At 42.5% G+C, this 571082-nt stretch overlaps 5 protein-coding genes across 16 annotated transcripts; 1 reads left to right on the top strand and 4 right to left on the bottom strand.

The window, feature by feature from the left end:
- Positions 1 to 93307: 93307 nt before the first annotated feature.
- Positions 93308 to 93976, bottom strand: LOC140905379 (claudin-8). The gene has a single exon (XM_073328608.2). The coding sequence runs from the start codon at positions 93974 to 93976 to the stop codon at positions 93308 to 93310; it is 669 nt and encodes a 222-aa protein (XP_073184709.2).
- Positions 93977 to 104214: 10238 nt separating this feature from the next.
- LOC140905376 (claudin-8-like) lies at positions 104215 to 104892 on the bottom strand. The gene has a single exon (XM_073328593.2). It carries the CDS (start codon positions 104890 to 104892, stop codon positions 104215 to 104217), a length of 678 nt encoding a protein of 225 aa, XP_073184694.1.
- Positions 104893 to 164317: 59425 nt separating this feature from the next.
- TIAM1 (TIAM Rac1 associated GEF 1) lies at positions 164318 to 427262 on the bottom strand. 11 transcript variants are annotated; one of them, XM_073362431.2, is made up of 29 exons: positions 427149 to 427262; positions 383498 to 383591; positions 361490 to 361678; positions 273014 to 273192; positions 264959 to 265938; positions 250007 to 250454; positions 245768 to 245940; positions 239350 to 239574; positions 238006 to 238191; positions 233160 to 233306; positions 230337 to 230411; positions 227928 to 228098; positions 223049 to 223153; positions 216964 to 217045; positions 211863 to 211949; positions 206584 to 206808; positions 195661 to 195764; positions 185074 to 185253; positions 184494 to 184562; positions 183754 to 183879; positions 179576 to 179684; positions 177556 to 177735; positions 177309 to 177427; positions 175598 to 175706; positions 173705 to 173763; positions 170307 to 170409; positions 169427 to 169514; positions 168345 to 168517; positions 164318 to 166518 (listed from the first exon to the last, which is right to left on the bottom strand). In XM_073362431.2, exons 5-29 carry the CDS (start codon positions 265925 to 265927, stop codon positions 166034 to 166036), a joined length of 4797 nt encoding a protein of 1598 aa, XP_073218532.2. In that variant the 5' UTR covers positions 265928 to 265938; positions 273014 to 273192; positions 361490 to 361678; positions 383498 to 383591; positions 427149 to 427262; the 3' UTR covers positions 164318 to 166033. The 11 variants fall into 11 exon arrangements, 10 of the variants coding, with proteins under 10 accessions (XP_073218532.2, XP_073218587.2, XP_073218523.2 ...); XR_012161161.2 differs by lacking the exon at positions 383498 to 383591 and adding an exon at positions 166924 to 167365 and having other exon boundaries at positions 166430 to 166518; XM_073362486.2 differs by lacking the exon at positions 361490 to 361678.
- A 60505-nt stretch (positions 427263 to 487767) lies between these two features.
- SOD1 (superoxide dismutase 1) lies at positions 487768 to 495696 on the top strand. Its single transcript, XM_073362408.2, has 5 exons — positions 487768 to 487959; positions 490740 to 490833; positions 491593 to 491662; positions 493396 to 493513; positions 495412 to 495696. The coding sequence occupies exons 1-5, from the start codon at positions 487849 to 487851 to the stop codon at positions 495520 to 495522; spliced, it is 504 nt and encodes a 167-aa protein (XP_073218509.1). The 5' UTR covers positions 487768 to 487848; the 3' UTR covers positions 495523 to 495696.
- SCAF4 (SR-related CTD associated factor 4) lies at positions 492371 to 568558 on the bottom strand. Of its 2 annotated transcripts, none has more exons than XM_073362386.2 (20): positions 568277 to 568558; positions 544453 to 544536; positions 543801 to 543845; positions 542070 to 542231; positions 541143 to 541278; positions 537574 to 537713; positions 536066 to 536242; positions 532850 to 532950; positions 531460 to 531568; positions 530699 to 530866; positions 526077 to 526162; positions 519711 to 519901; positions 516823 to 516923; positions 515559 to 515672; positions 514705 to 514861; positions 513034 to 513188; positions 511274 to 511445; positions 511051 to 511131; positions 509967 to 510155; positions 492371 to 500500 (listed from the first exon to the last, which is right to left on the bottom strand). In XM_073362386.2, exons 1-20 carry the CDS (start codon positions 568304 to 568306, stop codon positions 499665 to 499667), a joined length of 3234 nt encoding a protein of 1077 aa, XP_073218487.1. In that variant the 5' UTR covers positions 568307 to 568558; the 3' UTR covers positions 492371 to 499664. The 2 variants fall into 2 exon arrangements, with proteins under 2 accessions (XP_073218487.1, XP_073218499.1); XM_073362398.2 differs by having other exon boundaries at positions 532850 to 532947.
- Between the last annotated feature and the right edge of the window lie 2524 nt (positions 568559 to 571082).

The raw sequence follows: 571082 nt of genomic DNA, 5'->3' as shown, positions 1-571082 counted from the left end.
GAGTTGACCAAAGAGTTTGCTGGACCATAATGTTGATTTTCAGTAAGTCTTGGACCATTGGGGAAGTTCTAAAGGACTTGAAGAAAGTGAATGTTGTGCCAGTATTGAAAAAGTGTAAACGGGATGACCTGGGTAATCCCGGGCAAGGTAATGGAGTGGCTGATATGGGACTCAATTAATACAAAATTAAAAGAGAGTAATATAACTGATGCCAATCAACATGGTTTATGGAAAATAGATTTTGTCAAACCAGCTTCATATCTTCTATTTTTTATGAAATCACAAGTTTGGATGGTAAAGGTAATAGTGTTTATGTAATATACTTAGACTTCTATAAGGCTTTTGACGTGGTACTGTATAACGTTTTGATTAAGAAATTAGAATGATACAAATTAAACACGATTCACGTCAACTGGATTAAAAAACAAGTAATTGATAGGTCTCAAAATTGAATTGTAAAGGGGAAATCATCAAGTGGGTGCATTTCTGGTAGGGTCCTGCAGGGATTGGTTCTTGGCCCTACCCAGGGGTGAAAGTAATATGAAACACTTATCGGTACGGGGGCCTAGCTCTGGGCCCCTGAGCGGAAGGGGTGGGGCTGGGGAGGTCAGCCTCCCCCAGCCAGCCCATCTGCGCTGCCTGGCCCGCACCACCTGGGCCTCCGGCTGTGATTTAAAAGGGCCCGGGGCTCCAATCGCAGTAGCAGCAGTGGTAGCCAGGAGCCCCAGGCCTTTTTAAATCGCCGGCCCCTGGGCAGCTGCCCCTTTCCGCCCCCATCGGCAGCCCTGCCCATAGGGCCCCTATCAGCAGGACCACCAACAGAGAGGGGCAGAAGGGCCTCGGCAGCACTTTAATGTTGGCTGTGTACGGGCCGGTACGGGCTTCTTACCGGTACATGGTACCAGCCCATACTGGCCCACTTTCACCCTAGGCCCTACCCTATTTAACATTTCTATCAATGCACTGGAAAAAACACAAATTCATTACTGATAAAGTTTGCAGATGACCCAAAGATTGGGGAAGTGGTAAATAATGAAGAGGACAGGATACTGAATGATCTGGATCGCTTGGTAAGCTGGGTAGAAGCAAACAATATGTGTTTCAATATGGTCAAGTGTTAAGTCATACATCAAACAATGCATACCATAGTTACAGAATGGGGGACTCTAGCCTGGGAAGCAGTAATGCTGAAAAAAGACTTGGGGTCATGGTAGATAATCAGCTGACCATGAACTCCCAGGGCTAATGTGATCCTTGGATGTGTAAATGGGTGTATTGAGTAGGAACAGAGAGATTATAATACTTTTGTATTTGGCCCTGGTGCATTCACTACTGGAATACGTCTACTTCTGGTGTCTACAATTCAAGAAGAATATTGATAAATTAGAGAAGGTTCTGAGAAGAGCCACAAGAATGATTAAAGAATTAGAAAACATGCCTTGTATTGAAAGAGTCGAGTAGTTCAGTGTATTTAGTTTATCAAAGAGAAAGTTAAGGGGCGACTTGATCACAGTCTGTAAATCCCTACCAAAAATTCACTAATGGGCTCTTCAGTCTGGCAGACAAAGGTATAACGAGATCTGATTGCTGGAAGCTGAATCTAGACAAATTCAGACTGGGAATAAATTACGTGTTTTTAACAGTGAGGTTAATCAACCACTAGAACAATCTACCAGGGATCTTGGCAGATTCTCCATCACTGGATTTTTATTAAAATCAAGATTGGATGCTTTTCTAAAAGATATGCTTGAATTCAAAGAGGAATTAATTCAGAGAAGTCAGTGGTCTGTATTCTGTAGGAGGTCAGAGAAGACACACTCCTGTTTATCTGAGACGCTATTATCTGAACTGCCGTTTAATCCTAATCCCTTCCTTGCCCCCCATGTTACTTATGCTGCGGAACAAGGGAGGAATTCAAATAAAGTGAAGGTTCAGATTATAGAGCAGAAACCCTTGGCCAAGACTACGAGAAGGAGGAAGAGGACATGCCCCTGGCTGCAGGGGAAGCCACTCTGCTGCTAGATGGCTCCTCACGGGAGTGAGTGAGCAGGGCTATGACAAAGGAACTGTAGAGGGCTCCCTGCACTGCATGGCTTCCAATCCCTGTAGGCACAAGGTGCAAAGAAGGTTGCGGTCCTGACGGGGCACAGCAGAGTCCTGTCTGGGTGTCTCTGCTCCACCGCATACCTTGTTTCACGAAGAAATTTGTTTCCTTCTGAAAATGCAAACTGGTAAAGAGATATACATAATATACTCTACAGTTTAGTCCTGATATAAAGAGGATTTTCCCTTTTTAAACAGAGTATTAATGATTGAAAAATACACCATGGCCCTAATTCTGAAAAGGATCTCTATTCAGCAGAGCACTTAAGCATGTATTTAAGTCCCATTGTAGCCCATTTCTTTCTGTATTTTAAGTGTTTTCAAGCATTTAATACATGCACAGTGTTCTTTAATATATATTAATATTAGAGCTGGTTGCAGTTTTTCTAATGAAACCACTTTACATTGAAAAATGGTCCCTCTTAAAAAACTGAAATGTTGCCAAAGACTTGTTCAATTTTTAGAAAGTTTTCCATTCCACATTTTCAGTTAAAAGTTTAAATGAGGAAAAAATAATGTTTGCTCTTCTGTCAGGTTTTTTTTTTCTTTTTCTGTATTTTTTGTTGTTGGTCAGATTAGTCACATTGGTGGGACCTTTTTACAATTGGGATGTTCCATTTTCCAAATTAAAAACTGAAAATCTTCTTTAGGAATTATCTGGTTTTGACATTTAAAAAAATGAAAAAGGAGGGACCATTTTAAAACACACAAGGACAGGAAATGTTTTGAATGTGTTGACATTTCCTTGGAATCCCCGCCTCCCTCATTTTTCATTCAGCTGATCTCAGTATGGTTTTTATGGTATTCTTGCCTGTGTGGGTCAGAAACTCAACAGTTCAAGTTGTACTCCAAGATGTGGGTTAATATGAAATGCTGACACTGCAATTCACTGCAATGGGGAGAGCTTCACCTTTTGAGTTGAGGTTGTAAATCAAGGTGTCTAAACCACAATGGCTCTTGCCTGTCTCTGGTGGATGTCATAGGATCTTTAGTGTCCACCTGGGCATATTTCGGAAAAATGTAGAGGAAAACCTAGGTGTCCTGACCAACGTTCCTCCTCTCAAATGAACTGGCTCCAATGCCCAGAACTTTTGCATTTGAGCTATTGTTCAGCTCATACTGGCTGGCACATTTGCTTACTCATTCATGGCATTGCCAGTATTTTATTCAATGCATTAGTAAAATACTTTGAAATACCTTGAGAATGAAAGGCATTAATTAAACCCTGGACTAACTGTAAAACACATTCGTGTTATAAATATTAACACTGTCTCTTTAGCAAAAATCAGAGGCTGGTGTTCCTTGCCTTTCACAACACCTAGTTTTAGATGGTTGAAATGTGTAATTTGCATATTAATATTGCTATAAATTGGAACCTCTTAATGTTTCAGATGCATTCTTATTTGAATCCCAGGGTTTAAATCCTTCTCCTAAGGTTTTAGTTCCAAGTTAGTGTCAAAATTAGAACAGCTCCATTTTCATGTTTGGATGTGGCCAAAATGTCAAGACAGTTATCCTCATGAAATTTCTACCCTATATAAAGAAAATCTCGTGATAATAGCTCATACAATTTCTTCCAATGTGCTCAAATTTTGTGAAATTTTGGCACCACTGAATCCAAATCTGATACCTGGTTCATCCTTGATACCAAACTTTAACTTAAACATTGTCTGATCTAAACAGTGTCTCCTTTGTAGATTCAGGTCTTAGAAGTCATTTAATACTAATTATAGTAAGAACATTTTTTCCACATTCACATTGACCATTTCACTACACCTCTAACATCATGCAGTATAATAGTCAACATTGCATTTTAGAAAACAGTAGCAATAAAAACTCCAAATGGAAACTTAATAAATCACACTCCACTAGTTCTTTCATAACCTGCGGGCAGCACCTCATAACACGGAAATTGATATGATCATTTAAAAATAGCACACCAGATCAGCATTCTGCTCCTGAAACAAACAAACAATCCCTTGTGTCCACAAAATCTTCTACTATGAATATACCATAGAAAAAAACTGCCAGAAATTTAAAAACAGAGGAAGTAATTAATAATTCCTTTTTTGTCCTTTTTTCTTACTAAAATATGCCCTTTCTATATCACCTGCAAACAGTAGATGGCTCTAGAACTTGATAGTTCAAATAGATAGAACTTGATAGTTCAAATAATTCACTACTCACTGTATTGTAATCACACTGCGGTTCCCCAGGTTTGAAGAATGCTACAATTTCCAGAGAGATTCCCTTTCTTAAAAATGAGGGATTTCACTGGCAAGGGTGGACTCTGTGTAACTGGTGACGCTTTTTAAAGGTGCTCAGTATAGCTGAGTTACTTCTTTCTGATCATCACCTAATCTTCTTAAAAGTAACCAATTTACCAGCTGCCACACCTAACACTTCTGTAATCTCCAGTCGATCAATATACACAACTTCTCTGCCACTTTCTGCAACTATCTCCTCCCTAACATCAACTGTGGATTCATTTTGCTCAATTCCTTTGCCTCTCTGTCCCACCACAACCCTCAACCGTGGGTCATCCCCAACATCTGCTTCCTCTACTCCTAATCACATGCTTCTGAATGCCTTTGGAGAAAGTCCCATATAGCCTTTCTCAACCCAAAACTTGCACTCTCCTCCTTCAGTGTTGTCATTTACCTGGTCAAATAACACTACTTCGTCACCGTCGGTGATTCCCACACCTGCATGTTCAGCCACATGTTAGTCACCTTTGATTTTCTACTATAATCCCTCCCTCCCATCACCACTACCACCACCAGCCCAGGGCAGTACTGTTCTACTGTTTGACCACTACACATACACCAGACAAGGGACACTGACCAGCAATCTTGTGTTTAGGGTTCCTAAGGAGACCCATTCCCAAACAGAAAACATATCCCATCACCAGGAGGTTCTGCACCCCACCTGACAAATTATCCTCCACAGACAGAGTCCAAGGAACAACCCTCCTGCCAGCAGAAGACATAGAATGCTTGCCTGCCTCTGCCACCACTGTGGCTGTGAGGAACCACCTCCAAATACGGGAACCACCTAGAGGAGTGTCATTGAGGTTCTGGGTCTGAGTAAGCATGATGGGGCAAGAAGGTTGGTGCGTGTGTATGAAAGAATTCGTGGGCTTGCGGAAGGGAGTATGGAATTGGTGGATTTTGCAGGGGAGGTTAGGTGGGGAAGTAGGAGGGAGTATTCTGAGGTGGGATTTTCAAAAGCACTCAGTTCTGGCCATAGTAACGCTTGCATTGACTTCAGTCAGAACAGAATTAGGCCAATGCTGAGCGCTTCTGAAAATCCCATTTTTACAGCACTTAACACAATGGGGCTCTAATTCAGAAATGGACATCTGGGCACTACTGTAATACAAATAGGTGGTATTATTATTATTATTATTTATTATTAATGCTAATTATGTCACATGTGCCACCAAGGGTGGTAGAAACTTCAAGTGAACCTTTATTGTTTCTATTTTAGCAGTGCATCACTGACCCATCTGTAAACTGAGTATACTAATCCTTACCCATCTCACTTGGGGGTTGAGATTTAATTAATTCTCAGATGAAAAGCAATAAGATAAAATATTATTTTATTAAAACATCATATCACACAATAAGATAAATATAAATTATTCCCAATGAACGTAGTATAAAACTTAGAAGGTTTTAAATGTCACGTGAGAAGAACTCTGCTGTCTTATCCAGTTGCTCTCATTCATATTTTTAAATCCATCAATACAGTACTCTCCTTCCGAACTCTAGCAAACTCTTCACTGAAACACCTGCTGAGAAATCCTCAAGAAACTAACATTAATGCACTCCATTGAACCGGTCTAAATTTAATCTGCAAAATTTCCCCCCCCAGCAGCAGCTACTTTTCCCCGCCATAGTATTTAACTATAGGACATAAACTACAGTCTAAAATGCAACCTAGGTTCACCAAAAACCCCTCCCCTGCAAACGTATGATATATAAGAAATATTCTGAAAGAAGAAACTTCTACTATACAGAATGTTATTGGTGCCTCATATACAGAAATAGAGACTTTGAGCCAAATCTGCTTCATTTTTACATTGTTACTGCTACATTGGAGGGAAACCAGAAAATTCATTTGAAGTTAGTGGAGTTAATCTGAATGTGCACAGAGCAGAATTCGCCCCATTGAAAGACAGAATGTTGACTGACTCCTGAAAACAGCCTCTTCAAATTTCCCACATTTATACTTCTTGTGGTGAATTTTTCAGTAACACATATGTTTTTTTAAAAGTATATTGTTACTAAATTGTACTGAGCACTACATAGACCATTTTACCAGTATGCATTATAGATAAATTGGTTTGGAAAAACTAAAAATTATACCAAACCTCCACCCAGTTTAAAATAAGAATTGTCTTAACTAACTTTTCCCCTCTCCATTTTTATACACTGTTGTTTTCCTGGTTTTGGCTTAAATGCCCAGTGAGTGTGGAGGTTATTGCAGTATTCCACCATGGCTGAAATTGGGTCGTACTGCTAGAAGAGGGCCTCATTCTCCCTGATTGAACTAACCTCATTATCCCTAGCCTGATTCTTGCTTGCATATTTATACCTGCCTCTGGAAATGTCTACTACATGCATCCGACAAAGTGGGTATTCACCCACGAAAGCTTATGCTCCAATACGTCTGTTAGTCTATAAGGTGCGACAGGACTCTTTGCCACTTTTACAGATCCAAACTAACACGGCTACCCCTCTGATACTTGACACCATACTGGTATAGTGTCTAAAGGGTGCACAGGTAGATTAGATTCATACTTAAGGTCCATGGTGAACTTCATGGAGTATTCTGGTTTTTGCCCTTCCCACTCTCTCTAGGTAGCTTGTTCTATAGCTGGGACCAACTGACTGAAAGTGTGCTGTGTCTTGCTCTCACGTATTTTATTCTGGGCTTTGTCAGCTCCATTGTGCCAGAGAAGATCGTATGCCTTGGCAGATCATGAATTGCCACTTGGTGCTGACTGGAATTCAGTCTTGACCTGTTCGGGGCTTTGAACTGGCAACAGAAGTGAATTAGGAGCCAGAGGATCATAGAGGTGATGTGTTCATAGCGAGTGGTCCCACGAATGAGCCAGGTTGCCATATTCTGTGTGAGCTGGAGTTTCTCCATCGCTTCCAACTTCGGCCCCAGATATGATGACTTGTAGCAATTTGATCTGTAGGTGACAGATGCACAGGTTGCCATGGTCAGATCTTTGAGTGGGCAAAGCCTCCTAGCAAGCTGAGTGGGGGAAGAAAGCAGGACTCACTGTGGACTCACTGCTGTTGCTACTTTGTCGGCTAGTGTCAGTGGGGGGTTGAATAGTATGATGAGGGTTCTCATCACTTTGGGCAAAAAGGGATGGTCAGTGTCCTGATGTAGTACTTAATGTTCCTCCCCTTACAACCAGCATCATTTTGGTCTTGGGGGTTTGAGATTGAGATCTTCATATCCAGATATTTTCTGCTTTGGGAGCCTGATTCTTCTATAGACTTTGATGGGCTTTGGATCAAGCACTTGATATTTTCATGTCTGAAATATTTCCCTAAAATGCTATCATATATTTCCAATCACAAAAAATGAAATTACACAGGAAAATAAATGATCATTAAAATACAACCAAATTAAGGAAATAATTCCTTCAGAATTAGTTTGAAGTTCCTATATATATGAAATTATATTATATACAATACAACCCTGATATGCTTTCGTAGATCTCTTAATAACCCAAATCCTTCACAAATAACATTTTATAAGTAATTTACATGTAATTTTAATGTAGTTCTCCTCTGCAGTACACAAATTAAACCAAAACTGTACCTGTAAACCAATTCCTTTATAAATTTTGCTCTGTCTCTCTCATATGACTAATGACACTGAAACCTTGGTAGTGGTGCAAGTAATGTGGGCTGATAACAGTCCACATATTCTCCAGCACTGTCTGCATTTTTATTTTATCCTTTTACTTCAGACTAATTTGCATTCTGTCCACTCTATTGTGTTGCTGCATGAATGCTTTCTCTGCAACTAGCTGATGACTATCCAATCATTTGACCCAGCAGAAACTTGTTACTGCTTTTTCCTGTACAAAATAGGATAGGATCATATATATATCAGCCAAAATACCCCATTTTTCTATGCTGAGTGTGTCTGAAAATTAGCATCACCAGCTGCTGAAATAACCAGCTGGAAAAATACTAACGTCACTACATGTAACAAGACTCTAAATGGCTCTAACCATGGCCTTTCTCTTTTTCTCTAGCAATCATGCTTATTGCTGGTTAGGTGAATCAAAATCAGGATCAGGAGAAGCAGAACATATATGTACCAGTGATGTTGTCATTGATAAATCCACTGCCAGCCTCCCACAGCCTCTGAGTTGTTATGATTCTTAATTATCCTGACGGGCAGATAATTGAAACAATCCATTTGATATAGGGCAACCTCCATAACTGTGACTGAGACGCATAATGCAGTGTTTTTGGCAATAATAAAATGCCTTTGCAAGCTGAGAAATTAATCAGCACAGTTATTTTTAATCCTTTGGATCACTACAGACTTCCTTCATAACACTGAATATATCACTAATACCTGAGTCTTCCTACTAACGTATCCTAAATACTGTTGTTTAATGTGCTGATTCTCTGACCATGTATAAGAGAATATTGTCAGTTAATTCTGGCATTCCCTTTTTGACCTAGGAAAAGAGGAGATGGGAGGAGGGGAGAAAGAGCCTTGACCATTGTAAACAAAATATTTTGGAAAATACCAGAAAAAGGTTCATTATCCCAAGCCCAGAAGTGTTATATTTGGTAAGCCTCCTTGCTGATGGTATTAAACATAGTAGGCCAGATCCTCAGCAGTTCATGTAGACTCAGTATTTCCCAAACTTGGGATGCTGCTTGTGCAGGGAAAGCCCCTGGCGGGCCGGGCTGGTTTGTTTACCTGCCGCGTCCATAGGTTCGGCCGATCGCAGCTCCCACTGGCCGCGGTTCACCGCTTTAGGCCAGTGGGGGCTGCGGGAAGCGGCGCAGGCCGAGGGACATACTGGCCGCCGCTTCCCGCAGCCCCCATTGGCCTGGAGTGGCGAACCGTGGCCAGTGGGATCCGCGATCGGCCGAACCTGCAGATGCGACAGGGAAACAAACTGGCCCAGCCCGCCAGGGGCTTTCCCTGAACAAGTGGCGTCCCAAGTTTGGGAAACACTGGTGTAGTTCCATATAACTTAAATGGACCTATGCCAGTTAACATCGCCTGAGGATCTAGCCTGTTCTGGGGCTAGACCCCATTGCACTTCAAAATGAAATATAAATTGAATTGTATCAATGAGACATGGGAATAGTAAATCTTAAAAAATAAAGGGGGTTTCCCTATTAAAAGGAGAGTGAAATGAATTTTAATTCATTTGTTATTGACCAAAATCTACTTGAAATCCACCTGTAAATATCTAATACATATTTCAAACTCTGCTGCAATTTTCTGATGCCTGAAAATTCTACATGTCCTGCCGGATTAATTCCATTCAAGAACATTGTGTTCCTATTGAGACATCTCCTTTTTGCAGGATAGATGAGATTTATAAGTTCCAAGACTAGCTCATTTATAACAGAGTTTAGCATCAGTAGCTACAGACTAATCTGGTAATGAATAGCCTGAGTAAATTCATGTTGCACCAGTCTTCTTGCAGTATTTGCCGCCTTTGGTGTTTTGGAACTAAATTGAATGCATTGGGATCCAAAAATCTTATTCACTACAGATTAGATATAATGCAGGGAGTACCAGAGAGTCCAAAGTCTGCCCTGATGCAACCCTATTAATATTTATGGTCAGGATCTTCAGCTACTGCAAATTGGCATAGCTCCATTCAGTGTAGTTGATTTTCAGTTGAACTATGCCAATTAACAGTAGCTGAGGATCTGGCCTGTAGACTTCACTGAGATTGCTCTGTTTTGTTAAAGCCTCTAATATTGGGGTTATAAATAACTTTATGAAAACCTTGCTGAACCATAGTGGATCATCTTGACCTCTAAACATGTTATATAAAATTAGTGATTAAAAACAAGCACAAGTTGGAGTGAAAGGAATTTCATGAACTGAGTTTATTTAGGGTGAAATGTAATAGTGACACCACCTCCAGGGACTCTTATGGGGTCACAAGGCGGCATGACAGTGGGCCAGGAATTCCTTGGAACAGAAATGTTTGGAGTATCAGCAAGTGTTTTAGTAACACCTTAATATCTGTGAGCCTGATACCCCTTTAATACAAGAGGTTTAGGTTAGGGTAGCATTTGGCCCATAGTATTCTTGTTACTTTGTCAGAATTCATAAAATTATTTTTGTCTGTGTAAATTATTTACTCCCTAATATTTTGTATATCATTAGACTTAATCAGTACACGTTTGTTGTTGCTGCTGTTCTGATGGAAATGGCAGTAGGAAGTATCTACATTCAAAGACTAGACCTTGGGAAATCTGGGTTCTACTCCTGGCTACAGGCTTCCTGTGAAAACTTTACTTCTTGAGGTCTCAATTTCTCCTACTGTAAAATGAGGATAAACAAAAAATAGAAGGAACAAAATGATTCCATACTTCACTGTAGTGTTATTGTCCCAGTTCATTAGTGTTTGTAAAAGACTTTCCGATGCTATAATGGAAGTTACTATAGAAGTACAAATGATTGTCATTACCAGATTCTTCTTTTATGAAAATTGGCAAAGCTATGCTGAGTTCAGTGCAACTACACTGATTGGTACAAGCCGAAGATCTGGCCTGTACTTAAATCCATGTAAACCAGGGCACGCATATGCTTCACAATCTAAAATGCAAGAAGGCCAAACAGGACAAACAGGGTTTGAGGGGTCATCATATATTTTTAGACAAAATATAGGCATAGAAAAAGATCCCTTTGTTCCTTGAAGGGATTGTTCTGTATGTTGTATTTAAACTTGTGAACTTTGTCCTTTTAGTATATTTAATGCTGGAAAAAAATTATGAGATACAACCAGACTTCCCCCCAGCACATCATAGGCCCTGTTCTTTATCCAAATTAGTCAGCTTTTAACTGTACGAAGTATATGGTAGCTAAAGAGAAGATTTCTGTTTCAAGGACTGCTAATCTCCAGAAATATGTGTTCCAAATAAATACAGCATATTCCTAGCAAACCTAGAGGATGCTTTCATTTTACGTAGGTAAGAGAACAGATTTTAGTTAAGGTACTGCTCAAGGTGAGGAAGGGCAGCAGACTTGAGCTCTTCCACCCTCCCCATGTTGCCACATGAAAGGCTCCATGTGAAGAAGGAAAGCTGACAAACAAAGCCAAACTGGCAGACAAAACGGTGAAAATGACTTCATGCATAATGATGTGGAATGCACAAAATAAGCAATCTGAAAAAGAAAAATAGGGAGAATTTATATTCTCTAATCTTGTCTAGTTATAATTACAAGGTAATATGTGTAACAATGGTAGGTGACTTTTTTTTTCCAAACAGAAGAGTGATCTGCAAGTTGTGTTGCTTTAATTTAATGTTTTGTATCTCGAGGCCTGAGTTACTCACTCAGCAGTGTACTTTTAAAATACTTGTTTCTGTGAATTTATTAAATATTCAGGCAAAATCCTGCCATCAGGTTTTACCCCAAATTCCCAGTGACTTCTGGGGGCCATGTTAAAGAGTCGTAACAGGACACAGATAAAAATTACAGGGGATTTCTGCCCTCTTTTGCACAAGAAAATGTATTGTATTTGACTATGTACATGGTCAATAGATTTTTACATAGCTGATTTCATTCCTGGTTGAGGAATAGAGAAAGATTTAAGCCAGATTCATTGGTTGTCAAGCAGAATTTAATTTTTACTTGTCACAGTCACTCCACTAATTGCATGTACATGTATGTACATGATGCAGTGATTTCTCTGGCTCATGTAATTGTCTCCATGTCAGGGATGTTCAGGGAGCTGCTGTATATTCCCCGTCATATATGTGTAAGCAGATTCAGGATGAGCTCTACCCTGACATCTGGTGCCGAGTCATGGTGGGTTGTGGAAAAGAACTTCAGGGGCTGATCTCATTTGCATAGGCACACCCACACTGCCTAGATGGTCACTTTGGCTGCCCCAGTTTCTCTGTTATTGGGGCAGGAATAAATTGTTATTATCCTGATTATGTGAATCAAGGACAGTGGAACTGTACTTGGCCTTTTGTTATGCTGGAGGGACTCACCATCAACTAAGCAGCACTCGCTAGGCAAGGGTCATGGGTTCCAAAACCCAGTGAATAGAGAGAGGTTGGGGATAGGTATTAATACTTGGTGGTATGGGCCTCCTGGTGAGGGCCTTACATGCTAATTGCACTTCCTCCTTGCTCCACTGTGGAATATCAGAGCCAATTTTGATTCCTTTAGGAGTTGAGTTACAGGCTGCTGAGCTGAATTCACTTTGGGCCCATGGTGTACCAGTACTGAGGCTCCCCTACTACAAGCTGAAATCACAAAGGAGCTAAACTTACTAAGAGCTGAAATCACTGAGTGTTGTGTTAAGTAATGAGGGAGCCTGAAGATATATTGCAGATCAGTTTGTGGGATGGTTGGCAGAGCAGAGCGGCTCTTGAAGCAGAGCCGTTTGCAGGACGGCTGGCAGAGCAGAGCAGTTTGTCGGATGCTTGGAGCAGCTCATGGGGGCGGCTGGCAGAGCGGAGCGATTCGTGGGACCGCTGGTGGAGCGGAGAGGAGCCCCATGGAGAGGTGGGGCAATCAGCTTTGGACCATGTAAGGTGTCCCTTAACCCCCTCTCGCCCCCCCGCATCTTCACCCAGATTGACAGATAAAACTCTGCAGATAAACTTTTGAACTCTGGGGCTGCCCGGACCAGGGACAGAGACTTTTGGGACTTTGGGTGATTTTGGGTTGCTGGACTCAAGAACCAAAGGGAAAGGACACGCCCCAATTTGCTTGGGGTGGGGTTTTTGCTCATGGGTTGTGTTATGAATTCTGTTGGTGGTGATTCCCCAACATAATGTTACATTGTTTCTGTTGTTAAAAGGCTTTTGCTACACTCAGACTCTGTGCTTGTGAGAGGGGAAGTATCACCTCTTGGAGGCGCCCAGCGGGAATGGTATATATTTGTCCCAGGTCACTGGGTGGGGGCTCGAGCCGGTTTTGCACTGTGTTATTGGAATGGAACCCCTAGATACGGAACCCAGCCCTTGTTGCTGCCAACTCTGAGGACAGAAGGGTTACATATGGAACAATGCATACTGTTTCATGTACGAGCCAAGAGCATGCATTGACTCTGTTGGACTGCATTTTAACTAATGTTTTCAATCAATTGTTATATGTGCGCTTTATGAAGAGTTCTCTTTATGAAGAGTGTGTTCTTGTTTGTTCATCTTATTTGCCCCAGTTCTGGGGCTTTGGCCTGGAACAGCTTGGGAAATACTACATTAAGTATCCTATGCAACAATACTTTTCACAACCAATAAGAGCATTTATTGGATTTACCACTTTCCCATTTTCTGTCACAATTTACTGCTGCTCACAAACAGCAGCCCTTCAAAATTGTTCTGGTGGGAAACTGTCTGGCTCCAGGACTATATATGTTATTTACCCCATGCCCTTCCATGACAGATTAGTAACAGATTACTATTATTCTTTACTCCAAATTTAAGAAAGGAGACCATTTAGGTATCGTTATCTGCTTCCTACCTAACAGTCTGGCAACAAAACCAGTTGGAGAACATTTCAATCTCCCTGGTCACTCGATTACAGACATAAAAGTCGCAATATTACAACAAAGAACCTTCAAAAACAGACTCCAGCAAGAGACTGCTGAATTGGAATTAATTTGCAAACTGGACACCATTAAATTAGGCTTGAATAAAGACTGGGAATGGATGGGTCATTACACAAAGTAAAACTATTTCCCCATGCTTATTCCCCCCCCCCCGTTACTCTGACCTTCTTGTCAATGTTGGAAATGGGTGATCCCTGATTATCACTACAAAAGGGTTTTTTTCTCCTGCTGATAATAGCTTACCTTCATTGATCACTCTCATTATAGTGTGTATGGCAACACCCATTTTTCATGTTCTCTGTATATCTATCTATCTACCTACCTACCTACTGTATTTTCCACTGGATGCATCTGATGAAGTGGGTTTTAGCTCACAAACGCTTATGCTCAGATACATTTGTTAGTCTCTAAGGTGCCACAAGTACTCCTCATTCTTTTAAAAAAGATATACTGTATTTTCAAAAAATATAACAGGAGCCTGCATGTCCAGAACCCGTATTTTCTTCTCATGAATTGTTCAGGAACTACCCACACAGTGTGTTCATATTTATCCCTGAGGCGGGTACTATTTTTGACATGGCCTTATGACTAGTCAAACATTGTCTGCAGCATGACTTTTTAATGCAAGAAAGCTAAGCATGCCCTGAATTTTACTACTCATGTCAGATTTATTATACTCACAAGCAGCATTGGAGAGCTAATTTTATTGGCATGGAGGTTGGAAACTCCTAGTACAATTCATTTACAAATCCCATTTTTTTTCTCTGTTGGCCCACCCCAAGGGAAGTTAGAAGCAGCATGTCCATTCTCTGTTCTTTACTTAAAAACTACCTATTCCCTGCATCCAGAGAAAATATGTCAGGATATTACATATTTCTATTTTAATAACTTATCTTCAAAAGTAATGTCTGTTTTTAATAAGTCTATCGTAATCCAGAGCTGTATATGCAAGTGAAGTTTGCCTGGTAGACAAAAGTTCTCTAAACCTTTCCTAGGGCGCTAAGATCTTTCCCTTTGAATCTGGATGCTGTTACAATAGAGTAGCTGTCTTTTCATGGCTATAAAGGTACCCTACACAAAAAGCAACACAGAACTCATTAATTTTCCTTATAGTATTGAAAAGAACACCGGAGAAACATTTTCTTTCTTGGGGGGAGGGGAAGGTCACTAGCTACATACTGTACGAGTACTAGAGATTAGAGACTATTTCTACTTTGTCAGCTACAATTAATTCCTACTGCTGGGGAAACAGTTCCAACTGTTATTTTAAAGCTTTATGCACGTAGATGTGTCAGCTGGCATTATTCTAAGAATCTTTATCATTTACCAGTTAGCCATATTAAGATGTTGTAGTTTTCTGCATCTATTTTCCTTGCTTGAAGTTGTATGTGTATTTATTTTACATTAGTGAATTATTCTGTTTCAGTTTATATTAGCTTCTTCTGGTAAACACTTCCAGGAAGGAAGGGAATACACATTGTTTTGATAAAATTTTTCTAGAATTGGAGTTCTTTAAAAAACAGATTTTTATTCATTTGACTAAACAGATACAGGAAAATAACTATTCAATAATGACCAGATTCTGACATCCTCACTCATGTTAAACAGTGCTTTACTCTTTGAGTAACTTCACTGAAGTCAACAGGAATACCTGTGAAGTAGGGTGGTTCTCTGATGAAGGGGGTTGGAATCTGGCCTTAAGGCATTTCAACTACAGAGGCAAAGGTAATTGTGAAGAAGCAGTAGTGGTTGCATAATTAATTTAATAAATCAGGTCTCACAAACTTGGGTCCAGAGGCTGAGTTGTGGGTAAAGAGCACACTGCATAACTCAAGCTCAACGGGTGCAAAGGTAAAGCATATATGTGCTCCTCTGAACTTAAGCCCGCTGTGCACTGCTCCAGTCACCCCCTAGTGTAAGTTAGAACAACCTGAAGGCTGCTCTAACTTGTGCAGTTGCCAGGGTCCCCAGAGGAGTGATACAGCACCTAGGGATTGCCAAAATGCAGCAAGCCATGCCCCCCTTTTAGCCACGGTGCCCCTCTGCACTTGCAGGTGGGAGACCCTGTGCTGAGGTGCTCCTCCTGTGTTTGTGTTCTGGATTTAATTGCCATTTTGTGCCACCGGCGTAGCTCAAAGTAGCTGCAGCACAATAGAGAATCTGGCCCTTGTTTTAATTTGAAAAACTCATTTCCAGCCTCTGTGTATTTAAGCTTTTCAATAAACAATACTATACTTCACAGTCAAATGCCTGATCCATTGATTTACCATTATTGAGTTAGGTTTTGCTGAGAATGGAATATTATTTTGGATCAATATAGAAAAATCTGTGAAGTAACATGTTGTCAATAACGAAAATATATTGAACTCCTTTAAGTCACTAATACTTTCCATGCCCTATAACCAAAATTATGCTTTACAGCAGGGGTTCTCAACTTTTTCTCTCTGAGGCCCCCCCAGACATGCTATAAAATCTCTAGGGCCCAGCGGGGATGGGGCAAGGGCCTTGGGCATAGACATAGTTTGACTTCTATTGGGGGGGGGGGCAGGGGCCAGCGGGGCTCAAGCCACCTCTACATGGCGGGATCCAGGGAGGGAGCGCCACCTCCACTCCCGACTCACCACAGCAGGCTACCCAGTCTGTCTGAGTTGGCGGGTGGGGTGCAACCAAAAATTATAACTCAAAGGTGGGGGTTTAGCTCAAAATGTTTGAAAACAGCTTAGGGTGCAGGGAGGGGGTAGCTAGGGGCCATGTGCGGGCAGAAGGTAGCTCAAAGTGCAGGGTATCTGGGACTGTGTGCACACAGGGTGGCTATGGGTGCAGGGAGGGTGTGACTAGGGGCAGTGTGTGTGCAGAGGGGTAGCTCGGGGTTCTGGGAGGGGTAGCTGGGGCTGTGTGCAGGCAGAGGGGTAGCTCAGGGTGCAGGGAGGGGGTAGCTGGGGCTGTGTGTGGGCACGGAGGTTGCTCAGGGTGCAGGCAGGGGTACTTGGGTCTGTGTGTGGATAGTGGGGGTGGTTCAGGGAGAGGGGTATCTGGGGCTGTGTGCTGGCAGGGAGGTAGCTCAGGGTGCAGGGAGGGAGGTAGCTCAGGGTGCAGGGAGGGAGGTAGCTCAGGGTGCAGGGAGGGAGGTAGCTCAGGGTGCAGGGAGGGAGGTAGCTGGGACTGTGTGCAGGGAGGGAGGTAGCTCAGGGTGCAGGGAGGGAGGTAGCTCAGGGTGCAGGGAGGGAGGTAGCTGGGACTGTGTGCAGGGAGGGAGGTAGCTCAGGGTGCAGGGAGGGAGGTAGCGGGGGCTGTGTGCAGGGAAGGGGGTAGCTTAGGGTGCAGGGAGGGCATAGCCTCAGGGTGTAGGGAGAGGGGTATTAGGGGCTGTGTGCCAGGAGGACTCCCCTGCAGTCCCTGTTCCCCGAGGGCTCTGCCAGCCATGGAGCCAGGTCTCCCTGTCCAGGTGGCTCTTACCAGCTGCATGAGCAAAGAGGGCTGGGAGCTGAGGAGCAGCTTCAACCTGGGGCACCAGCAGGAGACAAGCGAACACTGCCACTGCCTGCTCCATGTGACATTCCAGAGTGCAGTCCAGACCAGTAAAGGGCAGTGTCACCCCTGCCCTGAAACAATGCCATGCTGGAGTTGCTCCCACCTGGGCTTCTCACAGTCTTTCAGCATGCAAGTCACACCCTGAGTGTCTGTGTGTAACTGCAACCTGCCATCTACAATTGGGTTACAGGCTGGCTTTTACCAGCCTGGGTTGCTTCTGTGGGGTGACCCCAACACACCCTCAGTCCCGGATTTCCCCCCAAAATGTGTGTTCTGTACTGTCCAGCCCTCTCAGGTCTGTTGTGCCTTTAAGAGAACAATACACAACCATTTAAATGGAGCCAAGTATCATGGGGTAGCCATGTTAGTCTGTATCCACAAAATTAATGAGGAGTCCAGTGGCACCTTAAAGACTAACAGATTTATTTGGGCATAAGTTTTTGTAGGTAAAAAACCCCACTTCTTCAGATGCATGGAGTGAAAATTACTGATATAGGCATAAATATATTGGCACATGAAGAGGAGGGAGTTACCGTACAAGTGGAGAACCAGTGTTGATAAGGCCAATTAGGTCAGGGTGGATGTAGTCCACTCCCAATAGTTGATGAGGAGGTGTCAATACCAAGAGAGGGAAAACTGCTTTTGTAATGAGCCAGCCACTCCCAGTCCCTATTCAAGCCCAAATTAATGGTGTTAAGTTTGCAAATGAATTGTAGCTCTGCAGTTTCTCTTTGAAGTCTGTTTTTGAAGTTTTTTTGTTGAAGGGTGGCTACTTTTAAATCTGTTATAGAATGTCCAAGGAGAGTGAAGTGTTCTCCTGCTGGTTTTTGTATGTTACCATTCCTGATGTCTGATTGTGTCCATTTATTCTTTTACATAGAGACTGTCCTGTTTGGCCAATGTACATGGCAGAGGGGCATTGCTGGCACATGATGACATATATCACATTAGTAGATGTGCAGGTGAATGAGCCCCTGATGGCATGGCTGATGTGGTTGGGTCCTCTGATGGTGTCGCTAGAGTAGATATGGGGACAGAGTAGGCAACGGGGATGCCATCATGTGCCAGCAATGCCCCTCTGCCATTTACGTTGGCCAAACCGGATAGGAAGCATTTTAACAGACTGTACTTGATTCAAAGTAAAGTCCTTTCATTCCAATGGTGTTACTCACCAAACTGTTCAGGTGAGGTCCTCTCCCCAAAAGTTCAACGGTGGCTGCTTTTATCATCTTAGGTACAAAGGGGGGGAATGGGAGAGAGATACTCTGAAGTGTTTGCCCCTCACTTTTGTAGGTCAGCTCCCCCCCCCCCCATAAAGTTCTGTTCAGCTGAGCAGGAGGAGACTTGTAGGCTAGCAGGAAAGATGCTTCATGCTGGGTTCTTTCATCTATGTGTGCTGAGATGCAGATTTTCTTCATCTCTTTTCTCTTCCCTCTCACTGTATGAGGACTCTGTTTACAGCTTATATGCAAACTGTGGTAACCACATATCCCTTTGTTTAAGACCTGCTTGACCAATTGTGCTGATCTGGGCTATGTGAGTTTGAACATGTCCCTTGAACTACATGAGTTTGAACTTGTGCTTTTGGCATTATACAGAGTGAATTTCAGATCTTTACACACAATGTCACTACATACATTTCACCATGATATTATTGACCAGTGAGTTATTAGTTTTCAAATGACACCCTACCAGTCATATTTTGTATAAAGACTATTACACTATTGTGTAGGGCAGAGGTAGTCAATAGATGGACCGTGGATCAAATCCAGACTGCCAGATGCTTTGAATGAATCCCAAAATCCTTTTTTTCATTTTATGATTTTCTCTGGAGTCTGGACCAAAAATAATCAACTATGCCAGTAGGATCTGACCACAGGGGAGCATTTGGTCACAATGTTGCTTATCAGTTTTTGTGTGTGTGTTAGTTTAAAGAGTCTTATGTGCATGTAGCATAACACCTATGAAAATGTAAGCCACTTATTTAAAGCCAGTGCATTGTGGTACTGCAATCGACTGACAAGTGTGTAGATACTATAGTGAGGAACACTGTGTAAATGTTTAAATAGATATTATTATTAGCCTTAAGAGGCCCCAGGCAAGATTAGGGTCCTGTTTTCCTAGGTACAAACACATAATAAAAGACCATTCCTGCCCAGAAGAGTTTCAAACTGAATACTTACTTTCTCCCTTATTTTGTCTTTCTTATTTATTTAATCAGTTTTATATGTTGGAAACAGAGGCACAGAATATTAAAGACTTGCCCAGGTTTACATAAGAAGGAAGCCTGTAGCAGAGCCAGGAGTTGAACCCCCAGATTTTCTATGTCTCAGTTCTAGTTCCTAATCACCCTTTCTTGATTTTCTGGCTTGTATCATAACACCGATGTTACTTAAATGTGGGGGTTTTATTTTATTTTGTTTTGTTTTGGACAATAGGAAACATCTTCTGGCTTCAGGATCTCATTTGTAACTTTGTATTTTTTATTCTTAAAGTATGTGACTTAAAACAATAGTCCTTTTCAAAGCCATCTTTAAAACATGTTTCAACAATATTTAAGCTTTATCAAGTATATTTAAAAGAATTTGTCTGTAGTAAAAACTGCACATCATTGTTAGCATCATCACTATGAATTCAAACACAACTTTACATATTTAAGTGTTTAAATCCTGTGCTGAAAAACCATAGTGAAATAAGAAGGGGAATGAAATCATTTCATTATGAGGATATGGCTGTATTGAATGACTCTGATGCTCACAACATTCTCATTATAATTTCTTCAGTTTTCGGCTCCTCTGAATTCTTGAAAGCTGCAAGTCTTACAACATATGTAGAAAAATCCATGAAATGTTGAATTGCTGCTGAACCATGCTGTTGTAGTGCTTTGGTGTCCTTGTTCATTACAGTTCCTTTTATTTGAAATTCGGAGAAGGTGAGCAGTACCCAGTCAGGAGTTGTTACTAGAATTCATCTTAATCAAAGGCATACATTAAAAACAAACATTGGTGGGTTCACATACATTAAAATGTGTTTTATTGGCATGTCATACATAATAACTTTTATTTCAATATTGTCCTTTTGATGTAATAAAATGGCAGCTGTGCACTGTGCTGTTATATGCTTGTGACTTTGACTTAAACCCAAATGGACTTGGAATGAAATGAGTTTGACGACTTCTTCCTAGTTCCTACTGTACTGTGTGTTATGCACCTGATACAGTTAAATGTAGCTGCTAGTCCATGATGATCATAAGGGATTTCCTAAATAATTTTGGGATTTGTAATTAAGTTGCATTAGTTAGTTGCTGATGCAATCACTCTTCCAAATGAGGAAGATATCATCAATAAACATAAAGCATATCAATATGTAATCCTTAAATAACTGCCTGGAAAAAGTGGAAGTCTTCCCCTTAATATCCCATTTGGGGTTTGAATTACACAGGGATCTATCTGTATATTTTTAGGGCTAGATCATGAATCAATTTATGCAACAGTTCAGGGACATGAGAGAGTAAAGTCCCTCCACACCTGTAGTCCTGCACAGTCTCCTTGGACTGTGGGTCCTGGTGTGTAGGTGTTGCACACCTGATTAGCTGCATCCCCACCCCCCCCCCCCCCCCGGACACCAAAAAAGGAAAGATGGTGGCCAAGGACAATGCAACAAACACCATAGCTGAGTAGATGTGGGGATAGTAATCTGAGCAGTATCCTATTACTGCTCCCAGGAGCAAGGGGGAACAGGGAAGTAATCAAGCCTTTGAGGTCCAATTCCTTGCCTATGCTGCTCCTTGGGCAGCACAGCTGTGTGCCCCTCGTTTTATGGGGCAGATTGTGTATGCCAGTCTAGCCCTTACTGATTCCCTTGTGTCCTGCAAGATACTTGATGTAAAAATGGGTTCCAGTTGGACCAGAAAATTGAAGACCTGATAGAAATGTTGCAGAATATGAATTTCTGTTGCCATTGGTCATAGGAGGCCAAGTATCAGTAACAATGTGTAATGCTTGTAGAACAGTTACCTTCAAGGCACTTTGCAAACATTAACTTATTAAAATAATCACCCTTGGGAGGTAAGTAGTAGTATCCCAAAATGGTGACCTCTACAGTGTTAATGTTTGTGCTCACATGAATCTCTCCAGGGAGATGAGAATGTGGTCCTCTTTAGTTCTCCATCTTTCAGTGATTCTTCCAAGCTCAAATAGCTGATTATATATAATTGAATGTCTGAGTCTGTGTGTGCTGTGACATGATTCTGGGAATCTTGGCAAACCTGATCTGCATATTCAGAGAATAAAAAACATTTGTACTCCTGAACATAGCCTCATCTTGTGCTGAGACAGGTAGGGAGAAGTGTGTGCAATGTGTAGCTCCCAGAATGAATAGGAATTCTTTGGGACTATCTTTTCATTAGTTTCTTCAGAATAACTGATTTCTTCTTGGTCTAGTTCCTGGTGTTTTGTACTTTAAAAGTCTTAAGGCTGCTGTTTTTAAATGCTACAAAGCAAAGGCATAGATAGCTTCTGTTAGACTAACTCCTTCAATCCCCTGATAATTTTTGGTTAAGATCATGAATGGTTTAATTGTCCAATCTTTATATTTAGACCTCTTATTTCTATGGAACGTTGATATTGAACTGTCTGTAGTGGCATAATGTATCGCCTTCCAAGAATCTTTCACCACTTCTACTAGATCTAGAGCTTCTTCTAGGGACCAGCATATTGGGGAGAAAAGGGAGAGTCAGGCTTTTATGGTGTTTGGAATTCATTTATTGTACCTTCCAGTCTAAAGCAACATGCCTAATTTGAGTAGGCACACGCTTTTTCTTTTTATGCTGACTGAGCTTGAATGCACAGTGTGATGGGTTGGTCACAGAAACCCCCTTTGGGAACTGCCACCTGATGTGCTGAGACTACCTCTGAGCCCGTTTTCCCTGGCAGCTTGGGACTTCGGAGCCCTGCCTGGTTTGAGCCAGACACTCTAGCCTGCTACAAACACAGACTCAGGTCTGAACCATGTCCCCCACAAGCTGCAGACTTAACTGAAAATAGCTTAAGAAGTGCTCCTGTCTCCAACACTCAGATGCCCAGCTCCCCAATGGAGTCCAAACCCCAAATAAATCCGTTTTACCCTAGATAAAACTTATACAGGATAAACTCATAAATTGCTTGCCCTCTATAACACTGATAGAGAGAGATGCACAGCTGCCCCCCCCCCCCGTATTAATACATACTCTGGGTTAATTAATAAGTAAAATGTGATTTTATTACCTACAAAAAGTAGGATTTAAGTGGTTCCAAGTAATAACAGATAGAACAAAGTGAATTACCAAGCAAAATAAAATAAAACACGCAAGTCTAAGCCTAATACAGTAAGAAAGTGATTACAGACGAAATCTCACCCTCAGAGATGTTCTAAGAAGTTTCTTTTACAGACTAGCCTCCTTCTAGTTTGGGTCCAATGATCACTCACACCCCTGTGGTTACTGTCCTTTCTTTCAGGTATCCTTTGGGGGCGGAGGGGCTTGAGCCAGCTGAAGACCAAATGGAGGGGTCTCCCAGGACTTTATATAGTTCCTCTCTTGTGGGTGGACACCCCTCCCTCCCCCTGTGTAGAAACCCAGCTCCAAGATGGAGTTTTGGAGTCACATGGGCAAGTTACATGTCCATGCATGACTCAGAACTTTACAGGTGGCAGCCATTGTTCACATGCTACCTTGAACATCCCCAAGTAAACTTCTTATGTGGTTTGGAGTCTTCCATGGTCCATTGTCCATTAAGTGTTTCTTGATTGGACAAATTCCTTTCTTAAGAAGCTGACCAAATGCCTTACTAAGGATACTTAAAATCAAACAAGTATACAGCCAGTATTCATAACTTCAAATACAAAAATGATACATGCATACAAATAGGATGAATATATTCAGTAGATCATAACCTTTGCAGAGACATGTTACATGGCATATGTAGCATAAAATATATTCCAGTTATGTCATATATACATTCATAAGCATATTTCCATAAAGCATTATGGGGTCCAACGTCACAGACAATGTGTTTCTCAAGCATACGTTTATGCTCACTCTCTACTATTGTCTTATATACATAAGAGTACAAGTCAACTTGAGCACATGCTTTCTATTCTTTATTCACTTTCGGCCTGAGCCAAAGCCCATTGAGGGCTACGGGTGATGTTCCAGTGACTTCAGTAGACTTTGGATCCAGGCCCTCAGTGTTCTATGATCTGTTGGCAGAGTGCATGTGCTTAATTGGAGTGGGGGACTGGAACCTAGGTGTCCTACATCCCAGGTAAGTGCCCTAGCCACCAGGCTTGTAGAGTCATTCTCTCTCTGGCCTAATAACTTTAGCAACTCGTGGGAGAGACCTGGGTTTAAATCCCTATTCCAGAGCAAGGATTTGAACATCCTAGATGAGTGTCCTAGCCATTGGGCTATTATGTTTAAGGGCATCACCACCATCTCGTACTCCTCCTTATTTTGAATCTAGCCTTTCATTTTCAAATTTCACTTGCTTTAATTTAAATGACATTTTTCCAACTTTTCAATTTGCTGAAAATTCTGAAAAAAAAGTGGTTTCAGACAAAACCCATAATGAATTTTCTTTGATTTCTCAGAACTGCCAACAAACCAAAAAAGTCAGTGATTTGCCCAGCTCTGCTAAGGAATCCAATCCTAATCTGTGGGGACTACTTATATTAGGGTAGCAACATTACTAATTTCTGCCTGGAGGAGGACATTGTCTACTCTGTGAAATGAGTTAAACAATGGACTCCCTACCTTGGAGGGTAAATGCTGTAGTCACAATGCAAGGCATATGCACTGGTGAAAAGGTCCCTGACAGCACCTGGCATAGCAGTCTGACATGAAGTTATTGACCTGTTTAAATAAAGCTTTAAAAATGTTTGTTGTTTGATAGACTATAACTTTTCCTTTTGAACTTTTATCTTGTGTTATGTAAATAAATGTATGGACAACACTGTTATTCCTGCAGGGGAATCATAAGCTGCCAAAAAGAAGGTGAGGGAAAGAGGCACTACTCCTAATTGAAGGTGAATTGTGAAGCAAAAAATGTCTGTTCCTTTATGATGAATAGATAAAGCCGCCTAACCTTAAATACGAATCAGTTGTCTTTGTTTTTTTTACACTTCACAGAGCAGGAATATAAGCTTCACACTTCCCTCTTTTGCTAGAGGAACTTCGCAGGGTCTTTGGAGGATGTGAGTAATAATGCCTCATGAAAGCTGCTGCTCTCACCCTTTTCCCAACTCTGTTGGGGGAAAGAGAGGAGGCTGACTCAGCATCTCTGCTGCATGTGTGAGAGAGTGTGAGAAAAAATTCAAAATCATAATTCAACATTTCCTCTCTGTGCAGTCCTGGGGAGAGGGAGAGCTGCAAGCTCCTCTCCTCCTAAGTTCTTGCCACAGTTCTCCGGCAAAGAGAAGGACATGAGAACCTCATTTTTTTAACGTAAATATTGTTTGATTATTTGGACCATGTTATACATAGTAAATAGCAATGACGGATAACGTTTTGTCTTTGCAGTTCATCTTCTGTTCCCATGCACTACAGTAGCTAGTTTTTGTCTCAGTTTGTATCTTTTTTTGTTTGCTATTACAAACAATGAGATAGCTGAGATATGTGTTTAGTTAACACCATATTTCAGTCCAGAGAAATGAAACACAAACTAGAGTATGATTTGTCCATGTCAGAGACATTTTTCTCCTGTAAATAATGCACACTTTTTCTCTAATTTTCTGAACCCTTCATTTTGTCTCGCCACTTGTGAATTCAGAGTTGCTCCTCTATGTGTAAAATTGACTTTATAATGTGAAGTATTCCATTTAATTTTAAAGACCCCAATTTCCAGCATATATTAAATCCATGTTTATGGTGAGCACTCTCACACTTTGATCAAAGGGAAGCTTAATATGTATTGGTAGGTAGTCACCCCTGCCACCTTAGCGTGGAGTGGAACAGCCAGTTGATTGCGTTGGCACAGGTGATTGAAATTAAATTGAATGATGTAATCTCTATGTTAGTATACACAAGATGTGGCTTCTGACCCATGATCCTAGAATACCTTCCCCAGAGACCAATAGAGACAGTAGGTGTTATGAAGGGGCCATATATTTCCCTCATTTGCACACTCAGTAGGAACTGATATCAGTGAGATGTCTACTGTAGATCAAAGACAATTCCTAAACTACAGTTATATGCAGATCCTGGGCTGTTCTGCTGCATCCCTTAACAACTATTTCTTGGGTACACCTTAATGTGAACTTTGGGGACTTTTATTTTAAAACCAACAACAACACAAATAGTTTAAATTAAATGAATAATATTCCTGCCCCCTAGATGCTTTGTTTTTAAAACTGTGGGAGTTTGCATGCACTGATCTTTGACATCTCATCCTTCCTGACCTTTCTTGTTACTATCCTCTCCTGGTTCTCCTCCTACCTTGCTGACTGCTTTTTCAGCAGGTCCTCTTCTGCCCCCTCCCATTACCTGTGGAGGTCACCAGTGTTCTGTCTTTCTTCTTCTTTTCTTCTCATTTTGCACCCTGTCTCTGGGCAATTATGTCCATTCATACTGCTTCAGTTCCATCTCCAAGGTGACAATTTGCAAATTTACCTCTTTATTCTTAACCTTCTTTCTCTGCATCTAGTCCCACATATCACTCTGCCCCTCTGACATCTCTTGAATGTCTCATCATCAGCTTAAACCTAACATGGTCAAAAAAGCTCTCTTACCTTCTCTCCCAAGCCCTCCCTGCTTCCACCCTTCTCTATCACTGCTGACAACACCACCATCCTTCCCATCATGCAGACATTCAATTTGGGGGTTATTTTTGACTCCTCCATCTCCCTTGTTCCTGGTATAAATATCATTTCCAAATCCTGCTCTGTCTTCCTTCTAAACACCTCAAAGATCCATCCCTTTCTTTCCATCCCCACAACTAAATCTCTTGTTCAAACCCTTGTTATATCCTACCTCAACTAATGCAACATCTTCATTTTTGGCCTCCTTAAAATGCAAATTCTCCCTTTCCAGTTCATATGAAATGCTGCAGCAAAAGTCACTTTCCTGGCTTCTTGTTTCTGATCACAGCACTGATTTCTCTGAATCGTTTCACTGGCTTCTCATCTGCTGTTGCATCAAATTCAAACTTGGTGTTGCCATTTACAAATGTCTATGTATCTCTCTCTCTCTCTCTACTTAGCTAAGCTTGCCCCACTGCACATTGTCTTTTCCTCCCCTGCACTATCCACTCCGCTCGCATTCTCCCTCCCCCATAAATGGCCTTGCCTCCTTCTGTTTTCCCCATTATGGATGGTTTGACCTTCGTGCGCTCGTCCCAAAGGCCCGTTATCATTTTCACATTTAAGTCCCTCTTGAAGACCCACTTCTGCTGTGCTGATTACAATGAATCTTGTTGATCTGTCCGTTAAGTAAAAAAAAAAAAGAAGAGTGTATGTTGTTTCCCATTTCCCCTCATCTTGGTCTACTTGTCTGTTGGTCTTTAAGTGGTAAGCTCCTCAGGGCAGGGACCATTCCTTCTTCTGAGTGTAGAAAGCACTCACAGTAACCCACAGTAGGCACTACCATAAACAAATAATTTTCCTTCTGGAAGACCCCAGAGAGAGAGTTCCACTGCCACATGCCAAGACCACACTGGAACATGTGACAGCTAACATAGTTATTCATAATGGCCAAAAAATTCAAATATGGCCTTTGATTTTGGGTGCCTCTTTCTTGATTTTCAAATATGCTGAGCACCCATAACACCAATTAAAGTTAATGGGAGAAGTGGGTGCTCAGAACCTCTGAAAATGAAGTCCACTGTGATTCAACCTGGGCACCCAAAATCAATGGTCAACTTTGAAAATGTTGGCCTATATCTATCTTTGAAGCATTGTTGTTGTTTTTTATTTCTACAGCACCATCGGTGTGCATGGCTCTTTGCAGACAAATAAAAAAAAACAAGCTCCTTCTCCGTACTGCTTGCCAGTTCAATCCTACATTTTCAGACAAGGCTCTAGCCCATGCAAGTGGAGAGGGAATCATGCAATGTCTTTCCCAGAGATACATAGCTGTATGTTTTGTCTCCTAGCAGTTAGCAGACCGATTTCTCTGAGGGGCTTGAAAGATATGACTTGTTAGAACTTACAAATATTGGGTGATTTAAAACAAAATTGAGGAATTAGCTAGGCATGTTGGTGATTTCATTCATCTTTCCTTAAAGGTGGGTTATCTTTTAATGAGAACAGAATGTGACAGTAGAAAATGGGTTGAGAAGCACAAAAGGGATGGATGGATAGATAGAATAGCAGAACAAGTGAAAACTGACCGTCACCTGAAACATCCCATCAAAACACCTGAATTAGGATATTTAGTTGGAGATAGGGTTGGCTCTGTTTTCCTAGATTCTCATTTAAATATAGTACCTGCAGTTTTCAGACAAAGTTGGCTGGAATACAAAGGTGGCATTTTTTTAAACAAAATGTGAGCTCAATATTAGATACTATCAAAAATATCGTCATTATATGATGTTTCTTACATAAAAACAAATAGAACAAAATGTACCAACTATTTCTCTTTTAATCACTGAACTCATTAGACAGATGCTAATACATGTATAGTCTACGTGCATTTTATGTATGCTCAGAAACATCCTGTTCCGAGTTTATTCCTCTGCAGTTGCATGTAAATTGGAGAATGGGATTGGGAGTACTTATTCCAAATGAATTAATGGTCTTTGTTAACTCATTCTTTTTAACCAGGAATCTGACTTCATTTTTCAAAAATGAGATCTGGTGACATTCATGGGGAAATTCCAGTTTTGATTTCTTTAGTAACTGCAAATGCTAATACAAGCCCCCTTGTTAACAGCTTGTTGTTCTTAAGAAGTAAAGAGTACCGGAAATTATTACCATCCATATGGTACTTAAAAGGGTTTTCATGTGGATTAGTGGCTTATATAATGGCGGGCCTAACACACATTGGGCTTAATTTAGCTTCCCCCCCTCCCACTCTGGAGGAAAAAAAATTTGTTTCCTAATTATATGTGTGGGTATTAGTGTAATTTACATTTTGTTTGCTTTCAGGCACAATCAGCATACACTGGAATAATCATTTAAAAACCCTTATGAAACACTGTTGGTTTTTGCAATTATTCTTTTAAATTTTACTGAACCTATCTTACTATTTTACTTGGTTGTATCAATATGGTTGGGTTTGATTTGGAATTACAGATAGTACTTTTTAAAAAAAAAAAAAAAAAGACTAAATAGTATGCAATCTTCATTGGGAAATAAAAACAAATTCAAGATTGCTCAGTAAGGATGGAAAGATTTTAAATTTCTAGGTCCTGGTTCACTCAATAGACCTGAGAATGGTTCCCACTATGCAAAGAATACATAACCAAAGTCGTCAACACAGGATATCACAAATAAATAGCTGCATAGAATACTTTTTGTAGCAATTTAAGTTAAGCAAAGCCATAAGAAAGAAGCCTCTGGTGCACTCTACATTTTCATTCAATTGTTCGTTGCTAAAAGCAAAACTTTTAGAAAAAGTAACATGTATTTTACTTTTCCCAATACCCATTCACATTACCACAATGTTCCATTTTGGAAAATGTAACAGATCAGATTCAGATTTTATAAAAAAAAAAAAAAAAAAAAAAAAGCCACTCATTTGTGGTGCCTCCGCTTTTTGTTCCCCAACTTGACATACCTAGGGCCAGATTTCTCACAACTCCAAATAAAGCCAATGGGAACTGTGAATGCTCAGCACCTGTGAAAATCAGTCTCACATGTGGCACTCAGAAATTGAGCTATGTCAAAATTAGCTGACAACTTAGATTGAAAATGTTGATCTTGAGAAGCCCAATCCTCAGCAGGTGTAAATCAATATAGTTTCTATTATACCAGCTGAGGATCAGGCCAAACATGTTTCACTAGTTCTTTCTACTGCTTTCTGCACACCGTGATTTTATTCTGTGAAGACAACAGTTGGAGCAGAAAACAGGTTTACTAACTGGCTATTTGGAAAAATATTTTCCATCTGGAACAGGTATGTAGCAGAAATGCTCTTGGAGTAAATCTTCCTGTTTTGACTGCTGCTGCCACAGATATAATTTGATATGACTGAACCCAGGAATTTGAGATTGTATTATATTCACAATTGGCTGCCAAATGGAGTTATCAAACACTTACTACAGATAAAGGTGGGCTTGATACACTCAAACTACTCAAGTAGACACAACTACCACCCAAATCTGTACCCTATTTTAGATGCATCATATTGTTCTGGGTGTTTAATGTGCCTACCTGTAGTATTTGAAGCAAAAGTGTCTGCTTGAAATGATTGATCCCTGACAAAAACCTAAGTCTTAATTTCTTATAATTATCAGTACAGTGAAGACAACAGACTTATTCCTATTATACTGCCAACGGTGGGGGGCAATTCTGGTAGGCACTGTGGTAAGTAACTGAGAATAGCAGGATACTTAAAACTATTCACCTCAAACTACTTGTATGCAGTGATATTTCTAGAATACAACAATAAAAAGTTATTAGATTTCAGGAAAGAAAATGCTGAGGAAATAAGAAATCGAATGAGTTATTTTTTATGGGGGGGAAGTATTAAAGTCCACCCAGATAGTGGAAGGTTGGGGAATCCTAAAAGTTGCAATACTTAAAACACAGTTATTACTATTCCCTTGAAAAAAGAAAAATGCTGGCAATATGAAATATGTAGCTTCACAAGGGAAAGCTCAAGTGTCAATTAAAAGAGCCTTGAACTACAAATGGAAAAGCAGAGAGTTCACAGTGCCAGAATATTATATCAGTTAAGACTTGCCTAAGGCCAGCGAAAAATGAGTTAATGTTAGCTAAGAGGTCAATATGATGGGGGCCGTCACTGACGAGGAAGAAGTCATCTCAGGAGAGTATCTTTTTTTCTCTGTAGATAAACTCACTCTGACTTTAGGGCCCAAAAATGAAGTTTCATGAGCGGGTATCATTGGAGCTCTGCTCAGCCCTTTCCCCTAAGGTCTGCTGTTAGGGGCTAGAGGGCATGTAAGTGCCTGTGCCCATTCAACCCTGGGCTTCTTTGATGAGAGTGTCAACTTAGTTTCCAAGTAATGTCCATTTGTAATGCTGATTATACCCTTGACTAACACTACCATCTATCTAAGGGCTAGATCGTCAGTTAGACCCTAAATTGGCAACGCTCCATTGTCTTCAGCAGAACTACATTAATTTATACCAACTCCAGATCTGGCTGGCCCTAAATGTATAGAGCTCACCAAACTGTAATAAGGTGGTAAGGATTTACAGTCACTACCAACGTGGGCCAGATTTGAAGCAGTGACCTAGAGATTCCAAGGTTCTCTATGGCAATGCAAATCCATTGAGCCAATCAGACTCCTACTCACCACCTCTAACACACGTGCATGGCACATCTCACCACTGGCTATGTGCTGCCACAGAGTCCATTGCTAATGTTTACCCTTTTATAGTTAGTGACTATTTTAGATGTGTGCATGTATAAACTTGGGATGAATATTAAAGGAATGCAAAGTTGTCCTCACACCTGTTAAAATTACACTTAAAACCTGCTAATAGTTAAAAATACGTTTTAAAGATGCCACTCATATAAGAACACGTATGCCAAATCTGCAGAAACTGTAAGTGACGAAAACAAAGGGATAGTTTTAAAATAGAGTATTATTTTTACTCTTATCTTAAAAAAAATTTACACAGATGAAAATGTCTGATGAGAACACCATTTAAAAACAGGAAAAATTAAGACACTGCAATCTCATTATCTGCTTCTTGCTGTCACAGATCTAGTTGAGCTCCCCCTATGGGACGCACACCAGACTGCTGTGAAAGGATCCAAATGCTGAATTCTTATGTGCTTTAAGCCTCCAGAGTCTTCTCCTTAACAGGTATTTGTATTCCTTTCCTCCAGTGTTCAAGCTGTGATGGGATGAGGGCTTGTCCACATACCCTCTTCACGAGTGTGGGGGAAGCAATCAACAAAGTCATTTGTCCACAACAGCTTGTCTGATGTCTGGAGACCTTCTTTTCTTGGGGAGGAATTAATACCTCTTGTGGAAAACTAGCATTTCACACTTGGTAATGCTTCTCCCCTGACTCTGGGAGATTTACAGTTTTATGGCTTGTCTACACTGGCACTTTACAGAGCTGCAACTTTGTGCTCTAAAATGGCTATGGCTCCTCAGAGCTAAGACAGCAGCAAGAGATTGCTGCACTCCAGCCATTCCTCCTTTTACTTAACCATGGCCCCAAAACACCCTCTAACACTGGACACTATATGGGAATTGGTAGCTATATTGGCTCTTTGACAGTTGGGAACATCCCAGCTCTGGGGGAGTCCTCAGCTAAATAAATCCACTGGTGAATGAGCCCAAAGGGTATGTAAAGAGAGTGGAGAATCTGGTCCTCAGGAGTCAATGTGAAGAGCAGATAAACCTTGGAACTGTAGGTGAGGAATAGTCCCCTTTCCAGAATTGTGGTCTCTTCGGGTCAGGGTATTCATTTGCAAACCTAAGTCTGCAATGCAGCTGCCAGCACAGTTTGTCTCTTGTCAATAAAGCAGTGGAGCCCCTTGGACTCTGAATGGCTTGCTAGCAATGAACCTTAAATTGATTATAACATTAGTCCTCAATTTAACAAAAAAAGAACAATAATAATAAGACGACACAAACCGCATACCAAATCTCAAATGGCAGCAAATAAACCTTTGCTCCTGCTGACAGTTACTGTCAATTGAAATGCTTTCTGTTTGGGAGGCTCATTAATATGAGCCCCTCAAGCTCATTTCTTCATGGTCTAGAGTTTTAAATCAAGATTTAAAATTCCCAATCGATGAAGCAGCTGACAAATCTCTTGGACTGGTACGAGCATGTATTTTGTGCTTTCAATTTAGATGGCACTTGGTACTGTCCTCTACTCATTTGAGCTCCTCACAGTAACGCTAGCTTTGAAAGAAATTATTCTCATCCTCTCGCCTTCATGTGGTGAGATCTGGAGTCTCTTGTGTCTATTCTATGCATTTATTAGCATGAAAAAAGAGCTTCACTGAAAACTACCATGGGTCCTGACTTGTGCAAAACTCCCATTGATTTCAATAGGAGTACTGCCTCTATAAGGACTGAAAAAGGGCTTCAGGATTTAGACCTATGGGGACAACTCTTGGCCCCATTGAAGTTTATGTGAATTTTGCTATTGACTTCAGTGGGGTCAGGATTTTATACATGGTGTTTTGCTGTTGAAAAATTCTTTTTGGGCAGATCTTCAGCTGGTATTGTTCAGCTGGAGTCAATGAAGTTACACTGATTTACCCCACCTGAGGATCTGATTCTTTCTTTGCAGCCCTCAATATAGCAGTCCATCCCCGTTAAATGCTTTGCTAAATTGGGGCTTTCAAGTGCAGAAGTTTTGTGGTGATTCCTCTCTTCCTAAGTATTTTTTTAAAAAAATTTCATTCTCAAATAATTTCATTATTTTTAAAAAATAATTTCATTCAACCATTGCCATGAAAAGCTCCAATTATCCCTTGTTAGCGATGAAAATGTTCTCCTGCTCGCACAAAAGATAAAATGAAAACGCTGTCATACTGAAATGAATGATTTTTATGCTTTATTCATGTTCTCAACAGCTGTTAGTAAACAGGCATCAGAACCAAATACTCTTAATTATATGTAGTCCCCAAATTCTTTTGGGTTATCTGGTCACTCTGCCTAAGTACCAAAACAAATTTGGTGTTAAGTACCTGCATCTTTTTGTACCAGTTACTGCCCATTGCTTTGAATGTATAATACAAATTATATTAATGTTTTGCCAAACCAGAGCGCTGACTGAATCTGTATCCAGAATAGCTTTGTAGTGTTTAGCATGTTTAACAGTCCACATTATTGTTTTCATTTTATTATTTTTAGGGTGACCAGATGTCCTGTTTTTATAGGGACAGTCCAGTTTTTTGGGAATTTTTCTTATATGGGTGCCTATTACCCCCCACCTCCTGTCCCATTTTTTCACAGTTGCTATCTGGTTATCCTAATTTTCAAACTTGTTATTGTAAGTATTATAACATTGGGAGATTATATATAATGCTTTCTCTCTGTTTGTTTCACTATTTACATCAAAGCAAGGGTGTGAAGCTCTACTTATATCAAATAGATACAAAAATCTTATGGTAGTGATCAGCTATCAGTTACAGCTTTTAAAATAATGGATTTATTATTTCCCATTTCCTTTCAAACTGCTCTGTGTTGCTCTGGCTACAGTTTGCTTCATTATAAGATTTACAATCACATTGAGTGATACACTCTTTCTGTGATCCCATAGTCCAAATTTCAACAGCTTTGTACTGGAGCTTTAATGGTTTTCGTAATGTAATTTGAGGCTAAACTTAAAAGAAGTACTTAAAGGAAGTTTGTTTATAACACTTAAGTTTTCTGCCATTATCAAGTCCTAGTCATCTCTGTCTGGAGATGAAAACCTGTATATCCCTCCTAGTTGGGAATAACATTCATGCCTTCTTTACCACATTGCCTATGCATGATTTTAATACTATTATTTTGAGTTTTGTGAAAGCAAGTCTGCTAGTAGTCCCTGAATAAGGTCATTTCCTTTAGCTGTGACTTGTTTTTATCAAAAATTGTATTAGTGTGGTCATTTATAATTTTATTTTCTTTTAGCCTACCCTGGTCTTTTAGCCTTTTCACATCATTGTTTGAGCTATTGCTTCACTAATGTACTGAATTCTTGGCAAGCTGTATTTCAACCATATCCTAGCCGTTTTTCTTATGTCTCTGCTTGCTGAATCAAACTTTCTTGGCAAAGGTGCATTCATTATTGTATTCCTTCAAGCTGACTTTAGAGATGCCTTCATTTCTTCTTAGATAATTTTAATTTGTTTTTTTCATTTGGTTCTGATTGGCTTTGGTTTCTGTTATCATCTGCAGTACCCTGTTGAGGCTGTTACCACCCAGTGACAAAGAAGTTTCTGCCATTACTTTACTTTTTGGATTCCCATTTTTAATATTAATTATTGGAAATAAATAACATTGCCCAATACATCCTTTCAGAGACTCCTAATGTAATATAGATGTTGCAGGCTGGAACTTCTCCTCCCAATTTTGGGAGGGGGGGGGAACCTCAGACAAATACAAACCACCAAAAATCAAGCCAGAAGAGTCATAACTCCAAGAGATCATAGGATCCAGGTTACTTTAAATATCCCTTGAGTATTAGTCACAAATCCAGTGTTCGTCCACTCTACAATCAATCTTCATTTCACTAGTGTAATATTCACCCACTTTTTTAAAAGTGTTTTGCAGGGAATGGTGTCTAACTTTAAAATTAAAACTTTTATCCGAAACAGAGAACAAACTTAGAAATTCAAATATAAGTTTTCAGATTTACAAATGTTGACTTGATTATTATTAAACTCAACAATGGACTATGCATTTTTCCCTTCCCTCACATATTCTTATTTGGAAATATTCAAAATTGTACATTATTATTTCTATTATGGTGGCACCTAGAGTCACTGATCAGGGACTAGGGCCCCATTGTGTTAGATGCTGCACACATATAAAATAAAAAACACATGCTTGCCCACACAGAAACTGAAGTGTCTTTCAGTTCTGTATTTTCACCAATAAGTAGGGCTAGCAATTTCTACCCTCATTACATATTATAGCATTGTGAGCACTTGTGCAAAAGACTTACAAAACTATAAAAGCAGAAAACAATTATCTGTACTAATTTAAAGAAAATGCTTGTCCCCTGTGCTGGTTAGCAAACTACTGATAGTGCTTGTAAACATCTTCTCCCTGCTAGAGGGGGGAAAATGCCTCCAAACATAAAGCAGTAATGTACTGAGTACCTTCCGTCCTATGGGAATACAATAGCTTTACTGCCCTTCAGTTACCCAGCAAGTACACTAGTTCATATAGGTTTAAGTTTGCCATGCCATTAGTGCTTGGTGTTGACAACAATCATGTGCCTGCATAGCAAATACAAAAAAGGCAGCCTCCAGAGACCAGACCTGTGTAAGAAGGAACATTGAAAACTGAAAGATAAAGTAAGTCTGGGTCACGTTTCTTCTCTGTATTATGTTACAAGAAAAGCAGTCAGTGCCCTTCTAGTTCTCTGGAGTACTGCCCCCATAGACTACGGCTGTTAACAGCGGAAGTTTTGAAACACACAAGTAGTCTATAACTGTGGGCAGACTGATAAACAAATGCATCAGCAAACATTCCGCATTATTTCAGTTTGCAAACTCCAGCTTTAAGGAATAGCCTTAGGTCCTGCCTTAGGAGCTGCTCTGTACCAGCTTTGATAAGGCAAACGGACATACAGAGATCAAACAGCACAAAATGGTGAAAAAACTCTAGTCATTTGTGAACACTGTGGAGTGATTTAATACCAGACCAACAGCCCAAATTCACTTATAGTCCCAATGACAGAAAGTCTGCTGTGGAAGAGACTGGACAGTGCCAAGAATCAACATCCTCCCCCTCTGCTGGGCTTTATGCAGTTCATCAGAGAAACCCCCAAAATGGACCACACTGGCTCGGGAGGGGAGCATGGTTGCATGACTGGATGATGTGCTGGTTCAGAGCATGCTTTTCCCATCTGCTGGGATATAAGTAGGGACATGCGGAACAGAGGTGCTCTCCTAAATCGGGGCCCAGGATTTGTGACTCCCATTCCTGTGCAATAACCATGAGACACATTTTCCTCCCACCATCATGCTGAATATACTCTGGATTTGTGACTGCATATGAGATTACTAGTTACCAATAAATATAAAAACTTAACATGTCACAGTAATGAACTTAATTTGTAAAACTTTAATATGAGGAAAATTAAATTACAATCAGAGAACATTCTGGCTACTTTCCAAGATTTTTGCACATAAATGTAATGGTTGACAACTGGAGCTTGCTTGTGCATGAAGACTATGGGAACACTTGATTTAGTAAACCACAGGATGCAATATAGTTCAGTAAACAATTTCTTAATTCAGTGTTGCATTTTAATGGTTTGATGTTTACTTTGATTTAGAGTTTTTAAAATAATTTCTATTCTTTCTTTGTTAGGTGGGTCAGATAAACCTCTCAGGCATGAAACATCCAATGTTCCTTTAATTATCTCTCAGATGGTCACATGACCATCAAAAAGAATCCTGATGACTGCTCTCAAATGAACCAGAATGATCCAATTATTTCATTGTAACTAATCAATCTGCCTAGGATACATACAGCCTGATTCTGAAAGGCGCTGAGCACCTCGTGAGGGAAGTGATCTATTCTTATTGATGTCTGAGGGAGCTCAGCGCTTCTCAGGATCAATCCCAAGCATGCTAAGGGAAGAGCTGTTCTAATCATGCAATTAGCAAATGTATGTATTTTTGACTGCAGGTAGATCACGTAGACTGATAGAACTGCTCTTTGGTTTCGTATTTCAGAATGCTGGATACCATAAGCCAATTCTGTCACACTTGTATCAGGCATGAGACAAGGAAAGGAACTTAAAGTGGTCACCCTGTCACCTGTTACTGACAATTTGTGGGGTCTTTGGTACTATACACCATAGATCAGCTCCTTCTACAGCATAAGTTCACTGCAGGAGACAATGTTGCACAATTGTGAATCAATTTAAGGATTAATTTACTTGTTTAAAGTGGCTAATGCAATCAATTCATTTTTGGCAGTAGTGCATCTTAGGCATCTAAGAATTTTTTCAAATACCGCTTTGCGATGGGGGTGTACAAACCACATACCAGGCAACAAAGGGTTAAGGAGCTGCTCTGGGCTCAGCCAGCCTCATCCCACTGCAACTGCAGAGATGCACAGGCTGGAGGAAGAGTTAAAAGGGACCAGAACAGCTCATTGATGAGCAGGGCAGGGATGAGAAAGGACCTTTACCTTGCAGCTCCTAAGGAAAGGGCAAGGGGAAGGCAGGCTCTCTCCCCCAAAATCAGCCTGAAGGTCCCATTTCTTGCCCCCCCTCATCCCCCAAGGGAAGGGAGGACCTGCTTCTGATAGACCCAAATTGGGAGGCATTTACCCCTCTTACCTATTAACCTAGTTTGTGTTGATTCCCTGTTTTTTGTTTATGGGCTAGCCCTGAAGGGGAGAGACTCGGAGCTGACCTGGCAGGCAGGCCAAGCCATGAGTGGAGGCAGCTGTCGCTCCAAGAGGGAGAGAGCTACCATGCCACGTCCGGCTGTGAAGAGCCTCCTGTGACCGATTGTGAATTTTGGACAATAGTAGTGTGATGGGAGTGGGGCAGCCTTCAGGCTTTCCTAGGTGTCAGACCCTTGGGTCACCCTCAGAGGGCCCTGGGTCAGCACCTGGTGGAGTGGGAGGTTCCGGGCTCCCCTACCAAAACTTTCCTGTGAATATCGAAGGGCCTAAGCCCTGATCACTAGGCAATGTTCCCCATGAGGAAAGACCATCACACGTTTACATTAAATGTATCCCATCTCCCCTTGAGCCCTCCAGCACCTTTTGTTTGCTTGTTTATAAAGAAAGGGTGGGGGAAAAGTCTGCCTTTTTGCATACTTTTAAAAAACTCTCTTTATTTCAAGTGTTCCTCACTGTTTAGAGAGAACGCACCAAGTTCAGAGCATAGATTTTGGATTGTTTGTGTTTATTTTACCCTGCTACCTTTTTTCCTGTATGAATAATAAAACAAACATATGAGCGCCTATAGCAAATACTATATATCAGTGGTTCTCAGACTGTAGGTTGGGACCCCAAAGTGGGTCATGACCCCATTTTAATGGGGTCACTAGGGCTGGCGTTAGACTTTCTAGGGCACGGGGCCAAAGCCCAAGCCCCACTTTCAGCCCTGGATGACGGAACTCAGGCTTCGGCTTCAGCCCTGGGCAGAGGGCCTTGGGTGGGCTCAGGCTTCGGTCCCCCCTCCTGGGGTCTTGTAGTAAATTTTGTTTTTAGAAGGGGGTCGCAGTGCAGTGAAGTTTGAGAACCCCTGCTATATATACATAGATAAAAGATGTTAAGTACATGGGGGTGGAGAAAGAAAGGCAGGGTTTTCAAAGACAGATGAGGGAGGTAGGCACCCAAATACTATTGTGCCTAGCTCTCTCAGGCTCCTTTGAAAAGATCAAGCCTCAAAGTATACGAGAAACTAAGGAAACAGAAATTAAACGGAAGCATGTGTCTTCAAGTTATGCTGCTCTCCTCCTGAAAGTGCACTGGACAGCAATCTGAGGAAATACTTCTGCACTGACTATACATTTCGATGGTGTATTTCGTTTTGATTTTTATAGAGCTAAAAGTTCCTGAGAAGAGAAATAATCCTTCTTTAAAACCACAAAAGTATGGTATGGGCTGTGTATTGCAAACTTCCCCACGTTTCCTAGTGATGCCAACATTTTCAAAAGTGGCTTCTAATTTGGGGTGCTTCTGATTCTGGGTACCAGTTTGCAACACAACAGTGTCAGATTTTTAGAAGTGCTGAGTATCCACAATGCATGTGAAGTCAGCAGGAGCTGTGGGTGCTCCATATCTCTGAAAATTAGGTATTAAATTCTTAGACTGGGACACACAAAATTGAGGAACCTAAAATGGGCAGTCATTTTAGAATATTCTGGACTAAATGTGTGTCAATCTGACTAGAGAGGGGCCTCCTCGCGTGGTGAGATGACTATCTATACTTCATGCCCATAGAAGCTGAGATTCACAAAAGCCGTTTAGCACATACCTAAGTTATTCTTCCCTATTCAGGAGAGCACATAAGCACGCATGCACATAAGTTTAAATTTAAGCATGTGCTTTGCCCCATTGACTTGAATGCTTCTTTGCTGAACATGTCACTTGTTGTGTTGGTTTTGGAGATGTACAACGTAAATGGAGTGATCTCCTGGAGGGTGGAAAGGAAGCCGTGTTTGGACATATTCAGATGTTTTGTCATCTGAGTCACATTAAAAGTCTTATATATCTAGCATATGTTTGTCACTCTATCTGTGAATGTGGCCCATTATTAAACAGTAAGGTCCCAATCCTGCAACAAGCTTTGAACATGTAGGGGAGTCTCATAGAAAGATCTGGGTCCATAATTGTAATTCTGTTGATGGGTTCTAGTAACCTCATAAACCAAAGGAATGAAACTTGTCACCAGAATCCCCAAATGGAGCTCCTGGGTCAACCCTTGAGATAATGACAGGTTTCAGAGGAACAGCCGTGTTAGTCTGTATTCGCAAAAAGAAAAGGAGTACTTGTGGCACCTTAGAGACTAACCAATTTATTTGAGCATGAGCTTTCGTGAGCTACAGCTCACTTCATCAGATGTTTACCGTGGAAACTGCAGCAGACTTTATATACACACAGAAAGATTTCTGTGTGTATATAAAGTCTGCTGCAGTTTCCACGGTAAACATCTGATGAAGTGAGCTGTAGCTCACGAAAGCTCATGCTCAAATAAATTGGTTAGTCTCTAAGGTGCCACAAGTACTCCTTTTCTCCTTGAGATAATGCAGTTGTAGTATCAAAATGAATTAAAATGGTAGATCGAGGCACTTTATTGCCCAGCAGTCCTCAACATTTCTGTTTTTACAGATTTATGCAAAAGTCAAGTTAAACTTTGTCAGTTTCACTGCAAATATGAACCAAAGTTACCAGCTTGGCATGTTTTTCTTGATTTTCTTTAGGATTCAGTGGATTGTCACAGAATTTAATCTCTCTGTGTTTTGTTGAGACCTTTTCCCAGGACCGGTGCAAGGATATTTTGCGCCCTAGACAAAACTTCCACCTTGTAGTCCCCACCCCTACCCCCCCCCGACTCACACACAATTGACACAAAGTATTAGCGAAATGATGCAGCAGCAATTGCCAGAGTCTTAGATCTGAAACAACTCAACAAAAATAGTTAGCCTCAGTCGATAACCTCCGAAAACTAGTAAACGTAGCATAAACAGCCTGTCAGAATGGGTAACGGCTGCACGTGATGAGAAAAATGGCGTCATTGCCACTTTGTACCGTAGTGAAGCGGTATGCTTGTCTCACCCACCCACCCCCGCCACTCTCCCCAGAACACAGCCCTCCACAGAGCCCCCCCGGCACACAATCCCCCTGCCTCTCCCCGGAGCCTGGCAAGGCACACAGCGTCCCCCCACCTCCCCCCAAAACCCAGAGCAGCGCATTCCACCTCGCTCCACAGCCCCCTCCCCGGCTGGCTTGGCCCACTGGTCTCCCACCTGCTCCCCAAAGCCTAGCCCAGCACACAAAGAGCCTCCCCCAGCCAGGCATTCAGCCCCCCCTTCACAGCGCACAGCCAGACATGCAGCCCACCTTGACCGCCCCCCTCTGCTTTCTCCCCACCCGACACACAGCACCTCCCCTCCCCAGCCCTGCTTGTCGCACAGCACCGCCCCACTCCGCCTTCTCTCCACTGGCACACAGCACCCCCCCAGCCCTGCCTGGCGCTTGGCTGAGTCCTGCTCCCGTCTCCAGAGCGTGGCACGCAGCCCCCCCAGCCCAGCTCGCCTGCGCCTCAGCCTGGCTGACCCACGGGACCCTGCCCCTCGCTCCAGAGCTTGGCATACAACCCCCCCACCCCACTTTCCCCTCCCCCAGCCTGGCCAGCCACACCACACCGCCCCTCCCCCAGAGTCTGGCACACAGGGTCCCCCCCACCCGAGCCCCCAGTACCAGCAGGCCCCTGCCTCCCCCCATGGGACAGAGCCCCCCTGGCAGCACATGGAGCCCCCTCCCCGGCAGCCCGAGCCTTCCCCCTCCCCCCACCCCCACAGCCCAGGCGCCACCTCACCTTCTCGGGTCTGGGGGAGCTGGAGCTGGGCACGGGGCTGGCACGTGCAGGGGGAGAGTGATCAGCACCGGGGGGGTGACCCCAAGCTGGCCCCCCTCTGCTCGGCCACCTCCCACCTGTGAGCTCGTCGTCGCTCATCCCGCCAGAGCCCTTTTTGGCACCTCCAAATCTTGGCGCCCCAGGCGGCCACCTAGTTCACCTAGTGGTTACACCAGCCCTGCCTTTTCCTTATTTGCTGAGCCAAGCTTTGGCCTGCTCTACTTAAACTGTGGATATTTAAATTAACTACTGGAGAAAATAGAATTAATGTGGGTCCATAGCTAATGCTTCTCCCCAATCTGTTGTTAGATTCCTGTAATTTTTTAAAAACACTATTCCCTTCCCCCGCAAAAAGGAAAGGATTTCAGCCTTTTTTCCAAGCTGTGGATTGACCAAACATTAGTTCCCATTTCCCACAAAGTTTCTCCTGAAATCTCTTTATCTTTTCCAACGTGATGTGGCTGCAGGGTAGCCCTCAACCAACCCGACACCAATCAATTGCATAAAAATACCCAAACTGTTGGATCTCCTTTGAAAGGAAGTTTCAGCCTGATCAGAGACTGTTCTTTGTGGAAGGTACTTGATGCTGATGATCCTTTTGTTTTATATCTTTTATTTTGGTCTGTTCAATTTTGTATCTATTTCTTTGATCCCTGGAGATCAAGTTTAAAAATAAATATTTTCTTGAACGTGATCTTCAGCAGTGTACTTGCAAACCTTTTCACACCACAGGCCCTATGTACTTAAGCTCCCCTTTGAGAGATCTTCACCCCAGCATCTGAGCCAAGACACAAAACTTGTCTTCATGGCAACTGGTTGAAGGATTATTGAACAGCTACAAATACATTGAGCCTGAATGTGCCATGTGTATGTGGAAGTTCACAACCTCTTCTTGCCCAGAAACCAAGAAGAGAAGATGAAATCTTGGCCCATTGAAGTCAGTGGCAAAACTCCAATTGATTTGAATGGGTCCACGATTTCACACACAGATTCTATTTCTATTCATAATCGTTGAGCCGCAATTAGTACTCTGCAGTCAGGAGCCTGGCTTGATCTAGATAACATTTGAAGTAGAAAAGTTACCATATTTCAATAAACTTACCACAAATCAGTTGTACTTAAATATGCAAAGTATCTGATAAATATCACAATTACAGCTTAATAGCTCTCTCCAGGGAGAGAAACACCTGGGGTTAATTTGACCAACCATTGGATGTCACTGTTGAGCTACAGAATAAAGTTGAAAAGAACAGTTACATTTATGCAACAGTAATAACTTGAGTCTTAAAGGTCTTTTACGTTATGAGTTTCAGCTGGTTTGCCACATTTCAGAAATTGTGTAGGCAAATATTCTGTGTGTGTATATTTTTAAGTTAGATATTTAAATCTTAAGTAAATAGCAAATACCTGGCCTGTTGACACATCTCAGATTCAAACTCAGCTCATGACAGCAGCCAACATAGCTCTTGAAGGTAGTAATAACTTCTTTCAAACAGAAGGGGATAGTTTAAATCCTCTGCTAATCCTGGAAACAGGAGGATTTTTCAGGCTATAATTAACACCATTTTGCCATTAATAAACAGGCATTTATTTTTCCATGTAAATGAGAGTGCAGAACTGTAGCGAATATGTGCATATTCAAGAAGGAGAAAAGACTAATGAGGCAACAAGAACCCTTTCCTTTCCTGAATTTCTTTTGTTTCTTGTGTTCTACAAGCCCCCTCAAGGACAAATCTAATATGAAAAGTTAAATAAGTAACAGGAAGTGTTGTGCAAAATTTGCACAATGAAAAGATGTCACTTTAGATATGTGGGCAGCTGGGTCAGCAAATACTGAAGCTAACACAGGCCAGAAATGCAACATTACTTGCATATAGAGTCCTGGCATGTCATTGAGAGGAATGTGATTGTTTTAATTGCTAGCCACTCCTTGCAAATGATATATGTGTAAAATACAGTGGGAGTACTCTGACATCTAACAACAATGAAAAATATGATGCACTTCTGTTACAAACATTCATTAAGTTTCACAACACCCTTGGCGGTAGATAAGGGATAGGGTGGGGCCTCACCACACCCACTATGGAAATGCAGTCATACCCAGTACGTAAATGTGGGGTTACCACACAAAAGTACTACACAGTAGTGTAGGGCAGGAAGTGAAGGACACTGAATCCAACTGACATTGAAAGGGCTGTTCAGGAAGACTGGATGCATTTTCCTAAGCTGGAAAATTCTTAAGAAATACACCCCGGGGGGAGAGGGGGCTAATGACCACAAGCGTTTGCTTTTATGTCTCATTCAAAAGACACTAAATTCACTTTCTGGCCTAAAATCTTCACTATACACTACATTGTACTGCATTTGCACTGTACATATGAGAACACAAATTTTGGATTGGGTTTAACATTGGATATTTTATTAGTATTTATTATTTCTATTACTGTAGCATTAGAGTAGGGGTTCCCAAACTTGGTTCGTGGCTTGTTCAGAGTAAGCCCCTGGTGGGCCGTGAGACACTTTGTTTACCTGAGCGTCCGCAGGTACGGCCGCTCGCAGCTCCCAGTGGCTGCGGTTCACCATTCCCGACCAATGGGAGCTGCGGGAAGCGGTGACCCAGCCCGCGCCGCTTCCTGCAGCTCCCATTGGTTGGGAATGGCGAACAGCAGCCGCTGCTCAGGTAAACAAAGAGTCTCGCGGCCCGCCAGGGGCTTACCCTGAACAAGCCACGAACCAAGTTTGGGAACCCCTGCACTAGAGTTTCTGATTGGGGACGAGAACCCCAGTGTGTTAAGCAGTGTGTGCACGCTAAACAATAGGTGGTCTTTGCCCCAAAGAGCTGCCAATCTCTACAGTCTAATTTGTTATGCGAAGAAATAAATTGTTGCCCTCTTCCATGAGAGAGACATCATAAAGGAGGGAGTCTGGTCATCCAGTTAAATGCCTGCTTGTGTTTTGCAATGCCATTAGTTACTAACTAAATTCTCAAACTTAGTCACTGCATTTACATGGGCAAGCAATTATGATTTACTAAAAAGCACTGTGCAATGCGTTGTTCCCCATTTCCATCAAATCAAATGACTGAGGGGTAAATCGGAGTCTAAAATCCATTTGAAAATGTTTTCTCTGTATTTATTTGTTCAATCTGGCTGCCTCCGCACTCATGGCATCCATACAGCAGTGCTCCCAGTGTGCCCCAGCAACAATCACTGATAGCTCTGGCTATAGCTACACTAGAGAGCTTACAGAGGCACAGCTGTGCTGCTGTAAGCTCCCTAGTGTAGCCGCCCTAAGCAGATGAGAGAGAGCTTTCCTATCAAATTAATTAATCCACTCCCAACAAGCAGCAGTAGCTATGTCAACGGAAGACGCTCTCCCACCAACACAGCACTGTCCACACCGGCATGTCGGTCAGAGTAACTTTGTCGTTCAGCGGGGTGGCTGGTTCACAGCCCTAAGTGACATAATTTATACCGACATAAGTGGTAGTGTAGGCATAGCCTCAGTCTCATGCCTCTTCTGTGAGAGACATGGAGGCACAGGGAGAAAGGGTGGGAGTGGGGACAGCAGAGTGGGATGGCAAGTACAGTATTGTGAGTGGGGGAGTGGGGAAAAACAGCCTCAGCAATGGGAGAGGACTGAAGATTTCCTAGTGAAGATGAGTATGACAGAGAGGTGAGGATTTCAATGTGGATTTTGGACGACATGGGTTTGTTTTGTTTTTTAAGGAAAAGCAGACATAGGACCCTTAAATTAAAGCTACGTTTACACTAGCACTTTCGGCGGTAAAACTTTTGTCGCCCAAGGGTGCGAAAAAAACCACCCCTGACCGACATAAGGTTTACCGACGAAAAGCACTGGTGTGGACAGCGCTTTGTTGGCAGGAGATGCTTTCCTGCCGACAAAGCCACTGCCCCTTGTTGGGGGTGGTTTTATTTTATCAACAGGAGAGCTCTGTCCTGCCAACAAAGAGTGGCTACACTGCATGCCTTAGATCGGCAAGGCTTTAGTGGCACAGCTGTGCTGCTGTAAGCTGCACAGTGTAGACATAGCCTAAATAAAAACCAGAGCAGCAAAACATGCCAGGGAGGGGGGTGGCGCAGCGGGAGAAGGTCAGAGCCCCCACAGGTAACATGGGGTGGGGAGAGTGGCAGCCTCGGGCTGGGCACAGGGTGGGGGGGGTCACTGGGCAGAGGAGACACGAAGGGCAGTCACATGTCCTCCCCTTTAGATTGTTCCCCCCAGTATGGGGAGGCACGAGTCGTCTATGCTAGAAGGTGTAAAGGCATCAGAGCTAATTTTACGACACCCATTCCTTCTATTCCAAGGTAGGAAGACTTATTGTGGGTAGCTGCTGGCAGGAAGGCATGTGGCAAAGTACACTGTGATCTCCAGCCAGGGTAACAGTGCCCAGGAGCATAACTTAATTATGCAGAGCCAAACCACCTCCCAATCAACCCTACAATTTTGGAAACAAAGTGGTGGCTTAGCGTTACCATTCCCTCTCTCTGCATGTCCCCCCAGATCCTGTGCTGAACAGAGTTCAACCAGACCGAAGGAGTCTATTTTATTTAAGAGTGTAGATTAGATGCTGTAAGAGCTAACATTCACTGTAGATCTTATCTCAGGTAATTTGCTAAAGTGTTACCTGATTTTGTAGATGTAGTTGTGTGATGTTCTATTAACAGTGTCACTCAGAAAAAACCTTATTTGACTCTTAGAGCAGCCAGATACCTTTATTTTTAAGCTGTCCCATTTTGCCTGATTGTTCTAGATTTACTATTTCTTTTTAAATGACTAGCTAGATGCACAGAATATTTAAAGAAACAGAAGGCAAAATAAAAGTATATACATCTATCTTCCATTTTTCCAACAAAATGTAGTATATTAAATAAGGTAATATCCAAACCCACAAATATTATAAAATATTTTAGTATATTCCATTTATGTTTTATATCCCTGAAAAGAAAGAAGAAAATCACACCCATATCTAGATACCCAAAATGGATATTTTGACACTTACATTCCAACACCTACCACTGCAGTTGCTTTGAATAAACTGTGTACTAATACATCCATCCCAAACATGTACCAATCAGCTTTTTATATTGCACCATCCCCTGATGTATTTATCTACATATGATGTGCATTTAATGTGGGCCAGATTTTAAAAATTAAGCCCTCCAGTTCCACCTGAAGACGCTCAGATTGGCATTTAGGTGTCAGAATACCCATATTTTAAGTGCTGACCTATCTTTTTTTTTTGGTAACTATTTAGCCCATATTACATTCACATTTGAGTGTCTCAGAGTTTTTAACATCTGTATCCTCACACACGTCTATTAGGTAGGAAAGTATGTAATCGCCATGTTACAAATGGGGACCTGCAGCCCAGAGAGACTAAGTGACTTGCCCAAGGTCATACAGGAAGTCTAGAAACTTGTGGCAGAGCAGGAAGTTAAACCCTGGTCTCTCAAGTCTGATGCTACTGTCCTAACTATCCTTCTCCTCTCAGGAAGTGTTGGACACCATGGCTTGATTTTCAGAAAAATGGATACCCTCCTATTGACTTCAGCTGGAGTCACGAGACTGCTGTAAAAATCAAACCTGAAGTCTACAATTTGGTGGCCTAGCTCAGTCAACCGATTTGGCAGACTGGACTTCCTATATGACTGTGTGTTGTTTCGCTCTCTCTCCATAAAACATGTTTGTACTTGTGAGTGCATGCAGAAACTGGTAAACGGATTAATAAAGTTTATTATAATTGTAAGCTTTTCAGCTTTTGCCACCTTGAGATGAGTTACAGTTTTTTGTTTTGAGCCAATTGGGAAACTGAATCAGTGTCAGAACCAACTAGAGAGTAAGGTCCAGATTCACAAAGCTACTTGGCTAAGGCCCAGTTTGGTGATCCATAAAACTCCTGTTGAGCCCTGTAGGTGCCTAAATTCACTCAGTGCCTAAGCTTCCAGGGTAAAAGTTATCTAGGCACCTATGCTTCTGCCTCTGAGCATGCAGACTTCTGTCTCACAGTAGGCGTCCAGATGCCTATCTCCTGCCTGCGCACCAGAGCAATTCACAACCCAGGGAAGATAGGCATTCGGCCAGCTAAATCTCATGAGGGGCCAGATAGAGTATGTGTACTCAGTGATGAGCTGCCAAAAATCTTAACAACAGGTTCCCTCCTCACCCCACGAGGGGGTCGTTGCCCACCCCCACCCCCCGGGACTCCTGCCCCATCCAACCCCCCCCCCGCCTTCCTTGACTCCCCCATGACTCCTGCCCCATCCACCCCCCTCCCCTGTCCCCTGACTGCCCCCAGAACTGGGCAGGAGGGTCTCGTGGGCCACCATAGTGGGTGCCCACCCCACCCCGAAGAGCCAGAGGCACCTGCCGGGGGGCGAGGTGGGGAGTCCTGGTGGTGCTTACCTGGGGCAGCTCCCAGGAAGCATCCAGCAGGTCCCCCTGGCTCCTAGGGCTGGGGGACCATAGCTGGGGGGGAACAGGCGGTGCGACCGCTCCCCCCCGATCACATCAAAAGTGGCACCTTAGGTGCCAACTCCCTGGGTGCTCCGGGGCTGGAGCACCCACGGGGAAAATTTGGTGGGGAGCACCCACCAGCAGCTCCTCACCCCACGCCCGGCCCCAGCTCATCTCCGCTCCGCCTCCGTCTCCTCCCCTGAACGCACCACCCCGCTCTGCTTCTCCGCACCCCCCCCGCCCCGGCTTCCTGCGAATCATCTGTTCGGCGGGAAGCCGGGGAGGACTGAGAAGCAGGCGGCGGCTTCGCACTCAGGCCAAGGGTGGTGGAGGTGAGCTGGGGCGGGGAGCAGTTCCCCTGCGTGCCCCCCCCACCGGGTTACCTGCTGCGGCACGGGCGGCCCTCCTTGCGCCCCCCCTCGCCTGAGCTCACGTCCGCCTCCCAGGGCCTGAACAGGAAGCCGCCGCTTGCTTCTCAGCCTGCCCCAGCTTCCCGCAGGAACAGCTGATTCGCGGGAAGCCTGGGGGGGGCGGAGAAGCAGAGCGCCGCATTCAGGGGAGGAGGAGGAGCGGAGGTGAGGTGAGGTGAGCTGGGGCCAGGGGTGGGGTGGGGAGCTGCCAGTGGGTGCTCTGCATCCACCAAATTTTCCCCTTAGGTGCTCCAGGGCTGGAGCACCCGTGGAGTTGGCGCCTAAGGCACCACTTTTGGCCAGTTAACTTTAGAAGCCTCGCGGAACAACCGGTTCTAAAAGGGCTTCTAAATTTAACAACCGGTTCTAGCGAACCAGTGCAAACTGGCTCCAGCTCACCACTGGGTGTGTTCTGAGATTGCCTACTGGACTGGATCCCATTCAAAATCTGGCAGGAGGAAAGGGTAGTGCCCACTTTATGACGTTTAGCCCAGTGGTTAGAGCACTCACTTGGGATGAGGTTCAATTCTCCCCTCAGATAGAGGGGGAGAAATGTATTGGAGACCCCTGTTCAACTCTTCTGAAGAGAGTGCTCTGACCGCGGAGCTATTGGATATTCTGATGTGGGGCTCCCTCAGTCGCCCTTGTTGAAGCTGTTTCAGTTTAGAAAAATAGAGTGACTGGAGAGGAGGACTGGACCCTGGGTCTCCCACCGCCCAGGTGGGAGCCCTAACCACCAGGTTATAGAGTCATTTCCTTGCTCTCTCTCTCCCTGCCCCCCTCCCCAATGACTCTTAAGCAAATATTCACAGAGAAACAGCTTCAAATATTTTGTGATCCCAGGCCTAAGAACTTTTTCTACCTGAGAATAGTGAAGCTAGAATGTTAGAATTATAATCTCTTGGATTCATATATTCTGCAGGTACAGTTTTGGAAATAGAATATTCCTTTATGCTGTGACTGATTTGCATTCTGGAGGATCCATCTTATTCCCTGGACCACAGTGATAGTTTGTTTTCCTTTTTCTACCTCAGTATATATTGACATGCTTTTTATAGGCTGTCAGCAAGAATGACATGTCAAGTTCCTGTGAGCTATTGTGCAAAATTCAAGCATTAAAGTTCACCAAGCCCTGAAGAAGAAGGAGAAGAAGATAACACCTAAACCCAGAAGGGAAAAGGAAGATTAATCGGAACCAATTCTTCATAATCACAGTACATGGTGCAGCCCCTCTCGAAATGCTACTCCTAATGTATGTGGTGGCCTGTCAGGCAGAGGGAAAGGGCAAATTCTGTTGTCCTCTTGGGTTTCTCAGGGTGTGATATACTGAATTTTAGGAAGGTCTTTACACAACATTATTCTGCAATTGTCTCTGTAATGATTCTAATAGCAGACTTGACGGTAGTTTATCCACTCACACTCTGGCTGCAGAGAATTCATGGCTGGCTTCAGAAGATTGTATTCAGGAACATCTGCTTTTAAAACTCAGATCTTTTACCCCATCAGTTAACGGAGAATTTATGTTAGCTCTCAGAATGTTTGTTATCTGCAATAGCATGTAGTTTTAATAATAATAAGGCTTACAGGCTCTATAGGTCAGCTACTGAAGGGTGATTAAGTTTTTCTCTCACACATATTTTTGATTAGGTCTTGAATAGGTCTGGAAAAGAGATATATACATACAAGCCAGTACCTGACAATCTATAAATATAGTAACATGAAGAGAATATGGCATTGGAACAGGCAATTACAGAACCCACAATCTTTAGACTTTGTAAAGATTTTTTTCTGTTGAGGACAGAGGCCAATGAGTAGAGGACTTGTGAATACCCAGGAGTTTCATTCAACCAAATGCTTGAGTACAGGGGAAAGCCCATGTGAATACAGTAGTTTCCATTGCACTTGTGGATTTTTGCAAGTCAAATAAAAATCCTTCATGTGCCAAGTCAAGATGATCACCGTTTTCAGCAAACATGTTTGTATTTTATTGTCTGTAGTCTGTTTTAATTTTTGCTTGACTAATTTCATGTTTTTAAAGGATCTTACAATCACCTTTTCAATAAAGGTATAAAAAAATCACTATACCGAATGAGTACTGTTCTTCTGTGATCATTTTCAGGGACAAGGCTTAAATGATATCTAGGTCTGATAATTAAGGAACTATAAAATTGCCCTTGTCAGACAAATATTTAATTTGCACTGATATATTTTTAGCCGATGAACCGCTTCTCAGGGCTTAGAAAGTCTCTTTAAAATTCATAAAACTCTTTTTATATGACGTGGACACAGCATTACTTATAGCATGAGACATTTTTCATCTAATTACTATTCTATCCCCCCCCTTCTCTCCTTGTCAAGTGCATTTTATTAAAAATAATAATGAATAATGAAATCCTCCATGTCAGAGGATAGGTGGAACTTACTGGTCCGTTTATGCAAATAGCCATATTGTTTACATTATTTTAGTACAAAGGAAATATGTTTGTGCTACTCATCAAGGGGCAAATGTGGAGGGTTGCAAAGGGGATATAGGAGAGGGTAAGATTAAAAAAATGGCTACACCTGCTACAGAAACAATGTTAGTGTAAAAACGTAGCTGCAAGTATGGAAGAAGAGGCCAACATTGCTAAGGATATTCCCTTGTAGCACTGTGAAATCAAGTGACAGCACTGTGTATCAGCAACTTAAGTGCCAGGCATGCACTTGACAGCTGTGTGATTTAATTGAAACCAGGAAAGGATAAGTCAGCTCCCAAAACTTACTTGGTATCAGTCTCTGGCCTTCAAGATTACTGGACAACCAATGAGAGAGTTCTAATGATGTAATGTATACTTCTGGTGTTCCACTGGGTCAGTATATTGTCACTCAGCTTCCTGTTTGGAAAGTTGTAGGGGTGGGGTTCTGTAACAACTGGTTTGAACTGTTTTCAAATTAGAGAAGGTTTCTGTCATGCTCATGTTGTTTCAATGAAGCTCAGTTGAATTTATATCTCAATATAGGTAGTATTGCAAAGTCTTGTAATTTTATTGTGAGTCTCATGATATTTGGTGTTTTTTCTTAAAGCCTCAATTCCTGGAATCATGGGATTATGTGAGAATTTTGGCTTTCAATTTGAAAAATTATGTGTCTAGCCCTCCTTGTGGCAGAGCCAATCTTCATAATGTGCCCCCTAAAGTCTCAAAACCTAGGACGCAAATAGAAGGAACACAATATGGATTTAAAAAAAACCCAACCCTCATGATTTTAAAGTCAATCTCTTGATTTTTAAATGCTTGTGGTTGGCCATGATCGGACAGACAAAATCAATGGTGAGCGTCTTGGTAGCTATATTAGTAATATTACACTTTTCCCTTGCACCTAACAATCTATGATTTGTCTTCTTCAAAGCTTGAAAAGCTCTGAGTGTTGGGTGTTGCCATGTTGGTCTATTTAACGCAGCCTTCTCAAGATCACATGTACAGTTATGGTAACTCCTGAAGTGTTAATGGAGGCATTCTGTATAGAAAGCTTATGCAAATGAAGCTCTCTCAGTAACTGTACTTCTCCCTGTTCACCAACAGATGGGAACAGATTGCTCTTTACCTTGTAGAGCTTCAGGCCGCAGGACTTACGCTGCAAAATGCTTTTGACAGCGGTTAGGCAGCTCACGTGCTGGAACGACTGCAACCACTGCTTATTATGCCGTTTATAAGTCTTTCACTGCTATCATGTGCACTCCCCGCCTCTCGGTTTGTTGTATTCACTTGTCTCTCAACTTACATTTAGATTGTAAGCTGTTTTGGGCAGGGGCTGTCTCAATATGTTTGTTTAGTGCCCAGCACAAAGGGGCCCTGACATCTAAGCATTGTTGCAAAATAAATTATTAAATATCCTCCAGCTTGTACAGTACAGGGAGAGTTCCCCCACCCAACACTCTCTGACCCATTTGGATTAATACTATTTTGGTACATGTGGTTTGTTATAGTCTATGTAAATAAATCAGAAATCTAGAAGAGGAGGAGGAGGAGGTGTGTAAATCGTTCATGAATTGGTTGCAACTGTATTTCATGTTTAATTCTTTCTGTGACCAAGAGAGAACTTTTCCAAATATGTATGCAAAGGCATCCTACAGCAGATGTAAGAGTACTGTTTACTGTGCTGCGCTAACTTTTCTTATGGTGCAGTGCTTCTACTGAGCCTCATTTTATTTCAGGTTAACAATATACATATTCAATAAAATGATACAGGAAACCAATGGGTACATTTTGATAAGGGCTAAAAATTTTGTAAGAAGTAATTTCTTCACTCTTCTTAGTATTGAGGCTGGGTCCTGACTCTTAGGAACCACAGAGGCTTGGACTGAGAACTAGCTGATATTTGGTCTTAAATTCTCTTAGAAGGTAAGTGTAAGAACAAAGACTTCACAAGCTTTAGAGAAAAACATATGGTCCTTTCAATTTTCTACAAATGTTACTGATAATTGAAGGGTGATATCTCAAAAAAAAATTGTTGTAGTTAGAGGCCTGTCAAATAATCCAGGATAATTTTTCAATACAAAAATAATTCCCATTCATTTTAATGACTTCCCCCAGTCAGATGCAATACTCTGTGAAACTGGTAAATTTTGGACTTCAGTGATTTACCACAGCTGAAGATTTGACTCAGTGTCTCTTGTCAGATATAGATTTAACTTATGAGACAAGTAGAGTTTACATTGGTTCTTGTAAGGTAATGGCTGCTTATACTCTACCCCAAAAATTCTGCTGTGGTGTTCTGGTATATAAGATTTAGTTCTCTTCTCTGCATGTGAATGAGTCTGAGTTCCCATCCAGCCTTGCCTTTCCAACTGCTAAGATGGCCTTAAAAAGATAAGAGAACCCGAATGCCATAAAAATATGTCAGTTTATGGGATACTATAGAAGATGGAAAAGCAAACAACAATATTTTTATGACTACCAGCGAAGATATGAATTTCCAAGACAAATAGCAATGTCATCCCTTAGGTCCAATCAAGGTTTAATTGTATCTGTATTGTCAGTTTGGTAAAGGACTGAAAGAAACAAAACAGTTAGGTTATTGCTCTGTTTCAGAGGATAGTGATAGAGAGCACTGTTCAGAAGTTTCCAGAGGTTGCCAGCTGATTGCTAGAAGTGTCCATGAGCTCTTTCTAAAATAAGCTGTCCTGATTGCTAATGTTACTGTTTTTTCTAATTATCTTTTCATTGTTGTTCTATAAAATTCCAAGTAGGAAATGCTAATCTAGCTATAAATACATTGATATAACAGCAGATGAGCTGGTCCCAGCATCCTTAATAATGGCTGATGTCTTGCTCTGTGCCAGCCTGGGCCCCATCTGTGACATATTGCCAGGCAGAGAACACAGCCCTTTGCTTCCCCCTTTATATGGTCCTCAGTATCTCTGGATGAGTTGAATCTGCTTGTTCTGTCCTCTTGCTCTTTTGTGTCCCAGGACATTTTGTCAATGCATATGTTCCCATATTAACAGCCAAGTCAAACTGATTGATGTGATTATCAAACCAGTGTTTATTTAAGAAAGAACAAAAGATTTAAAAAAAAAAGAAAAACAATTAAACTTACTCTCTTCTCATCATGGGCTACGGAAAATGTAGGTTGACTGTGTACTGTGTGAAAAAATACTTCCTTTTATTTGTTTTAAACCTGCTGCCTATTAATGTCATTTGTTGACCCCTAGTTCTTGTGTTATGAGGAGTAGTAAACAACACTTCCTTATCTACTTTCTCTAAACCAGTCATGATTTCATAGACCTCAATCATATCTCCCCTTAGCTGTCTCTTTTCCAAGATGAAAAGTCCCAGACTTATTAATCTCTCCTCATATGGAAGCCATTCCATATCCCTAATGATTTTTGTTGCCCTTTTCTGAACTTTTTCCAATTCCAATGTATCTTTTTTGAGATGGGGCGACCACATCTGCACACAGCATTCAAGATGTGGGAGTATCATGGATTTATATAGCGGCAACAGATATTTTCTGTCCTATTATCTATCCCTTTCTTAATTATTCCCAGCATTCTGTTCGCTTTTTTGACTGCTGCTGCACATTGAGTGGATGTTTTCAGAGAACTATCCACAATGACTCCAAGATTTCTTTCTTGAGTGGTAACAGCTAATTTAGACCCCATCATTTTATATGTATAGTTGGGATTATACTTTCCAATGTGCATCACTTTGCATTTATCAACATTAAATTTCATCTGCCATTTTGTTGCACAGTCACCCAGTTTTGAGAGATCCTTTTGTAGCTCTTCGCAGTCTGCCTGGGTCCTAACTATCTTTAGTAATTTTGTACCATCTGCAAATTTTGCCACCTCACCATTTACCCCTTTTTCCAGATCATTTATGAATATGTTGAAATGGACTGGTCCCAGAACAGACCCCTGGGAGACACCACTATTTACCTCTCTTCATTCTGAGAACTGACCATTTATACCTAACCTTTGTTTCCCATCTTTTAACCAGTTACCAATCCATGAGAGCACCTTCCCTCTTATCCCGTGGCAGCTTATTTTGCATAAGAGCCTTTGGTGAGGGACCTTGTTAAAGGCTTTCTGAAAATCTAAGTACACTATATCCACTGGATCCCCTGGGTCCACATGCTTGTTGAGCCCCTCAAAGAATTCTAGTAGATTTGTGAGGCATGATTTCCCTTTACTAAAACCATGTTGACTCTTCGTCCACAAATTATGTTCATCTATATGTCTGACAATATTGTTCTTGGGCCTCTTTTTTATTTGATTGTTTCTGATCAGACCCTGCCTGTATTTTATCATTTTCCATCCTCTCATTCTCACGAGGACATAGAGATTCTCTATTAATAGATCCTCCCGTAAGGGATGTTCAAACCATGTGCTCCTCCGCACCTGTCGGCTTTCCCTCAGCCCTTAGTTTAAAAATCGCTCTATGACCTTTTTAATGTTAAGTGCCAGCAATCTGGTCCCATTTTGGTTTAGGTGGAGCCCATCCTTCCTGTATATGCTCCCCCTTTCCCAAAAGTTTCCCCAGTTCCTAATAAATCAAAACCCCTCCTCCCTATACCATTGTCTCATCCATGCATTGAGACTCTGCAGTTCTGCCTGTCTAACTGGCCCTGCGTGTGGAACTGTGAGCATCTCAGAGAATGCTAACATGGAGGTCCTGGACTTCAATCTCTTACCTAGCAGCCTAAATTTGGCCTCCTGGACCTCTGTTCTGTCCTTCCCTATGTCACTGGTACCTACATGTACCATAACCACCGGCTCCTCCCCAGCACTACACATAAGCCTATCTAGATGTCTCGAGAGATCCGCAACCTTCCCACCAAGGATATCGATCGGTGATTAGAGAGTTCAGATTGTGTAATATGAAATGAAATATTGAGAAAAGAATGAGCTTGCATGGGGCATGAAGAGGGCCATGGGTGTCTAAAACACCTGCCATTTGGTGCAATCCAAAGGAAAACAATAGTTGTTCTTCAAATGAGCCCCGGGTACAAATCTAAAGTAGTGGTGGGCAACCTACGGCCCGTGGGCTGCATGAGGCCCATCAGGGTAATCTGCCGGCGGGCTGCGAGACAGTTTGTTTACATTGACTGTCCGCAGGCATGGCTGTCCGCAGCTCCCAATGGCTGCGATTTGACATTCCCGGCCAATGGGAGCTGCAGGAAGCGGCGCGGGCCACAGGGAGCCTGCCTTAGCCTCGCTGCACTGCCGACCGGACTTTTGCTGCCAGGGTCCCTTTTCGACCAGGCGTTCCAGTCAAAAAACAGATGCCTGGCAACCCTACTGACTGGATTGTCCAAATTCAGCATATGACTGGAGGTGCAGAAGGAGATGAGATGCAAGCAGGGGCCACACTGTGCAGTGCCTTGAAAGGTAGGATGAGCAGACTGAATTTGATGCAGAATGAAATAGGAGGCCAGTATGGAGACTTGGAAAAGTGGTGAGTGTATGTCTGGGCATAGACAACTGTGGATATTGGGGATTATAGCTCCTCCCAGAAATTAGAGATTGGATTAATAAAGAAAGAAAACACTGAGTTTGAAACAGCTCATTTATCTCCCTTTGATAAAAGTGGACAGATTTAGTCCTGGTACAAAACTGCTCACTAAAGCATTACTTTAAAACATGAGTAAAAAGAATGACTTAGAAATGTATAAAACATCTAACAATGATCTTTGTCTTGGATTTCGTGAAATGAATTCTTCTGCAACATCTGTAAGCTGGAAGTCAACAGTTTTGTCCTTGTTTATTGTAAAATCATATGTCAATTGAGCCATGATTGTCCCATTGTGGATTGAAGCAGTGTTTTAATATGGCATAGATCACTGAAACTATGCTCGCTTACAGCATTGGTTGCTAGTACCACCAAAATAATTTTTATCAGTTTCACCACTTCGGAAAACAGCTGACATTTGGTTTGGCTGAGTACAATGAGAGATTTCTGAACCAACTTCAGTGGGTTTTTCTGTAAACTGACAGTTTGCTTGCCACAGATAAAACTCACTAATCAGTTGATCATGGCTGAAATCATAACCATACACTTGATGCACATCTTGAACTTGCCTTTCTGTTACATTTGGAGTTGATATGAGAGTTTCAAGATTTTGAATATTTTTGTTGCCCTTCTGTTCAAACCTAGATTGAATACTGGACATTGTAAAATCAATTACTTCAGAGTAGATATTCTTATAAAATTCCTTTGCTGAATTTGAGTAGCTGGGTTCACCTCTCCCTATTTGCATTTTCTTGGCACATTTTCTCTTCCATTGAGGAGCGGGCATTTGACCAGCTCCTACTTTAAACTTTTCTGGTGGATTTGCTCCCTAAATAAGTTGTAGCTTTCATCTGATCAGATGGACTGAAGTGAATTAAGTTTCATTTTCATAAGAGATTGGCCTTAGGTTGTTGAAACATCTGACCCTGCATGGTTTGGGACAGACTGTGTACCAGGTTTAGGACTCATCTATCTAGTTCAGTTTTTTAAAAAGTTTTTAAAAGTTTCCATTTGAGCTGTTATGCCACCAATTTAAGCTGTCATTTCAGGATCTTTTGTTGCATCCTTTGCAACCTCCCAACTTGCATATGGTACAAGGTCATTCTCAGAAACTGAGGCCAGTGCTTCTGCATAGAGTCCATCTTTTTGGACAGGCATCACCATGGATGCCTGGTGATGTGATAACATTTTATGATATATGTCCCAAAATATAGCACCTTCTTTGGGTGATTTTTTAAAAAAAATAAATTTGTGATTTTGTAAACAGTTTCAAGAATATATCTTAAGATAATATTATTTCAGTAGTATGCTAGCATGCCAAATTCAAAGCATGGCCATAATAATGAGTATATTTACCTCATGGTTACTCCAGTTAATGTGGTTGCTACACCTGAAACTAGGCCTACCATATTAGTTGCACCATCACAGCATTGTCTCTAATGGTGGTTGATCCTCAGATTTAGATGCAATCATATATCTTTACTTACTGATACTGTTGGGAACACTGGGGCATGGCCACTAGGTAACTCGAGGGGATGGAAGACCACGAGTGTCGATGAAGCCCCCTCGCACTAGGCCCCTGTGTCCTTGCCCCTCCCCCTCCTGCCTGGAGGCACTCGCAGCAGCTCTGTGTGCTAGGCCCAAGTGTCCTTGGCCCCCCCGCCTGGAGGCACACACAGCAGTTATACTGAGAATCTGCAACAATATGTTGCAGAGTCAGACTGCCTGAAACTAAGCAAGGCCAAACAGGGGACATATGAAAGAACAATGCTGAATAAAGCAGCTTTATGTATAGTTTAACAAATGATACAGAGAATCAGGGAACTAGCTGGGAACTGGATTGGCTGGCTATATGGATACTTGGAGCAGCTTGCTATTGGATAAGTATGCTGGAAAAAAGGATGTATAAAAGCCTGTGTAACTTCCTGCTCTGTTGTGCAGGATTTGAGATTTTATTCTCCCTGTACCTTTTTGCAGCTGCAAATAAACTTTTCTGCTTCTCCACCCCGTTGTGATTATTGGGTGTAGCACACCGGGTAACGAACCACTCAAGCTGTTGTTCAGCCTCTCGGCACTGGGTGCCGGCAACAGCTTTTGGCGTCCCTGGGTGGGCGACGAGGCTGCAATTTAGCCTTGCCCGGACCCCTCCTGGAGGTCGAGGATTGCGGCGAGAACCAACGCCCAGCGTGCACCGGTGAGTTCATCGGGGGCCTCGGAGGAGACGCGATTTGATCGACCCCAGAGGGCACAACGGTGCAACGCACTCATATAGTGGAGAAGCTGTTGTGGACGGCGGTGAAAAACCGGTCCCTTAGACGTGGGGGAGGAGCAGCTGTAGGGCCACGGTGAAGAACCGGTCCCTTGGATCAGGTAGGATCCTTTAAAATCCGGATTATATGCTCTGTTGGAACCTGGGGACGCCCAGAGTTACCCTGTAGGTATGGGACAGGGACAGAGCTCAGAGGTTAGGGCACGGTGTACGCCCCTAGAGTGCATTCTAGCAAACTGGAAGGTATTTGGTGCGGATCCGATGACTAAGAGCCAATTAAAACGATTCTGTACAGTTGACTGGCCTCAATATCAACTAGAGGACCAGGAGTGGAGTGGTGGCCACCAGGAGGGTCAATTAATTACAACACGATCCTCCAATTAGTTTTGTTTTGTCAGTGAATGGGTAAATGGAATGAACATATGTATGTGCATTTGTTTCTGACTTTATGTACTCGACCAGATATTTTACAGCACTGTAATCTGACTCCGACTGGTTCGGTAGCAGCTAATGTTAGTCCCCAGACCCCCACCCCCACTGTAATGGCAGAGCCGGTGTCCCCTTCGGCCCCCACACCCCCACCGTATAAGGGTAGGATGCCTCGGGTTACGGAGATTGCCCCCTCGGTGGTACTCTATCCTTTGCTTACCGAGACTGTTGTGGCTTGCCCAGGGGCAGACGGACGTCAGGCTACCACTATGCAAGTTTAAACCCATGTGCCATTCAATCCAATAGACTTAGCAGCTTTTAAAACACAGGCTGGGGAATTCTCAACGAACGCAAGCAGGTTTATTTCAGTCTTTAAGGGGTGCCTCAGTAGTCACAAGCCGATTGAGACGACTGTAATATCCTCCCGAGAACCCTGTGGTCTGAGGTGGAGAGGGATCAGGTTACAGCTAAGGCAAGGGGAGCGTCAGCGTTCAAGCGAAAAAAAAAAAGAAAGGAATCTATCTGTCAAGTTCCTCTCCAAATAATTGTAAGCGGCTCAGGGCATTTCTGGGTATGGCAGGCTTTTGCAGGATATGGATCCCAGAGTTTGAACTGTGGGCTAAACCCCTGTACGACTGTGTAAAAGGAGCGGATCACGACCCCTTCTATTGGACCCCAGAGGCTGACAGGGCATTTAAAATTCTGAAAAGAAAATTGATGGAAGCCCCGGCTCTGGGCCTGCCAGATCTCTCTAAGCCGTTTCAGTTGTATGTACATGAACGAAGGGGGGTGGCGCTAGGAGTGCTTACACAGCTGTTAGGAGCATGGAAGCGTCCTGTGGCTTATTTTTCTAAGCAATTGGATCAGGTTGCAAAGGGTTCGCCGGCATGTTTACGGGCGGTCGCAGCTACTGCCCTATTGCTTAAGGAAGCTAAAAAGCTAACATTGGGAGGGGTTATGCAAATCTATACTCCCCATATGGTCCGAGCCTTATTGGATGCAAAGGGAGGGCTTTGGCTCACCCAGGCTCGGATTGCTCGGTACCAGGCTAAGCTGTTAGAGAACTCTGAAGTCACCCTACAGCCTTGCCCCTCCCTTAACCCAGCCACTCTCTTGCCAGAAACAGAGGAACAGAAACATGACTGTTTAGAGATCATAGATGTCCAGTACTCCAGCCGTCCGGATTTAAAGGATGTACCTCTCCCAAATGCAGATTATGAGTGGTACACTGATGGTAGCAGTACTGTAATAAATGGGCAAAGGAGGGCGGGTTATGCTGTTGTGACCCTCCATGACACTGTGGAAGCTGAAGGTTTGCCTGCTGGGACCTCTGCCCAGCTTGCCGAACTAATAGCCCTGACCCGTGCACTTGAACTGTCAAAAGGAAAGCGGGTCAACATTTTTACTGATTCAAAGTATGCTTTTGGTGTGCTGCATGCTCATGCTGGCCTATGGAAGCAAAGGGGAATGCTGACAGCCCAAGGCTCCCCAGTCAAGTACGGGCCCCAAATCCTCCGGCTCCTAGAAGCTGTACAACTCCCCTCGGAAGTGGCGGTGGTACACTGTAAAGCCCATCAAAGGGAGGATCAAGATGTGGCCAGAGGTAACGCCCAGGCAGATAGAGAGGCTAAGCATGCTGCCACCCTGCCATCCCCTCAGGCTGAGAACGCCCATATGCATGCCCTTATCCCATCAGTAGGGGAGCTTCCAACCCCTCAGTACTCTGGGGAGGAGAGACAGCTAACTGACAAACTCAGTCTCCGGGAAAAGGAGGGATGGCTCCATTCCCCAGAAGGGAAGGTCCTCTTACCAAAGGGCCTAATCCGGCCAGTGCTGCAGAAACTACATCAAACCACTCATGCTGGCAGGGAAGCACTTATCCAGCTAATGGGAAAATACTTTATCACTTCTGGACTCCGACCCCTGGCTGCCCAGGTACAAGCGGACTGCTTAGTCTGCCAAAAGAATAACCCCCGACCAGGACATCCTGTGCCACCAGCTGCCCTAGAACCCACTCCGGGCCCCGGACAAGTGTGGCAAATAGACTTTACTGAGTTTCCCCGGACTCAAGGGTTCAAATATCTCCTTGTTATAGTGGATCGGTTCAGCGGATGGCCAGAAGCCTTCCCATGCCGTAACTGCACTGCCAGAACAGTGGCCCTCAAGTTTGTTAAGGAGATCATTCCTCGCTTTGGACTCCCCCTGTGGATGGAATCTGACAATGGGACACACTTCACGTCAAAAATCATTCAAAGCATCTCACATGCCTCACAGATCCCCTGGAAACTCCATACGCCTTGGCGACCGCAAGCCAGTGGGGTAGTGGAGCGTACCAATCAGACCCTTAAACGGCATCTCTCAAAAGTGTGCCAAGAAGCCTCACTGCGATGGCCTGATGCTTTGCCCCTCGTCCTACTCCGTATCCGCGTTCTCCCAAAGGGTAGATTAGGGCTCAGTCCCTTTGAAATTATGTTTGGAAGGGCATGGCCCATGAATGGCACCCCGGTTCTGTCAGGGGAATGGGAGTTGGGTAATGGTTTTTGTCTCAGTATATGTGTTCCCTGTCTGCTGTTCTCTTGTCTCTTCACAGGTATACCAAGGATTCCCAGCCTCTCCCCTTGGACTCTCCCGTCCACTCCTTACAGCCCGGTGACTCTGTGCTTGTTCGCACCTGGAAAGACGAGCCTCTCCAGGAAAAGTGGAAAGGACCCTATACCGTCCTGCTGATCTCCCATACAGCGGCAAAGATCGAGGGACACAAGAACTGGATCCATCACTCTCGTCTGAAGGCAGTACCTGCCCCCTCGTCAGCAGAACAGTGGACCGTCCAGCCTGCTGACTCCTCATCTAGTGACGATCTCGGGCTAAAGCTACTGTTTAAAAGGCACAAATAGCGGGCACCTTAATGCTAAAATGGGCCCACCCAGGTACTGGAGACCCTGGGTTGGGAAGACTCTGGTAATAATTAATTGGGTAACATTGTTATTCTTTGTATTGGTATTTCCAAATTGTGCATATCGGGAGCATAACTCCTTTGTTTTGCTTGCGCACCATGTTGCTACTTTAACAAACCAGACTGATTGCTGGGTGTGTGCTCCAACTCCACTGTCCCCCAAAACGGGAATGCCCCTTGACATGCTGGCCTTGACCCTAGCAGAATTAGCCACCACCAAAGAGCAGGAAAGAACGGACTCACCATTCTGGAACAAGACCTCTTTACAGCAGGCCACCTATCAGGACCAGGAGTATTCAGTTGCAGTACTCACTGAGGGAGTGTTATGTTTTACCCAAAACCAATCTGATCCCTATGGGCATCCTGTGGAAAAGAGCTCCTGTGTTATTACACAGTGGGCTGATGGGTATTGAATAAAGACCAACAGGGGAGGCCAACAGTGTGGGTGTAATGGTTCCTCCCCTTTTAGAGAAACTTACAAATAATCTTACCACAAAAAAGGGGTTTGAAAATGTAACTTGCCGTCCAGTTAATATCTCCAATGTAGCAAGCCCAAGTGAGAAAACTCAGAGCCAAGGCTGTTGAGTGTTCTCAAAGGGGGGGGAGTTGTTGGGAACACTGGGGCATGGCCACTAGGTAACTCGAGGGGATGGAAGACCACGAGTGTCGATGAAGCCCCCTCGCACTAGGCCCCTGTGTCCTTGCCCCTCCCCCTCCTGCCTGGAGGCACTCGCAGCAGCTCTGTGTGCTAGGCCCAAGTGTCCTTGGCCCCCCCGCCTGGAGGCACACACAGCAGTTATGCTGAGAATCTGCAACAGTATGTTGCAGAGTCAGACTGCCTGAAACTAAGCAAGGCCAAACAGGGGACATATGAAAGAACAATGCTGAATAAAGCAGCTTTATGTATAGTTTAACAAATGATACAGAGAATCAGGGAACTAGCTGGGAACTGGATTGGCTGGCTATATGGATACTTGGAGCAGCTTGCTATTGGATAAGTATGCTGGAAAAAAGGATGTATAAAAGCCTGTGTAACTTCCTGCTCTGTTGTGCAGGATTTGAGATTTTATTCTCCCTGTACCTTTTTGCAGCTGCAAATAAACTTTTCTGCTTCTCCACCCCGTTGTGATTATTGGGTGTAGCACACCGGGTAACGAACCACTCAAGCTGTTGTTCAGCCTCTCGGCACTGGGTGCCGGCAACAATACTATTAGTGCTGCTGAGCCACAGGCTACATTGTACAATCCAGTGAACTCTTCATGAATATTCATGTTATCATCAATAAGTACTGCAGGCATAAAACCACTTGCTGTTGTTGGAGAAGTCTGTTGTTTCAACTACAAAAATTGAGCATCATGTCCTAGAAATTTTCTCAGAAATAAGCCTCATGAGTTTGAGAGATGATTTCCATGATCTCACTCTGAACAACTGGACTTGCGAATTTATCTTGACTCTTTTTCAGCCATTTTGAAATACCAGAATCATACTCTGCCTGCAAACAAAGCAGTTGAATAAAATTGTAGGTGGTCTCTCTGCTTCAGGACATATTTTAGCTTATTCAGTATAATGGCCTTTCATTGCAAGCCCTTGTCTGTCAAGATGACATATACTATTTCATATTATCATTAGGATCTTCCTGTTTTTTTCTTTCTTCTGAGCATACTGAAAACTTAGCATGTCACCAGTATTCTTTGTGGCTGTTTGAAGAATTTCAACTGCTTTGTGGTGACATGCACAAGCTTGGTGCTTCTCAAGTTTGTCTTGAGCCTTTGCCCAGTTAGAGTGTGTGAAAGCTTCATCTCTGTGTTTAGTCAAAAGTATTTTGCACCTAAAGGCCGCACAACAGAAGAAACACCGTACAATGTCACTAGCTTCAGAAAAATGAAGCCATTAAAAATCATCAAACCAGGAAGAGCAGAAAGAATGGCCTTGTTTTCCTAAGTTATGCACAGGGAAAGCTTTAATTTCTGGTTGATGAGGTGTTTCAGAAATGTGAATAGTATCAGGCAACTGACATTTAGTTTGACATGATCAGAGTGGTGGATATTTGATCCAAAGCCTATTGTCAGTGAACGGAGTATAGTAGTCTTTGGATCAAGTCTTGGGTGAGGAAAATAAATTTTAGTAGGTGTATTTCATCAGAGAAAAGATAGTATTTCTCCACAGATATCTCAAGGCCTATGCCAGGCCCTACCATTCACCCCTCCCCATACCAGCTCATTTGCCCTCAGAGTTCCAAGGTGAAATCCTAGTCCCCTTGAAGTCAGTGGGGTCAAGATTTCCCCCTTGAACCCATTCTTGTGTGTAAACAACCTTTGAGAATTTCTGAAAGATGGTTTGGATGGAAAGCTCTAGCTACCATTCATCCAGTAGTTTTAACTGTGTCAGGGACATATAAATGTGGTCCCTGAAGCAGAAGTTTGACTTTTAAGATTTTTTCAAGGTTGCTGCTATACTAGGCTGGATCTGTTATCTTTTAGAGAAAATCTGCAACTCCCTTCAGATTCAGTTTATTTCTCACCACTCAAGATAATATTTCAGATGTCCACTTTTCATAAATACAAAAAGGTTTGTCAAACCACTACTAGCTTCCTTTATAAAGCAAAAATGTGAAGTCCGGTGGCACCTTAAAGACCAACAGATTTATTTGGGCATAAGCTTTTGTGGGTAAAAAACCCCACTTCTTCAGATGCATGACCGTGAAAATTACAGATACAGGCATAAATATATATTGGCACTTGAAGAGAAGGGAGTTACCTTACCAGTTACTTTGTTACAGACTAACATGGCTACCCCTCTGATTTTTTATAAAGCAGTTTGCACGTCCATGTCTGCATGGATTTCTCTCTCCCTTCATTTTTCTCTGTCTTTGGATGCACAGTACATTCTTGCTCTGACTTCAGTGATGCATGACTTGTTCATAAACACAACTCTACTCCGTGCCTCCTTCAAAGATTCTTCACAACTAAAAAGCTCCTTTTCCAAATAGATATGCAAAAAACATGCTGAAAAGGCTCATTTAATAGATGATGAATTTGCTCTTGTAAAGGACCAGTGGTCCCACTGTGCTTCATTTTATTGCAGATTAATTATGGAAATACTAGACAAGATGATACAATTAACCAACGGGAAAAACTGTGATAAAGGCTGCTAATCTTGCTAAAGATCATTTTTGTACCTCCCTTAAGTGATGATGATAGTGCTGCACTTTAATGAGGCAATAATCCAGTTCCAAAGTGTCGAAATTATCAGGCTAAAGGCTGATGGTTTATCCCAATGAGGGAAACGAATAATTTTAGAGAGAAACAGCACATGGAGCCTGGTATAATTTGTGTTACCATGCAGCCAGTTTTAAAAGAGAGATTGGGGGCCATTTTACATTTTTGGTTCATGTAGTACTCTGAAATAGGCCAATTTAATAGCACTGGAAAGGGAAGCTCTCTCATTAGGAGTTGGTATGGTCTAATGATTAGAGCAGGAAATGACAAGTCATACCTGGATTCTGTTCCTGACTGCCACTGGTTCCCTGTGATCTTGCTCAAGTTATTTAGAGACAAAGTCTGCCTGGCCCTTAGGCAGATGTACAGAGTCGAGAGCTGAGGTAGATGGTACAAAGAACCACCACCTCTTTCAATGGATTACGTAAGGGCCAGGCTGAATTGCAGCCTCCGCACTCAAGGGAGAGCAGGGACGTTTCCCTCCATACTACCACAAGGGCACCCCAGAAGAGGTAGGGAAAGAGGCTACATCGGGTGGCTGACTGCACAGCAGGAGGAAGTGAGGTGTATTTATAAATGGGTGTAGTAGGGGCTGTGTTGCCACCTCGTGCCCATGAACTCCAGGAATCATTTCTCCTACCACTCCCCCTGCAGTTCTGCATTGCCTCTTATCTTGTGTTATGCCATAAATGGTGCACACTAGCTCTGAACATAACCCCTTTGGGAGGCTCGTCAGTGATTGCCCTCTTAAGCAGCTGGTGTTGGCCAGGCCATTGTCAGAGACAGGATACTGGGCTAGATGCACTATTGGTCTGACCCCATATGATAATTCCTATGTTTCTGACCAAACCCAAATTCTCAAACAGATGCATGCACAGCTACCATTTGTGTGCTTCAATGGAGGAATTAATATGGCTTAGCTGAATTGGCACAAAAGTACATGTGGAAATAGGAATGCATGTTTGAGAATTTGGACACCAAAATCCTTCATTCTCCCAAGATAGCTATCACTTACAAAAAACTATGTTGAGATGGAATCAAAGTTGCTGCCCCAGTTCTTCTGATCTCCACACCCTTCTGAAACACGGGACTTCAAAACCACAAATTTAAACAACAGAAAACCAGGAAATGCTCAGTTCAGATCTCTCCATGTATATCCAAAAAGCGTGTTCGCATTACAAGGGGAAAAGAATAAATCTCAAACTTATGAAAACCAGGAAAGGCAAAGCTGAACGGCTGCTTCCGACACAGCACAACATAACTTTAAATCTGCCTTCATAGGGAAATCAACATCTGGCTCTATCTTTCTTCTGGAAGTGGAAGATATTTGTCTAAAATTCAGGAAACTAATTGTACGAAACACCCTAATGTGTTGTTATCCTCCTTAGTTGTGATAGTGCAACTGCAAACAAAGAGGAGAGGCAGCTCAGTGCATCCAGTTGATCTTGGTCAATCAATGAGCAGCAATTACTTGCCTTATCAGTGCTGGTATGCCAGCCACCTTGATGGTCCCATTGGAATATATGAAGAGTCATTCCCACTCCTTAATTTTATGTGCTTTACTCTTTTGGCGCTTTCTAGATGAGACCTTAAAAACTGAGGTCTCCGCTGCTCTTAGTGGACTTTAAAGATCCCATGGTCCTTTTGAGAGCAGGGGTTTTCCCCAGTGTCCTTGGCTATAATTTCTTTTCTCCCCATTTTCACTGTTGTGTGGCTATGTGTTATGTGTCAGTTGACCACTATAGCACACGCTATGGTGTCTTTATTTCATTTATTTCACTTTCTGAAGCTTTCAGAGTAACAGCTGTGTTAGTCTGTATTCGCAAAAAGAAAAGGAGTACTTGTGGCACCTTAGAGACTAACCAATTTATTTGAGCATAAGCTTTCGTGAGCTACAGCTCACTTCATCGGATGCATCTGAAGCTTGTGAAGCACTTTGGGATCCTTCAGGATGAAATGTGCTCCATTTTGGGTTTAGTTCATGTAGTGTCCTTGGTTAGATCCTTGAAAGTTTTCTTATTTACTTGGCATATGTTGGGGTTTTTTGATAATATGTTTTGTCCATTATAAATGCAATGCATCTCTTGTCCAAGTTAATTACATGGTTGGGTTAATTACTTAAGGCCACCCAAGTGGGGAACATAGCCAATTGTTAACACATTGGTTCACTTACTGTCTCAAAAGCAGAAGTTCCCTTTCAATAAATAGATTTTAAAATGGTTGCATTTTGTCAAAACCAGATACAGCCTTGGGACATGAATTAAAGCAATTTGAAGTTAATAGGAGTCTTTCCTGTGAAATATTTGCATTGACTTCAAAGGGAATTGGATTAGGCCCCAGATCATTCATATAAGTAAATGGAATTATACTAGACTAACATCAACGTAACTGAGGGCAGAAATAAATCCAGAAACTCTGATCCCAACATGTTTTGGAATGACACATACCCTTTATCTAACGTGTGGGTGACTGTAAATGAGACCCTCAAGGCAAAGGATTCTAATATCTTTGTGGAATTGTTACAATGTAGACACATAGCCCTATCTTGACACGTTTTGAGAAACGTTGCTGAATAGGTGGAGTTTTGAAAGTTGTGCTACAACTGTGAGCAATAAGCATGAAATTTCCTTTTGTAATTTAGCACTCCTGTTCAAAATGGACATTCTTTCTAGTAAAGGAGACTAGATATACCGTATCATAAGTTTGTGTGCAGATATTTATCTACCTCCAAGTAAATAGCCCATTTCAGTGCTCTGAACCCTTTTTGACTGTATGCTTTAGTTGGACTTGAGCACATAATCTCATTGGGCCCCTTTGAAAATTCTAGTCGATAAAAATAATTTTATCTTGTCATTGGTCATTACAGGCATTTCTTCCTTGTTGTGTAATGTGTAGCTGGGGCAGAGGTTTGTTTACAAGACATTTCTATCCTGAACTGATTAGCACTTGTATCAGTTTGTCAACAGTCAAGACAATATTTTCCAAAGGTACTTTAAGAGTACCAGTGAAACTAAATACTTTCCTTAGAAAGCACTTTTTCCATGTTGCATAAGCTGTTTTTATGCAAGGTTGAATGCAGCTCCATTTTTATACAGTTTCCTGTCCCAAAGGCAAGGTTTGTTTTCTTTGTTCCAATAGACAATTGGCTTGCTAATGTTTTATTCATAAAAGTATATCTTATGAATGTGGCCTCCAATACATATTAGAGGCAAAAAATGTCACTACCAGCAATGCTGAAAAGAATCTTTACTTGTGTAACAAATGAACACATAAATTAAATTACCACTGTTAATGCGTGCCCAGCTCCATAATTGTACCCCAGTTTGGAATGCTGCTAAAGCAATTAGCTTAATTCAGAATTGCAAATCAGGAGTTCATTGTAATCAGGAAAGTAGGACATCTAATCTTAAACAAAGACGCCAGTGCAGGTCTGCCACATGTCTGACAAATTACTATCAGTTTGGTGAAAGGTTTCAGAGTAACAGCCGTGTTAGTCTGTATTCGCAAAAAGAAAAGGAGTACTTGTGGCACCTTAGAGACTAACCAATTTATTTGAGCATGAGCTTTCGTGAGCTACAGCTCACTTCATTGGATGCAGTGATGAAGTGAGCTGTAGCTCACGAAAGCTCATGCTCAAATAAATTGGTTAGTCTCTAAGGTGCCACAAGTACTCCTCTTCAGTTTGGTGAAATGTAACAAACTATTCCGTTCCGCTCACCTATTCTTAAAATGGAACTATATCTAAGTTTCCTCTTTCTTCATTCCTTCTCAATAATCATCTATGTTTCCAGTGCTACTAAAGTAAAGGATTTGCTTTATTTTCCATTCAGCCTAGATACCACCCCCATAAATAGTTATACAAAGGGTTAAAAGTAACGGTAACTGGTTATGGGGAGGATGGCACCTTATTTATTCTCATGGAGCCTTTTTCGAAACTGGGGTTTTTACCCTAGTAAGCTGCACCACTGCAAGTTACAGTTTATTCTGATGAACCTGTGTGTACTAGGGATTTACCCCAGTGCAACTAAATCAGTGTAGCTGTACTGGTTGCTATAAAAACACCAATGTGGACAAGTGGTAACGTTTTCAAAAGCACCTAAATGACTTAGGAGCCTTAATTCCATTTTTAAAAGCACCTAAATGACTTAGAAGCCTTAGTCCCATTGAAAGTCAATGGAATTAGGGTCCTAAGTGCCTATGGGGAAGACTTTCAAAGGCATAAATAACAGTTACGCACCTAACTTCCATTGACTTTCAATGAGACATAGGCTCCTAACTGCCATTTGTGCTTTTGAAAATCTCTTCCATAAATCACTTATGAAAATAGAACTCTTAAGTCATTTTTGAAAATTTTACCCAAGGCCTTGTTGCTGAATTACTGTCTCACCAAAAGTTCCAGGCATTTTATGTCACCACATTGGAACGCGGGGGGGGTGGGGTAGACAGTTTTTAAATAAAATTAAGCCCATTAGTTTAGTGTCAAAGTGCAAATGATATTTTACTTTCAAACTAAGATTAAATAATTTGATTTCAGTGAAGATTCATTTATTTCTGCATCACAGTTGTCCTCGGTCTTCATGTATAGGGAATAGTAACCAGTCATGAGGATGTATTAAACAGATCTTCTGGTTTGCAATAGCTTGATCTGTTTGGCGATCACTCCTGAAGGCAAAATTGCTCATTATATTTATTGCACTGTAAACGTGTCCCTAGCTCCAGTTTCAATCCAACCCATTCACCAAGTATTAAAATATTGCTAAAAACTAGTAAATGAATATTCCTTAAAAAAGCCTTTACCAAGCTTTTGATCCTGTGTAGCAGGATATATGCCACCCTTATATAAGAAAACTCATATGAACAATGGAAATGTTAGGGCTTGAGAACAGAAATTTCTTCTCAACTTTAAGAGTAGTGTTCACTACCAGCAAACACGATACATTCAAAAGAAATTTGCCTTGACTGAAGGGATTATTCCTCGTGAGTAGACAGAGCCATCCCTGAAAAATGCGTCACGGACTGTGAATTCTGGTTTTTTGTGTGCTGTTACCTTATACTATATAGATTTCATGGGGGGAGACCAGCATTTCTCAAATTGGGGGCCCTGACCCAAAAGGGAGTTGCAGGGGGCCTCAAAGTTATTTTAGGGGGTTGCGGTATTGCCACCTTTACTTCTGTGCTGCTGCTGGCGGGGCGCTGCCTTCAGAGCTGGGCGCCCAGCCAACAGCTGCTGCTCTCTAGCCACCCAGCTCTGAAGGCAGCGCAGAAGTAAGAGTGGCACTACCATACCAGGCCACCCTTACTTCTGCACTGCTGCCTTCAGAGCTGGGTGGCCAGAGAGCGGCGGCTGCTGACTGAGGGCCCAGCTCTGCAGGCAGCAGCGGTGCAGAAGTAAGGGTGGCAATACCATACCAGGCCATCCTTACTTCTGCGCTGCTGCTGGCGGTGGCTGTGCCTTCAGAGCTGGGCTCCCGGCCAGCAGCCACCACTCTCCAGCTGCCCAGCTCTGAAGTCGGCTCTGCCACCAGCAGCAGTGCAGAAGTAAGGGTAGCAGTTCCGCAACCCCCCCCTACAATAACCTTGAGACACTGCCATATACACAACTCCTTTTTTGAGTCAGGATCCTTACAATTACAAAACTGTGAAATTTCAGATTTAAATAGTTGAAATCATGAAATTTATTATTTTTAAAATCCTATGACTGTGAAATTGACCAAAATGGACCATAAATTTGGTAGGGCCCTACTCATGAAATTAGTTCCTTCCTTTCGACTTGTCAGCACATTGAAAATACCTTTTGGTATAAGAACTTCAAGAGTTTGATTTAAAAATTATTTCTGCAAGAAACAGTCTATGACTGAAAATTTCCAAACCTCAGTGAGATCCTCAGCACGAATTGCATTGCACAGTCCACAAGAAGAAGCTAACTACTTCCAAGCTGTGTGCTCTCCCAAATCAGAGTTGCTCATGTAGCTTAAGGTTAACAATGTGGGATTTCATCCCACTTAACAGTGAAAGAAAACTTTCCATATAGTCCCAAACCCAGCCCAAGGAGGAAACACAAGAGAAAAAATTCTTAGGCCCTGTAATAGAATATTAAACTGTATGATATTGCTCAGCCATTAGGTGGTGCTGTGTGTGTAAAATACCTTATTTAAACCAACGGTTCTCAACTGGGGGGCCACTGCCCACGGGGGCTGTGAGCCATTTCAGGGGCTCTACCAAGTAGTGCTGCTCGGAGCTCTGGTACCTGAGCCCCAGCACCGTGAGGGGCAGAAGTCCGGAGCCCAGGAGCTCTGTGGAGCAGAAGCCCCGGCACACACACGCCACACCGTGGGGCTAAAGCCTGGAGCCCTGAGTAGGGTGACCAGATGCTAAATACAAAATATTGGGACCACCGCAGGGGGAGCACCTTTTCACTTGTTACACTCACCCAGCAGAAGTACCCGCCGCCGAAGTGCCGCCAAAGACCCGTACGTGCTGGGTTAGTGTTACAATTGAAGAAGCGCTCCCCCTGCTTGTCACTGCCGCCTAAGGAAGGAGGAAAAAAAGAAAAAAAGAAGCGCCTGAAACAAAATATCGGGACAAATGGCGTCCCGACCGTACTTCGGTCGGGAAGCGGGACAAACTGCTCAATATCGGGACAGTCCCGTTTTATCGGGATGTCTGGTCACCCTAGCCCCAAGCCCCGGTACCCCATGGGGTTGGAGCCCTGAGCAGTGGCAGAAGCCCTGAGTCCCCCTGCCCTGCAGGGCAGAAGTCCCCCCATGACTGAAGACCGGAGCCCCCCAGCTGAAGCCTGGAGCGCCCTTCTCCCTCACGGGGGTGTAACATTTTTATAGCATGTTGGGAGCCTTTGAAAGAAAAAGGTTGAGAACCCCTGATTTAAACAAACCTCTGCCACACCTGGCAGAGCATTCAAGGATCTTATGGTGAACATAGAATCATAGAATATCAGGGTTGGAAGGGACCTCAGGTGGTCATCTTGTCCTACCCCCTGCTCAAAGCAGGACCAATCCCCAACTAAATCATCCCAGCCAGGGCTTTGTCAAGCCTGACCTTAAAAATATCACACAACTGGTGTGTATAACCAAACTCTGTGACCAGACCATATCTGGTACAGAGAAACATGACAGGCCCCACCTTCCTCCAAGCAACTGAGCAGCCTCGGAGCTGCTCCACAGAGGCTAATTCAGCCCCAGTGTCACACTATAATTAACCTGTATTAAACACCTTTTTCTCTAGGCCAGACATGGCGTTATGTCAAAAACACAGTTAAAGGTTTTTTTTTAAAGGACCCCTCTACCCCCCCCCCATTCCCCAAGTCTGTGTTTGACCCATGAGCTGTAGTTTCTAGTCATTAACCACAGGAAGCAAAGCTGTAGATTGTAAGTTGTTTGGGGTCAGGGACTGTCTTTTGTTATATATGTGTACAGTGCCTAGCACAAACAAGTATTGTCAACTCTTGTGCTTTCACCATGACTCTTGCCATATATGCTGTTCGTAAAGCCCCAGGTTCTCAGGTCTAGTGATTATGTGAGAATCTGTTGTTTTGTTTTTAAAGTACGTTTCTAGGCCTTGTGGTTGCAGTGGCAAACATGATCAGAATTCACCTAAAAGGCTCAAAATCCAGAAGGAAAATAAAAAAGAACCCTGTGAGAAAGGACAGAGTAGCTGCTTTCTTGGCTGTGGTCCTTTGGTTGATGAGCAACAGCTGGGATAAGAGGCTGCAGGCCAGACAGAAGGGGGTGGCTGCCAGAGAGGCTAAGGACCATACTGTGTTAGCAGTCTAGTGGCAAGGAGCAGGCTCTGAAGGACTGCGATGAGACTGCTGACGGAAGCCTCACCAATGTAAGTGTGTTTCTCTTCTCTGTGACCTAGAGAAAGACTGGACTCCCTAGAGCCCTGTTATCAAGCCTGGCAGGAATATGACATGAGTGGGAACTGAGCTAAAAGGCTAAGAGAGTAAGCTCTTAAATCCAGTGCACTTTGAAAGGGCTTGAGGACATGTGAGAAGGTTGAGCCCCTCACAAGCTCCAAATGTATTAATATTTTAAAATCTTATGATTTTAAACCCCATTTCATGATTTTTCAAGGCTTGATTAATGTGTTTTGAACATTTGGTGTTGGGCATATTGCAGTGGGGTCTGGGTCACTGATCAGGAGCTCTAGATGCTACCATAATAAGTGAAGAATAAGAACAACAATTAGTTTAATTTTGTTAGCTGCAAAGTTAGCAGCTGTGTTTTTTCCTGCTGACTTGAAGAGGAGAAAATAGAAATTTTAGGGTTCCACATCTCCCAACAGTCATTAGTAAAGTTGGACCCAAATGAAAATTACACATGTAACCCCCAAGGAGATTACATAGATTCCTGGGGCTCTGTCTGCTGGCCGCTCAGGGAGAGGTACACTGTCCCTGGTAGGGAGCGGGAGCCAAGGCAGACTCATAGTCTGCCCGGCAACCAGTAGGGAGTGAGATCAGGAAAGGGGATAAGTCAATTTTAAATCTGTCTGGAGCCAGCCAGGGCAAGGGGGAGCTGGTGAGTCCCAGGCCCGCATGCAGGGTTCCCCCTCTAGGGACCTGAAAGCAAGATCCCTCGGCTGGGCCTTTCCCTCTCCACTAATGACCCCCAGTTTGTAGAGTTTTGCTGGGAGCTCCACAGCTAGGCTGAGTTAGCCCTCCAGCTCCCTAGGTGAGACCAGTCACCACATGGTTCAGCTCAGTCCAGGGCTGCTGCCTGCTGTAAGTATGTCTGGATGCTGGGGTAGGAGATTACAGTTTGGAGTTTAGTATAACTGTGTAATCTGCTCCTTGAGCCTTGCACCCCTTTGTGGTGAGGGGAAATCTGGGACCAGAAGCAGCCTGACTCCTGCCTGAAGAGGATCCCTGCCAGCAGAGATCAGCCCCTCTGCAGTGACTGAGGAGTCCAGAATCATCTCTGAACCTAAGGATCATTCATGGAGTTTGTGAGTATACCCTCTTTTAGTTAGTTAGGTAATTGGTTTTGGGGAACCCTTACTTGCTGAACTGTGCCCTCCAGCCAGGGAGTAAGGGTTTGGGGATTTTATAACCTGCTGTGTATTAAACCTGTAGAGGAACTTACCACCTCCTCCCACTTGTAAGTCCTTGGGCTGTACTGAACCCAGTCGGCCACATTGCTGAACCACTGCAGAGAAGATATCATGGTCATAGTTTATCAAGGGCCCCAACGAAGTACATGTACCAACAGGACACTGATCTTAAATTTGCTACATCCAGTCACATGACTGGGGAAAGTCATGGGTGTTATCCGTGTGTGCACCGGTGATCCTAAGAATAGTGTTTTACCCTGTTATGTTATATTTGTCTCCTGTTTAATATAATTATTGTGTTTGTTTGTGTTGCTTCTTGGGAGTCTCCAACTATCTGGCGAGTAAGTGGGGGTTACCCTGTGGTTAGAATTTTCCTCCCAAGCTGCCCTGGTGACCTCGCCAGGAAGGAGCGAGGGGGGTAGAGGCACCGCCAAATAAATTCATAGGAAAAAATAAATAAGATACACCCTGCTGAGTGGGTGGCAGGATCTAGAAGAACCCAGAGCTGTCCATCAAACCTGTAAGCAGATTGGCGTTAAAGAAGGTAACCGGGAGGAGAGGGGGCACTACACACAGATTAGATGGTAAAAATAACTATGCAAGGAAACCTGTTTTGAAGTCACCATTCAAGGGTTGTAAAACTCCATTACCTAACGGAAGGGTGCTGCAGATTTGGAGCTGCCAGAAGCTGTTGTGTAGGCAGGACAAGAAATGTCCTGAGCAAAGGGAGGTATACTAATGTGCTCTTCTCTCTTCAAACACTTGAAGGACAATGCAAAGCAATTCATTTGAAGCCCGGCTGGGCTCCTCTCTGGGCCTGCCAAACACGAGTTTACCACAGGTCCCTGTGAGCTAGAAGGATCAAAAAGCTCAGAAAGGTTTAAAGACACAGACACTGTCTGGAAGGGAAATCACATGGCTAAGGGGGAGACAGAGACTGTTGGGAAACAGTCTGACCCCCAGACTCTGGATGTTAGAGTATCTGGGGTTAAGATACACTTACCTAAGCTTTTAGGTAAGCTAGATATGCAGATACCCTGTTTGTTGTTTTAAAAATCCTTTTCTTACACTGCGTTTCTACTGTTAAGATTAAAACAGGTTTCTTAAAAGAAAATCTTGTTTGTGTCACTGTCCTCATCACTGATCACAGCTCCTGCAGGGGGGACCCACAGGTACCAAATCAAGTACCCCCGAACAGGTCATAATCACAGTTGATACACAGGGTACCAGCACCCTGGTCTAAGTGAGAGAATTGTGGGATTGAGCCCTAGAGAGGTGGAGGCTTGAGGCCTTAGACCTGGAACAGCTGCACTAGGAAAGATCCAAAGAAGGGGTCAGAGTTACGGCCAGCCCTAAATCATGACTAAGGGTCTTCTAGCAAAGTAGGAACAAAATTGTACCCATTAATTTGTTTTCTTTTTTGGGAGGGATGCGACAGTATGGAGGAGGTCAAGGTAAGAAAGGAAGTTGTCTAATAAGGGCTCTGTCTTGTACAAGTTTCATTGTGTAACATTTAAAAAGATACATGACATTTATTTACCATAGTGAAGTGGTGGTAATACAGAGTAGGCAGCAGAGTCTCATGTATGTTATGAGCTGGGCAAAACCTTATTATAACATGAGTTAAAATCTCTTTCAAACCGATGTGTGGATATTCTTTTCATTTAAGATAGTTGTGGACCTGTAACTTTTTCTTACACTTAACACAAGGCCTAACAGAATCTGGCCAAGAACTAGCCCATGATGGTGGGGAGTTTCACTGGGTATTATAACCAGGTGTGAGGGGAGGGGAGGGGAGGGGAGGAAGGTAGAACACAAACAAACTGGGAAGAGAGGCAGAGGTAAAAAGCAAGGAAGCCAGGCAGCAGCTTGTGAGCACAGTGTGTGATTCTGCAAAAAGCTAGAGAATTTTTGAGCCTTGTGTTGGCTAAAGAAGCTTGAGGCTATAAGCTAAGAAATGGCTCCGTTTGTGCTTGGTTTCTCCTGCGTTCTGAGAACACAGGACTTTGTGCATTCCTTGTAAACAAACATGATTACCTCAAAGAAAATACCAGACTCCATCAATTTCTGCTTCCAAACAGGATATCCCCAGGGTCCTGAACTTTGGCTAGCCGCTCAGATCAAAAAGGAGTAACATATATTTAAAGAACAAGTTTATTACTTCTTATCATGTGTTTATTAAAATTAGTTCTGTATAAAATAATTTGCATAATAACTTGGGAAATTCTGTATTTCGTAGACCACACAGACTTACATTAGTAAGTCCCAAATTAGCACCCTTAAACTGAATTATGAGGAAATAGCCAATACTAGATGTGTCAATGGGTTATTCCAATCTGAATCACCTCATTCTTTCTTTCCGATGTAATTAAATACCAGACTTGTTTTATTCCTGATGAAGTGGTTTATAATCTAATTTGTGACATGACATGAAACTCAGTACAATTTATTAAAAATACTAGAAGCCAGCAAGCAGTCATGGTTGTGACAGTGACTAGAATTCAGTGACAAGGAAAATAGTAGGCGGAAAATTGATTCCAGAGAATTAGGTTTTTGCTTTTGAGCCAAAAACAAATATAGCATGGGCCAAAGGTTTTTCCTTTTTGTCATTAAATTTATTACAAATTATACCAAGGATGAGTTTGATCTGGGAACATTATATTAAGAACAAAAAAGTTACAAGTACCGGAGCTGTAGCACTTTTAATGTAGTCGTACCCTTGGTTTCTACTGGGATTTTAGCAGCAAGGGTTTGTCTAGCCTAGGAGAAAACGTGCCTTTTAAATCCTAATCATATTAGCTGATCTTCTCTTAACCTAGGCTCCCCCTTAGGGTGCTACACAACTTTTAAAATGTCAGACTGGCTACACAAGTGGCCAAGTGGTGTTTCCAGTAATTTTACCTAGCTTGAGTAACTTGACTTAATTTTAAAAACACAATTTCCCCCTAGTTAAGATACAGTCTTAATGTAAACATGATTTACAGCAGTACAACGTGAACTGCACTGGCGCATCATGTCCCCGTTTGGAACTGGTATAGACTGCACCAGTGCAAATTGTGCAGTACTGGTGTAACTGTGTCTGCAGCTGCACTTTCACAGGTGCAGAAATCCCATTGTACACAAGGCCTTTGAAAATGTATCCGAGTAGTGGCCTCATTTACCATTTCAGCATCTGCCAAAAGGAAGGCTGTGTCTTTAACACTGTTCTGTGCACACCCTTGTGTGTGGGTACCACTTTCCAGTCAGCCTTGCTCTTTTTGAAAACCCTGATGCCTGTCTGTGTTTTCATCTGGGGGGGAGAGACGATAACCTGCCTAGAGTGGGCAATGCTGTGCCTTAGCTGCCCTCTGAAAATTCCTGTCATATTGAAGGGAGGTGAGGCAATATCTTTTACTGGACCAACTTCTGTGGGTGGAAGGTACAAGCTTCAATGCTACACAGAGCTTGCCTTCTGGTCTAAGGAAGGAAATCAGAGTGTCTGAGCCAAACACAAGTTGGGACAGATTGTTAAGCATAAGGGGTAACGGATGATTTTGGCAGTCGCTTGAAATTAAGTGGGCAATTGAGGGTTAGGTTTAGATACAGAAGATCAGGGTCAGATGCCTGATTTGAATCTAATCTGTTTTTTTCTTTGTTGCAGATATGTTAGAAACCCATACACTGTATTTTCAGCAATGACTAACATGCATTTGTAAAGCAAGCTTATTTTACGAAGCGCTATTAGCCAGCTCTCACAGCAGCACCTTTTCTATGCTAATATCCAAGTCAGGTGATCCTGTTTTCTTGTACGATTCCTTTAGGATATAAATTGTTTTTTTTTCCTCTCGGGCATTCAAGGTTTCATTCCCTCTAGATCCATTCCCCTCCTACACTCACGGCTTTTATGAATGCCTCTGCTGATAACCAGTCTGCCCACTGTCAATCTTCCCTTCTGTAACTGAATCCAGTTTTTATTTGGCATTCTGTAGTGAGCCATAAGTAAAACCTATATTTTTCTCAGAGTACAAAGGGCCCACTAGTGTAAATTCAACATTAATATGAATTTAATTCTGCTCCAAGAGCAGTATGACCTGCTAGTTTGCATGTTAATAGACCTGTTACTCCCAGGAAAGTGACAAAGGCAATCTTTGGCCAAACACAGAGAGAGTTAATTAAAATAAATGGAAAGGTTCCTGTGATATATATATACACACAAAGCCAGCCTTGCATATTTAAAAAAAAAAAAGTATAGCTACTCAAATCTCTATATACAGTATATTGTCACAAGGAAAGCAGATTGTATTTTTGTGTGTTAAAAGACTTCAGAAATATCAGGGACTAAACGAATGCTCAGTGTGTATTGTACATTTGTGATACCTTAACATCAAAGCAGATGTACAATGTAAGATGGAAATCAGGCAGGCTAATAGGGCATTTTGAAGCAAATTGCCAAAGACATAACCCCCCAAGCCCCCCAAACAATAAACTTTTAAATTATATTGGAAGCAGGTATTCTGCAAGAAAGTCTATGAATCTGCTTCAGTTCCAGGGAGAAAAGGGCCCATTCAAGGACCTTGCAGTCTGAAAGAATATTGCAGAAAAGTAAATAACTTATTTGCATCTATCTTTGCCACAAAGAGTTTGGAGAGAGACCCCCCGGAGCTACTGCTTGCAAATAATATAGATAAGGTATTGTCAGAGTCAGAAGTGTCAGAAGAGGTGCTAAAATAAATTGATCATTTTAAATTGCAAGAAGTCACCAGGAGCAGATTTTTCCTGCAAGATCCTGCAGTGAATTAAGAATGAAGTGACAGAACCGCTAACACAAATATTTAATTTATCATTAAAATCAGCTACTATACCTGAGGATTGAAGATTAGTCAATATTGTACATAAACTAGGGATGATCTGGGAATTACAGGCCAATTAGTTTTACTACATTATCAGGTAAATTTGATGAATGAATTAATGTTAGAATTTCAAAACACCTATTTACCTATCCTACCAATCTAGGTTCTTATGATGGTGCCCATCACTATAGTATCTGATGAGAACATCCTTTAATGGGGACAAACCTCAGTGGTGTCTGAAAGGAAAATCATGCCTCTCCAGTTTCTGATAATTCTTTGAGCCAAAATAAATGAATTCATAAAGAAGAATCAGCTATTATTTATTTGGACCTTCCAAAGCTTTTGATAGTCACAAGGGGCTACTAGGGAAACTAGATAGTCATAGCATGAGCAAAGAATTTCCATCCTGACTTTAAAAACTGGTTGAGAGAGAAAAAACACAGAATAGGGGAATAATTTCCAATATGGAAACAGGTTCTGTGCTCCGAAGAGCCATAACAGAAGACAAAAGCCACACCCACTAAAGTCAATGGGAGTTTTTCCATTGACTTGATTGGTCATTGAATTTGGCCCTATGACGAGTGTTTAATATGTTTATTTGAATCCCAGCAATGTATATGAGTAGTTCAAATTGTTCTTTCCGATGTACATTACTTTGCTACTTGTTTACATAGAATTTCCCCTTGCTTTGTTAGGCTCCTCATATCCTATTTAGTCATAAAAATCCTAAATACTTCAATGTAATCTGCACATTTTGCTACCTTCTTGCTCACCCCTTTTTCCAGATCACTGAGAAAAATGTTAACAAATACCAGTGTTAGTAGGAATTATGGGGGCATCCCAGAGTTAACCTCCTTCCATGTTGAAAATTAACTATTTTGTTTTTATACATTTTTCTATCTCTTATCTAGTTTTTAACCCATTCCACAGCACAAATGTTTTATTAGACGAGTTTAGGCTATGTCTACATTTAAACCGCTACACTGGCACAGCTTTAGCGTTCAGTGTAGACACTCCTTACAGAAACAGGATGGGGTTCTTTCATGACTATAGTTAATTTACCTCCCAGAGGTGGTAGCTGGGTCGACAGGTGTTCTTCCATTGACCTAGTGTTGTCTATACTGGAGGTTAGGTTGTCTTAACTACATCACTCAGAGGTGTGGATTTTTCACACTCCTGAGTAACATATCTAGGTTGACCTAACTTTTTAGTGTAGACCTGGGCTGACTGTATTTTTATGTTCACAGAACACCTGAAAGCAAATTGTTTTCCTCAAAATAAGTCATTGTACAGATTTATTCAGCAAGTATCATGTTAAATCTATTTGCTCTGTAGCTTGATTATGACCATACATCTAGGAACTAGGAATTCCTGGACCGAATCCTTATCTGGGTAAATTGTCGTAGTTCCCTTGGTTTTATGGAGCCATAGTGATTTACATCAGCTGAGAATCTGGCTCCCTGAGTACTATTTGTGGTCCAGAAGGAATTTTCCCCTGGGTCAGATAGGCAGAGATCAGGGATTGCCTTCCTCTGCCATATGGCCATGGATCACTTCCAGGTTTAAACTAGTGTAAATAGTGAATTTTCTTAACTTAAAGTCTTACCATAATTTGAGGACGTCAGTAACTCAGCCAGAGGTTGGGGTCTATTGCAGGAGTGGGTGGGTGAGGTTCTGTGGCCTGCAATGTGCAGGAGGTCAGTCAGGCCTGATGATCACAGTGGTCTTTTCTAACGTTAAAGTCTAAGTCTACGAATTCCTTTCACTGCTACACTGACTAGCTGAGTAGTCTTGAGAAAGTCACGTAGGGCCAGATTTTTAAAGGCCCTAAATTGAAAATCCCACTAAGTGCCTAAATATCTTTTTGAAAATTGGCCCTTCGGCTCTAATTCAACAAAGAATTTAAGCATGTGCTTAATTTCCATTGAAATAATTAAAGTGAAGCTCATGGTTACATGCTTTGGTGAACTGGAGCCTAAACTCTATTTGTTTCCCCCATCTGTAAAACAGGCATGAAAAATCTTTCCTACATCAAAGGGGATGTTGTGCAGATTCATAAATTAATATATGTGCAGTACCAAATAAGTGCTGCATATTAGACACTCCTTGTGCTTAGCATCATTTTCTAGGCCATCCTGCTTTCCGGCAGACTCTTCTCAGTTAGGTGCTTGCAGCATTTCAGAACTTGTCTGTTATTTGCCAAACGGTGTTTGTGCTGAGGTTTCAAGTACAGAACTGTATGGCTAATACAATATTTCAAATGATGCTAGTATTGCTTTTTCTGTACTTTCTGAACATTCCAGTTTTTCTCTGCTCAATTGCTGTCCCCATAATACAGATTTTTACCCTTCTTCATCTTTGTCCCACCATACCTATTCCTGCTACCTGTATTATATATTGTAACCACCAAACTCTGCTTTTATTTTTATGTATAGATTGCAGTAAACCACAAAGCATTATCTGATACTTTTGTATAGAAGATACTTCGCAGAAATAAATGGTAGGGTGTGACTAACCCGATCACGTAGTTTGAATCACAAAAGAAAAGGTCAGAGTAGTCTAGGAACATATCCCCTTCTCCCTCCACGAATAAATAGTTTCACTGGGAATTTGAGGAACCTAAGCATTTATGGTTTTGACAACAAAGGGAGAAGAGATGTGTTCCACTAATTATTGGTAAAAATATATACATCAATAACTTTATTTAGTGCTGAAAGGGGCAGTAGATTCATTTTGTTTTACCAAGCCACCAGAAGTGATGACTTGTGTTTTTCAGTCATTATGACGGCTTATAGATTTAGACATCAATAAATGTACTTCCTGTGCTCATAATTGCTTTATTAACACAGTTTGAAAAAATAAGCAGCAATTTGAATTCATTGAAGCAGATGCATAGTCACTGATCTTGCAATGAGGTGATGAGTTTATAAGAGTTATTTTCTTTTTCAAGCTATCCTAGAAAATATAATCATTGTCTGAACCATACATGCTAAGGACCATACATAGTTTGAACTTTACGGTAACAAGGAGATTGGCTTTTCCTACTTTTGTCTAAATTAAGGATTGATGACTCATTCATCGCTAAACTGAAAAAAGAAAAATAAGCCTCATGTAGCAGTACAAAAACAGTTTTTCAGCAGTTCTAGAATAACATTAGTAAATAGTTTTTCTTTCCTCCTGATTGCATTTTAATAATTAATCAGTTAATAAGTTGACCTTTATGGTTTAACAATACTTCCAAAAATGTTTATATATTAAGCATTATTTTTCATAGATACTAAGGTCAGAAGGGGCCATTATGATCATCTAGTCCGACCTCCTGCACAACACAGGCCACAGAATCTCACCCACCCACTCCTGCGAAAAACCTCTCACTTATGTCTGAGCTATTGAAGTCCTCAAATCGTGGTTTAAAGACTTCAAGGAGCAGAGAATCCTCCAGCAAGTGACCCATGCCCCATGCTACAGAGGAAGGCGAAAAACCTCCAGGGCCTCTTCCAATCTGCCCTGGAGGAAAATTCCTTCCCGACCCCAAGTATGGCGATCAGCTAAACCCTGAGCATATGGGCAAGATTCACCAGCCAGATACCCAGGAAAGAATTTTCTGTAGTAACTCAGATCCCACCCAATCTAACATCCCATCACAGGCCACTGGGCCTATTTACCATGAATATTTAAAGATTAATTAATTACCAAAATCATGTTATCCCATCATACCATCTCCTCCATAAACTTATTGAGTTTAATCTTAAAGCCTGATAGGTCTTTTGCCCCCACTGCTTCCCTTGGAAGGCTATTCCAAAACTTCACTCCTCTGATTGTTCTTTCTGTAATGGTAAACCTTTAAGAAGTGACGTCTCATATAAATCACAGGTTTATGAAAGTCATAAAGCTAGCAACTTTTTACATGAATAGATGATGTACTTTAAACTAAGAAAACGGATCATTTTTACTTCTTACTGGTTTAAGTGATAATACGTAGATCCCCCCCCCCCAATACTATGTTAATTAAACAAATTGCACTGTAGGAACAATTTTACATTATTCCAAAGCATAGACACTATTGTTTCATTCTGCTGATAGTGACAGATGCCTCTTTATGTGGCCAACTGTGCAAAACTCAGAGGCAAAGAAAGAAAGACATAACTTCTATGATAAATGTATTGAAGTTTTTTTTTAAATGTGATGCAAAGATTAATAAAATCCTAGATCTGAGAGCTTTATACAATACTGTCAGAAGATATTCTACAATACCTTGGTATAAAAAATATCCATTCTTGCTGAGATGTTTCAGGGGGGGAATCAACAGCCAGTGTTTATCTAGGTTCCTCACAAAACTTTATTTTTTTATACTTCAGCCATGCAGCTGAAGTTAACTGACTAGCACTATTCCCATAGCTATGTTGATATCAGTGATAATTATGATGCATAAATAACCCAGGAAAACATGTCAGCATCAAGATCCGTTAGAAACCCAGGCTGGGGTGAGGGGACACTGTATCCAAAAAGAAAAATTAGGAAGGAATTTTAGCCTCCGACAAGGGAAATAAATACATAGGGAGTAAAAAAATTAAAATTTAAGTGCTTGACAGTATTGTTCTAATCTTTGAGAAACTGGTATTTTGAACCATTTTACTCCACCAGTTACACACTGAACTTGAAAGGTAACAATTTACAAATTCTGTTTGGTGCTACGAAGTTATTATGCAAAAAGGAGTACTTGTGGCACCTTAGAGACTAACCAATTTATTTGAGCATAAGTTTTCGTGAGCTACAGCTCACTTCATTGGATGCATACTGTGGAAAGTGTAGAAGATCTTTTTATACACACAAAGCATGAAAAAATACCTCCCCCCACCCCACTCTCCTGCTGGTAATAGCTTATCTAAAGTGATCACTCTCCTTACAATGTGTGTGATAATCAAGGTGGGCCATTTCCAGCACAAATCCAGGGTTTAACAAGAACGTCTGGGGTGGGGGTAGGAAAAAACAAGGGGAAATAGGTTACCTTGCATAATGACTTAGCCACTCCCAGTCTCTATTCAAGCCTAAGTTAACTGTATCCAATTTATTTATCCAAGTTATTATGAAAATTGTTATATCCTAGACTGCCTCAGTGTAAGTAGAATCCACCGTTGGCTGACAAGGACTGCATCAGGTCCCTCCTAGACCAGATATAATGGTTCAATAGAACTTAGTGGCCACCTGCTCAGGTGAAAGTGCAATGGCACAATTGGTTAGCTGAAAGCTAGGAGAACCGGTTTTTCTCCTACTTCTCTGCTGGGGCCGGTTTGTGGAGCGTGGAAAATCTTCAAATGCACTTCACACTGGGGAAAGCAAAAAAAGGGGAAGTAACTTTCGGCCATTGTAGATTCTGGTGAAAGGCTGTTGAATCAGACCCATCCTGCATCATAGACTGGTAATGCACTAAAGGTTTCAGAGCAAGATGACTTTAACACCTTAAGGTGTTGATGCTTGCCTTTAAAAACCACAGAGGCTGGGTAGACCAGAGGAAGACTCATAGAACCTCATAGGATGTTTTGGGCAGGAGAGAGGAAGAGACAGGCAGTCTTTGGAAGCAGGGCATCCTGTCTAACTGCAGGTCAGAGAAGGGTCCAAGTTTTGGAAGAGAAGTTATGAGCTGCAGGGGCCAGGTTTTTTTTCAACATCTTTATTAATGATCTGGATGATGGGATGAATTGCACCCTCAGCAAGTTTGCAGATGACACTAAGCTGCGGGGAGGGGTAGATACACTGGATGGTAGGGATAGGGTCCAAAGTGACCTAGACAAATTGGAGGATTGGGCTAAAAGAAATCTGATGAGATTTAACAAGGACAAATGCAGAGTCCTGTGCTTAGGATGGAAGAGTCCCATGCACCGCTACAGGCTGGGGACTGACTAGCTAAGCAGCAGTTCTGCAGAGAATGACCCAGGGATTACAGTGGATGAGAAGCTGGTTATGAGTCAGCAGTGTGCCCTTGTTGCCAAGAAGGCTAACGACGTATTGGGCTGCATTAGTAAGAGCATTGCCAGCAGATCGAGGGAAGTGATTATTTCCCTCTATTTGGCACTGGTGAGGCCACATCTGGAGTATTGCATCCAGTTTTGTGCCCCTCACTTACAGAAAGGATGTGGACAAATTGGAGAGAGTCCAGCGGGGGGCAATGAAAATGATGAGGGAGCTGGGGCACATGACTTATGAGGAGACACTGAGGAAACTGGGCTTGTTTAGTGTGCAGAAGAGAAGAGTAAGGGGGGATTTGATAGCAACCTTCAACTACCTGAAGGGGGGTTCCAAAGAGGTTGGAGCTCGGTTGTTCTCAGTGGTGGCAGATGACAAAACAAGGAGCAGTGGTCTCAAGTTGCAGTGGGGGAGGTCTAGATTGAATATTAGGAAACACTAAGCACTGGAATGGGTTACCTAGGGAGGTGGTGGAATCTCCCTCCTTAAAGGTTTTTAAGGCCCGGCTTGACAAAGCCCTGGGTGGGATGATTTAGTTGGTGTTGGTCCTGCTTTGAGCAGGGGGTTGGACTGGATGACCTCCTAAGGTCTCTTCCAACCCTAATCTTCTATGGTTCTGAGTAGAGGACTCTGCCTAAACCCAGAGAACTCTCCAGAGTGGTGAGGAAACTGAGGTGGGAAAATATTTATAGGTATAAAAAGAACAGGAGTACTTGTGGCACCTTAGAGACTAACAAATTTATTTGAGCATAAGCTTTCGTGAGCTACAGCTCAGATTTAGCTCACGAAAGCTTATGTTCAAATAAATTTGTTAGTCTCTAAGGTGCCACAAGTACTCCTGTTCTTTTTGCGAATACAGACTAACACGGCTGTTACTCTGAAACCTATCGTTTATAGGTGTGTTTGCTAAGTAGAGAGCAGTGGTGTTTAGAATCCTGTTCAAAATCTGTCTCTGTGCCTGTTGGTTTTCACTGTTGCATGCAGTTGAAGTAGTAAGCTGTATGTCCAGTGCACCCACATGGCTAGAGTTCTGGAAGAGGGTGTGTTTAAACTGTAGGAGAGTCTAGGCTGGGGGGGGGAGCAGGGGGAGCGAGGCATAGTCAGCATTGATTCCAGGGGCTGGACAGTTGACACCACAGGCTCTTAGCATTCAAGAATATGCTTAGAAACCCCAAACAAGGAGCAATGCCTGGACTCTGTACAGACTCTGGAGGCTTAAAGCATATCGGACCCAGTGGGCACATGGGTCTCCTCATGCACTCTGGTGGGCATCCAACTGGGGAGCTTGGCTAGATCTGTTACAAACATAATTTAAAGCCCATTTTTTGTAAATGATGTAAAATCATGATGTAATATGCACATCAGTAACTTTACCACAAGCTGAGGGGGGTGCATATCCCAGAAAGGTGATGAGGAAGGAGAAAAAGTGGGCAAAAAGCAGAGTTCAACAGGCAATTTCAATCTGTTCTCCTCTTATTATATACTGAGCTATTGACCAAACATCTGTGGTGTCAGTTAGAGCTGAACGCAAACAATTGTAAGTGGTATTAGCATGCTCAGTGCTATGAGGGCCTGATCCATTGACTTCTACAGGCTTTGGGAGTCTTTCTACTGACTTCAGTGGGCTCTGGATCCGACCCTCATTCCCAACACAAGAGAAGTAAATCATCCATAACTATTACCTTCAAACCTTATGTCCTTTACACTCTATATAATACCCTTTCACTCAGTATCAAATTCACAGGGACATTTTTCATTCCATGGTATTTATTGTGAAATCGTACCTTTTAGGAACATCATCCCAGTGTTACAGGAATGTCTGATTCATAGTATTATGCACAATGCATTGCACAGAAATGTTTGGCCTTCCTCTGATAATTTGCCATAGGCACAGCATACTCCAGAAAAGCTTAACATATAATTACTCTGTTGTGTTGTGTTTTTTTCAACACTAAGACATCAACTGGATTTTTCGGATATGCAACATGTACAGGGGCGAGTTGATGCTGGCACTGGGAAAGAATGGGGAAGTAAAGGGAAATGACACAAGCACTTCTGTTCTTGGAGGAAGTTCATTGTAATAGCAGATTTGCTTTGGCAAAATTCTTCACTGGATTGTGATAGCCTATGAGGGAGGTATAAAATCATACATGGTAGGGCTAATATTTACTCATACTAGTGTTTTAGCTGATCAACTCTTAAATACCTCCAATGAGAATGTCTTCACTACTTCTCTTGGGTAGGCTGTTCTAATGTTCTTCCTCTCACTCTCATCTTTGTGCCCGTTTTTTTAAGGGGTGTCCTGTGCTTGTTAAAATGGCTGCTTTGATCTATGGGAGATCACTAATTCTAGAAGCTGTATGTTTGTGATAGGTGTTGATATCACATGGTGAAGTGCCACTGCATCATTTTGTGTAAGGGGGCATAGTATCGGGATAAGAATGGGGACATGAGAATGAGTGTATGTGAAAGGAAGCCATGTCCCAAAATAGGCTCATCGATAGCCATACAAAAGCATGTTTGTGTGTATGCCTGCGCAGTGGGTAATTGTATGCAAATACAAATAGAACTCTGTGTGTGTTATGTACATGTACAAATGTAGAACTGTGCAGGGGAACGTCTCTCCACACTCTGGAGAGCCAGAAGTGGGGAGGTAACTGTCGGCCATTTTAGATTCTGGCAAAAGGCTGTTCGATCAGACCCATCCTGCATAATAGACTGGAAATGCACTAAAAGAGTTCAGCACCCATCTCCCTTCCAGAATCACTGTTGTGCCTCCAACATGAGCTAGCTCTCCACTTTCCTGGCTTTAAGTTTAGGATTCCCTTGGGGTCAGCAGCAAAGCAATTTTGGAGCCAATACTGTCAGTCTGTGCACACCCCAGAACCTGCATCTTGTCACAAAGCTCGCAAGCTAATTCAGGCCGCGGGAGGAAAAGAGAATCTAACTGGGGCCTTGCATAGGCAGCCATCATAATTCTTCTTTATCCTGATGGCTTCAGGGAGGGCTTTAGCACCAGCATCTGTCTTTCTTGCAGTTCCTCTTATTCCCCTTCAGGACCCAGTAACTTATAGAACTGCTCCCTGCAGAGTTCCTCTGAGCGCTGTGCATTTACAGCCTTGTAAGTCTAGCATTGTGTAATGTGAGTAAGGGCGGCAGATTGCTTTAGAGACCAGAAACCAATTTAGCCAACAAAGTCTGGGACTTTAAAAAAATATATTTTAGTTAATAATAGAATTTTCTATTTACACGTGAAGCTTTTGCTGCCAGTTTGTTAATTTCAGGATATATGTGACAGTATGCAAGCAAATGTTTGTTTGGGGTGTAGGACTATTTTTGTCTCCCAGCACCATCTGGCACTACAGTGTGAATCTTTTAATGAATAAACATTGCTTATCAGTCTGTCAGTCAGTCATCCATTTGATAGAAACTGAAACGCTAATTTACCCATCATCTTTGTCATGTGGTAATCAGGGATAACTTCACAAAACCCCAAGACAAAGACTACAAATTAAGGACACATGTCAAAAACGGGCAACACAGATTTAGAAAGCTTAATGTATCTTTCAATTAGACTAATGCAGGGAGTAATACCCACCTGACGTTTTTGCAGTTTCTATTTTTAAAATGCTGTTCGCCTCTTTCTCCCTCCCCTCCTTTTTTTTTGGCACCAAGGGATGATGTCAGATTTGTCAGTAAAATTGTAGTAGACTTTTTTAGATGAATTTAGATGTTTAAAAAGGGAATGCTGGAGGGACCAGTTTGATAAAATCATTCAATGGTGGCTTTCACATAGATATTGCTTATTCAGATACTGTCCAAATAGTCATAGTGTGTATATTTTATGATTAATTACTGCAAGTTCAGGCGTTTTGGGATTATTTTGTCACTTACCTTATCAAAGCACATCAACTGAATCTAGTTTTTGTAATTTTGCTACCTCATCGCAGCAGCAATCATCATAATGTGAGAATTGAGCCCTCTAGTATCAGAGTGCGTGAAATATCCTTGATCAAAATGGCACTTCTCCTTAAAACTTGTCTTATTAGCAGAACTTGTTCAGTTTGCAGGTCTTATTGTCTGAACCCATTAAGAAGCAAGAAAAATAAACATAGGTGGAAGTTTACTTTTCCATCACTCGTGCACCCTGAACAATACCTTAGAATTTTTCATTGTTCATATGACCGAACAAAAGCGAGCGAGAAGCCTGTTATGAGTGATGGCAAATGTAGTAAAATAAGAACCTGGAAAAATCTCAGCCTTTTCTTTGAACTAAATCCACTATTTTTAAGGACTGTAAATGTTGGGGATAAGTATTTCAATTAGCCCATTTGGGCTCCACCTTCTTAGTACAATCAGCTGAGTCCCTCACAATCCGCTGGATACATATACAAAAAAGAAATCTGTTTCCCCCTTGTTTTAATTTCTCCTCTGAAGCCCAGTAGTTTCTTTCTACTTTTACTGATGTTCCAGTTGCAAGATATCATTCTCTCAGCAGGTCTGTATCCAAACGAGCTGCAAAATTCAGACCTTTTGTGTGATCAGGCTCCTTTAGGTCAGAGGTATACTCTGAATTCAAAGCCTTGCATAATGACAGGTTTCAGAGTAACAGCCGTGTTAGTCTGTATTCGCAAAAAGAAAAGGAGTACTTGTGGCACCTTAGAGACTAACCAATTTATTTGAGCATAGGCTTTCGTGAGCTACAGCTCACTTCACTTTCCACAGTATGCATCCGATGAAGTGAGCTGTAGCTCACGAAAGCCTATGCTCAAATAAATTGGTTAGTCTTTAAGGTGCCACAAGTACTCCTTTTCTTTTTTTTCTGAATTCAAAGAGATCTCTGAACTAGGGATGCCCCTGCAAGTATGTCTTGCCCTGACACAAGCTGGAGAAACAAGGGGAAACTGATACATCAAGAAGGGACTGCAAGCAAGAGCATGGGCTTGTGGATCAGGGAGAGATTGAGAGTGAGGGAGGGGAAAATGCAGGTTAAGGTAAGGGAATGGAGAACTACATAAATCGCTGAGTCTGCACCATGGGCAAGATGATCTGTTGGAGGAAGGGAAAATAAACAGGAATTATGGAGGAAGGGAAGAATTAATATTGGATTAAAGAATTTGGATCTACTTGAATTGAGAGGAGGCAGAGACGGGAGAAGGGAAAGTGTGGCTGTGGGGGGGAAAATGTATTTTACATGGTTTACTGTGCTGAATGCAGTAAGAACTCAGCTCCTCGAAAGCTCATGAGCTGACCTCTCCTGACGTTTTATCTAAGCATATTCTTCCTAAAAGGGTGTTTCTTATTTGCTTTTACTCTACAAGCATTTATTAAAGTAGTCGTGTAATATCAATTTATTCTAGAGTTTGTACTGAGACTATCTGACCCAAGTCAGTAAACAAACTCCAATATGACAGGTTTCAGAGTAACAGTCGTGTTAGTCTATTCGCAAAAAGAAAAGGAGTATTTGTGGCACCTTAGAGACTAACCAATTTATTTGAGCATAAGCTTTCGTGAGCTACAGCTCACTTTATCGGATGGAAAGCTTATGCTCAAATAAATTGGTTAGTCTCTAAGGTGCCACAAGTACTCCTTTTCTTTTTGCAACCTCCAATATATGCACAAACTGGGGTGTTTCTGTGTGTCAGGAAAAAAGGAGGGGGATAAAAGAAATGACTCCTCTTACTCTTGGACTGCATCATTATTGATTAAGTTTAAACCACCTCCTATTGAAGTCTCTGAGAGTCTTTCCATTGACTTTAATGGGAGTTGTTACACACTTCATTGTTGCTTTCCAAAACAATTTTGTTTATGCATACCAGTAGAACATCAAAGAAAGTATGCATTAGTTTGACTTAAATCCTGACTGATCCCTCTTTTCATGATGAGCAAATATTTTGCTAAGTCATACATTTTTCCATAAATTGGTTATATCTTAATAACTGCCTTATTTTCTCCGGATTTTTTCCCCATCCTTGAAATAAATATATGTTTCAGAATCAGCTTTTGAAATTTAGTCATGTTCCAGGCAGCTTCATACAAACAAATCTTAGAAGTTGTCAGTAAATCAGTTTTGAGTGTTTTATTTCCCAAGGAATCAGAGCACCTGTGTTTATTATACAGCAAATCCTGAGACCTAATGAATAAAACAAGACTGAAGTAGGAAAGCACTGGCGATAAGGAGATTAAAGCACCCTTTCACTGGCTATAAAGAAAAATATTCATTCACTTTAAAATAAAAAAGAGCAAGAGTAAAGGAAAAAGAGCAAAATATACATATTTTTATTTTAAATATATACAAATTTCTCAGCTGTTAACTGTCATTTCCAAAGCTGTTTCTTCCTGTAATCCCAAAAATACTTAATAACTTGATGTGACCATCCATTTAAACTCAGTATTTAATATTGACATTTAAAAACCTAGTAATAACATACAGAGTTGGTCATAAGTTCACAATAGTTACAAGGTGGGAGGGAGAAGAGGACTGTGAATGTAGTATCTTAAAAGTAAATACATCCATGTGGTCGGTTCTGTTTATTCACTGACATAGTCAAAGTACAGTTCCTCGTTGATGTTCATGAAGGACCTTACCTGTTTGGGAATCATACTAAGTTATGTACAGTCAACCTTTAGAACTCTTTGCCAGGGGATATGAAGGCCAAAACTATAATGGGGTTGAAAAAAGGATTAGATGAGTTCATGGAGCATAGGTCCATCAATGGCTATTTGCCAAGATGGTCAGGGATGTACCCTATGTTCTGAGTGTCCCTAGCATCTGATTGCCAGAAGCTGGGAGTGGATGACCTAGGCTGGATTACTTGATGATTGCCTGTTCTGTTCATTCCCTCTGAAGCACCTGGCATTGGCCGCTGTCAGAAGACAGGATACAGGGCTAGACGGACCATTGGTCTGACCCAGTATAGCCATTCTTACATTTTTAAGACCTTGACACATCTACATTTGATGCTTGTTCTGTGTTTTTCTTTTTCAGAAAAGTTGAGTCATTTGTACTTTTAATCAGGTGTTGCTTGTGTTTTGTCCTTTCCGTGTAGCATATAACCTTGGGTCTCCATGTCTCTGAGAGCTGGAGTAAGAGAGTAGCATTTGCCCCTGGATTTCTTAATTTCTGAAAATGTGATTCCGTTGTAGTGCTGCCTTACGTGAGGCCATTTCTTACTAAACTGAACGTATGTCTGTTGTGTGAATTGGATTGATTTTTGCAGTTGTCTTTAGCTGGTGTGTGAAAAGCAAGTCTTTTAGAAAGGTCCTCCACAATTCATGCCAGAACCCCAGGAATCCTCCATTTCCCCTCCCCCACACTCTCTTGGCCCCATGCTGCAGTTACTATCCTTCCAGTCAAGGCAAAACTTTGAGCAGAGCAAAATATCCTTTACCACTGAGAATTGGCGCTCCCGTTTGTTATTGTGGAAATTCCTGCTGAGGCAGTCTGCAAATGTGTTCATTGCTCCCAGATGGTGCACAGCCAAAAGGGTGATCTGATGTCCGATGCACCAATTCCAGAGTTTGATTGCCTCCACACAGAGTGGGGTGGACCTTGCTCTTCCCTGTTTGTCGTACACCCCATAGCCATAACTCTGACATGCATAGTATGGATGAAAGGTAAAAATATTTTGCGGGCTTTGGGCACTGTTTAAAGTTCAAAGAGACTGGTGCACAGTTTGGACTCCAGCAGAATACAAAAGCCCTGAGCCACATGGCTATTCAGGTGCACTCCCCTGCCCAGTAGAGAGGCATTCATAATGAGTGACTTTGTGATAGATGGAGGATCAAAGAGGACCCCTACGCACAGAGTTTCTTTGGTTTCCCACCAGGTAAACGATTCTAGAATGTTCTGAGGGACTAAGATTTGCTTGTTCAAGACCTCTCTGCTCAGAACATAAACTGTCAGCAGCCATGCCTGGAGGCACCAAAGATGGTGTCGGACAATAGAGTGAGTCAGACAATAATTACTAAGGACAGTAGACACGGGGGTTCAAAAAGTTAGTTTTATAACATTAAAACAAATTGTCAATATCATATGTCAGAACATACAAAGCAAATATCTTCAAATCAAACTCTAATACATTCTCAAGTGGCATTTTTCTTTCTTTCCCTATCTGCAAATTTTGATGATTACTGATGGACATATTCTTTTCATTGGTTTGTGTGTGTGTGGTGAAATGGGCGTTTACTGACATGTACTGACAAAAATCTAGTCCTTCCAAGCCTAATGATAAAAAATAATAATAAAAAATATATAGCTAAATTACAAATGAACCAAACAGTTCCTACTTTAGCCACTTACAATTCAAAATAGGCATTAATGTCCAACAGTACAAATCAAAATGATCACAAAACAGCTAAACGTAAGCGTGCTTGGTTGGGGGTTTCATTTCCACATGCTCAAACTTGTGTGTTCTATGGCAGGAATGTGATGAATACCTCCATGTTCTGGGTTTGTCAGCACACCTATAAAAGCTACAAAATAATGCTCCTCCAATCAGGAGAAATGCTGAGCTCATCCAGCCTAAGTACAGGGCAGCTCCCAAGTCTCGTTTCAATCCTGCATGAACTGCTGGGTTATAGAAATCTCCAATGATGTTGCTGGCAGTCCAAGACACAGGTATCAAAATTAGAATCCCAGTAAGGATAAAAATGATCCCAGCTGCCAGCAGAATGTTACTCCTGACTTGCTTGTTATCCCCAACACACACAGTGCACTTCATGCCAATAATGGCTGTCAGAAAGGCAACAACGGATAGCATCACAGCAAAACACATCAGTCCTCTGGATACTTCTAAAATAGGTGGGAGTACCAGTACGGTGCCATAGAATTTACACTGCATCTTGATGTTGACTTGATAGATGCAATTCATCCATAGTCCTTCCCAAATGTTCTCAAACACCACAATGTTACCTTCAGTGAAAGCAGACACTCTCCACTGAGGCATGGCAGTGATTGCAAAAGTCCCAATCATGCCGATGCCTCCAAGTATTAGGCCTGTGATTTGCAGTGGCCAACAAGCCATATTCCTTCTGAGACAGGTGCACCAGAAAATAGTCCACAGGAAAGTGTTTCCAAAGCAGGGTTTCTTGGAGATAAAATCGAGAGCAGCAAAGACTTTTTCCTGTAATAGTTTGCTTGTGTGCCAAAGTGACTCTGAAGCAGTTTCCGTTTGTATTTCTGAAGTTCAAATAGGCAGCAGTCCATTGCTGACTGAGTAGAAGGACCTGCTATTTATCTGCTTTGATATTTGAAAGACCTCTGACTAAAGCGCTTCACGATCAGGCCCAACAGCTTTCCAGCCAATGAGAGGCTAGATAGGGTGTATCTAGGAATATCATACTTGACTTCACTGCTCCTTAGTGACGTTATTATTAAGTATGTGTCAGGGTTCCCATTATAGAAAGCTAATTACAGAGTTAATTATTCCACAGCAAAACTGCATCTGTGTTGAAACGTAGAACATGAGGTGTCAGCGCAGGACTTAATTTCTGTCATGTAAAATATTGCATAACTCAGATGAGTACAATTATCTCTATGATGAAAGCTAGAATTGCATTTAAGGTGGGGCTTACATGCTTTTTGCTCTTCCCTAGATGAAAAACATCTGATTTTAAAACAAACAAAAAAACCCAAACCCCAAAATAAAAACTAACAGGTACTTACTGTAGTTCTTTAACCATGACTCCTGGTTTTGATCAATGTAAAAGTATAATCATGGAATTAGGTACAGTAGGCTAAAATGCTGTAATCAACATCAAAGCTTTACTTAAACAGATGCATAATTTATAAGGACATCAAAACAAGTAGCTGGCATCATTTCATAGCTTTTTCATTTGAGTCTCAAAGGAAAGGCCACTGACAGGAAATAACCGCTCTGTGACTTCCTATTAGCAGGTGAGTGTATTCTGTTACAATAACTTCTTCTAGTGGACACTAGCATGGGAGAAAAGCTCTCCAACAAAATAACGAGGCACTAATTATTCATTCATATTATAGTGCTTGCCTATTCTCTAAGTGGACAACACTGACAGGATGGATTAGTGGATATGGATACCTCCTACAATATATAACTTGGACTTCTCAGAGGACTATGAGCCAGGTCTCCTGAGCTGTAATTTTGCCAGTGGACTAGTTTGCCTTGGGCATGGGGTTTAACCTCTCTTATTCTTTCATTTTCCCATCCCTGACTGGAGTTGATAATATGTAGCTACGCTTGGGTCTTGTGGCGATTAATTAGTTTGTGTTAGTTCAGCTCTTTGATATACATGGCCAGATCCTCAGCTGGTTTTAGATTAGTGTATCCACGGAAGGCAGTGGAACTATGCCAATGCACACCACCTAAGGATCTGGCCCATAAAGTGCTGTCTAAAAGCAATCTGTAATAATTGTTGAGTTGTCAGCTTTATATATGTGTGAACGATCAAATGCATTCCTTGATTTTATATTTATTTTTTAAATTTAGTTACAGCCAAAGGTGTTTATAAAGTATTTAAGGATAAAATCCATAATAAAATGATTTTGTCTTAACTGGCTTATAAGGGAAAAAACTCTCTCAGCCTACCACTTTAACAGACCAAGGAGGGGCTGGAAATAGTGCTTTGTAAAGTGAGCAGAGCATTGAAAACGGGTATTACGTACCTATGTGTTAAGTCTGTAGGGGGCACTGGCCAAATAATTTTGAGTCCAGCAGCAGGAACCACAGGGTGACCTAAAACCTCCTTGATGGAGATACAATGTTTAACACATGTATACTGCTCTTGAAGTTCTAAGCATTTTTTGAACATACTCTAATTCTCACAACAGGCCTATGAGGTAGATGAGACTTACTGTCCCTATTCTACAGATGTGGAAGGTGAGGCAGGGACATTAAAAAGCCTCAGAGAGGGGGGGGGGGTGTCAAAGCTAAGGCTAGAGGTCAGATGTAGGAGCCAGATTGCTGCTTCCCAGTCTTGTACATCGAGCATTAAACGACACCGGTTCTAATTTCAAGCACGATACTACTTTCTCAGAAATGGATTTTCTGAATAGAGGCCTAGATATGGAGCCTGCATTAATAAGCTTGGATCTTGGTTTCTTTACTGCTTCTCTGCTTATACAATAGATCTTTAGATCTTGAGTTTTATTTTATCACCAAAAAAGTCAAAAATTTACAGACTTTGAAATAGAACAATCTTTTTCTTTTTAAAAAATATCAACATTTTTCTTGACAATATCAACAATGGTATTAAAAGGCTATTTCTGGGGGGGGAAATGGTTATTCAAAAAATTTCAGCCAACCTAGTAGATACCCAACTCTATGACTTATCATGCCCAGTGCCCTGATAACATAATATCTACTGGAATTGTCCTAAAGGTAAGTGTTACAATCTTGTGATTTTGGAGGGTCAGCTGTTGAGGTCATGCATAAAACTACACTCTGGTGATCAGAATATGACTTGTGTGGGACATACATTTTTCTCAAGTTTTTCTGGGAGTAATTTATCACATGCCATTTTGTGTAGCCATTACATCCAAAACATCTTAAATATTTGAATGCTTTTTCTAGATTATTACCACCTAAAGAAGATGACATCACACTGTATGTGTGTAAAACAGATGTTACCACACCAACTATACTTACGTACTGTCCAATGATAGGATAATTATTGTTAGTTGAACCTTGTGGGAATGAAAGGAATAAAGGAAAAGCAAAAAGTGGGAGGAGAGAGACTAGGTGTTGTTCAGTGCATGCATACAAATAGCTGAACTGGAACTGAACCATAGATAGCATCCTAAGAGATGTAATAATTAATTACATGAACTCTGTGTGTCTTTTTTTCCCCCTTCTTCTTCTCTCATTAACACACCTAAAAACAAAAATGCTACCAAAAAATGGTAATGGAAATGGGATTCTCAGAATTTCCAAGGCCAGACCCATTCCGACAGTGGTGGGATGATCCCTTTGTGCCCTGGACAAAATATTCAATACCTTTGAGATCTTTCTAGTCTAATCTATTTTAGGCATTTTATGAGGCACCTGTCACCTTGGTATTTAAGTGTGGAGAGCAAAGGTCCTCGTAAAGGGAGATATGTTAGAAGACATCCCATCTTACTGCTTCAGAACAGAAGACCAAAGGATTCTGGTGATGGTCGGCACAGATAACACTTAAAGGTAGGAAAGTAACTACAGTATACATTTTGAGAATATGTTGATTGAACAATTCACATTCTGCTGTTGAAAATAAAATGAGGGAGAACCTGCATGGCAATATTGAGTGGTGTTATGAGAATTAGCAGCAATGTATACAGTCAGACTAGTACTGCATGACTAATTAACTGAAATTTTCTGTGATAAAATAAGACTGTTTTACTCATAGATCAGAACGTTACAGTACATAATGGCACGGGCTGTGCCGGTCATGTCGTGATGGCACAGGCTAAACAACTACCACAAAACACTGTGGACTTTGTGCTGGTGCTGGAACCTGAAGTAACAGCATTTCGCAGCAACGGCAAGCTAGTTCGGCTTTGGCACTGGATCTGTTAGTGCTCCCGTAATCTGTATGAACCTGTTGGACCCAAAGCTGGGTATACTATTTGTGACTAAGTGTGCTTCTGTTTGATCCTGAACCCAGTGCATCCACATTGGTTGGCTACTTGGCCCTATTTGTTCTCTAGAATGAGACACCTAATTGAGTCCTGCTTTATCTGTGGTTTCTCAAAGTGGCAAATATGGGCTCCTTCTTCCATGACCTTACACAGGTTTCCTGTATTGCATGTGATGGTTCACACTGGCAAGCCAGTCTGCTAGTAGCAAACCCTTGTACGTTGAATGGGAACAAAAGAATTAATCAGCATTGGGTACCCTGGAGTCAACAAAGAAACATTTCCATGACATTCCTGGTCCTTTAGTGGTACCAGATAGCAGCACACAGTGTACTGTGCTGGAATCTGAATCTGATATTTTATCATCCATGGCATCTGTCACAAAAACTTTGAAATTGCCTTGATTTTTGCAGACTGTACCACAGAATATAATACTTAACATCTGATATCATTATGGGGAGAAGAAAGATATGGTATCTGAGTCACAACTAATTATTAGTGTTGTGTATAGCGTTCGGAAAGTGAGAGAAAAGTAGAAAAGATTAACCAGAAAATGGAAGGAGGGTGGTCCTGGGGATTTTTATTTGTAGCAGCTTAAATATATCAGAATAGAGGGAGAGGAGTCCTCACTGGTTCTGTTACTTGTATGTTATCGTGGGTGCTGACATCATTTGGTGAAGTGCCATTGCATCGTCTTGTGTGACAGAACATGCCATGGGAATGAGAATGAGGACAAAGGAATACATGTATCTGAAAGGAGTCTATGTCCCCCAAAAGGCCCATTGTCATAAGCAAAAGTGTGTGAAAGCTTCCAGGCATACAGAGTCTGAAGTTGTGTAAGGGAACAACTCTTCTGGTCCCAACAACCCTCTTCTCCAGGGATATCTAGGAAGGAAAGGGACAGGGCCATTCTAAGGGGAACTTTGTTGCTCACATTACCTTTTACCTGCTGTGTATAACGTCATAATTCCAAGAAACTACCTTTATCTAGGAATGATTCTATATCACAGACACAAATTGGCTGGCGCAATGAAATTATCCCTATAAGTACTGACTTCCAATCAAGGCACTTACTGAAATATATCTCAGTACAGCAGCTCAAAGAGCTTAAAGGTATTATTATTTAGCCAACTCTTCTTCAATGTTAATTTAAATGATGATGATCATAGAATCATAGAATATCAGGGTTGGAAGGGACCCCAGAAGGTCATCTAGTCCAACCCCCTGCTCAAAGCAGGACCAATTCCCAGTTAAATCATCCCAGCCAGGGCTTTGTCAAGCCTGACCTTAAAAACCTCTAAGGAAGGAGATTCTACCACCTCCCTAGGTAACGCATTCCAGTGTTTCACCACCCTCTTAGTGAAAAAGTTTTTCCTAATATCCAATCTAAACCTCCCCCACTGCAACTTGAGACCATTACTCCTCGTTCTGTCATCTGCTACCATTGAGAACAGTCTAGAGCCATCCTCTTTGGAACCCCCTTTCAGGTAGTTGAAAGCAGCTATCAAATCCCCCCTCATTCTTCTCTTCTGCAGGCTAAACAATCCCAGCTCCCTCAGCCTCTCCTCATAACTCATGTGTTCCAGTCCCCTAATCATTTTTGTTGCCCTTCGCTGGACTCTCTCCAATTTATCCACATCCTTCTTGAAGTGTGGGGCCCAAAACTGGACACAGTACTCCAGATGAGGCCTCACCAATGTCGAATAGAGGGGAACGATCACGTCCCTCGATCTGCTCGCTATGCCCCTACTTATACATCCCAAAATGCCATTGGCCTTCTTGGCAACAAGGGCACACTGCTGACTCATATCCAGCTTCTCGTCCACTGTCACCCCTAGGTCCTTTTCTGCAGAACTGCTGCCTAGCCATTTGGTCCCTAGTCTGTAGCTGTGCATTGGGTTCTTCCGTCCTAAGTGCAGGACCCTGCACTTATCCTTATTGAACCTCATCAGATTCCTTTTGGCCCAATCTTCCAATTGGTCTAGGTCCTTCTGTATCCTATCCCTCCCCTCCAGCGTATCTACCACTCCTCCCAGTTTAGTATCATCCGCAAATTTGCTGAGAGTGCAATCCACACCATCCTCCAGATCATTTATGAAGATCTTGTATGTTTAATTTATTTGCACAAGCAACCTTTGTGGTCATTTCAGTTGTTGCATGACAAGCATGCTGAAACCACAAGGGAGGCTACAGATCTGAGGGTATTGCAGGAAAATATTCTTCTATATGTCCATCTGATTGAGGAGGAGCATTTAAGAGATGTCTTTAGTTTAGTTTGTTTTAGGTGAGTTATATACCACTGTGCCAGAGTAATCTGTTTTGTTTATAAAATGAAAGGGTATCCTAAATCTGTCATCACACAACAAAACATTTTGAGCGAGATTGATGTGACTGACTTTTGTATAGTCTGTGGGGAGAGGAGGAAGAGGCAAGCAATCTGTGTGTGTGTGTGTTTACACATAAATACACCTCATGCACTGAAAAGCTTGGACAGGTATTGAGCGTAGTCCAGACTGTTTTACAGCTTATCCAGCCCTTTATATACAGGTGATCTTAATAGGTTTGTAGAAAGTTGATAACTTCCCAGTAAACATTGGGTAACTTGTTCATATACAGAATTGCAAGGTACCACATGATTGAGACTCGGGTGTACAGTTGTGCCTGTGCATCTATATAAAGAGATAAAATTAAACTTATTCAATTGACTGTTAGTAACCCATTATGGTTCTGCTTCAAACATGGCTATGTGCACAAAAAGGCTTTTCTGAAACTACAGCTCTGCTGCTGGGGTTACTAGTACACACCTGTCACCAGCAATTTTACCATTTGTCATCTAGCTCTAATCTGTGTGATCTAATCTAAGAAGTGTATAATAGTGGGTGCATCAGTGGGACTTTTCCACCACTAGAGCAACAGTGGGAGCATTTTAGAAAACCCTCAGTATAGACAAGGACTTATTTATTGAATCATAAATCATTGAATTAAATCTTAAGCATTCACTCACCTGAGCCAAAAGAGGCCCTATTCTCCATCATCTGGCACTTTGTGTAGTCCTTTATACCAATGCAAAGTAGGCCTAAAGTGCTAGCCAACAGATTTGGTAATGTTCTATTCCCACTTTACACTGACATAAATAAATGTACAAGGTGCAGGGCAGAGGTGAGCCAGGAATTTTATTCATAGGTGTCAAGCATCCTATTTTCTAAATAATCTCTTCAATCTGTAAACAGTAAAGCATATGCTATTATAGGATAGAGTACCTGAAAGTTTACCAGTAAAGCTGTATGGAGTTTGTATTTCAAATCTGAAAAACAATGAAGCAAAATTATTTTAAGTGTATTTGTTATAACTTTTATCCAAATGTTTTGAGTGAGGAAAAGGGAAAGAATCCTCGTATTTTGGTGTTTCAAGTAGAGCTGGTTGGAAAATTGGGGGGGGGGGGAGGTTTCCTGCATAAAAATTAGACTTTTCTGCCAAAAAATCAGAAACCAAAACTTTTAGCTAAAAAACAAAAATTTTGATTCAGACATGGTGACCTAGTGTCTCCCAGTCTCTCAGTGTAGACTACATATCCCATGATGCAGTATGGTTCTCTCCACTTCCCAAGCCACTACGGTGCCTCATAGAAGTCCTATGGCTGTGGTGAATCATGTGAATTGTAGTCCAGCTCAAGAGTCTGGTCTGTAGAGGGGCAAGAGTCACCCAAACTACAACTCCTCTGAGTTATTGTGGCAACAATTCAGAATAAAATTTTTCACCTTTTTGCTATAAAGTTTCAGTTTTCTAGTTTTCCTTTTTCTGACAAAAAGTCAAACATTTCCACTGAAGTTTTGATGGAAAATGTTTGACTAGCCCTAGTTTTGAGACCATTATTAATTAAGACCAAGATTTTAAAAACACTGGTGCCTGAAATACATAATTAAGTTTCTAAAGAAGTCCCTGATTTTCAAAAGAGCTGAGATTAAACATGAATTTAGGCACCTCTTGTGGAAAATCTTGGCTTAAGTTTATAGGAGTATGAGCTCAGCTCACACAACTTTGTTCTGATTTTCAACTCTTTTTTGCATTTCCATACGTTAAGCTCAGGCTTTTTAACACTTAGCTACATTTACGTAAAATAAAACTTAATGTTGCATTAAGAACAGGGCAGTCAGGTTTTGCAATCTGTTGCTGTCCTCTTGGAATGTAGGGGTCTTCTGACTGAGGAAGCAGTCTCCTGTGGATGGGAGTAATTTCATTCCTAATACAGTTGGTTCACAAGTATGTCTGGATATATTCCCTTCTGTGAGGGCGTCTGGCCAGACTGCCAAAGATTTGTTTTAAATGAACAGACTTTTTTCTCTTCAGAACTGAAATGGTTTGTTTTGGTTGTCCTGAATACATGATAAATGTTGTTGTACGTGTGGTGGGGGGCAAATAGCATATAGATACTTGTATAGTAATCCGCTTTGATGTAGGGATTCTCTGGGAGAAGTTCAAAAGCATTAAAGTCCCATTGATGAGACTTGCACTCCCAAATCCTGTAAGCATTTTTGAAAATCTCTGCCTTTTTATGTCTATTTGTACAGTGCCTGGAATGTTTTGTGCTGCCACAAATAAATGTTATATACAGTACTATAAATAACTGTAATGAGCATACTAAGTATACAAACATTTTTGTATTGCAAGCAAAAAGTTACTTATCTATTTGTTGCATTTAAGATTCTTACTTTAATAGATAATTACTGTATGCACCACTTATGTCACATGATAGTGTACATGATGAACAGTACATGAATATATACACCCTATTGAGTAGGACCTTGCGTCCTAATTAAAAGGGGCGAACTCAACAAATGATTTTATTATACTCATTGGTACAACCCATGAAACAGAATGGGTGAATGTGTAAGAACAAGGTGCTAACGCAGAAAGACATAATACTTTTTTACAAAATACATGAAAGTTTGAAGCTATGCATTCTGCAGAGAACAACATTCACATAGTGCAGTAAATCAGCACAACAGCCCTTTCCCACAAATAAGAGAAGGTTTGCAAATATAAACAAAACTGTGTAATAGAAATACAGGCAAGCTGTACAGTATAACATATGCAGTGCACATATGTATTGCGCACATCATGTATGTACATAGCCAGGGATCACCTTTAAAAATAATGAGGCAAAATAGAAATATGTGTATTTAGACATAGCTTAAAAGACATAACCTAAAACTGTAAATAGACCATTCTAAACCAGTATGAGGATTTGGATTTCTTTAGCTCAATGGAAGTTGTACCTGTGTAAATTAAAGAAGAATTTGGTGCCTGATATTTTTCAGCTAGAAATATCCTAAGGGTAGAGAACGATAATACAAACAGGGTTGTATTATAACCTTTCCACAGAATATTTAAACCAATCCAAATTGTAAAACAGGGATCTCACACTCCACAGGCAAAATTCTGGTCCCACTATAGTCAAAGATAAATATCCCACTAATTTTAGTGGAGCCAGGAGATCACCCTCTCCGCTGGGTTAAAAACATCTACCATTCTCTGTTAATTTCAGTAGGGATTTTAGGGTAACTTCTATAGACCCTATCTAGTTTCTATTGGATTCATTCTTATTCCCTGATTTTCCATAAGGGGGTATACAGTCACATTATTAGAAATCTTGTTTGCATTTTGCGAATGAACAGTGAATAAAACACTGAAACATCCTTCTTTTTACCCCTTCAGGCTCTAGTTCTGCACTAAATTGCACATGAGCAGACCTCTGCATTGAAATCAGTGCGACTTCGTGCAGATGGGGTCTTCCCACACAGGAGTCACTGCAGTTTGAGGGCTGTATTAAATACCCATATTAAAAAAAGATCGTATTGTACAGTAAAGATCCAGAACATTGTTATAACCATGTTGTAAATTGTTGTGCTTAGAGGAATCATTGTAGAATACTGTCGCTTTTGAAAACAAACCAGTCTGACCTTTCACCATCTCAAAATAGATATTATTTTACAGTAAAAATATTTCTAGGTAAATATAGAGCAGTGTGTCTACCCTGAAATTTTCATTCTGAAATAAGGGACATTTTTCAAACATTTTGACCTCCCTCTCACTGCTGAGCTAATTCTTCACATTACCCTTCATTTACAATGTATTAATCCCTTCGCTATTGTTGTTCTTTTAAACAAGTACTTTATTATTCTTATTCAGCCTTATTCCCCTATGTCCAGAAAAAAATGGGTTTGCTCCATTTCTTTCCAGCAATCCATCTGTATTTTATATCACAATAGATTAATTTAAGCCCCTTTGTAATATTTGCCATATGAAACATATCCCCCAAATAAACACAAAACCTGTTCCAAATAACTATTAAAAAGAAATTAAACATTCACTTTTACATGGATGCTAAATATTTTTAAAGCAAATTGAAACTTTAAAACACCTAAAAAGATAAAGGTGTGATTTCTCCCCCCGTCCCCCCCATGATAAAACTTCATAATACATTGTCTGTCTGTGTTGCAGTATTAGCTATGATAGAGTTCATAGATTTAACCATAGTCTATGAATTTAAGGATGGCTACTATAGTTAAGGTATGAAATACAAATAAAGTTTCCTCTGACCTACTTGTAGTTCAATGTGAACACTGAAGTCCGTTCACAACGACTGACTTGCTGAGCTAAAAGACCAAGAAGCAGCTAGACATACTGACTTTTGGAATATGAGCTTTCAGTTTTCCTTTGCATATGATGAGTTTTGTAAGATGTATGATGTGAAGGCGCGGAGAACCTGTAGTTTCTGGCTTTCTCATTACAACGGCAGAAGCAACAGAATATTGCTCCCCCGGAGATGAGACAGAATGCAGATACCCAGCCTATGTAGAGGGCCTCCCCAAGTTCTCGTTTTTGTGCTACATTGACAACTGGATTGTAGAAGTCTCTGATGATGGTATTGGCAACCCAACACACTGGGATGAACACAACGATACCAGATAGGATGAAGAGGACTCCAGCTGCCAGCAGAATGTGACCCTTGGTTTGCTTGTTGTTCCCAGTGCACTGTGTGCACTTCATGCCCATAATGGCTATTATGAAAGCAAGAAATGAGAGTGCTGAAGCAGAACACATCAGTCCTCTGGATGCCTGTAGATCAGGTGAGAGTGCCAAGAGGGAGTCGTAGACTTTGCACTGCATCCTGATGTTGGCTTGTCTGATGCAGTGCATCCATAGTCCTTCCCAAATGGTCTCAAATACTATAATGTTGTTTTCAATGAAGGCAGTTACTCTCCATTGAGGCATGCCAGTGATTGCAAAAGTCCCAACTAAGCCAATGCCTCCAACTACCAGTCCAACAATCTGAAGTGCACTACTGGCCATATTTCCGTCTGAGACAAGGCAAGACAACAAGTTCCTAAAGCAGTTTTGTTTGAAGAGATGCTCCTCCAAAATAGATCTTGATTGTGCCAAGAAGCTTTTAAATAGGCAGTCTCTGCTACTTCAGACCAGCTTAAATCTGGTGTATGCTGGCTAGTACTCAGCTGCATTTCATTGTCTTTAAAATTCCACTGACTCAAACAGGTAAACTGACCGATCAGGTGTAACAGCTTTCAAAACCAATAAAAGACTAGACAGGGCTGGGTTTGTCTAAACCAGCAAAAGGCACTGAGGATAAATATGCTCTGCTTTCCTTCTAGAAAACCCCCAAACCTCAGGTTTAACCCTCACTTATTGTATAAACGTTTTTTTACATGTGTCAGGGAAATAAGCCGGTCTTTGTAATGAGAGGACACACAATATTTTTACATGCATGGCTGCAGCTACTTGTGCTGCAGATTCTATCTGCTTCAGAAATCTGCTTAGCCAAAGTGCAAGAAAGAAAGCTGAGATACATTGACTGCTACAGGGTTGCTGTAGGTTACTTGGGAGACGGTGCTTTTTTTTGTATTAATGTTTCTGAAGCTTCGAGGAAAATACTGCTATGATGGGATCAAGGAATAAACTAAATCAAAAAGAAAACCTGACACCATGAACTAAAACAGATGTCTTAGCAGAGGATAACCAGAACTGTAAAAGACAATTTAAAGTGTATAATAGAACAATAAAAGGCCCCATTCCTAGGAATACTTATATACTTGCGTAGTTTTATACATGTGGATAGTCCCATTGAGTTGAACATGTGTACTCAAGTATGTACAGGTATTCATGTACTTAAATGGTTACAGGATAAGAGGTATAGAGTGGAGTTTTTAGGTAATGCAGAAAAATAGTTCCCCACCTGAAGCTGAACTAAGAGACTATCCCTAATTTAGCCCCATAGAGAATTTCAGCTTTGAAAGTAAAACCATTTCTGAGCTATCCATATCCAAAAGAAAAATTTTCTAATAACTGGAAAGAAACATAATTTGAAGTTCATAATTGAAAAAGAACTACTAAATAGATCTTGATAAGATTTCCCCCTCCCCCCCACCGCACCTCCCCAAAAAATTACCTTTGAGCAGAAAACAATCCTAGAAAATCTCAGGATGAAAGGAATTTTTTTGGGGGGGGGGGAGTCAGAAGCAACAGAATGCATCAGTGGAAAATCCAGAGGAAACTCCCGTGAATACAATGGGATTTCTCTTGATTTATACCAGTGAAAAAATAATTTGGCCTTCTGTCTATCTTTAACACGGGCAGTGAAGCTGCCCCATATGTTGAGGAAGTGATTGCCATATAATATCTCCAAAGACAGGTTAATGATACTGCTCACTGGAGATTAATATTCTCTCATTCACCTCTTATTTTTTTTCTCACCCTTGGTTCCTTTTTTCTCCTTTAAAACATACTATAGAAATTAAATGGAAAAAATTACAATAATGCAATACTAGGTCTGAAAAACTAATTATTCAAAAACCCAAGACATTCAAAAGTCAAGGATCCTACAGGAATGTTAACTTGACAATATTGCATACAGATTGTATTTTATATTCCTGTGTGTGTGAGAGAGAGAGAGAAATTCCTTGCTGCTATACAAGTCTTTGCCTCGTTTTTGTTCAGTGTGGTTTTCTATATTCTTAAGTGGCTTGTGGCTCATCACCTACAGTGTTCTGTGCTGCCAAGGACACCTGCTCCCAAATAATGTTAGAGAGACAAGGTGGGTGAGGTAATATATTTTATTGGACCAACTTCTGTTGGAGCCATACAAAGCTCTTCATCAGGTCTGGGAAAGATGCTCCCAGCGTCACAGCAAAATGCATACACCAAATAGAGTTTATCTTTTTTATCTGCTGAAAGGCCTACCATATCTCACCCTTATCCAACCTCTCATTCCTTGAGTGCTGATTTGTTTCTAAGTTCTATATTTAGTTATTCCCTTTCCCTTATGTTCTGAAATCACAGCTGTTACCTCTGCACTTACCTAACCCAATGGCGTTGGGTACCTTTCTCTGAAAAGCCCAGTTATCCTGGTGGTGTCCCTTTTTTGCTTGCAGTTCCCAATGCCTTTTTTTTTTTTTGAGTCTGAGAGCTATTTAATCAAGCCTACTCAAATGAAACTTGCTGCAGTACTTTGCAGACATCTGCTTCACAGCAAGGCTATGCTGTACCCACAATACTCCGCTTTCCCTGCTTTTTCTCTGGCATTAGATATGTTTACAATTTTAACCTCTGTTTTTAAATATCCACCACTGCTAGTTGAACCCATTTCTGCTATCTCTGATAGCAAAACATAGGCATAATCTAGTATTCTTCATTAATTAAGGTTGTCTTTGACTACCTCAGTCCTTTTCACTTGGTCAGGCACCCTTCTCTCTCCCTAAGGGTCTTTGATTCTCTGGTATGGTACCATGAGTGCAAGAGACAGGATAGTGCCCTCCTGTTAGAAGTGGGGTATTCCTGTTCCTAGCAGGGAGTTAGTGGCCAGACTTGGGCCAGGTTTCTCTCTTTCCACCCCTTCCTCCCACCTTCCTCCCCCTCCAGAATTCACCTTTGGGCTGAGAGCAATCCTGAAAAATGTTAGCACTAAAGGAATTTTAGGAGGTGGTGGGGTGGGTGTGCGGGGGAGCCAGAAGCAAGAAGCAACAGAAAAAACCCAGAGTAATTCAGAGAAACTCCAGTGAAGTCAGTGGGGTTTCTCTAGATTTATACCAGTGTAACGAATGAAGAATTTGGCTTGACATCTGTATGTAACCTTAGCATGAGTAGTGACACTGCAGATATGAACCTAGATTTATGATGGTAAACTATAGCCATGTACAACTCCTAGCAGTCAAGGAAGCATCATTTCCAAGGAGCTGCCAAGCCAGTGACTCTCACTGGGCTAGATGCTGGTCCCATTTATAATGGTATTAATCCAGAGTAATTCCACTGAACCCTATTGTATTACTGTAGGAACCAAATGAATTACTATAATTTTAGACATCTGTCACTGAGATCATGCTTAGCAGATGGCAAGCAAGGAATGTCATATTGTCATAACTGTTTTCAAGTATGTAAAAGATATGTAAAAGGTTGTTACAAGGAGGAGGAAAAAATTGTTTTCTTAACCTCTGAGGATAGTTGAAGTAGCAATGGGTTTAAATTGCACCAAGGGAGGTTTAACTGTCATGGTGATTAAGCACTGGAATAAATTGCTTAAGGAGGTTGTGGAATCTCTATCTTTGGAGATTTTTAAGAGCAGGTTAGACAAACACCTGTCAGGAATGGTCTAGATAATTAGGCCTGGGCTACACTGGGGGGGGGGGTCCGAACTAAGGTATGCAACTTCAGCTATGCTATTCACATAGCTGAAGTCGAAGTATCTTAGTTTGACTTACCTGGTTCTCCTCACAGCAGTGAGTCGACTGCGGTGGCTCCCCCGTTGACTATGCTTACTCCTCCTGCCGAGGTGGAGTACAGGCATCGATTTGGGGATTGATTTATCGCTTCTAGATGAGACGCAATAAATCGATCCCCAATAGATCGATCACTACCCGCCAATCCGGTGGGTAGTGAAGACGTACCCTTGAGTGTCGCCACAAGTGCAGGGGATTGGAATAGGTGACCTCTCGAGGTCCCTTCCAGTTCTGTGACTCTATTATTGTGTCAAAAGTGAGGAGTATTTCAGAAAAAAGCTGTGGCAAAATTAAGTGTGTGGTTTGAAATTTTTGCGGGGCTCTCTAAAATTTATTATGGATCCAAGCCCCAACTAGTCTTAATCCACCCCTGCCTCAGGGGATAGTCAACCAATGAGAGTTTGTTCTGTTGATGCTTATCATCTTATTCAATTTTCTTGCTCAAATTTTATGAGTGTCTGTGTAAAAAACCAATGTACGAGTAAGTAAACCAAATATGATACAAGCAACAGGACTGATTTTTCTTGTAGACTACTTAAATAGTAATTTACAGAACACGGAAAAGGTTGAAATACAATTTAGTCACCTTATTGATTAACATACAGAATCATTAAAGCTTGCCAGATAAATTCATGATTAAAACTGTGTCTCCATCAGGAAACCAGATTTTGTACAATTTTAGCAGCATTAAATTTTTTTGCCTTATTTTATTTAAAACTTGTTTAGGAAGAAAGAGTTGAGCAATCTCATTTCGAGGAGTTCTGGAGTAAATCTGATTGTTTACAATCATAATATGGGAAAGGATGAAAATCATAATTCTTGGTACTTATTTTTGATGCTTATTCTTGTATTGGTATAGTCAAAGATGCAATTACAAATGAAGGATAATTTTAGGTACCAATTCAAATGTCAGGAGTACCTGTAAATATATAATCAGACTTTCTAGCTAACCACTATCCTAAATAACTTTATATATTTAATTATAACAAAAGTATATACAAATCATTTACATTTGTACACTGCAATTTTCAAAAGTATTCAGCATTTGCCTAACTCTGGTCCCATTTGAAGTCAATGGTACCCATGCCCATACTGAAAATTTCCATTTGTGATCAGCAGTTTTGAAGTATGAAAAGACACAAGGCTCAGATTTAAAGTATAGTAAGGCAAACCCCCATCTCTTACTAATAGTGGCCTGGGTAAAAACAAGGAAAAAGACTGCACGTAGCTCTTTACTCTCCACTTCCCCTAGTTTAAACACTGAAGGGACTTAGTTTTTGGTAACTTAGGGCAATATCAAAAAATGTTGAGACTGAAAACAACCCTAAACTGTAATTAAATAACTTAGATTAGTTGTACGTTTCCCATGGGGGCTCATACAACCCTAAAAGGCATAGCTCTTTAACACATAGAGGAAGTTGTGCAAACTTTGAGAGGTACTTATTGGCCATCTTGTCATATCCCTGGAGTGAGTTCCCCATTCCTATATAGTCTTCAGAATTGCTTTCCTAAATGTGCTGTCTCCATTAAGCAGAGTGTGTGGGGAGATCTCACTTTTGAGCCAGCTTGGTCTGGCAGCTGTAATAAGAAACATATCAAATGTCCTTATTTGCTTATGGGAGGGAGGTGTAGAGCAGAAAGACATTATATATAATATATATGAGAGAGAGTCCGTGTCAGTTAATGATCATCCAGATTTGTTCCTGGGTATTATGCTAGAATTCCAGCACTTTAGGACACGACAAGAATCGGTGCACTGCAATCACTGTTTCCAGCATAATGGGGGAATTAGCTATATAAGGCTGCCTAAAGATGCCATGTGTTCTATATGTATTTTTTTTTCTTGAGTTTCTCATAATATATTAAAGAATGAGCATATTTTAAAGTAATGCTCAGCTTTTCTGCCTGATGCATTAAATTGTGTCTCCCAGATCATTCTCTCATTCGCTCTTCATTCTTCATTGAAGAGGTCAATAAGTCAGTTGTGTGTGTATACGAAAGAAAAAACTATTAGCCTTCTTGTGCTCCGGCGAATGGGACTGACATGGAGCAGTACCCAAAGCAGGTCAGGTGTTGAATTTCCAGAAACTAGAATTGTTTTTGAGTGAACATTTGCACCATCTCATGATCAGAATTTTTTTGACAAATAACAGCTGTACCATTTTAGCATCACCTTTCTCCTCTAAATAAGCCAGGGGAGTCATTGATGTCTTTTTAACTTGGCAACTGTTTAATTAGATGTTTGAAGCTTGTTAGGTGTCCTTTGAGTAGTTTGGGCTTCAGTTCATTGGTGGTTTGGAGATTCTCCATTGCTGCCCATTGAGCTCATTCTTCGCCACTTAGCACCTCAATCCCTGTCATTTATTTGCTACTAATTAAAATATTTAAAATACATAGGGGAAAATTCTAATAAGTGTAATATGTTTCTTGTTCATGAACATGTAAAGATTTCTGATTTTTCAGAAACAGTAAGCACTTACAGCTCCAGCTGGTGCCAGAGGGGCAGGCAGTTGCTCAACGCCTCAGAAAATCAGGCTTCAAATCAATAGCACTTTAAAAAATTCAAATTATCTGTGTTTTTACAGAAAAGTAAAGTTCTGATATCAGACCAGTTGTTCAGCATTTTCTTTCTTGCAAGGCTATTATTACTGTGTCTGTATATGTGTACTAGTCTTGAGTTTTCCCCAGGTGCATTATAGCCGTCCATTTCTTCCTTCAAGGTATTTTACGTAATGTGCAAATCACGAAAAACCAGTTCAGCATATATACTGCAAGCAGAAACAGTCCCACTCATTCATAACCAGCTCCACTGCAGTGTCACATCTTTCCAGTCTAGGCAAGAGCTGCTTCTGTACCATGTCTCTCCACCAGTTGATAGTAACAAGGATCTAGCAGATAAAGAATGGGTCAGAGAACAGGCGTGTAGCAAATAATAACTCTTTATATTTCTGTAGCACGTTTTGACTGAGGCTCGCAATTCCCAAAGAACTTTACAAACATTAATTAATGCAGTTTAATTTCCTCCTGCTCATCACCATCTTTGCTTACGTAAAATCTGTGATTGTGTTTGACAGTTTCCTTTTGGTTTTGTGTTTTTTGTGGGGGTTTTTTTTTTTTCAGTTTTAACCTGTGTGTTGTGAAGTGCTTGTGTGATTGGGTTCATTAAATCAAGGCCAGTGTAACTGAACAGAATCTGGCTCTCTTGGGCCTGTCTACAACTAGGGGGGAAAAGGTGCTTTTTAAAAACTGAATTGGCTAACATGCTTTCAAACACCACTTAGCAGCCAGCATAGACACTTTTACAATTACATTAGAGGTCTTATTTCCCCCCTTCCTGGGAATAATAATAGTTACTAACGTACCTCACAGGGTAGGTGTTAGGATTAATTGCCATTCTCTAGGGCTTTGAAGATACTATAATATGTGCTAAGTATTATTATAAAGATGGACTCAGTCCAAACTCTCAGAACCAAACCACCTCACATTCTGGGGAATTTTGGAACCAGAGCACGTGAGTATTCCTAAGCCTCTTCATTTCACTCCTCTGTTTCCGCCTTTCCCTCTTTCCCTGAGGACTCACCTGCTTTTTCCCTTGGTGGTGCCTCCCTCCACCCATGCCCTCAATTCCTTCCACCACCCCCACAAAACTTAGGAATTTTTGTTACCTTTCTGGCCTGGTGGCTCACCTCCTCTTCTGTGCCCATTACTTCCCTCCTGGTGGCTGCCTTCTCCACCTTGACATCACCACCATACCTTCTCCCCCCCCCCAATATTTTCTATAGGTCAACAGCATACATCCTTTTAAAAAAATTGGCATGAATAGCTTTTGATTTGGCAGCACCAAGGCATACTGGATAAATGCACAATGTTTAATTCCTATTTTATATTCCTGATGGTTTTGTTGTTACTGCTTATGCTGTTTTGGTTCATGTGTCTTGCATTTAACGGTTTTCTTCAAAGTGGAATTGGCCGCCATCCTTGCTATCTTTAGGATGTTAAAAATTTCTGTGTATATCAACTCCTTAGTTCTCCACCCATGACAAACTTGCATTAGTCTCTAAAGCCAGGCCTCCTAAGTAATTGCTATCATTTTGTTTTATATGAAAGAATCCCTCATTTCCAGTCTGTGCTAGTCTTCATATGCAAGCTGGATCTTCCCATAAACCAGAACACCCCTTACCCACCTTTGATGAAAATAATGGTGATTCTCTCCCATCCTCTACCCGAACCCAACCTCCTACCATACTTTTCCTCTACCACAATATATGCCACATAATAGTGCAATCTTTCTGTGCTGAACTGCAACTTGGCAATCCATACACTTCTATAATAACGTCTGTCTGCCCTGTGGTGCCTTTATTTACCCAAAGAAAAAAGAAAACCACCAGTGAGAAACGTGTTTTACTTCTCCAGGGAGTCATGGGGTTTTCATTTCACTTTGCCTCTCTATTGTCACTTTGCAATGAATACGTGTTAAGGAACACCTTGTCTGGAGAACTACATCTAAAATTAGAGATGGGAGCAGCATATCTGTTATACCTTTTGTTTCACATTTCAGGATGTGTTAACAGGCAATGGAATTCTTTGTTTAGCAGACTGAATAATTGGGTCCATAGAAGGGTTTCACGATCTTTGACTTGCTTTATTTTAGATGCTGTGAGCTGATAAATCAGACTACGCACTGGGTGCTTTTTTGCTTTCTGCCTACAGATCACCCCAAAAAACAGTCATTAAACTCGGAGTTGTTTTTAACTTGACAGCTTAGCGCACACTATAATACGTTCAAAGTTTCTTCCGAAGGTTCAGGCACACACCTATTCCACCTTGCCATTTTTGCTGTAGTACTGAGTCTTGCTGACAGCTTTTTAGCAAACACTTAGTGCTTTTGTTGTGCCATTCAGGCATGGCCCATAGTACTGGGCATTCTCTGGCTGGACTGCCCCAGAGGGAGGCATATTCCTTTCAAGAGTTTCAGGATGTGGCACCTATGAGTGCCTGCTATGCACCTCACAAAGAAGTGTGCCCTCAATTTATTTTCTCCATTCCTGTGTGACCAACCAGCTTTGCTATTCAGTTGGGTAATTCCTCAGAATGGGGAGCAAAATTGCTGAACTTGGTCTTACACAGCCAATTAGGCCTGAACAGTGCTGAGGATGAATTTACAGATTTGAGGATAAGACCAATCATATTAATTGCACCTTGCAATGTCCTATGCAGAGATGGGTTCTTCCCTGTCCAACTGTCAGTCAGAGTGTGAAGACATTTAAAAGGCCTGAACTCTGAATGGGCCTAAGTAATGTCCTTGGCTGACAGTCTACAATGGAGCTCCACTAGGAGGAAGCCGCAGGGCTAACAGATTCCAAGGCCAGAAGGGACCATTGTGATCATCTAGCTTGAGCTCCCGCATAACACAGGCCATAAAACTTCCCCAGAATAATTTCTAGAGCGCATCTTTTAGAAAAACATCCAATCTTGATTTTAAAATTCCCGGCAATGGAGAATCCACCAAGATCCTTGATAAATCACTCCAATCATTAATTATACTCACTTTTAAAAATTTATGCCTTATTTCCAGTCTGAATTTGTCAAGCTTTAATTTCCAGACATTGGACTGTTATACTTTTTTCAGCTAGACTGAAGGGCCTATGATCAAATATTTGTTCCTCATGTAGATACTTACAGACTATAATCAAATCACCCCTTCACTTTCCCTTTGTTAAAACTAAATCAATTGAGCTCTTGAGTATCACTATAAAGCCATGTTTTCCAATACTGTAACCATTCTTGTGGCTCTGCTTTGGACGCTCTCCAATTTATCAATATCCTTCTTGAATCTCCTCCCATATGCTATAAACATGGGGTGGGGAAGAGGAAGATGCCTTACATAGTAGCTGTGCAAAGGTGGGGCCTCAAGCCCTCATACAACAATGACTGAGAGATGGGAAAGGCCCTCACCCCCATCTCAAGGTAATTTCTTTATTTTCCCACTGACAAAAATACCAGTCTTGGACCTGATCCTCTCCCCTTTCTCTAAGTCACCCTCAGAACTACTTACAAGTCTTGCTCTGAAGCAATTCTTTCAGGCTGCTTAACACCAGCAGTGGATATGGAAGACACAATAGTGAAATCATTTACATAAACTACTCATTCCCAAGCTAGGTGTAGTTCTTCCCCTCATGCAGCAGGCCAGCTTTTACTCTTGTTAATTTGACTTGCTCTGCGCTCATGGGGCTTGCCAGCCTTGCAAGGCCACATGCACTAATTTCTTCAGGAAAAGACCATCTGTGTTTAAATAAGACAATGGGGGTTTTGCCAAAGGTTTCAATGAGAACAGGAGCAGAACCACATCTCTCCTACTCCATTTAGTGCTGCAGAAATCTAACAATCAATCAATAACATGTTACTCATTGCTCTCTCTGAATCAATAAAAACTATATTGCTAATGCTAGTTTTGGCTATTGCACCTGCAGAAACAAATTGGGCATGTTTTTAAAAGCATTGATTTTTAATAGATTTTTGTTCTGTTTTCTGTTTTATTCCTCTCTTTACTACTGAAGGAATCAGGGTAATTTCTCATTACTGTACACAGCTCTGCATACTTGAAACCTGAGCAGGGGATTTGTTCTGATTTTTGTCCGTAGGCTTGTTCTGGGAGCAATGCAGACATGCATCACCCCAATGGGAGCACAAGGAGGTGCAATGCCTTTACTTACACCTCTTTTGTGCACCCGTGCAGAGCCCAGCCACAATCAGACCCCAGTGTAATGTTCCAGAAGAACACTTTATCAAACTGGACAAAGGATTACTGGGGGAAATGAAACATTCTCCCAGTTATTTATGTGAGATAAATCAGTGATATCTGGCATTAAAATCGATTTTTCAAAATGTTCTGCATGTATGTCTCATTAATGCAAACTGTGGTCATAACTGAACAGAGTGGCTTTATCTGCCTGGTTTCTAGGATAACTTTACCTTAGTTTGTTAGATACAATATCAGAGCAGTAAGAACATTTCAACATAGTTTCATTTCTGGAAGCTATTTTTTGATCATTGTTTTTGTAATATGCCCCTGAAAGTGTACCTTATAGCCTCCATTGGGCTAAATATGTTTTAATACTCTAAGTTCAATGGAAGTTCAAGCGGGAACTCTTTGACAATAGCTTTGATAATTGAAAAGGCATTTATGTTTTAAATGAATGCTTGGTATTAGGAGATCAGCAATAAATTGAGTGTAACTGGGACCTCAGAAAACAATATAATCAACACTATGAATAAGTGTAAATGCTTTTCTGCATTGTGAAAAGTCCATTCAGTAAATATTCAGTTATTTAAAAAAAGACAACACCCTCCACATCACCATAACATGAGGAGTCTGACTCAAACCTAGAAGAAAGTGGTGCTTAAAAATTCAGGCATACGCTCTTTTTTCAGGCACATCCCTTCCTCTTCTGCATCTGTAGAGCAAGCAGGCCAGGAATATGGTACTATGGGTGGTGGGAGAGGTAACAGGACACTGGCCACAACAGATATCACCCACGCTGGAAATGGCCCTTTCCAACCACTGAAGCTGCAGAGGGTCAGAACTCTGCATATATTTGGGACAGGAAAGGACCCTGGGAGCAGCTGCATATTGAGGCATGCAGGCCCTACCTGATGGTTCAGCTTGACACTTGCACTTCTCTTAGAGAAGGAGCAGGGTTTGCGCAGTTCTGGGTGGAGGCCCATGAAAACATGGCTCCTGCGGAAACAGTGCTGCCTGGGCAGGCAGGAACTAGAGCAGCAACAGTACAGGAGGGATGGCTTCACACGTCCCTGAATCTAGGGGACTTGACAGTCTTTGTCCAGGTAGAAATCAATATCCTCCTATGCTTAATTGTGGTTTATTTTTACCGGCGCCACCTCTTTGCTTTGCCCTCTGCTCTACTGGCCTTGTTTTGTGTCACCATCCATCTTTTAAGGATTCCCTATCGTGGCCCCTAGGTCGGCAAGTAATCACACCTGGGCTCTGAGGACTCCTACACTGTTGAACCCACTCTTTCTTAACATTCTCCTCAGTCCATTTCTCCTAATTGTAGGCAATTACTAATAGCGCCATTATTAATATTAAAATGATCTTCAGTCAGAAAGTGACCCTTCCTTTTCCACCCAACCCTGGTTTGTTTAGAGGTTTTCATCAGTGGCAACAACAAAGGAGGAGGGAGCATTCGTTAAAGGGGCCAGGTGAAGAGGAGAGGTAGCCACTAGAAGACTTAATGAGCAGGAGAGTCAACAAGAGTGAGGGAAGGTGCTGGGGAAGAAATGGAAAAGGGGTCACCCATCAAGTAAGTTTGTGTGATGTGGGTTTCTTGGTCAGGATGTGGATTTTATGACAGTTTGAGAGAGAGCAAGGAGAAAGCAGAGGCAACTTCTCAATTATGAAGTAAATTTTAGGGCTGTCAGGCAATTAAAAAAATTAATTGCGATTAATCACGCTGTTAAACAACAATAGAATACCATTTATTTTAAATATTTTTGGATATTTACTACATTTTCAAATATATTTCAATTATAACACAGAATACAAACTATACAGTGCTCACATTATATTTATTTTTATTACAAATATTTGCGCTGTAAAAACAAAAAAGTTGTTGTTTTTTTAATTCACCTCAGACAAGTACTGTAATGCAATCTCTTTATCATGAAAGTTGAACTTACAAATGTAGAATTATATACACAAAAAAACTGCATCCAAAAATAGAACAGTGTAAAACTTTAGAGCCTACAAGTCCACTCATCCCTACTTCTTGGTCAGCCAATCAGTCAGACAAACAAGGTTGGTTACAATTTTCAGGAGATAATGCTGCCTGCTTCTTGTTTACAATGTCACCTGAAAGTGAGAACAGGCATTCACATGGCACTGTTGTAGCTGGCGTTACAAAGATATTTACATGCCAGATGTGCTAAAGATTCATATGTCCGTTCATGCTTCCAACACCATTCCAGAGGACATGCTTCCGTGCTGATGATGGGTTCTGCTTGATAATGATCCAAAGCAGTGCGGACTGATGCATGTTAATTTTCATCATCTGAGTCAGATGCTACCAGCAGAAGGTTGATTTTCTTTTCTGGTGGTTTGGGTTCTGTAGTTTCCACGTCAGAGTGTTGCTCTTTTAAGACTTCTGAAAGCATGCTCCACACCTCGTCCCTCTCAGATTTTGGACAGCACTTCAGATTCTTAACCTTGGGTTGAGTGCTGTAGCTATCCTTAGAAATCTCACACCAGTACCTTCTTTGCATTTTGTCAAATCTGCTGTGAAAATGTTTTTAAAACGAACATGTGCTGGGACGTCAACCCGAGACTGCTGTAACATGAAATACATGGCAGATTGTGGGTAAAACAGAGCAGGAGACATACAATTCTCCCCCCAAGGAGTACAGTCACAAATTTAATTGATGCATTATTTTTTTAAAGAGCATCATCAGCATGGAAGCATGTCCTGTGGAATGGTGGCCAAAGCATGAAGGGCCATACGAATGTTTAGCATATCTGGCATGTAAATACTTTGCAACAGTAGCTACAAAAGTGCCATGTGAACGCCTGTTCTCACTTTCAGGTGACTTTGTAAATAAGAAGCAAGCAGCAGTATCTCCCGTCAATGTAAACAAACTTGTTTGTTTTAGTGATTATCAGAATAAGAAGTAGGACTGAGTGGACTTGTAGGCTCTAAAGTTTTACACTATTTTGTTATGAATGCAGTTATGTAACCAAAAAAAATATGCATTTATAAGTTCCACTTTCACGATAAAAAGATTGCTCTTCAGTACTTGTATGAGGTGAATTGAAAAATACTATTTTTTATTTATCATTTTTACAGAGCATATATTTGTAATAAAAAATAATATAAAGTGAGCACTGTGCACTTTGTATTCTGTATTGTAGTTTAAATATTTTTGGATGTTTTTTCTACATTTTCAATATTGATTTCATCAACTTCAGTTGGTATTCTATTGTTAGAAGTAGAATTAATTGCAATTAATTTTTTTTAGTCGCGATTAATTTTTTTGAGTTAATCACATGAGTTAACTGTGATTAATTGAAAGCCCTATTAAAATTGTTTCTGATTGATGGGCCATTCACCTATTTTTGTTTGAATTCCCCACTGACTATAGGAACGTGGGCAATACTGAACTTGCCCAGAAAATGTTTCAATCCCTCGTAATTTAGTTTTTGCATTGATTTGTTTTTTTCGAACATAGGTAGTGATGATTCTTCACACAGGGTCAGTTGTACAAGAACTTTGAGGGTTTTGACATTCAGTTGTGTTGGAGTCTTGTGCTAGAATTCCTTTAGGGAAACTAAAGAGAGGGACAGCAACACGTTTTCTTTGAGACCATCTGAAGAACTGTCCCCAAACCTCAAGTGTGTCATTCTGTCCCTGTTCCCCTTGGGCGTGTCTCTCTACCACTCAAGTCCCAAGGGATGTCTTCTCTTCGCCTCCAGGAAGTATGTCCTCTCCTTGCTCCACAACCCCCAATGGGTTGAAGAAGGGCCGCCTCCTCCCCTGCAGATCCAAAAGATGCACTTTCTCTCACCCCCAAATACCCGCTGGGTGTACCCAGTCACCACCTCCACCCCAGATCCAGACCTTTGCCTCCCACGTTCATTCATTCATGCTTTAAAAGCTGGCAAGGATGTGATGGGGAGAAATGTGAGGTGCATTTCCAAGATGCTACTATAAAACAGCTAGTGGAAAGAGACTGAGAAATACAATATTTTTAAGAATTATCTTTATCGCGGTGCCTGTGAAAGCTCTAGAAGCTTGACTGTAATGTGGACCCCACCACATGCAGGTGGTCAGTTTTAGTCGGAACAATTTCAAATCTGGTGCTTAAGAGAAATAATAAGGAGTACTAGTGGCACCTCAGAGACTAACCAATTTATTTGAGCATAAGCTTTTGTGAGCTACAGCTCACTTCATCTGATGCATTCAGTGGAAAATATAGTGAGGAGATTTATATACACACAGAACATGAAAAAATGGGTGTTATACACACTGTAAAGAGAGTGATCACTTAAGATGAGCTATTACCAGCAGGAGAGCGGGGGCGGGTGGTAGAAAACCTTTTGTAGCGATAATCAAGGTGGGCCATTTCCAGCAATTAACAGGAACGTCCCAGGAGTGGGAGGGGGAGGGGGGATAAACATGGGGAAATAGTTTTACTTTGTGTAATGACACATCCATTCCCAGTCTCTATTCAAGCCTAAGTTAATTGTATCCAGTTTGCAAATTAATTCCAATTCAGCAGTCTCTCGTTGGAGTCTGTTTTTGAAGTCTTTTTGTTTTAATATTGCGACCTTTAGGTCAGAGATCGAGTGACCAGAGAGATTGAGGTGTTCTCCAACTGGTTTATGAATGCTATAAATCTTGACATCTGATTTGTGTCCATTTATTCTTTTACGTAGAGACTGTACAGTTTGACCAATGTACTTGGCAGAGGGGCATTGCTGGCACATGATGGCATATGTCACATTGGTAGATGTGCAGGTGAACAAGCCTCTGATAGTGTGGCTGATGTGATTAAGCCCTATGATGGTGTCCCCTGAATAGATATGTGGACAGAGTTGGCAACGGGCTTTGTTGCAAGGATAGGTTCCTGGGTTAGTGGTTCTGTTGTGTGGTGTGTGGTTGTTGGTGAGTATTTGCTTCAGGTTGGGGGGCTGTCTGTAGGCAAGGACTGGCCTGTCTCCCAAGATTTGTGTACTGTAGTGTCCAGGAAGTGGATCTCTTGTGTGGACTGGACCAGGCTTGGTTGATGGTGGGATGGAAATTGTTGAAATCATGGTGAAATTCCTCAAGGGCTTCTTTTCCATGGGTCCAGATGATGAAGATGTCATCAATATAGCGCAAGTAGAGTAGGGGCATTAGGGGACGAGAGCTGAGGAAGCGTTGTTCTAAGTCCGCCATAAAAATGTTGGCATACTGTGGGGCCATGCGGGTACCCATAGCAGTGCCGCTGATTTGAAGGTATACATTGTCCCCAAATGTGAAATTATTAGATTATTTGAACACTGATATATACAATGACACTGATGAGAGAACAGTTGCAATGAGTATCCATGGGGAATATGCATATAACTGTGCAGGAAATGAGAGGGTTTGTATCTCTTGCTGCTTCTTTCTCTCAGTCTAGAGACTATTAACAAATGTAGTTGCTTTAAAAGAGTTCTGTGCAAGAAATTAATCTGTTGATGAGCTGAATTAATTGTCTAATTTATCTGAGACATTTAAAAAAATAATGTATTGTCCCCCTAATGTCCTCAACCACCATATTTTAAATATTTTAGTTCTTTTCCCATGCTCAGAGTAGGGAAATTTATGGATTATGCATTAGAAGAGGCAGGAAGGATCTAAAATATTGTTTTCCTGTGCTCTTGTTAAGCTCCTATCTCTCAAGCCTGATGCCCATATGGCCCATTAATAATTCAGCACCATAATTTAACAGTTTTCCTTCGAATAAATCCCAAAGTAAGTATAATGCAGGATAACACTCACTTAATGTGGGGTGTATATCCCAATGGGCACTGACAAGCAAACTGAAATATAAATTTAAAGAGGGGGAAAAATGGAGAAGCCAACACAAGCACTTTTACAGATTTTTGGGGATTCTATAGAGTTTTTATTCTGTCACCTTAACTGTGAGATGATCTTGTCATAACATATTTTCTCTTCGTGGTGAGTTTGAGGCAGGTAGGTGGTCCGTTTTAGTCAGAACAATATCAAATTTTTGGAAACAGTGTTGTAAAGCTACTGTTAGTATGGGAGCAAACACGTTTTAATGTAACCTGTGAAACAGGTGATTATTAATTCAAAATACACTCAAAATTAGGACCAGGTTCAGGAGTTCATATAGAGGCTAGCAAACCTACACTAACATTTTCTAAGCTGACCTATCACCACTTAAAAAGTAAATATCAAACCACATTTATCATACAGTGTTACTTGAGGTACACAGCAGTTATTTTGTATACTAAAAGTATAAGGGGATACATTGTGCCATAAGGATAAGAGAATTATTTAGTATCAGAAATGACTGTGGTATCTCAACTTGTGCAATAATTGTGAATAAATGATGCCCTTTAAATAGAGAAGGCTGTGAAGAATTACTATTTTTCTATCAACTATCAACTGCATGAAAAAACTTGTACAGATACAGAGAGACATCATCTTCCTTTCCAAATGCAAACAGATGGACATCGTACCAAAAGGACTGAAGGTAAAAAATCCATTACAATCTACATACCACACAGACTATGCTGACAGCTTATGCCACACGCTCTCAAAGAAACTGCGGAATCACCTGATCAACATCCTCTACAGCAAACAGGGAAAGATTAAGAATGAGCTCTCAAAAATGGATACTCTCATAAAAAACCAACCTTCCACACAAACTTCCTCGTGGCTGGATTTTACTAAAACTAGACAAGCCATTTACAACGCACACTTTGCTTCTCTACAAAAGAAAAAGGACACTAAACTTTCTAAACTACTACATGCTACAAGGGGCCACAGCAATGGTTCCCTCAACCCACCTAGCAATATTGTTAACCTATCCAACTATACTCTCAGCCCAGCAGAAGGAGCTGTTCTATCTCGGGGCCTCTCCTTCTGCCCCTCCACCCCCACGAACATGATACAGTTCTGTGGTGACCTAGAATCCTATTTTCGACGTCTCCGACTCAAGGAATATTTCCAAAATACCTCTGAACAGCATACTAATCCACAGAGGTCTCCCAACCAACACTACAGAAAGAGGGATTCTAGGTGGACTCCTCCTGAAGGTCGAAACAGCAGACTGGACTTCTACATAGAGTGCTTCCGCCGACGTGCACGGGCTGAAATTGTGGAAAAGCAGCATCACTTGCCCCATAACCTCAGCCATGCGGAACGCAATGCCATCCACAGCCTCAGAAACAACTCTGACATCATAATCAAAAAGGCTGACAAAGGAGGTGCTGTTGTCGTCATGAATAGGTCGGAATATGAACAAGAGGCTGCTCGGCAGCTCTCCAACACGAGTTTCTACAAGCCATTACCCTCTGATCCCACTGAGAGTTACCAAAAGCAACTACAGCATTTGCTCAAGAAACTTCCTGAAAAAGCACAAGATCAAATCCGCACAGACACACCCCTGGAACCCCGACCTGGGATATTCTATCTACTACCCAAGATCCATAAACCTGGAAATCCTGGGCGCCCCATCATCTCAGGCATTGGCACCCTGACAGCAGGATTGTCTGGCTATGTAGACTCCCTCCTCAGGCCCTACGCTACCAGCACTCCCAGCTACCTTCGAGACACCACTGACTTCCTGAGGAAACTACAATCCATCGGTGATCTTCCTGATAACACCATCCTGGCCACTATGGATGTAGAAGCCCTCTACACCAACATTCCACACAAAGATGGACTACAAGCCGTCAAGAACACTATCCCCGATAATGTCACGGCTAACCTGGTGGCTGAACTTTGTGACTTTGTCCTTACCCATAACTACTTCACATTTGGGGACAATGTATACCTTCAGATCAGCGGCACTGCTATGGGTACCCGCATGGCCCCACAGTATGCCAACATTTTTATGGCTGATTTAGAACAACGCTTCCTCAGCTCTCGTCCCCTAAAGCCCCTACTCTACTTGCGCTATATTGATGACATCTTCATCATCTGGACCCATGGAAAAGAAGCCCTTGAGGAATTCCACCATGATTTCAACAATTTCCATCCCACCACCAACCTCAGCCTGGTCCAGTCCACACAAGAGATCCACTTCCTGGACACTACAGTGCTAATAAACAATGGTCACATAAACACCACCCTATACCGGAAACCTACTGACCGCTATTCCTACCTGCATGCCTCCAGCTTTCACCCTGACCACACCACACGATCCATCGTCTACAGCCAAGCTCTGCGATACAACCGCATTTGCTCCAACCCCTCAGACAGAGACAAACACCTACAAGATCTCTGTCAAGCTTTCTTACAACTACAATACCCACCTGCAGAAGTAAAGAAACAGATTGATAGAGCCAGAAGAGTTCCCAGAAGTCACCTACTACAGGACAGGCCTAACAAAGAAAATAACAGAACGCCACTAGCCGTCACCTTCAGCCCCCAACTAAAACCCCTCCAACGCATTATTAAGGATCTACAACCTATCCTAAAGGATGACCCAACACTCTCACAAATCTTGGGAGACAGGCCAGTCCTTGCCTACAGACAGCCCCGCAACCTGAAGCAAATACTCACCAACAACCACATACCACACAACAGAACCACTAACCCAGGAACTTATCCTTGCAACAAAGCCCGTTGCCAACTGTGCCCACATATCTATTCAGGGGACACCATCACAGGGCCTAATAACATCAGCCACACTATCAGAGGCTCGTTCACCTGCACATCCACCAATGTGATATATGCCATCATGTGCCAGCAATGCCCCTCTGCCATGTACATTGGTCAAACTGGACAGTCTCTACGTAAAAGAATAAATGGACACAAATCAGATGTCAAGAATTATAACATTCATAAACCAGTCGGAGAACACTTCAATCTCTCTGGTCACGCGATCACAGACATGAAGGTCGCTATCTTAAAACAAAAAAACTTCAAATCCAGACTCCAGCGAGAAACTGCTGAATTGGAATTCATTTGCAAATTGGATACTATTAATTTAGGCTTAAATAGAGACTTGGAGTGGCTAAGTCATTATGCAAGGTAGCCTGTTTCCTCTTGTTTTTTCCTACCCCCCCCCCCCCCAGATGTTCTGGTTTAACTTGGATTTTAACTTGAAGAGTGGTCAGTTTGGATGAGCTATTACCAGCAGGAGAGTGAGTTTGTGTGTGTATGGGGGTGGGGGGGATGTGAGAACCTGGATTTATGCAGGAAATAGCCCAGCTTAATTGTCATGCACATTGTGTAAAGAGTTATCACTTTGGATGGGCTATCACCAGCAGGAGAGTGAATTTGTGTGGGGGGGTGGAGGGTGAGAAAACCTGGATTTGTGCTGGAAATCACTTTAGATAAGCTATTACCAGCAGGACAGTGGGGTGGGAATAGGTATTGTTTCATATTCTCTGTGTATATATAAAGCCTGCTGCAGTTTCCACGATATGCATCTGAAGAAGTGAGCTGTAGCTCACGAAAGCTTATGCTCTAATAAATTGGTTAGTCTCTAAGGTGCCACAAGTCCTCCTTTTATTTTTCTGCAGAAGTCTTGTTTAGAGAAAACAGATAAAAGGTGAATTCCCTGTTTGGCAAGTTTGCCTAAACATGATTTATTTAGGTATAGTAATGGTAATGTCAGACATGAAGGTCAAACCCCCACAGCGGTATAGATGCCCATTAAGACAAACAAAAGAATTTATTGCTCAAGTAATTAGGTTAATAATAAGTATAGACTTGGTCCAGACATACCAGTAGAGCAGGAGGGTATTATGCAAGTTTCATAATATACCTTTGTAATTGTACCTGTCTCCTTCCTTGCATTTGATCCAGCTACCATTGAAGTCAATACCAGAATTCCCATTGACTTCAGTGGGAGTTGAATCAGGCTGTTACAGCTCTAAAAATTCCCATATTTTGGGGGGGAAACAAAAAACCTCACAAGTGTGAATTGTTTGACATGAAATTCCTTTAACTTAATGTATATCCAGTGATTAGTCACCAATGATAGGCAATTTTTCACTTGATTTCACTTGCAGCATCTCAGCTAAAAGAGTGCTAAACTGTCCAGAGGGGGGAGAAATGGTTATATATTTTTTTCCAATATCAATGCGAGACTATTAATTTAACTTCACTTGTAACATAAAGCACTATAAGTTAAGAACTCCACTCCTATTACAGCTCTGGAAAACAAGGCACCTATTACTCACCTGGTATATGACTCTCTTTCAATATGCTATAATAGTTCTTCTGTCCCAAAGCATTAATAAAACATACCTTCATTGCAAATGCAGATGAGAAAGCAAGTTTTCATAAAGACTCACAAGCTAAGAAGCAGTATCCTAAGATACTTGCAGGTTAATGTTGAAATCTGTATATTTAAAACTATATTAATGTCAAAAAATGACCTCACCATTTTTATCTCAATTTCTTTTTCCAGAAAAACTTCTCCCACCTTGAACTTTGTGTGGCTCTAATCTGAAAAGCTATTTTATAAAAATATTGTGGCTTAATTATTATTACCATGACTCCAGATCAGATTTGCTCAGGTCACAAATTTTTAAAAAAAAAAATTTCCAAACTGCTAGCACTGCAAATAAAAGTCTGAATTGAAAGCCAAATTGGATTCACTCCTGCTTGTGCATCATCACAAGTAATAAATGTTCTTCTTCGGGATGTGTGATCCACTTCAGATGCACATGCGCCTCTCAAGTCCTTGATCGGAGATTTTCTATTAGCAGTGTCCATTTGGCCTGTGCACATGCTTTCTACAATCTTGTGCCGTGTATAGAGATGCATGGGTGAATCTCTTTTGGTTCCTTCCCTACTGCCTAGGCCGAGACAGAGCTCTGGCACATTCACCTCGTGCATGCCTCACCGTGTTTTGTAGTTTAGTTAGTTTAGTGTTTCTAATTAGTAGTAGTTATTTGTGAGTGGTTTCAGTTTCCCTTCCCCATTCCCCCCCTCCTCCCTGCTTTTTTTCTCTCAGCAGGAGATTTCCCTTCCTGTGTTAGATGTATGACAGGCATTGGCTTTTTATCTGGATGGGAATAAGCAATTTTTGAAATCGCCTAGACTCTGTCTCCATCACAGAAAGGTCAGAGGAGTCCATGATCTCTTCACTGAGACTATCGAGGTGGATCTCTGGCTGTACTACTGCTTGCTATCATGCAGCTGGTGCTTTGCTTCCCCAAAGTATTATAGCATGCTCTACCAAGCAGTTTCCACAGCATTACACAAGAACCTTCCAGTTTCTGAGATATGCAGAGATGCTACATGGGCTACAGTGCATACCTTTTCTAAAAACTATGCCTTGGTCCACATCATCATGTATGATGCAGTACTTGGTTTTGCTTTACTGTCTTCAGTCTTGATTTTGAAGTACCCTCCTCCCTGTGAGGATACTGCTGGGGAGTCTCTTGAAATGGAGTACCCATAGGGACACTACTTGAAGTAGTAAAGGTTACTCACCTTGTTCAGTAACTGGTTGTGACGGTGCACCCCATAAGGCTTTATGGAAATATGCTTATGAATGTATATATGACATAACTGGAATATGTTTTATGCTACCTATGCCATGTAACATATCTCTGGAAAGGTTATGATCTACTGAATCTATTCATCCTATTTGTTTGCATGTATCGTTGCATTGGAAGTTAGGAATATTGGCTGTATACTTGTTTGATTTTAAATAGCCTTAGTAAGGCATTTGGTCAGCTTCTTTAGAAAGGAATTTGCAAGTTAAGTGCCCAGTCAAGAAGCACTTAATGGACAATAGATCTTGAAAGGCTCCAATCCACATGAGGATGTTCAAGGTAGTATGTGAACAGTGGCTGCTGCGTGTAAGAACTGAGTCATGCATGGACATATGAGTTGCCCAGGTGACTCCAAAACTCCATCTTGGAGCTGGACTTTGCATAGGGGAGAGGAAGGGGTCTCCATGTACAAGAGAGAGTCTATTTAAGCCCATGGGAGACCCCTCCATTTTGTCTTCAACTGGCTCAAGAGATACCTGAAAGAAACTGGAACAAAGGACAGTAACTACAGGGGGTGTGAGTGATTGCTGGACCCAGACTAGAAGGAGACTAGTCTGTAAAAGGAAGCTAACTGGAATTCCTCTGAGGGTGAGGTTTTTATCTGCATTCAGTTTTCTTACTGTATTTGACATAGACTTGTGTGTTCTATTTTGTTTTGCTTGGTAATTCACTTTGTTCTGTCTGTTACTACTTGGAACCACGTAAATCCTACTTTCTGTATTTATTAATAAAATCACTTTTTACTTATTAACACAGAGTATGTATTAATACCTGGGGGGGCAAACAGCTGTGCATATCTCTCTATCAGTGTTATAGAGGGCAAACAATTTATGAGTTTACCCTGTATAAGCTTTATACAGGATAAAACTGATTTATTTGAGGTTTGGACCCCATTGGGAGTTGGGCATCTGAGTGTGAAAGACAGGAACACTTCTTAAGCTGCTTTCAGTTAAGCCTGCAGCTGTTAGGAGACGTGGTTCAGACCTGGGTCGGGGTTTGCAGCAGGCTAGGGGGTCTGGCTCAAACCAGGCAGGGCACTGAAGTCCCAAGCTGCCAGGGCAGGAAAGCAGGGGCAGAAGTAGTCTTGGCACATCAGTTGGCAGCCCCAAGGGGGTTTCTTTGAACCAACCCATCACACTGGTTCTTTGAGATGTGTGTCCTCCATTGACTCCTTTAAGCTTATTCCAGATGTACCTGGAGGTTTTTTTTACATTATATTAACTCTTCCTTATAATCTGGATGTGCCCTGAAGCCTTCTTTGGTGTAAATAAACTCACTATATTAACTAGACTTCTGAAAATTACCCACCTCAGTTTACGTAAGAAGTGGTGCCCCAAAACTCCAGAAACATGGGAAGAGCGACATGAAATGATTTATGCACATTTGAGTACTGTTTCCATAGCAGCAGGTATTCCTCAACTATTCAGACGAACTGTGAGGTTAGAGGCCAAGTTATCATGTAAGTGACCTGGCAACAGCTGGTTAAAGGCAAAAGTGCCGTTGCACATGTGAGCAGATAATGTGCCACAGCTAAGGGCAGTATCCAAAGCTAATTCACATCTCATCTTCTGGAAAACCCCCCCTGCTTTGTAAACTGTAAGAGTTTGTCAGTATAAATCATCTAAAATAAAAGTGTCTCACTTAGTCGTCTGAAATTCACATGTATTCCAGAATCTAGGAGCCACCTGTTTGAATCACAAACACTGATGATGATAATGCTTAATATTTATATAGTACTTTGCTTGTTCAAAGCACTGTGCAGACATTAACCAACTATCCTCAAAAGGAGTAGGTATCATCATTCTTATTTTGTAGAGGGGGATACTGGGGCGGAGGTGAAGTGAGTTGCACAAAGTCACGTACAGCAAGTCAGGGGCAAAGTCTGTATTTAAACTCAGTGACTCCTGATTCCCAAGCCTCTGCTCTATCTGCTAGTCCCTACACTGCCTCTAACATTTCTGATTGCTGCATGAGCATCATATGTCTGATTTCTAGTGAGATGCCTTAAAAGCCAACAACAGTTCTGACTGAAAATATATCATGGATCAAAGCTAGTCAGATATGGACCACAAAGGCCAGAAACAATTGACTTTTTAATTCATGAATTTTTTTAACACACTGTAGTCCACAGCTATATGTATTGTACTTCAAACAGTACAGAACTGTATTTCACTGCTGATTTCTTGATGAATCATTTACTATGTTGATATATGCAGTGTTCTTGTAGCTTTGTTGGGCCCAGGATATCCGAGACAAGATGAGTGCGGTAATATCTTTTACTGTACCATCTTCTGTTGGTGAGAGACACAAGCTTTCAAGATTACCCTGAGCCAGACCTGAGGAAGAGCTCTGTAAGCTTGTCTCTCTCACCAACAGAAGTAGGTTTAATAAAAGATATTATCTCACCCATCTATGTTGATGCATGACAGTCCATGTAAAACCTACATTAGCTATCCTTCCAAAGGTTAGATTTTGGCTGAGGATTAATTTAAGAGTTTTTATGTGATGCAGACAAATCTACTTTAGCTTTTCAGGACTATAACATTCCTAGTTTAAAGAGAATTTACTGAACAGAAAGCTGCTTTTCACCATATTTAAAGATATGCAAGAATATTATAAAGCATAATTCTTCATAATCTGTTCATTCCTATACCCTGTCCCAGTTACACCTTCTTTTGCAGAATTCAGATGTGTAGTTTCTAACATTATTAATGGACATCTATTTCTATTTCATTCTTTTTCTGAGAAAAGAAATAGCAATGCAGCATCTCGGGCCACATGACGGAAGAAGGGAAGTGATTATGAAGTCTAATACACAGGATTCTATATTTAATGTAGCCATGCATGATGACTTTAAAACCTATTTCACAATTTCCTTAGTTCATAGTTTCATTTTCCTGGAGCAGCACCCAGTTTGCAAAAGTTGGGGATACTGATTTAGATAATGAAGCTGAGAATATTTTGCAGTTTGTAAAATAAAGCTTAATTTTCATAAGCGCATACCTCCAATAAAGAAATAAAATACATAAAATCCCTTGTGCACATGTCAAGTTTGAGTATATAACATGAAGACTTCCTGTGACCCATCTACAATGTAAAGCATTGAAATAGGTCCACTATAGACTTTTATAAGACATGAATTATTACTGAAGCAGAAAAAACAAGGTATGAAACATAGTTCATGTAAGGAAATCAAGAATATTCATAGCCACAGTCTGAACATTTTTATCATTACAAGAAATAGATTAATGTCCAACATCTGTGAAATATTTGATACTATATGCCACATGGAATCCTCCACAGGGCTTTCATAGGATAAAAAACCTTAGGTGAGTTTCTGTGCTGAGTCTTTAACAAGCACAACACAGAACTTGCAGCTCAGAAGTAAAGGGTCCATGGTGGCTTTAAATAATTTTTGTGCCCTCCTAACACAAACAGCCCTGGGGGGGTCTGTCTAAATTAGGGCAGCCTTTCCCAGCTGTCTAAGTGCCACAGCACTGCTTGGAAGCTTTGCAGCTCTGCATGCTGCAGTCCCCCTCCAGCCCTACTCCTAACATTCCTCTTACACCAGGACTTGTGAGGGGATCCTCAGAATGCAGTCTTATGGCTGTCTGCCACAGTACCTGTGCTAGGAGATGCATTCCCTGGCTGGATCTAGGACTTGTAGTGTCCTTTTACAGTACTTTGACCATTTTATCCAGTGTAAAGAGGGGCTGGGGGTGGGGAGGAGGAACCTTTATGATTATCATCCTTATTTAAGTTCTTGTTTTCATCCACACTTTTCAACAAAAAGAAAAGGAGTACTTGTGGCACCTTAGAGACTAACCAATTTATTTGAGCTCAAATAAATATATAAATATATAAATAAATAAATATATAAATATTTGAGCTCAAAGGAATTGGTTAGTCTCTAAGGTGCCACAAGTACTCCTTTTCTTTTTGCGAATACAGACTAACACGGCTGTTACTCTGAAACCTGTCACTTTTCAGCAAGAGTTCTTACAGAATTTAAATGGACAACATGTTTCGTAAAACTTGTATGTGAGGCATTTTGTCTTGATTATTAGCATTACATTATTCTCAACTTGCCCAAAGCCATTCAGTGAAGCCAGATACCGACACATTGCTAATAAACCAAATATAAGTACTGTGATGGATCTGCATATTACTACCCTTATCTGCAAAACTTATACCTAACTCACATCAGTAACAACAGCAAAGCTGTGTTTTTCTAAAGCATATGGTCTAAATTAGTGGGGACCCAGGTTAGCTTCTAACCTGACAACAAGATAGAGCACTCCTTCTGTCCCTTTTGATGATTAAAAGCCATCAATTTGTCACAATTTAGTGCAGCTCTTATGCCACAGCCACTAATCTAGTAGGAAGAGAGCCCAAGACCTAAGCCCTTGTATCAGAAGCCTGGTATGAGGAAGTACCTGCTCACAGAATCTGTCAAGAACAGGGCTAATATTGCAGAAATACACATACCTAAAATGTGCTAGTCACAGAGTGCTCACGCAAATACATTCCGATATGAAGTGATACCAGAACATCCCGCTATCAAGGATGGTACAAAAACATTCCCCAAGGAGAACAGGAACACACTGACCCCTCCTAAAAGATACGGTCAGGATAACAATCCATAATAGAAATGTTTTAATCAAACCAGTATGTACAAGGTGATGGGAAATAACTAGACATGTCAGGGGGCAGTACTAACTTGTTTTTATCGGGGTATAAAGATGTATCTCAAAGGGAGTATCTTGTCTGGCCTAGGGAGAAACGGAAAGTCCCACCGTTCACTGAGCTGGTCAGTTGTTACGGGCCTACGTGTATTAGTGGTCCGGTAAAGTCTGTGGGATACTAGTACCATGCTTCGTCAACAATAAACCTGACTGGGTGCCTTCATCCCTTAACAAATCTTGTGGTCATTGGGCAGTTCGCTTGAGGTCTGCTGTGCCAGCTGTCTGTGGAGGATGAGGGCGGCACACAGGGGGAACATACACATGCAGCAATAATATTTGTTCTATTGTAAGCATTGTTCTATTTGTAACACATCTGTTCAGTTCTGTGTATCTTGCATTTAGCTTATGTCTGTGACTAACATAACATTCTGTTGTTTTGAATTCACCCACAAAAGCCATGTTTCATTATTTTGTGAGTTCTCTGATACCCTATTCTGTTGATAAAAAGGAATGTAAGATGAAGCACTGATTCTGCAGCTATGTATGTCGCAGTTGGCATCTACAATAACTAATTTAATATTATTATCATAGTGCAAAGCACCATTAAGTCACATCACAATGACTAGTAAGCACAAGACATGAGTCATTGGCCAGCAATCTTCCTACACATTTTATAATCTTCACACCGCCTTGAGAAGCACGCTATGCAGCATCCTGTCCAGTTAGCCACATCATCAAACTACACATGCCATGGGCATCTCCTGCCCTAGGCACCTGGCACCAGTCCCTGCAAAACTTGCTTCGGCAATCTTTCTGTTCATCCAACCCACCTGTCCTGCAAATAGTAACTAATGGTGTATTGTAATTCATTGAAGGAGATACTTGGTTACTTGTCAGGCAATAAATGACATGTTGCTTTGAATTAAATAAATGGAACCAAGGTACGTTAGAGCTGATGCCAACTGCTATATGCACTGCGGGAAAGTATACTGGAGAAGTGTACCAGCTTCTCAGATATGTGCCTACAAAGTATTGCTGTTCCTCCCAAATTCTGACTGTCACACAACATGAACAGTGCAGAGAGCCAATGATTCTATCTTTCTTCCCCTTCACTCCTCCAAAGTCCCAGTTAACCTTTTCTGTTACCTGGTACATGCCCTCACTGACTCCATTTATGACATTTAAAAATGTTTTTTTCGTGTTGGTTTCAATCAAATGAATTCTTGTTGGGAATTCTGGCAGCTAATTTATACTGAAGCTAAAAATGGGTATTTTGCCCTGCCCTTTTACTTCATAATAAACATCATCTCTCTTGAATGTAAAATCCTAATTCTAATTAAATTAATTGGATTTGGGAGACACCACCAACAAAAATCATAACCAGTATATCATGAGCATGTAAGGCATTCTAAAGAGATTAGAGGGCATGTAATCCATAGTTGAAAAGCAGCCTTATAGATTCCAACACATTACACCTCCTTGCAGCTTCTTACTTGTTTTCTAGTAGCAGGAGCTAGTGAGGGGCAGAGTACTTTAAAAGTCTCCATACAACATAATCACACATGCAAACATCATCCAGTGTTAATTTCTTCTTGTTCTAGGCAGAGATGAAAACAGGTGCTTATAGTGGTACATAATAGATGCTTCCATTTCCAGTGTTTTATTTCACTGAAATACCATGCTTATAGATACTCTGTATATTGCCAATCTGTTTCTAAGCCAATGTAATAATTCCATTTAAGTGTATCTTTCTTTCCTTATACTGCCAACCACTGGGAATGGGATACGTTTTCCCAGCTTCCTTTGTAACTCATCTTCCCTTCAGTTCCAGAGTCATTGTCAAGAGAGGACTGAGAGAGATCATCTCTCCCTCTCTGCCTCCACGCCCCCCCCCCCCCAATAAAAACAAAACACTGTGCCTTTATATCTGTTAAAAATGCAACGCTGTATCCACTTGAAGCTGTGAGACTTTGTAATCCCTGGGTAGGAAAAGTTTATTCTACTCCCTGTAGACTAATGCTTTCAGAACATGTTTAGGCTGTTTTGAAACTATGGATAGTGGTGGTGAATTTAAAAGCATCTGGTGAAGAGAATGACAATGGCATGTTCTGTTTTTGAAAGGCCACAAGGTCAAACTGAGAGATTTTTTTTCAGTCCTAAATACTTGCTATGGGTGAGAGTCATAAAAATCATGCTCTTGATACTTTGAAAACTCACATCAAAACACTTTCTCCCGCCAATGGCACAGGGGCATCTTAAAAATCAGATAAAGTAACAGAAGTGCCATCATATATAATACAGATAGCTGTTATTAATATGGTGAAACCTTTATTGTGGTGGTGTCCCTCTGGAAAGGATATGGAACTGTTTCCCCATTTTTGGGTGGGAAAATAGACTTTAATAATCCTCACTTTAATGACTGCAGAATAAGGTTTCACAGAAAGAATCCTATTTGGATCTCAAGAGGGGATTTTGTTAGTATTAAAACCTACTACAGTTTAAGAAGACACAGGATAATCATGTTACAAATACTATATTGTAAAAATGAACCATCAGGTATAACTGGGCCAATAGCTTAGTGGTCAGTAAGGATCCATAGCAGCTCTGGGAGACCATTAAGAAACCTGTACTCCTTTTGTCATAGATGTACTGTCACAAGAACAGACCTCTAAGGCTTAAGGTTGTACTCTGAAAATGTAAAAGGACCATAAAACAAAGGATACATCACTTGATATTAAATCAGATATCTTCAGCCAAATAACTTTAACCTCAACTCTTAAAATCTTCCTGTAAATTCTCTTCAAAGAACATGATGTAAGCATGTAGGAAGTGTACACTTGAATTAGCTGCTAGAATCTCAGATTAACCTTTGTACATCTCCTTAATTAAAGGGGAAATTGTCTCTGTGTGCATTGGTTGTAGACTTTTGTGCTTGCATAAACATGGAACTGCTCCTTAAATTTCTTGCAAATGAAAACGTTACAGTAAACTAACCTTCCAATAATTAGAATGACAATATTTTCTATTTGATGTCTGCTTTTTGCAATACTAAACACTGTAGAGTAGACTGTGCATTCACAAAATCAATGTTTATACTAGCATTTCTGAGGTATACCTCCCTTTCACTGTTTGAGTTGGTCAGCTGGTATACAATCTATCAGACAGATACACTGCATTGGATACCTCAAGAAATTGGCAATGAGTTAGGGAAGCATTTCACCTTTATATTGCTGGTTCAAATATAGCTCAGGCCAGTAGTGACCATTTGATAGCTGTCAGGGAATATGTGTGAAATAGTGATTTGTTAATGGACAAATGTCCACCTCATAAAGCTACCAACTCAGTTAATATCCTTAATAAAGAGTATTAAAAGAGAGGCTACTAAGTGGATAGATATAAAAATGAACTACCCTCAGTTGCTCTCACCCTGCCTGGGGCTGTGCTGTGGTTAGTGTACTTCAATTTCTGGGGCTGGTAAAGTGCCACCTTTTGCCAACACTACAAAGGATGGAAACTAATGCCATTCATTTTTACTATTTTCAAGAAACACTTTAGTAAACATAACAAACGAAAGTCCGGTTGTATTAACTTAACTATTCTGCACTACAGACATATGTCAGCCTAACAGTATACCGACCAAACTCCTGGTGTAGACGGCACTATGTGGACAAGAGGGCGCTCCCGTCAGTGTAGGTAGCATCTTCGCTAACTGCTACAGCGGCGCCGCTGCAATGCTGGATGTGTCAACGAGCCCTTAGTCCTCGGAGTGCCACACCCTCCAAAAAAGTTCCATTTGTCATCAGCAGATTCGGAGACGCAGGACACATTGGTAAAATCCTGGCCTCAGTTACGGGTATGCTGTAGCCCTAGGCCGGCTGGTGTACCTCGTTAATTAGGAGAGTTTGAGAATGCCATGAACTTCTCGGAGATGGCACTGAGACACAAGATGATTTGCAGATTGCTGTGAATTGGGTTTTTTTTAATTGAAACTGTTGGGGTTATTTATTCTATCAAATGCCATTTCATGCTGTTATCTTTTCTGGGCATGTCATAAAGCAGCAGCCTTTACTTTGTTGTTATGGTGGTTCTGCTTTCTTAGGGAAAAGGCAATAGATATCTTGATACAAGAAGTGAGTTACAGGCCCCAGGGCCTGCCTCTCATAGTGTGTCTACACTTCAAGTAAAAGATGTGACTGTGGCACGAGTAGGCATACCTCGGTTAGCCTTAACTTAGCTGGCGTGGGTGACTATAGCATTGTAGATGTGGTGTCCTGGGCTTTGGCACAGGCTAGCAACCAGAGTACAAGCCTTCCTGGGACCTTGGGTACATATCTAAGTTGCTAGCCATCCTGAAGCCTGTGCTACCACATCTATGCTATTATCTATTGCCACCCGCGCTGGCTAAATTAAAGCTAGCGTAGGCGGGCAGAACTGAGCTACCGGCACACCTTCATATGGGGTGTGTCTGCGCTGCAGGGTTCTTTTGGCGGTGTATAGTGCACCCGCGTGCCTAGTCCCCCTAGCGTGGGTATACAGAGCAGTGTAGATGGTGAGGCATAGATTAAGCCAGTAAAAACACACCTTAAGGATGTGGATATGTAGCCAGAGTTCACTACACGTTCACTATTGGCCACAGCTGGGCCTCCCATCTGTACTACCGTTTTTAGCCATATAGTGTCCCATTGCCTCCCGCTGCAGGAGCCTTCCCCTGCTGCAGAAAAAGACTCCAGTAGTGCGGAAATGATCCAGCAGATCCCCTCTGCTGGAGCCCTTCTCCTACAGTGATGAAAGACTCTGGCGACAGGCAGGCAGCAGGGAAAAGGCTCAGCCCTGCCCACTCTGCCTCCCCACTGCCAGAGCCTCTCCTCACTGCAGTGAAAGGCTATGGCAGCGGGAAGCAACTGAAGCCTTTCCCTTCTGCCTCCTGCTGCCAGAGCCTCCTGGCCGTGCGTCCGCATAAGAGCAGGAGGGGGCGGACATGCCTCTGTTTCTGGGAGCTGCTTGAGGTTTACGCCGCCTGGAGCCTGCCCCCCTGACCCCATCCCATGCCCCTGACCCAGCCCTGATCCCCTTCCTGCCCTCCGAATCCCTCTGTCCAGCCTTGAGCACCCTCCTGCACCCCCAGTCCCACTCAAGAGCCCGCGCCCCCAACCGGAGCACTCCCCAACCCCCAATTTTGTGAGCATTCATGGCCTGCCATACAATTTCCATACCCAGATGTGGTCCTCAGGCCAAAAAGTTTGCTCACCCCTACCATAGACTTTGGATTTTCATATGTAGGGGGAGGGATAGCTCAGTGGTTTGAGCATTGGCCTGCGAAACCCAGGGTTGTGAGTTCAATCCTTGAGGGGGCCATTTAGGGATCTGGGGCAAAAAAAAAATTGGGGATTGGTCCTGCTTTGAGCAGGGGGTTGGACTAGATGATCTCCTGAGGTCCCTTCCAACTCTGGTATTCTATCCTACTACAGGTCTGCTGGGGGGAGGGGATCTGAAAGGCCTCCAATTGGCTGCTTTCCCAACTCCCCTACCTTCCTTGGGGAAGGCAACCAATCAGAGGTGGCAGTCAAAGTTCTTCCCCACTCTGGAACTGCTAGGAGTTTTGTGGTAGGGGAAGAGCCCCTGAAGCTGCCCCTGCCTAAACCTAGGAGGACATGGTGAAGAAACTCCAGAGCAGCAGGAAAAGCAGAAGTGTACTTGAAGGCAAGATTGTGGGCTGGGTGGTGCAGGGTTGTATAAGAGTAGGCATTGGCACAGCTGTTAGAGTTAGGGGGAGCACAAAACTAATTGATTTGGGGCTGCCGGGTACAGAATTGATGGGAGGTTAGAAGAATAAAAGTAATTGATGTGAGGCTAGGTGGTGCTGCATTAATTGGTTTTGGAGTGCTAGAGGTGCATCATTAATTGATGTGGGGCTGGGGGAGAATCAGATATGGGGCTGGAGGTGCACAGAATTAATTAACTGATGTTTTGGAAGTAGCTGGAACTCTTTGTACCAGCTGTACTTCATGTGAATTTGTGGTATTTTATGCAAATGTATGCAATGTTATGCAAATGGCATCTACTGATTTTTGTCATAAGATGTTGGCAGGCATGACTCTGATGGTATAAAGCTCTATATAAAAACTGTAACCTTTTTAACAGGCACCAATAGCAACAACAAGAACCTGTTTCAATCTGTCTAGGGGTCTTTTTCTAAAATATATAAAACTATAGCTCAAAGCCTCCATCCAGAGCCATACTCCTGTTTCGGGCACTGGAAAATTAAAACAAATAATTTCTGTTACCTTATTAGGTGAGTTTATTCCCAACCACAAGCACATAGAGCCCTTGGCAACATGGAACACAAGTCTGTTTTTATTTGGGGGAAAGGGGAGGAAACAATCAAAATAAACATGATAACCATGTATACACATTTAGCAGAAAATGAGAAACCCAAATCAGGACATCAGAAATTTAGTCAACCCCACAGTTCCAAACACTAATTGTCCTAATGTTCCTCCAACCTCTGAAGTCAGCTCAGAATTGTTGCTGTCTGTCAGGGTGCTGCAGGGTCAGCGGTACATCACTGCTGATCCAGTCAGGAGTGGCTGTGAAACCAGTTCTGCTCCACCCCCAATCTGGTAGGGGCTCACTTCAAAGTCAGCTGTGCACTTTCACTTCCATTCCCCACAGGGCACAAATCTCCACGTAGAGAACCCAGACCAAAACAGAACACTTGGACAGAGGCACTGCTGCTAGTATCCAAGGACAGAGCTCTCTTGTGGCCTTTATAACTTATTCAACTTGGATTTTGTTACCAAACCAAATTCCACTACCCATATGGTTACGGTGACCCCCCGCTTGCTCCAGGGCATATTCTGCACAATTCCTGTGTCCTTTTCATGAGTACAAGTACAACAATCTATTATGCCTTTTGCAATCAAAACAAATTCCAACCAAATCAACAAAACTCAGTAGGTGGAATTATGGGTACACAACATTATAACTTATGTAAATGAAGCTAGCCAGACCTGGCTTTTCCCCTTCCCTTCTATGCAGAGAATTCCATCCCTCTAAGGGTATGTCTGTACAGCAAAAGCTGTTCACAGGCTAGCCTATCCAAGCTAGCTTGAATCCAGCTGGTAGTAACAATAGCAGTGAATGCAGTGCAGTGCAAGCTTCAGAGGGGGCTAGTGAGCCAGCAGGTAACCGGGGTCTGTGCTGGGCTTGTACTGCCTGCATTGAAGCCTTCACTGTGTAGATATATCCCAAAGTCTTTAGATACTAGGGCTTACAATACCGAAGGCCACCCTGGCCTCAGTGAAAAGGGTGCGATTCCCCTTGATGTTATTGATCCCGTTCAGTTCTTCTGAAAAGAGAGCAGTCTGGGATGTTTCAGAGCGTGGTGGGGGTGGGGGTAGGAGGAAGTTGAGGCTCAGGGATCCTGGGCTGAAAAAACGGAATTTAAAAGGGAGTTCAATCCAGTGTAAGTGCAAGGGATAGAAACCCTGCCGGCTCTTAGCTCATCTAATTTGAGCCAGGGGCCAGTCCCAAGCTCAGGGGAAGCAGAAAGGTAGCTTAGAGCCATTTTTGCCTCACACGCCTCAGCTGTGCAGAATGCAGAACTCTAACAGCTGCGCCAATGCCTACTCTGACACAACCCTGCACAACCCAAGCTCATAGTGAGCTCTTGTACCTACAGCACTGTTTCTTTATTATGGTAATAATAATACTTGTTTCACATTCCCGTTTTCACTTAATGCTTATGTCGGATTTAATTGTGGCTGCATCTTGTGGTGTTTGAAGATAGAAACCTTCATCTACATTCAACTAACTCAAGTTAATTTCTTCTAATTCATTTTATCAGCAGTTGCAATTATTTCTCCACATAGAGATTCATTGCCTTCTGTTATCAGATCTAAGACCTGGTGCAGTCAAGCATTCATCAGGCAAGAAGAGCACTGCTTACAAATGGTGTCAGCTCTTGAGCAGAGGAGAATTCATTTTAGAAGACAGGTGAATAAATAGGCTCTGTTTACTTTCTGACACTTTATTTCCCCAGGGCAATAATAGCAGCAAGTCCACCTGGAAAACACACAAGCGCACTCACTCTTTACTATAAAAGAAATTTACAGGAAAAAAACGAAGCAGATCAGAGAAGCAGAAATACAAACCAGCATAACCTCCCTCTCCACTGCAAAATGTGTTTTTCATGCTAAAATTATTGAGAATTTTCTGACTAACAAGGCTACATGTGAATAGAAAAGAAAAATGTGTCCCAACAAGCCGTCTAGTTGTACAGTTCAGTCAGTATTTGACCTTGCCTAGTTACGTATGTGACCCGCCTCACTGTATTATCTGAGCACCATCCAAGTATTCAAAAATAGAAATGTCAGAGCCCCATCTCTTTAGATTCAAGGCCTCATTTCATGCTGTTTCTAAGACACCCAGCTCTCTGTGCTTCCACGGACGTGTGTTTCTTTGGCCTGGAAGTTCTTTCTCTCTGCCGTGTCCCAACTTCATTGCTTGTTAATTACCTTCTTCAGATGCCCAGGGATTCTCTGATGCTTTCCTGTGCTGATGTTCCTCACATTTATGATACCAAGGGAGAATTTCAGGGATTGCTTGGTTTCTTAAGTTTCTATTCAAAAATTCTAAGAATGTCTGCTTTTTAGCAGAAAATTATTTTGCCTTTAACAATCTCCTTTGGAAGGAACACAATTCTTGATTTTTTTTCAAATGGAATACAAAGGGAAGGAAAGTAGCACATTTAGTTAAATTTTTGGCATTTCACCTCTCACATCCTGAACTTAGAGTCTGGGTAAGGGCCCAGGTGAAAATGAGTTTAGTGGTTTGATCCTTCCTTTCTTGTGGGCAGCCTGTACTCCAAACCCCTCATCCCTGGTTCCATCCCAGAGCCCTCACCCCCAACCCAACCCTCTGCCCCAGACCTGAACTCCTCATCCGCAGCTGGCGCCCTCCCTCTCCAGCACCACAACCCTCTGCCCCACTCCCACACTCTGAACCCCTCGACTCCACCCCCGCCACATGAATTTTGTTATGTGTACTGATATGGAGGCGATGTGTCATACATCACCTTCATATTGGTGCACATAACAAAATTCATTCTGTACATGCGTGGGAAAAATTACAGAGAACACTGGTCATCACCATAGTATCTAAGCGCATTCTGTTAGTGCATTAAGCTTATAGAATACAAGTAATTCCTGTTCTTAGAAGCAGGTAGTTCTTTCTAAACACCAGGGTCCAAACTTGTATTAGGAATAATGCATGAAAATGCACAGAATAGTATATTTTCACTTGATCCAAATACCAAATGATAAGACAGCAATCTGTACTGTTCCAGGTTTCAGTCTTTGTCACAAATTTAACTGAGAATAGAAACAATCTATTCTATTGTCTTAAATCCCTAGGTGTTAACTTTTATTTTATATAAAATTATAGAAATATAGGGCTGGAAGGGACTTCGAGAAATCATCAAGTTGAGCCCCCTACACTGAGGCAGGACCAAGTAAATTTAGATCATCCCTGACAGCTGTTTGTCCAACCTGTTCCTAAAACCCTCCAATGATGTGGATTCCACAGTGTCCCTTGGGAGCCTATTTCCGAGCTTAACAACCCTTATAGTTAGAACGTTTTTCCTACAATCCAATCTAAATCTCCCTTGCTGGTGATTAAACCCATTAATTTCTTGACCATCTTCAGTGGACGTTGAGAACAGTCCTTAACATATTCAAAGACTGTTTTCAGGTCCCCCCCCCCCCAGTTATCTTTCTCATGACCAAACATGCCCAGTTTTTTTAACCTTTCCTTAGAGGTCAGATTTTCTAAACCTTGTGTTATTCTTGTTGCTCCCCTCTGGACTTTGTCCAATTTGTTCACATTTTTCCTAAAGCATTGTGCCCTTGTTGTTAATATTAATTGTGTTGAGAATCTGGTCACCATTAAACTTTTAGTGAAGACTGAAGCAAAATAGGCATTAAACATCTCTGTCATCTTGATGTTATTAGCTTTCCTTCCCCACTAAGTGGAGGACCTACATCTTTCTTTGTATCTAGCTTTGTAAAGTTTTTATATTTTAAAAAATGGATGAGTGAAGTGCCCATGAAAGCAAAGGACATTGCTTTAGCTAGGCACATATACTGTGTTCATAGGTGGGAGAAAAGTCAGATGGATACCATCCAAAATGGTCCAGTACACATGGAAAAGGGAAAGAAGAGCCTTGAATAGCAGCATCCTCCCCATCATGGAAGTCATCCCATGTGAATATTGTCAGTTTGGGGGTAGGAGATGCCCAGGGGTTTTAAAGGTATGTGGCTCTTTTTTAATGCTGGAAACACAAGTGGGTTTTAGGTGGAGGCAGAGTTCTGACTGACCTACTGTTTGAATCATCTCTACCTTTTGCATCTTAATTTCCCACATACTATAATGTTGACCTTGTCTCTTACCTAGAGATCCAGCACTCCCACAGTTCACCATTGCTGGTTCTAGCACCATAGTTTGGCCATTGGACCTGTAGCAAGGTGTTCAGTGTTGGCAGGAAAGAAACTCCTATGCAAAGCCAAACTGAGCCTACTCTTCTTTTGCCCAACCCTTACAGACATTCAGACCTGTTCTTGGTGAGTGCTTTTCTTCCATGCAGACAAGGGTCTTCTGAGCCTGTGGCCCACTTACCTCTGCAGGGACAGAAACCCTCTGATGATAAGAACAGCTGGAAACGAAGAACATTCATGTGTTCTTTATGAAATACAACTGGCTCATACATCTCCTTAACATTAGTGCTTCTTGGCTATTGACTCCTCATTTTTCTGCATGTTCTCTTTTACACTAGTGGCGTTTAATCTGCTGGATAATTCAGTGATATGAGAATCCTCTGAATGCAGCATTAGTTTTGTCAAATCACTTATCCACTGTGAAAACAGACAGACATTTTGTTGAAACAATAAATGCGTTATGGCAACACAATTAATTCTTTTCACTAACTAAAACGTTCTGCTGAGGAACAAAAGGCATTGGTCTAATATCTTTATGTATTTGACAAAATCCAAATGAGCTTTGATGCCTTAGTGTTTAACCCATGAAGATCCTTCATGCTGACATAAACTTGTCAACGCTGAAAGATTTTTCAACAAAATGGTCCAGTCACTAGTGAATGCAGACTCTAGTGAATGCAGCACTGAACTGGGAATCTGGAGACAGGGTTTTAATTCCTCACTGTGCCAGGGAACTCCTTTGAGACCTGGGACAAGTCACTGTGCCTTTCCCCTTTGTCTGCCTCGTCTATTGTGAACTCTGTAGGGGACTGTCTCTCACTATGTCTTTGTACAGTGCCCAGCACACTCTTTGGGTCAGGGCCTGTTTTTTTGTTATGTAGTAGTACAGTGCCTAGAAAAATGGAGTCCCTTACTGGGTGCTCTAGGTGCTACCACAGTACAAATAACTATTAATCATTATAGGTCCTGATCTTGGTTGGGGCTTGTAAATACTAATGTAATACAAATAAGAAATAATTTTGTAAATATTTTGGTATAAATAAGGGGGTTGGTGGCTCAATGATTCCATATGAGGTATGCTATCCATGTCTCATTTGTCTTAAAGAAACAAGTAACACATTTTGCAGTCAATGGAATTATACTTCCTTTATTTCACATGTATATTTTCAAGACTGTTAAAAACCAGAGGTTCAAATCGTAACATAACTTCTACAGGGAAAGTGAAAATCATTCGTGTCAGGAGGCCCGATGGCCCACTTAAGCACTTAACTGTTTAAGGCAGAATGACAAAGTGAGAGATAAAACAGGAGCAAGATGTAAGGGAGAGATATTTGGAGGTACTCTCCCTCTGCCACAGCAGCATAAAGAGACCGTAAAATCCCAGACAGGGCCAAGGGAGAATGCCCCATGGCGTAGGAACTGAGTAAGACAGCTGCAGATTGTCTTACAAGGCCCACATAAGAACTGCCATACTGGGTCAGACCAAAGGTCCATCTAGCCCAGCATCCTGTCCTCCGACAGAGTGGCCAATTCCAGGTGCCCCAGAGGGAATGAACAGAACAGGTAATCATCAAGTGATCCATTCCTTGTTGCCCATTCCCAGCTTCTGGCAAACAGAAGCTAGGGACACCATCCCTCCCCATCCTGGCTAATAGCTATTGATGGACCAATACTCCATGAATTTGTCTAGTTCTTTTTTTAACACTGTTATAGTCTTGGCCTTCACAACATCCTCTGGCAAGGAGTTCCACAGGTTGGCTGTGCATTGTAGAAAAAAATACTTCCTTTTTTTGTTTTAAACCTGCTGTCTATTAATTTCATTTGGTGACCCCTCGTTCTTGTGTTATGAGAAGGAGTAAATAACACTTCCTTATTTACTTTCTCCACACCAGTCATGATTTTCTAGACCTCTGTCATATCCCTCCTTAGTCTTCTCTTTTCCAAGCTGAAAAGTCCCAGTCTTATTAATCTCTCATCAGATGGTAGCTGTTCCATACCCCTAATAATTTTTGTTGACCTTTTCTGAACTTTTTCCAATTCCAATATATCTTTTTTGAGATGGGGCGACCACATCTGCACACAGCATTCAAGATGTGAGAGTACCATGGATTTATATAGCGGCAACATGATATTTTCTGTCCTATTATCTATCCCTTTCTTAATTATTCCCAGCATTCTGTTCGCTTTTTTGACTGCCGCTGCACATTGGGTGGATGTTTTCAGAGAACTATCCACAATGACTCCAAGATTGCTTTCTTGAGTGGTAACAGTTCATTTAGACCCCATCATTTTATATATATAGTTGGGATTATGTTTTCCAATGTGCATTACTTTGCATTTATCAACATTGAATTTCATCTGCCATTTTGTTGCCCAGTCACCCAGTTTTGAGAGATCCTTTTGTAGCTCTTCGCAGTCTGCTTGGGACTTAACTATCTTCACAAGCTTCATTCTGAAGAATACTGGGGGAGGGCTGGTCCATAGCAGATGCCAGTACAGCTATCCTGTATGCCTCTACAGCCCATAGGCAGCTCAGTTTGGGCTGCTGGGAGTTAGTCATCCAAAATACCTTTTAAAATATGGGCCTTAGCTCTCAGTGTTCTGCTAAATAAGGTAATGAGGATATTATGGTCTGTAGAACGTACACATTTTGTTAGTTTTTTTTAAAATCAATTGCTTTTGGATTTTATTTTATACTTTCTTAACAGTACTGTGTGGTTGGCACCCAGTTTATAATGCCTTTTTGGCATATTTGTAAGGGCTCTGTGAGGATGAGGACAGATGGCACTTCGTGATTTTGGGGCTAGCCTGGGACTCAGGAGATGTAGGATCAATTCCCTGCTCTGGCACAGACTTCCTGTGTGACCTTGGTCATGCTGTGCAGCCTCAGCTCCCCACCCATAAAATGGAGATAATAGCATTGCTCTACCTCACAGGGGTGTTGGGAGAAAAATGACATTAAAAATGGTGAGGGGCTCAGATATTTTGGTAATGGGGCCATAAAAGAACCTAAAATATATACCTGGGTATGGATCTTGCAAGCCATGCTCATTGATTTGAGAAAGCAGTTATCTTCCAGTGTTCTCTTGGTAGTCCATGCAGGTTTGTTACCTCATCCTGAAATTTGTAGGATAGCATCAGTTTTTGAACAACTGCTGTGCTTCTTTACCCGCTTTCATGGCAGGATACAAAGCACAAGAGTGAGATTGATTAACTGATGGACTCTTACAGTTAAAATCAATTATACTGTGTGTGTAGAGTGGAAAGGATTCGATTTTTATTGGGAATTGTTAATAAATTCCCTGTATACACACAAGCCGAAGAAAAAATATTTCTATCAATAATAATATCTTTTATTGGACCAACTTCTGTTGGTGAGAGAGACAAGCTTTCAAGCTAACAGAGCTCTTCCTCGGGTCTGGGAAATTTACTCAGGCTATGGCTAACCTAGAGAGCTTACACCGGTACAGCGGCACCAATGCCATTGCACCACTGTAAGCTCTCTGGTGTAGCCTTTCTAAGCAGATGGGAGAGAGCTCTCCCACCGACATAGTGCTGTCCACACCAGCGCTTAGGTCGGTGTAACTTATGGCACTCCGGGGGGTGGCTGATTCACACCCCTGAGCGACATAAGTTATACCGAGGTAGGTGGTAGTGTAGACATAGCCTCGGAGTTTCATAGCAAAATACAAGGTAGAACAGATTATTTAGCGTAAGTAGTTAAAAAGTATTTTAAGGGACCATTCAAGGTGAAGTGGCCTGTTAACACCCCTTTAGTCATAGGGGGAAAGGAAGGGAAGGAGAGGTAAGGCTGCTATCAGGGGTGGGGGTTGTTAGTGGGTTATAGATTGTTGTAATAAGCTGTAAATCTGGTGTCTCTATTCAGTCCAATTTTCAATTTTCTGGCTGCTAATTTTTTTTTCCTTAAGTTTTCTAAAAGGCAACGGTTTAACTTCACACAATCCAGGTCTGATATTTGTGAAATGTTGGATTATTAATGGGTCTGTGATTATCAATTTTGTGTTCCATTTGTTTTTGCAATGAGTAAGGAATATTCAGCTGCTTTTTCAGTTCGTAAATAAACCTGTTCTCTTTCTCTAAGCCAAATCTTATTCCTCTGGAAGATAATCAACTTCAGTGAGACTGGGATTTGGCCCTTTGTTGAATTGCTTTAGAGCAGTTTGTAAATTACCACTTTTGCTCTACTTTTGTTTGCTGAATCTGGGACTGAGCTGGTAAATAATTTAAGCATACGCTTAACTTTTTAAGCACATGAGTAATCCCACTGAAATCAATAAGACTATACTTAAGAACATGCCGAAATGCTGGATGGGAACCAGGAACCAGCACCTGGCAGGATTGAACACCTGATGAACATATGCTATAGTATTTAGGTTTCCTATTGCTTTTATTTCACTGGCAGGAATTTTTGCAATTTATTATTTAGTGTTTGTTATTCCTTCAATATATTTGCTCTTGGTTCTTCTTTGAGTTGCCAGTGTACTGATAAAATCACACCTAATATAGTATATGTTAGCTTGCATAAAAAAACAGCCAAGATAGCCTTACTTTCTGAACACATGGGAAGACATAGGAATTATGATGTGATAGTTCACTTGGTATTTTTGCTTAATGAGCCACTTTTCTTAGACAGTTGTATGGGATTGATTGCTCTTATCTTGCTCCTTACATACCCAGAGGAACATAGAATTCTGGAAATGGAATTACACTGGTCTTGTTGCCCTTGGGAACTGTTCTATACAAAAAGAAAAGGAGTACTTGTGGCACCTTAGAGACTAACCAATTTATTGGAGCATGAGCTTTCGTGAGCTACAGCTCACTTCATCGGAGCTCACGAAAGCTCATGCTCCAATAAATTGGTTAGTCTCTAAGGTGCCACAAGTACTCCTTTTCTTTTTGCGAATACAGACTAACACGGCTGTTACTCTGAAACCTGTTCTATACAAAGCACTCGAACATGCATGTGGGAAGCCATCCCATGTTACCTAGATGCACTAGATAATATAACAGGGTTTTTCCATCTCTAATTTCATAGCTTCTTTGATGCTCTCTGGAATAGTTTGTTTCTGTCTCTAGTGCTATCCTGATTTCCTAAGAAATATTCACAGAAAGTCCTGAAAAATATAGAAATCTTAGAAAAGTATTTTCTGAAATACATGTTGATATTACTCTAATTAACATTTGAATAGTGGTGCATTTAAAAAGAATCAGTCTTAATTGTGTATTGTCTCTAAATTCTATTTTTTTCTGTTTATTTTTCATTCATCTTGTACATCAGATCTGCTGCATCTGAGCCCTGATATCATTCATCCTCAATGTAAAAACTAAATTGAATTTCTAACATATAACATTACCGTCCCAGAAACTGAAACCGTTCTTGATTGTGTAGTAAATAAAATGTTATGGCATAAAATAAAAATATGTAACTTCCCCTGCTATGGCAGAACATGGTCAAAAGATGGCAGCACTATATTGATCTAATATTAATAGATTTTGCTGAGAGTAGAAATGCACCATATTTGACACCAGAACATTTAGAATTGATTATAAAACTGCATTCAAAACATCATGTATCTAGCTGGATGTGACAGTTCCACTATGATATCATTGTAGTGCATCACCTCTGATAGCTTAGTTTAAAAATAAATGCTAATCTATTTAAATTAAAAAGTCAATACATTTTTACAGAAATCTGCTATTGCCACAATATCACACAGACACAGACACATGCCACTAATTCATGCGTTCAAGTTTGGACATTTTGGCCCGTATTGACATTTCAGATATCCACACTGCAGATCTGTGAACAGATTTTACTTTATATAGGTGCGGAGAACTTGGTATCTTCAGTTGGTCTTATGTACTGATCTTCAAGTGAGACAAAGTACTTTATACTGAGCCTAAATGTTCAGTTTCTGGCACAGTCAGTGGATAGTCCTCAAAGGTATGTTTTGGTTTTGGTTTTGGTTTTTATATGTGGGTGCACATGTACCACAAATGTCTAAATTTTTTATACTTTTTGAAAGACAAATCAAAACAAAGATGTAAAACAAAAGAAAGGTAGGAAAAAACAGGTTATTGTTTTGTTGTAACATTTTATTTTGGTAAAGTAAAGATGTATGTGTGTTGTTAAAAAAAGCACGATGTTTTCAAACCGGTATTTTCAAAGAGGGGTAGCTAAAGTTAGGCTCTGAAAACTATAGGTAGGCAACTAAGTAAACAGCCTGAGTTTCAAAGGTGCTAGTTACCCAGCAACTCCCACTGAAGAGTTTTTGGAAAATGAAACATTGCATCTTTTTAAATAAGCACTTGATGCAATTTTGAAACCATACTGAGACAGAATAGATGGGATTATTAAGACCCAAGAGTGTAAAATATGAAACTATGGGAAACACTGATTTAATATATAATACAGTTGTATGGCCTTTTACCCAACAGTCAAAACCTTTAGGCGTACATTAAGTTCTGCATTTTTTTCTGCTTTGTTGCTGTTATTAATAAGCCTTACAATGAGGCATGACAGAATTCAGTTTTTATTTTTATTTTATAATTTCAACTGATAATATTGATGTCTGTTTTTAAGTATTGCTTTCCATTTTTATCTCTTTAAATTTTCACAGTTGTGGGAAATTGTGGGGGAGACTAATTATTTAAGGACAGTAGATGTTGAAATTCAAAAAGTTAAAGCTTTATAAATGTTAAAACATAAATTTTCAACATCTATCAAAATATACAAAGTAAATATCCTTAAATCAAACTTTAATAAGTTCTCAAGCAGCATTTTTCTCATTTTGCTTACCTGCAAATTTCGATTATCATTGAGGGAAATATTTTTTCATCTGTTTGCGTGTGTATGGTGAAATCAATGTTTATCAGCTTACCAATAAAAATCTAATCCTTCCACACCTGCTTACAGCCTTGATAGTGCCCTTAACTGTTTGTTTGCTCTGCTAAGCGAATGTGTACCAAATCAGAATTTTGCTGGCACAAGAAAAATTCAAAGAATATAGTACATACTGTTACCTAGGTATGTCGGATCTGGTGTTCACCTGATGAAAAGACAATTGTCAGAACAAAATACCAACTCGGGTTCCTTTTTCCCTGAAGACACAGGCTCCCTCAATTATGTGACAGATCACCGTGGCCTTAAAGTGAGCTAGCAAGAGAATTGAGCTGTAGGTATTTTCTACACATCAGCTAAAGTTTCTGTGTAAAGAGAAAAAGGACAACAGCTGGGGATAGGGTAAAATTAATTACTTTTACTAGGAATTCCCTATTTCTATAGAAAGACAGCTCCCATATAGCTCTGAATACCCAGATTGCTTTGAAGAAAAGGGGTTGTTTGTTTAAAAAGGTAGTCTGACATTGACAGAGTGTCATGCATACATTTACCTCTTCTTTTAATAGAGGAAAGTCCACAGGTTTTCTCATTGCTTTGAAGAGACTCATGAGATTTTATCAATGTAATAGTCTCCTCTCCAATGACAATTGAATTGAGTGACACCACCACTACAGTAGGATCAGTTTATTCACATACTAAATGAAGAAATTACAATGGGAAAGATTTCCTTGAACCACAGTTATCCTAAGTGTCACCCAACTATAATTTAACAGCCATCTGTATTTTATTCACTTTTCAAATTGTGGCTGTTAGGAAGGCATTTTGAAACCGCCGCAACTGGGAACTGGACAGTTAATGTCTGTATTAGGGCCTGTCACTGCAGCGTGACAACAGTCTTCCTAGTACATTTCAAATCCAGAGGCTACGATGCCTGTCAGTGTTACCATCATACTGTATGGGAAGCTTTTGAAATAATTGTGCAGCATGCAAACTCTTATGTGGAAACACTCTAACCTAATGTACAGTAGCAACAATTCCATGCTGAAATAATTCAGCAAGCTCAGAGGGACATGGAGTTTTTGTCAAGCCAGCTCTTGGGAGTTGGAAATGCTCTCCTGTGCTCAGTATTGTTTTGTTGGCTTGTAGCTCACATTTCCGTCCAGCTATTATATTGTATAATATAAACAGCGCCCTCAGGCTCTAACTTAATTACATTAAATTATATAAACCTAGCACAGAAGTGTTGCCCCATTATGGACAAACTTCAGTACTTTTCAGAAACACACATCACGTGATACTGTCTCAAGGATATGAAAGTGATAGCTTGCAGGAGGAAATTGATCTCTTGTCCCTGGGACAGTGGGGCTGGAGTTGTGAGGAGGGAGTGCTCTTAGCCAAATGGAGGTTGGGAGCACACTGAGTTAGCCTTCACAGAACCTTCTGTAGTCAGTCGGGGAAGTCATTTTGTTCATCTCCACCCTTCCTCAAGTAAGCTCCTTGCTCATTCTTAGTTGATTCTCATTGATTTCAAAAGACCAACTAAAAGGGAGGTTACTATATTCCTAATTCAGCAAAGCACTTTCATATGGGCTTAAAGTTAAGCACATTCTTAAGTACTTTGCTAAATCAGGCCCCATATTGAGTAAATGAGAGATTTCAGTCCATTTATCTTTTTCCCTCAAGAGAGCTCTATTCTCCCATCCAGGATGTAAATAACTCCCACTAAGATTAGTGGCAGAAGATGGTGGGATTTCTCAATGTTCCATACAGATTTCCATTTTCTGCAAAAATGAAAAAACAATATTATTTTTATTATGGTACCTCTGTAAGTTCATATCATGAATTTGGGGATTAATGTATCAATGACACATGTTCTTTCTCATACTGCCCAGCCCATCAGTCACGTTTTCTCCATGTGTGGTTAACCTTTGTATGCTGACAATGTGCTCCGATGCAAAGATTAGTTAACAGCTTTTAATATTTTAGCTTCTTTGATTCATGCCAAGTACACTCCTTACATAGCATTATTGTATATTATGTGCTTATTTATTAGCATGCTGTCATATCAGACCTTTTACAATATGCTAAAATTAAATTAAACTTAAAAAAAAAGAAGCAGAGATGGGATTGTCGAGAGGGAGCCATTAGCCAGCTGATTTTACATGTTACCTCTTTAGAGCCCACTCATAAAACGAGCCAGGTGGAAGTGAGACTGAAGACCAGGGTCCCCGTAGATTGTTGATTTGAGAACTATTACAGATCTCCCTGTGCTACAGAACTGAATTAATAGATGATGAAAATGTGGGCTATAGCAATCATAAAAATTAAAGATGGAAAAGACCTATTAAAGCATAGACAGTTACCCACCCCAGATATGATTGTTCCATATGGTATATTCTTCAGCACTAGCCCAGTGGAGTTAAAACACCCCCCTGTTATGGTGCTTTCATTTAAGGTAACTACCCCACAATTGAATAGGATTGCCCTGTTTGGGTGTGTTTCCCGATACTTGCACTATGTATCTCTTTTCTCCTATTCATCCCATTTCTCCCTGTTATACTGTCTTGTCCCACCTTAAATCATAATTCTTCCCTCTTGGTGTTTATATCCTTCAATTGCTTGTAGACTGTTGTTTTTCCTCTTGCCATGCTGTTGTGGCTTATAGAAACTTCCTATTTAGGGGCAGACCCTCAGTTGATGTGAATTGTCATGGTTACATTGAGTTCAGAGCTGAGGATCTGACCCCTAGCTGTTAACTTAACTTCCAGCTCCTAATAATTTTTGTTGTTTTTCTCTGAACCACTTCCCTCTCCAATTGGTCTATATCATTCCAGGATGAAGGTTGTCACCACTGGCCACAGTATTCAAAGTGAGATTTTCATCAGAGTACTGACCTTCAAAGTATTTCGTTCTCTGCTTTTTATCAACAGCTACTAAGCCAAAGTCTTACTTTAGAATAGTTCTAATTTCTTTATTTATTAGTTCAAAGAAACACAGCTCAGTGTCTCATTTTTGAGTTATCCTTAACATCATCCCCGCCTCATAACATATGGCTTTACTCGCTCATCACTATTACTTTTGCTCCTGATATACCTTCTTATTTTCCTGACACCCATTAGGTAGCTTGAACACCATTTTCCTTTTCTGCTGCCCTTGTCTTTTCCCTTAAATAATTCAGAGTATTCTTCTCAGTTCCCTCCCCCTTCTTCATTACCAGTACAGGTCATTTTATTTTAAATCTCTCAACAGTATTCTAATGTGCCCACTGCTGTTAATTTTTAAGGATTGTGTAGCAATTCTCAAAGCGAACTTCTCCAACAATGCCAGGCTTACATACTCAGCCAAGCAGCAATCACACAGCTTGAGTCTAACACAGTGATGAGAATCCCACCAAAAATTTTCTTGAGTATCTAAAGCACATAGATTAGTAAATAATTTAGTAGAATAATGGTTTTAAAACAATGCAATGCATCAGAGAGACTTCAAAAGTAACACAATGTGTGGAGCTAATTAAGGGGCATTTTCAAGATTTTAGGTGTAAAATCTATTCCTTCTTTACGTCGTCTGTTTAAAAAAAGGCAAAAAATGATAAAATAGTTCTGATTCACCTTTCTATGAGATTTATCGGTAAGAAAGCATTGTGCACGTGCAACATATTAATATGCAAGAGAGAAAGGATGGCTAAGGTATTGGGGACTGGAAACCAGGAGCAAGTCACTTAGGCCAGATCTACCGAATTCAATGGGGCTATGCTGATATACAAAAGCTGAAGATGTGGCCCTCAGTCCCTCTCTCATCTGTAAAGTGGAAGTGATGACGATAGCTTGTCTCTCCAATCCTTTTTCTGTTTTGTCCCTTTAGATTGTAAGCTCCTTCTAATATATATCCAAGATTCTTTGTCAGGCCCCAATTATTGGAGTATCAGAGGCCAAGATCCTCGAAGGTATTTAGATGCCTAAATCCTTTGTCAAATCTGGGCCTGAATACATCATAATCTTTAATGCATTAGTCTCTATCATGTGCCACCATTTCCTGAAATCCTGGCAGGATTCTTACTTCAGTCTCCAGCAAGCTCAGCAAAAATATTAACTGATATTAGCAGCAAAATCCTCAAGTAAAATGTCCAGTGGTTTCAAGGACTGAGTAAACCCAGCAGGATCAGTCCTTTTGTGACTTGTGACTGAAAGGAGAAGATGCTGAACCCTCTAATACCCCTTTAGCCATTAATTAAAGGGTTTTAATCTCCACTGCACAGAATTGAATCTGAATCTATCCCTAGACATTACTTTTTCTCATTGAATGATGTCAAATGCAAATACCTCCCTCCCTTTCCCTTCCGGAATGCCACACTGATAGTTCTTTTGTATCTATGCATACCGCCCTCTGCCAGTAAGGAATATGGTGTTTGGCTGGCTAACAAAGCAAATAGAATATATATTTAAATTGTCATCAAAGTAGTAATCCTATTGTTTTAAAAAAACGAGGCAATTTGGAACCAAATCATTGCTCTTTCTGCATATGTATTTCTAAGGGAACAGTGACATCCTCTGGCAGTAGAAAAGAAATGTTTTCTCAATGCAGTCACCAGTATTGTTGTGTAAATACCTTTCATTCCATATGGAATGTACTGCACACCATGTGACTTTCTAATGCTGTTCCTACAGTATGTGGATTCGTAGAGATGTTGGAGCCACTACTTTTCAGTGGGTGTGTCAGTGGCTGTGCACCTGATAAAATACTTCAATATCAATCTTTGCATAGAAATGTTATGGAAGCAGGGTCTGAATGAGCTCACCCCCCAACATCTAGTGATGCATTAGGGGTGGGGGTGGGGAGTCTTCAGGAGCAGACTGTGTTTCCATAGACATTGTTACTAGATTTGCCCATTACTTTGTGGTACGCTCATTTATTAGGATTACTCTTCTGGGGGGAGTGGGGTGTTCTGTAATTCCATCAACGTACTGTTTGTGTCACTTGTGTTCTCACGCAGAGCTCTACTTCTCCCTTCTGCAAGTTCCCTCCCAGTGGCGCTATCCTCCAGGACCTAGGTTCCCCAGGACTGCGTTCCTCCAGCCCCAGAATCAGACGAACCCACACACACATTAAGAGCAGTTCTGAGCAGACTCTCACAATCAGCACTCACAAGCTGACCCGTTATATGTCCCTGGACTCAGCCGGCTGGGTCAAGCAGCACCTCCACGCTGTCACCCTCATCTGTCACGGGCACTGCACCGGAATAGAGTACACCTGAGCAGGCTGGGTCAAGCAGCACTTTCAAGCTGCCACCCTCATATGCCCCAGGTTCAGCACGTCCCTATCCCCACTTTCACGTTACAATTGTTCTGGTAGTCACCCACTTGATGAGCAAAGCCCACCGGATTTTTGGGTGCTACAGAGATCTTTATCTTAGGTACAAGGAGCATTGCTGCAGAGAGGGAAGCAACCGGCTTAACCATGAAAGTTATTTGTTGCCAGGTAATAACCATAAAAGGGGAGCCAAACAAACAAAACAGTTCTAATATTAAATCTAACTTAAATTTGATCATGAAAGTCAGGTTTAGAAAACTATACCTGATCACACAAGTCAGGGTTAGAAAGCTATACTTGGAGAGAGAGAGCTGCATTCTCACCACTCTGTAAAGCTTGAATCGATTGGGGTTCCCAGGTGGTGGTGGTAGCTGAGGGTCCGGAGTGCTGGAGACAAGCAGAGCCCACAGCACGATCAGTCAGGAGAAGATGAAGTTCCAATGGAACTGGTTCAGATTTTGGATCCAGGCATCAGAGCACTTATTTGAGCATGGGTAGGGGTTTTTGTAGGGAAAGAACAATGGTTCAAGGGAGAACACTAGATTTGTTTGTGTGTAAACTGACGGCTCAAGGGAGTATACCGAAGTTGGTTTGTTCAGACTAAACAATAGGAAATGATCATTTCTGGCTATGGGCGGTGTTCCTTCGAGGGAGGTCAATTAGGCAGCTTCAGTATTTTGGATACCAATAAAGGATTTATTACTATAATTGGTCTGATAATACTGCAGGTGTGGTTTCGTTAACATCTGGAGCAGAGAGCAGTGCTTCCCTGCTTTTCCGGTCCTAGAGTTCAGTGCAGTTCTTGCCTTGGAATCTCTGTTCTCCATTCTGTATGCTAATGGAGATGCTTCCCTGTCCCATTGTTGATGCAAATGAGGCTAGGAGAATTGCCTTAATCCTGCCACCCTTGTCCAGAGGGGTTGAGGTGTGTCTCCCACTGCCTTTTCATTGCTTTTTGTAAGTCTTTCTTCTGATCTGTTTTGGTTCAAATAGAGGCTGTGTGGGGGAGGGGAGGTCTTTTGTGAGTCAGACAGGCTGGGTACTGCACCCTGGTTCCCCAAGAACACAGAGCTGACAGGTATCAGCAAACATACTCTGCCTAGCTGCCCAGCAGATGGAGCTGCGTTGCCAAAATGATCCATTTGGGATGGTTACAAATCACTCTAGTAGTCGAATGTGGGGGGAATGAAATGTTTGTATGAGTAAAGGCCACGGAACTGTACTTAGCTTGTTCTGATTGAGAGGGTCAGCCTAACCTGAACCTCACTTGCTAAGCAGGGTGTAGGAACGCCAAGTCCTACTGAAGATGAGAGTTGGTGGGGATAGGTGCTCCTACCTTGCGGTGTGTATGCTGCCTAAAGAGCTGTAGACACCCTTTGACTTGCCCCTCGCCACTGTTTAATGGCAGAGCTGATCAGACTCAGTTAAGAGTCCTTATTTCCAGCTGGTGATTCCTAGAGTCCCCAACGCAGCAGCTGCACTGGCAGTGAGGCTCCACACGGCCTGCTGAAATCACTCAGAGTGGGGGTAAGTGGCAAAACCTCAGCACATGACGTGGCAGCAGAGAGCTGGCGGGCAGCAACGCCCGTGGGACATGGTGGCCGAGGGACAGCAGTAGCAGAGGCATAGTAGCAACTGTGAGGCAGTTGCTGTGGTGGAGGCAGCAGAGGCATTGCTCAATGCCCCACCCCCCACCCCCAAAATGGGAGGCAGCCCCCGTTTCTGTGAGTGCACCTCTGCACTCTGGGTCCTTGCCAAGCCCGGACCGCCAGCTGCGAGTGGGGAGCGCTGAGGGAGAGGGGAGCGGTGTGTTAAGTGTCATTCATTTGTCGGACTTCCCCAGCCTAAGTCAAAAAACTGAGGCAAAGGACGCTGCTCAATACATTGTGGGGTGGGTGTTTGCCTCTGGTCACGTGCTTCTGAATGATGGTTGTGGTGTTTTCCCAAATTAATGTTGGGTTCATTTTCCCTTTTAATAAAAGTTTTGTTTTATTGTACAGAGACTCAGTGCTTGTGAGACAAGTATTGCCTCTCAGTGGCACCCAAGGGTGGTGTTTAGTATTCCCAGATTACTGGGTAGAGCCTAAAACCGGCTCAATTTTCTGTTGTTAAGAGAAATCCCTGGACATTGAACCCGGCCTTTGTTGCTGTTGACTCCACCTGGCAGAAGGGTTACAGTTACAATAATCCAATATCAGAGCCAAGAGCAAAGTGGGCAAAGTATGAAACACATATTTAATTCAAGTTGGGTATGGAACATCTAATCTGAGCATTATTTTAAAACTTTTGCAATATATAAATAAATATACTTCGGCAATTTCCCCATCAATAGCCTTTCCCACAACTTAGTCAGAACAAGACACCAGCTGTATTGCTAGTTTTTGCCCAGCTATTCAGCCAAATCTTCTGGTATCTGCTTATCCTTATATGATGAATGGTTACCAGTCGTGAGGTAGGAGACAATTAGCATTAGTGATAAATTCAGAGATCTTAGAGCTGGAAAGCACCAGTTGGGTCATCTACCATCTCCATACATTGCTGTGTCTACAGCAGAGGTGGGCAAACTACGGCCCGTGGGCCACTGGACCCTCCTGCCCAGCCCCTGAGCTCTTGGCCCAGGAGGCTAGCCCCCAGCCCCTCCCCCGCAGCCTCAGCTCATTGCTGGCACAATGCTCTGGGCAGGAGGGTGGCAGAGCCGCAGCTGCCTGTCCTGGTGCTCTGGGCGGTGCGGCTGTGCCACCAGCCACCAGTGCTCCAGGCAGCGTGGTAAGGGGGCAGGGGGCGGGGGGGTTGGATAGAGGGCAGGGGAGTTCAGGGTGGTGGTCAGGGAGCGGGGGTGTGGATAGGGGTGGGGCAGTCAGAGGGCAGGAAACAGGGGGGTTGAATGGGGGCAGGGGTCGGGGGGGCAGTCAGGAAGGAGACGGGGGGGTTGGATGGGGCGGCGGGGGGCAGTCGGGGCAGGGGTTCTGGGAGCGGTCAGGCGACAGGGAGAAGGGGTGGTTGGATGGGGCAGGGATCCCAGGTAGGACAGTCAGGAATGAGAGGAGGGGTTGGATGGGGTGGCGGGGGGCAGTTGGGGCAGGGATTCTGGGAGCGGTCAGGGGACAGAGAGAAGGGGCGGTTGGATGGGGCAGGGATCCCGGGTGGGGCAGTCAGGAATGAGAGGAGGGGTTGGATGCGATGGCAGGGGGCAGTCAGGGGTGGGTTCCAGGGACTGTGTGGATGGGGCAGGAGTCCTGAGGGGGGCTGTCAGGGAACAGGGGGGATTGGACGGGGCAGGAGTCCTGGGAGGGCTGTCAGGGGGCGGGGGGAGGGGTTGTCGTCGGATATGGGGTGGGGGCTGGGCCACGCCTGGCTGTTTGGGGCAGCACAGCCTCCCCTAACCGGCCCTCCATACAATTTCAGAAACCCTATGTGGCCCTCAGGTCAAAAAGTTTGCCTGCCCCTGGTCTACAGAATTGCCTCTTTACTTGCTAGTCTTCCCTTGAATAGCTAAGTAGCTGCTGAATCCACTGTTTCTTTTAGCCGGTTATTCTGTTTGCTTGCGCTGATACTTCTTACATCAGGAGATCAAGTGTTTAAGTCCCACAATGGGAGTTGGGCTCAAAGGTGAGGCTGATGTTGCAGCGGACTACTGGGTCTGAGGGAAGGGGCTTTTGAAGAGAGTAGTTAATAAAATGAAGTACCTTCTATCTCTAAATACCACCTTGACAGAGATTAGAGAGAGCCCTTGAGCACTCCAGAGAAGTATAAAGGAATAATGCAGTTGTCATGTCTAGAAGTCAATATCAGTATCAATAAAACAGGCTCTAGCATCCAAGACTGCACATATGAGCTATTTCAGTATAATATGTACCCCAGTCACCTGCATAGTTACGGAACTGCCACTTTCTAACTCATGAGCTGTTGTTACAAAATGCTTTGAGTACCTCAGGCATGATGTGCCATAGAAAACCAAGCGCTGGTCTAAAGAACATGTGAGTGATAGCACGTTCATTCTCGGGAACAAACGAAGTTGGCTTACTGTATCACATACCTGCTAAGCTACATTGGCAAGAGTTGCAAAGCTTTCAGCATGACTGGAGAAATAAGATAGATCTTTTCCCCCTACTAGGCTGAGAGGGAGATTGCTGTGGAATGTACATATGGGCTGCATTTTTAAAATGACTTGAGTGCCTGCTTCCCCACTGTGCTACTTCAGTTTTATACTTTGATTTCAGTGGTACACTGATGGATAGCACAGTGGTAAATCTGGCCTTGAAAGACCCTGAAGGCTTTTTGTATGAAGTGCAACATGAACACTTCCTGTAAGGACTAGCTGTCAGAGTCCTGAGAAGCAGGAGAGTGAAACTGATGGACTGGAGCTGAGTGTAGCCCTTGTCCAGATTTGGGGAAACAGACTAAATTCCAGTATAGAGTGGTATCTGGGTGTTTTATTTTCAATCCAGGGTTGTGTATGCCTTTCATTTAGAGATAAATCTAAATTACAAATTATAGATCTGCATATTGAACGCTCAGCATTGAGGAATGTTTTGTTTTCCCCTCCACACTTCAATCCCACAAACAGTTTTCTGCTTGCACCCACCTCTCCTTTCAGATGCAATTTAGTTCATGTTTAATATTCTGTTCAGATATTTCTGCAGCGTTTTGATTCTCAGTTTCTGGCTTTGCTCAGGTTCTTACAGCATTAAGATTAATTAATTTCAGGCCTTCTTGCGCTTTAATTTTCATATGCTGTTTCTAATAATTTCTTATTTCCTCAAGACACCTATTTCATTCTGAACAATTTTCCCCTCTGAATAGTGTAGTTAGCTATTATAGCAACACATTGCTGTATATGGATCATCGGCTAATTGCACAGATGCAGTGCAGGGAATCAAAATCATAACCTCGGCTTTAGCACAACTTTAGCAGTTGAACTAAAGAAGACCCTCTTAACTCAGTTGTACTGGTGCTTATATCTTCAAGCCTTCAACCTCCAGAAGGCAAGACCATTGAAAACAGACAGACACTTACAATGTACTGCACATTCTGTTGGGTACCAAGTAGAGGGCAGGGTAGAGAGGACCACAAGCTAATTTAATGTGTATGGTTAGAAGTGTGTCTATCTGCAGGAGAAAATACTGTCTCTGATTCCAGGTGAGTTTCCATTCTAATGCTGCTCCACACACATACATGGTTGGGTCGCAGAAGCATTTAATTTTTACTACAGAAATTGGAAGTTGTTGCAGGTCTGGGTGCTGACATGCCACAGACGTGGGTGGGATGGAGGAGTTTTGCCACAAATGTCAGATCAAGTGTACTGAAATACACACAGTGCTAGCATCCACACAAACCCCTTTTTCACACCTTTTGTAGCTTCTTGGAGCATTCTTCTCCTCCTTTCTTCAGGTTTCTACCTGTATGCTTCTCTGGGTCCCTGACCGTACTACTGCACTGACATCCCAACCTCGCTTCAACTAGAATGTTTCAGTATTCCTCAGCTAGCACTAACCCCTGCATGGAAGTAAAGGTTATACTTGCTAAAAGAGATACCAGTTTTATTGGAGTGAACAGGCAAAGCACTGACTGTTACATCCAGTGTGTCCCATTTTGATGCAGTTCATTCATGTACCTTCTCTTGTCCTGCCTCTGGATTAACATAGAGATTTGCCAAAGTAGCCACCAGCCATATACCTTTCTCACACAGTTTCCCCTGACAGTGTTTAATCTCCAGTTACTTTTCCCATTGCCTTCCCCCTCAAGCATTTTGTCATCTTTAGGAAACGGTTTGCTGTCATAGGATTTGTCTTGAAATACAAAAATAATGGTATTGTTTGTCTCACAGTTGGTACTTACACCAGCATGTTCAAAAGTTTGTCCCTCTAATTTTCAGTGTCAAGATTAAAATAGCTAGAGATCTGGTTTTCTTCAGAGGTGCTGAGGTCAAAACCCTCCATTGACTTCATCAGGAGTTGTGTGTCCTCGGCACTTCTGAAAATCAGACTGAGACATCTGAGGTTGGACACCCGAAATTTGACACACCCAGATACGGTGGGCACGGTTGAAAATTTTGGCCACTGTACTTGATGTACAACTTTTGGGTGCACTGATATAACTCTGTGTTTATAGAATCATAGCATATCAGGGTTGGAAGGGACCTCAGGAGGTCATCTAGTCCAACCCCCTGCTCAAAGCAGGACCAATCCCCAACTAAATCATACCAGCCAGGGCTTTGTCAAGCCTGACCTTGAAAACCTCTAAAGTGTGGGATGTAGCATTGATGGGTTTGAACTTCTTTTTTCAAAGCTTGGTTACATTTTTAGTTTTTGCACTTCTTCAGAAACAGATGAGTTGAATTAGTATCCCTCTGTTCACCTTATGCTATAGGCCCTTGTCTGTAGGATTTTTCTGTCATTTGCCTCATTGAAAAAAAAAGTCTGAATTTCTGATACAATTCTGAGCTTGAACATCCTACCTAATGTTTAGAGGAAGGAGGGGGTTAATAACTAGAGTTAATAATCAGAGTTCCGCCTTGCCTTTATCTATGGGGAGCGGGGGCGATCTCACTTTGGGAAAATGCATCATGTGTTAACTAACATAATGTTAAAAATGACTAGTGCTGACAGGGACACAAGCAGTGTTTTAAAATATATTGGGAAGATTCCTAGTGTTAACCAGGATCAGTTAGGGTGTTTTTAATCATTGCTGTCCTTGTCTACACTAAAGGAATAATTGTGTTGAACATGTTTGTACCATGTTAGAAAATATTTTAACGTTTTTAGAGAAGGGCAAAAGATTATGCTGCTGCCTTCCCTTATATGCATTTCTATTTGCTGCTTTTCTGATACAGCCTAGCATGCCTTGTATCCCTGCTTTCAAATGTCTGTCAAATCCTCATATTTTTCTGCCCTTTAGTGTGCGGGGTAAGCCTGGAGCCCAGGTAAAATAGACATAGTTTACTGTGGGAACATTATCCCTGTGCTTCTGCCTCTTATTTACCTATTCATTTGATGACTGTTTGTTGTTACATTACATAAAGTTATGAATTTTTCCACTGTACACTAAGGAGCAGTGAACACTTTCTGTATTTCATTGATGGAAGAATGGTTTCCTCAGCTATTGTTTCAAAAAGAAAAACTTATTTCAGCCGGTCTCACTGTGGGTGAGATCTCCATGCAACTGCCTACAGCCACTCAAACACCTGTGAGTTGGAGGTAAACAGCTGCAAAAACAAGAGGATTTATTTTGCAGGTCAAGTGAAAGGTATTTAATTGGTTTCAATTATCCTGTGAATCAGTCCCTTCTCCTGAAATGTCATTAAGTTGATAAGAGAAAACAAATTTCCTTCATATTCCAAGCTATATGTAAAGGGACAAACAATACTAGGATTGGTAGGGAGACTTTTCTCCTGCTCTGTTTGTTATTCTGCCACAAAAATTGGCTTCATGCTGCAGTTAATTACCTCCATTACATTAATAAGGAGGAAGCATGGTCTACTGCCAGAAACAAAATAGGAGTCTTTTGTAAGAGTTGAATTCTCATCCCAGTCTACCGTAGACTTGCTGCATGAGCTTGGGCATGCTACTTAACCTCTCCCTCTCAGTCGTCTCAGGGCTGCTGTAAGATTTCATTATGTGTAAAACGTTATGCAAGCTGTGACTTAAGCCTGGTCTACACTAGAAAAGGTTTGCTGATGTAGCTATAACAGACCCTCCTTGTGTAGTTGCTTTTTGGCAATATAGTTTATACTGGTTCCCTGAGCGAAATAAGCTGTTGCAGCAAAAACACTTTGACTACATTAGGGCTTTTGCCAATATGGAAATGTCACCAAAAAAACCCTCCTCATCCCTAACTAATATCACTACGCCTACAAGTTTGTAGTGTTGCCCTGGCCTGAGTGTGCCATAGAGCTGCTGGGTATTATTCATGAAACATCCTTGGTGAAAAGGAGAACAACCAAGTTCAGAAACGTCATTTCTCAGCTGTAGTCTTCCCCAAAAGAGAGAGTAGGCTAGTCCATTTCCAAACATCTGGACAGACACACACTTTATCAGAAGTGGTAAAAACCCCTATAGTAAGGTTGCCTGATGCTTCCTGTTATAACCCCTTTTCAGACTCTTATAATTTCACCAAACTAACTGGCCTGAAAATTTACTCTGTCTCAGGCTACAGTAGTTTTTGAAAGTTTCATTGGGGCAGGAGTCAGGGCTGGGGTTGTGGGGGCGGTGCAGGGGTGCTCCCTGCCCAGAGCAGCTCACCGTGGGCTGAACGGGATATGTCCTGATTTCACCCCTCTTCCCCAGTCTCCGCCTCCTCCCCGAAGCACTGAGTGTGCTGTGGTGGCTCTGAGGGCCATCAGCTGATGGGTGGCAGCGAGGGAGAGCAGGAGGGGCAGGAACCCAGCACGCTGGGGGACCTTGCCTGCCCTGCAGCTGCTGACAGACCAAGCTTCTTCACCCTGCCCCCGGGTGGGGGGGTTGGTGGTGCAGAGAAGAGCTGGCTGGGGCAGGCAGGATTTTTGATGGCATGCTGCTGCCTGCCAGGGTCCTGGCCACTCAGCCTGCTGCTGGCCTGGGTTCAGCAGCAGGCTGAGCAGGGCTGGTGGCTGGGACCCAGCGGGCAGCAGCATGCGACCTTTGGCACAGGCGCCATAGATTGGTGTAGAAGCTCATGTGGCGGTTGGAGGAAGGAGCTCCTATGTTATGGGGGGAGAAGGCTGATTTCAGCTGTGGAGTTTACTTTATCCAGCAAATATATCCCAACACTGTTTGAAGGGCACTGAAGGCAGAACTAAGATGTAGGCTGGTCTTTCACCCAGCTGATTAAAGCAGAAACAACTTTATATCTAGACAAGGTAAGAAATGTGTATGGAGATAAATCATATATAATCATCATAGAATACCCCAGGTCCCTCAATGGCCACCTCAAGGATTGAACTCACAACCCGGGGTTTAGCCGGCCAATGCTCAAACCACTGAGCTATCCCTCCCCCCTAGTTAAGATACCTTAACTGTTCAAGAGAGCATGGTCCTTTGAACATAGCAGGGGTGATCGAGGCACAGAATGAGCTCAGCTCCTGCACAAGTGTTTCTAGTTTCAAGACATGCTTAGTGAATTTCAACATCACAGCTTCCATCTCTGCCCTTTGAACTCCACTTATGAGGTCACTCACTGGCACAGTATGCACAGCAGGAGGTAACTTCATGTGGCAAGCTAAGGACTGGTGTTTGATCCTGACAGCATACTTCCTTCTCTAAGAGCATCACCGCATTCCTGGGTCATATTAGAATTCTGAGGAGAGAGGGGGTAGCTACACTTATCCTTACCCAGAACACTACTGCAAGTTTTAAAGATTAAGCTAGAGGCATGTATGTGCTTTTATGGTGAAACATATCTACCTGCTTGCATTATTTCAAGCTCTGTAATTGATTATCTTGCACAGGCAACGTGGTTTACTGTTTAGAAAGGTATAATCTGGTCTACCAAACATAATAGCCACAAACTCAATTGGCCAAGAGTGGAGACAACAGCATCAAGTAGTAAGAGACACTAAAGTCAGTGTCCAGCCCCAGGGCTCAGAGGGTGCGACTAGACTGCCATTAAAACCTGCAGCTAGCTTGTGCCACCTGACACAGGCTACAGCCCAGGCTCTGGGACCATGTGAGGTGGGCTGCAGCCTGATCTGTGATACCCTCCACACAGCAATTAAACAGCCCTTTAGCTCAAGTCAGCTGGCACAGGCCAGCTGCAGGTTTTTAATTGCAGTTGTGGATCTACTACAGTATGCATCCGATGAAGTGAGCTGTAGCTCACGAAAGCTTATGCTCAAATAAATTGGTTAGTCTCTAAGGTGCCACAAGTCCTCCTTATCTAAAACCAACTAACCTTTTCTTTATACAAAAGGAAACTGTTTGTGAAATTGAACCAAGATCCTCAAATTGAGCACATACACCTTTGTAAGGAGCAAAGTTGGAGGATATACTATACTGGGCTTGGATGTTTATCAGCATGACACTAAATCTCAATTTCCCTGTGCACATCAATTTTGATGGAAATATTTTTTCAACAATTGAAGTTTACAGCTAGACAGTGAGTGCTGCTTGAGAACTTAGAGTGTGATGTAAGGCTAGTACCTTGTGTATTTTGACAATATGTTTAACTTAGAATCTTAAATAATTGTTGTGCAACTCATAAGTTCCCACAACTGAAAATTTAAATAAAATTTGTTAAAATAATTTTGATTGCCAAGCCAAACCATTACAGGTTGCCGGAGTAGTATTAAGCCATCCTTAACAGCTAAAATCCATTTATTGGGTTTTGGTTACAGCTTGCTCTTTTTGATCAAGGCAGAAGTGAAAGGGATGTGCTTGGTGCAGTCACACCCCACCCATCATCACCACCACCACACTGTTCAGGTGTTTTCAGTATTTTATTGTTTGACAGGCATTTACAACGTTCCATTCATAGACCTAAAAACATAAAAATAGACCTTCTTTCAGCTTATAAAAGAAATATACAAGAACCTTTGACAGAGACATGTCATGACATTATGTACAAGAACAATGGCACCCTCCCAAGCACCAGACTTTCCAGTCTTTCACAACTGACTGTATTCCAGTAGGACAGCTAAAACCTCTGCTTTTCTACTAAATTGGGACACAATGGACTTTAGATGATATAGAACAATGAAGTGATGATAAAAGAGTATAGAAATCTTTCTAAAGCTTTTAGGAAAAGAAAAATCAGAAGACAGTCTTTTGAAAGTTTTCTTGTATCAGCTTTTGGGACGGGAAGAGGGGGCAAATGCAGGCTGGGACACAAGACAGTTGATGTTTCTGGGGAACAATTTGTTGTTTCAAAATATAGTCACAGCTGATCTTATAAAATATAGTCCTAAAGCTATATATAAAATGCCAGGTTTCAAAGTATCCACTAATGTGTCAAACATCAATAGATACAAAGAAAATTTTGTTATCTTCCTCTTTTGTATGTGGAAAGTGAAAATGGGAAAGCTATATAAATCTAAAAAAATTAAAAGTGCTATATTTTCTCTTTTATATTTGGAAGTCTACTTAAAAAACTCTAGATTTTTTACCCTGTTTTAGATACTTAAATAAAAAGGTTTGAGAGGTTTTCTTATTTAGAACTTTGTTCATAGTGTATTGCAGTGGAAAAAGCCTTTACAAAGGAATTTATATATACACTAGTTTCATCCGCACTAAGAGTTGGATGAGGTCAGTTTTTTGGCCATAAATTTTCACCCCCACCCAAAAGTTGTCAGTCATAATGGACCAAATTCATCCCTGATAGGACTCCACTGAAGTCATGGATTAATTTAGCCCTCTTTGTAATTCAGTCACATTATTTGTAACGTAACTGAATTCCAGTTATCCCTAAGCAGGGCTTTCCAGTTGATATTTTAATATATAAAAACTAGCCTACTGCACCCTCTGCAAAAAGGCTAGCCTCATATCCTAAGCAACACTAACATTCTTATCCATTTGTGCCTCTGCATCTCAGATAAAAAGTACAAAAAAAAGTGTTAAATTTGGATCTCTTTCAAGAGTTTGGCAACTTTATCAAATTTTACGTAAAGCTAGAGCTTCCAGCACTGAAAATAAGTTAGACCAGACACACCAAGAGAACGCAGCACAACATAAATCCCAAACCTTTCCTCACACACTCCTAAAATACATGTATAGTCTTAAGAGGGAAAAGATTAAGAACACTGCAGCTGTACAGGTTAGAAAGGCAGTTTCCTCATTAAGGAGATGAGCCTCCGATTGACATTTCACAGATACAAAAGCCTCTTTGTTCATTGTGCTATCACTTAAGTTGCACATATGCAAGATGCCAACAGTAACTTATTCTCCAGTGATATTATGTATCCCATTTTAGAATAAATAAAATTTTAAAAGCCCTTAGTAATATACAGATAGGACTCCAACTTATTTCAAATTTTACACTCCCCGTCCCCCCTTGTAAAGTTCCTAAAATGTGTCTGCACAGCTTCAGAGCAATTCAGCTGCCAAAACTGTGTGTGCAAGCTAAGGGATCATGCTCCACAGCATTTATTGGGGGGAGGGAGCGGGGTAGATCTACACATGCCAGCTAATGAGAAAGTGACAGGTTTAGAGCTCAGTGTTCAGTTTTCTGCTAGGTACAAAGTCTTCACGCCTAACCCAGATGACTTCTTCACTATTACTTTCCACCCCGCCATTGATCCCAGACAGTGCAGCTTGCTTTTTCAACTGAGTCAGTCTGGCAGCATGCGTGCTCATTGCATGCCGTGCTCTCTCTGCCAGATGGGACTGGCTGCTTGTGATGGAAGCAGCCTGCAACTGCTCCTGAAGTTCTCTGTCAATCGTGATACCTTTCGTAGACTCACAGTACTCATCATCATCGCTGAGGATGTCAGTTTCTTTGATGTCCTCCTGCTCCTCGTACTGAGCAAGGTCAAACTGTTCCTCTACCCAGCGGTCAGTGTCCCCACTGGCTGTGGACTGCTGGGACTCTTTTTCAGGGCTGCTTTCGAAGACAGCATCCGAGTCAATGGTAAACCTGTTTCGGGCCAGCCGCCGCCTCCTCCTCCCAAGAGACTTGCTTGGGGCGGACACTGCACACACACACAAAAGATAAAATCCCACATGCTTTACACAAGGTGAAAATGTCTCTCTAAAAAACTAGTCTTTCAACTGCCCTCTCCTAACATCCCTTGGCACCAGCTATCAGAATTTCCCAGCATGACCTACTCCTCCCTATCAATATGCATGCATAAGTTATGCTTTACTTAGTTTCTCATGGAAAGAGGTGGGTTTTTTTTTTTTTGTTTTTTTTTTTGCCAGCTGTAAAAAGTTTCTGCTTCTTAGATCCACAAATTGAGATAATGGGCCACAATTACTGTTCCTCCTCAGTGGGTGGCAGGCAGCCAGCATGAGAAAGCATGAGTAGAGCTAAGCTTCTCACTAGCTGTGCCCCGGGGCTAACAGACTGCAATAACCCAGCTTGTCCCAAAACTGACCAGGAAATATTGTGGTGCCTCCATAGGAACGATGTAGAATCGTTCCAAGCAGTGAGATGGAGCTGGGCGACACCGGAGTTGCTGCCTACTCGTTACGTAGGTGCAAGTGCTCCATTGTTGCTGGGCTATTTTCTAGGATAACAGTCTTGCTTTCAGAAGTTCCATCTTCAGCATCAGACCTGTCTGCTAGTTTTGTGACTGGTTCAGATAGCATTCTGGCATCTTCCATGTTGAAATATCTTTATACGAGGCTTGTCAGACAAAGCAAAGGATGAATTCTCCTGATTAAGGATCTGCAGAAACTTCAGTGTTATGTGCACACAATATCTCCACTGTAGGCTGCTGAGATTCAGAGATTGTCGTTTGTCCCCTCACTGACGGCACCTTCAGTACACATCTATTAAATGCATTCATCTTTGGAAAAAGTATCATTATCCTGAGTCTGAAAACACAAGTAAATCAGCTGAGCATTTAGGGTTAAAAAAATTTACAAGTAAGGGCCCAGCTAGGCCTGGGAGAAGGGGCACAGGGGGGTTACCCCCACGCATCCACCATGTGAATGACTAGACAAATCCACCTAAAAGAAGATTGACGTTTCAAGCATATGGAGCCTCATGGGATGATTAAAGCACTGTGGTACAAATTAGATTCAAAGGCAGCCCAAAAGGTATCTTAAAATGTGTGAAATCCTTCCCTAGCCTCTGTGAGAAGCCACACTGTGAATGTTATTGGTGTGGCTTGCTTGTTATAGAGGAGGAACAAAAAGCCTGGTTATCTGGATTACTGGATCTAATGAGCAGGAAAAGTATATTTAGAAGCAAGTTTCTTCCCTCCTTCGATTAGTGTTTGCCAAACTCTTAAAAAAAAAATCACAGGGAAAAGCAGTTTGTGTTTTGCCAGAAGTCAACTGAAAATGAAGTCCACATTTTAAGACTGACTAATCAAATGCACCTCTGAGATCTGATGAGGACAAACAAATGCCCACTCCCAATAGAGGTGAAAAAGGAGAAATGGGGAACACATGAAGCAGAAGTCATTTCAAACCCCGCTGAAGATTTGAGATGAGCTAAAGACACTTTGGGAGCTGGTTTTGTTTTAAGCCACTACTGGTCATCTCTAGAAATCCTGTACATATTTTTGCTACAAAGCTTTATTCAACTGCAACCCAATTGGCAGATTAAAACATACAGTTGATTGAAACTGATAGGAGTCCCATTTGGGTCTCCTATACCAGAAGGATCATTGCTCAGATGTTGAACCTTGAGTGAAGAGTGGTACTTGTTAAGGCTCTCATATGAATGTGAAGGCAGGTCAGATGCAACACTAACCCTCATCTATGGGTAATAAATATTACAACTCTGATGTGACCTACAGTAGTGCTGGGGTCAGTGGGATCTTGAAAGTCTGCATCCCTACAGTACCTGCCCTGTTCATTGCTGGCCTTGCACCTTTTAGAGCACACAGTCTTTTCCCTCCAAAAGGAACATATTGTTGGGATGAGGGCAGACTTTCAGTTTTAAGAAGCTGCCTTCTGTGCTTATCACGTAGAATGGAGTGCACAGCCTTCAGAAAATCCTTTCTGTGGTCTGGGGAACTGAAAACAGGAAAAACAAACAAAAAAAAGTTAGGGCACAAGCTCACAGGAGATACATAATTCCTGCAAGTATGTGACAGAGCAAGATAAATCAACACCAGTACAGAAAGAAAATGTGAATTGCTCTGCCTGTCTTTCCCTGTCATTCTAGTATAAAGTTTTCAAATCAAAGTTTATAATGTACATCTTGCATTCTTAAATCTGTGCAAGTTTAAACCCATGTCCAAGGAAACAAGCATTCTGCATTATGGAAGTACTATCTACCTCTCTCTTCTTCCTTTTTCTCTGATGCCGGCTACTCACTTATTTGGCAAACCTATGGTAGCTAATGTAATCTCACATTTTGTGTGCTTGCATTGGACAGACTGAGAAGAAATCACGCATCTCATCTAGACAACAGGTTGAACTATTTTTAATATCAGCTCAGCAGGGACTTCTACCAGTTCAAAAAAAAAAAAAAACAACTAAAAATGGTAAACAAAATTCTGAAGTGAGGGTTAGCCCTTATTACAGATAATATTTTAACATGGCATCGTAATTTGTACTAAGCCCCTTAACAGTGGGAGTCGTGCCTTGCCAGCATGGAAAGCATTGACCAAACTGGACACTTCAGCAGCTGCCTGGCATTCTGACAAATGCTCAATTACAGTGCATGCAGCATTAAAAACAAATTTCCATACAGAATTCAATCGCTGGGAGCAAATTTGCAAAGGGAAAAAAAATTAATATTCCTGTAAAGCTTCAGTATTGGTTAAATATGGCTTTATTCTCTTTAATGAGAATCCTTCGCTGGTAGAGCTAGAAAAAGTTGTAAGCCTCCTGTGCTATCATCATGTGGCCTGTCTTTCTTTTAAGAACGACTAGCATCTAGAAATCCAGCTAGAACAGAACACATGGAAGCACGCTCACCTACAGCAGAGGTGGAATGTTCTCTCTGGTCTGCCTTCGGACTCAGATTTAACATGAACAATCTCACACACAGAATTGGTCTCTGCATCTAGAGAGATATGGAGAACATTTTGCACCACGTTAGACTACTTAATTATATATGGGGTCACATCGTGTTGTAATTTCAACTAGAATTGAGAAGTACTCTCTAACCATGAGAAACAGTTTTATTAAATTTAAAAGGTATCCCAGAACACAGATTGATCACAAATCCTAGCAGACGGACACTTGGTTATGACTCCTACACTTGGTCACACAGAGTTACATACCTGACAATAAAAATTAAACCATTAAAGGTCAAAGACTTTTCACAACCCTCCACAATTTAAAGATTTTTAAAATTCCTGAAACAACTATTATACACCTAGTTTTGTTAACTCTGAACTTATCTATCATCTTCACAGCCTATGTGGTTCTGCAGCTGCATCGACTTCCACACAGGCTTTATTGAGCTAAACAGACCCCCCCCCGAAGCACATACACCGAGCCCTAAGGATTTTCTCTGGTAGCAACAGCAAAGTGGTTACATGGACTTTGGCCAGAGTGAGTGTTTGTGTTATTTGAAACAAAGTATTTTCCACAAAAAAAATTCTAATTTTGAAAACCAAAACTCTTTTCTTGGAGAGTTTTCCCACAATTTTCAAGTACAGCTTTTGCTTTCTCTCTTCTTACAACCCCTAGAAGGCAGAAGAGGAGAGAAACAAAAGGTCAGTGTTTTTTGTATTTATTTATTGGTTATATAAACCATCACACACACCCCAACTCCCATAAAGAGCACTTGTTGGCTAGTAAGAAATGAGATGGGCACTTTAACAGACTTCTGAATACATTTCAACATTACCTGCACTTGCCAGTGCGCGAACCTGCAGAGCTTCTAAGGGAATCATGTGACGAAAACGGAATGGGTCCCAGTCTTCGTAAATTGAAGCCCTGTGTGAGCCTCCCTGGATCAAAAAATAAATCAGGAAAGTTTACACTAGGAATTCAGAGGCCTGGTATTTTTTGGTGATGGGAACCACAGAAATGCCTGTGAAGAAGTTTCATGAACATTAGGTCACAGGAAGGAAGTATAGACAAACTGTCATTATGCCACAATGATCAGTTCTCAACACCTCAAAAAAGCACTTAGCACTAATGTTACAAGAGAGCTGGACTAGACATAACCACAGCCATTTTGTGTACTCAGCCCACCATCACCTGAAAGCAAGACCACCACGTAGTCAGGAATAATTTGACGTTTGCCTAAGCAAACAAAACAGCTGCCATGTTAATAAAAAATAAATTCATAAAAAAATATAAATAGCTAACCTTGGATGTGGGTGTCTATGACCATAAGTTTCTTGCTAGAAGTTACTTTGCAAATAAGTTGTATGTTTTTTGCTAAGGCTAAAAAATTGTTAGCCCTTTGGGAGTTACTATAAATTGTGGGCTTTGTTTTAAGCAACCTCTACAAAAATTAGTCAAAATGTGCAATGAAAATTTTTTTGCCAAGCTAACCAACTGACATCCAATTCCCCAGTGGCCAAAAGGAAGGCTGGCCACTTAACACCATCTCAAACTTTAGACTACCCCAGATATAGTTACCCAGGCTATTGCTCTTTTAAATGTGTGCTTTAGACTCGAACAAAACATTTTAAATAAAAGCACTCTCGTGTACCTATCATTTATCAGAGGTGTTGTGTCCCCCATTAATTTATTTCCTAAAACCATCTAAAAAAAGTTGAGGATATTTGAACCCATAGTTTTGGGTTCAAATATCATCAGGTAACACTACCTGTAGGTAGTTTGCTTAATTGCTATCCATGAGTCAAGGAACAGCACGTTGTACAAGTCAAAGATGATCATTGTGCACAAAATAGACCTGTCCACTCTATCCTCCTTCCAAAAATTCCTGTACACTCAAAAAAAGCCTCACACCAACATTGTGTCTACACTATTATGTCTACAGTTGGGAATCAGCATTAGTAACCAATGCTACTGGACCAAAAACACTGCACTATGGCCTGAGTGCTTAAAGTTATGCATATGCAATCCCACTGATTCCAAATAAGAGACATTTGAACGTTTAGCTAGATTGAGGTCTCTGTACCTACAACCAACATTTACTCGGTGGTGGTGATGTGTGCACAAACCAAAGTCCAGAATTGAAGACCATGTTTTACATTCACTAGCCATTACAGTGACTGATGAAGGCCACACAGAAGAAAGATATTGTATGGTGCATGATTTCAGAAGGGGTAAAGTTTAGAGAGGTCAAATGTGCCTTGAATACATTAGTCACAAAGCTCCCTCTGCCCTTTAATCAAGGAAACACTCTATCCTAGCAAGGATACAGAACTGGGCTACAAGATGCACACTGGTCACCCTGCCTCTGTGCAGAGTAGGCAGCCAACAATCCATATTTTAGAGATGTTAGCTAAAGAATCTTATCACTCCAAGAATGAGAAATGCGATGTTTAAACGAGAACTATTGTCAGTCCTTACTACGCAAGAGTCTCAATGACACAGGGATGGAATTTCTCTCTCCGCCTTTAGCTATGAACACTGAGACAAGTATACAGTACCATGTTTATGCACTTCGAGTTTTTAGTTAGTATCATGCCATAGAGAAGTTACTCATGAATGAGCATCAGATATCCAACTACAATCATACCCCATAAACATCTTTTATTTAAGCACCCTCTCACACATTACCAGGGCCATTGCTATTTTAGAGCTGTATGATGCCCACCTCCCCCCACATTTAATCAAAAAGGATCACACTGCATATTTATAAGCTTTCACAGCACTAGTGTCATAGGCATGTCTGGCCTTGTCACTATTATGGACACTTTAATAAGGCAATAATGGCATTTTGTTGTTGTTACTTTTATTAACGTGCAGCACAAACATTAAAAAAACCAGTCAGGAGGCAGAACCAAATACACCTATGGCACTATGTAAGTTATACACGTACACTGTATTTGCAAAGTATTTTAAACATACGAGATAGCTGCATGGTGCAGCAGGTTATAAACCTATCTAGATTAGTTATAGAATTGATGATTTTTACTGCTCCCATCCCAAAAAAAGACCATTCACATTTCTAGAATAGTTATTCTTGGATTATGCTGCACAGCAAGTATTCCCTTCATAAGGATAATGGTTTCCAGAAGTTTTGTTCATTTTGAAGATAAAATTGTTTTAATGTAACTATTGGGGAAGGGGTTGGAATGGGGGCAAGGAAGGGGCCTCATGGAAGGGGTGGAGTGGGGGCAAAGGGGTGTCAGTGATGCAACCCTCGGGCCAATGCACTAGTCCTCATGGGGCCCTCGTGGTCATCTGAGTTTGAGACCCCTGGTTTAGGACAAGTACTTTGGCCTAGAGAGTGTTTTAAACTATGCCTTTAAAATGCTAGAAATAATTGCTTAAACTAGTCCATTTCATATCAAACATTAAAAACAGCAGGGACCATATTTCTAAGATTATCTTAAGGCAAAATGCAACTCTGTTCCTTGGGGAACTACTTCAAGTGTATTAGAGATAAAGAACGGACAATGGAGGATTATAAGTGAATGCAATTAAAAAAACCACTTTGGATATTTGTACTGTTTGTTTTCTGGTATAACTGCTTGACCTCAATACTGTTCTATGACAATTGATTGCATGTGTATTTTGTGTTCAGTACATGCCCCCGAGTATTAGTTGAATCTACTCTGGATTGATGAACTGCTGATACATACGTCTGTGGTTCTTGGTAACCAGTCAACAAGTTTATAAAGGCAAGAACATCAAATGTCCTGATTTGAGAAATTCTGTCCAAGGTAAGTGCTGTTCTGAAGAGAACCTACTGTTAAAAAGGTAGTAAACTAGTGCTCCCTCCCTGGACTCAATAAGAACGGGTTATCCTAATTAAATTCTATCCCAATATTGGCTTATCAAATTGGCAAAGCTAGTTGTTTGATTGCAGCTTTAAAATCTAACTGGCACCTCAACAAATTCATAAAATTGACTCCATTTCGCACTGACACGGGTCAAATCCCTATTTGCAAAGGGAGAAAGGTTAAACATGCAACTTCCTGACTGGTGACTACCTGCTTGTAAAATCTTTATAACCTACTTGCACAACCACATAAAAAGATTAGCTAATCAATATTTGTACATGTAAACCATTAAACAGTGGCTAAATATAATTTGAAAGTCTTGGCCTTGCTCATTTTGGATCCCCAAATATGTAGTCAAAGTAGCAACAAAACTTACAAGTTTCTTCTTCTGTTTGGAACCATCTTTATATACAAGGACAACAGCAGTTTTGAACACTAGAGAAAGATTAAAAACAAAAAACCACACAGTCAGTAATGGTCCCTGTACCCTTGCCTCCTGCAAAGCCCAAGCACACGCAGAAGTCAAACACACACCATTAATCATGACAAGATCACAAACATTCCTGGTAAGTCTTTGTTTCAATCAGGGGCCAGGAGGGGAAAGAACAAGAGGATAATTATAAAGACTCAATCTTCCTGTATTATTCCCCCCCTCTCGCCCCACCACCACCAGAAGAATTTACACAACAGTTAATTTCTCAGGTGGCTTTGATGTTACAGAATTCGTAAGTTAACTGTTCTTTAAATTATTATTCATACACAATATGTTCGCAAATTACAGGATTCCATCTAAAATAAGATATTTTGTTGTGTCTTTTAAACCCATCTGGCTAAGCCCACTGAGTGGTTTGTGTATTATTAGGACTGCAGTAGCACCTAGGAGCCCCCAATCATGGATCAGGACCCCATTGAGCTAGGCACGTTCAAAAACGGAACAAAAAAACCCCAAACAAAAAGAGATAGTCCCTGCCTAGTTGCATGCGGGAGTCAGAGGGCTGACACTACATTTAACAGATTAGTGGCCTATTTGGACTACTGATGTCTATGACAGTGGCCTATAAATAGGAGTCAATACACAGTTATAGCTGGAATGTTACATGCACATGTTATGGGAAAGTATGTTGGAATTTGGGTTTAAAGAATCAGGTGAAGGAATGAAATTGTAATTTCCACAGTGGACCAGAGAGACAACCTTCGTTTTAGAATTAAAATATTTGGATCTTGAGGTTTTATAAAGATGATTTAAAAACTCTTTGCACAATAACTGAAAATGAATACACATCCCCCAAATCATTGAGCTGACGTCAATCACTTTCATCGTGGAGGCATATTCTGTCATTTTCCTGACCACAGGACCAGTCTATACACAATAGAAAGACAAAGAGCTTGGGTAGCTCTTCACCAGTGACAACTGCAGGAACGAAAGTGGTACCTTTGTCATGCTGGTGTTGGGACATCCTCAGTGGGTAGCTGAAGGGTTTTTATTTACAATGGTAATATTGAATAATTAGCAGCCACTGGCTTTCCAAGTGCTATCAGCAAATTGCTAGATCCAGACAGCCGCTTGGCTACATGGGGGAGTTAAAACAAAAACCACGCAAAAAAGCCAACGACCAAACAACCCTAGATCATTGATACTGAGACCTCAGTGGTTCAGGAGCCAAATTAGCAATCAGTATCACCCAAAAAAGCCATAATAGTGTGAATTCATTGTTTATTATTCTCGCAGCAACATGACTGACCAAATAGTCTACAATTGGTTAACAACATAGTAAAAGCATCCTGATCCATAATTAAATCAGAGTTTTAATATGTGCTGCAAAGAGCCACATTACAGAGCCACTTAACGCTGCCAGAGCCTCAGTCTGAGTATCACTGTCCTAGGTGTAACTAAAAGCAAGGAAGTGAAGTGGCATGAATTAGGCTATTGAAATACAAATACTAATAAATCAAGGGGAGGAGGGTTGCTAACGCGTAGAGTGAGGTTTTAGCTACTCACTTCTTATGGACTTTGGGCCACATTCTACTCAGTTACAGTAGTTGCTTGAATTGAATTTCTCCAGATTTACATCACTAACAGAGCAGAATTTGGCCCTTTAAATTCAGGGGCAAATTGTTGTGCGTTTAATTTTCAAGTTTAGATGATGTAGCAGGAACACTGTTAGGTAACGGTCATTCTCTATGTACATTTGTCACAGGTCTTAGTGTCTCTGCTCAAGTAAAAATCTGCCATCCTATTTGTGTTTGAAATAATCACCAGAGTACATACCAAATGCTGCTAACTCAGGTTCCTTCTTCCATTTCCCCAGTGATGCAGGAGGGTTAAGCCAGATCACTGTATTATGCAAAAGTAAGTCTCCCATGGAAAGGTCTGCAACCTGCCAACCATAAACACATGAAAATACAAAAAGCACCAGTGTAAAGGGTTTTAAGTGCTTTAGTAGATTTAGATGAATTTTACCCTAAAAAGCAGAAAATTTTTGGAGCAAGATTTTCCGTCAGGACTAAGCAGTTGCAATTATGTGCAAAATGCTAACTGTGCCAAATGCTAACTGATCAGACATGCAATCAAATCCCTAATTTTTGTGCATAAGTTAGGTACAGCCTAGTGTTGAAAGTATGGCCATTCAAAATCCGTAGGAAGGTTTAATTTCACAAGGAAGAAGCCAAAAATCTCTCTGAACTCTTACAGTGTTTGTCTCTCTCTCCCTGTTTCAGTTCCTCTTTATATTGTTTGAGCACATTAAACGTAAAAGAATTGAACATTTCTACTAGCTGAAGCCAGCCACAGTGCTTCTCGTACACAACTTAGCCTCCTGTACACAGCTCTGCCAAGGAATATGACTAGAACCTGCAAGTCCTATGTATTTCCTGAGTAAACACGAGTAACGGTGCTAATCTTTGTGGGCAGATATACAATAAAGTAGTCAAGACAACTAGATTTTTCACTTTGATCTCCAGAGGCAACAAGTCAGTTTCATTAACACTCACCCTTTCCCACATCTAGAAGCAGTTTTCCACCTTTTCCCCGTAAACACACAAATTGAGAATTCAGCACTTGTGAGAAGTGCTAAGTTGACATCTCTGGAAATTTAAGTCCTCCATTTAGCCACAGAACAGGGTATAACATGGGTAACAGCAGTGCCTGCTTCTCCACACCGTCCCCCTGCCCTGAACTGGTGGGACCTCTAGGCCCAAGGATAACCCAGCCTCACTTGTGCTTAAATGTCAGTAAGTTTAGCACACAAGACTGCTCCTCAGTCCAGGTGTATAGCATTTCCACTCACTCCTGCCTACCAGACCCAACTCTGGTCTCCACATACCTCTTGCTATTCTCAACACCAATTGTCCAACCCTGCTTGCACCTGCAGCCTTCACAGTGCTGCTACCTCCAGGACTACCCTCCTCCATGAGCACAACTGCCTCTCCTGCTTGACCTCCACTACCTCCAAGTTGCAGCTGAAGCTCACCCCTCCCATCCCAGCCCCACTTTCTCATCAAGACTCTCCTCACCATTCCCCCAGGCTGCTGCTGTAGTCTCCCTTCTCCTCTGCTTTGTTGAATCCCCATCTCATACCTTAGTCCCACCAACCTTCCATAGTTAGGTTCCACCTTGAAAGAGTTCAAAAGAAGTGGTCTACATTTTCAATAGTAACTAGCGATTTTGGGACACCCAATTTGAAATGTGCCTTATTTTCACAGGGTAAGCATTCAGCACTTTCTGGAAATCATGCCCCTTTAAGGAGTCTTGAGATGGGCATCCAAAAATCACCAGTCACTGCTGAAGCATTTTTTCGATGTACTGGTCTCCAAGACTATACCATACCTTTAAGAAGAACTTTTAGCGTGTCCTGCCAGACACAATGCAGAAAAAGGAATTTGTAATGGCAGCTGTAACAATATGCTGTAATTCATACCAGAAGAAAGAGACTCCTGAACAACAGGCTTGTAATAAAGAAAGCAAAGAATAAAATCCTTACCTCTTTTTTTTCCACAGTCTGTTCTGCTATGAGCTGATCAAACACTGCACCATACTCTTCATGTATTTTTTGCATTTCATTAATATGGCTGGCAACTTTGTTCATTGTTTTTATGGCCACTAGAGGAAAAAGCAAGTGGAAAATAACTAGTTACGTAGTTGCTTCAGGGAAGGAGTGAGGGGAAAGAAACTTGCCCCGCCCCCCTCAGTTTAGCAGGTAAACACTGTTCCATAGTTCAGCACCTTACCATCAAGGTGATAGTGTTCTTCACTGTCTGCATCAGTCAGAGCAAAGAGTTCCCTCAGCAGAAGAGGATACTTTAGTATCCGCTGGATAGGTTTGATAAGGTAAGACTCCAGTGTTGAGGAGTGTTGCTGTCTAGGATTCTGAGCATCCAAAAATGCCTTAAAAGCAGTGTCTGTCTTAGCTAGAAGTTAAAATTAAAAATGGTTTTTAATTAGCCCAAACATCTGCCATTATGAAGTAACTTTTTAGAGGGTGAAATTCATTTGCCTAGAATAAGTGTGGTTTGTGGAGAAATACACATTTTGATCAACTATACAATACCATGTTTTATACAGTTCAGGTTTTTAGTTAGTATCACATGCCATAGTTAGCATCCCATGCATCCCATGCAGTGGGCTGTAGCTCACGAAAGCTTATGCTCAAATAAATTTGTTAGTCTCTAAGGTGCCACAAGGACTCCTTTTCTCTTTATGACATAGAGAAGTTACTCATGATTGAACATCATACCAAGATAAACATCTTTTATTTAACCATCCTCTAACATGATTTCTAGTACCATAGAGTGGTATGAAGCCCACCAAACCTTCTCCCTCCCACTAGTTTAATCAAAAAGGGTCACTGTTATTTATAAGAATTCACAGCAGTAGTGGCAGAGGTATGTCAGGCCTTGTGACTATTACGTGCATCTTTAATGGCATTCTGTTGTTACTTTCCAGACTTAGAAGTGCAGCACAAACATCAAAAATATTTGTAAGGAGGGAGAACAAAATACACCTGTGGAACTAATGTACTTTATACCTGCAATACATTTTAGACAGACTAGATAACTTACTGTGCCATGCCTCCGTTACTCTGCCCATAATAGAGAATGGATTATTTTTCTACTGCTCCCAACCCGAGAGATTGTCCAAGAATAGATACTATAAAAATGTGAGTATGCTGTACAGCAAGTATTCCCTTCATAAGAATAACTGTTTCCACGAGAAATGGGGCATTTAGTAGACCATTCTACCAATACAATAAAGTTATTACAATTTAAAATAAAAAAGGCACTGCAACTGCAATCAGAAGGTCATCAGACCACCCAAAACGTCATATGAAAATGCTGCCATTCCTATACATTCTACCAGACTTTTAAAGATTCAGATTTGGAGACCTGTTTGCTCCAAATCTGAGTCTACAATTCAAAAGATACAAGGATTTTAAAAGGCCACCAGCCAAAGATACCCAGCCTGTGTCCTTAATAAGGTCAACCTAGATGCTGCCAGGAGAGAACATAAAAAGTGGCTGGCAGCAAATAATTTATTCATGTATTCAGGGGGATTGCCAGCATCTGTCTGCATGGTAAATAGAGTTTACAATTTAAAAAAAAAACAAAAACAAAAACCACACACACCAGAAGTCTTCTGGCTTATTTATCTGCCATCAAGTGTTCCTTGAAAAATAAGAGCATATTTTTTCTAATTATGCTGTTCCTGCAACTGGAACTGCTAGTCTACCTACCATCCAAGATAAAAATATAATTATATGAAGCTTTACTGAATCCACTAATAGATTAACACTTTCAAGGTTACTTTCAAGTCACTCCCGCTGGGCAGCCACATTGAAGCTCCACAGACATTTTGGGCCCAGCAGATCTTCAGCGTGGTATGGAGCTGGAGATCTTCTGCAGCACCTCATGGAAAGGGAGGAAAAAGGGCCACACAGGCTGACCCAGATTAGAATAGTGACAGCAGAGGAAGCAACAGGAAGATTTTCCTTGTCCTCCACTCCCTTCCTGAAGGCTCCCAGCCAAGTTTCTTTGGGTTTTAACATAGGCCATTAGCCGGACTTCTGTGGTACATAGCCCTTAGTTCCTGTGGGTATCACAAGCATCACTCCAAGTGCAAAGGCACACTTATTCAACCTGCCTTCTCCAACACACACACACACGACCCAAACACTTGCTCCATCCTGCAATGGCACTTTTCCACATCAAAAGAGTGTTCGGAAAAAATACATATAACGCATGCAGATCTCACCTTTTACTAATACTTTTGGAACTTTAGTGTGGCTGGCACAGAAGGCACTGTACAGCTTGAAACGGTCAGCATAGTAAAGAAAGGATCCACCCAAGGAAAACAACACTTTCTAGGATTATAAAAAAATAAATACATAAATAAATAAAAAAGGTGCATAAAACACATTAGTTTTCCTTTTGACAAAACTATTGAAATCAGACCACTTAGAAAGAATAAGATCTTCTGTGCCATGTTTTATGGCTATTACACGTGATTACAATGTTCCTGACCCTCTACACTAGGTTCTCATCCTGTCTAGGAACAGTCAGTAATAGAAACTGATCAGAAGATTAGGTGAGGGGGAATTCCTCAGCAGGTAGCCAGGGAAGAATAGGTCAGAGATTCTTGAATAAGAGACTTCTACCTGCTCTGTATAATCTACTGTAGAACGGATGGTTTCCTGTTTAAATTGGTGTTGATCTAGAATGTGTCGTATTGTATATATAATTTTATGTTAATTTTTTTTCCATGGGCTTATTTGGAACGTAAATACTTCAATATGTTTAATGAGCAAAAAACTAATTTCTGTAATCTGTTTAGTTACTATACACCAACTATTAAATATGTATCTTTGAAAGTGATCAATATTATGTATATTGCAGTCTGTTCCCTCCACCCCCATCCTCAGACAGCTTTATTTTCAGAGCAGAGACTTGTCTTCTCCTCCCCGAATATTATTTGTATTACAGAAATGCTCAGAAGCCTAGCCAAGATCAGGGCCCAATTGTGCTGTACAAACACATAGTAAGGAAGTCCTGCCCCAATCTAAATAGACAAGTATTAGGTCCATTATACAACTAGGGAACCAGTGCAGAGAGACGTTATGTACCTTGCTTAAGGTCACCCAGGAAATATGTAGCAGAACTCAACTCTGATCTCCCAAGTCCCATTTATTTCATTATTCCCCCACAAAATCCTTCTTCTGGGGCCATATTTAGGCTTGGAAGGATTAGATTTTTAAACAGTAAATGATGAACGTGGCCTTTCATTGTATATACAAATCAATGAAAACACATTTCCATCTATGATAACTGAAATTTACAGATCAGCAAAGTCAGAAAAATGCTGCTTGAGAATTTGAGTGATGTAAAGCTAAAATTTTGAACATATAATATGGACAGTTTTTTTAATATCAAGATCTGTCATTAAATAATTATCTGACCCTCCATAATTTCCCCACAATTGTGGATGTTGAAATAAATTCAAAGTTTTTGGAAAAAACTAAAAGCTTAAAACCCATAATTCTGCACAATTGAAATTAGAAATAGAAGAAAAATTGAAAAAAAAATACTTAAAATAGATATTATCCATTAAGTTATAAAAAGTCAAATTCTGCCAACCCTAGCTATATTAGGTGTTTATAGAGTGTGCGGGATTAGTTATTTCCCCCCTTCGTCTGCAGAGTGTCAAGTGGGTGGAGGAATTATTCATCACTGCTAGATATGTTAATATTTTTTAATCATCATCTATTAAGTCTATGCCTATAATCTTGATTTCATATGCACCATTAAATTCTTATGCAGCAACATTTACAGGATTCATAATGCGTTTACTTCCATGGAGAAAGCAATGGTTACTTACTCCTGAAGTCTCATTTTATTATTAGGGAACCTGATCTGTTCAGCTACTTGAGTTACTCTTTTATAAAGGTAGATAACATAATATTGACAATTTATTCCTATCTCTGTCCAACGTAAAGAGAACAAATATGAGTCTCATGTGGTGGGGGGAAAAAACAAAACAAAAATATATAGGGCAGTCCTCTCCAAGAGGTTACACTTCTTTGTCACTTCACTTCCCCCATCAGTTCAATGCAGAAACCGATTACTGTGAGAATGTAGTTGTAGATGCTTCAGAAACAACATGCAGATGCTTCAGAAACAACATGCAGAGTCTACTACAGACCATTGCACCAATCAGGGAAACCATGGTTGATGGCATCACACCAGGCTTTGTGTAGAGCAGCTCAGATCTGGCTCAACCCTGCAAATACACAAGTCTCTGGGGCAGCTCCGCAGATGGTATCAGGTATGATTGGGATGTGCAACCCTTCACGTGTCAATGGAGGGTTTGATAGTACAGAGTGCTGGGCTATTTTTGTTCGTCTTGGAAACCTGGCCAAAGAGCATACAATGCTGCTTTTGAATATAATGATGGATGGAAGGCAGGCCAGATCTTTGTGTAAAAGTCACTATCTCACGAAGTCAAAACGCTTTATGCTCAGGATGTAGCGCTGACTATGCATATGGAATGACTAGTTGCTCCAAGTCTGCCTCGAAGAGGGTTCAGATCTCTGAGCTGTATGGCAATACGTGGAGTACACAGATTTGATAGATCCTGTAAATTTGTTTCAGTACAAAGACATTTTTGAGTCCATAAGCAAGACATGGACTGCAGGAGCCAAGACCTATTCATCAATGAAAGTCCAGTTTGCCCAGCACTACATTTCAGTATGCTTAGTTAAAGAACAAAATTATTTTCTAATGATTAACCATAGCAGTAGGTTGTATGCTCATTTTAAATTGGCAGTAGTCAATCAAGAACAAAACCAAAAAAAGAGAGACTTCTTCCACAAGCTCTTCAATTAATCCATGTTCCTGGAGGAGCAAACCCAGTGGGATTATTATTCACCAAGACATCTTGTCCTTTTATCAAGGTCAGTGCTGAAGTGAGCAAAAGGACCAGGAGGAGATGCATTGGGTTGTGTTCATTTCAACACTACATTAGTTACTTACTATAGATTGATCCAATTACAGTGGTGGTGGTATTCATTCATTTAGTAACCAACCCTTCCCCACAATGTCTTTTCCCGTTTATTTTTAATTCAGTTTGGGTTTCTTCCCTTTAATATTTCTACCTTCCCCTCAAAGTACTTGAAATTAAGATTCAAAAAACAGCATTACATTCAATAGTTTGCCATTCCTGCCTATATGTGCATTAAGAGCCTGCTGAGTACAGAATACAATTTACAGTTCAAAACCATTTCCCCAGTGGCTTCCCTGAACTGGCAATTTAGACTTGTCAGTATTAAGGTTTTATGCAATTATACTTCTGCCACTAGATTTTCCTCAGAGTTTGAAACATGAAATCTAACAAAGAGGTAAAAATCACATCTAACTCTGCATGCTTTTGCCGAGTGGCATTGATCTATGCAACATGAACTACAGCTACAGTAGGATATTCTGGTTTCAAGGAGTCATGGTGGTAGGTAACACAAGTTCATGTAAAAACCTTAAAATGTGTTCTTACGAAATAAGAGTCATGGTAGTCAAACTGGTTTGATACAAGGTTAAGAGGACTACTTCTGCAGTATGTTTTGCCAGTGTAAAAATATTGTACTGTAAGGGCTTTGCTACACTTGCGAGTTAGAGCACATTAAAGCAGCCCCGGGCGCCCTAACTCACGACCCGTCCACACTGGCAAGGCACGTAGAGCGCCCAGACTCTGCGGCTGGAGCGCGCCTGGTAATCCACCTCCACCAGAAGCATAACGCTTGGTGTGTCTCGGCTGAAACGCCCCAGCATCAGCATGAATGAGGTGTTGCATTACTGCACTCTGATCGGCCTCCAGAAATGTCCCATAATCCCCTTAAGTCAAGTGGCCACTCTTGTCATTGTTTGGAATCGCTGCAGGAATGTGGATATGCGCTTTCAAAGCTCTGTTTCTGGCAGCCGGCTGCTTATCTGCTGTGGGACAAAGCAACCATTAGTGTGGAATGTTGCTTGAGAGGCTGGGGAAGAGGGGGTCTGCTGCTGTCTGAACTTACAAGACAGCATGCTGACATGCTCTCAGACCCCAAAAACCCACTCTCCCCCCCCCACATACATACAACACACTCCCTGTCACACTCCAACCCCCGCTCCCCATTTGAAAAACATGTTGCAGCCACTTGCACGCTAGGATAGCTACCCCAAGGCACTGCTCTCTGTGGCCGTTGCAAGAGCTGCTAATGTGGCCACGCCAGTGTGCTTGAATCTGACAGTGTGAACACACTGCAGCACTTTCCCTGCTGCACTCTCTGAGGGCTGGTTTAACTCACAGTGCTCTACATCTGCAAGTGTAGACATGCCCTAAGTGTGCCATAAACCTTATTTAAGTTTGCTTTAGACACACAGCCAGACTTTAAATAAAATGTTTACCTTAAATTGGTCAACTTTTTCAAGCTTTTCCAGGTCTGGCACCAGCCTCACTCCATCTTCAAGAGTTTTCAGGAACTCCACCTGGAATGCTACCATTTCAGTCAAATTCCCAAAGAGAACATCGAGCTAATAAAAGAGAAAAGTTTAATATGCTTAAAAATCTCAGTTTAGTCGATTTTCCAGCCGGTCACAATTTACAGAACATTAGCACTTAGCTTTTCTTCAGCCTGGTCTACGCTAGAGGGTTAGGACAATGTAAGCTGCCTTGCCTCAACCTCTCGATGCCAATTTAGTAACACCACCTCCCCGAGCAGCGCAGAGTCACGGTTGAGTAATTAGGCTGACGCAGAGTCAGTGCAGACACTGCGTTGCTTATGTCCACTGTGACTGGCTTTCAGGAACCATGCTACAGTGCCCTATGCTGACAATACAATCACTCCTGGTGAGGACATGCACTGACGACATATGGAGCCAAGCATGTGCACACACAAGCGATTTAATAACTGCGGTGGCTGTATGCTGACAAGTTAGGTTGATATAGCCTTAAACTCCGACAGCCTAGTGTGGCGGTTATCAGAAGATCAGACAACACTGATCAGTATTTTTATAGTCAGTGTCAGTCCATTTAAAAATGTTCCTAAGCAAGTTTAATCCTCACAGGTCCTTCCACTCCGTCCTACATCAGACAATAAGAGTCAAACAAAAACAATCTGGCAGCACTATGGCAACAGTTCTCGTACCTCATCTTGAGTGAGGAAAGTTTCTTTTTGTAGAGGTTTCAGGTATCTTTCCATTAGACAGTTTAAGTCCTTAAAACAAACACAAAAATAAATAAAATACTCTTTAATATCATTTCCTCCAAGTATCTCTCTCACACTGCTACAGTGACAAAGATCCTCTCCTTAACACCATTGATGTAGTCTCTAGGTCTTTCATATGTCTTGTATAAGACAGGAGTATATTCTATTTTAGTGAAATTTAAGACATTAAAAAAAAAGTTGTGCAATTTTAGTTTTATAAGTAATCTAATCTAGATACGCGATTTCATCTGAAAATATTTCTCTGTATCCCAACCAAATAAAATTCATGCCACTGTTCAAAAAACTCTTTATTCAGTTGTTTCAGTTTTAAAATATCTAGTGTATTTTAGATGTTCCTATTAAAATTGAGGAGAAGCCCTACAGTAAAAGGTAACTTGCCACTAGTGTAGTCAATTAGGTTTTTTTTTATTTGTGATACAAAAAATATTGCAGAGCTTTAACTTTACAGAAGTTCAACTCTGGAAGGAAAAAGGTAAAACGTAGACAAAACATAACTTACTTTGACATAGGTGCGTTCTGTTTCAAGCAGTTCACAAATAACCTTGCGCAGTTTATCAGCATCTGTAAGTTGTCTCATGATGGACAGCTGAGGCCCTGTAAATTCTTGAGGATGCAAACTCAAATCAGAAGGATTCATCTCATGTAGACTGCGACAAAATGCAGCAACTTGTTCTGTACTCTTTAAAAAGAGAAAACATTACGCCTAGTTGTTTTCAAGTAAGAGCTATTTGAACTCTAATTACGCTACTGTATACCCCACGTCCATATTGCTTGTTCTAATGTAACTTTAAGAAGTGTGCTGTGCTTCTGTATCGGAAGTTTTATCCTCCTGGGCTGGATGTTTCAGTCTGCCAAGTTCACCGTCCACAGCATACACAGTGCAAAGTGACCTTAAAGCAGCCAGAGATTTAAACTGGAAATTTCCCCTTTTGTAGAGGAATAGTTACCTCCTACAACACCTGTGTCCCTTATCATTGGGGCCTGGAGAGCCAAGGATGAGGGACCACACCTGGCTCTGGGCAGCTGCCATTCTCTACCAGTTGAGAATCAGGACCCCCCCCCCCAGTTATGAAGAACCCCAGATGCATTGTTTTTAGAAATTCAGAGTGACATATCACATAATGACCACAGCCTGTAAAATAAGTATATTTAGAAAGTGCCACAACTGTACAGCAAGGGAATTGCATCAGACCACTAACAAGTCCCTGGCCCAAAAAGTATGAGCAAGTACAAAACAGAAGTCTCAGATCACAGAACAGAGTGGCTAAAAATGATTTAAAGTGCCTTTTTGTAATTTGTTTTTGGTAGCACTCAGAACACACTAAGCACTGTGCAAACACTAATGGAGGGACAGTCCTTGTGCTAAAGAAGTTCAACTCTAAAAGAAAAAGGGAAGAACAGGGGACAAGGGGGGAGGAATAACAACATCCAAGTAGAACACAGATGTGGTGTTTGGTCATGTCCTGAGACTCTCTCGGACTTTATTTTTAATTGAACCCTTAAGAATGTCTAAAATTTAGATTTGAAAATACCGCCATGTCATGATGCTTAAGCGGACTTATATTGTAAGCTCTTTGGGACAGAGACCGTCTTTGCACTGGGTGTGTGAAGCATCTAGTACAGTGGGGTACTGCTCCATGACTGGGAGCGTTAAATGCTTCCGCAATACCAAAAAAACAACAACAAAACCTTCAAGTCATGCAATTAGCTGCCTAACCCTGTGATTTATTGATGTTACTTGTGTCCTTTTGTTTGTCATACGGATTGTATCTAATTAGACAAAAGTTCTTTGGGCATACACATCTTTACTATTTGTAGTTACTACATACAGCATTGGGGGTGGGGGGGAGGCTGAGCCTCTAAGCACTACCGCAAGACGAATAAATAATATAATGGTAATTTAGTTCTTCAAATATTCAAGTTAACGAGGGATCAGTTTAATATGTTGGAATAGACTGGGACAGTATGAGCCTCTGAGGCACTTGAAGAAACAGTCCTAGATTTAAAGATAAGAGGGCTACAAGCAGGGCATTCTCAGTGTGGCTGCCCCTCAGCTCGTAACTTGCAATTCAGATGCCAGGTTTATTGGCCTTTTTATTGAATGCCAGGTCCGATGCTGGAGGGTCTTCGAGTGTACCCTGGGGAAATGGTGGTTTGGAGGGGTCACTCCTGTTCCTCCCTCTCTATTCCATCTCCCTTCAGCTCTACAAAAGATGGAGTGATAATTGTCTTTATAAGATTATGTATGTAAGCCCCAAGCATTGTGCAAGGGGTATTTATTTAACTAAACCTCAAATAAAAATTAAGCATTGCGTAACTGTACCATTTTCATCACTGTAGGATTCATCCCCTCTCCTGTACAGTTCACAACTTTCCCTTCCCTTCCCCTCCACCTTCAGGAAAGTGCAGTTTTATTCAAAAAATAAAAAAAACACCTAAGTCATATCTGCTCATAGTGAATTTTTTATGCTTTTTACCTCCTGTAATCACTGCAGAGACAGGAGAGCGTGTCAGTCTATTATTCTTGAGCCTCAGACTTGTTTACAAAGTTCCACTCAGTTACACCTGTGCAGAGTGATGCCCAAGAGTTGCACAAATATCTTTATGGATATCTTTATTAGCCTCTTTACTCAAATATCCCCACCATCACTACCACTAGTGTAGAGTCACCGGCAGTTGTGCTGATGTAAGTGGCCCACCATTGTTTTAAACTGCTTTTGTCCAATTCTGTGCCTGCTGACAGTGTTAAAGGAGAACACAAACCAAATGCAGGAGTGTAATAAGTGTGGCCCATGGGAGAAAGAATGGCACAATGTCTTGTAAAGTGTGGTGATCATGGCAAGGATAATACGGATGCTGTTGTCATCTAGCCTGACTATTCTAGATCTATTGTTTTTTCATTTCACCTTGGTATAAGACAGCAGGTGGGTCCTAATCAGATTATTTTCACGGGAAAGAGGTGTTGGCACTGCCTTATATTTAGTTATAGCCTATAAAAATCCCAGTAAAAGGGGGAAAAAAAGTGTTTCTAAAACATTCTGACTTGTTCTAAATTATTCAGTTTAATTCTAAGAATGCAGCTTATATTTCCAGTTGATACGTTAAGATTTACTGACCTTAAAAAACCTGTCTTTTGTTTTAATTTATTTTGGTTAATTTCCAGTCACTGCATATAGAGGGTGAAATCTGGGAGACTAACTTCCTTAGGTCCTTTTGGGAAAAATCTCTGTCATTATCAAATTGCAGTACTAGCAGGTAGTCTGTGGTGTGTTGCTCCATTACCAACCAATAAACATGCTTTATAAAGAAAAGCTCATTTATATTGCTGAAGACATCATTTGAGGAACAAAAGGAAAAAAAAAAAAAGTCAATCCACACTGCATACAGTGGGCAAATCTAGAATGCTCCCTGGGTTGTAGGAATTTTTAGAAGTCTGAGGCAAGAAATCTGGGAAGAAGTTGATGTACATTGATTCTGAGGTTGTTCCAATCATATGGGACAGAATGAGGAAACAGGAGCAAGCCTGGGTGGAACATAACAAGGAAAGGGTTTAAGAGGAGATAACAGGGAAGGAGGCAGGGTGGAATCAGGAATCCATAGTGAGACAGACGGTCTGGTATATTAGGCAGTGTCTGCTCAAGTTTCCCCACTTTACTGTTCCTTAATCCAGAGTTGGAGGAAACTCGGGGGTCAGAGTAATTCAGTCTCTGTGCCCCTTCAATCTGCATTAAGGGTTCACTGAAAATGCATTCACAGTCTCTGTAGAGAACAACCAGGGAAGCCATTTAGGAGCAGGAGCCCTGCCCTCCAGGAGGTGAAGGGATAGCATCAACTCATTTAACATAGGCCAAACAACTGGAAGGTGGGAATGAATTTCAGCTACTACTGACCGAGGCCAGATATAGACTGGTGACCTAATGGTGAAAGGGCCCCTATCATTCTACTGACGTACAGCTATTACTTCCCTCTAATTCACCTCTATAAGTGGAGTGCCACAAAATCCAAAGGAGCATTATCTCCACTTGGTAAGGTCTTTTCTAGAACAATATAGTTGCTTCATCCACAGCTACTTTATGGCTGCCAGCACCCATCTAAGCATAAAACTGCTATGTATTAGATCAGTAATTACTTATTCAGTAATTATACAAAGGTGACATTTTCTTTAATACGCACATTTAAGTGATCAACAGTTTACAGCTGACTTACAGGAAATACAAATGGCTGAAGAAACTCTTTTGATTGGAGTTTGATTATTACAGCAATAACATTCATCTTGAGTAGTTGAGATCTAAACTTAGAGCAAGTAGGTATGGAACAGAGTAGCAATTTATCTGTTCTACCAGAATTATGAGAGTAGGACTAGTTTACCTCTAATTCAGTTCCTTTTGGGTAGTCTAATCTCTCTTTCTGACCCTGCAGTATTTTACTGCTGATTAAATATAGTTGTATAAATAACTCCATTATCTTGCACCAAAATCATGCTATCGATTGTGGGCTCTCTTGTTCCTCACACCATCTATGCTCACTAAGGATTTGATCCTGCCCCACTTGGGGCAGGATCAAGCCTGACAGCCCCTATTCAGCAAAGCACTTGGGGAGAAATCCTGGCCCCAGTGAAGTCTGTGGTAAAACTTTCAGCGACTTCACTGGGGCCAGGATTTCATTCTAGGACTTTATTGGAACTTAAGCTTATGCTGAAGTGCCTTGTTGAATCAGGGCTGTCGGGAACTGGCAGCTTGAGAAGTGGTGAAGCAGGCCTAAGTTTAGACCATTCTGGGTCACTGTATTTAATAAAGTAAGTTTCTCAGAGAGGAAGGCTGGTCCAGTGATTAGGGCACTATCCTAGGACCTGGGTGGCTGCTTTGCCATATGCTTCTTGTGTGACCTTGGGAAAGTCACATAGGGCTGGTTTTCACTTCAGGATTAGCTGGAGGTATTTCTCAAAGGTCACCCCAACCTGACTTATGGGCATGCCAAAAATCTCTACCTTGAATTAAGTGGTGCTTTAAACTTAAGGTAGCTGGCCCATCAGGGGGTGTGGATTGAAGCTACAGTGCTGCTGAAGCTCAAGCAAGTAATGCAGTGAGGGCTCTGCTACTGTTGCTAATCCAAACACACTATTACTCAAGTGTTATTTTGCAGTGTGACTATTCTCACTCTAGCTCACTCCAGAGGAGTTAATTCTCAGTAGATAGCTCAAGCTAACAGTGCAGTGAAGACTGTGATATACTGTGTTATATCAGCTGTGACTTTTGCATGCAGAGTATAGGAAATGTACAGCTACAAAAAGACAATTACATTTGTAACTGTTATTACAGTTCTAGAACTTGAGGTCTCAGTGGTTTTGAAGCTTTTATAAAGTAGAGTAATTTTGTTTTTTAAAAACCCCACACATTCTGCAACATTTTAACTACGGGTTATCATGCCTTTCATAGAAGTTGTTCACATTAAGTCATTAGAAAAGATGGACTACGTAAAGAACAGGGAGAGCCTTTAATATCATGAACTACTACATAGCAATTTTAAATGCTCATTTAAGTGACATGCTCATTGTAGATTAAATGCCTGACACTATTCTAGTGAGGGTGGTGTAACAATTCCTATGTTCCAAAAGACTGGCCCACAATAAGGCATGGATTTTTTCTTGTTTCCCCCCCTTCACATATAGAAGTTGACCAGTCATAAGCTTCAGTCATGTCAGGTGTCAGCTAGCAGCACTTCTACTTTGTGATTTGGATTCCTCACATCAAGTTATATTTTAAATCTGGTAAAAATACAAGTTATTTAAAATTGCAAGAGACACATTACAAATCTGAAGGCCATTGACATTCAGGAACTTGTTCACGTTTGCTCAAGGCACAAGCATCATATCATCTTTTTGCATGCACCTTTAGAAAGGAGTTCTCTGCCCATGTCTTTTATTTAAGTAAATAGTGACAGCCCGAAAGAAGCAAACTTTATAGTCAGCTAAAATAGTGTTAGTTATGATACAGTGCAGATTTTACTTAAACTTCATAAACACTTTATTCAAATGTTGCCATTATCCATTTGCCTAGAGATTTAAAGGGAAGAGAACAGAGTAATTTGGCAGGTAAACTAACACACCCTGAACTGGTCTCTCACTACCCCAGTGATGGGTAGGGAACAGATATGGAATTGGAAGGTAAAGGGAGCTAGCTGTTTAAGTCAAGGAAACTACTGCATCATATTTAGGGCTCAATCCTGCAAACCTGCACTCACAAAAGTGATCTCAAGTAGTGACTTTGATGGAATTACTGGTGCAAACAAGGGTTTGTGGGATAGGGCACTAGGTCTGTGCAGACCAATTAAACAAAAACCAGCCCCAGCCTGCAAAGAGCTCAGCAGGTGAGCTAATCTCACATCCTTCCTGGGAAGGAGCATTTCCTCAAAAGTTGAGCATGTTGAGATCATTGAAACAGTTGGTGTTTTGCCTGATTGTCCTCTAATTGAGAGAGGAGTACAGTTTCCCCTGCCAGTCCCTATTTTAAAAAACATAGGTATGAGTGTGTAGTCAAGTGTAATCTTTCAGGGCACTCAACACCTCTACCCAATAATGGACAAATTCAGTTAAAAAAAAAATTCTCCAAAATCCAAACAAAACTTCAAGCAAATCCCAGTGAGGCTTGGCCTCGATTGTTACGGAGACTGCATATTCTAAAAAACCCCTCTGCAGGCATAAGCATTACTGTTTACTTAGTATCACATTTCTAACCCTCTTAAAAATACTACAGCATGAGGTTAAGCAATTAGCCTAATGTAATCTGGATATACTGCACAACAGTAGATCTGCTCACCAAATGCAGCATGTGATAAAGAGAATCGCAGGCTCTCTCCATGCCTTTATTCCTGGGTTTACATTTAACTCTCCAAAAAGCTGACATCAATAGAAAGATATTGTTGTGAAAATTCTGTTACTCAGCACTTTCAGTAACCAATACATTAAAAAAAAAAAATCAAAACTTCTTTCCATATTTAGCGAATATGAAATTCTTTCCTGATATTCCATGCTGCTTACTTGACACACAAGCACAGAAGACATCCTCTCCTGTATTTTCATGAGAGGCCAGCTACTGCATTTCTGTAAGACTCTGCTCCTGTGTCATTTACTGTAGGTCTCGTTCTTTCAATAGATCAATGAGAATTTAATTCTCAGCTCTAACTAGTGAGGTCACTTTTGAAGACTCCCTTTCATGAAACGGTCATATGAGAACTCCTGCAAGAAACAGCTGAAACAAGCAAAGGGGGAAGCTGACACTGGAATATAAATGTCTATTGCCTGTGGATTAGTATCAGCTGATTGGCTACAACCTGTACTGCATAAGATTATTAAACATCAGGGCAGACTGCACACACCAATTAGACAACTTTAAAAAGCCAATTATTGGTAAAGCTTAAGTTGCTTTTTAAAAAGTCCCCATTTTAATCCTTTTACATCAACTTGTACATGTGTTGAGGGATTTGTATCCATAGATAATTTTGGTTTTCATTAACACTGCAAAAGAAGATTCATCTTCACAGAACACTTTTGGTAAATGAAATGCATACAGAGTCATTAGTGCATTGTACCTTAAGCACAACTGCAAGGTAATTAGTTTTAATTTCAAGAGACATCTTAAATTAGAAAAAAGGAAATGAACATCCAGTAGCATTTCAACTCATTAGTTTTTTTAAACATATCCACAAGTGGGGAATGTGGCAGATCACTAAACAAAGCGCTACTGACCTGATCACCACTGTAAATGACATCAAGTCCTGTGTCATGATGGCTACAATGTGCAAAATACTTAAGCTTTTGTTGCTGTGATATTGAGAACCTACCTCTCACAGTTTTAACCTCCAGACCAAGTGTGTTAATTTTATGTAAATTAGCACACTAAGCAAATAAGCAGATAATTACAAAGGCTAGTTTTTGTTAAATAAAAGCTTACACTAGTGAGTCAGCTATATAGTATCCTGTTAAACTAGAGATGGATGACTGACAGAGATGTTGCTTGGAACTGGTTTAAAGTTTTATACAAATCTTGGATTAGAAATTGAGGCTAAATCTACACTACAGACCTCACAGCGGTAGCTGTGCCGCCGTAATGTTGCCTGTGTAGCTGCTCTATGCCAACAGGAGAGAGCTCTCCCTCCGGCATAAGGAGACAATCCCCAGCAAGTGGCGGTAGCCACATCAGCAAGAGAGCGGCCACCGACTAGCGCTGTCCACACCAACACTTTTGTCAGTGAAACTTAGGTCACTTGGGGGAGTTTTTTCCACATCCCTGACTGGAAAAAAAAAAGGTTTGTTGACAAAAAGTGCTCATGTAGACAGTCTATAAATGTGCACAACTCATTGAAATTCAAAGGAGTTTGGCTTAGAGGGGCTTTGGCCTTTCTCTAGTGCAAGTTTTGTTTTGTGGGTTTTTTTTTTTAAACTAAAAAATGATAAGCATAGGAGTTTACATCTTTACAATTGGGGGAATATTGAGTTGACTAAAAGTCAGCTGTACATGGTCTACCTTAACTTTTAAAAGAAAGAAGAAACATTAGAATCTCAAAAAAAAACCCTAGATGTTAAAAACACCAGATCTATCAGTCAACTCTCATAGTAGCCACGCTCATATAGCATCTCCATTGACCACTGCCTTCAAACTCTTTTCCCCACTTCCTCCAGGTGCATTTCACTGTGTACAGACAGCCAGTGCAAGTTAAGACTGATGACATAAGCATGATTCATAATCTCAGTAGGGTTGGAAGGAGGTGGCAATACCATGGAGAAGGCATCTTTTTTGCCTTACCCTGCAAATGACTTCCAGGGGATTTTAGGAGGACAACGTGTGCTGAGGGTACCTTCAGAGGAGATTAACAGACACTACCGTCAGATAATTAAATGCCCAGTGATACAGAAGATATTTTAAAGTGAAGCAAAACTATAAAAGGAATTAGGAACAAAAGTCAGAGCCCCCCTTTCCAGTGCTGCTTCTTCAGAAGCTGCACATTTACTAGCATTCTCTCTGGCTTTAACAGAACTATTTTTAAGTTTTGTTGAAATTCAAGAGCACAGGAGAATTAAAGAATACAGAGTTCTATGTATAAACAGAGAAAGCAGAGTTATCAAGTTAAAAGATATATTTGGTTGTCACTGGAAGAATATTCTGTATTGAAACACACACACACACCCCTCCCCTCCCCACCCCTCCCTTCCTGCCCCCCCCTTTTTTTAAAGGGTCTTGAATCAAAAGTTTAAGGGGAAAAAAACCAAAGACACCGAACTCAAAATTTCTCCCCCATGCATCACATAAGTTATGTATAGTAAAAGGCTCCTTCAAAGATACACATTTCCAAATATTAGAAAATGCAAACCAGGTGATAATGTTTCATTTACACAAAATTAAATTTCCACTGCATTAGAAGTGTGGACTCATTAAGTTTACAGGTTAGTTACAGTTTTTACTCTCTTATCATAAGTGTAATAACTACTAAAACACAGTTCCTTAGCACAGCCAAAGCACAGGGCTGATCATAGAATTCATATACCTTGCTTTAGGCAGCTGATGGTTCATGTAAGCAAAGTGTGAAATGGAACATCGCAGCCTCTTACATAGCTCATACATAAAACATTTAAAAGCGACAGAAAATCCAACCACAGCAAGAGTATCCATAGCCAAGTTAGCAATAGATACTGTTAATACTTGGACTGTTTTTCTGCAAAGAAACATTCATTTCAGACCTCATTACAAATCATGCAGGTATCCACACTTAAACAGAAAAAAAAAACAAAAAAAAACCACACACTAGTACTTCCCCCACTTTTGAAAAATATAATTTTATACTTACTATAAAATGATTCCCTAGGAAAATCTAGAGACGCAGTTTAAGATAATCTTCTTCTTTACAGACAAGTTCTCTGTATGTTTCATGCATGGGAATGCTTTCTCCTGTCTATCAAAGGAAAGGCTACAAGCTAGTATGACATAAGGGATCAGGAAACAAGAGGCCAGGGACTTTTTCCGTCCTTTCAGCTATGATAATCTAATAGTGGTATTTGAGGATTGGTTTATGACTCACCAAGACACATTTTCAGCTAAAACAAAATGATGGGAAACCACACACACACAGGCGCGCGAGGGTGGAGGGGGGTGGAGGAGACACAGAGAATCAATGAGATCAGTCCTACATAGTCTATACTCACTGCTCAGTGAATTCCATGAAGCTGGGGTTACTAACACAGCATCAATTATGCAGCAAGTGCTTAAAATATAACAAACAGCCAGCCCTTTTAAAGTAATCTTACCATACGTACTTGATTCAGCTTCAGAGAACACTAATCTCCACAGATCATTTTGTGCGGTATTCACTATTACCACAGCTAGAACAAACTACCAAACTATGCCAGAACTCATCCCTTAATAGACAGCAATTAGCAAGCTATTTGTGCAGCCTGTTAACTATAATTGGAGATTTCAGAGTAGCAGCCCTGTTAGTCTGTATTCACAAAAAGAAAAGGAGTACTTGTGGCACCTTAGAGACTAACCAATTTAATTTGAGCATAAGCTTTCGTGAGCTACAGCTCACTTCATCTGGAGAGTTCTGCTTTAATCAAAGGTAGATTGGCTGTAATTAGTTTTGCATTTAAGCTGCTAACATGTAAACTATACTATTGATTTAAGGCAATAGTATAATTTTGGTGCTTCACACCTTGGAAATTACTTAAGAGGACAGGAGAGGAAAATGTGATAAATCAATCTGGAAATACATTCAGCTCACCTGCCCAAGGGGAGGAAGTGACAGAGTAGCTATATTTTAATATGTGAAAGCATTATCACACACCACAGAAGATCAGAACCAGGTCTACACTTTACCCCCCATGGATCCAGAACACAGCTCTTACTCCACAAGTGTTGATGTGCTGTAATCCAGGCTATAATTTGTTACACTCTGTATCACTTGTAAACACCTTAAAAGTAAGATCAACATTTTCTTAAGGAAGATGCTCTAATCATGCACAGCTGTGAAGTCAGCACGTCAGCTGTGACTCTACTGCACTTTAGGTCTTTGTAATGTGAAAATGAAAATCTCTCACCTTGCTCATCCCATCCGTCTCATCAGAGGACTCCAAATCAGGCACTTCTGCTTCTTCTGGAGCTGCCTCAGCACAGGTGTCTTGTTCACTGCAAAGCATGTGCCCTGTCAAAATTGACATGTATGTGGAAACAAAATAGTAGGTTACACAAAATTTGAAAAGTTTAGAGCAGTGAATAATGAGTTTTCATGAACAATCAGGTTCTCATCCTGCAATGAGCTTGGCAGGCATCTGTACCAGTGGTTCCTTGGATGCCCAGGGGCCTACCAGCATTCAGCTCACTGCAGGAGCAGGGCCTAACAGGGATTTGAGCACAAAGGTTTCATGGCCACATATGAAATTTGATTAAACGATAAACACTAATCACATAATGTTATGGGCCTGATTGAAGTTAGAGGCCACAAAAATTGATGCACAGTTAAAGCCAAGCTCTATGTTGAGATTAGGTTTTATAAAGCTCCAACCCTACAAAGGCCTGTGCTTAACTTTATACTTGAGCAATTCCGCTGAGCTCATTGTAACTACTTGTGTGTAAAGTTGAGTAAGTCTTGCAGGATCAAGGCCTTAATTAATATTTCCTCCACACAGCCTTACATTGGAAGATTTTAATAAATTACAATTTATAGTTTTACATTAAGTTTCTCTTTTAATGTTAGAATCAAAAATACTTTTTACAGGGATTTTTTTAAGTTTTGCTATTAATTGACAATTGCAGCTTTCTGTATGAAATATACTAAAGTAACTGCATTAATCTGTATCTTGGCAGTCTTAGAACTACTTTTTTGATACAACAGCCCATAAAGATTCCTTTACAGGTACTGCCCAAGACCCTGAACACTTAAGCACATGCGTAGTCCCACTGAAGGACTACTTCATGTACTTAAAGCAATGTGTGCAGGAGCAGGGCCTTTGACTCATGTAGCTGTGAGTAGAAATTTAAGTAAACTTGTCTTATGCCTCTTGGAAAGCCAAATTTTACGTAAGTTAGCTTTCTAGCTATCTAACAGGGGAATGAACAGTTACGGTGTTCTAACTGGAGGGGAGAATGGAGGTCTATCAGAAGTTTCCTCCTTAAGAAAATTATTCATATATGGCATTCATGGATCTCACATAAATCTAAAGGTAACTCATTTGCTTTTCAGAAGCACCATTATGAGCCTGGGATAAAAACTATCCCTAACAGAAATAATTTAACAGTATTCAGCGAGGGAATGAACAGCACCAGAGACAGGAAAATCTTCCCTAATCCCAAGTTAATTTGAGTGCTGCTGCACTGGAATTTTGTGCCAAACTAAACAGGCAGTCCAGAGAAGCTGAGTATTTGTGTCTAGATTTTAACTTTTTTCCCATTAACTCATAACTACAAGTTCATTCAAGGTTGTCACAATCCTGCAAATCAGATTAACATGGACAGACCCGTGTTGCTTGCACGAAGCCCCATTTAACATCAGCAGTGCGCCACACAGATGCAAGAATCCACCTGCATGAATTGGGGCTACTATTTATATATAGTCTGGATTGTTCTTTATAGCATATGGGTTTTTACATTATATAAGTTACCTAAAGAATAATCTATCAATAAGCAATGAAACAACAACAAAGAATATCAACGGGAAAAAAAAACATTGTGAATATCCCATGTTACCTTTTGTGTGTGTGTGTGTGTGTGGCATTAGTAATCCACTTTTAACTTTTCAGCAGTCCAACAAAAAATTATGCTCTAGTTATATGCAACATGCTGGAAAAACCTATTATCTATTTCTTTGATCCCAAAGGGGATATGAGCAGCTCTCTTAAATTAGTAGGTATTTTCTGTAAAATGTTTCTATTTATGTAGGTCACAGTTTTCTTCTGTATAAAAGTTAAAATTTTGGTAATGTTTTCAGCCTAGACCAATATTGGCACTACTGTAGCTGTGATGTTGTAAATAAGAAAACAGAAAGCACACACTGATTACAAAACAGATTTATGCTGTGGATATTTCACAGCTGTATTCAGTGGGGGTTTGAGTGATAAGTTTATGGGTGACTGTTCGGGTGTTCTGATTCAGAGTGAATGGCAAGCCATTGTAGTGATTAGTGTGCTCAAAATCGCCCCATCAAGTCTATTTCTTTGTTCTGTGGGTGCACTGAAGTGGAATTCATTATGCTATCTGGAAATAGAGATGTATTTTAAGAAATTTACTAGACATATCAGAAAATTCAATTCTGAAGTTCACAGAAAGTTAAAAGTTAGTGCAGTTGCTACTATGAGTGTTTTGCTAAAAATTAAAGTTGGGCCAAGAAGGCATGTTAGGGCAGGCTTTCTAGTTCTCATTTGAAGACAATTCATACTTGACTTTGGGCCTGGGTTCAAGAGTGCCAAAATCTCATCAAAGCTTCTGTCAAGCTTTTAGTCACAACCGGCAAAAATTCTGCAAGATCTTGCAAGATTTTCACCATCCTGAGTTATACCTGAACCAAATTCAGAAAACATGACCCTCCTGGTTTGGCTCCAACTTGCACCAACCTGTAGAAACCAGTACGGAACTGAGTGACCTTTGAATTAAAATGTTCAAAAATAGCAGAGAGGAGGTCCATATGGGAGATTCCCATGGAGGCCTATCTCCACTGTGCTGAAAAATCTAAGATCTACATCTTGACAAGGTCTGGCTTTAATGGGTTAAGATAGATGTTAATGAAATGCATTTGTGGAAGTGTTTGGTTTCTAAGAAATTAAATCTCTGCTGAGCGTCTCATTTCTACAGCTTAGTCCAATAACTTTTATTACTTCCCAACTCCTTTACTAATATCTAACAAAACTTTTAAATCCCCTAAAATATCCATTTTAAAAAAAGGGAAATGTGTAGAATATAATGAGTTTGGCTTGAGCAGCCTGTTTATCCACTATGATTAATTATCCATTAGAAGCAGTGCGAAATGCAGCCCACAGTTATTTCTCACCATAAGCCAACGAACAGCATGCCTTTTATAGATATCAGTGCTTCTTTTCCTGTTACTAGTAAGACACCTCTTTAATCTACTTCCTGCAGTATAAACACTCCTACCCAATACAGACAGCAACCATTTACTTACATCTTAATGAACAGTCACACAATGCATGTGCATAGAGTATTTCAAAAGTCTTAGGCTGCCAAACTCAATATCTGCTGTCATAGGGTTATCTGCTGGTAGTTATACATTGCCACTGAACTCAGTATTGTTGAATGTTCTTATAATAGTTATTTAAATACATTGCAGTTACTGTCCCCTTACTGTTGGTTCACTACATTGTTTTTTTCATGTCCTGTAAATCTTTATTTAGCTATTCATGGAGCTCTATAAGGACAATGTACTAAGTTCTCTTTTGCTATAACTGGAGACAGGCTAGGCATATACAACTTGTTAATGAAAACAGCACAGTGGCTTCACTTTTTATGAAGGAATTAGTAAGACAAATCCAGAAAGCAGCAAAGGGGCAGCAAGGTAGTTAAGCACGTGCCTCACTTTAAGCACGAGTAATCCCATTGAGATCAACAGGACTGCTCTGATGCTTAAAAGTTGGGCTTAAATATCTTGCCAAAGCAGGGTAACAATGACCACAAAAATAGCTGTCCTTTTTAGGACTGTTTATGAGAGATTTCGCTCTGTTGTTTGTTTTACCCAATGCAAAAGAAGAGTTTGGTTTTAAAAAAATTAAATTAAAGGGAAACTGTCAAGGTCCAGGTCCAGCACAGAATTCTCATACCTACAGTAGAACCTCAAAGATATGAACACTAGAGTTACGGACTGACTGGTCAACTGGACATCCTCTGGAACCGGAAGCTATCAGGCAGCAGCAGAGACCCAAAAAAAAAAAAAAGGGGGGGGGGGGGTGGAACAAATATTTTACTCCCTTGGGGCTTTAGCCAGATTGGGGGTTAGGGCTGAAGTCAAAGAGTGAGGGGGGGTCGGGGCTCCGGGCAGGGGGTGGAAGTCAGGGCTTCTTACCCTTGGGAACACTGGGGGTCAGAGCTTTGGCCCTGCGGTAGGTGCCAGAGGCTCGGGGCTTTAACTATGAGGGGAGTGCTGGTTTCAGCCCCAGCACTCCCACCATACACAAAGCCCCGAGCCCTGGCGTACCTCCCACCCCGGCTGAAACCAGGATTGGAGCCGTGGACAGCCCTGAGCCCCAGTGCCCCCACAGGGCAGAAGCCAGGAATGGAGCTGCGGGGCTGAAGATCTAAAGCCTGAGCCCTGGTGCTCACAAGGGTCAGAAGCCCTGACCCTGCCCAGAGCCCCAACCCTCCCCTCTCCTCCCCCCACCCCCGTGGCAGAAGTCCATAATGTTCAGAGTTATGGAGAACCTCCATTCCTGAGGTGTCGGTAACTCTGAGGTTCTACTGTAATGCTAGCTAATAAGCATGGAGCCAGAAGGGGGAATGATAACACAACTTGCACACTCAGATTATATGTATATCCATAATAAAGCTGTTGAGATTTTACAGAAAAAAATGGTAATTTTTAAGTGGGTCCCTGAGCTTTACAATCTAAAAACTGAAGTGTTAACAATGCTGCTTTCTAACTGGTTAAAGAGCAGTACAATTGGATACAAGAACGGTTTCGGAAGACCGAGGAACAAAAATTCTAAACACAGCTGGCAGAAACAGACCAAATCACCAGAAACTTCCTCTGACATTTTATGTTCACAATGTTGAACATAATAAGGGTTGTAACAGCAATAGTGTTCTGTTCCTCTGGCTCTTCATTTCTTTACCTCGTCACTGCCTAATGGGCAAAATCTTCAGATCATCATCCAGTAAGTCCTACTGAAACTTTAAGACCATGTAAGGATATGTAAAGAACCAGTAAGGATATGTTAAACATCCAACATGACACCTCAAATTAGAAGTCTGCCTCACAAAAAGAACCCAGACAAAACTAAGGTCACTGTTACTCTTAACTTGCTCTGAAATCCAAATTTACTTGGACTGGGGGAATCCGCAAAAGAGGAAGACAGAAAAAAAATGGAGATTCTTATCATGCAGTGAACAGTTTGTTTTTACAACATATGAATCTTTCAGATCCTAGGGTAACTGTGGCTCTGGTTTCCCTGCTTGCAGAGTGACAAATCATAGACTGGTCAGGAACACTTAACTGTTTCATAATTGGAGAATCAATGTATTCATTCAGAATAGTGATATACCTGTTTTACCCCCTACACCACATTAAGTGATTTGTAAGGCTCTTGGTTGTCCCTGTATTTTGCATGGTGTGTCCTATGTCTTCTGATGCTAAAATCTCATTCAAAACAAGAATATTTAGAGCCTCGCCCCCAAAATCTAGTACGTGAAGAAGTAGCTCACATATCTCCACATGGAGGCCATATGGTTTCACTATGCAGAAGAGAAGTAGGGAATGCCTCAAGAAATTATGGATAAAAAATAACCTTTAGGGCATCCTACTAACCTAGTGGCAATGCTCTCTGCTGAGCTTTAGGACACCTACCCTTGGATTTCTAGTCATAGAATCATAGAATATCAGGGTTGGAAGGGACCCCAGAAGGTCATCTAGTCCAACCCCCTGCTCAAAGCAGGACCAATTCCCAGTTAAATCATCCCAGCCAGGGCTTTGTCAAGCCTGACCTTAAAAACCTCTAAGGAAGGAGATTCTACCACCTCCCTAGGTAACGCATTCCAGTGTTTCACCACCCTCTTAGTGAAAAAGTTTTTCCTAATATCCAATCTAAACCTCCCCCACTGCAACTTGAGACCATTACTCCTCGTTCTGTCATCTGCTACCATTGAGAACAGTCTAGAGCCATCCTCTTTGGAACCCCCTTTCAGGTAGTTGAAAGCAGCTATCAAATCCCCCCTCATTCTTCTCTTCTGCAGACTAAACAATCCCAGCTCCCTCAGCCTCTCCTCATAACTCATGTGTTCCAGTCCCCTAATCATTTTTGTTGCCCTTCGCTGGACTCTCTCCAATTTATCCACATCCTTCTTGAAGTGTGGGGCCCAAAACTGGACACAGTACTCCAGATGAGGCCTCACCAATGTCGAATAGAGGGGAACGATCACGTCCCTCGATCTGCTCGCTATGCCCCTACTTATACATCCCAAAATGCCATTGGCCTTCTTGGCAACAAGGGCACACTGCTGACTCATATCCAGCTTCTCGTCCACTGTCACCCCTAGGTCCTTTTCCGCAGAACTGCTGCCTAGCCATTCGGTCCCTAGTCTGTAGCTGTGCATTGGGTTCTTCCGTCCTAAGTGCAGGACCCTGCACTTATCCTTATTGAACCTCATCAGATTCCTTTTGGCCCAATCTTCCAATTGGTCTAGGTCCTTCTGTATCCTATCCCTCCCCTCCAGCGTATCTACCACTCCTCCCAGTTTAGTATCATCCGCAAATTTGCTGAGAGTGCAATCCACACCATCCTCCAGATCATTTATGAAGATATTGAATAAAACCGGCCCCAGGACCGACCCTTGGGGCACTCCACTTGATACCGGCTGCCAACTAGACATGGAGCCATTGATCACTACCCGTTGAGCCCGACAATCTAGCCAGCTTTCTACCCACCTTATAGTGCATTCATCCAGCCCATACTTCCTTAACTTGCTGACAAGAATACTATGGGAGACCGAGTCAAAAGCTTTGCTAAAGTCAAGACACAATACATCCACTGCTTTCCCTTCATCCACAGAACCAGTAATCTCATCGTAAAAGGCGATTAGATTAGTCAGGCATGACCTTCCCTTGGTGAATCCATGCTGGCTGTTCCTGATCACTTTCCTCTCATGCAAGTGCTTCAGGATTGATTCTTTGAGGACCTGCTCCATGATTTTTCCAGGGACTGAGGTGAGGCTGACTGGCCTGTAGTTCCCAGGATCTTCCTTCTTCCCTTTTTTAAAGATTGGCACTACATTAGCCTTTTTCCAGTCATCCGCGACTTCCCCCGTTCGCCACGAGTTTTCAAAGATAATGGCCAGTGGCTCTGCAATCACAGCCGCCAATTCCTTCAGCACTCTCGGATGCAACTCGTCCGGCCCCATGGACTTGTGCACGTCCAGCTTTTCTAAATAGTCCCTAACCGCCTCTATCTCCACGGAGGGCTGGCCATCTCTTCCGCATTTTGTGATGCCCAGCGCAGCAGTCTGGGAGCTGACCTTGTTAGTGAAAACAGAGGCAAAAAAAGCATTGAGTACATTAGCTTTTTCCACATCCTCTGTCACTAGGTTGCCTCCCTCATTCAGTAAGGGGCCCACACATTCCTTGGCTTTCTTCTTGTTGCCAACATACCTGAAGAAACCCTTCTTGTTACTCTTGACATCTCTGGCTAGCTGCAGCTCCAGGTGCGATTTGGCCCTCCTGATAACATTCCTACATGCCCGAGCAATATTTTTATACTCTTCCCTGGTCATATGTCCAACCTTCCACTTCTTGTAAGCTTCTTTTTTATGTTTAAGATCCGCTAGGATTTCACCATTAAGCCAAGCTGGTCGCCCACCATATTTACTATTCTTTCGACTCATCGGGATGGTTTGTCCCTGTAACCTCAACAGGGATTCCTTGAAATACAGCCAGCTCTCCTGGACTCCTTTCCCCTTCAAGTTAGTCCCCCAGGGGATCCTGGCCATCCGTTCCCTGAGGGAGTCGAAGTCTGCTTTCCTGAAGTCCAGGGTCCGTATCCTGCTGCTTACCTTTCTTCCCTGCGTCAGGATCCTGAACTCAACCAACTCATGGTCACTGCCTCCCAGATTCCCATCCACTTTTGCTTCCCCCACTAATTCTACCCGGTTTGTGAGCAGCAGGTCAAGAAAAGCGCCCCCCCTAGTTGGCTCCTCTAGCACTTGCGCCAGGAAATTGTCCCCTACGCTTTCCAAAAACTTCCTGGATTGTCTATGCACCGCTGTATTGCTCTCCCAGCAGATATCAGGAAAATTAAAGTCACCCATGAGAATCAGGGCATGGAGTAGCTTCCGTGAGCTGCCGGAAGAAAGCCTCATCCACCTCATCCCACTGGTCCGGTGGTCTATAGCAGACTCCCACCACTACATCACTCTTGTTGCACACACTTCTAAACTTAATCCAGAGACACTCAGGTTTTTCTGCAGTTTCGTACCGGAGCTCTGAGCAGTCATATTGCTCCCTTACATACAGGGCTACTCCCCCACCTTTTCTGCCCTGCCTGTCCTTCCTGAACAGTTTATAACCATCCATGACAGTACTCCAGTCATGTGAGTTATCCCACCAAGTCTCTGTTATTCCGATCACGTCATAGTTCCTTGACATCACCAGGACCTCCTGCTTGTTTCCAAGGCTTTGTGCATTTGTATATAAGCACTTGAGATAACCTGTTGATCGCCCCTCATTGCCAGTATGAGGCAGGAGCCCTCCCCTCACAGACATTCCTGCCTGTGCTTCCTCCCGGTATCCCGCTTTCCCACTTACCTCAGGGCTTTGGTCTCCTTCCCCCGGTGAACCTAGTTTAAAGCCCTCCTCACTAGGTTAGCCAGCCTGCTGGCAAAGATGCTCTTCCCTCTCTTCGTAAGATGGAGCCCGTCTCTGCCCAGCACTCCTCCTTCATGGAACACCATCCCATGGTCAAAGAAACCAAAGCCTTCTCTCCGACACCACCTGCGTAGCCATTCGTTGACTTCCACGATTCGACGCTCCCTACCTAGGCCTTTTCCTTCCACGGGGAGGATGGACGAGAACACCACTTGCGCCTCCAACTCCTTTATCTTTCTTCCTAGAGCCACATAGTCCGCAGTGATCCGCTCAAGGTCATTCTTGGCAGTATCATTGGTGCCCACGTGGAGAAGCAGGAAGGGGTAGCGATCCGAGGGCTTGATGAGTCCCCATTCTCTCACTCCCTGGACTGGATGAAGTTGGGTGTTGCAGAGGCAAGACACTATTCTCGGGGAAGGGAGAGGGCCTTGACTGGTCATTTTAGCTAATTACAGGGAAAATGTTGAGAGTCTCCAGAGGGAGTCCTAGCATGCAAGTGCTTCTTAAACAAAATTATAATGGCTGTGCTGTGCGAATAGAAGATTAAAACCTGGGAGAAAATTAAAAGGTGAGAGGAGGAAATCTTTGTGGTTCTGTAACAGGCACATAGAACCCCTCAGGGGAAAACATGTACCTCTTCTTCATCTTGCTATACATCAAAATCTTAGTAGTCATCCTAATTAATCACAAAAGAAACAAGAGTAGCTAAGAGCCAGTGTGTTCAATGGGGTTTAAATTGCTGGAATTTTGGTTTGGTTTTCTATTAACCCCCCACTCCCAAACATACACCAATTAAAAAATATCCAAGATCAAAATTCTTAAAGGCTTCCTAAAAGGATCAGAATCTAAAATATGGACCCAATAAACAGAATTATCTACCAAAGCACCTTTGGTAAAAGTTCCATCCCACACTCTCTGCGTGACATGCAGAAAATGGCTCCAGTGAAGAATAGCATCTAAAGCCACATAAACATAATGGTCCAGCCAGATCCTGAGCCCAATTAAACTCCAATGTTAGGTGGATTTTCTTTTAGCTCAGTACAGAAATATAAGTGTACATACTATAAATAAAGCATGTGATAGAAACCACTGAGCTGATTTATCCAGCCAGCCAAGCCGGCAATAATCAGCTCGGATACAAATAAATAGGTCAATGGGTATTTCACACTTGATTGCTTAGGACAAGAAGTCACAGAGCTGAAACCAAAAATCTGAGACACAGCTACAATCCCAGATATAATAATAAAATGTACCTCTATTTAACTTACATTTCAATCCAATTTCAGATAGTAAAAACCAAATAATGCACAGGGGCTAGAAGAGCTTTGGAAAAACATTTTATACTTTCTTCCACTGATGTCTAAAGAGATGGAAAGTGTTGAAGGAGATCTAAATGCTTGCCTCCAAGCCTCAACCTTTGAAGAAGGTCCCAAACCCTATTCCCACTTTAATGTAAAATCCTCCTAATTAGAATGTGTGTGTTGTTCAGTTTTAAACATTTTTAATGCCATGCTTTAGATGCATATGGCAATTGCAAGCACTTGAACAAGGTAAAATAGTGTTACTGAAACTTCTGTAAGCACCTCTGAACCATCTGCTGAAATGCTATTTTGTTGCTTCCGACAATTTAAATTGAGATACTCCTACTCTTCCTTCGACAACAGTGAAATAAAGGGAAAGCCATACCCACCTCCCCAGTTTTCCTACTAGGGGAAAAAAAATCTGACAACAGGGTTCTAGCCTTTCCTTTGACCTATATGCCCTGCACTGGAAGGGTAGTAACTTACTGAAACTGGGATCAAGACGCTCTTGACCTCAAGAAAGAAAATTAAGTGATTTTATATGTGTAAGAGTGACATCTTGTGGCCAAATATAAAAATCCCAGGTATGGAGCTTATGAATATCCCCACCTCATCTTCAAAACTGCTTTTTAAAAGCAATCATTCAACTACTGTTGCTGCCTGTTCGTGTTCTATCTGCTATCTAACAATTTGGAACGTGGTCAATTTTTAGGAGTCTTCTTTCATGTTTGCCTTCTTCAGAGCAAGAAAAGGAGAAAAAGAAAATAGAAAAACCACTCCATTTTACATTATTCTAACCACATTTTTACATGAACTTCTGCAAAAACAGATCAAACAAATAAATACACTTAAGAGTGTCTTATTTAAAAAGCCAAACAAAAACTCACCCATTTCTCTGACCAAATATCTACCAAATCACTACCTAGCTTGAGAATCTGTGGTTGCAATTTAGTGTAACCACAGGTCACGTCATAAATTCCTAAGTGAAGCTCCTGTTGATGATCTAACCACAATGTTTAGGGCCTGATTCTCATCTCACACAGGTGTAAATCAGGAGTAACTCCACTGTGGTCAATGGAGTTACACTGATGTATGTTGGAACCAAAGTGAACCCATCTCATGTTAATTTCGGCAATGGACATTGTTACCTTGGTTACTGCCACTATACATCAGTGCACTGTCACTCCAGTCAGACAGGTTTTCCATGCGGCGTGGGGGTGGTTGCATTAACTTCTGCCCCCCTTCGATCTCAGGATAAGTGCGCACTGTAAGGCACAGTGAAGGCTGAACAAGGGTATCTTTCAGCATGGTTGAGTCCAGGTCTTCAGCTCCTCTTTTGTTAATCTCAACAATTTCATCACCAGCTTTAAGGCCTGCAGAACAGAAAGTAACAGGTAAGTATCACACAGTAGGTTTCTGTTATCCATATACCCCAAAGACCTCAGTCTGTGTATTTATGAAGTGCTAGTAACTGTGATGTCTAGACATGACAAACATTTATGATTCCAAACATGCAGAAACTAGATGGATGTTAAGGGATCACTGATGGGTGCTGAATTTAGTGAAGAGATCTATCTCAGGGTTTTCTACGGCGTCCCATCACCATAGTATCATTGTCCTTGTTATCACCATGTGGTACGTTTACAGTGTATTCACTGAATTCCACTGTACGCCCTTTGTGAGTGAAGAAATCAACTTTTCTTTACATCATTTTCTAGGAGAAGAGCCATGCACAGCATTTACAGAACACACTGCTTATAAACAGATTCAGACTTCTAAAGCTTTCCAGATTATTGGTGAAGACAGTAGTAGTGGTGAGATGAACTCAGACAGGAATCTACTTTCCTGCTTCACATTGACCTGGGGGTTAGAATGAGAGAAAATTGATCATAGAAATAAGACACCAATTAATTCCTCAAGACCAGCTTGTCCAATGTTCTGCCATCAACACTAACAACATTTTTAACTTTAAAGTAAATTGTGCCAATAAAGTCAGACTTCCAAGCTTCAAGACATCACAATTCTCATCACTAACTGGAGTCATTTAGCAGAGTGTGTTTGTTAGAAAATGTTTAGGGCAAGACTGTGGCTTTACATTAGTGGCTGCATTGCAGGGGTGGGTAGGAGGAGAAGTCATGTAATGGTGGCCCATCTCTGCTTGTCAGTGCACAGGAAGGGATGGGAGAGAGGCAAAAATCACAACGTCATTCATCTTAGATCAGGGGATCTCATCTTTTTCAGTGCCAGGACTCCCCTCCCTTAAACACATTCCCTCCATTTAGCTGGGATGACACCCCCCTTTAGCAATACGGAAAGAGCAAGGTGACCATGACCCCTTGTATCGAGAATTCCTCTTCTAGATTTCTAGCATTCTGGTATTGTGTAGGAAGACTCCACCTGGACTCTGCAGAAGGCTTCTTGTCCGCCTGCCCTTCCTTGCCCATCAAAGGTAAGCCACCATCTAGCCCTCAGTATTTACAAACTAGTGAGTGTAATACAGAAAAGGGAGAGGAGAAGGATTACTAGCCAAAAACCTTAGGGTGAGAACTAGGGAAGTACTAGGCAGGTGTGATAAGGCTCATAGCCAAATAGGAAAAAAAGAGGGATTTGGGGCATTTCCCCAGTTCTGCCTTTGCTAGCATCCCTGTTTCTGTTTTTGCAGTAGTAAAAGCCATTTTATGACGGAAAACTGCTTTTTCCAATAGACAGAAGCTGGGAAGATTTACTGGTTGGTTTGAGCATTGTGTTGTCTCTTCCCATCAGCTATTCATAGCTCTCCTGTCTGGCAGAACTGGAGTGCCTTGTGTTCTCATGGTGCAATGCCTGCGTTAAAAGTCATCTGAACACATGTGACTGAATCACTGACACTCTCTTTATAAAGCAGGATTAGCTATATCATTTATTTAATTTTCTTCACACTGACGAGCACTTTATTGAAAGGGGCAAGCCATTATGATGGCTAAGGAAAAGAGGCAATGTCCCCCACTGAAACAGAACTGGATTTAGGACTTTATTTTGCCTCCTACCTGGTCCTGAAAACATCATATATCCTGTCATATAAATCCTCTAAAGCTAAATGTATAGCTTGGAAATTTATTCATGGTATTTATCCAATTTTGGACACTAGCTATAGTCCCAGTGTCTAAGAGAAATAAGAATCTGGAGAGAAAACAGCTGACTCCAGCTCAGCCCAGGAAAGACAAAGGTGGTGATGATAGACAAAGGGAAGCATATTGAAGATCCAGCAGAGAATGTGACCTCACTCTCAGAGGGTTTGTACATCCTGGCAGCCAGCTGCATGCTGGACCAGCTTTCATTATCAGGGGGACCTCCAGGGTCACCACAGACTGAAGCATGTCACAGTGATCTGTTCTGGAGGTACTGAGCGCATTGATTAATATAATTAGGCTAGGTCACTGCAACATGCTGTGCCTTGGACTGGCCCTGGAGGTCACCTGAAAAAGAAAGCTGTTTGGCAGAGCAGACCAACTTGAGCACATCACAATAAATAATATTCTGCACTGGCTGTCTAGCCAGCATTGGGCTGATTTCAAGATCCTGGTCCTTATCTTCATACCCCTAGCCAGGCTCCATCCTGTTCATCTGCACCATCACCTCTTGCTCCACGCCCCTGTGTGTCAGCTGCACTTGAAAGGGGTGCTCAGGCTGATAGACAGAGGAAATTGCAGGGTTAGAGGACAAGCTGTTCTTGGGGGAGGCTATTTAGACACAGAGTTCTCTCTACAGGAGACCATGCAGACCCTGAATCTTGCCATCATGAGGGCAGGATGCAAGACTCAGCTCTTTCAGCAAGACTTCCCCTAAGAATTGCATTGTGAATCCAGCTGCATCCTCCAGGAAATAAGATGCCCAGATTTGACTCTGCTTAAGTAAGTGGCTTTACGTTTGGTGCAAGGGGGAGGGATGCCAGAGGAGCATGTGGGGGCTTTGTTCTTCTTTAGGGGAGGGGGAAAAAAAGATACTTCTAAGGGGACGTCTACATTGCAGCTGCGAGTATGCTTCCCAACTCAGGTATGCAGAGCCCTAAAAATAGCAGAGTAGCCAGGGGTAGCATAGGCAGCGGTATGGGCTAGCTGCCCACACATGCACCCAGAGTGTCCAGGAGGTTTTGGACTCGGGTGGCTAGCCCAAGCTGCTGTCTGTGCTGTTTTGAGCACGCTAGCTCAAGCAAAGCTAGAGTAGAGTAGAGTAGAGTAGTCTATCAGAGCTGGGAAGCACACCCCCGCTGCAATGTAGATGTGCCCTACATGTATATAATTGTGCCCAGATACTGTAGGTGTTGGGCACCATATAGCTGTAAAAACAACAACAATAATAAGCTGGCCCAAAAGTTGCAAAATTCAAAATGTATTGATTAAAAAGGGAAAAAAATTGTCAAAAACCTCCCAGCGGTTGACCAGCCCTAATAATATTCACCACTTCCCCACCCTTTGCCATTATTTTTTTGCATGATAAAACAAATACTTGCACTGACTCATTTGCAAAACTAACAGCAGAATAAAATGAAACAAATGAGAATAGCTTCAAAATAAAAGGACCACAAAATCATAGTCTAAACAAGAACAAAACAGGTCAAGCATTTAGTATTGTTCTGGTTTTTTTTCCTGCTAACTAATGTCCTGTTACAGTGTTAACACGTTAATATGCATGTGACCATAAATGCTGCAACTGAGGCTTTAGAGTCTCTTTCTAACCTTGGTTCTTGTCAGATGGGATGAAATATCATTAGTTTATAAAGATAATCAAGTATCTTAGAATTTGTATTTTAGGGACATCATCAATTCCAAGTATTAAACATACTTCTCTCTGAATTTCTTTACCTATTATTACTTTGAGTAACACCTAAGATTACTGTAATTGAAAGAGAGTAGAGAGAAAATGTTTTTTCCAGTTTGTCAACTCACTATACAAAGTCCTATCAACTGTACAAACTGAGAAATATAATCCCTATTTCTCTCTCAGTTATAGGTATCTTAATTTTTACTTACTATAATAATAGGTACACAAATGTTCATGCAGAAGTGTGATTTTTTTTTACGTTGACCCTGTTCTTTTGAAAAGACCAATTTTCCACTGACAACTTAGTTTAGCATTCCAAATCCAGAGTAGGCACGCACCCAGTTTTCTTTGTTTGCCTGGTTTTTGTCTAGAATCTTGCTCAAATATCTTGTAAAATTCAGGAAACTGCACTTGATATTTCCAAACTTGCTGAAGGAAGACTGCCCAGACCTCCCTTCCCAACCCCTTTATATTTGCCTTGACGCACCACAGAACCCAGAGCCTTTTGTTTGCCTACCTATGTGCCTTCATTGAGTAAGGGGAAAAGGATTATGCAGGAAACTTCATACACCCTGGCCAGAAAGATGGTGGCCATTCATATGGGAAGAGAGTGGGGAGTGGAAAGTGACAGGAAAAAGGAGTGAAGGATTTTCATGGTTCTGAAACAGATGTAGAGTGCTCCAAAAACACTACTGAAATCCTCTTAGCTGATTTCACCCTTTGGGTCAGTTCACTGGCCTACTCAGCCCTGTTACATCTCTGGTTCAGAGCAGCCATGCTTCCCGAAATGGCTGAAAGCAAAACTAGGGACAGTGATCTCAGCCACTGGAGCGAAGATATGCCATTTATTTTATTTCTTCATCTCTTAGTATCAGTTCTAGAGTGGCTTTATGGACTACTTGTCTTTCTCGCTGCAGTACATGGTGATCCTGCTATGTAAGAGAAGGGATTGGCAGAAAAGCAGTTCAGAATGAAGGGTGACTGTACATATACTGTAGTCAATCCCAAATCATTCCGTAGGTTGGATGGGGAGGTAGACATGTGCTAAGGCAGCAGTTCTCAACCCACAGGCTACATGTGGCCCAATTAGCACACAGCTGTGGCCCAGCTCAGCTGCATGCTAAAGGCCGCAAGCTCTGGGCTCCCTGCTTCCCTGCTGTGCAGCTGGCTCTGGGTAGTTGGCTGCTGCTCGGCCAAGCACAATGGGGCTGGGGTCCTGGCTACCCCCCAAGCTCCACATGATTGGGGTCCCCACACAGCAGAGTCTGGAGGCAGGGTCCCTGCCCTCCACCCAGCTCTCCGCTTCTGGCCCCACTCTGTGGAGGGGCCTCTGGGCAGAAGGCACTGAGCACAGAGCTATGTGGGGGGCACTGTGGTTCTCAACCTGTGGACCAGGTAACACCATGATAAATAGGTTGAGAACCACTGTGCTAAGGTATCTGGGGACCTTCCAAACACCTCTTTGGGACAGGCACAGATTTTTCGTTCTGTGTTTGTACAGCTCCTAGCACAAATGGAGTCCTTTTATGACTGGCACTCCTAACTGCTACTGCAATACCAATAAGAAAAAAAAATAATAATAATGAGACTATTTTAACTTGGGTAGAAGTCTTCCAGTAGCTTTTACCTTTCTTGAAAGCCAGACCCGTCTCTTTTATACGGTTCACATAAAGCCGACGAAACCCTTCTTCTTCCACAGAAGAGAGAGAAAAGCCTACAAAAATACCAAGCAACACAATTAAAACATCTTCAGAATTAGTTATATAAAAACCACAAGAGACATCTCATGCGCAGTATCTGAGGGCACTGTTTTCCACAATAAGCAAAATCTTTGCTAAAGCAGTACCTGATCCTATTGTGAGCATCCTTTACTTATGCCAAGTAGTTCCACAGCAGTATTCAAGAATTCTACTCATGTGAGTAAGGATTATCCATGTGAGTAATGGGCTTTTCAGAATTGGGGCCCAATTTTTCAGGGGGCTAGGGGTAGTATTAAAACTTAAAAAAACTGAAAAGGAAAATTACTAAATAAAAAAAAAAATTACTTAAAAAGATTAACTGAATTTTTGCGTTTACATAAATCATTTAAGTTTTATTTGGGGAGACTACAGCTGTAAATTGTTGGAATGCACTTAAAACTGTCTTGCCACAAAAGGTCACTTCAAGAAGTTGAATATTTGCAGACAAAATTTATACAATGTTATGTTTTGTGTCCCAAATCAACAAAGGCCAGGAAATTCAGAGTTATGGCTGACACTCACACAAGGCATAATAGTGCCTGTTCAAGCAGAATGTCAGCTTTTACTTTTTGAATTTCCTGGGCTGGGCTGGGCTGGTTTGTAAAATGCTGCCTTTTTTTCTTTTCTCGGCTGTTGCTGCCATGACTTGTTATTCACCAAGTCCCAGTGCACATTTTTATGGCTAAGTTATAAACCTGCAAACCAGAGATTTATAATGGAAACACTGACACAGACTTAATTTTAAGAGTGCAAATGGCACAACTATATTTGATATTGGTGATTTTCTTTATCCATTACTAGGAATTAATGTAATGTCAGCTCTAATGTGTGTATAAAATAAAATGTATTTTATTACATTTGCTTTATTTATTTACTATTGAGACTTGCCTAAAAAAGGACATTTGCTTTTCTGAAACTTCCTGGCACCCTAGATGTGTATAGACCGCAGGTTTTTTTTTTTGTTTTTTTTTTTTTCTCAAATAAAACTTTTATGAATCAGTATATACTAGGGAGAGTTGCTTGTTTGATATGCAATCAGCCACCAGTCAAGAGGAAGCAGATGTACTGGGAGCCTATTCTAACCCTATGACTCCCTTCAAGTTGATGTTTATGGATGGCAAGTTATTCTTTCATTAAAAAAATAGGGACCAGCCCACAGGCCTGTGGCATATGGCCATTTATCACTTAACAGCCAATTTAGAGACTTAAAGCTGGGCTCCTCAACTTGGAATATAAATGGAATCTGTCAAGCTCACTTCATGCACCAAGGTTAGTGGGGAGAGAAATTCTGAATAAACTGAAGAACGGCCAGGCAAAAAGAAATGGTAACTATGGGCCTGTCCTCACTGCAGAGTTAATTCAAGTCCCACCCATTCACAAAACCCCTTAACTCAAGTGTAGCAGTGCATTTAACTGGACTGAACTCACCCACTCTGCTACACACGAGGTAGCAGAACACACCAGCTGCTAGTCCCATCACTCTGTGCAGCTCAGGTGTTATTTTGCAACGTGTGCTCAAGCTAGACCAACTCCAGAGGCATTAACTCAAGTGTAGATCAGCTAACACTGCAGTGAAAACATAGCCTACAACATGGCTCTGGAAAAATATAATGGGACCAAGAGACTGATGAGATACTTGTGAGCTGTTTATAAGCAATATTGTCCCCTTCCACAGAGAACCTGGTGAAAGTGGACAAGTTCAGCTGGCAACTCTGCAGAGTTTACTGTAGGCCATGTCTACGCTACAAAATTATGTCGACCTAACTTGCGTCGCATACAGCCACCGCAGTTATTAAATCGCTTGTGTGCGCACATGCCTGGCTCCTTGTGTCAGTGGTGCACATCCTTACTTGTATCGACCATATTGGCAGTGTGGGATGGCTTCTGAAAGCCAGTAATAATCGAAGTAAGCAACGCAGTGTCTACGTTGACACTTTTCAGAGTAGCAGCCGTGTTAGTCTGTATCCGCAAAAAGAAAAGGAGGACTTGTGGCACCTTAGAGACTAACAAATTTATTTGAACATAAGCTGTAGCTCACAAAAGCTTATGCTCAAATAAATTCATTAGTCTCTAAGGTGCCACAAGTACTCCTTTTCTTTTTACACTGACACTGTGTCAACTTAATTACATTGACCGTGACTCTACACTGCTCAGGGAGGTAGTGTTACTATATAGGCGTAGAGAGGCGCTTATGTTGGCAGGAGCCAAATTTAAGTGAAGACACTTCCACAGCTAGGTCAATGCAAGGCAGCTTACATTGGCCTAACTGTGTATTGTAGACCAGGCCTTAGTAGAGATTCGCTCAACCATTCTGCTTGGGGAGCTGGGTTTGTCTGCCTTGAGTCGCTTTACCTTAGCCAAGTCATTTAACCTCTCTGCCTTTGATTCTCTGGCTGTTCTGTGAAGATAACAACACTTCCCCACCTTACAAAGGCACTGTCAGGATTAATTAACAGTTTGTAAGAAGATTAAAAGTGTACAGGCATTATTATTATGATTATAGCTGGAATGCTAGCAATAGCAACAGTTAATGTTGCCTACAATTTCAGTAATGATAACACTTACTTTCTCAAGCAGGCTGCACAAGGCACGTGGAATTTTGGTACATAACGTTAAAATCTTTAAAACATGCAGTAAGTTCGCTTTGGATTGAATGAAGCACAGTAGTGAAAGCACGTGATAATTAGGAAGCAGTATTTTACAGAGCACACTGAAGATGGTAAGAGCATTGCCTCATTCAGTACACTAGTTTAAGATCCTGCATAGGTACATTCTGTTGCTGTCTAACTAACATAGGCTCCAATTCAGCACAGCATCCCTATTCATGGAAGCACTTATACAGATGCTTATATGCTGTCCTGATTTGGGGCTACAGTGTTGCCACACTACAGATTTTTTTTTAAATTATTATGGTTTTTAAAAAATTAGGAAATTAAAAAGATCTCTCTGTTAAGACAGCAAAGTTTAGGGTCCCAATGCTATAAAGGCTTACACACATGCTTAGTTTTTTTTTTTCATATTGCAAGAGGTCACTAGGACTACTCACTGCATGTAAAGTTAAGCACATGATCTTGGTAGGACTGTAAAAGTAAGCACTGTGTTAAAATTACAAAGGTTATGTTAATCTACATAAAGGCAATGTCAAGCGTTAAAAATTCAAATGCACTTGCAACCTTAACTCTTGTCTCTTGTATGCATGCATTTCAATATAGGCTTAATATTACAAGATCACTTAATATTATTTCCACAGGACCCATGCCTTATTCAGAGCTTGATCCTGCTCCCATTAAAGTCAAAAGGAGTTTTGTGATTTCTTTCAATGAGTGCAGTAAGCATTATGAGGGGGTATTATTGTCTGCAGGATCAGGCCCACCCATAAGACACATTTCCTGCCTCAAACAGCTCAACTGATCATTTTATTTTACAATAGTTTGTTTTCATTGTTTCCCACTTTTTTACGTCCCTGCTGCTAAATAAACCCAAAAGGGAATAAAGACAAGCCCTATTGAAGTCTTCCCAGACACGACATAATTATTGAACCTGGGGTCATAATTGTGCTAGTTAATATGTATGTCTTAAATCTTTAGTTTTCAAATAGCAGCCAGTATCGCTGCTTTGCACCAGAGCTCAACATTCAAAATGGCCTACAGCTGTATAATAATCAGTTTTGGGATTCAAAATTATTCTATTCATTAAAACAGAATCTTTGGATAAACATTAAAAGATGCAGATCGGCTGCCCAGGGGGTAGGCTGCAAAAGAAATGTAAAAATACTGTAATTGCCTGACCAAAGGGCAATCTTGCCAATCTAAAGGCTTGTAATTTTGAATACTAAAGAGTTGAAAGAACAGATAAGACAGAGATTTTGCTAAAATGGTATACAGAGTATTTCCCCCCTCTTTATAAATGTGTTAATATTAAAGGGCATATTCCAGCTTTTGAGATGCACTGGGCTTCTGTAGACTTCACTGGATGCCAAACTTGTGTATCTGAAGCCTGTCTATGCTGGACAAGATTGTGACCTGTCTCGGGGGCTTGGGCAGGGAAGTAAAGGGGCACAAGGCGCTTCCTTACTTCCCTGAGAGGACTACCCATGTTGTGGGTAGCAGCAGAAAAGAGAGAGCATCCTGCGAAGGGCCACTATACAACCGGCACACACAGGAAAGGAAGAGACTGGAGGAGGCCAGAAATGGGTGGGGACAAGGGGTCCATTCCCCTTGGTCCCAATGCACTGGGGGACATGTGATAAATCATGCATAGAGATAGTGCTGGATACTTTCCACTTGGAGCAACAGGATAACCAGGAGGTAGGCTGTGACTCTGGGCTTTACATTTACGTTAATGCGCACTAGGGAACTTTTAGTGCACACCAGCAAGGTTCACATGGACCAGTTAATTTGCAAAACACCGGTGTGTACTACCACCCTCTGTAGGCAAGCCCAGAGTCACAATCTGCTTCCCCATCTGTTCCTGCAGCAGTGCAACAACACACTGTCACTTGAGACTTACTGCAAAGCCACACTTTATCTTATAACAAAAACATTAACATAACACATGGCTATTGGGAGAGGGGAGTTCTGCTCTACAAGATTCTGTTTTTCACCAAAAGCACTCTGTGGCTGCATATCTCTGTGCCACATTCTTAATGGCAAGGATTTTGCACAGTATGTTCTGAGAAGCTACACAAACAAGAAAACATTTCCCTTTTCTCAAATTATAACTTTCATTAATGATCTGTACATGCTACAGTTCATGCGCCAGAGTGGGCTTTGCATTCAGTTTGTTAACAAAAAAACAAAAAAAATCCAACCAGCTTCAATGTGAGCAAGATGGCTTTTCATGGCTTCTCTTACTCTGGATGACACAGGAGTCAGATCTGCTTTTTTTATTTTGCTCAACAGTCCCTTAAGGTTAATTAATTGTAAATAAGAGCGTGTTTACACCAGGATTTGATAGGAAAAACAAAAACAAATCAGGAAGATAACTTACCATAAAAATCAGAGGCTGTGTCGGACTTCTCAATTTGAATGTGCCGTGTAATTTTTTGACAGATTTCAATCTCTTTGTATAACTGAACAGACAAAATATTTTAAAAAATCCATTATTACAAAAGGTTATACTGCTTGTCACCATTCTGAGCAGATCTTTCTTTTTAATTAATGGCGCAAAAGAGGAACCACAGTCATTTATTTACTGCAGCCTTCCCCACACCTGTAAAATGTATTCCTGGAGCCACTCTGCTTTATTTTTAGAAACACTGGATTGTGATTAAAAGAGAATGTGTTATTTCTAGCACTACCTGCATGCAAGTGGTTATATAACAATGTCCATCCTCCAATAAAGTTCTGAGTGCACAAGGAATGCAGGGTTTGGCCCCCAGGTATTTCTATTTAATAGTCTGGAAAAATTCAGGGTGTGTAAGAATTCTGATTTAAAAACAGATTTAAATCATTATTTGTATTGAAACTATTTTTTAAATTTTAAATCCGATTTCTTGTTTACATGTTGCCCGTTCTTTACTTCTTCCTCATTTTATATCCTGAAATTGCTGAAGTGGATTTTTTCAGCTCATTTCTTTAATTTATTTCCTAATTGTTAGTAGAATATCACATCTGACAGAGAGATTTCTCTACTACAAAGTTTCACACTTGAAATGCTCATCTAGGTCAGCAAGTCCAGTCTCCTGCTAGTTAGGTATTATTAATTATTATTATTATTATTTATTATCAACAACAACATCCTTACTCTGGGAACACCATAAACTCAAAACACAAAAATGACGATATGTGCAAGGAACACCACCTTCTGATGTATCAAACTTTCACAAGTAAACAAAACTGAAATGGCTTCAACCAGGCTATATTCCACCTACTAGGGGTTGCAACTTGAACTCAGTGGGACTTGTGCTTTTAAATCAGTCAGATGCTTTTCTTTCTTTCTTTCTGTCTGTCTGTCTAGGTCACTTATATCCCCCACATCCCATTACCATAGGCACTTCATGGTCTTTAATGTATTTATCTACACAACACCCTGTGAGGCAGGGTAGTGCTATTATTTCCATTTTACAGACGGGGAACTGAGGCACAGAGAGGCTAAGGGCCAGATTTACAAAGGAATTTAGATATCTCAAAATGCAGCTTGGTGCCTAATGGGATTTTCAAAAGCAAGTCGGCAGCTCACTGCCATTGAAATCAGCTTTTGACAATCCCACAAGGTCTCTAAAAACCTGTAAATCTGGCACTATAAGTGACTTAGCCAAGGTAGCTCAGGCTGTCTATGGCAGAGTAGGGAATTGCACCCGGGTCCTCCACTGCCTAGGCCTAACCGCTGGAACATCCTTTCTCTCTTTTAAGACATCCCACCCTCAGATGCCTAAATGCAGGATTAGCAGCCTAACTGTAAGCTCCTGTTTTTGTAAATGTTGGCCTGTGTGTAGAAAACATTCACAATAACTTTGCAAACGTATCAGATGTCTAAATAACTACATTGTTAATGCTGATGCAAATCTGTATGGGAGGTGACTAAGGTTTTATGCACTAAATATTTTTAATAAAAATAAAATTTTAGCCCCGGTGGTGCGATAAATGTTTAAGCACATAGACCAGGAGTTCTCAACCTTTTCCCTACTGAGGCCCCCCTCAACATGCTCTAAAAATGCCGAGTGTGTGTGTGCGGGGGGGAACGACTTAGGGCTCTGTGCTGGGGGGGCGGGGAAGGGAGGCCTTGGGGTATAGTTTTACTTCTATTTGGGGGAGAGGGGGCAAGAGCTGGTGAGGCTCAAGCCAGCTCCGCACACCGGGGTCCAGGGAGGGAGCGCCACCTCCACCCCCTGACTCACTCAGGAGGCCACCCAGCCTGTCTGGGCTATAGGTGGACGCAACCGAAAATTATAACTCCCAAGAGAGGACTCAGTTCAAAAAGTTTTAAAATTGCTCAGGGTGCAGGAAGGGGGGTAGCTAGGGGCTGTGTGCAGGCAGGGGGTAGCTCAGGGTGCTGGGAGTGGCGTAGGTGGGGCTGTGTGAAGTGAGGGGAGTAGCTCAGGGTGCAGGCAGGGGGTAGCTAGGGACTGTCTACGGGTGGAGAGCGGGGCTCCCAGTGTGGCTCTCAGCTTTGGGGCGGAGGGGTGCTGGGGCTCCAGGCTTCAGCCCCCCAGCTAGTCCTGGCTACGGGAGAGGTTTGCTGGCTTCAGCCCCACAGCTCCCGGCTTTGGGGGCTTGAGGGGGTGCTGGCATCAGTCCCAAGCTGCTCCCAGCTTGGGGATGGGGGCGGCCAGCTTTAGTCCCGTACTGCTCCCGGCTTGGGATGAGGGATGCTGGCTTTAGCCCCGTGCTGCTCCTGGCTTCGGGGTGTGGGGGGGCACCAGCTTCAGCCCCCCACGCTGCTCCCAGCTTCAGTGCTGGGGCTTGGGGCACTGGGTTTCAGCTGCGGAGCTCCACGGCCCCCCTGAAAGGGCTCTCGGACCCCTAAGGGGCTGCAGACCCCTGGAGGAGAACCGCTGACACAGAATCATATGATAGGTTTCAGAGTAACAGCTGTGTTAGTCTGTATTCGCAAAAAGAAAAGGAGTACTTGTGGCACCTTAGAGACTAACCAATTTATTGGAGCATAAGCTTTCGTGAGCTCCGATGAAGTGAGCTGTAGCTCACGAAAGCTCATGCTCAAATAAATTGGTTAGTCTCTAAGGTGCCACAAGTACTCCTTTTCTTTTTGCGAATCATATGATAGAATCAGATGCTGAACTTTAAGTATAGCTATGTATCTGCTTAAATACTTGTAGGATCTGAGACTTAATTTTCAATATTTTGATTTTTGCTTATGGCAGTTTTTTAAAAATTCAAATGAGAGACCCTACTGGACCCTTTTTTTTAAAAAAAAAAGAAGCAGCAACATTTACAAACTTGTTCACTATCATCTAAAGCTGCAATAGTAGAAAAATTCAAATCAGTTTTACAAAGCCTCAACCTGATTTAAATCAAAGGTTTTAAAAAAAAGTTATTTAAATAATTACGTAAATAACCTTCATTGAAATGATGCCATCCTAGAAACAAGTTTACTACAGATTCCTTAACTGGGATATTTTCACAACATAAAGTATTTCTAGTCCCTTTCCTCAATATGAACTGTGCCATCTGAACCAAGGAGGAAGTCCTGAGCAGCATAAAAGGCCAGAAACAAAGTGTGACTCGCATGGTTGTATGTGGGATTAGGGAAGGCTGCACCGAAAATACTCATGTGAACGCTACATTGTGCAGACGACAGAGTACTGCTCCATAGCAACTTTCTCAGCAAGGGGTTTCTCAAGACATGGAACCAGGACCTCAGCTGATGTAAAATGTCATAGCTCCATTAACTTCAACTCAGCTCCAATGATTTATACAAACTGAGAATTTGGCCCATGGAGAGGAGGTGGGGCTCGGCTAGCACGTCCAAGAGGCATGGATTCAGCACCCAAATAGCCAGCACAGGTGGGACAAATTGGGCCACAGCTGCTTCTCCAACCAAGGGTTGATGTAGCTAGTGGCTGTGTGGGTACTCCACAGATTATAAGGGAAGATTTCACCTCCTTATCCCTCCTTCATAGGTCTCCTGCACAAAGCTTGTATGCTTGGTCTTGGTCTGGATGACAAGGGTTGCACTCTAGCGGTATGTCTATGTCGAGATTAAAAAACCCACAGTTGGCCCAGGTCAGCTGACTCAGGCTCATGAGACTCGGACTCCAGGGCTGAAAATTTGCTGTGTAGACATTCAGGCTTGGGCTGGAGCCCGAGCTCTGAACCCCTCCCTCCTCACAAGGTCCCACAACTCGGGTTCCAGCCCAAACCCAAACATCTACACGGCAGTTTTTAGCCCTGCAGTCCGAGCCCAGTGAGCCTGAGTCAGCTGACCTGGGCTGGCTGTGGCCGAGCCGTAGGTCTTTTACCCCCGTGTAGTGTCCCCTCACGGACTAAATAGGAGCCCAGAGTTGTCATTCTTTAAGATGAGCATAAGCAGAGGGCATCTTAAAGAAGAGATTTAATAATCTACACTTTCATACTGCAGACAGTTCAAGAGCCTCTTACAAGATTTATTATACTCTCTTATAATACCGTGAACAACAGCATGGCACCATTTCATTATCTGGCAAGTCCAATCTCCAACTCGAGGTGGCAGTGTTTCCTCTTTGTTCCAGTCAGATTCCCTCTCAGCTCCCAGTGTTTCCAAAAGACCAAGGCATTGCTATCTCCAGTAGCTTTTTTAACTCTTTTCAAGCCTTTCATGTCCTTGCACAGATGCCATTTTCCTCTAATGCTTTGATTCTCTCTCCCCATCCCCTGCTTTCCTGTAACTCCTGATGCCTCCTCCCTAGCTCCTACCCAACACTCAGGCCTTTTCTATGCAATCCCTTGTTTCCCAATTAAAGCCATGCATTACTTTACAGAATAGTAACGCCTAAATCAGATGGAAAGGAAAGCAGTTCAGGTTCCAGCCAAAAGATTCCAGGGCTTATTTACTCTAAAAAGCACTAAAAACAAATAAAAAATTAAAAAGAACAACTACCCTGTAGCACACCTAACACTAAAAAAAAAAAAAAATCCTCAGAGTTACAGGTTTTAGCACATAACAAATGAAGCCTCCATGGGCTTTTTAAAAAAATGTTTGAATATAATTACTTCATTTACATTATCAAATAATGTTTTTGAAAATATAGATTTCTAATCTCTTTTTTCAATTAAAATATCACCTGGTTTATGATGAAAGAAAAGAGAACATCTTAGCTGCCTCAGAAATTCTATTAAACTTTTTCTAAAGGAATACATTTTAAAAGCTGTTGATCAGAAGGAAAGTAGAGAGTGAGGCAACATTAATATTAAATAACCCTGTAAATAGCTATTTGAGAGACTACAAACTGAAGGCATTAGTCAATTTTATTATGTTAATTGCAAGAGGATCTCTTCAAGAAACACTTAAAAATAATCACAAAGATTTTCTAGTAAGCATACACATATACAATATGACACATGTACTGCTGTCCTTCTGCTAATAGGTTAGGTCCTGGTCCTTCAAACACTTACGTGCATTGTGAACTTTAAGCATGTGAATAGTCCCACTGATTTCAAATTAAGATTTTTAAAGTTAAGCACTGTGCGTAAGTACTGCAGGATCAGGGCTTTATTTTTCATTGAATGTTGGATGGCTACATCAGCCCTATGCTACCCTGGCACTGGGGGGATTTCCCAGAAGGCTATTGTGATCCCTCTAAGCAGTGAAGGCCAGGATCTGGCTCCTTAACATTTGAGTTTCCTGACTTTTGAGTGCTTCATTTCTCAGTCCTAACATGCCATTAATGCTATTTCCCCTCATTTAATTTCTCTATTTTGTTTAAGGGTGATAATGGTGCTGGAGGTTGGGGGTGTTATTCCATTCCAACACATCCTTAAGTAAGGCACCATTAACAGAGGCATCCTGAACTGACAGGGGCATGGGGTTTTTTTAACCAATGTTTTTTACTTCAGCAGTTTTTGAGATATGTAAATTCATATATTCCAATTGAAACATAGGAGGAAAGCAATTTTATACCGTTTGAGTTACTCCAGAGCCTTTTTACCTCTAACTCCACCCCTGGCCCAACAGGGGGGAAAAAAATAATCTTTGAGCGGTGTCTAAGTATGGAATGTTTTGACGCAAAAGAGATTTCTTTGAGCAAACTGAAAATTAGGAACATTAGAAAAAAGGGGGATTAGAGTGGAAGTTCAAATTCAACATTAAATATAGTGATTGCCACCAGTAACTGTGATTTTATTACACACACAGAGAGTACAAATCCACTCCGTCTACAAGAAGAAATACTTGTTGAGATTATTGTATAGGATGCAAATAAGGTCGTTTATATGGCATGGCTGTTTGCTATGGACTGCAAGGCACTGTAACTACAAGGTGACTTTTGGTCTAAAAAATCAAAAAGCCTAACTCCATGTACTACAAATATTAGATAATTGCATCTGGATTTAAAATTGCCTTGATTAATGCAAGTGAATAGCTAATAGTGCCCTGTAAACAAAAGTGTCATTTAACACTGTTCAGCAATTAGCATTACCAATTCATAGATGTCCTCTTCTGGCTTTGGTACATAAAATTGCATCTGGTTTTCTATCAGGAACTTAAGACGCAGAAAGTGAGCTGAATGATCCAGCTGATATGTCTGCAACAAACAGAGGAGACACTTTAAAAGAGAAAAGACAATGACTAATAAAACAAAACCACACATGTTTAAGGAGAAATAGATGATGACACCATGGAAAAAAAAGTTCTCTATCTTTCATAAGAGGTGTGAAAATTTTGTAACCTAAATAGAGTCTGAAAGTTTCTTTCTCCTTCCCTTTCCCCTTTCCCCTCCCCCTCCAAATAAGAAATTTTCACCTAACTGCTTATCGGTATTTCATAGGTAATGCTATTACCCTAAGTACCACCTTCAATTTTGTTTTTTTTTGGCAATTCTATCCTCACCTACTCCATATTATTATAGAAATGCTGAGCACAGTATTATTAAAGCAAAGGAATTAGAGCATACTTCCTGTATGCAAGTACATTTAAAAAAAGACAAAGAAGAAAATATATTCTGGCTAACAAAGAGAAAGATACAATATGAAAGTAGTTTCTTTCTGAATCTTTTCATAGTTTAACATTCAGGCATTCTGTGATAAGTCTGCAAGAAAGATTATGCATAAAATATCCACCTCAGTTGTTTAGACTGTAAACAGGACATAGTATGCTAATTTAAAAAAGCATGAGGATGACTCTAGAGATCCACACTGGATTACTTCCCAATGGAAACACCCTATATCACTTTAAAGACGTTATGGTTAGCTGCGGGTATGGCATTTGACCTGGGAGATGGTAATGACCTTTCCTCTGCACAGTTAATAAGCTTAAATTAAACTGAGGTTAACTCCATGTGTAATCAAAATGCATTAGGGAAATGACAAACACAAAGGATGCATTCAAAAGTTACTTTGCAAAGTTAATAAGCTGTTGACTAGCACCAGATGTGATTCACAAATATAAGAGGCAAGTACATCCCTCACTGTTATTTGTGGAGTCCTATTATTCACTGTTTGTATTTAGAAAATAGTCACAAATCCCAAAAGTTCCCCAGGTTTTAGTACAATGATTGATCTGAAAATTTGTACAGGAATTGCATAATTTGCTATTTGTTATTCTAGCGTTGTAAAAATTTTAGTGAACCAATCACCAAGCAGAAGCAACACCCTAGGATTTAGGTGAAGAACAACACATCATACATAATGAATAATGCACAGCGAATAGCTAGTGTGAACAATTTAAATATCAGTCTATGGGATTTTTCATTTATGAACTCTACAGTGAATATCTAGAAAGTTTCACACACTGAAAAAGGACCACATTTGAAACAACTATTATTCACAACTAATTAAATCAGATCTATTGTTGACTTTACATCTAAATCTGTTTAATTTAAACAGATGAAATTATCTGAGTATCAAATTGGACAAACATTGTAATTTAGACTATATATCAGTTAATTAAAAACAATTTGAAGTTTACCACAAAATAGAAATAGCTAAATAAGTCATCCTCATTATACCAAAACTTTTGTTAGATCAACAATTTATCAGATTGCCATTTTATTTACAGCCTATTTAAACTACCTCTCACACACAAACGAAAAGCATGGTTGTTTTAATTGTGCAGAATAATAAATCAGCCAGACAGTAGTTTCTGGTCAGATTAATCTACTATCACCAGTTATCAGAGAAGTCAATGATGAGAAACCTGCCACATTAAACAGTGTCTGGACCTCAAATCCAATAAAAATACATTTTTGCACCTGCCTTGTATTCTGAGAGTGATCTGAAAATTTAGATTGACAATTAGGGGGCTCTCTGATGAATCTCAATATGAAACAGATAGATGCCCCATTGTGTAACACATTTAAAACAAAACTGGACAAAGCAGCACAAAAGTATACTATCGGTAAAAAATCCTGTACTGACAGAGAAATGGAATAGATGACCCAGTAGCCATCTCTCTCATTCTGCAATCTCTTGTGCCTTGTGTACATTCTGCAGCTCACTCAACATCAGAGATGTCTGCATGGCAGTTATTGACAGAATGATATGCCAACAAGATTTAGCCTGACATGTTAAATGGAATCTAATAAAGTCTAGGATCCAAAGAGAGGTATACTGCCCACACTGCTGTGTGTTTGTAGCTTCCAAACAGCAATACTAGATTTCTTCCTATTCCAAGAAATATCCTTATAATGATGTTTCAATTTGCCTGAACACTATTCAGAAATCCTATAGAAATCACTGAGTGTATACATTAATCCTTGTGGCTGCTATCATCTTACCAAAGCAACTTTCCCCATGGACAGTCTGATCCATAGCTCACTAAAGTCAATGAAAGCCTTTCTACTTATTTCAGTGGGTTCCTAATCAGGCTCAAAGAAAACTGTAGGTGTATCTATCTTAATGCAGGTCATTTTGGAAATGTTTAATTAGAAGCATAACCTTTTTGCCCACCATCTCAAAGATTAGGACTGAGGCAAATGCAGAGATTTTGAATGCAGTATTGCAACCATGAAAAAAAATCCACTAGCAGAATATTGTCTTGGAGCAGTGCAAATTCAGATTTCTCCTCCTAATTGATTTTGAGGACAGAAAACAGAACAAAATTGTTGGTCAACTTCAGTAGATGGCCTTTCAAATCCAGAAATTTCTACACCATTTTTGTATTCCATTCCTTAGTGGTGCTTATTTGTTCCCAGGAATCTCTGAGAGATCCCTGATTTTGATAATTTGCAAAAAAAAAAAAAATAGAAGGGTCAATGGAAAATCTTGATCATATATTTTGATCCAGGTGGCATTTCTTAGAAAATGTATTAGCCTTGGCAGATACATTGGGCTTATAGAATGGCACTTCATTCAATTCAGGAAATACAAGCCCCCACCTTTTGGAAACATACAGTCAGTATACCAATATCTATCTATACTTATATATAAATGTACATAGATACGTGTTAGTATGAAATACATAAATACACACACAAACTGATGTTTTTTTCTTGGCTTCCAAATGACATTACTTGTTAAATCTTAGAGAAAACCAAACTATTTTAAAAAATAAACCCAAATACTAAAAATACTTTTAAAAACCCTAAAACACGATGATTACATGCAAACAGCAGCGTTAGCAAGAAGAATGCATTATTCTGCAAATATTCTACTGCATTTTGAATTATTGGATAGAATAGTGAAGATCAATTTAATGACATGGGTAGTCTTAACTACATCTACAACATGAAGAGGTTTATATGAAATGTAGATCTTGAAATGTTTACTATACCAGAACTTGACTGTTTCGCAGATGGCAGATGGCAAACTGATGTGAAATGATGTGGATCAGATAGTAAAAGGAAAAAGAAAGAGCTGAATGCAAGAGACAGAAGAAAGAGATTGATTATTAAATGTTATAGAAAAGAATGCATCCATCAGTATTTTCCAGACTGACAACTATTATGGAAAGGAAGGAAACAGATATTAGCTCTAAATAAACCCCAAACCACAAAAATGTAACATGGACCAGATCCTTAGTTGGTGTAAACTGAAGTCAGTGGAGCTCCACCAATTTACACCAGCTGAGGATCTGACCCACTGAGTTAATCACTCTTATCCAGAAGGAAAATATCAGCCCTAAAAATAAATCATTACTAATAGTGTGTCACCCAACTTCCCTATTATGTGTCTCTCTTAAAAATGTCATCTCTCCCTGACTACAATGAGGAGCTTTCAGAAGCTGCAGCAGTCTTTAGAAGTGCACCTGGCAGTGAGCTGAGTACAGTATATAATTACCCAAAACAAATGCTTTTCTTTGCACCTTCCAGCTCTTTAGAAGCATATGCAACATATCTTTAAAACTCCCCAAAGTTAAGTTGTTAATAGATCTTGATATTTTAAGTAAAAAGAAGCCCCAGAACAGAACAGCATTTAAGTTTCTGCAAGTTAGTTTTAGTTTGCAAGTTAGCTGGTTAGTGGAATACATTATTTGGCATACTCACTGAGAGAATGGGTTAGATTCACTGAAGCTATAAACTTAATTTCCTGAGATTTGGAAGTTTAAAAACTTTGGAAGCTTTTAATAGCCAAGCTTACCCAATTTTTTATCTAAATTATTTCTTTTGAAAAGTAAATGCATGTTTCCAGTATATGGATGTAGTTCCCTTCTCTCCTCCCCTTCCCCGCACTGAATGAAACTGACTCTGCAACATGGGTAAACACAGATAATTTTTTTTTCCAGTGACTTCATATTCTTTTTGAAGTTCTTCCTTTAGCTCTCAGAACGCACCTTATGTGGCAGGTGCATGACACCTGAAAACTCGGAGCTACTTAGCAATTTGGGAAATGGGTGATGTCATTACACTTGGGCAGGGGCAGGTAACATGAGAGTTTGGCAGGAGCTAGCTCTGTCTTGGGGAAGCAGGTGGGGCTGGTAATGGGAAGGAAGAAGGCAGCAGCACTTATCATGCAGGTTTTCAGCAGCAGGAAGTTGTTTTGGGTGGCACGTCAGGGGAAGGGAACAGAGACATTGTTGGGGGAAGAGATGAATTGCATGCAGTTGTGTCATCTTGGAAAGGACTGTAGAGGGCTTGGTGGGGATGTCATGTGAAGGCAGTTTATAGATTCACTGCAGTATTTTAAGAGAAAACACAGACAAAAACACAGACTTTTCTTTAAAAAAGCTAAACGCTAAATTTAAGGATCTTGTTTCCTATTCAACGTGGTGTAATTTTACTAAACAACTCACTGTGATTGTGATTTTACAGTTAAAGTCCAACTGGTCTGTTAAACACAGTATAGTAGATTTGTTCATGAAAAGCCTAAAAATTGGAAATGAAAAACTGTCACTGAAAGGTTCATTTCAAAGTGCACCTTTACCTTACAAATCATTTCCAAAACATCTCTTGTGGTGTCACCTGGATGGATTACTGTCAAAGCGGGCTGGTTATTTGGCAGGCAGAACCAAGATGGCGTAAAATACTCATGAACCCAAATGTCACAATCAGGATTATGCTGATGGGTGCTGGTCAGTGCCACTTCTTTTTCCCTCTGAATAGAAAAATCCATTAATGGTAAAATATCATCCATCTCTTCTTCAATACCAAGTGTAAGGAAGTCAGTATGCTGTACTATACATACACCTGGGAACCCGGTTAGAGGGAAGACATTTTATTCACAAACCTAGATTAAGAGCTTGTTTATACTAGAAAGTTTTGCTGCTTTAACTATCCTGGTGTAGATTAAAATAGCAATTCCACACGCCTACCTCCTCACTCCCCCCCAGTGTGGACACAATGTTACTGATATAAATGTGCTTATACCAGTGTAGCTTACTCTAGTTTGGGAAGAAGAATAAGCTATTGTGGTATAAGGCACCTTTATACAGGTATAACTGTGTCTGTGCTAGGGCTAATATTAGTATAACTATATCTGTTAAAAAAACCAACACCCATAATCAACATAATTTTACCAGTATAACTTTTCTAGTGTAGACCAGCCCTTAGTGGATGCTCAAGTAGCAATGGAATTGCAGTTTGTATATTGCAATTTGGACCGGAAAAATTTGCGACTTTTATTGTACATCACAATAACAATATAAATGGAGTTTCACTATAGCAAAGTTCAATATGTAGGTGGTAGGAACACAGGAATTCCCATACAGAATTATACCAGTGGTCATCTAGTCCAGTATCCTGTCTCCAACAGTGGCCAGCACTAGCTGCTTCAGAGGAAGAAACTGAAGTAGGCAGTTCTGAGATAACTTGCCTCCAGGGAAAGTTTCTTCCTAACCCCCAGGAGTTCCAAGTTGGCTTCCGCCCTGATGCATGAGGGCTTCATATCCTTTCCAAAACTTTATTTTTAAATTGTATCTGTGATCACACAGCACTAATTAAAATACCCACGTAGTTTCCATTTCTTGGGACAGACAAATACAAATAGACCAGGAGATATGGAATATAACAAGCAGGAAAGGCTGATCTATGGTTAATACACGGGATAGCGAATCAGAAAATGTGGGTGCTGTTCCTGCCTCCACCACAGACTTTCTGCAGGACACTGCTCAACTCATTTAACTCTACTGTAGCCTCAGTTTCGCCATATGTAAAATACGGGTAAGATATCCACTCTATAGGGGAATTGTGAGTTAAATTCAGCAGTGAGTGTAGAGTGCTCTGAAGTCCCCAGATGAAAGGTGCTATACAAGTACAAGTGTAAAGTAATAAGCTTAAACCACAAACACTATGGGTAAAATCCTGACCCCACTTAAGTCAATGCAAAATTCCTATGGAGTTAAATGGAGCTATGCCTATGGGTATTAGCAATGTGGGGGGCATAATATAAAAAAAAAGTACTGATGTTAAAAATTAAGGCTCCAATGCATCATATCTCCCAGTTATCTAACCAAGCACAAAGAAAACAGCTGATGGTGCTAAGGTTTCTAGGTATTACAGGATAGCATATCCCAGCATTCGTTTTGAATTTTCTCTCTTCTGTACATTGAAGTTGGACCCTAGGGGTACATTTCTGATAAAGTGATAGAGCTGCACAATTCCTTTTAGCTGCAAATGGAGTCACACAGCTAAATCCCTACTCACTACATTAAAAATGTGCTCCTTAGCACTGGTTTAACAGTGTTTTATAGCTGACTTTCCTTTGGGTGCTTGGGAAGGGGATTGTGGTTGTTTTGGGAAAGCTAAAAGCCTTATGGAGCTGCATATAGTATTAAAGCTAAATGTGGAGAATACTGTACTTTACAATTGCAATAATCCTAAATTAGCAGTAGGTTCACATAAATCCTTTGCCAATTACAATTAACATTATCAAGGCCTGTTTATTGTATATTAACGTACACTGTTGCATCATCACCTCCATCTCCTGAAGTAAAAACTTAGCACAGGGCAAATGATGACATTATTATAAACAATATTAATGCCTACTCTAATTAGTTATATACTAAAACAGGTAGTTTAGGAATCCTCCTAGGGTTCATAGTCCTTATGGGTTCTGCAGGTCTAGCCACAGAATGGATTGTCCAGTGGATCCTTGTAGCTATGACTGCAATGACTCCACCCCATTCATGGCAAGATGTTAGTGTACAGAGGGTGCAGGCCCAGCATCTTGTCCCCCATGCCTGGGAGAACCTATGACAGGCAGATTTTGCTGTCATAGGATCTGCCACCCTATCGATATTCTACCTCATCTTACTAGCACTGCAAGAATGTGCTTTATTTTCAAGCAGGCAAATAAATTAATAGAACTCCTTTGTAATGTCCAGGTTTTTCTTACCTTACCATCTGGTACTGTATCGTCAAAGATTCCTTCTAAAGACTTCTTCACGGAATCAACTCCTTCACCAAAGACCTGCAGAGCAAAAAGTGCTATTTTATAACATAATGCAATAATGCACTCAAATCTAAAAACAGACTCTAACTAGGACACGTTATAGGGTCTTAAGAAAAAAATCTCTGACATCAAGCATGTAAATTAAACTGACAAAATCTATTTCAATGATAACTGCAAAAAATATAAAAGAAAAAGATCAGATTCCTAAAAAGACAGAGGGAGGCAGAATATCCTAGTGGATGGAGCGCCAGGCTAGGAGACTGGAGGCCTGAACTCTATTTCCAGTCCCATCAGTGACTTGCTGTGTGAACCTGGACAATTTTTATCCTCTCTGTGCTTCAGTTTCCCCATCTGTAAAATGAGGATAATAACGCTTACCCACTTTCACTAAGTGCTTTGAGATCTCCAGATCAAGAGTGCTGTGTAGTTATCCTTATAAGCAAGCTTATTTGTTTATTTTGTAAACACTCCTCCAACCACAACAGTCTGGGCGCAACATGACTTCTTGCTAGTGAAGTAACAGTCAATGATCTAGCACGAGGTAAGGACACTAAGACAATGGGACTGTGCAGGAGCAAGAACACAAGTAGAGAAGTATTTGCAGGATCAGGTAGTAACTTGGAATGGATCCAGACTGGCACACCTGCAAAAACTAACAATCCACTATAGACGGGCATAGGGCGTAAGCATTTATCATCTTGGTGAAGGGAAGACACACAGCTTTGATTTCATTACATCAAGCACTACAAGGAGCCTCCCAGAGTTAAGATTGGAAAACAGTTTCTATAACTCCATATATTCACTTGTTTATAATTGTGTTATTAATTATTTTTTATGTAGTGTCTAAGATGGGCCAGGAACTATGCAGGATGTGAAAGAGATATGGTCACTGCTCAATACTGAGCTTACAATCTAAAGCCCCCATTTTGCAAATCCTTAACAGTCAATAGGACTACTAGCATGCTTAAAATTAAGCATATGAGTAAATATCAGCAGGAATGGGACCTACATTTACAGAGAACATATAGGCCCAGATCCTGAAAGGTATTTAGGTACCTAACCCCCTCAGAGTTAGACATCCTGGTAACCTTCCAAAACATTCACTTTCTGAATTTTCTTTAAAGCTTGGTCTCTGTCCAGATCTAATGTTTTTAATTGGAGCAAAATTCCTTCAGCCAATTCAGGGTTGTGGAAGAGCAGGGGGGAAATACACCTCCCTCTGTTGGGGGGGAAGGTGGGAGTGGGATTTGGCAATCTGAAACTTGGCATGGACAGAATCCTAGCTGAGCACTAGGGACGTTGCTTGGTTTGGGGACATTTGTTTAAAAGCAAGCATGTTACACACAATGGAAATGTAACTTCTGAAAATGCTCATCAGGCACCAGCTAGTTGTCTAGTGAAACTCTGCCCCCTTTGTAATCACTGGGCTGAACTGACTAGAGAGAAAGACAAAGGTAAGAGTTGATGAGAATGTACATGACGTGGATATTTAATGTCTTATTAACAACACATTACATGGCATATTCCTCAGCAATAAATACTCCCCCACCCACACCACTGTCTTAACAACAGGGACAGGAGGAAATCACAGGTCTAAAACCCAAAACAAATCCTGCCCTGCCCACTTCCCAAAAAAAGAGAACAGAAGAAAAAGAAAACCCTATGATTCCTGCAATTAGATGAGACATAACTACCAATATCTGAAAGCTATAATTAGGGAAGTTGGGAGAGTAAGGCAGGGAAACACCTTCTTAATCCACTGAAATACATATGTCTGTGGAAAGTTTTGGGAGGGACAGCCAAGAGTGGCTCTACCAATTTTGCCGCCTCAAGCAGCCGCTGCTGAATTGCCGCTGCTGCAACAGAGCAGCGGGGCTGCTACCCAAAAGCCGCGGCAGCAGGAAGAGCGGAGGAGCTGCCGCCGAATTGCCGCCGCAGGACACCAACTGCCACCCCGTTCTGAGTGCCGCCCCAAGCACCTGCTTGCAAAGCTGGTGCCTGGAGCCAGCCCTGGGGACAGCATGAAAACTTGAAAGATTTTGTTCAAAAGAAGCATGGATCGTCTCTCCTAAATACAAAGAGTTGTCCATTACAGCGCTCTCTCCAAACTCAGCTGCAACATTCTACAAACTCTAAGCTTTCATTTCAAGAAAAAATAATTTTGTATTTTTCTCCTATTACAAAAATGCAGCTGTAAACAGATGTGCTGCTGCTGTCTGGCTAACCTAGATTGGCAGAAAACAGTCTCCAGACAAAGGACAGCATCGATAGGAACACAACCCATTCATCTCAAAAAAGGTATGAGCCTCAAACCTCACTCAGGACCATTTAAACATGAGCTGTTATATGCTTATCTGCAACTACAATGACTCATTTTGAAGAGAATATTAAGTGTGATGACTACACAACCATGAAGGATTAAACAGGCGAGATTAAGGTTGGGTATGCAATGCACACTAAAAGTGCTCTGCGTAAGCAACACTTTTTTTACTCAGGAATCACAGAATATCAGGGTTGGAAGGGACCTCAGGAGATCATCTAGTCCAACCCCCTGCTCAAAGCAGGACCAATCCCCAATTTTTGCGCCAGATCCCTAAATGGCCCCCTCAAGGATTGAACTCACAACCCTGGGTTTAGCAGGCCAATGCTCAAACCACTGTGCTATCCTTCTTTGCCTGAGCTGGGGTTATTTTTCAAAGCATCTTCTGCATGGTAATAAAATATACCTTGAAAATAACAATGAAGCTTAGTGTTCTATCTACCTACCTGGTTAATGCTTGGCCTCCCTTGTTTTTTCTTTGAGGTAGTATCCAGTCCCCAAAGAGAAGAAAACCTGCTTCTCCGTTTGCTGGCGGATCTGGACATGGCCTGTGTTCTTCTTCTTACTCCAGCCTCCCCAGTGCGAGCTGCCACCTGCCAGTGCCATAAGGTTTTAAATTAAAGCAGCATCCCAGTATACCATTGCTTACTGGCTTTGACAGTGAAGTCTAGTGGGCAAATGGTAAATACTCTGGAGCAACCAATGTGTATTTGCAACAAGAACGCTGATGACTCCAGATCAGCTATTTGCCTCCCACTGTAACATAACTCATTCCTGCCAACATTACATATCCAAAAACACAGTATCTAATGGTTTGGGGTGCCCAGTTTGAGCTATTTTAAAGAGTCCTGGTTTGTGAAGAGCGAGTGCTCAGCACTTTCTGAAAATCAGGCCCCTTTATAATGTTTCAGATTAGGCACCCAAAAAGGGAGGGACCCAAAATCACTAATCACTTTTGAAGAGCTTCATCTGTGTCTTTATTCCTGCATGTAAAGTGGACACTGTGCTCACCTAAACAGATTCATGATTTCTAGCAGGCCAAATGTCAGGTATTTAAATACAAGTATTTCCTTAAAGATGAACAATGTGTTTAAAAACAAGAAAAGGGAAGATGAAGAACTAAGTATATTTTTCTATCCTGAATTCCTCTAACAGCCAGAGTAAGAGAGGCCTTCAGGGCAAAATTCTTCCCCTGCCATGTCTTCATTTCTACCTCCCTATCAGGTAGGGTGACCAGATAGCAATTGTGAAAAAATGGGTCAGGGGTGGGGGGTAATAGGCGCCTATATAAGAAAAAGTCCCCAAAAGTGGGACTGTCCCTTTAAAAAAGGGACATCTGGTCACCCTACTCTCAGGAAGCTTTTGATCTGCTGTAATGCCCCAGAATGCATCACTCAGTGACATCACAGTTCCCCACGGAATTCAGCTCTAGAGGCTCAGGAAATGACAGTTTATTATTCTATAGCACAGTTTTGCAGATTTTATAGAGGGAGAGAGTACAGATTGTTACAGTAGCTATCGTATTTCCCCATGAAATCTGTGCTATATAACAAAATAACCCACCCTACCTAATCCCCTAAAATCCAGCCCCATACTCCAGTGGGGCTCCAGTGATACCTGTGATTATACATAATAATGTCATCTGGGGCCCTGCAGTTGTGCAAGAGCCACTCAGCATAATTCCGTGGGAGCTGAAATGAAGTTTCAAGCTAGATAAGTGTCGATTGCCTGGATATTTGAAACATTGACCCATAACAATCTATTTAGCTAAAACATATTTGCCTTTACATGACATGGTAATTGGGAAGGTTTCCCAACCAGGGAATCCCTCATGGGAAAAAAAGGATCATCAGTCAGAAGCAAAGCTTCTTCACAAGCTTCTTGGGTGTTCCTTCCAAGATGCAGGATACTTAAACACTTCTTTTGTGAAAGAAGGAGTGTAAGAGGTATGGCAAGTATGACTTGGGGGAAAAGTGAAAAGGACACACCCGCCTTTCAACCCTGGAGGTGAATTTCCTGAAACCTACTTGTAGGAGAGTCCCATACACAAAACTAACAATCTCTGACTGTCATTTGGCATGCAGTCATGGGTAGAACAAAGAAACCTAGGCAGATTTGTGATAAGACGCTGAGAGACTGGTTGTTTTGGTACTGTAAGCATGAATACTGTATGAGAATTGACATAACAGAATACTGGGTTGAGCATCCAGAGAACAGATATACCGAGAGTAATCGCGTTTGTCATTTGGAAAGTGGACAAGTAAGGGAAAAATAGAAGTTGAACTGTCGTTGCAGGTTTCTAGCTTCATAAAGGCAAACCTTGTGAACATTTACTTAGTTTACCTATAGTATCTGTCTTGTATCTGAAAGTCCTAACAAGCCCTCTGTCTAACACAGTGCAGAACAACCCACCTAACAATGACTTCTGAACTTGTCTGCTTGCACCATTTCTATCAGTGAAATCTTTGGGCTTTTTCATCTGAAATTGTTTTAATTTAAAAAAAAAAAGCAATTTAGTTAACAAAATTGGGCCTAATCCTCAGCTGATGTAAAACAATGTAACACTACTGAAGTTAATAGCCCTATGCTAATTTACACAAGCTCTCCTAAGAGAGTGTGCTCTCAGTGTAGTTTTCTATATTATACTCATCACCATAATAACTCAGTACACTCAATGTGAATTCAGGGTGCCTCATATCTTGTACAATTCAATTCTATATTTGAATTACAGCAATGTAACTGTACCATTGATGCATTATTAAGGGGAGAACTTTTATTTTCCAAAACAACATATTCAAAAATTGGGGCTCTAGAGAAAGCAACATGAGAAGGCAGATTTAGCTAAATTCCATGCAATGCAATAAAATTCATCACTGAAAAGCTAGAGGCAAAAGAAAATGAGCACAAATGTAAATGAAGACTCGCTTCTTTAAAAATATAAATTCACCAGCAATTATCAGGATGATGCTGCTAATCTTTTTATATAAAAGAATAAAACCGCCTCTGACTGAACTACAGCTATGTATTCACAATTGAAGGGTACAGCTGACATCTACAAGACAACAGCAGAGCTCAGCTATTTCTGTAAAGCTCCAGGAACCCAAGCCTAAACTACAGGCATGCCATTTAAATTCATAACAAAAAGCAACAGTGTGCAGTACATTTTTATGTGTTTTAAAAGAGCTGTATTGTTATGGTATTTAAATTTAAACCATTTTAACACAGCTGAAGGCTTGTTTGCCAAATGGGAAAGAGTATAGGAGAGGTTTTACATTTTCTGCTGGAGCATCAGGTGCTGATCACTGTTGGAGACAGGATACTGGACTAGATGGACCAATAATCTTATTCACGCTGTGGGAAAGTTGATCTTGCCAAACTGGGTATGATCCAACACATACTGAAGTCAATGTAAAGACTCCTATTGACTTCACTGGGGTTTAGATCAGGCCCTATGAGTTCACAGGCATTGGAGATGGGCCCAAGCTGCAAAGTTCACAGCCAGACGTAATCTTCTCAAATTTCAGAATTGGTCACACCCAGGCTTTTGGTTCAGCCCACTGGAGAGATGGGGACCAGCTGCAAAGTTTGGATCCAGACTGTCTCAAAATTTGGAACAGGAACTTTTGGATCTGGGTCATCTTTAACACCCACAGTACCACCATGTCTGTAAGGAATGTAAGCAGTGTCAGGATGAGCTCCACCCTGACATCTGGTGGTGAGGTGTGGCAAGTTGTGGAAAAGAACTTCAGGGGCCGAACTCATTTGCATAGGCACACCCACCCCGCCTAGAATGAGACCATAGCTGCCCAAATGGTCACTTTGGCTGCTGTGGGATCCCCAGCGTCTCTGTTATTGGGGCAGGAAGAATAAATTGTTATTACCCTGATTATGGGAACTGTGCTTGGAACTGTACGTGGCCTTTTGTTATGATGGAGGGATTCACCATCAACTAAGTAGCACTCGCTAGGCAAGGGTCATGGGTTCCAAAACTCTGTGAATGGAGAGAGGCTGGGGACAAGTATTAATACTTGGTGGCATGGGCCCCTTAGTGAGGGCCTTACATGCTAATTGCACTTCCTCCTCTCTCCACTGTGGAATATCAGAGCTAATTTTGATTTCATTAGAAGTCTAGTTACAGGCTGCTGAGCTCACTTTGGGCTAACAGTGCACCAGCACTGGGGCTCCCCTACTACAAGCTGAATTCACCTAAGAGCTGAAATCACTGAGTGTTGTGTTAAGTAGTGGGGGAGCCTGAAGATATACTGTGGAGCAGTTTACGGGATGGCTGGAGTGCCTTGTGGACAGGCTGGTGAAGCAGTTTGATGCGGAGCAGTTCGTGGATGGCAGGAGCTGCTTGCGGGCCGCGGAGCGGAGCGAAGGAGTTCGTGGGGCGGCTGGCGGAGCGGAGCGCCGCTTTGGAACTATGGGGCGGTCAGCTTCAGATCACGTAAGGTGCCTCTTACCCCCGTCCCATCTCCACCCAGGTTGGGAGGTAAAGCTCCGCAGATAAACTTTCGAACTCTGGGGCTGCCCTGACCAGGGACAGAGACTTTTGGGTCATTGGACTTTTGGGACTTTGGGTGATTTGGGATTGCTGGACTCAAGAACCAAAGGGAAAAGGGCATGCCCCAATTTGCTTGGGGTGGGTTTTTTTTGCTCATGGGTTGTGTTATGAATCCTGTTGGTGGTGTTTCCCCAACATAATGCCACATTGTTTCTCTCTGTTATTAAAAGGCTTTTGCTACACTCAGACTATGTGCTTGCGAGAGGGGAAGTATTGCCTCTTGGAGGCGCCCAGCGGGGGTGGTATATATTTGTCCCAGGTCACTGGGTGGGAGCTCGAGCCGGTTTGCATTGTGTTATTGGAATGGATCCCCTAGATATTGAACCCGGCCCTTGTTGCTGCCAGCTCTGACAGGCAGAAGGGTTACAGGAAGTTCTTGGGCCCCATTATGGTTTTGGTAACAACAGTGAGCAGTGTGTTTATAATGACAATATGTATAATGTATATCTGGCATGAATATTAAACATGTATAAAAGGTGTGGTTCTCCTACTGTTAAAAAGAACAGACTTGATACCAAATTTCCTTCAAGACAATCATTTCCGAGTATCCATTTTTAAATTAGATCAAAGATATGTACCCATCCCAAGATGCAGAAATCCCTGCATGCTGAAGTAAGAATTTACCCCACAGACATCAATACCAGCTTTTGTTAATTTAATCTCTCTGTGAAACCACCAAGCGATTTATAGTTTAGCAGTGCTGACCTCTGGCTTCCATTGAAACTCACCAGTGCATGAAAAGAAGATACTGAAAAGATTCCAAGACGGCCCATTGCAACTTTAGTTGGACGACTTGCGAAAGCAAGTAGCCTTTTTGGGTTTGGCAGCTCCCCTCCTTGGAGGCTAGCTAAATAACAACGATACCGAAATAGGTCCATTTGGAACTGTTCAAGGTTCTGTTCCCAAACAAAGATCTGTAAAAAGTGTGGATTGGGGAGTGGTAGGGAAGAGAAAAAGAGCACAGTAGTAAATATTTTTTTAAAAAAATAATATTGGAAAATCACATTAAATTAAATTTTCTATCAATATTGATTGCATTTCAAAGGAGGGAAAAGAAACAAAAATGATTCAAAGTTTTAAAATTAATTTAACTGATTTTTTAATTTAACAAATATTTTTGTGTCCATGGTAGAAATCTTCTCCCAAGGCAACTGCTACTTTGATTCGGTGCTAATTAACAGTATTAAAATTCCATTTTTCATTTCCTTTGTTTCCCAGGATTCTCTTCTGAATAGCTCCTAAGAGGCAGTTTTTATACATCAAGGACAATAGATATGAGAAGACCAAAAAACCCAATAAGATTCCACAAACAGAGTCCTGGCTCTTCATCATCATCAGTAGTAGTTTAAAAATCAATGAAGCTTGGTGTTGTATTTGAAAAAGAAGTGAGGTACACTGGAGATAATTAATCTTATCAGTGGAAGAGCCCTATAATCAGCCTATGTCAGGACTCATTTAAGTAATTCAAATCGCTGGTACAAAATATTTTCAGAGTGCTAAAAAGCCAGGAAGATAAAGGGACAGAAAAACTGATCTGTCCTCTGGTTGTGGATTTAAAGCCTTTGAAAAGAACCATTTGAACAGCAAGATAAGCATCCCCTCCCTCCTCTCACCTCTTCTCAAAGGTTTTTGCAGGGAGGGAAATCTCCTTAACTCAGCACATTAAAGACCCAAAAGCCCCCTCCTTCTATGGGTAGAATTCCAAACACATTTGGCAGCCTGGGTTAAGAGTGCTGCTGTCTAATGAAGCAGGGTCCATATGTTTGTTTCCTAAAATAAGGTGCCATTGTGACAGCAGGAGAGACATCTGCTCTAGGATTTCTGTTTCTCAAATGCAGCTAAACTGTCCACTTTAAGTTGGAAGTACAAGCAACAGAGGAGTCATGATGGCAATGCTAGCTATAAAGCTGATAAGAGAAAACAGAGAATTGAGCCAGTTTCTGAGTTCCATACTTAGATAGGCTAAGTACAGAAAAATCAATTTGTTCAATATTTAAGACTAACAGCAGCAGCATTTACAAGTCTCCAAGATATTTTATATTAATCTGTTTCAGATATACAAGCAAGATTACCTGATCAAGTATGGTCTTCTTCTTCTTGGAGTCCGTGACCGAGGACAGCTGCATTTCACCCATTTTCTTCATTTTCTCATCCATATCGATCTTCTGTTCCAGCTTTTTTATTTCAGTTTTCAACAGTTTGACTGTGTCCTCTTTGTGATGTTGTCTTGCTACCGCTGTTGCACAAGCAGAATGGATTGCAGTGATCCAATTCTCTAGTTCGGTCTGGCTAGAGGTCTGAAGAGACAGAAGGGAAAAAAAAGTCAGGATTCTCTTAAAATTGATTAGAGATTAACAAATGCAATTCTCAGGAGATTCCTCTTCCCTTGATCTCAGGAAACAAAGCCTTAAATCCACTTATAACAGAAGAAATAAAAAACTGTCATTCTATACTGCATGTGAAACAGGCCATTTTTAACTCAGCACCCTGCCTTCGGTATTCAGAATTACACATCTATCTATGCCTACCAGCTGTAGCATATTTGCTAGCAAGTGCTTAAAAATTACCTTCCTTGGCTTTTGTAATGCTACAATAATTTTTTAGCATTAAATGAAATTTTTTTAGACTGCAAATTCCTTGAGGCAGACAACATGTCTGTCCTAACAGCGTGGAGCACATGGTTGGCATGCAACAATTAATAATAAATCAATGAAATAATACGTGGCCATAGTATCAGCTTATAGTGTAATACAAGAGCAAAGTATAACTACTTCGAAATGAAGATCTCAAAGCATTTTATAGTTATTAATAGATTCAATCCTCACAAACACCCCGGGAAGTAGGTAAGTACTATTATCAGTATATTACAGAGAGGAATGAGGACAGATAGTAGTTATCATACTATATCAAAGAGCGAGTAATGAAAGAGCTGGAAATATTAAAAGATCTCCATAACACCAATCCTGTGCCTTAACCATTGAACAATTTGCCCTTCTTATAATAATACTAACAGGTGGCTGGGAAAAGACTCACTCAAGGTACTGCAGTGATGGGCAGCAGTATAAAACCCTAAGATAGCGCCTGTCTGCCTATGTCATCACTAAAAATTCCTTCAACTGTAAAAATGAAAGTAAATAAACCTTTCAAAAACAAAAGGCTTGTGAGCTTGATTCTCAGTCAGCCCTGTTGCACCATGATGGCAGTGTAACGGAGACTTAAGATGCCAGCAACCTGAAAATAAAATGTTACATGGTACCAGTGTTCTTTTGTTAATAGATGACCAAATTTCCTCTCCCTATTCTCTCTTTTCAGTTTTCTGTTGGTTTTATTACAAAGTATTATGATAAATCATTAGAAATGTAAGTTTCTCACACAAACAATAAAAGCTAGAGAGGTCCAGTTTACATGCACATACTTCCCCTCTTGCTTATTTTTTTCTGGTCCATTTTCTTTCTATTGATCAGAATGCATGTTTCATTGGACTTGCTACTATTCTAATCTGGAAAATATGTCACCATATATTTTCCCCTACTTGGAGGGATCAAAGAGACAAGGTAGGTGAGGCAATATCTTTTTATTGAACCAGCATCTCTTAGTGGAAGGGACAAGCTTTTGAGCTTCAGGTCTGGAGAACGTAACCAGAGTGCCTGAGCTAAACATGAGGTTGGACAGATCATTAAGCACAAGGGGTTCACACAGGCTGTAGGAGACCACTTAAAATGAAGTGGGCAATTAAGGGTTAGTAGGGTGTGTTACAAATTGTTGTAGTGAGTCATGAAACCAGTGTCTCTGTTAAGTCCACAGTTTTTAGTGTCCAGCAGAGTTAAGAATTTAAGTTCCCAGGCTTGTCTTTTGAAGGTGTTGCACACGTTTCCTTTGAGGATAATAACTGAGAGGTCAGACATGGAATGATTGCTTTGCGAAAAGTGTTTTTTGTCTTCTGTCATTTTTCTGTCATTTGAGAGCATAGTGATTGTCTGATCTCACCCACATAGTTGTTATTGGAGCATTTGATGCACTGCATGAGGTACACCACGTGTTGTGATAGGCATGTGTAGCCAAGGATCTTGAAAGGTGTGTTGGAGCTACTGATCACCACAACAGTAGAGAGATGTCTGTTGTTCTGGCAGGTCTGGTACCACTTTGAATTGTTGTGTCCTGTTCTGTGGGGAGTTTGCTTCTGATGTTGAGCTTAGTGAGGGTAGGGTTTGTTTGAAGGCCAGAAGAGGGGGTTCAGGAAATATTTTTCAGGGTCTGGTCCCCATCAAGTATGGGTTATAATTGTTTGATGATACCCCATATGGGTTCCAGTGTGGGGTGGTAGGGGAAAACTAGGGATGTGGGGTTAGTTGGGGGGAAGGGTTTCTCCCCTGTATTCTTCCAGGGCATTTGGGTGGCCCATTCCATGATGCAATCTATTTTTCCGGCGTGGTGAAGTCTCTGTCTCTTCCACCAACAGAAGTTGGTCCAATAAAAAATATTACCTCATCCACTTTGTGTCTCTCATATCCTTGGATCAACGTGGCTATAACAACACTGCAAACATATCTGGAGGAATGTCAACCTAAAGAGGTCATGAAGAAGAATTATCTTGACTTAAGGCACTGGACTGGTACTCAGGGGAGTTGGGTTCAGTTCCCAGTTCTGCCACGGACTTTCTGCGTGACCTTGGACAAGTCACTTAAGGCCTAACCAAAGGCTCCCACTGATTTCCTTGGGCTCTGAATCAGGCCCTTAGTCACTCTTTGCCTCAATTCCTCATGTGAATAGTGGAGATAATATTTCCCCACCTCACAAGGTGTTGCAGGGATAAATTTATTACTGTATGTGAAACACTCAGATATTATGGTGATGAGAGCTATTTAAAATCCTTGTTTTCCCCTCTCATGTCGGCAGCTAAAATTGCAGCATTTCCCAGACTTTGGAAAGCTAAACTCACCTTCAGGAACATGAAACTAACTATACCCACCTTTGAATCCAATCTGTATTGTTAAACCCTTCTTAATTCACATAACTTTTATACACACCCTGCTGATCCCTTGCACTTGCCTCTCTCAAAGTGTGCATATCTGGGGGTAGTTGGAGGTGTGGGGGGGAATGCTGGACAAGTGTATGTGACAGGGGTGCTGTTTCATGGAAGTCCAGCATTCTAATTTGAGATTTTTTTTTTATAGCTAAAGAAGATATTTCAAGTACTCCTTTTTCATCCTTACAAAATAAAACGTAAATCACCCTAACCCCCTTACTAAGCCCTCACTAATTTACAGCATATTGTAAAACAAAGTTTTATAGTCAACTATATGTTGTAAGAGACTCAATAGACTTCATTTGCATGTCAACCTTTAACAGTAATCAAATGAGTATTTGTCTTGTGGCTAAAGGACCTGTGAATAGCATACAACCTTGTTCTAATTAAGCCTACTTATCCATAAATATCACCACCATCTGTTTTCTTGAGCCACTAGCAATGAGGAAGAGGAAGACTTCCTCTTCCTAATCCACCAGAGGTTATCATTATTTGCTAAGGACCTTATCCAATTTTCATCAATATCAATGAAAAGATTCCCAAGGAGGCCCAGTTCAGGAAAGCAATTAAGTATATTCTGAATCCCCCTTTACTTCTGTGGGACTCAAAGGTGTGTTTAAGATTAAGCATATGCTTACATACTTTCCGGAACAGGGTTGATTTCCCGAGTTCCCAGAAGCTGGATCAGGCCCATATTGAGAGAATTAATGTTATACCTCTTTCTTCGTCCTCTATTGATACCATAGAAATTGTATTGCATTTCCATGTTAAATCTAAACAAGCTCACAGCAATCTACTCAGCTCTTATTCCCTTAGGAATTCACTAGAATCTGCCACCAATCCTGGTGATGAGTAGAGCCTAATTTGGCGAACAATGCTACTGAAATAATCAAACTGTTTGTGGAGTAAAGACTGCTAATTGAGAGTCAGGATGGCAGAAGCTAGCCCTTATTGTATAAAACCATTCTTTGTACAGATGATGGAGGAAAATCATTAAAATAAGAAAGTATGTTTTATTGTGTGATCAACTATATGGTAATCTACAGTTCAATAATAATTGTAAAGTGTCCTATTTCTCTTTTAAAATAGTATTTTAATGTCAGATTCATTTCTTGTTTGGGGTTTTTTTGTTTTGTTTTTTTGGGGGAGGGGCTGTTTTTTGTTAAGCACTTTAACTCGTTTTTTGGATACAGAACGGGCTAGTAAGCACACAGGCCAAGAGGATTGCTCTGCCTCCAGTGGAAAGGAAAAACCTTGTAAACAAGCTGCATGTATCTCAAATATATGTGGTGTTGCAAGATGCACTGAACTTCTGGTGAATGCATGCGACATCCACATGTAATGGATTTGTGTAGGCATGATAGGAACTGACTGAACAGGGAATTATAATGTAGGAGATGTCTGATGTCTCTGGACACAATGCAGTGAGAAAGGTTGTTACAAAAGGTATAATATTAAACAGTGGCTTTATGTTTTCTCTAAGCCTACAGTCTCCATTGGATAGAAATAATCTACTACAGTTCCCTAGTATTTTTTTTAAACTAAGTAATATAACATTTTGTGTTGTATGAATCTATGTGTGCGTGTTATTAGTAGCTAAGAAACACTGTTGAACAGCAATGTACATGCTCCAGCAATTCTGTGTCCATCAGATTAAGCCCTAGGGTGTCAATAACTTACAAATTATTTCCACAATTATGGCTGATTCCCCTTCCCTTTCCCCAAATCCACCACTGCATTTTCTTCTAATTCTGCTCCTTTAGAGTTACATGGATTCCATTATGTTGGAGACCAAAAAAAAAAAAGGGGGGGGGTCATAAGTCACAAGAAAACAATAATTTACTTTGAAAAGGTTCACTTTTGCTCTTTCCCATATAAAGTTACTTGAAAATCTAGTTATGACATTATGACCCAGAGCTTTTAACGAATAAGGCCTTGAGTTGCCACAAAAGACATGTATTGAATGTGACCTTTTCTGTATTTAGCCTCTACTGGTATTAATTTTACAAGAAGGAAGGTTTTCCAAAAGAAATGCAAATGAAAGATTTTATACTTATGTAAATAGATCTGATGGTGGTGGTGCTTCACAGCTTATTTAATTCATGCTGAGGCTACATACTACTGTATTTGCCCCCTGGATGGAAGCACGCCAAGATGACAAAAAACACCTCCTAAGAGAAAGCATTAGGGAGGGGGAGAGAAATCAGCGAAGAAAATCAAATATTAAGGATTTACATTCCCAAATTGTCACTAGACAAAAAAAAATTCACTGAATGAGAAAATCTGCAACAAAAAGCTAGACTTATAAAGTGACAAGAGTGTAGCTGGGAAATGACTGCTGAATGCAGGATGGCCATTCCATTTGGTAAAAAAAAGAATGTCAGATCGTAGCTAACAGGAGTTTTTGGTGTGAAAGGAATGCTGGATTGGACCCCTAAAAACCAATCAGAGTAACAAAGTCAGTTGAAAGGTAGAGCTATTTTTTAAATTAGATCAGCAACTGGCCTTTGTATAGTTTTAGGTTTTCTTTAAACGGCTAATAAACTATAAACTGTTAATAAAGCAGAAAAGTATCTGATTTTAACATCCAAAATCTGCAAGACATTTAGAAACGTGGTATGCACGGAGCTAGGAAAGTGAAATGTTCAGCCGAGTCTGTTGTGAGTGGTGTGGGATTCCACACTGTGAACTGTAATGAAAAGAACCTGTGGACCTCCAAATATTTCCTGCTAATTCACACAACTCATGCTCATGTAAATTTCTCAGATCTTTCTGTAAGGTCCCATCTTCAATTGCATATCTACTGTGACGGGAGATTGTGTTTTAGCCATGGGCATAGTTTGGGGAGTTCAGTTGGGTGTTGCCCCCCAAAACGCAAGCCTGAGGCAGGTACAGAATTTGCCACTCACCCCGCCCTCCCAAACGCGTGGCCCCAGTGGCCTGACTGGAGCTGCCCTCCCAAATACGGAAGTCAAACTACACCTATGGTTTTAGCCTTCTAGGGCACTATATACTGTAGCTTGGTCTTGCATGTGGAGGTGGGAGCAAACCGTGTTATAACCACAGCACTAAACTGTTAGAACTAATAAACTAAATAAATAGAACTAATAAAGTTCTGGTTTTCATAGGGTTGCAAAACCATTTGCTAACATGTTACCAGTTGACTTTAAACTTATCTACACAAGCAGAGAGCACAGCGTGTTATAAAATAGTAGACTTGGGAGTGCACAAGGGACCTGAATTTGATGTCAAGCCGCCTCAGGGTTGTTTTCTCTACATAATGAATGAATGCTACTGAGCAGGAACTCCAGCCTTTCTACTCGCCTAGAGTGAAGTCCTGACCCCACTGAAGTCCAGGGGAATTTTGCCATGGATTTCAATGGGATCAGAATTTCACCCTGGTCTGCAAGATGAACAAAAAAGTTAAAAAGAACAATTCTGTGTAACCCAAGAACAGAACGAACCTGAAAGAGAAATGCATCCCCAAGGGAATTACTGAGGCAGAAAACAAAGTCTTTCTTTGGGTGCTCGGGCACTGCTTGCACGATACTGTTTTCCACCCAGACAGCGTGCTTTGGGATACTGTTGTGGTCTATTCCAGATCTGCCATCACTCTCATAGAAGAATAATGTACATCCTAGGAAAAACACGAGAAAGACATTAGCAAGCAGCACATTTAAATACCATAAAACCACATCTATTCAACGCTTTGTTGCAAAAGAATGTAGCACTAATACTCTGAGTCCTCCAAAAATGAAAATTAAATCAATATATACTTGGGCAGCTATAGCAATGCCTTTTTATGGATCTTCCATACTGACTACTTAAAATCTATTGGTCTGGTAGGAGACATCAGAAGGAAGTTTTTCAGTACGTACCATCCAGTTCCAAGTAACACTGATGTCAGTCTTAAAGGTAAATCTCTTTCCCACCTACTGACAATGTACTGCTCTGCATTTGGAAACATGGGTGAAATGCTTAAAAGTGCCTTTCTACCTATATTTGCTTCCAACCATACTTTATTGCAATAGTGTTAGCACCTTTGGTACAAACTCTCACATGCCTTTTTTTGTTTCTTTAAAAACACTGTATTCACCATTTAATTTTATGTCCTATTTCTCTTTCCAGAACCTGCCCTCATTTCTGCCTTCATTCAGGACAATGAAGAGCTTCTGTCAGGCACAGCAGTGGCCTGTGAACTGACAAGCATTGTCCCAGGAAAGCTAAGCTGGGACATGCTCCTCTCTCCACCCACCAAGCAACCAGCTTGAGAAAAAAGAATGGCAGGATTCAGAAAAAGAGCCAATGCAAACCTGCTCATGAGTAAGGTTGGTGTGTATGAGCCTTTTTGGAGGAAAGAGATGGTGGAAGCAGGAATTTGCATGTGGATAGGCCTTGCGCTACATCAGTTGGACCTGACTCCTCGCATCATCAAAAGCCAGCAATACCATAGAATGAATTTAGTGAATATAGCTACCCATAAACTACAGTGACACTAAAGGATACGCTTAGACCATTGCTAAGAGAGATCATTCCATCAACATACTCTTTCTTCTTCCACCCTCAAATGTGAAGGTGCTGGACAACAGCCTTGGAGATGTGGATTATTCACAGAAGCAATACGTCACAAGCCAAAGGGTATGAGAGGATACTTCATTCACCATTCAACTCTTGGCTTCACTGCTGAGATTGCCAGCGAGGGTGCCTCTCTACCCTGCCTGCTCAGCCCCGATAGTGCACTGCCCCAATAGTGCACCCAGGGCATGCTGTGGGATGTCCATATTCTAACATCGTTTGGGTTATTATTGTTGTTGTTGGGTTTTTTTGTCTGTACCATGGATGGAAAAATACAGGTAGAGATGGAAGCTGTGAACACAATTCTCTAAGGTGGCTCTGTAACCATGTTGCCCTATCAGTGTGACAAAAATTAAAAACCCCAGTGTCAGAAGGTGGACTCCCCTCAGACTGCCAGACTACTGTGATATGGCACAGTTAGCCTTATAGAGTAGACAGGCCATCAGGGAAACCATTGCCCTGCTTAAACTGGCTTGCAACTACTAGTTACTATGTTTCCTTGAAGGCAGGGATCAAGGTTTTTTTAATGAATAAGTGAAAAAATAGATTGGACTGAGTTATCCCCACTGAAAAAAAATTAATGAACAAAAACAAAAACACCTTGTTCCCCTGCAATGTTTTAGCTATTGATCAATGTGTTATCAACATGGAGGAAAAAAACCCTGTGCATTTTAGGTGAAGACAGACTATAACTTACAGGCTTCATGCAAAAAATCTTTACAATTTTCAGGCAAAATATAGTTAGTCTGTAACTCCAGGATTTCTGCAATTTCTGCTACTATTCAATATTATGTAAACATTTTAATTTAATAATGAAATCTCTAGTCTTTTCTGTTGAAAAGTGGTCAGAATGAAAACTGATGCACGGTGAAAACTGATGCATGGTTACCCCCTTAACCCAACACTGCAGAAAACTATTTGCAGCCAAACACTAGCAGCTGTTAACTACAAAGCTTAGTTTAAATGCTACATTATTAAGCCACACCAATCTAAGACACAAACATTTGACTTGAGTCAAAGCACTTTAAAGTAATATTGCCTTTATGCTCATCCTTCCCCTTTTTCCCCCTCCCAGATGGCTCTTTGTTTAACAATTCTTCACAGCCAGCCTTTCCTGTCACACTGCCTCAGCTAGAAGGAGATTAGGGGTTCTCTCCGCTCCCTCAGCCATGGAATTTCTCTTCTTTTATTTCCCTAACCTACGTAACAATTGCAATGAAGGGCTGGCACTCACAATTTGTTTTTAAACTGCTGCTACAAACATTGGAACATGCCACCTGGCAAGAGTTGTGGAGTCAGAACCTATTCTTCATCTCTGGAGCTCAGCAGGTACCTTTCCAATGGCTAGTCTCTAAGGGCCAGTCAACATAAAAAAAGCAAAACTAGTCAGGGAACCTAGTTACAACATGGTTTTCCCCTTGACCTGGTTAAAACATGGTTCCATTTTGTACACAAGACTTGACCATGCAAAAACCTTTGGTAGTCCTACCTACATTATGAAATAGAGCTGTGTTGTTACCAGTCCCCTGACAATTCTACTCGTAGTGTACACAGGCTCTTACAGAGCTGGGAAATGGATGACTGAGTCCAAATATGAGCTTGGTTTCTCCACTTGGCTGTTTAAGATGATTGCGCAGAGATTCCCAGAAGGCTACTTTACAGATCCAATTTTAACCTAGTATGCCCGTTTCTTTATTATTGTTATTATTTATTTGTATTATAGTAGTACCTAGAGGCCCCACCCGAGATCACCACCCCATAGTACTAAGTGCTGTACAAACACACAGTGAGACAGAGCCCTGGCCCCGAAGAGCTTACAGACTGGTAAGGACAGAGAAATGGTAGTAGGAGAAAAAGACTCACAGAGGTCTTTCCAAAGGTCACAAAGCAGGTGTCTGAACCACAAATAGAACCAAGGTCTTCTGAATCCCAGTCCAGTGCCCCATCCACTAGGCCACACCTGCTGTTCCTGTTCATACTATTCAAGGCCTTGTCCGTACTATGAGCTAAAATTGTACTACAGTTATTTATATTCTTACAGCATGCAGAACCCTCCATCAGGATCAGCACCCCATTGTGCTAGGCACTATACAAACATATACGAAGACACAGTCCTTGCCGCCAAAGAGCTTACCACTGACTGACAGCTGTCACACGGTGGGTACTAGCTCAGTTCTAGCACCAACTCCATGATCACAGCAGACAGGGATTTAGTTTATAACACTTTTATAAACATGCTTTTCAGAGAAAAAGCACGCTGGTCGGGGAAGCCACGCTAGATCCAAGGGTTGCTAGCATGATTTTAAGCACAGTACAGACTCTGCCTTAGAAGCAGCACAGCAACTTGATTTTGACAAAAGCACATACCACAATTGTGAGTGAGGGAGTGGCCATTAAAAAAATCCCCAAAGAAAATCAGAAACATTCTCTGATACTTCCCTACTAATTTTACAATTTTTTCCAGTGGCTTTTGGTAAGAGGGCTACTGGCATAGATTTTTGTTTCATAATTTCTTTTTTAAACAAGCATAAAAGAAACACTCATATTGCCATTTGGTAGACGGGCCTCATCTATTAAATGTGTAATCAAAGATTTCACTCAATTTAATAAAGACATTAAGACAATAAAGACATTTAAAGAAAGACATTTCTTACGTGTTGTAATGATGCTCACTTTGCAATATGGGAGCACCCCGTTAAATAGAGATCTGATGTTTATATTCCTGTATAATGTCTCTTTAAACAAGAGCTCACTGTTGTAATGATTATTGTTTTGATTCCTATAGTTACATGGCAAGGATTTGTAACCCTGTTAATTCCACATAAATAAATAAATAAGTAGTTTAAAAACAAAAAGTCAGCATTCAGGTACTTGTTTTGGATAGAAAACACAAAGAATTACACCTTAAGGCCCCAATTTTGCAGTTAGCTGTATCTGGGCACAGAGGTGTGCCCAAGTGGTGCTCACTGAGGGATCAGAGCTGAACTTTGCATGTTGATAAAAACATTTAAAAATTAAATCAGATCAAAGCCTCTAGATTTTGATGCTATAGGCCAAATTCTGTGCTAATTTACATCCTCTATGACCCTTTGATGCCTATTTAAATGAATAATGAAAATCTGATATACCTTTTAAGGAAACCCAATAGTGTTTCCATTTCCTGCGTGTAGCTGACTCCACTTTCTTATTCTTTTTGTGCACCAGAAAATTTTTCACTGCAAGAGCCCCAGCTTTCCGTACAGTGCCCTGGCCAGCTGTAAGGAGGATGTCAGACTGCCCTGGAGAACTCAAGGTACCACTGCTTTGCTCATCACTCAGGGTTGAAGCAGCCTCTTCCAAGTTCTCGCTGTTGGTGGTGCTCATTTCCAGCTCCCTTCGGAAGTTCTCATACACTCCCTGACGGAGCCCATCTCCTGTGGAGCTGCTGCCGCTGTCACTGCCAATGAAAGCTCGACTAGTCGTTGGAGAATAGCTAGAGTTTGTAGCATTTGAACGTCTGGAGAGGAGGTCTGTATCGGTGGTTGCGCCCTCGATCCCACTGTCAGCAAATTCACTCCCTTCACCTGCATTCACATCCTGATTAAAAGAAAGGAAACAACATCGTATGAAGGTAGCTGATATATCATCCTACCCTGGCACTCTGAACAGGCTAAAAGAGCCTGAAGTTTTCCTGATTGTATCAAATTTCTTCACAGTCCTACTTTGCTTGATATTGGAGCTTCCTTAAATTTGCCTTATGAAGACAAGTGGCTAGAAGAATAGGTATTCTAGCAGGGCTTCCAGCAACAATTTAGGAAAGACCAAACAGTTTTAGAATGTGCCCCACCACCAGAGTAAGTTGCGGGGGAGAGGGGAAACGACTTAAATTGTTTACCCTAGACTAAGTTAATGGTGGTAAGAGGTTTTCAGGAAAGAAAGCATGTGACAGCAAAAGCAATGACAGTGTCTGGGGAAGTAGTCATCACCCATAAGGTTCAGAGAGGAAAACACTAATATTGTATATTCACACCTATAACTGAGACTATGTCTTAGGCATCCTATGTTTGCCACTTGACATTTATATAACTGAAGATGTACATTTCCCATAGGTGGATATGTATTAAAAATTGTGGCATTCCCACTCTTACTACTCCCAGAAAGTATGTTGGGCAGCTTGATATCTCATTCCTTAGAAGAGGAGAAGACCTTAGGAGGAACATTTAACTGGAAAGAAAACTAACTTTTCCATCTAATGAGCCAATAAGGATTTCCTACTGATATGATAGCTACCCAAGAAGATGGTCTTAGCAACCTAAGTGCCCAGAGCAGCAACTACTCCCTGCATGCTCCTGGCATAGCATGAGAACAGTATGAGGGCCTAGAGGGTGTCAGAATGTTGAGGAATTCTGAACGCTGATTGGCTGATGAGAAGTTAACTTATAATGGAAGGACTCGTTCTTTATAACTGCTGCACATCAGCAGAGACTTGTGAGTCTGTCTATGTGCACTGTTTAGAAGAATAACTACTTCCTCGCCCATTCAGTAAATCCAGTTCTTCCAGTCAGTTTTGATTTCAATACATTCATTAATAAAGTAACTTCTTAGACCCCAATCCTGCAAGCTGCTCTAGACTGTTGTACCCTTTCATCCACACAGCGCTCCACTGACTTAAATCGGACTCCATGTGGGTGCAGAGATGCTCCTGCACAGAGCAGCTTTCAGGGTCAGGATCTTATTTACTGCTGTTCCATACACCTGTTCGGAAACCATCAATCTCCCCAGTTCCTTGCAACAGAGAGAATAAGGGGATGCTTAGAGAAACATCTGAGTTAGTGCTGCTGAGAAACCACCCATTTACAATCAACTGTCACAGACTGATTTTCTCATCTCATCTCAAAATGCAGAAAGGTGCAGGGAAAATACAAATTATTAATCTAAATTCTAAAATTCTCTGTGTCAGACATCGCACGTGTGGGAGATAGTCACAGCATTTCCACCAGTTTCACATCCATGCAATTCCAACTCTCTCAGTGGACTTTAAACTAGTATAAAACTAGAACACCTCTGTGCTGAATCAGGCTGAAGGTATCTTAATGGATACAAATCAGGAGATTTATAAAAGGAACAATGAATACCTTTTGCACGTGGTTAATTTTTTTTTTTTTGAGAAGTATGTGACTCCTATAAGTAACTAATTTCTAACTTGACATTGACCGTTGTGTAGCACAAGTTAAAAAAAATCACTTGAGTTTTTAAGCATATTCTAATATTAGGAAAATGTAGTTAATTGTTTGAGTCAAGTACTGATTTAATAGACATTTAGATTTCTAGTAATATTTTTATTCATGCTATGTAGTATGTATAAAGTTAATTCTAAATGTATTGCTTCTCTAATTTTTATTTAAAACATACAAAATAGTGTGTGTTTGTTTTTAAATGATGTGTCACTAAAACAGACCCATCAAAGCAGGGGATTAATGGAAATGGGATTTGCCCTCTTGTCAACGTTTATAAAAATTGTGCTTGATATGCTGTTTACCAGACCATTAGAGTTCTCTCAAAAAGAGGCATAATCGTAGTGGTCTAAGCACAGAAGTGAAACCCAGGAACTCTAGAGTTCTAATCTTAGCTCTGACACAGATTCACTGTGTGTCATTGAGCAAGTCACATTAAGGCTGAGCCTTGGTTCCCACATCTGTAAATGGGGATAATACCACATGTCTCTCAGGAATGTTGTACCAGTTATCTGAAGTTTGTAAAACACTGACAAGATGAAAAGCTCAGCATAAATATATTATCTACACTCAAGAGTATTGTACAACAATCATTATAACCTTGTGGTGATCTATGGAATAGACTAGATGGTTCAAAAAGCTTCCTTTCAACTCAATGATTTTAGGATTCTAGCCTGTCCTCAATATCTCCTCACCAACACCCCAAGATCCTCTAAAAAACTGAGGTCTACACTACCACTTACTTTGGTATAACATACATTGCTCAGGGGTATAAATAAACCACCCCCATGAGCGACGTAATTTACATCGACCTAAGCACCGGTGTGGACAGCTACTATGTTGCTGGGAGTGCTTCTCCCGCCGACATAGCTACCACCTCTCATGGAGATAGATTTATAATGTCGACAGGAGAGCTCTCTCCCTCCGGCACACAGCGTCGTGTATTTAGTGTCGTGTACTTAGTGTAGACTAGCCTTGAGATTCTGGCCCTGAAGGGGTTTAGAATCCGAATACCTAAAAGGGAGAATAGATCAAAACTTGTTGCCAGTTGATATTCATCCAGTACTGTTCGCCTTTAGACATTACAATGTCACATTTAGCGAGACGAGTATCTTAAACGGTCTGCAGTATAAGACAATTGGTCTATAGGTCAGTAAGGTTAAGAGCATTCATCAGACAGATTTTTTGCCTTCAGGCCTTATACTGTACTGTCTGCTGGTTCCCATCAGAGGGTTATAATCAGTTTGATTGTGTCACATGAAATTTTCTAATGACACCTTGAAATGTTATAATCCCCACACTAATAGAGTCTCAATTAAAGAGTTCAGCAGAAAGTCAGAAAGTCACGGAAGGTTATTATGCATTTTCGGAGGGGGGAAGGGGGAGAGTCAGAGATTGAATGTGTTGTTCGCTGAATCAAGTGGAGGACAGATGGGTTTTGATTAAGGAATAATAGAAAAATTGTCAAACTTGGGTGATTAAAGTTAGGCACCAAACTAACTAACTGTTTTAGTGACACTTCATTTAAAAACAAACACACACTATTTTGTATGTCTTAAATAAAAATTAGAGAAGCAATACATTTAGAATTAACTTTATACATACTACATAGCATGAATAAAAATATTACTAGAAATCTAAATGTCTATTAAACCAGTACTTGAATCAAACAATTAACTACATTTTCCTAATATTAGAATATGCTTAAAAACTCAAGTGATTTTTTAAGTTAGGCTTGATTATCAAAGGTGGTTAGCACCCATGGCTCCAACTGATCAGATCATCTAATAGAGCTAATATAACTTTAGGCACCCATTTTTCAAATTTTGGCCAAGAACCTGGTGACTGCTGTGCATGACACAGATATAAGGACAGTACTGTATGCTTCTATTAAAGAATACTCACATTTATTTCACAATTGCTCAAACACCACCCTAACACCCAGGATTATGGTGACACTAATGTCCTCTTAAAGGGAGACTGTCAGAGTTCTGGATCTGTTACAGGAAAGGACAGGAAGGCATTCTAAGATCACAGGTTAGCACTTAAGGCAAAGAAGCACATTTCATTCCTTGGTAAAAGGAATTACCAGTGAACTGATTTGGAATTGACAGGTTACTACATACACTGTATAGGGATTTTATGTTCTCTCTGGAATTCATGTCTCTAGCTCATGACTACATTCTTTGTAACTGAAAAAACAAACAAACAACAAAAACAACAAACCACCACTACACTTAGGACCTAATCCAGCAAAGTGTTGACCACATTACCGAAGGTAGGAGGTGTCTGATGACAACCATGCATGTGCTTTTGGAGCCTATGGTTTTTTGCTGTTTTAACAGAGTATAATTTGCCACTGGCAAATTTATTCTAGAGCTCCACACAAATACCACTATAGGGCTTCTTTTTGTTTCTCTTGGAGTTTGTTTAGGTTCTGACTAAAATCCTTGTCTAAAATCTTCTAAAATGCAGGAATGGCACCTGATAGTTTACTCTTTGCCAGGGAAATCCCCAATTTAAGCTCCCAGTCCTGCAACTAGTTCCCTCTAAGCAGATGCAGACCTGCACCCAGGCAGAGTCCCAGGGGAACCACATGCAGGAAGTTCATTGGAAGTCTCGGGCCAAAATCTGTATTGCCATCCCACCGCCTCTCCACTTTTATTTGCCTACCTACAGACCCGGGGAAGAACATCTGCTTTGTCTCAGAGAAAGAGAGCAAGCTATCTCCTTGAAGGCAGAGAAATCAAGGAGCTCAGCAGAACGAATGTTCATGTCTTAAATCTCAGAACCAGAATAGAATATGAACCGAACAAATACAGACATAGATGAGTTTGCCCTTGTGACTAAATTTTTGCTATTTGGAGTGTGAGGAGAAGGCAGGAGAGTTATTAGCCTATAAACTGAAATCAACAGAGTCCAGCAGGAGCAGTGCAGCCATCTAGAATAAAAATAGTACTCTGCTTAGCAAGTCAATAGCTATTAACCTAACATTCCAAGGCTTTTACCAGAACTTCTATGCATCTGTAGATGCAGAGGATAACGGAAGTACTTCCTTACATTCGCATCTGAGGATGCACTGGTTTTAAACGCCAGACTTAATTAGAAGAGGCTAAGCAGACTATAGAGTTGTCTATTAAGGGGCAGGGAGAAGATGTGCATAGCCAGATAGATTCACTACAGATTTTTAAAATCTACAGTTAGATCAAATACCTTTAGCTGTCGTTACCAATGCTGACTGAAGACCAGCAAGAAGACTCCCTACTAGAGACAAGAAGAATAACCTTCATAAGAGTCCTGCATAATGAAGTGAGAGTATCACTGCTTTGTTAAAGACACAGACCAAATCACTGATAAACCAAGACTTAGTGAAAACATTAGCAATCTAGTTATATAATACAATATTATATATTATTTGATACATACAAATACAAAGGTTTCACATGAAGTAAGCTAGGAGCAGGGAGTATGATAGCGCTATTATACAATGTCAAGCAAGCAAGTAAACTAGATATTGTAGTGTCTGCACACTCATTAGATGCCAAAGATAGATTTGATCATACAGCATGGTCACATTTCTTGAAAATCCTTGATTTGTTCAGAAGACATATAAACCCTCATGTTTCAGAGGGTTACATCCCTAAACAATTCCTTCTTCACTTGGATGTGAATCACCCTTTACAAGTGAACCAAGTTCAATGGCACAAGCCAATCATTGGTGCTTGGAGGGTTTCATTCTTTGAAGAGGCTTCCACTAGAAGTGTCCACAGTCTCTACTCCTCTTTGTGTTTAGCAATACAACCATTAGCAATTAACATTCCACAGTACCCTAAAATTGTACATAACTTGTTAGAGGCATTAATTTGGCAAGCACCAGAGAAAGATATTAAAATGGAATGTGTGCACAATGAAACTGAGAGGATGCCCTTATGACCTAATGATAGTCTTCTGTCCAGCGTTAAGGTGTATCATCATATGCCACCCATGTTGCTTTGCTCAAGCCCCATTGTAGCATAATCCTGCCCTCCACATTAATAAAAAATCCATTGTCCAGGAACTTGAGGCAGGCGAGCAATCAACATTTTAGAAGATGTGTTTGCCAGGAAATGACTCAAAACCTTTCAGAAACTGCAGGTAAATTATGGATTTCATCCCTTTCAGACTTGAAAAAAATGTTTTAAAGCAGCAATAGAGAAACTTGAAGGTATCCCTGTGAGTCACCCTCACTGGGAGGAATACAATCTTGAAAGCTAATGGAAAGCAAGCTGCATCAAGCTTATGTCGTATAAATTGCTTAAGAGTGAGAGGAACACTGATATTAGTGCAATATGGGATCACAATACTGGATAGACCACCTCAACCAACAATTGGGAGTTGATACTGAAGAATGTTCAGAAGACATATGTAGATCTGTGACATCTACTAGGCTTAAAAGAATTAAATTGGCATCCACAGATCAAACTTGGCAGTGCAAGGCAAAATAAAGGTTTATTTGTATATGTTCTGTGGAAGTGCCCTATGAAGTACTATGGAATGAGGTATAATGACAAGCTAAGTTTGCTTTACACACTGATACAAAATGATTGAGTCTGTTGCCTTTGGAGATTCCAGTAGTTTACATATGCTGACATCTAAGAGAAGCTCCGGTTCTTCATTCTTGTGCATCAAATGCCATGTGCTTGTGCAGTAGTACTTCAGAAATTACAAAATTAGAAATTGCAAAATTGAAAGATGGCATTACAAATCTGATCCTATTGATGCTGTCTGAAATGGTTCAGTAGGATGGCACTTTCTTTCTTTCCTTGAAAGAATCTTTATATAACTAGATATTAGCCTACTCCTCTAGATTCTTTCCATACCAACAAACACCACTTGTATCTTGACAAGGTTGAGTCACAGTCAGGTGGTTTCTGTCCAGTCTCAGTCATAACCTGGCAGAGCAGAAAGACGGTAGGATACGGATTCAGTGTAAAGGTGTGGTAGAGCTCATCATCATTAGATTACGGCCTGACGTTACAGCTATACATGTTCCCCTCTCTCCCAGTTGCCTTGTATCACATTGAATAGAAGGGGTGACAAGATATAATCAAGGCCACGCCCAAGGACTCGGCTTGACCTAAATTCTGCAGCAAGCCACCCTGGTTTCTGTTATACGCAGGTGAGGTAAATGAAAATTCTGAGGCCAATTCTGGTGAATTAAAAAATGGAGATTTTTACTGAACTAAATGTGGAAAGTGTAACAGTCAGTACAATATTCCTTGGGATGTTTATTTTTTCAGTCAATTCAATTTATGTTTCACTGCCCCCTGCCCCCATTCTCCACTTTCAGCTTGCTGCAGAATTTTGTACTGACAATGCTTAACAGCAGGGAAAGGCTGTCAGTGGGGAAGCTGGGTGTTTGGACAGCTGGGTAAGAGACAGTGGGGATTTCTGCCCCAGGAAAGCGTAGGAAGTGGTTTGCTGTTTTGTGCACCCACAAAGCAGTTGAGAATGGCAAGCGGATGCATATCCTCTTTCCCGGCTCCCCTTGTGGGATGGATTGGCCTAGTCTATAAATTGTGGGCAGGGGGACTTGAATTCTTTTTCCTTCCTCAGCAAAAATCGTCAGCAACCAGGTGCCTATTGCCGCCACCCACTGCCTATTGCCGCTACCCATGTTAAATAAGCACACTGGCTGAATATCTCTGGTAAGATTATCAGCAGTGAAGTAGTTAATAATGCTGACATTCAAATTGCTTCCACTCCACTTCAGCACTCAAGCCCCAGTGAGACAGTTGGAGCAGCTCACATTTGCTATTGGTTAGTCTCTAAGGTGCCACAAGTACTCCTTTTCTTTTTGCGAATACAGACTAACACGGCTGTTACTCTGAACACTATTGTTTGAGGCTGTTTGCAGACTTGGGAGGACACTGCTCCATCAGGTTAGACTCTGTTCATATGCTGAAGTTTTCCTTTGCAGCTATATGGCCTACAATTTTTGTTGTTTAAAAATGAGAACATAGATTCTGGAACACACAATAACAGGACAATAGACCCTTCAATTGCAAACAGTGTGGAGCATTACCGTGGGATCTTATGTACAAGTGGCTTTTTCACGGCTTCAGCACTGATTTCAACAGGACATGAGTAAGGGTGGCAGAATAAGGCTGTAATGCAGCAAAGTCTGATTCTTGCAATGCTCTGTACATAGGACTACATTACAATGTCTTTCTATACCCTCAAAGACTCATACAGACGGTCCCCTCTTTGCTGTCAGTAGCGGCACAGAAAGTTTCCACACCCAGATTTTAAGAGTCTTGAGGGCTGTGGCTCTTAACCCTTTTGCTTGTGGATGACATACTGAACTAGCCCCTCAAAACTCACCTTTCTTACAACACAATGGTCTACCCAGATGAAGAAAATTCTAACTGGGAAATAATGCTAAGCATAAAGCTAAAGGATATTCTGACCACGCTGGAGTTAAATAAACAGTGACAAGCTTCATCAAACTCCATGAAGTAAAAAGCAGGGTTAGATTTATTTACTCTAATTAAAAGTCAATTCCTTGAAAATGTCACTGAGGGGGTGGAGGAGAGAAAAAATAAAAGTAAACAGAAAAACAAAATCAGAATCAAAGCAAGTCATTTGGGAGTTCACCTGAACAATTACATAACTGAACAAGGCAGGAAAATGTCTGCAAAGCTGGATGAAAACTAGGTCATAGGATAATACACTGAAGCATTCTGAAAAGAAAAGTTTCAATGAAGAATCACTCAAGTGGAGAGTCTTACTATTGCAAATTACATCCAGCTAAGTAAGCGCAGTCCCTCAGATGGTCAGCTGTGGCAACTGTCTGTGGTTTTTACATGGGATGCATACAATATAGCCTATAGAGATTACAATTACTGGGATGGCAAAAGTACTTCAAATGTATAAATATGCGCAGTCCTAGTGTTAAAAAAAATGACAATGGAAGTAGATCAGATCGTATGGCTGTTAATTTTCTTTCTACTAACTTTGAACAAAGGGAGAAAAAGAATCCACTAGAATTTTCAAAAGAATATTACGAGGTTTGCCCAAGGATCCAAAAAACTTTCCCCAAGACCCTTCCCCTAGCACACAGGCATATGAGCGTGTGCTGGGAAAGGCCTCTGGCTATTTGCTTTAAAACATCTAAAATGGTCGTACCCAACATATTATATAGTCCCATCCATTTTGAGAACAGTTAGAGATACATTTGAGACCTTTGTGCAATAGCATTAGGATGAACAAAGAAGCAACTCAGTGCACAATGATAATTAACCACAGAATTTTGCTTAGCCAGCATTTGAAATGGCAAGGTGCATATTAGGACAGAGAGATGAGAGAAGGCCACTAACTTATACTTCTCACATACTTCTCCCTTACTGTGTGTCATTAAATTATAACTGTTTTCTGTTCTCTCATTTGACTCCAGCTGGACTAAGAATATGTTTGGAATCTTCTTTCTAGTATTAAACTAGACTATGAAACTAGACTGAAATATACATATCCTTTGTGGAGATGTCTTACACAATTTAATAGAAAATTGTAAGCTTTCTACAGTTTTTCTTTTTAACCATGCTATAGAATGTAATGAAAAATTAGATACCCGGCACAGAATTCTAAGGGATGGTACAAAAAGCAAACAAACAAAACTGTAGAACAGATATCATTCTCTAATAAAATGTTTTTATAGTGATTTCTATACAGCCCAATTTAATTCCTATCGAACACGACTGGTTTCATCCCTATTGCATTCTCTATAACTTTTCCACAGGGAAATGCCTTAGGGTCCATTAGCAGAATCCCTGCAGAGACTTAAAAATGTAAACAAAGGTATTTTCAAATGTAACTAAAAGGTTTTTAATGTGCCAAGACCCAACAAGATTTGGGTTCAGCACTGAAATTTTCAGTGTGCAAAGGATTAAAGAGGGATATTTGTTCACTCTCTTCCTATTTAATTTTATAACAAACAATCCACTGCAGATGTTGAAAGGAGACTTCTTATTCCCCAGAGTCAAGGAATAGCTCAATGCCTACGTAAATGGCCCAGCCTGGGCCAGCAGAATGTTTGAAACCAGGACATTCAGTGCTAAAAGCATGAGTCTCTACTGCTTGAACTTAAGGACTACGCCATGAACTGGAAACAGTAGCAGATATATAAACTTCTTTGTGGAGCAGCCACAAGAGGACAAAGACCCATCCTGCTACTACATGTGGCCAATACCTCTTGGCTTACTGATTAGTTATAATTTTTAAAAATGGAAACAGTCCATACTCCACATACAGTTTTCAGACAAATGGTGATCACTTGCTGGAAAAAAAGACAGCTTAAGTTCTTACTGGGGCTTGACTATCTCTCAGGCTATGTCTACACTGGCAATTGAACAACAAAACTTTTGACTTTCAGAGGTGTTACCCTCCCACCCCATGAAAGACAAAAGTTTTTGACATGACAAGTGCCAGCGCTCTCCTGCCGACAACACACCACTTGTTGGGGATAGAAGTTTTTTGACAGCAGAAGAGCTGACAAACCGTGGCTATACTGCACGATTTTTAGCAGCACGGCTGTAGCAACACAGCGATGTCACTAAAAGCTGTGTAGTGTAGACATAGTCTCAGCCTGGAAACTGAGAGCACCGGGGGTTTCATCTGAAACCAAATACCCAACATCAGTGCAAGAAGCCCCAGGTTTACCAGAGACTTCACTGGTCACTGGCTGTCGACCACCATCCCCCACAAAATTAACATTTTCAATCTAAAGTATCACTACAAATTTTATATGGTGATCAGGTAGAGGGGACACCTTGAGATGGTACAAAAAACATATCTCAAGGTAATTGCTTCCCCTCCCTAATTATACTTCAGGAATATTTATAAGGGCTATCAATAGTGAATGAACTATTGATCACAAGATTAAGATTCTGGCTGAAAATCCACAAAAGGAAGGAGGGAGAGACCATCTGCCTAGAACAGGTCCAAAAAAGAAGTTATAATCTCAGCAGATGTTTAGATACAGGCTGGATACAACATAATTGCTCCATTAAATTTGGATTGCAGTAAACAAATGATCACTTTGGGGGTTCTCAAAAACTTCAGCTGAAACTCGGGGGGGGTGGGAAGGAGGGCAAATGGGATATAAGCTGTGTACAACAGCAATTTGCCTTCCTGTCAACAGAAATGGGTGACAATACCAACCAAGTAAGCTTTTTCCACCTACATCACATCAGTTCCAAAAGCCCAGTAGGATCCCAGCAGAGCTCTGCTGGAAGTCTTGATTTAGCAGAACTGAATCTGTAAAGTTAAGGAAAAATAGAACTGCTGTGTGGGTGCCCCAAAGCCACTTTCTGAATATTAATTGCTTGTACGTATTGAAACTAATGGTCTCTCCAGTGCTGAAAGATTCTAGCTCCCAATTAAAGAAAAGTGACTCCCACGTTTCAATTTTAAGGTTTAACCTTTTGTTTCTTTTGCTAGAAACTGAAAACATTCCATTTAATTTGTTTATTTAATTTGATAAAGAGATTCTATTCACATTTCACAAAAACATAACTATTGCCAGGCCTAGCAAAAGAACTTGTGACTTAAATGTTATCCTGAAAAATATATCGCTTTGCTTTTTAAAAAGGGATCTTAGGTGCCTCGGTTGTTTTGAGATGCCTTAAAGCAATATGATTTTCAGACAACGGTGCTCAACACTTTCAGAAAAGCAGGCTCCCTTAAGATGTCTCAGGATGAACACCCCAAAACAGAGTTTCACAAAAATCACCAGCCACTTTTGAAAACTTGGATCACGTTAAAAATTAAGAGCAAACCTTGCCAATGTACAGTAGGAGATGTGCATTCATAACAATGGCAGAATTCAGCCCTCACGTGCTCAGCATCTCCAACTCCTAGTGACCTCTTGCGGAGTTTGGGGTATTCAAGAGCTTCCTGCTAAAGTCTTTCAGGACTTTATGGGTTTGGGCACGGTTATCATAAAGGCAGGTGAGAATGGAAAACCTGCAAGTCTCTGAAAAATGATTCTCTGAAAAATGTGCCAAGATTTATGCAATTATAATGTAAAAAGCCTGACAGAAAGGAGGGTCCAGTGGTTAAGGCACACACTTAGGACTTAGGAAACCTGGGTTCAATTCCCTATTCCTCCACATGTTTCCTGTGTGACTTTGGACAAATCTCTCAGTCTTGCTGGGCTTCAGTTCCCCCACCTGTACGATAGGAATGATAGCACTACCCTACCTCCCAATGGCATTGTGAGGATAAATACATTACAGATTGTGAGGCACTCAGATACAATAGTAATGGGGGCCATAAAAGGTCCCCTGGTTCATCGATTCCTAGTGTTTCCACAATTCTCCTTTCCCTCCATCCCCCAAAAGCTATCTCATCAGACTCACCAAGGAAGTAGCTCTTTCATTCTATATACCATTACGGTTTCCTTTTTGCCGTCTTTTATAAATAAAGCAACATATTAAAACCTTTTTCCGGGTCTCACCACAGGCAAGTCTGGACTAACAAAGATTACTGCTAAAAATAAACCTTAGCTTTACTGCATGCTATTGGGGTTAGGGTTCTGGAGGGAATGTCAACCCTTTCAGATTTTTAATTTTGTTTATTGTAGTTTATTTAATGAAATAATTGTTGCTGAGTCTCTTTCGATCAATAGTCTGAAATTGGAAGAGATCTGTCTAGTGATACAAGCTACTGACGTGATGTCACAGGCTATGTCCGATGAAATGAGACTCAAATTCATTACTTTCATTAGGTGCCTCAAAGGGATATTCTAATGGCATGATGAACGTTGGGGAGAAAAAAATACTTCAGCATTTACCAACTGTGTGGCTTTCCTTTTCAAATACACTCTGAAAAGAACTGTAAGGCAGAAGTTGAACCTAACAATTTTCTTTGGATTAATAGAAAATGCTTTGTTTATTACTCCTAAATGGCAACCTGTTTTCTGTTGCCTGTTGTTGCTTTTTTATCCGTGCTATCTTTAATAGCCTTGTTGAGGATGTGAAGAGTTTCTGTGCTGATACTACAAAAAATGCCTCCAAAAATCTAGAGCTTATTTTGAAGTACAAAGCTTCTGCTGTGAGAAGCTGCAGCATCTGTTTTAGAACGTCATTTTTATATTTAGAAGCAGAACATCTTCATTGATCAAGCACAGCCAACTAAACCAACAACCCACCTCCAGTCACCTTCTGCAAGTTAGTGCCAACCAATGCCCTTCCTTCAGTCACTCAGCTGGGTTTCATTTCACGTTCTAGTGTCCCCCTCATTGACCCATCATATTAGCAGATCCCAACACCTACATTGCAGTATACCGTGACCAGCCTCGCTCATGCTGTCAGATCTAATCTCTCTTGAAGGGGTGTGCAGCCAAAAGCTCAGTTCAGCATCAGGATGCAAATCTGTCAGTCTCCCACACCCATTCAAAGTGCTTTCCCCCTCCTCCCCCCCTGAAGGTCACAAGATGTGATGAGTGCTCCCTGCTACATACCTACTAAAATTAAAACATATAGTCAAATCAGGGTAGTCACCGAAGCATGCCATCTAGTGCAAAGCTTGACCCATTTGGTCAGGCTCTTCTTGGACTGTTCTGTTTCGTCTACTGGCTCTGCTTCCGATCCAACGCCCACAGACAGCAAATAAATAGTGGGGAAGACATTATCGTCAGCCTTCTATTTTGGAGTTGTGCCACCCCTCAAAGAAGGGCCAGCGTGCCAAATGCACTCTGCATTCAAATATATTTCACCTGCAGTGGCTGCAAACGGCACATGCGTGGCATGGATGCTGCATTACTTCTATTTTTGTAAGGGATACTGTGCTATTTACCACATGCAACGTGCTGCTGTATGCAGCCCAGGCCAGTGCAATGTAACCAAGCAGATGTGTCACAGCTAATACAGTGAAACATTCAAAGAGAACAACACAACACACACAATAAAGAGCCAAACCAAAACTCTGATCCACGGGTTAGAGGAATGGGGCGTGTGTGTGTAGGGGGGAGGGGGGAGAACGACAGCTCTGTATCCTGTGCTCTCCCTGGCTTGGGGAAGCTGTGCTTCCTCCACTACCCTCTTCCTTGGTTGGTGCAGTGACTATTCCCCCTCCTTTTTCAATCCCTGATAGATGAGTACGAAGCAGACCAAGTGCCTGCAGGACTCCCAATCTCTTCCCATTGAAGAGCACTGTTTTCTGAGTGATGTTTTGCAGGACTTTGAAATTCAGACATTTAGATCAATGGAAGTAGAGAGGGAGCGTCAATCCAAGGGGCAATTTTGATGGATGGGGGTGGGGGAGGGGCAAAGGTGAATTCTCAGTACTTCCAATCGGGTTGGCGAGAGGCTTGGAAGCAGCATTGAAACATGGAAGGGTGGGATGGACCTCAGTATCCTCTTTTGCTCCTGGCCATTATAGCTAAAGTGTGACGTGGGGATGATGCACTTGAGTTCCATGACAGCAATGGTAAGAGACGAAGCTTTGACCAGATACCCTAAAAGCACTGCCAAATAAATAGAATAATCTTCCTATCTGTCTGCAAACTGCAGATTTATCCTTCCCAGGGAGAAATGACTCGAAGGAGTGGAAAAAAACCCCACTATGATTGAAATGGAGCTAAGAGTTTTGAACAGAGCATTCATGAAAGTACACCCAGTCCTGAAGGCACTTGTTCTCCTTCCCCCTTATTTAAAAAGAGGAATATGGAGGGAAACAGAACATACATCAAGCTGCCAGTATACCACAGTCTACTTAAAACATCTGTGATCGTGATCTAAATAAAGAACATTTTTTAAGTACATGAATTTGTTAAACAGAAACAAAGAGTTTCAAAAGTTTAAATGGAATAGAGTAAAACTGCATTACCTGAGCAGTTTTTGCCCTTCGGCCTTGCATGCTGTTGCTGTGGCTGATTTGTAGGTTGGTGGCACCTTCTGAAAGGCAGTGAGATTTCCTACAGGGGAGTGTATTATAATTACTATAGGTAGGAGTATCCTCTGCTGTAGCTGACGCCATCTTATGGTTCCCAATATCTGGAATATCGGACACTAAGTTCCGACAGTAAGCCCCAAAGCTGTTTCGTGGGCCTCCGTTTATCGTAGCACCTGAGTTTTTTGGTGAATACAAGTCACTCATAGAATTGGCACGTTGGCAGGCAACCAGCTGCTGGGGATTGTTGCTTGCTTCTGTGCCTCGAATCCCCTCACCATCCTTCTCCTCAGCTGAACCTAAGATTTCTTCGTTGCTTGTTAAATGTTCTTGGCTGAGGTCAGAGAGTGAAAATTCCAAGCTGTCCTCCCGCCAGATGTCTGCAGATTTTGAACGCTTTTTCTTGAAGCTTGCAGTTTCCATGAAAGTTGTCCCATTTGTTGCATATCGATGCTGTCTGCCATCTTCTTCAGCCAAAAATGTAGTCTCATCCCCGTAAAGTCTGCTTTCTTCCGTGTCTGGCATGCTCTGCACTGAGGCTGCCATGAGAACTGTGCTGCTGTCCACGCTAGGAGTAACAGAAGAATCGGTGTGGTAAGAAACAGGCCTTAATCCCATGTCCACTCTGTCCACCCAAATGGGGCTTCCAAAGTCCTCTAAATTGGCTTCTTGGTTAAAAGGCTCCAGGCCATTTTCTGCCAATGACTGGGGGATGCTAGGAGTACTGCTAGATCGGGTGCTCACTTCTGAGTTCCTGTGGATAACTTTCCCTGAAGAAGCATGCCTGGTCCGTCGAGAAGTTTTATTTGAAAGGCGAAGTGAGCGTGATGTGTGCTTCCGTCCCAGGCCGGCGTGCTTGTCTCCATACAATGCGTGCTCTACATTTTGGCTTTCCGCGTTTCCCATGGTTTTAAGGTCTGCAAGATTAAAGAATAGGAAATATTAAACTTTCAACTAATATATATACCAATATATATAATATGGCTGTTAGTAGCTCCCATGGATTGTACAAAGGAAAGAGATTGTTTCTTAAAAGGAATCTAGACCCTCTCATCCAGAAGTAGTGCTAAAAGATATATGTCATCATGTATCTATGATCCATGTACATCTGCTGAAGCATGTGTTGCAACTAAAAAGAATTATTTTAACAGTGATGAATAATAAAATATAATCAGTTTGCAACATCACTTGTTAACTCAAATACAATCCAGTGAAGTTTTCCAAGGTATGAACCCAGGGCCTCAGTTACCCCGGTTTAAATCAAGAGTAACTCACTAAATCCAAAAAGAAAAGGAGTACATGTGGCACCTTAGAGACTAACCAATTTATTTGAGCATGAGCTTTCGTGAGCTACAGGTCACTTCATCGGATGCATACCGTGGAAACTGCAGCAGACTTTATATACTCACAGAGATCATAAAACAATACGTCCTCCCACCCCACTGTCCTGCTGGTAATAGCTTATCTAAAGTGATCATCAAGTTGGGCCATTTCCAGCACAAATCCAGGTTTTCTCAGCCTCCACCCCCCCCACACACAAACTCACTCTCCTGCTGGTAATAGCCCATCCAAAGTGACAACTCTCTACACAATGTGCATGATAATCAAGTTGGGCCATTTCCAGCACAAATCCAGGTTCTCTCACCCCCTCACCCCCCTCCAAAAAACACACACACAAACTCACTCTCCTGCTGGTAATAGCTCATCCAAAGTGACCACTCTCCTTACAATGTGCATGGTAATCAAAGTGGGCCATGTCCAGCACAAATCCAGGTTTTCTCACCCCCCCCCACCCCCACCCCCATACACACACAAACTCACTCTCCTGCTGGTAATAGCTCATCCAAAGTGACCATTCTCCCTACAATGTGCATGGTAAGCAAAGTGGGCCATGTCCAGCACAAATCCAGGCTCTCTCACCCCCCCCTTCCTCCCCCCCGGGGACACACACATACAAACTCACTCTCCTGCTGGTAATAGCTCATCCAAACTGACCACTCTCCAAGTTTAAATCCAAGTTTAACCAGAATGTCTGGGGGGGGGGGGGGGGGTAGAAAAAAACAAGGGGAAATAGGCTACCTTGCATAATGACTTAGCCACTCCCAGTCTCTATTTAAGCCTAAATTAATAGTATCCAATTTGCAAATGAATTCCAATTCAGCAGTTTCTCGCTGGAGTCTGGATTTGAAGTTTTTTTGTTTTAAGATAGCGACCTTCATGTCTGTGATTGCGTGACCAGAGAGATTGAAGTGTTCTCCGACTGGTTTATGAATGTTATAATTCTTGACATCTGATTTGTGTCCATTTATTCTTTTACGTAGAGACTGTCCAGTTTGACCAATGTAAATGGCAGAGGGGCATTGCTGGCACATGATGGCATATATCACATATATCAAAAAAAAAGGGGGGGGTGTTTTTTGGAGGGGGGTGAGAGAACCTGGATTTGTGCAGGAAATGGCCCACCTTGATTATCATGCACATTGTGTAGAGAGTTGTCACTTTGGATGGGCTATTACCAGCAGGAGAGTGAGTTTGTGTGTGGGGGGGTGGAGGCTGAGAAAACCTGGATTTGTGCTGGAAATGGCCCAACTTGATGATCACTTTAGATAAGCTATTACCAGCAGGACAGTGGGGTGGGAGGACGTATTGTTTTATGATCTCTGTGTGTATATAAAGTCTGCTGCAGTTTCCACAGTATGCATCCGATGAAGTGAGCTGTAGCTCACGAAAGCTCATGCTCAAATAAATTGGTTAGTCTCTAAGGTGCCACATGTACTCCTTTTCTTTTTGCGAATACAGACTAACATGGCTGTTACTCTGAAACCTGTCACTAAATCCAGGGGTTACATCAGTGTATATCAGAGGAGAATCTGGCCCTGAATGTGGTTTTGAGTGTGAGCCAATTTATAATGAAAGTAAATTGGTAATCTCAGTTTTACACACATCAGTTAAATCTATTAAAATCAGTTAATCCTCAATGCAACACTGGCCAATAATGTAAACTGCAAAAATTAAAGTTCCATTTCCATACCAGAATCCCCTCCCACTGAAGCAGGACTCCCTTTCATTTAGCAATATGGAATTGCAGGGTGGTTGCATCCTCCTGATACCTGTTCATGACCCCCTGGGTCAGAACCTATGCTCTACACTAAAAGAACAGAGAATTATGTATATTTAGGTTCCTACCAGAGGATGGTTAAAGGGGAGAGATTCTGTATTTCTACTTTTTGAGCAACATCATACAGTATTGAAAAAAATATCTAATGATATTGATTTGTAATTCAATAAATGATATTGAATTTGTAATTATCAACACCACTACTGGCACCCAAGGCATCAAAATGCAACTCTGCAGAGCAATACATTCTACAAGCACTGTTCTAAGGAGATCCTCATTGAGGACCATAACTCATTCTAATGCTTTGTACCAATGATTGAAAAAAAATTTAAGCCAATCTTTGCACAGGAAAGAGAAAAATGATCACTAATGTTCCCAGAATCCTGCAAACTGGTGCTTCCAGGCCATCCCCACTCACAGGGGACGTGTTCTGGTGTGATGCCAGGGTGTCACACCTGGAAAGGAAGGTCAATTTCTAGGCCTAGCAACCTTGACAAGGTTACTTTATAATAACACTACAGGTGACTTTTCAAAGTCATACATGGAGTTGTAGCTACATGACTCCTGCTGACTAAGGGGAAATTTTGCAGCTAAATACCTGCACAATGCTTTAAAAAACAGGGTTTTTTAATAAAAGCCTAATAAAAGCCTCTGAAAAAGTCAGTCCTAGGTCTGTGCTTCATTACATCTAGGCAAGCTTTAGACCATTATTTTGCTTCTATACATTTTAAAGCCTCAACAATAATTAAATATACCATTGTATTTAGTTTTCTTTGGGTTTTATTTAGTATGAGAGATACTGTACCACAGTTTTTCAGTCTATGTAGAATAAGAAATAACAACAGTAACTCAGATTCCACTGTGTGGGTTACATGATCACTGTGCCAAAGTATTAAAAAAAATGATTTTTTTTTTAAATCTTCTTTTGATACTGGTAATGAGACTTGTAAAGACATTTGCTGGACATCAAAAACTGAGGTAGGAGTTGCATCCACTCAGCGTCCTCTCCAAAAGTGCTAAAAACTACTTTACCTGGGTTGGAACCAGGCTCCTTGAGACCCATGAGGACAGAACAGATGCATCTTGTATGAGGTTCTACCAATGCCTTTGTGCAAGGGCTTTTGCAAACATAATGGCTAAATTCATTCTTGGTGTACTTCAGCTGATAAGTCCAAGGAAGAATTTGCCCCACACAGCCGGATGCATTTCTCCTGTAGGCTGGTGTAACTCAGTGAAGTCAATGAAGTTATACTAGCATTACACTGACATAAGTGATACCAGACTCAAGACCAGGAAGGGACAATTATAGTGTTATTGTAACTGGATAATAGCATTATTTACAGCATAGATACAAAATAAATAATCTCTGTTTTAAATTAAAAAAGAAAAGTAGCTGCTTTGGCCAGGAGCAAAGTTACGTATGTATTAAAATACAAAATCATACAAAATTTAATATGAAAATAAAAACAAACGCAAAGAAAATGGTGCGCAACTATTTACATATAGACAAAAAACAATTCTTTAAGAGGGATCACAGGACAAAGACTTTCTGGTTTTGAGGCAGCTATATTAGACTTGAGAAAAACAGTAAATGGTGTCTAGAAAGCAGGATAATAGCGGGAGGGTTATTGCTAAGAGCAGTGGGTTTCTCCATTATAATCATGTGCCATACTTTATTGAATCAGATGCTCATAGAATGAATATCATTGTGTATATGCATTAACCAGCTGAATACACAATATCAGCTACTGCGCAGAACCTATTTAACCTCACATCGATTACACAGAAAGGACTGAATCAATTCTGATAAATGTTCACACTGCAATTCTGCTCCAGGTACTATCAAACACTTGTGGTGGGGGTGTATTTTTTTTGCAAATACTTTGGAAAATGGTCAGAATAGGAGCTAGTATGCTTTTGAGTTTCCCTATACAACTAACTAGCTCCAGTTAGGTCACTTTTTAGTTATGACTTGCTAAAAATCTGTGTGGTAGAAAGGGGTATGGGCACTACCTAAAACATTCTGACATCTCTGTATCGAAATAAATTGACCAAGTGAATTAAAACCACACAGAGTGAGATCCCAGACTCACTTAAGTAAATGGCAAAGCTCCCATTGACCTCAATGCAGCCCGAGCTCTGGGACCGCCCCACCTCACGGGGTCCTAGAGCCCAGGCTCCAACCCGAGCGTCTACACCACAATTAACCAGCCCCTTAGCCTGAGCCAGCTAGCACAGGCCAGTTGCAGGTTATTAATTGTGGTATAGATAGACCCTATGAGGCTGGAGATTTACCCATGGTTTAGAAAAACAAATGCATTCAACAAATTTTAGCCCAATATATGTTAAAATGATAGAGTTCTCAACCGCTGAAGAACAGGGTTTATTATTTAAATTGAGTCATGAGAATAAGTGTTATTCTAGATTGTTCTAGTCAGGACAGAACATGAATGTTAGTTACATTATCTTTTGTTTCCAAAACCTTTAAATGTGACTCAGGTAGCACAAAGGTGCCCTTTGTTTTTGCAGGTTGGGTCTAAAACAGATCTCACTTCTATGCCTTGTAGAAGGAAATCTCTAGGGGAAAGGTTTTTGCTGCACTGACTTTAAAACGCTTGCTAACAACAATTTCATTTAAAAGGATTTTCACTGGCTGCGGAAACAGATCTTTACACTGTCATCTTCCCCATTATCAAGAAAGATAACCACCATTTTGGTGTCATTTTGAGAAGAATTAAGGATTTTTACGTTTAAAACATGATTGAAAAGAGGCGCTCTCTCACTGAAGACACAAATCTGCAGAAAGGCAAGAAAGTTCTTAACAGCACTCAATGTATGGAGACTCAGGCCCTCAGAGACCAGGAAACGCATCACTTACTCAATGAACAGAGCAACCTGATGCACAGCACTCTGTCAGTTCAGCAAACGATCATTATGTGCCACAGTCCCAATGTAACATTAATGGACACAATCATGCAAAATTTAAAACAAACAATTTTTGCCAAGAAAAGAAACCGAGGATAAGCCTATATTCTGTGAGCAAAACAGATGCCTAGAAAATTCTTTCATGCAAAGAGTAATGCATTTTCTACACAGATAAAAGCTAAGCACCTGCAATAACGGTTTTCTTAGCACTAACATCCTTGGGAATATGAACATAGACATTCACAGGAATGTTTTCCAACCTGTTTCACATGATGAAAAAATTATGTGCTAGATACTGACAAGAAACATCATGCTCCCAAGTAAGGAGTTGACCATTGTCTGCTTAGCTGATGTACACTTGGGTTTTACTTAACAATTAGAATCTCCAAATCCTGTAAACCACTGCTTGTGCGATTAGCCCTGAGTCACTGCTCAAGTGAGTAACAATGATTTAAATAGGCCTGTTCCTAATCCCATTGAATTCAATCAGAGCAGGGGCTGATCTTAAGTAAGAGTATGCAGGACTGAGCCAAGTCAGAATAAACCGTGTTTGAAGTAGTCATAAAATAACCTGTCTCAAAATTAGAACATGAGTAATATTAATGGGAGTTATACACACACATTGAGAAGACAAGAGTTGCGATTTTTAGCTTATTAACTGAATCAAAAGGTGCCTATTTGAGTACTGTATAAGGTAGCAACAGGATGCCACATAAATCAGTGGTGACTTGTCTCAATGTTTAAAACCAGCTGTAAAGCAGAGAGTCAGGGGATGCAACATGTCAAAAATCTGTTCTGAATTTATTTTCCAAAGCTAACAAAAGATTGAGGAATACAGAATATGTCACAATAATTTTTTAAAATTATTATTATTATTTTGGAAAAATAAAACTTAAGACTGATGACACAAACAGAATATCAGTAAGGAAAAAGCATACATTCTACAATAAGCTTCTGGGAGAACAACGCTCCCTGTAAACTAACTGAATTAGATGGAGAAATAAAACTGTAATAGAATTGTTGAATTCTCCTTGAATTAGTTTAAAATAAAATATTGCTATGTAGAAAGAGGATTTTCTAGATGTACTGGCTGAAGTCCCATTTCAAATTTCAATTTTTTCTCAATACACTAATTTTCCTTTCTCTCCTCTTCTTCCTTTTCTTCAATAAAATATTCATGACAGTAATTACAGAAAATAAAGATAACTTAATAGCTCGCAAGTTTTTGACAAACTGAACTTTTAGATTGCAGAGGAAAGGATGAAATTTATTAACTTCCAAGTTAAATTTGAAGCACCTCACAAGACAACAGATTGCAAATTTAAAATTAGATTCTGGTGGGAGGTCTTGGTAACAAATCTCTATTTTTCTCCTGGAGTTTGAGTTTGGAGGCTGTGAGGACCAGAACAATGATAAAATCAACAGCAAGAACTAATTCTACAGAAATGAACTTTTAATAAATTCTGCAAACCAACAAAAAAGAGTTTTACTCAAGTCACAAAAACCACATAGAATGAGAACAATTTACAATAGTAACTAAAAAGGGATACACACATTTTTCGGCAATTAAAAGATTTTTTTTTCCAAAAGAGATTAAAGTTCCAGAGTAATCTTATACCTTTGAGTTTCTCAGAAACTGCAATGGAATATTTCATTGTTTTGAATTAAGAGCTTTTTAGCCAGACATTTCTTTTTATAATCTACTTTAAATATGTTAAATCATGGGATGTACTCCAAAAAGGCCCTGCAGGCAACCCAAAAGCAGCGGGAGGAAACGGGAGGTGAGGAGGGAGAGGGAGGAAAGGAGCTGCTTGATAGAAATTCTAATGCTCTTGTATTGCTAAATGGGGGTAACCATAAACCACATGCAGTTTCTCCAAATTTCCCCCTCCCACAAACCATACATAACATAGCAAACTCCTAAAGAAAATACATAGACACACACATACCTTACAAGGCAGTACAGGTAGCCAATGCAACTTTCCCCAAGAGAACTGTGGCATTTAGATGTATAGAATTGCAAATGATATCAAAATGAACAGTTACTGGAACCACAGAATCTGTCAGCACCTGCCACTCAGCGCCTCCATTATTGTCTCATCAGAGTCTATGAATACATGCCAAAAACCTGGTGAGGGGGGAAGGGGGAGAGAGAAATAGGCAAAGGATTAGCAAAAATGGTTAGAAAGGAGGACATTTTCTGCCAAGTCCTATTTTCATCACTTACCTAAGAAACATTATATAATACAGTGCCTAAATTCTCTATTTAAATTATATATATATATATATATAATCAGACAATAGCAGAATCACTGAAAACCTCATTCTAACACTTTATGAAGCCAAACCGACAGTATGCACTCCATTCATTTTCTTACCACTTTAAGAATCTTATAGAAATTGACAAGCGACTGCTGAGGGCAAACAGAATGATACAGAACTGGAGGGTCTCAGTGACAGGTCAGAAAAATTACATTTGTATTGGGTTTTCTGGTTTTGGTTGGTTGGTTTTTGAGGGACTGGGAGAGAGAAAAGCAATTAAACAGGGTCCCACATAAAAGATACTCAACATTCCCCTCAGAATTCTGTGCATGGCTATTTTGTATTTCTTTCTGCTTGAAGGTGGCTCACAATTAGGTTAAGGAAGAGGTCCTGCCTTCTTCTTCTTCTTCTTTTTTTTTTTTAAACACAAACAATAGTTCAATCTGTACAATTTACTAAAATGGACAGCAATGTAAACACTGGTATAATGAACATTTTAGAAAGGAGTCAGAGATTACAGAAAATGTACACATACAGACTATACTGTGAGGTAAACTATGCACACTAAAGGAACAGACTAGGAGATGATTCTGCACTCACTTACACACGTGAATAATCCTAAAGTTACTTTGTGTGTGTGCGCGCGCATGCACAAACGCACGCAGGATCAAACTCCTAGACTGTGCCTTGGCCTGATGCCATTTAAAAGTTTATTACCAAGTGTTTCTTAGACACTAGCATAGGTCTACACTGCAGCTGGGAGTAGGCCTCCCCGCTTAGGTAGACAGACTCCCACTAGCAGGGTTAGAGCTAGCATGCTAAAAATAGCAGTATGGACATTGCAGCTCCAGTGGAGACTCAGGCTAGATACCCAAGGTCAGAACCAGGAGGTTGGGTGGGTCTTGAGAGCCGGAGTTGTCGCTCGAGCCATAACGTCCATACTGCTCTTTTTAGCGCGCTAGCTCGAGCCCTGCTAGCACGAGTCCACCTACCCACATTGGAAGGCTCATTCCCAGCTGCAGTAAATATATGGTCCTTATGGTCCAATCCTGTGAGATGCTGAGAACGGTAAATTCCGTGGGAGTTTTGGGTACTCAGTGCTTTGCAGGATCAAGCTCTGAAGTCATTACATTTCCCTTTATGCAGCCAAGTTGCAAGGCGAAGAGGCAAATGAAAGAAGTGGATCGTCAAGAAGCATTGCAAACAGAATTATTACGTGGGTTTTACATATTTTCAAGAGACTACAAGAATGATGAATTCAGAATAGATCAGTGATGCCCTTCATGTTGTTAGAGCTACTTGGTAGTAAATTTTTATCCTCGCTTGGCTGGATTCTCAAAAGGAAGTGATGAGAGTTACCAACTCCTTTTTTAAATTAAAAAAATTCTAATTTTCTTCCTTCCCTTTTATGTCTCCCTCATACTCCCCACTCCCCCAAGCTGCTGGTTGTGATCTGAAAAGAAGTTCATGTATTGCTCAGGAACTGGCAGAAATTAATAAAATGAAGCTCATTTATATTGAAATGGACTCATTATCATGCCAGCTGACAATAATTTACAAGGCTGGAATCTTGATGGAAAACAAGGTCCTACAGGCAAGTGTCCTTCCACCTGAGTCTCATGTGTAGGAAATAATTATATATTTAACATGCTTTATTTTTTAAGAAAAAAAGTTTTACCTTCTGGTTTTTTTCCCTCTGCTGTATCTATATTTGCCACAGATAAGTTATTTTCAAAGAAAACTAAACTGTAGTGCAGTATTATCAGCTTTTACATTCTAAAGTTGGTTTTTTTGAAGAGTTTGTTATTCATCTGAAATAATCTGCTCCAATCTGAAATTTGGCAAAAAAAGGTCAGAACCCTGGTCACTTTTCTGAGAATTAAAATAATCGTAATAATAATGTCGACTGTTTCATATGAAGCTTTTGCTCCTAACCAAGTAATTCTCTTAGTATTTCAGTACTAGAACACTTAAAGGAAAAAAGTTGTTTTTTCAAAGGGGAAAAAATTCAAGTGGGTGTTTCCACTTAGGGAATTAGATTACCCTCACTTTGTCTCTCTAGATCTATCCACATCTATAGCAATATGTGTGTGAATGTGCACATATGCTTCCTTGAGGATGTATCATTATCTCGTGACTCTTTTCCAATAGAGTCAGCTCCTATTAGTTATTATTACTAATTCAAAGGAACTCTGCCAAATGCAAAAATCTTTTTTTTTTTTCAAAAATCAGTTTAATACTTAACTTTGTCTCTAGTACACCTTAGAAAACACCCCAACTACCATAGAATCATAGAATCATAGAATATCAGGGTTGGAAGGGACCCCAGAAGGTCATCTAGTCCAACCCCCTGCTCAAAGCAGGACCAATTCCCAGTTAAATCATCCCAGCCAGGGCTTTGTCAAGCCTGACCTTAAAAAACCTCTAAGGAAGGAGATTCTACCACCTCCCTAGGTAACGCATTCCAGTGTTTCACCACCCTCTTAGTGAAAAAGTTTTTCCTAATATCCAATCTAAACCTCCCCCACTGCAACTTGAGACCATTACTCCTCGTTCTGTCATCTGCTACCATTGAGAACAGTCTAGAGCCATCCTCTTTGGAACCCCCTTTCAGGTAGTTGAAAGCAGCTATCAAATCCCCCCTCATTCTTCTCTTCTACAGGCTAAACAATCCCAGCTCCCTCAGCCTCTCCTCATAACTCATGTGTTCCAGTCCCCTAATCATTTTTGTTGCCCTTCGCTGGACTCTCTCCAATTTATCCACATCCTTCTTGAAGTGTGGGGCCCAAAACTGGACACAGTACTCCAGATGAGGCCTCACCAATGTCGAATAGAGGGGAACGATCACGTCCCTCGATCTGCTCGCTATGCCCCTACTTATACATCCCAAAATGCCATTGGCCTTCTTGGCAACAAGGGCACACTGCTGACTCATATCCAGCTTCTCGTCCACTGTCACCCCTAGGTCCTTTTCTGCAGAACTGCTGCCTAGCCATTCGGTCCCTAGTCTGTAGCTGTGCATTGGGTTCTTCCGTCCTAAGTGCAGGACCCTGCACTTATCCTTATTGAACCTCATCAGATTCCTTTTGGCCCAATCTTCCAATTGGTCTAGGTCCTTCTGTATCCTATCCCTCCCCTCCAGCGTATCTACCACTCCTCCCAGTTTAGTATCATCCGCAAATTTGCTGAGAGTGCAATCCACACCATCCTCCAGATCATTTATTATCATCGTTTATTGTTTCATCTCATCCTTTGGTTTTCTGCAAGAGCAGAAGTTCTTCAACATTCCCAAGTCGGGTGCAGATTTTGACTTCTGGCAGAAAGGTCTTCATGGGAATAATGGGGTCTGCTCCTTCCCCAGGAGGAGTGGCACAGAAGGGACATGCCTTCCCACAGGCGAAGGAGATGGGACACACACACCCATGAGAGGGAACAGCTGGGTTCTGAACAGAGACTCGGGGCTTGTCTACACTACAAGTTATGTCGTTATAACTTGTGTTGCTCAGAGGTGTGAATAAGCCACCTCCCTAAGCAATATAACTTATAGCGACTGAAGTGCCACTGTGGGCAGCGCTCTCCTGCCAACACAGCTTACCACCTCTTGTGGAGCTGGCTTTAGCACGCCAACGTGAGAGCTCTCTCCATCAGACGCGCTACAGCAGCGCAGCTGCATTGCTGAAGTGCTTCTAGTGTGGACTAGCCCTCAGTACCGGTCACTTCATTCCCTCTGTAGGACGCTGTCTCCCGTGTACAGCACATTTGCTCAGTGCTCTGCTGGACGCTACAGAGTTACTGGAGTGTAGAACCAAGCAGGGTGTTGACGGCCTATTCATGGACATGACATAACACAGTGATGCGCATGGTATGGACTTGCTCTTACTGACCCAAAAGTACACATTTGTCAGTGACCATGTTCAATCTTTATGTCTCGGTTGTAAACAACTACAGGAAAAGTTAAAACTTAAAAAAACCCACCAAATCTGAAATGTAGTTTTTCAAACTACTGGTTTAAAAAATACCCTAAATTTGCAGTCTCAGACCTGGTTCCTGGAAACAGGAATACATGTACTTAACATTTACTCACGTGTGTAGCCCCCTTTAAATCAATGTTCTTTGCGATATTCGGGCCAAATTAACTTTTTGTGAGTATTCATTTAATGACTATGAAAAAGTATCCTGAAAAATCAGGCCACGTGATTTCTAAGAGGATGAGCACCCAAAATTCCCACTTAAGTTGTGTGCACTAAAAATCAGGCCACTGACATTGCAACCATCAACCCAGTGTGTTTGGATGTAAGGTCCCTAAAAATGAGGTTATAGTCAGAAAGGTGACAATATAAAAATAGCAGCAATTTATTCATCACATTTGCTACCTACATGTACCCAAGGTTATATCTATTGGCTTACTGACAAAAATACCATTACTTCCTGTTGGTACCGAAGAACCAATACAGATACAGGAGAATGAAACAGCTCATGAACTGTCAACAGAAATGCAGAACTTTGGAATATGGGATTACATAATAATAAATAAAATAATAAAATGTAAATATTATGTGCATCACAGAAAGCCCTGTTAGGGATGGTCTAAAGCTTCCAACGATGGGGACTCCACCACCTCCCTTGGAAGCCTATTCCAGTGCTTAACTATCCTTATACTATCCTATCCTTTTTCCTAATATTCAACCTAAATCTCTCTTGCTGCAGAATTACGCCCATTACTTCTCTAATAAACATTCAAATAGGACTATGAGAATTATAAGCTTTTTTCAATTATATTTTCACTTCCTTATTTTATAATACAAAGACAATTTTAGAAAAGTAGTAACATTTCAAAAGTACATCTACAGATGTGAGACAAACTAATAATTAGCCCAACCCATCACCCCACTCTCTGAAGCCCACAGGAATTCTATTATAAACTTCCACAGTTTATATAGACCGATGGAGGACACCACATAGCCATTTCAAATAGAAAATATTAAATATCAATAAGTAACTTTGGGCTGCATGCTCAATACCACCATGCCAGTTTTATGCCAGTGTAATACTTGTACAAAGCCAGTGTAATGATTTAGACCCTTTCAGTGTAACTATAGGCCATGTCCCTTCACTAACATGAGCAGTGACTTTAAGTCCTTGAGTCTATGCACAGCACTGAGGCTCCAAGCGTGGCCGTAAGGCACTGCATGATCTAGAGGGTTTTTAAATAAGTTCAGTTTGGTGTGTTTATGCCCTGTCTGTGTTTTCTTTTGGTAAATATTCCAGCAAACCAGCCTGCTGGTTGTGGAAACAGTGAATTTTAAACCAATATTGGCAAATATTCATTGAAAGTGATGTTTTAACTTTTATCCAATTAGCACCTGACCTGAAGGAATATGCTCCTCCGGCCAGAGAAGAGAAGTGAGACAGACGTCTAAGCAAAACTGACCAACAGAGCTGGAATTTCAAACATTTGCAACAAACTGCTCACTATCTAGCCATAAGACTCAATGTTTTCCATGGGAGCTATTTGGAAAATAAATGTTGAATAATGACTCCATTTGAAGAAAATCACGGTCCATTCATGAAGAATTCACTAACAGAAAATGAAGCTAAACTAGTCAAATAAATTATTCCTCCAGCTCAAACAACACTCCTACACAAATCCATAAATAGAAACAAAAATGGGCCCTCTCAGGAGACCTGCAATCTCAATAACAACTGACAGTTAACATCCTTGAATCACAGTTAAAGTCAACAAAACCAGAAAAATGGTGTTAACAAGGGTCCATGGGGGCATGCTGGTGAATCTGTTGAGGAGAAGAACAAGTAGCCAGTGAAGAGAAAAGCTACCTTTTCAGTGCTCTGTTATTTTTGTACTGTGGTATCTGAGTAACTCCCAGGATTTTTTTAAATTGTTTTCAGGGGTATCTTTATGTATTTTCAGTTTCCCTCCCTTCTTCCTCCTCCTCCTCCCATTATTAATGGTGGGAAAATCCCCCTCTCTCCCAGAGGGTAAATCAGCAAGGACTTATGCATTAGAAGAGAAGCAGGGCAACATAAGAAAAGGATTCTAATTTCAAATTGTAAACTATAAGTAAAACATGGGAAACTGAGTGGAATTCCCTGGAGCCCTACTACAGGTTAAAAGGCACTTGTGTGCCCCTTCCCGGGAAGTGGGGGCTTTCATAATCTGCCCTTGGAAGCAGAGACCAATGTTAAGCCACAGGAGGAGCTGCAGGAAATGAGAAAGATTGGCAGGACCTGTTCTGCCTTCTCTGATGTGGTTCGGGTAGCTATTGGCCCATCTACATGTTTACAATCAATTGGATTTCTCAAAAAATAAAAAAATACCTCAAAGTGCAGGTAAAATAAGAGTTGGCTCTAGTTCATTTAACTTAAAGTTATGTATTATTATTAAAATTAACTTGAAACATACTTTTCTTTTGTGCCAACTGAATAGAGAACAGCTGATACTTATCAGTACAGCGGTGTGCCAAACATATCAAAGACAACAACCAAAGTAGTCACATGAAAGACATTTTTTTAAAAATGTCAAATAGAAAGAGAATAGCTATTAAAGTGATAAACACGCAAATGTCCAGTACCTAATGAAGCTTAGGCTGCGACAGTATGAGAGATAGTAAGAGAGATACAGAACATAGAGTAAAAAATGGAGCGCAGACATAGATTAGACAGTGCACTATTTTAGAAACTAATATTAATAGTTGAAACCTTTTCCTTATGTGAATGGAAAGCCATTGTATAACTATACAAATAAAGGGAGGACATAAGATTTAAAAGACACAGAAAAAAATTAAGGCCAATACTGTCAGAGATGGGTATCAAAAGTATTTACTGTAAATCCATATTTAAGCACCCAAATAAGTGGCTTGATTTTCAGGAAGGGCTGAGTATTCATAGCTCATATTGGAATGGCCCAGCACCTTCAGCAATCAGGCCACTTAATGAGGTGTCTAACTATGGGTTTAGATACTTAATTTTAGGTACCCAAATTTGAATACTATGGAGGGATAAGAACCCCACATGTGGCATTTGAGAGATCTAAAGAAAGAGGAGTCAAGTTAATCCAAGGAAATGCATGATCAGAGCAACTTCAGTATTTTGGTTGCATTTGCTCAGCTATATAAAAGCTATTTACGTAAGACACAAAAAGTGCTAAAGTAGCAGCAGTTACTGAAACAAGGCCACTGAAAAGTCATGTTGTGCTAAGCGAAGTATCAAGGGTGGTGATTTACTTTATGTTTATTCCACACCTTGCAGAAGTTTTGGGGGTGTTTGGGGACCTCTCAGAGAAGATTCTGAGTTTCAATCTGATGCCCAGTAAGATTCTGCCTTCACCAAAATAAAGCAACTAATTGCCAGTGCAGATACACTGCCCAGATATGAGAGGAAGGATGTTTCAGCGGATAGGGCACTGGCTGGAAACCTGGGTTCAATTCCCTGCTCCATCACAGACTTTGTGTGCATCCTTGGCCAAATCACTTAGTCTCTCTGTGCCTTAGTTCGCCATCTATAAAATGGACATAACAGCCCCTCTCTATTGTGTGGGGTGTTGTAAGAATAAATACATTGAAGATTGTGAGGTGCTCAGATATGGGGGCTGTGGGAAGAAGTGTGTTTTCTACCCATGAAAGCTTATGCCCAAATAAATCTGTTACTCTTTAAGGTGCTGCCAGACAGCTCGTTGCTTACAGTACAGTACAGTCACACATAAGAAATGTTCAGGTGGCTATATCCAAGTGAGGATCTGGGGCTGTCTCTCTGCAAGAAGGGAAGTCAGGGTTTTCGACATCGAAGTCTCTCACATCCACAGAAATAAACTGGATAGACTGAAAGAGATATAGGCAATGGTGTCTCACAGGGAGCACCTCCATCAATGTGCACAGGAGAAAAAGTTACAATGGCATCTAACCACAAGCCTTTGGAGGCCATCATAAAAAAACTCTTGCAGCAGCACCACCGAAGCTATGAATGAAATTGCACCAGCAGAAAATATGACTGTGATTAAACACAAACATAGAAGGGATATGCCAGTCACTAGTGTCTTAAGCAGATTATTTCCGACAGGGCATGACAATATGGAGGAGACATTTGAGGCATACATTCACATTGTCATATCCAGTTTACCTGTACTGGACAAGAAAATGACAGCAATCAGGGTTGCAACAGTTTGCTGGTTGTCTACAGTGCTGGAAATTCTTTGCTGAGTAGCCAAAATAAAAATGTTTGTGTCTGTCTAAAGCAAAAGAGTTCTGGACATTCTATGAGGAATGAACAGGAGCCCATCTATGAAAGTGAAAGGCATGTGGTTCCATAATAACTGAAATTTGGAATAATAAATATAATTCATTCAGGGCACGTCGGAGCAGAATAGCTCAAGTGAAGGACCAAATATTGCTGGTTTGACCTGATATCAACACACCAATCAAAGAAGAGCACATTCACCAGTCCAGATATTACAATAACACAAAACCCCTACCTTTTTCTACCGGTAGGAGAAAGAACATACATTCACAACCCTGGTAGTCAGCAACAACCTGGCATTGTCAAAGCCAAACTACTCACACCAAGATCATATCTTGCACAGATGACAACAGAGGAGCATTGGGACATAGCTGCAGAAATTTGTTCTTATCGCACGTTTACCTTAGTTTGACTGATTCTGGTTCTGACATAGTAAGTTCTATCTCCAGGCCAGATGACAGTTTTGTTCAACTGGAGGACTTTCCCCCTGGCCACACAGCATTTTGTAACCAGAATCCACAGAGAATTTGAAAGACACTAACAATTAATGTGCTGCCCTGACTTGCCAGATGTAAAACCATGTGTGGGAATAAATCATCAATATTTATTAAGGAATTCCTATGTGAATAATGTGGGCTGTGGTAGCAATGTTTTGAAATATTGGGTTATAGCAAATTTCAAAAACCTGGTAACAATAAATTCAATGGACTAGATTCTCACTAGCACGGAGATCCGCTAATGCAAGGAAGACAGAGACCATCAGGGAACCGGTTATAGCTCCCCGATTCTGTAATTGTGATTCTCTCGCCCCAGCCCTTGCCTCAGTATTAGTCAGAAAGGCCTAGGGCTGCTCTAAGCTACTTCAGCTGTGAATGGTCCCTAAGTGACCATGTACCAGCTGAGAACTGGCTAAGCAGACCTGTGAACCATCCTGCCCAAGCATGACTCTCCCTGCCCCCAACATATCCTCTATGCTGGAGTGAGGAGGCAGCTGGTGCAGCTTTATGCCAGCAGAGACCGTTCCTACCTGCAAGGGTGGGAGGGGAGAATGACAATTATGGCATACTACAATTACAGTTATTGCCACAATCCGGCTCCTTTGCACCACTCAGATTTCCATATTGCAACATCTGGTCTGATATGTTCTTTTTATCTTCAAATAGAAGGGTGTGAAACATTACTGGGAAGTCAGCAGATGGTGCTATTACAAATACCATAATAGGTTCTGTTTGACTGAATACAGAACCAGTTAGTTAATGGAGAGATGCATAGTGTTAGCTGTGATGCAGTTCTTTTTTCGTTAAGGTCACCAGCAAAATCTGTTCTACCTGCATGTCTGTGTCAAGAATCCTTTTCTTAGGTATAGAAGCTGCTGCAGGTTACAATCCTGTAGCAAACAAAATGTTACATGGTGCCATAATATTAGTGTACTTCATGTTTGTCAAGAAATTCTAAAATTCATTTTCCATGTGCCGTCGTTCTTTACCATTTACAACCATTGTTCTAAAAATTCTTCATTTTGACTAGAAATGCCAGGGAAGTAAATTACCAGCAGTTCCATCAGGTGAGGATACTATACATCTACATAGGACTTTGTATTTTTGGCAGGGTATGTGTCATTTCATTATTTCAACGCCTCACACAGGTAAGTGACCCAAAATAAACAAAAACAGCTAGCTTTCACTTTAAATGTAAAGAGTGATACATTATTTTATTATCTGAGAAAAGCTACTGATATTCTGTGTGGCATTCTTCCCAACCCAAATGAAAACATATTTTAGGAGTAAATCTACACATACCCAAATATGGTTATGTACAAACTGCTCCTATTCACCTTTTCTCAAGTTACACACAAATTATTCAACACATCCCAAGTGGAAATAGATCCTGGATTCATACTAACTGCACACAAGCAAACAAAGGGCTGGGTTCATAAAATCGAGGCGTGACTGTTGCAGTTTTGCTGCACTTTTGTCGGTGAGGGTGTGAGTGTGTGTACGCACATGAGTGATAGTCTCCAGTTTAAAAATGGTGCTATACCATGAAGAGAGATTCCACTACATTGGTGTGAGTATTAAAGATAGCACCACAGACTTCTGTATTTATTCTTTTTCTCAAACACTTTGAAATCAAAGTTTCTTCCTTTAACATGTCAGAGCCTCCACAAAAGTATCTTACTCTACACCCTCTCTTCAGGGTTCCAGCACCACCTGCCCATAGTTGTATTTGTTTTATGGTGCTAAAAGAGAATGTAATAGTTTATTTTTGTCAGTAATCCCATATAAACTCTAAGGCAACCAGGAAGCATAGGATAGTGATGCCATTTTTCCCATAACTTTTTGGGAACATAATCACACTTTAAAAGAAAACCCTGTACAATACTTCTAATATCTCAAAAGACAGGACAAAAACCAAAAGGAGATTTTACATTTGAATGTAAAGAAAAGAAAACTTTTCAATCTTGCACGGGTCTCCTATTGACCCTCATATCCCTTTTGAAAAGATCACAGTCTTACAGGATTCCAGCTGTTACCCATGTTCATATAATTGCAATTCTCAAATCCCTATTAGAAGATCAAACACAGACATAACCATCTGGTGGCTTGTGGAGGTTCTGGGAACCTGCAATAGCCTCTGTAAACTTAAAAGTTCAGCCTGCAGCCTAGCAGAGTCTCTCTTGGGCTCTAGTGCAACCCCTCACCACTCTGCCCCTTCACATTATATGAGAGCAAGTTGAAATTTTTCAAATGCAAAATTTTTTGGGTCAAAAAAAATTTTTTTTTTTTACCAAAATGAAAATTTAATTTAAAACATTTTGTTCTGCCCCTTCTCCATCTTTTTTTCCTTCCCCAACCCCCTTTTTCAGAAGCAAAATGTAAAAAAAACGGGGGGGGAAGCAGAAAGGAGGAAAAACCAATAAAACATTTCACATTTTATTTTCTCCATTTTTCAACCAGCTTTAGATCTTGTTAAATATGGTTCAAGAAAAGCTACCTCTTGTGCATGACATCATTATACCATTAAGGCAAAGATACCTCTATGTGATGCAGAAATCTAAGGAGGGTCTCATAACACAGATCAGGGCTACCCTGCTGACTTCTGCTGCCATAGCTATGTCATTCTGGGGTGTGAAGAGGTGTGATCCCTGATGAGCATATAGTTATGCCAGCAGAACCATTCATGTAGACATGACCTCAATCTTCCTTTTTACACACCTGTGCTTGGGAAGCATTACGCTTCTTTTCACACCTGTCATAGTGCTTTCAGTTCTACAGTAGAGCAAAACTGTTCTTTTCTTCACCAGTCCCTGTTACATGGAATTTCATTGTTTGGACACTCCAGTGAAGCCCTGGGTTTAGTTGTTCAAACATGGCACAACGTGTTTATTCTCTTTTTGCTACACTATGGCTGATGCTCTAAGCCACAGCACTGCCAATTTCAGGCTACAGTGAAGAAGAACAACTCCAAAAACAACAAAGGGCTTTGTGTATCAGGCCCTTGGAGAGAGAATGCTGTTTAAAGAGTCATATATTTGGATCAACTTTGCTGATTACTTGCTTGCAACTGGAAATTCTTCAGTGAAGTAACTAGCTTTCCTCCACCCTTTCCCTCACCTATTTCCACACTAGAAACAACAAAGGAAGGGATAGCTCAGTGGTTTGAGCATTGGCCTGCTAAGCCCAGGGTTGTGAGTTCAATCCTTGAGGGGGCCATTGAGGGACCTGGGGCAAAAATTGGGGATTGGTCCTGCTTTGAGCAAGGGAGTTGGACTAGATGACCTCCTGAAGTCCCTTCCAACTGATATTCTATGACAAGAGAACCATTATTCTGGCTTCCACACATTCTTCTCAAAAGTATACCCATGTACCTTTTTGTCTTCAAACTCCTTCCCAAAAAATTAATATATGAAAAAAGTGTTATGCTTTAGACAAATCTTTAGTTATATCACTTGCTACAATTTTAATCAATCCATGTTGGCATCTCACCTAACATCTTTTGTGATCACATCAAATTCCCACAGTAATGATATGTATATAAGGCATCCAAAAAGCAACCAAACATGTTGTTCTTCTACAGAAAATTGTGTCATTGCTTTATGTTCAGAAGAGGACTCTGTTAGATCACTTCTTGGTTGGAGAAAAGTAATCTTTAATTCCAAACTATGTAATATGCCCAACACCACTATGCACCGCCCGGCTGACATATGTAAGATTGCAATTAGATACTGACATTTAGACAGTTTTTGGTATAGCAAACAATAAATCCACTAACTGTGATTTGTTGCTGAGGTTTATGATGTTTGCTTGATTTGGGGGCTTAGATTTATAATAGAGACATAGTTTATTAGCTTCCTTTCTTTGAAATGTTACACAGATTTACAGGCCATTAAGGGTTAATTATTAATCTCAAAATTAAGTCTGAAATGTGTGAGTAGCTAGAGGATACCTTGTATGATTAACCAAATTAGAAAAAAAGTCATTTGACACTTAAAATAAGAATGATATGTATCCTACAATAATCTCAAAGCCTGCTCCCTCAGTTGATATATGGGACATCATTTAGATATTTATTAGCACATTAGATCACAAGAGAGGTGATTTTAATTGGAGATTCTCCAATAATTTTAAAATACAACAAAAACCATTATAATGACAGCTGGGGAAATAATTTGGGGCCAGATTCCACCACCTTTATTCATTTATTTTACTCTCTAAGTAGTCTTATTGATTTCACTGGACAGCAAAGGGTAAATGTACAGCATTTGGCCCTTGGTTTAAAAAAAAAAAAAAAGACAAATATGGGTTTATGTCAAGATTAGCCTACAATAATAACATTAACAATCCACTAGTCCTGAATTTATACGCAATTGTTTGTATAATTCTAGAGTGCTCTTTTTCATAAAAATATTATAACGTTAAGAGAGAGAGAGAGAGAATGGGGCGAAACAAATTTGCTTCCTAGGAATAGCTAAATAACTTCATGCTGGTCTCTCAAATTCAGAGTTTGCAATTCTCACGATTTTATCATAAGCCTCATGATATTTGCTGTTTCTCTGAAAGCCCTGGGGTCAAGTGACTGGTGGAGAATCCCAGCTTTTATTATTTAAAAAATACTGTTTAAAGGAAGTTTCTAGCCTTCATGGTTGCGGAGTAAAGCTGGAAAGTGTGAACCCTACAGGCTCAGACATCAGAAGGCAAATAAAAAGACGCATTATTTGTTTGTTTTTAATTTGCATGACTTTGAGGCCTGACTCATAATTTTTGAACATTTGGAGTTGGTAATATTGCAGCTTCTCACTTATCACAAGTAGCATACAAGCTCTCCTAATAAGCCTAACTTTGAGAGTTACTCAGCACCCAAGGCTTCTTTTGCAGTCAATGGACATTGTGGGTGAGAAAGATCAGTCAGCATGAGGCCCAAGATCATTTTTAAAAGAGTCTAGGACCGGGGAGGAAATACAAAATAATTTACGTCAGGCAGAAAGATAAATGAGTGCCATGCACCCAACCCTGCAAGCACTTAAGATGTATTGTTTTTCCCCTTGCAAATAACTGAACTAATGCCACTGAATTCTTCTGTCCAAATAGGTAATTATTTGGCCCCATTCCTACAGTGTCTGAATAACTCACAATATTCATGTGAGGTAGGGAGTTTTAGCCCTAGTTCACAGATGGGGAACTGAGGAATAGAAAGATTAAGTGATTTATTCAGATTCACACAAAGTCTGCAGCAGAACTGGGAACAGGACCCAGATCGGATTCCCAGTCCTTGACCACAGAATAGCTTTTGTTATGAGGTGGGACATGTAGGAAGTCGCACGAGAGAATTCACCATATATAGAGTCTAGCTTTATTATCTTCAACTCTACCAGTGTTTTTCACCACTCCTAGGAAGTGGCCGAGGTATTTTTGTGCTCGCGGTGCCCCCTTTTGTCTCTATTGTTTCCTCATTGGCCCTGGGCATTACTTTGTACAGTTTTAAACTCTTCAATTTCTATCTTATGAGAATTTTTTTTAAAGACATCCATAGGCTCCATAACTGCAGAGTGTTGTAGATTTAATAGATGTCTTTCTTTCTTTAATTTTCCATTTTTTTCTTATTTTATTATGTTGTTTTTTCACCTATCACTTCCCTTTCAAGGAGAGCTATTTGACCTATGGGGTCCCCTGCCCACCATTGTGTTTCTGTTTTTCTATATATATAAAAATATAAAACACCCACATATACATTCACACATAAAGGAAGGGAGTGTGTGTGTATCACATATGTATAATACATATAAAATTGTATATGTGGCATTAAAAAGGTTTATGGTACAGTACTGTTTCTCAGAACTATCATACTAGAGTCGGATGTGGCAAAAACATGATTTCTTGAATAGCACAACCAAGTCATGTAAGAACAAATAATTATCCAAAAAGTTAGGCTCTTCCTAGAACAGCCTTTTGGCAGTGTATTTGAACATAGGTCACTTTTGGGGTAGGAGTGTTGCTTTAACCGCTTGCTAGCCAAACAAAAATAGCAAGATACACAGTACTGAATTAATTGAAATTCAAATTAAAAAATAAACTAAAACGTGACTGAGTATGACAAACACAACAGCAAAGCAAAATGGAGAGTATGATCTGCATGGCTGCAGGACGGTAGGATACACTCATCAAACAAATGTTAGGGGTTTCAAAATACAGAACCTGCAGCAGGCCAGTTAGGGAAAAGGTTACAAACAAAAGCATGGTGTGTCTTATCTACAGGCAGCTGTGGGAATGGAAGAGGAAATTATATCACCACTTTTTATCCAGGCTTTAACATGTCTGAACCTATTCCTCACCTTCTGAAAACATGCACAGGAATGTATATTCACTTTCGTATTCCACTCCAGTTTCTGAAGTTTGCCCCTTGTATACTTTTCCCAGCAGAACATTCGACTTTACAAAATTTATTGAAAGTAATCTTCTATTTTTAAAGAAAACAACTCCCCCTAACCAAGCCAGAAAACTAGTCAGAGAGCTTTGTTAAGTTCTTTATTAGTGCCTAGGAAAAATGTTGCATGTGACATCTAAAAAAGTGCATAGCTAACAGAGAAAAAAAATCTGTGCAATCGTTTGCTTATATATTGGAATGAAAGAAATTTTTGGCCAAATGTGTTAATGGATTTTTCATGTCCCCACTAGAAGGCCTTTTATTTGACAGGGTTTAGTAAATACCAGACTCTTCTTTATTCTTTTTTGTCAAATATCTCTTGTACCTTCTACACAAGTCCAGTGTGGGTGTATACATAACACATATTAAAATAATTTCTGTCTATCCTTCTTGCTGAAATGCAGGATAGTGATGTGTCATTCAGTGGCTCTAAGTGAGAGCATAACATGGAGACTTCTATGCTGGAATAAATTAAAACAGTGCATCCAGAAAACAATGTCTATAATCTCCAGAATAACAAAAGCACTTGTTTTGGAGCCATTTATAAAATCTGCTGCTTAATTTGATGAACAACATTATACCCAAGTATAAAATTAACTCAAACACTAAGCACCAGAAAAAAGAACTAACAGGATTTGGAACATCTGAAAGGTACAAAAAGTTACAATGATTATCATAACATTGGTAAGGAGCGCTTCAGACACTACAGAAACACAAGGGGAGATAAGACAGCTGAAGGTAGCACAGTGACGTTAATTACGTTCTGTTTTTACAGAACTGTGTATTGCTGTATAGCAAATTATTTGTTCTTAGAAAAAAATATAAATGTTACCTATGCATATCACAGCAGTCCCATTTATTTGATCCTCTTCCTTAAATCTGTCTTCAAGTGGACAGTACCTGCACCGGTGGGGTTTTTTTAGGCTCAACGTAATAGGTTTTTTTTAAAATGGCCCATAACAAGTTTCAGGAACAATGGATAAAGATATTATTCATTCATTCTTTTGCTTTCAAGAAATGTACCCTGACATTTCTCTGTCCAACAACAACAAAAATGTAGAAAATGCTAACACAGGGGTAGGGTACTTCCAAAGGAAAAGGTGTAGCTATAGTTTAGACTGTCAGTTTATTTTGATAAGAACTGCATTCTGGAATATTTTTATATTACCAAGAAACATTCTGATGAAAGTTTTAACAGGAAAAAAATGGCAGTATTAGATTGCTTGCTAAATCTACTTCAAATTTAATTAATTTGTGTAAGTTTTCTAGAATACATGTTCTTGTTTTCCTCCACAGAAATGCAAAGTGTGTATCTGTAAAGGAATGATTAAAATATACATGGTGGGGGTTTTAAAAACACTCAGCATTATTTTACCTCTGCTCCTACTAAAGTCAATGGTGAAACTCTTGTCGACTTCAATTGGATTACTCATGCAATTGACGTGCTTAACTCTATGCAGCATTGGGATCTTACCATCAGTTTTTACATTCCAATACAAGCTGATGGGTAACCTTACAAAAAACTTTGATTTAAAAAAAAAAAAAAGATTTTCATGCAAAATTCCCCATTATTTTAATGGGCAGTTCCATGCATGGATCTTTAGCATGTATATTAAACTATAGAACCATCAACAATGTTAGAATTTTCAACTGAATTTCCAGATGAGGATTAATGGAGACCCAAAGAAGAGCACTCAGTTTAACCTGTCAGCCAATAACTTGATCCAATGCTGAAATACTGATACAGTAGAAATCCACTTCCCAGCGTCCAACATTTTAAGACTAGCCATCAAAATCAACTAGCAAACAAAATGTTTTCGACTAAGAAATTTTGCCATTGAATTAATTCAACATGAGACGTAGGAAAATGTTTCAATAGAAAATACCTTGTTTACAGATACTCTATTATCTGTAAACTAGGAGTTCATGTTCATGTAAGAACAGATTTCCTAGTTTAACTCACATTTAAACCTTTTGCAATAGGATTGGACTGAATTGCAATTAACAGAAGTCAATGCTAAAATAAACTAAAATAGCATCAACACAGAGAACATCCTTGTCTGTTTCCGGTATACAAAGTTTTGATAGATCTTCATTGGCTATAATTCATGAAGGGGGATTTTGTATAACAAAAGGTATCAAAATGATGAATTCAAGAACCAAAACCAAACCAACTCAAGGCATAGCAGAGATTATCCCAATCTACATGTTCTAACATCTCTCAGCATCTAGAGAAATGTCCCTCACTAGAGTGAGCTTTGAAATTTAATTTGCAAGCAGATTAATGTCTAAAAAAAAAAATATTTACGCATTTTCAGATTCAGCCAAAACTGCTTTCAACTGAACCAAACTTAAGCAAGACTAGCTGTGGGGTAAATGCATGCATTTCACCCTAAGGGCTGACTTAAACAAGAGGAGGTTACTTACCTGGAGGTTCTTTGAGATGTGTCGTCCCTATCTGTATTCTGCTGAGGGTTATATGCATGTGCCACACATCCGGAGCCAGAGAATTTGAAAGTAGTAGTGTCTGCAGAACCGTGCATGTGCCCTTGCTCCACCTCAGTTTTCTCCAAGACGACAAAGGATGGAGTGGACTGACCACGCCTTCAGTTCCTACACCACAGCAAATTGAACAGATCCACAGCACAGGGGAGGGCGGGCGGGACCGGAATACAGCTGGGGACCACACATCTCTAAGAACCTCCAGTTACAGGTAAGTAACCTCCTCTTCTTCTTCTTCAAGTGATGGTCCCTATGGTATGCCATTGAGGATGATTTAGCAATCAATACTTATGTAGGTAGAGGGTGGGAGGAAAAATGATAGAATGGTTGAACAGAGGACAGCTGCACCGAACTGGGGACAGCTACGCCAAACAAAGCATCCATTGCGGAGTCTTGCATCAAGGCATAATGTGAAACGAAGGTATGTACCCAACTCCATGTGGCTGCCCTACATATGTCTGGAAGTGGTACGTTGTGCAGGATGGCCGTAGTTGATGCATGTGCTCTCATGGAATGGGCCCTCACTCAAGGGGTGGGGACAGTCCTGATAACCGACAGCAGAGTGTAATGCAACCTGAACCCCACTTAGAGATCTTCTGTGGGGAGATCTCCTGCCCTTTAATCTGTTCAACTACAGTGATAAGTAGTCTAGGGGACTTCCTTAATAGTCTTGTCCAGTGTAGGCAGAAGGCCGAGGTCCTGCAGATGTCAAGGGAGCAAAGGTGCTACTCCTCTACCAAGGTGTGAGGCTTTGGAAAGAAAGTAGGTTAGTGTGTAGGTTGCTTGAGATGAAAACGATATACCACCTTTGGTAGAAACTTCGGGTGCAGACACAGGGAAACGTTCTTTTTAAATATGGTGGAGGGTGGGGGGTCAGCCATCGTGGTCCCCAATTCTCCTATCCTCCTTGTGGAAGTAACAGCTACCAGGAAGGTGACTTTCATGGAAAAGAGACAGGAAGCCAGAGGTTCGAAGGGTAATTTCATTAATATTGAGAGGACAAGGCTAAGGTCCCACTGGGGAGCGGTAGATTGAACAGGTGGATGAGTTCTAAGGCCTTTCTAAAACCTGTTAGGCCATGGGTGAGTAAACACAAACACAAGGGGGTGGAAAGCAATAATAGCTGTAATGTGCATCTTAATGGAATTGAGTGTGAGCCCTGAAGTCTTCAGAGGCAGAAGGTACTCTAAGAGAAGGGAAATGTCCACAAAAATCATGGAGCAGGTCCTCAAGGAATCAATCCTGAAGCACTTACATGAGAGGAAAGTGATCAGGAACAGTCAGCATGGATTCACCAAGGGAAGGTCATGCCTGACTAATCTAATCGCCTTCTATGATGAGATTACTGGTTCTGTGGATGAAGGGAAAGCAGTGGATGTATTGTATCTTGACTTTAGCAAAGCTTTTGACACGGTCTCCCACAGTATTCTTGTCAGCAAGTTAAAGAAGTATGGGCTGGATGAATGCACTATAAGGTGGCTAGAAAGTTGGCTAGATTGTCGGGCTCAACGGGTAGTGATCAATGGTTCCATGTCTAGTTGGCAGCCGGTGTCAAGTGGAGTGCCCCAGGGGTCGGTCCTGGGGCCGGTTTTGTTCAATATCTTCATAAATGATCTGGAGGATGGTGTGGATTGCACTCTCAGCAAATTTGCGGATGATACTAAACTGGGAGGAGTGGTAGACACGCTGGAGGACAGGGATAGGATACAGAGGGACCTAGACAAATTGGAGGATTGGGCCAAAGGAAATCTGATGAGGTTCAATAAGGATAAGTGCAGGGTCCTGCACTTAGGACGGAAGAACCCAATGCACAGCTACAGACTAGGGACCGAATGGCTAGGCAGCAGTTCTGCGGAAAAGGACCTAGGGGTGACAGTGGATGAGAAGCTGGATATGAGTCAGCAGTGTGCCCTTGTTGCCAAGGCGGCTAATGGCATTTTTGGATGTATAAGTAGGGGCATAGTGAGCAGATCGAGGGACGTGATCATCCCCCTCTATTCGACATTGGTGAGGCCTCATCTGGAGTACTGTGTCCAGTTTTGGGCCCCACACTACAAGAAGGATGTGGATAAATTGGAAAGAGTCCAGCGAAGGGCAACAAAAATGATTAGGGGTCTGGAACACATGACTTATGAGGAGAGGCTGAGGGAACTGGGATTGTTTAGTCTGCAGAAGAGAAGAATGAGGGGGGATTTGATAGCTGCTTTCAACTACCTGAGAGGTGGTTCTAGAGAGGGATGGTTCTAGACTATTCTCAGTGGTGGAAGAGGACAGGACAAGGAGTAATGGTCTCAAGTTGCAGTGTGGGAGGTTTAGGTTGGATATTAGGAAAAACTTTTTCACTAGGAGGGTGGTGAAACACTGGAATGCGTTGCCTAGGGAGGTGGTGGAATCTCCTTCCTTAGGAGTTTTTACGGTCAGGCTTGACAAAGCCCTGGCTGGGATGATTTAATTGGGGATGGGTCCTGCTTTTGAGCAGGGGGTTGGACTAGATGACCTCTGGAGGTCCCTTCCAACCCTGATATTCTATGATTCTATGACATCATCAGGGGCAAGACCTCTCTGCCTAGCCTTGGAGGTGAAACACTTCCACTTTGCCTCGAGTTGCAACACTTCACCCAAGCACCAACACCAACCTCCCATAGGCGCTGACTCTGTGGGCACCCCTGGGGAAAAATTAGCAGGTGCTCCGCACCCACCAGCAGCCAAGCTTCCCCTGCCCCCAACCCTCTTTCTCCCCTGACCACGCCGCATCCCCACTCCTTCCCCTCCCTCCCAGCACTTCCCACCCACCTGCCACTTAAGAGCTGTTTGGCAGCGCTTAGGACTTTCTGGGAGGGAGTGGGAGGAACAGGGATGTGGCGCGCTCAGGAGAAGAGGCAGGGCAGGGGACTTGAGGGAAGGGGGTGGAATGGGGCCGAGAACGGGGCAGGCCTGGGGTTGGAAAAGGGAGTGTGGTGCAGGGACTTTGGGGAAGGGGTGGAATGGGGGTGGGGGGGGTCGAGCACCCACGGGCAGAGGGAAAGTCGGCACCTATGCAACCTCCCCAGTGTCAGAGGCATGCACTCTGCAGTCAGAACAAGAGCTGGAATGGACGACTGCTTCAGGACCAATGGTTCACTTGACCTAGGGGATACTGACTCGGAAGGTGTACATGACTCAGTGAATGGAACTGGTGGATCCGGTTATTTGCACGACTTCTTCTTGTGCTTGCGAGTCTTGGAACACACCGTTTCTCTGTGGAACTAATGGAAGGCTCATCGTCCTTTCTAGGCCTGGAGGAAAACTTACTGCCATGCTTATGCCCATGCTTCCTTGCTTCACGACTAGGCCCTGTGCATAGAGTCTGTAGTACAGGTACCTACATAACCGGACTTGATCTTTGTAGTCGGGGCACACTCCTGGACATCTCAGACGGATGTATGGGGATGATTCCCCAACCTGGATCAGATACCAGCCTCATGGAAACCTCCATGAGATGCTTCTTGAGGCAGAGAGCCCGGCCTTGCTAGGTATGGCTTGGGAAGGAGAGGCAGATGTTGCATCTAGATGCAGTGTGGGTTTCTCCCAAGCAGTACAGGTGGTACTTGTCACTGACCGAGAATGAACACTGGCAGGAGGTGCAGCTCTTGAACCCCAGTGTCTCTTAATTCCTAAAAACTAACACTAAGACTAAAACTACTGAAAAACAACCAAAATTAACCACGTATAATTCTAAAAACAGGTTGTTGTTTTTCTTTAAAGTGCATCAGAGAAAGACGAGAAGACACCAGCAGCTCTGACTCCGAGCAGGCAGTAGTGAGAAGGAACTGAGGGCGCGGTTGGTTTGCCCCACGCTTTATCACCCAAATGAAACCATGAGGCGGCGCACAGGTGCATGCATGGACCAATGGACACTACTACTTTCAAATTCTCCAGATGCATGGCACACAAGTATAACCCTCAGTGGAATACAATAGGGATCATCACTTGAAGAACAGAATTTTACTGAGTTTGAGCTCAGTGATGAAGAATCAAGTATGGAAACTAGATGTTGACCACAATCATATGGTTAGTGAAGACCTGGAAAAATCACAGTCAACATCATGTTAACTATTCATCACTGAATTGTAGCTGACATGATGAGGAACATGATAATGAACATGAACATGATTAGTCCCGGACTACAATAACCACGAAGTCGTGGTCAATATCATGTGAGCTAATTCAGTTCTTTACAATGACCTTCAAATGCATTAACATCTTGTCATGTAGACACGGCATAAATGAAAATCTAAAACGTCAATATCACAGAGTCTATACATACCAATGAGATCAGCATTGCAGAAGTGGCCATCAGGCTTTTTCCAATAAGTCCATCATGATTTCCATGGAAGTAATAGATTTTTTTTTTTAGACTCCAACTCAATGAATAGGAGATGCAACTTTGTGGACCAGAAATCCATAACAGCTGTATAAAAACTCAACAGGACTCCCATTTTAATTTTTGTATGTTGTACTTTAAGCTGTTTTAAGCATGGACCAATAAAAATGTTCCAACCAGAACCATTTTTGCCACACTTTTAGATAAAAACACTTACGTATATAGCATTTTTTAATTAAAAAGTAAGGAATAACCTATTTAGCTTTGAAGAAAAATGTGGAGCATCTTTAAAGATATTACACTGGCACAGAAGAACAATACAATATTAATTCCACCAGGAGCTAATAAAATATCTAAGAAGAGGTATCCGATAAGTGGAGATTGAAATATTAATCCCTTGCACTATTGCAAAATTTAAATAATGCAATTTTTTCTCCTTTCCCCACTCACTACTCTCTATTAATCTCTTTGTTTCTCAGTTTTTTCATCTGTAAAATAGGAATTATTATCCCCATTTTACAAGGGTGTTTTGAAAATTAGCTAATGCTTAAGCAGTGTTTTGAAGCGTAAAGCTCTATATAAATGCTAAGTATTGCTGTTACTACTATATCTTTTGGCGCTTGTATATATTTCTTCCAAATCCAAAATTTTTCTGGCGCTTAAAGGGAGTTTTAGGTATACAATAAATGTAGAATAGAGAATTTTAGGCCTGGGCTACACACAGTTGTTGCACTGGTATAACAATGTCAGTTAGAAGTCTGATTTTTTACGGATACAGTTTTTCCAATACAACCCCTAATGTTGGTGAAGTTATACTAATACAAAGGTGCCTTATACCACGATGGCTTATTTTCCTTCCCATATGAGGGTAAGCTACATCAGTATTAGGTGCCTTGATACCAATATAATTGTGTCCACGCTAACTGGAGTTGTACTGCTTTAACTATACTGGCATAATTAAAGCAATACAACTTTTATAGAAACGTAGAATCATAGGACTGGAAGGGACCTTGAGAGGTCATCTATTCCAGGCCCCTGCACTCATGGCAGGACTAAGTTTTATCTAGACGATCCCTGACAGGCGTTTGTTTAACCTGCTCTTAATCTCCAATGATGGAGATTCCACAACCTCCCTAGGCAATTTATTCCAGTGCTTAAACACCCTGACAGTTAGGAAGTTTTTCCTAATGTCCACCTAAACCTCCCTTGCTAAAATTTAACCCCATTGCTTCTTTTAGGTTAAAAAAAGAACAATTCTTCCTCAGAGGTTAAGAAGAACAATTCTTCTCCCTCCTCCTTGTAACAACCTTTTATATACTTGAAAACTGTTATCATATCCCCCCTCAGTCTACTCTTTTCCAGACTAAACACACCCAATTTTTTCAAGCTTCCCCCATAGGTCATGTTTTCTAGATCTTTAATAATTTTTGTTGCTCTTCTCTGGACTTTCTCCAATTTGTCCACATCTTTTCTGAAATGTGGTGCCCAGAATTGGACACAATACTCCAGTTGAGGCCTAATCAACATGGAGTAGAGCGGAAGAATTACTTCTCATGCCTTTCAGAATGGTAGCCGTGTTAGTCTGTATCAGCAAAAAAACCTAGGAGTACTTGTGGCACCTTAGAGACTAACAAATTTATTTGGACATAAGCTTTCGTGGGGCTAAAACCCACTTCATCGGATGCATGCAGTGGAAAATACAGTAGGAAGATATAATATACACACAGAACATGAAAAAATGGGTGTTGCCATACCAACTGTAACAAGCCCAATTAATTAAGATGGGCTATTACCTGCAAGAGAAAAAAAAAAACTTTTGTAGGGATAATCAAGATGGCCCATTTCAAACAGTTGACAAGAAGGTGAGAGTAACGGGAGGAGGGGGGCGGGGGGAGAATTAGCATGGGGAAATAGTTTTTACTTTGCGTAATGACCCATCCACTCCCAGTCTTTATTCAAGCCTAAGTTAATGGTGTCCAGTTTGCAAATTAATTCCAATTCTGCAGTTTCTCGTTGGAGTCTGTTTTTGAAGTTTTTTTTGTTGGAGAATTGAGACTTTTATGTCTGAAACTGAGTGACCAGGGAGGTTGAAGTGTTCTCCGACTGATTTTTGAATGTTATAATTCTTGATGTCTGATTTGTGTCCATTTATTCTTTTGTGTAGAGACTGTCCAGTCTGGCCAATGTACATGGCAGAGGGGCATTGTTGGCATATATCACATTAGTAGATGTGCAGGTGAATGAGCCTCTTATCGTGTGGCTGATGTGATTAGGTCCTATGATAGGGTCCCTTGAATATGTGGACACAGTTGGCAACGGGCTTTGTTGCAAGGATAGGTTCCGAGGTTAGGGTCTTTGTTGTATGGTGTGTGGTTGCTGGTGAGTATTTGCTTCAGGTTGGGGGGCTGTCTGTAAGCGAGGACTGGCCTGTCTCCCACGATCTGTGAGAATGAGGGATCGTCCTTCAGGATAGGTTGTAGATCCTTGATGATGTGCTGGAGTGGTTTAAGTTGAGGGCTGAAGGTGACGGCTAGTGCCATTTTGTTACTTTCTTTGTTGGGCCTGTCCTGTAGTAGGTGACTTCTGGGTATTCTTCTGGTTCTGTCAATCTGTTTCTTCACTTCAGCAGGTGGGTATTGTAGTTTTAAGAATGCTTGATAGAGATCTTGTAGGTGTTCGTCTCTGTCTGAGGGATTGGAGCAAATGCAGTTGTATCTTAGAGCTTGGCTATAGACAATGGATCGTGTGGTGTGGTCTGGATGAAAGCTGGAGGCATGTAGGTAAGTACAGCGGTCAGTAGGTTTCCGGTATAGGGTGGTGTTTATGTGACCATCGCTTATTAGCACTGTAGCATCCAGGAAGTGGATCTCTTGGGTGGACTGGTCCAGGCCGAGGTTGATGGTGGGACAGAAATTGTTGAAATCATGGTGGAATTCCTCAAGGGCTTCTTTTCTATGGGTCCAATGATGAAGATGTCATCAATGTAGCAGAAGTAAAGTAGGGGCATTAGGGGACGAGAGCTGAGGAAGCATTGTTCTAAGTCAGCCATAAAAATTTTGGGATACTGTGGGGCCATGCAGTACCCATAGCAGTGCTGCTGACTTGAAGGTATACATTTTCCCCAAATGTGAAATAGTTGTGGGTGAGGACAAAGTCAAAGTTCAGCCACCAGGTTTGCCGTAACATTATCGGGGATACTGTTCTTGACAACTTGTAGTCCATCTTTGTGTGGAATGTTGGTGTAGAGGGCTTCTACATCCATAGTGGCCAGGATGGTGTTTTCTGGAAGATCACCCATGGATTGTAGTTTCCACAGGAAGTCAGTGGTGTCTCGAAGATAGCTAGGCGTGCTGGTAGCATAGGACCTGAGGAGAGAGTTTACATAGCCAGACAATCCTGCTGTCAGGGTGCCAATGCCTGAGATGATGGGGCATCTAGGATTTCCAGATTCATGGATCATGCTTTGCTTACAATACTCCTGCTAATACATCCCAGAATGATGTCTGCTTTTTTCGCAACAGTATTACACTGATGGCTCATATTTAGCTTGTGGTCCACTATGGCCCCCAGGTCCCTTTCCGCAGTACTCCTTCCTAGGCAGTCATTTCCCATTTTGTATGTGTGCAACTGATTGTTCCTTCCTTTGCATTTGTCCTTATTGAATTTCATCCTATTTACTTCAGACCATTTCTCCAGTTTGTCCAGATAATTTTTAATTTCAATCCTAACCTCCAAAGCACTTGCAAACCCTCCCAGCTTGGTATCGTCCGCAAACTTTATATTATGTGTAGACAAGCCCTTATTTAGAAAGTCTTGGGACTTTCAGCATGGAAAAGCACTCAAAATTGGCCTAATTCTCTGAGGACCTTTGAAAATCAGGGCTTACATATGGGATTTTCAAACACAAAATGCACATTTGCATGCACAGCCCAAGGAAAATGGCTATTTGCACATGCAGAAGATGGCTAGATGCATAACTGGTTATTAATTCCATAATCACTCAAATTACACATGAAATTACAGTAACTTGGAGGGGCAAATTAAACAATTTCCATGCCTAACACACTTAAGAATCAAGCCCTTCATATATGTTTTCTTTAATCATTTAGGGTTTATAAAATGTTACAATTAAATGAAAATAATTTTTAAAATAATGGATTTGATGGACCAATTATTGGGATAAGCACTTTCAGCCTGAGGTGATTTCAGAGACTGAAATTCATGGTTTACAATGGCATGGCTAGCAACAATCTAGATCGAAGATGATTAACTATCAGAAATGTTGAATAAATTAGTCAACATTATATAGTTCTTTCCCACCAGTAATCCCACGTTGTGTCATTAGTCTAATGAAATAACTTGCAATAATCATATAGGCTTTCCCACATGTTTCTCAACTTTGTTTCAATTGTTTTTTTTTCCTCATGTTCACCAAGTTATGATGGCATTCAGAGATCAGTCAGGTCAAACAGCCAGAGGACATTTTTCAAAGATGTGCACAGACATGTTTAACTGCAGCATTGGTTTTCAAAATTTGAGATTATTAATTGTCTGAGATCTACAATGTTCTGTTAGCTGTTCTGCGGGTTTGGGAGTGCAGCTGCCATGTTCCAATCCTCCCTGTCTGTGACTCTCAAAGACCTAGAGGACTGGGTTTAGTTTATTTAGGCTGTGTCTACATTGCCACTTTCAGCGCTAAAACTTTCATCATTCAGGGGTGTGAAAAAACACCCCCACGAGCGACAAAAGTTTCAGTTCTGAAAAAAGCCAGTATAGACAGCACTTTATCGCCAGGAGCTGTACTACCCCCCTTCGTTCAAGGTGGGGAGTTTTTATTGCCGGGAGAACTCTCCCCCAGCAATAAAGCATGTCTACACTGCCCATGTCACAGCGCTGCCATGGCCACACTGTAATGTGGGCAGTGTAGACATACCCTTAGTTCTGAAGTGTAAGAGAAGGTGGGTCCTGTGATTAAAGCACTAGATGAGTATTCTCGAGACCTTAGTGCCATTCCTGGCTCTGCCACAGATTCATAGGAAAGTTACTTAATCTCTCTGTGCCTCTGTTCTCCATCTGTAAAATGGGGATAATACTTTCCTATGTCACAGGAGTAATGCGAGGATAAATTCATTAGTGTATGAGGCACTCTGACATTACAGGAACATAAATATCTAACTAGATAGAAGAGATTACATTAAATATACTGTATAATTTCATCAAAACAATATATCAAAAGTTTACACCATTTGACCTCAAATTAAAAAAAACTACAAGAATCCCTAGGAAAAACAGAAAGGGATCACACAACCTCTTTAAAAGAGATCAAATTAAAAATGTAGGACCCTCTCCAATGCAATTATTTCAAGATAATGTTGATAGACATTGGTGGGAGGCTCTGGAACACAAATCCCAGGCCTCCTGCTTTGCTCTATTAAATTTAAATGAGGTGTCTCAAGAAGATAATCCTCTTCTTGTTCTGCCTGTTTTATTAGATGAGATTTCAAATGTGAAAGTTGAACCTTCTTTAGCCACAGAAAAAGATTTTGGCTTCCCAACATCTAGAAAGTCACTGAGACACATGGAATTAGTAGATCCTGTGGAGAGGCTGGATTGACCCTTTTCAGTTGTTTTTTATTTAAATAAATAACTACATAAATTAATTAACTGATTGTGAGAGTTTGGAAACAGATTTTTTTTAAATAAATAAATAAAAGCCTGATTTGCAGAATCACCACGTTTTGATGCTTCCCGCTGGGAAAAGGGAAACACAAGGATTATTCAGGAACACAAGGAACAAGAGATTATTCAGTCTGCTCAAGGAACTTTGTGACAGCAGCCATTTTTTCTGTCCCAAATTCAGAGTAACATGAAAAGATAAATAATACCTTTGTACAGATAAGAATGGAGGCATGGATTTTTTTATTGTCATTTGTGTAATGAATTGGTGGGTTAGAAGAGTCAGAACATACTAAAAGGTTTCCCCTCTAGTGTTCAAATACACTGGTTTCTATGTGGAATTTTATAAAGGTATTAAAACTTTATGTATCTGTTGACAAGGCTCAATATCTGATTGTCAATATAATGCAGCACCAATAATTGTCTTCTGTTTGGTCAGTTTTCTTTTGTCTCTAGTTAATTTTGGGCCTCATTTCCAGATTTGCTGAGCACCCATACCTCATACTGAAATTGATGGGAGTGACCCAGGGTCAGCAGCTCTGAAGAGCTTGTCCTGTATCTCAAAACGAGCAGAGCGGCAGAAGCTATTGTCAGCAGGAGACGTTCTCCCACTGACACAGCGTTCTGCACACGAATGCTTATGTTGGTGTAACTTATGTCTTTCAGGGGGGTGAAATATTCACTCTCCTGAGCGACATATGTTTTGCCGTCATAGGCCGTAGCATACACATAGCCTAACCTGCTCAGCAAAAGGAAGGTCAGTGTCAGGGCAATTCATAGTGGAGCCAAGCCCTTTATTATGGCTCTGAAAATTATACAGTATTGCCAGAGTCAAGTGTCCAAAAAAATCATGAGATTGGCTTAAAATCATGAATTTTTTTTATAAATAATACATTGTTATTTTTATTTACCTTCTGATCTTTGAAGCATTCAGGTCATGTTTTCAAGTTTTTCCTCTAATCAATGGGGTCAAATCTTAGTTTTTATTTTCTCCCTCCCCCCCCCCAGCCCAAAAAGTGAGATTCTCTTGTATTCACATAACTCCAGGAACAAGGACGTTGAGAAACACCAAATATTGTGAGATCTGTGATTAAAAAACCCTCATCCAAGCTATCAACTATTCCATCCTTAGCTGAAATACTAAAGGTTCATGCTCCCTACAAAAATGTTCCAAAAAAACCCTACATAGACACTACAAAAACCATTAAGATTAGGTTGTTTAAAAAGAGAAAAAAGAAAGGAAAGTAGCCCACCTAGCCCTGCTTTCATCACTTTGATGTTGTGGCTTCTCTATCTATGTTCACTGCTTTATTCTGTCCCAGAGTCTTTCAACAAGGCTGTCAAGTTTTTTGGTGCACAGTGGCTATGCTTTCATCTCTGACATCTGCAACCTGTTAACTGTGCTTTAGGACACTACAAGAGTTGAGAAAAGTACAGTCCACTGTGAAGGGGCGCCCACCCCACACAGGACTGACAGGGGTTAAGATGGCCAGCTAGACCAATTAACTACACCAGCTACACCTGGAGGAGGAGCCAGGGAGCTAACTGAAAGCAGGCTCAGATGAGCAGGAACAGGCGAGGCCTATAAAACCAGGTAGCTGGCAACAGAATGGGGCTGCTGCTGAGAAAGGGCAGTCACTCTCTGGGAAGAGTGAGGAATACTTGGGGGCGGCTGGGAAAGGCTGCAAGAAGGCAGGCAGCAATCACTCCCTGGGAAGAGGGAGGAGAGTTTGGACCTGATATTCCCGGGGCGGGGGCCAGGCGGAGCCAGTCCAATGAAGGAGCAGAAAGGGCTGGGAAAGTAAAGCTCAGAACTGCTGGGCTGAGGATGGCTGAACTGGAATCTAGAGTAGAAAGTGAGCCCAGGTTCCCCTACCAGCCACTGAGAGGGTGGCACCTGAGGCAGTGAAAGAGAAGACTGCCTAGGGCTGCTGAAGGAAAGATTTTGATATACACTGGAAGGGAGGAACACTGAGTGACCTGGCCAGAGGGCTAAGTCATGAAGAGGATGCTGCAGTTCCTGGCGTGAGAAAGATGCTGCAGACCAGAGACACAAAGTGACAGCGTGCAACCGCAGGAGTGGGCATTGACCTGGTGACCTAATCCCCAGAGCAGCCAGGGGGAGGCACCAGACTAGTGGTGAGTGGTGTGCTGCGGCACATCCACCCAGAAGACAATGAAGACGGACTAGGGCTGGACGACCATTTAAGAGAGCTGGGTTTTGTTCCAGGTTCTGTCACAGACTTCCTGTGTGAACTTGGGCAAGTCACTTAAACTTTCTGTGCCTCAGTTCCCCTACATCGAATATAAGTGCATAGATTCATAGAGTCCAAGGCCAGAAGGGACCATTGTGATCATCTGGTCTGACCTCCTGAGTAACAGAGGCCATAGAACTTCCCAAAATAATTCCTAGAGCATATCTACTCCCCAAGCTCCATCCAGAAAAACCCTAAAACTATTTTTAGCACAAATAGACTTTTCAAAAATGGCATGAAAGTAACATGACACATGCCTGTCATCAGCCTGCTCACTTTGCCTTTCCTCAAGCCTTGTCTGGATTTTTATCTCAGATTTGCAAGCTCTTTAGAGCAGAGACGGTCTCTTCTGTTGTATTTGACAATGTCTAACACAGGGGTGGCCAACCTGAGCCTGAGAAGGAGCCAGAATTTAGCAGTGAACGTTGCCAAAGAGCCACAGTAATAGGTCAGCAGCCCCCACATCCGCTACCTCCCTCCAGCCCCAAGCACCTCCTGCCCACTGGCAGCCCCGCCAATCAGCGCCTCCCCCTCCTCCCGCCCACTGAAATCAGCTGTTTTGCAGCACACAGGAGACTCTGGTGGGGAGTAGTGAGGGCATAGCAGGCTCGGGAGAAGGGGTAAGGGCATTGGGGGAAGGGGTGAAGTGGTAGCAGGACCAGGGGCAGATCAGGGGGTTGAGCAGTGAGCAATCCACAGCACACTGGAAAGTTAGCATCTGTAGCTCCAGCCTCTGAATCATCGCCCATGCAAGGAGCCGCATATTAACCTTTGAAGAGCCACTCCAGAGCCACAGGTTGGCCACCCCGGTCTAAGACATTGAAGCCCTGAGCCCAACAAGAGTCTTTGTAATAATTTGGGAGGTGCTCAATTATGGCAGTGATTAATGCAGAAGGAAAACCTATAAAAAAATAAAAGTTCACCCTAAAATATATATGGAGGTAGATGTCAGCTTCTGTTTCCTTAATTATTTTGTCTATCATCTCTACAGAATGCTAGATAGGAAAAAAAAAGCAAATCAAGAAATAAAAGGCGGAAGCAAAACTAGCAACAGTGAACATTCAGAAAGTCAGAAGGGTTTTGAGAATGATAAAAAGGACTACTCAGTATGCAGGCGCTGATTATAAACCACATCAGATTCAGATCTGAAATGTGGACACACTGTCTTTCCTTGCTTGGATTACACCAAAAGTTAGACCTAGGCCTAATGGCTGCCTTACCACTAGTTGTGCAGAAGGAAAAGGACAATCTTTCGTTGCTTTTAAAAACACATTAGTAATTTTTAAACAAAGTTATCTTAGGCATGTTGTACATGTCATTTCCAATTAAAGTTATCAGCTGCTTGGCAGAACAGCCACTTTGTTCATTGCATAAATTTGCAATGAATTAGCTAATAATTTCCTGATGAGGAAACCTGGGAGCCTGGGAAACCTGGGAGCAGTTATGCTTAAAGTCTTATGCTGTTTGGTTGATCAACTCCCTGTGCGAACTACTGCAGTATCATATGTAGACAAAACAGAATGTAACGTCTTTCCTGTTCATGATACTAATACTTTGCACTTACATGCTCTTCAACAATTATCTGTTTCAAAATGCTTTACAATGACAGGCAAGTGGTGCAAGTCTACAGATGCAGCAGATGAGGTACAGAGAGGGTAAGGAAACATTTTCGAAAGTGGTTGTTAGTTTTGGGCACCTTTGTTTTTGGGGTACACACCATAAGATACATTGGGTCTGATTTTCAGAGGTGCTGGGGCTTCCACCACTCCACTTGACTTCATTGGGGGGATGTTCAGTACCTCTGAAGATCAGGCTCTTAGGGTCTAAAAGTTGAGCAATTAAATAAATGCCTCCCAAATGAGAGGTCACCTTTGAAAAAACTTTACCCTAAGTAACTTGCCACAGGTCACACAGAAACCAGGAGCAGGGATTAAAGTAGAACCCAGTGGCTGGAGAGAGCTGGGGAAGCAGCATAGCCAACACTCTCGATTCTACTACCCACAGTTCTCAAAAACATCTCAACTCTGCCATGCATCTGAACTCAAGAAGCCTGAGCACCAGAGGTCCTGAGATCTCTCTAGTGCAGCGCACGGTGTGGTCATCAGCCTGGTCCGTAACTGTAAAAACAACAAAAAAAAAAACCTGTTTCCTGCTGAAGGGTGTTTGGACAAAGATAGTAGTACTGAGATTACTGATACTGATGTCAAAAACGTGCTCCATAAATGCACTGTTAAACAGGACTAATTCAGTACTTGTTATGTAAGAAAAACTCCCACTGATCTGAATGTACAAAACTGGGTCCACTAGTTCCTAAGGGTTCGGAAAGAAAAAATAATATTGCAAAGTAACCTTCATGCTACAAATATTCCCTGACTCCTGCTTCTCTACAAACACTCTGCGCAGACATAATAGTTAGCATTCCTCACTGTTGTCATTCAGTACTGCTCAGAGCTCTCTCCCACCAGCACAGAGCAGCTATACAGGAGACCTTACAGCGGCGTAGCTGCAGCGGTACAGCTGCGCCTCTGTAAGGTCCATAGTGTAGACATAGCCTTATTTTCCTAAAAGTTACACAGTTATCATTGCTGAGGCAGCTCCACCAGTGGCAGCAAGGAAAGGAACACCAGCATATGCACAGCAATTTAAACACCCTGTCATTTGGACCTACTCTTAGTAGGACTGGACAAAGCAGTAGTTAAAATACTGGTGGTCTTCTCTACACTAGGTTCGCACGGTACACTCCCATCTCTATCGAGAGCAACCATGGGAAATTTTAGGAGGAAAATAAGGTAGTTTAGATACCCCCATACACACTATGTTACAACATTTTAGATGGCATGCATTCAAACTTTGGTAAGGATCCAGCTAGACAGAGCCTTTGAAGGACAATGGTAGCATGGTTCTGCAGCCTCTTTGGAAGACTATAAATTACACAACACTGATGACTACATGATACGCATAGTGCTATAATGCTGGTTAGAATTTGGATCACTGATTGCTTTTTAGAATTTTATTTTAAAGCTACTCATGGCACTGTATCTGGCTTTCATGTAAAGGAAAAAATACCAGAGCCTAAACGCGCTAACATTGTCTCTAATTCATGCACTATAAAGAATCTTAGTGAAAGCATAACTGGAAGTTTCTAAAAAAACAAAAAAAAATAATTACATAAAAAGCACATTGTAATGAATCAACTCAAAGTTTTCATACAAGGATTTCAAACCAACTACTATACGTATGAATAACGGGAATGTATTTTCACTACATTTGCAAAGGAGTTCTTTATGGAAGCTTCATTCACAGAAATAAAACAACAACTTCCTCCTGGTAGAAAAAGGAGATTTGTTATTTATTATAAATGCTCACTGTTCCTAAAGTCTTTTGACACCATCCCACAGGGAAACCAAACAAGCAGCAAAGAACAAGCCTGCTGAGCTAGAGAAGAAAGATATTCATGTTTGTTTAGGTGTCATGGTTCCATAAAAATTTGAGAGCTAACAACCAATGCTAGCTATTCACCAGAAAGAGACACACACAGGAAATACATTTTGGTCTAGAAACCGGTAAGTTTTAAGTGCAATTTCTTAAGAACTGTGATTCAAATATAAATATTCATATGATTACTGTAACTTTTCCTTTCCCTCTGCTTTTGCACTGTCTGCAGCACAGCTGCATTAATCCCATTTTCAATGCTCTATATTTTGACCTCCTTAACAACCCCATGGTAGGATGTTAAAACACTCTAAGCTATAAATAATTTATTCCTCTTATCTAGTAATGGATTATTGTTCCACAAAACTCACTAAAACATGCTGCACAGTCTGTAGTAAGTTTAACAAAATAATATAAAGAGAGATTTTAATAGACACAAAATTATTAACAGGTTTCAGAGTAACAGCCGTGTTAGTCTGTCTTCGCAAAAAGAAAAGGAGTACTTGTGGCACCTTAGAGACTAACCAATTTATTTGAGCATGAGCTTTCGTGAGCTACAGCTCACTTCATTGGATGCATACCGTGGAAACTGCAGAAGACATTATATACACACAGAGACCATGAAACAATACCTCCTCCCACCCCACTGTCCTGCTGGTAATAGCTTATCTAAAGTGATCATCAAGTTGGGCCATTTCCAGCACAACTCCAGGTTTTCTCACCCTCCATCCCCCCCCACACAAACTCACTCTCCTGCTGGTAATAGCCCATCCAAAGTGACCACTCTCTTCACAATGTGTATGATAATCAAGATGGGCCATTTCCAGCACAAATCCAGGGTCTCTCAATTATTAAGTGCTGCACCATTTGCTGTTAAATGTTTTACTGATGGACCCTGAGATTTATTTTTACATTTGACTTTTTACTCTTTTTTTCTTTTTTTTTTTTTTTAAATAAACTGATATTTCATTCTGAGAGTCTTACCAGAGGTCTATTTTTCTTGCATTATTATCTCATAGCACAGTAAAGAGCCAATACAGACTAATCAGCCAAAGCCTCACTTCAAGGACACTAAAAGGGCCCTCAGTTGTGAGGTGTTGAGTGTTCTCCACAAAACAGGGCACGTGGTTGCTCAGAGGAGGAAGCATTATGGGCCTGATCCTGCTCCCATCAAAGCCAATGGCAAAATTCCCATCTGACTTCACTATTGCACCATTAAGTCTTACATGCCTGATCCTGTCTACATTGAAGGCAATGGAAACTTTATGGTTGATATAAATAGGCAAAAATATCAAGTCTCATGCCCAATAGCAAGCGCTTGCAGGATCCAGCTCTAAATCAGTGGCATACCAGATTTTTTATACCAGCCATCAGAAAAATAAAGCTTTTCCTCCCCAAATCAAGATTTTCAACTTATAACAGATGTGCAGCCTTTAAAGAATACACTTTAATTAGCAACTGTAACTAAGCAAGCCACACTTTTGCCTTGGGTTTCTTAGCATGATTTACCATGATTAGCATAGCAATTGTCTATGAATTTTCATAAAGAGCTGATCAGTTTTAGTTCAAAATGGATTGAAAAAATACCTGCATAAACTGCTCCCACAGTTCAAAAATGCTAATTGCATGTGAAAGTTTAAATCAACCCTGGAATGGGAAAATAATGTCAAAAATTAATAGCTGCCTTGACAACGGGTTTCTGGTGTATTAAATGAAATGACAAAAGTGATATATTTAAAGCTGCTACAATGTGACTTATCTCCACCAAAAAATGCGTGCTTTGTCTGCATGAGGAAAATTACTCATTGCGGACAAAGAGTGCATCTGAACCAGTTCTGAATCCAGTTTAGCTGTAAGATAGTCCATGTCCATCAGCAGTTCATAAACGATAGTTGACGTTTCTGAAACGGTGCAGGACAAGGTGGTCCAGGTCTAGGCTTGTGTCGAACCCTTTTTCACACATGTTCAGTTGCACCCACTGCTGACACTCACTGTCAACAAAGGGTAGCTTTTGAATGCTTTTATAGACAACCTTGGTAAGTTTGGTTACTATTCATAATTACTCAGGGGAGCAGAGTTCTGTACTCATATTCTGCCTTCAAAAAACAGAATTAAACACTTACGTTTAAAATTAGTAACTGACATGTAAGATAACTCTAAGTAATAATGGAAATAACCAGAAAAAGGGGCATCTCAGCATGGAAGAGCTTTAAGTAGCCCTGGTTTCTGCAATATTATGAAATGTTATACAAGTGAGACCTCATCAAATCTAAGCTTTTTTGCCTCTCTTTAAAACTACTGAAGTATTGCCCTTCAAATGCTCAAGTTTTCAGTGCCGTGCAGAAACTAACAGGGCTTTATTCAAGTTGAAACCTTTCACAAGGTTCATTTTAAACAATTAAAGAGCATGGCAACCTGTAATTACTGAAAATAAAGCCAGATCACTGGGGAAGGACGCATCTCTAATAAGTAACATGATACTACATTTTCTCTGTTAGGGAATTTAGCTATCAAATACCTAACTTCCATTAAATTAATTTGGTTTTAAAGAGTCTAAAATTTTAAAAAAATGTATGTACTTCTGCTATTGCCTTAGAGAGCAACACTAAACCCTTTGAAAATGAAAAGGAAGCACTCAAAGGTTTATTTAGCATGAATTAGAAAAACATTTCTTTGCCTGTGAAAAGAGACAGACTTAAGAGATTCCAGTACACATGGCATTTTAGACAACAATGCTACACTTTGCAAACATGTTTCCATAGTCTGAATTTCACTGCTGTAATGTCTATCCCCTATCAGAAAAATTAAAGCAAGAAGTTTTTTTTAAAAGTAACTTACCATTCATCAATAGCTCAAACATTTTCTCCTGTTGTGTTTCACAAGGTCTTACAGCCCGTAACAGAAATGAGGAAGCGTCAGTGTTTCATTCCACTTCTGGCTCAGACAGTGGGTGTAACTTGTTAAGTTTCATGCCAAGATGAGATGGGACAACTGGGTGTGTTTGAAACCTTGGTTTTCACCTCCCTTCTTCCCCCTCCCACCCAAGTTTAATGCTCCATTTGGTATTCTTCACACAAACAACTCTGGCTGATGGGAATTTCTGTCATTCAATGTCTCAACCCCCTGTGGCTCCTCAGATCTAAATTCCTGCAGACACCTCTGCAGGGTGCTTTGAATTCACAAGTGTAAAACAATGTGAGAATAGCCAATAATTGAAATATCAAATCTACTGTTACAACACAGTAGACTTTCAGAGTGACTTACTAACATCTGAAATGGCAGGTTGGCTACTTCATGCCTTGTCAGAGTCTCTCCACATATAATAAACTAGGTGCAGTGCATCAAATTCATCCCTGGTGTAACCCCAATTGGTGTTTCACCAGGGCTGAATTTGACTGTCAATCGCTTTATACTGCTCAAATCAACGTTTTCTCTTTCTTTTCAGGAAAGCATGTGCTAATGACACATAAATCAAGAAGATTAGACACATTCTGACCTATTCTGCATTTCCAAATGGACTCTGTACTCTGATGGAGAATGCTATCTGACATGTAAATAGTGCTTTCCATCTTGAAAGCTCCCAAAATACTATACATTTAGGCCAGTGGTTCGCAACCTGCATCCCGTGGGCCGCCCTTGCGGCCCATCAGCACACAGCTGCGGCCCATATGACATCCTCAGGACCATACAGATAGAATTGGATGCGGGCTGTGGCCCATAATGGTAAATAGGTTGAGAACCACTGATTTAGGCCCTGATCCTAAAAACACTTTTGCACATAATTTATGAGACTACTCTGATTTGTAAAGGTTTCAGAGTAGCAGCCGTGTTAGTCTGTATTCACAAAAAGAAAAGGAGTACTTGTGGCACCTTAGAGACTAACCAATTTATTTGAGCATGAGCTTTCGTGAGCTACAGCTCACTTCATCGGATGCATGCCGTGGAAACTGCAGCAGACTTTATTTATACACAGAGAATATGAAAAAATACCTCCTCCCACCCCACTGTCCTGCTGGTAATAGCTTATCTAATTTACCTAATTTGCATGCTCTATTATCAGGAATGGGTATGCAAATTGAGTAAATATGTAAATGGTCAGTTTGGGGCAAATTCAGACATTAAATGCATGTATAATTTTGCACCTAAATACTTTAAAAATCAGATGTCAGTTATGCCTACCCACTCTCAGATGTCATCAGGCTACCACGCTTATTAGATCTTTTCAAAAAAAGAAAAGGAGTACTAGTGGCATCTTAGAAACTAACCAATTCAAATAAATTGGTTAGTCTCTAAGGTGCCACTAGTACTCCTTTTCTTTTTGCGAATACAGACTAACACGGCTGCTACTCTGAAATAGATCTTTTCAATGGTTAGGATTTGATGCCCTTTTTTGACAGGAGGAATGAATCCAAAAATCATGGCCCAATATAGAAGACACCCTTTCTAATCCATGGGGGGTGCAGCGAGAGAGAAAACAAACCTGGGCCTGAGCATCAGCTTAAGTGAAAAATAGAAAATGAGCAAGACTAATAGAGAATGTCAGTGGATCAGTCACAAGATACAAATTAGAGGAAGAATGGGACAAAGCCATCAGCTAGATCGACTGACTCCTGCAGAATTTTTAAATTTCTGTAACTAACACACTCCTAGCAAATGAGCAGGTTTGGCGAGTTGAGAGTGATTCAGGAGATGACAGGGACTGTTCTTAATTCTCTTCGGGTTCACCAGGACACAGCAAGCATTTGCAGCTAGGATTATAGGAGGAGTGTGGATATACAGGTGCTAACAGTCCAGCATGAGGCACTGAATCCAGAACTATATGTCACTTTGGGATTTAACTTACTAATGTCAGAGTAGTTTCACTAAAAAGAAGACACTAATGTTTATACACATACACACACAGGTTCACAGACACAAAGCAATTACATATTATAGTCCTAAAGCAGAAACATTTTCACTGATGACAGATTGAAAGTGATTATTTAACCTTTATCTTAAGTAGTTTTCAACTCTAAAAAGATTAAACAAGACACCTTTTCACTTGAAGTGCTCTGTTAATTTGCATTCTGTTACAACAATTTGTGACATCTTATCCTACTGGCCTGCTGTTAGCTAAGTAATTAAACCGTTGGCTTACCCAAGATTCCTATAAAAATATTAACAATCGGAAGTACCTCTATAACTGCCTCTTTCAGAAAGCTTCAGACAACAAAAAAATACAACGTAAGTCATGTCAATTTGACCTTTGGTTAAGTTTAAATTAGTGGAAAAGAAAGCAGTGATTTAACCTTTCTATGGTGACCTATGATATTAAAACAAAAGCAGCAAATAATAAAGAAAAGCCAGGCATCTGAAGAGGGAGAACTGGAAAAGCCACAGATGCAATCACATAACATAGATATATTTTATGCTGATTCAGACCTTAATCTTATTTGGCACAGGCAGAGCCCAATTGTGATTGATGAGGGGAGAAACAAAAATCTCTTTTTCCTTGGTCATGCACCTTAGGCCTGGCTGTCCCTAACCTTCCTCTTCTCTGAGATTTTTTGCTGCAAAACGCACAGATATGCCTTCAGTTAAGTCTGACTATGGTAGGTGATTCATATGGATGACATGTTATGATCTGACCACGTTCCAAGAAAATAAGTGACGCATACCAGCTGAGGAGGGCTTGCAGAAGCTGACTGACAACATCCTTGCAGTTAGCCCTTCAAGGCAAAACCATGCTTGTCAGTTCATGTCTGCCTGCTTTCAGAGAACAGGCTTTTCCAGGCTCTGGATCATGCTATTGTCAAACAGCTAAGCGGAGACACTCCGATACACACCTTGATATGGGTTTGTTATGACACACATAAGCAAGCAAGCAAGCAAGCATTTAAACTTTTACTTTTTTCTTTGCCACATAAGTACTTAGACACAGGTGATATGTGCTATGTTTTACAACCCTGGGGTATGTCTCCCTGAATAGCAGTGTATTTACACGATGTTGAGAAAAGGATGGTCTTGTAGTTAAGGCGCTGAGCAGGGACTCGGGCAATCTGGGTTTGGGTCCCCACTCAGCCACAGACTTCATATGTGACCGTGGGCACATCACTAATGGACAGATTTTCAAAACAGCTCAGCACCTAGTAGCTTCCATTAAGAACATTTGGTGTTAAGCTCATGTGAAAATCTGACCTTACTTTCTCCATAGTTCAGTCCACCATCTGTAAAATGGAGATTAATACTTCAACTGATTTCTCTATTCCAATTGTAACTTCTTAGGATCAGGGACCGTCTCTTACCACATATTTGAACACACCTAGCACAATGGGGCTCCAGCCTCGAGATGTTGCCACCATGCAAAATAAAACACTTCAGATTTTGTTTGACATTATTTAAACTCCTGCTGGTGTACTGTTTCAATCTCATAGACTATTTCCATAAAGTACACTCAGGTACCATGTTGAGGAACAGTGGATTCATATATAGTTTATTTATTTATATAATAGATTTATCCAGACCTTGCCGTGTTCAAAGCACTGTGCAGGCATTAACTAACTGAAATTTCAGTATTTTTCTACAAAGAACAACGGATATATAAGGAACTCTAGCAGGACATAACCAGCTCTTATAGTCACATCCCATGTTTCTCTTGGTCAGACTGGTGTCATGAACCCCAAATTCACAATCTGTGGCAGATAGTTTTTCTTCTAACACAAAATCATTGCAGGTCAAGACATGGTCCCCTCTAATCACCACTCCTTTGTTTTTTCGCTTTTCCCTTTCTCAGTGGCTTTGGTGTCTGTTCACCTTCACAGAATCTAGATCACATGTCTAGAGAGCAACTCTTGGGTTGTTCACAAAAGTATTATAATTCGATTAAAAAAAAAAAGATACCAAGAATACCAGGTACGGTCTGTCTCCTCATCCTCTTATGTTGCCTCTTAAATACCTGGCAAGAAGAAAAAAATGAAGAGTCTCCTTTCATCTCCTTTGGTCCAATGTGAACCAAATATCATTTATGGAATAAACCCCCTCAAGATTTTCCTTATGCATCAACAACTGGCAAAGAACCTGAGAGGAGTTGGCATACTCTCCTAAACACCCAGATACATTCAGGACTTCTAACAAGTGGATTTATCTGCAAAGGAACAAAATCTCCCAACGTGGCTTTGTCCATGACAGACTGAGGAACAAAACTACCAATAATTTCCCCATCTGTGAAAGTGGCAATGATGACCTCCACTCAGACACAAGCCAAAACTGAACACTGAGAAGATTCATTTATCAACCCTAATTAACGTCACTGGCTTGTCACACCCTGAACACCCACTAATTAACTTGCATGAGTTATCATCATCATGTTCCCATTACGCCTCTGGCATTCAGGGCAACGATGAAGCTCCTCGACTCCTGTCGGTTTCTGGCAAGTCTTTCAATGGTTTCCCAGCTATGCCCCAGGTTTTTCAGCTCAGCTTCCACAGCTCTTTGCCATCTTGTTTTCGAGCGGCCTCATTTTTGCTTGCCTTCAGGTGTCCGTCTTATTGTTACTCTTGTGATGGAATCAGTTTCTATCCAAAGCACATGGCTAATCCATCTCCAACACCTCCTGCTAATGATGGTGCTCATATCTTCTGGGCTGCACTGTGTGAATAGATCTTGGTTTGAAATTGTTCTGGGCCAAAAGATATGGAGGATTTTTCTGAGGCAGGTTGTATGGAATGAATGAGTTAACCCACTGTTAAAATTACATCACTTTGGTCAAAAATATGGCTGGGTGTAACTCTTAGTACAATAACTCATTCGGGATCAAGTCATTCTCTTCCGTACATATCAAGTTAAGATATAAAGGGTGTTAAACTTCACTTTATAGTGCTAAATAGGCTGTACATTTCCAACTCTATCAAGGGGGTGGGGTTAAGAAAGTCAAATTACTTAAGGACACCTGTTGTTCAATAACGGAAATAACTACGCCTCCCCTCAACAAAACGCTATTTACCAACTTCGTATCAATTGACCATCTGCCTTTTTTAACGAGTTCAAGAGACTAAATTTCCCCGTGGTTTAGGTTACAGAGCTGAGGCTAAGTGGTTAGGATTTTTGGTAGGGTTAGCATATGAGAATGCTGTGTACTTTGTCACTTTCTGCATTCATTAGGACAGTGTTTCCCAAACTTGGGACACCGCTTGTGCAGGGAAAGCCGCTGGCGGGCCGGGCTGGTTTGTTTACCTGCCACGTCCGCAGGTTCAGCCGATCACGGCTCCCACTGGCCGCGGTTCGCTGTGCCCGGCCAATGGGGGCTGCAGGAAGTGGCGCGGGCTGAGGGACGTACTGGCCGCAGCTTCCTGCGGCCCCCATTGACCTGGAGCAGCGAACCGTGGCCAGTGGGAGTCGCGATCGGCCGAACCTGCAGACATGGCAGGTAAACAAACCGGCCCGGCCCGCCAGGGGCTTTCCCTGCACAAGCAGCATCCCAAGTTTGGGAAACACTGCACTAGTGTATGGCTTGGAGAACTGTCTGCTTGCCGTAAGCAAAGGAAGTGTTAACGCAGTTACTCATGCAGTCTGAACCATAAGCATCTTCCCTATATTTGCTTTAAAATGGTGTTCAAGCAGGAAGAAAAAAGAGTAATGAACAGAAAACTTAATTTCTGTTATGATGGCCCCACTGTGCGTATCTTTTGCAGTTATTACCTGCATACATTTGGCTTCTAATCATGCATCTTTTAGGACATAATCCAGTGCCAGTGAAGACAATGCAAGTTTTGCCATTAGCTTAAATCGGTGCAGAAAGAGGACTGCAGTGAGCTTTGTGATTCAGCACTTCAGTTTCACAATGACCCAAAGTATATTGAAGAAATCTCAGAGGATATGTCTACACATTAAAGAAAAACCCGCGGTTGGCCTGTGCCAGCTGACTCGGGCTGGTGGGGCTTAAGCTGGGGGGCTCTTTCGCTGCTGCGTAGACTGCCAGGCTCAGGCTGGGGCCTGAGCCCGGGACCCTCCCACCTTGCAGGGTCCTAGAACCCAGGCTCCAGCCCAAGTCCAGACATCTACATAGCAATGAAACAGCCCTGCTGCCCAAGCCCAAGCCATCTGGCACGGGATATGGCACTAGTGTATAGCTGCTGTGAAGGCATACCCAGAGAAGCACAGCGTTTAAGGCCAGAAGGGACCACCAGTTCATCTAGTCTGACCTTCTGTATATCACGTCACCAACACCACCGAGCACTTGCACACCAAACCCAACAATGGAATGAGACTAGACTACTATGTGCCACAGGCACAGAACAGGAGGGACAGGGTGCACCAGTGCCCGAGGTAAGTGAGATATACCCAGATAATCCTGGCAAGCGACCCACACACTGCAGAGGAAGGCAAAAAATCCTCAAGGTCACTGCCAATCTGACCTGGGGGAAAATTCCTTTCTGATCCCACACATAGCCATCAGTTAGACCCTGAGCATGTGACAGAGAACGAGCCAGCCAAACACCTGAGAGAAAGAATGCTTGGTGCCACCTCAGCGCTCTGGCTCAGCACATCCAATGACCCATTTCCAGCCCTGGCCATCCCTGATGCGCCAGAGGAAGGAGATGAAAAAAGACCCTTCAAAAATACATTGTGGGGAACTCCTTCCTGACCCCAGATGGTGGCAGGCTGAAAACTCTGAAGCATGAGTTTTCAGGAACATAAAACAAACCAGAAGTGAGCCCCATGAATAGAGAGAGCTGCCTTTATTATCATACACAACGCTGACATACAATTCCACATAAATTTGTCCAGATCTCTCTTAAAACTAAATTAAGTTGTTTGCCCCCACAACTCATATTGGGAAGCTGCTCCAGAACCCCACTTCTTCTAATTTCCAGCCTGAATTTGTTCATGGCCAGTTTATACCCATCTGTTCTTGCGTCAACACTGTCCTTTAGTTTATAAAACTCTTCAACCTCCCTGGTATTTAAACTCCCCTCCACCCCCAATATATTTATAGGGAGCAATCATATCCTCTCACAGCCTTCTTTTCGCTAGACTAAACAAGCCAATCTCTTTTAGAAACCTCTCATAAAATAGAGTCTCCTCCACTCCCCTGAACATCCTAGCAGCTCTTCTCTGTACATGTTCCAGTTTTACTTCATTTTTATTGAACATGGCTGACCGGAATTATACGCTTTATTCCAAATGAGGTCTTACTAGTGCCGTGTACAATGGCATTAATACCTCTCTATTACTACTGAAAATGTCTGGCCTCATCCTTCCTAGGATCACATTTGCCTTTTCCACAGATGTATCATACTAGTCGCTCATAGTCATCCTGTGATGGACCCACACACCCAAATCTCTCTCCTCCCCTACCACTTCCAACTGATGAGTACTCAGCTTGTAGCAGAAATTCTTCCTATTAGACCCTAGGTGTATTGACCTTGCACATTGTACTACTGAATTTTATCTAATTTCTACCATGCCAGTCTCCAAGGTCATCCAGATCTTCCTGTGTAATATTGTGATCCTCCTCTGTATTGATGGTGCCTCCCATCTTTGTATCATCAACACATTTCATTAGTCCTCTGCCACTTTTTGTACTAAGGTCATTAATAAAAATATTGACTAAGAATGGTCCCAGGACCCATCTTTGAGCAACTCCACTAGTAGCTTCCCTCAGCTCTGATAATTCCCCTTTCAGCACCACCTGTTGCCTTCTCCCTTTTAACCAGTTCCTTATCCATTTTATAATGCTAATCCTCATCTTCCCTAATTTATCTACTAATTTCTTACATGGTACCATGACAAATGCTTTACTGAAGTCCAAGTATATTCAATCTACTGCACTTCCCTTATTTATCAAATCAGGTATTTTCTCAAAGAAGGAAATCAGGTAACCATGATACCTTTGGTAAGCCCATGTTGCATTACATCTCCTTTACCATTTACCTCTGAATTTAATTATTCTTTCCTTGCCAGTTTGGTCTAAAGCCTTGCATACTACTGAGGTCAGACTAACAGGTCTGTAGTTGCCCAGATGACATTTCCCCCCCTTTCTTAAATATAGGCCCAACGCTAGCTGTTCTCCAGTCGTATGTTACTACCCCCAAATAGAACATAATGCCCTGAATTTCCATCCCAGAATACTGAAAGAACTGGCACATGATGATGTTGATTTAGCAGCAAGGACTTTTAATAAATCTATCTAAGTTTCTGTTCCATCTCAGATGTGGTAATTTCCATCAGCCACACTTGCCTTCATGCACATGTTCCACAGCATCATCACTATTGGAAACCAAGGCGAAGTACTCATTTAATTTTGGGGCCCTACCTAGCTTATCTTTAATCTCGTCCCTCTCCACAACTGCAAAGTGGCCCACCCTCATCCTGCCTTATTCTCTTTTTATTTATATAACTAAAAAACCCTGATTGATTATTTAATTTCCTTGGCAAGAGCTAGTAATACAGCTAGGAATTCCTTAAGCCCATGTTTACTGCGTTTCACTAGTCGCAGGGTTCTTTCCTTAACTGTACATCACAGCCGGCAATAAAGTGCTGCAGGCCAAATTATGCCATCACTTACACCTGGCAAGCCATTTACCCTTCAGGTGACACCCTCCGTAACACCTGTGCAATCCTCCATGACATCTCTGCCACCTTGCTAGAGACATCACTGAAGGCAAAGAGTTTGGCCCACAGCAGCCTCATCCTCAGTGAAGATCTGAGAGAAGGAAAGAATCGGCCTCACTCTCATAGAATCACAGAAGCTCAGGGTTGGAAGGGACCTCAGGAGGTCATCTAGTCCCACCCCCTGCTCGAAGCAGGACCAATCCCCAACTAAAGCTATCAGAACCGAGGCTGAGTTTTCAGGGTTAGAAGTCTTTTGTTTTTTAAGACTCCTCTTCACTTGTAAACTAGATATATTTCATCTAAAAGCCATGGAGAAAGTACTGATGGAACCCGGTGATGCCACTTTCAGAATCACTTCCCAGAAGAGAAGTGAAATTTAGAGTCCAAAGCGACACTTTCACTTTTCTATTGTCCACAAAAACTGAAAATAGCTCTAGACAATCCAAAGGGTTTGTTTTTTTTAAAAAAAGACATTAAAAGCTATATGAGACCAAATACCTCAGACTGAAGTTTCTATTTGGGATTAGGAAGAAAACTTTAAAAGGCAGGTATTGTACAGCCACAAACAGTACCCTTTTTGCTTCTACAGTTATAAGCTCATGATCCACGGGATTTTTTTCTCAAGAAGTCATCACATATACACTAGACCAGCGGTCACCAACCAGTTGATCATGTTCGACTGGTAGATCCTGGAGCCTCTGCCAGCTGATTGCGATCTCCAGCTGCTGAAAGGTCAGCAGCGCAGCACAGCTAAGGCATGCTGCATGCCTGCTTTGGCCCCGCTCCCAGAAGTGGCTGGCATGTCCTTACAGTGGCACCAGGGGGTGGGGGGAGGAGGCGGTTCTGTGCACTGCCGCTGTCCCACCCACCCCCAGCGCCAACACCACAGGTCCCATTGGCCGGGAACTGCAGCCAATGGGAGCTGCAGGGATGGCACTTGCGGCCCCAGAGGGGTGGGGGCAGAGGGTCTCTGCGCGCTGTCCGCACCCGCAGCTCACACTGGCCACAGTTCCAGGCTAATGGGAGCTGCAGAGTCGGCGCTGGGGGGCGGGGACAGCAGCACTCAGATCTGCCTGGCCCCCCCACATGGGCTACAGAGACATGCCAGCTGCTTCTCGGAGCGGTGTGGGGCCAGGGCAGGCAATCAGCCTGCCTTAGCCCTGCTGCGCCGCCAACCAGGAGCTGCCTGTGATAAGCACCTCCTGGCCGGAGTCTGCACCTCATACCCCCTCCTGAACCGAACCCTCTGTCCCAGCCCAGAGCTCCGTCCTGCACCCAAACTCCCACCAGACTCCGTACCTCCTCATGCACCCCAACCCCCTGCCCCAGCCCTGAGCCCACACCCAAACTCCCTCCCAGAGCTTGCACCCCTCACCCCCTCCTGTACCCCACCACTCTGCTCCAGCCCAGAGCCCCCTCCTGCACCCAAACTGCCTCCCAGAGCTTGCACCCCTCCCACACTCCAAACTCCTCTCAGCCCTAGCCCAGAGCGTGCACCCCCTCCTGCACCCCAATCCCCTACCCCAGCCTGGTGAAAGTGAGTGAGGGTCAGGGAGAGTGAGTGACAGAGGGAGGGGGGAATGGAGTGAGTGGGGCGGGGCCTCAGGGAAGGGGCAGGGTAAATCCTGGGTTGATCTTAAATTCAAAAAGTGATCTTGTGCATAAAAAAGTTGGAGACTACTGTACTATACTGATACCCAGTGCTTACAACTGCACAGGGCAGCTGAAAAGTATCTGATTAGGTTTAGGGAGTGGTGTCTGGCACTGAGCTGGCATGCTTTCCTGCTTAATTGAATTTCTCCTACCAAACAAACAAGACAAATCTGTACATGCACTAGCAATGGGGTAGATCAGATTACTTTTAAAATCTGTGTTTTATTGTGCCCCTTATCTCTTATAGTGGTTTCATTTATTTTGTAATTAGAAGCCATGGAAAACTAAGGCCCCGATCCTGCAAATGCTCTGAACATTTTTAAACTTTACACATAAACAGTCCCATTGGCATCAATTAGATTACCCGCATGTACAAAGTGAAAACACATGCATAAGGGTCTGCAGGACTGAGAGCTTTCCATGTAGTCCCTTTAGTCACCAGGCTCTTAGGAAACATCCACAATAGCTAATATATCTCTCACTGTCACACACACACACACACTTTGAGTTTCTAGACTTTGGCAACAACTGCACAATAATATATATTCTCCAGGATGCACGTATCTAATGGATATGTACAGCTGTTACAATCATGTGGTCCAGCAAATGGGGAAGCTTTTTATCATTTGTGGTCAGCCACATTGCACAAGAACTACAGATGAACTGACTCACCAATAGCAACCCACAAATAGTAACAGCACCACTATCAACTATCGTGTGTTACAGTTGTATGCATACAAAACAAGTGAGAGCTTAAAAAAATAATCAAAGTTTCTACTTCTGGTTGCAAATCACCAAAGAGCATTTTATCCAAGGAATTTAAATCAAGTATCTCTGCCAACTGTCTCTGAAACAGCCAAAAAATTGTAGTCATTCTCATGCTACATTCTAGGTTATTCTGATTTGGAACCTCTGCCAATGGTTTTAATTGTAGTGCCAGGACAACATTTTAAAATCAGAGGGACAAGCTGTGCATTGGCGAAGACACTTTCAGATGACAGATATTGCAGGGTTCACATTAACAGTCAAGATTTTTGAAAAACCAAAAATAGGAATTACAACCTCTGGATCCCATTGCATCAATGTGTTAAACAAGGGGACGCAGGTCATCTAACAGGTTGAGCCCTAAGACCCAAACCTTAACAAGACCAACTTCTTAGACCGGATAGTCTCCAAGCCTTATTTCACGGGAAAGCACACTGGCCACTGTTAAATTTCACAGCATACTGCCAAACCAAAGAGAAGGTACTATAAACCAGCATGAAGTACAGCAGCATGATGTGAGGAAAACAGATACACAAAGGAAAGAAAGAAAGAAAAGGGGGAGAGATGGAATAATCAATTTTCACTGAGTCTGATCCAAAGCCCATTGAAGTCAATAACAGGAGTCTTTCTATTGACTTCAATTGACTTTGCATCAGGCTCCTACTGAGAATACCCAAACAAAATGGCTCATCACCATTTGCCTAAAAAAACAAAGTGAAAATTAAGCTAAACTCCTAAATTCCACTCTGCTTCAAACATTTATTTTCCAAAACATGACACAATGTTACTTCACCTGAGATTTCACACTTTAATAAACTTTTCATAAGGAATATTTAATAAAATGTCCTCATGAACTGGGCCCATTACATACAGGACCTTTCATTTACAGAGATTTTTGAACCTGAACAACTCCACTGATTTGAACAGAGTTTCTCCTGATTTACAACAGCGAGAAGAAAAAAAATCAGGACCACAGTCTTTTTGTAGATCCACAAATGAGCAGCCCTGACTGCTTCTGAAAAGCAGCACTTACAGGCTTTAAACTGTCCCATGCAAAGGATGTTATTTGAACCACCTGAACAGCAAAGGAAGGACTTGAGAGATTTTTACTTGAGTAACACTGAGAAGTTTCATTAACAGAACAACAAATGGTCCCATTATATCCTAGGCAGAAGGCTCTTCCATCACATAATTTAGATTTAGGGGAGGCTGGCTGCCAAGAGTGAAAGTGAGTTAGAGTTAGACTAGAGTCACCAATGGAAAACTTTGTATCTAATAGTGTCATTTTAATGGAAAACACCAGCACTAGAAAACAAAGGAGGAAAGAGATTATTTATAGGCCAAATCCTGTGCATCTAACTCCAATGTCACTAGCATGAATAACATGAACAGAACTGTCCTTGTATTTACAGGAGAAGGAAAATGAAGCACCATAATCAGATGTCATTGCAATAATCTATGTAACACTATTCATCTTTAAAGTGATTTACAAAAACTACAGTACTAACAAATTAACCCTCTCAACTCCCCAGTGAGATACGAATTATCTTCATTTTACAGATGGTTAAATGGAAGTTAAGTGACTTTCACAAAGTCAGAGTATCAGAGGGAGGATTATAACTCAGTTATAATGCTATAGACCAGTGATTCTCAACCTTTTCAGGCTCAGAACCCATTTGTAAATGTTTATGACCTGCTGTCACGACGCAGCAGATAGTCTGGGGGTGGAGGCCCTGAGGTGGTTTCGGGCGGCTCCTGCCTGGCACTCACTCCACAGTGGTGGCTCCTGCAGCTCCCATGCTCTGAGTTTGGCTAGGCTTGGCTCTCTGCTCCGGGCACTGCAATCTCTGGGGTTGCAGCACTGCTCAGGTTTGGCCCCGCCCCCCAATTGGACCAACTTTGTGTGAGTGGAGTTGTGACCTGGCTCATGGGTTGCAGTGCCATTCACTCAAATTTGGCCTACCCAGACTCCCATCGTCATGACAGCCGGGCCAAACCTGAGTGGTACTGGGACCCCAGAGGTTGCAAGTGCCTGGAAAAGAGGGCAAGCCCAGCCAGTCCTGTGGGACAGGAGAAACAGGAGCTGCCACGTGACTCTTTGAAACATTCTGGTGACCCAGTGTTGGGTCCCAACCCACGGGTTGAGAAACCCCGCTACAGACTATTGCCCCATATAATTATTTCAGCTACATATGGGTTCCTTATTTTCTGAGTAGTGGACTTGATACCCTAGGGTCTGATTTGCAGAAGTGCAGCGCATTCACAGCTTCAACTGAAGTCAATGGAAGCACTGCTTAGAACATAATAAGTGCTATATAATGCTAAATTCTCTGAAAAAAATCAGGTCCTAAGCATATCAAATTGGGCATCCAAAATTAGTTTGCAAACTGTTGACTTTAATTGTTCAGTGCCTCAAAAATGAAGATAATGCCCCAGCACCTCACAGGTGCATAGCAAAGATTAATTAACGTTCGTGAAGCACTCAGATACTAGTGATGAGTACCATAGAAAAGCCCACAATGAAATTAATAATTCTGTCTTCATAGAAGGGTTTAAATAAATAGTGTGCAGTACGTAAGGCCTAGGGCCACACATTGAACCTTGAGGATAAAAATTATCCATTCTGTGTGTGAATGAGGCAGGCTTCCCATGGAAAAATAGGATGAGGTCATGTAATTAAAGGCTGTATCTTTATTTATGTGGATATATATATCCACAAGGAGGCTAAAATAAAATTACAGGAATTATAGGAAACCTTAATACTGGCATGTCCTAACTTTTGAGTGCTTGATTTTGCGACTTTAATAATGTTTTTAACATAGTTTGGTGTATAACAGATAATACAAGGGATAAACACACATACATACAGTCTCCAAATGGCTAGCATTAACAGTGTTTATCTCCTAAGATCCTTTAGTACAGTGACTCAGCGTTTTCCATACCATGACCCCATGCTACAACAGAAAAACATCCTAAATAAGGAGAAAAGAAAGAAAAGTGGGACCGCTAAACACTGAGGATGGAGTGGAGGTTAAGGATAATCTAGACATGGCCCAATATCTTAACAAATACTTGGCCTCAGTCTTTAATGAGGATCTTAGGGATAATGATAGCATGACAAATGGGAATAAGGACATGGAGGTAGATATTACCATATTGGAGGTAGAAGCAAAACTTGAACAGCTTAATCGGACTAAATCGGGGGGCCCAGATAATCTTCATCCAAAGAATATTAAAGGAATTGGCACATGAAATTGCAAGCCCATTAGCAAGAATTTGTAATGAATCTGTAAACACAGGGGTTGTACTGTATGATTGGAGAATTGCTAACATAGTTCCTATTTTTAAGAAAGGGAAAAAATGTGATCTGGTTAACTACAGGCCTGTCAGTTTGACATCTGTAATATGCAAGGTCTTGGAAAAAATTTTGAAGGAGGAAGTAGTTAAGGACATTGAGGTCAATGGTAAATAGGACAAAATACAACATGGTTTTACAAAAGGTAGATCACGCCACACCAACCTGATCTCCTCCTTTGAGAAAGTAACAGATTTTTTTAGACAAAGGAAACGCAGTGGATCTAGTTTACCTAGATTTCAGTAAGGTGTTTGAAACGGTGCTACATGGGGAATTATTAGTTAAATTGGAAAAGATGGGGATCAATATGAAAATTGAAAGGTGGATAAGGAATTGGTAAAGGGGAGACTACAGCGGGTCATACTGAAAGGGGAACTGTCAGGCTGGAGGGAGGTTACCAGTGGAATTCCTCAGGGATTGGTTTTGGGACCAATCTTTTTATTACTGACCTCGACACAAAAAGTGGGAGTGTGCTAATAAAGTTTGCGGACGATACAAAGCTGGGAGGTATTGCCAATTTAGAGAAGGACTGGGATATCATATAGGAGGATCTGGATGACCTTGTAAACTGGAGTAATAGTAATAGGATGAAATTTAATAGTGAGAAGTGTAAGGTCATGCATTTAGGGATTAACAACAAGAATTTAGTTATAAGCTGGGGACGCATCAATTAGAAGTAACAGAGGAGGAGAAGGACCTTGGAGTATTGGTTGATCATAAGATGACTACGAGGTGCCAATGTGATATGGCCGTGAAAAAAAAGCTAATGCGGTCTTGGGATGCATCAGGCGAGGTATTTCCAGTAGAGATAAGGAGGTGTTAGTACCATTATACAAGGCACTGGGGAGATCTCATCTGGAATACTGTGTGCAGTTCTGGTCTCCCATGTTTAAGGAGGATGAATTCAAACTGGAACAGGTACAGAGAAGGGCTACTACATGATCCGAGGAATGGAAAACCTGTCTTATGAAAGGAGACTCAAGGAGCTTGGCTTGTTTAGCCTAACCAAAAGAAGGCTGAGGGGAGATAGGATTGCTCTCGATATAAATATACCGGAGGGATAAATATCAGAGAGGGAGAGGAATTATTTAATCTCAGTACCAATGTGGACACAAGAACAAATGGATAAAAACTGGCCATTGAGAAGTTTAGACTTGAAACTAGACTAAGGTTTCTAACCATCAGAGAAGTGAAGTTCTGGAACAGCCTTCCAAGGGAAGCAGTGGGGGCAAAAGACCAATCTGGCTTCAAGATTAAACTCGATAAGTTTATGGAGGAGATGGTATGATGGGTTAAAGATCAATTGCCAAAATCATGTTAACTATTCATGGTAAATAGGCCCAATGGCCTGTGTTGGGATGTTAGATGGGGTGGGATCTGAGTTACTACAGAGAATTCTTTCCTGGAAATCTGGCTGGTGAATCTTGCCTATATGCTCAGGGTTCAGCTGATCGCCGTATTTGGGGTCAGGAAGGAATTTTCCTCCAGGGCAGATTGGAAGAGGCCCTGGGGGTTTTTCACCTTCCTCTGCAGCATGAGGCACAGGTCACTTGCTGGAGGATTCTCTGCACCTTAAAGTCTTTAAACCATGATTTGAGGACTTCAATAGCTCAGACATAGGTGAGAAGTTTATTGCAGGAGTGGGTGGGTGAGATTCTGTGGCCTGCATTGTGTAGGAGGTCAGACTAGATGATCATAATGGTCCCTTCTGACCCTAATATCTATGAGTCTATCTACCCCTTTAAAAAAAAAAAAAAAAAAAAGGGTTTTGTGGCTGTGACTTCCAGGCTGAGAACCCATGCACTTGGGAAACAGATGGTTTGGTTGCTGTCATTTGCCTCTGATATCTTTCTGAAATAAATGGCAGATTACGAAAGTGCCTTAGATTACACACGAGATGTTGCTACGCTCGTATTATTACATTAGCACATTAAGCACAGAATAATTGCTCCTGCATGTGGGTTCGCATTTGAAGATATTAAACAGAGATCCCCTTCTGTCAGATTTTGCTGGCTGTCCAGGTGCAAGTTAAAGATTCAGTAGCAGATCTGAAAAAAAGCAGGAGACAATCGCAGTGCTTCAGCCAACATACACACCCTGGGCCCAATTCACTGCTGGCTTGCGGTCTGTATATTCGTCTACACCAATGTGAAACGGATATAAAATACTACTGTTCTGATCTGGTACTGTTCTGGCACTGGCATAAATTACTTTACAGGGAGCAGACCAACCTATGGCCTGAACCCGATCTCATGCTATTTTACACCAGTGTAATTTGTTTAACTCAAATGGAGTTAATCCCATTGAAACCAGAATCAACCCCTTTCTCTTTAGCCACCCTTAGGGCTCTGCATGAGCTACTCCTGAACACACAGGGCTTGACTACTACAGTATTACACCACCCTGCGGAACTGCACCGATGCTTACCAGACCCAGAATTTCTGCTCTGGTTGCCTACATAGTCACAGCAGTACTTGTATTTAACTTACTGCACTACTTTGCCAAGCCTCTAGGATACAAATTGAGTTTTGCAAGGTATTATGTAAAACCAAAAATTCCATTCTAGAGTTCCGCCATTCTTTACCTACTTGGCCTCCTTTAAAGAAAAACACCTCTCACCCAGGTAATGTAACAGGGAACAGAGGACTCATCTGTCTGAGGATCCATATGGGGAAAGGAGACTGGGACTGGAAGGGCCATGGGAGGAGTGAGTAGGCCAAGGGCTGGGCTGAGAAGGGAACAGACATTATCCCTCTCTATTCCTCCTACCATGCCCAACAGAGATTACAGCCTAGGTCTAAGTGTGCCCTTTCCCATGGAGCCTCCTCTATGCCAAGGATCCCCTAGGGCAGCCAAAGACTAGGGTCGGAGTCCCCAGGGAACAGAGATAGGCCAGATGCCCAGGGCCTCCCCTTAGATGGTTTTACCGAAAAGGGGGAGAGATCCAGCCTAATATGCGAATCAAAATTTTAATGATAAACCTGTGCTGATTTTAATAGTAGGGGCAACCTAAACCACTACATTATTTATTATTATCTGCTCTATTTATGCACTGCAATCAGCATTTCATGATTATAAATATTTAAACTCAAAGACTTTGGCTTTGCCTTCTACACAATTTTAATATACAATATAGCTTTGGCAGAAATCTCTACCTCTAAGTGGAAAATCTTACTTTATCATAAAACTCTAGCTTGCAACGATGAAAAACGTCACAGGTAAGCGGGACTAACAGTTTTTTCCTCTGTCTTCCCCTATCAACAATTTACTGAACTGGGACATTATGACGATAGTGACATCTTTTCCCTTTCCCCCTTTCTCGCCCTACCCCCCGCCCTCCTCCCTCACAGTGTGGGTGCAGCGGTCATCACAACCTAAGTCACTTTTTAGACAGCTCATAGCCAAGTGATGTGATTTTCACATCAGAGGTAAATGGATGATGTAATGGACTGAATGAGGGGGAAAGCAAACTAGCAAAGAAAAGTAGATTTACAAGCTTACCTCTCTGTGCTGCTGTTATCCTTACAAGAGTGCAGTGAGGCTTATTCCATCAATATCAGTAAAGCACTTTGAAATCTTCATTTAGAAGGCACTACAGAAATGTCAGCTATTATTAATATATTGTCTACTGTATGTGGAACAAGAAAACAGACAGGCCTACATCTAAAATTCTAGGGTCATTGTTTTTTTTGTTTTTAAATAGATAAAGAAAAAGGATGTTGATGTTTATTGTGCAACTTTATGTGGTGCATTCTCATTTTTATAGATATGAACCGCAATTCATTTTGGGTTTTCTTAATTATTGGTAGCCAGATGATAAACAAAAAGGAACCTAGATCTATTTCCAAACGGATTCTATGAAAACAATGCATAACAAGCATACCATGCACAAAGTTTACTTCCTTTGGACCCAATCCTACTATGATAGATAGAGGAGAACAGAGATGCAGTTGCCCTGAACTGACAACTATTAATATCACTCGCACTGGCATGACCCAAAGTCCTGTGAAGTTAGTGGGAGTCTCTGGATAGGCCTATAGCGTTTCATGCAAGGAGTAGCTCCACTGACTTCAGTGGATTACTCGAGATCATAAAACACACTACAACTGATAGCGTTTGTGGAACTGGGCCTTACATCTCCCAAATATCTCTCAGAGAGATTTAAAGATAAGATCTGACCATCTGTTTTATTCCTTAGTATCTTCCGTCTTTTCTCCTTTCCTAATCTCCTTGTTCCAGTTTCTTTTAAGTGGTTTTTCCCTTAAAACTTTTGGTTTTCCAAATTACTTTTCTGAAACACAAACACAATATCAGGAAGGTACAGTTTACAAACCAAAGTCTCATTTTTCTTTTTAGTATCAGCTTTCTCTCTCGCCCATGAAAATAATCCCCAAATATTAGAAGTACAGTACGAGCCTTTTGTTAACCAAAACAGTTAATTGTCACAATGTAGAGGCCTATAATTTTAGGACATAATCTGTCTTCAAACATAGGCGCTGGAGCACCCACAGGGAAAAATTGGTGGGTGCTCTGCACCCTCCGGCAGCTCCCCCCCCCCGCCCCAACTCACCTCCGCCCCCGCTCCGCCTTCTCCCCTGAGCACACCGCCGCATCCTGCTTCTCCCCCTGGCTCCCAGCCCTTGCACCGCGAAGCAGCTGTTTCGTGGTGGCAAGTGCTGGGAGGGAGTGGGGAGGAGCGGGAAAGCAGCGCACTCAAGGGAGGAGGCGGGGCCGGGGCTGGGATTTGGGCAAGGGTCCAATAGGGGCATGGAGGGGGGTGGAGTTGGGGCGGGGACATTGGGGAAGGGGTTGGAATGGGGGCGGGGCAGGGGTGGAGTCGGGGCACGAGCACCCACCGGCACCGAGAGAAGTTGGAGCCTCTGTCTTCAAATGTGCTGTTGTGAAATATTAAGCCTATACTAATGTAAAACCTTCTACCTTGCTGTAGGATCCTTATAGTCTTTGAACAGATTATGAGAGAGTTTTTTCTAGCTGAATGATTCCTTGGATACTAAGGGCCAGATCCTACATCCATCCAAGTCAATTGCAAAATGCCCCTTGACTTCAGTAGAATCATGATGAGGCCCTAAATTGACAAGGACTCCACAAAGGGAAACAAACTGTCAGAGTTTTGTATAAAAAGAAACAGTGTTGAACAGATTCTCTTAGACTATTAATTTATAGGGCCCAAAAGCATGCTAGGTACTTCATAGGAACAGAAAGACACCATCCATGCTCACAAGCGATTACAATGTAAATTTTAGATGTGACAAAATGAGTGAGGGAGAAAGAGCAGGTTCTGAATGAAGACAAGGGTTACTTCAACATCCTATGTGGTTACTCATTTTAGGTACGCACACATCTTTTTGGTTGTTAAGATTAGCTGGCCAGACCCTCAGCTGGGGAATATCAATTTAGCTCCATTAAAGTCAGTAGAATAAAGCTGATTTACTCCAGAAGAGGCTTTGGCCCTTTGTTTTTGGCTGGTTTATCTTTTAAAACAGTGACTCACAATGACTCACCTATTGAAGGCATCACAGAAAAAGTAAGTTTTGAGGAGGGATTTAAATAGCTTGATGGACATGAGCAGGGAGGGTGTTTCATGCATAAGGGACATGCATAGATCTGACATTTAGAACACTGAATACCATGAGTGCATCTTAATCAGAAAAATCCCAAGGTTACAGGAAGTCAACACTCTGAATCAGATCATTCAAATTCTATTTTTCGTTCTGTTCAGGAAAGAGAAGCTGAAAAACAAGATGGCAAAACACTGCTCTGACAATGGCTTTCTTTCATAACGTGTGGTAAACATTTACATGGACACGCACAACAAGCAAAACAAGAGCAGGAGTAGAGCCTGAAATTCTGCAGTTTGTCTATAAACCTCAGTTTAAACTTTTTTTTTTTTTTGCATTTCTGATGTCAGTAACTTTAAAAGAATAAAGTGTACACAAAATTGCAATCAGCCAGCATTTGGAAAATGCCCACATCTCCCATAGAGACCAAGTGGGTTGAAAGGATATGGTTCATTATGGCCATGCACAAATTAAAGCTCCAAACCTAAAAACAAGCACATGAATAACTGGAACTCACTGGGACTATTCATATACACATGCATAAAGTTACTCAATGTGCGTATTAGTAAGATCTAAAATTGGGCCTAGAGTTTCAGGACTTTTTTGCAACTTGATCTCCAGTGCATACTTGAATGGACACTCCTGTTTTGAATGCTGGGAGAGCACGTTTCCATAATTTCCTCTTTGTTGAGCCACTTTTGAGCTAAGATTTCCCATACAGTTTAACCATTTATGCAAGCCCATGAACAGAGAGACTCTGATTTTTATACTGGTAACTAGCCCTGAATATCATAGTAGTTTTTAAATTGCCGACCACTTTTTTCCCAGGTGGAATAATAAACTGGGGTTCCCCCCCATTTTTTAAAAACTGGATTTCTTTTTTATTTAAAAATCAGATTTCTATTTAAACTGGACTTTGGGATTTTAATTAAATACATTTTCTTTTTTTTAAAATAAATGTATTTAAAAGAGCATTTGAAATTATAACAATATATATTATGCTCTAAACTTATTACAATCCATTAAAATCATTTAAATGAAACAGAAAATAATATTCAAGGAGTACATGCTGGCTGCTGAAGTTTTAAAAAAATTAAAATCACTAAATTAGCGGAAATTACTGGCTAAGCACCTGGAACCAGAGTTTACTGAAGATCTAAAACAGCTTTTTACAGCAGCAACCTCTTCTACAGGTGCAGAGAAAATATTTTCTTAATTTAGTTTATTCAACTTCTTCCGTTCAATGACAAGTTAATTCAAATTTAAGAAATTTAATGTCAGTAGAACAAGCAAGAAAGCCACTTTCCTCTTCTAGTTCATGAATATAAGTGGGAGGATAAGATCTATTAGTTATAAAATCTTGTAGGACATGGTGCCCAGAAACAATCAGTCCAATTCACCAACTCCAGATATTTCCTTTATTTAATATATCAGTTAGTTATACACGCAAAACATGCTCTGATAAACATTTTTTTATTACCCAGCATATTTAAGATAATTTTATTTAACTGATAAAAACCATTTTAAAATGCTATGTTTTTGTACATTTTCAATGGAATTTCAATTTCCATCCAAATGCAGTCTGGCACAAATCAAATAAAAAAATGAATCTAGTAAATACAAAATGTGTCACTCACCATTTTTTAATATTAAAAAAATGTAAAATTTAAGAATCTAAACAAATGTATGTTAAGCTATATAGTTGCCTAAACAAATGCAGATATAGTTATAATCCTTCTGGTTAGCAAAAAAGGTACCAAATTTAATGCAAAGGCTGTATATATTTACAGGCAAATCAACAATGATTACCAGCCAGTGAGAATCAACCTTTAAGAAAATAACTATACAGTACATATGAAAAACACAATTAAAATCACTGATTTAAATCAAGGTTTCCTTCTTGCTGATTTAAATCATGACTAAAATCGGAGATTTAAATTGTTTTGCTTTAAATCAATCCACCCTGGTTTTTCCCCTCATTTTAGAGGTCGTCTGTTCTTTTTCTTTCTTCCTCCGTTTCCATAATTTTGTATGTTACTTGAATATTAAGTCTGATTTGAGATTAAACACAATTGGAAGTTTGACATGCTATCTGCAGTAACTGTTCCAGTTTTAGGAGGGAGGCATCGATACAGTGGATATATCAGTACAGATGCTTCCATGTATAAGTTTGTATGTTTTTCCCCTTTAAAAATGTGATGAAAATACAGACAGTGAAATAACAGCATATTATGTAGGAGTACATTTAGGTCTGAAATAATAATGTACCCTTGTAATGAGAGGAAGAACACAGAAGTACACTGCAGAGCAATAATAGGGTTTGATTTAATCAATTCCATTACTTGGACTGAAATAGCAATCAGATGCTGTAAACCTAGTTATGCTAAGAACACTATATCTCGTGACTTGAAGAAAATATTTCAGGACTAAGAACAAAAATGTTTGCTATAATCTGGTGATTTGTCAGTTGGAAGCGACAAAGGAGGTGAAAGACCTGGGTGTAGTGGTTGACCACAAAATGACTATGAGTCACCAATGTGATGTGGCTGTGAAAAAAGCTAATGCAGTCCTAGGATGCATCAGGTGAGGTATTTTCAGTAGAGACAGGGAAGTGTTAGTACCGTTATAAAAGGCACTGGTGAGACCTCATCTGGAATAGTGTGTGCAGTTCTGATCTCCCATGTTTAAGAAAGATGAATTCAAACTGGAATAGGTGCAGAGATGGGTTACAAGGATGATCACAGGAATGGAAAACCTACCTTATGAGAGAAGGCTTGAGGAACTTGCCTTGTTTAGCCTAACCTAACAAAGGCTGAGGGGAGATATGATTGCTCTCTGTAAATATCACAGAGGAAGAGGAGTTATTTAAGTTAAGCACCAATGTTGACAAAAAAACAAATGGATATAAACTGGCCATCAACAAGTTTTAGGCTTGAAATTAGGTGAAGGTTTCTAACCATCAGAGGAGTGAAGTTCTGGAACAGCCTTCCAAGGAGAGCAATGGGAGCAAAAAAAAAAAACCTAACTGGCTTCAAGACTAAGCTTGATAAGTTTATGGAGGGGATGGTATGATGAGATTGCCTACCATGGCATGTCGCCCAACTGTTACTGCTAGTAACAAATATTTCCAGTGGTTGGAGATGGGACATTAGATGATGAGGGCTCTGCGTTACTACAAAGAATTCTTTCCCAGGTGTCCGGCTGGTGGGTCTTGTTGACATGCGCAGGGTCTAACTGATCACCGTATTTGGGGTTAGGAAGGAATTTTTCCCCAGATCTGATTGGCAGAGACCCTGGGGATTTTTTCACCACCTTCTTTCAGCATGGGGCATGCGTCATTTGCTAGTTTGAACTAGAGTAAATGATCGATTCTTTGTAACTTGACATCTTTAAAATCATGATTTAAGGACTTGAATAACTCAGCCAGAAGTTATAGGTTTATTACAGGAGTGGGTTGGTGAGATTCTGTGGCCTGCAATGTGCAGGAGGTCAGACTAGATGATCATGATGGTCCCTTCTGGCCTTAAAGTCTATGAAAATACATCTAGAACCTGGGTCAATTTCTATTGTCACACCTCTGCTCAGTAGGTTAGGAAACCATTGTAATTTAAATGAGGGAGTTCCTTACGCAAGGACTGAGTGAGACAGACACTAGAGGAAAACCAGTCTGGCAATCCGGAGACAGCTCCCGATATTGTTTATGAGAGAGATCAGAGTTCAGGTACTGAGGTTGGGCCAGAGCTTCTGGGCACACAGGGCTTGATGCTGCTGTCATTAACTTCAATGGCACAGGTTCAGGCCCACAGTAGACTCAGCCACAGGAGGCTGGAGTGTCTAATGCAAGGATCAGCAACCTTTGGCATGCGGCCCACCAGGGTAAGCCCCCTGGCGGGCCGGGCCGGTTTGTTTACCTGCAGCATCTGCAGGTTCGGCCGATCACAGCTCCCACTGGCCACGGTTCGCCGCTCCAGGCCAATGGGGGCTGCGGGAAGCGGCGCAGGCCGAGGAATTTCCTTTTCCTGTAAAAGGATTTCCCTCCCCCAGGGGAGTGCTCCCAAACAACCATTGATGCAGCAACCCAATTAAAGTGCTCAAGAGATAATAAGTGAATCCTCAAAAGGAAATGCAGGTAGTTGTATTACCCATGCATCTTTAAATTCATTGCAGCCATGAAAATGCAGGAATGTGCACAAGAAGAGATGGCACTTGCAGATTGTTCAAAACGAATATTAAAATGACCTTTCTATGTAGCAGAATTTGCTTTAGGTACAGGGAGGCCTCTGACACACTTCCCTGTTATGTAAACTTATCAGATTGTGTGTCAGGTCAATGAGAGACAACGAGTAAAATGTTCAAAAGCACATAAGTAACTTAGGAGCCTACTAAAGTGACTTAGGCTCTGAAAAGCCTAAATCTCATTGGAAGTCTTTTGAAAATGAGACCAAGTCTCTAAGTGACTTAGGTGCTTTTGAAAATTTTACCCATAATCTCTCACTTCCCACATAAAAAGGAGTCTAATTTCAGGACCTAGTGCTGAGAGGGGCTAAGCATCTGCAGCTTCCATTGGCTTCAGCACCTGAGTATCATGCCATTAGTCAGTATTTGATTTAAAAAGAAAAAAAAAACAACCCTGCTAATGGCCAAAGTCTCCTATTTTCTTTCACTTTTATTTTTGAAAGCACTATCATTCTGTATCTTAAATAAATTCCTAAAGCACCCATTTATAACTACAGATGTCAGCTTTATATTGGTTGCAAGGTAATCATTCAGATTGCTGCCGCTGGCAGCATTAACATGTTCTACATGACAAACATATCATTATCCATTGTAAACTACATTCTATCTAGCACCATGGAAACCCTTTGAAAATAGCATTTAACTTCACAAATTGTTTCCCTGAAACTGATTCTTTACTTAGATGCACACATTTCAGGGGATTTATTAGGCTGGGGTAGTCAATAGGCGGACCATGGGCCAAATCTGGACAGCCAGATGCTTTTGAACAGAAAATCTTTTTATTTACTTAATATTGGGTTTTTTTATTATAATTATTTTCTCTGGAGTCTGGACCTTAACTATACCTTGACCAAGAAATTTTGACCTTGACAAAAAATTATTGACTACGCTGCATTAGGCTGAATACCAACATCTGCATTTCACAGATCTCATCCTATTTCTCTGCAACATTGCAATTTTTATTCAAATAGTTATTTGTTGTCTTTATTATTAAGTGTGACATTTTGGTTTACTGTATACTCATTAAGAAATTGATGAAACACATTAGACTTCTCTGTTTGAGAATATCTAGAGAAAGATACCATTCTGGTCTCTGAAATAAAACCAGAAGGCAACACTGAAATTTAAAACAAAACAAAACCAGCACACAACACCATAGGGAAGATTCTGGTCTCATTTATATACACTGGGCTCTACAGAATTACTCCTCATCCACTCAGGGAAGAATCCAGTCTCTTTGTGCCTTACCTTACAGTATGTTCCCTTCCTAAGAGTGGGCTGTTTGCAAACTTGTACATTTGCATAAGCCACAGCTTTTATCTGGTTCTCCGAAAGGTCAAAAATTAGAAGCACTAAAACAAACATACATGATAAATAAGCCAGCTGGCCGCAATTTAAAGTGACCACATGGAGGAAGTGTGGAGAATAATGAAAGCAGGATGGAGAGCTTTAAAAAGTGTGGGTTGTCCTAGGTACTGCAAGTTATATGATGCCTCGAAAGAATTTGTTTTTTAAGTCAGCTTTGTATCTTTGTAAAGATTAGTGACTGGCAATCCAGGTTTAGTGATGTCATCATTCTATAATATTTGTGGATATATTTGCCTTGGATAAAAGATGCATCTGCTCATGTGATTATATGCATTGAAACACTTTGTATGACAAAAGTCATAACATTTAAAACAACAGCACTCATTCCACTTCTGCACAATGTGGAGACTCATGTTCTACCATAGAAATGAAAACCATGAATAAATGGACCAGATCAAAACAAAAGCAAAAAAAAAAAAGGGGGCGCGGGGGCCTGACAAAACAGACAAAAGGAGAGGGAATGGTAAGAAGTGAAGCATTATGCAAAAAAAAGTCTAACAAGCATGTGGTGGCTGCCCCAACAGAACAATGTCTTGAAAATAAGAAGGGAGGTACAGACACATTAGTTGTCCTGTTTTGGTTTTTGGAAATAAATGGGGGAAACCTAAAAGGTCAACTTAAAATTCAAGGGCAAGATCCATAGTTGGTCTTAATCAGCATAGCTCCACTGACTTCAAAGGACTTATAACACATTATAATAGCTGAGGATCTAGACATGTATTTTAAACAACTTTCCTTATCTAGGTTTCAGAGTAACAGCCATGTCAGTCTGTATTCACAAAAAGAAAAGGAGTACTTGTGGCACCTTAGAGACTAACCAATTTATTTGAGCATAAGCTTTCGTGAGCTACAGCTCACGTCCGATGAAGTGAGCTTCATCGGACGTGAGCTGTAGCTCACGAAAGCTTATGCTCAAATAAATTGGTTAGTCTCTAAGGTGCCACAAGTACTCCTTTTCTTTTTTCCTTATCTAAATTACCAACCTCACCTCAGATTATTAAAAAAGGAACATTTTTTAAAATTCAAGTTGTTTTTCATTATTTATTGCGGTTTATATTTTGCTTGAGCAACAAAATTTAATTAAGTCAGATTCACTTTTGTTTACAGTTAGTTTCACTCCAAGTTCTCAGAACTGCCATGTTTGAGTTGCAAATATCCTCAAGGAATGTTTATTTGTTTAAGAGCAACTGTTTCTCTGGACATGCTTTTAATTAATTGAAACATTTCTATTGATCTTCAGCTTTGTCAAAGCTTCACTTTTTATCTTATGTAGTCAGCAAAAATCTAAAATTTTGGGCCAAATTTGGGTTAGACTAACTCTCAATCAACAAGTGACTATAAACAGAAGATGATGATGCAGCTCTCCAAAGATGACCACACTTAAATAAACAAAGCTTAACGTTTGACTAAGCAACAGAAGATCATTATTCCCTAGCAAATACACTATCACCCACGCATTGTCAGCAACTGGAAATGTGATTTGATGAAGACCTAGAAATAATTCTCAAAATGAGAATTACTGTGATCATTTTTTCCAGCTGTATGTCATAGCTTCATATCATAAAACTGTTTTGGGTGAATTTAATTGTCTGATGAGGACTTTTTGTTTAAAACTGTTTGTTATTCAAAACAAGCAATTTGCATAGGGAGAAGCAAAGGAAATTTTTACTCTTCTATTTAAACCGAGTGCAACAAAAGTGCTTTCAAAGCATCACTGGTCCTGACTCCTGACATTATAAATTACAGAATACTATCAAACTCCTGATAGAAAACAAAGCAGACTTAAACATGCTTCCCTCATAACCCCCAAAGCAATTTCCACCTAAGTGGAAGAACTTGCACCAATGTGGAAAGTTCCCCTTGACCTCTCCCATTACACGAAGAAAATGTGAGCCTAATGTTACAGGCACCTCTTAATTTCTGTAAGCAAATGTCAGTCTCTAGAGCTGAGAAAATGGCATTGTTCTTTATGATCAGAGAATTTAAATTCAAGAGGTTGAAATGCCCTAATGAATTTAGTAACTTAAACCCAGAAAGGAAGCACCTGCTTTCTTAATAGCCAGCCAATTAAAAATCCTACCACTGTTTTATATATTCATAATTCAATATGAACAGTCTTTTACTGGTTAATAATGCCAAATATCTAGCTATGGTCAGACCGCCATGCAACTAAAATATGTCACAGTGAAGAACAATAATGCCAAAGTCTGCAGTACTGATCAGGGCAACAGTTCTAAAAGGAAATGTTTAAAACTGTGAATTGTGCCATATGGAATGAATTCCAGAGTATATGAACCAAAGGTTCCCACAGACAAAGCACTCCAGGCTTGATCCTCAAGTGATGTAAATTGGCATAGTTTAGTTTACTTCAATGAAGCTGTGGATATGGGCCCCAAATCTACATTTAGTTACACATCTACTCAATGTGCAGCAGCAGTCAAAAAAGTGAACAGAATGTTGGGAATCATTAAGAAAGGGATAGATAAAAGACAGAAAAAATCAAATTTGCCTCTCTATAAATCCATGGTACACCCACAACTTAAATACTGCCTGCAGATGTGGTCGCCCCATCTCAAAAAAGATGCATTGGAATTGGAAAAAGGTTCAGAAAAAGGCAAAAAAAATTATTAGGCGTATGGAACGGCTTCCATATGAGGCAAGATTAATAAGACGGGGACTTTTCAACTTGAAAAAGAGAAGACGAAGGGGGGATATGATAGAGGTCTATAAAATCATGACTGGTGTAGAGAAAGTAAATAAGGAAGGGTTATTTACTCCTCATAACACAAGAACTAGGGGTCACCAAATGAGATTAATAGGCAGCAGATTTAAAACAAACAAAAGGAAGTATTTCTTCACACAACACACAGTCAACAGATGGAACTCTTTGCCAGACGATGTTGTGAAGACCAAGACTATAACAGGGTTCAAAAAAGAACTAGATAAGTTCATGGAGGATAGGTCCATCAATGGCTATTAGCCAGGATGGGCAGGGACGGTGTCCCTAGCCTCTGTTTGCCAGAAGCTGGGAATGGGCAACAGGGGATGGATCACTTGATGGTTACCTGTTCTGTTCAGTCCTTCGGGGGCACCTAGCATTGGCCACTGTCAGAAGACAGGATACTGGGCTAGATGGATCTTTGGTCTGACCCAGTATGGACCATTTTTATGTTCTAACATACCTTTTCCTCTCCCCACAACACTCTCAACAACCCACAATATTTTCCACTCGTGGAAACAGGTGCGTCTCCTCTCCTCTTGTAATTCCTAAAGCAAGGTTTCCTTCCATTTATTTGCCAGCGCTGGCTGGACAACCAGAATGAAATTCAAATCAATAAAATAAAGGATGTTTAAACAAAAAAAACACAATGAAATGATCAGTGTGTTTGTCTGCTAGATTAATAATGAAAGGTAAGAAGTTGCAGGAAATCCACTTAGTTGAACTAAAAATAAAATGGGCAGGCTTTTGAAAATTGCACTCTTGTCACCATGCCACAGAAAACAGAATGAGGTAAAGCAAATGCTGAGGTTGGAATTAACACACTGCCACATTCTGTTACTTGTGGTAGTACAGCTGAGTTCCCCACCACAGTGCAGCAGGCGTTTTGGTCATAGTCACATGGGGAGTTACCACAGTGGAATCCCAGACTCAAGAGGGAACCCCTGATATAGGAGGATTCTGTTTTTGTTTTATTAAACCATTGGCTGGCAGCTCCCCTTATTCACAATTTATGCCAGCTAAGAACCTGACCCTGCAGCTGAAATTGCAAAAATTAACCAGGAGTTAACCTGAGTGCAAGAATTTGTATCTTTCTGTGGTGTTTCCTTTCACTGCTCTTACGATGCCAAAAAAAAGTCTATATCTAACCTTAACAAGAGCACTGACCATGGTGCAATGTCCAGCTGAAGGCTTGTAACATCTCAGTCTCTGCCAATCCCACAGCTTTAAAAAGTTCTCTATAAAGTTCTTTACAAAGTGCATTTTATAACCACACACTTATTGTGCAAGGAGTGGGCATTAGCAACACCATGTGCCACTACATAAACTGCACTTATAGCTAACTTTGTAGCTGTACCCAATTCACTGCTCTCTCTGCCATTTGTATTACTCTCAATACTCGAGTGCCGTGTCCTGGAGACTTTCAGTTTTTCTCATTATTTTCTTGGTTTCCACCAACCCCTTTATTCTTCTTTAAAAGAAGGAAAGATTTGCCTATCACTCATCATTATCAAGCCCAAGGTAAGTGTTGGAGTAAGCCGGGCAAGATTTAAGCCCTGTCTACACTCTGGAGAGAGAAATGGTTGAAAATTGGGTTAAAACACAGCTTGCACTGAGCTATTTTCTACCACCATTTGGCCAGCTAGTACGGAAGAGGAGGAGCAGTGTGACAGAGTTCTAGAAAAGCGCTCAAGTTTCGTCTGGCCTTTAGTGGCCTCATTCACACCAGCCAGCCAAACGTCAGGAAACACTTCAGTGAGAGCCACATTTGAATCATGTTTTAACAAGGTCTGCAACCATGAAGATTAACGTTAGTAAATGAAGCCTGAGAAGGCCCAGCTGACATTTTTCCAGGCAACTCCTTTCTCTACCATTCAATTATAGACATTTTCAGTGCAATCACTGTAGCATCTAGGCACCAATCCTATTAGGCTGCCACTGGACTCAGTGTTGCTTTAGCTGTCAGGTTTCCTCATTATTCTTTCCTCAAAAATGACTTTGCTCTTGGCCTGGAACCACATACCTCATTAACCAATAAGCACCGTACTGCATGTTGTGTCCAGTACACAGGGGCCCAGTCACCCATTCAGTGAGCAGTAAACTGGGAGCAAACACCAGATCTGGAATTTATGATTGGTACAACATGCTTCATATACAGGGAGAATGAGCATCTGCTCCTGGCTTGCAAGCCCACACAGAACCTGCTCACTCCCCTAGACTAAAGACATTAAGTCCCAGGGTTTGTTTCACTGAGCACAAGGAGCAGGTCTAGGCATTGTTATTGCAGGTCAGGTTTTCCTCACCCATGGTAGCAAGCTCCAGGCAGTCTGGAAAATGCAGAGTCAGGGCCAGACTCCTCGACAGGGAGAGCAAGATAATTCTTTGAACCTCCTCACACTTTAAACTGCAGTTTCAAATTCTAGACCGAGGGCCAGATCAAAAATCCATTTAAGTCAAAGGAGAATTTCAGTGGACGCAAGGGCTTTGAATCAGGCCCCATGTCATTTACAAGATCCAAAATCCTCTGAATTGGTCTGCACTGGTCATTATTTTCTACTAGCGGAGCTGTGTCCAAGAAACTGATAAATTCACTGTAAAGATGTTCAACTTTAGAAACTGAATGGGTCCTATCGTATGCTTTACGAGAAGGAAGAACTTGATGGGAGCTAGTGTTGGAGGGGAGGGGGTTTTTGTTTGGCAAAAGTTGAGTTTAATTAGGGTTGATAAGTATCAGCTGCCATTTTAAAATATAAATTATTATTATTAAAATTATTTCTTTAGATTTCATATTATATATATACAAAGGCATCTCTCTCTTACTCTGGGTGCCAAGGGCAGGGAAGGAGGCAAGCAGAGCTGGTAACAACATCTATAGTTCTCTAATACTTCCCAGTAGAAGGTGGTGTTTTCAGTTTATAATGTTGCCAGACTCATAGCATTCAATCTAAGGGGTATGAGACATGCATTTTGCCAGTGGGTTTCATAGATATCTGATAAACAGCAGAGGAAGGGCGAAACTCAAGAATCTTGGGTTCCATTCCAGGCACTGGAGGAAAGCGTGTTCCAGAAGGCACAGATCTTTCTGTGCTTCTCCTTCACAACCTAACCCAGTTCTGTCTCTTTTCCCCCAATCCACCCCCTGCCAAACAGTTCCACATGTTGACTGTGTGTTCTGTGAGGAAATAGATTCTTTTGTTTGTTTTAAACCTGCTGCCTATTAATTTCATTTGGTGACCCCCACTATGTGTGTTACGAGGAGTAAACAACACTTCCTTATTCACTTTCTCCACACCAGTCATGATTTACTCTATCATATCCCCCCCTTAGTCATCTCTTTTCCAAGTTGAAAAGTCCCAGTTTTATCAATCTCTCCTCATACAGAAGCTGTTCCATACCCCTAGTCATTTTGGTTGCTCTTTTCTGAACCTTTTCCAAGATGGGGTGACAAGATCTGCATGCAGTATTCAAGATGTGGGCGTACCATGGATTTATACAGAAGCAATATGATATTTTCTATCTTATCTATCCATCCCTTTGCTAATGATTCCCAATAGTCCGTTCGCTTTTTTGACTGCAGTTGCACACTGAGTGGATGTTTTCAAAGAACTATCCTCAGTGATGCCAAGATCTCTTTCACGAGTGATAACTGCTAATTTAGACCCCATCATTTTGTGTTTTCCAATGTGAATTACTCTGCATTTATCAACATGAGCAGTGGGTATAATAGGCCGTGGGAGGCTAAGCCTCCCCAAACAGGATGCAGTGCACCTCCCTTTGGAGGCGCACCAGCCCACCGCCTTTGGAACACCACTGCTGAAAAGGTGACCAAGCCGTGGCCCCACAAACACTCCACCTGAGGCCCTGCTCCTACTTGTCCTCTTCCCCATCGCCCTGCCTATGCTGCTTCTCTTCCCGCCCCGCTCCACCTTTTCCCCTGAGGCCCCGACCTCACTCCACCTCTTCCTGTCCCCGCTCCTCCTCTTCCTCAGAGGCCCCCCACCCACGCCTCTCCACCCCCTCCCCTGAGGGCCCACCCACTGGGAATGGAGAGGTGCGAGCAACGGGTAGGGGGCATAGGCGCCGACTCCGTGGATGCTGCAGGGCTGGAGCACCCACGGGGAAAAATTAGCGGGTGCTCCACACCCACCAGCAGCCAAGCTCCTCCCACCCCCACCCCACCTCTCCCAGCGCTTCCTGCCCACCACCTAACAGCTGTTTGGCAGCGCTTAGGACTTTCCAGGAGGGAGGGGGAGGAGCAGAGATGCAGTAGAGAGGCAGGGTATGGGCAGGGACTTGGGGGAAAGGGGTGGAACTGGGGCAGGGAGAGGGTGGTGCAGGGGTGGAGAAGGGCAGGTCGAGCACCCATGGGGCAGGGGGGCCCTTAGGGAAGGTGGCAGAGAGGCACAAGCAGCAGGCGGGGAGGGCCCTCTGGGCAGGGGGCCGAGCAGGAGCGGGACCTGGACCAGAGTCGGGGTGGAGTATGGGTGGGGCCTCAGGGAAAGAAGGCCAAGCAGGGCCCGGGATGGAGAAGGAGGCAGAGGCAGAGCCAGTGTATGGGCACCAGTGGCCCCCCAACACTTCTAGGCAGCTTCCAGTGCTTGTGCCCAGCCTCCCCAAATGCAGGAGTCACACACTGCCCATATTTATCAACACTGAATTTCCTCTGCCATCTTGGTGCCCAGTCACCTGGCTTCGTGAGACCCCTTTGCAACTCTTTACAATCTGCTTTGCACATAACTATCTTGAGTAGCTTTGTATCTGCAAATTTTGCCACCTCACTGTTTCTCTCTTTTTCCAGATCATGTATGAATATGTTGAATAGGACTGGTCCCCGTACAGAGCCCTGGGGGACACCACTATTTACTCTCTCCATTCTGAGAACTGACTACTTATTCCTACCCTTTGTTTCCTATTTTTTAACCAGGTTTCAGAGTAACAGCCGTGTTAGTCTATATTCGCAAAAAGGAGTACTTGTGGCACCTTAGAGACTAACCAATTTATTTGAGCATAAGCTTTCGTGAGCTACAGCTCAAGCTCTCTCAGCTTACTTTGCTTAAGAGCTGTTGGTGAGGGACCTTGTCAAAGGTTTTTTGAAAATCTAAGTACACTATATCCAGTGGATCACCGTTATCCCATGCTAGTTGACCCCCCTCAAAGAATTCGAGTAGACTAGTGAGGCATGATTTCCTTTACAAAAAACATGTTCACTTTCCCCAACAAATCATATTCATCTATGTGTCTCATAATTCTGCTCTTTACTATAATTTCAACAAATTTGCCTGGTATTGAAGTTAGACTTACCAGCCTGTAATTACCAGGATCACAAGTTTCTGTGATGCCGATTATATCGATATCCTCATTTAATACGAGGCACTCAAGTTCAGCCATCTTAGTATTTAGAATTCTAGCATTTATATGTACATACTTTTAAAAAAAACTATCACTTTTTAGCTGTCTGCCATTGTGTGATGTAAGTTCCTCCTCCTAAACATTGCCTAGACACCCTCAGGGAAGCATTAGGAGCACAGAGGAGACTCTCTTTCAGCCAGGCCCAGATTAAGCATGGGCTATCAGGGGGACAGCCCAGGGGACGCATTGCTACAGTGGCGGTTCTGGAGCAGGGGTTTCCCTTCTCCCCTTGCTACTCTGCAGCCGCTGCTGCTCGTGCCACCTCCCCCATTTGGAGCTGCCCCTGGCCAAGCTGCTCCAGGGAGCCTCATGCCGGCTGTGCAGAGCGGAGGGATGCCCATGCTGCATTCTCAGAGGGGTGTCTCTGGAGCAAGGGTGCCCCTCCTCCCACTACTGCTGCTGTCTGCAGCCACTGCTCCTGCCCCCACCCCTGGCCAAGCTGCTCCCAGAGCCTCCTGCATCCTCTGCAGAAAGGAGGGTATCCCCAGTACCTCGGAAACTAGGGACAGGGGATGGGGACGGGGACAAGAGTTTGTGCTGCTGCTCCCTCACAGCCTCTGGGACAGAGCTGCTGAAGTCTGGACAGAACAAGTCTGAACAAATGAGTACTGTGCTTAAAATGACAGCACTCTGTCTCTCACACACACAGTCTCTCTCACGTTCTCCCAACACAGATTGCCTCACTCACACACACACACACACCTCTCAGATACACACGTAGTGCTATTAATGTGTGGTATTTCCTGTCAAAATGCACATGCTGAGCCAGGAGTGGCCAGAGGGCTGCAGGAGGGCCATGAGCTCTGGCAAGATGCAGTCACACCACCACGAGCCCCTGAAGCAGCACAGAAGTCAGGGTGGCAATACACCATATACCACACCACCCTTCCTTCTGTGCTACTGCTGGGGGTACCGTTGCCTTCAGAGGTGGGCACCCGGGAAACAGCTACCACTCTCCAGCTGCCCAGTCAGTGCTGAGCTCTGGCACCTCTTTCAATACAAATTAAGCAGCGGGGGTGCACCAAAATACAAGTTTGCCCAGGACCCCATTTTCACTAAGGCCGGCCCTGCTTGCAGCTCTCTGTTCCTGTCCCAAGCACCACAGTAGCCTGCAGCTGCCAGAAGCATGGAGCCTAGTAAAGTCCTGCTCAGCCCCCGCACCACGGATGGAGCGTGCTCAGTGCAGACCATAAGCTTTACGGAACTCAGCTACCAAAAACTAAAAAGAGTCTCTACTGATCACATGTGAACTAAAGATGCTTTTCTCCCCCCCAGAGGTTTACCAATCACATGACTGTAAGAATTTCTTTAACGTGTGCAAACTATGTATTTTCCCCTACCTTGTTCTTGGAAAAGGCTAACTCATTGTAGCTGAAATCTTCCAAAAAAAGTTAAGCCTGAGGCAGAAACTCAGTATGAGAAATTTCAGTCCAAATAGTTGAAGTTTAGCAAAGTTATAAGCAAATGAAAACAGGGTCTTATCAGGGCCCTACCAAATTCCCATTCATGAAAAAACACATCAGACTGTGAAATGTGGTCTTGTGGGCACTTTTACCCTAAACTACACAGATTTCACAGGGAAGACCAGCTTCTCTCAAATTGGGGGTTCTGACCCAAAAGAAAGTTGCAGGGGGGATCACAAGGTTATTTTAGGGGGGCTGTGGTATTGCCACCCTTACTGTATGGCTGGAGAGCAGTAGCTGGGGGCCCAGCTCTGAGGGCAGCGCCCTGCCAGCAGCAGCACAGAAGTAAGGGTGACAATACCATACCCTGCCACCCTTACTTCTTCACTGCTTCCTTCAGAGCCTGGTGGCCAGAGAGCGGCAGCTGCTGACTGAGGGCCCAGCTCTGCAGGCAGCAGCGGTGCAGAAGTAAGGGTGGCAATACCATACCAGGCCATCCTTACTTCTGCGCTGCTGCTGGCGGTGGCTGTGCCTTCAGAGCTGGGCTCCCGGCCAGCAGCCACCGCTCTCCAGCTGCCCAGCTCTGAAGTCGGCTCTGCCACCAGCAGCAGCACAGAAGTAAGGGTAGCAATACCACAACATCCCCAACACACAGACACACACAGACACACCTTTGTGATGCCCCCACAACTCCTTTTTGGGTCAGGACCCCTACAATTACAACACTGTGAAATTTCAGATTTAAATAGCTAAAATCATGAGTTTACAATTTTGAAAATCCTATCACTGTGAAATTGACCAAATGGACTGTGAATTTGGTAGGGCCCTACTTATAATGGAAAGAGTCAGGTAACCTTGGGCACAGGCAACGCTAACAGCTCCCCTATAATGACCACATACTATTGGTCCACAGGACCCTTATTTTCTTCAGTGCACAGGATGAACTTGTGCAGGGGCTGGATTAGGGGTGTGTAGTGAATGAGGCTGTTGCTATGGGACCCCTGCCTCATTTGTTGAGGAAACTGAAAGGTGTGAAGATTAAATGTGAAGGAAACTGTATCTAGGTTGCGCGCGCACGCACGCACACGTACCCCATGTGACAAAGTCAGGCTGAACAGCTGTAAGAGTGGTGGAAAGCAGGTATATTAGCCCTAGAATGATAAAGACCCCTTTCCCTATAAACTGAAAATAGGTTAAACCTCAGGTCAACAAGGATACCCGAGTCCAAATAAGGGCTGCCTGTGACCTTTAAAAACTCCTTTGCGGAGGGGGGTGGGAGCAAGCTGCTGCAGGGTTAGTGGCAGCAGGAAGAAAGGTTTCTCCAGGGTGGCTAGGTGCTTTCCTCCCTACCAGGGAATCAACCTGACTGCCTGTTTAGGGGGAAGGACTGGTACCCCAGCCCTAACAACAAGGCAACACACACACTCCCCCAGAGAGGGGGTAGGAAAAGGTATCCCCTTTTTATTTTATTTTAACAAACACCATCCGGCATGCAGCTGACTTACTCCAGGCTCTCCAACCATCAGAGGGGGAAGAATGAAGCCTGGCGAGACAGAGGAGATGCCCTGCCACAAAGAATCCATAGTAATACACAAGACACACAGTAAAAATATTCAGGAAATCTAACAATTTTCCCCATGTCACTTAATCCAAATTCTAGCAAGTCAACAAAAAACTGTTTTGCTTGCCTGTATATTATCCATATGGAAATCATTAACACATTGCAACATTCAGATTATAAAGTTTTCATATTTACTCCAGTCAGGATTCCCCAAATCAGAGTTCTAGACTTCTTAAGGGCTCTTTTGTTATGCCTACAAAAGCCTTTTTTCTTTTCTCCCAGTACTCTGGAAGTCTAATGCAAAATCCAACAATCCTCTGACTACTATTTTTAAATCCCCAGTCTTTTTTTCTGATTTAAAAATGTCTGATATGATTGTACTATCATACTGTACTTATCCTTGAAAACTTGTAACTCCAAGTCAGCAATTCTGTTACATATGCTTCCAGCATTTGTATAGAACAGATTTAGCTCTCCATTGCCAGTGGATATTTCAGGCTGTACACAAGTCACATTCAAATGCTTCTCTTATCTCACCACAGATCTGGAAAGCAGGAGCTGGTCATGCAGTTTTTTTTTAAAATATCAATAACTTCTTCTGCAGTTCAGTTTCTTAATACCACACCACACCTCTCAAGTGTGGTGAAAAGGAAAACGGAAAATGCTATTTTCCTGAGTCTATCCCAGCATGCTACCACTAAATGACACTGTCAAAAGAGCAACTCACACAACTGATGGATCCACTCCATTCCCTCATGGGAAGAAGACAGCAAAATGTGTTGCCATTTTTGCTAACAACAGGCACTTGGATACTATGGTGATGGGGTCATAATAGCCTACACAGAAAAGAGCAAAGCACCAGTGTAAAAAAAAAAAAGACTCCAAGAGATCCAAGCTTCCATTCAAGAAAGGGCTACAGAGAGACTGGACCAGGAGGAGAGGAGAACAGTACAGCGACAGAGTAAGGGAGAAAGTCAGTGACCAGTCATAACCACTCAAAGATGTGGGAGGTTGTGAGAACTGAGGGCATTCCCCCAACACTGCACTACTGGGAAGGGAGTTTATTCTATTTTGCTTTCCTTTCCAGAATCCTGCCTGCAGATTTCGTCTCTTCTGAAAAGCACCAGCTGTCCAATATTCTTTTCTTCCAAGATGGGATTCATAAACTCATTGCTTCTACCAGTAATTGTGCACACCACGTGTATGTCTCTATTTCTAGGCAAAATATCTGCATCCTCTTTAAAGTGCCCTGAGCACTTTCATGTTGTCCATTTTAAGTGTGCTGTTCCAGCAGCCATATCCCCCATTCTACATTTACATCTTCTGAATCACTCAGACTTCTAACCAGAACCTAAAACCTCTAACTCTGGTTGGACATAAACCCAATAAGTAGACCTTCTCCCTCTTACTGCTGTATCTCTGTAAAGTTACAGAATCACTGTCTCTTGCACCATCTCATTATTTCCCCCAGACTGTGGCTCCAACACACTGTTTTGAGGACTCATGCTGAAGTCATTCTTAAACCTAAAACCAGCCAAGTCTTGTCAACCTGCCCTATCCCTTTATCTCTATGAGAAAATCAACCTGTCCCTCTAAATCTGCTATTCCAGTGGTTCTCAAACTACAATTTAGGGCAGTGGTCTCCAACCTTTTTATGCCCAAGATCACTTTTTGAATCTAAGGGCAACCCAAGATCTACCCCGCCCCTTCCCCAAAGCTCTGCCCCGCTCACTCCATCCCCTACGCTCTCCCCCACCCTCACTCACTTTCACCAGGCTGGGGCAGGGGGTTGGCATTTGGAAGGGGGTAAGGGCTCTGGGCTGGGGCCAAGGGGTTTGCAGTGTGTGAGGGGGCTCTGGGCTGAGCCTGGGGCAGGGGTACAGGAGGAAGTGAGGGGTGCAAGCTCTAGGAGGAAGTTTGGGTGCAGGAGGGGGCTCTGGGCTGGGGCAGAGTGTTGGGGTGCAGGAGGGGGCTCAGGGTGCTGGCTCTAGGAAAGGAGTCCGGGCTTGGGGAGCAGGAGGGGGTTCAGGGTGCAGAAAGGGGTATGGTGCTGGCTCTAGGAGGGGGCTCAGGGATGAGGTGTGGCCTCCCAGTGGGCAGCACTTACCTCTGGCTGCTCCAGGCACAGCGAGGCTAAGGTAGGCTCCCCACCTACCCCGGCCCCACACCACTCTCAGAAGAGGCCAACACACCCCTGCAGCCCTGGGGGTAGGCAGGGAGTCTGCCTTAGCTGCAGCCACACTACACTGCCGGAGATTGCGATCAACTGGGATCAACCAGTTGGTCGCGGGTTGATGACCACTGATTTAGGGAATATTGGTGGTGCAGACAGACCTCTCTATGAGCACTGTATTATAATATTAATTTATTTGTTTTGCAGTAGTGATTACGAGCCCTAGTCAAGAGCCACCAAGCACTTCAAAATGGAAAAGAGGAGGACTGGAAGTTTAAGAGGGGTAGGATCCAAGATATATTTATATTTCTGTGTTGATTCTCTCTAAATTAAGAGATGTGAACTACTGTACTAGCCTATATCTAACATTGCACTGTATCCTTTACACAGTTAATAGCTAACAATAATGATGAACAAAGTAAAGACCATTAGAAGAGCACTCATTAAAAGACTTAATTTCTGATAATGAAAAACATTCCTTTCTGATGACTGATTAAAAAATAAAAAGAGCGAGCAAGCAATCTTGGGAATCCGCCTGAGCTGTAGCCTGCAGCTCGTTTTCCTTGTTCTCCTCTCAACAAGTGTAAAATTTGCTTGGAATAATTTTTATTTATTTGTCCAAATGTAGTAACAGATTACTCCTTGGGCTTATACAATACCCATGGAGTATAGCAAATCTTGTCATGTTAACATACTACCTAGCCACATAGTAAACCATTTCAATTAACCATGCTCTAGTTCTGCTAATACCAATATACTGCGAAGAAATGGCAATGTATGTTTAAGGATAATTCTAGCCTTTTCTTCTAAGCAGCATATTCTAACCACTCCCTTGTCGTCAGGTTAAGGATTGCTCTACCTGTTTTGCTCTTTTCCCCCTTCCTCCTGAATCCAAGTCTGACTCAAAGGTGTTCCTTTTGCAATCTCTAACTTCATCAGTTCCTGCCTCTCTCTCATCCTCGTCCTCTCTTTTGGCTCTTTTCCATCAGCCACCACACACATACTTTGTCCTCCTGTCTGGAAAAAAAAGTTTAAAAAAAAAAACAACTACTTGTTTCAGAGCAGCCATGTTAGTCTGTATCCGCCTCTCTAACCACTGTCCTATCCTCTTCCTCATCTCCAAAACCCTTGTGCACAATGTCCACACCCAATCCCTTCATTCAATCTACTCCAATTTCCTCCTGGTCTCACTTCAGGCTAGTTTCTGCCTTGTTTACTTCAACACGGCCTTGCCCAAAAGCATAATGATACCCTTGATAAGCCAAAGGGACAGTTCTCTATTTTTATCATTTTGATCTCTGCTGCCTTTATCACAGGACGCTAGACTTGATGGACCACTGGTCTGATCCAATATGGCAAGTCATATGTGCCTACAATCACTTTACTCCATCATTTCCAATCCTCCCCACATTGCCACAGCTGTGTTCTTCTGCCTCGCTGACCACTACTTTGGTGGCTCCTCTACCTATCAATCCCTCTATAGCATCTCTTTAGGCAAACGTGTCTACTCCCACCGCTTCAACTGACACACATGCCTCCAGGCAGAGGATTCCCAAATCCACCTTCTGATCCTCTGCCCTAGATTACATCTCCCACTATCCATCAGCCATCCCCTCCTAAATGTCCCACTACCACCGCCCAATTTCTCCCAAAAGAAGCTTCTCATCTTTCTTCCCAACCCTTCTCCAATTCCTTAGTTCCTAGTGATCTTATGTTCTAATATAGCATCTATAAGTATGGTACCTGAGCACTATACAATATTAAAGGAGCATAAAATCGAACAACAAGAAAAAAAAATAGCACTTCCCTCTCAATGTTCTTCCAGGGAAGACCAGCAGCACAGTGAATGGGGAGGGCTTTTGTTCATTTGCTGATAGTTATTAATTCTGGGGAAAGATTCAATGAAGATGTGTTTTATACCTTGATTTGACCACCATCAGGCTTAGGTACAGCCTCAGTTCTTACGCAGGGAGTTCCACAGCCAGGGTCCTGCCACTAGAAACACTCTGCTCCCAGTGCCTGACACCAGACCCTGGGTGTACCCAGCTGCTCCATCTCTGTGGAGCACAACTGTATTGGTGGAGGGGCAGGAGCATCATAGAGAATCAACTTTGTCCACAAGTTGATTTTTTGCCTTGATTCCTATTCATCCCTAGCCTCAGCCTCTCTTATTCTGCTGCTTTAATGAAAAACAGCACTGCTAGAGTAATCTTCCTCTCCAATTACCTTGTATTCCCCAAATCGTACCCCTCTCGCCCGTGCCCCACTAGTTCTTTGGGGCAAGGACTTTCATTTAGTATGTATTTGCACAATGTTTAGCACAATGGGGCTCAAAGCTGGCTGACTTCTAGGTGCTACCAAAACAGGTCAATATCAATCTCTTCCCTGACTTGTTAGGACATCAGATTGAGACTCCTCATCCTTATTGACAAAGCTACACATCAACACCATTGTGATAGGCATTTCCATAGATACCTAGAATTACTAAACTAAATGCAACTTTTTAAAGCATTGAAATAACTTATCTAGGAGTGTGGTGACTTCTCCATCAGTTGAAGTCTTTCAGCCAAAGATGGATTTCTTTCTAAAAGAAATGCTCTAGCAAGCTTCACCAAAAGTTATGGGCTTGATACAAGAATTATTGGGGAAGGATCCATGGCCTCTTTTATGCAGGAGGTCAAACTTGGTCATAATGGCCCCTCTTGGCCTTACAGTTCATGAATATAGTATCAGACAGACAGAATTAATCTCTGCTCCCATTTCCATCCTACTCCTCCCTATGCTGTTCCCAATTATCTCTCGTTATTGCTTCCTTTGCCTCCAGCTACTGGCCTTGGCTCCAAGCCTTCTGTCATGCTATTCCCTATATCTGTTACAGTCTCTCTCTTCCTGCCCATCACACCACCTTTCACTCCTCCCTCAAACCCACTACTTGCATGAATTTCTTTAGATCCTTCCTTTTTTAAATTGTTGTCCAGTGTTTGTCTCATCTATGGTAGACTGCTACTCAAGGCAGAGACTCTCTCAGAGTACGTGTATATCTATGGAGCTAGGTTAATGCTTCATCATTTTGTATTGCACACTGAAATAGTTAACACAAAGGAACTTCATATAATATTATTGCACTATACTACTGCCCCTATTTTATAATGATGTATTTTCAGTACTCACCATTATAAATACATTCATAAAGTTGGATACACAAATTAAAAACAAAAGAATTTTAAAAAATGGATGCAGCATGGTCAGTTGATCGGGCACTGGACTGGGAATCAGTAGATCTAAGTTCTACTCCCGGCTCTGCCACTAGTTGGCTGCATGACCTTTGGAAAGTCATTTCACCTGTGTCTCAGGTGCCCCTTAACAAAAGTCTTCCTTTGCAAAGTCTATGAGATCTACACATGAAAACCACTATGTAACAGGCAAGTGTTATACATCTTAGGGTTTTATACTGCCACTCATCAATATAGTATCTAAGCACCTTCTACATAATATCAATAGAGAAATCCCTAGTGGACTTCATGGAGTCTGATACTTCTACCTTTTTGAGGTCATAACTCAGCTTGGGGCAAGATTTTGGAGTTTGATTTTTTTGTTCTATTATACCCTTATTAAAAATGGGCTTTCACCCCTCCTCCCCCCACCACCAATTTAAACTGCATCTTCTAAAGAACTGCTAAAAAGAGAGCTATCACATGGTACTTGCTCACAGAAGGTGAAATTTCACTACTGCACAGAGCACCAGCACAAGGGCCAGGCACCTTTTAAGGGTGCATGTGCTTTGTTCTGGCCCTGTCCACATGGGTGATTTCATTAAAACCTATACAAAAAGGAGAAAAGGAGTACTTGGGGCACCTTAGAGACTCACCAATTTATTTGAGCATGAGCTTTCGTGAGCTACAGCTCACTTCATCGGATGCATACTGTGGAAACTGCAGAAGACATTATATACACAGAGACCATGAAACAATACCTCCTCCCACCCCACTCTCCTGCTGGTAATAGCTTATCTAAAGTGATCATCAGGTTGGGCCATTTCCAGCTCAAATCCAGGTTCTCACCCTCCGCCCCCTCCACACAAACTCACTCTCCTGCTGGTAATAGCTCATCCAAAGCGACCACTCTCCCTACAATGTGCATGATTGATAGAGCCAGAAGAGTTCCCAGAAGTCACCTACTACAGGACAGGCCTAACAAAGAAAATAACAGAATGCCACTAGCCGTCACCTTCAGCCCCCAACTAAAACCCCTCCAACGCATTAAGGATCTACAACCTATCCTGAAGGATGACCCAACACTCTCACAAATCTTAGGAGACAGGCCAGTCCTTGCCTACAGACAGCCCCCCAACCTGAAGCAAATACTCACCAACAACCACATACCACACAACAGAACCACTAACCCAGGAACCTATCCTTGCAACAAAGCCGTTGCCAACTGTGTCCACATATCTATTCAGGGGACACAATCAAAGGGCCTAATAACATCAGCCACACTATCAGAGGCTCGTTCACCTGCACATCCACCAATGTGATATATGCCATCATGTGCCAGCAATGCCCCTCTCCCATGTACATTGGTCAAACTGGACAATCTCTACGTAAAAGAATAAATGGACACAAATCAGATGTCAAGAATTATAACATTCATAAACCAGTCGGAGAACACTTCAATCTCTCTGGTCACGCAATCACAGACATGAAGGTCGCTATCTTACAACAAAAAATCTTCAAATCCAGACTCCAGCGAGAAACTGCTGAATTGGAATTCATTTGCAAATTGGATACTATTAATTTAGGCTTAAATAGAGACTGGGAGTGGCTAAGTCATTATACAAGGTAGCCTATTTCCCCTTGTTTTTTTCTACCCCCCCCCGATGTTCTGGTTAAACTTGGATTTATGCTGGAAATGGCCCACCTTCATTATCATGCACATTGTAAGGAGAGTGGTCAGTTTGGATGAGCTATTACCAGCAGGAGAGTGAGTTTGTGTGTGTGGTTTTTGGAGGGGGTGAGAAAACCTGGATTTGTGCTGGAAATGGCCCAACTTGATGAACACTTTAGATAAGCTATTACCAGCAGGAGAGTGGGGTGGGAGGAGGTATTGTTTCATGGTCTGTGTATATAATGTCTTCTGCAGTTTCCATAGTATGCATCCGATGAAGTGAGCTGTAGCTCACGAAAGCTCATGCTCAAATAAATTGGTTAGTCTCTAAGGTGCCACAAGTACTCCTTTTCTTTTTGCGAATACAGACTAACACGGCTGTTACTCTGAAACCTGACAAAAAGGAGAGTTATTCAGTTAGTTCCAGCATGGGAGAGATGATTTTTAACTTGATAATCCAGCTGTCAGTGGGATTCTGAAATGTCACTCCTACACCTGGCAGAACTAATTTGTTTGCATCTCATTTTAGGAAAAAAGTTAAAAAAGAGTATAAGAGTTCCTTTTCAAGTTGATGCAGAGTGCTCAAAGGAGACCGGTACATCCTCTTGCTCCTTTCTGACTTGTCCAGCCCAAAAGACCCAGATGAAGGAGAAAGATTTTTAAAATCAAAAGCTGAAGTTAAAATTTACTATTATTTCTCTTAGCTGTTTTTTAAAGCTGTATTCTTTTTTAAGTCTCTCTTTAAAGGACAAACTACCTACACAAGGAGATTTTTTTTTCAGAGTAAAGCATATTTTGGTGCAGAGTTTGGATACAAGTGCCTGACACTACATAATTTACACTTTAAAAAAAAACAAAAACAAAAAACACAACATGCAATGGCAAGAATATTGATTCTTAACCAGCCACTTTAGGCCCTGTTTCTGTAACCACTTATGTACGTGAATAACCCCATAAAATTACTCACATGCATAAATATTTCTATAATGTGGCCTTGTGTGCGTGTATGTTTGATTTTAAAACAAAACATTTCACAACTGGACTGACAAAAGAGAAGTAGTGAAGACATTAAAACTGTGGGAAACAATGGGGAAGTGAATTCGAGGGTCCTTTATTTTAAAAATGAGATTACCTAATGTTCTGATAACAAATACAAATTGTTTTTAAAATCCAATATTAAAATAGACCAGGTCCAAAAACTACAAAGCCTCCCAAACTCGGATGCGCCTCCACATCCTCCTATTCATTAAATCCTTCTCTCTCCTGCCACCCCTTACCTCAAGAGGGCCTGGAAGAATAGATAAGCCTTGCAATATGACCCAAAGATCACCAAATCTATGATTTAGCATACCAGGGAATAGTATGTATAAAGGCATTTCATTCCTGAGACAAGGACTCACTTGAGAATATCTTCCAATTAACCCTTTCCACAAGGACTAAGTATGCCTCCACTGGGAGTTCTGTGCTTGACCATTATGGGAGCAGGACTAGGTACTTAGTAATGAGCTCTTCTGAAGTATTTTAATACAGAGCCCAGATCCTGCAAACACTTGTGCATGCACTCAGCTTGATAAATCAACATACTGGATAAAAGAAAGTTGGATCAGGATAATTTTTCCTCCAAACACAAATTCATAGATCCCATGGCCAGAAGGGACCATTGTGTTCATCTAGTCTGACCTCTTGTGTAACACAGGCCATAGAACTTCCCCAAAATAATTCATAGGGCATATTTTTTAGAAAAGCATCCAATCTTGATTGACAAATGGTCACTGGTGTGACTGCTGCTGGAATACTGTGTCCAGTTCTGGGGTCCACAATTCAAAAAGGATGTTGATAAATTTGAGAGGGTTCAGAGAAAAGCCAGGAAAATGATTCAAGGATTAGAAAACATGCCTTTATAATGATAGACTCAAGTAGCTCAATCTATTTACAGTCAAGTACCTAAATGGGGAACAATATTTAATAATTTAACAGCTCTTCAGTCTAGCAGACAAAAGGTATAAACACGATCCAATTCAGACTGGAAATGAGATGTAAATTTTTAACAATGAGAGTAATTAACCATTGGAACAATTTACCAAGGGTTATGGTAGGTGGTTCTTTGGCAACTTTTAAATCAAGACTGGATGTTTTTCTAAAAGACATGCTCAAGGAATTATTTTGGAAAATAGAGCACAGTTTGAAAATTAACTTAGTTGCTTATATTAGTTCAAAAGCCAAGGAAGTGAATTTTGTAGTTCCACAGAAATCAATTTTTCTTTAGTATCAGTTACATGCCTGAGACATTCAGTTCAGCTTGGGGTTTTTTAAATTCTTTATTGTTCTCTAACATATTGTTCCACGTTTCCATAGGAGTTTGGATTCTCCCCCTACAACCCCCCCCTTTGAAACCAGCTAGAAAGGATATTCCATTATATACCTAACACAGAAGACAGTGAAACATACCATATTAAAAACTCTATATACTTAAATTATTTTACAAAGACTTGATAGGACTTTCATCACAAAATTCATGATACAATATTAGCCCTCTCAGTTACAATCAAGTATAGCAATCACATACCTATAAGGCTGAACTCATTCAAGAAAGAAGCTAAGTGCAAAAAAATATTACAGGATCAGTAGTTTCTTCATTTATTGACAGATGTATCCAAAACACTCATTTTGTATTTTGCTCATAATACCACAAGGATACCAAGTGTCAAGGGAAATGACCTCTGGTCATGAAGCCTCCTATTGTGTTGTCTAAGATGATTTCCTGTAGCTTTAGTTTAATGTGCTCTCTGTGGAAGGAAATGAGGGCAGAGTCTGCCCTGTCTTGCCATGTGTGTTATTTTACAGCTGTGCAAAGGGAGTGCAAAATAGCACCAAATCAGAATTCCTCTCACTTACAGTGGTAGCTTTTCACTCACTTCACACAGGCGTAAGTGATTGACACAAGTATGCAAGGCAGCAGCTTACAGCTCCAGAATCTTCTTCCATCTCCAATGGGCAGTCTACTCCAAATGTCCACATCAGACAGCCTCTCAGACTCATCATGTAATTGGTATAGAAGTAAGTCCACTCCTCCCCTCCCCAATCTCAACTCTTAGCTTTGCTGAACACTGATTCTATGAATTCACATCTTTGGTCTTTCACTATATTAGTCTACCAGCACTCTAATTTTTGCCTTATCAAGAATAAAAGTGAGCACTTTGAACCAAAAAAAAGTTGCTTTCTAATCAATTGTAACGAAAATAGACAATATCCTCTCATCAGGGAGATAAGCACAGTACATTTTTGTCTATCAGGTAGTGGATAAACATCCAAATTCCCTTCACCATAACCCTCATTTATTTTTATAAGATTTTGAAGTAATTACACACACACACACCTTCAAAAGACAAAATACAGGAACTGAACAATAAATCAGGGAGAAGAGAAATGGGTTTTTAAAAAAAATTTATCTAGTCCTGCTAGAAATATCCATGCAAATGAACATAGAATCATAGAATATCAGGGTTGGAAGGGACCTCAGGAGGTCATCTAGTCCAACCCCCTGCTCAAAAGCAGGACCAATCCCCAATTAAATCATCCCAGCCAGGGCTTTGTCAAGCCTGACTTTAAAAACTTCTAAGGAAGGAGATTCCACCACCTCCCTAAGCAATGCATTCCAGTGTTTCATCACCCTCCTAGTGAAAAAGTTTTTCCTAATATCCAACCTAAACCTCCCCCACTGCAACTTGAGACCATTACTCCTTGTCCTGTCCTCTTCTACCACTGAGAATAGTCTAGAACCATCCTCTCTGGAACCACCTCTCAGGTAGTTGAAAGCAGCTATCAAATCCCCCCTCATTCTTCTCTTCTGCAGACTAAACAATCCCAGTTCCCTCAGCCTCTCCTCATAAGTCATGTGTTCCAGACCCCTAATCATTTTTGTTGCCCTTCGCTGGACTCTTTCCAATTTATCCACATCCTTCTTGTAGTGTGGGGCCCAAAACTGGACACAGTACTCCAGATGAGGCCTCACCAATGTCTAATAGAGGGGGACGATCACATCACAGGAGAAAGCCAAATCAGTGTAGCAAAATAAAATACTGGTTTTGTTTTACTTCCATTTTGGTGATTAGTCCCCTCAAATGCTACTGAAATGAATGTATTACAAAAAAATTGAGTTGAAATATTCTTAATTGTGCATATTGCAAGACATGCTCCATTTCACAACTGCAATGCTTTGGGTTTTGTTGCTCCTTTTTGCTCCCACTTGCCTCCTGTTTGTATGGCACCCTTATAGAGCTGTAGCTCACGAAAGCTCATGCTCAAATAAATTGGTTAGTCTCTAAGGTGCCACAAGTACTCCTTTTCTTTTTACAGTGCTATGTGTAAGCAGTGGGAGGAACCACACCTCAGAGCATCCGATTCCTTCCTTAATTCTTCCTCAGTACTTGCTCTCTCAAGCAGATTATAACACATGTAGGGCTGGTCTACACAGGGAACTTACATCAGCATACCTATGTGTCTCAGGGGCATGAAAAATCCACCCCCCACAAGTGACATAACTAAGCCAACCTATACCACGGTGTAGACAGTGCTAGGCTGACAAAAATTCTTCCATCAACCCAGCTACCACCGCTCAGGGAGGTGGATTACTGTGCTGATGGGGGAACCCTTCCTGTCAGCATAGGTGGTATCTACACTGAAGTACTACAGCTGTAACTGCGCTGCTGTCGTGATTTAAGTGTAGACGTATCTGTAACCTCCTACTCCCTAAAATGTCTCTAGACAGTGCGCTGGGACTAGAGCCAAGATCCCATTATGTGACTGCTATTTGTCCCGCTCTGCCCCACTGTGGTAGGGAGAATAGCAGCTACACAGCATCTCTATCCTTTCTCACCCAAGATCTAGGCAGACTGCACAGGGGCATGGAAGTGAGAGTCTTAGTCCTCCTAAGATACCTGCACAGCCACATAGGCCAGGTTGCTGTCACCGAGTATGTTGCAGCATGTTTGTCCAGTCAGAAACTTTGTCTTCATATCTATCGGTAAAGTACCTAGGATACTGCTAGCCCTTCATTAACAATAGACACCCAGCACCACACAGAAGGTGCTCGGGAATGCACCCCTAAGCAGATACAGGGGTTAGCTGTTATTTATTTCTGACCATGCGTTCCCAGAGCGTGGATCTGCACACCACAACCTGACCACAGCTAGACCTTCACACTGGGTATGCAGTTATGGAACCAAAAGAAATTTAAAAAAAAAAAGTCCCAGTCATGCTTCCACATACACAATAAAACACATGCTTAGATGTAGGCAGTGAAATAGGATCTCAAAATTTACTGCTGGGGGAATTCTGCACCACTGCACAATGCAGAAATTAACAAAAATGCATGTTGTGCGCACAGAATTTCCTTTCTTCCTCCCACAGAAATGGGCTGCAGAGATGTTGTCCGCCACGAGGGGATGCTGTACCCGGCAGAGCCCAGCTCACAAATAGAACACAAGCCCAGGGAACTGGAGGGTTCCCAGCATGCCCTGAAGGAAGGAGGCGGTGGTGCATGGGAAACTCTGTGCAAGCCTAGGACCCAGCATCAGCCTCTTTCTCCCTCTGGATCCCTGGGCTCTGGAGGAGAGGGGGGTGTAAGTGTCTGGCCCCCGGGGAGAGGAGCAGAGAAACAGAAACTGGGTTGTCATAGGGGTTTCCTTAACTCTCTGCCCTGGGGGAATTTTTGTGAGTGTCCGTATTGTTACGGACATACTTGCTGGACAGGTATTTTGAAATAAGTTACCAAAGTAATTGAAACTGGCATGATTATATAGTGTTATTTTGACAAATGTGCAGAATTTTAAAATATTGCGCTCAGAATTTAATTTTTTGGTGCAGAATTCCCCAAAGAGTAAAACCTACAACGAGAAAAGATTGTGTTCTTACTAAATTACCCAGCAAAGTTTTGTAAGATGGTCCCCACTTTTAAACAATTTACAGGATTTCTGTACATGGCAGGAGGAATGGGGCAGCCAGCAAAAGAACCAAAGAAGCTAGTTGTATTCCCAAGTAGAAAAGTATTTGTAATATTCCTTGGAGATTGTAATCACAATGAATATCATTAGGACAATTAGTCACTTAAGTGTTATACAAATTCATTACCATCCTCTTTTACGCAGATGGCATATACTGTATATAGCAATGATACCATAGCAGAAATCAAAATTACAGACAGCTTTTGACTCTTTACAGAATTTTTTCCAAAACAACTTGTTCTCAATTCAGTAATAAATGTTATATTGTTTGGAACTAAAAGCAGATGATGTATACAGTCAAACTTCTGAAAACTGAACACATATGGCAGGATTGCCCTGGAGAATGAACTAACTAACTACTAGAATTTAACTATTTGACTTGATGCAAATTTTACATCTGCTTCTCATTTTTCTACCACATTTATAAAAGTGAATCAAAGTATGACATTTCATTATGTTATTAGTGGCTTCTCGTTTTCTACATTAACCAACAATCTACAACTTCTGATCCTGAAATACATACTTCTGTGATATATTTAATCGACATACAAAATTGTGTTTACTTATTTGGAGGTCACACCTCTGTTGAGGAGGAAGGGACAGATAGAGAATGTTACGTTACAGAAGAACATTTCTGGTCATGCAGGCAAAGCCAGGAATAAACAAATCTCATGCTTCAAGGTATGATATGATCACAAGTCAGAAAGGAAACCTTAAACCATGTAGAGTATTGCACATTTTTCCCCCTTCCTCTACATAACAAGTAGTGGTCATTGCTGAGTGCAGGATTTCAGCCTCAAAGGAGCAATGCTATGTATGATCCATAATGGAAAATTTTATATTTCTGTGTTTTAGATACACCAAGGAAAATTAAGGCACATATTTATTGTTCCCTTGTATCATCTGAAGACGACTCAGTGGTCAGTTTGAAATGAGTTAGTGGTCTCAGGGCTTGATACAAAGCCCACTGAAGTCAATGAAGAGATGCATATTGATTTCAGATGGCTTAGGATTAGGTTCTTGATGCAGTTCCTGCTAGGCAGCTCTCTAAATCAGGAAATCCACCCTCATAATTGGCACCAGCTGATGCTATTATCGACCATCTCAGTAAAGGGTACAGAAATTGAACTGTCCTCTTAGGCTAGGTCTACCATTGGAAACACATCATGTTACAAAACATGTTAGCCACGTGCTTTAACACAATGTTAAATAAAACTTGGTACCTACCACATCTCAGTAAGATTTTTTTAAACATAACTATTCTTGTCCACACTAAGGGCAAAATCATGTTTTAACATAATGATGCGTTTTCTCAGTGCAAACAAGTCCTTGCTGCAGGATAAAGTGTCTTACCAAAAAATAGAGTTATGGCATATAGACAAGATAGTGTGGGGAAGCTTGTATTGCGCATCCTGAATACATTCTGGAGATAAAGAAAACTTCATTTGTAGTGCTTTCATTGTCACATCTTTTAGGATAACTTTTTTAAAATGAAAATTATGGCATATTCTATTTTAATTAAATTGTTTACTGTTTCACTACAGGGCTGAAAACTACTCCTGTGGTAGGAAGTTATAAACAAACAAACTTATGATGCGATGCCAGCTAATTTAAAAGATGTTTGCTTAAATTCGTTAGTTGTATTGCAAGGAAAAACAATCCAAGGAAAAATACTGTAAAAGTATCTAAACTCCAAGGACGGAAAGGAATTGTTAAAGTGGAACAAAAGGACATAACTGAGATGAAATAAACACAGGAAAATTTAAGCTGAATATTAGGAGGAAAAAAACAGTGAAATCTATTAGACTGAAATAGCTTCCAAAGGGAAGCAATTAAAATCAACTGTAAAGGGAAATGCTGCAATGCCAAAGGATGAAATAGTGACTTAATAAAACTTTTGCATCTCTTATTTCTGCAGCTCTATGTAAAGAAAGGACTTGGGGGTTTCTTTAAATGGAGAGATGGGGAAGGGAGAATGGCCACACTCCCAAGATACCCTAAATATTCTCTATAAACCGAAGTCTGTTAATAGGCACAAAATGAACATAATGAAGACCATACATACCTATTCTGCACAAAAGGAAAGACCTTAATTGCTCATCCTGTATTGCAGCATAAAGTGTGCTGCTCCAGGAGATGCAGAGGGTCCAACAGCAACAATTATGTAGATATCAAATACAGCATGGCTTATCAAGGCAATACATGTCTCTCAAGATCAGGTGCTCATCAAGCAGATGACTCTTCAGACAGGAAGCTGTAAATGAAATCATACACATGGATACACAGAAGAAACATTTGGCTTCACAAGCATTTTTTTAATATGTAAGCATTGAAGGAATTTCTCTTATGGCTCAAACAACCATAAACTATTCACAGAATCAATTTTACTTACAGTTCAGTAAACCTTTTATTCAATTTGAAAGAAACTGTAGGCTTTAGCTTATCAGAGAGGCTGCAGTGTAACATCCTGGGGTTCAAAGATGCTCTGCCACATTTCAAGATTTTTGGCAATGATTTGGGCTATTAGAAATATCTGGTTGCTAGGGAAAACTCTTGTAATGACACACACTACCCACGAAGCAGAATTTGCTTTGCAAATTAGAAGGGGGGGAAATCAAGATGGGGAAGGATCATAATGGTATCTATCATAAGGATAATTACGTAAGATGTGCATTTTTAATATATAAAGAAAACTGCTAGTTTCACAAAAAGAAACACAGAAATATTACATAATACAGAAAATTACTTAGGACTTGACTCAAAAGCCAGATGAGCCTTTATGAAAAGTACATAGGCGTGTTTTAACTCAGTGTGCCTACATCGAGGTACTTATCCAGGCCTAATCCCCATGGAATTAGAATGCCTCACAAATATTAATGCACATATCCACACACCATTCCCCCATGCTAGTATCCCCATCTAACAGAAGAGGGTAACAGATACAGAGGCATTAAGTGACTTGCCCAAAGTCACATAGGAAGTTCGTTGCAGAGCTAGGAAGTGATACCAGATGTCCGAAATCCTAGTCCAATCCCCTAACCACAAGAGCATATCCCTTGCTTGTAGTCCCCTAGGAGCTCCATATAAGGCACCCTTTTGGCATCTGGGGAATTACTATGCCATAATTAACATCTTAAAGTATCAATTTACACACACACTCACTCTCCAGATATGTAAATGGGTATTTCATAGAGAAATCACAATTTTCTTTACATTTTTCCCCCAAATACTGCACTTTCATCTAAAATTTGCTTTTTGAGAGCGTTAATAGGACAAAGATGGGGAAGAAAGTAACTTCTGATGTGGTTTTGTCCTACTTCACTAAAAAAGTCTATTGATGCTATTAATACTTAAAAAAAATTCACCAGCTTCAGCCAAAGTGAAGGGTACAGTAGTACTATACGTCTCAGTCATTTCTTCTGGTCAGCATTGTATCTAAGAAAAAGGGGATAGTAAGAAAGCATGCATATCAAATTTAGTAAACTGTCAAGCTATTCTTTGTAGGCTGAATGCTTTGCATGGCATAAGAAAGATGCTGTAATTAAAAGAATAGCTCCCTTATGACTGAGAACTGAGAAAGTTTAATTATGCTTTCAACTATTGGGAATGAGAGACTCTGATGACAGAGATACTTCTCCATAGTCACATGAATTACACCTAGTAAGATTTAATGAAACTTAAGCAGATTCATTGCTAATAAATAAATGTCACTAAAATAAGTGTTCATAAAAACTAACTTTATATAGTCTTTTATTTTACTTATGAAATTAAAATTTTCAATCCATGAGAGAATCAAATGTTGCAGAAATCACGAACAGGGTGAAATGCATTAAATGAACAAATTTAACAATTACTGACATCAACTGGCTCCACTCCTGGCAATCCCACCAGAGGCCATGGAGACTGAATTACCCCTTTCACAGTTGAGGGTGATTAACACTGGTCAGACTGGAAGCCCACATTGGAAACATGAAACAGTTGGGAGCCCTCTTGCAAAGTAATCGCTCTCAACTGTTTTAGTCTCTTTCCCCGGCCCAATGACTACCCGTTGTCATTCACAGCATTTATTTTGACATTACCAAAACATTGATTAGTTTCAACTCAAGATTTTCCTCAGCTTTCCAATTCACTGAAAAATTCCTTCCCCCCTCCAAAAAAAATTAACCAAACCAAAAAATCCATTATTCACGTAACTCTACTTAGCCCTGGTCTACACTGGGGGGGGGGAGGGGGGGTGGCGGGGTGGCCTTACGTGAATAACGTAGCTGAAGTCGATGTACTTAGATCGACTTACCATGGTGTCTTCGCCGCGGTGAGTCAACTGCGGCCGCACCCCCATCGACTCTGCCTGCTCCTCTCGCAGCGCTAGAGTACAGGAGTTGACGGGAGAGTGCTCGGGGGTTGATTTATCGCGTCTAGATTAGATGCGATAAATCAATCCCCGCTGGATCGATCACTGCCCACCAATCTGGCAGGTAGTGAAGACATACCCTTAGGGGCAGCTTTCAGTGAGACTTAGGCACTTAGGAGCCCACACAGTATTTGCCGGATGGCAGTTTTAACTTGTTCTTTTAAATCAATTTGTTCTATTCAAATTTGAAGTGATCTATCAAATTTAAAAGAAAAAAAAGACCAGCTTGCTCTTATGACACTATTGATTTGTTTTAGGCTGTAGCCCATTCTAGCGCAGCATTTTTCAAAGTTTGGGTCGCGGCATGTAAGACACTGGGTTGCTCTGGACAGCACTGCTGACCAGGACGTTAAAAGTCCCATCGGTGGTGCTGCCCAGCTAAGGCAGGCTAGTGCCTGTTTCGACACCAAACCACCTCGGAAGCAGCGAGCAACAGGTGGGCCACGGGGCTCCATGTGCTTCCCCTGCCCCAAGCACTGGCTCTGCACTCCCACTGGACAGGAACCTGCACCCCAAACTCATCCCTGGCTCCACCCCAGAGCCTGCACCCCCTCCTGTACCACAACCCCCTGCCCCAGCCCAGAGCCCCCTCCCACATCTGGAACCCCTCATTCCTGGCCCCGCCCCATAGCCCTCACCCCCAACCTCTCCCCTAGCCTTGAGCCCCTCCCACACCCCAAACCTCTCATCCCCAGCTCCACTGGGTCACAGGCATCAATTTTCTTCAACTGCGTCCCCAGAAAGTTTGAAAACTACTGGTCTAGCAGATAAAGGGACTGGGAGTCAAGAGACAGCTGGGAATGGAACCCATATCACTGACCTGCCCAACATCACATAGCAGGTCACCTCACCAAGCCTCTGTCTCCCTTCCCACCCTTTGTCGGTCTTGTGTACCGAGATTGCAAGCTGTCTGAGGAAGGGACAATCTGTCATTCTGTGTATGTAGAGCACCTACACTACAATGGTATCTCAATTTCAATTGGGTCCTCTAAGTGTTACTGTAATATAAATAATCAATAGCTTGCTCCCTTTTCTCCAACATTCCTTGATGCAGACTAGGGGTTGATAAATGTTAAAGGAGGGCAAAGTTTCTTTTTTGTTATTTTAATACTTGACTATGTGAAAAGTTAAACCTTTATCAGTGTTGATAAATGCAAAGTAATGCACATTGGCAAACATAATCCCAACTATACATATAAAATGATGGGGTCTAAATTAGCTGTTACCACTCAAGACAGATCTTGGAGTCATTGGGGATAGTTCTCTGAAAACATCCACTCCATGTGCAGCGGCAGTCAAAAAAGCAAACAGAATGTTGGGAATCATTAAGGGATAAATAATGAGAAGAAAACATCACATTGCCTATATATAAATCTTTGGTATGACCACATCCTGAATACTGCATGCAGATGTGGTCGCCTCATCTAAAAAAAAAGATTGAAATTGGAATAGGTTCAGGAAAGGGCAACAAAAATGATCAGGGGTATGGAATGGCTGCCATATGAGGAGAGATTAATAAAACAGGGACTTTTCAGCTTGGAAAACAGATTACTAAGGGGGGATATGATAGAAGTCTATAAAATCATAACTGGTATGGAGAAAGTACATAAGGAAGTGTTATTTACTCTCTCATATAACACAAGAACTAGGGGGTCATTAAATGAAATTAATAGGCAGCAGATTTAACACAAAAGTAGTATTTCTTCATACAATGCACAGTCAACATGAGGATGTTAAGGCCAAAAATATAACCGGGCTCAAAAAAACTAGATCAGTTCATGGAAAATAGATCCATCAATGGCTATTAGTCAGGATAGGCAGAGATGGTGTCCCTAGCCCCCGTTTGCCAGAAGCCGGGAATGGGCAACAGGGCATGGATCACCTGATGATTACCTATTCTGTTCATTCCTTCTGGGGCACCCAGCACTGGCCACTGTTGGAGGACAGGATACTGGACTAGATGCACCTTTGTACTGACCCAGTACGGCCGTTATGTTCTTCTCTAACGCACAGGATTTGTAGAGTTATATTTGTCTATTTTATGGAATTTGGCTTTGTATGGTCCCCGCAAACTTCTGCTTCCCATGTGAAATATTTTTGATTACTCATAACTTCTCCAGACTTTTGACAATTACTCTAATTTAAAAGCAGCATTAATCTATCTTGGATCTATGTAAACAGAGATCCTAACAACAATTACAACACCAGCCTGGGAAATAGGAAATACAAATTTCATCTCTCACTTCACAGCTTCAATTCTGGGGGAAAGAAATAACCACAGAAGCTATCAATGCTCAGCATGAACAGACCTGTTCATTTTGTTACTTTTGGTCAGAGTAATTACACACATCAAAACAGCAACTTAATCCAGCAACACAGAAAAAGGATAACAAACAAGCCAACCTTGTTCAGTTGCATGAAAAACAAAAAAGCAGCTGTAGAAATACTCTAGCATTACTCAGTGCTTTGGACCAGACTCTGCCACTCCTACTCAGGTAGTACTTTATTGACAATAGTGCTACTCATGACTGACAGAGCTGCTTGTAGTATAAGGTACCATGTGAGTAAGAGTGGCAGGATAATGGAGCTACTCAGAGTAAAACACTCGAGTAAGTAAAAAAACACAGCAGAATCAGGGACTCTGTTCGCCAACAATGGCCTGAATCCTACAATGAGGTCTGTGGATTGACCCCAGCACTAGAACAGACCCCCATTAACTTCAGTCTGCCTGCCTAGATGCTGACCCTGCAATAAACTATGTCATTGTGCTTTAATTTTTTCATCAACAGCCATTAAAATAACTTGCATCTTTAAGTTTGTCAACTTAACCGCAGTCTTCCAAGGAAGCTCAGATTTCATATTGCAGACACAACACTGAAATCCTTAGAGAAGCTTAGTACACTCCTTTTGTAATTTGTTTTACTTATCAAAATATATTCCTCTAAATTACACCTAAAAACCACTTTATGATATTTACCATACATCAAAAAACACATTTTATAATAAAAATCCAGCTAGCTATATAACTCATATGTCAGACTGATCAGAATTACACAAGTTTGCACAGATTGCATGTGACAAGCTACACCAGTGGGGTGCAAACATTACAAATGGAAACAACAGCCTCTGTTAAATCCTGACCTCTGGGTACTCTGGGCTCCTGGACTCAGAAGCTAGGCCAGAAAGCCATGTTTTACCTCAAATGAAATTTTATTAACTCTGAAATTTCATAAAAAATCAATCCAAATCTCTGGCTAAGAGTTTTTATGACCCATGTTGAAGATAAGCTACCCTACTAAAATGAAACAAGAACTAATTGACCAATTTCAATGTATTCTATGAGACTGAATGGAAATGTACATTGGCTGTTCCCTGACCACATAACACAACACAGCTTTGCTCAAGCACAAAGAATAGTAAAACTATTCATTTTAGCTAATAATTGGAAACTTTCTATTACACTAATCATTGCACTAAATCTAAATGCTGGGTGTGGAGTTTCCACAATATTGCAGTCAGTCAAATGTAACAAATCATTGATTTCTGACAAGGACCATCTATTCAGTTGCAACAGTATGTATCTGTTAGCATGGGCACTTTACTAGTGGAAAATATTAGGGCTGACGGATTCATTGCTACAATATAAAATGTCATAGCTTTATTTTGTATTAGCGGTTTCTTGGTCAGTAAGGCCTGAAAAACCACTCACTCATGGCAAAGGGGAAGCTTCCCTTGGAGAGAGGAGGGAACATGCCACCCATTTCTACAGAACTTCAGCTTTCATTTAAAATAATGAAGCTTCCACCTTGGAAACATTCCAAATGTGAAGCAATTCAGTGATGTCTTTCCAGAGTCTGCAGACCGCTCCAGTGCTTCTGCAGCTGCTCACAGCTGCATCTGCTACCAAGCAGCAACAAGGTAGAGTTAACAAGGTTGTGGGCAGCATATAGCTACTATTCAGAACCCTGTGGACACCAGAGAAATCCTCAAAAATGTCATCTTTATGTAACCTGAGAAAGCTGCAAGCCTAGAGTTATTCATGGGGAAGATGCTTCCAACACCCACCCTTCCCCCTGCCTCCCAAAATATGGAGGCTAAATAGGGAGAGGGTTAATGTACTGGAGACCTGTTTCTTCTCCTCTTCCCATACCCAAATGCCAAAACCTTGAGTGAAGGCAAAAGACTTTATAGGGGGTGGGCAGAAAAATATAAAAAGCTCCTTTACCATTCCAGCAGCTAAAGTGGGAGGGTCATATTTATTAGACACTTGCTAATCAAATACTAATATGAAAGATACAGGATCCAGGGACAGCAACCAAAAGGAATCCCAGCATCATTCCCTTTCTGGCACTGGAGGGGCAGGAGACCTATGCTTCTCACTAAGGAGTTGCTCCTGAACCTTGGTGATGGGTCCATCCCCATCTTCATCTTTTTTAGCTTTAGATCTCCAGCTGTTAGTGAGATCTAGCAAATTTTTTAAGACTTGCTGGTGATGGTATTTGTAAATGCCCCAAATAATTCTTTAGATGAAGGTACATCTGCTTCATAAGGTAAAAAAGGAAGCAACAGCAGTTTGCTATCAAAATAAAGTGCCATATCCCAGTTTTGAAGACCCACACAAAGTGGGTTTATTTCCTACACACTTTAGTAATTCTATACCACAAAAAAAAAAAAATTCAGAACCTCATACTCTGTCATTCAGTCACTATTACTGGCAGCGGTGCATGGGTCTCAGAACAGTGGCTAATCTTACATACCATACGTGCCTAGAGCATTTAGCTATTGCAGCAAGTTGGGGGATGAAGTAACACACTTCATGAATTTCCTCAGCATGGTTTATTTTAACTATAACTCATTGCATGATGTTATGTACTCAATGGATTTTACATATTACATCTTCTAACATGCCATAAACCTTATTGAACCTATTTCCAATCAAAGTGGAAACCTATATGACCACACGGGGACAGGCTCCCACTAAGTTGCAACGAACCACCTAGATTTTTTCAGAAAACTCAGAAAGTAGACATTTTGTGTACTCAGCAACAAGTCCTCGTCTCTGAATGCTGGTTTTCTGGGAGAGTATGGAGGTTTGAGAGAGAGAGTAAGGATTTGATGAACTGATCATATCAAGACCGTGCAAACAAATTCTGGAGTAGTTCTTCATGTAGTGCAGCTAGCGCACCTCAACCGGACCTGCACTGTTCTTGTGATTAACCTCTCATGAGCAGAGGGAATCTGTTGTGATGACTCATGCAACGATTCTGTGATGAGCACAAGAGACTAGGCGGAAACCAAGTCCAGTTTTACTCAGATAACGAAAGGTATACAGCCAATGCATTAAATTAAAAATGTGCCACAGGTCTGTTGGTGCTTCTAGTAGATTTTGCTTTGGGAAAAGACCAAAGCACACAAATATGGTGCTGACAGGGGCAACCTTCAGTTTAGGTCTGGCATTTTGCTGGTTTTATGTAACCATGTTATTGTCTGTTACTCTACGATGAAAGAGCACTTACCATGGACGCTGCAAGAAGATGCTTTTACTAAGATACAGAGCACACTTTTAAAGGAAGAACTTCACTACAAAAAGCAAACATCTGTATTTCTTGCAAGGTTAACATTTTCCAAAAGCCACACATCTTGTTTGATACCTCACCATACTACCTGCTTTGAAAATTCTCCCTTTTTTTAAAAAAAAAAAAAAAGGAAAAAGGGTCAGATTGATTCTTTTATGCCACTATTGTACGCTTCTGTGAGAAATGCCACCGTCTGCTATGATTCCATGGGAGCCTCTCCAGGAGAAAGCAGCCTCTCGGGCCGTCAGCCCACGTAACCCCCCAGGCTATTAAATCTTACAGGTTGGTCTCAATTCTGAAGGGCTACCGGGTAGCTGCTAAGTGAACAAGTAGTCTGGTTAGGCAGCCACCTACAATTGCCTTCCCTAATACCAATGTATCAAAGAACTAAAACTAAAGGGAAATCTCACATCAAAAGCTATCTCACTGCACCCCTCATTACCATCCTAACATGGCATCCTAGAGCAGAAGCTTAGCCAGCCTAACTGAATGCCCACCAGCTAGGGAAGATTTCTGCAGAGGCTCAAATACATCACGTCACCCTGGATGAACACTTTTCTTCTGTCAACTAGGGAGAAGCAAGGGGCCCACTGATTCACCCTCTTCCCGAGGGTCAGAAAAATAGGACAGAAGATGTTTCACCATTGATTTCTTGTTAAAATATCCTCTAAAACAAAAGAAACCCCCTAAAAACATCCCTCCCTTGCAAATCTAGCCCATGAAAAACTATAAACAATTAATCCTCATTTGTTCTGGCTTTGCGAGTACAGCAAACCATTCTAGATGCATCACCTGGGGAACTATCTAGGTCCCCGGGGATTGGCAACAGAACATGGACTTTTTGCTCCTATATCACTGATTTAAATCCGACCCCAGCTGGTGATCAACAAGAACCACATCTGTAACCCTGCTGGCAGCTGCATTAGAGAAGCCAAGACTGAAGAGGCATGGGATCGGATCCTGCAAGGCACCAAACATCCTCAACTGCAATGGGAATAGAGAGAGTGCTCAGCACCTTGCAAGATCAGCCCCATGAACACTACTCTATCCTCTCACCCTACAGATGGGTCCCATAGGTCAAAGCTGAAGCATAGCTGCAAGGTAGTGTGGGAAATATTGCAACTGCAAAGGGAAGCTCTCTTATGGCTTGTCTACATGGGATATTAGTGCACAGCAAGCCAGGATGTGAATCTATAGGCCAAATAGCTTGCCACAGAGCACAGTCCCCTTTAACAAGCCCTCAGTTAAAACAGACCATTATTATTCACACTCCAATAGTTTTTATTTACATCAAAAGAGGACATGGTCAAGCTTAGGAAGCCAATATATTCAACTTCCTAGCTGCATTCTGGACAGAGGGATTCCAGATAAAAATAATAAAAAACCACCCAGCTAGAAAAAACTGCTCCACTAGGTGTTTTTTCAGGAGGGCACTCCAGGGTGCAAGAATAAATATCAAGTCAGTTTTGACATTGGGAGGCCAGAAGGTAGGAATTGCTGGGGTTTCATTTAAAATGAAACAAAACAATAGCTTCCATAATCCTGAAAAATAGGTATTTGTAATAGGGAGGTAAAATTGTTGGCCTATTATACTTGATAACTATCAGCATGTTCACCTTTTTATGCGGTCTTCATTATAACACTCATTATGCTATCTTCGTAGAAACTGAAGCAGTAACAAACATCCTGGGTTTTTAAAGATAACAGCATCCTAGCCATATTGTCTCTGTAGATCATTTCCCTGCCATTGATTGTTTTAGTGGATAAATTAAAAGGCAATTTTAAATCTATAGATGGTCTCAAAATTTATTGAATCACCAACAAGCTTTGTGGACTCAATACATAAGCAGAATTCATTTTTGGTGTGATAACATTGAGGAAGGACGTTTTAAGTGTAGTACAGCACAAATGCTGATTGTTTGCAAGACGCTTTGGGACAGGGGATTCTGCTTGACATCTACTGGCAGTTGCTTGCTATTGTGCTGGAACTTTAACTGGGTTAAAGTCTCTCATCTTAACCAAATTTCAGGAGATTCAGCTCTGTGCTGCTGCAGAGCTATTTTGGGGCTGCTGGGGGCCACTTCCACCCCTTAAACAAGTTAGGGAAAACCTAAGAAAAAGCTATACCCTGTACAGCATTGTACTAGCTTCTACAGACATTAGCATGGAGGTACAGCTCTCTCCTAGCCCTGCCCCTTGCCACACCTCCCTCCTATGGCATACTCCCCATTCTGCCTGCAGCACTCACAAACATGCCCTTAGTACCAGGGCAGGGAATAGCTTCATAGGCAGGACATAGGCAGCAGAACCTGCTCTGTACCTAGCATATAGCATCCCACATCACTGCTATTCACTAGGGTGAAGAGTGTTTTGCCTGTTTTATGCAACACAAAGACTGATCCAGAGTCCTCAAGGTAACGGAGAACCTCTTTCTTCATAATCTTTGTGGTTACCAAAAGCAAATGAAAATCTGGATCCAAATAAGCTAACTAGAATCCTATAGATTCATGTAAACAATTTGGCCCAATATACATGCCAAAGGCCATAGGTCTGGAGAATCACCAATTTCATAGCAAACAAAATATCACCTTCCAATTTCCATTGCCAATTAGCATTCAAGACTAAATCAAAAACTGTCTCTTAATTACTGAAGCCAGCACTAACTACTCCAGTTCTATTTCTACAGAATTCTGAAAATTAGATTCTCCATTACACATGCTGTATTTAAATTAGTTTCCTACCTCATTCCTGGCAATTGTACTTTGACAAACCAAATTAATACACAATTAAGATTTCTTTTTAAACCTACTTAAAACTGAAATGGAGCTTTAACAAAACAATTTAAAACTCTTATAAAGGGGAATTAAATTCCCCTTTACATCTTAATACAGGAATTTCTTTAAAAGACTAAAGATGCACACGGGGAGATATTATTTTTGAAATATACCACAGAAAGGCAACAAATGGCATTTTATTTTTATATTACAAGGTGTTAGTTTCCCACCAATCCAGACGAGAACAAAGTTGTGATGGTTTAATACTGCATATGTAGGTATAATGCCAGAAAGATTGTCAGCAGAAGGGAAGCACTGAAATAAGCTTCCTGCCCCATCCCTGGCCCCCTCCCAAACCTACAAACTATTTTTCAGCCCCTCAGTGACAGGTGCCACAAAGGAACTTAGAGGTCAAGGGCCTTGGGCTGCATGTTTGTCACACAATACAGCTCCTGACCGACCCACCAATAACAGCTATGCAAACACCAACACTAAGAATCTGTATGGTGGGCCTATACGTATGGCCACTGCCTCCCAGAATAGTTTTATAATACTGCTTTTGCAACATACATGCATTCCCCATTTGAAGGCACTTCCATGAGAAGGTAGACTTTGGCTCTTAAAGTTCTGGATCATAATTACTTGAATATGACAGGGGAGACAACAGCATATCTGCAAAAGGCTAAACAAGAATCAATTCATACAGAATATTCAGGAAAATCCTTTACATGTGCTTATTTCATGTTATACTAGTCAGTGGGGCATTATTTGACCTGTGATTTCTGCAGAATAGATACTATGCTACATTATATAAATAGATTAATCAGAAGAAAAAAAAAGAAAACACTAGTGGAGCCTAATCTCTCCACCCTCTCTCTAAAATTAAAAAGCCTGAACCGTAAGTTACCACCATGCAGGGGCATAGTGATAACCAAGAAGTTGTCAGGTAGCCACAATATGTTCTACTAGTAGGAAGACCAACATCTTGAGAAGGCAGCCAATCCAGATTCCCTCAAGTTAGCAGCAGCAGGAGGCAACACTAAAAAAAATTTTAAAAAAACTTCAAAAACTTTGAAGACTCAACACTCCTTGGTTGCTGAAGAGATGGTTGTAACAAAGCAATGTTAACAAATCTTCAGAATAATTCACCAGCTCCTTGCAAAAGAACAGGTAAAGTTATAATATAGTACAAAGTTGACAGCAGAGAACACTGCAGTGTGGCCTAGTGAATACACTGGCCTGTGACTCAGGAGACCTAGATGCTATTCCTGGTTCTGCCACTGGCCTGCTCGGTGAGCATCACCTTTGTGCCTCAGTTTCTCTAGCTGAGAAATGAGGATAATTATACTCTGTCAAGCACTTTGAGATCCACTGATAAAAAGAGATAGACATTTGTTTTTAATCACAAAGGCTAGAGTAACAGAAATTGGATATTCACTATTGAAAATGTACAAAAATTATACACTACAATTAAATACCATCTGTGTTGGAATATATTTAGCATTAATTAAGAATCAGATACAAACTAATGAGGCTGAATTGGTACCGCATTGTAAAACAATAAAGTGCTTAGTGTGACAACTAGCTCTGGCAATAATGTGTGTTGTTTCAGTTATATTTTTCCCCTAGTCTTTCTTGAGTATCCATTACTCAGTAACAGTTGATAGCCTCTTTAAATCGCATATGTGAGCATAAAACCTAATGTTTTATGTTCCTGTATAAATAATTACATGCTATATCCTCTGCTGTCCAAGTGAAGGATTGATTGGGTTATTAATTTTGTATAAACTGTTAAATTCTGATTTGTGTATAAATACAATTCAACACAAAATCAAGTTCTCCCTTCACTTCTATCCATGCATTTCCATTGAATTCGGAGAAAGTACACTCATACAAAAATCCAAAGATTCTGAGTGAAAGCCAATGCTTGGGGCTCAATCCTGCAGCTACTTATGCTTGTAACTTTACTTATTTGGATAGCTCCATTGGGGTCAATGGGTCTTCTCATGTGAATAAAATTATTCATGTAGGTAAGCTCCATAAACCCACACCAACAAGAACAGTTGGAACCACCTGGACAGAAGCTCAAGAATATACACTCAGATATAAGAGAAAAAAACTGTTGATTATCCATTTCTTCCTCCTTGCCAATGCATGATAGTGACCTCCAGACTCTCTCTTCCTCTGAACCTTCAGCTGTGGTCCTGTCAAGTCCCTTAAGGCAAGCAGAGTTAGGTCTAATCAGTACATTGTAAAAGATGTCCAAAGTTCTGCAAGAAGTTATGTTGGCAATTCAGAAGATGGTGCTTGAGTCCTCATGGAATTAATGCTTCAGTGATTTCTCCTAGCATCCTGCTGTATTGCTCGAGTTGCCATCTTAAGTCCTGAGTATATATGGTCATGAAGAGTGGTTTTGCAAGAAATGAGGTATCAACACCATTGTTCCTGCCAAATTCCAACAGCATTCTGTAATTACATGATGCCTACCTACAATTTTTTCCTGTAGTTTTAACTGGATAAGTTATGTTTTATTTCCCATTCTACGAACCCAAAAATTGTTGTGTAGTGTTGCTACGTGCAGATAAAGAGTTGTTACATGCAACTAGAGGTAGTTGCAATTCAGTGATGCAAAAAGTGGTCCGTATATATGCAGCTACAATTAGTAGAAGTCTTTTAATCCAGAGAGATCCCAAGATATAATATATATATTATATATATATATATATATATATATAAATAAATCACTGTTTTGTCCAGTGTTTGATAGGAACAAACCCCAAAACAACCCAGGGTTTTAAAGTGTTTAAGGCATGAAATATTACAAGGAAAGTATTTGTAAGAACTTGTATTTTTATTAAAGAAAAATTTTAGCTGATTTTCTGATTGACTGATGACTAGTGAGTGACATGACATGCCAGTAAGACATCTTAATCACTAGTACTTTTTTTCCCCCCCTGTTTTTAAAAGAAGTCTACTAGATGGGTGGAGAGAGAAATGTCAAGTACACTGAAAAAAGAGGGCTGCCCACTTGCCTATGACTTTTATTTCACAGAATGATACAGCATTAGTGCTTAGGAATATAAATTACCTTCAGTTAAGAGTCTCATAACTATTTCATATGATCTGTAAAAAGTGTTATCAATTAATTCTTACTTCACAAGTCTGTCATGAGTCTGGGGAAGGGGGAGCACTAATTAAACACAAATGAAAAGTAGGTAAAGACCTTAAACTGATTAGGCAATTAAAGTCAATGATTCTCTGAAATGAAAAACATTAGTTTTGCTAGAGTTATAAAAAAGTCTAAAAGATTTACTACCATGTTAAAGATTTATACTCCTAATGCATATTCCAGCAAAAAGAAAAATCAAACTAGTCCTTCCTTTATATAGTAAAAAAGGGGGAGAACTACTAAAGACTCCTTCATCCACATTAGGAGAACTACAAAAGGATAATGGAAGTAAATGCTGCAAAAGTAAGGCTCAGACAACAGATCCATCGAGTTCATGCTGCATTTTGTTTGTTTTCTTGTTTGGGTGAATAATAGGTTTCCATTCAAGTAGGTGATTGAGTAAAATATCCATATTCCTTTCATTATTCATATATTTGCAGAATGGGGCACTCTTCACTGAAGAAAATAGCTTTCACGCTCCTGTAGACCCAGTTACATCATCCGGGTACTTGCATAAGCATTTGAAGGATCAGGCCCTCGGAAAGAAATTTACTTAAAATATAGATCGTTCTTACTTTACTCAGCAAATTATTTGATATCTTTCCACAATATATTGATATAGAAAAGGGCATCCACCCTATCTCATGAAACTAGACTCAAATATTCATGTCCATGAGGTCAAAACTACAACTATTATAAATTTACTTACAACAACTGCCATAAATTCAGACACCATACTGCTGAAATATTCCGGTTGTCAGTGCGGTAATGTTGCAGATTGCCCTGCATGTTTAACCTTGATTGTACATAATTGTTAATCACTGACCCATTCTCCAACACTCTTAGACTGGAGTATGTTGCTAAGCAACCAATATTTGCTCCAGATACTTTTTAAAAGGTAGTGTAGCAATGGCCAAGAGTCAACAAAGTGAGTCTTGACCATTATATGGACTGGTTTTGAGGTGGAGGGAAGATAGTAGTTATATATTGGTCTGTTTTAAAATGTAATATTAAGTGTTATTCTACCATGCATCAAAAATTCTTAGAGGCACCTTTACAACATTGAAAACTACAGCAGTTTACAGTCTTTTCAGCCAAGTTATACTGCCCTCTTCATTCTAAAACTTTCAGTGTAAGTTAAGTGCCACTAGCATTATGTGATACATTCCCTGAATTTCTCATTCAATAAAGATGAATAGTAAGTTTCATACTTACCTGAGCAGGAAATCACACACTTTTCTAAGGCATAATAATTCTAAGCTAGTAGAACCTACACCAACCACCACCGTTCAGTTTGTCTGCCAATCCAATATGAATAGCAACTCTTCATATAGTAACTAGGAATTACAGATTACATCCTTAAGATCAATATAGCTATGTGCATGACAGGGGTCCATTTAACTACAGGAATGTTCAAAAACCCAGGTTTTAATAGGGAAAACAGCAGTTTTTAAAAAGCAAATTGTAATCTATTTACTCTCTGGGCCAAAAGTAGAAGACTGCTCAAAAGATAGTGAGCAAAAAAAAAATTTGGAATTTATATATTATGCCAGGTTGCTGAGATGCAAGTGTTTGTTTAGTTCTCAATGATGCAGTATTCCATCATAAACAGCTACTATCACATTTTAAGGTTAATTGTTAGAAGCTTGATCTTTCACCAGTTGAAATCAATGACAAAATACCACTGACTTCAATGGAAGTAAAATTGGGCAACTAAATTAATCATAAAATTAAGAAGCTAGGGAAGAAAATGCAGACAGCAAAGCTCCACAGTTCTGTTTTTATGTTCTACTAATAGAAATCAGTCCTTAATGGGTAGGCTCAAAGAATCTGGCCTTTTGGGGGAAAACGTACCGATGTGCTTGAATGAATATTCAAGTAGTTGAAAATGTTTAATTTTCACAATAAGGCAGTGTACCAGTTCCACACACCTGTATAAATATATTTGCTTTAGTTTAGGACTGTGAAGGAGAAACCAGACAGCAGTTGGGGCAACCACACACACACACACGTGTACATAGTTTGGACCCTAAAAATCATTCTTTCATTTAAAAGCCAAATAATCTTTCACCAAATGCAGTCATGATAACAAATTTCTTAAGATCAGCGTATTGGAGCTGATCGAAACATTTCAAACAAAAATTGCAAAAAATTTTTCCTCTCATTTTTCAATCAGCTCTAATGTGTATCTTTAAAAAAGATACATTGCATTTAGGGGAAAAAATCTTGGCTCTGTTGAGGTCTACGGCAGAACTCCCATTGACTTCAGTAGAGCCAGGATTTTCATTCTTCGTAAAAGCTCAAACCTAAAGCTGTGTATGCCCAGCATAGTAATATATACCACTGCATTTCATACACAGGTTCTGCATTAAAATCAGCATTTGGAGTACGTTTTAGTTATTTTGAGACAGATTATAAACCAAGTAAGTGCTGGCAGATTAGCAGCCATAAAAAGGCTATTAAGTGTAATGAAATTACACAAAATCGAGGACCCTGGTGTAACCTGACTGCTTCCTCTAAAACCTTTTCACTGATAGTTTTACCATAAAGGGATTTCAGAGCATGTAACCTGGGTTTGCAGTATGTTTTCACAAAGATATGCAGTATGTATCTGTCACTCCCTTGTCGGTCAATCGTTCTGATTTTTTTTAAAATTTTAACCTTTATGTATTAGTTCCCCAAAATAAACACGGCAGAACTACTAAAATTTCTCGGTCACAAAGCTGACCTGGCAAACAAAACCCTACATGCTGGGTTTCTCAGTGACCTGGCTCCGCTTGTCTATTTCATTCTTGCAAGCTAAGACATGGAAATATACAAAAATCTTGGTCCCTAAAGTTCCTGGAGTATAAGTTCCATTATGTTCTAAGACAGGCAGACAGAAAGAACATTAGGGCAGTGCAGTATGCATGAGCACATGGGCCTCAAGCATACATGCATGCTCACAATCCAACAGACAGCTGGTAGAACTAATTTTAGGCCTAGCTGCCTTTGCAGAATTATGTCAGAGTGAACCATAAAAGACTCCAAAATGCATACACTTCCAAAGGAAGACAGCAATTCTGGCAATACCATTAGCATTCTTTACTGCAACAAATGAGTGTTGCAGTCACTAACTGGCCAATCCTGCAGTCCTCATGGAAACAACTCACGAAGTCAGTATTGATTGTTGAAGTCACTGGGAATTCTGACAGCATCAGGATCCCAGGAGTGAGTCATGAAACTTTCTACTTAAGAATTAAAATAATTTTTTAAAAAAAGACCTAATTTGCTTTACACAGTAAGTTACCAGGCAGTAAACAAATCTGATCATGTCAAATTTGAAAATAAGACTTTTGAATTCAAATTCTTTGGGGGTTTTTGGGAGGGGAAATAAATACTGTGGGGGAAAAAAATGTCATTACTTAAATATTAAGGGCTGGATTTTAAGGTCAGCTGATGGCCTTAAAGCTGAAGGCGGCCAGTGGAAAAATATCCCCTGCACAGGAGAATCCTCCAGTGGCATAAAACTGGTAGAGGCAACACAACTACATCCCTAACCCAGTGTAAGGGGAAGAGGGGAAGGATGATGTGGGGGAGCTATTCAGGATCATTGGGGGGGGGGGGGATGGTGAGGGCATTGTAAAACTATATGCCTGATCCTCTCCTGGCAGTCAGCCGCCATTCATCCTCTCTACTTTATCCACCCAAGAATCAAGCCCTAAAAATAAACTTTAAAAATTCTTATGACATCCAGCCAGGATGAGCCAGTTTGGGCTTTGCCATCAGGCTCTCTCATCCTGGTATAGTCAAGTCACATTTCCAAAAAATAGACATCCCTAGCCAGAGGCTGAGAAATCACCCTTGAATTACAAGATTAACTGACAAACATCTCAGTTCTATGCAGCGAGAGAGAGTTCTCACTCTGGTCCAAAATCCTGAAGTCCTTACTCCATTTATATTCAGCTTTCCCTCTAATAAAACTGCCAGGAAAGTCAACAGCATTTTTACCTGAGCAAGAGACTTGGTAAAAGTGGTGAAGAAATGGAGTAAAAACCTCAATTTGGCACACGCTGAACTTTCAGAAGACAGACTGTGCAACCATTAGCATTCTTTACTGCAACAAAGAACAGCTCAAAGAATAATTTTTAAAGAGGAGAGTAGGAGCTGGGAGACTCAGGGGATTGGTAATGAAATCTAGGGCCCCTCGCCTCTAGGCTGTCAATTCAAATCCTGCCCAGGCCAATAGTGATTGAAAATCATTGCCATTCAATGCTCTGTGAAATAATGTTGGTCTGAGTACACTTCCAAGTGAACAAGGGCCACATTAGGAAGCCATCAGCACAATTTGCACCCTTGCTGGGAGTCTCATAAGGAGAGGTGAGGTCCAAGAAAATGTGCAGATCAATTCTTCCTCTCCCTACCCCCGACCACTTAGTTAAAAGGCTGAGTCTTATTGGCAGAGCAGCTTGCACTACTGCTGTACCCTTTCTGTGGAGAACGCACTTCAGTTTCCAGAGCTATTACTCCAGCACCCTTCAGCAATAAGATTCACACTAATGATTTAATTAAGATATCAATGCAGAAATAAATTCTCATTTACAATGTAAATTTGAGATGGTGCAGAAGAAACAGGATATTAGCAGTAGCATTCTCATCTCTACACACCAGGAGGAAATTCTGGAAAGGGTAAGGGAGAAAAATACCTAGTGGTAACTGTAAATCAATCCCTAGTATTGCACAGAAGATTAGGACTGCACTTCACTATATCTTTTCATTGTGCTCTGTGAAGCAGAGAACAGGCCAATGTAGCTGGGCTGTTTCTTGTATCTCATCACCAGTCACTTTCTATATGTAAAGTGAGAATCTTTCAGTCACTGCTTTGAATCAGGCCCAAGTTAGTGGGATCTAAACTCTTTACCACCTGAAAACTGCTCAGTTAAATACTGTTGCCTCAGTGAAGCTTAGGCTACTTCTGTACCACCACAGCAAAATCCCACAGCAGTGAGTCTCAGAGCCCGGATCAAATAACCCAGGTTTGTGCTGCAAGGCTAAAAATAGCCATGTACATGATCAGGTGTGGGCTGGAGCCCAGGCTCTGAGGTCCTCCCCCTCACCAGGCTCCAGAGCTCAGGCTCCTGCCCAAGCCCAAACATCTACACTGCTATTTTCAGCCCCGCAGAGGAAACGCTGGAAGCCAGAACCACAGGTCTTCATTGCATGTAGACTCATCTTTTTTACTGTGTAGAACAGAGGTAAGCAAACTATGGCCTACAGGCCACATCCAGCCCACAGGACTGTCCTGCCCAACCCCTGAGCCCCTGGCCAGGGAGGCTAGCCCCTGGCCCTTCCCTGCTGTCCCCCACCCCTGCAGCCATGCCACCGCACGGGCAGCACAGCGGTGTGGCTGGCTCTGGTTGAGTGGTGCGGCTGCCAGTCCTGCCACTCTGAGGGGCATGGTAAAGGTGTGGGGAGCGGTGGGGCAGGGTTGGATAAGGGGCAGGGACTCCTGGGGGGAGGTCAGGGGATGGGGAACAGGGAGGGGTTGGATAGGTGTGGGATTCCTGGGGGTCAGGCTGTTTGGGGAGGTACAGCCTTCCCTACAGTTTTACATCCCCAATGTGGCCTTTGGGCCACAAAAAAGTTTGCCCACCCCTGGTGTAGAAGTACCCTACTGGGCAGGTCTCCCTCTAACAAAAGCATAGGTGACTGAGGTATGAGGTATGGAGACTGAACAACCAACTCACTTGTAAAGGCAGCTCATTAGCAATGTAAGCTTCCCGACCTGCTAGTGTTCAGATTTTGCAAATGCTCACTACCTGGTGTTTGTCTCCTTGAATAATCCTATGGATTTCAATGGGCCACTCAGTAGTAAGCACTCATCCAGGAGGAGGCAACTGAATTACTGAGCCCCACAAGCTCATTCACATGTACAATGTTATTCTGTAAATCTGTGAAGAGCTAATGTAATCGCTTAGCCTTATAAAACAGTAACATTTGTAATACATATTGTGATGTTGAGACATCCTTTGAATTTCTATCTTCCAACTGATTGTATTTAAACAAAATTCAACTCCAATGTTTATTCCAGGGTCAGCTTGGGGGCAGACAAGAAACCTACAGGTATGAGGCAGCAACATTAACCAAAAAACAATCCAATCTGTCCATTATCTTTTAAGCACACACTGATTGACACCTGATAAACTTGCGCTCTGAGGTGTCCAATTCCTTGGATCCTTTTGCCTTCTCCTCCTGTGCCTCTGAAACATCAGGCAGTTCAGTTCTTCCATGGATTATGGTCACCCACTAGTTGTGGTGGGCAGCCTCCCATCTCTTTTTGTGAGCCACTGTCATCAGCCAAGTCTCTGTACCAAACAGGCTACTCTATGGAGCAATCACATGGTATATTCTGACTTGTAGTTTGGTGTGGAGACCCTTTGTTTGACCAGATGGGTGACATGAGGATGGATCATTTGATTACCTGGTTCTGTTCATTCCCTCTGGGGCACCTGGCATTGGCCACTGTCAGAAGACGGGATACTGGGCTAGACGGACCTTCGATCTGACCTAGTATGGCCATTCTTATGTTATTCAACCTTCCAACAGTGGTGGTTGCTTTTCCTAATCACACATGAGTATCTTCACTGCAGCCACCTTCAAATGTCAGTCTACAGATAGCAGAACTCTACCGTTCGATTTCTTTTCCATCCACATACACCTTTGCATCTGCTGTCCAAATTCCTACCTTCTGGATCCTGGTTTTCTCAGCATTTACTTTCAATCCAATTTTTTTGCTTCTTGTTCTACCTCTGCTGTAAGGGCAATCATTCTGTTCTATGTCATACTTAGTAAAGCATCAGCAGCTGCAAAGTCGAGTTAGTAGAGGTGAGTTACACAATCTTATTTTACACCAGCTATGATGCTCTTTGTTGCCCACTTCCTCACCCAGTTTATTACTAATGCAAAAAGGATTGGTGACAACACACCCTTGTCTAACTCCAGTCACAATACTGAACCACTCACGTAGACCTCTAGCCAATCTTACTATGCATCTACTTCTCTTACAAAAACCCGACTCATCTGGTATTCCATAGTTTCAGGCAATATTCTACAGGGTCTCTACCAGTGCAACATTGCTAGAAACTATGGATCTTTCGCTGAAAGCAAAATTTGCAAACACAAGAGTCAGTCACCACATGTATTTTTTCTGCATTTTGACCTGAGTGGAAAGGTGAGTTTAGAGTATATAAGGAAACAGATGGCTCTATACTGAACACAAGGCATAATTCACTTGAGGGCTGAGGACAGAGGTGGGAGGCAGGAAGACAGAGCTGCAGATCAACACCAAGCATGAATTCAGTCTTGTATTTACAGCAGGCCTATTCTATAAATAGTGTAGCACACACTATAGCAATTGGACCTCTTAAAAATGTAAAATTCCTCCAAGCTAAATTTGCTTTCTCTTTCCACAGCGCAATCTCATCTAAAGTGAATATTCAGTTTATTGGTGCTGGTCACAGATTAAAAGAATAAAAAGCAATGTGATTATATATCAGACTACTATAAATACCAAACAATTTCCCCACTATTTTCAACTATTGTTTTGCCAAATTGCAGACTGGCTCGCTGGACATTTAGGTTGCGATTATGATGTGCCAAGGTGCTCATTTTTATATGGTTATACCACGAAAAGAAAAATAGGCATGTGTCCCAAGATGTTAGCATATCCCACCAGCCAGCAAGAATTCAGAAAGAGTAAGAGCCTTGTTGAAATTAAGCAATGAAGAAAAAGCTAAATATATAGGACCTTTTATTTCTACATAGCTAAAAATATTGATACACATGCCACAGGCAAGTTTTATAGCTCTATACTGAGAGACTATGAGCACCCTCAACTGCTGAAGTCAATGGAAGTGAGGTGGCTCAGGCCCCAATCCTGCAAGACGTAGAGTGCCTCCTTTGCCATGGAGCACATCCTCAGCACCCATTTTAGCTAATGGGAACTGAGACTTCTCAGCACCTCTCAAGAGTTGCTCAGCAACTTGCAGGATCAGGACTTTCCTGAGCAGGTCAAGTACAACATTGCAATAGTTAAGGATTTTCTTTACAGGAATAGACAGCATGGATTTCTCAAGAACAAATTATACCAAACCAACCTAATTACCTTCTTTGACGATTACTGGGCTAGTGGATGGGGGGGAAGCAGTAGACATGATATATCTTGATTTCACAGCCTAACTGCTATACCTGCAAAGATACTGGAACAAAATATTAAAACAATCAATTTGAAATTTGCCATGTCATTGTAGTTGTGTTGGTCCCAAGATATGATAAACAAGTTGGGTGAGGTAATATTTTACTGGACCAACTTCTGTGGGTGACAGACAGGCTTTCAAGCTCAATGGAGCTCATCTTCAGGGAAAAAGGGAATCTTGAAATATAAATATATAGGAAGCTAGAAGAAAAAACACTGCTGCACCTGATATATACACAAACTCTATGGAAATAGATTTGTAAATGTAGCCCACTGATCAGGGTGTGTCACAGGTCCCCCTCTGGGCCTGATCAACAGAATATGTAAGTGTTACAGCCCCTGCTAGAGAACCTGGGCTCTTTACCTCATCCTATTAGCTCAGGCAGTCCCCAGGCCAGTCCCCAATGCGTCAGCCAAGACGGTGGCGGTCACAAACACCATCCTGAAATTTGCTCTTCTAAAATGCGTTTAACAGAGAGACAAGGTGAGAGAACATTTTATTGGACCAACTTTTTTGTATGTAGGAGTCAGAGGATTATTCATGAGGAGTCATTTGGGGATGAAGTTTTGTTTCTTGCAGTTGCCCAGGAAGTAGATGATGCTGTTAAGTTTGGTTTCCTTCTTCATGTTGTAGAGTTTCCATTTAGATATTACCTCACCCAGCTTGTGTCTCTCATATCCTGGAACCAGCATAGATACAACACACAAATATACACACTGTTTCATGATTTACTTTTTCAGAGCAATTTTTAAAGTGTTTACTTTGCTTAAAACAGTTCATTTCCTGCAACATACCCATCAGAAAACCAGAGGTGCCAACTTTCTAATGTGCCATGGGGTGCTTGACCCCTGCCCTGCCCAAGGCCCTGCCCCCACTCTACTCCTTCCCCTAAGGCCTTACCTCCCAACCTGCCTCTTCCCACCTTATTTATTCTGTAAATAAGCGGGCAGCATTATCTCCTGTAAATGTAAATAAACTTGTTTGTCTTAGCAATTGGCTGCTCAAGAAGTGGGAATGAGTGGACTTGTAGGCTCTAAAGTTCTATATTTTTTTTTTTGCAGTTACATAACTGCACTCAAACAAAATAATCTACATTTGTAAGTTGCACTTTCACAATAAAGAGATTGCACTTCAGTACTTGTATGAGGTGAATTGAAAAATACTATTTCTTTTGTTTTTCATTTTTACAGTGCAAATATTTGTCATAAAAATATAAAGTGAGCACTGTACACTTTGTATTGTGTTGTAATTGAAATCAATATATTCAAAAATGTAAAAAAATATCCTACAACTTTTAATAAATTTCAATTGGTATTCTATTGTTTAACAGCGTGATTAAACCTGATTAATCGTGGGGTTTTTTTTAAAATTGCAATTAATTTTTTTGATTTAATCATGTGAGTTAACTGTGATTAATCAACAGCCCTACTATTAAAGTATTTTGCCTTTTGGAGGCAAAATATCACTCTTCTTTTCACGAATAACTTTTGATGACAAGAAAAGGTTAATTTTACTCTCAGTCCTGATGCAAGAAGGATATCCATTTCTATTTTAAAGAGACTGACTGACATAAGTTTGAGGAGAGAGGGAACAGAAAAGGTGGTGGGGGGGGGGGGTGTAATACAGCTTTTGTTGTTGCTCTTGGACCTCTGGGCAGCTGGTCAGTCATGAATGGATGCTTTGTGCTAGCAGGTTGGCCTCAACACCTGTTGCTTGGACCCTGGCTCGCATCCCTGTCAGGGATGTCATCTTGTTGGGTCCTCTCTCCTTAGATAGGGAGGATCTGGATGGGCCATCTCATCTTGCTATGCTGATGTATGCAGTACAGTTGATTTCAGGATCTGATGAAAAGCCAAGAGAATGAGAGAGAGAACAGAAGGAAGAATAGTTGGGCAGAAAGGAAATGGAGACAAAACAGAATTCTACATGCCTCTGACTGGAGCCTCTGGTGCCGACAATCAGATATCCCCACTTATGGGGTGAGGACTGGAAGTCATATGACTTCAGAACTCAGTTGAAGAATAAAGTTCCTTAAATAAAAGAAAGGCCTGACAGCCTTCCTCTCAGGAAGAAAATCCTTCGGTCTGGTCTGCTCTTTCCATCTTGGGGTTGGGAAAAATGAGATGAGCTGGGACGAGACGAGTCGAGAGCAAACAATATTTTTCAAAGTTTCTTTTTTGAGATCTCCCCAAAAAACAGGGGGTGAAGAGAGGGTGGCATAGTTGATCCCTTCATTCTTTGTCTCCCAGTTAGGCCCAGCATCTGACATCAATTCTGGTTCACTAATTTCTGGATCCACATTTTCTTGTTTACCAAGTATGAAACTAACAGTCCTTGAGTTATATCAGTAGGCCTTTTTGTTTGGACCAATTTAGTTTTTCTAGTTTTCTTGCACCTGTTTATAACATTTGTTATTAAAAGTAGGCCAAATTTGTGTGTAAAAATTCTTGCCTGCTTGGGGTACTATAGACCCAATTGTCACAACAGATCCCACCCCTGCAAACACTTAAAATTTGGGTGACAGGAAGTATATGAATAAGGCCTGCTGAACTAATAGGATTGCCCATGAGTTCAGTTACTCATGTGCATACCTTTCAATCTTCAAAGCGTCTAATGTGACAAATAAAATGCAGAACAAGTGGGCTATTGTGCATCATACTATAACTGTTTAATTTTACTGGTTTTTAAATTCTACAACCTGTATTTAAGACTGTTTCCTCATTGTGCAAATTAAATAAACAGGGCTTGCAATCTGTCAAAGATGGGGCTGATCCCTAGAGTCAAGGGGGGTAGGTGAGGAAGCCCCTGCCTTGGTTTCTTGTGTCACACCAGGGGAAGGGTTGGAAAAAATGGATGGTCCCTGCCTAGGCTGCCCACACCCTATACAATTAATTCTGGTTGGCCCTTGCTCCTTGCAGGGCTCCATTATTGCTACACTCCTGTCACCCAGAGGGCCTTTGCTGCTAGTCCTCAGAGGTCTGCGGAGCTGCTCCTCTCCCTTCTTCCAAGGAACAGGAGCTTCTGACAGAGCACTTTGTCGTGGAAACAACCTTCTTTTTCCAGGGAGGCAGAGGGAGGAGTTGAAGGGCACAGGCTGGCCTACTACATTTTTCAAAAAAGGATCAGGGAAGGAGGGAGTGGAGCTCCCAGCCTGTGAAGAGCCCAGTAACTCAGAGGCTGGTCTGCTCCCTCCCCCTCTACACAAAAACAACCCAGGAACCAGCAGTTTTCTTCCTTAGATGCCTCTTTTCTTGGAGGGGAATGAGGAAAGCAGTGTTGTCAACTTCAAGAGATCAAAATTCATGAGTTCGCCCTCTCCCCCTGAAAAAAAATGAGTTGTTTTTTTTTTTTAAAAAAGGATGTGGTTTTTTAGGTCAGTCTCTTGATTGTTGAGCTCTCCCACATGTACTGGATAACACAGGCACCAGCTTCCTCCTTTCCCCTGGGATGCTCAACCCCTGCTTAGCCCTAGGCCCTGACCCCACTCCATTCCCACCCCACCCTCTTCCTGCCCAGTTCCACACCTTTCCCCAAGTGCGCCCCATCCCCACTTCTCTGGAGTGCCCAGAGTCAGCACCTATGCAGGATACAGTGATTTTGACCCCTGCTGGAGAAGCTCACCACATCTGCCCATATCCTACCCAGCAATTAATCCTGCCCCCCAGCCCCATCAGTTCTGTCCCCACCCAACCTCCCCTCAATTCAGCCCCCTACTCTGTTCAGTTGCCCAACCCCCTTCATCTGCCCATCAGTTCAATCCCCCTACCCCAATGACCCGACTGCCCTCTGTTCACCCAGCACTCACCCCATCTGCTCAGTACCCACCATTAATTCAGCCCCTCACCGCATTGGACCCCACCTCCTCACTTCAGCCCCTCTGCAGCTCCCAGGCCATAGTTCAGCCCTCCCAGCCTCACTACTGCTTCTCTTAAGATTCTTCACTCTTCCCAGGCTTGGGGGAGGGGGGGCTGCAGTGGGGTCCCATCTGCCACTTCCCTGGCAGACGGCCAGAGCCCCACCTCGTGGGGCTGGGGGAAAAAAATCCTGAGCTTTGAGAGAGTTCTCTCGCAGGATCATGAGAGGCTTAATTTTACTTAGAAATCACATATCTTGTGATAAAGAGTTAGTATGTTTGGGAAAGAGAGGGCCGGGGGTCAGAGATGCCATGGGAAGGTCTTTGCTGCTTTCCCCCACTCCCAGCAGCTGCTGTGTCCTGTGGAACACACACCTGAGAATGTGGTGCCTACAATTCAAGCTCCCTGTCCTACTGCAATACAAGAATTTTGCACAATGTGGTATTATTGAGAATTCTGCCACTGGTGAGCATTTGCAGGATAGAAGATTATGTTAGCACCAAGCTATAGTCCTAGCCACATGTACTCATGTGTACAGATACTTCTAGACTAACAGTGGGTTACCGTTTGAGTCTTCTGCCTGCAGTGATTTGCAGACCAAATCATAGGACTGGGATGTGAAGTACCTAGCATCCTATTGACTTCAACAGGCTTTGGATCTGGCCCTTGAGTGGGACAGAACAGTGCAAGAGATAAAGGGTCTACTGTTGAAAACAGAAAATGAGCTGAGCATAAAGTAAACCATCATGGAACACTGCCATTTCAGATTGTGTAATTCTGAAGCATGACAGAAGCAGACAAGTATTTTCCTCCTACCTTTGTCACCATCGGACTCAAACAAGGGAAGTGCTAAACACCTCCTACAAGAAGCTGAGCAGTGTCTTAAATGGGAGGGGAGTGGAGTGCACCCAGCTCTTCACAGCCACCATTCAGCACTTGGCAGGATCCGTCCTTTTTCTTTGAGTAAAACCTTTTCAATTAAGAATCTTTCCACACTGCAGCAGGCAGTGACCACAAAACAATGTATAATAATTTGGGGGGATGGTTCTGAACTTTTAATTAAGAGGCGTATTGTATTAAAGTGCTCTAGAAAAGAGCCAAGAATTATGTATTTTGATGGCATGTCGCATCGTATTAATTTAACTGATAAAAGTCTTGCTGGAAAGCATTGTTTGTGTTAATTCTAACTTCATGCATAAATAGATTCAGGGCAGGAAAAATATATGTAGGAGTTTTATAGAAATGTTTAAGAGTCAAGTCAAGGAGAAAGAATGTGTTAAAGTAATTGATGTTTCTTTGAAACAAGAATTTTAGTCCCAGGAAATGAGCATTGCTGCTAATTTTTATTATTGTTGTTTTGAAGTGAAATGTTGTGAAAGCCAAGACTAACAGGGTTCAAAAAAAGAACTAGTTAAGTTCTTGGTGGATAGGTCCATCAATGGCTATTAGCCAGGATGGGCAGGGATGGTGTCCCTAGCCTCTGTTTGCCTGAAGCTGGGAATGGGGGACAGATCACTTGATGATTCCCCTGTTCTGTTCATTCCCTCTGGGGCAGTGGCATGGGCTACTGTTGGAAGACAGGATACTGGGCTAGATGGACCTTTGGTCTGACCCAGTATGGCTGTTCTTATGAAATATTAACCCCCCAAAAAACATCTCTTCATCTCTGTGGAAGAGAAGTGAATGACACAAACTAGAAACCCAGTGAAAATGCCTATTTAGTCCTGATTCTGCCTCTCTTGCCCATACTAAGTAGCATCTTACTCCATGCATATTCCATATCCTGATTAGGGAGGTGTTGCTTACATAAATGAGCACTAACTCACTTAAATATTCCTGTGTGTGTCAGTGGGAACACTTGCATAAGTAACTATTCCAGTGTGAGTACAAACATTTATCTGGGCTATACAAATTAAATGCCGCTGCTCATATTGTGGGAAGACTTATTCAGAAGCTCCAAAAATTTTAGGCTATGTTGCGCACCTTACAGTGGCACGGCTGTAGCAGAACAGATGTGCCACTGTAAAGCATGCAGTGTAGCTGCTCTTTGTTGGCAGGAGAGCGTCTCCTGCCCACAAAACACTGTCCACACCAGCGCTTTTTGTCAGTAAAACTTGTCTTTCGGGAGGATCCATTTGATAGCAATCTGTTTGATTAAGCACATTATAGAATTTTGCTACTGAATCTGCAGCAAACATTGCAAAATAGTTTCACTGTTATGTATGATTAAAAACTACAGCTGATTCTTAAAGATGAAAGTCAGATAAGTACTTTCAAATTACAAGATTTTTTTAGTTTCATATTATTTGCAATTTCACTTAATTTAGTAAGTCCTTAGTAAGACCTGATCCAAAGCCCAAAACACTCAAGGGCATAAGAAAATTAGCTCTTTTTCCCCTTCCAAGGCCTGGAGTCACAATCTGAGGCCTGGTCTACACTACGAGTTTATGTTGGATTTAGCAGCATTAAATCGAATTAACCCTGCACCCGTCCACACAAAGCCATTTTTTGCCAAAGGGCTCTTAAAACAGATTTCTGTACCCCTCCCCAACAAGCGCTGAAATAGACATTGCTATTTTGAATTAGGGTTAGTGTGGACGCAATTCGAAGGTATTGGCCTCTGGGAGCTATCCCACAGTGCACCATTGTGACTGCTCTGGAGAGTGCTCTGAAATCAGATGCACTGACCAGGTGCACAGGAAAAGCCCTGGGAATTTTTGAATCTCATTTCCTGTTTGGCCAGGCGAGCTCGTCAGCACAGGTGACCATGCAGTCCCAGAATTGAAAAAGAGCTCCAGCATGGACCAAACGGGAGGTACTGGATCTGATCGCTGTATAGGGAGAGGAATCCATGCTATCAGAACTATGTTCCAAAAGACAAAATGCCAAAACATTTTTAAAAAAAAAAATGAGGCCATGAGGGTCAGAGACTACAGCAGGGATGCAACACAGTGCTGCCTGAAACTTAAGGAATTCAGACAAGCATTCCAGAAAGCCAAAGAATTAAACAGAACTCTGGGACAAAGCCCCAGACATGCCGCTTCTACACTGAGCTGCATGCAATTCTAGGGGGGGCTGCCACCACTACCCCACCCCTGTCAGTGGACTCTGATGATCGGGTACTCTCTGCCATGCCTGAGGATTTTGCGGACAGGGAACATTAGGAGGAGAAGAAGCTTGAGGAGAGCACAGCACACCATACTCCCCGACAGCCAGGATCTTTTTATCACCCTGACTGAAACACCCTCCCAACCCAACGAAGCCAGAGAAGGGACCTCTGGCGAGTGCCTTTTTAAATACAATACATGTTATAAAAGCAAGCATTTAATGATTAAGTATCCCTGAGGACTCGGGATGCATTTGTGGCCAATACAGCTACTGGAAAAGTCTGTTAACGTGTCTGGGGATGGAGCGGAAATCCTCCAGGGACATCTCCATGAAGCTCTCCTGGAAGTACTCAAAGCCTTTGCAGAAGGTTTCTGGAGAGAGCAGCCTTATTCTGTCCTCCATGGTAGGACACTTTACCATGCTAGTAGTGAGTAATCTAGCACCACTGCATGACAAAGCCTGGCAGTGTATGGTCCCAGTGTTTGTTGGCATTCAAGCAACACCTGTTCTTTATCTCTGTTCTCCTCAGGAGAGAGATATTGTTCATGGTAAACTGGTTGAAATAGGGGAATTTAATTAAGGGAACATTCAGAGGTGGCTGTTCCTACTGGACTGTTTGCCTGTTGCTGAAAAGAAATCCTTCCTGCAGTTAGCCACGCGGTTGGGGGTGTGGGCACCACCGGCGCTGAGCTGTTTGCATTTGGCTAGCAGGGATCTTCCCTGATACCAGCCATGCAGTGGGGGGAGGGGTAAAGCGATCATCCCAGAGAATTGGATGTGGTGAGGGGTAGTTTTTTTTCTGCTGCTGCACATTAACAGGAAAACCGCAGCACTAAATGGCCAACTCAATGTGCTTTGCTTTGTATGGGACAGGAGGGTGCTGCTGTTGTTATGAAGGTTGCAGAAGGCGAAAGACTATGGCTTACCATGGCCACCTGCAAGCCGAATTCTGTTGCCCGGCACTGTGTCTGATCTAACACCAAAGCCGCAGACACTCAATATAAGATGCAAAATGCGACCTTGTACCAAAATCACATGTGCTATGTAATGTGAATAGTGTTGTTCACCGTGAAAAAGAGTATAGCCATTGTTCTGTAAAATGTATCTTTTTAAATACTTCACTCCTTTTTCCCCCCTCCAGCAGCTGAAAATGTTTCAAGCCTCCCTCCTCTGTCCCAAAGTGTATCTCAGATAAGGCGGTGGAAAAAAAAAAACACGCATGATGAAGCGTTCTGAGCTCATGCAGCCATCCGGCACTGACAGAGCTCAGCAGAATGCGTGGACGGACACAATAGCAGAGTACAGGAAAAAGGCCAATGAACATGAGGAGAGGTGGCAGCAGGAAGATCAGAGGAGGCATGAAGCAATGCTTGGGCTACCGTGGGATCAAACAGACACGCTCCAGCGTCTGGTGGAGGTTCATGAACGGCAGCAGGATCAGACTGCCGCTGCAGCCTGTTTAACCACCCTCCCTCCTCCCCAAGTTCCATAGCCTCTTCACCCAGACACCCAAGAACATGGGGAGGAGGCGATAGTGACTCTGGACACCCAATCACTCCACCTCAGTGGACAGCCCAAGCAACAGAAGGCTGGCATTCAACAAGTTTTAAAGTGGCCTTTTCCTTCCCTCCTACACGGTCTGCCTTGTGAGTTATCTGCCTATTTTTATAATCAATTAATAAAGAATACATGTTTTTTAAATGAGAGAGACTTTATTTCCTTTGCAAGCAAGCTGTGATTGAAGGGAGAGGGCAGGTGGCTTACAGGGAATTTAGAGGAAACCAAGGGGGTGGGTTTTCATCAAGAAGAAACAAAAACAGAAGTGTCACACAGTACCCTGGCCAGTCATGAAACTGGTTTTCAAAGCTTCTCTGATGCACAGAGCTTCCTGCTGTGCTCTAACCGCCCTGGTGTCTGGCTGTGTGTATTCAGCAGCCAGGCTATTTGCATCAGCCTCCCCCTTTCTCTCAGATTGTGGAGCACACAGCAAGCAGCAATAACATTAGGAATATTGGTTTTGCTGAGGTCTGAATGAGTCAGTAAGCTGCACAAGCGACCCTTTAAATGTCCAAATGCACATTCTACCACCATTCTGCACTTGCTCAGCCTATAGTTGAACAGCTCCTGACTACTGTCCAGGGTGCCTGTGTATGGCTTCATGAGCCAGGGCATTAAGGGGTAGGCTAGGTCCCCAAGGATAGCTATAGGCATTTCAACATCCCCAACGGTTATTTTCTGGTCTGGGAGGTAAATCCCTTCCTGCTGCCATTTAAACAGACCAGAGTTCCTGAAGACATGACAGTCATGAACCTTTCCTGGCGATCCCACGTTGATGTTGGTGAAATGTCCCTTGTGATCCACCAGTGCTTGCAGCACCATTGAAAAGTACCCCTTGCGGTTTATGTACTGGCTGCCCTGGTGGTCCAGTCCCAAGATAGGGATATGGGTTCCGTCTGTAGCCCCATCACAGCTAGGGAATCCCATTGCAGCAAAGCCATCTAGTATGACCTGCACATTTCCCAGAGTCACTACTTTTGATAGCAGCAGCTCAATGATTGCATTGGCTACTTGCCTCACAGCAACCCCCACAGTAGATTTGCCCACTCCAAATTGATTCCCGACTGACCGGTACCTGTCTGGCATTGCAAGCTTCCACAGGGCTATTGCCACTCACTTGTGAACTGTAAGGGCTGCTCTCATCTTGGTATTCTTGTGCGTCAGGGCAGGGGAAAGCAAGTCAAAGTTCCATGAAAGTGCCCTTACGCATGCAAAAGTTTTGGAGCCACTGGGAATCATCCCAAACCTGCAACACTATGCAGTCCCACCGCTCTGTGCTTGTTTCCCGAGCCCAAAAATTGGTGTTCCAAGGCATAAGCCTGTCCCAGCAACACCATGATCTCCAAATTGCTGGGGACCGTGGTTTTAGAGAAATCTGTGTTCATGTCCTCATCACTGTGCTTCCATCGCCTCCTTGCCTGGTTTTTCAGGTGCTGGTTCTGCATAAACTGCACAATAATGAGCAAGGTGTTTACAATGGTCGTAACTGCTGCAGTGAGCTGAACGGGCTCCATGCTTGCTGTGCTATGGCGTCTGCTTGGGCAATCCAGGGAAAAGGGCGCAAAATGATTGTCTGCTGTTGCCTGCACAGAAGGAAGGCGGGAGGGTTGACTGATATTTACCCATAACCACCCACAACAAATTTTTGGTGCCATCAGGCATTGGGAGCTCAGCCCAGAATACCAGTGCGCAGTGGGGACTGCAGGAACTGTGGGATAGCTACCCACAGTGCACTGCTCGGAATGTCGACGCTTGCCACGGTACTGTGGCCACACACTGCCAAATTAATGTGCTTCGTGTTGACACATGCACTCAACTTTATACACGCTGTTCCCAAAAATTGACTTCTACACTATGAACGTACTCCGGTTTTACAGAAGTGGCCTGAGCAAAGCCGAGAAGGGGAGCTTTACTTTGTCACAGCCCTTAACGGCTGTTCTAATCTACCTCTGTTTGTGGTAGCACTCATGATACATTAGGCACTTTCCAGACATGCAAAAAAAGAGACATCTCTGCCCAACTCTAAGTGTGGATGGACCGACAGATCAGGGAAGGGAAACAGAAAAAGTGTAAACAGTATGGTTTGTATACAAAATGTAATGTCTATCATGTGCACAGGCTGATTTGAGAACTTTAGATCTACCTGATCTAGTAGCAGTTTACAATACTACAAAACAATTTCTATCAGCCTAAGATTGCTACAGGATCTTTATAATCTAACCCCTCCTTGCAGATGGAGTTATAATGCTGGGCCTGGACTCCTTCCCTTTCTCTGACACTACAGAAGCTGAAACGCTCCCTCAAGTCTACTTGGTTACACACCAGGGTGAATGGAGTAAGCTTTTAACGACAGTAAAAGGGGGTGAGGGGGAAGAGGGGAAATTGGCTAACAGTTAAAAATTCATATTTATTTCATTTAGAGAGAAGCCATTCAGCCCAAAACATTATAGCAGAATCAAAGAAAAAAGGAAATTATACCAAAAGAATAAAATAAAAAGCATTCTACATTCTGTGTTGTCATGATAAATATTTTAACACATGTAGGGATACATGACATCTTGTCTAGAAAAATAACTGGCTCCTGTATTCTCACTGCCAGTTTGCATTTCCATCAGTACAACTCCTCTCTCTAATCCCTATAATGACAACTTGAACAAGACCAAAAAAAGGGATCATTAGGATTAACCCACTTCCATCCTAAAAAGGGGAGGAGGGAGGGAGTTCATCACCCACATAGCTTGAAGGACTAAAATCTGACATACAAGCTTGGTTTTGGTTCACAGATACATGTAACAAGCACATCATATCTACTTTTCTTTTCCAGAGGCAGCATAGAGAATTTTGAAGAGCATTCTGCTCTGATTCTAGCCACTCTCAAAAGTCCAACTGCTCACAAAAACGGAGCAGGAGAGTGAGGACAAAGATACACACATGCTCACCCTCACATGCTAAGCTGGGCTGACTGCTGAAGAATACTATCATATTAGTATCCCATACATAATTCATTTGCCTGTGGAACTAAGGACTCAACACCTCTTCATCAAAAAGAAACTGGAAAGGACAGCCAAGCCTTAGATTTCAGAAAATCTCCATCCTACCTAAAGACTTAACTACAGGTCAGAGATGTACTATAAGATGTGCTAAGAACAGCTACCAGGGCAAGCAAAGAGATTATAAATAAACTCAGTGATTCAGGAGAGGGTCTACAAGAAATCAGAGTTCCAAATTAGGTTTCAAGGTAGTAATTGCCAGTTCCACCTGAAGCCCTACCTATACTAGTCTTCCCACTATTGTTTCCACCAATGGAGTGGCAACGAGGGGCAAAGCCTGCTATAGGCCTAGCCACAGAGACAGGCCAAACTGGACATTTATAGCATGGGGTACAGAGAACATTTGCTGGAGTAAGGGGACATTTTGCAGTTTAGAAAAAACAAAAACACACATATGCACAAAGCAGCTCCTTGTGACATTTCTGGTTTCACCTATCACCGGTCTGACTTTCAATTTTAGTTTGCTTTTCAGATTGATGAGGGGAAAATATTCCTAAACATATTAAGCTGCAGAACTAGACTTTCAGGCTCCACCACTGACCAGGTTATCACACTGGAAAAGCAAGAGGCAAAACAGAGCATCCAAATAGGCATTTGTTTTAAGATCTTTGGGGCAAATTCACATGTGATGTAACCATGATGATTGCAGTCCCTCCGACGATTTAAAAGCGGTTATATTAAGAATAAATTTGGCCCCTTCATTTGCCAAATTACTCTGGGCTCAAAATCCTGTAGTCCTTAGTGAATGGAGTGTTGCCTGAGAGTAAAACCACTTTGCTCCTTGGCAATGGGAAGAATAGAAAAGATGGTACAGGATTCAAAGTCAATTAGGAGCAGTGACGGATTTTTAAGTCTATGGCAGTGCCAAAAGTAAGCATGTTGAAGACAGGAGCAAGGACAGATTTTCAGCTACTCAAGCAACAGCTGGTTTGGAAAGATCATTCTATCAAGTAGAAATGCTGGTTACTGAGCTAGTCTGCTTTTTCAGTGAAGAAGCTGAAAAGATCTTAAGACGCTTTTTCTGCTAAATGGAGTACTCAGACAGGGCTCCTTTCTTTGCCACTTGATGAGAATTAGTATTGATTTCCTTACATACAGCTTTAGAATTTAAAGTTAGAACAACCACCTCTTCTCTAACCTAATGAAGAGGATTTTTTGGAAAGAAGAGGATCAGCTCTTGCTAAAAGCATTAAGCATATCCCAAATCATTCTAGCATCTAAAACTCGGATTCATACCACTTGGGAGGTTACAGAAATGACATTTCCATAAAGCCACAAGGGATATGTAAAACGGGATAGCAGAAACAAGGGTGTCTTTCTGTTCTTCTGTGGACTAATTTGGTAGGGAAAGGTTTCAAGAAACCTGTCACTTAAAATGGAACTATATAGTATAAATACATTATATATCAGGAAAAAAAAAAAACCACAAAAAGCCTATGTTGAAGGAACCATTCTGAATGAGGCAGGAATCCTATGGGCAGTGGGGAAAAGTATTGATCGTGAAATAAAAGGCTATGCCATAATGCATATGCACAGGCAACCTTAATGCAAGTATTTCCTACTTCTGAGTGCTTGACTTTGCAACAATGATGCATTTTTAATGTAGATTTTTATAATTTCATCTTCTGATCTTTTTTAAATTGAAAAAGAAAAAAACATTCCATCAAGTAGAATCATATTAGGCCCCGCCCCACTGAGTCATAAGCAGGATAGGCATCTTTGACCCACAGCACAGTCCCTTACCACTTGAGCTAGTGGAGCGACTGGTACCAGTAGAAGGCTGTTATCTTTTAGATGGACCTGCCACTAGAGGCAGATGAAACACATTTTGCCAGTACACAGAGTGGGACATGAGCAGTGTGGTCTTGTGGACAGGACACCAGAATACAATTTGGGAGGCCTGGATTCTATTCCCAGCTCTGGTCACTGACCTAATGTGTGATCTTGGGCAAGTCACTTCATCCCCTCACTTTGTCCTATTTAGATAATTTATTTGGAGCAGGGACTGTCTTTAAGTATGTTTGGTATCTAACACAATGGGGCTCTGATCTCAGTTAGGGCCTTTATTTTTATATTACAATCGTGCCTAAAGTGAAAAGTGAGGTTTTAGTTGTTTCTGGAAGGTGAAGACAGAGGGAACTTGGCATATACCAGAGGTCTATTCTAGGCATCTGGGGTGCTGCACAAAGTGGTACCAAGACAGGAGTGAGAAGGAGCCATAAAAAGGCAGCAAGGTGGCAAGCCTCTGGTAAGAAGGAGTAAGCTGAGAGCAGAACTACATGCCAGGACAAACTTATGAAGAGTTTTAAAGGAGAGGAGAGAGTTCAACTATTACTCTAAATAGAGTTTAAGTCTATATATGAATTATTTTGATGGCTCTTCAATAATCTTATGCATTTTTAAGAGAACATTCTAGTTCACTTTCAACAGTTATCCTTAATAAAAAAAACTACATACACTGGCATTTTTCTTTGGCATGTGCCATTTTCATTTCTTGAATTTTACAGTTTAAAGTTAGTTTACTGTTTAAAAGACTTTCCGGCTCTTACCTACCTGATTTAAGTGAAGCAAAATATAAACAGAAAATGTTGGCCCACGTTAGTGGAAAAAAAAATTGGCGTCTCTTCAAAAAGAGCTTAAAAAGGATAGACATGTTCATTTCCTTAATGGTTGGTAGGAGAAGAAGAGCATCCCCTGAGAAGTGACACTATTATAGACACGTTGAAAGAAAAAAAATTAGGGCTAAGTTAAGCTTTGTTGGTAAGTGACTGTAACCACACACAGATCTCAGTGAAATTTTACCCAGTTATACTAAGACTGAATTTGGGTTCTGGTCTTATATTGCAGAACATGCTTCTATTTTGAGCTTTCCTTAATCAAGAAAAGTCTGACAACTTGGAGCATTCAGGTCTATAGACTTAGCCATATCTTTATTGCCTGTACACCACGACGTTAAAAACAAAAACCAGCAACACTTGTCACAAACACTGTATGCAGAAATATATTACACAGTTACTCTGAAAAAAAAATAGACCAAATTCTGGCACTTCCTAGCTCTTAACACTCCAGTCACCTTCAGAGGGATGAGAAAGGAGATGCAATTCTGGCAGCGTTCAACTCGGTGATTGTGCAAGACAGGAAAATGCATTGCTTTTCTTACTGTCCATTTAAAGTTGGGGAAAAAAATGTCAAAAACCACTAGCAGAACATAGCAGGGTTTAATGAAAAAGGGGTAGAGAGGGTTTGAGGGCAAAAGGCCGAGATGAAAGAAAAGTATATCATCTCCTGTTAAGATGAGACTGAATTGGTTAAATATAAGTGAGGAGAGTGAGAAAATAAATCCCATAAAAAAACCTATTCTGTAAGTTTTCCCCTCATCCTTCCAAAAGTGTCCAACAATACTATAGATAAGTGTTTTAAGGAAGACCTCCTAACAAGGCCTTTCCAAATCTCCAGGTGCACTACATTGTGCAAATGTTTGCAAAAGTATTTCTCCAGTCCAACTACTGTCAACACAGCCTAGTTCGCAGAATGGGTGGGAATAAGGAGCCATGGCAGATATAATCATCCAATTTCACACTGACTGAGATTATGAGACACTATGAGACCAAATAGCCTTCACCATCCTGTCAAGTATTTGGTGGTTGGACATTGCTGCCAGCCATAAGGATTTGCTGCCCATAATACAAAAATAATTGCCTCTTTTCCTGTAGCTTGTGATATGGAAAAGCAGCTTGAAGCTTCCTGCAAACAAAAAGGAGAAAAGCTGATCTTTAAAGGGGATAAAGGAGGAAGATACAGTGTCTGCCCTTGAAGTACAAGCAGGTTCAGACACTTCCTCTTACACAGATCTAGTGTCTTGCATAACAATTCCTCCCACAATCTAAAGAAGGCTTTAAGTACTCATGGGAAGGAAGAAAGGTGTTGAGAAGATTTTACATTTGCATCAAAGCCTTTGAGGGTATAAACACTTCTGCTGTATCTACACTTATTAGAACACTTACTGCTACCTGTGCAAAAACAAAGACAAAAGACCTCAGTTTACTAAATACTGGACTTGACATAGGCAATGCATGAGAATCTGAGAAGTCTGGCAATGAAGATCTCCTAGGAATTTATACATGTATTGTTGTAACACCAGCAGAGTAGTGACCACTCCAAGATTGGGGGACGGGGGAGTGGACACATTATTTCATCTTCTCTCTAACGTTCTTGAGTCTAAGCCTGACTGTGCAGGAGTAATTTAGGTGGAACTGAGTGAGGCCTGAATACAAAGATGTATTGGAAAGGAAAATTTTGCTTAGTTATGTTTTTTCCCCCCCTCAGATAGGAGGCCTGCTGATCCTTCATAAATGGTAAGGAAATAACACTGAACTTAGAGGTTCATATAATGCCCACATTAATGCTTGTAGTACCACATTCAGATTCCATGTAGGGCAAACAAATTTCTTAGGTGTTGTTAAAATTTCTGCTGCTTTCTTCAATGACAGGAAAGTTTGTGAATCCAAAGGAACTGAAAGCATTGACTTAAGAGTACATACTTGTCCACTGTGGTGGACATTCCTGTTCTACTGGAGGCAAGGCATCCACCTATCCTCTATACATAATCTGCATCCATGCCAATAGGAGATCTGTCTTCTTTCCTCAGATTTATACCCTTTTCCTCGCACCAGCATTGGAGCTGGCCCCAGGAGTTGAAATAGAACACACGACAGAAGTTTTAGCTACTAGGAAACTGTCAAATAATCCAGCCCTCTTCAAAGACTTCCACTCAGCTACACTGCTATGCTCAGAGCTCTGGATCCTGAATTGGGCTTGAGAGAAGTCTGCTCTGTTTGGTTTACCAGGTCCAAAAAGCAAAGCATTCTTGGCCACTAAGGTGGGGGAGGAAAGCAGGATGACTTTGTCCCTCTCCAGATTTTCTGCACTGTTTGTAACAAAACATAGAAAGGTATCAAATTGGCTGGACAGACCTGTGAGAGTAGTATTCACTGCCACTGTTTTCCAGTGAAGGCCTATGGAAAACTGTTGGAATTTTGTTTGCTTACCGAAACAGGTCTGTTCTTGGCCTGCCCATGGCTTTTCCTAAGTGAGTTGCAAACTAATTGGTTTAGAGACCATTCATCCTGCTTAACCAATCCACCCTGTTGCTATCAGTTGTTAGCTGGATTGTTGTCTGGATACCTCACTGCACCCACTGGAACAGTCTGTATACATCCTGAAACAGACTGATGTCCCTTGTGGTCACTTTTCCATTTGTGCAGGCTACTGCACTTCGGTTATTTGACATAACAAGGATGTGTTGGTTTTGCAGAGCTAGCTGTAGCTCCCTTAAGACTGAGCATTTGGAGTTCCATTAGCTACTGCTCTATGGACCACAGACCTTGTGTTGTATGGGTCCCCAAGTAGGATCCTCAACCCATGAGACTTATATTCACTATGGTGTTCATTCCTGTTCCACTGGCAGAGAGATACCATGTATGAACCTCCTCTTTTGTCCTTCCCAACAAGGAATAAGCTGCCTCTATGGGACTGCAGCTTAACTATTTGTTGACTTTTGTGACCTCAGCCATTTGGAGAGGGTGAATCTCTGGAGAAATTTCATATACTGCCATCTCCACTTCTGACAATGATTCCTAGCAAGCAAAGAAGAGACTTAACTGGATTTTCAGCAAGCGATCTGAGAGAGAACCCCCCACAAGATCATGAGGACTTTCCTGACAGGGAAGCTGTACCTTTTAGCTGTATCTACCACCACTTTAAGATGTGTAACAGTCAGGATCAAAATTGCTCTTCCAGAAAATTTACTAAGAATCTATTTCTGCAGAGTGGATGGGGGAGGAAATCCATCACTATCTGCCTAGCTTTCTATGATGGGGTGGGATGAGGGAGTCTGCCATGGGGGTCTACAAAGAGTTAATGGCCAGCCCTGCCTTGACCTCTGAGTTCCATGCACCATGCAACAACTGCTCTGGTAGATGGGACAAATTCTGCTATGATTGAGAGCATCAGAATTCTGCTAAAAACAGGCTTCTATTTTCTGGTCTCTGGTGGGGGGGAAGAACAGCCATATGTGTTAAGGCCAATTTCCTTAGCCCCTACTGCCATATCCATCTTAGGCATTCTGATGATGGTTTTTTCCCTGATAGCTGTAAGATTTCACAATCTGAAGGCTATGCTTTGTGGATTCCACAAACCCCTGCTCTACAGTGTTCCTCTGACACGGTCAGAAGTAAGGGGTGGAATGGAGCAGCTGTGCAATTTGGAGGGTTGTTTCCCCACTCCACCCCACACATCCCTCCTGTGCCACACCCACAAGTCCATTTTGGCTTAACATGGGGTCCAGATTTGCCCCTTAGAGCAGATCTGAAAGTATTCAACTATTAAAAATGGGAATAGAATGAAAAGGACCCCATCACTCTGAAGAAAAAGAAAAAACCTCTTACTGATCACAGAGAATCCAGATCTCTTGGTATGGTCTGGTTAAAACAAAAATGCTGCTTGGTGATATTAAACTGGAGATTTATAATCACAGCTAGACATATACCTTGCTGGCCTAATACAGCAGCTGCTCGAGAAGATCAGCTCTCCTGGCTCCCTCCTCCCTGTCAATGAATCTATTTTGCCCACTGGGGTATAGCAATAGCCAGCCCTATGCACACACAAGAATTCAGTAAAAACCTCACTACACAACCAACGTATTTTGGGTGGTCGGGGAAGTAGGAAGCAAGTGGCATGCAGGGACCCATTGTAAGGTAGGTAAATCATTTGGTTGTTCATATGTCAGCAAAGACAAATGTTCAGGGCCTTGGGCAGTTGCCCTGTTGTCCCATCTGAAGACTGTCTGATGTACAGAGGCTGTTGACCAGGCAGTGGAATATAAAAGGAAGAGTAAATAACCTAGAGACTAATACAAACCCAGTATTAAGTCATAAAAGAAGGCGCTTGTACTGCAACAATCCAGATTAAGTGGTTTAGCAGAACAGTTCATTAAAATTACCCTGACACCACAGGTACTGTAAGCGTTCACCTCCCCGTAGTCAGGAATACAGTGGATTACAACCTAGGCCTCCAACCCTAAAGGGAAAACATCAGAACAAAGGTTGATTCCGATGCATACACAGTCTCTTCTGGTACAACTTCAAAAGCTGAATAAAGCTATTTAATGAGTGTGGATTCTCCTCCAGTAGTTCAATGGCAGTCTCAGCCCCTTAGACTCATGGCTCAGTGTTTTCACAACATCAACTTGGTTATACAGAAAGTGTGTATTATAACTTAATACACATTGAAACCAAGGTACAGCAGCTCTCGTCATTTCAGAGCACCTTTATTTACTTTACTTCCAAGAAATGTACCTACCACACAAGTCGGCTGCTGTATTCCCTCCCCCATTATCCCCTTCCCCACCACATTTAGAGTTTCCTTTACTGGAAAGGATATTGTAGAAGTTTTCCCAATTTATTAGCTGAACGTTGATCATAGCCCTGTGCTTTTCCACAGATGTAGGATGCCTTTATGTAAGAGCAGAGTTACTTCCTCACAGCTGAAAAAAATAGCAAAATCATTTCTTCTACCAATTAGACCAGAAATCAAAATACCCTAATTATAAAATGGAATCTTTATTAGCTGCTCCGATTTCCAATCTTTTCCATGCAGCCTTCCACTCTAAGAATGGCTTTTTGGAAGCTACACCTAGAAATTCTGCTGCATTTAAGGGCCTATTCACATTTCAAACAAAAAAGCCGGTCTACTCAGATTTATTTAAGTCTAGATTTTATTGTGAGTACTATTGTGGGCAGGGAGCACAAGCATAGTTTATCACAACACTGTTCAGCCAGGCACAGGCTTAATCACTAGTTTGACTGAGGGCTTGTCTACGCTTAAAATGCTACAGTGGCATAACTGCAGCACTTCAGTGTAGACACTTATGCCCTCCATTGGGTTAGGTAATCCACCTCCATGAAAGGGAATGGCTAGGTTGATGGAAGAATTCTACACTATGCCATTCAGGGGTGTGGATTTTTCACACGCCTATGCAATGTAGTTATGCTGATCTGAGAGTATACCAAGCCACAGGGGTGTTAAATTAGCCATGTTAGGTTTAAGGGCACGAGTGATGCAATCAGTGAGCTGATAAGCATCTCCACACACATGCCTCCGTGGCAGTTTGTCCCCAGCAAGTCTTGAATGGCCCACCCTAATTGTACTGAGGCTTTAAATCAGAGGTGGGCAAACTACGGTCTGCACGCCACATCCAGCCCATAGGACTGTCCTGCCTGGCCCCTGAGCTCCTGGCCCAGGCGGCTAGTCCCCAGCCCCTCCCCTGCTGTCCGCCCCTCCCCTGCAGCCTCAGCGTGCCACACTGCCAGCGCTCTGGCCTGAAGCTCCTGCCAAGCAGCATGGGTGGTGGGGTTGTGAGCTTCTGCTGCTCTGAGCAGCATGGTAAGGGGGTGGGGTCCCAGGAGGTGGTGGTCGGAGGACAAGGAGCAGAGGGGGTTGGAAGTTCTGAGGGGGGCTAGGCTGTTTGGAGAGGCACAGCCTTCCCTACCTAGCCCTCCATACAGTGTTGCACCCCGATGTGGCCTGAGGGCCCCCCCCAAAAAAAAAGAAGTTTGCCCACCCCTGCTTTAAATGGTTCAGATCATTTCATTCTTGTTGTGAGACATCCAGACTCAACCTGCAATCTTTCCTGGATGAAGCTATAGACCAGTGGTCTCCAACCTTTATGCCCAAGATCACTTTTAGAATATAAGGGCAACCCAGGATCTACCCTGCCCCGCCCCTTCCCTGAGGCCCCGCCCTATCTCCCCCACCCTCACTCACCTTTCACCTGGCTGGGGTTGCGTTTCAGGAGGGAGTGTGGGCTCTGGGCTGAGCCTGGGATAGTGGATGGGATGCAGGAGAAGATGAAGGATGCAAGATCTAGGAAGGAGTTTGGGTGTAGGAGGGGGCTCTGGGCTGGGGCAGAGGGTTGGGGTGCAGGAGGGAGGTGAGGGGTACAGGCTCTGGAAGTGGGCTCAGGGTGCAGCCTCCTGCCAGGCAGCGCTTACCTCCACCAGTTCCTGGTTGGTGGTGCAGCATGGCTGCTGTTAAGGCAGGCGCCCTGCCTACCCAGCCCCATGCCACTCCCAGAAGGGGCCAACGCACCCCTGTTGGGGGAGACTTGTCTAAGCACCACCCCCACAGCTCCCATTGGCCACAGACCCAGGAATGAGGAGCTGTGACCAATGGGACCTGTGGGGGCGGTGCTTGCAGGCAGAAGCCAAGCACAGAGGAGACCCCTCTGCCCCCAGGGCTGTGGCAGGCAGGGCACCTGACTTAGCAGCAGCCTGCTGTGCTGCCAGAGACTGCAATTGACTGGGAGATCCTCTAGGATCGACCAGTCAATTGCTATTGACTGGTTGGTGCCCACTGCTATAGATTGTTGCCCTTTCTTCATGCTAGCTCCTCTGCACATCATGTGCCTGATGACTTTGTGGTGACATCACTAGAATTACATCCAAAAAGATGAAGGGCAGTGCATGCTCTGAAATCCAGGAAAGAGGATCGGCCTGGTGTAGACACATCCAGCAGCTTCATTAAATAAGAGGTGTAAGTCAGCACTGGGTGCCAGTAATTCTCAAGGGACCCAGCCCCACCACACACTGAAGAGGAAGAAGGCTCAAAGGACAGATAAACTACTGTATCGTGAGGCTGAAAGTGGGTCCTGTTTCGGAAAACCTAGACACTGTCAAGTCAACTCCCCACATTGTGCATAAGCACTAACCCATCACTAGATCATAGGAGACTCTCCAGGGCAAGGATTTTGTCTTCCTATGTACTTGGACAGCACTTGGCATAACAGGGCCACAATTCTGACTGTACCATTGGAAGTCACCGTAATAAGCAAGGGCATAATAATGCTCACCTTGTGCAACTTAAGTTGATTAATGTTTGCATCACTGCTACCAAGGCTCTAAATAACTTCAGTCAGACATTAAACATTAGTGCATGTTTCTACTATTGCAGCCACACTCCTGGGACTTGTCTACACAGTGGGGTAGTGCTCTCTATGGGGGGCAAGGGAGATTTCTAAAGCAAACTAACTGGTTGCACATTAATTGGACAATGTAGACCCAGACCCTACTGGTGCACACTACAGGTTCCCTAGTGCGCTTTAATGTAGTGCCGTTTGAAACAGTACTGTTAAAGTGCACCACTGGGTTCTACGCAGACAAATTAGTACACAACTTATTTGCATGCTTTAGAAGTCACACCCCCATAGAGCACATTACCTCACCGTATAGATGAGCTATATATAGGCTGTTTCTCTATTCTGAGATAGCTATCTAAAAATCATTCCAAGACCCTCTGCCCAGTTGGCATGTTGGTTTCACAGTGATACCATATGTCCAGGAAGAAAATTTAATTTAAAACTAAAAAAGTGGTAATTCTGAACTTACAAAAAAGTAGAAATTAAAAAATTACTTTCAAATTCTCCAGTGATGTGGAAAAAAGGCTCATTTAAAATTACGTTTTGAAAACATTGTCCATAAAGAAAACTGAAGCCTTTAGTTAAGTTTGAAATTTAAAACTACACTAATTTCATTTATGAAAAAAGTAAACACGCAGTAAATATTTCTCTACTCAGTGATATATACATACATACTTAAAAAAAATATGAACACATGCACACTAACAATGTACTACAATGGTTTCAGAAGAATAATTACGACTAATCCACAATTTAAACCCCTAATCACTGAGTCAGGCAGCATCTCAGACAGTTGCATTCAAGTTATTTTAATGCCCACCATTAATAAGAAAATTAAACCACAAAAAATGCTCAAGTAGCATTAACGGTCTTATTACAAGACACAAGAAGTAAGAAAATTCACATCTGAGGACTTGTCTATAATATTTGCCCCAGTTAGCCATTGGTACCAGTACAAATCCCCAGGCTAGACAAGGAAAGTCTCCTACAAACCAGTTTCCACCAGTGCAGCATACCTCCATTTGAAGAACGTGCAAACAGCTTTACCTGTCCAGACTGGACATTTGCACTCATGCAGCTACACAGGTGACTGAAATCCACCTAGTAAACTGGGTTGAATAAGGGTGGCATTTGGGACCTCATGTGCCTTAGTGTAGCAGAGATTTCCAAATAGTGAGCAAGTTTAAATATCCCATGCAATGCAATACTTAGTTATAACCAGGATGCAGTGTGGATGAGCAAGAAAACTGGTGTTGAGAATGCTGTTTCAGTGAAAAATGCAACATTTCCTTGCTTTGTGTGTTTAAGTAAGACCTTCAACAGACAAAAATAAAATATGCTAGTGTGATAAGCCCTACAGCTAAAATTATAAATCTATAATTTGAATTTAACTGCAATTTGGTGAATTCATATCCCAGTCATTAATAGAAGTCTCTGATGTTGTCAACTGTCAACAATCATTACTCACTAGACAGCTTTGTTCTGAACTAGAAACCACAATTGCTACCAAAGACAAGACACTTATAAGTGTCTTGCCATACAAAATACCCTCCAAGAAGAAACAGATCAGATAGAGATTAATATGACTTTCATGTCTCTTTGCATCTTATCTCCAGCAAAGAAATAAAAGGGATCTAATGAAGACTCTTGGAAAGTATTTTAGGCTTAATGTACATTTAATTAAATATTCTGTTCATCCACTAATGAAAAATCTATAACTGTTTAAGCTACATTCAGAAGTGATGCAAAGAAATCATTTTATCCTGAACTACATAAACTGCCACATTAATTCTAGATTAGTTCATCCCAACTGATGTTAAACATAAAATCAATACTAATAGCCCACCTTATTTTTAAAAAGTGATCTTCATAGTTCAGCAAACCTCAAGAAAGAATTTATACAAAAACCAACTTTGTCTGATTTTTGTATCCACTTAGTTATTTTGGCAGGTATGTGCAACTGCTGGAGTGTCTTTACTCATAATCAATTTCTCCATCTGCTAGGTACCGCAATTAATCCACAATCTTATTTTTATAGGCTGTGAGTCTTTACACAGAAATAAGTGAGATGCCAGAGACTGAAAATTGTGGGTGAAATTCTGACACCACTGAAGTCACTGGGAGCTCTTCCATTCCCCATAGGGTTTAACTCTAACTTCAAAGTTCCAGTAGACGATAAGGAACAGGTAAGAAGAAATCCCTAAGTTAAACACCAATATATGTAATTAGTAAATGTAGCAAAATCTATGGAAGCCATGTGAGAAGTGCCTGACCAAACTGAGCAAAGTTTGCTCAAGAAACTATCATTTGGTGCGGACAATCATTTCTGAAGAAAGAAGATGATTGTGGTGACAATTTTCAGGGACCATAGGCAACTCAGAACTCCACAGCCTGTATCAATTTGGCTCCAAACCTCACTCTGCCAGTGATGATCTACTCCTGGCAACAAATAAGGATCAGGTGTCCATGCAGATATTACTGGATCGACCAACTGCCTTCAATACTACTGATCACGTGGGGACAGGGTTTGATTGGCTTATGGATCTGAGGAAGAATAGATGAGGCTGCCCTAAAGCAGCCCTAACCCTAGCCTTATTCCTTCCTCTCTGAGGAACTGCTTTCCTGTTCTAAAGGCTCTATCATCACTTATCTTGCTCAATGTGTATACAGATGGGGCTGTTAGGAGACATGAAATTAAGTGTTTTTAAGATGGAGATGATACTCAGCTCTCCCCATTTTTCCCTGCCTATGAGCAACTGGTTGATTCTCACTGCATGGTAGCAATTAGGGCCTGTTTGAGAATGAATAAGGGTGAGGTGATATTGGTAAGTTGTGGCAAAACCAATCCTTGCCAGATCTTCTATCAGCCCCTCCAATTGAGGGTATGGTCTCCTGATTGTCAACGAAATTTACAAGTGGAGGATCTGTTGGACAGTCAAATAGTGACAGTCAGGAGGAAGGCTTCCCTCCCCCGCATATCTGCACCTGTTTTCCCCCTCTGCAATACTCCATGCTTTTGTTATTTCAAGAACAGACAACAGCTCAGAAACTGAAGCTGGTGCAGAAAGTGACATCCCTTTTGTCAAGTGATGAGTCTCATTGGCAGCATGTGACAATAGTGTTCTGGTATCTCCACTGGCTGCCTAGTGGGCCTGCCCCATAAGTATCAATGTGTTCCATATGATCACTTTGTCAAAACAACAACTTTCCCGCAAGAATTATTCATGTTCCAGACCTTGCATTAAATCTCTTCACCCTGACCAACTATCTGAAAAACACTTAATCACTCCAGTCTCCTCTTCCAGCATGGTTACCCATCTGTACTCTCCTGTACTTAAGCAGCTCACCTCCTTTGTGCTCAGAAGACCATAACTTCCTCTCCCGCTGCTACAAGGATTCTGAAATCACCTCCCCAGAACTGGTGTTGGTAGCAGTGGCATCTCTAGTCTGAAGTTAAACCACAAAATTTGAAAATATCACTAGACTCTGGATAAAACCTCCCTCTGCACTACTGATGCTATATCATGTCCATAACTACTAACAGTGTGGATACCAGTCTAATGGGTCATACTGGCTGTAGAATGACCGCGCCTAATCGGGTAAAGAACGTGAGCGAGGCCAAACAGCAAAATTAAGATGTTTGTACACCAATGGGAGGAGCCTAGGTAACAAAATGGAGGAACTAGAGCTACTGGTGCAGGAAGTGAAACCAGATATTATGGGGATAACAGAAACATGGTGGAATAGTCGTCATGACTGGACTACAGGTATTGAGGGGTATGTGCTGTTTAGGAAAGACCGAAATAAAGGTAAAGGTGGTGGAGTAGCATTGTATATCAATGATGAGGTAGAATGTAAAGAAATAAGAAGCGATGGAATGGAGAAGACAGAGTCCATCTGGGCAAATATCACACTGGGGAAGAAAACTACTAGAGCCTCCCCTGGGATAGTGCTTGGGGTGTGCTATAGACCGCCGGGATCTAATCTGGATATTGATAGAGCCCTCTAATGTTTTTAATTAAGTAAATACTAATGGAAACTGCATGAACATGGGAGACTAACTTCCCAGATATAGACTGGAGGACAAGTGCAAGTAATAATAATAATAATAATAGGGCTCAGATTTTCCTAGATGCAATAGCGGATGGATTCCCTCATCAAGTAGTTGCTGAACCGACAAGAGGGGATGCCATTTTAGATTTGGTTTTGGTGAGCAGCGAGGACCTCAGAAGAAATGGTTGTAGGAGACAACCTTGGTTCAAGTGACCATGAGCTACTTCAGTTCAAACTGAACAGAACAAATAAATCTGCAACTAGGGTTTTTGATATCAAAAGGGCTGACTTTCAAAAATTAAGGAAATTAGTTAGGGAAGTGGATTGGACTGAAGAATTTATGATCTAAAGGCAGAGGTGGCCTGGGATTACTTCAAGTCAAAGCTGCAGAAGCTATCCGAAGCCTGCATCCCAAGAAGGGGGGAAAAATTCATAGGCAGGAGTTGTAGACCAAGCATCTCAGAGAAGTGATTAAGGAAAAGCAGAAAGCATACAGGGAGTGGAAGATGGCAGAGATCAGTGAGGAAAGCTACCTTATTGAGGTCAGAAGATGTAGGGATAACGTGAGAAAGGCTAAAAAAGTCAAGCAGAGTTGGACCTTGCAAAAGGAATTAAAACCAACAGTAAAAGGTTCTATAGCCATATAAATAAGAAAAGGAAGAAGTGGCACCGCTAAACACTGAGGATGGAGTGGTGGTTAAGGATAATCTAGGCATGGCCCAATATCTAAATACTTGGCCTCAGTCTTTAATGAGGACCTTAGGGATAATGGTAGCATGACAAATGGGAATGAGGATATGGAGGTAGAAGTGAAACTCAAACAGCTTAATGGGACTAAATCGGAGGGCCCAGATAATCTTCATCCAAGAATATTAAAGGAACTGGCACTGAAATTGCAAGCCCATTAGCAAGAATAGGTAATGAATCTGTAAACTCAGGTGTTGTACCATATGACTGGAGAATTGCTAACATAGTTCCTATTTTTAAGAAAGGGAAAAAAGTGATCCAGGTAACTACAGGCCTGTTAGTTTGACATCTGTAGTATGCAAGGTCTTGGAAAAAATTTTGAAGGAGAAAGTAATTAAGGACATTGAGGTAAATGGTAAATGGGACAAAATACAACATGGTTTTACAAAAGGTAGGTCGTGCCACACCAACCTGATCTCCTTCTTTGAGAAAAAAAGATTTTTTTAGACAATAGGAAACGCAGTGGATCTAATTTACCTAGATTTCAGCAAGGTGTTTGATACGGAACCGCATGGGAATTAGTTAAACTGGAAAAGATGGGGATCAATATGAAAATTGAAAGGTGGATAAGGAATTGGTTAAAGGGGAGACTACAGCGGGTGACACTGAAAGGGGAACTGTCAGGCTGGAGGGAGGTTACCAATGGAGTTCCTCAGGGATTGGTTTTGGGACCAATCGTTTTACTAAAAAAGAAAATGAGTACTTGTGGCTCCTTAGAGACTAACCAATTTATTTGAGCATGAGCTTTCGTGAGCTACAGCTCACTTCAAATAAATTGGTTAGTCTCTAAGGTGCCACAAGTACTCCTTTTCTTTTTGCGAATACAGACTAACACGGCTGTTACTCTGAAACCAATCTTTTTACTACGGACCTTGACACAAAAAGTGGGAGTGTGCTAATAAATTTTGCGGATGATACAAAGCTAGGAGGTATTGCCAATTTAGAGAAGGACTGGGATACCATACTGGAGGATCTGGATGACCTTGTAAACTGGAGTAATAGTAATAGGATGAAATTTAATAGTGAGAAGTGTAAGGTTATGCATTTAGGGATTAACAACAAGAATTTTAGTTATAAGCTGGGGACACATCAATTAGAAGTAACAGAGGAGGAGAAGGACCTTGGAGTATTGGTTGATCATAGGATGACTATGAGCTGCCAACGTGAGGCACTGGTGAGACCTCATCTGGAACAGTGTGTGCAGTTCTGGTCTCCCATATTTAAGGATGAATTCAAACTGGAACAGGTACAGAGAAGGGCTACTAAGATGATCTGAGGAATAGAAAACCTGTCTTATGAAAGGAGACTCAAGGAGCTTGGCTTGCTTAGCCTAACCAAAAGAAGGCTGAGGGGAGATAGGATTGCTCTTGATAAATATAACAGAGGGATAAATACTGGAGAGGGAGAGGAATTATTTAAGCTCAGTACCAATGTGGACACAAGAACAAATGGATATAAACTGGCCATCGGGAAGTTTAGACTTGAAATTAGACTAAGGTTTCTAACCATCAGAGAAGTGAAGTTCTGGAACAGCCTTCCAAGGGAAGCAGTGGGGGCAAAAGACCAATCTGGCTTCAAGATTAAACTCGATAAGTTTATGGAGGAGATGGTATGATGGGATAACATGATTTTGGCAATTGATCTTTAACTATTCATGGTAAATAGGCCCAATGGCCTGCGTTGGGATGTTAGATGGGGTGGGATCTGAGTTACTACAGAGAATTCTTTCCTGGAAATCTGGCTGGTGAATCTTGCCCACATGCTCAGGGTTCAGCTGATTGCCATATTTGGGGTTGGGAAGGCATTTTCCTCCAGGGCAGATTGGAAGAGGCCCTGGGGGTTTTTTAACCTTCCTCTGAAGCATGGAGCACAGGTCACTTGCTGTAGGATTCTCTGCACCTTAAAGTCTTTAAACCATGATTTGAGGACTTCAATAGCTCAGACATAGGTGAGAAGTTTATTGCAGGAGTGGGTGGGTGAGATTCTGTGGGCTGTTTTGTGCAGGAGGTCAGACTAGATGATCATAATGGTCCCTTCTGACCTTAATATCTATGAATCTATGAAACTGCACTAGCATTTACTCTGCAATGAGCCCCCTGCTCTTCTTCCATCCTGTCTCACCTCCCTGGAGAAAATTCCTATTCTTCTATTTTTTTTATTTGAGATCTCACATGAAATCATAACAATCCCCTCTGCAGTTGCAATCCTCTCAGCCCTGCACACTGATCCTTCTACAGCTTTCTACCCTCTTCTGGATATTAAGACATTCTCAAACACCAGTCTTTCAATAAATAAAAGTCTCATCTTGTCTGCCACACACTCATCCACTGTTGTGTGCCACAGTAATAACCAGATACCTACTGTGTCTGATACCTTCCCCAACTTCCTCAGAAGTCCTGCCATATCACCACCACTGTTCCCTCTAAGCTGTGCACGTGTGCACATAGATCCTAAACTCTGCATACACAGCAAAACACTGCACGCACAAAAATTTGCGCACAAGACTTGTGCACACGGCCTGTCAAAAATTAGAGGGAACACTGATCACCTCAGAAAGAAGTGCAAAGGGAATTTTTGCATTCACTTGCTGTTTTCCCCTTAAAGACTTTGCTGAGAAGAGAATGAGACAAGATCTTTGTTCCCCACCTACCCAGAAAAACCTTCCCACTTGTAACTTTTAGTCCCGAGTCTGTCCTCCTACATGTGCTTTACAATCTCAGAACCCTGGTGCACTCATCCTCCTGACCTACATATACTATAAACCATGACAGCTTTCTTGACTGCTGTCAGTTAGTCCCAATCCCACAAACCTTGCTCTTGGTTTCACATATGCCATCTAACCATTCCTTTTGGTGATGGCAAGGGACTCTCCTAATGTTGTCCAGTGCCATCTTTGCCCCTCCCCACCCCACCCCCTCAATCTATTCCAACCGATCTGCTCACAGCATGTTTTAATTCAACCTTTGGTGCTGCTTCTGTGAAAATTCTATCTAATTCTATATATGATCCAACATTTCAGCCCTCTCCTGACTGGTCTCCTTCAATCTCATCAGATCCTTCATTCACTCACTTCCCCCAGCTCCAAACATTCAAAACTTGCCTTAAAACCTGAAGTAGCAAGAAGAGTAATGAAAACTTCATTATCCCACCCAACTTACCGCCTCATTTCATATCTGCCCATGTTGTCAGGAAAACATCAACTTGACCTATAACTCTTAGCTTTCCATTCCTGAGAAATGTAAAGGCAAGAAAGTTACTTAATCCTTATTTATGCCTTCATGGCATTTTCATCTGTACTGGTGAAACTCTGTCCCTAAACTGCAACTTTCTAAGATGTAGTATGTTCCTTTATACATTTGATAAAGTAGTGCCTCAAGTTTGTGAAAAGTGTGTTGTGCTAGTCAGCAGAATAGTTCTGCATCTTCTATCCTGAGAACCCAGACCAGGTGTGTCTTATTTGCTCAAATTCAGGAGTATAAAGCAAGCATCTCCTGCAGAGCTTGTCTTCATTGCAACAGCTAGCTTGAGTTACTCCACTCAAGCTAGTCTAGCACAAGTAAGGCCCTGTCTACACTGGCAAGTTTCTGCACAGCAAAGCAGCTTTCTACGCTGTAACTCCTGAGGTGTACACTGCCAAGCCACTTTGTGCACAGAAACTACACAGCTGCAGTGCTCTTAAAAAAACACCCCGAGCAGCGTACAAGCTTTCTGTACTGGGGCTACAGCACTGCAGTGCCAGTGTAGACACCACAGCACTGTAATAGCCACAATTGACCTTCAGGAGGTGTCCCAATGCCTGTTTTCACGTCTCTGGTCATCCGTTTGAACTCTACTGCCCTGCCCTTAGGTGACCAACTGTGATCCCCTCCCATTCCTTTGGGAAATTTGAAAGTCCCCTTCCTGTTTGTTTGGTGACATAGGCAATGATCTTAGTGCATCTTTCCAGGTGGCCATGCCTGCTCCATGCACCAGGTGATCCCCTGCTTGGAGCAATGCTGAGCTGCTGAACCTCATGGTCATTTGGGGAGAGGAGGCTGTCCAGTCCCAGCTGTATCCAGCAGTAGGAATTATACATTCAAACATTTCTACAGACAGATTTCACAATGTACGATAGAAAGGGGCCATGACCGGGACACACTGCAGCGCAGGGTCAAAGTGAAGAAGCTGTGGAACACCTACTACAAGGCACGGGAGGCAAACCTCCACTCTGGTGCCATGCCCATGAGCTGCCGGTTCTACAAAGAGCTGGAAGCTATACTTGGTGGCAACCCCACCTCCACTGTGAAGGCCCCTGTGGCTACTTTGTGTGCCAACCGAGAGTGGACCGAGCCAGGAGGAGGAAATCTTGGACGAAGAGGGGGAAGGGGACCCAGAAGCAGAGGAGGACTCAGAGGCCAGAGACACATGCAGTGAGGAGCTCTTTTCTACACCAGAGGAGCCTAGCCAGTCACACAGTCAGAGCTTGGCGAGGCGCAAACAGGAGGCAGCGGCCCCTGGTAAGTGAATCTGATTTGGGGAAATCGCTGAAGCGAGTTGTTGGGGGCAGGAGAGTTGCATGAAGCAGGCTTGTCTCCCACCGCACGCCTAGTCTGAGCAGCGGAGCAGGCTGTTGATTGACTCCCTCACTTCATGGGAGCCTCCCTCAGAGATCGCCAGTAAACTCTCATACAGCTCCTGGGCAATCTGCTGCCGCAGGTTCCTCGGCAGAGCTGCTTTGTTTCTTGCCCCATTAACAGTAACTTTCCTGCACCAGTATGCCATCATGGAGGGGGAGGGACATGGGGACACCATTGCTGCACACAGGCGAGCTGTACAGGGGCCAGGACAGAAGCTGCAGGCTGGAAGAAGACCCTCCTTTGATTGGCTGCTCACCATCAACAGCAAGGTATCTTCCATAATGATCACATCCTGTGGAAAATGTGGGGACAGGAATGATTATCTGCCGCCCCCTCCACCCCCAAGTGCTGGCTCTCCCCAAGAACCATGTGCCCAGTGTGCAGCAGGGTCCAGGAAGAGTGATTTACTGTGCCCCTGGGGCTACTCACCATTTGGGGGTCTTGTAGCTCATGTGTGCTTGCCTGGGGTCAGCCAGTTAGTGACAGGTATGAGTACTGGCTGTGTTTTAAAGCACTGAATCAGTGTTGTCTGTGTTGCACACAATACTGCTTCTGTAAAATGTTGCATTTAAATTTCAGAGGTGACCTTGGAGCCCAGCCTCCCTCTTTGTTCTGTCAGCAACAGAACAGCGGTGCAGAATTAGAAAGCGGCCAAGAAGGACTCTCTCCTTGAGGTTATGATGCACTCTGCTGCTGAGAAACAGGAATCGAAGGAGTGGCAGAACAGCAAGAAGAGGGAACGAAGGAGAACATGGCACACCAGAAAGAAGCCCAGAAACAGCTCTTAAACATAACGGATTGCCAAGTGGACACACTCCAGGCGATACGAGCTCCTCAAACTGAGGAGCTCCATGCTTCCCCCCCTCCCCCCCAGCTGCTGTCACAAAACTTTCTCATGCACCCCACACTGTTATTAACCTCCTAGCTCCAGTCTCTACCCACAGCATTCCACTCCTCCCTCCTCACAGTCCAGCAGTGTGGACTTCCACTAACCACTGCACTCAACACCCAGCACTCTGCAGTTTGGCCCTGCTGAAATACAGCACCCGCTGCACTGTACTCCAAAGGAGGAAGTTGGGTCTATCCCTGGACATACACAAATCTGTAGCCATCTTAGGACCCATTCTCTGTCCCCTTCCCTGCTGATGATTTTTTTTGTTTGACTCTCTCCTCCAGTTGTCTTTTAATAAAAAGACTTGTGCTGGTTTGAAAGCACTGCAAAGCAACATATAATTATGTTAAGTCCCTTTTTGCATCATGTGCACCAATCACTTCCTAGCATTACAAGCACTGCACTCCCAAGCATAGCAACAAATATTAGTGGCTTTCAGCTTCAAATTGCTGCCTGAAGTCATCCCTGATCATTATGGCTCTGCGCTGTGCCCCTCTAATAGCCCTGGTCGCTAGCTGTTCAAACTCAGCCTCCTGGTGCTAAGCCTCTGTAGTCTAGCCCTGAGCAAAGCTTTCACCCTTCCCTTCACAAATATTATTGAGGTTACAGCATGCGGCTATAAGCATAGCAATATTGTCATCAGCAAGGTCCAGCTTCCCATATAGGCATCGCCAACGGGCTTTTAAATGGCCAAAAGCACATTCAGTCATTCTGCACTTGCTGAGCCTGTTGCTGAACCACTCCTTGCTGCTGTCAAGTTGCCCTGTGTATGGCTTCATAAGCCATGGCATTAAGAGGTAGGCAGGGCCTCCCAGGATCACAATGGGCATTTTGACTTCCCATGGTGATCTTCTGGTCCAGGAAGAAAGTCCCTGCTTGCAGCTTCTTGAACAGGCCAGTGTTCCAAAAGATGTGTGCATTATGCACCTTCCTGGACCAGCCTGCATTGATATCTGTGAAATGCCCCTGGTGATCCACAAGCGCCTGGAGAACCATTGAGAAATACCCCTTGTGATTAATGTACTCTGGGGTTAGGTGGTCTGGTGCCAGAATCAGAATGTGCATGCCATCTATTGCCCCTTGGCAGTTAGGGAAGCCCATCTGTGCAAAGCCATCCACAATATCACACATATTGCCCAGAGTCAGTCTTTTGGAGCAGGATGCAATTAATGGCCCTGCACACTTCATCAACAAGACTCCAACAGTCAACTTTCCCACTCCGAACTGGCTAGCGACCGATCAGTATCAGTCTGGAGTAGCCAGCTTCCACAGTGCAATTGTCACGTGCTTCTCCAGTGACACGGCAGCTTTCATTCTTGTGTCTTTGCGCTACAGGGCTGGGGCTAGCTCATCACACAGTCCCATGAATGTGGATTTCCTCATGTGAAAGTTCTGCAGCCACTGCTTATCATCCCAAACATGCATCACAATGTGATCCCACCATTCTGTGCTTGTTTCCCAAGCCCAAAAGTGGCGTTCCACTGTGGTCAGCACCACTGAATACCACAAGCAATCTAGTGTCATAGCTACTATGTGTGGCAAGATCAATGTTAAACTACAAAGGCAAGAGGAGTGTAAGAAATAACTCCACTGCCACTCATGACATGTTGACCAGTATGCTCTTGCTCTGACCAACAGTTCGGGATCCATTCCTGCTGTCTGAAAGAGGCAGGGTGTGCTGTACACAAACCTTTGTAAAGACAAAAGCACAGGGACTGCTGGGATGCAAAGCAATGCATCATGGGGCATTGGGACAGCACCGAGGATGCCCCACAACCCACCCCCCACCTTCCACAAGTCTTAGCAGCAAAAGACACAAAGGTGCTCTGTGGGATAGCTGCCCAGAGTCCACCACTCTGAATACCGCTGCAAGTGTGAACACGCTATTGTGCGGGTAGCTGTCAGTGTGAACACACAACAGCGGTTTCCCTTCTGTGCTCCAAGTGGTGCTGTAACTGCTGGTGCTGTAATTTAGCCACTGTAGACATGCCCTAAGTATCACCATGCTGCAAAACAGGAGCTACACTGAGCGACTGAACTCAGAGTAATTGGATTAGAATTTGATGAGTTGTAACTCAACTGCTGCATCCCCAGTGCATTACAAGCTCCAGAATCAGCAAGAGACATGCTTCAACCTACACCCTCTGACCAGCCAGCTAGCTCAAGCTGAAAGAACCACTTAAGTGGAGCTTCAAATGTTTATGTGGAGGATGGAAATCAGGTTAGGGGCAAAACTCAAATTATAGCTTGAGCTAATAATGCTGTAAAGATAGTTTCCTCACTTAACAGGGCTTAACAGGTAAGGATAAACTCTAGAAAAAGCCAAAGTATAGGCCAAGGTTTCTATTATCAGAAAAACCCTGAAGAAGGGGATAGTATCAGGATGTGTACACTATCGCATTAACAGGATGAGAGCTCCACCTACTTACCGTGTGGTTCTGGTCTGAAGAGTTAGTATTTAGAAGTATCTTTTTACCCAGCAGACCTACTTCCTGTTGATATCAGATTATATACCATTACTTTAACAAGAGATTTCGCTATGCTACTGCTGTCAGCCCTACAGAAACACTGCTCTTGGACAGTGACTGAGATTCTCTTCCAGCTTGCACATGGGCAGCATTGATAAGTTCCTTTCGTAGGACCCTGTTTTTCATTATTCACTTTATTCTACCTGTGCAATCCCACTGAACGGCTTACAGTTGCATGGCTATAATGGAGGGAAGAACTTCATCTGGAGAATATTTCTGGTGATGCTGCACAAGCCAAAATGAACACAGCTTCACATTCAGGTCTTACACTGTTTCTGCAAGGCTGGCAGTTGAAAAACAAATTTCTACTTGCAAATTGCAGTAAGGCTCCTCTGTACAATCAATGCAAAAATACATGGTTTCTAATAGGACTGTATCCCTTTAAGTTTTCTCCTAGCAGGCTGCAGCTGAATCTTCAAAAGTAAGGATGGTGCTGAACTAGAGTTTTCTATCTTGCAATAGTTTTTTAAAAAGACACAGACACCACTAGTTGCCAGTTATTTCCATTAGCCTAGAAGCTTGAATGGAAGACAGCCTGCGACACCAGATGAAAAAAGCCAGGCAATATATTAACCAAGCATCGAGGAGACTCCACAGACCAGCATTTAGAGGATGGGGATGCAGGAGAAGTATACCTAGAGAAAGGGGAGTGAGAATTAAGAAAAGATTAATGAAAACATTCCAGACCTTGAGATTCCAGTGAAATAAACCTACAAAGTGTTGTTGCAATCCAGGTAATCAATTCACTTCTAATCACTCCTAAGGCAAGTTAACCTCACAGAAAACTACTTCAATAGGAGAAAAAGCAGACTAGGGACGTGAGAAAAAGATTAAGTCTGGAGAAGTCAGACAACATTCATGCACAACATTCTGCTGAAGTAAGGGTAACATGGAGGTCTTTCTGTAAACAAAGAGATGGAGTAGCATGTACTGTGTGAACTGAGAGAGTCCTGGCTATACCCAAGACCAAGTACCATCAGTATGCAGTGAGCAGGTGAAAAAAGCAAATGGCTGAGACACAGGGAAGTGAACTGAGGGAAAGCCATGGAAACACTGGATATTCAAACTGCTATATCCAACTAGAACAGGCAGCCACCACCATGTATGAACTCCTATAGTAGATCTACAGACTCACTGCAGCTAGAAACAGGCTGTAAAGGGCACCCAGAAACTTCAGACATTAAACTCTACTTTTCAACTAATTCTTTCCACAGAATTAGTGACCCCAAAGAGAATCCGAACGCTTCTGAATTAACAGTGGAATTTATGAGAAAGTGAAACCATTTTTGGGACACTTGCTGCATTTCAGAAAGACAGTTTAGAGCTTTAGCTTTGAGTGAAGCTTCGCAGAGAATACATTTCTCAACTTATTGTTGGACATTTCCTCCAAAGCTTTATTGCTGTAATAAGATACTCCGTCAACGTGTAAGAGAACTACTTTGCATTAAATTAAGTCTAATGTTCTGAGGGGAAAAAAAATCACTGTCCTTCAATAAGTAATGTGATTACCTGATGTAAAATAGAATTGTCAATAAACCATGGCTCAAGGAGATGTCTCAAATAATGAAGGCAAAACCATCTTTCAAATTCATGATAGTATTTCAATAAGGACATTCTAATTTTACTTGAGATGATATTTCTATAACTATTTTCAGTTGCTTGGAGCTGAAACTTTTCTGGATTAAGAAAAAACTAGTGTGCATTTGTTTTGGGTTGTTTAAAATCAGTTCAGCTGATTAGATTATCCAACTATGTGGAGGAAAACTGTAATAAGGGTTGGAACAGAGAGTGAAGGAGGAAGAATTACACAGAAAGATGTACTGAATACTATGAAGCAGTAACCTTTTTGCATGATAAAATGTAATCCTTATGTTCACAGGGTAGATAGCCCTTAGTTTAAGTATCTATAGTATTCAAAGCACTGAAATTGTTACTTTTGTATTATTGCATTTGGGGCTTTAATTTTTATAAATAAAGAAGGATTTTCGGTTGAAGATAGAACTTTAAATGGTTTGGTTTTTTTAAACTTCTAAGTTGATACATATGAAGACCTCAGTGATGAATGGATATTGTGCCTTGTTTGAAGAAGTGTTTGGGGTTTTTTAAAGCTAGATTAATATATCTGAAAACTGTTCTGCATATATGCAAGAGATTACTTTCCTTGCCTATTTAGGCAAGCAGGGAAGTCGGATACTCGAACTTCTGCAGTTATCCCTGGAGATCTTTAAGAAATTTACACAACCTGTTCTCACCCTTTGTCTATCTTCATCTCTTTTAAAATCGTATTCTATTTGAGACAGGATTTGTCTGTTTAGAGTATATATCTTTATAAAAAGTTTGGACCTATTATCCTCTGACCCTTACCCAATGACTTTTTACCACCCTCTTTCAGTTTATTATTTTGGGAAGACACTAGGCATCAGGACCTCAGCTGTGTAAGTTGTCAGAGACAAACTGACATCAGAAGCGGAGGATCTGCCCCTGGGAATGTGATGAGTCCCTCTCATTCTCCTCCACTCCTCAATGGTGACATTTATGCTTAAAATAAGAGTTGAGTTTCTTTAATACTAATGGATAGGTCCCTACCACATTTGAAGTCCATTCTGGTCAATTTCACGGTGATAGGCTTTTTAAAATAGTAAATTTCATTATTTCAGCTATCTGAAATTTCATAATTTGCAATTGTAGGGTCCTGACCCAAAAAGGAGTTGGATGGGAGGGGGGATTACAAGATTATTTTAGTGTGGGGTTGCAGTACTGCTACCCTTACTTATGCGCTGCTGCTGGCAGGGCACTGCCTTCAGAGCTGGGCACCTGGCCAACAGCCGCTGCTCTCCAGCTGCCCAACTCTGCAGGCAGCGCAGAAGTAAGGATTGCAATCCACAACCCCCCTAAAATAATCTTGTGATCCCTGCAACCCCCTTTTGAGTTAGGACCCCCAATTTGAGAAATGCTGGTCTCCCCCCATGAAATCTGCATAGTACAGGGAAAAGCACACAAAAGACCAGATTTCATGTGGGGAGACCAGATTTTACAGGCCATGATGTGTTTTTCATGGCTGTGAATTTGGTAGGGTCCTACTAATGGATTAGGGATCTCATTCCAGCTCTCTCAGGCTTCAGCCCCAATAGTCTGCTCCTCATAAGGGTTGGCTTGAGGCATTTTAAAGTTAACAGAGAGAGAAGAGAAAGAGGTGTACTTGCAGACTGCAATGGAAAGAAGCAAACCTAAACGTGCTAGTGCCAAGATAGAAACACATTGTCTACCAACATCAGCACCTTCACTCAGAAAGACTACGCCAACGAAGTTGGATTGTGCCCTCTGCAATGATGGGTTCTGAATACACAAGGAAGTAAACACATGGCCCTTACTCTAGTAAAGACTATATTTAGCTCTTCTCCCAGGTGGATTATTACTACTGGCCTCTGCTATCTCACCCAACATGCAATATCCCTACTAAGCAGGGTGGACAATAGCTATTGAAGAGTAACTTGCTGCCTTGCAAATAAATTCATATTCTTAATCTGCACAATGCAGTTAAATTTGGGCCCATTGTAGTGAGACTATAATCCATATATTTTGCTCAAAGACATCTAGTTGAGAGTCAAAGGTATTTAAACTGGTCTGCCTACTTCAAGACATTACCAGCTGCTGTTTTAATCAGTGAGCAGTTGGTTTCTATAACTGGGAAGCGTATCAAAGATGATGATTTGGGTTTAAATTTCATTTAGAAAAAAATCAACTCATGGGAGAAGAATCATGCTCCCCCATTCTAGTAGCTAAAATTGTAGGCCGACGACAATCTGGAAGGGAATGAGTACACTGTAAAACAAGCCACATCAACAGAATACATATGCATAGAAAAGAAAAGATGTTGACTGACTTGGCTACCTTTTGGTTCACATCAAGCTTACTAATTTTTATTCATTCTTGCTAGAATGCACTTATTTCATTAGTTATTATAGTTATGGTTGAGATGGCACTCATTCTATGCTTTTATTTTTAAGTGGTTTATGTAACGAAAATATGAAAAAGGTCAGTCCCCAAAATGCTTGTTCTCAGCCCAGAAGTAAATTTTATTTGAAAGACTGAAAATCTGCTCACTTAAAGTTTATACATATTCAGATAAATGCAAGTGCATTTCCAATGACAAACTCTTCTTAAAGATTCTTTTTTAAAAACAGGAAAATTAAATATGCTAACATTGCATTAGAGTTAAAATGGCAAAACCATCCAAAATTCAAAGTTTAGAGGCTCTGGAAACCATCTCCCAGCCACATTGCATATATGCATTAAGCTTCACACTACACATGGGAATATTTATACAACACCATAAGTGTACATGACAAACTTTACAAAACAAGACCATAATTCCTGTTCCAAAGATTTTATAATCTAACTCAGACAAAAGGCACAAAGCAACAGTTCAGGTACAGGACAGTGTGAAGCCACCACTGGTGAGGAAGGCACCAGGTAAAGAGGAATGGGTATTACATACTCCCTGCCCTTGGCTCTGCAATGAATGATTTACAATGTAAAAATAAGACAGACTGCTGCTTCCTATACATTTGTATAGTGCCTAGCACAGTGCAAGTACAGCTAGAAACAGATACCTATAATAATGGAAGGATCTGAAGGAAGACAAAAGGCACTTGGACAAGTAGTGATTTTTCTAAGGCATACATGCAACTGCGGTATGAAGAGTAGGAGGTGGCACAAAAGAAGGCATGAAGCTCAGAGTGGGAGTAGGAGGCAGAGAGAATAAAAAGGAAGGAGGTAGAAAGGAGAGTGGGAGGAATAAGCAAAATGTGAGCAGGAAGGAGTATTTAGTTTCTTGTGCTTTTACCAGATCAAATAAGAAATGGAAAGTATTGCATATGTGCAAGGGGGCCTGAGTAATAGTTGCTGTGGAAACCATAAGTTTGAATCCTGTTGCTAAAAATCTAGTAGTTCTGTCAATCTAGTTATTTATACCATGCTCATCACTGTAGCAGGAACACCTAGTTCTCGAATAATTGATAGTGTAGTGTATCTTATCAATTAGTGAATACTGCAATGAATAGCTGTTAAATCCAGTATCAAGCAGTTTTTAACTTCCGAAAGTAGTGATCTCTTGGACCAGATATCACGTAAGGTAATGAGGGATTATTCTGCATTACTGAATGGTTATGCCACATAGCCACAACAAAGGATTCTGAACACATCAGAAAAAGTTGTGTGTCTCCCTCTTCTAAAAACGGACCCTAGAGCTAGGTCATTCAATAGATTAATCAGGATTTACAGAAATCCATTCTAACAGATTAATCAGTGAACCCTAAATGACTTCTTAAAGAGGCAGTTTGTCAGCTTATTTTAACCCAAAACATAGTCAGCATTGTTTGAATAAAAAACTACGAGTCTGGTGGCACTTTAAAGATTAACATAATCTCCATGCTTCTGAAGAAGTGGGTTTTACCCAAAAAAGCTTATGCCCAAATAAATCTGTGAATCTTTAAGATGCCACTGGACTCCTCGTTTTTGTGGATACAGTCTAACACGGCTACCCCTCTGATAATTGTTAGAATACACAGAGCCAAATTCTGAAGCCCCTAGTCATTACTCAGGTCATATTTTCATGAAAGCTAAGGTGAGTTTTACCTTTGTAATGGCTGAGTAAGGAAACCAGAATATGGCTATTAATGATACAAAGACATCAGTCAAGATCATTAATACAAAACCAGGGCAACAAAAGGCCACGAGAGTAAGAAGTTATGCTGTTGGAGAAGGCATTAAACCCCATGACCACAGATGCCTAATTCAGTAGAATTCCCTACCCTAACTTGTCCCTGAACTCTCCTTGAGCTATGCTGCCTACAAGGATTCCTACAACCTTAACAGGACTAGAGTAGCGCGTGTGTGTGTCCGTCCTCATAACAGAGAGACAAGTCCTGTATATGAAATTCCTCCTCTTCTGTACACAACTGGTGTTAAATCCTTGCTTTCCTCACAATTTACAGAGAAAGGTCCTCCTACCCAAAAAGTGCTGTAGTGGCCTTGCTCCTAGCAATGTAGAACATCATTCTTGAGAAACACATTTAGTCATTCCAATTATTTAGTAGTTCCCAAGGCCCTCACCAAGATGAGGACCCCATTATACTAGGCACAGTACAAACACATAGCAAGAGATGATCCCTGCAGGCAGGACAGACTTTACAATCTAAGTAGACAAAAAACTATCCACTAGATTACACTGCCTCCTTATGAGCCCAACTGCCATATGTAATAGGATAAGAAGAGCAATCTAGTTGAATAAACTGACTCCATCTAGGGCAGAGGTTCGGTACCCCTCAGAGGGTTGTGACGTTTCTACATGGGGGGTCACGAGCTGTCAGCCTCCACCTTAAACCCCGCTTTGTATCCAACATTTATAATGGTGTTAAATATATATTAAAAAGTGTTTTTAATTTATAAGGGGGGTCCGCACTCAGAGGTTTGCTATTTGAGGGGGTCACCAGTACAAAAGTTTGACAACTACTGCTCTAGGGAGAGGGCAGACTAGGGTTTTACATAGACACTAACAAGGAGCAAATACTCAGAACAGGGACTCCTCCTCCTCCTATTTAGCCAGAAACCAGCTTTCTGGGGGATAGGGCCTGTAAAGTTAAGATGAAACTAAGCCTCATTCGATAAATTATATCATGCTGTTGAAGTGCCACTGAAATTGGCAGAAGCTTTTCAATAATACAGGAAGAAAAATAGGTGCTCTTATCACAAGTTAGGCACCAGAAGTAATCACTCAACAGATCGAGTTTTTCCTAATTTTAAATTTACAGTTTTTGGTATTATGGATGTAAAGAACTGCTTGACAACTATTAAATATGCATTTTCCAATTTGGCTGGTGAAGATGAAAACTACTATAGAACTAGAAATATTAGTGGGAAGGGGCTTCTAAACTAAAGAAAAGTCAACTCTTCTCTAAAAGTTTTCATTCCTGAATTCTTTGTGACCTTATGCAAAACACTGCACTTCAGTTGCTCAGAGAAATTAAGGACCCTCTTGTGCAATCTCAAGATTATACTTATGCGAGCAGTTCCATTTAAGGCTGAGATTATGTGCATAAGTAAGTGCTAACTAATTTAATGGCTGAGCAAGCAGACCGTAAAAGTCATTTTCACTTATTTAGATCCTGATCTGGCAAAGACTTACACACATGCTTAGGTTTACACAGAGTGAATAGTCCCATTGACCTCAATGGAGTACTCACCATGTTTAAATTTAAGCACATTCTTAAGTGTCTGCAGCATCGGGGCCTTAATGTTGAAATATAGTTTTTTTGTTTGGTTTTTTGTTGTTTTTTTTTTTTTTTTTTTTTTTTTACACAAAAAAATAAAAAGATAAATTAGGAATAACTTTCCTAGAGCAAAACAAGTGAAGTTCAGCTTTTTTAGAACCTTGACTTTCCTAGATTTTAATTTTAAGGTGCCACAAGTACTCCTTTTCTTTTTGCGAATACAGACTAACACGGCTGTTCCTCTGAAACCTAGATTTTAATATAGTTTCTCTGATGCATTTTCTACATTCAGAGGTCTACTCCACCTTCCCCCTGCCCCCAAATCATGCACATGCATAATTCCATTTTACCACTACACATCCCTTAGAGTAATCCATTTACGGTCTCCCAAGTTTTTCATTAGAAACTAGATAAGCAAATACATCCATGTGCAGCAGCACACATTCTCTGTTCAATATCACTAAACAACTTGGTGTCAAAGTATACACTTTAACTGCAGTTTTAGCATTTCCATGTAGTAATCAGACAACGTACAGAATACTGAAGTTATGATTTTTACAATGTTTATTTTGTATGGGATTTTTCAAAGGTAAAGAGAGAAGGGGATTTAGACTGTATTCATTGACATATGACAAGTAAAAATCACAAAGGAAACCCACACAAATATGTTCACGCTTATATACAGGTCTCAAAGTAGTGCTATCCTACCTGACTGCATGGCTAGACAGACAATTTTTTTTAAAAAAAAAGCCTATAGCAAGACGACAAGTCTGACAGCTTTTTAAACAGTCATTTTGAAAGTTGGAATCCTGAAACTTGTGAGGGTGGCCTCTGGTACTACGATCCAGTGCAGACCCTGAAACAAGATGCTTTATTCTTCATGGTCCAAAATCTTTAAGATCAAGCTCACTGAAATACATATTTGCATACCTCTGCATCATCCGCTCTCAAAAGGGAGCTTAAGAAATTGACAACTAGTAAACAATCTCTTACCAACTGGTCAACCACTTTTGAGGACCGAGTTAAGGCGCTCTCACTATGAATGCTATTCACTGATTATGCCCACAGCTGAAGACTGTAAACAAAAGCAGGCCCCAGCGAGCGGGACAGGAGGACGGCGCCGGCAGCTTGCAGCAGCATAATGAATAAGTGGCATGGTGATTCGAGTGGTAAAGTCCTCCATAGGCATCCTAACGCACAATGCCCGGGGCGCGTACACCCCGCAGAACCACACACATAAAGGACGTATCCCGCCACACCAAACAGCCCCGAACAAATGTCGGCTTTGATCTTTGAGCAATTCGGATGTAAATGAGGGGAAGGGATTACGGGGTGGGGGGAGTAAAGCCATTTTCCCTTCTGCGCCGCTCACTCAGCTCCATCTGTGCCAGTCCCCCTCTGCGAACAAGGTATCCCCCGATCCCATTGTCACGGTGGCAAATATTTACCTGCCAGCTCCAGCCGTGCACAGGCACGATGCGGACAACCCCGCGGTTACGGGCAAGCCTCTCGCCCCGCAGTCCGCACCCCCTCCGAGCCCCGGGCTGGCGTCGCGGGAAGCGGCTCCGGGCTCGGCGATACACTGGAGCCGAGAACTCCCCCCTCCCGCGCCACGACCGAGCGCGCTCCCCTCCCGCTGCGGAGAGCGGGAGCAAACAGCCTCCCCTGCTGCATCCGACCCAGGCGTCCTCCAGCCTCCTCACTCGCCGCCGGGCCCCTTTCCCCGCACGCCCCGCCGCCGCCGCCGAGCCCAGCCCGGGGAAACGCACAATGCCCGGCACGGTGGCAGCCCGCTCCCGCCAGCGCTAGGACCCGGAGAGCGGCGGCGGGCAGCGGGGCAGGACAATACGGGCAGCTTCCCCCGTGCATCCCCGGCTCGCCCAGGTGCCCGGCGCCGGCCCCCCGACCTACCTGCCATGGCTCCGTCCTGCCGCCGGCCTGGCCCTGAGCCAGCTGCGAGGGGGAGGGGGCGCAGGAGAAGGGCGCGCAGGGTGAGAAGGAGCCTGAGCTGCTGCTGCGGCCGCCGCCGCCACTCACACCGCGTCCCTACCAATAGCCGCTGCTGCCATATTGTTACGGCAGGCGCTGCGAAGGGCGGGGCCAGCTGGCTCCTTGGATACCGAGCGCCATTGGCTGCCCCGCCGCTCAGTTTGAGCCAGGCGGGCCAATGGGGGGAGCCGGCGGCGAACAGCGGGGCGTTCGGAGTTGGAATGTTGGGTTGGGTGACAATAGCGCACGCGGCGCTCAGGTGGGGAGGAGGGGCGGGGCCCCTGGGAAGGGGGCAGGGGGCTCTACCGCCGACCACGTGCCGCGCGGCGTTCCGAACGCTGGGGGAACCCGTCACAAAAGCGGCCCCCCGGCCGGCAGGGCTGCGGAGCTGCCTGTCAATCTCACGTGCCCCCGCAGCCAGTCAAAGCCAAGGGAGGGGTAAGATGAAGTTCGCGCGCGCCACGCGGGGGGCCTGCGGGATTGGCTGCCTGCAGGGAGTTCTGCCCCGCCTTCTCGGCCCGTTGGGGCGGGCAGTAAACAGTCCCAGCCTGTAACACGTGGGCAGCTGCGGCAGCGCCGCCTGCAGGGGGCGCGCGCTTCGCCCCTGGGACAGGAGGGTGGCAGCCGGCGTCGCTCTGCGCTGGGCCCCCCAGCTCTGCCCCGGGCTCGCGCGCTGGCACCCTGCCAGGGAGAGCGACTCGGCGCCCAGCCCAGCCCAGCCCTTGGTACCACCGGGGCTCTGTGCCGGCGGTGGCCAGGAGACAAAGTAATATATTCCTCAGTCCCCCTCTCTTCCATCCTCCCGCTGTGTGCGGCCAGGGAGCCCATGGCTGTAGTGTGGGAGCAGCCTGAAGAGAATATTTCTGGGAACCTCTTGCTAAAAGCATCCGCAGCCTATTGGTAGGAATGACTAGACTCTAAACACTTATTTAACGTACCCCTTAAAATACATCACCTGCAACCAAAACTAAGCTTTTACCTAGGACAGCTGTTATTTGGTGTTCTAGTGGGGAACAGCCAGCCTGGCAAGGAGTTCAGTGTCACTCCTGCCTAGAAGCTCTGGGCACTATGGCAATAAAATTAAATTATAAGAACAATGTATCATTTATGGTGAAAACGAGAACATGACTGACATTTGCTTGCATGCCATGAGAAACTGGCAAATGCCTTTTTTCACTAAATTGAAAAACTTTAAGAAAAGGTTTTTCAGGGGTCTATGAAGGTTATTAATAATGGGAAAATATAGAAAACATACAAAATACACAACCAACATGCCTGTCAGAAGAAAGATGGTTTGGAAAGGATCCCTTTCTTCCCTGTGCACCAACCATGATATAAACAGACATCATTTGGATTTAATCTTGTTTGACTCTCAGTAAGAAACAGTTAAGACTGAGGCCTGGTCTATACTTAAAAGTTTTACTGGCACAGGTATGTCAGGAGTGTGATTTTTTTCCCCACCCCAGACCAACAGCTATGCTGACAAAAGCCCCAGCACAGACACAGACCAGCCAGGTCTACCTTAAAACATTAGGATGACCCAGCTATGTCACTCAGCTGCACCACTGTATGTATAGACATGGCTTTAGAAAGACTATCTTAAGCAATTTCAAGATATAGAACCATGTCTCCCTCCCGACCGCACTGCTCAATTCATTTGAAATCATCATATATAATTTAAACAAAATTAAGGGCCTGATCCTGCTGCTCATGCTCACATCTGTAATCATAGCAGTAAGATCATAAAGAAGAGTCTCGAGGTATTAGGGTCTGAAGAGCTACCAATAAATGAATGACACAAATGATCTCTAAATCCTATTTTCACATCTTTAAGACACTTTGGTCTTTTGCCCCCTCCTCCCCACCAGCTAGCACTTTAGTAAGTAATTCAATAATATTGAATAAAAATAAATTCAAATTTTAAAAATCATCCTGTTTGTTCTTAAAACCGTTACATGATAAACATTGAGAAATACCATAACATTTATGAATCTTGGAGGAAGAATGAGGAGCTAAATTAAGGTTGCAAGTTGTATGTTTAATACTTCATAGTAGTGGCATGCCTGGATGCATCAAAAGGGGTTGTGTGTATCATACTTTGTAACCATTAATTTAAGTTATATGTTTTATTGACATGTTGGATCAAATACACGTGGGCTTATTTTACTGGTTTTGCTACCCAGACTTTGACATCTAAATGGATAGTAATCAATGAAATGCCAATAAGCCCTCAGTAGTTAGGTTTGAAATCCACACTTCTTGCTCTGTTCACCCAGAGAAATGCATTGATGATGTAATGCTTCTGTCTCATGGTTTACTGGCTGAATGTGCTTCTGAAATGACCAGATCACACAACTCTGATTGGTCATGTAGCTAAAATTAGTTCTGTATGAAAGGAATTTTGTTGGGGTTATTTTTGGTTGGTTGACTAGTGGAAAAACAGAAGCCAGATTGCGTTATTCCAAGTATAACAGATAAACAAATGCCAAGGCATCTGCAATGGCTACTGTAGCAAAGTGAGACTCACCAGTGCAGCACCTCCTGCTGGTCATCCTGGGAATTAGCTCACATCCAGCTACAGAGCACCCTCTGCTGGACAGTGTCTCACCTGCCTCAGGCCCCATGTCCCTTCCAGGCCCCCGTGCCCCTTTACCTCAGGGTTCTGCCCCAGCAGTACTGCACCACACTCTGGGTCTCCCCTCCCAGAGGAACCCCCAACCCTCTACCCCTACCTTGCCTCAGTGGCTACTGCCAGTCACCATGTAGCCCCCACTCACTGGAGCAAACTGCAGTCTATCATGGTCACTCATCATTGGCAAGGAGGTTGGACCAGCTGCCTATGTCTAGGCTACACCTCTCAGCCCCAGGACCTGCATAGGCCATTGCCAGGCTAACGCTCCCCAACTCCTCTGGCCTTTCCCCAGCTCTGCCCTGCTCTATATACCCTTTTCTCCCCAGCACCTAGGTCCTTCTCCCTCTACAGCTAGAAATAGACTAGCCTAGCTCCTCCCTGAGCCCTTATAACAGGGCCAGGTGTGGCCTGATTGGGGCGTGGCCCCAGCTGTGGCTGCTTCCCCAATCAGCCTAGCCTTTTTTCTCAGAGCAGGGTAACAGCACTGCTACAGTTATCTGTACTCGTTGTGCGCAAAAATTATAAGGAAAAAGTGTACTGTGCACACAAAGCATGCTAGTTTCCCTCAGTTATCACATCTTGAAATTCTTTCCCAAACTTGGCATAGCAGATATTCTTCACTGAGGATGACATATATGCCAAGTTTCACTTTCTTAAAATTAATCTCTTTGAGTTACCCAAGCACAAATAGCAATCTGAATTATCTTTAGACACAATCCAATAATAATAATAAAAAGGGATTGAACTGATTTTCTGCAGTGACATCTCAACCATTGATTGTCTGCTGCTTTAATATTTTTTCAGCATAGTCAAACATTTTGATGGAAATTAAACCAATCCATTATCTGAATGTTAACTGGACAGCTTTTGTTTCATAAGAATTTGGGAGAACACCTAGCTGTAGACATTGGTCCAATTTGTACACTGTATGTTTTCATTAATTAATTATTGAGAGCTGGGTAGGGACATTTTAAAATCAGTCAATAAATTTTGTTTCTTAAAAGGAAGTGTTTTACAATAATAATTAAACTACATAAAGATATTTTAAAAATAAATGAAAATGAGAGTTCCCCTTTCAAACATCAAGATGGGCAATTCCAAATAAATTATTATTGTTGTTACTATTAATATTTTGAAATTTACCAAATAAAAATATTTACTTTAATATTTTAATAAATATTGTACACATATGTATATGAATATATTATTTTCTAAAACTCCATACCAATTAGGAGCATTCTATGTTTTAAAAAAATACAAAATCTCAAATACACTTTGACCAGTCAGTGTGCTGCTTTTTAATGAAATCAGAGCCTAAAACCTCATTTTTCTTCTTCAAGTCATTGATTAATGTCAGGTTTCTACATGACATTGTCACACTGTACGTTTGAAGTAAATGTTTCTTTTGGGGATCCCCTCATGGCATTGATTTTTAGGCAGAATTTCCTATTGATTTCAGTGGGGAATTCGTCTTAAAAATTGATAGAATGATAAGACCCTGGATTAGGAAAATTCAGTCAATCATGTGACCATTTCAAAACATTCATAAAAATTTAAGTAATTTTAAGTTAGCTCAAATTGAATCCTGTGTTCAGTAAAGCTTATTATTAGTTACACAATGTAAAACCAGGTCTTCAGAGTTCTGCCTGCTTATAAATTAATGGGCGATGTCTGTCCATCTATACATTTGATCATAACTGTAACCTTTATGCCTTTAAGGTCACACAAGCTTGCTTTTAGTTGTGTGACTAATAATACGTTTCACTTAGATTTGTGATTTCAGAAAATATCACATGGAAGGAAAATGAGGATTACAAGATGAAAGAGGATGACAATGGCCCAAGTTTACTATGGGACTGAGCTAGCAAAGACTGTGGGAGAAGGTCCCCAGCAACAGAAAAAGTTACGGTGGTTGAAAGCTCCATAATCTCCCCTTCCTGGCCAGGAAGGGCACATGGCCAGCACTGAGCGGTCTCCATTGACAGAACTTCTGTGGAGGCCACAGTGGAACTGACAGCTGCCCTCCCTCAGCAAAGCTACCAGGAGAGGTCAGTGGCTTAAATACTTTCTGCGCTCTTCCAGAGGTGATTCTACCTTGGGGAGCAAGGTGGGAGGGAATTTTACACAGTGTGTTTTAAACCAGTGGTTCTCAAACTGCGGGTCACAACCCAGTACTGGGTTGTGGAATATGAGGCACGGGTCGTGGCGGCTCTGGTCAGCACTGCTTACTGGGCCACTAAAAGTCCTGTCAGTGGTGCTGCATGGCTAAGGCAGGCTAGTCCCTACCATTTCTGACAATGCGCTGCGCCCTGGAAGCGGCCAGCAACAGGTCCGGCTCCTAAGTGTGTGTGGGGGGCCACGGGGCTCCGCACACTGCCCCCATCCCAAGCACTGGCTTCAAACTCCCACTGGCCAGGAACCAGCCAATGGGAGCTGGGGGGGCGGTGCCTGCGGGTGAGAGCTGTGCAGAGCCACTTGCACACCTCCGCCTTGGAGCTGGACCTGCTGCTGGCCACTTCCGGGGCACAGAGCGGTCCGTGGTGCCAGAACAGGCAGGAAGCCTGCCTTAGCACCCCCGCTGCACTGCTCACCAGGAGCCGCCCGAGGTAAGCCTGCGCCCCAATCCCCTGCCCCAGCCCTGAGCCCCCCCAAATCCAGAGCCCCTTCCTGTACCCCAAACCCCTCATCCCCAGCCCCACCCCAGAGCCTGCACCTCCAGCCCAGAGCCCTGACCCCTTCCCGCACCCCAACCCGCTGCCCCAGCCCAGAGCCCCCTTCCACACCGTGAACCCCTCATTCCTGGCCCCACCCCACAGCCCTCACCCCCGCACCCCAACCCTCTTCCCCAGCCTGGAGCCCCCCACCAAACCCGGAGCCCCTTCCTGCATCCCAAACCCCTTATCCCTGGCCCCACCCCAGAGCCTGCAACCCCAGCCCAGAGCCCTGACCCCCTTCCTCATCCCAACCCCCTGTCCCAGCCCTGAGCCCACCCCAAACCCGGAGCCCCCTCCTGCACCCCAGCCCCTCATTCCCGGCCGCACCCCAGAGTCTGCACCGCTAGCCCAGAGTCCTGACCCCCTCCCACATCCCAACCGCCTGCCCCAAACCCAGAGCCCCCTCCTGCACCCTGAAACTCATTCCCGGCCCAACCCTGCAGCCCTCACCCCTGCACCCCAACCCTCTGCCCCAGCCCTGAGCCCCTCCCATAACCCAAACCCCTCATCTCCAGCTCCTTTGGGTCTTGGGCATCAACAATTTTCTTCAACTGGATCGCCAGAAAAAAAGTTTGAAAACCACTGGTTTAAACTGCTCCAGTTTATGCTGGCTTCTCCTTTACAAGTGAGAATATTGACCCCTACCATGCACAAACAAAACAAAATGGCCCACAGACACTTTCACCAGCAATAGTTTGGGGAGGGGAAAAAACCCAGAGATTAATGTTTTAGTCATTTTAAAGAAGACAGGAGGAGGGCAATATAGGGCAGATGAATACTGGTTCTGACATGGAGCCACTACCCAGACTACCAGAATATGATATTAAATATATACACATCCAAAGAAGATCACTCAGCAGTAAACAAGATATAAGACAAAACCAAAGCAACAATTAGAATTTGGCAATCCCAAATGCCATGTGCACCCTGCCCTCCTTATCATTGTCTCGCTCTCCCACACACAGAGTCTGTCACACCACATTGCAGGTTCCTATATCATTTACTACCCATTATCACTCCTAGGGCCCTTTTGGAGATACCTGGAAGATAGAAATAGTAGAAAGAAAACACCTAACAGTGATAATGCACGTTTGATAATAGCTTGTAATACAATATATTAGCAAAAGAATCTAGTGCAGTTTAAAGTTGCATACAGAGACACGTCATGTCATACACTAGGGACATGATACCGCACGATTCTGCATATGACACTGGTGAGGCTAAGTCTTAAATACTGTGCACTGATCTCAGCACTTGAACCCAGAATGTTAGCTAATAGGAACGGATGCAGAGAACAACAACAAAAAGAATTAAAAGCCTGGAGGAGTTGACTTACTAGTAGAGCTAGTCAGGAAATGTTTTTTGTTCCTATGAAAAATTTCAACAGAAACAAAAAGGTTTCATTTTCGTCATCATTTTACTTCAAAGTTTTCAGGTTTTCTTCGAAAAAGTGAAAATTTCAGCTGCCAAAAACTTTCAGTTTAGGGTTTTCAGGGGTTTTTTTTATGAAAGCCCAAAAAATCTTGTTGAAAACAGTTTCCCACTGAAATTTCCATTTTGAGCATTTCTCTTTTCCATAGCAAAACATTTTGAATGAAAAGATATGACCAGCTCTGCTGATAAGGAAAGATTAGAACAGCTAAATATGTAATAGCACTCAGCACATACATGTCTTTAAAATATTAATTACTGCATAGTATGGTTAAATTACAGCTAAGGAGGGTGAGGTAAACTCTCAAATCATTAGAAGGATAGAGAACATCAAGAAAGGCCCGATCCTGCAAACATATTGAAGTCAGAATCAGGGCCAGTTCTAGAGGTGGGCTTGCAGGGTGGTCACCCTATGTGCCAATTTCCAGGGTGGCACCAAACTCTGCTTTTTTTTTCTTGGGGGCTTTTGGAGGTGTCTGAAAAAGTTTTCCACCCTGGCCGATAAAACATCTAGGGCCATTCTTGGCCAAGAGGATGGTGCAAAAGTGGCTACTGAAAATCTCGCTTTTGTACTCCATTGGGCTGGACCCTGGTAACAGCTGCTCTAACCAGAGTTTAGCTGCAAAGACTCAGTGGGCCAAAACTGCAACTGGAGATTTGTGTGGCAAATTGCTTCTTGGCCACACTCTCTTTATTTCAACCATACTTCCTCTCCCTTACACACACACACAAACACACCCACCTACCTGCTGACATAAGAGCTTCTGCACCACCATAGGACTCCCAATGACTTGGGATGATCTTTATAGGGCCAGTTAAACCAGTTTTACAACCAGATGGTATGTCTGAAAAAGTACTTGCACTGCACTTGACAATTTGACTCTACCTGTTCTGTGGTCCACAGGTATAACTAAGGCCATATCAATAATGCAGCTGCAGGACAGATGGGAGGGGTTTGTCACTGTAGTTAATCCACCTCTCTGAGAAGCAGTAGCTAGGTCAATGAAAGAATCTATCTACCCCAGGGTTTAGGTCAACCTAACTGTGCTGCTCAAGGCACAACATGATTCACTGGCTTGAGAGACGTAGCTAGGTTGATCTAATTTTAAAGTGTAGGCCAGGCCGAAGAGTAATGGGATATAATTGAGCAAAGACTACTAAGGGCAGTATCAAAAAGCCTAATTTTTTAATGTGGAGTAAGTAGTTTCATTGGGGAAAGCAGTTGTTAAGGGAAGCCAGCTTTTGAAAGTATGGAAATCTTTGGTGAGTGTGACAACCCAGTTGGAAAAATAGTCTTCCCCATCTCTAACAATTAAAATCCCACTGATTCCAAATCTTCAAAGCCTGTTTATTTCTGCCGCCTGAAAACCTAAAAATATAGTGCTGACAGACATGCTGGCTCTGGTCACAGTAGGAATAAAGCCTTCTAGAAGGCAGTAATACTGCTTCAGGTGCACAGGTAGCGGAAAATTGACATATCTGAACAGCTATATTTCAGCTCTCCATAGGTGTGAGAAACTTTACGTTTGAGGGTGGGAGTAAATGTCCCTGCAAATGACTGTCCTGCTTCCATTCTTACTGTAACAATATTAAGTTAGGCAATAAAAAGACGTAGTTTCAGGTATTACACCTGCCCTAGAGTCCTCCTACTAATTTTTGTGGGTTTAACATTCACATTTCCTTTCCCCCCCAATTTTTTCCTGTCCCCATTTCTGTATGAAGGACCCACAAAACAGATGGAACTGACTGGCTGTAGTGGAAATAATGAAATTGACTGCACAGAAGGTGCTGTCACGTGCAGAAAGTGAGTTGACAAAGAAATTGAGTGAAACATTTTCTCTAATGTTTTTCAGTTGTAGTCAACTTAAATGTTATTTGTTACAATAGTAAGTACAAATTTTTGTACAAAACTGTAATTTTTAAGTTGACTGCATCCCTTCAATTTTTCTACATAAAATTCTGAAGAAATTGATGTAGTTTCTCAAATCAAATACTTTTCACAGGCAACTCAGGTAACAATTTTTACTTAGTAACCATTTGAGACTAAAAGACATTAAAACATAATGCAAGGTGCTGAGTGCCCTCAACCTCTACTGATTTCATTGGGAATAGAAGGTATTCAGCACCTTATAGGCTCAAGCCCTGAGAGAAAGAATGGGCCAGTGCTAAGGATGCCAGCCTGAGACCTTGGGAATGGGTTGCAGTTCCCAGTTCTGCCACAAACATCCTGTGTATACCCTCAGGCAAGTCACATAGTCTCTCTCTGCCTTAGTCTCCAGCTATAAAATGGAGATAATAGCATCCTTCTGCATGGGGTGTTGTGAGAATAAACACACTACGGAGTGTGAGACACTCAGATACTAGAGTAGTGGGAGCTGTATAGGTATGTTAGATATATTCTTCAGTCAGATATGTGTGGTTACAGCTTTGTTTGAGCAGATATGATTGCAATAACTCATTTATACATATGTAGTAGGGCTGTCGATTAATCGCAGTTAATTCACGCGATTAATTCCAAAAAATTAATTGCAATTTAAAAAATTAATCACAATTAATTGCACTATTAAACAATAGAATACCAATTGAAAATTATTAAATATTTTGGGTGTTTTTCTACATTTTCAAATATATTCATTTCTATTAAACACAGAATACAAAATGTACAGTTCTCACTTTATATTGCTATTTTTATTACAAATATTTGCACTGTAAAAATGATAAACAAGAGAAATAGTATTTCTCCATGAACCTCATACAAGTACTGTAGTGCAATCTCTTTATCGTGAAAGTCTAACTTACAATTGTAAATTTTTTTTGTTACATAACTGCACTCAAAAACAAAACAATGTAAAACATTAGAGCCTACAAGTCCACTCAGTCCTACTTCTTGTTCAGCCAACCGCTAAGACAAACAAATTTGTTTACTTTTACGGGAAATACAGCTGCCTGCTTCTTATTTACAATGTCACCTGAAAGTGAGAACAGGCATTCACATGGGATTTTTGTAGCCATCTTTGCAAGGTGTTTACATGCCAGATATGCTAAACATTTGTATGCCCCATCATGCTTCGGCCACCATTACAGAGGACATGCTTCCATGCTGATGATGGTCGTAAAAAAAAAAAGAAGAAGAAGTATTAATTACATTTGTGACTGAACTCCTTTGGGGGAGAATTGTATGTCTACTGTTTTACCCGCGTTCTGCCATATATTTCATGTTATATGTCAGACTGTTTTGGCATGCTTGTATGTTTGTTGTACTGCGCACCTTCCTCCTGTACCTCTGTTCCACCTCCTCAATACTAATTTTTATTTTTGGCTCACAGTAATTGTGTGAATAAAAAAGTTTGTTTCCTTAAAAAAATTTTAAAAGGAAGCAGAACAAGGGAACAAACAGAAAATTCCACTTGCTCAACCCCATTTGCATGACATCAGGAAACTTATGCTCAGGTAATTTGCAAGAAGTAAACCGTCTTCCCATTAAGAAATCTACATGACCTTTCATTCAAGCTAGTTGGTGAACAGCTTATGAATTTGAAAAACCAAAGTCATTGTTGACATGTACAAAAATCAGAATCTTTTGATAGGTGTATGGGCCAGCCATAAGCAGCTGAATCAGAAAAAAAAAAAAAAAAAAGATTTTCAAAGCACAACCAGACAGATAAGAATTTATTGTGAGGACGCTAGATCAATGACTGTAAACACAAGAGATGATATTTGTTTAATGAGGCTAGTAAAAATAAAATCTGATGTACTTTCTTTTCAATCCCTCCTCTATCCATTTGTAAAATCTATTATTTATAGGTGTGGCATTTTGTTGTTTTCCCAAATGCATGCTTTGATATTCTTTTTCTGATAGAAGAAAAATCTAATATCCCTGAGCAGACCTCCAATAAACAAACAACCGCACCTCAGAGATAGAAGAGGGGAGGTCATTTCAGTAAGAAAATATGCTTCAAGTTTAACCAGGATGGTTGAAAAAATACCAAGAAAACAATTTTGGAAAACTAATTTTTAAATGTTAGCAGTGTCATTTGAAGGACATGATGTCCTATGCATATAGGGTCAAATTAAATCCTGTGGTTAACAACCCAGCATGAGGACTATGTATCACTTAAATCCCAACTAAGCCCTCAAAAATGGACTTAAGTGGGACTTGTCTTGTGCTGGTCCTTTGCACAAGCATGAATTTCGCCCACTCATATTAATTTTGCTGTCAATTCTGCCTGTGCCTTAAAAAAATAATTTTTCCCACAACCCCAAAGCTCATTGTCTTCCAGGCTTCTTATAATCCAGAAAAAAAATCTTTGAATTTTCTGCTTCTTAATTAAAAGGAACTCAGATTGGTTTCAAAACCATGAGAGCCATACATACAAGCTAGCTGCCCTTGCTGAATAGCCTGTAGCAGGGACAATCCCTATTTTTGAGTATGCAAAATATCAATCATATTCTCATATTGAATTAAAAAGAAAGTCCTATTTTTCTCTTTACAACTTTTTGATATTAGCAATAATAATAGAAGCTGATCTAGGGTTATACAAGGTGTGCATTAGATGCTGATCTAGGGAGGTGTGCATTAGATGAATTAGAGTCCACCATACTCTATGCTACTCTTTGAAAAACACAGTGCCAGTCATAAATCTGAAGTGCTATGTGTGCAAATAGGGTGCTTTGGATAAAGGCAAAGGCACAGTTTTCCTGGGGGCTTGATTGCTAATGTCATAAGTAGAGGAACAGGGACTCTATAGCCCTTGCTCCTATCCCCAGTTATGTTTCTGTGTTAGGGTATTAAAGAGATTTTGTGAACTTTATTATTAATGTGTGGATGAAGAATACATTATTTACAACAAAATTAAATATTTGCTTTTGTCCTGTTTGCTTATCCCTACGCATCTGATGCTAAGGATTAAATGGGTTAACGCATTAATCTTTTACTTCTGGAAACCTGGGTTCAGATCTGATTTAGGTCACAAGCAGAAATGCATTTATTGTTCTCAATCTCATCCCATAGGGGACATTTGCCCTTGTGGTCATATCACAAAACCACTGCAGGAAGTGGCCCAAATTCTGCATGACTGGCTTTCTCCTTTCAGAAGAGAATCATGATTAATATAGGAGGGATAGTAAAGGTCAGTATTGGGGTATAATGCATCATTTTTTAATGGAGTAAAAATAGAGTGCTGTGTATGTAAATGCTGGTTTCATATGGAGCATCAGCATGGTCTACAACATCCAAGTGGCATTTTAAGAAATAATCAGATTTCTAGAAAGCTAGATACTCTCAAGATAAACTCCTATATATGAAAGAGAAGATCTTGTTTACATGTAGAAGGGGAAATGAAAGGTGACGGATGATCTATTGGGACAGATCTGCATCTCTTGCATTTGGGAGATCAGGGTTCTAATCCTGCCTCTACCACAGACTTCTTGTGTGGATTTGGGCACGTACATTAACTGTACCTCAGTTTCCCCATACAGTATACAAAGATAGAAGTAATCATACTCACCTACCTCACAGGGGTACTGTGAAGCTTAATCCTTTAATGTGAAAGGTGCTGAGATTCTAGAGTGATAAGAACCATAAACATGGCTGCCAATTAAATACGAATTAAGTTTTATAAATCTTTTTTTTTTAAAGTCAGCATGTCAACATGGTCTTTTATGGATTTAGGCCTTGTCCACACTACAATGTTAAATCAACCTAAGTTACATCAACATACTGCCACCGCTGTAATTAAACTGCTGTTGCATGTCAGACTATGCTCTCTGTGTTGGTGGAGCACATCCACAATAGCAGCTCTTGCATCGACACACAGCAGTGCACTGTGGGTAGCTGTAGGGAGCCAGGATGGCTCCCCTCCAAACCAGAGGGTAAAGAGCCACCCTCTGAGCCTGAGTGGGTGGGGCCAGGACAAGCTTCTGCCAATCCCCGGAAGGGGAAGGGTGGGACAGGAAGTACAAAGGGCGGGGCCCTCTGCCCAGTGAAGAGAGCACCAGGGAGGGAGACAGACACAGGCTGCTCCTTTGTGATCCTGCTGCTGACCCAGACGAAGCCCTGGGCAAGGAGGAGCCTGACCGGGGGGAAGGCCTGTGGCAACCAGGGCTGCTGGCCGCTGAATACCCAGAGGACCTGGAGGGGCCTGACTACAGCCCAGGCCAGCGTGAGTCCGATACCGAGCGGGAGTGGCCTGCAGCGGAATACCCGGACGAGATGGAGGGACCGGAGCGACCCGCCTGAGAGACCGGGTAGGAAGTAGCCCGGGGGCCGAACTGCACCGTGGGGTGGGTGTGTTTGGTCAGCGGGCGCGGACTGCCCCGCTGAGCCAGCGGCGGGACCTTCACCTCCCGCCACTGTCAGGGCCCTGGGCTGGAACGCAGTGGAGTTGGGTGGGCCTGCGTTCCCCTACCCCGGCGCTCCCCTGCCTGAGGGGCGCGCCACTGACTCGTGCCGGCACACCTTCCCCGCTAATTCCCCAACGCCCGGAAGGTGTGGCTGAGGTCTGCCAGTGAGACCATAGCTTCCATCGCCCCTAGGGGCTCGGAGGACCGACCGACGCCTGTCACAGTAGCTATCCCACTGTTCAATTTGCTACCATATACCGCAAGGTGTTTTGGGAAGGTTTCGCAATGCCTCTTGAGATCAGGGTCAGCATCCCATGATGCAGATTTCTCCATCCCATCATTCAATGTGCATCCTAGTACGTTTCATGCTTCTTTTAAACATCCCCTGTAACCTGCACGCCCACCATCTCTTTCAGAAAGCATGGATCCTGGACTGCTCTCCAGTATAATGATGATCATTATGAACACAATGCACCTGATCCTGCAGTATTTCATGAGTAGTGACTCTGGTGACAATGCTTTGGTGTCTACCTTGCTGAGTGTCATAGAAAGAAGCAATTCCAGGTTGCTGTTGGCATTCATGGAGCAGCTGCACATGGTGGACCTTTGATTCTAGGCTCAAGACACAAGCACTGAGTGGTGGGATTGCATTGTTATGCAGGTGGGGGATTATGAGGAGTGGCTACAGAAATTTTGGAAGCGCAAGGCCACATTCCTGGAACTGTGTACAGAGCTCGCCCCAGCCTTCCAGCACAGAGACACTAAAATAAGAGCTGCACTCACAGTGGAGAATTGAGTGGTGTGGAAGCTGGCTATGCCAGACTGTTACCAATCAGTCGCAAATCAATTTGGAGTCGGGAAATCCACCATGGGGGTTGCTGTGATGCAAGCGTGAAGGGCTATTAATCGTCTCCTGCTACGAAGGACTGCGACTCTGGGCAATGTGTGGGAAATAGTGGGTGGCTTTGCAGCAATGGGGTTCCCTAAATGCAGTGGGGTGATAGATGGCATGCATATCCCTGTTTTGGCCCCAGACCACCTTGGCATAGAGTACATCAACAGAAAGGGCTACTTTTCTATGATATTGCAAATGCAGGTGGATCACTAGGGTCATTTCACAGACATCAACACGGCCTGATCAGGGAAGGTGCATGATGGACACACCTTCAGGAAAACAGACCTGTACAGAAAGCTGCAAGCAGGGACTTTCTTTCCAGATCAGACAATTACTATTGGGGATGTTGAAATGCCAATAGTGATCCCAGGAAACCCAGCCTACCCCTGTTCCCGTGGCTGATCAAGCCATGCACTGGCCACCTTGACAGCAGCAAGAAGAGCTTCAACAGAAGGTGCAGAATGACTGTTGAATGTGCCTTTAGTTGTTTGAAGGGTCCCAGATCTCAGTGTGGACAATATCCCCATGGTCATAGCTTCCTGCTCTGCGCTTCATATTATCTATGAAGCAAAAGGAGAGAATTTTCCCCAGGGGTGGAGGTGTCTGCTGAATTTGAGAAGCCAGATACCAGGGCTATAAGAGGTGCTCACCAGGGAACTATTCGGCTCAGGGAGCCTTTGAAGTAACATTTTACCAATGAGCCACAGTAATGTGTATGGCTGTAATGTGTTGAGCCTGGCATTGTTTTTTGGCACCTTGTAGTGATTTCTGTGTGTTTGTTACTATAACAATGCAAATCCACCTATTGCTGGATTGTCTGTGACTGATCGTGTCAGTCACCATGTTTTGGAGAACAATAACCATTTGTTCATTTTCCATAAGTATATTTTTATTCCACAGCTATGCAAACAAACCTATGTAATGCTGAGATAAACGTTATACATACATGGTAAAGTATCTTTAATGGGGAAGGAACAGGGAATTCAAAAGCACATACAACAATAAGACTCTCACAGTTGGGTGTATGTGGGGCTGTCAGTGTGCTTAATCTCCCATGGAGTGCCTTGGGTACCTCTGCAGACCCAGAAGATACATGGAATGTATGTGAGGGGAATGTAGGGAGGTTCTGGAATGCAGTTCTCTATGAGCTGTAGGGGGAGGTGAGCACAGATACATTCAGCCTAAAACTGAATCAGACATCGCAGCATGTGACAGAGTCCTAGACTAGTGCCCCAACCACTGGACCAGCCTTCCTGCCATCCTCTCTGCAAAAAACACAAATCTTGAAGGAAACAGCAAGGACAAAACCCATGCCACTGTAGAGCAATCAGAGCTGTCCCTTGGGTATGGCGAATCGGGGCAACCGCCCCGGGCCCCGCACTTTGGGGGGCCCTGTGCTTCTATAAAATCCTGAGGAGGTGGGAGGTGGACGACGTGAGGAGGCAAACAAGGAGGCGAGCCGCTAGCGGCAGGCAGGTGTGTTGGGGGGCGATGAGGATCCTCCCTACCAGAACTTCCCCCTCCCCCCAGTGCCTCCTGCCTACGGGCGAGCCCTGCCGATCCACATCTCCTCCTCCTTCTCCCCCACCTACTGCCTGCTGCAGAGCAGATGTTTCATGGTGTCAGGAGGCACTGGGGGAAGAGGGGAGAGGTGTGAGGACGCAGCGCGCTCAGAGAAGGGGGTGGAATTGGGTGGAGTAGATGGGGACGGGAAGAGGTGGGTTGGGGGCACTGTTCCCTCTAAGCTGTGCACATGCACACAGATCCTAAACCCCACGCACACGGCAAAACACCACGTGCACAAAAATTTGCACAGAAGCGCAACAATTTGCACAAAAGTTTTTTGCGCACATGGCCTGTCAAAAATTTGCACAGAAGAAATTTTTTGTGCACATGGCCTGTCAAAAATCAGAGGGAACATTGGTGAGGGGTGGGAAGAAGCAGGGCGGGGGTGGAGTCTTGAGGAAAGGGGTGGAGTGGGGGCGGGGTCTGGGCAGAGCTGAGGGGAGCACGCCCCGGCAGATTAGAAACTTGGCGCCTATGTCCTGGGCCCCGCACCCCCTAGGGATGGCTCTGATGGCAGTTTCTGCTCAGGAGTGGCCCAGGACTAGATTAGGGTGATTGTCGTATTTCAGGACTATGGTGCATTGGCACAGATGGATGGGGAGGAGATTTATGCAGTCTGAGTGAAAATCATTCCTGTGTAGAGGGCCAGCACAGGCCTATGCATCACTGAACTCCCACTTGAGGCCTCTCTTGAAGATTTCAGTGGGACCTATGCTGTGCCCACGCCTCGTGCTAGCCCTCTGCACAGTGGTGGATTTCATCCCAAAGGCCTGTGGGCAGAGGGACAGTACAAGGCCTGTGTGCCACATATGTCCTCCAAATAGGCCAAAAGTGGGATTTAAATAAGCACAGGCCTGTGCTGGCTCCACTTCACAGGGGTGAATTTCACCCTCTGAGCTCAATTGCAAGCTTCTTTATGTGCCCATGCAAGAAGGTAAGGGGTGTAAGTCTCCCCCGCTCATCTGTACAGGCTACCCATATCACCTGTCTGGGGGGAAAGTAGTCACCACAAGACCACTACTCTCCATCCTCCATATTTTGGTGCGAAATGGGCAGGCACAGATGGAGAGTGGGTAGGGTCTTGTCTCCACCTATCAATTCATTAGCAAGTGCAGCTGATCTGATGTGGAGGGGCAAGGCACAGCTTATTCCGCCCCAGAGCACATCGGAAACAGGTGCTAACCCATGACTCTGAGTCATAATATAGCCTCTGGTCTGTTCCTGGCAATGCAGCTACATACTTCCTTTTATTTGGGGTTTATGGTAACTCCTCATAGCTCTAGACCTTTGTGACTTATTTTCCAGAACATTAAAATTCATTTGCCCAGTCCTTGTCCTTACAGAAATCAATGCAATCATTTGCAGTAACTTGAGGGCTTTCTGATATCTTCTCAGAATAGAAGTGTTTAACCTCTTTACTCCTTATGAAATGGATTTTCATAAACAGCCACCCTCTCCTCTCCAGTCATACTGGATGTGGGAGAAGGGAAGATGTATTTCACAGGTTAGGCCCCTCCACTTAGAACATCATTAAACAGCCAAAGATCGCATCAAGATCTCTAAATTGCAAACCCAAATAAAGAAAAAAAATGCAAGCTCCCTGTTGTTGAGTTGAACGGGCAACATCATTGCCTCTGTTTGCTTCCTCCAGCCTGCCAGCATTACTACCATCTTATCAGGGTTGTGCGTCAGCCAACTAGCTCTCGTGCAAGCCCCAATATGAACCAGACACTTGTGTCTAGAATCTGCCTAAGCCTTATGCATGTACACATTGTGTGTGGAGTAAGGAGTCTCCTCCCTCTGTACTGATCCCATGGAACTTCAGTCCCTGCACCAAGAGGGGCCAGTTCTGATTGGGGTCTCTGGCACTACTCGAATGCAAAGTAATTGATAACTATAATAGACTTTTAATGTAGCAAGACTGCCAGAGGAAAAGGTTCTCTAAGGTTTTAGCTTGAATTCGCCTGACCTATGAAACCTCACAAGGTTGGGGTTCTGGATGTCAGCAGAAGTGGAGCTCAGCTGGGGCACATTTGCTGACAGTCCCTATATTTGAATGTCTGGGGGCTTCTGACAGAGTGCTGGGAGCTAACACCTATTGAGCATCTGGGGATGTGCAGCTAATTAGCTGATCCGTCTGGGAGAGCAGATGAACCAGATAGCCATCAGCGGAGGGGCATAAAAGAGGATACAGGAAGGCTGGGGAGGACCACCTGTGCTAGTTTTGATCAGACTGCTTGATGAGCTCAAGGAAAAGGTGACATCTGGTCCTCCCTGGCCCCATGCAAAAGGGATAGAAACACTGTAAATACTTTTCTGCACAATACTGTACTGGTGATGGGAATATAAATACATTCATGTGAAGTTGCTACCTACTGGCATGGTCAGTGATGTTTCTGGGGCATCAGAGGATGAGGACAGAGCATACCCCATTTACAGGGCTGAATGTAGTACATTATCCCCCTGTATATGGAACTCACGTCCCTGAAGGTTCACCAGAGCCTAAGGCCAACAAGTGCAGAGCAACCACAACCCTAATTCAAGTCAATGGGAGCTGCAGATACCCAGTGGCTCTGAAAATCAGGCCTGAAGTGCCTCCAGATGGGCTGGCAAAAACTGAGCCAGGACAAAGCCAATACGTTAGAAAAGTTGGCTGCTAGTCCGCTGACCTGCGGCAGAAGATTCATTTATTTTCTCAGGGTTCGTTGAGGAGGTGTGATTATAGGAATGCTGTACAGCTAAATGGTGGATGCAAGTTTTCCTTTGGGCACAGATATTTTATTTCTTGTTCAGCATCCAGGAACTGTGTGAAGGACAATCTTATAATTTAAAAGTCATTATTAACCAATGACTAGACTGAAGCTGCTCATAAGAGTAACTGAGCTGTGTGAATGAAACCTGTGCCAATGGTGCCATCTAGTGTTTGTCATATGGTAACACACTTGACCTAATTTATATAACAAAACATAGCTGTATGAACTGACCACACACTACCACTCAGACAATACCGTTTGATACAGCCTAGACAATACAACTGTATTGCCCATATAAAATCAATGGATGAAGAGCACTGCAGTTTGGGGGGCAAGATTACTGAGCATTAGATGAGGGCAGGGGTGAAAGTAACTTAAAGGACTTGTGGGTACTCTGGAGTCCTGAGGAGGGGGCAGGGCCTCAATTGGAAGAGGCGGGGCCTTTAAATCCCCAGGCCTGGGATTTAAAGGCCCGGGGCTAGGGCTGTGGTAGCAGCAGCTGGGAACCCCGGGCCCTTTAACTCACCCCCTGAGCTCCCAGCTGCAGAGATGGCTGGGAGTCCGGGGCAATTTAAAGGGGGACATTTAAAGGGCCCGGGGCTCTAGCTGCTGCTACCGCAGCAGAGCCCTGGGCCCTTTAAATTGTTGACGGAGCCCCTGGGGTCCAGCAGCAGAGCCCCTGGGGTCCAGCAGCAGGGCCCCGGGCTCCGGCTGCCGCTACCCTCCAGGGCCCTTTAAATCGCCTCTGGAGCCCTGCTGCCGGAGCCCTGGGGTAGCAGCAGCGGGGCTCCAGTGGCTATTTAAAGGGCCCGGGGGGGTAGAGGCAACAGGAGCCCTGGACCCTTTAAATAGCCACTGGAGCCCTGCCGCCACTACCCCAGGACTCTGGCAGGCTCCGGGGGCTATTTAAAGGGCCTGGGGCTCCCACTGCCTCTACCACCCCGGGCCCTTTAAATCGTCCCCAGAGCCCTGGGGTAGCGGCAGTGGGGCTACAGCGGCGATTTAAAGGGCCCAGGGCAGTAGCGGCGGCAGGAGCTGTGGGCCTTTTAAATCGCCACCCAAGCCTCGCCACTGCTACCCCAGGACTCCGGCAGCAGGGCTCTGGCGGCAATTTAAGGGACCTGGGGCTCCAGCCACTGCTGGGAGCCCCAGGCCCTTTAAATTGCCACCTGGGGAAGCCAGTCCGCCCTGGCACGGTGCACTGGCTCTTGCCGGCAGGGGTGGCAGGTTAGTAGAAATTTTGGTGGTGCCCAGAACCTGCCCCTGCCCAAACTCTGCTCCCCCCGCCCCGAACTCCACCCCGCAGAGCAGAGCGTCCCTGTCTCTCCCCTGCAGCTCCATGCTGCCTCCCTGCATCAACTGCCACCGCAGGGTCCTAGTGTCCCCCACGCACGAGTAGCAGGGCAGGCTGCCCTTCCCCTGCCCTTCCCCTCAGACCCTTTCATTTTCCAGTGGGACCCTCCACCAGTACAGCTGCCCCCCATGCCCACAGTCACCGCTCCTGCCCCACGCTGGGCAAGGGACAGCCCCACCCCTCACCCCCAGTGAGGCTACAGTGAGGGGCAGCAGCAGGGGACAAGGTGCACATGTGATGGCAGCCCCCCACCTCTATGGCACCCACCCCGGGGAAGGCGAGGGAGATTCCTGGACCTGAGAGGGGCCCTAGGAGCATGTGCAATGACAGTGCTGGGGGTGAGTGTGCTGCCAGGAGGGAAAGTGGGGGCCCTACCCCAGAGCTCGCTGCTGCCGGTGGGGAGAGGGCTGGGGGAAGTCCTTCTCTCTGGCTCCAGTCCCGGGGCAGCCTGCCTACACCCCAAACTCATCCCCAGCCCTGTCCCACCCCAGAGCCCACACCCCCAGCCAGAGCCCTCATCCCCCCCACACCCTAATCCTCTGCCTCAGCCCTGAGCCCCCTCCCACACCCCAACCCCCTCATCCCCAGCCACACCCCAAACCCATCCCCAGTGGGGGCAGCAAGGGGGGGCCAGGGGACACTCGGGGAGGCATGAGGGGGCAGCAGGTGGGACCAGGGGGGAGACCCGGCCCCGAACATTGGTGGAGCTGGGCCCCCGGGCTCTCAATATTGCTGGAGCCACAAGCCCATATAACTCACCTCTGCTGATTGCCCATAAGCTGTCCTGGGGTGTACGAGCTTACTTTCAGCTCTGGATGAGGCGGAAGTTGGATGCAAATGTCTGCAGTCCATGAGACCTGTTCCTGTGTCTCCCTCCTCCCTTGATTACTTGTCATGAACTAGAATAATAAAAATGTCATCAGAGATGTTAGTACTAATTATAATCTAGATATTCCTGTTATCCATATAGATTGGAATCCTTTTGGAATCTTGCTAAATTCTTTCAGTATTAGATTCTCTGTGAAATAGTTAGCATTTGGAAGGGGACTGCATCACCCAATCAGATTCTCCCTTTGCTCCTGAAGTAGCAAGGGATGGATTCAATTCAGTGAGCCTCCCCTGACAACTGACCCTATGGGACAGCAATGATATTAATGCCAATAGTGCAGTAGCCCCTTACTAGCCAAGCCACTTCAGTTAAAATTTTGCCTCATGTCCACACTTGTACTCTAGTATACCCATTATAATTGCACTGCTTTCTGGGTGTCTTTCAGTACCTGTCATGGCTACATGAAACGATGGCTTCTGGGAGATTTTGAAAGATCTTCTGGAACCCTAGGGAATTGTGAGAGAAGAGGTTGAAGTCCAATAATCCCTCAGTTTTTTTGCTAGGTACCAGTGCCCTTTTCTACTCTTTTTCCCAAAATTAAGCCCAGATAAACATTCAGCTGTCACTCTTTGTTTTGTAAGAAATGTTCCTGCTGCAGTTTTTGAAAAGAAGCTGCAAGAAGTATGAGGCAGCAGCTGGGGTCAGCAGGTGGAGGATGTTCCAGCAATACCTACAAAGAGCTAGAGAGTAAGATGATTAGTGCTTTTAATGCGTCATTATAAAACCTGTTGTGCACTTGCCACCCCTGGAAGGGACAGCTGAACTTCAGCGGCTAGATCTCATGCTGAAGTGCTGCCTTTGAGTTCAGACCACGATCACAGACTGACGAGACTGAAGAATTCTCAAGACCTAGGATGAACAGCAGGGGCTTCAGAATGAGGAAGGAGACTTTTCTGTACCTCTGTGGGAGGATGGCCTAACACTGTTGCATTAGACCACCAAGATGAGTTCTTCATTTGCTATGAACAGGCATGACAATTGCCTTGTGAAAGCTGGCTACCCCGGGTAGTTACTAATGGAAAAACAATTTGAAGTTGGCAAGTCCACAATGGATACTGTGGTCTTAGAAGGTTTGCATGGCAGGGGCATGTGATCAAGATGGGCAATGTGCCAGAGAACATTGGGCTATTTAAACAATTGGGATTCTGGAACTGTGCAGGAGCTTCTGATGGAATTTATGTGCCCATTCTGTATCTCGCAACCTCTGCAAACTCAGGAGTACATTGAAAGAATGGGTTCCTACTCAATGGAGAGGGAAGCCTGAGAGGATTATTGTAGTCAGTTCCAGAATATGTACGCAGGGAAGGCAAAGGGCATGATGCGAGAGTTTTCACAAGCCCTAGACATTTCAAGAGTGGACTGAAGGGGACTTTATTCCTACCCAACAGTATTGACACTAACTCTACTTCACTTTCCACTGGGAATTTGCACACCCACGTTTGCCATAGGTATGAAACCAAACCATTACCAGATTACATAGACCAGGAGAGACACTGACTCACTTATACACTCCATGGGTGATAGATTGCCTGCTTTTGGCAGATTGAAGGCATAGTGCAGACGTCTACTGATCTGCAGTGGTATAATAGCAATAATGCAACAGCAGTTACAGCCAGAATAAAAGAAAAGTGTATCTAGTTGACACTGCATGTAAAATAGTAGGGTACTACCATTCTTACAAAATATGTCAAGTTGCATAAAGAGCACATCTGCTATTTTTATGACTGAACTTGCATATCCGCAGGATCTCTATTTATGGAGAAATATTTCGCTAAAATGTAAGAACATTCACTTCACTTTTTCCTTACAGTAAATGAAGTCACATGTAAGTCTTTGTATGAAATCAGGCACAAGCTTTGTTGCACTTTACAGCTCTCATTCCATTTTACATTCTGATAGCAAATATCATCCCTCCAACTGTTTTGGTTACATTTATTTAACCGTATGAGTGCCTCCAATAACCACAATAATACCTGTAAGCACAGCTGCTTGAAAATATTCAAAATTTCAACAATTTTTGTGTGTGAAAACTTCAGAAATTCTTGATAACAGAAAAAAATCTACTGATTTTTGACCAGCTCGTGGAGTGGTCAAATATATATATCCCCCTCCCTTCCCCCCCCGCCCCGCCCCGCTCCACACACACACACACACACACACACAGTGCTGTCTCCTGTACAGACAAGCTTTACTTTATTGTAGCAAGTTCCATTGTGCCAGAAGGGTGGAGTTGTCGACCTTGATAGGGAGCTTTAGATGGTGTTTTAGATATGCTGGCCCCATGCCATTTAGTGCCTTGAAGATAAGGACCTAGATCTTGAGTTTGATTCTGTGCTCTATGGGAAACCAATGTAGAGAATGGAGGATAGATTTGATGTTCGCCACAGCCTGTATTGCTGAAGATATGCACTTCAGTATTTGGTGCCAGTTGGAGTTTCTTAATCTTTGAAGGCTTCCTGTCCTGGTATAGTGCATTACTTTAGTCCAGCTAAGAGGTGACAAAGGTGTGAATACATTAGGTGAGGTCATTGTCTGCCAGGATGGGACAAAGTCTGCTAGCCAACTGGAGATGGTAGAAAGCATTACTGATGGAGGCTGCTATGTGAGATCTTAGAGTCAGTGAGGCATCGTAGAGTTTACTGCCAGAAAGGGCCATCAGATCATCTAGTCTGACCTCCTATATACTTGCACACTAAACCCAACAACTGAAATTAGACTAAAATATTACAGTCCACAGGACAGAGTCTAGACTATTATGTGCCACAGGCAAAGAATAGGAGGGACTGAGGTGCACCAGTGCTTGAGGCCACCTACAATGACAGAAGAAATGATTAAGGGAGATATACCCAGATAAAACCTGCAAGTGACCTGCACCTACATGTTGCAGAGGAAGTTAAATCCACCCACCCCCAGGTCATTGCCAAACTGACCTGGGGTAAAATTCCTTCCTGACCCCACATATGGCAATCAGTTAGACCCTGAGCATGTGAGCAAGAACCAGCCAGCCAAGTACCTGAGAGAGAGAGAGAGAGAGAGAGAGAGAGAGAACATTTGGTGACCATCCCTGATGCTTCAGAGGAAGGAGATAAAACAACCCTGAAATACACTGTAGGGGCAGGGGAGAGAATCCCTTCCTGACTTTTGCAAGTGGCTGGCTGAAACGCTGAAGCATTAAGTTTTAGGAACATAAGATATAAACCAAAAGTGAGGCCCAGGGCTGTTGAGCCCTGCACCCTACCATCACAAGCAACCTTGTCACACAATTGCACTCCTAAATTTATCCATCTCTCCTTTAAAACTAATTAAGTTTTTTTGTCCCCCAAAATTCCTATTGGGAGGCTGTTCCAGAATCTCACCCCTCTGTTGGTTAGAAACCTTTTAATTTTCAGCCTGAATTTGTTCATAGCCAGTGAATACTCATTTGTTCTTGTGCCAATATTGTCTTTTAGCTTAAATAGCTCTTTATGCACTGTGGTATTTACCACCCGTATGTATTTAGAGAGAGAACACTCCTATCCCCTCTCAGCCTTCTTTTTGCTAGATTAAACAAGCCAAGCTCATGCACTCTTCTCTCATAAGTTAGGCCCTCCATTCCCCTGATCTTCCTAGTAGCTCTTTGCGGCACCTGTTCCAGTTTAAATTCATCTTTCTTGAACATGGGTGATCAGAATTGTATGTAGTATTTCAAAGGAGCTCTCACCGGGGCCTTATGCCGTGGCATTAATATGTCAGTCTCTAATGGAAATGCCTCACCTGATGCATCCTGGGATCACATTTGCCTTTTTCATAGTCACATCGCATTAGTGGCTCATAGTCATCCTGTGATCAACCTACATATCCAGGTCTCTCTCCTCCTCTGTCACTTCCAAGCCATGAGCCCCCAGCTATAGCAGAAATTATTTTTATTAGACCCTATGTGCATGACCTTACACTTTGTACTATTGAATTTCATCCCATTTCTGTCACTCCAGTCTTCTAGTCCAAGAGCACACCTAAACTACAGACTGAATTGACCAACTGCAGGTGTTTACCTTCAACCAAAAGAGACTGCACCGTATCTTGTAAACTCCTCTGCCCACCAGCATAATCTGTCTTTCTTGGGATCAACTTCAACCAGTTGGTCCTCATCCATGAACTGATCTCATCCAAGCACTGAGCCATATTGGTAGAAGTGGTGTCGTCATACGTGGTAAAGGTTAGGTAAGAGCTGTGCATCATCTGCATATTGCCGGCACTTGAGTTTGTGTTGTCTTATTAGTTCACCTACTGGTTGCACACAGATGTTGAATAGGTCATGAGAGAAAACTGATCCTCTTGGGACCTCACATGTGAGGGGCCTAGCAATGAAGGTGTAGTTTCTCCATCACTGCCCATTGAGTGTGTCCCTCCAGGAAGGGCTCATATCATTTTAGCACACTACCCTGGATCCCTGCTATCTAGGTGAGGCAGCAATCTCTTTTGGTACACCGTGTCAAATGCTGCAGAATGATAATGGCTGCCTGCCCTCTCTTCATTGGCAACAAGAGACCTTCATTTGGGGCTTGTCTGCACTGGGATTTTCCCTAGATACTGCCATCAGTGGTGCAGCCACCAGTGTAGCTGCACCAGTGCAAACAATTTGTGTAGACAGGACAGAATTGCTAATGTCTTACTGCCTCGGCCAAGGGATGATGCAGTTGTAGCTACCCTGATAGCTGGCCTCTGATGGCTGTCATCAGGGCAAACCATGATTGTAGAGAAGGCTTTAAAGACAGAGAGCTCAGATTAGAAGAAGAGGCAGGTGGCGGAAGATGAAAGAAATAGCAGGAAAAAGAGACAATAGGTACAGCTCAGAAACCTTAGCACATTGGTTTTCAAACTGTGGGGTGTGCCCTCTTACGGGAGCGTGGAGGAACGTTCCAAGGGTGGGGTAAGCAGCAACATCCAACAAAATGTTCTTGGGCTTCAATCAAACCAACAATCCAGTTCACCCTCCTACCAAAGGGTTCGAACAGGCTGCAGTCACCAGATAGCTCCTGCCCCCAGCCCAGCTTCTTGCCCCACACAGGAGCTGCCTGTCTACTCTTCTTCCCCATCAGTCCTTTCCCTCCTTTTAAGTCAACCTCCCAGGCCTCACAACACCCAGATGTAGTGGGGTAAGACTAAATGAGCCCATGTCTGCTATTTAACACCTTCCTTTCTGGTGTGGGGCTTTTACACCCCCCTCACAGCACCTAAATAAGAGACGGATTTTCTAAAGTGCTCAGCAGCTTCATTGCCACTTACGGCCAGATTTTCCAAAGAGTTCAGGACCCAGCATACCGAGCATTTTTGAAAATCTCAGTGCTTATTTTGATGCCTAAATTCAATGAAATTATACAGTGGCAAATTCAAAACGGATAAAAGAAAATACTTTTTCACACAATGTGTAATTAGACTGTGGAACTCATTGTCTCAGGCCTGGTCTACCCCTAAAATGTAGGTCGCCCTAGCTACCTCATTTAGGGGTGTGAAAAATTCACCCCCCTGAGAGATGTAGTTACGTCGACCTAAGCCCCCATGTAGACAGCACTAGGTTGACAAGAATTCTTCTGTCAACCTTGCTACTGCCTCTTGAGGAGGTGGATGAACTACAGCGATGGGAGAACCCCTTGTGTCGCTGTAATAAGTGTCTACAGTGGCTTTAGCTGTAGCGTTGCTGTGTAGGCATACCCTCAGGAACTCCGTGAGGACAGGTACTTAGCAGGATTGAAACAGGGACTGGACATTTATATGGATTTTAAGAATATCCAGAATTATCGTAATTAATGATAAAATTGTGGACACGGTATTAAACTTCATGTTTCAGAGCTTAAGCCAGTCGTGAACTGCTAGAGATTAGGCTGAGATCTGGTATGGTAGAGGTAGATTACTAAACAACTTCCTACAACAGGGTTCTGACACCTTCCTCTGAAGCATCTGGTACTGGCCACTGTCAGAGCCAGGACACTGGACTAGATGGACGTTGGGTCTGATCCAGCATAGCAATGCTTGTGTTCCTAAATGGGAGCTGAGCTCTTTTGAAAATCTGATTCTATGGGATTCTCCTCTCACTTACACTAGAGTACATAAGGAATACCTCCACTGAAGTCAATGGAGTGACACTAGTGTAGAACTGGAGTGAGAGGGAAATCAGATCACAGTGGTGATATTACAGCATTTGGAGTGGCTACTGTATCATTTATTTTTATAAGGATTTGCTTTTAATTCTTGTTCCTTTTCCCCAGTTTGTTCCTTTTCTTCTCCTGTGTTTCATCCCTGTTCTTTTTCTCCTGTGCTGCTCCTCTCCTTCCTGAATTCCCTCCTTACAGCTTCATCTTGAGTCTAAATTCAATGAAATCTTCTGAATCTTCTTCTTCTGAATCTTCCCCCAGCCACCATTCTCTCTCACTTCTTGAGTCTCTTTTCCTTCCATTTGCATGTCCTGTGTCTTAGTGCTGTGCTCTTGGGACACGTGCGCTGAAGCCAGCCCCTAGGCAGAGAGTTCTAGAAGCCAGCTGGGGAGGAAAGCTACAGATGGCATATGGACAGGGCCGGGGTAACCACTAGGTGAACTAGGCGGCCGCCTGGGGCGCCAAGATTTGGGGGCGCCAAAAAGGTCTCCAGCAGGATGAGCGGCGATGAGCTCACAGGTGGGAGGCGGCCGGGCGGAGGAGGGGCAGGCTTGGGGTCACACACCCCCCCACGCTGATCACTCTCCCCCGCCTCTCCCCCTGCAGGTGCCAGCTCCGTGCCCAGCCCCGGCTGCCCCGGACCTGAGGAGGTGAGGCGGGCGGTGGGGAGGGAGCGCTGGGCACCCGGGCTGCCGGGGAGGGGGCTCCATGTGCTGCCTGGGGGGCTCTGTCCCATGATGGGGAGGCAGGGGCCTGCTGGTGCTGGGGGCTCGGCGTGGGGGGGGGGACGACCCTGTGTGCCAGACTCTGGGGGGAGGGGCGGCGTGGCGTGGCTGGCCGGCCTGTGGGAGGGGAAAGCGGGGGCAGGGCTGTATGCCAAGCTCTGGAGCTGGGGGCAGGGTCCCGTGGGCCAGCCAGGCTGAGGCGTGGGCGAGCTGGGCCAGAGGGGGCTGTGTGCCACGCTCTGGAGATGGGAGCAGGACTCAGCCATGTGCCGGGCAGGGCTGGGGGGGGCGTACTGTGTGCCAGGGCAGGAGAAAGCAGAGAGGGGTCGAGGGGGGCTGCGTGTCCGGCTGGGTGCTGTGAAGGGGGGGGCTGTGTGTCTGGCTGGGGAGGCTCTCTATGTGCTACACTAGGCTTTGGGGGGTGAGGTGGGGGACCAGCAGGCCAAGCCGGCCGGGGAGGGGGCTGTGGAGCGAGGCGGAGTGCGCTGGTCCAGGTTTTGGGGGGAGGTGGGGGGGACGCTGTGTGCCTTGCCAGGCTCCGGAGGGAGGCAGGGGGTTTGTGTGCCAGGGGGACTCTGGGGAGGGCTGTGTTCTGGGGAGAGTGGCTGGGGTGGGTGGGTGAGATAAGCTTACTGCTTCGCTACAGTACAAAGTGGCATGACGCCCATTTTTCTCGTCGCGTGCAGCCGTTACCCATTCTGACAGGCTGTTTATCATGCTACGTTTACTAGTTTTCGGAGGTTATCGACTGAGGCCAACTATTTTTGTTGAGTTGTTTCAGATCTAAGACTCTGCCAATTGCTGCTGCATCATTTCGCTAATACTTTGTGTCAGTTTTGTGTGAGTCCGGGGGGAGGGGAGGGGAGGGAGAAGGGGAGGGAGGGCGCAAGGTGAAAGTTTTGCCTAGGGTGCAAAATATCCTTGCACTGGCCCTGCATATGGGGGTAACATTGTGAGAAGCTGGACAGGACTTTGGCTGTGCAGAGTGGAGGGACGAACCAGTTATGCTTTCTTGGGTTATGACTCTTTATAGTGAGCTAGCAGGGAAGCCTCATGACAAGGATAATCCACACCAAGGGAGAGAGGGAGAAAAATAAAAGCAAATTACAGAGCTAAGAATGGAGACTCAATCCCTGCATCCAATCCACAGAGAGAAAACTCAGAAATATGTGTCGTTTTCAATCTGGTTTTGCTGAGTCAAGTCCAGTGTAGTATTAACTCTCACAATTTTCTTGTGAGACTCCTGATAATATATAAGGTCTTTAGGCCCCAGCTCCTGCATTCATGTGAATATGTGAGAATCCTAGCTTTCCGTTTTAAAAAGGTAAGGTTTCAGACCCACATAGTTACAGAGAAAAGCATGAAAGTGCTTTCCAGCCCCAGTTTACCCTAAAGTCTTGAAGGCAAGTAAAAAGAATTTTAAAAATACTGTTTTTTTTAAAATCTCATGAGTTTTGAAAGTTTGGGGTTGGTAATGCAGCGATTATCAATTCTCTTTGTTGTAATGATCTTCTTTGTCTGTCACTGTTCCTTGGGAGACTTCTTGCGTCTTCCAAACTGTGTCAGTGGTAGAGGTGAGTTACAGGAAGATTCACTACAGTCACAATTAGTAGTTTGTCATGGTAAATTATACAAAAAGCCAGTGTCAGATCAGGAAGAAAAAAAGGCAAAAATCACACATTTACAGTAAAAAGAATAGCATAAAGTCAAGGCTTGCCTTATTTTAATACAAATATTCTTTATTTGGGGGATTAAAAACTCTTTAAAATAATTAAATAACATGTCATTCATAATTTAAAGGCATTTAAAACTACAGTTATGATGTCTGCCAGTGCAGCTCCATAGCAGCAGTATAAAAAAAACACTCTTTGCCAAGGAAGCAGCTCTCTTCAAAGGCCTTTTAAATTATGTTAGGACCATGACTTTTCCCACAAAATCCAGAGAAATCATAGAATCCTGACCTGTTGTGAGCATGTAATCTTAATTACAGCGTTTAGTAACAAAAGTCATAATTTGGATAACTGTTTCGTGCTCACTTTTCAATCTTTAAAATCTCTTTATGTTAGACCAATATAGAGCTTACAACAAGCACTTGTCAACATATAAATAGGTTAGATTGAGGCTTTTATGCCACAGACCTGTGAGGGAGCTGTGCAGAGCTCAAGTACCCCAGGAGGCACACCAGGGACAATCTAGTGGCAAGGGCACTGGGTTGAGATCCAGAAGAATTTGGTTCTATTTCCAGCTGTTCTACTGGACCTGCTATGTGCCCATGGGCAAGTCTTTCCACTTCTCTCTGCCTGTTTCTCCTGCCACCCTTTGTGCAGATTATAAATTATCTGGGGCAGGGGACGTCTCATACTATCTCTTTTACGTGCCTAGCACAATGCAGCTCCAATCTCAGTTGGAGCAAATGAAAATAATAGTAATCAGAGGATGGAGTAGATTACTCTGCTGGTTTGTTGACTGCACACCATGGGCTAGTGTGGCCAAGACTATGGCCCCACCTCCTCCCCACCCTTCTTGCTCCCAAAGGGAAAAGCAGGAATGGCCAGTCCCTGTACTCTACTGTAAGCAGTTCAAGGGGGATGTTACTTGTTTGCCCCAGAGTCAACATGCATGTGCCACTCTTAATCTAGCTGCAAGAGTTTTGCTACTGTGGCTAAATCCTGCTCACCTGACTCCTGCAGAAAATCCCATTGACTTCACTGGAACTACTTGCAGGAGTAAAATGAGCAGGTTTTGGCCTTACATGAAGTGTTTAAACTCCAGCTCTTTTGAATGTTAACCTGTAATGAACTCGCTCATATTGTGTATGGCAGCAGCGACCCAGGAGGGTTGTTTTATAACTTACAACTGCCACTCCCATACTGCACACTAAGATCTTCATTAAAATGTACACGATTCAAGAAGCTGAGTTTGCTCAGCTTGCAGTGTACTGAGGGGCAAGGAACTGAAAGCAGACAGATTCACTCTTTGCTCAGCTCAGTCATTAAAAGGAGAAATAAAGACATACTGCAGTGAATATTGTTTTTAGTCTGGTATTTTATTTCATGTAAAGTCTTTCAGTCTGGTATTATTTTAATTAAATGGATACATTGGTTATTATCAGCACAACCTCTTAATTAGAGTGACAGGCAGTTCACTAAGGAGTCCCAATCACTGAGTTTCTACTGTAATCACACTTAATAGATGTACAGCTCTTCGCATCTTGAAAACGCTGACAATCATGAACTGAGTTAATTACCCCTCATGGTACCCCCTGTGAGGTAAGAAAGGGTTGTTACCCACATTTAAAAGATGGGGAAGGCTGGAGTAGGGAGGGCAAATGACATGTCCAAAGCAACAAAAGGACGCAGAGGCAGAGCAGCCATTACACATGATGGAGATTCAGACGGTCCCCTGTGATCGATCACAGGACCCTGTGGGGAAAGAATCTCGATCAGAGTGTGGTGATTTATGTGCAGCGCATTGTTCTCCTTACAGATTAGCAAATGAACTAAAAAGTAAATTCTTCCTTCTCTGCATAGATGGTGGTGGCTTGCAGTGCAGGAAAATTGGTATGATTCCTCTGTGCAGCTGGAACACCCGCATAAAAAAAAATAGTGGGTGCTCAGCACCCACCGACAGCCCCGCCGATCATCCCCTCCCCCTCCCACCTGCTGGCGGCCTTGGCAATCAGCTTCTCCCCCTCCCTCCAAGCACCTCCCGCCCACTGTGGATCAGCTGTTCAGCAGTGTGCAGGAGGCGCTGGGGGGAAGGGGGGCAGCAAAGGGGGGTGAGCTCAGGGCAGGGGCGGAAAGAGGCAGGGAGGGGGTGGGGCCTTGGGGAAAGGGGTGGAGTGGGGGTGGGGGCTGGGGCAGAGTGGGGGTCGAGCACCCCCAGGGAAATGAGGAAGCCGGTGCCTGTGCTGTGGAGTCCAGCTTCCTGAGGATCTCCCTGCACAGAAGACTGAGGTGGGAAGAAGTGGGACTAGCTGATCTGACCATTGCCCCCTGCAGAACAGGGACTCTAGGTCTCCAGAGCCCACTGCAGCCCTAAGGCTGGAGCAGTGGGCATAGACTGACTCCATTCCTACACTGTGGCCTGGGAGTGGGATTCCGCTTACCTTACAGAGATCTCCTGTTATTTGAACTCAGTGCTTTGAAGAAGATTGGCCCCAAAGTGTGATTGCCTAAATTCCTGCACAGTGTAATAAGCATGCCGGTGTTCATTACAGTGATCAAACATTCAAAGAGAGATGCAGGTTTAATGAAATATGATCCTATACAAAGGATTGTTATTCACTGAGATCATTGTTTTGGTTTTTTCTTACATAATGTAAAGAATGCTATGTTAATTCAGTTTTATGGACCATAATATTGATGATGGAGAGTATATATACACAAATTCAGGAAGTTTAAAATTATGGTTCCCACAGCAGCCATTACTCAGCCACATTACACTTATATATTCAGCCAAAAGAGTTGTCACAAATAGAAAATACTATACATTTGCACTAGGGGCCAGAGTTATGGTTGCTGTGGGAACTGTCACTTTGAACTTGTTAATTTCTTGTTCTTGTCAAATCTCAACCAAAATCTCAAGTTCACGTGCTGCAGGTTTTTTATTTTTGACATATCATGTATTTTCACAGAAGTTAGAGGGCTTTTTGTTTTGCGTGACGTTTTGCACTTGTCTAGAAACTTATTAGCAAGAGTTCTGTGTATTTACATCACACGTTAACAATTTAATTTGTAGAAATTAGCCTTTCAAACAGACAAGTGAGCCAACAGCTAGGGCTAACTTGAATCCCACTCCTTCAAAGACTTACATCTGTGCTTGCCTTTATGTAGTGTGAGTAGCCCCACTGATCAACACTAAAGGCTGCCCTAACTTGAACCTCTACTGCAATAGGCACAGTATAGGCCTCTGCAGGGGCACAAAGAAGTGGGAACACAGGTCTGCCCTGGCAGTGCCTCCTCATACTCCTAATCTAATCCCTCCTACCTCTGCTTCAATCTTATCCTGCCTCTAGTTCACCCTGAAATGTTTCCTTGTGGCCAGGGTTCCTACAGAGATTGCGCAGAGCCCTCTGAGTCTAGCTGTAACAAAGAGGCTGTAGGACTCTGAAACCTATAAAAGAGTAGTTATGTTAGCCAACACTTTTGTGTTTCTTGTGTAATGCATGAAAAACAAACACTGATAGAAAATACTGTAAACAGTATCACAATGACCTTGTCTCTTACATCCTGAAATACGATTAGCACCATTGATTTTTCTTATCTGTCTTCCAGAAAGGGTCTTTTGATATTTGTGATGCGGCTTAACTACCATCACCTGCAAGGCTAGTGAATGCACCCAGTTAGTTATGCTTTGCACCTAGGGAGGTGAGAAGCTAATTGGCTCCTGGCCAGAGGGGGTAGAGCTAAGTCATAATAAGTAGACTGAAGGAACTGAGGGTATGTCTACACTACGGAATAAGGTCGAATTTATAGAAGTCGTTTTTTTAGAAATCGGTTTTATATATTCGAGTGTGTCCCCCCACAGAAAATGCTCTAAGTGCATTAACTCGGCGGAGTGCTTCCACAGTACCGAGGCTAGAGTCGACTTCCGGAGCATTGCACTGTGGATAGCTATCCCACAGTTCCCGCAGTCTCCGCTGCCCATTGGAATTCTGGGTTGAGATCCCAATGCCTGATGGGGCTAAAACATTGTTGCGGGTGGTTCTGGGTACATATCGTCAGGCCCCCGTTTCCTCCCTCCCTCCGTGAAAGCAAGGGCAGACAATCGTTTCGCGCCTTTTTTCCTGAGTTACCTGTGCAGACGCCATACCACAGCAAGCATGGAGCCCGCTCAGGTAACCGTCACCCTATGTCTCCTGGGTGCTGGCAGATGCGGTACGGCTTTGCTACACAGTAGCAGCAACCCATTGCCTTCTGGCAGCAGACGGTGCAGTACGACTGGTAGCCGTCCTCGTCCTGTCCGAGGTGCTCCTGGCCACGTCGGCTGGGAGCGCCTGGGCAGACATGGGTGCAGGGACTAAATTTGGAGTGACTTGACCAGGTCATTCTCTTTAGTCCTGCAGTCAGTCCTATTGAACCATCTTATGGTGAGCAGGCAGGCGATACGGATTGCTAGCAGTCGTACTGTACCATCTTCTGCCAGGCAGGCAAGAGATGAGGATGGCTAGCAGTCCTACTGCACCATCTTCTGCCGAGCAGCCATGAGATGTGGATGGCATGCAGTCCTTCTGCACCGTCTGCTGCCAGCCAAAGATGTAAAAGATAGATGGAGTGGGTCAGAACAAGAAATAGACCAGATTTGTTTTGTACTCATTTGCCTCCTCCCCTGTCTAGGGGACTCATTCCTCTAGGTCACACTGCAGTCACTCACAGAGAAGGTGCAGCGAGGTAAAACTAACCATGTATCAATCAGAGGCCAGGCTAACCTCCTTGTTCCAATAAGAACGATAACTTAGGTGCACCATTTCTTACTGGAACCCTCCGTGAAGTCCTGCCTGAAATACTCCTTGATGTACAGGCACCCCCTTTGTTGATTTTAGCTCCCTAAAGCCAACCCTGTAAGCCGTGTCGTCAGTCGCCCCTCACTCCGTCAGAGCAACGGCAGACAATCGTTCCGCGCCTTTTTTCTGTGCGGACGCCATACCAAGGCAAGCATGGAGGCCGCTCAGCTCACTTTGGCAATTAGGAGCACATTAAACACCACACGCATTATCCAGCAGTATATGCAGCACCAGAACCTGGCAAAGCGATACCGGGTGAGGAGGCGACGTCAGCGCGGTCACGTGAGTGATCAGAACATGGACACAGATTTCTCTGAAAGCATGGGCCCTGCCAATGCATGCATCATGGTGCTAATGGGGCAGGTTCATGCTGTGGAACGCCGATTCTGGGCTTGGGAAACAAGCACAGACTGGTGGGACCGCATAGTGTTGCAGGTCTGGGACGATTCCCAGTGGCTGCGAAACTTTCGCATGCGTAAGGGCACTTTCATGGAACTTTGTGACTTGCTTTCCCCTGCCCTGAGGCGCATGAATACCAAGATGAGAGCAGCCCTCACAGTTGAGAAGCGAGTGGCGATAGCCCTGTGGAAGCTTGCAACGCCAGACAGCTACTGGTCAGTTGGGAATCAATTTGGAGTGGGCAAATCTACTGTGGGGGCTGCTATGATGCAAGTAGCCCACGCAATCAAAGATCTGCTGATATCAAGGGTAGTGACCCTGGGAAATGTGCAGGTCATAGTGGATGGCTTTGCTGCAATGGGATTCCCTAACTGTGGTGGGGCCATAGACGGAACCCATATCCCTATCTTGGCACCGGAGCACCAAGCCGCCGAGTTCATAAACGGCAAGGGGTACTTTTCGATAGTGCTGCAAGCTCTGGTGGATCACAAGGGACGTTTCACCAACATCAACGTGCGATGGCCGGGAAAGGTACATGATGCTCGCATCTTCAGGAACTCTGGTCTGTTTCAAAAGCTGCAGGAAGGGACTTTATTCCCAGACCAGAAAATAACTGTTGGGGATGTTGAAATGCCTATATGTATCCTTGGGGACCCAGCCTACCCCTTAATGCCATGGCTCATGAAGCTGTACACAGGCAGCCTGGACAGTAGTCAGGAGCTGTTCGACTACAGGCTGAGCAAGTGCAGAATGGTGGTAGAATGTGCATTTGGACATTTAAAGGCGCGCTGGCGCAGTTTACGACCTCAGCGAAACCAATATTCCCAATGTTATTACTTCTTGCTGTGTGCTCCACAATATCTGTGAGAGTAAGGGGGAGACGTTTATGGCAGGGTGGGAGGTTGAGGCAAATCGCCTGGCTGCTGGTTACGCGCAGCCAGACACCAGGGCGGTTAGAAGAGCACAGGAGGGCGCAGTACGCATCAGAGAAGCTTTGAAAACCAGTTTCATGACTGGCCAGGCTACGGTGTGAAAGTTCTGTTTGTTTCTCCTTGATGAAACCCCCCGCCCCTTGGTTCACTCTACTTCCCTGTAAGCTAACCACCCGCCCCTCCTCCCTTCAATCACCACTTGCAGAGGCAATAAAGTCATTGTTGCTTCATATTCATGCATTCTTTATTCATTCATCACACAAATAGGGGGATGACTACCAAGGTAGCCCAGGAGGGGTGGTGGAGGAGGGAAGGAAAATGCCACACAGCACTTTAAGCACAGCACTTTAAAAGTTTACAGCTTTAAAATGTATTGAATGACAGCCTTCTTTTTTTTGGGCAATCCTCTGTGGTGGAGTGGCTGGTTGGCCGGAGGCCTCCCCACCGCGTTCTTGGGCGTCTGGGTGTGGAGGCTATGGAACTTGGGGAGGAGGGCGGTTGGTTACACAGGGGCTGTAGTGGCAGTCTGTGCTCCAGCTGCCTTTGCTGCAGCTCAACCATACACTGGAGCATACTGGTTTGTTCCTCCAGCAGCCTCAGCATTGAATCCTGCCTCCTCTCATCATGCTGCCGCCACATTTGAGCTTCAGCCCTCTCTTCAGCCCTCCACTTACTCTCTTCAGCCCGCCACCTCTCCTCCCAGTCATTTTGTGCTTTCCTGCACTCTGACATTATTTGCCTCCACCCATTCGTCTGTGCTCTGTCAGTGTAGGAGGACAGCATGAGCTCGGAGAACATTTCATCGCGAGTGCGTTTTTTTTTCTTTCTAATCTTCACTAGCCTCTGGGAAGGAGAAGATCCTGTGATCATTGAAACACATGCAGCTGGTGGAGAAAAAAAAAGGGACAGTGGTATTTAAAAAGACACATTTTATAAAACAGTGGCTACGCTCTTTCAGGGTAAACCTTGCTGTTAACATTACATACATAGCACATGTGCTTTCGTTACAAGGTCGCATTTTGCCTCCCCCACCGCGTGACTACCCCCTCAACCTTCCCCCCTCCCTGTGGCTAACAGCGGGGAACATTTCTGTTTAGCCACAGGCAAACATCCCAGCAGGAATGGGCTCCTCTGAGTGTCCCCTGAAGAAAAGCACTCTATTTCAACCAGGTGACCATGAATTATATCTCACTCTCCTGAGGATAACACAGAGAGATAAAGAATGGATGTTGTTTGAATGCCAGCAAACATACACTGCAATGCTTTGTTCTACAATGATTCCAGAGTACGTGTTACTGGCCTGGAGTGGTAAAGTGTCCTACCATGAAGGATGCAATAAGGCTGCCCTCCCCAGAAACCTTTTGCAAAGGCTTTGGGAGTACATCTAGGAGAACCGCGAATGCCAGGGCAAAGTAATCCTTTCACATGCTTGCTTTTAAACCATGTATAGTATTTTAAAAGGTACACTCACCGGAGGTCCCTTCTCCGCCTGCTGGGTCCAGGAGGCAGCCTTGGGTGGGTTCGGGGGGTACTGGCTCCAGGTCCAGGGTGAGAAACAGTTCCTGGCTGTCAGAAAAACCGGGTTCTCCGCTTGCTTGCTGTGAGCTATCTACAACCTCATCATCATCATCATCTTCTTCGTCCCCAAAACCTGCTTCCGTATTGCCTCCATCTCCATTGAAGGAGTCAAACAACATGGCTGGGGTAGTGGTGGCTGAACCCCCTAAAATGGCATGCAGCTCATCATAAAAGCGGCATGTTTGGGGCTCTGACCCGGAGCGGCCGTTCGCCTCTCTGGTTTTCTGGTAGGCTTGCCTCAACTCCTTCAGTTTCACGCGGCACTGCTTCGGGTCCCTGTTATGGCCTCTGTCCTTCATGCCCTGGGAGATTTTGACAAAGGTTTTGGCATTTCGAAAACTGGAACGGAGTTCTGATAGCACGGATTCCTCTCCCCAAACAGCGATCAGATCCCGTACCTCCCGTTCGGTCCATGCTGGAGCTCTTTTGCGATTCTGGGACTCCATCATGGTCACCTGTGCTGATGAGCTCTGCATGGTCACCTGCAGCTTGCCACGCTGGCCAAACAGGAAATGAGATTCAAAAATTCGTGGTTCTTTTCCTGTCTACCTGGCCAGTGCATCTGAGTTGAGAGTGCTGTCCAGAGCGGTCGCAATGGAGCACTCTGGGATAGCTCCCGGAGGCCAATACCGTCGAATTGTGTCCACAGTACCCCAAATTCGACCTGGCAAGGCCGATTTAAGCGCTAATCCACTTGTCAGGGGTGGAGTAAGGAAATCGATTTTAAGAGCCCTTTAAGTCGAAATAAAGGGCTTCATCGTGTGGACGGGTGCAGGTTTACATCGATTTAATGCTGCTAAATTCGACCTAAAGCCCTAGTGTAGACCAGGGCTCAGTGGAGCGAGAGATAGCAGGTGAGATCAGTCTCTCTGGCTAAAAGAAGCCATAGTTTAGAGATGGAGACAACTGGGCAGCTTAGGCTCCTGCAAGGGAAGCCCTGAGATAGGGTCTGATTATCACTACAAAAGTTTTTTTTTCCTCCTGCTGATAATAGCTCATCTTAATTAATTAGCCTCTTACAGTTTGTATGGCAACTTCCACCTTCTCTGTATGTATATATATATCTTATATTTGTATACATATATCTTCTTACTATATGTTCCATTCTATGCATCCAGTGAAGTGGGCTGTAGCCCACAAAAGCTTATGCTCTAATAAATTTGTTAGTCTCTAAGGTGCCACAAGTACTCCTGCTCTTTTTTCAGTAGAGAAGAGAAGACTTAAATAACCCAAGAGGGCAGAAGAACTATTCAGGTTCATTTAAACATTTGTTTGGAATTGTTTATGATGCCCCAGAAGGGATCTGAACTTAGGAGACTTGTCCAGAGGGCTAAGACACAGAAGACCTGGGGTCAGAGACAGGCAGCCGGAGGTGGTGCTGGAGCCAAAGATAGTGGCAACATCCCACACCAAAGGAAGGGGGTGAGAGAACCCTGCCACATATTGGTAGTAGAAGTGGGGTTGTGGGGATCCCACCTCAGAGGAAGATACCAACTATCTTAAAGGTGAGAAGCAGACAAGACCTTTTTTTTTCTTTCCCTCTGGGGAATATGGAGGATATAGTCTGCAGTCCTTCAGGGGCCAGCACATATGCTCTTTTGTTGCATCTATTACAAGGGCGGTAACAACAGCAAGAGGCTCAACAGGCTCAGCAAGAATGTTTCCAGCAATGCCTAGAAAAGTGGACCCCAGAGCCCCGGGTAGTTTCAGGAGAAGACAATTCTGCCAGAACGGTATCCGGTCTGGCAAAATTGGGTCCAGGTGATGAGCCAGAGGCATTCTTGCACATTTTGTGGAAGGTAGCAATGGCAGCGGGGTGGGGCAAATCCTCCAGGGAAGCTCAAGTGGACCCATTCCTCTCAGGAGAAGCTCAAGTGGCCTACTGAGCTTTGTCCGATGAGCAGGCACAGCCCTATAGAATTGAGAAAGAAGCCATTCTGGATAGGCTGGGATTGACCCTGGAAGCATACCAGCACCAGTTTAGGATGAAGCCTTTCCCTTGTGTGTGTGTGTGCGTGCGTGCACATGCCCTGGAGTGGCAGCACAGTGTTTATATCACCTGGCCATGCAGTGCTTACAGCCCCACATGAACTCATTAGACAAGGGTGGCGGACCTTGTAATATTAGAACAATTCCTAAAGGTTTTGCCTGTTGGTTGTATCTGGAGATTTCAGCTGACTTCCACTGATAATACTGAACCACCCAAATGAAGTTAGTTCAAGTGGCTATTCTATTCTAAGGGACACAAGGTGACTGAGAACCCCGACCCTTGGATGGCAAGGGAGACATAGAGGGGGAGAAGTTCTTGGGCTATCTAGTACCTAAGAAACGAGAAGAGGGAGTGGTCCCTCTATCGTCACTGGATACCTGAGACAGGCACCTGGGGACTGGTCAGGAAAATGTGGTGGTGTGTTTCTGGTGTGGTCAACCGGGTTGTATAAGAAAGGATTGCCCACTCACGGAGTGTGGCTATTTGGATTGTTACTACAGCCCAGGCTGCAGCTAGGGATGCTCCCTCGGTAGGGGGTGCACTCCAGCCTACAAATAACTGCTAATGTGGCTGGACACAAAATGAGAGGACCGATTGATTCTGGGTGTGGGCACACACTAATTCAAGGGAGTAGTCTCCCAACAGTGAAAATAGATTGGCAGGTGCATATCGTGTGTGCGCACAGAGTGACATGACTACAAACAGTGGAGGTAGAGATAGAAATGCAAGGTCAGAGGAACAAGCTGAAGGTTAGTTTAGTAAAAGACCTCCCCTGGCCCATAACTATAAGCAGAGACTGGCCTAATTTCCCAGCCCTATGATGAGAGAGAGAACAAGTTAACCATAAGGTGACCCTTACTCAGACATGGGCTATTGGGCCAGGCAGCCCAGAGCAGGGCTGGGGTGAATGGACTCAGCAGACTGGGGGAAGTTAGTCAAGAGAGTCGAACAAGAGATGCCAAGTTGACTACAGGCCAGGATACACAGTTACACATGATAAACCAAGAGCTGGAGGAGGTGAAATTCTCATGACAGAAAATAACAGAGGAGGCCAAAAAAAGAGCAAGACCTGATTCAGAGAAGACTAGACTTGGTGTATGAAAATAATTGTCGGCAGCAGCTTCAGCGGGTGCTAGCTAGATTGCAAGCCAGGGAAACATGTGACAAGGGAGCTCCAGCCTCTAGAAGCTGAGAACAGGCCCCTGCAGAACAGGAAGCTGATTGGGTGAGTTCATGGAGAATGAACATCCTGAATGAGGATACGGGAGAAGCTGCCTTGATTGTGGACCCTGACCCACCACCCCAAGGGCAACTGAGGGAAGCCAGACCATGCATGGAGAGATTCAGGAACTTTGAGAAAGATTAACTGTTGCAGTCGAGGCCCTACAAATGGAAGTCCAAAATAGAGAATACTGGAAAGAATGTGATGAAGATGTGCAGGAGGACAAACATTGTTTGTTTACCTAAGACATGACTTAGAGGAAGAGCTGGAGAAACTACAGGCCTAGTACAGTGAAGGGGAAAGAATACCCTGATGCATACTACCTTGGAGGGTGTGTGTGTGTGTGTGTGAGATGGAGCTTAACCCCCATCACCTACAAGGCTAGCCAATGCATCCTATTATGTATGCTTTGCCCCTGGGGAGGTGAGCAGCTAATTTGCTCTCCAACAGAGGGGGCAGAGCTAAGCCATAATAAGTAGATTGAAGGAGCTCAGCTGAGGGAGAGATGGCAGAGGAGACAGGTCTCTCTGGCTGAGAGAAGCCCAACATTAGGATATGTAGGCAGAGACAACAAAGACAGCGAAGGCTTCTGCAAGGGAAGTCCTCAGATAGGGTCTGTCAGTAAAGAAGGAAAGACTTCAGCAGTCCAAGAGGGGAAAAGAACAACTAGTCAGTTTCATTTGGAACTTTTGTTGTGACTGGTTTATGATACCCAGGAAGGGGTCTGAATTTAGGTGACTTGGCCGGAGGGCTGAGACTCAGAAGACCTGGGGCCAGAGGCAGGCAGCGGCAGGAGGAACTGGAGCCAAAGATGGCACGGGATGTTGCCTCTGATGCAAAGGGACACTCCAAGAGTGAGTGAGCCCCACTACAATATTCAATAAGTAACTGCATATTAAAAGTAAATCCTTCTGTTATTCCTAAAGCTTAGTGAGATTATATGTCCCATCCACGCTTGCCTGTGTTTCATAATCAGACCTGTTTAGGCACTTAGCTAGATTCTGAGCTCACTTATATTGGAATAAATCCAGAACAACTCCTTTCATAACATAACTCTTTTAGCCTATGGCCATTACCAAGTGAAGGGGAATAACAGCCTAAATCTGTTAGAATAGGTTTGATACTATGCTATAATAAAGCACTTATATATCTCAGTAATGAATGTGGCATAAACACCTAGATAGATTTGACAGAATATTAGCTCATGGCAGAGGTATGGTCTAGGGCTGTAAAAATGGAGTTAATGTTAGTTTTTTGCTGGAGAGGGTTGAGATATTTTAACCTGGATGTGACTAGTGGCATTCTTGTGTGCTGTTACACTGCAGAAAGTTTTTCTGGAAGGCAGCTGCCTGCAACTATGCTTGCAAACCATGGGTGGCAGGTGAACCGCTGGCTAGGGGAGGCTAGCCCATGGCCAGCGTCACCCTCCCCTGCCCCCTTCCCCTGCTAGAGCCCCCCGTCCCTGCAGCTGCCAACCCCCATCCCCACTCCCAAGCACCGGGAGGGCCAGCGGTGCATGGCCCACCACTCGAACACAGGGCGAGCAGCCACAGCACCTCCCACCTCCCCCCCACTGAGTGCCGGGCAATTACCAGACTTATCAAGCTCTGCCCTTGTTTATCCTCCAACACACGAGACAAACTGACAACATTATCAAAGATAAGAGTCAGACACACTAGGCCATTTGCCACATACTATGAAGTAATTATTGTTTAAAATGTATTGTGATAGGGTCAGGCCAGATAGCTACAGGAGAGTAATACTATTGGGATCCGGGAAGTGGGTGGGCGAAGCCTGCCCACTGCTAAAGGATCCCCCCCCAGCCTAAGAGGGGGATCCACAGGACCTGGACTCCAAATGATTACGGGGGACAACTAATGAAATAACAGGGACAGGAGTGTGGTCAAAGGGTCAAATGCAGGGAACCGGACGGTGACACTGAGCAGAGAACCCCGGATAGCGCCCACTGCTCCTCAAAGGCATCAAGGGAGCCAGTGGATGCTGCCCAGAGGAACTCTGCCTGGATACGTGAACGGACGGAGGATCGGAAATAGGCCCCACAGTCACAGGAGACTCCATCGGCCAACCTCCTCACTCTGGTTTTATAGATGGCCATTTTAGCTAGGGCCAGGAGGAGGTTGACCAGAAGATCCCGTGACTTTGTGGGGCCATGGATAGGGAGTGTATAAATAAGAGTGGGGACAGGGAAACAGCTCCTAATGGGTCTGGGCAGGAGAACACAAAGGCCGCTCCCTAGGGGTCATCAGTTGGGAAAGGGAAGGAGACAGCCCCGGTGGTGGCAAAGCATTGCAGGAGGTAAATTGGATAGGGGTAGGAGCAGGGGCAGAGGTGAGGGTCTGGGTTTTGGGAGGCAAGCAGCTGGATGGTGGCACCTCCCGATCAGACTCGAGGGTTAAGGAGTTGGGGAGGGAGCTCTCAGTGATACCGGGCGCAGGCTCTATGGTGGATTTAGTGGCCACAGCATCATGAGGTGGATTATCTTCTGTTGGGCCCCCGCCCGGGAAGGAAATCGATTACTCTGCACCAACAGGGGGTGCCCCTGGTGACTCGTGTCCCGGCCGCATGGCTCCGGCTGTCACCTGAGCAGGCTCGGTGGTCGTCAGTGGGGTGCCATCAGCGGCCGGGTCGATGGAGGAGTCCAGGGGCTCCTCAGAGGTGGGAGCAGAAGCAGCAGTTAGGGGGAGGGAGCATGGGGAAAAGAGGGGTGGAGTGAGGTCGCCCAAATCGAGGTTTGCTGGCAAAAGGTCATCCTCCCCCTGGGCGACCAGGGTCAGATCTAGGGCCTTGATCTCCTCGAACATGGAGGAGAGGACACTTTCCGTCGCCCCGAGGTTCTCCCTGCTGGCACCCGCCACGACGGTTGCCTTGGGGTTCACGGGGGCTTCGGGTAGTGTCAGGACAGAAGGGGCTCTATCGGGGGCCTCGGAGGGGAGGGTCTCCCGTGGAGGGGAGACACTACCTTCCGGTGCTACCACGTCTTTCTCGGCTGACACCGGTGGATGGGATGCACTCGTGGGCAAAGTGGAAGGTCTGGCATCGGTGCCCCCTTCCTGGTCTTCTGGGGGGCCTCTGCATCAGAAGGAAGGAGCGGAGCTCAAGCCTTCCGCTTGCCCCGCTTCCCCTGTACTCGGGCCCAGCCCTCCATGGCATCATCTGGGGGCTGGCTAGCAGGGGTCGTGTCAGGGGGTAAAGGCGATGGCTCAGGGACTTGGGGGAGGCGGTGGGGTGGCATAAGGGAGGGAGGATTCTCCCTGGGGCAGGCTCTCTCCCATGCCTGGTGGTATCTCTGCCACACCCTCCTCCATAGGCCCCGCCAGATTGTCAGCAGCGAGGGCGGGGCTCTCTCGCTTGTCTGGGCGTTGTAGGGGAGGTGCCCTTTGGGCCTGAGTGGGAGAAGTGGTGGTCTGAAAGGGGGGGTGGGTTCAGGTATCGGGCGGCCAGGGGTGTCGGCAATGATGGGGCCGATGTCCTGCCGGGTCTCAGGGATCCCAGATGCCCCTCCTTGCCGGGCTAAGGGGCAGTCCCTCCGGACATGCCCTGACGCCCGGCAGAGAGCACCGGGATTCCCCCGTGGAGAAATACACCCGGTAATGGGCCCCCTGGTGGGGGACCCGGAAGGACCCCTCGAGCGCCTCTCCGTCACACGCTGCTGATGGCAGTAGAAGCTGCACTTGCCGGCGGAAGGAAAAGATGTGACGGAGGGTGGGGTCCTTGCAGCTCAACGGGAGAGGGCTGATGACAGAAACAGGTTTCCCCAGGGTGGAAAGGGCAGGTAACAGGGCAGCATTGGGGAGAAAAGGAGGGACAAAGGTCAGGACCAGGCGGACGCCCAGGTCCTCTAGCAGCTCTAGGGGGACAAACACCCCTTCCCCCCCACCGCAAGGCCCCTCTCCACCGCCTCCTGGGCGGCAGCCTCCGATGCTAAGAAGAAGACAACCATCCCATATATTTTGGAGGCTGCCACAATGGCCAAGGGCCCCACCACCCTCGCCAACGCCTGCACGTAGGTCTCCACATGGGGTGAGGCGGGCACCAGGAGGCATCGGACACCATGCTTCCTTGTCATGGTGGGGAAGGGGCCCCGGCTGCTGTTGATGGTGGCGGAGGCGGTGGGAGGGAGAGATGACGAGGTGGCAGGTGGGGGGGCTGCTGCCACCTAGGCATACGTCCTGGGGGGTGAGCGAGGGACACCCGCAGAGCTGGTGGAGGGGGGAGCAGGGAGGGTCGCCATTGTCGTTGGCAGGGCCACAGAAGTGGGGTGGCCCCTGCCACGGAGGGCCTGGTGGTTTTAGTGGGGCCCTTCCCCTTCTTTTTGCCCTCGCCTTGCCCGCCGGTTGGGGGGCTCCCCTAGAGTCTGGGGAGGCGGTGGGCATGGCAGTGGTGGAGGTCACCCCGGTGCCCTCCATTGCTGATGCCCCAGCGGGGGCGGTGGCAGGTGGTTAACAGGAGTTGGGGTCAGGTAAAAAGGGACAGACTGTGGGATGGGCAGTTCAGGGGGGCGGGAGGGGGTACATGAACCACCGTACGCTTGTCCAGAGAGTCCTGTTTGGTTGGCTGGTGCTTCTGGCCCACACGGTGGAATCAGGGCGAGCAGCTGAGTCCAGAGGCAGATGTTAAACAGCCAGCAATGACGGTGGAGGAGGCAGTTGTGAAGATGGTAGTGTGGGGGTTGGGAGGACACAGATGGATCGGGGGGCAGCTCCGTGCCACACCCCCTGTGTCCCTACAAACACAGTCACGACACAGTCAAAGCCTCCCCCCGCACGAGAGCACAGTTCGAAAGTTACTCAGTCTTGGGCCCCCTCCATGGCGATTTGTAAGTTCCCTGGGCGGTGTTCCTCTGGTAGACGGCTGTTTCTCTTTCTCTCTGTTCCGGACTTTCTCCGCAGCTGCAAAATTCCAGGGATGCTGGAGCAGATGATAAAAATTCCTCTCGGCCAAATACGGGTCCACAAACAGCAAGCGGCTGGGTCTGGGTCCCTCCACTTCCCCCTCTCCGGGGAGTGGGTCAGCAGGCCCCCCCCCTCTCGGGGGAGGTGTTTCAGCTGGAGCAGCAGCAGCGTCTGAGGGCGGGCGGGGGGGTCTAACAGCCGGCCGGCAGCCGGCCAGCACTCTAGCAACAGCAGAGAAAGAAAAAAAACAACAAAAAGAAAAGAAAAGGGGGAGAGCGTCTGGCCCGGTCCGGGGGGGAAGCCAAAAGCAGGGGCAAAAAGCAAGGAAAGCCCAGGCCAGAGGGCAGCAGCAGGAGAGCAGGCTAAGTAGGTCCCTTTTCCCTGGGTAAGGTAACAGGGATGTTTTGGTTTTTTTGAAACAGAAAAGAAGTTTATTTGTAACACTTACAAAGAATTACCAAAGGAAACAAAACAAACTATGCAACAAAACAACGCAAACAGAAGGTATAACACAGCAGCTTTCAGGAGGGAGAAGTGTTCAGGTTAGCCTGGGCCCAGAGCGGGGGGGCTTCCTCGACACTCGTGGTCTTCCACCCCCTCGAGTTACCTAGTGCCGCGCCCAGTGTCACCGATTATCCCTCTCCTGAGAGTGCCCGGCAAGATGGGCACGGCTGCGGGGTGGGCAGTTTACGGGTGGGGGGGGGGTAGGCACCCATGTATTATAGGACCCCTCCTAGATGACAGTAATGATGGTATCCACAGCGGCAACGGCTGGGGCTGGCGTCTCTCGCTCTTCCCCTTAATCAAAGGGTCAGACGGAGGGAACCGGACGGGGTCACCGAGCAGAGAACCCCGGACAGCGCCCACCGCTCCTTGAAGGTGTAAAGGGAGTCGGTGGACGCTGCCCAGAGGAACTCTGCCCGGATACGTGAATGTACTGAGGATCGGAAAAAGGCCCTGCAATCGCAGGACACTTCATGGGCCAACCTCCCCTCTCTGGTTTTATAAATGGCAGTTTTAGCCAAGGCTAGGAGGAGGTTAACCAGGAGGTCTCGTGATTTTGTGGGGCCACGGATGGGGAGTGTATAGATAAAAAGGTGAGGGGAGAAATGAAGCCAAAAGCGCAATAGAATATTTGTGAGGAGCCGGAAAAGGGGCTGCAATCTGGCACACTCTAAATATACGTGCGCCAGGGTTTCCCTCACATTACAAAAAGGGCAAGTATCCGGGATGGGGGTAAACTGTGTCAGAAACACGCCCGTGCTCACAGCTCCGTGAAGGAGCCACCAACTGATGTCCCCAACGGGCCTAGGGACCAAGGTGGAATACAGGCTGGCCCACCGAGGTTGCTCACCTTCCAAGGGTGGCAGGAGGTCCCGCCACTTTGTATCGGGGCGGGACACCAGGGTGTGGGTGTGAAGGGTGTGAAGCGTGAGTGTGTATAAATAATTCCGTGGTGCGATTTGAAAACTGACCGGCTGCAGTTCATGCAGCCAGCTTGCAGTGAAAGGGTGAGGGGTTTGTTGGGATCGGCACAGTATGGGCCCAATGGAAAGGTCCGGCAGGCCTGGGGTAGAGGATGGGCGGGGTACGCCCTCGCGCAAGGCTCGGTTGACATAAGCCCGAGCAGCAGGGGTCAAGGCGGCCTTCACCTCCTGAAGTACGCGCCGGGGGATACAAGGGCTGGAGAGCCCCATGCGCCGAGCGAGCGTCAGGGGATCCAGCCAGTCTCTCCGGTCATAGTCCAGGAGGTCTCTGACCCTCGTGACTTCCGCCAGGACCAACCTCTGGCGCACCGAACGGGACTCCGCCACCTGCACACGGAGTTGGGGATTGTGTAGCAGGGGCTCCGTGAGGAGATCTGCTCCCACGGTAGCTGCCACGGACCTGGTCGTTAGAAACAGTTTCCAGGTCCGGAGGAGGTCCTGGTAGAAGACCGGCAGCCCGGAGAGGTCTCGCGGAAAACCTCTCGGACAAAGATAAAAGAGCTGCCGCTCGTATCGGAGCCCTTGGAAGCGGTGCAGGAAGGCATGTGCCAGTATGCTCCATGCCTAACTACTTGCACTATAAAAGAGCCTCTGCAGGGCCTGGAGGCGGAAAACGCGGACCTGAGTGTCCAGACACTTCAGGCCCTGCCCTCCTTCCTTCAGGGGTAAATGAAGAACTCCAACAGGGGCCCAGTGCATTCCTGACCAAAAGAACTGTAGAATCAATCTCCGGAGGTGGGTCAGGAAACCCGGGGCCAGGGCCAGGGTGTTGAGCCAGTACCAGAGCGTGGACAGGACTAGTTGGTTAAGCACCAGTGCTCCCCCTCAGAGGGAGAGACATCGGAGTAGCCTCGTCCATTTCCGGATCCGCTGTATCACCCCGCCCTCTAAATTTTGCCAGTTCTCCGGCGGGGAAGGGTGCGTGGCGGAAAGGTAAACGCTGAGATAGAGCAGTGGACCCACACTCCACTGGATGGTCTGAAGCGCGGGTGGGAGGGAGCTTACCTGCTGCCAGTCCCCCACCGCCAAGCCAGAGCTCTTGACCCAGTTGACTCGGGCGGAGGAGGCTGCCGAATAGACGGCCTGGCATGCCTCCACTCGCGCCAAGTTGCCCGGGTCCTGGACCACGAGGAGTACGTCATCGGTGTACGCCGACAGGACCAGCCACAGCTCCGGCTCCCGCAGCACCAACCCTGTCGTCCTCCTGCGGAGGAGACAGAGGAAAGGCTCAATCGCCAGAGCGTACAGCTGGCCCGAGAGGGGGCACCCCTGCCGCCCTCCTCGCCCAAAGCTGACCGGTTCAGTCAGGGTCCAGTTGAGCCTAACCAAACACTCCACAGAGGCATACAGCATCTGGAGAAAACTCACAAACTGAGGTTCGAATCCAAACGCCTGCAGAGTGCTCAGGAGGTACCCATGGTCTACTCTATCGAACGCCTTCTCCTGATCAAGAGACAGGAGGGCGAACGACAGACCATCTCTCCGCCCGAGTTCCAAAAGGTCTCGGACTAGAAATAGGTTGTCAAAAATGCTGCGACCCGGGGCAGTATAGGTCTGGTCTGGGTGGATCACGTCCGCCATCACGGACCCTAGCCGCAGCAAGATTGCTTTCGCTACGATTTTGTAATCCATGCTAAGGAGTGAGACGGGACGCCAGTTTCGTAAATCGCGGAGGTCCCCCTTCTTTGGCAGCAAGGCGAGCACCGCTCGCCTGCACGACAGAGGGAGGACCCTGCTCTGCAAGGACTCAGCCCAGAGAGTGACTAGGTCTGGGCCGAGGATGTCCCAGAACGCGCGGTAAAACTCCACGATCAGCCTGTCCATGCCCGGAGATTTATTGGGGGGCATGCAACGGAGGGCTTTCGAGAACTCGGCCAGGGTGAGAGGCAGTTCTAGCCGGTCTCGGTCGCCCACGCTGACTGTGGGGAGTTCCTCCCAGAGCACCCCGCAAGCGCCAGGATCGGTCGGATCCGGGGAGAAAAGGCTTGTGTAGAAGTCACGGGCCCTCCCACACATCTCCTCCGGATCCGTGAGGGGGGTGCTGTCTTCTGCAAGAAGGCAGGTGACGTGTTTCTTGGCCCCCCTCGTTTTCTCCAGGGCATAGAAGAAGCGGGAGCCGTGGTCCATCTCCCAAAGGAGGCGGATGCGGGACCGAACGAAGGCACCTCGGGCCCGGTGGTCCTCAAGGGCCCGGAGCTCCTCCCGCTTCTCCCGGCACGCTCCGCAGAGGGACGGGTCCTCGGGATCAGCGGCCAGGCGCCTCTCCATCTCTAAGACCTCCCGTTCCAACTGCTCTATCGCCGCATTTCGCCGTCGGCTGGTGCCCCGAGTGTAGTCACGGCAGAAGAGCTTGGCGCGCACCTTCCCTAGATCCCACCATCGCCGCGCCGAGGGAAAGGCACGCCACTGCTCTCGCCAGGCCAGCCAAAACTTCCGGAAAGACGTCACGAAGCTCTCATCCTCCAACAGGCTGTTGTTAAAGTGCCAATAGGCCGGCCCCGGTCTCTCTGCACGGAGGGAAACCGCTATGGTGACTAAATGATGGTCGGAGAATGGGGCCGGCCGAATGGCGGAGGAGTGGGCCTGTGAAAGATGGAAACGGGATAAGTAAATACGGTCCAATCGAGACTGGTGTGACTGAAGGGCCTCCACCCGGACAAAGGTGAACGTGGAAGTGTCATCTGGGTGATGGTGACGCCAGACGTCCACTAGGGAATGATGTTCGACTATTCCTAGAAGAATGTTCACGGCGGCTGGGCTCGGCTCGGCCCCTGAGTGGTCCCGTTCCTCGAGGGTGGTGTTAAAGTCCCCTCCCAGGACCAGGCACTCGTGCGAATCTAGGGTGCCGAGAAAGTCGGACACCCGCTGATAGAATTGTGGCCGCTTTGGGCTCGTTTGAGGGGCACAGATGATAACAAGGTTGACCACGAGCCCCTCCATACGGACTCAAAGGTGCAGCAGGTGGCCCGGCACGGCCTCAGTGACCCCTAGCACCTCGGGCCGTAGGGTGGGGGAGAACAGGGTCGCCACTCCAGCTTGCCAAGTCGTGAAGTGGCTAAAGTATACCCCGTCCCCCCACTCCAGCCGCCACCTGGCCTCGACGGTCGGGTCCGTATGGGTCTCCTGCAGGAAAGCTACAGAGTACCCCCTTCCCGAAGGTAAGAGAGCACCTGGGACCTGCGGAGAGCCATCCTACAGCCCCTGGTGTTCAAGGTTGCAATAATGAGAGGCGTCATGCAGAGGGCTGGGGGAGTGGGGGGTTCTTATAGGTGGGGGTGTTCGTGGCCCCCGGCGGGTTGCGCAGCAACCCGTGACCCATCCCGTGGATGAGTAGATCTTTTCGGAAGCCGCGGGCCCACTCGTAGGCTGCAGCACCGCGCTTTCCTTGCCCTCTGCCCTCCTGTATATGGGCCCTTGTGGCCTGGAGAATTTGATCAAAGTCCCCCCATAGCTGAAGAGCCAGCTGTACCCTATTGCGGGCGCCATGGGTGTGTTCTAGGAACTTCCGTAGTGCATGCCGCAGCTCATGGGGGGGTGGGTTTGCGATTTCTGGGGTATTCCCTAGTGGGGCTCTTAATGCAGCCTCGTGGTCCGCTAAGGTGGGTAGACAAGGTGCGGACCACCGACGGGGCGTCTGACAGGCTGGGGTTATTAAATCCATTTCACGCCTTGGGGTGGAAGGGGATGGCAGGGAAAAAATTGCAACTCCTAATGGGTCGCGACTAGAAAGTGCAAAGACTGCTCCCTGGGGGGAATCTGCAAAAGGCGGGAAAGAAATAACCCCAGGGGCGGCATTAGCATTGCAGGAGGAGGGGAATCGGGCAGGGACAGGGGTGGGGGCAGGGGCAGAGGCAAGGCTCTGGACTTTATGAGGCGAGCAGCTAAAAAAAGGTGCCTCCTGAGCAGAGTCGAGGGTTAAGGGGTAAGGGAGGGGGCTCCCAGTGACGCTAGGCGCTGGCTCCGTGGTGGTCTTGGTGGCCATGGCATCAGGTGGTGGACCACCTTTTGCGGGGCGCTCGCCTGGGAAGGCAATTAGGGGGAGAGAGCAGGGGGAAAGGGGGGCTGGGGTGAGGTTACCCAGATCGAGGCCAGCCGGCAGTAGATCATCCTCTCCCTGGGTGACCGGGGTCAAATCTAGGGCCTCAATCTCTGCATACACGGAGGAGAGGCCAACTCCTGCTACCCCGGGGGCCTCTCCTCTAGGGCCCGCCTCAACGGTCGCCTCGGGATTCGCGGGGGGTTCGGGTGGTATCCGGGCAGAAGGAACTTCCTCAGGGGTCTCGGAGGGGAGGGTCTCTCATGGAGGGGGGATTCTGCCCTCCAATGCCAGTCTGTCTTCCCCTCCCGACACCAGCGGATGGATCTCACTCGTGGCCGTAGCAGAAGGCTCGATATCAGTGCCTCCCTTCCTGGTCTTCCGGGGGGCTTCCGCATCCGATGGGTGCAGCGGAACTCGAGCCTTCCGCTTGCCTCGCTTCCCCTGGACTAGGGTCCAGCCCTCCATAGCGTCATCTGGGGGTTGGTTAGCAGGGGTCGTGTCGGGGGGCGGAGGCGATGGTTCAGAGGTTCGGGGGGGTAACGGTGAGGTAGCATGAGGGGCGGGGGGTTCTCCTTGGGGCGGGCCCTCTCCTATACCCAGTAATATCTTTGCCACACCCTCCTCCATAGGCTCTACCAGATTGGTAATAGCAAGGGTGGGACTCCCTTGCTTGCCTGGGCGTTGTAGGGAAGGTGTTTCTTGGGCCCGGACGGGAGCATCGGTGGATCGAGTAGGAGGAGGGTTGGTTTCAGGTGCCGGGCGGCCAGGGGCATCGGCAACGACAGGGCCGATGTCCTGCCGGGTCTCGGGGGTCTCGGGTGCCCCTCTCCCCTGGGCCAAAGGGCAGTCTCTGCGGACATACCCCGCTGAGCGGCAGAGGTAGCATCGGGCCTCTCCGGTGGAGTAAAAGACCCGATAGCGGGCTCCTTGGTAGGGGACTAGGAAGGACCCCTCGAGCGCCTCTCCGTTACGCACTGCTGCCTGCGGTAGAAGCTGCACTTGCCAGCGGAACGAAAGGACGTGATGGAGGGTGGGGTCCTTGCAGCCCAGCAGGAGAGGGCTGATGACAGAGACAAGTTTCCCCAGGGTGGAGAGAGCGGGTAACAGGGCAGCATTGGGTAAAAAGGGAGGAACGGAGGTGAGGACGAGGCGAATGCCCAGGTCTTCTAGCGGCTCTAGGGGGACAAACACCCGCCCCACCGCCAGGCCCTTCTCCACCGCCTCCTGGGCGGCAGCCTCCGAAGCTAAGAAAAAAACGACCTTCCCATACATTTTGGAGGCCGCCACAATAGCCGTGGGTCCTACCACCTTCACCAACGCCTGCACGTATGTCTCCACGTGGGGCGAGGCGGGCACCAGGAGGCAACGGACACCGTGCCTCCTGGTCAAGGTGGGGAAGGGGCCCCGGCCACTGGTGATGGTAGCGGAGGCAGTGGGTGGGCGAGATGACGAGGCGGCAGGCAGGGGGGAGCCTGCCACCGCCCGGGCATATGTCCTGGGGGCCGGGGGAGGGACGTTCGCAGAGCTGGTGGAGGGAACAGCGGGGGGGGGCGCCACGGTCGATGACAAGGCCACAGCGGTGGGGGCAGCCCCTGCCATGGAGGGCCTAGTGGTTTTAGCGGGGCCCTTTCCTTTCTTCCTGCCCTGGCCTTTTCGGCCAGCTGGGGGGGGGGCGTTCCTAGAATCTGGGGGGGCGGTGGACGTAGCAGTGGCAGTAATAAAGAAGGTGTTGGGAGGAGGCCATGGGGAAGTAGCCCAGGGAGTTGTAGCTGTCGCACAGCTGTTCCAGGAGGCACTCTAGACAGCTGCATTCCACAGGGCCCTGGGCTGGAACTCGGAGTAGAGGACAGGCCCGGGTTCCCCCCAAATCCTCCCAACACCTGGTCAGACACAGGAGGAGTCGACCTGGACTGTGGGTTCAGAAAAACAGCCAAGCTGAGGGCGTCCGTGAAGCTCCAAGGCGAGCAAATCTGCCAATAAGCGCAAGACCCACCAAGGTAGAGGAGGAGCTTTGTCACAGTATATAGCAAAATAGGTGTGAATGACAATTTGCATACATCTAGGAAGACAAGGCCCTTGTCCTGAGGGACTTGAAATGTAAATTAGAAAAAAGATTAAGTTGTAAGAGACAGCACTGGCAAAGTGATCATCAGTAGAAGGCTAAGGGAAAGAATTTTTGATTTTTAAGGAGGGGTATAAAAGAGGCTGGGTGACACACACTCAGAAAGAAGGCAGCAATTTTATGCAGGAGTGGGCATTAAGGGAGATGGTATTGAAACAGGCTGTAAGTCACAAGTGTGATAATGAGACATGGGAAATACTAAGGAGCATGGGTGGCAGGTATAATAGGCTAGGAGAGACTCTGCCTCCCCAGGTGCTGCTGCTGGACCCCTGGTTGCGGAGTTTTGGGGGGAATTTTTGCTTTATTATGCCCATGCAGGTTCCGGGGTGGCTGAGGAGGTGGTATGTGCTATTTAGCTTCCTGGATTCATCAGTAATCTTTCTGGACTCCAGGGAGATTACTGATGGACCTAGAAAGCTGAGTAGCAAATACCAGCTCCTCAGCGGCCCCCAGAACCTGCATGGGTATATCAAAAGCTTCTTTCGGCAAGAGTTAGAGGCTTTTTCCCTGCAGCAGCTTGGGGTCTGGGAAGGAGAGGTACACATGGCTGCGGCTGACCCAGGGCAGCTCCGGGTAGGTATGGGGGGACATCGGGGCAACTCGGGGCAGGGACAATGTAGCAGGAAAGCCAGGAACACAGTTTGAGCAGCGGAATTTTTTTAACCACAGTCACTTTACTCATAAGCACTTGAAAGTTAGGCCTTGTCTACACAACCAAGTTTGGATGACAAAAACTGCCTTATGTTGACAAAAAATGTCCATTTTTGGTGACAAAATGCAACCATCCCAACAAGAGACATACATGCTTTTCCTCTAAATTTTTCTTAACAAAGTGCCAGCATAGATAAGACACCACACTTGATTTCCATCACTTTAATTGGCCTCTTGGAGGTGTCCCACAATGCCCATTGTGACCGCTCTGGTCAGCAGTTTGAACTCCACTGCTCTGCAGCCAGGTAAACAACCATCTGCCCCTTCCCACTTGAGAAGACCCTGGAATTTTTTAAATTCCATTTCCTGTTGGCTAAGTGTGGAGGTCTCATTGCATCTTCCCAGGTGACCATGGCGGGTTATCGCACCAAACGCTCTCCCGCTTGGACCACTGCTGAGCTGTTGAATCTGATCAGTATATGGGGAGAGGAGGCTGCGCAGTCACAGCTGCGCTTGAGCCGTAGGAATTTTGAAACCTATGGGCTTGTGCGAAAAGGGCTATGATCAGGACACGCTGCAGTGCACAGTGAAGATAAAGGAGCAGAGGCCGGCGTACCATAAGGCAAGGGAGGCAAACCATTGCTCTGGTGCTTCACCTAAGATCTGCCAGTTCTATAGGGAGCTGGACGCTATCATCAGTGGCAACCCCACCTCCACCGCCCTGTAAGCTTGGAGGCCGCAGAAAGAGGACCTAACCCAGAAGATGAAGTTATTGATGAAGAGCTGGAGTTAGATGAGGATGTGCAGCTCCCGGCAGGGTGACCCAGTGAGGCAGGCAGCCAGGAACTGTTCTCCGCTCCAGAGGTGTCTAGCCAGTCTCAGCAGTTGCTCTCCGGCGAGCAGGAAGCAGGAGATGAGACTTCTGGTAAGTGGCTGTGATTTGTGTAGTGTGGGGATGGGTTCAGGGTGTAGAAATGTGGAAGGCTGGCTGTGTTTTTGTGAGAGGCACATTTCCCTGTGTAGCTAATCAGTACAGCGGAATAGAGTGTTATGCACACCGAGATCTCATGGAATCCTCCATAGAGATCTCCAGGAAAGTTTCCTGGAAATACTCAGTAATCCTCTGCTGACAGTGCCGTGGCAAGCAGCTTTGTTCCTTCCCCCATTGTAGGAAACTTTCCTGCACCATTTGGCAATGGCTTGTGCAGGGACCAAAATGGCACACAGGCAAGCAGCATAGGGAGCAGGACAGAAGCCACAAGCATGGAGTAGATGTACCCTTGTTTCCCTGCTTACCCTTAACAGTGAGATGTCTGCTAGAATTACCCCCACCTGTGGAAAAGTGTGTGAGAATTTTTTCTTAGTATGCTGCACCATGACCTTGTAAAGAGTGTGTGCTCTTTTTTCCATATGGAGCGTCCCGCTGCCCCCGCCAACACTCACCATGCTCTGGGGTTCGCAGAGATGAGTGCCTGGCAAGAGTCAGTGAGAAAGTGATTGCAATGTTGCAAAAAGTGTATTTAACTGAAATGTTTCAATGCTGTGTGTGAATTTAACAATCCTGCTTCTGTGCATTGTCCCCTGTGCTTCACCAGATGTGGCCTTCAGGAACACCCCACGCATCCCAACTGAGTGTCTCTGCCAGATAGGAAATCACCCAAGACACAGCAAAGAAGACGTGTTCCGGGAGGTCCTGCAGTGCTCCAATGCAGAGAAAAGGGAACGCACGGAGTGCTGGGAAGCCAAATGGCAGGACAGAAAAGAGAATCAGGAGTTTGTTAAGGACGCAACTGAGTGGATGATTACAGTAATGGAGGGGCAACTGCAGATGCTGAAGTCCTTGATAATGCTGCAGACTGCAGCACATTCAGAACACTTTTCTATGCCCTCCCCCACCCCACCCACCCCCAATTCTGCCTGTACATTCCTTTCCACTTTCCGGAACTTCTTGGTTTCCCCTTCACTCCACCCCCTCAGACAACTTTTACAATGATAACTGGACCTACACACAGCTGTGAAAGTCTGCCCTTCCCTGGTTCCTCCTTTCCCACCAAGCATCTTTGTGTGTGCTGTTTTTTGTACAATAAAAGCAAAGTTTTCAAAAGGTAACTCAGCTTTATTTGTTTTCTATAAACTGAGATTGCAGGCACTATCAATACAGGCACAGGCATTCTAATCATTTGCTTACTGGCATATAAGGCCCCAAATGTCACCATTGCATCCTAGGAAAACTACATGTAATGTAACATTGCAGCACCAATCACGGAGATATGCATTACTGCTTCTCATTTTCAAAGTGTTGCCTCAAAGCCTCCCTGATTCAAATTGCTCCCCTCTGGTCACTTCTGATAGCCCTGGTATCTGGCTGCTCAAAATCAGCAGCCAAGAGGTCTGCCTCAGCACTCCACCCCCAAGCAAACCTTTCACCCTTAGCTTCACAGAGATTCTGCAACGTACAGCATGAAGCTATGATCATGGGAATATTATCCTTATTAAGGTCTAACCTGCCATAAAGACATCACCAGTGAGCCTTTAATCTGCCAAAGGCACACAGTCATCTGGCACCTACTCAGGCTGTTGTTAAACCACTCCTTACTGCTGTCCAGGTGTCCCATTAAGGTTTCATGAGCCATGGCTGCAAGGGGTACGCCAGGTCTCCCAGGATCACTATGGGCATTTCAACATTCCCCACTGTAATCTTCTGGTTTGGAAAGAAAGTCCTCGATTGTAGCTTTCTGTGCAGGGTGTGTTCCTGAAGATGCATGTGACATGCACCTTCCCGGACCACCTTGCGTTGATATCAGTGAAACACCCATGGTGACCCACAGGCTCCTGAAACAGCATGGAGAAGTACCCCTTCCTATTGATGTACTCCATTGCAAGGTGCTCAATCTGGTGCCAAAATTGGAATATGTGTGCCATCTATTGCCCCTCCACAGTTAGGGAAACCCATTTCTGCAAAACTGTCTACTATTTCACGCACATTTTCCAGAGTCATGGTCCTTCGTAGCGGGATGCGATTTATTGCCCTGCACACTTGCATTAACACAGCCCCATCGGTCGACTTCCCTACTCCAAATTGATTTGCGACTGAACAGTAGCAGTAGCGGAGTTGCCAGCTTCCACACAGCTATTGCCACACACTTCTCTACAGATAAGGCAGCTGTCATTCTGGTGTCCTTGCACTGTAGTACTGGGGTGAGCTCTACACACAGTTCCAGGAAGGTGGCTTTCTGCATCCAAAAGTTTTTTAGCCACTGCTTGTCATCCTGCACCTGCATGATGATATGATCCCACCATTCAGTGCTTGTTTCCCGAGCCCAAAAGTGATGGTCTACCCTATGCAGCTGTTCTGTGAATGCCAAAAACAACCTAAAGTTTCTCCTATCCATATCACACAGAAAGTCGGGCACCTGCAAGTCTTCTTCAGTTAGGAACTTCATGATAAATTGCACTGCCCTCCATGATGTCTTCGTGTCAGTTAACAGAGCATAGAAGAGAAGTGCAGGATACATCCCTTCTCACAAAGATGCCGGGTGCACAGCAAAGAAGGGCCATTGCAAAAATGCTGTGAAAGAAAGCTGGAAGCCCATGGAATGCTGGGACAAAAAGCAATGCATCACGGGACATTGAGCCCGGTCCCAGGATGCGTTGTGATCTGTTCTGTCTTCTCAAAACACCTAGCGACAGAAGGTGTCGAGCTGGACTGTGGGATAGGTACCCACAATGCATTGCTCACACTGTTGATGATGGTGCCCCCACTGTGGATGTGCTCTGCCAACAGAGGGAGCGAGTGTGAGCATGAGATTCCTATTTTTATTGTGTCAACTTTTGGATGTCAACATCACTTTTGTCGACAAAACTTGGTAGTGTAGACATGGCCTCACAAATCTTTGAACAACAACAATCCTGAGGCTGAGATAGACTTCCCCTGGTCTGATCTCAATCTTGCCTGCATTTCAGGCTGGGCAGAATCTGTTCGGCCCGCTCTCTCCTGCATGTTTCTCTTACATGTGGCAATGGTTGACTCCCTGCACAGAGCTGACCCAGCTCTTATGTACAGCCTCTGTCTCTGGTCCATGTGCTTCAGCAGAGCTGGGAAGCCCTCATCTCTCCTTTGTCACATTTGCCTCACTTGTGGGCCCCTGTGTAGTAATAACATTATTCCATGGGGCTGGCTGGTCCAGCAGTTAGAAAACAATCAGAGTCACTGGCCTTAGATTGTGGTATTGATGGCTAATCAATGAGTTGGCAAATGCCTTTCCTGGGCAGGACAACTATCTGGAATGCAGTACAAGGCTGCCTTCAGGCAAGCTTAAACGTGTTGAACTCATAATGCAAAATGAAAATCATAATTAGATACAGATATATCCTACTCTGTCACAGAGTCATTTAAAGGTGGCTTCAAAGAGGGGAAAAAAACCCAGGCTTCTGGGTTCATGATGTAGAAATGTTTGTAAAATGAAGCAGAAACAAGTGGTTCAGCTTGTTTTTAACAGTAGAAATTCAGGTCTTATCTGCCCTGGAAGATTTTATGGCAGCATGAAATTGTGACGTTACAAAACACAAGGGAGTGAAAGCTGAGTGCTTGAGTGAGGAAGGTATTTTTAATCAGACTCTGTGTTTTTTATTTGTTCTTGTTCACGTATAGTTACCTATGTGTAAGAGGGTGTGAGATAAAGGACCTCTTTGTTAAATGAGTACCCCCATGAAACATTAAAAGCCCATGGGGTGTCTGAGTTCTGCAAAGCAAGGCCATAGGCTGTAAGAGAAGCACTTGACAAGCAACTGAACAAACTCCAAAATGAGGGGATATTAGTTCCAGTACTTTCCACTGATTGGCAAGTTCCAATGGTTTGTGTTGCCAAACATAATGGTTCTTTGACTGTATGCTCATTATAAAACACTATTAATTTGGTATTAGAGTGGTAACAGTCAGTATCTATTACCTTTCTGGCAAGAAATATTTGGAAAAATGGTAGTATGAAATCCTCACCCCTTCTAGTCAGTGGCAGTTATGCCATTGAATTCTATGGGTAAAATCCTGGTCCCAGTTTGTTGTATACCTAGGTTGCATTGGTGTAAATCAGTAGGTCTCAACCAGGGGTCTGTGGCCTCCTGTGCGGCCACAAGCAGGTTTCAGGGGGGTCTGCTAAAATAAACCAGAAAGCAGGGCCAGTGTTAGACTCGCTGGGGCCCAGGGCAGAAAACCAAAGCCTGAATCCCACCACTTAGGGCTAAAGCCAAAGCCTGAGCAACTTAGCTTTGCAGGGCCACCTGTGACATTGGGCCCCACACCATTGCCCTGCTTGCTACCCCCTAATGCCAGCCCTGGCTTTTAATCTACTGGATATGGAGAAAAACATAACATTGGTGTGGCACAGGTGGACTGGGGAATTTTTATATCATGTTGGGGGGCCTCAGAAAGAGAAAGGTTGAGAATCCCTGGTGTAAATGACTACAGAAGGTGTAGGGCAATGGAGAATCAGATCATTTCAGTGCTGTTCACACCAGGCTACCATGCAGTGGCAAGTGCCCTTGCATTCTGCTTTCTGATGGTGTTCGTAAACCCCTTTCTCTACATTTCAGAATTTCTGCCTGGATGTAGCCAGACTACTTTCAATGTCTCCTGTGAGATTGAATGCACCCTTATCACCCTCAGTGCTTGCTGACATGGGACTGTAGGATTAGACCCTATCTTCCCTGTCCTCTATCATCTTCAGGCCTTACTTGCTACCCCTCATTCAGTACAATGCCTTTTTTTTTTAAACTCAAGGAAACTTAAGATGTTGGTTTGCCTCCCTCCCAAGTTGGCTGAGTCATGTCCTCTTTGTCTCATTTCTCTTTGACAATTTTAAGGCAGTAAGAGATTTTTCAAAATAGTATGAGCAAAATTTTACATCTCATGGATATTCATGGTGAAACTGATATGGAGGAGGGCTGCTTTGACTTCAGGCTGTAATGGAATGATGGGACCAAAAGGTTCTATGAGAATTGGAGATATGTGTCAACTGGGTTATTAGCAAGCAGATAAGCCTAGAAGCTGGATGAGATGTGCCTTGCTAAAACCCTGGTCTGACTAGAAGCAGGATGAGAGGTACCCAGCTAAGAACAATAATAAAATCTATCTCCAACTAGGGATAGATGGGCCTGATGAGCTGCTGTCTAACTATCATAGAATCATAGAATATCAGGGTTGGAAGGGACCCCAGAAGGTCATCTAGTCCAACCCCCTGCTCAAAGCAGGACCAATTCCCAGTTAAATCATCCCAGCCAGGGCTTTGTCAAGCCTGACCTTAAAAACCTCTAAGGAAGGAGATTCTACCACCTCCCTAGGTAATGCATTCCAGTGTTTCACCACCCTCTTAGTGAAAAAGTTTTTCCTAATATCCAATCTAAACCTCCCCCACTGCAACTTGATATTCAAACTATGAAAGTATCAATAAACAGAGTTCTTGTTTTATTCTAATATAAATGGGATAATTGCAATTTAGCCCCATCTCCACAGGCTGAGGGGGTGTAAGAACATAAGTGTAGTGATGAGGTAATTTTTTATAAAAGACCCTGTATTCAAGCTTGTAACCTTTTTTATGTAACAAGCCCTGAAGATCTGATATTCTCTTTGTGGAAGCTTCAGAAAGCTCAGTTTGCTGTGTGCAACAAATTCCAGCCATCTGTAATGTAGGATCACAGCCTTACACCCAGCCAAAGGTAGGTAAGAAAGAGACCTGCCACCTCCCAAATGGAAGGAGGGCACCCAGGGACACACACTGAGGTAAAAGCAACAAGGAGTCCTTGTGGCACCTTAGAGACTAACAGATTTATTTGGCATAACCTTTCATGGGCTAGAACCCACTTCATCAGATGCATGGAGTGGAAAATACAGGAGCAGGCATAAATACATGAAAAGATGGGAGTTGCCTGGAGAATCTAGCCACTAATCTCCCTGAGCGCAGGACTGAGGCTGGATTACCTAGAGGTACATGCCCCCTTAGCCCTCAACCCTGCTTCCACATTGGTCTCTTATACTCCGTCTGTCATGCCCCCCCGGCCTCCCTTCAGCCTTCACCTAGAAAGGCGGCCGCAGAGTGACGGGCGGCTGCCCCTTGATTAAGAATGGGGCGGGCGACAGCGCTCCCTCTCCCGATTGGTGGGTTCGGGTAGTGGATTCTGCCGCCTGGATTGGCTGAGCCTCTCCCGAGGCGGGCAGAGCTGCGCAGGCGAGCGTTGTGATTGGCTAGGCGGCGTGGTGGGGCTGCTATAAGTGGCGCGGCAGGGGGGCGGGTGGGGACTTAGGCGCTGGCTGTGGTGCTGGTCGTCGGGCCCTGGCAGCGCGGTTGAGCAGCGGGGCCATGGCGACGGTGAAGGCCGTGTGCGTGCTGAAGGGGGAGGACCCCGTGAAGGACCCCGTGAAAGGCCCTGTGAAGGAGCCCGTGAAGGGCGTCATCTACTTCGAGCAGCAGGTCGGGCACGGGGGAGGGGGGCTGTCCGCGGCCCGGGGCGGGCTTGCGTCATCCCGGGGGCGGGGGGGAGGAGAAGGCTGCGGGGTGCCGCCGGGGTGAGCCCTGGGCAGCGCGCGGGGGCTCTGCGCGGCTCGGGGCGGGCGGGCGGGAAGTGCTGAGTCACTGCGGGCGGAGCGAGCCGCGCGGGGTTTCTCCGGGGCGGGGCGGGCCGGGCCGGAATAGGCGCCGCTGCCCCGGCGGGAACGGGGCGCTGGCCCGCGGCCAGCCGCTGCCCGCTCTGATGCAACCGGCAGTGCTCGGAAGAGGAGACTGCGCGGCTACAGAGGTCAGTGCGCGGTGGCTCGGCAGGCGTTGGCGCCCCAGGGCGGCGGCATGGAAGGGCTGCTCCACAGTACGAGCTCTTCCCCTCCCCGCCTCCTTTTAATGGCGTCCAAGATTTGATTTTTGAGAGCTGTCTCTGAGCAGCTTCGCCGCCTGGGGAGTAGGGAAGGACGCCCTGGGAGTCCGGTTGCTGAAGCGCCACCTCCACCGCGGCCCCTGTTACCGCTTGAAATGGCGTTCAGGAGCCAGTCTCCCGCCACTCGGGATCAGCGGGGACAGAGCTGAAGGGCTTCTCTGCGCTAGAGAATTGAACCACTTGTGACTGCACGGGCTAAAGCGCAAGTGCTTCAGTGTGACTACGTTGGCTCTGCTAACCCGGTTCAAGTTCTGCCCGTGTTCTCCGTCGCACTTGCCTAAATCTAGGTTGCGCTCGCCTTTGTGCGTTCTGGAAGACTTCGCAAAGCCACCAGTGCATAGGGGACAGTATTGGGAGGACTGACTGAATCGTATTCAGTTTGTCTACCTCCATATTTGTGGCAAAAAGCAGTTGAACGTAAGCTTCAAGTTCCTAAACCTGCTGAAAGGCTGTTTCCTGAACTAGTTATTACACCAGTTGTAGACCATTTAATGTACGTCTGCACTGTCCACGTTACAGTGTGGTTGTACTGTGATGTGGGCAGTGCAGACATGCTTTATCGCTGCGGGAAAGCTCTCCCAGGAATAATAAAAAAAAACCCACCCTGAATGAGAGGCAGTAGCTTTATCCCTGGGAGTGTGGCTCCTGGCAATAAAGCGCTGTCTATACTGGTGCTTTTCAGCACTAAAACTTGTTGCTGGGGGGTGTGTCTTTTCACGCCCCTGAATGATTAAAGTTTTAGCACTGAAAGTGGCTGTGTAGACATAGCCTTAGTCACTCTGGATGTGAAGTGTCTTTTGGGCTGAACTATGTAATAGTATGGAAAACTGGGAATAACTTTGCTTTGAGTCTTCTCTGCAGTTGGGCACTGACACCCCCACTACTGTGTCTGTGCTGGCACGATGCCGTTGGCACTGCCCTAAATGAGGGGCAGGGCAGCCATGACACCTTGCCGAGCCAGTGTTGCTCTGAGATCATCTTGCTCAGCGCAACCAGTACTTGGCAAGACTTGTGTGTGCTAGTGCTCCTTACTTGACCCCTAAGTGTTACTCAAATAGTAATGTGCATAACAATGGTTCCTGGTAAACAGAGCCACTAAAAACAGTGCATGGGAAACGTAGTTTTATAACTGACCTATTAAACTAAAGAGGTAAGGCGGGTGGGGTAATATCTTTGGCCCAACTGCTGTTGGTAAGAGAGAAGCTTTTGAGCCACACAGCTCTTCTGCAGGTGTGGGAAGGGTGACAGCAAAATGCAAGGTGGAACAGATTGATTAGCATAAATAGTGAGCACATATTGTAAGGCAGTGCTACTCAAAGTGGTGGTCTGTAGACCGGTGCCGGTCTGTGAGCCATCAGCTACTGATCTGCGTGCACATGGGGGAGGGGGGGGGGTGAAATAGCTTAAGAAGCTCTGTTGTAAGGGACCGTTCAAGGTAGAGTAGCCTGCAATGCCTGCACAGTCATGGGAAAAAGGGGTGGGGGGAGGTGCTTATCTGGTGTCTCTGTTTAGTCCATGATTTTTAGTTTAGCAAAGTAGTGATTTTAAACTCCCAGGCTCATCTTTTTGAAAGTGTTGTGCAGGTTTAAAGCAGTTAAGCAGTATTCAGTACCATGGAAAACCTTTCTTGTACAGCATACTGCTTAAACTCTTGTCTTCAATCATAATTATCAAAAGTAGCACCTACATGGAAATTCTGCAGATAGAAATTACTAAACTGCCTACCTAAGAGGGCTGAAAACAGAGGAGATGATCCAGAGGTTAAAATATCCTTTACATAAATTTCCAGAAAAAAATTAGGCTAATTAAGATTACTTCCAGACTAAACATAAAGGAAAATCACCATATTTATACTGCAAGCTGCAGAGTTTAAAGCATGAAAACAGGGTATTTTTAAGGTGAAGTGTATACACACCCTTGAAAAGGCACATAGCTCTTGACAAGGGTCTTAAGTTACCTTGTTGGGATCAATATTTTTCTTGAACAGCGATTGTTTTGGAATTATAATACAGAAACCAATTTTCCTACTTTACGTAAGAGGTCAGGTCAAAAGACTGCTTTATATCTTCATTTGAGGCTTGAATCAATAAGTCTTCGCTATTGCTGGATGGACTGACTATATTTCATGAAGTCAGTTGTCATAACTACTGCATCAGTTGTTCACAACTACAAAGTGCTGTACAAACTATGGGACTGCAAGGTGTAATCTCTCCATTCATTAGAAAGCCTCTGTTGCAGTTTTATCTGCTGCCTTAAAACTCTACAAGTCCTCAACTAGTTGTTATAGACTAACAGAGAAATAACTTTCCTTTTCCATTTGAAGGGTAATGGACCAGTAACGCTCTCAGGAAGTATTACAGGTTTGACTGAAGGAAAACATGGCTTCCACGTTCATGAATTTGGAGATAACACAAATGGTAGGGTTCTTGTCTGGGCTCTCTTGCTATAGCTAAACTGTATTCTGACACCTTGTAAGTTTATTTTACTGGACATGATTGTCCTTAATACCATGTCTTGTGGTCCTATAAAACTACTGTAGTGATACTCCTACTGGAATCAAACTCCTGTGTAAATTCAGTTTCTGGGTACTGAAATAAAAGGCAAGCAATATAAAATGAGGGTCTGTCCACTAGTTGCTAATAGCAGTATCTCACTTCAAGAAACTGATGGTCTATAACCGCTGCATCTGAGCTACCGATATTCTAACACAGTAGCTTTAAATCTGAAAGCAGTTGGGCAATGGAATGGAACATGAGATCAGCTAGCTCAAATTTGGATAATGTTTATCTGGTCTGCGCCCACTACTGGGTGGATAGACTTTCAAAGTATCATTTTCAGCTGAAGCTAAGATTGCCCCATGTAGATATGGAAGGTTAAATCTCCAGTGAGTCAATCTGAGGAAGCTTGTCCTGACCATACTCTAACATACCATGGATAAAGAGCTCTGGAAGTTCTCAAAGAAGCATCTCTTGTGAATAAACTCTAGTGGGTGTTTAGGGCAATAGTCATTTATCCATCTTTGGGTGGAAAGTGTCACATTATTCTTACAGGAAATAGCTACTGAGTTGTATTAAACTTATATAAGGCATCTTGCTGGGGAAACAGGTACATTTATGGATCAGAAAGAATACTCAGTTATGCAGTAACTTTGTACTGAAGACTGTAACTTGTTACAGGATGTACCAGTGCAGGTGCTCACTTCAATCCTAATGGCAAAAACCATGGTGGACCACAGGATAACGAGCGGTGAGCATCAGTGTTTAACTTTTTTTGCATTCTATGGATCTCTGCTAGAGAGGCTGGTCTCAACACCAGTTGCGCCATCACCAACTGTCCCTCTGAAACTGGTGTAAAGTTCACCCTCTGCCATTGGCCTTCCTCAGTCTTCAGCCACTGCAGTCCAGTTGTAGATTGGAAACTGCAATATCCGGCTATTATGGGAGTTGGGGAATGCCCCATACTCCTAGTAAACAGGAGTTCTAGTAGAAGTGAGTGTGATTAACTTCAGCATTTAAGTGTTGACTGTAATGGCCTGCATAAACTTTTATTGCTTATGTAGTCAGTTTTGTAAGCATCTTTGGAAAAAGATTACAAAATAGGAGTCTGAAGAACTAGACTTCTGAGCCTTCCTTCAGTATCAAGTTAACAGTGGATTTTTTTCTTTCAAGGACCATTTAAAAACCTTCTAGATGTTTTGGGGGAAAACTAGCATAGCAATTTTAAAGGAAAATTGTATGCCTCTAAACTAAAACTCTAGAGGATTCAGCAAAAAGCATTGGGGGGGAGAAATGATTGACTTAAGCATTCTCTCTAAAAGCTTCTGATATTGGCTGCTGTCAGAATACCAGACTAGACTAACAACTAGTCAGTAGTGATTCATCTGTCTCCAAATTATATCTCAGTGTGGACTTCCAGATTTTCAAATTCCTGGGTAACTAGAGCAAGCACAAAGTCTTGGTGTCTTGCCTATAGTTTATTTTGCAATTCATAAAATACAGATGTCAGAAAAGAAATAGTACAGGCAATGATGCTAGTACAAGCAATATACAGCCAAACACTAACAATCTCAAATTGATTTGGACATTGGGTATAATTTAAATGAGTAATGTACATAAATTCACCAAGAGTATTTCTTCTAGAAAATCCTGGATTTTAAAGAACAAAAGCAAATCTAACCTGTCCTGTCTGCCCCGCCCCCGCCTTGATGAATGCATGTCCCAGTTGTTGAGAATCAGATAATAATGGGAAACACAAGCTGGGGAGAATGTTCCACAGTAGGGTAGAGCCCTGGAAAATGCCAAATAAGGGCACTTCTCCTAAGAATAGAATAGCGCAAATGGTCATGAATTTTTATACTCCAGATCATTGAGGTACCTACTAATTTTTTTTCCTCTCAGCTGGCAGCTTACTTTGATTCAAATAGCTGTTCACAGCAAATATTGTGGTACTGTATCAAAAGCTTTAAAAGTGTGGCTACTTATGCCCTTGTCCGTAAGCCAGTTTACAGTTCTGCCTACTTGAGATTAATAACATTTGAGTACATAGTAAATGTTACAGTATGGTAAGTGTGGGCAGATCAACTTTACCAGCTGGTGAGTTTTGATGCATTTTGAAAAGATTTTGTAGGCTGGACTGCCACCTGTCCTAGTTCAAAATAGTAGCTATACTTTGTGGTCTCCAGAGCTCTGCCTGGGACTGAAGTTAAACATGTTGGCAGATTTCCCTTATCCTTCAATATCTGATTCTTTTAAATAGTGTGAGGACTTAAGTTGGGGAGAAGGTGGGGTTAGGTGGCATGTTTTACTCATACTTCAGTTCAAAACCTGGTACAAAAGTTGTTGTCACTTGCATTAAACAAGAAAACAGGAATCTAACACCATGTTGCTCACTACATGGAGAAGCTAATACCTTTTCTACTGGCAAATGATTCAGACTTAATGTCTCAAGACTCAAATGACTTCTATTTCTGTGCATTCTAGGCATGTTGGCGATCTTGGCAATGTGATTGCTAATAAAGAAGGTGTGGCGGAAGTGTGTATTAAAGATTCTTTAATTTCTCTTACGGGATCGCAGTCCATTATTGGACGCACCATGGTGGTAAGTGTCAGCTGACTAGTATCTGTATTAAAGTCTTGAGACTGAAATCTAGTACAGTGTACCTGTACTACAGAATCTACCATTCTTTGACTGAAAAATCTGAACCAAATAAACTGAATCAGTCACAGTTTGTAAATAGACCCTGTAGTATTAACTGAACTATTAATTGAAATTGGGTGTCTAAAGACAAGCTAAATGTCAACACTAGCATTTCTGGGTACCTTAAACTAATTAATTCTTCAATTCAAACAAATTTCTGGGGTTTCAGAATCTGTCTTCTCTATAGATTACTACTGCAACAATTCTGCTTTTGCCAGCAAGAATCTAAAAACAGGGACAGTGTCATGACTTCAGACTGCAGGTTATTGTATTTTTGTTTAATGAAATTATCTGAAGCTTTGCAGAATTTGAGTGTGAACACACCTAACAAGCAGCTGTAGCTGTGTGTAAGTCATGTTGAAGGATGACTTTAAAACATGTGCAGTTGTTCTCTTGCATGAACTGTAGCTCCAAAACTTGAAGTATCATTTTAAATGAGTCATGGCCAACTTGATGTACGAGTTGCATAATGAAGGCTTTTATGTGTGAGGGGAGAAGATACCAGTCTCAACATGGAAGGTTAAAAGCTACTTGCACATCAAAGGACTGGAAAATCTTGATCCACCTTAAAGGAAGAGGTGGGGAGAAGCTGAACATGTTGGAGACCTTGAGCTACATACATGGAGTTCTGCTGTCACCTAAAGCATTTAATGATTGATTGGTGCGACTTGTCACGCAGTTGACTCCAACTACTTGATTTCTGCAAGTGTCTTCCTGGCTTCTGGCAGGCTAGATTCTGAAGCTCAATCACTCCCTTCACTTAATTTTTGCTTCTTTCTAACTCTCTCCTGCCAAGTCTCATTCAGTGGGTGAGATACTAAAGACAGTTGGCTAGAGGAAACTGGATCTGGTGTCTTTGCTTTGCTTCCTCTAGTATTTAGGTGTGGCTTTCAGGTAACTAGTTTGACTACAGGTAATCTGATTCAGTGAAGGATTTGACAAGAGGCACTCTAGCAACAAGGGTCTATAAAGTGACTTAATAGTAAAACTGCTAACTGTGTTAGCAGCAACTTAATTAGTGCCATAACACTGACTCGATCTCTATTGTAGACTACTGTACTTTAATGCAATTTTCTTGTTCAGGAGGTATACTATGCAAGGTAACTGGTGTGATGCAGTAGCATCACTGGATTGTGAATGTGCTATAAAATCACTACTGCTCTTATTGGCCTGCATCAGTGTTTGACCAAGCAGAGAAATGACTTGTGCCATCCATTAGGTTTACAGCACAGGTACTAGCTATGAATGCTTTAACCTACTACTTGCTATTGAAATCTTCCTGTTGGCTTGGGTCCCCGTTACAGGGATGAATTTGAATCTTAAATAGCTTAACACTCCCATTTTGGGTAATGGTGCCAAGATTTTAAGGCTTGTATTTCTAAATTTGGATTTTAACTTGATGGGCACTTCAGCTTGCAAATAAGAACTGAACTGGAGTTTACTCTTATGGCCAATCTAAACTTAAGGCAATACTATGCTCATAATTACTCAGCATGAGTGTCAAGTTAGGTGCACTTTAATATTCAGCACAGAATTATTTGAACCTTGCTCACTCTAATCAAACTCTTATCTGGAAGTGCTTAACTTCTAAGACACTGTTTCCAGCCACATGAGTGAAGTAGATCTTTCCTCAGTATATTAAACTAGATGGCAAAAGCTTAACTGGTTTTGGTGATGTGAACTAGAATTCAGAGGGAGTACTGCCATTTAATCACTTAAGCCGCATGGCTAAAGGTTGAAACGTTAATATCTTGCCATTTAACATGGGGTTAATTCTTAATCCATTTTTTCCCCTTTAGGTCCACGAGAAAGAAGATGACTTGGGTAAAGGAGGAAACGATGAGAGTTTAAAAACTGGCAATGCTGGTAGTCGTCTGGCTTGTGGTGTTGTTGGAATAGCTAAACTCTAAATATTGACTACTTAGAAGCACTTAAAGTGCAAATGATAAGTAGGCTATATAGCAATGTACATTGTTCTGGCAAAAGCTTTCTTTAATCTTACTGCTATTTTCAGTATGTATTGGCTAGAACAGTATAAATGACTTAATTTTGTATGTGTACTGCAATTAAAATGTTGATGGAAATATGTAGTTTTCTGTTAATCTATTCTAAAGTAATCTCTGTATGATTAAAAAAACACCCCTAAAGATGGATAGGGTCAACAGCAACTTGCATGTATGCAGTGGTTTCCAGTTCCTGAAACCTTAAGTGCACCAGTTCCTTAAGGCCTAGAACATGGTTTTACTGTTAGTATTACCTTCTATAATGAAGGGACATGGTTATACACCAGGGTAACAGCTGCACTGGAAGTCATTCTTTCAACCCCTAGCACCATTGATCATGTAAATAGGGTTCCCTATGTGGATTCACTTCTCTATTCCATTCTGGAAGACCAGAACACTAAATCTCAATGAAATATCTGAACAAAACTGTCTTACTACTCCAATCTTTTAAAAAAAAAATTGCAGCCTCCCCTCTGAAAGGCAGTATTATTGAACCAAATGCTGGGCACACCTTTCTGACTATTCACTTGTAGCAATACTAAACTGATTAAAATTGCCATACAACATGTTCAATTCTGACAGTTTAAGGGTAAAACTTAACCCTGCCTCTGATTTAAGGGACCACACAGTTGCTCAAAACTTGAAGGAGTTGGCTTAAGTATCAAACCTGGAAAGAATATAACTTCAGTAGAAAATTTCTTTCTCCCCCAAGCTGTAGCTATGCAGCATTTTAGGGTAGGAGGGAAGTAAAGTAAAACAAACATAATGCTATCCTAGCACAGGGAGGGGCTTTATATTGCTACTTCAGTTACAGAGGTGGTAGTGAGAACAAGGGCAATCATCTATGCTGGCAGCCTTACCTGCTTAGCAGTGTAGTATTATGCAGCACTAGTCTTATGGATCTTTATCCATAAGATAATGCATTTGCTAAAAGTGTATCATACCTCTTGAACTAATTTGGTTGACTAGCTGAAATGGCTTGGGAAGATCATTCACTTATTACCAACCCAGCTGGCTTGGCCCAGGTCATTTTGGTAAAATGGCAATGCAGCACTTAAGCATATGGATGGTGCCTATAGCACCTGAAATTCATGTAAGGTTTTTCTTCCCTAGGTAGTGATTTACTTTGCTATATACAGTATATTATAGCAACTAGGCATTTCAAGGGCCCAGTAATTCCTGGTATATACTACTCTTTAAATACAATTGTTTGTCTCAATTTAAATCTTAACATTCCTCTTTTTTAAATACATGAGCTGTAGAAGTAGTTGGTGGCACTTCTAGCCCCTAGATTCCCATGTAATCAATTACAAACAGAATGGTTCTTTGAATAGCAACAAAACTGTAGAAAACATATGCTGTCATTGATTAGAGGGGGCAAATAATCATGTACAAGCTTCACACAACCCTACCATTCTGTTACTCTACATAGTGCCTTGTCTATGCCAGCAGTACTGACAAGTGAGTGGATGTTTCAGGGTTTTAGCATTACTCAACCACTGGAGGCTGAACCTTTGAACTAAGGTGTGTACCAATACTGCTATCTTCCCTAATAACCCTTTCCTTTAAAAGCAAGTTTGATTTTACTTCAGGAGGGGAGAAGATATTCTTTGTCTACATTGTAAAAATAACAAGTTGGCTTACTAAAAAAGCTAACTCTGTATTAGGCATTGTAGTGTTGCAGATGTGGATTGATCCATGGTAGCAGGGAAATTTGCCCAGCACATCTCACTACAGGCTATCCTACTTGTTATAGAGTAACTGCCTTGTACTGGGCCAGATATTTACTTTCAAAACAAAATTCTACACTATAATTAAATATTCAGGTGAAGTGACCAAACAGAATAGTATATATGGAAAGGGAGGACTAGTAGGCACAGGTTCCATTTACAATCAAAATACTCCTTTCCAGTTGCTTGAGTTCATGAAAAGAAAAAGTTCAGCACCTTCTCAGCAATGCCTGGTTGCACAGATTTAAGTGTAACCTTACATGCATCCTCAGGGGGAATTCAAAGGTTAGCTGAAAACTGGAAACAATTAAATATTAATGAAAGTAGGCTAGCCCCAACTAGGCACTATGTTAGTGCCACACAAACCATATTTACCTTTAGTATGTAAAAAAGATTGCATACAGGGCATTAAAAAATGGCATTGCAAACCATTTAAGAAGTTGACTGAAAATCTGATTTCTAAATGGAGATGGTGGAAGTGTAGGTGACTCATGTAACCTATAGTACATAAATGCTTGTTTCCATGGCTTTGAGTAGATACATTTGATCAGAAGACCTCCCTCCCTTATAGAATTGACAGTTGTTACTAAGACAGTTTTAAACTTGGACAAATACCTGTTATATATTAAAAAAAGGTGCAGTCCAGTGGCCCACCACAGAACAAACATTAGATACACAAATTTTAACACATGGAATTTGAGTTCACTGCAAGTATGTAAACAGTTTTTTTCTCTTTATTCTGCTATTGCAAGAACAAAAATATATGTCCTCTTCCCCTCCCAATCCTCCCCCTACTGTTACCTCCCTCCCAAAAAATCCCAGCTATGAAAAAGTATTGATGTAAGAAAGCAGCTGCCCTTCACTTAAGAAAAATCAACTTTAAAATGCAGAGCACATCTACCCCCAGGGGAAAAAAACATTTGAACATGGACAAGTCATACAATTTTTTCCACTACATTTTATACTGTAACAGGCTTCAGATGAACCTCTTTGTAACATAAGCCTCATTTTTTTGTGCACGGGGTAATCAAGGAGAAAGAGCTTCCAGATGCAGAATTCTTTGGGATTTGGTTCAGATTACTGTTGGCAGCCTCTAAACTGTTTGCGGCAGAAGGGCTATTAGAATTAGTACTTGCCCTGTTGTAGTTTATTTTACAAAAAATAATTTGTCAGATGGAGAAAGAACAGTTAAACTTCCACAAATACAGGAATGGGTAGTTTGATAGTTACACCACCACATGGGCAAAAAGTTTAAGCCTACCTCTTGCTAGAGTACAGGAGATAGGCAATTTTAATATAAACAAACAACAGTAATTGGCTAGACTTGTGTGAAGGAACAGACAGCATTTTAAAAAAATCCTTGAATATCCCCACCACCACTTCCCACCCCCACTTAAAAAAAATAGGTTAGCATTTTAAATTGGTGATTTGGTGTCTCTGATTTCTCTCCCACCCCCCTTTCCAAAAAGCATTAATGAATTACAAGTACAAAAGATGCTGAACTGGTGCTTCCCCAGCCCACCACACACAATCTTAATATAACATTACAAGCAGAGCAGACTTTCTGAAGTGGTCTGCTTTGTCAGTAAGTATTTTTAAAGGTTAATTAGGGCAACATTTATTATAGAACCAATTGGAGAAAAAATAAAACCTTGATTGCATTGCAAAACACTTAAACAATTACCTCTTCAAATAACATTTTAAAACCACTAACCTTTACCTAGTATGGTCAAGTAGATCATTAAAATGCAGCAATCTAAAAATCAAAATAACTATTACAAATAAAAATTTGCTTTTGTGAATAGCTACACAAACAGATGTATTTCTTTTTAACAATTATAAACAAAACAGTCTAATTTAGACTCCAGTACAGCATTAACAGTTCAAACTTTAAGATGTTGAACAATCCTTTTCCACTTCAGTGCAGTGTAGGAAGAATAGCACACGTTAAAGTTTGTTACGAAAATAGAGTTTATTAAAAACACATCCCTATTGTTTTGAGGAGCTTTCACCGTTACCTTTTCTTAAATTAAAAAAAAAAAAAATAGAAAGCACTTCTACTTCTGATTGGTAAACTTTTTAAAGTCAAAACTTTAAAAAAGTTACAGCAAAAATGGGTAATATTCATATCTTCAGTATTTTGTGTTATGTTGACGCTATTTTAAATAGAAGGGAAGCAATCAAATTGCTTACAATTCCCCACAAACTACTGAGGGGCTGTGGTATAGCAGAAGCAAATATAATACAGCAGTACTGTACAACTCTAAAGCTCTACACTCCATTAAATGTCACTGTCACGTTTTTGATAAATTCCAGTCTCTAGCGAGGAGCCTCTACAACTGAGCCGGTATCCTTTTCGGCTTGCTCAACAGATGAGGTAGCCTCAGATGTTAACTCTTCATCAGGTTTTATACCTGTAGGTTCAGACTCCCCTTTATTAAGTTCTGAAACAATGTCTGCATTTTCCACTTTGCCACTATGAGATTCATGGTTTTTGTCACCATCTGCCCTGTCTGTCAGCTCAGGTTTTTCCTTTCCTCGATTTTCTTCCTTGTCTCTACGAGACTCCCTATCTCTAGAATCTCTCTCTCTGTCTCGGTGTCCACTGGACCGTCTATTTCTCTCCTCCAAGTCTCTATGTCTATCACGTTCAGGGCTTCTTCTTCCCCATTCTCTCCTTTCGCGATTACCAAGTCGCTCATGATCTCTATCATCATTGCGGTTAGCATAGCGCTCACGCTCATTTTCTACCCGGTTTCCAAAAGACCTCCTTCCAAACCTTTCCTGGTCTCTATTAGGAGTGAATGTCTGCCTATCATTCCTAAACTGCCTTCCATCTCTATTATCTTCAGGCCCACTTGGTCCTCCAACTCCTGGTATCCCACCAGGCCTGACAAAGTGGCCAGGTGGTGGAAAAGGGTTTTTCATTCCATGTGGTGGAGGCATTCCAAAGCTCCCTGGTCCTGGAGGTGGACCTCTGTGCAACATATGGGGAGGCATATGCCGAGGTGGCATCAAGGGAAACCGTTGTAGATGAGGTGGTGGCATTCCTGGAGGTCGCTGGAGTGGTATTAAACCAGGCCGTGCACCAAGGAGGCCAGTGGATGGTGCCTGTAGCCCGATCACAGGAGCAGGTGGTGTAACCCCTGGAGTACCTGCAAACCAAAAAAAAAAGTTAATCGGTTATAAAAAGATCATAACCTCAGAATCTCTTATGAAAGTTACCCCCATAAAGCTTATGAAAAACAGTAGGGTTAGGAAGTCTGGACAAATCAGAACTGCTTTCATAGTATTTGCATTTTATTTACTCTTTGTAGTTTGTCTCATAAATACACATCTGCCATATACTGAACACTGTAAAAGAAAACACCATTTTTTAAACCGAGGTTGTGTAGATACATTTGCACTAAAATAGTTAATACTAAATAGTATTTTTGTTTTTCATACGGTCGTCTACCTTCAAAGCCTGGCAGCTGCTACTGACCAGGAGAGAGACTGAAGTGGGCTGTTTATCCCCACCGCCCTGCACTGCTCTGGCCACACCTCCAATTTCCTAGCAATTTATATTCCACAGATTTCACAACTGCTTCAGCACCTTCCCCACTAGCCAGCCTGCAAACTGTAGTTAAAGTAGCAGGAGAAAAGTTAACTTATTACCCAACTGAAAATAGGTAGGATTAGAATTTAGGTAGGAGGGAGAGTCTCTGAATGGGGGAGGGGCTGCAGGTACAGAATAACTTCCTGAGATGGGGGTGTGGCCAGAACCAGGCGGCTGGGGCAGGAGATGAGATTAGACACAATTCACTTTACTTTGTTCTTTAAGGTGGCAACTGCCAAGTGTTAGCCAAATTTTAACTTTTAAATTACTTTATAGCAGTCTTGGTCAACTGTTTTTCATTCTTAAATATGGGCTCTATTTGAATGCTGTGATCAGGTATAAGGGAAAAAGTATGAAAATTGAGAATACCCCACTCTGGCAGGCTCCGTCCTGAGCTTGTTTACACCAAAACGCTCTGTACCTGGGAGTCCAAAACTCAAAGAGCAGACTGCAAGAACAGTAACAGCCAAGTATTTAAAACATGTACTATGGGAGTTTATCTTGCACAGTTCCATTTGTTTACAGATGACAACATGGCCGGCCCGTTATTTAGCTTTTATAATATATCTAGAAACCCAGCTCTAGAACTCATTTCAGTCACTTCTGTTTTCTGCTCATTGAGAAGCTTGTCTGGAAATACTTCTTTCCAGCTAGAAACTGATACACATACAAAAAGAGTAGACATTTTACAAGAATGCTTTTACTTCAAGGGAAAGGAACCTCCAGGACTCAACTTTAACCAGAATATTGGCAGAATTTCATTCCGCATAATACATGTAAATTGATCTTAATTGGCCTCATTAACTATTTTGTTTTTAAACTTTTATCATGAAGATAATAGGTTTTATTCATAAAACTGCCACAGGAAAGTTAGAGGAAGTGAACATAAAGCTAACAACGCAACCTATAGATGGTTTGAGACTTCTCTTCCAGGGCAGGGAAATAATCAGAAACCTTACCCAAAAGCCAGGTATTACATTTTTAGAATACCACTACAGGCAGCCTGAGTTTTAAAGCCACGGTTGCGAGCAGAGGGGGAAAAGACAAATCAAGTGACCTCTTCCCCGTTTCACATCCCTCAACTCCATTTCAGCTACAGTATCTACTCAATTCAGTGTGAATCTGACTATATTTAGTCCTGTCCCCACTCCACCGGTAAACATGACATATTTAATAATCAGTAGTGTGTAATGCTCTCCCAAGAACAATCTCATCTCACAGTACCCACAGTCTTGTTTCCAGCTGTGGTAACTAAATTTAGATTACATTCCTTAGGACTAGGGTCATCCATCTCTGACACCTAGCACTATGGCATCTTCCTTGCTTATAGCATGGATATTAAAGGCTCTAGATAGCAAGAGTCTACTTGCGGGAATGATAAAGAGGCCGGCTCTTATACTGGTCCATGATACGGTCATCCATCTTCTTGCCTTCCTCTTCAACCAGATACTTTAACTACAGTTTCAAATGTGACATACTTGCTAAAGAATCCACCAGTAAAAGCTAGCTTGATTTGTTTTGTTTTTTTTGTCTCCCAAAGAAGGGTATTTTGATAACTTCTTCACCATATCATTCTTGTAGTTGTGCCTATTATGACCTGGTTTACTGTTTCTATGAACAAACTGTAAGCTCACGAGACTCCATGTTCTCATATTCGTACAATGCTCAACACATAGTCAATGTATGCTAATATATATTTTACTCTTCTTAAATGTCAAAGAATGCCTGAGAGTCAAAGTAGGTGAGGTAATATCTTTTATTGGACCAATGTCTGTTGGTGGAAGGGACAAGCTTTTGAGTTTCACTAAACTCTTCTTCAGGACCACTTAAAATGAAGTGCGCAATTAAGGGTTAGCAGGCAGTAGTGTATGCGACAAATTATTGTAATGAGCCATAAAACCAGTGTCTCTGTGTAGTCTAAGGTTGGTTGTTTATATTGTGAGGCAAAGTTACCGCATAGAGAATAAATGTGACAAATAAAAACCCGACCTAAATCGGTGACGTAATGAATTTTAAAAGGCAGGTAGATGCCTTGGGTTTATATTTGGCATAGGATAGATGAGAGTACACTGAAACAAACTTTAGAAACATTAATATGACAAGAAAAATTTTAATTCCATTGTGAAGTATTGGTTGCTCATTTATTTCTCATCCTCTGCACACGGAAAATGCAGTGGTGTCTATCCCACCCCCAGACTTCTCACGTCATAAGAACATAAAATGGTCAGCACGTTCCTTTCTTTCCAGATTGGACCAGCTCATCATCCCAGTGTAGTTGAATAGATTTCACTGTAAGTGAAGCATCTCGGATTTTTTAGCCTTGCACCATACAAGGTTAGGATATAGAATTTCTTTACTGAATTGACTCAAGCATTAGACTAATTTTACTCTAAGCCCAAAGTCTATAAATTACATATCTAAATTTACTGACAATTACTAAATAAAAACTAAAACACTACCCTGATTGTACATGCAACTTTTGGTATAATTTACTTTGTAATCCTTTAGGGTAGAAACAGGATTTCTATGTCAAACTGTTTATCATCAAATGTGAAATGAAGTACCAAAGCTCCCACTAGACATTTGACCTTCTAAGCAACATGAGAGTTAAAAAAAAACAAACACACACAAAACAAAACAAAACAAAAAACAAAACCCACCCACACTAAAAAGTGTCCACCAGTAATTGTGTAGAGTAGTCATGAAAATTTACTTGCCCTAGAATAAGATCTACTTGCCCATCCATGACTATGGACAATAGTGAAAAATCACTTCTTAACCTCACAAATTTATTGTAAATTTTTTGTTAATAATTGATTTAAGTTACATATAATCATTTGTAACTCTCCAGATGGGTTTACTACATGCTTCATCCTGCACCTCTTAGCTAGAACATGGCTTGTACTCATAACAGACATTAATTGCCGTTATTATATGAGGAATATGTGAGGAGTCAGGTGTCATTCATGCAACACATATGGACAAAAAAAAATATTAATCGCCTCCACAGCTTTTACCAGCAATATATACTAAGGTGACAGGAGCTTTTAAAAGTGTACAACACAAAGAGCTCAGCAACAAAATGTATTTGAAATATGTTCTGTAACCATTTTCAACAAGAAATATGGATGTTGCCTCTGTCAAGAAGTGTTACACGTAGTATCAAAAGCTGCTATTGTGATACTTGACTTCATTCATAGATGAGCTATGCCTCAAAATGCTGTAATTGCCTTGTTTTGTATAAGCAGCTTTAGTCCATGGTTTGTCAGGTATAATATATTAAAACAGTTAATATAGCAATTTTTAATATACTTGTAATGAATGATAAAGCTAGATTTCTAGGTCAATGTAATTCCACTTCTGTTCATCTCCTCCCAGCAGTTTGTATAAATCCACGTTTCTTTTTGGCAGGTTTAGCATTTGTAACTCTGAAGTAGCTGAAAAATATTACAATTTGTTTTAAAAACCAAATTCTGGACAATATTCAGTCCAAAATCCAGTGTAACTTTATCCATTTTTGTTCCAAAACACACCCTCTTCTGGAGATCTGTTAGGATGACATACAAATACTGAGATTCAAAATTCTGGGATGTTGGTAGGCCATCAGCAGGTCAAATGTTTAAGATGGAGGCTGCTGCTAAGATTTCAAAATGTTTAATTTCCAAAAACTATCAGATTTTGCACTGCAAATCTCTGATAAGATCTTAACACTGCTCCCCATAAAATTGGAAAGTTAAATACTGTCATGAAATCCTTGAAAATGATGCTGCATAGCAAAAATTTCTAAATGATGTAACTTAGTCATTTCCTCCCAAAGTCACTATTTCCTTCGTTATAACTGTACGCACAATTTCACTTCACATAGTTTCTTGTGTTTTCAAGATTGAGTCTACGTCTGAAATCAAGAAGTTTTGTTTTTCTCAGTTTTCTATCGCCTCCATTAACATAGGCCAAGATTAAAAGAAGGTACGTCTAAACTTAGGCTGTAAATCCATATTTCGGCACCAAAATAGCTGGCCTGATTTTCTATAGTGCCAAGCACTCAACAGCTTCCCCAGAAGCCAATGGGAGTCGCTGAATGTTCAGCACTTTTGAAAATCATGGGACTTATTTAAGTGCCCAAATACAAATTTCAGAGCCTAATTTTAGGCATCTTTTTTTCAAATCTTGGTTATTGTATCAAGCTTTGGCTACCAATACATAAATTATGTTATTGATTTTATAAAACATTTGTTAGTAAAATCAAAGCATGTCATGTGACTGATTTAAGGCAGAGTTCAATTACAGGAATGGTGTTTGAGAACTCTCCCTCCTTTACTGGAATGGGTTACCTAGGGAGGTGGTGGAATCTCCATCTTCAGAGGTTTCTAAGGTCAGGCTTGACAAAGCCCTGGCTGGGATGATTTAGTTGGTGTTGGTCCTGCTTTGAGCAGGGAATTGGACTAGATGACCTCCTGAGGTCTCTTCCAACCCTAATATTCTATGATTCTAGTATACTTCTCATTTGGTCACTTGTATTGAGAGTTGGTATTGCTACTACATTAACGGGAAAAATAAAATGTTTATTGTATTTTTGTAACAATGAGTTCTCACAAAAAAAGCCTAGCAGTACAGTTATGTCACCAGCACAGTGTAAATTTTAAAAATAGTCCACAGACTTCCTCTCCTCATTGCCACTTTGTAATACACATTCACTGCTGCTATTTAGCTCAAAATAGAGTGTCATCTTTTCTCAGAGTGTTTTACTTTATTTTTCCTCTATTAACATAGATTACACTAATAGGCAGACACCTCACTGAAGGTTGTCAGAAGGTGAGAGAAGAGATATGCACCACACATTTGATATTATCAGGAAGTTGATTATAGCAAACTCAATGGAAACAGGAGGCAATTTATTTTAGGCTAGAATGCAAGTGCCAGAGTTGGAATTTTGATAGGTCACCAGAACGTTTCTACCTGTACCAAGTGTGACACAATATCTTAATTAGCATAAAAACACCCAGCTCAGAGCCTTTTAACATCCATCTCAAAGGTATTTTCAATAGTGACATGCCTACTAAAGTTAGAGCATTTGTTCAATAATAAAGTACCACCTAGTGAGTCAAGGCCACCATTTCTTTCAGGAGGCAGATCAATGATCTCTGGCAGGATCTAAAAATCTGCTTTGCATATGAGAATTTATGACACCACAACCCAAGTTATGTTATGAACAATTTGGATGAGACCAAAGACATCAAAGTGAAGCTGTGTTTCTACAGTCTTGCTCAGATTGAGAATACTATCATGAAAGTAGATGTGATCAGGAGCATCCATTGAATTAAAGCTACCCTGACATGGTTGTAAAACTTTATTTCCCCAACATTAAGTGACCAGAGCTTCGGATATTCCATGCCAAAAAAGATCTTTTGAAAAGGTGGAAATATTTAGCCACTTTAGCAACTGTATTGGCTAAAGAGTCATGGGTGTTTTAAACTGGAGAATTTATATTAAATGTGGTTGGTTGTTAAAGTTATTAAAAACTGCTCTCAGATGTAGATATCACACCAAAAATGTATTTTTTCATTTTAAAGCTGAGTTATCAGCACTTGAACACAGCGGTACAATGACACAGTGCTACTAGAATTAGGGCTGTGTATCAATTTTTCTTCCAAGATTACTTTTTTGTATCTTCTACATGAAATAATCTGTGCATCTGAAGGTGAATTATTTGGTTAAGTATAATGTTACAGCCAAAGAGCTTCAGGTAGTTCAAATCATTATAGAGACTCTCAGTGCACAAAAGGGTCCTTTCAGGAATTAATGTTGTACAAAAAGTTCAGACACAATGCGACTATAAAGGTAATCAGAACCAAAACTGTGTCTGTTGAGAAGGGAACTACACTGCAGATTTTACATCCAAGGTGACTGGGATGACAGAACAAAACATAGCTATGACATCACTGTAAAACAGCATAAGGAAACTTACAGTAATTAATCCATTTAGAACTCTATATACAATAATACATGTTTTTTATAAACCAAACAAATAAATAAGCTTCATTTTAAGTTACAAAAATATTAGAAGACGACTCTGCCTTTATACAGATTACATTTAAAGTATTCCCAGGCAAGATTATTAGGGTTAGACTTTTATGACCATCTTGTCAGAACAATCCTCTTTCCTTAAATTCAGCTGGCTGAGATATGTTCTTTTATGTTGTCCTCATCATTGAAGATCATTTCTCCCTTCTTCCCCCCCATCCCAGATCACCCCTAGTTCCTCAGATGGACCTTCATGATGCTCTTGAAAGATCTGAAAATCTTTCCATCTATTTGCTCCCCCACTTCTCTCAATTCTGAAGGCCCACGAGAAGCTGGACAGGGCTGTGTGTGGAATTTGTCAATGTCTATCCAAATAGCTACACCCCATATTCAAGAATGAAAGGTTCTATTGTCAAACGTGGTTGATGCCCCTGGCCTGCTTCTCTCCATGGCAATGGATACCTAATTGAAGGTGACTATATACAGCCTGTTGTATTATCTTCTAATATCCTTCCCATTTCGATAATAATTCAGAAGAGTTATGCAAGGAACTCTACCTTACTATCCTAAGTGAAGGAGAACAATTTCTGCCTCCCACCCAGTCTTTTGCTGATCTAGTGAACAAGAGACCAGGTCTGGTTCTCTCACACAGCAGTACTGAACTCAACCCTCTAGGGGTAATGCACTTTGAATATTCCTTTTTTAAGGGTGCGAGAACTTCAGTTGTATTTACTAACTGAAAATCCACAGGGATGTTAATTTTCTGACTTTTCATTTGTAAAACGCATGCATCTCTTGGTATATATTTATTTCTACTGGTCCTATGATGTTTTTTGTCTCTCATCTGCATGTTCTTGCATAATTCTTTGGTATATATAATCTCCAACGTGAAAGGGACACCTATTAACTTGAAATAGTCATTTTTAATAGTGGCAAAGTAGGGACAGGTATAGCATCTGAAACAAGCCTGCTTGAAAATTTCTGCTTTTACGATCACTTTTCAAAAAATGCTTCTCCCCCTCCGCTCAGTAAATATCCAGAATGTTGGAATAAACTCATCTGACTGAAAGGTCAACATCACAGGCTTTCCTGTATGCAAAGTACTGTCAATGTATGAGGTTAAACTGATAAAAATGGAGAAAACCATTTTCAGCGTCAATTTCTCTAAGGTTTCAAAGTAGCAGCAGTCTTAGTCTATAGTCGCAAAAAGAAAAAGGAGTACTTGGGGCACCTTAGAGGCTAACAAATTTATTTGAGCATAAGCTTTTGTGAGCTATTGCTCATTTCACTGGATGCAATTTCTGTAAGCTCTTTCACATGTAAACACAGCAATTAAAAAGATTCAGGAATGTTTTGATTTTTTTTAAAAGCTGACAATGTCACTTGAATTTATTTTCCTTCATGAAGTTGGTTTTCACTTCACTAAATAAAGTCCCTTATGTACAAAGTCAAACAGCAAACTATACAACACTCTAATAAATTTAATAGTTTTGAGTAAGATCTAGGTTATAAGTTATGGTACCATTACCAAACAGATTTAAAAAAAAAAACAAAAAACCCCACACACATTTTTATATTAAGTCAGTTATTTAAAAAAAGCACAAAAAAAAATTTTTTTTTTGAGACCGCAAGATGTCCACGTGCCTTGACTGAATAACCAAGTTATCACTATAGCCACCATCCTTTCTCAAGCCACACTTTCCCTACAGTTGGTTATCCCCCACTTGTCACACTGGACAAGATTTTCACAATTGAACACTGATTTTGAATGTCCACTTTGAGGCACCTTAAAGCAGCCTGATTTTCAGAGGGTGTATGCTCAGCACTTTCTGAAAATCAAGTCTCTTCAAGTTATCTCAATTTTTGAGCTTCCAAGAGGGGGCATCCAAAAAATCACAAATCGCTTTTAAATATTTTGGCCATCATGTCCACTATGAGATATTTTCAGAGTAAGGTCCATGTCCCTTCTACTTCTGTAACGTACTCAGCAAATTTCTGGAAACTATATTAAATAATGTTATCCTTTTATATCATTCATGTCAAGCTCTTCTTTGTAAACTCCCACAACCAAATTTAAAAGATGGTTTGCTGCAATATAAGTATTTTATTTTATTTTAATCAACCTGAAAATTAGAGCAGACTTTTGAGTGTTTACGTGGTAAAATGACCCATACTGGTAGAAACAAGTAAGGGGTACATGAAAGACAGTCTTAACATACCTGTAGAAAACTAAATTCCCTTTAAAATCTGCAGGTATTCACATGTAATTTAAAAAAAAAAAAATCAAGTAAACCAACTTTGGTATATACAAATCTGATGTGTTTTCAAATCTCTTCTCCTACAATGTAAATATTTAATAAGATTTAACACTTAAGAGATCATGTACCACAGGCAGTTACTAAAGCTTTGCATACAGCAGACCTGGATCAAGACAATATATATAAAATTAGCATTTCTGTAGACAAAAATAATATACCAAGTGTTCAGATTTTTTAAAATTTATTTTCAGGAAAACAGCATTCTTTCAATGAATGTGTACAATTTCCTCCATGCACACAAAATTCAAGCTTAGAGCACAGATGTCATATGACCAAACACTAGGATGTCATAAAGGTAACTGCTAAATTAAGTCTTATTTGAATGATTGCTGGAACAGTCTAAACATTAGACTGAGTCAGTCAGTCCCAAACTTTATCCTAGATTTAGAAGTAGGTTAACAATATATGGTCTCCATTTATCAGGAAACAGAAGACAAAAACTGAAGTTTAAATGCTTGTTCTAGACCAAGCCAAATGTATAAAAAGGCCAGTGTTAGCCATACATAAACAAGACAGAATTTTCAGTATACAGTTTGCTCTGAACTGTGTTAGTTTCCCGTAAATTTTAAATAGACGGCAAGGAAAGCAGCATAAACATCCTAGTTTAAGAAACAGGGTTTTTTTTAAAAGTACACAAACTGAGCATAAATTGAAAACTATGCAAACAATATAAAATGAACTTACCAAGAAGTGGAATAGGTTGGGTGACAGGTGGAGGTATGTTAGTAGGTGCTACAGGTGGTGGAACAGTCCCAAATATTTTGGGACCATCACTACTTTCAGCATTCCCTCTTGATCCAGAAACCACAGTTGGAATGGGATTTCCAATAGATAAGTCTTTTGTAGTGTCTTCATTTATGCCAGCCACCGTAGCTGAGGAACAATTACATTAATATATGAAAAGCTAGATGTACTTTTTCCTGCATACACCTAATTCCTTCTCTCTATAGTCCAGGGGTGGGCAAACTTTTTGGCCTGAGGGCCACATCGGGGTTCCAAAACTGTATGGAGGGCCGGGTAGGAAAGGCTGTGCTGCCCCAACAGCCTGGCCCCCGTCCTCTATCTGCCCCCCTCAGAACCCCAACCCATCCAACCCCCTGCTCCTTGTCCCCTGACCACTCCCTCCCGGGATCCCCCGCCACTAACCCCCCAGGACCTCACCCCCTATCAAGCCCCTTTTGGAATGTGGCCCTGCGAACATAGGCGGAGGACTCAGGAGGAGCACGGACAGCTGCAGAGAAGCACGCTTTCCCCTTCAAAACGCCTCTTCTCTCCGACCGGCTGCGCAGCCACCCCGTGCTCCTCCTGAGTCCTCCACCCGCATTCGCTGTGCTCCCGCCACCCGCACCTCCTGCCTGCTCCCCTGAGGCTGCAGGTGAGCCTCCCTCCTTGCTCTCCCCTGCCCCCGCAGTGCAGGTCCCCCCGCACCTGCACCCCATGGGGGGTGCACCAGTGCTGAGCTGCCTGAGTGCCTGGCCCTGGGGCCCCCTGTTGTTGGGGGGCCCCGTGCCAGGGCACCCTGTGGTTACTGGTAAATCTGTCCCTGAGTTGCGCCGCCCAGCCAGAGCCAGCCATGCCACTGCGCTGTCTGGCAGGAGCTCGCACCCCTGCCACCCAGAGCGCCAGCAGCATGGGGAGCTGAGGCTGCAGGGGAGAGAGGAAAATGGGGGAGAGGCCGGGGGCTAGCTTCTCTGGCCGGGAGCTCAAGGGCCGTAGTTTGCCCACCTCTGCTATAGTCCCCTTAATCAATGTATACACACATACTTACAATTTGGGATGCTTATTCCTGGAGTGTGAGGAACAGATACTGGAGGGGTTATAGGAGGGGGCGGTCCAGGAGGAAGAAAACCTATATGAACACACACAAAAATTGACAAATTTTAACACTATGTACTCTTAGATCATATTTTATTTTTGCAGTTTTATTGCAGACACTTTTAAATGGTTACATGTTTAAATCAAAGTATATTCTCTGGAAGTACTTAATATACCTGGGGGCAAATGCATTGGATTGAATCCAGGTCGCAAAAATGGAGGTGGTGGTACACCAGGGCCAAACCCAGGAGGAGGGATCCCTAAAGGAGCCGTGAAAGTAGGTGGCTGAAGTGCACCAACTACAGGAGGACCTGATGGATGTGGTGGAACCGATGGATGTGGTGGAACCTACAGAGGAAGGAGGGAAGAGTTAGCCTCAAAACCACATGCATTTGGTGAGAAATAGTCTGCTGTGCTTACTTTGTTAGACAAGACAAAGTAACAAAATTTACTTTCAAAACAAAGTGATCACAGACGGCTGTGATTTTACTCAAAACAATGGAGAACACACAAAGCACCACTACATTAAATAGCAGTTCTGCTCTGAAAAGTGACTAGATAAAAATGTCACCTTATGAATAAGGATACGATTTGGTCATGTATTCTGTCGTATCTGAGCAGCCAAAAAAGGGTACTTTTTACTCCTAATAGCACTGGAGGCCCATGATAGCTCTTGATTTAACTGAACGGTATTCCTTAGAACCTAAGAACAACCATACTGGGTCAAACCAATGGTCCATCTAAGACAGTACCCTGTCTTCCAACAGTGGCCAATGCCAGGTGCTTCAGAGAGAATGAACAAAACAGGGCAACTGCACAAGAAGGGAAGACCCAGCTCAACTCTCAGATCCTAGGCTGAGTTTGCTGAGGCAGCTGAGAAGGAAGTGAGGTTGGTTCACCCAGGCAGCCCCCTATAGCCTTGGGGTGGGGTATGAGGTTGTGCAGGGTGGATGCACGGGCTGAACTGACACAGCTAATGGAAATCTCGGATTGAAGGTGTTTGCAGTGCATGCACACCTGAAGCAGAGCACCCATAGGGACAAACTACTCAAAGAAGCAGCATTACTGCACCGTAACAATGGATATTTCTAATCTTTTAGTGAAGTACTCAAAGACTAACTCAGTGAAGTACAGAAAACTTTTCTTTTTTCAAATTCTACAAGGGCTGTATTTGTTATTTTTAAGTAAATAGCAAGGAAAGTTATAAACTAACAGCATATGGAACTAGCTAATGCAGCCTGTGATAAACTAACAGATTGAAAGGTTACAACCCATCTGGTTAAGAAAACTCATGCAGTAACTTTTATTGGACCAAAGCTTAAGGGGATAAAAACAAGGTAGCGGAAAGAATCAAGTAAAGATTTGCCAGATATACTCAAGCACATTATCCACTAACATATTCAGGAAGTCTGCCACTGCTGGTCATTGCCCAATACTGCATTTTGAATTAATATTTTTCCAATTTTGTTTCCTCATCTTAGCTAAGCCAATGTCACAGGACCTATGGATTTGCACCTCATATTCATCTTCTGTGGTTTTTAAAAGTTCTTTTGTTACGATCATTGAGACTTAGTTCAGCAGCTAGGCTCAGACCAGTTGCTTTTTGCTAAGGTGTGCTCAGCTGGGAGGTGAGACAAGGCTGAAGCTGCACTGCCTTTTTTTGGTAAAAAAGATTCAAGCAGTTGGTACCAGGTAGAAGCTGGACGTGGAAAAAGAAGATTATTTTGTGCCACACATTGCCAGGGTTACCAGTTAGCAGACAGGCATACCAGAATAAAAAAGGCTAAACACTACCTGAGATACTCTGACTTCTGTTTCCCTCACCCTCCCATCTCTATGATTAATTCATGAACTGACGTGTTGAACTGTGATTTAAATATGTTTCTGGTTGCAGCTATCCAGCAGCAAATGGAAAGAAAAGAGTAACCAATCTTACCTGTGGAGGAGGTACTGTTATAGGTGCCGGTATGGGAACAGGAATTGGAACAGGCAATGCTTTAGGGATAGGTGACACTGGTTCATTATGTGTAGTTTCTGCACCTCCATTTTGAGCTACTTCATTTTCGGATTTCTTAGAAATTCCTTTCCACTCTACAGGAAATAAATGGAAACAGTTCAGTTGAAAGAGTATGAATATTTAGTCACTATCGATTGCTAAGTAAAGCCAATGTGAAGATTATGTTGCAAAGAATCAGCCAGCTGTCTCTATAAACAAATTCTATGTAAAGGTGTTTCTGAAAATACAAACTGAAAATCGCTGTAAATACAGACTGTACAACAAGCAGCCACTAAAGTGTGGCAAGTAAAATAAAAAAAATTTCTTCTAATAGACATTTAACAGCTGATGTGACTCAGACCTTTGCATTCAGAACTGCTGTTGCATTTCTGCAAAGGGGTCTGAAGCACATTTGGCAACAATAATAAAAACAATAGGATTGTGCTTGGAACAAGCTCTGTAGTCAGTAGGCGTAATTAGTTTTTCCAGGGCAAGGCGAAGGCAGCTTTTCCCTCTGATAATCACTACGTTTGGAGTGCTAATATTGTATTACTACCTTGCGGTACAACACACTCCTGAGCAAAACAAAAAGAGAAAACACTAGTCAAGCACCACTAGAGGAGCATTAGCTATAGCTCCAAACTCATTTTATAATGGAAAGAGGACATATGGGGGAGGGTGGTGGGGGTGTTCCCTATTGCCAATCAATGCTTTCTTAGAAACAAGCAGAGGAAAAAGCAAGAGGAAGGAGGCAAAAAACTACATGCAGAAACAGTCCAGATATTAAATACAAAAAAGAATAAAACAGCAAGAGAAAAGACAAGAGATTTAGAATGCCATTCTTGATGATGGAACACAAGTGTTGATTTACTATTAACAGAAATGCTGCACTGAGATGAGACTGAAATAGTGGCTGAGATGATACAAAATGCCTGAAATCACTCAGGTTACTGGAAATAAAAAAATTTGAGTAAAGCTGATGTGAAGTTTATCCCAGATTATCTCTGAATAAGCTTTCATATATTATCGCTCATTTTAATGTATTCTTGGCTTTTTTGCTTATTAAAGCATTTATTTGGGAGAAAAACGACCCAGAGCTAGCTAAAAATTGAATAGAACAATGAAGAATGTTGAAACAACACTGATTGGCCCCTGAAGTTTCTCTCGCACATCAATGGCTAAACTGTCAGAATCATCAAAAGTCTAGTGTTCCTATCACCAGTTCACAAAAACAGACACAATAACTTCCAACTTTGAAGTAAGTTTTGGTCACATGGCACTTCTTAAACCACAAGTTAGTAATAAAAGCTATCACAGCACTTGTGTTGAACCTTGACTTGGTAATTCCTATTAAGTGGTTTACCACAATATCTATCACTATTTTCCTATTATAAACTTAACAAAACTTGCATTTTCAGTACACGTGCACATATACAAAAGTCTATGGGTATAGTTCAGGTCAAGACAAATAAAATACTTCTATACAATCAATATTAACATGTTCGTAAGTAACAAAAGTGATTTCTATTGAAACAAACCATTCACAGCTCTACTTAAATCAACCCAAAATAATTCATTTGAAGATGATTTAAAAAAATCTGTGTATTTTACCTGGGCTAAGAGTTTCATTGTCCAGCATTCCTCCTTCACAAAAACTTTCAAGGTCTTCAGGCTTCACTTTGTCCCATGGTACGTAGGTAACACCTAATTCTACATCCCAATACTGCTTATAGTCTGGTTTAATTCCTTTATTTAAAGCCCACGCAATCTTAAGAAGAAGGGGGGAAAAAAAAAAAAAAACCACGACAGTCAGAGCCCAGCTGCATTTTAACTTTTTTGTTCAGTACTCAGAAAATATGCACTTAACATTAAACAGCATTCAGCATCACAACGTAGGTCAAGAGGCAACAGAAGGATTCTGTGTCCAACTGGAGTTGCAGGAGAAATTTAGGCCATTATAAATACTGGAATTTAACCAAATTGTCTGGGCTAATTCTCCTGTATATTTTGTAAAAGATGCTAAAAGATTTTGATATATTCTAAATGATCCCAAATGGCCAGCACTTCAATTCGGTTTCATTCAAGAAGACAGCACCTAACGCTCTAAAATGATATTGGGTCACTGATTTAATACTGATTCAGAAGAAAGAATGCCACTACTGAATCAGCTTCACTTTATTTAGTACTCTATTTTCTTTGAGGATTTCCCCACAAAGATTACAAGACAAAGGGAATTTAAGACAGGCACCCCTTTGTCAGCTTAAGAGAAACCCTTGTTAGTGACCTGGAAGAGGAGAAAGGATCCAAATTCCATCAACTTCCATGTACCAAATGCTCACCAATAACCAAACTAAGTAGGGCGTTCACCTATGTTACTGAACACCGTGCTATATATAAAATATTAAATTTAAAGATTACTGTAAGCTTTAAAACTGAATCTATTATGAAATTTTTCCAAGTAGTACCTTTATAGATTTCTGATTGACTTTGAAGTTGCCTCGGCTCAGTTTTTGTAGGGCGCGGTAAGCATCCTGTCTGTGAACCATTACAATGTAGGCACATCCTCTAGGCGGTATCATCTGTTACAACATGTATAGGAACAACATTATTTAAGCTGCTACACTTGGTAAAACAAAAGGTAACCTATGTATAATTAAACAGAAGTAGGCTGGAACAACAGTCTTGCATGTCAGGGAGTACTTTGGATGATTTAGAGGGCATAAACAGATCTAATACTTATTAATAGATATCCTTTTAAACTAGTATCAAGACAGACATTAATATTTATCCATCTAAAATTCCTGTTTAAAGAGAGTGTAGCCTGGTAAGCAAGGGGACAAGTGCTTATGCCACAATGTAGATATTTCACGTGAGGGAACATGCTGATGAAAAGTAATCCATCCTGAATATGGCTGAGAATGGCATATACATAAGTTAGCTCCAAGATCATGGCATTTTTAATGGTTGCAGGAGACGAGTTCCTCTAATACATTAGCACTTTGTTTTTGTTTTTCTAAAAACTACAAATTGCCACCAACACCTCTGCTTTCAGTTTTCTCTTCAAATGGTTGTAATCATTTTAAAAATAGTCATTTTTTAAAAGCTATTTTTGCAAAGCTTCCTCTAATTTGTTTTGAGAAGTGAGAGGTAGCAGAGAGAAGCTAAGGCCAAATTATGGATTTTTTGTTTTTTATTTTTTAAGTTTCACTGCTAGTAGGACCATAAACTAAATCAAAATAATAAAAAATTAAGAGATACTGCTGTAAGATTAAACAAAGTGGGAAGAAAAGTGTACTAGCAGAATATTACATAAACAAAGTTTCTGCAATCAAGGGGTCTCCACACAATCAAACTTAGGGCAGGAGAATGGAGGACAACAGCTGTGCAGCAAGCATCCCGCAGCTAAGCTCCTCATCCACCATCTTTCGCTTGGGTCTCCTTAGACAAAGCATGGTGCTCATGAAATTGGAGTACTCTTCCGGGTTAACCCCAAGAACAACGATGCTTTTAAAAGCAAGTCTCTTGTAGCAACCACTTCATATTTTCCACAAATTAACAGTGGCAACAGTTCAAAAATGATGATGATATAGAGAAAAAGGTAAGTGTTGATCTTGAGAATGAACACTGAAACAAAAAGTTTTAAATGAATGAGTTGTTTATATAATAAAAGGCCTCTTTATAGCAAAGGCATATCATGACCTTTGCTTGTATGTCTCTATTTATACTCACATTTATAGATTCAATCGGGCCAAACTCCTCTAAAAGACTTCCAACATCCTGCTGAGTTGTTCTTTTGTCTAGTTGTCCTACCCAGAGTGTAGTACTACATACTAGAAGAAAAATAAAGTCTGACACTTAGGACTTGACTATTAGCACTTTTAAATTGTACTTTTGCAATATAAAGGCTGTGTTAAAATGGCCATTAAAGATAAATTGAAGCTTTTTTGTTGGGTTTTTTTGTTTGTTATAATTCAAATGTTTATAATATTACAAAGTAAATATCTTTCAAAACAAAAACATCTGAAAGTTATTTCCTTTTTTCTTACCTGCCTGGAGCTGAATTCAGGGTTCTGTTTAGCCATGACTACAGCACAACCATTGTTAGAATGCATGCACAGATTTCCAAATTATAAATAAATACTTAGTTGATTTGGAATTTTAAAGAGTCATGAATTTTAAAATTTGTGATAGAAAGGGGGGAAAAATTGTTTTTACTGCTGTGTCAGTGCAGACCTGTGGATATCCCAACAAATCATGGTGAATAAACCCCAACAAGGCAAATACTGACTCCCAATGCTTCAGACTTCAATTGCAGGCCAGGGTGACAGATTCTAGATAGGTGACAATACATATATGAAAGATCTTGCTAGCAAGGTGATACCTGGCAGGCACGAGATAAGAGGCCTCCCTTCCAGCAGAAAGGACAAATCAATTAGAATGGATGACAGATCCCTCCTCTTAAGTGGTTCCCTTCTCTGGTTAGTAGATGGAAACACTTATTGATTAGAGGGTTTTGCTTTTTTTTTTTTTTAAAGTCAGGAAGGAATAGTGTCAGGGGATGTGTAGACAAGAAGTGTGTTTAAATTTATTACAATTAACTTTGTTCTTTAGGCCAAAAATGGAACAGAGGTAGTGCAAAATACAGGCTTCCATAACCACCACTCCAAAAGTAAGTATGGCAGAATTTGACTCATGGCATCTATCTTTTTCCACTCCCCTGCAAGCTGGTGTAGAATGGCTAACCCTAGACACCTTGGCTCTCCCAGCAGCAACAGACATGACAATGAAATCAGGAGTGGGGTTGGAAAAGAAGCACCTGAGGCACTTGGTAGGTCTTTTCACCTCTAATAATAAAAACATGTGAAAGTGCGCTGCCCAGATGTGTCTGGCTAGTCAAGAAGTCCCTCATTAACAGGCAAAGTAACCCTGCTTCAGCCTTTACCCACAGATATCAAAGAGGATAGGTCTTCTCCAGGTCTGACACTAAATTCAAGATCTTTTATTTTGTGTACTGACTCCAGGAACTACTTCATATCCCCAGGATAAACGTAGACAAAATCTCCATTTTTTTTTTTAAAATCTAGAACTGTAGACAACACAAGGTTCAGTATCAGCTCCCACATCCTCCATGCCAAAGTCCTTCCGATTCAGACAGATCTACAGTGCTGAAGAGTAGAGAAGAGGAACCAGGCTGCTCAACTTGGTGAGGCAGACATATTGTGAGAACTGCAGATTTCTTGGGAGAAGCCAAAGAACAAGAATGGGTGCAGACTTGGCTTTCCTCTTTACACAGCTGGAGAAATCCGAACGTACAGAGGTATCCCAATAAGCCTGCACTATCAAAGTATAACAGGACCCACAAAAGGGAGATGGCATGAATTCACTCTAACAGCTTTGGAATAGGAGGAGAGACAAATCCCATTATGGTCTGAGATTATTTCTTCCCAGGGTGCATTCAGGCACACCTCAAAGCCCAACCCAGATGGCACCAAGCTTAACCCAGGCAATCCTTAGCACTGAGACTGACATGGAGGAGACTCGTCCCTTTGTCTGGCCTTTTAGATGGCCCTTGTAGGGGAAGAGGCAACAATCCTGGCACAAGAGAGTTCCCTTGATCTTTAGGAGATCCAGTGTTCATTTGACAAATTGCCCTCAGGAGATGCAACTGCAGTTTGAGGACATTCCCCTTTCCCCCCGCCCTCCCTCAGATCCAGGTCTTTGTTTTTTCCCCTCACCTCCAAGTTCCTCCTATATTCGATGGCAGAGATCAGAGGGAACTCAAGGTCATCTGACAGCCCAGGCCTAACTGCACCGACACATGACACAGTGACACATCTCCACAATCAAAAGGGAATAGCAACCAAGTCAAATCTAGGACCACCATCAGCACTAAGAAGTCAGCCCTGGTGGTGCTGACAACATGAGAATCTCAAGCAGCATGGGATGACTTTCAAGCACTGAGAGCTCTCTGGCACCAGCACTTACTGAAAGTGCATTGTCTGAGGCTTTACATCAGTCAAAGATTTCAAGGCCAGACGAGAACCATCATGATCATCTAGTCTGACCTCCTGTATAACACAGGCCATAGAACTTCCCTAAAATAATTCCTAGAGCATCTCTTAGAAAAACATCCGATCTTGATTTTGGCATGTTTCTGTAAGAGTTATTTCATTCAAACTAAGGCAGCAACAGTTAAAGCAGCAGTCCCTCATCCCCTCTCTCCCCCTCCCACCAGTCTGTCATATTGACCACACAACATGCATTGCAAAATACTTGGGCCCTCTGAAAATGCTCAAAAGTGATTTTTCACTCATTTATAATTTGTCCACAAATCTCTCAAACCTATCAAAGGAATTGTGTCTAGTTAAGGGTTTTAGAAGCCAAGTTCCATGCTTGAAATTTCAACTGTTTTAGGTGTAACGTTTATCTGGAATTGTAGCCATTTCTTCAGTCTCACAAAACTCAAACTGTTAAAAGAAATTTCCTCACTTTTTCACAAAATTCACCTGTTTACAGAGAAAATCTTGAGTACCTGAGAAATGATGCTATAATAAGAACAATTTTGCACTAAAGCTTCCTTTCCTTTGAAAGTAAAATGAGCAAAGGCGAGCACTCACCACTAACAGTTTCTGATTTGATTTGAGGAAGGCCTTTTGACCTGCGTTCTCTCTCTTTTTCTCGTTCACGCCTCTCCTGCGACCGAGATCTAGGAGAGTGTCGGCGCCTATCCCGAGATCGGGAACGAGAGCGACGATGACGCGATCTTCGAGATCGAGATCCAGACCTCGATCGTCTCCTTTTTGGAGATCTAGTTTTAAATAAAAATATTAACATACAATGCTTTGCCTAAAACACACAGTATAAAAATCTGTTTGACTCATCGTGAGTGAAAGTTCAACACTTGCATTTTTTTAAACTTTGAAATCAAGCATTAGTGTGCGTACACACTAGACATTTATACATAACAATACATAGTGTATCCCAAATAAGTATTTGTACCAACAGTAAACTTAAGTGATTAAACATACTTTATCTATGCTACAAATTTATTGTAATTTATTATTCTTTCAACTTCTGATATCCTCTATCACTTTTATTTTTCTCTTGTATTATGGCACTAAATCCAGTATCTATTATATCACAGAACGTACTTACAGCTATTAGTGAGGAAAACTTTTCTTACAAGTTAATGACTAAAAAATTAATAGAAATGTCAGTGAAAAAGACGGTTACCTACCTTTCATAACCTGTTGTTCTTTGAGATGTGTTGCTCAGGTCCATTCCAAGTAGGTGCATGGGCGCCACGTGCACAGTCGTCGGAAGGTTCTTCCCCTAGTGGTATCCATCAGGTCAGTCCAGGAGACCCCTGGAGTTGCACTATATGGTGCTGAATATAGCGCCCTGCCAACCCGCTGCCACTTCAGTTCCTTCTTGCCAGTTGGCTCTGACATAGAGGTAGGCAGGTGGGTCTTGGAATGGACATGAGCAACACATCTCGAAGAACAACAGTTAAGAAAGGTAGGTAACTGTCTTTTCTTCTTTGAGCGCTTGCTCATGTTGATTCCAAGTAGGTGACTCCCAAGCAGATGGTAGGAGGAGGGGTCGGGGCTCACGGAATCGGTGACTGAAGCACTGCTCTGCCGAACGCTGCATCGTCCCTGGCCTGCTGAGTAATGGCATAATGCGAGGTGAATGTGTGGATCGATGACATGTTGCGGCCCTGCACATCTCCTATACGGAAAGCAGCTGAGGATGCTTGAGCCCCTGTGGAATGCGCTGTCACTGCCAGGGCTGGCACCTTAGTGAAGTCATGGCATGCCCAAATGCAGGACGTGATCCATGACGAAATTCTCTGGGACGACACCGGGAGGCCTTTCATTCTGTCCCCTACTGCGATAAAGAGTTGGTTTGATTTACTAAATGGTTTAGTCCTTTCGATGTACAAAGCCAAAGCCCACCTGACGTCTAGGCTGTTGGCATGTGGCTTAGGGTAAAACGTCCTGGCTTGTATGAAACTGATACCACCTTGTGAAGAAAGGCCGGATAAAGCTGCAACTGGAGCTCGAGGGCCGGATTAAAATGTCTGAAAGGCCGGATGTGGCCCCCAGGCCGTAGGTTGCCCACGCCTGCTCTAGTGGATGGTTTCCTGCTGCCAAGGAGGACCTCTCTAACAGGCTCTGAGCATACCAGCTCCATGGGGTTTAGCCATGAAGCTTCCATGCCGTGAGGTGGAGACACACGAGGTTGGGATGCTGGAGGTATCCGTGGACCTGGGTGATTAGGTTCAGCACGAAAGGCAAGGCGATTGGCGTGTCTACCGACAGTTTCAGGAGCGTGATATAACAGTGTTGACAGGCCTAAGCTGGACCTATCAGTATGACAGACACACTTTCCCTTCTGACCTTAAGCAGGACCTTGTGAATGAGCAGGAAGGGTGGGAACGAATAGAACAGGTGGTCCTTCCAGGGAAGGAGAAATGTGTCCATGATCCAGTCACGGCTGTGGTTTAGGAAGGAGCAAAACGGCTGACAATTTCTGCTGAGTCTTGCCGTGAACAGATCTATCTGGGGAACCCCCCACCATTGGAAGATGCTGTTCGCAACGTCCAAGCGAATGGACCACTTGTGGTTGTGGAAGGACCTGCTGTGATGGTCCGACAGCTTGTTCTGGGATCCTGGAAGGTAAGATGCCTCTAGGTTTATTGAGTGGGCTATGCAGAAGTCCCACAGCTTGAGGGCTTTCAGGTATAGGGGAAAGGAGCATGCTCCACAATGTCTGCTTATGTAAAATATTGCTGTTGTATTGTCCATCATGACTGATAGGCATCTGCCTTCCAGATGGCATTGGAAGGTTTGGCAGGCTAGGCGAACCATTCTCTGCTCCCTGACATTGATGTGAAGTGAGAGCTCTGCTTGAGTCCTGAGGGCCCCTAGATGTGCTCCCCACCCCAACGCTGATGTGTCCGTGACTAGGGACATTGAGGGCTGGGGCCTGGAGAAGGGCACCCCTGTGCATACCGCTTGAGGATTGAGCCAGCATAGGAGGAACTCTATAACAGAAGAGGGAGTGAAACCAGCTTATCCAGATTGTCTCTCTTTGGTTGGTACATTAATGCCAGCCAAGCCTAGAAAGGCCTGAGCCACAATCTTGCATGCGGCCATGTGACCTAGCAGCTTCAAGTAGCTCTGTGCCATCACGGTGGGAAAAAGCCTTAAGTCCTCTATGATAGAGCAAATGGCTTGGAAGCGAGGCTCTGGTAGGAATACCTGTGCGTGAGTGGAGTCCAGGATTGCTCCTACAAACTCTCTCCTCTGAGTAGGGAATAGGGTTGACTTTGGCACGTTCAGCAATAGACCCAGTCTGTCAAAGGTTGACCGTATTAGGTTTACATGCGCCTCTACCTGCACGTTGGAGTGGCCCCTGATAAGCCAGTTGTCGAGATATGGGAACACCTGCACTTGCCGTCTCCTCAGGAAAGCAGCGACAACTGCCATGCACTTGGTAAACACGTGAGGGACCGCTGACAGGCCGAAGGGGAGGACTGTAAACTGATGAGTGCGGTTCACTACGAACCTGAGGAACCTCCCGTGGGACAGGACTATCGATATATGAAAGTATGTGTCCTTCAAGTCGAGGGAAGCATACAAGTCCCCTGGGATCCAGGGAGGGAATGATGATGGCAAAGATACCATGTGAAACTTCAGTTTCATGAATCTGTGAGGTTTTGCAGCTCGAGAATGGGTCTGAGACCCCCCTTTGGCTTTCGGGATTAGGAAATATTGGGAGTAGAATCCCTTTCCCCTTAGCTCCTGAGGAACCTCCTCTACTGCTCCTGCACTTAGGAGCATTTGCACCTCCTGTATAAGAAGTTACTCATGAGCGGGGTCCTTGGACAGGGATTGGGAAGGGGGATGAAGGGAGCGAAGGAACAGAATTGGAGAGAATATCCCAATTCTACTGTGCACTGCACCCAGCAGTCTGAAGTTATCTGGGCCCACGCACAATAGAAGTGGGATAGACAGTTCAAGAAACAGGGAGAAGGATCCAGGACGTGGTCTGGTGCATCGCTCAGGTGCACCCTCAAAAGGCGTGCTTGGAACTGGAGGGCTGCCTTGTCGAACCCTGGTCTTGGCTGGGTGGGGACTGGGGAGACCTATGTCTATTGTTCCTGCCCCGCTTCCTAGAGTAGTCCTGCCTAGGCTGTGTAGGATAAAAACACCGAAGAGGTTGGGGCTTAAAGTGCTTTCTCTGTGTGGCTGGTGTATATAGCCCCAAGGATTTCAATGTTGCCCATGAATCCTTTAGGTTATGGAGTTTGGAGCCTATCTGCTCCGAAAACAATCCAGAGTCTTCAAAGGGCAGGTCCTGTATTCTTTGTTGGGCCTCTGGAGGGAGGCCCGACACCTACAGCCATGAATTCCTCCTCATGGAGATAGTGGAGAACATGGTTCGCGTCGCCAAGTCTGCCGCATCCAGGGCAGCCTTCAATGGGGTAGTTGAAGACCCTGCCACTACCTTGTCAGGGGAGGATGATGACGACACCCTGGGTGATACCGGGCCTTCCTGACCCTCAGGCTTGCGGGTTTCACCCTGTGCAGGGTCCTCGTGTTCAGTGCTGGGGTTGGCCCTAATGCAGATTCCAGTGCCGACCTCTGCGCCAAACTCCATACCCACTTTGGTGCCACACAGTGGTAAGCAGTCCCTGGCTAGTAGAGGAGCACATGCTTCCAAGGCGATGGACTGGGACCCCCTGGAGTAGGAACCCTGGGCCTGGTAATATACATACAGGGTCCAAAAGCGCCATTGCGCGGGTACCTGCCATCATGGGGGGAGCTTGCCCTGTCTCCTGCCTGTAATGGCACTGCTCTGATCAGTGCTGGCTACGTTTAGAGATGTATGACTCCACCTCAGTCTGATGACTGACTCCGAACATGGAGACCACAGTGGTGCAGGCGATAGGTGCTGCATTGTGGCTGGCTTACTTCTGGGCAGCGCCGGAAGTCTTGTATCCAATGCTCTCTCTTGGCAGGGGACTGAGGTGCTATCATGGCTATCAGGTCCTTGGCCGCCTCAGATGTGTTCAGGGTGGAAGGGAGCTCCAATTCCTCTGTGTGGTACTCCCTTAAGGGGGAGTCCATTGCCACCGGACTTGACGGAACCCCCTACAGGCCCAAAGTTGGAGGTGTGATAGGCGCCAGGTGCCCTGACATGGGACGCACGCGGTTAGCGCTCTCTCCAGTTGCGCTCACCGTGAGCGAGCGCCTTCTGTCAGTTTTCTTGTATCTCTTGTGAGGCACTGTTGAGTGAGAGCGGTGCTGGGCTGTCACAGAAGGGGCGGACTTCGGTGCCAGAGAATAATGGTGCCAAGGATCTCTAGGTGCAGAGTCCTTCCTTGGCGCCATAGCCTCTCTAATTGAGGCCGGCGCACTCTGCACCAAGGTACAGGGTGTCGGGTCTGGCTGGCCCAGTGCCAGTTGGGGACAAAGGGCTCCCATCGTGAGGAGCTGTTTAAGTCTGAAGTCCCTCTCTTTTTTAGTCCTAGGACGGAATCCCTTGCAAATCCTACACCAATTTGTCTGATGGGATTCCCCAGGCACCTCAAACAGGACTTGGGGGGATTGCCCTTTGACACAGATTTATAGCAGGTCCCACATGCCTCAATTCCTGGGAAGGGGGAAACAAATTGGGGTGAGAACCCCCCCCCTCAAACAGAAACTAAGCTAACCACTACTAAAACACTAATTCTACTCTATTTATAGATGCAACAACAGAAACCACTAGGAGAATGCAAGAGAAGACACGCAGCTCCAATGACCGTCATGGGTGGTAAAAAGGAATTGAAGTGGCAGCGGGTTGGCAAGGCCCTATATGCAGCGCCATGAAGGCGCGACTCCAAGGGGCACCGACCCAACAGGTACTGCCAGGGGAAAAACCTTCCGACAACTGTACATGCGGCGCACGCCCACCTACTTGGAATCGACATGAACAAGCACTCAAAGAAGAACAATACCATTTTACACTGTTATTTAAACTAAGCAAACCTAGGCCTGGCAGGTATTTCAAGGTAATCCTCCAAAAAAACCCAAGTAAAGTGCTGCAAAGGAGTGGCCCTGGTAATTTAGTAGGTGGATTTGCCACATACATACAGATGGCTTTTAGCCAGCGTGGAACCAGTATCCCATGACTCTGTTGTGATACGCTGTCTTTCTGATAGGCAAAACCTACAGCCCACAAAATCATTCAAGAGCCTATGGATCTTTTTGTAAAAACAGTGTTGAGAACTCTAGAATCTTGGTACAAATTAAATAATGACATTCTGTCTATTTAAGATTTCTCCAGTAACTGCAAAGGGAGAAGTTATTCTTCACTTCTACCAGAAGAGGAGAAATGTGATGTTGATGGCTCTGAGTGACTCTCATTCCAGTCAAGTAGCAGCTGCACTTCAGAGATATAAGAGTGATCCCTATGTATCTACTGCAGCTACTTATTTGGTCCCCCATTATTGTAGTATCCGAGCACTTCACAATCTTTAAATTTATTTATCAACACAACACACACTGTGAGGTAAGGAGGTCATTTTACCCATGGAGAAGTAAGGCATAAAGATACTAAGGACTCATCTACACCAGGAAATTTACTAGCATAGTTATACCATATATCCTTTGTGCATACTCTTATTCCTGAATAAGTGTGTCCACATAGGGATTTATACTGCTGTCCCTATAGTGGTAAATTATACCAGTAAATTTCCCAGTTTAGACAAGCCCTTAGTGACTTGCTCAAGGTCACCCAGGAAGAGCAGGGAAATGAACCCAGGATCACCAAGTCCCTGGCTACCACACTAACCATAGGGCTATCCTTTCTCAACACACACTTAGTAAAGCACTTTGAATCCTTTTGATGAGATATGCTAAAGTTAAATATATATATAAAAAAATAGCATACATATATTTTCAGTGCTAGAAAAAATTACATTAACTTACCTTGATGCCGATCTAGATCTTGATTTTCTGTTATCAGAAACATGTCGTTTAACTTCCTGAACACAGGGCTGTTCCACCTCCATATCCTAAAATGCCCCACAAGTTAAACTGCTGTAATTACCGCAAGTATTAATTTTATTCCAGTTTGTGACTAGACTCAGTCTACCGAACAAGTTACATGAAATTGATTCTAGATATCTAACTATGAATTTAAAACCATGATATGATTTTGTCCAAAACAGATTTTACTGTTTTATTCACCAGTGCAAAAAATTTTAATAAGCACAATACATTTGTGATAAATACTATTAATACATCAACATTTTAAAAACTCAGACAAAACTTCAATTTTTAAATTGTTGATTTTTCTCCAAGCTTAGTTAATTTCAGCATGTTATATTAGGTATAATAAATGTTTCTACAGTAAGAATGAGGTATGAATAACTAATGACAGTCAAGCTAAAAAACCCTTGTTGATTTTTTTAAAACCTATTGTTGTTACAAGTAATGTCCAAAGTCACCTGGTCTATGTCTCGCAATGTGTTCTACAACAGTAAGCCCTAATAGTAAAAGATATTTGCTCTAACTGCCAATTCAAATTCTCCACTTATAAACTTTAAGTATTTTGTTTGAGCATTTTCTTTTAATTGAGCACCAAAAGATTAAATCACTCTTGTGGGGAGGAGACTAACGAGCTCTTCTGGGCCTGTTCAGCACAAATGAGGCACACCTGCAAGGTTTGTTCTGTCTGGAAGGGTGAGCTTAAAAAAGAGAAAAAAGAGAAAACCTGCCACAGGAAAAGGCGGTGAACAGGAGGAGGACTGTTCCACCTCAGAGACTGCTGACAGCAGGAACAGGCCAGCTGAGAGGGAGACAGTGAAACTGCCCCCTTACAAAGCAGCTCACACCCCAAGAGGAGGACCTGGAGGTAGCCCCCATTGAAAGACAACAAACCTGCTGACAGACTAAGCCCAAAGGGCTGAATCCAGAAAGACTGCCTGATATCCAGGTCACTTTTGCCTTTGGTTTCACACAGATTCTCCTCTCTCATAAGGGAAAGAGGGGAGAGGACCTTTCTTTTGTCTGTTTTACTCAGAGAACTCCTCATGTGCCCCTGCCCCCCAGTCTGCCACAAGGGCACTCTGCTCTGAAATGTCTTATGGGGCCCAATGTGGGGCTCCCCATTCCTGCAGACTTTAAGCAAAGTCTATAGGAGGAAGTTATACTGGGTGGATTATGGGGGTTGCAGATGATATAATGGAATGACAGGAGAGTAGGGGGGAGTCTTATCCATATTTTAAGAACTTGAGGTTTAAATGCTTAACACGCTTTCTCCTCCCTCTCCATTCCAAAGCAGGGAGCATGACTCCATCCTGCTCTTTCCCATGCCTCCCAATCTTCCACTGTCCTCGCCATATTCCTTTTCTCAGAATTTTTCTACTATCAGGTCTCTCTGGTCAGAGATACCTACAAGGAAGGCAAGGTGTCATTTCCATGAATTGGGAGATGAAATGTTATCAACCAACCACAGACCTAGTCTCTCATTATCAAGCAACCACAGACCCAGAGTAAAAAAAAAATATAATTATGTTCATCTAGTCTGGCCAACTGAATGAAGTCACCTGCCTTTCTCAGAGCTACAGGAGTAGCAAAGGTCAAGCTTATTGATGCCTGAAACAAATAAACTGATCAGCAGAATCCTCAATTCTTGGAAGACTGAAGCATTCTGCTGTTCAGTTTTCTCTCTTCTGAGCACACAGCCTGAAACCTTAATTTTGCCAGAACATATGAAGCTGAAACTATTAAACTCAAAATGTGTTCTGCAACAGTAGGGTGGGGGGTAGGTCTCACCCTAAATCACAGAGGAAGCAGTTGTGAGGAGCCATGTGTCTCATGACTTTCCCAATTGCCTACAATCCCAGATAACGAATGCTCCTCTTGAATTCTCATGGGAACTATTTTTCCTCCCATTTGCACTTGATCAGGTAGGCAACCCTAGTAAACCAGACAGTAGAAATTTTAGACAGAAGTTTTCCTCACTCTTGTTTCTAGATTTGTTCCACCTTCTCAGGGATTGAAACACTTCAGTGAGGAAGGTGATCTCTGAAGAGAGACCAGGCACTGATCTTATCGACAGAAGAAATGCCTGGAAAAACCTACTGTAAAGGATGGTTCACTCAGCTGTAGGTGAGCAATAAATCATCAATTCCAGATGAATGGCTTGCCAAATAGTTGCAGCAGGGTGTTTGTGTAGTCTCTGAACCAACTGTTCGATTTGTCACTGTATTTTTATTATTTACATGATTGTAGCACCGAGGAGCCCCAATCCTGGAATTGTATTAGCATTGTAAAAACAATGAACAAAAAGACAGACCCTGCTCCAAAGAGTTTACAATCTAAGTCTGCAGGAAGAATGACCCTTTCAAGGTGTGTGCAGAACCTGAATCTCAGGTGTGTTAAGTCCCACAAAAATGATGAGGAGTATTTGTTCCAGATGGTCACAAAAGTGTCTTGAAGAATCTGGATCATTCTCCAGGAGTTCTGAATCACCTTCTGTTTGCTCCAAAACCTGAGGTTGTCATCCAAGGGACTGAAATGTATATACCCTCTTATTTGAGGAAGGTAAATACAGCCACTAAAATCTTGGGAACAAACATGGAACTGACCAAAAAAGCCAAAGGTGGGGGTAAGGGGAAGAAATACTGAAAATGGTGGTGATCTCAATAATTACAGGTACTAGAAACATGATAGATTAATGGAAACAAGCAAGAATGGGATTTTTTTTTTTTTTTTTTTAATATCTTCACAACATAAACAACCCCTTTGCTGGATGTCCTGAACGAAGGAAAAGGGTCACAATCCACAAGCATGCATCTTACTGCCAGAATTTACAGGAAACAGGACCAGGATTGGGATGGACCTCCATCACTATTTTTGGGAACCAAGGCAAATCTTAAATATCAAACTGCCTCTTCAGGGGGTGTTGCAGATGAAATTGCATATAGGGACAGTTGGTGGTGAACCAAGTCCTAAAGAGCTGCCCATTTTCTTGGGCTGAAGGGAAGCAGATTAGGGACAAGAAATTTGGTTAGAGGGGATAAAAATGAGGTAGTCACATTGCATAATGTCCAACACACACTGGGGTCCCAAGTGGATTTAGCCCAAGCTGACAGAAGAAACCTTCGCAAGCTGGCTCTGATGGGGAGGCAAAGTCAGAATCAACACTCCGACTGCTTAGTGGCTCCTAAGAAGTAGTCTTTCTCCAGCGGAAAGAAAGGATTGTTTCTAGCATTTGCCAGTACCCCTAAAGTTCTTAACCTGAAGAAAGCAATCATTTTTGTCTTTGTGCACAGAAAGCTTGTTCACATTCAAGGCCTCAACAATTAACTTTTTGTGATTATAAAGGGAGCCTGAACCAGACAGATTCTGAAGGTAGCATATGTCCCAGAACTGCAACTGAATGTATATCCTGGCTATTGTGGTGGAACAGAATAAAGAGCATGAAGAAAATCTTGTGATATCACAGGCTGCATCACAAATTGAGAAAATTTGGTACAGACTCCAGAGCCTCTTTTTTGTAATGACATTGTTTTTTGGATCTCCATTTGGAGGATTTACTGTCTTTAATAAAAGAAAGGGAAGCCCTGGAGGTGCCTACACAGGCTATAAGTACACACAAGGCTGCTGAGAATTCAATCCATCTCCTTTCAGAGAATGTTCAAGTCTTATCCCTAGGTTCTTCAGTGAAATTGTTCCTTCAAAAGTCTTTCATAGATAAAGCCTTAGAATCCATTTTAGAGATGGCAAAGTTTTGACTTCTTGTATTTAAGAACTTTATATAAAGTAAGTCAGAATTTTCTCACTCACTGATCACTTCTCTAGAAGAAGCCAGCCACTTTAAACCTGGATTTGTGCTGGAAATGGCCCACCTTGATTATCATACACATTTTAAAGAGAGTGGTCACTTTGGATGGGCTATTACCAGCAGGAGAGTGAGTTTGTGTGGGGGGGGGGGGGGCGGAGGGTGAGAAAACCTGGATTTGTGCTGGAAATAGCCCAACTTGATGATCACTTTAGATAAGCTATTACCAGCAGGAGAGTGGGGTGGGAGGAGTTATTGTTTCATGGTCTGTGTGTATATAATGTCTTCTGCAGTTTCCACGGTATGCATCTGATGAAGTGAGCTGTAGCTCACGAAAGCTCATGCTCAAATAAATTGGTTAGTCTCTAAGGTGCCACAAGTACCCATTCATATAGTTTACCTCCAGAATTAGAGTCAGACTGATATTGCTGCAAGGACTTTGAGGAGAGAGAATATTCCTGCAGCTTGATGGGGGAGGAGGGAGAGATGAGAAGAGGTAAACAGACTGGCGGCAAGATCCAAATCCAAGGCTTTTCCCAAAGAGAAGCAGGAAAAAGGTAAGCATTGCTTCTGCTACACAGAGGCACAACACTTGTCGTGCAGTGTCTACTGAAGCACTTTGGCACCTAAACTTCTATCAAGTGAGCTGTCTCCATGAATGTCTGTGGGCATGGTTACCTTCAATAGTCTGACAGATTGCTTGCTAGTGCTTTTAAACCACTAGGAGCCTAAAATTGTATTGAATGGCAAGAGTCCTCACCTGCTGATGTGTTTTCTGTATGTGTGGTTCACTCTGTACTGGGAAAGGAGATTGGAAAGTTTGCTGCACTGCTGGTGTTGGCGGTATAACAGGCTGAGTCATGGGAGGAAACTGTGGGGTAGGTAGAAGTCCAAAACTTGGCATTTGTCCATTAGGAGGGAGTGGGACCTTTAGGGGGTGAAAAAAAGGTTCATTTTCAGTCTCAGTGATTACTACTTTAACAATAATGATAAGCTTGGCTTGATTAATGGAAAGTTGCACATATTTTGCTCAGAGCAGCATTACAAGTTTTATATGAAAAAGCACATATATACATTAACTATTTGTGTTCATACATGCATTTATATAGCTCCCTAGTTGTGTGGCCCCTTTCAAAAGTCAACTGAAAAATTTTGCATGCAATATGTCATTAGAATATGTAAAATACATTAACATGCATTCACAATGCAACTTAGTTCTAAACATTTTCTACTCTAGGGGACTGACAAGGCTCTGATGTTGCAAACACGTTTAATTTTCCATATGTATGTACTGCAATTGAAGTCAATGGAACCACACATGAAATTATGGATGTGTATAAATAGTTTACCAAAACTAATGGTGTATACAAATATTATTTTTTCATATTTAACAGATTTCCTTCCAGTTCCATGCATCAAAAATACTAAATGATTCCGTATGAAGAGCAGACATTCTAAACATGTATTAATAAAAGTAACAAATTTCAAAGGAAATAAATCTTAAGAGTAATCCAAAGCTACCTGGTGATGCATTGGATCTTGCTGCATTCCCATCAGCCGCGGTTGAAATGGGTCTATATTTGGGAGCTGTGGATACACTGGCTGTTGCATACCTTCTCCTGGAAATCCACTAAAAAACAGATAATTACTCTGCAGCAGCAAGGCAATGTTAATATGTAAACATTCTGGTTTTATATTTAAATCTCATTGCTGCTTCAAATTTAGATAAAAATTTAGCTGAATACTCATAGAAACCAATCATCCAATTATCGGTAGAGCTGGAAGTGATTTCTTTAGTTAAGGCTACCTAAAACTTTGCATTGTAAGACCACATTTTCACTGATAACTTTGCCATGACTCTGCCACAGATTTCCTGTGGGATGCAAGACAAGTCATTTAAACCAAACTTTTCAGTGTGAGTTCTCGTTTTCTGTCTGCCCAACCTGAGATAGCTGGGGCCTGATTTCCAGAAATGCTACGTACTCAACTGCAACTGGAATCAGGAAACATGGGAGCTGTATTTTAAACATTTAACATGCTATAAATACAATAAGTGCTCTGAAAAAAATCAGGCTCAATATGGCCTCAAGTGGTACAACCCAATATTAGTGGATACTTTCGATAGTTTTGGTCTTAATATTTATGTGCCTTAGTTCCTACCTGTAAAATGGGGATACTACCACCAATTTACTTCACAAGGGTGTTGTGAAGAGCAGTTCATTAATATTTGTGAAACATTCAGATGCTATGGAGACGAGCACCATAAAAGAGCTTATGAGGAAATTAACAGTTCTGCATTCAGTGCGACGTTTGGGTCGTGTGTGACAAATAAGACATGAGGCCACATATTCAATATTTTTGTTTAGCTACTTAGTAACTACCAATTCATTGAGCACCATCCAGCCTGTGCACTGAATGAGGCAGGGCCATTATAGGCAAAGTATGTAATCATGTAATTTAAGACTACCACAATGCGTATGGACAAAGGGGCCGAATTGAAGTTGCACACGAATGAAGGATGCACTTAACTCTGAGTGCTTAAGGTTGCAAACTCAATTTTCTTTTAACAATTCTGTATTCCTTCCACAGCCAGCAAAGCAGTCAAGTTAATTTTATTAAAAAAAAATGTCTTGAAATATCCAGCTTTAAAAAATACAAAACTGAAATCTTGTACCTATAACTAGATGAGCTGTTAGATAACTTACAGAACAGATTCTTCACCCAATTCTGTGACATGCCAAACTCGTACACAGTACCGTTGAAATAAAAATAATGTAGTCAAACAATCATCAATATCTAAACTTACAGACTCTTTATTTCTATATTGTCATAACCTAGAATTTTAATTGAAGCTTTCTTGTATTCATATGAATCTTATTACTTTGATTTTACCACACATCACAAAACTTACAATGGTGGTTGAGAAATGGAAGGAGACTGAGTTGAATCCTCTTTCTTTGAGTCTTCTACTGCTTCTGGCTCATCATCATAGTCAAATCGATCTAGCAGCTTCTGAAAAAAGTTACATTGAGCCAACTCCACTTTTCTTAACATTTTATAGTGAGCAGCTAAAATATTTCTATTACATTAAGGATAGAAATGTCTGACTATAAAATTTTAGCAACTCTGGGAACTAAAGGCAGAAGATATTTACTCAAGGAGCAAAGAAAAAGACAGTTACCTTTTTTCGTAACTCGTGTTTTGAGATGTGTTGCTCATGTCCGTTCCATTGTAGGTGTGTGTGCTCACCACATGCACCTGTGCAAGAAGTTTTTCCCTCAGTGGTATCCGTAGGGACCGGCTCTGGTGCCCTCTGGAGTGGTGCGCACATGCAGCAGTATAAGGGGCACTGCTGGCTCCCCCCAAACTCTCAGTTCCTTCTTGCCGGAAACTGACAATGGAGAAGGAGGGTGGGTCATGAAATGGACATGAGCAACACATCTCGAAGAACACTAGTTAAGAAAAAAAGATAACTGTCTTTTCTTCGAGTGCTTGCTCATGTCCATTTCATTGTAGGCAACTCCCAAGCAGTACCACCGGAGAAGCAACACAGCTCTGCCAAATCCAGAGTCATCTCTTACTTGCTGGGTGATGGCATAGTGAGTCATGAATGTGCGTACCGAAGACCACATCGCAGACCTGCAGATGTCCTGGATAGGGACATGCGCCAGGAAGGCTGTCGAATACACTTGAGCCCTGGTCGAATGGGCCTTCATTATAGGTGGTGGCTCGGCCTGAGCCAGCTCATAACAGGTCTGGATGCAGGTGGTGATCCCATTCGAGACCCTCTGCGAGGACACCAGGAGACCCTTCATCCTGTCCGCTGTTGTGATAAAGAGCTGGGTTGACCTATGAAAGAGCTTGGTGCGCTCCAGGAAGAACACTAGGGCGTGCCGGACATCCAAAGTGTGTAGCTGCCTCTCCTCATTGGTCAAGCGTAGCTTCGGACAGAACACCGGGAGGAAGATATCCTGGTTGACATGAAAAGGGGACACCACCTCAGGCAGGAAAGCCGGATGAGGTCACAGCTGGACCGTGTCCTTGTAGAATACCATATATGGACACTCCGAAGTGAGGGCCTTAATCTCAGATACGCACCTTGCCAAGGTAATGGCTACAAGGAAAGCAACTTTCCACGACAGATGGGAAATGGAACAAGAAGCCATAGGCTCAAAGGGCGGGCCCCGAGAAGGAAGGTCTACATCTGGGGGACCAGGACGGTGCTGAGGCCATGTGCCTACCCCGTCCCATTGTTGCTGACCTCGGAGCTCCACTGAGGATCTGCATGAGGGTGATGACCCCTTGTGCCGCAATCCCAGTAACTGGTGGTGGCATTCGGCAGATCAGTGAAAGTAACCCGGCGATCTACACCTGATGCTTAGTGAGCAATCAGTTGAGTAGCAACAGGAGTGAGTGGGCCCCTGCGCCGGGGATCGTCGGCATGCCTGTGGCGAACTGTACTGGCATTCCAGCGACCGGTAACAGCTCCCTGGACTGGTGGCTCTCACTGCTGGAGTGGTGCCGTACACTGGGAGAGCGGCTTGGGCATTCCCAGCTCCGGGGCAGTGGGAACGGGTGCCGCATCTCTGAGGGTCTGCGCTGTTCCACTGGCGATTGTCTCCTCGAGCCCGAGGAGCACTGCCTGGAGTCTGGGGATTGACGTCCAGGACTCTGATGGGTGGACCAGACGTGATGGCTCTGCACAGGTAAGCGCTGGCAGGACACTCCTTGTGGTGAGGAGCAGTGCCACACTGATGGGGACTGTTGGAAGGGTCCCAAGGCAGATTTTCCCCTGAAGTGGAACACTTCTGTGGCCGGCACCAGTAGGGACAATGTCCTTTGCAGCCTGAAAGGCCTCTGGTGTGGATGGCACCACCAGGTGCCGAATGCATCTGTCGCTTCCTGGGGTGGCGGGCTGGTCCTGGAGTGGGCTAGGCCGCTCAGCAGGAGTTGTGGCCCGACCTTCATCTGGAGGTGAAGAGCTGCCCCTCACGGGTCTTTGCTCCCCTCTGGCCCTCTCCTTCTCTTTATGGGACAAGAGAACATCCGCTCCCAGCCTTTCTTTGCTTTCTAGCTGGTACTGGGGAGGGGGATCAATGCCGATCCGCAGTCGGGCGCTGGTGGCACACTCCGCACCAAGGCCACAGTGCTAGCAGTGGAGTCCAATCTAGACGACTCTGGTGCTGGTGTAAGTGCTGACTCCATAAGGAGCTATTAGAGGCGAATGTCCCACTCCATTTTTGGTCCAAGGTTTAAAACTTTTACAAATGCAAAACTTGTCACTAATGTGGGTTTCTCCCATGCACTTCAAACAGCTACTGTTACGGTCGCTGACTGGTATAGGTTTTCTGCAACAGTCACAGGGTTTGAAGTCACGTCAGGGACTACAAACTAACACTAAACTACAGGAAGGGAACTAAACACTAACAACTTTTCAACAACTATATACATCAAAATTCACAACAAGCAGTTAAGGGGAATAAGCTTGCTGAGGTAAGGTGATGTTCCAGCACCATCACTGGTGATAAGAAGTAACTGAGGGTGGGGGGAGCCAGCAGCACCCATTATACTGCGGCATATGCACAGCACTCCAGAGGGCGCCAGAGCATGTCCCCTATGGATACCACGGAGAGAAAAACTTCTGACACTAGTGCATGTGGTGAGCACACACACCTACAATGGAATAGACATGAGCAAGCATTCGAAGAAAAGTAAAGTTTACTTAAAGAATAGATCTAACTGTTCAAAACCAGTTTTATTCAATTTTTGAAAGCAAAAGGTCTATCCTTAATACAGGAAAACAAGAAAACCAGTGATTTGGAAGTCAAGGGACCAGAGGGAGTTGATTTTTTTGTTCTAGCGGTTGGATATTTGGGGGTGGGTGCACACCCCTTCGCACAAAACATCACTTGGAATATTTCAGAGCTCAAGGTGAAGTCCATGTGGCCCCCAACAACCAGAGCTTTTCAGAGTCCCTGGCTTTGGGGCAGGGCACAGGCACATCCCAAAACTGGGAATCTGCATTGACAACTCTCAAAGGTGAACTTAAATTCCTGTATTTCCATCTTCCTATTAGTTACTATGTTAAAATGATCATTATAAATGCAAACAACAACAAAGGACTTACCTTATCAAAAGACGTTTTTTGCTCAGGGGGTGGAAAAGCAGCTTTTTGTTCTGGTGGTTGTGTTGTCGTAGTCTTCAATTGAGCAGTAATAGCCTGAACCTGAGCCATCACAGTATTATCTATGACTGGAGACTGGGGTTTTGGAGGCTGCTGAAAAGTCTGAAGAATCTGCTGAAGCTTAACAGAATAGATATTAAATCAAAATGAGTTTTTCTATTTAAAAAAATATTTTTGAACTCTTATCAGAATACAGACAGAATGTTAAGACAGATACAGATATCAAAATGTATACTAGGCGAGGTGGTTAGTTTTAAGAGGAGGTGACATACTTGTGTGCAGGTATAGCACTCATTTGTTTACTCTTGATAGTTATATGGGTACCAGCAATGGATTTGTTGGGCGGGAAGTCACTAGGAAGCAGAAGGAGATTCATACAGGCCCTCTTGATATGTTTGGCCCTGCTCATCCTCCCCTGAGACAATCAATTATGTTCCTCCGAAAAATAGATTCTCCTTACAAGCCCCACCAGAGCTCATTGGTTTAGTTTTTGCACTCTAGCCCCAGTAAAATTAGTAAAATGGCTGCTAGTGCAGAAGGTGAACAATGCCCTACATGCAATTTATTAGTCACAGGGGTTGTCTGTTGTAGATGAAAGCAAATATACACAGCCATGACAAATATATGAGAACAGTATGAACAGAGTGAATACTGCCATAAATCCAGGTTGGAAATTTTGTTTGCTCTAATTCAGAGGAGGATTTACAAACTGAGTAATTCAGGTCAAAAGCATATTCAGTGGATTAAGGCGGTCTCTCCCCTTAAGGGAAATATGGTGTCATCAAGAAAAACTTAACCTGATTTTCCAAAGCATCTAAAGTCTAAAAACCTATCAAAATTAAAAAGAATGAATGGCAGGAGTGAATTCAGAGAGCTTGTTTTGAATATAAAATCTAATCCAACGATCTAGGTAGAGAAAGGTTTCAGAGTAGCAGCCGTATTAGTCTGTATTCGCAAAAAGAAAAGGAGTACATGTGGCACCTTAGAAACTAAAAAATTTTCCTTTTCTTTTTAGGTAGAGTAAGTTTATATGATCCACAGGCCCCCTCCTAGTACTTCAGAAGCAAATGGATGCTTGAGTGATCCTGCTCACTCTGCAAATGTTTCATGAAGGGTGCTAAGAAAAACATAGCAGAGAAAGGGTTTCTGGATAATAAGTGCAATACACTGTTCATTACATTGATAATTTAACAGTGAAGGTTATTGGAATGTGTCAGTGAATTTTCCACAAAAATATTGTCAACTGGATGTTTTACTCATAAAGACCATCAAATGTTCAAATAAGTTACCTTAACTCTTAAATTCCATATTTTTAAGGGTTTTATTTGGGGGAGGGGAGGGGTACAGTATTACAGATTTTGTATCAAGGCTGTAGAAGCAACTGCTGTAACTAAGTTAGGTGATTTGTGTGAGAATTAAAATTACAAGTGTAACTGAAATACAGTTGTTACCTGTTGTCCTTGTGTTGTCTGAAATAACTGAGCTACAGCTGCAAAGGCATCAGAACTAGGCAACTGTGATACAGTAGGTACTGAATTACCACTGAGTTGGGTGGGTTCAGATAGAACCTTTGCTGGAGGGGGTGGTGAACCTGCAAGAGAATTACAACATTGAAAACCAGTCCACTACAATGTAAGATATTAACAGTCCACGTGTGTAATATAAAATATTTTACCGTCCAATGAAGAGATAAATACTCATTACTTTGTAAACTTACCTATCCCCCTCAAAAGAATCACTGATGTACATTAAATTCAGCCAATCAATGCATCTGTATTCCGATTTATACCACTGTGAACTAGCCCTGACAACATGCTCTAACATTCCTTTAGGTATCCCATTTACTATCTAGCACCTGCATGCTCTGTATTCAATGACAGAAAACTATGAATATTGGACCTCATAGGAGGGAGTGCAGTGCATGAAACTTTCACCCAATGTTCCATTGATAGTATTACAAATTTTTTTAGAGGAGTTGAAGCTGAAAACTTACCTACTGAAATAGCACCAAACACTGCATATCAATACATTTGTAAAATAAGTTCAATTGCAAAGTTTAAGTTCGACTATTAATAATTCTTTCATTCAATGATTTATTTTAGGTTCCTATCCAATGGTTTATTTAAGGAGAAACAATATAGTTTTCATGATTCATCCATCTAAGACAGAGCCATGTAGAAACGATTACAGCATCTGTTATGGCTATTAGTTTCTCTTAAAAATCTCATTTAATCTATTTCTTATGAGCAACTCTTTCCTGTTATATATTTCCTATACTGCTGTAGAAGGAACTAGCAGTAGTACAAACCAAACTTCACATATAGAAGATTAAGTTCTCTAATGCAAAAACATCTTATACTACTACTTCCAGAAAGGACACATTCGCAATGTGTTTAATAAACTTATGTGATCAGTTCAACATATTTTAATATATTCATAGGAATTTAAGGAAAATCTAATAGCAAAAGCTATGTTTAGGACTTTGGTTTTTTAGTACCTATCCGTTGCACTTAATTCTTACACAAATGTTTTAGTGGTAGAAAATAAATTAACAGATACTTTTCATCCACAACTTCTACACACTGTAAACATATAAATACATTTTATTGGGAAATGCACTTTTTTTTCATTGAAATAATATAAACAACTTCAATCCTTTTATAATTAAGGGATACAGTTAAACACTAAGTATCAGAAAAAAAGTGAAAACTCTAATAGATTCCTTATTATGGTTGAATACAAAATTAAATACAGTAAAGATATTACTATACTGTTCTTAAGTGGGAAAATGACGCAAATATACCTGCTTCACAATATCTGAGAGAAAAGGTGGGTGAGGTAATAATCTTTTATTGGAAGCTTGTCTCACCAATAGAAGTTGCTCCAAGAGCTCTTCCTCGGGTCTGGAAAACTTACTCAGGCCCTGTCTACACTACAACATTGCTTCCGTCAATGTAAGTCACCACTACACTGACCTAATAATTCAAATTCCATGAGAGGCGTAGCGCTTAGGTCGATGTAGTTAGTGCAACGCAGTGTCCATGTGGACACCACATTACTGACATCGCCTGTGGGCTGTCAGCTCCATGGCGGGTAGAGGGGCTCCAGCTGTTAGTGCCCCCAAAAAGTTAAATCAATGGAAGCACTCCGGGTGAGGACATGCACCTTTGACAGAGGTAGTATACTGTGGACATGAACCACCACAGTATGTCGACCTAACTTAGGTTGTCTCAATTTGTAGTGTAGACAAGGCCTGGGTAAGTTTCCCAGACCTGCAGAAGAGCTCTGTGTAAGCTTCTCTATCTCATCAATGGAACTTGATCCAATAAAAGATATTACCACTTTGAGGGGCTAATATCCTGGGACCAACACAGCTACAACAATATTGCATATCACAATGCCTGACTTATTTCTATGAACCTGTGGATCTGTTGACACTTTAAATAACTGCAGTGTTGACTTACAGAAAAGGAAAGCAAACAACATTCTGAAAAATTTGTTTTCCCAGACGTCAAATGGAAACATTACAAAATATTTAATCTTGAAATGTTTCCAAGAGCGTGATTCTGCTCAGAAAAGTTACATCTCAAGACTTGCTCACGGCGTGTATTCAGTTACAGTGCTTACTTATGGGACAAAAGTAAGTTTACTATTTTTTACTCTTTGCTGGATAGGCTCCGCAGTGCTATGACTGAGTTGAATTCTATTCCATGTAATGCATTAACAGAATTGTTTACTGCAGGGGCAAATTATTCCCTCTCTTACACTTATGAAATCCCTCTGAAATCAGTAAGGTTGCACAGCTAAATCCGAGGGAAAGGAGTTTGGTCTGCTAGTTACCAGTGGCAGTACAGGAAAAGAAAAAAAATACAGATCACCGGTCACATCTCAGGGTGAGTTTTGCAAGGCTTTCAGTGAGTTATTAGGCATAGCAAGTGATGTGTCTCAGATCTGTTTTTCTGTATGTTTAGGAAAAGTGACAATAGGTGATGTCTTCCTAAACATTACTGAAAACACACTTCACAGAAATCTTGTGAGCTGACACCAGGCCTCACTTATACCAATTTAAGCCATGTACAATACTGCATATCATTCAACACCAACCCTGTATCAAAATACAAGAACTGGGGAGGTGGGGTGTCAGAAGTACAATCTAGTTATACAGGATGAGGATGGAGATGTGTGCTGCAGATGGTGGAAGGAGATAGTACAGAGAAGGGAAAAGATTGAGAAGGGGAACCAGAGAGTGGAGAATAGGTGGGGTGTTGAGTGACAATTATTTTCTTGCATTTTATGGCTAGCACCAATGAGTTATTCAGTCTAAATAACCTTGCCTCAAGATTTTTGTGTTGCAACAATACTAGTCACTAAAAATATGCTGTGTAGGTAATAATATTTTAATATACTTTAGGGCATGAAGTTTCTCCATTGTAAGATGTTCCACACTTTACTGAATCAGGTGCTTAAAGAAGGAACATGGGAACTACACACTGGGAAGTAATAAGTCTCACAGATACAAGAAGAAAATTAAGAAGGGAGTCATTTTTAGTGGGAACATTACTATCAACACCCAATAGGTCTATACATACACCTCTACCCCAATATAACACGACCCGATAGAACACGAATTCGGCTATAACGAGGTAAAGTAGCACTCCGGGGGGCGGGGCTGCGCGCTCCAGTGGATCAAAGCAAGTTCAATATAACATGGTAAGATTTTTTGGCTCCTGAGGAGTGTTAAATCGGGGTAGAGGTGTAATCTGTTGTATGGAAAGACCCAAAGCCATATCAGTTCAAATTTTGATATTTTTCCAAAAAACATATGTATAAATATACAAAACCAACATTTATTCAGAACGTGTTCATATTCTTCTATATAATTTTTGTGATAAAAGTGAATTTTGAAGTGCGTTAGTGAACTTGATTTACAAACATGAGGTACTTTTACCTTAGTGTACCAAATAACAACAAGTCATTGGTTCCATAACTTCTAATTTACTAGTTGTACTGACATTCATACCTTCATTATTTGTAGCATTTTCTGCCATCGGGGCTGCACTACTAGTTCCTGCTGCCATATCCAGGAGAGGCTGAATGATCTCTATTTTAAACACTCCATTTTTCTGCCAAAGGTTCAGGACACGAACTATCTTACTCTGTTCAAATAACAGAAAGTATTAATATAGAACAAAATATTCCGAACGCATAAGCTCTAAATTTAGTTCTTGCACATAAGAAGAAAGCGGTAACTGGATCAGCGGTCTTGAAGCAGCATGCTCAAATTTTCGACGCAGCCTGATTCCTTGTTACACAGGTTAGCAGGATCCACACTACTAGACCCCCCCTCTTCTTTTGATACACTGAAAGAGTTTGTGCCACTCTCTAGCAAACTCCTCTGGCAAACCAAAAGACAATTAAGAGTTGCATCCAGTCATACGGCTATTCAGGAGAGTTTGATGTGGTCTTTGGAAGAATCCCAGAAGGGGAAGGCAGAGAAGAGCCAAAAAAAGGTGAGAAAGACAACAAAAATGCAGCAGTGAAGTGGGAAAGTCTGACAAAAGGGAGTGAAAGGAAGTGAAAAGAAAATGCTAGAACAGAATTTTGAAGTCGGAGAGGGGAAAAAAATAAGACTATCTGCATTTCTTTCAGCTACCAATCCAATTAACTGCAACAAGTCCCTCACAAGAAGGATGCCTGAAAAGGAAATAGTTTTGGCATGGTCTCCAACTGGACAAAGGCATGAACACAACAAACAGAATAAGTTAAAAAAGATTTTTCATCATCAGGACCTCCGCTGAAGTATTACCTCTAATATTACCACTACCCACACAAAGACGACTATGGCATTGCAGTCAAGGCAGAGAACCACCAAATTAGCTTTCATATAAGCAGAAACACACAATTAAGAATTCAGCAATTCACAACATTTAAGAAGTTTTAGCTATACCTTGTCTTCAGACGGACAGAGATATAAATACTGGAATGTGGCAGTTATATTTTTAGAGAATCTTGGCCCAAAAACATCCTTGTCTGTTCCAAATTGGTGACGAGACTGACGAACAATAGAGTCAATAACATATAATCCAGGGACTTTATATTCTGGTTTGCACTGAAAAGAGATTGTTCCCAGTTATTGCAGGCTAGCATATACAGTACTAACAGCGTAAACCCCCTAATGCCCCAATAGGTTTCAGAATCGCTACAAGCAACCTGCACCTTGTACTTAAGGTTTTCCTGCAGGTCCCAATAGAAAACTTGAATTCTACTATTTACAGTTCTCTTTTTACCAGTACTATAGGGCTGTACAAGGAGCTATGTCTAACACTACTAAATCTAATACAAAATGTGTTAGTAACGTGTATCCTGATAAACAAAGTAGCTAAAATATTTATCTTTGAGATAGATTGGCATGGCAATACAATTTAAACTTGAGTAAAAGCACTCACATAAAGCAAATACTTAAAATATGATTAATCATGAACAACAGCTATCTAGACCTTCCCACTAATTGAAAGACAACCTACAGGAAAAAGAATGAACTGCAGCAAACCTATTTATACACATGATGCAACAAAAGTTTTACTATTTAAATCAATTTTATACTAATTAATTTTGGGGAGGGGGCCAACATGGGGACCGAAATGAGTTAAGATAATAAATATATAGGAGGAAGTAGTGTATGAGATATTGATCTTAACAATGCAAAAAGTTAGTTCTGTTGTATGTAATAAAAAAGGTTGGAATAACTTGGAGAAAGAAGGACCACAAACAGTAGATACTGTGAAATGCAAATTACTTAAATGGGCAAATGTAGAAATCAAGAATGTAAAAAAAAGAGATGACTTCCATGTATTACATAAGCATTGTGTCCTGTAATGTTTCTATAACTAAAATTAATTGGTGGCAGAGGTAGGGAGGAAGGAGATACTTTGGGACCTAGGGCGGAATAGAGGAAAGATGTTTGTGTCTCTTTATGTAGAAAAGATCCACTGTCTCCTTTGCTGCCTTAAAAAGCAGGATCTGGGACCTGAACACAACTCCTCTCTTACCTTCCAATACAGACCACCACCACTGGGACATCAAGCTAGCTCTCACCCACTCTTCAGTCTCCTTCCACTAATTTAGAATTAATTAGATGCTTGAAAATAAAGTGTTTATCCTTCTGATGTTGCCTTTTTTCATTTGGCATATATTGCTATTTCTTCCTGTTTGTCTAATGGATCTTAAATTAACATGCCTCTTGGTCTACTTTTGTGGATGGTGATGTATTTAACCTATTTTTCTAAGTTTCCAGGCGCCAAGGTGTGTAGGTTAAATTTTCTGGAAACAATCAATCATAACAGTAGTAGTAAAGAGACAAAATCAACTTGAAAAATTAGAAGAATTTGCGTTTCAAGCACTATATCTATCCTTAAATCCCACTGACAATTTCTGTGGTTTTATAATCACACTTTTTTTCATCTCCTGTTGCTGTGTGAAAGGCTCGCATGAACAGAGGGAAATGATTGACTATATACAAATTGCTGTCACATGCACATAGAAAAAAAAAAGCTGAAAAAAAAGCCTTAGGTAATACTTGTAGTATTACTATCACTATTTTTTATTAACTAGAGCTGTGGATGTTTAAATGCCCAGTATCCCATTAAGTAAATATTAAAAATACTATAAAAGCACTTACCTTTTTGATAAACTTCTCTACTATCTGGACTACATGCTTGTAGAGCTGGAAAAGAGATATGTGATCTATTTAATCATGATCTGATTTATAGTGATGTATGATTTCAGAGGTATTTAAATTATTTGTACATATTAACAATTAGGAAAACAAATATATTCTAGTATGTGATGCACTTCATATCTCAAACATTCCTTTAAAAGTTTGTATGAAGAAAACTGACCTTGCCATTGGAAGCATCTCACATACATTAAATGAAGGCAGTACTATTGTGACAACTACTTTTTCCTTTGTTTTTAAATTTGTTTGTTAATTTTGATGCAATGGGATGTAATTGCATGCTACAACATTTTGATTTTATCAGATACAAAATCATGACAAGACTGCAAACCATAACATCAGAAAATGTCATTTTCTTAAAAGCAAGTTTGTGTTACAGTTTTGCAGAGATATTTGCAGCATAACTCAAGATAAAGAACGTTCATTCACTTTCCTTTGAAAAAAACCTCCAAAAACAAAAAAAAAGAAATCTTTACCAAGCTATAAAATTTTAGAGATCATGTAAAAGATATGCATATTTTAGAAATCAAGTACAATCCAAAAATAATGCTACTAGTATTGTCTGAATTTGTGCTCTATTTCCGTTTTTCTTTACCTTAATAGCTTTAATGGCAGCTTTAGTAATGAGAATCATCTTTGCTCGGGAGATAGGAGGTTTCATCTCCATGAGTGAAAAGAGCTAAACAGAGAAAATAAATATTAAAAAAAATTCTGAAGGAAGCAAGCAAGTCAGTCAACATAACAGTCAATGCAGATTCTTGGCAACTGCCATGCAACCAAGCTCATGTTATAACAAGGCCTAAAATCAAGAGATTAGCCACTTCAACAATGCAATTACTGACTGGAAAGCCAATGTCTGAAGTTGTACAATCAATGTCAGGTTTTTGGGTTTTTTTAAAGCCCCATCTATGGATTTAGCTGCTGTTGTCAGAAGATTTCATGTGTCTGACTTACCAGTTATGAAACTAGGTACACATTAATTCCCAAATTCTAAACTATTTAATGGAAACAATCTGAAACCAAGGGAATAGTTTGACTTAAAGTTAATTAACCTGATCATCAGCAGTTTGAGCTTGATCTTGCAGTTTATACTTCTACATAGCTCTGGAGTCCAAAAAATGTTTTCCCATGCACACAAATTTTTAACCATTGAGACCATCACAAACCAATATCCTATCTCCTATTCATCTTGTTACATATAGGTACAGCAGCGTACATACTAAATACCTCTGTTTAACATTCTTGCACTAATAAGGGTGAGATACTACCACAAAAACTAACTGCATCAATTGCTTTGGAAATTTTCATACACTGAACTACTCTTCATCTAATATTACCCAGAGGGGAATTTATTTATAAGTTCCTCAGAAATCAGAGCCAAGATTTTCGAAAGTAACTAGTGACTTTGGATGACCAATTGAGGCATCTCGAGAGCCTTATTTACAGGATTAACTAATTTGTTCAAATATAATCTAAGCACAACATTTCTGTTTTAACTACTGTACATTAAAAGTTGTCAGTGTTATTCTATTAACACCACCATTCAAGACAAAAATAGGCCTGACTGTTAAATTTCTTTAAATACCTATTTTAAAATTAATTTTAACTGTAATGGGTTTGTAAATTCTAAGAAAATTCATTAGCACCCAAAACGTTCTGTAAATTTGGGGAAGATACATGGTATTCCCCGTGCATAATAAAGCAGGGATTCAAACTGCTAAAAGTACAAAATCAACTCAACCTTAAAATGTGGATCAACAACTGGCATCTCTATAATTTAACAGCACCTGATGTGTGAAAGGTTAAAAACTTAATGGAACCATTTTCTCCTACAGTCAAGGTATTTAACAAACATACACAGAGTCCTCTACCTCTTTAAGGTGATGAGCATTACCCTGAAAGGCAGAGTAGTATTATCTCAATTTTGTATAGAGGGAAATTTATAAACCCAGATTAAGCCTGGGTCTATACTACAAACTTACATCAGTATAACTATATTGCTCAGAGGTGTGGAAAATCCACATCCCTGAGCAACACAGTTATACAAATCTAACTCACAGCGTAGACAGTTCCTATGTTGATGGGCGAGCTACCATTGATACAGCTACTGCCTCTCGTGGAGCTGAAATACCTACGCCGATGGGAGAAGCTCTCCTGTTGGTGTAGGTAGGTAGCATCTTCAATAAGCGCTGCAGCTGTGTCACTACAGCGCTGTAAGCGTAGACAAGCCCTAAGGGACTTGAACAAGACTATAAAGCAAGTAAGAGATCCAGGAGAGGAAGTTCAAGCACCTTCTCTCCTTGTGCTGTTTCACCCCTTCTGTGTCAACTCCTCCCCACCCACCACCTAATCACAGTAGAATTCTCCAACTGCCGACACAACAGTACTTCAGAAGTCTGGGGGAGTCAATGTTATAGACTCTGAAGACAGTGAAGCCCTAGAGACAACCACTGTCCAGGGGGGTAAAAACAGGTGCAGAAGAGAGAAGAGAAACAACCAACTGTTACTTCAAACCAGCACTAAACTGTGCTGCTTTTGCTATATAACTATACTGAAGTCTAGAAACACATACAACATCTATGTCACAATAAGCTATTTCACTTCAAAGAATAACTCACTAGAAGGACTATACCATCTTAAGAGATGGCAGGCCCTGATACACTTTCTATTTTCTACTTAGCACTTCTGACAGCACATGGCTGATCCAAAAGATCCTTCCCTCCCGCCTATCCTCCTCTCCCAGGCCCCACTGCAATAAATAAATAATAATAATAAAAAAAATCATGGTACTGAGTCTCAGAGTCCAGGTCAGCTGGCTCAGGCTTGTGGGGTTAAAAATAGTAGTGTAGATGTTTGGGCTTGCTGGAACCCAGGCTCTCAGATCTTCCTCCTTGTGAGGTCTCAGAGCTCAAGCTCCAGCCCAAGCCTGAACATCTACACTGCAATTTTACAGCCCCACAGCCTGAGCCAACCAGTACAGGCTGTGCCATGTGTCTTATACTGGAGCACAGACATACACTTTGAGGAAATGCCACTCTTGCTCCCCCTCCAACCTAAGAATAGGTGCACCACCACTTTTTGTCCTCCCCGTTTTAGCTCCTGCCCTGTGTCATTAAGTCCATTTCTAGATCTCACAGTCTATTAAAATGAATGTTTGCTGCTCCTTCCCTACACTGCCCTTGCTATTTAAAAGGCATGTTTACAGTATCCCAGAGTTCAGACTAAGGGGATATGAATATCAGAGCACACCAAAGTGCTGCACTTAACTCCCCCGTCTGTACACAAACTTATACTGTCTTGAGGTTGGATGTCCAAACTCAGAGCCTGCAAGTTCACATCCGCAGCACCCCACACAGAGGAATTATAGCACAGCACTCTGGTGTGCCCTGCTAGTCACATCCCCTTAGTCTGAACTATGGGGCAATGAAGACAGGCCCTTAAGTTGCTGCTTACTATGGCAACAGTATGAAATTGACATGATTCCTGTAATCAAAAAACCTGCAAGTCTCAAAATATCCTATACACATGGGAGAGTTCAAGGTAAAAAATACAGCTATATTTAAAAAAGAAAGAAAATAAATGAGCTATTATAGAAATGATTCTGTTCCTCAGGGCTGTGTAATACAGGAATCAGGACCTAGGAAATATCAGTTAAAAAGGCCTGATATCAGGATCATCATCTCCAATAAGAACCCATTAGACAAACACAACAAAGGAACAAGGAGAATTCTCTTTTGGACAGTTTAATCCAAAATAGAATTGTAGCCACCATATTAGCCCTTTTTTCTAGTATAATTGTTAAAGTCTGAGATCCTGGTAAGATGTTTAATAGCCCTGATTTAAGAGGCTGACAGATTTCTCCTCTCTTTCCAATTACTGAGGGAAAGAAAAAACAAAAGTAAATAGGTTTAGTTAAATAACTAACAAAATTATGGACTAAATACGTGCAGGCACAGAAAACAACCACCAAGCTTTCAGCATAGCTACCAAAACAAAAAAAACCCAACATTGTCAATAACTGAATACAGGAAGAACAAACAAGTACATGTTTGTTTCCTTAACTACTTTCTGGACTAGGAATCTATTTTCTTTCAACAGTATCTTCCTTCAGGAGCTAGAAGAAGAGCCAGCCACCACATACAGCTGTTGAATCCATTCTCTCTGTGTTATCATCAACCCTTTGAGCCAGATAATTTTTAACCCAGGAGTTTGGATGACCCTTCCACACACAGCAAATTCCAGCTCCAGATTGGCTTTAACCAGTCAACATTTCAAACCAACAGATACACTCCAAGCGAGCATCCATCTCTGGCTGCCGGGAAGAATTAGTATGGCTAACTAAACATTTCATGTCACCTGCTAGTTAGCGTCACATGATGAATGTGTTCCTTCCCTTTATTATTTTGAAGCTCATTCTCTTTTTTGCGAAATTATTACACATTCCTTCTTTGAAGTCACTGTCAGGTGAACAAAGAGAATGCCAACACTAATTCTCCTGAATTTTAACATGAAAATATTGAAAGAAAGTAACCATTAGCATGGAGATTTCTAAACTGTGATCCTCACACCTGCCCTTCCTGGTATAACACTAAGAGCAGATTCTACTCCCTTGAGGCAGCTGTGGCCGGGAGGCTGACAGAAGGAAAAAAAAAAACGAGTACAAGGAGCCAGTGTTGTTACAAGGAGCCACCTCTTCCTTCCCACAGACCAAGGAGGAGTTGTTCCAGCCGAGAAAGCAACCAGCCTCCCATCATGAGTGCAAAAGAAGCCTGCATCAAGACACTGTCCTCAGGAACAGCGGTTATTTCAGGAGTGTAATAAAAAAACAAGGAACTCTGGGAGTGCAGAAGGTAGCCATGGACCAAGAAGAGGCAGGAGCCAGTACCAAAGATCAGGAGACTGCTTCTAGAGATTGATGTGATACAGCTAGGAACCAGAGAAGGATCCAAGAAGCAGGCAAGCACACAGCGGGTAGGAAGTGGGAAACCAAATATGAAGCAGTATATGAGGTAGGAGTTGGTAACATGGGGCCATTATCTGAGGAGCAAGAGAAGCAGGAATTGAGGCCTAGTAAAATAATCCATGAGAAAGAAAAATGAAGAAGGGCCTTGAAAAAAGCAGGGCTGGGCAGAGGACTTGGGAATACTGCCTGTGTTGCTGCAGACAGCACGAACAGAGTGAAAGTGATGAGGACACCAAAAGCAATATTCCCAAAGGGGACTCTGAAAGTGCATACATGGGGAAAGTTGGGGTGGAAAGATATGGATCAAATTTAAATGCAAGTCTAAATTAATGAAGACAAGCTATTTAAAAAAACAAAACTGCACTTACAATTTGTAACTAGCCATTGGGATGGAATAAACTAAAATTTGTTTCCTTCCCTAAGGATTTTCACATACCTCATTAAAATAAACAGGGTGATTTGCAATTTTAGAGTTCATTGTGATTGCTAAACTGTGGAAGTTAAATAAAAATGTGGCAAAACCACATTTTAAAGAAAAAAAATCAAATTGTGTGTTTACCAACCTTGTTAGTATCCCTTTAAATTTGTTTTGGAGCAAAATCTCAGTGTTACAACACAGATGTGTTACAGTAAGGTTTATGTCCTTTCCATATATGTGAGTGGGAATGTCCCACTAGACTTTGGATCTTTTGTTATATAAGTTGAACCCAAATCAGGGTACATGCAGAAAAGCTGTATTGTCACAAATCAGTAGAGAAGAGCATCATTCCAATAAAATTACCTACAAAAAATGTCAAATTTCTCAATTTGAAAAGTGTCTTAAAAATTCAACATCTTAATCAGTTTAAGAAACTGCACTTGGATAACCACGTAAAAACTTCAGTTTTTATTTTTATGGCAATGCATATTTGATACAATTAGCCAAAAAGACATCAATTTAAAGCTTTAGAGAGTACAGCAACTCCTCACTTAACGTTGTAGTTATGTTCCTGAAAAATGCAACTTTAAGCAAAACAATGTTAAGTGACTCCAATTTCCCCATAAGAATTAATGTAAATGAGGGGGGTTATGTTCCAGGGAAATTTTTTTTTTTGCCAGACAAGACTATATATTTATATACATATATACACACACACACACACACGCACAATAAGTTTTAAACAAACAATTTAATACTGTACACAGCAATGATGGCTTGGTTGAGGTGGAGGAGTCAGAGGGTGGGATATTTCCCAGGGAATGCCTTTCTGCTAAATGATGAACTAGCAATTGGCTGAGCCCTCATGGGGTTAACTCATTGTTAATGTAGCCTCACACTCTAAAAGGCAGCAGGAATGGAGGGAGGGGAGATAGCATGGTGGACAGAGACAGAGTGTGTGTGTGTGTGTGTGTGTGTGTGTGTGTGTGTGTGTGTGTATGATGCACATTTCCCCTTTAAGTATGCTGACCCACTCTTAAGTACACTGCCTTGTTAAGTTAATCAGCAAGCTGAGACCACAGCTGCAGCCAGAAAGCTCCCTCTGTCCTGAGCCCTGTCCTGTGTCCCCCTGCTCTATGGAGATGGGGTAAGCAGGGTGCAGGAGCAAGGGGGAGGGGGACACTCTGACATTACCCCCCTCCCCGCCACCCCCACACAGCAAGCAGGAGGCTCGGGGAGCAGCTCCAAGGCAGAGGGCAGGAGCAGCACATGGCAGTGGGGGGAGGGACAGCTGAACTGCCGGCAATTGATAGCCTGCTGGGCAACTGCTGCACAGGGAACTTGGGGGAGTGCGGAGCTGATAGGGGGGCTGCTGGTCCACCCTGGTTCCAAGCCCCCACCAGCTAGCTCCAACAGGCTGCTCTTCCTGCAGTGGACAAAGCAGGCGGCTGCCAAACAACGTTATGAGGGAGCATTGCACAACTTTAAACAAGCATGTTCCCTAATTGATCAGCAACGTAACAACGAAACAACTTAACTGGGACGACTTTAAGTGAGGAGTTACTGTACTTTAAATTGACTACCTCAGAACAGGGATCTTTTCCTACAATCCTCTCCCCCAGGCAACTAGACCTAAAACTGTAGATTTTCCTCCTTCCTCACTCTGCAGTGGAACCAACCATATTCTATGTGGATCACACTTTAGGTTTCATAGCTGTTTCCCAACCCCATCCTCAGCTACTGACCTCATAGACTAAAGAAATGAGAGGTGGAGCCAAATTCTCCTCTTAGCATATTTGCTTGGAGCCACAGATACTCAGTTTGGCAAATCAAAGCCACACTAGAATTAAGTTGAGGCACTGGGGAGGGAACTGAGTAACAAAAAAAACACCCCTGTCATCTAAGATGTTGAGGGAAAAAAAAGTCAAGGTGAAGACAGAAGTAAAATGAAGCTACTTTATTTTAAAAGGGATATTGTCAGCCTGAAGACCATGGAGGATTGAGATATTATACACCTGCTCCTGAATTCTGCTGATTTCAGTGTTTTTAAAATATATGAGGAGTACTTGTGGCACCTTAGAGACTAACAAATTTATTTGGGCATAAGCTTTCGTGGGCTAAAGCCCACTTCATCAGATGCATGCAGTAGAAAATACAGGAGGAAGATAGATAGATATATACAGAGAAGATGAAAAAATGGGTGTTGCCATACCAACTCTAATGAGACAAATCAATTAAGGTGGGCTATTATTATTAGAACTAGGAAGAATCAGAACCATTAATGTGGAAGGTTGCTCTCACCAGCAGGTGGGCAGTACGGGCTGCTGTTGGGGGGAGGGAGGGTGGGTGGAGAGACTGCTCAAGCTGCTGTCTGAACTTAAAGAGACAGCATACCAACACACCCACTTTGTTTTTGTCTCTTCCCCCAACACACCCACCCACCTTCAGTTGAAAAGCAGCTCACAATCTAGTAGGATGCCCATAGAAACATGACTGAGAACCCTGCATTATGTGACGCTGTACCTGCCCCATAAGGCCCCAAAGCACCCTGTGGCCAGTTGCACGGTGGGATAGCTACCCACAAAGCACTGCTCTCTGTGTTGATGCAAGAGCGATGCTAGCGAACAGGGGAGTTTGAGAGAGGGTGAAGGAGATCCCCCTGCTGAACGAACAAGGTGTGAGTGCTAACCTTGGAGTGAGTGAGTTTGTTTAGCTGTGTGTGTTTTTCTTTTTCTTTCAGGTTATTTCAGTTACATGGTCAACTGGGTCAAATGGGATTGTGTGTTTGGGGACAGTTTGAGCCTTTGTTCCTTAAGCATCCTTGATCAGCCTTGTGATCATCCTCCCTCTATATGATTAACGAGGAGGTAGGTCTGACGTTGGAGGGAAGGCCTTAAAAGCCAGAGGCTAAGCGACCAAGGGGAGAGAGGGAGTCATAATATAATCATTATGGTTAGGAAGGGCCGCATCGCCAGTGCCAACACTGCTCCTGTCTCTTCCACCTGTGCCTGTATCCAGACAGAGAACCTAACCATGGATGCCTCTACCCAGATTCTGGTGTGGATTTTCAGACTGTGGCCTGCATTTCCCACTCTCAGAAAGCCAGGCTGGAGGGACCATCCAGTGTGAGAGGTGCCTGCTGGTGGAATCTCTCAGCAAGCAGGTGGAAGAGCTACAGGAGGAGGTGGGTAGGCTGAGCATCCATGAAACAAGGAATTCATTGACGGTATTCATATGGAGACTTCCAAGGCTGGAGTCGCTATCTAGCTAGTGAGGACTGCTGTCATGCCACCAGGGGAGGAGGATAAGGCTCTGGTACAGGGAGGACACTGGCTGCTGGTTACTTCTGGCAGCAGGCAGTGCTCCACTCCTACTCCCAACCCACTCACTATGGAGATGGAGAACCGTTATGCTGCCCTGGCAACGAGTGATGAGGAATCACCTCCAAAGGTTGAAGAGGAGAAGCCATGTACCCCCAAGGCTGGGAGGATCACATGGCATCCCCGGAGATTTGCTGCCTGCCAGGGGCCCGTATCAGAGAGGTTATGGAGGGATTGTCAAGGATCATCCAGCCCTCCGCCTACTACCCCATGCTGCTACTCCTTGTGGGCACTAATGATACTGCGAGGTATGACCCTCAGCAGATCAGAAGTGACTACAGGGCTCTGGGAGTAAGGGTGAGGGAGCTGGGACCACAGGTGGTGTTCTCTCCAGTCCTTCCAGTCAAGGGTAGGGGCCTCAGCAGAGACAGATGCATCCTGGAGGTGAATGCCTAGCTGCAAGGATGGTGTCGCCAGGAGGGCTTCAGCTTCCTTGACCACGGGATGCTGTTCCAGGAAGAAGGACTGCTAAGCAGAGATGGGGTCCACCTATCAAAGAAGGGAAGAGCATATTTGGCTACAGACTGGCTAACATAGTGAGGAGGGCTTTAAACTAGGTTCAACAGGGGCAGGTGACCAAAGCCCACAGGTAAGTCAAAAACATGGAGACCTGAGAGAAGGGTCACAATGGGGGGAGCATGGGCTGTTACAACATAAATAAGGGAGAGACAACACAGAAAGGGGAGGGGGGAAATCAAATCAGTATCTTAGATGTCTGTATACTAATGTGAGAAGTATGGGGAATAAGCAGGAAGAACTCGAAATGCTAGTAAATAAACAAAACTATGACATAGCTGGCATCCCGGAGACTTGGTGGGATAGTACTCATGATTAGAATATTGGTATAGAAGGATACAGCTTACTCAGTAAGGACAGGCAGGAGAAAAAGGGAGGAGGTGTTGCCTTATGTATTAAAAAATGTATACACTTGGACTGAGGTTGAGATAGAAATAGGAGACAGACCTGTTGAAAGTCTCTGGGTAAGGATAAAAGGGGTAAAAAACAAGGGTGCTGTCATGATAGCGTCTACGACAGACCACCAAACCAGAAAGAAGAGGTGGATGATGCTTTTCTTAAACAGCTAACAAAATCATCTAAAGCACAGGACTTGGTGATGGAGGACTTCAACTACCCAGACATCTGTTGGGAAAATAACATAGCAGGCCACAGATTATCCAACAAGTTCTTGGAATGTATTGAAACAATTTTTTATTTCAGAAGGTGAAGAAAGCTACTGGGGGGAGGGTGTTCTAGATTTGATTTTGACAAATAGGGAGGAACTGGTTGAGAATTTGAAAGTGGAAGGCAACTTAGATGAGAGTGATCATGAAATGGTAGAGTTCATGATTCTAAGGAATGGTAGGAGGGAGAAGAGCACAATAAAGACAATGGATTTCAAGAACACAGACTTTCACAAACTCAGGGAGTTGGTAGATAAAATCCCATGGGAAGCAAGTCTAAGGGGAAAAACAACCGAAGACGCTGATAGTTTTTCAAAGAGACATTATTAAGGGCACAAGAGCAAACTATCCCACTGCACAGGAAAAATAGGAAGTATGGCAAGAGACCACCCTGGCTTAACTAGGAGATCTTCAATGATCTAAAACTCAAAAGAGTCCTACAAAAAGTGGAAATTTGGTCAAATTACAAAGAATGAATATAAAAAACAAACACCACAAGTATGTAGGGACAAAATCAGAAAAGCCAACACACACAAAGAGATCAAACTAGGTAGGGAATAAAAGGAAACAAGAAAATATTCTACAAATACATTAGAAGCAAGAGGAAGACCAAGGACAGAGTAGGCTCGTTACTCAATGAGGGGGGAAAGACAATAACAGAAAATGTGTAAATGGCAGAGGTCCTTAATTACTTCTTTCTTTCGGTTTTCAGCAAGAAGGCTGGTGGTGATTGGACGTCTAACATAGTAAATGCCAGTGAAAATGAGGTAGGATCAGAGTCTAAAACAGGGAAAGAACAAGTCAAAAATGAGGTAGACAAGTTAGATGTCTTCAAATCACCAGGGCCTGATGAAATGCATCCTAGAATACTCAAGGAGCTGACTGAGGAGATATCTGAGCCATTCGCAATTATCTTTGAAAAGTCATGGAAGACGTGAGACATTCCAGAAGACTGGAAAAGGGCAAATATAGTGCCCATCCATAAAAAGGGAAATAAGGACAACCCGGGGAATTACAGACCTGTCAGCTTAACTTCTGTATCTGGAAAGATAATGAAGCAAATAATTAAGCAATCAATTTGCAAACATCTAGAAGATAATAAGATAACAGTCAGCATAGATTTGTCAAGAACAAATTGTGTCAAACCAACCTGATAGCTTTCTTTGACAGCTTAACAAGCCTCGTATATGGGGGAAGCGGTAGATGTGGTATATCTTGACTTTAGTAAGGCTTTCGATACTGTCTCACATGACCTTCTCATAAACAAACTAAGGAAATACAACCTAGATGGAGCTACTATAAGGTGGGTGCATAACTGGTTGGAAAATCGTTCCCAGGGAGTAGTTATCAATGGTTCACGGTCATACTGGAAGGGCATAACAAGTGGGGTCCCGCAGGGATCAGTTCTGGGTCCAGTTCTGTTCAATATCTTCATCATCAATGATTTAGATAATGGCACAGACAGTACACTTACAAAGTTTGTAGACGATACCAAGCTGGGAGGGGTTGCAAGTGCCTTGGAGGACAGGATTAAAATTCAAAATGGTCTGGACAAATTGGAGAAATGGTCTGAAGAAAATAGCATGAAATTCAGTAAGGAAAAATGCAAAGTATTCCACTTAGGAAGGAACAATCAGTTGCACACATAAAAATGGGAAATGACTGCCTAGGAAGGAGTACTGCGGAAAGGGATCTGGGGTTCATAGTGGATCACAAGAAAAATGAGTCAACAGTGTAATGCTGTTGCAAAAAAAAGCAAACATCATTCTGGGATATATTAGTAGGAGTATTGTAAGCAAGACACGAAAAGTAATTCTTCCATTCTACTCTGCGCTGATTAGGCATCAACTGGAGTATTGTGTCCAGTTCTGGGCGCCACATTTCAAGAAAGATGTGGACAAATTGGAGTAGGTCCAGAGAAGAGCAACAAAAATGATTAAAGGTCTAGAAAACATAACCTATGAGGAAAGACTGAAAAAACTGAGTTGGTTTAGTCTGGAGAAGAGAAGACTGAGAGGGAACATGATAACAGTTTTCAAGCACATAAAAAGGTTGTTACAAGGAGGACGGAGAAAAATTGTTCTTTTTAACCTCTGGATAGGACAAGCAACAGTGGGCTTAAATTGCAGCAAGGGCGGTTTAGGTTGGACATTAGAAAAAACTTCCTGTCAGAGTGGTTAAGCACTGGAATAAATTGCCTAGGGAGAGTGTAGAATCTCCATCATTGGGGATTTTAAAGAGCGGCTTGGACAAACACCAGTAAGGGATGGTCTAGATCAGGGATCAGACAGGACAGTTTGTTTACCTGCGGACGCTACAGTGACAGCCAGTGATTCCCGCAGTCCCCACTGTCCTGGAACAGTGAACCGTGGCCAGTGGGAGCTGCAGGTAAACAAATGGTCCCGGCTTGCCAGCGGATCTCCCTGATAGCCACGTGCCAAAGGTTGCTGATCCCTGGTCTAGATAATACTTGGCCCTGCCACGAGTGCAGGGGATTGGACTAGATGACCTCTCAAGGTCCCTTCCAGTTCTATGATTCTAAGAGCTGCTAGTGTGGATGTGCTCTGCCGACATAAGGAGCACAGTGTGGACAAGCGACAGCGGTTTAATTAAAGCGACATAACTTTTGCTGACAATTCCGCAGTGTAGATAAGGCCTTAAACACCAGCAGCTGGCCTTTGTCAACAGGATATTGCCTTTGAACCCTCCACCCCCACTTTGATATTCACTACTGGCTACTAAGTTTCTGGTGATTTTTTTCAAGCCTTGTTTAGGGCCAAAAGAAAACAGTCCAACATATAGATATCTTCAGCAGACTATCAAAAAATGTTCCTAAATGAGTCTAAGTTTTCCAACAAACATGTTGAAAAAAATTTCTCCAAAAGCAGGTCTTCCATAGTCCATGTATACTGCCACTTACCCACAAATTCCAAATCACCTTCTCTAGCACAAGGAAGTTTTATTTTAAGGCAACTCATCAAGGAAATATAACGAAGCAGACTTTGAAAGCTGTCTTCCCCACACAGACGAGTACATCAACTACAACCGAATATCGAAGAGCAAGGAAGTGGGGGGCAATTCCAGAAACAATGATAAAGCTAGTCCACTTTTTTTATATTTTGACAAGGAACAACAGAGGAAGAAATACCAAATATCCTCATATGAAGTTAGGGCAAAGGATAGTGGTAAACAATGAATGTTTTTAAACTGAAGTCTGCAAAGACAAGAAAAAAATATATATTTTGGGCTGGGCATGATCTTTAAAAAATACAAGTACCACATATATCTATATCTTCTGGGAAATACCAAATGTGAGAAATATAAGTTTTGTGATACTATTGAACAGAACCCTGTTCAGGTTCAGTAGCTTCCACCCATATTAAATACCATGGCACACAAACATGAAGCTGTGAAGGTTTGCAAACTGCTTTAAGGAGCTCAAACAATTACCCACTTTTCAGAAAAAGAGATCTGTGTCTGATGTGACAAGTCTCAAACTTCTGAGTTAATAGTTCTTCACATCAACATCAGTTACTTAATTGGCCAACAGCAAATGCTGAAAACTGGGCATCTGGCATTAAGCTCTTGTCTACACTATGGGGTTAGGTAGAATTTAGCTGCGTTAGGTCGATTTTAAAATGAATGCATCTACACTACCAACCCCGTTCCGTCGACCTAAAGGGCTCTTAAAATCGACTTCTGTACTCCTCCCCGGTGAGGGGAGTAGCACTAAAATCAACCTTGCTGGGTCGAATTTGGGGTACTGCAGAAGCAATTCAACAGTATTGGCCTCCCGGAGCTGTCCCAGAGTGCTCCAATGTGACCTCTCTGGACAGCACTTTGAACTCTGATGCACTAGCCAGGTGCACAGGAAATTTTGAATTTCATTTCCTGTTTGGTCAGCGTGGCGAGCTCAGCAGCAGAGGTGACCATGCAGTCCCCCCAGAATCGCAAACGAGCCCCAGCATGGACCAAAAGAGAGACACTGGATCTGATTGCTGTACGGGGAGAAGAATTTGTGCAGGCCAAACTCTAATCAAAAAGAAGAAATACAAACATATATGCCAAAATCGCACAGGGCATGGTGGACAGAGGCTACAACAGGGACACACAGCAGTGTCGCATGAAAGTTAAGGAGCTCAGACAAGCCTACCAAAAGACAAAGGAAGCAAATGGTTGCTCTGGGTCAGAGCCCCATACATGACACTTCTATGATCAGCTGCATGGCATTCTTGGGGGGGGAACCCTACCACTACCCCACCACTGTCCATGGACACCTGCAAGGGGGAGTCTCACGCAACAGGGAGGAGGATTTTGTGGATGAGGATGAGCAGCAGGCAAGTGGTGAATCCGTTCTCCCCAGCAGCCAGGACCTTTTCATCACCCTGGAGCCAATACCCTCCCAAGGCGGGATCCCCAACCCTCAAGAGAAGGCAGGTCTGGTGAGTGCACGTTTTTAACTACAGTACAGGGTTTAAAAACAATAGTGTTTAATGTCTGATTTGCCCTGAAGAATTGGGGTGCATTCACGGCCAGTACAGCTACTGGAAAAGTCTGCTAACGTGCCTGGGGTGGAGCGGCAATCCTCCAGGGACATCTCCATGAAGCTCTCCTGGAGGTACTCTGAAAGCCTTTGCAGAAGGTTTCTGGGGAGGGCTGTCTTATTTCATCCTGCACAGTAGGACACTTTACCAAGCCAAGCCAGTAGCAAGTAGCCTAGAATCATTGCAGCACAAAGCATGGCAGTGAATGGTCCTGGGTTTGCATTCAAGCAACATTCGGTCTATATCTTTCTCTGTTAGCCTCAGGAGAATGAGATCATTCATGGTCACTTGGTTGAAATAGGGGAATTTTTGTAAGGGAATAGTAAAACGACCCTGTTCATGCTGGGTTTTTTGCACTTGGCTAAAAGGGATCATCCTGGAGAATCAGCAGGTGGGAGGGGTGAAGGGCTCATCTCAGAGAACAGCCATGCGGCAGCTGGGGGGAGGTGTGTGCTGCATATGCACCTGAAAACCGCAGCCCCTCCTTTTAAATGTGAAGCCCAACCAGCATTGCTTGCTATAGGAAAGGATGGCGCTGCAGTCTGAAACCATTCCCACATGTTATGAAGGCGTAAGAAGCCAACCACGTGTCCCAAAAGGCTTACCATGGCTGCCTGGAAACCGAATTCTGTTGCCCAGCCGTGTGTGATGTGTCACCATACAGGCAGGCGCTCAATATAAAACGCAAAATGCGACCTTGTACCTAAAGCACATGTGCTGTCTGCTATGAATTGACTGATTCACTGTGAAAGAGTCTCCCTTTTGTTCTCAGAAATGTATCATCTTAAATTTTACTCTCCCTTTTTATCTCCCCCCAGATGCAAATGTTTCTATGTTCCCCCTATCATCTCTGTCCGAGGTTATCGCAGATTAGAAGGTGAAAAAAACACAGTCGCAATGACATGTTTTCTGAGCTCATGCAGATCTCCCGCACTGATAGGGCACAGCTTAATACATGGAGGCATTCAGTGGCAGACGCCAAGAAAGCATTAAGTGAGCGCAAAGAGCAGAGGCAGGAGGCGATGCTGAGGCTAATGGGGGAGCAAAGGGACATGATGAAGCGTCTGCTGGAGCTGGAGGAAAGCCAACAAGAGCACAGCCCCCGACTGCATCCATTGTATAACCGACTGCCCTCCTCCCCAAGTTCCATATACTCCTCACCCAGACACCCAAGAACACAGGGGGAAGGGGGGGAGCCGCGGGAGACTTCGGGCACCTAGCCACTCCACTCCAGAGGATGGCCCAAGCAACAGAAGGCTATCATTCAAACAATTTTTATTTGTAGTGTGGCTACAATAAGCAAGGTGGCCCTGTCCTTCCCTCCTCCTGCACCCCACTCCACCCGGGCTACCGTCAGTTCTCACTTTTTTTTTTTAAATTAATAAAGAAAGAATGCATGGTTTCAAAACAATAGTTACTTTATTTCCTTTGCCAGCTGTGATCGAAGGGGGGGAGGGTGGTTGGCTTACAGGCAATTAAAATCAACAAAGGGGCAGGTTTGTAGCAAGGAGAAACACACTCAACTGTCACACTGTAGCCTGGCCTGTCATGAAACTGGTTTTCAAAGCCTCTCTGATGTGCAGCGTGCCTGGCTGTGCTCTTCTAATTGCCCTGGTGTCTGGCTGCTCAAAATCGGCTGCCAGGTGATTTGCTTCAACCTCCCAGCTTGCCATAAACATCTCCCCCTTACTCTCATAGATATTATGGAGCACATAGAAAGCAGCAATAACAATGGAAATGTTGGTTGTGCTGAGGTCTAAACTAGTCAGCAAACAGCGCCAGCGAACTTTTAAATGTCCAAAGGCACATTCTACCACCATTCTGCACTTGCTCAGCCTATAGTTGAACTGCTCCTTACTACTGTCCAGACTGCCTGTGTATGGCTTCATGAGCCATGGGAGCAAGGGGTAGGCTGGGTCCCCAAGGATAACTATTGGCATTTCAACATCCCCAATGGTAATTTTCTGGTCTGGGAAGTAAGTCCCTTCTTGCAACTGCTCAAACAGCCCAGAGTTCCTAAAGATGCGAGCGTCATGCACCTTTCCTGGCCATCCCACGTTGATGTCAGTGAAACATCCCTCGTGATCCACCAGTGCTTGCACACCACTGAGAAGTACCCCTTGCGGTTTACATACTGGTTGGCAAGGTGGTCCGGAGCCAAGATGGGGATATGCGTTCCGTCTATTGCCCCACCACAGTTAGGGAACCCCATGCAGCAAAGCCATCTACTATGACCTGCACATTTCCTAGAGTCACTACCCTTGATAGCAGATCATCAGTGACTGCATTGGCTACTTGGATCACAGCAGTCCCTACAGTAGACTTGCCCACTCCAAACTGATTCCCGACTGATCGGTAGCAGTCAGGCGTTGCAAGCTTCCACAGGGCTATCGCCACTCACTTCTCGACTGTCAGGGCAGCTCTCATCTTGGTATTCCTGTGCTTGAGGGCGGGGGAAAGCAACTCACAAAGTTCAAGGAAAGTGGCCTTACACATGCGAAAGTTTCGCAGCCATTGTGACTCATCCCATACCTGCAACACTATGTGGTCCCACCTGTCTGTGCTTGTTTGCCGGGCCCAGAATCGGTGTTCCACTGTATCAACCAGCCCCACTGCTGCCATGATGTCCCAATTGCCACAGCCCGTGCTTTCAGGAACGTCTGTGTCTATGTCCTCAACATAATCGTCCTCGTGCTGGCGTCTCCTAGCCCAGTTCTGCACATACTCCAGGATAATGTGCGAGGTGTTTACAATGCTCACAACAGCAGCGGTGAGCTGAGCGGGCTCCATGCTTGCCGGGGTATGGCATCTGCACGGGTAACTCAGGAAAAAAGGCGCAAAACGATTGTCTGCCGTTGCTTTCACAGAGGGAGGGAAGGACAACTGACGACATGTATCCAAAACCACCCGTAACAATGTTTTTGCCCCATCAGGCATTGGGAGCTTAACCCAGAAAGCCAACGGGCAGTGGAGACTGCGGGAACTGTGGGATAGCTAGCCACGGTATTGAGAACCCACTCTGCCAACTTAATGCGCTTAGTGGGGACATAAACAATAGACTGTATAAAATCAATTTCTAAAAATCGACTTTTATAAAATCGACCTAATTTCGTAGTGTAGACATACCCTAAGACTTAGAAGAGTGTCTTTCTACATGCACAGCCAGGGCCTGACTTTCAGAGGAACTAAGCACACACAACTCCACTGAAGCCAAAAAGCAATATAGGTGTTGAGCACCTCTGAAAAATCTTTACCTTTAGTAATAAAAATCAACCTACTACATTACATCTTATCAGGTGCTGAGACATTAAAGAAAGTATGCGTTCCTATACAGTACTATGCTGTTGCTTGCTTGACTGCTTGCATAGTCTTGTTCTAAACATATAAATAAGAAGTCTTCATAAAAATTAGCACATAAGGAATCCAAGAACAGATTTTTTTCTACAAGTGTGTTGAATACATCTGAATTACAGTTAGAATTATTTTACAATGACAAAATTATAGGTTATTCAAATACAATTTTAGGTATTTGCTCATATGCCTATGCAAAATTAACTGAGTATTTGCAGGAAGGGATGGAGGAGGAAGGAAAGAAAGAAGAAAATAACAATACACTTATGCTAACAAAGTACCAGTAATACTATTGGATTATCAGACTGAAAAGGTCTAGCTAGAGACAAACATAAAAAATGAATGGGTCCAGGGTCTACCTGCTGGACAGAAGCCTGGTCCTTACCCTACCACAAATCCCCAGAGCTACTGAGAAAAGAGAAATGTTGGAATTCCTACAAAATTTCTGCCCTTGGGCTGTGGCTCAGAGGATCCATCATTAGTATCAGCCTCTGACATGTGAGCTGTGAAGCTTAGCAACTACTAGCTGCTGCCAAGGGTAAGAGACCATCATAAACTGATTCTTTGGAAGATGAAGCCACAGTCTAATCTGTCCAAAGGTAAACCAAGGGCAGTCTAGCATACATGAGACGTAGTCCACTAAAGTATTCCTGCTGACTAGAAGGATAAACTTACAAAGTTAGGAGTTCATTTGGGGCAAACATCTTTATAAACACTTTCAAATGGAAATGAAAAAGTATGTGGGAGACTATTTAGTTTTGGTCTGAGCTACTTAGTTCAGTAGCTCAAAACCTGAAACATTATCTGCCTCCTAAGATCAATTTATTAATTTATTTCTCCCTTCGTAAGACTCCTACTCTCCTTGAAGGTTGCTTCTCTTCACTTCCCCATTTTTTACTTCTGCTAGCCTCTGACAGGATTCTCAACCTTTCTTGTTCTCTGTCTCTTGTTCAGAGGGAATGGGATCCTTCAGGATCACACTGATACTGCTCCTTCAGTTGCTCTGCAGTTGCCACTAAAGCAATGCAAAGCATCTTCCTTACCCCTGTGGATGAATTTACTGCTGAAATAATTTCAGTCCTGGCAGTACAGTAAATGAAGGACCAAGCTGAATCCAAAATTCTGATGTACTGCAACTACCATACCCTTCGAACTGTGCACATATCTTCTACTCCTCTTCCCATACACCCCTCTCCCCTCAATGTACATCGCTGCTCCTGATTATGCACTCAGAATAACCCCTAAGGCTATCTGGAGAGTAGCACTAGCATGGTCCCAGGCTATGCCTACACAGTGCCATAATACAGGACTATAGGGCCATGAACGGCAGAGTGCACCAGAGTTGCGCTCTAACTGCCCCATGTGGATGCTACTGCCGCAAACTAAAAAATATCTAGGTCACATTAATGACAGGTTTCAGAGTAGCAGCCGTGTTAGTCTGTATTCGCAAAAAGAAAAAGGAGTACTTGTGGCACCTTAGAGACTAACCAATTTATTTGAGCATAAGCTTTTGTGAGCTACAGCTCACTTCATCGGAGCTTATGCTCAAATAAATTGGTTAGTCTCTAAGGTGCCACAGTACTCCTTTTCTTTTAGGTCACATTAAGATACTCTTTGGTGTACTCTGCAATTCACACCCCTATAGTCTGCACTGAGATGCAGTGTAGACAAACCCCTAGTCTGTTTCACTCTATTGCCCCTGCAGACATGGGAAACATGCTTTCTGCAGGAGCAACAAAGGCATGAGCTTCAATTGCCTTGTGAACCAAAATGGCCAGGAGAGAGGAACAGCAATGTTAGTCTTTCCTCCTAGCATCAGATTGGCAACTGTGCCTCTCCTGCTCTTCCATACATATAAAATAACTAGGACTGCATCAGTTTCCATAAACCACTGCACTAACTGGGGAAATACTGTGCAGGATCTCTCAGAGAATTCTCTTAATATGGACTTGGGGGAACAGAACACAGGAAACCCACATTTCTGTACCAAGTTTAAAACCTTGAACGCAGACATAAATCACTGACAAAAACTTTGTCAATGTGGAACTACCACTTTGTTATTGTGGAATGGGAATAATGGTCATGCTCTAAAAAGTTTGAAGTGCGTAACTGCTAACAGGGCCAGTGAAAGAAGTCTTGCATGTTATTTGCCCCCCAAAGTTGAGTTTTACTACACAGTGGTTACAGTAACCTTAAGGACCTGTGAGAAAATTGATGCGTGTGTGGGGGGAGATGGATAACACCCCTGCAACATATAGCCCCTCCACCATTTCCAGCTCACCCTCCGCTTGTTATCCCATCGAGCCATTAGAACTTCAGACCCCAATTTGATTCACTATCTCCACCTCACACCCGCATGAAGCACAGGAAAAGTCAAGCCAATGCAAGTACATATGTGGATTTTATAGCACTCAAACAATCATCTCGATCTTAATTGTAAAGCATCGATACGCCGCACCTCCCCAACCCTAAACCCTCACTCTTGCTGTGCCACCTACCTCCATGTCACCACTCCCAGTGTCTGACCCCTGCCACCCTCAATGCAGCTCCAAACCCCTCTTCCCTATCCCTCCCACTCCTCAGCTCCCAAACCCCACTACCATCCCAGTAAGCATGTGCATGCATAATTTATTTTCTGGTTCAATACATTTCGCCAAACACACCTGACAGACACACTTTTGCAACAGGCCTACAACCTTTTTCAGATTTTTGCTCTAGGTCAGACTTGAACTCACATAGCTGGGTGTAGGTCTGGCTCAATGGCTACTGCATATCCGCTTTAGCTACCCAGCTGTAGTGAAAACTTGCCGGCCAGGAAGCCTGAATGTTAGGCATGTGCCTAACTAGAGCGCTGAACTCTCTTGCTACTGTTTTCAATTTGCTCCCCTCAAGGAGCAGTAGATGCCCTGCAATAGCTGAAGTACATGTCCTGCAATGGAGACCATTTGGGGCACGATCAGTTCCCTGACTCTGAACAAAAATATGTTGGCATACTCCATCAACCTTAAGAAAAGCTGTTTTGTTTTTTTGTTTTTGGGGGGGGGGGGAAGGGATTGTATCTCAGTATCCCCCATGATCAAATTACCCCAAATTTGGATCACTTACTCTACTCTGTATCACCACAAAGCAAACCAAATTACAAGGCAATCCAAGTAACCATGTGGATTTTAGAGCATTTAGAAGAGTCAGGCTTTAAACAGAAAACTGTTCTAACCTTAATTATAGCAGAACTAGCATTGTGTTATAATATTGCTTTCTTCATGTAAGGAAATAATGCTAGCTGATAACAGGTGAGTGACTAGGGAAAAGATTGGAAGGAAAAGATAGAGGTATACTGACACTGCAAAATGAGATCTGTCATTAGTATAAGATTGCTATACTAGATCAAAAATTCAATCGTCTGGTCAACTGCCCATGCATCAATAATAAAGAACTGAGCTACAGTTGTAGACAAAGACAAAATGCCCACCCGAATATCCATTCTCTTCATTTTTGGGGGGTGTTACTGACTTTGGGTACACCACCGAGTCACATGTAGAAGTGAGTGATGACACCGCTTGGTTCTTAACATAATCATAAAATTATAACAATGCACAATTATCAGTCTGTTGGCTCTTATATTACTTCCATTGGCAAAGCTGAACACAGAAGCTTAGGCCAAGTCTACACTAAAAAGTCAGGTCGACCCAGCTACGTCACTCGGAGTGACATAATTAAGCCGACTTAACTCCCTGTATAGACAGTGCTAGGTCAATGGAAGAATTCTTCCATCAATCTAGTGCTGCTTCTTGGGGAGGTGGATTAACTACAGCGACAAAAGAACCTCTCCTGTTGGTGTAGCACGTGTCTACTCTGAAGTGCTACAGCAGCGCCACTGCAGCATTTCTAGTGCAGACATAGCCTTATTGTGCAGAGGCCTATAATAAGCAATACCGGTCCCTAATTTTTTACAATTCGAATTTGAAAAAAAATTAGTTAACTTAGCAAAGCTAAGCGTACACTGCCAAACCAAAATATAACCAAAGCGAACACTGGAAAAGAAACATTACATGCTTTTCTCACATGGGTGTCAAGGTCATCTTTTTGGTATACTGGTTTTCTCAAGAAACGTGTTAGTAGGATTTTGCACCTCAACATGTTACCCATTAGTTATGCTCACTATATATTTAACTACAAAACTGTATACTTTAACAAAATTCACAAATTCTAATTCATTGTTTCAGGAGTACCTGGTTCAAACTAGTTATCTGACGGGTAATACACTACATTACAGGGCTACCAAATACCACCAGTTGGCAATATGTGCTCAAAATATGAGTAAAAATATAGTAGGCATAATAATTGTTTGTTTAGCACGAACGATGCGCTTACTGCTGTAGAAAATTTAGTGTTTTCCCAAATGAGTTTACAATCCAGATACAGATACAGAGGAAAGGTCAAACTGCGAAGTTCAGAGAAGGGATTAAGAGCTGAGTTTTTTATTTAGTTTTCAAAATATATAAACTAATTTCTTGTGGGCATCTAAAGAAAGCCAGGAAACTAAATGTTGAACTGAACAGATGAGTAAATCCCATTGAGCATAAAGTTAAGCAAATGCACAAGTGACTGCAGAATTGGAACCATAGAGAATAAGCCATCTGTGAGGGAAATCATATTAAAATCTCAACTGGGTACATGTTTTAATACAATTTCATCTTCACATAAGTTATCAAATTGAAATTCTGCAGAGTTACTAGAATTTCATGTACTCTTTTTGATTCTGTATCCAGAAGTAAAATATTGACAGAGTCAGGCATCATACATTTATTATTTCTTGGGCACCCAGATGTGCTATTTAAGACATACCCATTTTGAATACATCAGAATGAGATTACTTAAAATATCAAGAGATACTGATGGTTATCTAAATTAACACATTTACCTAAATCATTTGGGTCAGCAAATAAAATTTGTATAGTTGTATGAATGGCATTTTGTCCAATATCAGTAAAGTTAAGCCGTACAAGGAAGCAATATAATGAGATGAATGAAGTGGTAAGCACTGCTAGTATCTCCACTGATATTTGGCTAGGTAAAGGTGATTTCTGTCCTACATGCCAATAAGAATAGAAAGCACAAAATATGTGCAATCTAACCCCAATTAATATAACTTAGTAGATTTCTGTTTAAAAACACCACCACTTGCCTGAAATGTGGAAAATGGAAAGCCCTCAAACTGCCAATTGTGTCAAAATAAGAAACGTGTCAATTTAAAAGTGCTGGTTAAAACTCACACTCAAAATTCACTCCTTAGCTATGGAGTTATCTGTATCATTTCAAAATGTAAAGATCTCATGAATGGAATAGAAAAATCATACTATAGAAAGAAAAATACAAAGTCAGTTATTTCGTAGAGGATAAGTAGGTATGTAATTGTGTTCATACTGATACTTTAGTCTAGTGCAACTGACATGCAGATGCAAAGAATGAACTTTACACAGCATGACTTTGTCACAGGAGAGCAGTCTGCCATTTTTCCTGTTTCTGTTCAGCAACCATTCACAGCACACTAACCTTCAAAATGCATTAAACATTCTGGAATAAGTCTTGGAAACCTTACATTAAAGATGTGCTTACATTTAGCAGGTTACTTGCAATGAACACACACGCTACAATTAACACCTAGAATGATTTGCAAGAACATCCTGTGCACCAAAACTTTTATTTAAAGTTAGCTCCAACTACACATTCATTTTAAATTTAGGTGGGAATAAAAACTTTAGACATCAGGATCTGGCATATTTTGATGTCCAATTTGGAAGACACAATCGCTGGTATATTATTGCCCAGCTAGAGAGTTTTCAGATCAGGCAGAGTTGCAACAACCAGTAGCAGCCGAAAGAAAAGAGTGACGGAGATGGCACAAGGGCCTTCCATGCCTCATGAAAGGAGGCTGGTCCCAACCTCTCCCCACCCGCCACATGCTTCGTTTCGGGGCTTGTCACCTGACCCTTTCCCCACACGCCGCTCCGTATCCGCACACGGAGAAGTTCCTGTTCGATCGTGGGCAGCCCCTTCGTTTGCTGCTGCCCAGCCCGTGCTATCTGCCCCGCGTTCACGTGGTCGCGTCCTCCCCCAGCCCTGGCAGGGAAGGAGGCGCCCCGGCTGTGAACCACCCGGCCCCCGCGAGGCGCAGCGCAGCGCGCCCGGGGTAACGCCTGGGCGCGAGGGCCCGGCCGCGCGCCCCAGCTCCCGGGCGGCCCGCGCGCTGGGCGGGCGGCAGAGAGGGGGCGGGGATCCCCCGGCCTCACCCGAAGGAACGCGGCGCTGGCCGCTCCTGGGGCGGGGGAGCGCTGGGCCGCCCGGCCTCCGTCAGACCCACGGGGCCCGAACAGCCTCGGGAGCGAGGGGAGGCCGCAGGCCGGCCGCTACCTGGGCCTCCGCGGAGGCCTCTGCTGGGCCGGGCCTCGGCTCTCCCTCGCCCCGGGGCAGGAAGCAGCGGGGCAGGCGGCCGCGATAGCGGCTTCGTGACCCCCAGAACCGATCTCTGGCCGCCGGGCCCGGCCTCCCCCCGCCCTCCCCGGCTCCCTCCCCGGCTCCCACCTCCTGGTTGAAGGCGTTCACGGCCTCCATGTTGGCGGCGGCTGGTGCGGGTGCCCGCGGCGGGAGGCGGGAGGCTCGGTCCCGCTCAGGGGCTCCGCGCTAACATGTCCGTTCGGCGGCGGAGCTCTGCGCGCAGGCGGCGTCTCACTGGCCGGGCTCCGCACAGACCGTCTCTCCCAGCGGGATGGCGGAGGGAGCCCGCGCCGCGCACAGCACCCTGGGATCGCTTAGGCCTCCCGGCCCCGCGCCACCCACAGGAGAGAGCGCGCGCGCGGCGCGGTTGCGAGGACGCCACGTGACCGCTCCCCCCCGTTACTATCTCGAGCCCCGCCATGTCAGAAAGGGCCCCGCCCCCGGGGAGAGGGGGAAAGGGGCGGAGCGGGGCGAGATAAATCTTTCGCTTCTCTTCCCCCTCCCGCCCGCACACAGGGCGGGGTGTTTGCCAGGTGGAGGAAGGGGTGAGGTTCACCTAGCCCAAGGGAAGGGGAGAGAGCTCTTCCCCCCCCGCCCAGCAAAGGGAGGAGGGAGCCCCTGTGCAAGGCAGTGGCCTCCGCGCTCCCGAAGGCACAAGGCGCTCTGCCTGTGCCTGCAGCTGGCCCCGGTGTCCAGAGACCGGCAAGTGCCCCGAGGAAGGTGACTACCCAGATGAATACTGGCCAATGGGTTTAGCATTTGGGGAACCGCTGGGGCTGGGCTGGAGGCGTGCATGGCAATACCTCCAAAGACGGCAGGGGGCTGTGAGTAAGGGGAGCAAAGTGCCCAGGGTCACAGAGAGAGATTTGTACGTTTTGGGCTTCACAAATTAGGCTGGAGGCCCGTTTTGTGTGCCAAGTCATGATGAGTACATGGTCAGCAAAGGCTGTGATTCAATAGCGCTGTAAGTCTTTGAGGAATCGTTGTGACTTTCTGTTGGATGTCTTTGTAGGGTTACCAAGCAAAGTATGTGATGCCAGAGTATTGGAGAAGTCAGAGTTTATTCAGAGAGACAGTGGGATGTTCTTCCTGCCCCACAGTATTCTTTTTAATGGAGTCTCTTTTTTTCATCATGATGCTCTGGTGTTGCTAACTATCATGATTTTATTGTGAGTGCCATGATATATGGTGTTTTCTTAAAACCCCAGCACATAAGAGTCAGTGGATTACAGGAGAATCTCAGCTTTCTTTCTTGAAGCAACTTTCTAGCTCTCAGAGTTGAAGAGAAAAGCTGACTTGGAGCACTCTAAAAGCTCGGGAACCAAAAGGAAAGTAAATAGAACCCAACATTGGCTTAAAAATCATGAGTTAAAATAATTAATCTCATCATTTGGGGGTGGAGGGACTGACCTGTGATTTCTGAATGCTTGGTTGAGCAGTAGTGATTCTCTGAGACCCTTGCATACCCATTGCTCTTTTGAATTGTAAGGTCATACCCTGACTGTACAAACCTTTCCCACACCTGAAGAAGAGATCTGTGTAAGGTCAAAAGCTTGTCTCTTTCATCAACAGAAGTTGGTCCAGTAAAAGTTATTACCTCACCCACCTTCTCTGTACAGACCTTGAGGGATAGTAGTTCATCTACAGATTCAGCAAGTGTGGCATGAAAATGGAATGTATATTTGAAAGGCATAGGGCAAAGGGAAAGGTAATTAAAAATGAGAACAAACTATCAAGGGAAATGGTAGATTCCCCTTTCTTGAAGTTTTCAAATCAAAACAGGATGCTAGAAGCTTGCAATCTGTGCCAAACCCTGTAGAACCCAACTACAGGTGTTGGGGTCAGGTATGAAAATACCTTGACATTCTTTGGGTTGGGTCAGATTTGGATTGTGAAGGAGGCAGGCCACCACCAGGCTGGGGAGCATGAAGGAAGGCTAAGAACATTAGAATGGCCATACTGGGTCAGACCAATGGTCTGTCTAGCTCAGTATCCCATTTCTGATTGTGGCCGATGCCAGATGTTTCAGAGGGAATAAAGAGAAAGGTCAATTATAAATTATCTCCTAATCTCCTATCATCCAGTCCTAGCTTCTGGCGGTCAGAGATTTAGGAACTCCTGGAGCATGGGTTTGTGTCCCTGACCATGTTGGCTAATAGCCATTGATGGACCTATTGTCCAGGAACTTACATAATTCTTTTTTGAAACAGTTATACTTTTGTCCTTCACAACATCCCCTGGCAACAAGTTTCATAGGTTGACTGTGCATTGTGTGAAGAATTGTTAATATCTTTTGTTAATATCATTGGATGACCCCTAGTTCTTGTGTTATAGGAAAGGGTAAATAACATTTCCCGATTCACTGTCTTCATGTCATTTGCAATTTTATAGATTTCTATCATATCCCCTTCAGTCATGTCATGTTTTAAATTTTCCTGGTATGAACGCTGTTTCATACCCCTAATCATTTTCATTGCCCTTCTCTGCAACTTTTCCAATTATATCATTTTTTAAATGAGATGACCAGAATTGTACACAGTATTCAAGGTGTGGGTGTGTCAGGGATTTACATAGTGGCATTGTGATTTTTTTGGTCTTATTATCTATACCTTTCCTAATGGTTCCTAACATTCTGTTTGCTTTTTGGACTGCCACTGCATATTGAGTGGAGGTTTTCAGAGAACTACCATTATGACCCCAAGATCTTTCTTGAGTGGTAACAGCTAATTTAGACCCCATCATTTTGCATGTATAGTTGGGATTATGTTTTCCAATATACATTACTTAGCACTTATTGACATTGAATTTTATTTGCCACTTTCTTGCCCAATCACCCAGTTTTGTAAGATCCATTTGTACCTCTTCATAGTCAGCTTTGGACTGAACTATCTTA

This window comes from Lepidochelys kempii, chromosome 1, assembly GCF_965140285.1.
Source record: "Lepidochelys kempii isolate rLepKem1 chromosome 1, rLepKem1.hap1, whole genome shotgun sequence".
NCBI lineage: Eukaryota > Metazoa > Chordata > Testudines > Cheloniidae > Lepidochelys > Lepidochelys kempii.
This window is presented reverse-complemented; position numbering and strand designations above follow the sequence as displayed.

Excerpts from the sequence above, each read along its gene's own strand:
- LOC140905379 (XM_073328608.2), bottom strand. The coding sequence starts at position 93,976 with ATGGCTTGTTGGCCACTGCAAATCACAGGCCTAATACTTGGAGGCATC.
- LOC140905376 (XM_073328593.2), bottom strand. The coding sequence starts at position 104,892 with ATGGCCAGTAGTGCACTTCAGATTGTTGGACTGGTAGTTGGAGGCATT.
- TIAM1 (XM_073362431.2), bottom strand. The coding sequence starts at position 265,927 with ATGGGAAACGCGGAAAGCCAAAATGTAGAGCACGCATTGTATGGAGAC. Across the intron at positions 223,154-227,927 it reads TTTTGGAAATGATTTGTAAG|ACATATCAGCTGGATCATTC; the intron begins GTAAAGGTGCAC and ends TGTTTGTTGCAG. Across the intron at positions 206,809-211,862 it reads GGGTCTGGCTTTCAAGAAAG|GCCTTAAAGCTGGTGATGAA; the intron begins GTAAAAGCTACT and ends TCTGTTCTGCAG.
- SOD1 (XM_073362408.2), top strand. The coding sequence starts at position 487,849 with ATGGCGACGGTGAAGGCCGTGTGCGTGCTGAAGGGGGAGGACCCCGTG. Across the intron at positions 487,960-490,739 it reads TCATCTACTTCGAGCAGCAG|GGTAATGGACCAGTAACGCT; the intron begins GTCGGGCACGGG and ends TTCCATTTGAAG. Across the intron at positions 493,514-495,411 it reads TTATTGGACGCACCATGGTG|GTCCACGAGAAAGAAGATGA; the intron begins GTAAGTGTCAGC and ends TTTCCCCTTTAG.
- SCAF4 (XM_073362386.2), bottom strand. The coding sequence starts at position 568,306 with ATGGAGGCCGTGAACGCCTTCAACCAGGAG. Across the intron at positions 519,902-526,076 it reads AGATCTAGATCGGCATCAAG|ATCTCCAAAAAGGAGACGAT; the intron begins GTAAGTTAATGT and ends ATTTAAAACTAG. Across the intron at positions 511,446-513,033 it reads TAACAGTACCTCCTCCACAG|GTTCCACCACATCCATCGGT; the intron begins GTAAGATTGGTT and ends CTTCCTCTGTAG.